The following is a 443,245-nucleotide window of genomic DNA, read 5'->3' as shown; positions in this document are numbered from 1 at the left end:
ATATCGTGCTGGTTACGCCCGAGTCCGCGCTGGGTCCAGATTTCACGAGTTTTTTAAACCGGCAGAGGATGCAGCACCAATTAGATCGGATTGTCATTGACGAGTGCCACGTCATGTTGAACGACCAGAAGGATTTCCGGCCCGTTATGGCCCGACTGGGGCGGTTAAGTGGGTTTGGAGTGCAGATGGTGTATATGACGGCGACATTACCACCCCGTGAGGAGGGCAAGATGTTCATGCGTATCGAGACGACCCGGGAGAAGGCACAGTTGTTCCGTGCCCGCACATGTCGCGGCAACGTGGCATACCGGGTCGTTCGTCCCACGGTGGACCGCCAGTATATGTTTGGGGATCGTTGGATCGAGGCGCCGCCGGTGTTATCCATGATCCGTGACCGTATCCGTCGCAGTCGACCGGGTAAGGTGATCGTATACACGTCGGTAGTCCGGACGGGACAGACATTGGCAAGCGAGCTGGGGTGCGGGATATACCACAGCCGGCAGTTAGACAAGGCGAGGGTGTTGGGCGAGTTCCAGAGCGGGCAGTCGCCGGTAATCGTGGCCACCAGCGCATTGGGTATGGGCGTGGACATTCCCGACATCCGTTGCATTATCCATATTGGACAGCCACGCACGTTGATGGATTACGCGCAGGAGAGCGGTCGTGCGGGCCGTGACGGTCAGCGCAGCGAGGCCATCATCATCCAGCCGGCGGAGACGCAAGTGCCAGAGTATATCATCCAGGACACACCAGAGGATGACGTGCGACGTATTCAACAGTATATGGAGGCGGAGCATCCCAGGTGTCGAAGATATATATTGGATGGGTATTTAGACGGCACGGTGGATGGATACCGACGAAGTCATTGCGGCGATCACGGCCAAGCGGAGCAGATGTGTGATGGATGTGATCCGGATTGGCTGGCGCACGAGGAGGAGATAGCCGGCACGGCGAGTCCGGCCAGGGTTGACGTGGTAGTCGATATGGATACCGACATAGATAGCATGGTCGAAGGCAGTGAGAGCGACACAGAAGATTCCAGCGACGAGCCCATACACGATACGCCAGTGACACCGTTTGAAGTCCAACCCGACCCCAGTGAGATATGGCAGGTCGACCCAGCGCGATGGGTGACCCGGGACACGATGCGGGCGGCGCAGTTAGGAAGTCGGGTGGCCCAGGCACGATTACGGAAAGCGGCCAGATACCGAGTGCGGCAGGCCATCAGTGGGATTCGTGAGGAGAATTTCGACGGGCATGCCAATGTTTTCAGCGACGAGGGATCCGAACGGGCGGTGGGCAGTCCCAGGCAGGAATTATCGGTTGAAGCCGACCCGGTAGGTAGTGAAAGCGGCGAGGGATCGGAGATATTCCCGTCCCAGGTTGGCAGTCCCGGCCAGTCAATACCCAGGGGGATTACCAGTGAGCCGGACTAGACTTCCGCAAAGCCCAACATTGGGCCTAGATCTTAGGCCCAAGGCCCAACCCCCATGGGCTTTGGGCCCCCCCAAAACCCAATTTCATGCATAAGCACAGTCTTGGCGTTCATAAACCTGATGATTAATGCCTGTTTTTCACGCATGTTCCAGTCTGTAAGCCCATACCTCGGGCCGACGTTTTACCATGCCTGATCTGGGGGTTCAACTCCCCCAAGAATCAAGATATCAAGATTCAACCGCGGCGACCTGGTAATCAAGATCATGGATAAAAGCAGCTACACTAGGCACTACAGCTTACTAAAATTACCCAAAAAAACTACAATTTCACCAAGTTTTCGTAGTATTCAAGCACTTAGAGAATTACTAAGTGTCAATATGCATATATATATATCTCATCTAAACAGTAGTAGATACATCTTTCTGTTGAACTATCAATTTAAGGGTCAAATCTATGAATTGTAGGTTTACAGCATTGAATCTTATACCAAAAGACAGCCAATCTCTTACTCTCGACGTCTGCTTTTTACAGAACCGTGATATTCTAGCTATTCCGGAGGTAAGAGAGGTTTGAAGATATCTCATGAGCCATGGGGTGAAATGTTTTGGGCGAACAAAGTATAAAATGGGCGGGGAGATGGGTTATCTATGGGCTTCCTTGGGCTTTAGATGGGCCGAATCCACTTAATATGCATTATCTAGCCAATGAGATGCCAGTATTATAACCCTCCGTTTCAATGTCGACTGGCACTATGGAGTATGATCCTCTGTTTACATCCTCTGTTTGCCTACCGCGTCGGCAGTTCTCTCACCAAGAAGGTAGGTCAGTTCTTCCTCCCTGACCCTGATTCCCCTGAAGCCATTGCCCTAAAGCCATTCATTCAACTCTGAATCCATTGACCGTCACTGATTATGTCGCAAAGCCAGGAGTTTAGATCCTCTCAGTTGAGTCTATTCGACTCTGAGCCAGACGACTTGTCTTTTGCTACGCCTTCTGTTTGCCCAGCTACCCCGTCTACCTCTCGGCAGGTTGACAGCTTCTCGTCTCGGCAGGTTGACAACTTCTCGTTCGTTCAGCCGTCTGTTCCTTCGTCTGTCGCCCTAGATCCTCTTGAACGCTTCCAACGTGTCGGTCCTGGCAGAGGCCAGTATTTCCTTTACGACGCGATGCTCCACAACGATTGGGCCGACTGGTGGCTGCAGACTGACTACGGATCTCGGAGCAAGATCAACTGGGACTCGCAGCATGGTCGGGCGAAGATCTGGAAGGAATTTGACCAAGTCGCGCACTCTGTTCATGGTACCGCAAAGGTTATGTGTAAGAACTGCTCTGCAATTCTTGAACACCCTTACGCTACTAGGAAGGAGAGGGCTGGACAAGGTGAGAGCTCGAGGAAGGATAGTCGTCATGGTACGACAACGATGATTCGCCATGTCAATACTTCTTCCTGTCAAAGGGCTGCAAGTGGACGCCGGCAGAGGGATGGAATAACTAGGTTTCTTCAAACGGTATGTAAAGACGTATCATCCCTTAAGAATCAACACTACTCACTAGTATTTGACTAGGGCGATACGACCGAAGAACCTTTCTCGCAAGAGGCATGGGATAATGAAACCCTACGATTCATCACAATCAACCGGCTTCCGTTTAATCTCGTCGAGAATGCAACCTTCCGTCGCCTTATTTCGAGAGCTCAATCCGCCCCAAGCCCCCCGAACATTCCTTCCGCTGATACAGTTCGACGTCGGCTATCTGCTTGTGTCAAAGATCGACAACAAGATACACTTAGGATGCTTCCAGAGCATGCGAAGATCTCAGTTGCATTAGACTGTTGGACATCTCCATTTGGACACGCATTTATGGCTATCACTGGCTATTTTATCGACGCCGACTGGGTCTACCGCGAGGTGCTGCTCGGTTTCAAACCCCTTCATGGGACGCATTCGGGTGCAAACCTAAGTGCTGTGCTTATGAAGACGCTCACTGAGTACGGTATTAAGCACCGAGTCTTTGGATTGACCACTGACAACGCATCAAATAACAAGACTTTGGTTGATACTCTTCAACAGTCTTTGCCTAATGATATCAATGTTATCCGGATCCCCTGTCTTGCCCATGTGATCCAATTGAGTTTGAACCAACTGCTTAATCGTTTAAAAGCAGTCCCACTGAATGATGCCACTGAGATATGGACAGACAGTCAATTCACCCTTACAAAGTTAAACGCGGCATCTAAGAAGCAAGATATCTCGCATACCTTAGAAAAGGTACGGTATCTTGCTCTTTATATCCGCGGGAGCTCTCAGCGTCGGGACTCCTTCATTGCTATCCAACCCCCAGGGCAAGGGCTTATGCCGATCCAGGATGTCAGAACTCGATGGAATTCAACGTTTCTGATGCTACGCCGGGCAAAAAGACTCCGCGTCTTCATCATAAAGTACTGTGATCAGTTTAACTGCAAAGACTTCGCACTTAATGATGATCAATGGCGCCAAATTGACTACCTTCTATATCTCACTAAGCCGTTCTTTGATTTTACCCTTGCCCTTTCAAAGAGCCGAGAGGTGACATCGCATCTTGTCTTTCTGATCTACAGTAGGCTCTTTGAGCATCTTGAGAAATCAATGACGCAGCTACGGCGAAAGAGGGTCCTTTGGAAACAGCAGATACTCAGCTCTCTCGAAGCTAGCCATGCTAAATTACGTGACTACTACAAAGAGACTGATACAATGCGCGGGCATATCTATGCGGTTTGTACGATGCTATCACCAGATAGTAGATTCCAGTTCTTTCTTTCTGACGACTGGGTGGATGCCAAAGAACTCCGTGATCAGTATCGAGTAGCGTTCCGAGATGCCCTCACTCATATCCAGGAACGTCTTACTAGTGCCCAAGGCCCACAAGGGCCTTCCTCTGGATCGGCATCAAGATCACTGCTTCGTAACCTGGCTCGAAAACAGAAGCCTCACTCTAAATCAACGCTAGGCCCAGTCATGGATGATGAGATGACGCAGTATCTTGACGGTAGTAAGTTGAACTATTCTATTCATATCGTGGCCATCTCTATATTCATCTCCATAACTATCTCCATATTTATCTCTATAGCTATCTCTCCACTTGATACTAATTTCATATAGATGTGACTGATTCAGAACCGCTCTCCTTTTGGAGAGAGAATCAATACCGTTTTCCAGCTATTGCTGCACTTGCAAGGGATGTCCTTGCAATCCCCGCAACGGGCGCTGGGGTAGAACGTCTCTTCAACACTGCACGAGATATCTGCCACTATCGCCGCGGTCAACTGAATTCTGATACTATTGAAGAGCTGATGCTATTCCTCTGCACATCAAGGTTTGACCTTGATGTCCAGGAGGCAAAGGAGGTAGCAGAAGACCTCTTATCTGATGAGATTGACGTGTTGAGAGAACAAAGTGTTGAGAAACCGAATGATGTCGATGCTGAAGAGATTAGTGACACCGAAGAGCAGGGTGATGGACCTGGTTCTGGGTCTGGGGATCTGATCGATGTTGACGATGACGATGACGATGGGGTTGACGATGACGATGCTACTATCAGATCCACTGCTGCACCGTCTCAGGTACGGACATCGGGGAGGAAGAGGAAGCATGTTGAGGATGATTTGTATGAACGTTATTAGATCCATGTAGATAGTTTAACCTCCACTAATATCTAATCGATCGATCTCGTCAGTTGATCTTATCAATCTCATTAAACAGTGAATTCAGTCGATTCTCATGAGAACTCAGTCAATTGGGGCCTCAGACGGTAATTTGAATACTCAAAAATACTAGGAAATTCTACATCACTTATGCAAATGCCAAGAATTGGCATGTTTGCACTGTTTGGGGCCCAATGGGCCCCCCCCAAAAGCCTCATGGGCCCTTACTATAGGCCCACGGCCCATCGGTGGGCCCGAGAATTGGGCCCAAACCCAACCCATTTGGGGGTTGGGCTGGGTTGGGCTTTGGGCTTTATGGGCTCTGCGGAAGTCTAACTTAGTGGGAAGAATTGCCAATGACATGATAGATTCTCGACGACAAAGTCTGTCACGGGAGCCTGATCAGGAGGGAAGAGGTTGGGAAAAATATGTAAAAGGTGTATTGTCTAATTTTGAAAGCAAGGCTGCCTTATTTGGACAGTTATATACAGCAAAATCCTGCAGAGTCGCAATTCGGCTGGTGACCTTGATGAGTCAAGACGCGTGGACATCCGTCAAGCCTTTCCCACTTTGCGACTAGTGTACTACGGCAGTCTGCCATCAACTTAAGTCACGTGGCCTATCATAGTCCACTGGACTGCAGGTTCTCTTCGTTAGACAGGAATCTCTTCTTCATAATCTAGCTGAATCAGCTGATCCTCAGTAGCCTTTCCTTTTCCCAACACTCGTAAGTTATATATAGAGTTTCCGAACTTCGTCAGGATAAGCGAATTTGCAGTGCCAGATGACCGGATTCGTTTGAGAACTGGATGGCTGCAAAATGCTTTGCAGGTCGCATGCCGGACTATCCAGATTATTTGAAATCCACCCCTAGAATTTCCTTCACCCAAGTTCACGATATCATCGTATGCTCATCTAATTCCCTCACGTAAAGTGCGTGTCATCACGTGCTGCCGTTTATTTTTGTTTAAAAAATGGCAGTATTTATGTCATCAACTAACGAGGGAACGACCACGCTAACATTGTGAAATACCCGGCCATATTGTTTTTCTGGGGGTTTGAGGTCAATTATATTTACACCATTATTGGATAACTGGACGAGCTGGAGAAAGCAAAGCAACACAAGAAACTTTGGAGGGTCAGGAATTCTGGTAGGCAATGTGACGGCCGGTTAGTGGTAAGCTTACCAATCCGTTTCGTCTTACCCCTTTTTCTCTCCCTCCTGCGCCTATTTAAATGATCTGGTCGCATAAATCCGGGTCCTTTGCAAAAGACTTTTTTTACCTAGCCAAGCTTGGTGGCTACGTTTTCGCTTCTTGTGCCCGCGATAACCGTCAGCTCCTTAGAAATGACTGAGGCGGCGGAATTGCTCTTACGGGGACAGACCGTCACCCGCTCTGTCCTTCTTATGAAACCGGAAACACCGAGCTCGAGAGAGCTACGTGCCAAACTGCGCGCTTCTAAGTTCTACTTTGAGAAATTCCTAAAAAATTTGCAAACAAGTTCGGACGATGATCGACAAGTCCTCGAGAATATTATTATCAGCCAGTGTGAAGTTGTTGTCAGAAGGTTAGAGAGCAAACTGGAAAACGCCAGCGAGCCTGAAGGGTACATACACAGTTTGTGGCAATATCCCTTTTTCAGTGACCGGAATTCATGGGAAAGCTTAACAGAAGACCTCGAAAGAGCCGTTGCCGCTGCAGGTTTTCACTTTTATTACAAGTTACACGAACGTTCTGATCAACAACTTAAGCAAACGCTTGAGATGATCGCCCGACAGGATAGAACAGAAGCGGTGCGACGTTGGCTTTTGTCTCCTGAAGAACCCGCCATCTTTTGGCACGCAATGAATGGACGAGACATCGTTAAAACGGGACGGTGGTTTATTAAGAGCAAACAATTTGGCGATTGGTTGACAGAGAACGGTTCTTTTCTTTTGGTTCAGGGGCCCGAAGGATGCGGCAAATCTTTCCTTTGTGCTACGGCTCTCGAACATGTGGAACAGCAACACAGAGGTGGACGAAGTTTTTTGCAAATTGGAGTTGCCTCTTTCTTCTTCGATGACAACCCAAAGCAGGGACAAAGGCAAGATGAAGCCGATATGCTACGTTCGCTGCTCTGGCAGCTTTCCGGCCAGTTGGGTGACGGGCATAGGCACCTACATGAGTGTCTGCGTGATTCAAGCTTCACAAAAGATTCACTGTGCCGTTTCCTGCTTGAAATCGTCAAAATGTTCGGTCGGACGTTCATTCTGATAGACGGCTTGGGTGTAGCCACAAGCACTAAAGTGTCAACGGTCATCGAACAAATGCGTGAATCTTGCCCATCTCTTCATCTTTTGGTCACAAGTCGTGATGTTCCCGAGGTGTATGAATACTTCAACGCCGAACAGAATGAAACCGTCGCTATGAGCAATCAAGAAGGGGTTCAATGCGACATTTCTAGCTGGGTTACCCAACAACTTGAGAGTCACGTTATCTTAGGGCGTTACAACGATAAACATGGCGAAATTCGTTCTGCCATAACCGAACGTGCCCAATATTGGTAAGTGTTTCTCGAAAACTTCTCTTACAAAATATTAATCGATATGATTCCTAGCTTCCGCTATGCGGCGTACATGTTTCGTCATATTGGAAAAGCCGGTAGTAAGAGCCAGTTAAACTCTATACTATCAACCATATCCAAATTGCCTTGTTCTTTGGATGCTGCACGCAAGGGCGATCCTGGGGGGTTCGAAGAAATGGCGAAGAGCTTGGGTACTTAGAACCTTCACCTTTAGCATAATCTGGGATTCATCTTCCCTACATGCATGTACGGTTAGAATACAAGTGTCGCCCAACTAAGATTCTCGGCTGAGTTGAATCTTCGCAATGTATGTCAACTTTGTTCATGTTTTATTGGTGTAGATAATATGGAGTGAACTTAAGAGTTTAGATCCAAGGCTAGCGCCCGCCTAGGCTGCGGCATGCCTTGCAAAGTTGGATATCAATTGCATATTCCAGCGTCCAAGTCCAAACTGCCATTATTTCTCAATATTCAACCGACATCTAGCTAGACCGGGCATCCTATGTTGTTGGCCTCTTCTTTGCGATCGGATGGATATCCGAGCTAAACTCGGGTCGGAGTATAGGTTGATGAATAGTTGAAAGTGACTGTTTGGCAGCTGGCAGCCGGGACCAAATGGCTGTCTCGGCTTGACAAACTTCGGCGGCAACCTAGATGACTGGCCAGGCGAACGCTGCATCTTGATGCATGCATCTACCTTGGCTAATTGTGCTGCCAAAGAGGGGGCCACTTCGAAATGGGCATTATTGCGTTAGATCCATGTGTCTTCCGGGCATATATCTGATTACATACCATTTAGGGTTGTTGGTCAGCCAAGATTTTATGCATGCCGTGTCCTGTTATACGTCTGCCTCTACACAGACTGTAGTTTGGACGTGTCCGAGTAAGATACACAATCAGAAGTCCTCTCGCGGGTGATTCGACGCTAGCCAAAAAAAAAAAACAAAAGGCCGCCATATTTGAAGATTTACGTAATACGCAAACGTATTTCACATGCGAGCGAGCTGCGCACACAAACCGAGCTGCGCAGCTGAAACACTATACTCACATCTCAACAACCAACGTCTGTTTATTATGTTTTTAAAATGCCGACAGCCATTGATAAGTATTTTTGGTAGTATATATCAATTTTGAATAAATCGAAAGAGTGCATTGTGATGGTATCAAAATTACATCTTTAAAGCCTCTAAATATACAACTATATATCTCTATCATCAAGTTCTTAAATTTCCTGAAGCTTCCTCAATTGACAAAATAGTATATAATATGCATTAGACCACAAGGAAAAGCTCATATAGACATGTATTCTTAGGATATCCAGTTGTAATTTATCGCATTTAGTATGTGTATCGGACTGCGCAGCTCGCTTGTAGGCTTCCGCACGACCCAAAACCCAACCCAGTCTGGGTTGGGTCTGGGTTTTACTGGGTCGTGCGGAAGACTACTCGCTTGTGTGCACAAAGCTCGCATGTGAAATACGTTTCTGAGTTAACATATTTCACAAGCGAGCCGCCCACCCCATCCAAAACGCGTCCAGGAATTAGCACTTAGTCAATTCAACCACCCACCATGCCACCAATTCGCTCCCAAAGCTCTAGAAAATCCACAGAGCAAGAGGGTAGGATCTTACTAGCTATCCAGGCTTTTAAGAATCAAGCAATCTCTTCAATTCGTGAACTGGCACGCCTTTTAATATACCGCGTACAACTTTACGCGACCGCCTCTCCGGCCATACTCAACGAAGTACTACACGCGCCAATTCACATAAATTGACTGCAATTAAAGAGGAATCACTTCAAAAATGGATACTCTCTATGAATTCTCGTGGATCAGCCCCCGGCCTTCTACCGTCCGAGAGATGGCTAATCTACTTCTTTAACAACGTGAAACCACCCCGGTTACTTCGGTCGGCGAAAACTGGATGACGAATTTTGTTAAAAGGCACCCTCTCCTCCCCTCCCGATTTTCGAAACGGTATAACTACGAGCGCGCGAAGTGTGAAGACCCGAGAATCATTAGGGAGTGGTTTGATTTGGTTCAAAAAACGATCCTTCAATTTGGAATTGACCCTGATGATATCTATAACTTTGACGAGACTGGTTTTGCTATGGGATTGATACCAACTACGAAGGTAATCACAAAGAGAGCACTTTTACAACAGGATAATCGAGAATGGGTGACGGTGATTGAGTGTACGGGTGCGTCTGGCTGGGTGCTTCCTCCGTGTGTGATTTTTAAAGGAAAGGTCTTCCTTAAATCCTGGTTCGATGGCCTTCCGGAAGATTGGCGCTTTGAAGTAAGCCCTAATGGTTGGACATTTAATGAAATTGGACTTTGCTGGCTTGAAAAGCTCTTTATTACTAATACTTCTTCACGCACGAAGAGGGGGGTATCGGCTTTTAATACTTGACGGGCATGGAAGTCATTTAACGCCGAAATTTGATGAAATTTGCGAGAAAAATAAGGCGATACCGATTTGTATGCCTGCACATTCATCCATTCTTTTACGACCTCTCGATGTTGGCTGTTTTGCGGTCTTAAAACGGTCCTACGGTCAGACAGTTGAAACGAAGATGCGGAACGGGATCCACTCTATCGACAAACTTGACTTCATTGACGCATACCCAGAAGCACGAATTGAAGCTTTTAAACGGGGCAATTAGAAATAGCTTCAAAGCTACCGGTTTAGTACCTTTCCACCCGATCGGGTGATCTTAAAGTTGAATATTCAGCTTCGAACTCCAACCCCCCCCCCCCCCCCTAAGCCGGGGGAGCGAATCAATTCGAAATTTTACAGCATCAATATTCCTGGCTTTCAGGTAGGATATAATGTTCCAACGAGCAGATTCCGCATGAATGGGATCCCAAGTGGGCAGCGCGAGCCCCCTGATTCCCCTACCCTTCAATCTTCCACCCCTAGGAGCTCCTTATCAGATGAAGGGGATGGCATTAATTCTGGACCTACGGACAATAATATTCTGAGTTCTTGTCTGGAAGATACTCGGCGCAAAATTTCTGAGTTGCAAGCTGTTGTCGGCCAAAACCCAGCGCATCTTGATCTAACAACATGCCTCAATCGACTTTCTTCTCAGATAAAAGACATCCAAGACTGGAAAAGCTTGATTGGCAAGGATATCGAGAGTGATTATCTAGCGCTCCTTTACCTCTTCATGTGGACAAGTGACAGAGTGGAACACTTCATAACGCAAGAGCAAGAGCATGTTACGCCTCTTCATGAGCTTGTGACCTGCCTTCTAGGCCTCGATTTTGCACATAAGGCATTAGAGAGGTATATAATAGAGCTTTTGTCAGGTTCCGATGCAGAAACTAACTAATTGGATATTTAGTGTTCGAGACTGCAAACCGCAAGACAAGCTCACAGCGGTTTCCGGAGTATATCATGAGAGCCAGGCGAGAGTCGAGAAGGCTCAGCAAAGTAAAGGATTCTGGACTATGGGGCCAAGGGCTGTCTTGTTAGATGCTTAGTTGTTTAAGCGAGATAGTTCGGAGGTCCATCTAAATACTCGGAATTTTTCCCTAGGAGCATTTCCGTACCTGAGCAGTAAAAGCTAACGTAGTAACTGAACTCAATTCGGAATATGGAAAAAGTTCAACGAGACAGAAGCCACATATCCAAAAAAAGTATGGAAAGCCAGCTGCAATAATCCTCCTGTGCATTTCAGGAAGGATAGAGCGAAGTATGGAAGGGAAATGAAAGGGCCTCGACAATAATGGGAGCCGTGTCAGCCACGTAGAAGCCGCACGAAAGAAGGTGTGCATCCACAATGGTATTATCATTGAAAGCCTGAATTCATGTTTATGACGAAGTGTCTGGTACTCCTGATACACTTGCTGAAAAAAGTATTGGTCGTTGGTTAAAGAACCGACTTCAACATGGACCAACACAGTTGAGTTCTTCGTGTTCATACACAAGAGAACGAATTGAGGATCCTGATTCTGGAAATTTGTGCTGCCAGCTTCGGTATCCTCAGGCTGAGAAGATAGAGATGACCAACGATGTGGGACCCTCGGGTTTTCCGCATTTCGGCTGGGCAGGCTTGAGCTCAAGCTGAGATTCAAATGTGCCTGAGGTGGGGGTTCTAGTCGACTTGAACCAGGTAAAATCTGTGTGTGACTACTAACAGCAGCGACGCTCTTAAGGAGTCTTCGCCGGAACCTCTCAGTCCCACCGGCCGACAGCTCTCTAACATCGAGATATGAAAGTTCTCCACAGCCCTAGAACAATATCAACGCGGGTTTCAGTGTGAAACGCAAGAGAACTCACGCATGCGTACGAAATACGTTGATAGCCGGCTGCTGGTGGGGCGTAGATGTTCATAAACCGAAGCCACCATGATGATAATATTGTCATTTCCCCTGTCTGTGTAGAATCTACTGTAACTTTCGCCGTGGGACTGTCACTGCTTTCCAGGGGTTGGATAGAGTCGTCAGTATCTATTTCCAACGGCCTGGGTTCGGCAACATGGTTTAGTCGGCAATCTATAACTCATATTAATAAAATTGCAGAGCAATCGTTGATGAATTGATATCTAACGTTGTGCAGTTTTTAGGTCTGAAGGATTGCAGTTTTCGTGGATTGCAAGAGACTCCTCAATTTTTTCGCTCAGACCGTTGCGGCTAACCCTCCTTTTGACTTCCGTGCATTCTTGAAATCCTTGATGTAGGCCGGGGGACACATTCGTTGATACCATGAACTCTTTCACCTCTTCAAGGGTGCCAGTTGAGTTTTGCAGATAATTCTCTGAAATAGGCGAATCGCTATCCGCGGACAATTCGTCGGCATCAGAATCAGAATTCGGACGACCTCCTGTCTGCGAGTTTTCTTCTTTGATAGCCAGTAACCCCACTTTCGGCTGTTCACCACTATCAATAACCTTATTTTTGGGCGCCTTATTGCGATCTTCCGTCACATTGTTGCCGTCTTCTTTGCACAGAATTGATCCAATGTTCAACTTCATATCACGAGGTCTCCATCCATTGTCCAACGACTGTCTGATTTCCCCTCGCCAAACATCAGCGTATGCATCTTTCCAGCTCTCGATAAAATCCTCTGCTTCTTTCTTGGTGTTAAAACGCTCATGGCACGCAATGGTTCCTTTGCTCGCTTTTTCAGCCTCACTATTCCTGTGAGTGGACAGGTTCTAGTCATTGAAAGAAGGAGACTTACTCCCAATGAGTGAAAACCCCAGTAGACTCGCCACCTGCAACAGCGTAGTATTTGACATTTTTCGATGGCCTGGCCTTTCTCTCGGGTGCATTTTTGGTAAAATCATCGAAGTCCTTGATGCCTTTTGATTCCATTGCGGCGCAGGCATTATTGAGGTTGTCGAATCGCTCGTGATCGGCGCTGTCGCAACCTATCACTCTCGGTTGCACTTGACTCCTAGACCATTCGAAAGTTAAAAGTCATTCCTCGCTTTCTATGTTGGGCTCATAGTTACCAAGAAGAATATATGGCAGGCTTGTCAACGCGACAGTCATAGACGGCGTAGAGCCCTTTCTTTTGGCGGAGTTGTGGAGCCATGAGCAGGCCAATCTGTCAAATACTCGACTGTGAAATTATTGCTCTGTATATTTGGTTCGAGTAATGAAAGCCGAGAGCGTGGAAGAAGCCTGATTTTACATGAATGTGAACGACATTACGGGGAAGATAGGTTGTAGTCCCGCGGACAGCTGACGAATTTCGGAAGGCAATTGACTGACATATTTATCGATGAGCTGACGAAACGTGTCGGTATGTCAATGGACGGCCTTGGTTGCTGAGTGGGGGTCTGCGGCGCTACTATACTAGTTTGAAGGCGTTGATTGGCCGAATTTCAAAACAGGGCCTGAGAAAGAATATCTTTGTGCAAGTGGTGAAACTAATTTCGATCCATCCTCTATCTCTCCGAATTCGGGACTCGGTACCCGTTGGAGAGAACACTTCGAGGCGTGGATCGCATCATTCTCGATCGACTGTCAAAATATATTAGTTGTGGTTGCGTGCCGAGCGGGAGCTAACCCCGCACCGATGACGGACCCACCTACGGGAGGGCCCGAACCCCTTCCCACAAACACCCAAGAAACCCACTCCAGCTTCTCAGTTTAAACCACGCTCATCGAATCCACCAACGCTGACCTAGAGGAGGTCAAGCATGATCAGAACATCATCCGCAACCAGAATGAGAAGCTACATGAGGAAGTCCGAGCGCTGCGGGTGCAAATTGAAACTCTCCCATCCACACCGCCGACCATATCATTAAGCGCTGTTCATAGATCTTCGGTCAATTCCCGAAAGAAGTCCTCTTGCTACATACACGATTTGTTTGCTACATTGTGTTTGCCCTGAAAATTTCAAGTCCATCCAGGAGTCTCATGTACGGGACTCTAGACATCGAGAATCATGGAAAAACTATGGAATCCTCCAAATTTTCAATAAGAAATAGCTCCACCAAACCTGGCTCAACGGACTTTAAAACGGAGATTTACAAAATCTACTACTGGGAATATAACTTTGTACAGTTTGAGCATGATCTGACGCCAAATACTAGAACGAGTGGGGGCATCAAAATTAAAGCGAGTGGCCGTGGGCCCACTTTTTCTTTCCCATAGTTAACTCCCAGACCCTAATCCGAGTCACGGTGACTCCTCCCACCCCCATGGGGTAGAGTTTCCAAGGACTCAATAACTTCGCCATTCGTCAGCCTCTTCAAATCGGATGGACCTTGTCCTTTCTTTTGCTGGTTCGCCATGGTAGGCTCAAGGATGAGTGAAAATGAGCGCGGGGATGTTTTTCTGGAAAGAACAACCAAGGGACCAAGACAGCAGTGTTCAAGTCGTATGGCAGGTTACGGGGTGCAATCCAAAACAGTTCTGACGGTTCCGCGCGGAACCATCAGAATTGGTTTTGTTTAGCGCCACATCTAGTGGTTGGCAGGAAACTCAATGTGATAGACATGCAGAAAAGGGGCCAGTGCCTCTGCATATCACTATCACGCTCACTTGGTATTTTCGAACTCCTTCACTGGTCGCAAGAAGCTATTGTACACGAATTGCTCCCAGGCGCTTATGCATGTGATGGACAGGTCTTACTGGCTTCTACCGTGCATAGCCACGTGTAATGCTTCGAGCCATTGGCCAGTTATACAGCCTCGGAATGATACGAATGCTCCTAGGATATATCGCTGTGACATACAATAAAATTAGTGTACGCCTATCAGTTTGATTGACTACAAAGGACAAGGAATCGATGTAGCAATGTCTCAGGCTCATGGAGCCTCTCAAGGTCCAGCTGCTTGCCGGTACCTATGATTTCGTCGATGTCTCTCTGTCTTCTACGATCCGGGGCAGTACTTGCTCCCCTGGCACCAGACTGCGTATGCCTGAAAATTATTGTTATAACGCAGAGCCTTGCGGTCGCCTAGCACTGACTCTTCGTAAACGATCATCATAAAGCTCTGTGCCATTCAAATAGGAAGGAGGGCAGGGCGCAATAAATGATTAGCCGGCTGGGAATGGTTGAAATGAAGAAATAGAACCACAAAAAGATTAATCAGATCAGGCCAGGAACTCTCACGAGGCCATCTCTGTATGAGTACTTGCGGTCTATTGATAAAGCCTTGTAAGCTTCTCGCAATCTGCCAGTCGCGCTTTTTCATCGACATCCTTCCACCCTTCAAAACAAAGACAACATGTCGGACAGCATTCTTAAAGCAGATAGTAGCTCTTCTCAGCAAATATCATGTATTGTGAGAAGGACGATTTCTTCTCAGACACTCGGTGGTGAACTAACAATGATCCTACAGCGTCATTATGCCACCATCTTGATTGACCAAGATGGCAAAGTTGGATTCATGGCATCCGCATCAATTACAGGCTAAAAAAACACCCTTTTTAACCCTGAGATGCGACGAGAATTTGTTCGTATAGCAAGGGAGGCAGACGGGCCTGTTGTGATATGAGGCTGATGCAGATCAGGAACCAAACCGCATCATCGGAATTAATCCCGACTTATCTATGCGAAGAATCAAGTTGATTGGAAATCAACTTGATCTTCTCGTTGTATATATAGACTCATGTTTCCCTCTGAAATAATAATCAATTATTCCTCTGAACTACAACAGGTTATGAGCCCGGGAGCAACCTCTCGGGTGCCGTTTCTACTCATCCGAGAATCATCTTGACCATCTTGATTATATATCTACCCCGCTTTCACTATCCTCACTATGTCTGCTCTGGTCCATGACTCGCCCGACCGAGCTGTCACGGCCATCGAGCCTCTGACAGGAAGTGACAACTTCGCGACCTGGAAACGTCTCATGACCTCCTATCTCAAAGCAAGGCAGGTCTGGGATGTAGTGTCGGGCGACCTTCAGCGTCCCGACTGTCTATTCAAGTACGCCGAACCCATTACGGCAGATATCCACCCCTTGGTGGAGCCCCACCTTAACGGGGCGGTGAGACAGCGAGCCATTGAAGCGCGCCTCGAAGTGGAGGTCCAGGCATTCGAGCGCCACCGTGAATGGTCGCGCCGCGAAGCCGAGGCCTACCACACCATCTTCCGGTACCTGTCCCCCCACATCAGCATTCATGTCGCGGGACTGGAGACGTCCCGTGACCTCTGGAATGAACTTGAAGGACGATACCGGCGGATGGAACTCGCCACTTTCTGCGAATTGTTTGCCCAACTTCGCGAAACAACCGGCGAACGATGCGCCAGTGCGCGTGATTTTGTTGATCGCGTACGGCTGCTCGTACATCGATTGAATGCCATTACTCCAGGATCAATCGGTGACAAGACACATATTGCGATCCTGCTCACGCAGATCGGACCGGAATACATCCTGGTTGTGGATGCGATCCAGAATGACAAGGATCCGGTCAACCCGACCACTATCGGAAATCGGCTGTCCAACGCCGAGCAGACGGTCCGGAAAAAGGAGTCTCCCACGCCCCCGCAGGGAGCCCCAGGACCGTCAATCAATGCAGTGCAGAGAAATCCCAAGAAGTGTACCTACTGCAAGAAGCGCGGCCATGTGGTCGCGGAGTGCTGGAAGAAACAGCGCGAAATACACCCGCCTAGGGACCATGCCCTGAAGGCTGAACGGAGTGCTTCCGGCTCACCAAGAAATAATATGCAAAATATACCATCAAGCCAGACAGAAGATCGGCAGGGCCCGCCGACTTCCAAGAGACCGAGGATCAATATCGTGAGGGCGAGGGTGACGACCCTTTATACCCACGCACCGCAACCCCGGTGGATCCTGGACTCGGCCGCCACCAGCCACATCTGCTGGGACTGGAGCTGCTTCAGCAGTCTGCGGCCCCACCGCGAGATGTTGGACACGGCGGGCGATCCAGTGGAAGCCGAAGGGATTGGTACGGTGAAGCTCACGCTCCGGGGGAAGTTCAACCAACCCCTGGTGTTGAAGAATGTGTACTTTGCGCCACGCGTCGGGATGAACCTGATCAGTGTGCCGAAGTTATTGCGAGACCGCTACTCGGTGGTGGCGCACCCGCAGAACGTCTTTGTGCAACGCCGAGGACGGACCGTGGGGACCGCCTACCATGCGGAGGAGGATCTGTTGATCCTGCGGTGCCATGTGAGCAAAAGATTCCGAGAGCAAGTCCAACTGGCGAGGGCGCCGGCGGCCTATGGCCATGCAGATTCCCTGGAACCGCAGGCGGTGGCCATGGACGTCGACGGCCCTCAGGAGTCAAGTGACGCAGAATGCGCAACGTCAACCTCTGAACTCGTTGGTGAAGCTGTGATACTCGAAGAAGATGCGTGCAAAGGAGTGGACCAGGCCTCCGAAGCGTTGTGGCACGCTCGGATGGGACATCTGAACCGGGGAGACTTGAGGGTGGTCCTCCGGCAGACCGGCACTCCGTACCGACCGCTAACGCAGGCGCAGCTGCTGGCAACGCCGCAGTGCCCAGCGTGTATGTCGGGTAAGCAGCATCAGAAGAGGAACTCCCGTGCAAGACGGCCACGTCTGCATTCAACGAGAATTTTCGAAATGATCCATTCGGACATCATGGAGATGCCGATTGCCAAAGATGGCTCCAGGTACGTGATCACCTTTACTGACGATTACTCTCGTGGCTCGTGGGCATATGCCATGAGATGGAAGCATGAAGCGCTCCAGAAGTTCCGACAATTTGAGGCCTGGGTGCACCGACAGTTCGGCGCCCAGATCAAGAGGTTCCTCACCGACAATGGGAGAGAATACTTGCCCGTCGGAACACACCTCGAGTCCCAGGGAGTCGAGTTTGACACCTCGCCGCCATACTGCAAAGGGCAGAATGGTCTGGCCGAACGCACGAATCGCACTATCCGGGAGCGGATCAACACGCTCCTGTCCGATGCGAAACTTCCTCCTTCCTGGTGGACCGAGCTCTTGGACACGGTGGTCTATCTGAAGCTGCGCGCGCCAGCATCGATTTTGCAGAAGAAGACCCCATACGAAATCATATACGGGAAGCCGCCCTCGCTGTTGCATCTGCGGCGGATTGCCTCCCGCGCATGGGTGTTGATCCCGAAAGAGCATCGAGCAAAACTCGGACCCAGATCATCCGAGTGCCGATTGCTAGGTTATTGTGAACCGAACCAGTACAAGCTGTATGAAATTCATTCAGGGAAGACAGTTTTTTCCCGTGATGTCGAGTTCGATGAGAGGACCCCAGTGGCGCCACTCATCGAGGGGGAAACAGGCAACGACCTCCCGGACAATGCTCCTCCATCACCTGTCTTTCCACCAGCGATGCCACCTCCATCTAGCGCATTGCCTACGCCACCTGCATCGCCTCCGGACTTGGCTGAACGACTGAAAACGCCATCTCAGCATGTGGAGGAAACACTTCCACCGGTCAATCCAATCGAAAAGGAAGCAAAGTCCACACAGGATCTCGGCTATTCCATCTATGGCCGCAGAAGAAGACCCTCACGGCGCTTACTGGAATCACTTGGCAAGGTGTATACCGCAGGCGCACTGAATACCGCATCTGCGAGCACAGTCGATCCATCGACTTTTCACGAGGCCGTGTCGGGCCCGAATCAACTGGAATGGTGGGCAGCCATCCAGAAAGAATATGCGTCTCTTCTCGAGCACGGAACATGGGAAAAGGTTCTGCGAACAGACGTACCCGTCGGAGATCATGTGATTGGCTGCAAATGGGTCTTCAAGACCAAAGCCAACGGAACGCGCAAAGCGCGACTGGTCATCAAAGGCTACCGGCAGAAGCATGGCATCGACTACCATGAAACATTTGCTGCGGTGTCACGGATGGACTCGGTCCGCTGCATCATCGCCAGCGCTGTATTGCGCGGATGGAAGCTTCACCAATTTGATGCGGTCACTGCATTCTTACATGGTGACGTAGACTCGTCCATCTACATGGAGTTGCCCGAAGGCTTCGAAGAGCCAGGCTATGTATGCCGGCTTCGCCGCTCTTTGTATGGTCTCAAGCAGGCCCCGCGGATTTGGTACCAATGCGTCCACCGCGTGCTGGCTGCTCATGGCTTCACTATGGCACAATCGGACAACTGCGTGTTCTACAAATCCAATTGCGTGATCTGTGTCTACGTCGATGACTTTCTCGTTGCTGCAGCAAACCCGCACGAGATAGACCAAGTGCAACGAGCATTGGAAAGAGAGTTCCGATTGAACGACCTTGGAACCCCACGTTCGTTCCTCGGGATCCAATTCGACTACCATGCCGACGGAGCCGTTTCCATTCACCAACAACAGTACATCCAAAAGGTTCTCTCCGACTTTGGCATGGAAACCTGTCAGCCGAAGTCTACCCCGATGAATCCCAAGCAAGTCTTGAATCGCCGTCCAGACGAAGAACCTCCGGACGAGCAAACAAAAGCACGATTCGCAACCGCCATCGGTTCATTGATGTATCTGATGGTCGGAACGCGGCCGGATATTGCGTTTGCGCTGGGCACGTTGAGTCGCTTCACGTCTCAGCCACAATCGCACCACCAGGTCGCCCTGCAGAGATTGCTTCGCTATGTCAAATCTACGCAATCCCATCGCATTACATACCGCAGTGGCCAATTGATTGGATATACGGATGCCGACTTCGGCGGCTCCGTCGTCACTGATGGAGCCTACTCGACGTCCGGCTACGTATTCCAAACTGCGGGTGCGCCGGTTTCCTGGTCATCTAAGAGACAGGGGGAAGTAGCCACATCTACGACCCATGCCGAGTACATTGGACAATACAATGCCATTTTGCATCTACAGTGGCTCCGCACCTTCCTGGCCGAAACACAACTGTATCGGTCCCCGGTCACCAACATCATGGCCGACAACCAATCCGCCATTGCGCTATCTCGCAATCCCGAATTCCATAAACGGACGAAGCACTTTAACGTGAAATTTCACTATCAGCGAGCCGTGCTGAATACAGGCGAGATTGGGCTTCAATATGTTCCGACTGAGGAACAGGCCGCAGACGGTCTCACCAAGCCATTGGGGCCTACAGCCTTTGCCAAGTTTTGTAGTCTCTTAGGAGTCGACGCCTCGGAGGCTCCAAGACAACATGCGTGACAGCGCAGGCGCTCTTTCCACTTTGTTTTCCCACGAAGGTTTTTTAAGTGGTTTTACCGAGGCCTGACTGCTCTGCGCAATTCCAGTATCGCCCTGCCAGCAAAGCGATCCTGAGGGGAAATGTTGTGATATGAGGCTGATGCAGATCAGGAACCAAACCGCATCATCGGAATTAATCCCGACTTATCTATGCGAAGAATCAAGTTGATTGGAAATCAACTTGATCTTCTCGTTGTATATATAGACTCATGTTTCCCTCTGAAATAATAAGCAATTGATACCTCTGAGCTACAACAGCATGCCACCCCGTCTCCCGCGATGATATGATCGCCAAGTTCACAAACGCTTCGGCGGAAGGATAGATTGAAATTGAGACCTCGAGAAATGCCGGCGAAGAATGCGACTTAGAGAGTGGAGGGGCTTAGAGAGCGGAGGGGTTGCACTATATGCTTGAAAATTTTGCGAACTACCGATACTGGTAATGTTGATGAAATCATCAATGCTACAAGACTTCTTGAAGTTTTAGAGGACTGAGACTTAAGTACTTATGGTACGTCAGAGCGTGGACAAGTTAGATAAGAGAGTCTATTCGTCACTGCTATCCTGCATATGTTCCATCTTCCTTGCATGTTTTGTAAGATTGTCTTTCCGCGTGAAGGAAGAGTCACATTGGGCACAAGGAAATCGTGCAATCTCCCCCAAATGTTTTTTGGCCCATGGCCTATGGTGGGCTACGACATGCCGACGCATATCCGTTTGTTCTGCTGCGCGATGTAAACAAACCTTACTTTGACATTTCACAGGTTTGACATGTCGCCGAATGTGTCTTCTGTTCGAAATTAGCTAACGCACCAAAGTCATTCTAGACGATTTTCAATACCTCAAACCATATTTTTGATCCCACACCTTCGTTGATTTGCAATCCTGATATATACAACGATACAACCCGTCTGAAGTATCCGTGATATGGTCTAGTGAAGGCATTTCTGCTTCTTCAAACTTGTCCATACATTGAGATGCTGCAGCCAACGATGCTGAGCCACCTTCGTCTTGTGGCTCTTCCGGGTTTCCGGTCCCAGTAGATGCCAGACTCTGCGTATGACCTTGGAATAGATTGATTCCACTAGGAAGCAAGTCCGATGCAGCACTCTACAGAGGCCAATCTTCGGTATGGTTCTCAGTGGGAAGCAAGTGATCCAGGAAAGCAGTATCCATCAAGTCGAAGTTATCGTTTCCCCGTTGATAGGCATATAATATTGTGTTGGAAGGAAGTGCGGCACCTCCCTCTGCGTCGAAGCTCATTGGAAGATCAGTTGATTCAGATTGGTCAAAATGACGGGTTTGATCGGTCCGAAAGTCGAGAGCAAAATTCGAAATCCACCCCTCGTCATCTTCATCCTGGCCAGGAAGACTGACTTCCATATTCATTGATAGAATCGCAGATGGAGACTGCAGAGTAAGGTACGGTAGGACTGTCAGATTTATAAGGGACACGAGGACGCTTTGCTTGGCAAGTCATGCCAGCATGGATCGCTTTCGTGACCTAGGGGATGACCAAATTCAAAAATTCGGGCAACGGCTTCAGGCAATCACTTCAGGCGCTCGATATCAATATACGCTAATACCTTGCATAGGCATGTGTGCTCGCTCATCATCATTCACCGCCACTTGTCTGACGACGATATAACTAAATAAGAACTGAAAGAACTAAAATACTGAGTAGTTAGGCTAGTCCACATATCCACAACTTCACCGCTGGTTGTGTGGGCCGTTTGCTTATACTCGACCATTGGGACAAGTATGCGCTCTGTGGCAAAATGTTGACAGATCATCTGTAACTACCAATGCATGGTGCCTTTTACAAGCTGACAACTGCACAATGCATTCCTCTGGCTAATAAGATGCGAAGCCTTTGTATAATGTGTTGGCATTCTAAAAGGTTACTGCTACATACTCGTATTGAACTAGAATATTGGTTGGTGCAAAGTGAATTATAGCAGCCACTGATGTAACCCTTTCACCGTCTAGTCGACCTGTACCGGCAGAGCCCGGACTGTTACGCTCCGACGCATATCTCAGATACCATTTTCCAGCAAAATCTATCGCTTTTCCTTGGGATAAAAGGCCTTCGCAACCACGCCTAGCTCTGATTCCCAGGTCGATACTCATGCGACTTGATTGCCTACTTAGATTCATCGCTATGATGGCTGCCCAAGGTCCAAGTATTCAAGATGCCCCAATCAGTGAGTGTTATATTCTTAGGGCTTAGTGGATGGAATTTCCGCTAATATGAGCCGTAGACGAGCTCGTGGGAAAAATGATGTTCCGCGAATACGTCACGGCGATTCTAGCCAGATCAAACAAATCCTTTCAATTACTCGTTAGTTTCTTAGTCTTCGGCTCAACTGAAACGTCTATGCTGAGGCTGACTGATTAGGAGACCGAAGTCATTCAATTTATTATGTCTTATGATTATCTTGCAGCAATGCAGACTCTAGAAGCGGCGCGCATCGCTCCCTTTCACAATCAAGAAACAGACCCGCAAAGCGCCGTCTTCCGAGTACTTGGCTTTGCTTATCGCTCTCTGCAGCACTCACAGGCGTATGCGCTGATGTACAGCCTACTTCAACTTAGCCACCTAGGACGCCACAGGGAACCTCATATCAGTACGTTGGCTTCATTCATCACCGGAACCCCACAGTTGCTGCCACCTCGGAGTACCCAGACTATCGAGGTAAACACGCAATTCAACGCCCAAGGAGAAGAGGATCTATCAAAGTATACCTCTGCGTTGAATGAAAAAGGACAAGAAGATGGGAAGGCACTCAAACGTATATATTCAACACTCAGAAAGGATCCTCCTCAGTTCAGTGCCGAAATTCGTTTTGGGGACTTGTATTCATTTGGGGTCGGACGAAATAAGAAGATTGCTGGCCATTTGGCTGCAAAGGATCTCTGCCGTCGAATAGGAATTTCAGTTGGAAGGTGACGGTAAAACGATCTAAAACTTTTCTTTCGGTTCAAATTGCACCATATCTTCGTACGCCTTCAAGCAAATCGCAAGTCCCTTCAAGACTTCCAGGCATGATTTTTGCCAGCCTTACTGCCTGAAACTTCAAATCAAGGACTTCACTAGCTATGCCAAAGCTATTCTAGCGCCTAGATAATCATATGTATTGTTCGATAATCTTTGCTCGCGACGTTGAATGTTTTTCTCCTTTTTCCTTTCTCTTTTTTTTTTCTTTTCAATACGAACGTTATTTACTGTTGAGAGGCTTCTGGCCCTAGTTTAGGAGGTGTTTCTTTTTCGTGCTTCCTCGTAGTAACAAGAGCCTCATAGGAGCCTGTAGCATTAACGTATCATGAAGGACACACGGCCACCTACAAATGACTATAAGATCCTGTTATGCGCAAGAGCTATAGCTGTCTACTTTAAGAAGGGCAAGCAGCGGAAGTGCTGTGAGGTTCTTCTCGGGTTCAAACCGCTTCATAGAACACACTCTTATGCGAACCTTAATTCCACTCTCCTTCATATTTTTCAACAAAATAAGTTTGGAAAGTGTCTTTATTATCATGACTGACAATGCACCAAATAACCGAACATTAGCTGATACATCATAGCAAGCAACGTCAGAACATGCCACTCTTATTAAGGTCCCAAGTCTTTCACATGCGCTTCGGCTAAGGTTTAACAAGCTTCTTAGGAATACTTCCCACGGAATGAATCAACAAAGACATGATGGCCAGCGCAGGGACCCAGCAGCGCTTGCATATGTAACAAAGCATGACATTGCTAATATGTTGAAGGTATATACTTCTTCAATCATCGATTGTAATACAATAATTACATATCAGCCTCTAAATTCGTAGTCTTGCTATGTTTGAGAATACATTCTACAATCTACAATGTGAACCAACGAAGCTTATGCCTCTTCGGATCGTCAAGATGAGTGAAATTTTACCTTCATAAAGCTGCGGCATTCAAAACGCCCTCGATCGTTCTTCCAGCCATTCTGTGAGGAGTATGAGCGGGGTGATATAGAATCTGGTGGATGAAGACGGAGAATGGAGCCGGTTTGGCTATCTCGGCAAACCTCCAGCGCAAGACCGCTTTCTTTTCACTTCCGTTTCAAGGATTCGGGTATATCGAACTCAAAAATGCCCACTATTAGTGGAGATATCATATCAGCTTTTGCGACTCGACACAGAGACGCCGGTGGAGAGATCACCTGTTCTTAAACCACAGATTTCGAAGGCACAACTAGATATGAGCGTCTCGAAGCTTTGAGCTTAGCGTGCAACTACACGGCCTGCCTCTCGGGCACTCCTTTCCAACGACTCAGCGGCATGCAATGACAATTGATTCAAGGGGTGCAATATCTTACCTGTGGCGTGGACCTGGATGGGTAAAAACAAAGTTCGCATTTCTAGACAATAGCCGACTCTAAATTGAGAATTGTTCCGGAAGCTTTCAGTATACCTATTTTCTCGGGACTTTTATGCCCACCCCACAATCTTCCTGACCAAAGAAAAAGGGTTTTCAGATGATCTTATGGTCGAAAAGCTGAAACCAAGCTTAATCGGAATTGCGGCATTGTTTAGGTTAGATAGCAATTGTAGTATTACTGGGCTCGCTGTGAACTAGTAAAACTGGCTGAAATGATTGCTTGTGGTATTCGAGCTGTATGGACGGAAAGACGCTGCCGACCATGAAGTTGCCCTAGCGTTACGACGATCACGCTTAGGTTCTTGATATAGGACGAGGCGAGTCTATAGGCTCTCGTTGATTGTAAGAAATACCTGATAGCAAGTTCTCTTTTCCCTGTGTGCTCATCGCCCAAGAGTTTGCTGTGTGGAATTTCAGCCAGTTGTATAACTACAGATTTTACCGAGCCCAGCATCCAAAGTAATGTTACCATGTATGATACATGCAATGTCTTCATGAACGAGTCATACCTCATTTCCTCGAGAAAACGTAATTATATGTGCCCTATTCGTGAAGACTAGTGCTGTTGATAAAGCCTGACTGAATGAAAATCTCTACCTACATCGGCGTCAAGGTTGAAAATAATAAGCTCATTCTGAATGCGGCGAATCCATATTCATAGCATAATCCTTTTAATGAAAACGGCTTTCAAAATGAATATCCGTGGTTCACATTCATATCCTTCTGACTTTGTCATGCGAATGCAAATGCGAATAAAAAAAGCTCAACATTCGCGAATGTTCCCTACCTTGCCGGCTTCTTTCATCGTGGGCCTCCCGCATTTTCTTCTGGGGTTGATAAAATAGCGCACTATTATTCACTGGCTAAATATTCATTTTCTATGGTGTATGCATGGAAGTTGCTTGGGCATATGAGGAACTTGAAGCCTTATCTTGTATGAATGCTCTCTCTGTAAGGAGAACAAAACTTGTAAACATCGACAAAGCCCAGTCTGTGCTCAGGCAGACTCTGATTGACTATAAAACGAAAAACAAGCTCATTGAACTCGAAAGAAGCAAAAGTTGAACAATATCTTTTTTCTATCCTAGCTACGAGAACACTTACACCTTAAGCTGGGGGGGGGGGGGCGGGGTCCGGATCCGTGTGAATAGATAGATACTTTTAAAATCTTAAGACAATCCCATGTGTCGTCCCGTGCGCCACGCAGGAAACCGGTCAGACCAAAGTGGAGTGGAGCCTGATGTATGGAGGTCAAATACTCATGTTGCACCACTGTAGCTAGGCATCAGTTGCCCCATGCCAATACTTGTTCTAGTTGGGGCGTGTTGGTAGCTGCAGGGGCTGCACATAGCCGCAGCTACCCAATGGCGAAAACATCTCAAGATCCTTGTCGGGTTGATTGGCCCTGGGTGTGGCCACGATTGAAATGCCTCGTGCAGGCGCGTAGGCTGATTCATCGCCTGGACCTGTTGAATGTGGCTTTGCGGCGCGACACACCGCTACACGGAGCTGTCAGGCATTTATAGGCCATTCATAGGCGCGAGTCGAGCATGAAAAAAAGGGTCTCACTAGAACGTGCATGAATGCCTCACAATTATCTCCTTATGCGCAGCTAACCAAACTGAAGTAATGTACATTTCAGCGTCAACACGCATGCTGGGGCTCGTAACATGAGCACCGTTTTTTTCGCACAATAGCGCTCTTGTACTAGATTGCGCTAATTCATGCCTACGTCTCTCTTCTCCAAGAGTATACCTGCTTGGCGTATCCTAGATTATTTCATAGAGACTTTCCCTTCTCCAAACAATCACTGGAAACCTACATCTTTCTCAACGAAACCCACCCATCCGTGTAGCCTTCTGAGCTAGAAATACTTATAGTGCTTTAAAGATCGCCAGAGCTAGACCTTCTACAGTTCAGCCTCCTTTCACGATGGATCACCGCGGAAATTGGCGATCTCAGGGCAATACGAGCAACCGAGGAGGATCCAACAGCTTCAGAAAGCGCAATCAGCCGGAAACACGCTGTATGCATTTCCAGCGTGGCAGATGCCACTACGGTGAGAGGTGCAGATTCTCGCACGATGTGACTGGGGCTGCCGACTTCAAGTCAAATCCAGCCCTGCCCTATACCATCCCACAGCCGATGATCTGGACGTTCGGAATCAATACTTCGACTGGAAGAGGCTTCTTAGAAATGGGATCTTGGGGTCTGGATATTCGCGAAGGGAACATGAGGAGATCGTTCAATTCTGGAACGGGGCTCTCGAAATTCTTGAAAGCGACAGCAGAGAGAATCACCAATTTCTCGCCAAAGATCTTGTGGATGACAATCTTCATGGATATGCATTTATCCTGGCAACTGCGGATGCAGACCACCCAGAGGGAATGAGACCTATTCCAGCTTACGACGAGCCATTTCTCAAAGTCATTACCCATACTTCTCTCTTGAACTGTCTTTCTGTCGATTCATTTGTTGGCACTCTGTACACATCCTTCAGTGGCACGAATGGAGATCGAGCAATCAGATATCTGAAAAGTATATGCGCGAACCTGATGGGTAAAGGTAAAGACACCAACGAAAATGCACCGGTCATCTCTTTGGATATGGTGAAGTTGCTGTTGAATACCCTTTACCAGCTTTTATCAAGGGTCCGACGCGCTCGACTTCACGATGAACTTCCCGCACTGCTCGACCTAATCCGCGAACTGGGCTCCAAGATGACTGAAACATGCTCGCAAGCCGACCTTGACGGACTTGAAACCAGAATAGAAGTCATGCAGAGCCTAATCACTAGCGCAAATCGCAATCTTGTTACACCCAAAGCGCATCAGGAAAATCCCCAGAAGACTGGGTTAGTCCTGTCGTCCTTTCCAATGGATATGCAAATACCCGGAGGAAGACACGACAACGACCTTGCAGAAATCTCTCAAGTTCAGATTCTTCCTACCCATGGAGAGATTGTCAGCGGCAATTCAGAATATCTACCATCTACCAACTTCCTTCAGCCGCACTTTCTCGCCGACCCTTTGCAAAGATACATTGACTCAACATTCCGGCTCCTGCGCCATGATATCTTCGGCTCAGCCAAAGATGTTCTTCGAGATTTGCTGCAGCAGAAGGATTTGACACGAGTTCCTTATCTCTCAGGCAAGGATAGCGGGGCACATCTCTATCTGGGAGCACAGGTCCAGCAAATGTTTATCAATGAGCGAAAAGAGCTCCAAGCGACCGTATCGTTTTCTACTCCACCACCACTCCGCAAAAAGACCTCCAATGAGCAATGCAGGTGGTGGCAAGCCTCCAGTCGACTAGAGGAAGGAAGCCTAGTGTGCTTCTTGACGTCTCAAGGAACTCTCAGAAGGCTTATTTTCCTCGAGGTCACTGTGAAGAATGCTTCCAAGGACCGAGCGCACCAGAACAAGAGTAGTCTTGCTTCTGATAGGTTTCCACCTAGTATTACGGTCAAGCTTGCGGCATACCTACAACAAGAACTGATTTTCCTGGGCCAGCTTTACAGTGAGAAGCTCACCGGTATTCTGGTCGACTTCCACGGTTTGATCCCTGCCACGTTCGTCCCTATCCTGAAAAACCTTCAGCGAATCCAACGCGAAGGGGAGTTGGCATTTCAAAAATGGGTCTTGCCAGGCCGTAAGGATGATGAAGACGGTCACAGCATACCCCCACCGACATACGCACGCAAACCAGGATTTATCTTTCCCCTGACTTCGATCACAAACGTCGGAGCTGCTAATGTTGCATTGGACCCGAGTACCCCTGAGTCTATTGACATCTTGAAGCTGCAAAGTCGAACTGGTCTCGACCACGGCCAGTGTCACGGACTTATCGCTGCTCTCACTCGAGAATATGCCCTCATCCAAGGCCCGCCGGGCACCGGAAAGTCCTATTTGGGTGTTAAGCTTCTTCAAGCTCTCCTTGAAATCAAGGAAAAGGCAAAGCTAGGCCCGATTATTGTGATGTGAGCACTGATCTTATGCTCTTTTGTATTTTTACTTACGGAAATTACAGTTGCTATACCAACCATGCCTTGGACCAATTCTTAAAGCATCTTCTTGATGTTGGTATCCAGAAAATCATACGCATTGGCGGCCGCAGTCAGGCCACTGAGCTTGAAGGCAAGAACCTTCGCGTTGTCAGCAAAGACATTGGGAAGACGAGAGTAGAGTCGCAAACCCTCGGCATCTCCTACGGGGGACTTGAGGATTGTATGAAAAATGCTGGATATGCAATGAAGCCCCTACACCAGTCTCAAAAAGGCCTGTCTTGGACCGCGATGGAGCATTTTTTGCGCCGCAAATGGCCCATTATACATGAACAGCTGGAGCAACCTGACCTGGACGGATTCACCACTGTCACTGATGACAAGTTACTCAATTGGATTGGAGTCAAATCGATGATAACCCAGAAAGACCAGAACGAGGGTGAAGTTGACGATTTCCGCTTGGAAGGTCTCACACGCGCGGCCAAGGAAAATATCCACAGTCTCTCGATGCCGGAACGCCGGATCCTTGCAATGAGCTGGTTTAAACAGTGGCAGGAAATCGAAACAGCCTCCCTTTTCGAGGCTCTTGATCGCGCTGAAAATCTTCGCGAGGACATTAATGCAGTCCATGAAGAGGTCAACCGCCGAGCCCTGATTCAAGCAGATGTGGTAGGAATCACGACAACAGCCCTTGCACGCCATATCGAGACACTGCGCCGCATAGGAGCAAAGGTCATTATATGCGAGGAAGCAGCTGAGGTGATGGAAGCCCACGTCATGTCAGCCCTCATGCCAGGTGTTGAGCACTTCATTCAGATTGGGGATCACCGACAGCTGCGGCCACAAATTCAAAATCATTCACTCAGTCTTGAAACATCCACAGGGAAATCATGGCAGCTAGACAGAAGCCAGTTTGAGAGACGCGCTGTCGGTGAGCCAGGTCTTAAGCCTGCCCCTGTCGCACAGCTCAATGTACAGCGAAGAATGAGACCTGAGATCTCGCAACTTATCAAGAGTGTCTATCCAAAACTCGAGGATCATGAAAGCGTGACGACTCTACCCAATGTTGTTGGAATGCGGAACAACCTATTTTGGCTGGACCATAAATGCGATGAAGACTCGGAAGATGACGGCAGCCGTGTAAAGTCTCATAGCAACCAGTGGGAGGTCGATATGGCTACTGCACTTGTTCGGCATCTTGTTCGGCAGGGAGAGTACAAAAGCGCGGATATTGCCCTCTTGACCCCCTATACCGGGCAGCTGCGGAAGCTCAGGACATCGCTCAGCAATGAGTTCGAGATTTGTCTCAGTGAGCGAGACTTGGAAACATTGGCCGTAGATGGGTTCGAGAAGGTTGAAGATGAAAATCCCGAGTCAAATGGTGACAGGCAATCGAGCAGAAAACGTTGCTCCAGACGCTCCGCCTCGCTACTGTCGATAACTTCCAAGGCGAGGAGGCAAAGGTGATCATTGTCTCCCTAGTTCGCAGCAACTCAAAGCGCAAGGTTGGCTTCCTACGCACCGAAAACCGCATCAACGTGCTCCTCAGTCGAGCTCAGCACGGCATGTATCTCATTGGAAATGCCGAAACATACCTCAATGTCCCAATGTGGGCCGATGTCCACTCTCAGCTCTCCCGTGCGAATGCAGTCGGCACGGAGTTGGCTCTCTGTTGTCCTCGCCACTCAGACACGTCTATTCTCTGTTCCGAACCTCACGACTTTGATAGGAAGAGTCCTGAAGGTGGGTGCAGTCTCCCGTGTAGCCGTCGACTCGAGCCATGTGGCCATCAATGCCAGGCCAAGTGCCATTCGGCGGTCATGCACGACGGTTTTGCATGTGGAAAACCTTGCCCACGTATCCGATCAACCTGTGAGCACGAATGTCCCAAGCTTTGTGGTGAAGATTGTGGCCATTGCATAAAGAAGATCCAAGACGTGGAGCTTCCTTGTGGTCATATCAAGAAGACAATATTTTGCCACCAGATGCTTAACTTGAAAGTTCTTAAGTGCGACGTCGAGGTTGAAAAGACTGTTCCTAAGTGTGGTCATACGATCCGGGTTGGCTGTTTCAAGGATGTCACGTCCCCAATCTTCAATTGCCCTGAGCCATGCACAGACATTCTCAGCTGTGGACACAATTGTAGTGATTGCTGCGGAAACTGTCTCGAGGAAGTCCATGACGGAAGAAGAATATTGAAGCACTCGAAGTGCACGAAAAAGTGCGACCGTCCACACGGTGCTTGCAACCATCGGTGTCCCAAGACATGTCATAATGGGGAGAGCTGCGGTTACTGCGAGGCAAATTGCGAGGTAAGTCTCACTAGAATCATCATCTTGTCATCGTATCGGAAGTACTAATCATATATACAGGTTCGATGCTCACACTCAGCATGCGACTTAACCTGTGGAAAGGCATGTGCACCATGCATCGAGAGATGCACCTGGTCCTGCACTCACCAAGGCTCCTGCTCAATGCCTTGCGCGGCACCATGCAATCGACTTCCTTGCGATGAGCGATGCACCAAGGTTCTCAAATGTGGTCATCAGTGCCCGAGCCTCTGCGGGGAAGATTGTCCAAACAATCTGTGTCAAGAGTGCGGCGACAAGGAAGATTCCCGTGTTGACTTCCTCGAATGGAAAACCTATTCCCAAATCAATCTCGATGAAACTCCAATAATCGTGCTTGGATGCGCCCATTTCTTTACGAGTGAATCGGTTGATGGATTGGTTGGCTTAAATGAAGTATACACGAGAGATAAAGATGGAAAATTCGACGGCCTCCAAGATGTCTCTTCTCTTGCCAGTGCCATACCCTCGTGCCCGGACTGTAAGCAGCCCATTTGCCAGTTTGTGACGAAACGTTACAATCGCGCTATCAACCGTGCTGTTATGGATGAGACTTGTAAGCGGTTCCTTACCAAGGGCCGCACCGACCTTGAAGGCCTTGAATCCCGTCTGAATGACATTGAAGACAAGCTCAACTCTGAAAAAGCAATATTGTTCGCAGGGAACGCTAAATTACAGCTCAAAGCACGATATGCGGCCTGTGAGCGCCTTGAGACGGAGGCTTCGGCTCTCAGCAAAACCATGGAGGCCGAGAATCAGCCGATGGAACGGCTCATGGATGCAATTGCCATCTACCAGAAGTTACCAAGGAACGAACTAGCCTCCCTCTCATCCCGAATGGAGGCGATGAGTATAGCAACACGAGAGCCCGACAATCAAATCACCCTGGGCGCACGGTTAATATACATCAGGGCCCGGGCAGTCGTGTTTAGCGATATCTTTAGAGTGATAGATTCAAGCGGAAAATCTGCAACACCACCAGGGCTAAGATTCACCAAGCCATCATCAACCTTGACTCAAGTGTTAAAAGATTGTCGAGACTTGATAACTAAAGCCAATGAAAGAAATCTCTCCCGCATCGCCATCACGGCAACCATCTCATTCGCCAAGATCGCCCAGCTGGACGCGTGGTATCACCGCACTCATCCAGGAGAAACAACAATTGATCTTCTTCAAGAAAAATACACGGGTCTAGAGAAGCTCGAAGATCGCACTGAAATTACCCGCGATCTCCTTGCCGTTGCTTTGAAACTATGCGACGAACTAGGAAACTGCCCTGAACTTCAAGAAAAGGTCCAGGAGATGATCCACCTCTACGAGGGATCACGGTACGAGACAGTAACTTTAGAAGAACTTGAATCAATCAAGACGGCCATGGTCAGCGGGCGAGGAGGAATCGCGACTCACTCTGGGCACTGGTACAATTGCGTCAATGGACACCCGGTGAGTAAATTTTCCATTCGTCGAACTATCCTAAATTACCTTGACGAGGCAAATAAGCTAAGTAATCCTTTTGTAGTTTGCTATTGGAGAGTGCGGTATGCCGATGGAGCAAGCTAGATGTCCTGAATGCGGAGCACCTATTGGAGGTCAAAATCACACAGCTGTTGAGGGCGTATCTCGAGCGCGGGAGATGGAGTAGATAGGAACCATATTGTTTTCCGTTTTTTCCGTTTTTTCCGTTTTTTCTGTTTTTTCTGTTTTTTCTGTTCTGGAGTAGTGCACACGATTCTACATTTAAATGTTGTACGACAGTCTTTTTCAAGCGTCCGTACCTTAGCCTACCCTAAATAAGGGTGGTAGATTAGTTAAGAAAGGATATATTACTAGATCAAATCTGAAGATCAGTAAGGATTCAATTTGTATGTTGTTGTCTGTTATTTTTAACCTTTATCATCCATTTTGTGGGCAATCCTGGGTTGTTCCACAACCGGTGACAGGTAAACGGTGGCGTGTTATAACATGCGGTGGTTCCATTCACAGCATAATAGGTCTGGCAGAAGTTGCTACAGGAGGAACCGTCTTAACACAGTTGGTCTTTCTTGGAGTACCAGGAGGTGAAGTTATCAGTTACGGATATATCCAACTACTCCTACTGCATCAATGTACGGTTGAGTCGAAAACTGCGGTAAACCATTGCATTGGAGATATTATGTGCCAGGACAGAGTCGGTGAACTCCGTAACACCAAAATTTCCAACACAGTCAAGGTTTCCCAGGTGGTGAGCCGAAGGGGAGCAGAAATCATCTAAAGCTCGTCAGCGAAGGGGCTGACCGCTTTATATCGGGACAGTAACGACGTGTGAGGACAATGACCGGTCGGTTTGAACAGGAGACCTCAACTTCAGTGAGGGCTTTCTGAGTCTTGGGTAATGATTTGGCACATGATCCAGTCTGCCTCCCGCATGGTTTAGTTTGCCTCCGCGTGATGTTTATTGCCCTTTTTAGAGTTTACATCTTGGACTTTGAGTCATGCGTTGGCCGAGTAAAAATACCCCTCCCATGTCAAGATTCAAATCTGCATCTGTGGAGTCGTAAGTGCTATTCTTCGGTGGAAAGGCTTCGAATGAGATTCCTTCAGGGGTGCGGCACCACCTGTCGAGCTGGGAACCATAAGGAGATCAATTGTTTCAAATTCGGAAAGGTGAAAGATTGGTTCAGTTAACAGGTCAAGAACAGTATTTGGGCTTCCATCGTCCTCATATTGGCCAGAGAATGTGGTGTCCATGGCTAATTATAGGAACAGATAAGATGACAACGCATCATAAGGTTAGACGGCTTTATACTGAAGGAAGACACGTGTACTGGCTTCTTGGCTGATTCATTCCTGCACAGATTGTTTGCATGACTTCGACAAATCATTCTTCTTTTGGGGAAGCACACACGAGCCTTGAAAAATCTGCCGGTCAACTGCCTAGAGCCCAACGTGACTCTTCGAGAGTGACCACATGAGTTAGTCCACATGTTTCGCCGCTCTTTCACCGCTCATTCTCTTGCATCCTTTGCGGTCTTGAGCATCAAGATAAGATTTCGCTCTGTGGAATCAGGTTGATTGGTTGGATAATTGGAGCTAGGAATGCATGGCGCCTATTCCAAATTGTCTTGCGTTAATCATGTTCATTTCGCTATTCGTCGGAGCCTTTGGGTCAGACAGTGAACTTTGGAGCAGGCACTGTACGTGATACGTATCGATGTCTGAGTATGTTGGTGCGAAAAACATTCATTGTACTCGCTATATAGGTCATTGCTTTGCTTTCTTTCCTTTTCTTATTTTTTATTTAAAAAAAACGCTCAGAGCTTGAGCCAACGCATACTTCACGGGTGAGTCCGTCCGACGCTCTGGGGGTACAAACAATTGTCACTTCGTTCTTGACCCTTTCACTGAAGTGCCGAAACCACGTTTGACTTGCTTTATTTCTCTAGGCCCAAAACTATTTCGGTTGCTTGCTGACTTAGAGCATATCACTATGGCTACCTGCCAATCGTCAACTTATGGTTATGCTCAGAGCTGTGAGTCTTCTGCTACGCTTATATTTCGATATATATGGCTCTCTAATGCAGTCTCAGACCAGCTCGTGAGAGAAGCGATGTTCCGCGCAAATATCACACTCGCCCTAGCTCGGTCCAGCGAACCCCACAATTTACTGGTTAGTTTCCCTGTCCTTCACTCTGGAAGTAAGTTCTCTGAGCTGCTTACCAAGTAAGGGCCTGATATAATCAGGACAATGGCCTGAAGCTGGCTGTATTTCAAACCATCGGCTTTGCTTATCACTCGCTACTAGCTCCAGAGGCGTATACTCTACTATGCAGTCTACTTCAATGTGGTCATACTGGGCACACCACAGAGCCTCGGACAGATACTTTGCGTCCATTTACCGAGCAATCACCGCAGCAGTCCCGACGGAGCAATCCGACAAGCGAAGCAACCCTACGGTCTGGAACACACAAAAATAACTTAGCCAAATACACCTCCGCTTTGTTTGCAAAAGGACAGGCAGAAGGCAAGAAAGTTGAACGTCTGGTTTCAGAGCTCGATTCAGGACACCTGCAGTTTAAAGTAACCATACGTTTTAGAACATTGCATGCATCAGGAATTGGGCGACAAAAAAGGATTGCTGGACATTTGGCTGCAGAAAAGCTTTGCCGTCATCTAGGCATCATAGCTTAAAGATAATTACGAGATCATTTCTGAATCTTTCTTATTGTAAACCATGAATAGTTTCATCGCTATTAGCTAAGGGTATTTAAATTGCAGTTATTGTTCCCCGCAGGCAGCGAGTTCTTGCAACAATTGAACAAGGTGACTTAACGGGTTATTCGTCGGTGGCCTAACGCGGCCAAGAGAAACAAAGAGAGTGTGACTTGGCTGTAGCGGGTCATCTGTCGCTGCGGTTTTGGACTGTAGCGTCAGATAGGGCCCGTCTGCGACGAGTTGTCTGTATCCCAGTTATTTTTATATATGGAGGGAAAGCAAAATCGAGTCTTGCCTGCTTGAAGGAAGACGAACGAGCAGCATGAAGCAAGCAACTGACACTGACTCTCGCGAGGTGGGTATAGAAGGCAAGAAATGTCTCAGTAATGTCGGTGTATATATCAAGTGAGTCACCCCCAGTAAAACTACTCGTTTTGAGTTATAAAGAAGGCTCATTGCATTTAGAAGAAGCTAGTAGGTTTTTTTACAACCTAAGATAGATCATGCGGGTTTTAGATCATTCAGGGGTTCGGCAGGCTTTTTGGCCGAGGTCTCGGCTGACCGGGTCGTTGATTCCCAAAAAATCCTTATGTGTGCATTTAGAGTTCCTCCCCCCCAAACTTCCGTCGGGGCCGGTATAGGACCATGGGGGACTGTGTGCGGTCCGACCCGCCATTAAAAAGGCCAAAGACCGCATATTCCGGTCTCAGTCTTGAAGTCGGGACTGAAACTCCATTCTTGGCCTAATTCATTTTGAAAAGTTTGGCCTGTGCCATACATAGAGCATAGAGAGCTTCAATATCCATTCCAAGACAGCGCTAGACATGAGGCTGTAGTCTACTTGCCGTAGAGTTATCCTGGCGGTTTGTCCCAGATCAATGTATGCTAATGTACTGTAGTGCGCGATTTTGGTCGCATAAGACAATATCTTCTAACATTGATTTGATCGCATGAAGGCTCTCTATCTCACATTATGACCAACCCACGTCCACTTCTTCAAATTCTCCATCTTGACATGATTGATCTCATAAATTCGGACCCAAGGTCGGTACTTTGGAACAATAGGAGCTTGTGGCTTCCATTTCCCACATATGGAGACTATGTTTACGTCAAAACAACGTTCGTAGGCCTGATTGAGGCTCTGTGACCACTCGCCCTATTGCTGCGTTAGAATAGAATCATCAAGAAGCTCTAGCAAGGTACTGGGGTTATATACCTGGGGACAGGTGAGCTTTGAAAATAGTTTCAAGAACTTCTTGGCATCTTCCCAGTCGCGTAGTCTAGATCCACCCCCCATTAGGTATTGATCTAGACGATAGCCATGCTCTCCCCATGCTTGAAACACGCGAAATCCTTCTCGGCCAATGGCTAGCATGAAGGAATCTGCAAAAGACGAATAACGCATATCAGAAGATACCCTTTCGGCTCGTTCGATCATTTCAACGTCGACTAAGCTGACTCCCAAAACCGTTGTTTCACCAATTTTGCCCTTGATCCCCTCGTTTTGATAACATTTTTTTTATATTCTCCAATGGGCTGAAGATTGAAGTTGAACAGCACACTTTTCTGTGAATAAAAGCCCCTTGCTGTGATTTCCCGAAATCTGTCTGTTTGCCTACCCCTTCCTGGCCGTGGACCGGGACGTGCCGTGCCGAACTCCCCGTACTTGAGCTTCATCAGGTCACGTGCATTATGTAATACTCCAGGTGGCACTATAATGATGTTTGCCTTGTTGGCATGAGGATCCTCCATGTCCGATGCTTTCAGACTGCCAGATTCAACCTAGCTTCTTGAAGGATCGAGTACAGTACTTTTCGAAATCAGCTATACCTCCAAACTCTTCCTTCTTGATTCGAAGAAACTAATTCCGACGCGCGCTAGGCTGGGTTAGGCTACCGCCTCGGAATTCTGGCAAAACTGTCATCGTAATGATTGTATGGCCAGCAATGAGTCATTGTCACAGTACCGTATATTAGATAGAACCACTTGGAATTGCTTGGTAGATCGCCAGCTAGCTTCCCCTCTCCCGTCAGCCACGTTTTGCCTCTTTCCACCCATTCCTTCCACATGCGGCAAACCACCGTTTTCGCTTGCCAGTCATAGTGCAATAGCCCGTGCTTACCCCATGGAGGAACTAAACCTGGTAGGGAAAGATGTTTTCGTCTACCTCCATGAATTTTGCTATCTAGTGCACTTTCCATTCGTTACCAGCCTCAATCCTAACCTGGTACTCCCAGCTAACGTTTTTTACAAGGATCGTGATCAATGTGAGAGATGAACCAACTTCGCCTCGATGATGCAACGCAGTTTACGAGCTACGAACCATGGGAACATCACTCGGATTACGTCCCAACGTCTGGCTATTCTGGTAGCCCCTACGCAGTGCTATCGGACCTGAGCCCTTCCTCGTTGAGAGCAGTTGAGAATAGCTTCGACCCGACGAGTGAACCAGCCTCACCTGACCTCAAATTTCTCCAGTTGTGTGAGTGGGAAGATGGGAGAGTCTACGACGGGGACCCACCAACGTACATCCACAACCGGATAGAGTGGCGAGTGACAGCCAATAATAGGGAGGTGTCAAGGGACACGGAGGAAGATGTCGTTTTGGCACCTAGCGCCTTCTGGCAGCTGTCCTCGGGAAAAAAGTTAGAAGCCTTTAAATGAATACATGGTGTAGATTCAATTCATTCATGCTATTAAATTGCTTCTCGCTGATTTAAATACGTGTTCCTCGAGATGTATAGAATAAGGTTCAGCACGTATTTGAGCTCCTTCAAGTGCTGTCAAAAAGAGGGACTCCCCCATTTTCCGAGCCAGAATCTTCATCAAATTCCGTTTCTGCATCTAAATTATCCGAAAGGTCTGTGTCGGGAGGACTGTTGGACCTGCTTTGATGAATTCGTGAATACGTACTTGGGGGAGTCTCGGGACTTTCTGCACCGGATACCTCGAGCGAGTCAGAGCTGATGCCAAATTGCTGGATATTCGTGATGTTTGTGATTGAATCTGGATGCCAACGGTTTGGTGGTAAGCGTTGCAAAACATGGGTAATCACTTGCTCGCGAAGGTCTTGGGTCATCTTAATCAAGATATCCTTTTGTTGCCTAGCGGCAGGATTTTCGTTGTCAAATTGTTGCACATGTGGGGGACTCCACTTCGTCCAAATTTTGCGGTGAGAAGAAGACACCATCACACGGGCTGGATGATATTTCAAGTACATTTCGCAGCAGAGGCAAGCTGGCTTACTACAAGCGATGAAACGATCGTCACCCGCGAATGACTTTTGCATCTTGTAGAAGTACTCCAACACTTGGACCTCTGCATGGACATCGAGCAAGGAGCCATCATATGGACGCAGAAAATCTTTAAAGATCCCGACCACCTTTTCCAAGTGGAGAAGACCACCCTCGAGCATTTTTCTTTCACTATCATTGTTCTTGAACATTCGGTTCAGAATTCCCCGAAGGTTGGTATGCGAGTCGCGAATGGGTGGAGGTACGGCGGATGGTGCATAAATCTTACAGACAGCGTAGTTATCAAGGAGGTGACTCAGGTCCTGGGTATCCCGAAGCAGCTCTTTAATAGCCCGTATATGGTGTGCAAGCCGGCCGATGTAATGTCGTACGAGGATAAAAGATGAGCGCCTGCTGGTAGGGCCTGACCGTCTCTCATCTTCCAAACCCCTGCTCAAAATCTCATTCATATGATCGGAATGGCGGTCGTCGTGCGCGAATTTGCAAAGTCTGAAGTGATCATCGAAGCCAATAGCTGTTTGCAGCCATTTAATCAACCGCGAACCTTTGAATCGATTAACAAATTACAAGAGGATCTATATTGATAGGTGAAAGGGACGGACACACCGGAAACTGCATTTTGTCTGTTCAGCTTGGAAAGACAGTCTTTTACGTTTCTGCGAAGACACTTGCTTTCCTGTTCGATGCGCTCAGCAGCAAATCCAATGCATAGCTGAAAGAACATTGATTCTCTGCAAGTATCATTTGTGCCAGCTTGAGGGGCTATGGCCCGCAAAACGTTGAGGACGTTTTGGAGAAACGTAGCGATTTTATCGGTTTCGTTATTCGAAGCCACACAGAAGTTGTAGCACGTATTGAGCTCCTCAAGCCCAATTGCAGTGCATGCGCTGCCCCCTTTTTTGAATTCACAAATGTATCAAAGATTTTGCAGAAATCGTCGGCGTCGCGCCCGGGTGACATCAAGCTCGCAAGATGAAGTTGTGTGGTTGTCACGTGTCTGTCCAAGTGCATTCAAAAGAAACAGCTGCTCGTAAAATCGACCGAGAAGCCTCTGGTATGGGTCAAGCCTGGGGCGACCGACACGTTTTGGATCGATCTCTAGATCTTGATTAGAGTTGCCGAGCCCATACTTCTAATATTTGGTCTCTCCCGCTTGAGCGCCAATTTTGACTTCCTGTTAAAAGGGTAAGTGAGAACATAGGTAAGGGCCGACGGAGGACTTTGTATATTTATAGTTAGGCTGCGGCAGCATCCGCAAGATCCGCGGATGTAGTAAAATAGGTAGAATCCGCAAATCCGCAGCTTGCGGATGCGGATGTCAAAGGAGGATCCGCGATGATCCGCTGGCATCCGCTAGCATCCACATATACATATTGGGAAATATCTCAAGTCCGCAAAATCATAAGGAAAAACTAATTTCTCTCTATCTTTCTTAGTAAACATTAATTTGATGGAAAATATAACTATTTGAGGCTTTTCTTAATCTAACAGTGCTATTTTCAATAATGATTGGAGGGTATTAAGTGTGGTTTGGAAGTACTACAGGGCTTTGTGAAGAAATATAGTTCATTCTTCATGTAACAAATATATATTTCCGCGACAACAATGGAGATGGACTGGTAATCCTTAAATTACAAACTACCAACACTGATTAAACTAGTAATTTAGGAACATTAGATAATTAGAATACCATATAGATTCAGATACAACATTGTTTCTCAATATTTCATATAGTAAGTGGGGGGGAACTGAAGGTGAGTACTGTTATACCCAGAACACTTGTATACTATTGATAAAAACAAAAGTATGTCAGCAGCATAAATGTCACGTGGCCAACTAAAATAGGATAATTTAGCGAGTTTTATGCTAGTGCGGATGCGGATTTTGAAGTAGGATCCTCAAATCCGCAAGTTGCGGAGCGGATGTGAAAGTTGGATCCGCAATTGCGGATGTGCCGCAGTCTATTTATAGTCGGATATTCCAACTTTTGACCCAACAGATGATACCAGGTCAATGATTGGCTGCCAGCCATATTCCCAATAGGTCCAAGTACACCATGCCACCATGCAGGAGGTCGCTATGCAGGAGGCATACGATGCGGGAGGCCTACGATGCGGGAGGCCTACGATGCGGGAAGCTCGAAATGTGGAACGCTCACCATGCGGAACGCATGCAGTAAGCAATGAAAGGTGGAGAATCGTAATTTCCGGATCTGGGGACACCATCGAAAGATGATTAGTTAGTAGACGGCCTGGCGCGCTTTGCCGCAGCAACAAGAATCGGAACCTGAGATGTTCCGTCCCCGATGACGACTTGGATCTTAGCGGCCCCTTTCTAGCCATTGACGAACCCTACTCGTTGACAACCTGACGATTTGATGACCGTAACTTCTTACCATTGAACTTCAATATGCATTCAGTGGCACAAGTACCAATACAACTGGGGCAAGCAACACTACGGCTTTGGCTCAAGAGCTTGAATCTTCCTCGGCAGCCCCAAGCGTCCTGGCATCGAGACAGACTTCGCGAGGAATTTCAGGAGCTCCGACTTGCAAAAACACATTTCTCTAGATTGAGTGAAGCTTCAGACGTCATTTTTTCAATTACACGCGCTCAATATGACGGATTTCCATCTCGCCGGATTCCTTCTCTCTCGGGGTACCGAATCGTCCCAATCTGTGCTTACATGTTGGCCAAGTTCACCTCGCGATGGTTCTTTTTCAAAGTAGCTGCTCTCATGTGCAAGGAAGAACGCTGGAACTCGATACATGAAGTGGTGAACCCGAGCAAGGATGAAAAGGTCGCTTCTGTGGCCTGTCGCCATCAAATGGACCCCGAAATATTCCAGCGAGTCAGCCGTGGCCTCCGACGTGTCTGGCCTCTTCTACCTTGATCACCGCGCTGCAGCTCAGGGATTCGGGATATTCATTGCGCGACTTAATACATGGTCTTGCATGGCCTGCTGGTGATACTTGGCACCTTGTGATCGCCGAGTCGCTCGCTTTGTTTTCGCTCACTTTGTCTGATTTCGATATTCTCTCCTTTTTCAACGCCTACTCTACCTACCGGTCCACGTGTACCCTTAGACCGCTACTTTCTATAGAAGATCATGATATAAACCTTGCTAGTATAGGGTGTACTTGCCTTTCTCCATCGAGAACCAACTTTCACAGTTACTTTGCTTGATATCAACTCCTGTTCTAACAAAGCTTCAGTCATGCAGCCTCCCACTGTATCGTGTCTTAATGGCAGTGACAGCCACGATCTCACGTCCACCAACCCGGCGTCAGCCGACTGTCCAAAACCAGTCATCATTGGCCTCTATGGCCTCCCTGGATCTGGCAAATCATTCTTGCTGGATATTCTCAAATGTGGCCTGAGTCATGCCGAGTTTTCCTTTTATGATGGCAGCCAGGTGATTGCAGCGGGCACGCCTGGGGGGCTTGAAGCATTCCAGAAATTGAGGGAAGATGACAAAGAAGGGGTCCGTGATCGTGCGATTCGAAGGATCAAGCAAGAGAGCTCCGACAGTGGGAGAAGTGCCATAGTCACTGGACATGCCATGTTTTGGGCCGAAGACGAAGTTGCTGGTCAATTGGTGTATACACCAGCTGATTTAGACACCTACACTCACATTTTATATCTTGATGTGCCGGCTGAGGACATTGCGGAGTATCGGTCGAGTGATCAGAAACGAAGTCGTCCAGCAGTGTCAATTGCTCATTTGATCAAATGGCAGCAAGAGGAGAAAAAACAATTGCGTCACCTTTGCAGGTCCCACGACATCATTTTCACGACCATTACCCAACGCCAGGTATCCATGGGGAAAATTGTTCCCTTCATTCAGGATCTTAAGACCCATACAGACGATTTGAATTCCAGACTGGCCCAGCAACACATGGACGACTTCATAACGACCGGATCCGAGCGGCCGGAGACCGTGCTAGTCTTTGACGCCGACAAGACACTCGCACCACAGGACAGCGGTGAACTATTTTGGGAGCTAGCTTCCATACCGTCGGCTGAGGCGGACGGGAGATTCCCCTTGAAAAGTTTGTTTAGCAGCCCTTTGCACTACTCATATACTGCCTTCCGCCAAGCGACCTTCCTCTGCGAAGAAGTCATTGGCGACAACAAAGAATATGATGATTGCTGCGACAAAGTGGCCCTCATGATCAAGGTCCATTCTGAGATTTTAGATCTTCTGCACTTGGTGTCAGGTCAGACTCATGTCCGCGCGCTGGTGTTAACCTGTGGACTTCGCAGAGTCTGGGAGAAGGTTCTGAAGAGGGAGGGTCTGGCGAAAACAGTTACAGTGATCGGCGGGGGGCGCTTGTCCGACGCTCTTGTCATGACACCCGCACTGAAAGCGGCACTCGTGACGCGTTTGCGTGATGTGCACGACTCTTATGTTTGGGCCTTTGGCGACAGTCCACTGGATGTGGAAATGCTCCAAGCGGCCAACCAAGCTATTGTTGTGACGGGCGACAAAGCATTGAGAAGTACTAGCATGGACGAGGCTTTGACAAGATCTATCGGAAAGGCCGGATTTCGGCCGCGCCAGGCTGTGCTCCCGTCAAATGCAACTGCTCGCCTTGATACGTCCCGGCTACCTTTAGTACAACTGACGGATCAATTTTTTGTTGACTCTTTATTTGTCCGGCGCCAAAGCCTTCATCTTCTTCATGCTACTGATCGTTTTGCGGCCAAATTGCTCATGACACCAATGCGCGATGCAGCGATCTCGGGGCCAGCACTGCGGGATGCACATTCCCAAGTTGGATGGTATCTTGCCACTGAGTTCTGTACCCAAATTCTTGGCGTTGAGACGTGCCATATTACCCATGTTCAAGGTCATAAAACAGATGGTTATCGAATTCTTCATGAGGAAGAGACCTTGATTGTGCCTTTGATGCGAGGTGGTGAACCAATGGCATTGGGCGTGAACAGGGTTTTGCCACTTGCCATGTTTCTTCATGCAAAAAACCCAGGCGATATTCAGCATAAGCATCTTCAAGGTCGCGAGACAATCTTTCTCGTTGACTCGGTAGTCAACACCGGCCAGTCAATCTTGGAATTCGTGCAGCACATTCGAAACCTTCATGCCTCTATCCGCATTATCGTCGTTGCTGGTGTCATCCAGGCAAAATCGGTTTCCACCAGTATGATTGCGCAAGAGCTCTCGCGATTCCGGCGTTTGTCCTTCGTTGCTCTTCGCCTGTCGAATAATCAATTCACCGGTAAAGGGCCCACCGATACGGGGCACAGACTGTTCAACTCCGTGCTCCTTGATTAGTTGTATGCGGGAGTGTGGTACCATGTGAACATTTTCTTCGTTGGCTCAATTATGTCGTGGTAAACTTGGAAATGTTTCTGTCTTTCCTTCGTGCTGCATAGTAGGAAAAGATACAGTTCGCATTTTCTCGCCATGGTTTTCGCTTTGCTGTGAAATCACAAGAACTAGGCTTGAGTACTTCAAGTCTTACCTTATCCTAGACTAGTTTTGAGTATCGATGAGAGTTAGCCCTGGCTTGAACAACAAGATATAGGTACTGGAATTTGTAACGCAGATCACCGATCGAGCATCTAATACGTCTCACGGCTCTGGTAGGTGGTTTAAGTCTTTTACTAGAAGTGGGTCGCAATAAGAAACCTAATGCTGCAATTCCATAGAAGTCTCTACGTGAGACTTAACGCTGTGCTCGTTGAGAATCTTTCCCGATGCTTCATGCATTCGGCCAACAAGTGCCGGCCTCACGGGGACCATTTTAATAGAAACCAAAGTTGTTCTAGTTTTAATTTTAATCTTTTCTTAAATATAGGTATTAATTTTGACGAGCTTGTCTATTGAATGCTTAATATCCTAGGGTTCCTAGGTGTACTTGTTGGATTGGGCTCGGGTTGGCCTTATAGATCATACTCACCATGTCGGTGGTGGTGACTGCAAGTAACATATCCCCCATGACACGCACCATCCGTGGGCGCAAAGCTACACCACCCTCATTTATCGAGTCAGCTCATGGGTATTTGCGAGCCTGTTCGTGTGTGAAAGCGCGCCGTTCACGCATTTTTCACATCTATCAATAGCATTGGTCTGGTCAGCCAGTTTACAAAACCACTTGCATGTTTCGCGGCACTCCTCCAACGATGGCACGCGGCCAAACAGGCAGCCAGCTTCTCTTTTAGCTTCGCCAAATCGACCGTATCCAGGATGATACCAACTTCGGCTTCACACATCAGCACCAAACGGGTGCCTGCGAGTGCTCTATTGTTCTGACCTGAGGTAATGGGCTACGTAATGAAAGGGAGTAGGACATCTAATACCAGACAAGATGACATCAACGAAAATAGTGGCGCTGGAGAGATATACCGCTTTACAGCTCTCCAACTTCGAGATGACCTGAACACCTGATGATTGAAATGTGGTCGGTTACTTCGAATCTGATATAGAAAACTGAATATGCTGACATGAATCAACCCTGGACACTTCGACTGAAAATATACATGTGATAACCCATACCATGTTGAGGGTTTGTATAATGATATATCGCAGTCGCCTAGGGTCGACACCCTGTCACAAAAGTCCCTGTTTTTGGACCCTGCAACCACTTTGATTACTCGGAACGCTCTAAATATCACCTTGACCACAATGCCCACAAAAGAAGCACTGTTGGCAATACCGCGGGGAAATTTGGAGCCACCGGCTGTTAGGACGCGTCTTACATATGATGTTTGAACTTTGAGTTCACGACAAGTTCCAAATGCTCAAATGAAAGATAAATGTGAGAACATTGTTGCATGAGGGGTGTTTAAGGTGTGTTCCCCGAGTGCCTACGCAGGGGTCCTTTCGCCGAATGGGTTTAGTAACATGGCCTTCCTTGAGATCTGAGAGAGAACAGATCCGTGCTTGAAAACCCCGCTTCTGTTCCACGAAATAAAGCCCACTCATACTTGCATAAGGTCTATCTCTTCTTCTCAGACGCACGGCACCTTCCAATCCCGTAGAATGAGACATACCAACAATGACCCATCCTACAATTTTGGTTCGCCAACAGGTTCTAAATTATGCTCCTAGAGGCCTATGAGCTTGGCCGATTAACAGAAACCTTTTACAGTACTGGCCAAGGCGCCCATAAGGATACAGACTTGCAGCGCCGCTTCTGTCGATCGGAAAGAAAGAGTGCGAAGTTGGCCCGAATGTGCATGAAAATGGAAAAGACATGTTTCCCGCTCCCTTGAGCAGGTATTTTATATGGCTGTACGTTCTCGGCTCCTTCACGGTTGTTGAGAGTGCCTCACTTGCATGCCCTCAGTCTTTTAGTCTCCTGAGGCTCAACATTTGATGCTTACACGGATTTAAATGCAAAAAATTTCCATACATATTCAAATAATTCTACATTAAAGGCAAAGAAATAGAAGCCGCAGACGCCAATATTATGGGAATGCGAAGTTCGGATATGCGCTAGAGAGAACGTCTGGTATGCAACAGGACGTTTCAATACTCGTCGTTAGATGGCTGCCACGGTGGGCTTTTCCTGGAGCAAGAAGAGAGAAGATATCGGCCAGGTTCCATAAGAGCGGAAATCTTTGCGACTCAGGGCAGCATCTGTAGGACTGCCCTACGCGGGCGACCACAAGATCTCCGGCACTGCTCTCTTCTTCGATAGCTTTTCGAGGATCGTCAACAATTTTGATGCACCCTTTATTTGCACCCAGTGAAACGTCTGGAAAGATTGGTTGCAATAATTCTGTGTCTGCTTGAGTCCGACAGCCGGCGAGAAATGACCGAAAAAGTGGGCTAACCTCAGTCTCCTTGTGCGACAGTTCAGAGCTGGCAAGCAGCGAGATAATGGATATCCGAAAGAGAAGGGTGCCGATGAGAAGATCTATAAACGGCCTGGCGTCATTTTAGATACAGGTGGGAGACAGATGGCCATTAGACTCACTGTCAAAGCCGGTGTCTTCACTGCGACTTTGTAGACTGGCCATGCTCATACTTCGGGCTGATAGAAAAGCTATAATCTAGATTTTCCAGGTTAGAGAATTATTGAAATCCGTGCATGGTCTCCCCGCTCACCTTATAGAAACGGTTGTTATCAGAGATGCAACCACCACAGGACGGGAAATTCTTCAACTGTGATCCACCGTGAGGCTCTAGCCTAGAGGCATTACGTCTTATTCATTTATTTACAGGCCCTCAAAGGAAGTACACAAGGAAGTGATTTAGAGCGTGACGTGCCATCCTTTCGCAGATGTGTTGGCCAGGCGGAGTGGGTCGTACTGTTAACTGCCTTTCATGGTAAACACAAGACTAACCGACCCCGCAACAGTAGAAAGAGACGCAATGCATGGCAACATGAGCCCCCGACCCGGGAGACCGCAACAATGAGTATGTCTGTGCACAGCAGAATTACCTTGAGACCTGCACGAGTATCGAGGCAGTATGACATGGCTTCAATCTAGCTTGCGTCGAGTAGCGAGTTAGGATACAGTAAGCAAAAGACAGGGATGCAGATTGAAAGGCAAAGGAGAATGACAGGGCGGAAACCGTTGGAAAGCAATAGAAAGGGAGCGAAAGACAAACAAGATAATGGCTAGCGTTGGGCAGCAAAGCTGGATGACGAGATTGCCCACAAATTATCTAGGCGCAATGAGTCAGAAGAAGTGTAGCGAGGAAGAGAAGATAGATTCTAGAGTATATACATCAAGCTTGCAGCGGGCATATTCACAGGTCAAGAAAACTGGTGTCTCTGTGATCTTCATTTTGCAAACTTTTTCGAGTAGGACATAATGAGCGGAGGACATTTAAGGTCTCCGCTGATCTCCCACCAGCCTAAAAGACTGCGGTTGCTTTACGAGCCTCTCTGCTTGCTCCACACTCTGAGTGAAGTCCGAGGGGATCGAATCAAGCCCGGCGATATATCCCTTGAAGGCCCGGGGTTGACTGCCCCCAGATGTTATCGATCCTTTGTTGACGCCATTGCCTATATATGTGCATACCAGAAGAAACCTGGCTACGTCACCGCCGCAGCCCTCGAAGAGGCCCCCGATGCGATAGTGGTTCTGCTGGCTGCCAACGATGGTATTGATCCGGCAGTCGTCACTCTTCTGGAGAAGGTGCTCATGATACTTTCATGGGTTATCGATAAGCCTACGGTTCGACTAGACACGGATGAGGGCCGAGGGGTAATGAAAATATTGACTACCCATGTGCTGGACCTCAACACCCCCAAAATTTTCGAATACTACCAGCAGGTGAAAAAGTTTGTCCCGTGGATGATGGGAAAATTGGATACCGAGCCTGGACCACCACGAGCAGATCATGACAGCATCCTCAACATCCGCGACTGGTTTGCAACGTACTTTTCGAAGGGCAGTATGCAGCTCCAGGAAAACGATATGCCAAGCCTGGCCCTCTCCAGCTATAGGGACCGGGAGGTGTTCAAGGCCTTACATCACACCACCGGGAGCCTTGAACAATCCCGTAATTTCGAGAGACTCCATAAGCTGCTCTACAAACTGGGGAAGCACGTGGCTCAGTGTAAGCGACTGATCCAGGCCACCATTAGGCTTCGCTCAGAGTTATCGCGAGGCTTGCGCATCGAGACGATTGGCGGGTCGCGGGAGGACCGAATCGCTCTTTTGGCCCGTACTTGCAACATTCAGGACATTAGTCACCGTATGTTCTCTGACGCGGCAAAGCGAGATATTTTCCTGCAGCATTTGCAGCAAATTTACTCAGAGAAAGAACTGGACCGGGTGCTGTCCAAGGATATCTGTAAAGGCAAAACGCGCGTGCACGCGGAACTTTTAGTCCTCGATCACTTTGAGCAGACGGGCGGCAGGTTCCTAAACGAGAGGGACAAGTACATTGGATGCAGCAAGCCGGCATGCTATCTCTGCCATCTGTTCATGTCTTGCCACCCGGGAGGCTATGCGAGCCCTCCTTCCCACCAGAAACTCTATCTGAAGTGGCGGCTTCCTGATGTCCGCACGGATGAACAGAATGCCGCGACGCGCTTTCAGCATCAAGAGGATGTTCTGTTTCGCATGATCGACACTGTCAGGGGGGCTTTAACAAACGATATCGTTACCAATGTTGGTAAGCGGATGGGCTTCGCGGACTCCACAGCGGGAGGCACCTCAACCATTATTGACATCGAAACAAACCTCGGCCCATCCGTGGCTACCCTCTCCCTTGACGAACTACGAAAGACGCTTGACCTTCAATATGGGGCTGGGCAGGGTTCTCGGAAACCTCACATGGACCCAAGTTTTAATCCTCGGGGCGTTCCCTATTTTCCCAGTGAGATCAGCGCAGAGGCTGAGAGTGATGATTCCGACACTGGTGGGGTGGAGATTTGAATGCTGAAACCATTATTTGTGATTTAACCTTTTCGACTTTTCAATCTTGCGAATTATTAGGCCCAGCTCTCTATTGATCAAGATAAATTAAGGTTGAGTCGAATTGTTCAAGAAAGCTTAATATACCGTAGAAAATTCAACATGCCCATTCTTCCAATCTCTACTTTGGATTTTGAGGCATGCCATTTTTGAAATGAACAATTATATAAAAACAATCTAGTAATAGATCAAAATAGAACCTAAAGCTAGCTATGCTGTGCAGTTGACCGAATTTTACATTCTATACTGAGAGAGAGTTCGATTAGAGTAGTGGCTTAGGCGGCCATGGAAGACACTTGTCTGACTGAGCCATGCTGGAACCGTGAGGGGTACGATATTTGAGTAGTGAGACTCGTTTGTCTCTCATAGGGAATAAGGAAGTTGACGTGAGCTCACGTCTCTTCGAAGCTTGCTGGGTTTGAGGATTTGGTTTATTACGTGTATCAGACCAAAACTTGCGGCCTAAATGCATGCCTGCCCACCCCCGCTTCTGTCAAACTGTAATTGATCAATGTTAATTTTATTTGCTAGGTCGCGTTCTCCGAGGCACGATGTATCACAATTTACAAATAGGGTTTCTGCAGGTGCCGTGCTAGAGACTTTCCCTAGAATGCATGCATGACCACCGATGAAGTCGTCGAAGCAAGCCAGGTTCCGTGGCTTGAAGACATAGCATATTTATTAGACGTCTCCAAGAACCTATTCACCGAGTCTGTCGCGGGGTTTTCCATCGCAGTGTGAGAGCTTTGACGTGGAGAGATTGTGGACAGAGAAAAAGGAGGTGGCGGGCACAGCTTCTCCGCTGCACGACGTGTCAGAAATAATGCATCGGCGTCTTGACTTCCACAAAGGGCTTTCTAAAGGTGACCTGTCACACTAAGCTATGGGCTAGAGAAGTTCATAGTGCACCGTGACTCACGACGCCACTCCTGGTATTTATTGTACCCAAGCTACCAAAAACCCACTCCAGTCCAGTCTCATCCTCGAAATGTCAACACCTGGCGCAGGTTCTTCCAGTCACCGTTGGTCACCCTTTCCGTAGCCTGATAGTGAGGCTAATAAACCCTCTGTGCAAGCATACCACCAGCTTCAAATACCCAGTAATACACCATTAGAGCTACGACCCTCGCCCGGCAAAGGATGGGGTGCTTTCGCCACAAGACACATTGAGCGAGGATCTCGAATTTTGAGCGAAAAGCCACTCTTCATTATCCCAAGGCCGCATACCGACATCACGGAAGAGCACGTCGCAATGTCCTTTCAGAGATTGCTACCCAGTCAGAAAGCAGAATTCCTACTCCTTCGGGACAATGGGTCGAGGCTTTTTAGAAGCTTGAATGCAGCCTTCGCCGAGAACTCTTTTGGCATCGTAACGTCAGACCCCAACAAGCTTCCAGCTCATGGCTTATTTCCTCTTCACTCCCGCCTCAACCATTCTTGTACACCAAATTCAAAAATCCCCACTACTAGCGGGGAGATTATTTCAGCTTTTGCGACTCGAGACATAGACGTCGGTGAAGAGGTCACCTTTTGTTATAACACAGATTTCGAATGCAGAACCAGATATGAACGTCACGAAGCCTTGGGCTTTGCGTGCAATTGCATGGCCTGTCTCGCCGGCACTCCTTTCCAACGACTCAGCGACATGCGACGGCAACTAATTCGAGGGTTACAATATCTTACTCTTGGCGTCGACATGGATGGGCAAAGACAGAGTCCGCGTTCTTCGATGATAGTCGACTCCAGACTGAGGATTGCAGCGGAAACTTTTAATATACCCATTTCCTCTAGGATGATCTACATTCTCCTAACAATCTTTTTGATCGAAGAAGAGGGCTTGTTGGATGATTTTATGATCGAAAGGCTAAAACCGAGCTTAATCAGATCGGTCAGCTTGTTCAAGTCAAATAGCAATTATAGTATTGCTAGGCTCGCTCTGAGCCAGGAAAGCTGGCTGAAAAGATTGCTTGTGGGATTCCAGCTGTTTGGGCGAAAAGATGCTGCCGATCTTGAGGTGACCCTAGCGTTACGACAACTACGCCAAATTTATTGATACAAGCTGATGCGAGGCATGTCTATACGTTCTTGTTTATTGAGATGAGCGCCTGAGCCCGATTTGCTATTCCTGCGTGCTCATTGCCCAAGAGCCTGTTACGTGAAACTACACGCTTATTTTCAGTACAATGAGAGACAACTTTACCTGTCACCTAAGGGGTCTTGATATCTTAAACGTTCGGTTTGCTAGTATAAGCTTTAAGTTCATAGAGAGCACAGTTCTCGATATAGATTAACGATGCCAGTGTACTGGAACGAAGAAATAAACTGCGATCCAATTCTTTAGGGCCTGTTGTGATGAGGGCGGGGTAGTTCAGGGACACAGCTGCACCACCGAGAATAATCCCCGCGGTATTTGTAGAAATAGACAGGTTGATTTCCGATCAAAACGATTGACGGAACCCATCAGATTGCGCGTGGCCCCTATCCGTCTTACCAGCCCAACCTTACTCAGGTTGGGTCTGTTCCACTAAACAGAAATTTCCCAGACAACAGAAATTGTGAAAATTAGGTATCTTTTATATAGCATGTTCATACAAAAGGTACATACACCCAACACTTTCTTTTCTCTCAACGCTCCCACTAGCTAAATGGTAAATAAGAGTATTAATAAATAATAGAAGTCTGGTTTAATTGATTTGCTACTAAGATCAATTTTGGATATCTAATGTGGAGGAATAGAGACTAGATTTAAAAAACACTTATGTAACATAAGAGATGTAACGTATTTCACAAGCCAGTGGGCCACGTCAAAACACCATAGTAAATGCGATATTTTACAACCTTATATATCAACAACGGTAGTCTATATGGAATTTTCCCTATAGCTTACTGCTTTTTAGGTGATATCTGGCCTCTCTAAGGACTTTGGAAAATTTTTACCACTTCATGATTGAGATATATATATTTTTGGCTTTGAGCAGCGTAATTTTCAATACCGTGATAATGCAGCTTTTCGATTTTCTTAAAACTGATATATACTGTTCAAAAGTCTTATCGATGGTTATCAAATGACAATGAAATCAAACAACAACGTGGTTGCTGAGATATAAGGTTGTAAAATATCGCATTTACTATGGTGTTTTGACGTGGCCCACTCGCTTGTGTGGCCCACTGGCTTGTGAAATACGTTAACTAACGTAATTCACATGCGAGGTTATTGGCTTTAGGATCGGGGACATCTGTCCGACCACTAATTTAGTGAAATGAAATGGTGTGGGCCCTTTGCTGACACCAGCCAATCAATGAAGCTAGCAACTATAGGCCAACGGCTATTTCACACTTTTTAAGATTATTTGCTCCTAAAGCTGAATGCCATTCGAAGCCCCTGATTTTGAATTGGCTACGGAAGAAAGGTGAGTTTCTCTATTCTCTATTTTTCCTCTACCTTGAATGTATCTCACCATGTCTCAATTCTCTGACGCTGGCCCCTCATCCCGATATGAGAGTGATGCAGATAATCTCTCCTTTCCTCGGTCTGACGATGCCTATCTCTTTACCCCTGAGTCGCCGAGCAGTCAGCAAACAACTGTTTCTGTCCAAGATTCACCCTTCCTTCGACCACCACCACCATCACCTTCGATTCCTCAGTCCCTTGGGCGCGTTGGCCCAAATCGAACGAAGAACTTCATTCTTTATTCAGTCATGAATAAAGCGGATTTTATGGATTGGTGGCTTCAGACAATGGCGGCAGCTGAGAGAGACGAGGCACCAAAAGGCGATCCTAGACGCAAGTTTGAGTGGGATGGAACCAGAAAGCATTCGACAAGCTGGGAAAATTTGGACCAGGTGGCACATATTAACACATATTAACACTGGTGTACGAAGCGTCATGTGTAAAAGATTTGGAAATATCCTTGATCACCCGAACTGGAAATCGAATGGAACAAAGTCTGTTAATCGACATTGGACGACTAGCAGGTGTAAATTGGCCTCTAGTCAAAAAGCCCAGCAAGCAAAACTACGTCAACTTTTTAAGAAATCGGTATTTGCTGCCCTCTAATAGCTTACTTCAATACTAATTGTTTTAGGACTCTTATACTCGCAATGATATGGAGGACTTCACCAAAGACCAGTGGGAGCAACAAGATTGTCCGAACAATCACTGCACTCCAGCTTCCGTTCCAAGTCGTCGAACATCCAGAACTACAAATGCTTTGTCGTCTAGCTCGGGCAGCCCCATCAATGCCAGAGTTTCCTTCAGCTAGAACCGTTCAGCGTCGACTACAGGAATCCGTAGATGACGCGAACCAAAAAATTCTTGAAAAGCTTCCTTCAACTGCAAAGCTCTCTATTGCGTTGGACTGCTGGACTTCGCCATTTCAACAGGCATTTATGGCTATCACTGGCTACTTCATCGATCAAGATTGGAACTATCGTGAAATTCTTCTTGGATTTGAGCCACTCCAGGGCACCCACTCAGGAGTGAATATTAGCAATGTTCTTCTTGAAAGGCTTCAACATTGCAAGATTGAGGGTCGAGTATTGGCCATCACAACAGACAACGCATCAAACAACAAGACCTTGATGAAGAAAATCCAAGAGTCTTTGTCAGCCTTCGAGTCCCATGATCAGTTCCCTATCATCCGGATTCCATGCCTGGCTCATGTTATCCAACTGAGCCTGAAGAAGCTCCTTGGCGAAATGAAAGCCAATCCAAACAATGAGAGTCATGAACGAGAATGGTCTGAAGCGAAATCCAAAGCCCTTCGTGCTAATCGACGACGGAAAGAGATTTCCGATACCCTGGATAGGGTAAGACCTCTATTCTATCTCTCTTTATCTTCATTCACCTAAAAACATATATTTATTAATTATTTCGCTAGGTCCGTGACCTCGCCATTTACATAAATGTACGCCCTCAACGCCGAGAAGTATTTCTTAGTCTTCAGACTAAACCGCCAAAGCTGGTTCCTATTCAAGATGTTAGAACTCGCTGGAACTCGACCTACCTGATCCTCCGACGTATTAATGCCATCCGGCAACGGAAGAAGAAGCACTGGAATGAGTTTCTCGCAGACAACGATAACATCTGGAAAGCCGCTAAATACCTGAAGTCGGGAGAAGACGCAGCATTCGGGAAGCTACCGCAGCTGGTCAGAGCAGACGGGACTACCACCACGGAATCAAGAGCAAGCAGAAGAACTGCTGTCCAAATTCTTTCCCCCTCTGCCTGACGTTATTGACGACGAGGGGACTAGACCACAAAGAGAGCCGGTGGGAATGCCTGCTATCAGCCTGGAGGAGGTAGAACGACAGCTTTTTGCAGCGAAATCATGGAAGGCGCCGGGTGAAGACGGTCTACCGGCGATAGTCTGGAAGATGACGTGGCCCACGGTCAAGCACAGGGTTCTCGACTTGTTCCAGGCGTCACTGGAAGAAGGCAGGTTGCCGAGACAGTGGAGACACGCGAAGATCATACCGCTCAAAAAGCCGAACAAGGAAAACTACACCATTGCGAAGGCATGGAGGCCAATTTCGCTCCTCGCGACGCTGGGCAAGATACTGGAATCCGTGGTTGCAGAAAGGATCTCGCACGCTGTGGAGACACACGGCTTGCTCCCGACCAGCCATTTCGGAGCCCGAAAGCAACGGTCCGCGGAGCAGGCGCTTGTGCTCTTGCAAGAGCAGATCTACACAGCGTGGCGTGGCCGACGGGTGTTGAGTTTGATCAGCTTCGGTGTCAAAGGCGCCTACAACGGTGTGTGCAAAGAATGACTGCTCCAGAGAATGAAAGCGCGAGGCATGCCAGTTGACCTGCTCCGGTGGTTCGAAGCGTTCTGCTCGGAACGAACGGCGACCATCCAAATCAATGGGCAAGTGTCGGAGGTCCAGAGCCTTCCACATGCTGGCCTACCTCAGGGCTCGCCCCTGTCCCCGATCCTATTCCTGTACTGTGCATTTGAGACAGCTGGTAGCGGTAGGCTCTTAAAGTACATACTGTCAATTGATAATGTTAAAGCGTGGTTTTTCCTAGAGGGATCTGGCTGGTCGCATACTTTTTAAAAAAGCATATAGGAGCTTCAACAGGGGATATGTTACTTGTATTTGAAAGGATTTCACAAGCTTTACAAGCCCAACATGCTACGCTTGAATATGACCTTATAAGAGATCAAAAAAATGTAATAGTACCATCACAAGAGCTTTATACTAATATCATGACGAGGACCTCTCGATATTCAATCCGACGAATTAGTGAGCAAGTTTCAAAGGCTAAAAGAGCTACAGAAATAGCTCCTATACCTCCCTGTACAAATACATTCTCAAGAACGATGGGTCTACCTTGCGCGCATCAGATTGCTACTTTACTAGAGGGTAATGCAGCTATTCCATTATCAGATATCCACCCGTTCTGGCGAATTGGCCTTAGTGATACAGAGGACATATTAGAGCATCTTCCACTCTTAGAGCCCCTGATTCCATTGCCGAAGCCTAAGAAGCGTAAGCGGGATGAGATAGAGCAAAAGAAAGTTGAAGAGCCTATACAGATGAGGAAAAAAGCACCATCAAAATGTACTGCATGCGGTATAGTTGGGCATACACGAAAGGTCATGTACTATGTAATTAATGTTTACTTTATGTTGCATTGTTAGATAAAAACTTAACTAAATCAAGATTTGCATTATATGCAAGCCTTCTTGCTGGTGGAATGGGGTGCTCGACACGGTGATTTATCCGAAGCTTCGCGCTCCCGCATCAATCTCACAAAAGAAGCCACCGTACATGTTGTGATACAGAGCTGGTGCAGATAAGGAACCAAGCCGGTTGAGCAGGAGCTGAGCTTGAAGCATGCGTGTGAGAAATACAGTGTACTAGAAGGTACTAGCCCTCTTCCGACATATTTCTTGGCGCTCTGCCTGGTGTATTTGCTATTATGTTGTCGTTGATGACATCGCCGGCAGTCCTTCTCAAGCTAGTGCCACGTCAAACATTGAAGGACCACCCACTCCAGGTGGGTTTGGGATGTGGCCATCTTCCTAGGTGGCAAGTCGCTAAAATGATCCAACAGCGCAGCTGTGCGATATTCAAAACGGCACCGCTCGTGGCATACTCCAAGATCCTTCCGACTACGTGAGGTCGGTGGCCTTTCAATAGATCGCAAACTACTCGTGTTTTCGGCCGATGAAATGACCGTTTTAATCTGGAAAACAGATCAGAGATTATAATATGGTTCCAACTGACTGGGTTGGGAAAGGATTATATCGGACAACGACGCTGACGACAACAGTCCAAAATCCACTTTTGTCGTAATATTAAGTGCATGATCTGACGGGACTATCATTGTTTCCGAGGCATACGAGACATTCTTGTTTGTATATCTCGAACCGTTGTTCATCGGAGGGCCGAGAAACCTGAGATCTCTCAAGGTTTGTCATTTTTTGTCATTCGGGAACCCCGTTATATAGAAGCAATGGCGCTGCTCCATGTAGGCTGAGCTAGAGCAGGCGTTACGTTCACGTAATCAGCAAAGTTGAATTGCTGGCCCGGGCTTCCCAGACCGGAATTTAGGGTTGCCAGAGTAGCGTGCTTGAAAGGAGGCGTGCAAGGCAGGTCCTGAGAACCTCTTAATACACAGACCGGAGTGGAAGGGGAGCTCAAGTACAGGGGCAGGCCTGTCTTATCCTCATTCAAGGCAAGCTCCCGGGGCGGACGAGCCTGCTTCGAAAGTGGAGGCGGAGAAGAATTCGCCATGGAGTTAATATTCCGAAAGCGATGAAGAAGGATATCAGGGTTGCTTTCTTCAGCATAGGCCCCACTATGTGCGGAAGAAACCCGCGGAAAGGGGGCCTCGGACATAAAGGGGGTATGCTTCGGTGGCTTTCCCATATACCAATTAAGCCTTGGCGAAGACTTTGGCAGTTGGCACGATCTCTTCCAAGATACCCCCGCTGCTTTGGTTGGGAGGGGAGGGTCAAAGTCGGGTCGGAAGCGTTTGCGGGTGGCCGACAGGTTGGGGACGGATAGGGGCAGCTCCTTGTAATAGGTCGAGGATCGGAAAGGGGGTGAAGTCAAGCGGGTCTCGCAGCGGCTGCGAGAGAAGTCGGATGAGTCGGACGGCTTGCCGCATTCATCCTGGACAAAGTCTAGGCCATGAAGCTGGCCATGCTGATACTTGAGTTTGGCCAGGCCCAGTCGGACTTGCAAGCTCCTAGAAACCTGTGGAGAATTATCCTTTATTAACAATCTAGTACAGATGATGCTTTGGAGGGGGTTGTTAGGATTGACAAGTTGGGTGCAACCTGCAAACTCTAGACGTTCCACGGCTGGGTTTCTCTTATTTTTCAGCAAGCAAATGCATTCCTTCTTACCTTGGCGATGTCGCCTTTGCGGATAGTCTGCTCAGCCGAGTTGGACTGCGAAGGTAAATTCATAGTGGACAATGAATGGAAGGAAATTTCTCCAGAGATGTGGGAAAGAGGAAAAGAGCTATATGTATTATATTAAGGGGGTTGTACAAGCTGGAGGCAAGGACAGTGGCGACGGGCGCGACCTAATTGGCGATGGAAAATGAAGCCGTCTGATGGAGTATCAACCTGGGCAAATTAAAACGTGCAATACAAAGACGCACAGAAAAAAATTATCGGGAAGAAAAATGCTCCTGCTAGTAGGGATATGATTATCATGTTCGTGGAAAGAGCCGAGGGAACTGAGTGAACCACGTGACTCGCACCGACGGTAGCCACACCGTTGAAACGAATCAAAATTGGCAGGTTTCCTAATTCCAGTGTGGAGTCTAGCCTATGAGAGCCCACCGCTGATCCTAATCCTCCTCTGGCTCCCTTTTCTGGTAGAAATTCTACCGTATAATTCTTTCAAGCATACATATCAGCCCACCGTTCACGTGCTGAAAGATTCGGCAGATCGTTTTCCATTCGACCCGTACAAATCATGGACTAAAATTGTATGACTCGGGGTCACTGAATAGCGTCTTCTATAAATTCGATTGCGTTGTCTACGTGGATGACTTTCTCGTTGCCGCAGAAAACCGAAACGAAATAGAACCAGTTAAATAAGTGCTAGAGACGGGGTTTCGACTGAACGACCTGGGCATCCCACGTGCTTTCCTTGGAGTCCAGTTCGACGTTATGCGGGCCGATTTGTCTCAATCTGTTGTGATATGAGGCTGGTGCAGATCAGGAACCAAACCGCATCATCGGAATTAATCCCGACTTATCTATGCGAAGAATCAAGTTGATTGGAAATCAACTTGATCTTCTCGTTGTATATATAGACTCATGTTTTCCCTCTGAAATAATAATCAATTAATACCTCTGAATTACAACAGGTTATGAGCCCGGGAGCAATCTCTCGGGTGCCGTCTCTACTCACCTGAGAATCAACTTGACCCTCTCGGTTATATATCTACCCCACTTTCCGAAGCAACATGTCCACTCTGGTCCACGACTCGCCCGATCGAGTCGTCACGGCCATTGAGCCTCTGACAGGAAGCGACAACTTTGCAACCTGGAAACGTCTCATGACCTCGTACCTGAAAGCTAGACAGGTCTGGGATGTTGTGTCGGGCGACCTACAGCGTCCCGACTAGGCTGCGGCACTATCCAAATTATCGGCAGATAATCGATTATCGTATCCGTAAATTGCGGATAACGATATAAATTCATTATCGAATTATCCGCAACGATACGATACGATAATTATATTTTCATTTGCTGATATCCGCGGATTATCGTACGATAACAAATATTGCAAACATGCTAGGACTCGTGACCTGATCGAGTTTGCATAAATTATGCATTTTCTCCAGTATTTTTTGGAGTATTGAATGTGTAATTGATTGTATATTCGTCATGCGAATGAGTGGCCTACGATCTTTTCTCCAAATTAGTCTACTTTGCCTCGCTTTATTGCAACAGCATTCAATTATTCAAGATTATATTACAGGTTATCAAATTCAAATCCATCTGGCTGCTTTGGCTTCTTCCGAATCCTCCTCCCCGATCTCCCCTGCGTGGACCCTTCAGTTGGCATTTCAGGAAGCGGGAGATCATTATCACCATCATCCTGAGGCTCAACGGCACTATGAAGCCTCTTGCGCCGTGGTTGCTTGCCCTGCGTTGTAACCGGTGTAGGAGTCGCGTGCTCAACTGTATGATTATCTCCCAGATCATTTTCTGAATCATCCGATCCATCCTCCGCATGGTTACCATCTTCTTCGTTTTCACTGATTGGCTCGATATCGTTAAGCGACGGAGTTGGCTTCCATGTTTGATCGAGTATGGCCGCCTCTCCACTAGAGAGATACTCCTTGATCATCTCGAGCTCGGTTTGTTGAAGCTCGAACTTCGATGCGAACAAATGAAGCATTAGAGACCTGATTGTTTCTGGTTTAAGCTGCCCCCGGCGATAGTGACAGACATCACGAGCACAATTGAAGAGCCGCTCAACACCAGCGCCACTAGCCGGTGTTGCCAGATTATCCCGTGCCATCGCTGCAAGCACTGGATATTCATGCTCATGTTCCTTCCAGAACACCCTTGGCTTTCCTTTGGTAAGACCTATTGGATAAATTAGCTGGAAAGCCGTATAATAAAGCAGGGAAGTATACAAACCCTGTGCAAGATATCGTGTGATCTCATCCTCCGGTCGGTCGATTTCACTCTGTAAAGTAGCGTGCAAATCCATTATAAGATCAAGCTCCTCTTCATCCCCTTCTTGAGCGACTTGGGCTTGAGAGGGCTCCTTGTGGCGAGTAATGCGTTGTTGATATTGGTCAAATTCCTTCTGTAGTTTATTCCGATAGATCTCCATCCAATTAATATCTTCGCCCCTCTCGTTTTTCCCTTTCCAGTTATCGCCTTCAAAGAACCGAAGCTTCTTCGATGGACACAGAATAGTTGCAATTGCATAAACTGTGCCAAATGATTCACTGTCGGTCGCTCCGTAGTACTTTGAGAGTTTCTGTTTCGCTGCCTGTAGTGCCTGAAGCATTCTCTTTTTCCAAGGGACAGTCTTGCGTTCTAGTAACTCCGCAACACCATCAAGATGGCTAAAGAGCTCCTTATATATGCTGAAGATCGAATGAACAGTAACATCTTGAGTCTTGGACAAGATTTTGGTGTAATGAAAGAAAGGCTTTGTGACCAAAAGGAGATATTCCACTTGGCGCCATTCCTCTTGACCGAGCTGAAACTGAACGTATTGGTGGGTTGAACAGTACTGGTTGAAGACTCGCTGTAGTTTCTTGGCACGTTCGAGCATCAAGAAAGTAGAATTCCAGCGTGTACGAACATCTTGAATCGGTAGAAGCTTGGGCTCTGTTGTTTGAAGCGCCCGGAAAGCCTCTCGGCGCTGAGGACTGGCGGTAATGAATACAGCGAGCTCTCGAATCTACAATATTTTAGCAATTATATCCTCGGAATATAACATGATACATTTACCTTCTTCAAAGTAGCCACGATATTCCCTGAAGCGTGATCTGGAGCGGACTGTAGCGACTTCGTACGTTCATCTGACCACTCTGACTCGGCCTCTGCATTCTTTGGGTTCGCTTTGATCTTTCCAAGGAGGTCTTTTAGGCTAAGTTGTATAACGTGCACAATGCATGGTACTCGGAAAACAGAGGTATTGTGAAGAGCCTGGGACTGAACCATCTCTTGAACGCCTTGAATCATTGTGTTGTTGTTTGACGCATTATCAGTTGTGATTGATAATACTCGGTCGGTAATACCATGCTCTTGGAAGATTCGGATAACAGTCTCGCTTAGCTGAGTCCCAGTATGTGATCCCTGGATATGCTCAAATCCAAGAAGAACTTCACAGTAATTCCAGTCCCGGTCGAGGAAGTATCCAGTGATTGCCATAAATGCCTGGCCAAACGGAGAGGTCCAGCAATCAAGTGCGATAGAGAGAGAGCTTCCAGGTGGAAGCTTACTGAGCACGCTCTGTTGCTGTTCCTGGACTTCACTATCCAAAAGACGTGTTAAACTGCGGGTGGACGGGATATTGAGCTCTGATTTGGCGAGCCTGGTGTATTGCAGAAGCTCTTTGAACTCTGGGTGCTCAACAGTGCGGAATGGGAGACGGGCAGTCGTGATAAACTTGAGGATCTTCTTCTGGAGGGTTGTCTGGCTGAATTCCGTGCTTGTTGATTGACGCGGCTAGGTAGAGATAAGGAAAATTAGTGTACAATATAGATTAGATCTAGGATAGACTTACCATCTCTCGGAGAAGCTGATCTATGCTTTGCTTTGTAGTCTTCCGCGGCTGAGAGCAGTACGCACTATTAAGATGGTTTTTCATGGGAGAGGGACCAGAACGATTGAACCTTGGGTGAACAACCACACTTTGACAGCGGTTGCACATAACCTTAGGCTCGCCAGTCCGCGCATTTGCAACCTGATCAAATGAGCTCCAAACATCAGACTTTTTCTGTATAGTATCCCATCTAATCGATTTCTGCAGTTCTTTCTTGCTGCCAAACTCAGTCATTAGCCACCATTATACAAACTGTATCCGAGACGTCTCCATCATTGGATCGGTTTTGTCGCAGTTGTAGAGAATATAAGATGGTTGAAAGAGTTTGCCGACGCGCTGTAGTAATTCGGGGGCACGAGGATATCGAGGGGGAGGGGGAGTGTCTGAGACAGGAGTCGATTGTGCTATGCTCTGACTGCTTAGCGCGTCTGAGGATTCGTCCGATTGTGGAAATTCTGAATCAATGAATGAATTGGCGTACTGAGATGCCTCATATTGGCTCCTTGATACTTGGGAATAAGACATGACGAGTAGAGGACCAGGCACCAAGTGTAGAACGATCGAGTATACCAGGAAGAGACTTACTAGGAATTTAGCGGGAAAATTGGTGCGTAGGCAAACGTGTGCGCCCGCGATGTCGACGTGCTCACGATAATACTCGATGCTAATTGGGTATGTATTAAGCCTATGTGGAGATTCAGACGATAATTGACGATAATCCGCCGATGATCCGCCGACTATCTTCGGATTATCCAAGAGTTATCCGCGTGTCACCAACACCAAAAAAAATGCCAAGTCCGCCAGTTCCAAACTTCAAATCTAAATTGCGCCTTACTTTGGTATGTAAACATGCTGAGTAAAATGAACATATAGATGAACTGCGAACTAGCGAATCTATCCATACTATTTTCAGGATCAAAACTATACTATTGGTGGATCTGGATATTGAATTAAGACTTTACAGGGAAATGTACTATATTCCTTCGGCATCAAATATATATATCTGCCAAACCACCACCCATTAATTAATTTTATAAAATTACAGGCGACTACAACTCGCTCGCTATAAACCAAAACCAATTGTTTATTCAGAAAAGATTTATTAACGATTACAATACTGTTTCTTATTATTTCCCAGAAGAAGTGAAAGAAATAGGGGATGAGTACTGTTATGACCAAACATGCAAAGATTCAGATGTAAAACAGTGTTTTGTCAGCTTCATAAGTATCACCTGATGGTCCAGAATAGGATATATTAGCGGACATTATGCTAGTGCGGATAGTTTGCTGATATCCAAACTATCGTTTAGATATCCGCGGATATCTGCAACGACGATGATGATAATGATCGATTATCCGCAATCCGCAATTTGCGGATAACGATAATGGGTCATTATCGTTATCGTACGATATGCCGCAGCCTAGCTAGATATATGATAATGATGGAATAGGCAGTGATTATAGTTCTGTGGTGTATTTTTGGTTTTCGCGGACCCTTGTTCACGAAGTCGCACTAGACCAACATCCTATATTATTATTTAAAATTCGATGGTATTTAATTTCAGAGCCAGAGGATACCCCAGGCGTCTTGATTTACGATATTATTGTTATTTGATAGATTTATCTTCAATTACGGCGAAGGTATCTTTGTCAAGTTCCGGCACACCGCCTTATTTCGGCGCCTCATTTTCACGTTAGTCAGGAGTGTCATAGTCTGTAATTGTCTAGGCTCGGCTGAAGGTTTTTGGATGTCTCTAAGGACCCTCGCGGGATTGAAGGGCCGCAGTCTAGTTTTGGACGACCATCTGGAGAGAATATTCTGAAAAGTGAACGCCTGACCGCGAGCACGGCTGTACAGATACGTAAAATGCTGCTTCCCAATAGTCTTGGCCCCGCAGCATTGTAATGACTTGGCCTGTTCCAGTTACGCTGTCTTCAGTGACGAGAAGACGCCAACGTCGCAGGACTGAAATTTGTGCGATGTATGTAATGGGAGTCGACAGAGAATGGTCCCATTTAGAAGACAGAATTCCATAATCTCAAGGGATTCATGAGCGCTCAACCAACTTTAATTCCCAGCTAGTGGTTTGGTATGTATGAGGGTGCTGGGTTGAATACAGACTTAGGGTTTTAATTCCAAATTTTTGATCGGCCACCACACCTTTATGGCTGAATTAAATACTCCAAAATTTGAGGACCATAATCTCCGAGGCGTAACTTAGAATTATACAAACTTTGAGTTTGATCCTCGTACGAAAAGTAATTCCAGTCTACTAGACTGCGCCCACCTTCATGGGATAGTGGTGGAATTTCCCCCAAATTAAACTGGACGACAGCTGGGACTTCTAATTACCCCTGAATTTCATCTTAGCCCCGTATTCATCTATTTAGATCTTGGACTGATCAATTTGTTACAGTAGTGCCCAATATCGCCTTCCATGTCGGAAACATAAAGATGCTCTTTCAAACCCTAATCACATGACACTGCAAACCTGACACGTTTTGCCCATACCTGTAATAATACCAGCTCCTGGAATCTAAGCAACGGTATCGACTTCGCTCTTCTGTATCTCGCAGCTGCTTCATTGCAGAGAGCTTTGTCTTCCCTGGGTCAATTTGGTGTCAAGGTGATAGGGCGATAGGCAAGAATGGTTGAGATATTCATTTTTATTAATTGCCATTAATATATATGTACTGGGCTGCGTAGGTCGCTATAGGTCCTGATCCATCTGGTCGACCTCAAGTAGAAGCTGCACCACCTTCGTATAACCACATTCTGTGGCCGCGGATAGAGGAGTCCAGCCCTCACGGTCTTTTGAGTTGATATCCACCTTCCTAGTCCTAAGAAATAGTTGGACCAGCTTCTCATACCCATTTGCTGCGGCCCAAAATAACGGAGTTCGACCTTGCGAATCCTTCAAATCCACATTCACCCCTTCAGTCTCGAGTAACAACTGCACCACTGCCTCATGACTGCATCGCGCGGCCCAGGATAATGGAGTTCTGGCCTCATCGTCCTTTGACTCCACGTCCACCTCTCCAGTTTCAAGGAGCAATTGCATTACCGCCTCCTGACCAGTTCTCGCGGCCCAAGAAAACGGTGTCTGACCCTCACAGTCCCTTGAATTCACGTCCACCTTCTCAGTTTTGAGTAACAACTGCACCACTACCTCATGACCGCGTCGCGCGGCCCAGGATAATGGCGTTCTGTCCTCATCGTCCTTTGACTCCACGTCCACCTGTTCAGTCTCAAGGAGTAACCCCACGACCGCCTCACACCCATTTTCTGCAGCCCAGGACAGCGGCGTCCGACCCACAGAGTCCTTCGAGTTCACGTCCACCTTCTCAGTTTTGAGTAACAACTGCACCACTGCCTCATGACCGCGTCGCGCGGCCCAGGATAATGGCGTCCATCCCGTGAAGTCCTTTAGCTCCACGTCCACCTCTTCAGTCTCAAGGAGTAATCCCACGACCGCCTCACGGCCATTTTCTGCAGCCCAGAACAGCGGCGTCCGACCCGCACAGTCCTTTGAGTTCACATCCACCTTCCCATTCTCAAGAAATATCTGCACCACTTTCACATGGCCACTCCATGAGGCCCAGAATAATGGTGTTTGACCATGCGCATCCTTCACGTCCACGTCCACCCCTTCAGTCTCGAGTAATAATTTTACCACACTAGCATGACCATTCAGAGACGCCAGGAATAATGGCGTCCAACCATTAACGTCCGTTGACTGCACGTCCACCTGTCCAGCCTCAAGGAGTAATCTCACTACCACCTCATAGCCATTCTCTGTGGCCCAGAATATTGGTTCCTCGCCACTATAATCCGTCAATCTGATTTCCGCCTTTTCTTGTATTGACCTTCGAGCTGTACCCTCATTTCCGCGTATGGCAGCCCATACCAGTGCCGAGCTTGAATTTTGAGAGTTCAGGCGATAGAGATGTTGAATAAGTTCCATGTAGAGTCGTTTGCTAGTTTGACATAATGTGTATAGGTCTCTTTCTGCTTCTAGGAATGAGCCTATCATTTGGATTAATTCCGAGGGCAGGCGGAGGAGAGACATGGTACGCCAACTATAAAATAGGTAAGTCAGGCTGAGCGGAAAATGAACTCAAATCGTTGTGAACAAAGTGAGGATTGGGTTTGTGGTAGGCGCTGGTACCTTGGACAAATTTGAGATGATGCGACCGGAAAGGTGGACAGTAGATAAAGAAGTGACTAACGTATTTCACCAGCGAGTGGGCCACCGAAAAACAAATAGTAAATGCGATATTATACCGTTTCGCCGCGTGACGGCTTCTGAGATACGGAGTACCATATACGGCTTAGCGCCGCATGTGATTAGGGTTTGAGAAAGCTCCTCTGTGTTGTCCACCATGGAAGGCGAAACTGGTCGCTACTGTAAGAGCCACGACATCTAGGCAGGCAATCAAACAAACTTGGTATTCAGTTGGTAGCTATATCCCCCTGTCATCCGCCATTTAGATATTATTTTCAGCACCGGTCAGGAACTGGCTTCCTGTTGTGATATGAGGCTGGTGCAGATCAGGAACCAAACCGCATCATCGGAATTAATCCCGACTTATCTATGCGAAGAATCAAGTTGATTGGAAATCAACTTGATCTTCTCGTTGTATATATAGACTCATGTTTCCCTCTGAAATAATAATCAATTAATACCTCTGAACTACAACACTTCCGGCCAAAATTGGCGGTGGACAAATCAACGATATGTTAGCCCCACAGGAATCGGAAATGGCCAAGAATGAGTTGATGCTCGACGCTTCTCATCACAAATAGTCACCTATTTTCGAACTCATCACAAAACCCCAGATGACCTGTCACTTTCAGGGGTGAGTCACCACACGTGTAACGAATCAAGACCGATTAGTATCCTGAAAAAAGCAATTACGAAATTTGTCCGAAGGTTGATACATTACCGCGATCCGTTATAACACATTAAGTTGTGGGCATTTCACAAGAGCTGGAGACACAGGGGTTATTAAGATAGTCGCATGTGAAATGGCCGAGTAATCTGGGAGAGGAAAGGCAAGTGCAAGTTAGCATTGCCGATACTTGATTATTCAGGAACCTGCCACAGCGTATTGTGCTGAATAAAGTTGACTGTGCCGAACAAAGTGAATATGTATTTTTGGCCAGGCAGCTTTGACTGGTCGTACTTTTGTCCACGGAAAGAGAAAACCGAATTTCTCGTCTTTCGAGGAGCAGAACCTTGAACCTCCCTAGGAAGAGCCAAACTTCGGTACTTGACCTGGGTGTTAGCTAGTGACAAGAAGCAAAGTGTTCCTCTAATTCGAATAGCATGTTGGGGCAGGCTCAACAACCCTCAATGGTGATGTCAGAAGCAATGCAGTTCCAGTCGCCTACGGCAGAGGCCCAAGGACACAGGCCAGAAGCAGAAGGTGGTATTGAAACTCAATTGACATGTTAAGGCAGATTCGCTGACCTGCTATTGGCACAATGTTTAACCACTATTATCAAAACCTCACCTTTCAATCTATCTGAGTCGTTACGATCCGCCTGAGAATTCCGAAGCTGAGATAAGGAAAATGCGGGAGGTACTTACGCTCGCTGGGAATAATTATGACGAACGCTTTCCAGCAAGTGAACTCGTTTCAGAGAGCTTGATCCGGAACTATGTCCCATATCTCCGGTCTCAATACACACCAGTACCAGAAGTCGGTGGCTTATACGGTTGCTAGAAAGCTTTCGTCATAATTATTCCCAGCGAGCGTAAGTATCTCCCGCATTCTCCTTATCTCAGCTTCGGAATTCTCAGGCGGATCGTAACGACTCAAGATAGATCGAAAGGTGAGGTTTTGATAAAAGTGGTTAAACATTGTGCCAATAGCAGGTCAGCGAATCTGCCTTAACATGTCAATTGGGTTTCAATACCACCTTCTGCTTCTGGCCTGTGTCCTTGGGCTTCTGCCGTAGGCGACTGAACCTGCATTGCTTCTGAAATGGTAGATATATAATTAAGATGGTTCAGATGATTTTTAGATGAGTAGAGACGGCACCTGAGATATTGCTCTCGGGCTTATAGCCTGTTCTTGTTCAGAGGTCTCTCCTATAACGAAGTTCCCAGTAATTCAATTGAAAGTATAATTCAGACCTTCAGATCAGCTACATGAAACTCATACCTGTAGAGGCCACGGGCTGTAGATGGAAACCCTTGGATTGCCTATAGTATCGAAAATTTCGCTCGATAATCCGGAGATTGGTTTACTACGCCCCGTTCTCGAAAAGCAGTTAGTGTCAGGGTGAGGAATTGGTGTACTGGCTAGTACTGAACATGTCCAATAGAATCAGATGATTGATTGTAGGTCTCAAGATCGGTTGAACGATCTCAGGGGTCTATACAAATAAGCTTCGGCGTGTTACAACACCGTACTTCCGAATGTGCCCGGAATACCGTACAAATACTAGGGGGAATTGGGTGAACGATGAATAAGCCTGTCCCAAAGGGTCCTAGTGGTATTTGACCACTCCCTCAGTTCGTCAGTTAGTGTTCAACCAACAACTTATGTATACTATGCCCAGTGTATCACTTTTGAATTGGCGAACATGACCACTCTACCTCAATTTAATACTCCCCCTCAACTCACCTCTCTCCCACAACTCACCACTCTCGTTCTTTTCAAAACTCTCATTCAAGTTACCGTTCTCCCTCGATTATAGTACATAATCTCCACACCGGGCTTCTATTTCTCATACTCAACTGTCCGTTGCATTGTGGTTTGTCTTAGTGTTCGAGTCATATTATTGCCACTCTGGCAACATTACAATATGACACAGTCTGATAGTATGTTATTACCAGCCAAATCAGCGCTTGAGAGGGCCTGTAAGGGCGATTCCTTACAGTATCAGCAATCAACCGGTCCGAAACACGACAAGCTGACTAGATATATCCAGAGTGGTAAGTGAGTGAGCTTAATAAACCAATCTAAATACTAACCTTCTTAGCCACTATCGATGAATCTGCTCGGATATTCTGGAGAAATCATGAGAAAGAGTTCCCTATTTTTGCAAGGATTACCCGTGATATCATGTCAATTCCAGCGACTGGTGCCGGGGTTGGGCGTCTTTTTAACTCTGCCCGGGACGTTTGCCACTATCGCCGGGGGTCGTTAAACCCAGAGACTATTCGCGATATCACGCTGTATATGTGTACAACAAGATTCGATACCAAGGAGGAGCAGCGAGTGATTCTCCAAGAGTATCCTTCAGAGGAAGAGATCACAGCTTCGTCTGAAGAACTTGATATCCAGACAACTTGCTCTGAGGCCATTAGTGATACCGAGGAAGGCGTCGAGATGCATCTTGATACACCCGCTACAATATTAACCACACAGGTAACCCAGGACGCACCGCCACTCTCAGCGGTCGCCGCTAGAAAGCGGCCGGCGGTCTCTTCTGACGATGAGGAAGACTCTGATACCAATGAATTTGCGCATCCAGATGATAACTCGGCTTTACCCTTACCTGATACGCAGCATCGTGTATCAGGAGAAGAAGTCGAGACTACAAGATGGGTATATAGTTTGATAGTTTGACACTTGACTGTTAAGAACCATGACTGATCACTGTACTATAGATGCAATGTAAACAATTGACAATTAAAACCCCCTTTCGAAGATAAACCACCCAGGACATGCGCTGATGAGTAGACATATAGTATCCTTCTGCAAGGCCATACAGTAATGAAGTCTTGGCTTACAATTACAAGAGAATACAGCCTGTTTCTACATGATTTATGCAATTGACCTATAGTCACGTTTTTTACCTGTCTGTCATGTTTGTGGAACCTGAGGTTCACCCGCGGGTAACCTGATGAGGTTCGGTCCTCGGATGGAACCGCCCTCAGGTTCCAAATCCTGGAACCTGACCCGCCCAAATGGAGGTTCAGGTTAGGTTCGTGAGGTTCGACCGCGGTTCCCAGCCAGGTCTAATGGCAGGTGTTGTAACAAGTCCACCTTCCCTCTTATTTTTAGCTTACAGGACTCGGGTGCAGTTATTGGTTACTCATATTTTTCAAAAGACGTTGAGTCGGTTGAAAGGGTGTGGCTGATGGCCACCAATGCGGTATTTCTCCGGGGAGCTATAGTTGGGCTCAGGTCCGACAAGAATGCTCCAATCCCTGACTAGGCATTCGAAAATATGATAAGGAAGCATAGCAAGTAAATGCTTGATGTGCAAGTCTAAGGGGTATGATTCCGTGACCAACCGCCCATTATCCGGACAAGAGATGCTATAAGAGTTGATCCATCGCGAGGGTTGCGTCTGTGTCCATCCAACGGAGAAACATCGGTTTTATATGGCATGGAGGGCTCATACGGCCACGCGTAAATCTTCATTTGAAGGAGACCCATCTCGGACGTGATTGGATACTGATCGTTACTGCGAGACTAAGTCTGAAATAAAGCGTTTGATAGGCTACTAAGCTTTTGCTAGTCGATGTCAAGGTAAACCTCAAATCAAGAGTTCTATTGGCCGCGAAATTCGTTGCTATCTACCACTTAAAGAGCTATAAGACTGGGGCTCGTCACGGAACACGGCGTATAGTTGTTAAAATATTATCAAGGAACAACGTAGATTCTGTCAATATCACGTTGCTGAGCATGGCTGTAGGTCCTAACGTGTGACATTAGCGGAACCATTCTTGACCATAAACGTCAAAAGGCCTCACAATACTCCTATAGGAAGATATTACTCCACAGAGATCCATAACGACACAAAGTCGAGAGCATGATAAAATCTCTATTGGAATTTCTCAAATGGTTCAACAAGCTCCGGAAATGATTGTTTATCTCTCAAAATAAATGCCCTTTCCTTAAGATGATATTTCTGTTCTAGGTGATTCCATTCATTTTCTCCCACGAGTTCACTTACCTTGTTCAGATGTCTCCGGGCAGTCTCAACGTCCGATTGACTCATATTATCATATTTAGTCAATGTTTTGCTGAACCAATACCATTTCATAGTTCGTTTCCGTCCATCGTTGTATTCGAAGAGAATGGAAAAGGACCCGATATTCTCGCTTGGGGAGAAGAAGAACCCAGCGTAATCGATGAATCTTTTGGTATCAAGGAACCTGTTTGTGTGAGAAAAAATGGGATCTTCCGTCAATTCCTAGCAGTATCTGATTAGTACATTTGTGGCAGGGTGATAGGAATAAAAGCCTTACTACTTTTTTGCAGTTTCCGGGAATTAAGCCTTACCATATTGCGTGTTTGGTGGTGTTTTTTTTGTGTGGTGATATACCCCGGTCGCCCAGGGTCGGCACCCCATAACAATAATTCCTGTTCTTGGATCCTTGTAAACATCTTTTTAAATACTTGGAATGGGTTTAAATCATCTTGACCATGAAATGGAGGATGTAAGAAAACATACTGGAATCCGAACTCCGTTCGAGTCCGGAGTCCGTCCGGTACCCGATCACGTGATCAAATTTCTAAACCTGCCAAGCCCCCAGCCTCCCCTTTTCCCATTCTCTCTGGGCATTTCCTCTTCACCTTCTCCCTCCAACATCATCATCCTGTAAATGAAGTATTGCTCTTTGCCGTTCGCGTCGCCAGTCCTACCATCATCTGACTCTCTGATTTCACTTGTTGACTTCGGAGAGGGCATGTACTCGTTGCAAGGCCGCAAAAGCTTTACCACTTTACTCTCACCTTGTTAGCATTATTCATCCAACATTTTACGCGAGTCAGGGCTGCTCAACTCTATTTTAAAGCCAGGGTGGGAGGGTTACTCAATTCATTGAGGGTTCTGCTTTTTAATCCAGCGAATGTTACAACAACACAATGACCACCACATCACGAAACCCGCACTGCGTCTTGAAGAATAAGGCTGTCCTTGTTTCTATACCCGATTCCGAATTTTCTTGTCGTACTCGCCTTTTTATTGCCCATGATAAAACTGCCAACGAAGGATCCATCTCGATTCGGTTTACGGCACAGCTCGCTAACCTGACAGGCAGATCACAGGTGCTGACGTTTATTATCCCTCCAGAAATAGTCGAAAATTGTGAATTTGTCTCGGCAAGTGACGACGGCCTCTGTCCATACCGTTTGCTTCCCAAGCTCCCGGCGCCTGAGAACAAACCTTCGGACGTCTCAACACTGCGTCTGATACTCAATCATACCGGCATTGTTCTTCGTCCGTCCGGGATGGAGACTCTAAGCCCAGCCGATCCTACAGACTTGGATTTTGCTGCATTTGCAAAAATCTGTCAATCCACATGTCTACTTCTACACATTTCCCAGCGACAATTTGGGGACGAAGAACGTGGGCAGCTAAAAACTTTCTTGGGTGCCCTACGAAAAAGAAGTCTTCGGGAAAAGCTTTTCGGCACCAAACGCCAACGCATGGTCCGGACAACTTGGCGTGTTTTTAGTCCGCCCGATCCACCCTCATATTGTGATACGCTCGTGTCCAAGCAGCAGGTGGATCCACCCCGATATGAGCAATCCGTGCCTAAACAGGTGATTGGAAAACGGGGCAGAGGTATGTTCTTATCGCCTTCTTTAGTTTGTTACACAGTGGCTCATGAATAGTATCTAGACCCATGGTCCCCTGATGAAAGACAAAGAAAACTGCTCCTTACATCCCCTCCGCCAGGCTCTCCCTCTCCCACTCCCACCGAAGTCAATACACCGAGTGTTCTCTCCCTGTCACCGGCCTCAATCCGCCCAACCAACTTTACGCATGCGTCCTCTCCCGACTCCTTAGATCATAACGGACTTACGCGTCTTGCATGTGAGCTTCGCGGGTTTTCCGATGGCCAGATCCGCGAACTCATTATCAGGTCAGGACGGCAACATCTGCTGGCCATGTCAGAATACACTGACCTGCCATCCGAGTTCGACATAATCAAACAGTATGTCGATAAGATGATTGAGCGCCACCTCAAATTACATGTTGTCGACATCGACAAGATTGTCGATCGTGCCATGAGCGACTTTGGTCATCACGAAGTCGATATTCTTGAACAGGTCCAGGCTGGTAACTCCGAGGTAAACAATACGGCCAGTGAATGTATAGAGGAAATGGACAAACAAGCGCAAAAGCACGTGAGTGATATGAAAGAACAAGCGCAACAGCATGAGCTTGATATGGAAGAACAAGCGGAACAGCGTTTGTGTGATATAGAAATAGCAGAACAGCGCTTGCGTGATATGGAAAAAAAAGCGGAACAGCGCTTGCGTGATATCGAGAAGCAGGGATTCGAGCTTGAGAACGAATTCGCAAAGCTCAAGCGCTGGCTCAATGTTTCTGTCCAGTCCCTACTTGATAGCCAGTCAAGCCCTGGCCAGCGGGGCACTAAGGCTAGACGCATTTCCATTTAGATTTGGTATTATATCTCCTAGGATTGTCGTCGTGCACTTGAGTTCTTTCTTTATTAGTCCGCTAGAAAGGCAGGTGCCGAACGTACTCCTAAGCGAGCAGGCCACCCCAGAACTTGACATCTATGCCATGGGGGTGTGCCATACTACCACGATGGGCGTTCCTGTCTAAGGGGTACATGTCGGAGCGTCCAGACTATCAAGAATTCTTAGCGCCAGGAAGATCAGTAGGCCACCCCAACCAAATATATTAATTTCAAATGCATATACCTCAACCAAAACTCCATTAAATTAAATACACTAAATTCATCTATCTAGCTGGGCATCTATTGATCTTATGCCCTATTTCTCCACAACCACTGCACTTTGGTGGCGCCCGTGTACGTGGTTGTAAAGCCGGCGAAGGGCTTCTTCGTGGAGGGGAGGGAGGTGCTTCATCTGCTTCCACCGGCTCAGTAATCAATTGAGAAGCTTCTTGAACTGTGAGCCCTGCTTCAGCTGGTATCTGCTGTCGGGATCGAGTACGCTTTTGCTTCTGCTTCTCGTTGGCGGCGCGTAATTCCTTGTTTTCTTTCGCGAGTAAGATAGCACCTTGCATTGTAAGACGGAAGCCTTTTACAAGCTGGTTTAATGCACGATCTGACGGGCTAGGTGGACTTCGAGATCTTGTACGAAGTAAAGCTTTAATTGATGAAGTCTGCCGACGTAGTTCTTTCTCTGTAGCTGGCGTTTTTGGTGTAAAATTTCGACTTGATTCACTACCCCGGCTAGGAGGGGGGTAGGCGTTCGAAGCCGGATATTAAGCCTTGAAATCACTTGATCTGGTGCAAATGGCACTAAACCGGTAGCTCGGAAGCTGCTTTTAATTGTCTTCGGTTTAAAAGCTTCAATTCGTGCCTTTGGGTATGCTTTAAGAAAGTCAAGTTTCTCAATATGGTTGATCCTATCCCGCATCTTCGTTTCAACCTCCTAACTATAAGACCGTTTTAAGACCGCAAAACAGCCGACATCGAGAGGTTATAAAAGATGGGATAAATGAGCAGGCATACAAATTAGTATCACCTTATTTTGCTCGCAAATTTGATCAAATTTCGGCGTTAAATGACTTCTATGTCCGTCAAGTATTAAAAGCCGATACCCCCCCCTTCGTACGTGAAGAAGTAGTAGGAATAAAGAGCTTTTCAAGCCAGCGAAGTCCAATTTCATCTGAAGTCCAACCATTAGGACTCACTTCAAAACGCCAATCGTTAGGAAGGCCGGTAAACCAGGATTTAAGGAAGACCTTTCCTTTAAAAATCACACACGGAGGAAGCACCCAGCCAGAAGCATTCGTATATTCAATCACCGTCACCCACTCTCGATTTCTAGGTTGTTTAAGTGCTCTCCGCCCAGAGTATTCACTCCTCGTAATAACCCTCGTAGTTATCGTAAATCCCAAAGCAAAACCAGTGTCGTCAAAGTTATAAACGTCATCAGGGTCGATTCCAAATTGAAGGATCGTTTTTTAAACCAAATCAAACCACTCCCTAATGATTTTCGGGTCTTCACATTTCGCGCGCTCGTAGTTATACCGTTTCGAGAATCGGGAGGAGAGGAGAGGGTGCCTTTTAACAAAATTCGTCACCTAGTTTTCGCCGACCGAAGTAACTGGGGTGGTTCCACGCTATGCGAGAAGAAGATCTGCCATTTCTCGAACCATAGAGGGCCGGGGGGCTGATCCACGAGAATCCATAGAGAGTATCCATTTTTGAAGTGATTCCTCTTCAGTTGTAGTCAATTTATGTGAATTGGCGCGAGAAATCGCGCGGTGTTGCATTCCATTAATTCGGTTGCGGAGAGTTGTACGCGGGACGTTAAAGGTACGCGCAGCAAGAGAAATAGAGCTGATATCTCCATTTTTAAAAGCCTGGATAGCTAACAAAAGCCTACCCTCTTGCTCTATTGAATTTCTAGAGGATTGAGAGCGAATTGGTGGCATGGTGGGTGGTTGAAGAAGCAGGGTTTAAATTAACTGACGCGTTTTGGTTGGGGTGGCCACTCGCTTGTGAAATACGTTAGTTAAGCAATCTGTTGTGTCCCTAGTAAAAAGGTGTTGTGTCCTTAGCAATTCCCTGTTAACGTAATTCACATGCGAGCCGCCCACCCCATCCAAAACGCGTCCAGGAATTAGCACTTAGTCAATTCAACCACCCACCATGCCACCAATTCGCTCCCAAAGCTCTAAAAAATCCACAGAGCAAGAGGGTAGGATCTTACTAGCTATCCAGGCTTTTAAGAATCAAGAAATCTCTTCGATTCGTGAACTAGCACGCATTTTTAATATACCGCGTACAACTTTACGCGACCGCCTCTCCGGCCATACTCAACGAAGTACTACACGCGCCAATTCACATAAATTGACTACAACTGAAGAGGAATCACTTCAAAAATGGATACTCTCTATGGATTCTCGTGGATCAGCCCCCCGGCCCTCTATGGTTCGAGAAATGGCAGATCTTCTTCTCGCATAGCGTGGAACCACCCCAGTTACTTCGGTCGGCGAAAACTAGGTGACGAATTTTGTTAAAAGGCACCCTCTCCTCTCCTCCCGATTCTCGAAACGGTATAACTACGAGCGCGCGAAATGTGAAGACCCGAAAATCATTAGGGAGTGGTTTGATTTGGTTTAAAAAACGATCCTTCAATTTGGAATCGACCCTGATGACGTTTATAACTTTGACGACACTGGTTTTGCTTTGGGATTTACGATAACTACGAGGGTTATTACGAGGAGTGAATACTCTGGGCGGAGAGCACTTAAACAACCTAGAAATCGAGAGTGGGTGACGGTGATTGAATATACGAATGCTTCTGGCTGGGTGCTTCCTCCGTGTGTGATTTTTAAAGGAAAGGTCTTCCTTAAATCCTGGTTTACCGGCCTTCCTAACGATTGGCGTTTTGAAGTGAGTCCTAATGGTTGGACTTCAGATGAAATTGGACTTCGCTGGCTTGAAAAGCTCTTTATTCCTACTACTTCTTCACGTACGAAGGGGGGTATCGGCTTTTAATACTTGACGGACATAGAAGTCATTTAACGCCGAAATTTGATCAAATTTGCGAGCAAAATAAGGTGATACTAATTTGTATGCCTGCTCATTTATCCCATCTTTTATAACCTCTCGATGTCGGCTGTTTTGCGGTCTTAAAACGGTCTTATAGTTAGGAGGTTGAAACGAAGATGCGGGATAGGATCAACCATATTGAGAAACTTGACTTTCTTAAAGCATACCCAAAGGCACGAATTGAAGCTTTTAAACCGAAGACAATTAAAAGCAGCTTCCGAGCTACCGGTTTAGTGCCATTTGCACCAGATCAAGTGATTTCAAGGCTTAATATCCGGCTTCGAACGCCTACCCCCCCTCCTAGCCGGGGTAGTGAATCAAGTCGAAATTTTACACCAAAAACGCCAGCTACAGAGAAAGAACTACGTCGGCAGACTTCATCAATTAAAGCTTTACTTCGTACAAGATCTCGAAGTCCACCTAGCCCGTCAGATCGTGCATTAAACCAGCTTGTAAAAGGCTTCCGTCTTACAATGCAAGGTGCTATCTTACTCGCGAAAGAAAACAAGGAATTACGCGCCGCCAACGAGAAGCAGAAGCAAAAGCGTACTCGATCCCGACAGCAGATACCAGCTGAAGCAGGGCTCACAGTTCAAGAAGCTTCTCAATTGATTACTGAGCCGGTGGAAGCAGATGAAGCACCTCCCTCCCCTCCACGAAGAAGCCCTTCGCCGGCTTTACAACCACGTACACGGGCGCCACCAAAGTGCAGTGGTTGTGGAGAAATAGGGCATAAGATCAATAGATGCCCAGCTAGATAGATGAATTTAGTGTATTTAATTTAATGGAGTTTTGGTTGAGGTATATGCATTTGAAATTAATATATTTGGTTGGGGTGGCCACTCGCTTGTAGTGGCCACTCGCTTGTGAAATACGTTACTCTAACGAAGTATTATATAATCTGGCGAATTCCATCCATTGCTGCAGCAACAGTATGCATCTAGTTAACTATGAATTTGATACTTGGTTTATACTTCAACAGAAAGATGCACCTAGTTTAATCTAGATAATATATATATCTCTTCATGCTGATACTCAGTACGCTATAATAGTATGAATTCATGGTCAAATTGGATCTTTTTTGGGTGATTTTGTATGAAATCTGGCATCATGATGTTGAATTCAGTATAATATCTACTCAATTCCTACAATATTGTACTTCTGATGGTGATAATATAATAATACTGAGTATACAGGCTGGAACTTGCGTAAAATACAGCTATTAATCAGGTACTTTATGCATGCCAAGACTGTATTTGTGCGTAGAAATGGGCTTTGATGGGGGCCTTATGGGCCCCCATTAATGGGCTGTGGGTTGGGTTGGGCTTTGAATATTGGGCCCATAGCCCACTGTGGGTTGGGCTTTGGGCCGGGGGTATGGGCCCATTTGTGGGCTATGCAGAGGTCTACCCCAACCGCCCACAAAAGATACTCTACCGAGTTCTCTAAGCCTCATTCCAGCGCCTCCCGTTTGTCATCTTTGCATTTGCGTAAAAAACTAAAAAAATCTAGTCATTTATACAGGTAAGGCTCTACATCAGGTCGATGATTGGTTTCTGTCAACAAAAGAGGGTCGCAATTTTACTAGTGCGCCCGGAATATTCAGCACCCCCATCTGCCTGATGATCCAAGGCTCTCAACGACCTAAGCTCATCCCCTATTTATTCTGCACTTTCTATAGTATATAAAAATCACACTCTCAAGTACTCAATTGGCTATGCCCGTACTAGTCCGTACTGTAACGACCACGTTCCGACACAACAGTCTACTCACGACAGCGATGGTCAGGTGACTGGGGCCTTAGTAACAAGGCTGTGCGCAAATCTCCCTCCCCTTCCCAAACTCCCCACCCAACACCAAGCTCAAGCTCTCGACGGGCGGTCTTCGTTGGCCTGGTGCCTCAAACTACCCTTCATCGAATATCAGTCATATGTCAACTCCATTAAGTGTTAAAACAAATCGCAATCAATCAACATGCACTTTCTTTCTCTTCCAACAGAGATCTTGGAATTTATCACCATAGCACTTGACTACGCGAGTGAGGTAAATTCACTCTCTCAAACATGCCAACGACTCTATGGTGTTGCCAACCACCGACTTTACGTCGATTTTGCAGAATGCTCCCCTCGTGGTCTAGACCGCGTTGTGCAGAATGATAATGCGGATGCACTATACAGGCTCCTAGTCAACGGAGTCAGTTTCGATCAATATTTCCGCACGACTGGGCATCCAACGCCTCTTCGATTGACAGTCGAGAAAGATCTTTCAAACGTGGCTAAGCTTTTGGTGGTATACTTGGAGGTCTTGCTGGGAAATGGTAAGAGTGAATACCGTTTTCTCCCAGGCAACCCGAGCTACCGGGAATATGAAGATGACCTTGAATGGACGTTACACCTTACTGCAGCAAAAGGTAGTCTAGGTGTTTTGAAAGCCATTGCATCTTCTCTTGTCGTAAAATGGTGGCAAAATGCTTCTGCTCTAGCGTATGCCGTTCGATGGGGACAATTGGCATCCGCTCGCTACTTGATCGAGGAGGCTGGGGTGAACGTCAATACAAAAGTTATTGTTCATGGATTCTTTGACTCAGTTCTCGCAGAATCGGCCTATCAAGGAGATCTGGAGATGGCGAAGCTTCTCGTGGAAGCTGGTGCTGATCTCAAACGTCCCGAGTTCGACAACATTATGAAGTCTCCTCTTTACATTGCTGCTGCTCGTAATCATGATACTGTAGTGCAGTATCTGACGGAGAAAGGCATGTGCTTTTCCCCTGTGCAGCCTTATGACATTCATGACCTTGAGGAATACGCTAGCTTGCCAAACTATACGATCTCGAGAATTGTGGGTGGAGATGCCATTCGTGCATTGATGGCTAGCCCTTCATATAACTGGCAGGCAAGAGGATCTCTTTTGTCCGTGGCTGCAGCTTGTGGTGACAAGTCCCTCTACGAAGAAATTTTGAGTCGGCGAGATCCTTATCATAATCAGCAGCATCTCGTTACAGATTTCGGCGTTGCCGTGTTTCACAGGCATACAAATTTTGTGCGATACTTGGTTGCCGAAATTACAAAGCTAGGAGAGATACGTTTTGGCAAAAGTCATGGTCCAAATTGATCTCCTATACAACCCGCTACGAGAATGTTTCAGCTTTTGATATTTTGCTCGATTACGGACCTCCAGAGAATCAAGCAGAAGCTAGCAAGGGCTGGTTGAAAAAACTGCTCTCTGAGGCTGTAGATTATCCTGAGCATACGAAAATCCTCTCGGAACATGGCTATCTGGACACGATAAAAGATATAAAAATTCTCAAGGATCTATTCACTTGTGCCTTTGCGTCTGACGACTTTTCGTTTGTATGGAGGCTCCTGGAAACCAGCGGATTCCGGCCTCTTGATACATTCTATGGCCTCGATTTTGAGTTCCAAGAAATGAGTGTACTGCGAATTGCAGCCTATTATGCGCCAGTAGGAATTTTCAAAGAATTGTTAGCTGCGGACAATCTGACATTGGACCCGTCTGATGCCATGCACCGTTCAGCAATGGTAAGTGCGGCGTTGGGAACAAACTTCGACGTCCTCGATTTTTTTCTAGAAAAAGGTTTCGAGGTAAATTCCCTATATGAGATGGACGCGCCAAACAGGGACCGCCCCGCAGAAGCCTTGATAATCCAAGTCGCTTCTGTGTATCCTGGCCCAGATAGATTTATCACGAAGGAGATTCGGGAGGGCATTACGACCACAATAGAGTATTTGCTTGACAATGGCGCTGGGATCGACACAGAAAATTCAGAAGGACGCACGGCATTATCAATTGCGTTGGAAGTTGGGAACTTTGAGCTGGCCAGGATACTCTGCAGTAGAGGTGCAGATCCATTAGTCGGTCTCCAATCTCAAAGCAATGCCAGCGGTCTTGAACGACTCATCCAACTGTTTGAGCGAAGTGAATACGATCTGAGATTTCTGGACATGTTCCAAGCTTTTTTGGAGCTTATGGCAGCCAGGGGCTATCAGAGTGATGATTTCCTCCGTCTCATGCCCAACAACGAGGGGACACTTGCTCGTCCAAGGTTAACTTCCCAGCTTGCCAACTCCCCGGCAGTCAAGGGTCCTATAGACTTGCCATACTTCGAAGATAAGATTTATGTACGGTGGTCACATTTCTTCTTGATAAAAGAGTTGCGAAAGCAGTATTGGCGATCCGTCTATCCCATCCGACAGTTGTTTGGGCGGTCGGAAAATAGGCGACTGCAAATCAGCTAAGATTCTATTCTGAAGAATTCGACAGCAATTTAAATTTCACAATCTTGATGGTAAAAAGACCGACTATTGGTGTACGCGGACTAAAGGAAGTTTTAGCGGGTGCTTTATATCCTTTCTCCTGCCATCCGCATAGGTTCCATGAGGGGAGTTTTTTTTTAAGATACAAGTAGGTTGGTAGACAGGTATTTATGTACGCACGTGATCCCAGACCCCATGATTACCTCTGTAACCGCGATATTCAACAGGCGGGTTTGTGAAATGCAAAACCCGCGGTTAGCGAGATCTAGTTCGAAGCAACATGGGGTAGCATCTATGTCACCAAAACATGCTCAAAGAATGCTTCCCACAGTAGAAGCAAAGTGTAAGTAGCATATTTCAGAGCGCCTTTGATCTTCTCTAACAATAAATTATTTATAAGTGGTGGATGGGAAACTGTTGTGATATGAGGCTGTTGCAGATCAAGAAGCTTCCAGTTCTTTCTACGTGGAAGAGATACATGATGTAAGTAGATGCCTTCACTGTGTATATATATATAGCCTCGTGTCCCCCTCTGAGAAAACAATTAATTTATATACCTCTGAACTACAACAATATTGCTTTTTCTGATACTTCTCATCGAAATAGCCATGGATGACTTTGGATTGGCGCCAGTGCTAAGAATATGTATATCCGAAAAATTACAGGTGCGGACTGGGGGTATTTTCTTGGATATCCAGGGATACGGGAGGCATGTTTAATCAATGATGGTGAAATCTACATGAGTTAGCGAGAGTACGGAGTAATCGTGCCAAGCGCCCAACACACATTCTCTGTGTTGGTGCGCCCCACTCAATGATAATTCCCACACAACGATAATTTTCCACCTTTGGCATCAATTTTGTTAGCATTTTATACCATACCACGATGTCGGAACAAATTGAAAATCTCGAAAAACAAATTTTAAGGGCTACCAATACCTTTCATCTGAATAACAACACCAATATCGCCCAGTTGGCGCGGGAATTCAGCGTTCCATACAAAAGGCTTCGCGCCCGTATTCACGGGCGCGGAAGTAAAACCACTGCTGCTAGCCTAAAAAAGACACTAAACCCAATTCAGGAGAGAGCATTGAAAACCTGGATCGATACCCTACGTATTGGCAATATGGGTATATACCCTTCTCTCATTGAAAAGGCTGCAAATTTAATTCTACGCCGGGCTGGCAGCGATCAGGTGGTGGGCCCTAACTGGGTATACCGCTATATGCAAAGACTACCCCCTGAGATACCCTAAATCAACACAAATATGGCTGAAAAAGTGAGGCTTGATAGCGAGCAATACGGCCCAATGTTACTTTGGTTTAACAGCCTTTGTACGCTCTTTGAAAAGCATCAATTCTACCCCATGAGATCTTTAATTGGGATGAAACTGGCTACCAAATTGGCCAAGGAAAGCGGCAAAAGGTGCTTGCACCTAATGCTAATTATACCAATCCTACTGGTGGTCAAAAAGAGTCTATTACTGGCATTGAATGTATATCTGCCGATGGTTGGGTTATGCTACCTTGGTTTCTACCTAAGGGCTCTTTGCATATGGAGGAGTGGTATGAAAATATCACTACCCCCGGTTTCCGGATTAAACCTACGCCTAATGGCTGGATTGATGATAATACGGCTTTTGAATGGCTTCGTTCTTTTCATGAAGCTACAAAATCTCTGGTTAAAAATGGCAGGCCAAGGCTGCTTTTAATGGATAATCATGGATCCCATACAACGATCAATTTCATCGAATTTTGCAACCAGCATTTCATTATCCCAGTCTTTTTTTTACCCCATACAACCCATCTCTGCCAACCGCTAGATGGCCAGCCATTCCAATGCTTAAAGCATCATTTTCGTATAGCGAATAATGAAGCTATAATGTGGGGTGGAAGTACAAGCAAGAAGCGGGATTTTTTCTGGATAATTCAGGATGTCCGGGAGCAAGCTTTCACCCAAAGAATCATCCGATCTTCATTTAAATCTAGGGGTATTTACCCCTTAGATCCAGAGCTTATTCTCGGTCCTCTACGTCAAAGAGCTCTTGAATCTGAAGGGTCCCCCCTAGGATTCTCACTCCCTCTCCCCCTCCGGAATTCGCAAGCTCAGTCACCAATTCGCCGCCTGATACAATTGAGCGGGTTAATAGGCTTAATGCTAAGCTTATTCATGGCGTTAAGCAATTTGAAAACTACTCTCAGAGGGTAAAACGGCATAACCAACGTATGAATGCAAATTCACTTTTATCCCAAGAAAATGCTATACTACGGGCTGAATTAAAGAAGGCCCGTACGTCCACTTCAGTTGCAAATACCCCAAGAAATGGCAAATCGTTTCTTGGGACTAAAGGCAATGTCCTATCACCTATATGTGCAAATAGGAAGATGGTTGACAGGAGAGATGCTGATTCTAAGAAGTTGAAGCGCATACAGGCAAAGCATGCCAAGGAATTGGAAGCTCAACGGCGGGCTCAGGAAGCAAGGGATTTAGTAGAACCTGAGCATGAAGCTTCAATGGCGGCAAGAGATAGTAATGGTGCAAATTGGTATATAGATACTACTGGTGGTTATATGTAAATAGTGGTTTAAATGCAATTCATCCCATTGAAATTATCGTTGTGTGGGAATTATCGTTGAGTGAGTGGGGCGCACCAACACAGAGAATGTGTGTTGGGCGCTTGGCACGATTACATGTAGATATGGGATGTAATGGCAGGACAGGTCGCTGCAGCCCACCGAAGTCTTTACTATGGGGTGCACGGACAAAAAGTGTGGACTGGGTGACACTTCTGAAGAGACTAGTACAGTAGAGTTGCGTCCCCTCACGCTACCATGGTTCGACGGGCGCCATTATTCTTAGTGCGCCTACGTGAGCACGATCAGTAGATTGGACCTCATCATTGGAGGACTGAGGATGGATATATTACTCTGGATCTCCCTTAGTCTAGAAAGCAGACAGATCGCTGCAGTCTACCGGACGATTTACTACGGGTGCACGGAAAGAATTCGTGGAATGGTGGACCATTCCGAACTCACTTTGACAGCAGTAGTAGGGGTGGGCAAACTGGACGAGAAAATTGCGAAAATCCTGGTAAGCTGGGATACTAGTTTTTATAATTCCCCAAAATGTTCTGCACAAAGAAACATGGATCAAGCGACGAGAAAGGTACCACAGGGTGGTCGTACGAGCCGAACGTCGTTTTTGCACCCACAGAACCTGCCGCTTCTTGGCTACATGGCCGGACGGTGAATCGAAAATGGTATTTCTCGACATCATGGCCCCCCATACTATCTTTTAAAAGCTTGCGGACTCGGCTGAGATTTCCCAGTATCGATTCAGTTCGCAGGAGGAAAAATGGATATACTGCCACAATCTCTTCAGTCGCATTGCTCAAGACACAGAGCCGGATGTCTGCCCAGTCCGACTTCTCCGAGAGGTAGAATTTAGACAAGTAGTGGAATACATCGTCCGCAGAGGTAGATGATGACAATAGATCCGGACCCGTCCATTTAAGAAAGTATCCACTGTCACTGCTAGGACAGAAGTAGCCCTCGATTATCGGAAGAGGATCGATTGGTCTTTCTGTGGATAAGGGGAAGCGAGATATGTTATCTAGATAAAGACTCTCATGGCCAGTGGAAAGGACAGACGGTGGCTCATGCACATCTAAGAGCCTGGTCCATAACGCTGCATGGTCAAAATCTAGATGGCAACCTGGAGGGATATTGTAAGTGTTGAGTCTTCTTACAACCAAGTTCACATTTACCAGTGTGTGAGAATTGTTCTAACATCTCAGTAGAGCTGTTGGCCGTGCGGTCTTGTTTGGCGACAGAAGCGGTATGGTGTGCAGGCTCGATCTGTTTGAAGCACATTTCATGATCGCACCTTGGGTAGTATTTAGCACAAGCCAAGACAAATATGGAGATGATAGGAGACCCTTTAGGCCATTTGGATCAAAGAAAGAATATTATTCCACATAGGATAGCCTGAACAATTTTGCGAGTTTATTCAAAGCATCATCCTAGGTGGCTAGGTCACTGACAAATATAGGGCCACAATACTAACCTAGAGTGATACCGAGGTCCATTTTGCTGGATCGGAATTGAAGATTTGCTTGAAAAATATTGTGCAGATTTGGTGGTCGCAGGAGCACTCCAACGCAGTGAAATCGCGTCGCGACTATCGGGGAACGTGGAAAGGCTGATTTTAGATTTCCTCTCTCTTTTCACCATTCGAAGATATTGCTCCTCCACGCCAAGGCTGTGTTCTTGTGCAAGAAGGCGCCGCAGCTCGTCGATGTCTGTGGACATTCTGAATAAATGTTGCAAACGGCCTTCTCAAAGCTGCTGGTGTCCTTGTTTACCTTACGCGCGCCTGATATCATCATGTGACACATGTACGTGACGAAACCTGAAGACTCGGCGGTGAGATTGCACGTGATTTTCGTCCGAATTTCTATTGGCTGAGACTAGAGCCTTCCCGCTTGGTAAACGGGTTCCCATTTCTTTCCCTTGAGGCTTTCTGTCTCTTCTCTTCAAACCTCTTGTCAATACTATTCTTGTTGAAGAACCATACACGATAGTGTTACGTGTCGCGTCCTTGACTCAGGCCTCCACTACTGCAGACATCCGGGCTTTCGAATACAAAACAGAGACAGTGGAAAGAAAAAGGCTCAAACCAGGCAATACAACAATTTTTCGAGACCTTTTGCTCGAGTAGCAGGCATGTCAGACCCTGCGAATTACCCCGTGGGCTGGATCTGCGCCTTGGGCGTGGAATAGGTTGCCGCACAGGAATTTCTCGATGAAGAACACGAAAAGCCCATATATGTGTCGCCAAATGATACCAACGACTATGCGTTAGGCAAAATATGCGAGCACAATGTCGTCATCGCCGTTTTGCCTGATGGTGATTATGGAACCGCTTCCGCGGCCAATGTAGCAACAAATATGCTCAACACCTTTCGCAACGTCAGGATAGGCCTCTTGGTCGGTATCGGTGGTGGTGTACCAAGTGAAAGCCATGACATTCGTATGGGCGATGTTGTGGTCAGTGCCGCTCGTGGTGGTGAGGGTGGTGTGTTCCAGTACGACTTTGGTAAGTCGATACAGGGCCGAAGTTTTCAGCATACGCGGTTCCTGAACCAACCACCAACTATACTTCGCACTGCAATGACAGAGATACAGGCACAGTACAAAAGAAAGGGGCATCAGCTCAAGGAGGCCATCAACAGCATTCTCGACAAGAACGCCAGGCTGCGCCGCGAGTACGAACGGCCGCCACCAAGCACGGATAGGCTGTTTGAAGCCGAGGTTATGCACGACTCAAGAGACTGTGCTGCATTTTGTGCGGATGAGCCATCAAAGTTGGTACTGCGATGTGAGCGGGCCGAACACGAGGATGATCCTACAATCCACTATGGCCTGATTGCTTCTGCTAACCAGTTGATGAGAGATGCCTCAGTTCGAGATAGACTTGCAGCGGAAAAAGACGTTCTGTGTTTCGAAATGGAAGCTGCCGGCCTGGTGAACACCTTTCCCTGTCTGGTTATTCGGGGCATTTGCGATTACTCAGACTCGCATAAGAATAAAGAGTGGCAAGGGTACGCAGCGATGGTGGCGGCTGCGTACGCTAAGGACCTGCTACGGAGGATCCCATTGAACAGAATTGAGGCCGAGGAGAGAATTAGTGTCATTCTATCTGGTTAGTCCAGGGCAGTCTTATAACAATCACGTGAATAAATAATGACCACGGAATTCTACAGACGTGCTGAAAAGCACCAACCAGCGCTTAGACCGAGCATACAATCAACAAGAACAACATCATCGCGAGCAAAAAACAACAGTTTTGACGGATCAGCAACAACGTTGTCATCAAGCTTTCAAGATATCGAGTTACACGGAGCAAAAGGACATCAATCCAAGATTAACAGAGGGAACCTGTCAATGGGCGCGACAAAGCCCTGAATACGTCCGTTGGCAGGAAAGCTGGTGTAATGATCTCCTCTGGCTATCAGCCGATCCAGGCTGCGGGAAGTCCGTACTAGCCAAGTCAATTATCGATGACTACTTGCAAGCCTCCACTTCACCGGTCACAACATGTTACTTTTTTTTAAGGACAACGATGAACAGAATAATCTTGCTACGGCATTGTACGCAATACTTCATCAGCTCTTCAGCCAGATGCCTGATCTACTCTATCATGCATTGCCATCCTTTGAAAAGAACGGGGAGAGACTTCGTCATGAGGTCGACGAATTATGACGAATCTTTGTAACGGCAACATCAGCCGAACCATCACCCAAAGTCGTTTGCATACTCGATGCACTTGACGAATGCGGTGAAGCTGACCAAGGTCGTTTGGTTGAGAAACTCGCGCTTTTTCACCGTCAACAACATTCATCAACACAGGATACCTGGTTGAAGTTCTTGGTCACTAGTCGTCCCTATAATAAAATCCAGCATAAATTTCGAGTGATCACGGAGTCTTTCCCGTATATACACCTTAAGGGAGAGGATGAAAATGATCAAATCCATGAGGAGATAAATTTGGTCGTGAAGATTAGAGTGAAAGAGTTGGCTGAAATGGCAATATTGTCGTCTGATATACAGCAGCGACTTGAGCGCCAGCTTCTTCAAATGGAACACCGCACTTATTTATGGTTACATTTGGCCATTGATGACATCCGCACTACCTTCGAGAATAGCCTTTGGCCTGCCGAGGAATCAATTCAATTCGACTAGTGCCTGCCTCTGTGAATGCCGCTTATGAAAAAATTCTCAGTCGAGTCCCATCTGACCAAAAGAAAACTGTGAGAGAGGTCTTACAGATTATCGTCGCAGCACGGAGGCCTTTGACAACACAAGAAACGGCCATGGCGTTAGGCATAGCTCTCCGCCCACAGTCGCGAACTGCAGCAGAGGCAAGAATAGATCTAGGTCATTTGGATAAGAAGCTTCGACAGTGGTGTGGCCTCTTTATCTTCACCAAGAACTCCAAAATCTACCTCATCCATCAGACAGCAAGAGAGTTTCTTGTCAAAAGGGAAGCTGCTGGCCAACCATATTCTACATACTCGTGCACCATTGAAGATACTGAGGACCAGATGGCGGGTATCTGTTTACGGTACTTGTCCATGGATGGTTTAGATGAGAATGACGCCCAGACATGCTCTGACTTTCAGAGTTTCCTAGCATATTCAGCGGTATATTGGCCTGATCACGTTCGAAACATGTCTTCGACTGCAGAGCGACTGCTTAAGAACCTGCTGCATCGATTATACGACACAACCGCAAACCGATTTTCGCTTTGGTTTCCCATATATTGGAAAGCAGTAATGGGATATACATTAACACCTACAATGAATGCCATTCATTTGGCGGCCTTCAACGGGCATGAGCATGTGGTCCGCCATCTACTTGCTGGCGATGAACGAATTGCAAAGACTGCGGATAGTACGAGATCTTACCCGTTGATATGGGCCTCTCTGAATGGACACCAGGGAGTCGTGCATGCATTGTTAGAGCGGGGGGCCGATGTCAATGCTCAGGCTGGAGAGTACGGCAGTGCTCTACAAGCTGCCTGTTCCAGAGGGCACGGCAAGATTGTGCAAGTGTTGTTAGAGCGCGGAGCCGGTGTCGATGCTCAGGATGGAGAGTACGGCAGTGCCCTATATGCTGCTTGTTCCGGAGGACACGATACGATTGTGCAGGTGTTATTAGAGCGGGGAGGCGATGTAAATGCTCAGAGTGGATCATACGGTAATGCCCTACAAGTCGCTTGTTCCGGAGGATACGACAAAGTTGTGCATGTGTTGTTGAAGCGTGGAGCCAATATCAATTCTCAGGATGGAGAGTACGGTAGTGCCCTATATACTGCTTGTTTTAAAGGACACGATAACATTGTGCAGGTGTTGTTGGAGCGCGGAGCCGATATCAATGCCCTACAGGCTGCTTGTTCCGGAGGACACGACAAAGTAGTGCAGGTGTTGTTGAAGCGCGGAGCCAATGTCAATGCTCAGGATAGGGAATACGGCAATGCCCTACAAGTTGCTTGTGCTAGAGGACACGAGACTATTGTGCAGGAGTTATTAGAGTGCGGAGCCAATGTCAATGCTCAGGGTAAACACTGCGGCAATGACCCACTACAGGCTTCTTCTTCTGAAGGACACGACAAGATTGTGCAGTTGTTAAAGCGCGGAGCCGATGTCAGTGGTCGCGGTGGAGAGTACGGCAATGCCCTACAGGCGTTCACTTTTCAGAATATTCTCTCCAGATGGTCGTCCAAAACTAGACTGCGGCCCTTCAATCCCGCGAGGGTCCTTAGAGACATCCAAAAACCTTCAGCCGAGCCTAGACAATTACAGACTATGACACTCCTGACTCGTGCTTACAATTATCGAAAGGTCGCATAATCCTAAAACGGTATAGCTCGGAAACCATACCCTACATAGACATTATGTCGTTTATGAGCCCGAATCGGCCTGTCGAGACCACCCATCATATCAGTTGATTAAGCCAATGACCTACCGCTGTGCTACCCTGTTGGGAGCGGGATTCTATTACTAGATGACCTTGTCCAAAGGGCTGCGTAATAGGCCCATTAAATTAGAGTAATTTACCTGATAGGAGTTCTGCGCATTTATGCCTACTTCGTACCTTTTACCTCGCACCTCGCACCTAGCCTTTTTCGAAATAGGGGTGGACTATAAAGGTGTTGAATCTCACATTGAAATAGCTCACCCTTTTCTAAAGATACTCGAGAATCCTTCAGCGTCGTTGCTCACAGACTCCGTGACTCCGACCTCAGCTTCCTTCAGAGCCTGTGCATCTCTCATATCTGCTGTTTTTAGCACCAGGAAACTTCTGAGAATCTAAGGCTTATCATTGTAAGTACCTTCTTCGATCACTCCCGTTCATTGGCTTACCTTTATATAATACCCAGTTCGAACCCCACGTCGCAAAATGAGTGATGATCAGCTTGCCGCACGCAGTTCCTATACTCAAGATCAACCTACAAACCCGACGGGTGAAATTGAGGGAGCAATTCGGCTTAGTCATGTGGTTGAAGATAACCATGAGCTCAATACAGCGATTAATTGTTGTTGGCTTGCGGTTCAGGAGACTCCTCGTGATTATCCCGACTATACAGCGCGCCTAGACAGCCTCTGGAAACTGCTGAATGGTCGATACGAACAAACCAACAATGTCGATGATCTCAACGCAGCGATTGATTGTTGTTGGCTTGCGGTTCAGGAGACTGCCCATGATCATCCCGACTATGCAGTGCGCCTAGACAGCCAGTGGAAATGCTGAGCGATCTGTACGAACAAACTGGAAATGTCGATGATCTCAACGCAGCGATTGATTGTTATCGGCTTATGGTCCAGAGGACTGCTCATGATCATCCCGACTATACACCGTGCCTAGATAGCCTCTGGAAACTGCCGAATGATCGATACGAACAAACCAACAATATCGATGATCTCAACGCGGCGATTGATCGTTATCAGTTTGCGGTTCAGAAGACTCCTCGTGGTCATTCCGAATATTTAGCGCGCCTAGATATTATGGCGGGCCTGTTCCACTCGCGATTCGTATCTACAGCATCTTTGCCTGACCTTCATCGTGCAATTTCACTCATTTGTACCGCAATCCTGGCCACAAATGATGACGCTAGTACTATAGAGCGCTGCTTCGAACTCGGGAGAGAGCTTGAAATACTATTTGACACTCAACAAAACATCACCTATCTTGACATGGGGATTGAGTTCTGTTTCCGAGCGCTCGAGGCCACCACTGAAAACTCCTCTTGTTTTCTAGATCGCTTGGTCGACCTCGCTCACAAGTTTGGAATACGATACGACAAATTGGCAGAGATAAAAGATCTCCAAATGAAGGTGCTACTACAGCAAGAGCTTCTTAACGCTGTTGGTGATCAAGATCAACATCAATTACGGGCAGAGTGCCTACTCAACCTCGGCAATACCCTGAAATCCCGATATATCGGAGAGCGTCCTGACCTCCAGGAAGCGATCACCCTAGTTTGCGATGCAATTAACGTGGGGGCCAACGATCCTAACCATCCTTTGCTTCCATGAGCTCGGGACCAAGGTCGGACTTCTATGAAGCCATTACATGGTCTTATAAAGCGGTCGAGGGGGATACTCTTATTTCACATCATGGAGAGGTTTTTCGCAACCTCGCAAACATTCTCACATTTCGATACGTGAGAACACACCAGACCAATGATTCTAAAGCAGCAGCCAAGTGGGCGGGAGAAGCAGTTCAGAAGGAGGATTATCTTCTTTTCAAGAGTGTCCGCACGGAATCCTGGGGCGAGAATGGATGTCGATGGTCGAGCAATAGCTTTTAGGTGGCTGAGGGATGTATTGAATGAAATTAAAATTCGTTGCTTCTGACAAGCTGGCCTTACACGTCGTTTTAGTTATATGTATTTTCGTTTACGGGTTGCTAGATTCAGCGGTGATCATACCCTCATACAATTGCCTCTATCTCAAATTTCTCGGTCGGTGATTAATTCCATGGATTTCAGTTGTGATATACCGACCTAGAACGGCACGGAGATCGCTAGCCGACTGAAGGACTGAGCCACCCGGACAAGTAATAGGGCAATCAGAAGGCACCGCCGCAAACCACTGGCTGTATGATGTCGAGGAGTACCTACGCCGCTGAATTGTGAACGTCTGCGGAGACGACGATGCGTATAAACTAGCGTTTGCCGCTGGGTTGCTGACCGGAGACGCCTTTATCAAATGGAGAACTGCCAACCAACAAGTGGACGCCGGGCTTTATGAACGAGGGAGCCGGATGCCATAGACTTGACGGCCATACGGAACACGAGAACGTGTTACAACTATGGCAAAACATATCCAGCGCGAGTGTAAGCAAAGGGTCATAAGGAGGGAAAAGGCCAGGGTCAGTAAGCTAAGGCGAGCTTACTAACCCACTTTCTAAAACCCACCGCCCTAAGATAGCGAACGACCACTGGCTTGGTGTATCCCACGCGAAACGACAGTTGAGAAGAGCCACGATGATGCTGAATGCCCTTGGCGAGGACCTGAACTTCTTCGACAGCTTCCTCCAGCGATCTGGCGCAGTAGGGAAGCTAATTGCCACCCACATGCTGCTAGATTGTGGAGCAAGTCACGCGTTTGTATTGCTTAACTTACCTACTACTGGGTGTCAACTAAAAGGAAGAGTAAGTGACACCAAAAAAAAAAACAAGAGAAAGTGGATGGAGCAGGTTAAACGTCGATGACATAGTTAGCCCAGCAAGAGTTCACGTCGTCGCCAGGACTAGCTGAAGCAGCTTCCTCCTGACGACGGATGGACTCGAGCCCGCTCAAATTCTGTTGGATGAGCCGAACGTCCAACTGCATTTGCGCCAAGTCACGGCTGAGATTCTCTGGAAGGCAGATGAAGTGTGCTATGCTACAACAGGGAAAAGGGACAAAGGGAGAAAGGGCGAGAAGTGCTTATAAAACAACGCCAAGCAGCACCGCTGCATCTTAGCATCGCCACACGGAGGTTGCTTATAATTCAGGGGGCGAGAACGGGGGAGCCGTAGTGATTTGGACACATAGGCAAGAAAATAGTCCCATTCTCCGTCGGGATTCGTAACACTTAACGCCCACGGTTCCTTCCCACGGCTGTCCCTAGTCTCATACGCATGAATGGTGGGGCAAGAAAGATCCCCATTCGTAGAAGGGATGTTGGGGCAGTTTGATCGAACTCTTCGGGCATATGGATTCCTTCGTGGGACCGGTTTGATAGATCAATCCCTTTCGGTCTTCCGTGAATCATAGCCAGCAGTTACCCAGCAGGTACAGGTCAGCCACGCGAAGCCGGCATAATCTCGGGTCCTGATCATCGCAATCCCGGTGCTGGAGCACCATCGCCCTAGTTACAGTCACAAATATAACCATATCATCATCCCACCAACCGGGTCTTTGTATAGTGATTTCGGTGGAGTCGTGATGCAGTCCGCTATGCGGCGTTCTCGCATGTGATCATCGCCTGAACGCCCACAGCGGACGGAGGACACATGAGGCATTTCTGCCATCGGTCAGATTCAGACACCGCATGCACGTCGACAAGTCATCGCCTCGTCTTAAGACTGAGACACGGCTCCTGTGGTGGCCGTCGGATAGGAATGGAACATATGAGGCAATTCTGTCATTGGTGTTCACGTTGCGCTGAATAGGTGCAGAAATTTCAACACGTCATCGTCCTCGGCTCGGAAATGAGACAGCTCCTGTGTGGACCTTCGAATCAAGAAATGCTTTCGAGGGTTGGACCGGGGCGCACATAGCCAACAGCCAATGGCCCAGTAGAAAATTTTGGGGAGTGCCCAATCCAGGCGGGCGAGGGTATGCCACTGGTCATCTCGCACCCTCTAGGAAAGATCAGCGACTTATGCTCGCCATATCGACCAAGTCGGTGGACGCCAGCGTCCCTTGCAAGCGACATGAGTGGGGAGAGAAGGGGGCTGAGCACTCGTTTTGGGGAACGGTCATTTCCGAGAGGGAAGGGTTCCGAGCGGTGGCGTCCGACCTCAGGGTGACAGAGGCGTACGGACGTGGGAAGGAGACGTCGTCGAGCGACGCACCGGCGGGATTATATAGTCGACGAAGGGACATGAAGGCGGAGAAGCGTGGCAGTTCCCGATAGGGGATAGTGCGAGAAGCCATCCCCGATCGAGGGAACGCTAAACCACTCCGGGCTGCCGCTGGACGGGCGCTAAACCCGAACGGTGCGGTTGCCGAAAACGGCGGTCCTCTAGTAAATACGAATTGTACTTTCGAATAAGCCAGTACGCGCTTGATTGATCACTGAATGAGGGGTACCAAAGAAAACAAGCCCCGACCTTTTAATATTAGCATCGAACGTCATCTCTTTCAGGGATCAACAATGAAACCTACGTCGGGTCTTTTACCTCGAAATATGCTTGTTTCTCTGACGCGTTGATCAAAGCCTATCCATCTTGTAAGTAGCAGTACCCATACATTTTCAACCTGACTCACCTGTTTGACCAAGACCCCTCCTAAGCCTTGGCACAAAAATATTATCTTTGTATCCTGCTTTTCTCAGGCTCTGAATGGAAGGTTACTTCTAGAAGGTTCAGGAACTCACCTTCAAAGAACATCTAGATTTGCACAATTGCTGCAGCAAGACATTCGATTCTTCTTGAACGCCTTGTGTACTGCTGCCAAAAGTGCGAAAGATTCATACTCGTATAAAAAATAGTCTCGCTCTCCAGCCGCTGCCTCGGAGAGACAAGCCTTGGAAGAACAATTTAAGCCATCCTTCATTGGACTGAGTGTTGTATGTTTGTTGCCACGAAGGGTCTGAGCATTTTCCATCTACATCAATGAAGTCAAGGCCATGGATAGCTATCACACTGCTCATTGTGTAGGCATTTGCCGGAGTGAAGGTAATAGATAGTACTATCGTAATTTATGGCATTTCCAGCTAGCTCGACGTCTATATTGTTGGTTAGTAAGTAATTTCGGTGAGTGATTATGGTCTAAGGCAAGTGAATTCACTATCTTGCCATGGCTGGGTGAGGACAGAAAAAGTCCGAGATTTGAAAATATGTTCGTGAGAGATTACTTACCGTGGGGAGGATGGAGGGCTTTATAGGTCACTGATATTCATGAAAGAATCCACGTAGCTCATAGCCCAATGAAGCCTGCGAGAGGTCTACATTATCCTCGGGCCTGGCTGTTGCTTCCAGGGATATTGGGCTTCTGGTATCTGCAACGATAACCCTGCTGTTAGACGCCGAGTACCGCTCCGCACGAATTTTCGAACTGTTCGAAGTTCGCGAATTTCGGCGAATCGAATCGAATTCGAACCTTGGTTTCGGGGCTTCGAATCTATGACCGATTCGATTCGTCAAAATTCGCGAATTTCGAACAGGTTCGCGAACTAATATCTAGCCTTTTTAGGAAAAAGGGTTTGTGGAACGAGTTTTCGAGATGGCCGGCCCCTACAAGAATACTTCTGCAAATAAGGTCTAGAATATCAAATACCTGTATGCCCAAAAAAACTATTACTGTATAACTATGAACACTTCCAACGTGCAGCATCTTTCAGCCTTAATAAGGTCCCAAGGGTCTTACCTTTCATGGAGAAACGTCGAATCCCCAGCACATCTCTCCCACCATTGAACAATCTCTCGATATCTACCTCTGCTGCCGGTATAGCAAGGTGATCTTGTGCTACCTTTGCCATACAACTAAATTCAAGCATGTTGGCCTTCCACCAGTTTCGTATAAACTCGGACTGGCTCTGGCTTATATCGAAACCAGTGCTGATTGTCGGTGTATCGAAATAATTGTCGATATCAGACTCAGCGACGTTATACTGTGTAGGCTGAAAGGCTTCCAGAAATCGATATTCGAAGCTCTTCCAATTGGTGCTTGGAGTAGTCGATACAGGCTGTTTTGTAGTGGAATATGCTTTCTTCAGGAACTCCCGGATTCGGTCAATAATCTTCTCTCCATCTGGTAGCGTTTTGAGCCACTTGGCCTTGATTCAAGGGTCCAGAACGCTTGCGATATAGTATATGTCGTTGTCTTTGACGCATTCGTGGTACTTCTCCAAGAGTGAGATTCCATCGGAAACAGGAACAGTTATTGCTGGTGAGACCTTCTGCACTCGCCTCGTCGTTCCTTGATAGCGAGGAGTATAGAACGGAGCTCTCCAAACATACGCGCCGCCATATGAATTGAAGGGCTATCCCGAGAGACGTACTCGGTATATTCGTTGAAGGGAGCCAGGATCATCTTGATATCCGAGAGCTGTCTCCAGTCGTTGGGCGTGAGACGTAAGGCTTCGATATCTGGATCATCGTTGACTGTATCTTCGAGCTGACGGCGACACTCTTCAGCTCTCACAATCATAACAAAGGTAGAGTTCCATCGAGTATCAACATCGTAGTTGATAGCTTTTGTACAGCCAGGTCGATTATCCCACTTCTGTATCCGCTGAGGAGATCGCGCAATCCAAAGGACAAGTAGTCGAAGCTTTGCAATAGGCGAAGTAGGAGCGTTGACCGTCTTCCAGCTCCTCTTAGCAACATCATCAAGAAGATCACAGGCTTCCTTATGCGAACTAGCGCGTAAAGACCTCAATATAGTTTTCATAACCAAGTTCAAGATGTGAGCAAAGCAGCGGATTTGGGAGTTATGGGTAAATTTCATCGTCCCTTCTCGGATGATAGTCTCGGCCAGGTACTCATCGTACCGCTGAGACAGCTTTTGGTAGAGACATCGGTGTAGGGTATCGTTATTCGATGCGTTGTCAGCTGTAATTGTCATAACTTTATCGGATATATGAAACCTCTCGAGAACCGTCGCAACGATATTAGCAAGGTTCTCTCCAGAGTGGCTGCCTTCAATTTCAACGAACTCAATACAAGCTCGATATTGCTGGAAGGCAGAGGACATCCAGTGAGCATTAATGGCTAGCATTGGCAATGAATTCTGACTTGTCCAGCCATCCAAAGATAGCGCAATTGAGGATGCTGAAGACATTAAGATTCGAAGCTCACTGTCAAGAGCATCAAGCCAAAGACATAATCGGCGCGACACAGTATCCGCACTTGGTACGGAGTCTTGAAAGCCTGCGGACCTCAACATAGCCTTGAATGAAGGCTGTTCGACGCATGTAAACGGTTGGCAGGTTGATACAATCCAATTCAAGACAGTTTCTTCGAATGGGAGCTTCTTTTCCTTAGAAATCCATGAGCTTAGCGGACCTTGGCACCCTGAATGGCCGTCCTGGAAGAGCTTGTGGGTTTGCTGCAGGTGCTGTTTCAACGCTGTGGTTGAAGATCGCAGTTTCGATGCAAATCGAAAGAATCGGCAGGTTGATGGCGACACAATACACAGGTGTTTAAGCTCGGACCGCTCCTTATTTCCTAATCTCCAGGTGCCAGATTCGGGTGTAGTAAGGTAGTGTTTCCAAACCCAGCTCCGCTCTTTCGACCTAGTCTCATCTTTCTGCTTGATTTCGACCCTCTCTACCTCGCATTCGACCTGAGATATTGATTGCGAAGGATGTATATCCGTATCAAGATTCGACAAACTCATAGAGACATTGCTGGGAGCTGTAGGAGACGTTGAAATTGGAGGAGTCGGCGACTTAAGGGCGGACCGGACTGCCATCTTCTTTCGGGGAGGCGGAAGTGGTATATCGTCTGCAAGGAGGCCATATTTATTAAGCGCCGCATAATCGCGTTTATTCTTCCTAGTATTAGGACAGTCAAATGTTGTAGCAAGTGGAGAAGTCATCTGTAACTTTATATTAGTATGTCAAGCTTGTGTCTTAATCGATCGCTTACCCTCAGGCACCCTGAAGTGACGGTTTTTAGTAGCTTTTGCACCCGATTTGGATGTTGTTCTTAGTAAAAGCACGTATGCGCGAAGACACGTTATTGTGGAGTCTCCGCTAACCCGATTAGACTATCTATTTACTCTTCATTAAATGCAATGTGCAGCTATTCATATTATGACTCCATATTGATATATTACGTGTATCTCAGTACGATCTATGAGCTAGTATAATTTGAAGCAAAACAGACCACATATAAGATTATCGATTTGTGGAGTAACCTTAAGAGTCGAATAATATATATCTGGATGAATTTTTTGACCGAAAATTGCATCTATTGATACTGCCCTACAGCTTCTCAATCTTAAGGCCAGATTTTTCAATTTTGATATCAGACTAAATCTATCCTACTTATCTCTGAATCCAAATGTTAGTTAACAAATTATTAGACTACCTGTATGAAGTGTTGATTGCTGGCTATCGTATTGAACAACAGGCGTGATTGACCGCCTTCCCAATGAAGCTTTAGAACAAAAAAGTTCGCGAACTTCGAATCGAATTCGAATCGGTCTTGAATTCGAATTCGTACGAATCGTTATTTTCAATATTAATTCGAATCGAATCGAATCTGCCAAAAGTTCGATTCGATTCGATTCGTGCGGAGCGGTACTTCGGAATGAATTGCATCCAGAGACACAGATGCGGCGGCTAATTCCTTAACGCTCTGACAAATCCAACCGATAGTGTAGTCTTGTGGCTCAGTCATTATGAGGTGATGGTATGCGGATCCTGTGCAGGGTCAAACATGAAAGTGTCAACAAGCCAGCTGACAACTTATGTAGTTAACTACCTAGTTAGTCAGAACAGTCATTACGTAAGCCTAGAATTAGTTAGTCTCCGCAGTCTAGTTCTATCACAGCCTGCCAGCCTGCCAGCAGGGCCTAGGCATGCACTCCAAATGCGCCGGAGAAAAGTCAATGACTAACCCTGGGGGCCAAAAGCAAGAAAGGCCCGTGCGATGGATCGCTGCAGTTCAGTCACACATGTGGTCACACTATATTTATCAGCCTCTGCATCCCCTCACTGGTCTCTGGGACTTTGCTACAATTTTCACCGTTTTCAATACGAAATTTAGCATTGTTTGTCCCCAAAGGCATGCTAGGGTGTGCTACAGAGCTATGAAGGCTTAGATCTCTTTATCTCCTCGGACAGCCCGCATGGCTTCCAATTCTCGTGTTCCCTGGTTTGAAAAGTCACAATACCTTTGACTAAGCACTGGATTGGTCCTGAACGGATACTATGGCTACCGTACCGACTTCCCATCACCACCCCCTTGCGCTAACCCAACCTGGTACCCGGAATGCGGGTTCTGAATTTGGTCAAAGCTCATCTATTAATACAACGTGCCGTCGGTCCATTCCCTACTGCCTGTTACGAGCAGCCCATATGTCGGGCCTAGAATCCGGGCACACCGAGCGGCGCTTAGTCTTGTTTTATGATTGGAATCCCATGCCATGGCGTGCGGCGTTGTGGCTCTTCTGTTCAGGAAATTACGAGATTACCGAATAAATAAAGAGCCTGGGCCCTTGGCTTATTCTATGCCATTGTTAGTTGTCTAGTTCCCCTGGACTAGATAGACCTCGCCATATTGCTTAGGGTTTCACCGCTAGACAGCCATGGCGTTGTCTCTTCAGGGGGTTGCGATGATATGCCCCACGTCTCAAATCGGGCATCAGTACCATAACGGCACGTCCCAATTCCCGTCTTTACGGTCAGGGATACCAGTAAAAACGCTGGCAATGGAATGTACCGCAGACATACAGGGAGATTACGAGTATCAGGCGTCACTCGTAGGATGGGCCTACAAAATATGATCCATCTTACGCGTAGCCTCTGCCTAGAGAAAGTACGTTGCCTACGCACTTACTTACTGCAGCACCGCAGACGCTTTCAGCACTGCCGCATTAGCAAGCCTATCGACGAATTTATTGCACACAGATCATTCAAATGAATCAAGCGGTACCCATGCCTACCTGGCGCTTTTTTTCACACAGGGGATATGAACTTGCCGGGATGAGCCCCTTTTCCGACACCCCTGCAAGCCTGCGTGCGAGAAGTCTAGAACAACGATTTCCAAGGCGCACATACTAATAGTAATCCATGCATGTTCAGAGACGAGTCCGGGTACTATTGTACCGATAACGACTCAGTGCTATGGTCTAGCTATGCTACGTCCACACAGCCACAGCAATATGTATGTTGTGTTGTTCAGCAGTAAACAGCAAGTATAAGGGGATGCCAGGGCTAGAACCAATTTCAGCAGTGAAAGCGCGGCGCATTATATAGAAATCGAAGTGTGATGGAAGCCCCAGTAACGTGTTTAGCCCTAATGATTTGCGAAGTCAGAAAGGGCCAAAAGGCAGAGAATATGACGGATCTAATGCGTGAGAAAGATGATGCTAGAAAAAGGAAGGGAGCTAAGCACATTACAGGAGCCAGTGCCTTGGCGGGGGCACGATCTCAGCCGGGTGCCCAGGAACGGGCTTGCGTGCATCTGTGATAGCCCGGGAACCCGGCGCGCCGGTTTTTATTGGGTTCCGAAAAGCCAGGCATGATGTGTCAGGACGCTAGGATGGGAAAAATGTGGGCGATTGTCACCTTGAAGGGGATCAGGCTTTTTTTTTTGTCCTTCTCATTGATTCTTCTACATTATTAAAATGGAGCCAACTGAACGGCCGGGTTTCCTGAAAACTACACCCTGATCGAGTTGGCTTACTTTTGCTCCTAGCTACAGTGGTAGATTTGGGTCGTGCCATTGGTGGAACGTGGCTGGGGCGCTGCAATAAAATGTCTCGTTCCTACCAGTAGCTTGATTGGATGGACCGCGTGGCATGGTCTACCAGGAAACTATGCGAGCGGGTTATACGTTGGGGCTCATCCTGCAGACTTTCAGAGAATACCAGTGTTTGGCTAACGTGCGGAAGTAAGCCAAGCATCCGCGTTTGTTGACTTGGCCAGTGCCCCACAAGTACGGACAGGCTTTTCCCTGGATTCGAGTCCAGATGCATCCTTGTACACCCACTGGAACTGAGTTCGCCGGCCCCTGGACCTACAAGCGGCCAATTCGTTGGCCGGCGTACCCCACTCGAACGCATGCAGGCGAAACGCTGGGGGAGACAATCCCGCGGACTTTTGCGGACAGACACGGTAAAATACAGGTGGCTGAGACGATCCTGTGGACTTTCACGGACAGACGTGGGTTTCATGCAGGAGAATAATTTTATGGCCTTGGCATCCAGGCATACATACAGTCGACTCCAGTCAATGAAAACGCGGGTGAAAGCACATCTACCGCTATAACAGCTTAGTGCAGTGTTCGGTTCGCTCCAATGCAACCATTCACTATTGAATGATTGGAAGTTTCACGATGGTCGGAGCCAAGACGACACGATTCGACGACTTGCCGACGGTTCGGAATCTTCGCTTTAAAAGGCCTGGCCAACCAATAGAATATTTCCATTCTATGGAACAAATGAACGCCTCAATTTTCATAATGGAAAACCCCAACAATTCAGATTTTCGTATTATGCGCCAATCTGTTCCGCTTTACATGTAGACCTCGCCATGACCCGCGGGTAACCCTGACTACCCGGACCGCGACCCGGACCATGCAGGTTTCAGGGTCGTGAGTCCTGACCCTGACCCTCCGTCCGGTCCGGGTCGTTAGGAGTATGACCCGACCCTGAGGGTCACGACCCTCCCCCTAGGGTCGTCAAATAGTGCAAACATCAACAAGTCACGCGTAGCATAAATTATGCAGATTTCGGAGGTATTTTTGAGTATCTCACTTACAGCATTTGTAGGCTAGCTTTTTTTTTTAGCTTTAACTCCGAATAAATTAAATCAAATTAAATTAAACGAATGCAATAAATCAATAAAACTACTTGTTCGACGTTTCATATCCATCAAGCAACCTTGAACGTTTGCGGATTCTGCCTGACACTCGGTGCTGTGTCTTTGGCAGAGGAATCACTTCTTCATCATCTTCTTCCTCATCATCCGCCGCATCCTCAACTATATCGATTACGCGTCTTTTGCGCAGTGCGTTTGCAGATGGCCCCTGCGAAGTTGCTGGGGCTTGCGAAGTTGCTGAGAGCTGTGTAGAAGGCCCTTCATCCTCTTCATCATCACTGATTGAATCAACGGAGATTTGTTGCTGTGTTCTCTCTTCCTTTGCAGCCTGTATCTCCTGGGCTGAAAGATATTCAGAAAGCATTATTCGCTCCTCTTCGTGAAACTCGAATCTTGATGTACACATATACATCATAAGGTCCGAGATTGTTTGAGGTTGTAGAGAGCCTCGACTATAATGACACACATCTCGTGCAGAGTTGAAAAGCTGCTCTACTCCTGCACCACTAGCTGGAATAGAAAGAATATCTCGTGCAAGCCTCGCCATTGCAGGGAATTTATCTTGGTGATCTTTCCACCAGGTTCGAGGCTGGGCATTTGGGACTGTGTCTGAAAGATAAATCAGCAATTCTTCCCACACAGATCAAGAGATACTCACCGCTATCAAGATACCTTGTAAGCTCGTCTGACTGTACCAGCTGTGAAATCTGAGATTGCTGCGACTCGTCTCGAACACAGGCTAAATCAAATTCATCCGTTAGAGTGTTCATTGTAGGGGCACGCAATACCTGCTGCTCTTCGGTAAAACTCTTAGAGTACCTCTCAACGCAGGACTCAAGGCTCTGGCGATAGGTTGCTCGGTAATCAATCCCTTCCACTGGGTCTGGGTCCTAGTCCGAAGTTGAGAAGGACTGGAGTTTATCCTGTGGAGAAAGGATTGTGCCAATGGGGTAAAGATAACCGTCAACCTTGTCGGTGTCTCGGTAGTAGGTTGAAAGCTTGCTTTTTGCCGTTCGAGGGATGTAAGCATCACCTGCTTCCAAGCAACCCTCTTCCGCCTAAACTGTCTGATCGACTTTTCAAGGTGGTCAAAGAGCTTATTGTAGACCTTAAAGACCCGGTAGATAGTAACATCCTTTGTCCTTGACAGAAGGGTTGTGAATTGGTGAAACGGTTGAAGAATGTAGAGAAGATAATCAACTTGCTGCCACTGCTCCTGACTTAAGGCAAAGTGCCCTTGGCCGTACTGGGAGCAGAACGCATCGAAGGCCTGCTGGAGCTTCTTCGCGCGTGTGAGCATCCAGAATGTTGAATTCCATCGAGTAGTAACATCCTGGATTGGAACAAGCTTTGGCTCCTTTGTTTGCAAGTTGTAGAATGACTCTCTGCGTTGAGGACTCGCATTGATGAAGATTGCAAGGCTTCGGACCTAGGATGTAGATTAGTAAAATAAGATGAAATTCAGTTCAAAGGTCTTACCTTATTCAGAGTGTCCACGATCTCTCTTTTCTGCTGCCTCGCACGTAGGACTATCTACACAATCATCAGACCATGTCTGCTCAACCGTATCATTCTTTGGAATGGCCTTCATCTTCCCAAGGAGATTCCTAAGACTAAGCTGGATCACGTGTGCAATACAAGGTACCCGGATGATAATGACGTCGTTCGAGGATTGTAGTGACTCAATTGCCTCGTGGACACTTGCCAGGAGAGACTTGTTGTTTGAAGCGTTGTCGGTAGTTAACGAAAGCACTCGATCTGTGATCTGGTGCTCCTGCAGCAACTGGAAAACTACTTCACTCAAATTTGCACCTGAATGAGATCCATGTAAATGTTCAAATCTAAGCAATATCTCACGATACTCCCACTGTTCGTCAAGAAAGTATCCAGTGATAGCCAAAAATGCCTGCTTGAATGGAGATGTCCAGCAATCAAGGGCAAGTGATAGCTTAGGGCCAGAAGGGAGTGTCTGAAGGATACTCTTTTGGTTCTCACGGACTAGATCTCGTAGCTGCCGGCGCATAGCCTTAGCGGATGGAATTTCTGGCATTGATGGCGCAAGCCGAGCGTAGGAGATAAGATCACGGAACTCGGGATGCTCGAGAAAAAGGAAGGGAAGATGCGACACAGTAAGGAGCTTGGCAAGCTTCTGCTACCAAACTCGCTGATCGAATCTTCGTATAGTCGCATTCTGAGCCTAGAAGTAGAGGTAAGAGTTAGTATGCTCAAAATCATACATAGCAAGGCCTCATACATACAGCATGCTCTAATGCAAGCTTGATATTTGGCTTCTTCCCTGTAACATTGACGACTTTCCGACAGTTCACCCCATTATAATGCTTGTTCATTGAAGTTGTCCCTGAGTGAGCCCACCCGGGGTGGTCAAGCACCTTCCGACACTGATGGCACATAACTCCAGGCTTTCCATCTTTTTCGAGGGCAACCTGGTCATGGTATTTCCAGCACTCCGCGTCACGTTTCCCATCCCACGCCAACCGTTTTTTCTTCCCGAAGTCGGTTTGAAGCCACCAATTCACGAACTCATTACCCATTGCTAGGGAATATAGGATGAATGTCCTAATCCGATCAGGACAAATGCGATGAAGGCAATTCGGACCAGATAACGCGTCTAACGTGTCGAGGGTCTGTGGACTTCCAGACAGCACAGGAGAATAAAGCTGAAATGGTGAAGTATCAGCAACATATTCAAGATGATCTGACGGTACTGCCTCATAAACAGAGGAGGAAAATGGGTCGGAGAATTGGGGCATGAGGAAGGAGAGGTGAGGATGAGAATACTACAGTTCTTACCTATAAATTTTCTTTCTCACAATTAGATGAAGGACTCAGGGATAGAAGTGCGTAATCAGTCTGTTTGTCAATTTTTTCTGGTTGATAGAGATGATAGATCATATCTTCAGCTCCACTTTCTCATGATCGCCTGAGCTAATTAGCTAAAATTTAGAGTCAGAAGGGTCGTCCGGGTTCCCCTGAGGGTCACCCAGACAGCCTACTAGCTTCCATGTTATACCCGGTGGTTTTGATTGGGGTACGGAAGGCTGAACATCGCGTGAAAGCGCGTTGGTGGCTGGCTTAGAGGCATATGCTAGAAAATCCCACCTTGATCCCAAAATGAGAGAGCAGCAAGCAACGGGAATACTGGATTTCTCTACGCCAAAGAAAATACACCATAAACGAGAGAGAACTTATCCAGCGAAGGGGTGCGCACTATATTACTTGTTGCATTACTGAGCTCGCGGCCTTGGCGTCTGCCCCAGGCAGAAAATGTAAGAACCGCGGCAAGAGGAAAAGCGTTTCCCCGATACCTTGAACCCCTTTCCTGATTTCAATGCCCCTTACCAGGGGTTACTCGCGGCCCCTTTCAGAGGCAATGAAGAGCGTTGTACCCTGCAATTCCCTTGGCTCAGGACCATGACATCGTCGCCATGTTAAAGACCCGTTCACTTCTACGAAGCGAAATTACATATAGTGCTGCAAAGGATAACGACGCTAATATTCTCCACGAGCTAGGCTACCGAGACCAAAAGATCCGATTTTTTACCCATCTTTACCGGAATCGAGAGCTGATCAAGTCGCTCGTTGCCCGTCATCTCTGCCTTGGGTCTCAAGATCTGTGTCATGTTGTCGATGTGGAGGACTGGATACACGGAAGCTTTAATGTTTGTATTCGGGTTGATATTTTTGGCTCAACAGGAGTGGTCGGGAGGCAGGTCATGATTCGATTTCCCCTGCCGTATCGGATTGGGGAGAATTGTTGCCCGGGCAATGCCGATGAAAAAGTCCGTTGTGAAGCCGCACGGACCGATATGCAAAGCAACCACGCCAAGCCATTACAGGCATATATGCACGAGAGCACCGAGTTAGAGCGTCACGTCGAGCCATACCAGCGGATATTGATGTTTTTTGCCCGCACGCAAGCCCCCCATGAGTGGAACAGTCCCATATACCGGTTCAAACGCCGACAGCGTATGACGCATTATGGCGGGCCGCCGAGGGTCGTACCGGGCCGTCCCGAGCCGATCCCGAGCGAGGACCCCGACGACCAGGCCAACCGGTTAGAGCCCGTCGAAGCAAGGTGTATGGATTTCGTGATCGAATTATTGAACCAACAGACCTAGTCCAGCGAATACGAGTGCGCATTAGTATGTGCGTTGGCCGTGTTAGGCGTGAGCGACCACGAGGGCGGACGACCATGGAAGGATCCCCATAGTTATCCGCCGATTTTGTCCAGCGTGATCAAGATTTCACGGTTTGTAATCGTGCATAAGGCATATTTATTAGACCCGGATGCCCGCGAGTTATTACAAGGAACCCAGAACCGGTGCGATGGGGAGCGGACGGGCCCCAGCCCGATGGAAGATCCCGGATATATATTCGGTGATGAAGGGTATAGTAGCAGTCCGCCATCGACACCACCACCACATACACCGTCCACACCGATATTATCCAGCTCACCCGCATTCAACAGTTTGCCCGCGAGATCCAGTTCGCCGTTGGTGGCATTCACCCAGCAGGAGCGGCAAGGACAGAAGACATCATTCCGCGAATGGATTCGCATTATGACCAGTGCATTTGGTCCACGGCACCGCCAGCCCGATAGAATGGATATTGGATTTACGCCTACTGTCCAATTCCTTTGGGAATGGTCCACCATTCCACGGATTTCGTCCATGCACCCCATAGTAAAGAATCTGGTAGACTGCAAAGACCTGGTCCGCCATTACACGCAAATAGCCCGTGCACTCTGGCCAATCATAGCGCGATGTTCCCTGGTACATGTCCAGTTACAGGCGTCACCGAAAAAGCAAAGCGTTTTCTCAAACGCGAAGTACGCGTTCCCAAGAGAAAGCGAATATTGTCACGCAATCCTCAACGTCTTTCTCAACGATATCGATTTACTCCGCAGCGTTGAGATAGATCTGCCAAGCCGATCTTGTCGTCCAATGTCACCTGCGTATCCGTTTTCTGTATCATCTCTAGCCTGCAGAATACAGCATCATTTGCATCTCAGATTGAACAAAACATGCTGGAATGTCCGTTCGTTGTCATAGACTTGGCAAAATTCTCAGTATGCTACCGTAAGTTCGTATGGGGCTTGCGGGGGCTATGTGCAGCAATATAGTCTCCTCGCAGTGCATCATCCATCTCAATTTAGTATTTCAGTGACATCTGTGTCAAGGAACGCTGGGCCATACAAGTAATATCAATCCTGTTGGTCTCCACCACTTTCGTATAAGCTCAGTCTGGCTCTGGCTTATATCGAAACCAGTACTAATTGCAACGTTATCGAAATACTGGTCCATATCAGACTCAGCGACATTATACTGTGTGGGCTGAAAGGCTTCCAGAATCGATAAAGGTAACTCACAGGTCCCTGTCGTCCACCGGACGTTTTACTATGCGCGCGAAGAGATCAAGTTCACATTCCTGTGCATCCTATCATAGTAGAGAAAAGGTTAATGCCTATGACTTCTTCATAACTTGGTGTTTCATTTTATTCATTTTTAGTGCTAGCTGCGGTCCCAATAGTGTTGACAGAGAGAGGAAAGCTAAGACATTTGTCAAACTGGCTCCAGTCGAGGAGAAACATGCCTCTCAAATCGGGATCTTGGAGAAGTTTGCAACTGGTCTTATGGAATTTTTCGCTCCAGCCATGAGCCTGACAGGTCTAAGTCAATTAGCAGTAGCACCTAAATAGCGTGGTATCTCAATCGCACCTTATTGCAATACCAGAAAAAAGAGCACTTAGAGCACTTCTTCATGGAGGTTGAGCTTTTTCCACATCCGTGACATTTCTTACGACCATCAGACTCTGCTCCGATATGCTGAATTTGATCACTCAACACAAGCAGGGTTTGCAGCGGAGTTGGGAATATCTGCGTCAAGTACACTTTATGAGCATCTTCTAGGAGTCAATCGAATGATATCGGGGGGTTTTACCTTCACCCTTGCCGGATCTTCATGACGGATACCCGGTTCATCAAAAATGAAAGCGTGCTGTTGTGCGTAGAGAATTGCTACAGTGTAGCCCCTTCGAAGTCTCGCAGGCTCTAGCTCCCTTCCTCGATCATCAGTATAGAAAAATAGAGGAATCTTCCTCCCGTCGACATCGCTTATCTTCATGTGTAGACGGGCAAGAAAATTGAAGTCCACAATCTCCGCCAGAAAACACCAATGCTGTTGTGGCCGGTCCGAGCCCCTATAAAAGCCCATATCTACACCTCCATCGTCTGGGAGGCTACTGAAGGGAGGGAAGGTCGCGCGGTTGTGCAGACCTCTCTGCGCCCCCGACGGTGGTGATACCTCCCTCTTCCACAGCCAGTCGTCGAACTCTGTGGACCCAAATGCGTTCGGAACATCATCCACTGCCCTCTTCCATTGCATTGTCATTCCGTATAGCGGTAGCTGTGAAGGATTTTGTTGCAGTGCCTCATACTCAATCACCTCGTTGCTATCACTACCGCCGGAAATCCACCAACTTCGTACCGCTCTTTCTGCAAAGATGCGTCCTCTTGCCAAATCACCATGCACAATAGCAACTTGCGCAGCATCCAAGTACACCCTGGACAAGCCTGGATCATCCGGGCCTGTCATATTATATAGCTGAATCTCTCGGTCAAGGTAGCGCAAGGTTCGGAGAGGGGATGATAAGATCCCCTTAAGGCCAAGATGACCGACGAGACGATCCAGATGATCAATCTCTTTCAGAATCTTATCATTCCTTTGTATTTGTTTAGGTGGCAACGAGCAAATACGACAGGAGCATGAAAACTTAAATTTTGCTCGTAGCGCCTCCTGTCGGGCTTGCCGGCTGTTGTGGACCGCTAGATAATATACTGTGATTTCTTCACCTTCGCTGATGTCTCGTAGTGCATGGACGGTATGCCGCTTGATATTCTCGTTCCAGGTCTTCTGGGTGTTGTTATCGCAAGCATGGTTGATGCGGCTTGCTTCAAGGAAAACTCCTCCTCCGGTCTCGCCGTCCTCAATTGAGAAGGCGTTTGTGCGGATGATCCCGATACATTGTTCGGCGGGATTCTCGTAGGGGTAGATATTGTGTAAAGAGAGGAATGCCAGTCGCTGTTGTTCAGTGAGCGCATTGACTTGTTGGCGGACGTATCTCTGTAGCTTTTTACTGCCCAGTTGGTCGTGGTTATGAGGGATTCGGATGACAGGTTCTTCGCAGAGAATCCGTGTGCCCTGTGAAATGTTTATGGTTGCAACAAGACCTTTTCCCTTCCCTGTAACATCCTTCAACTCGTACATGTTGTCTTTTGTGCAGCATATATGGTTATGTGTATAACCAGGCTCGATGTTGAATGCATTATGCTTTCAAGAGTTAAATACTCGACTTATGTTTATAAGATATTGTAGCAAAGGTGGGGTTGGGCAGAGTTGGGCAACCTTGCATATCCATATGCCGGTTGCCTAAGTATTCTAGTCTGAAGAAGAGATACATGCACAATACAGGAGATCAGGAGCCAATACATCCCCGCAGGTTAAGATCGAGTCTCCCACACCACACGGTAAGCACACGCAACCGTGATTCAATTTCCCACTGATCCGCTCAAGAGCCGACTACTACTAGTAAAGAAGACTTCGGAGGATCCCAGCGGGAGTCATAACCTATTATGGCTAGTTATAGCCTTTCCCATATGATTTTCTTGTAGCATGTGTATATATTGCTTATATTCTCTAGAAGGTATCTTCCTTCGGGACCGGCATAGGACCATGGGGGACTGTGTGCGGTCCGACCCGCCATTAAAAAGGCCAAGACCGCATATTCCGGTCTCAGTCTTGAAGTCGGGACTGATACTCCATTTTTGGCCTAATTCATTTTGAAAAGTTTGGCCTGTGCCATACATAGAGCATAGAGAGTTTGAATAGCCATTTCAAGACAGCGCTAGACATGAGGCTGCAATCTACTTGCCGTAGAGTTATCCTGGCGGTTTGTCCCAGATCAATGTATGCTAATGTACTGTAGTGCGCGATTTTGGCCGCATAGGACAATATCTTCTAACATTGATTTGATCGCATGAAGGCTCTCTATCTCACATTATGACCAACCCACGTCCACTTCTTCAAATTCTCCATCTTGACATGATTGATCTCATAAATTCGGACCCAAGGTCGGTACTTTGGAACAATAGGAGCTTGTGGCTTCCCTTTCCCACATATTGAGACTATGTTTACGTCGAAACAATGTTCGTAGGCCTGATTGAGGCTCTGTGACCACTCGCCCTATTGCTGCGTTAGAATAGAATCATCAAGAAGCTCTAGCAAAGTACCGGGGTTATATACCTGGGGACAGGTGAGCTTTGAAAATAGTTTCAAGAACTTCTTGGCATCTTCCCAGTCGCGTAGTCTAGATCCACCCCCCATTAGGTATTGATCTAGACGATAGCCATGCTCTCCCCATGCTTGAAACACGCGAAATCCTTCTCGGCCAATAGCTAGCACGAAGGAATGTGCAAAAGACGAATAACGCATATCAGAAGATCCCCTTTCGGCTCGTTCAATCATTTCAACGTCCACTAAGCTGACTCCCAAAACCGTTGTTTCACCAATTTTGCCGTCAATTGCCGCCTTTTTAGCTCGGGCGAACCTTTTTGGGAGGTCGGCTGACGGATTGCTGATTATATCAGCCATGGTTGGAAGACCGTTCAGGGACCGACTCTGAAATTTAAGAGCCTCAAATATGGAATCAGAATCGGAAGGACAAGCAAACAAAAGAACCAGAGTGGTAGCAAGCTTGCAAGAGTTCCAAGGAATAGCCTGGGCAAAGATGGGAGGCAGGTCTTGTGCACGGTATATGTCGACCACTGTGGTGCCTTCTAGTACGGCACACTGAAGAGCATGGAATTTGATGGAGGCATCTAAGGGTCCCTTGTCAAAGAACTTCTTCACTTCCCAGTCTAGCCCCTCCAGTGGCGTTAATTGAAATCCCTGATCTCGACGCGCAATTGTGGCTGCTTCATCATCGCTCAGAAAATTCAACCTCTGCTTAGCTTTTTCGATCTTTGTTGGTGTTGATCGGATCTGTCCACTTAGCTGAAGGACGTCATATATCGGATGGCCGGGGGGAGGTAGAGATCTGGGTCATTCTTTTTTAGCCCGTAGATCTGGTAGCTTGACAGGGTAAATTACCGGTTTTCCATATTTGGTAGGTTTGCGGACAACCACGTTAGCTTAGAGAATCACAGGAGGTTTTGGGAAGAATGAGGAGCTGGGGAGCTGCTTTTGAAATCCTGTCATGGTATAATGGAACAGATGCAGAGATCGCATGACTAATTTGTATGAAGCGACCTGTGCACTGGTTGGCAAATTAAATGTTTCTAACCCGCTATTAGCTTGGCGCAGATACCGGTGTGTTGTCTTGTACAATTGCTTGCTCTGCTTGGGCGCCCCTCTTCTGACTGGTCAAATCCCCACGCTTTGTGCCCCCTTAAAGAAGCCTGTCACAATCCAATGACGCCACCTCTATACGCAAGTTGCTGCACCAAGAGCCAGTGGAAACACACTTCGCCCGCAAGCGGTAAACTACACGAACGCGTCCACCTTGCTAGCTTGATTGGGCTTTATCCGGAGCCATAGGCCGTTGGAGCCACCTAACCAAGTACGTTCCCTTCCGTCTTGTTTCTGTATAGGGGACTTTCACGCGCTGCCTAAGAGGCGGCGCTCTTTTCAGCATGCCGACAACCGCACGATAATCGTCAATGTCGCCATATGGGACCAATCAGGCTGTGCACTTCAAACGGCACAGGAATAAATGGGTCTGATTCCGAAGCCGCGCAGACCGCTGTCTCCCCACGAGACTTTGTCAACCACTATGCTTCTGTGCTTGAGTGGTGGTATCAAATCCATAGCACTAGCCATCCATCCAACCTATATACGGCTGTAAGTGAGCTCAAGTAAACGTGGGAGGTCCGCATCTGTATGGACTCGAATGGTTCTCAGCCACTGGTTCATTCAAAACCCAACTTGATCCCTCGTTTTGATAACATTTTTTTATACTCTCCAATGGGCTGAAGATAGAATTTGAACAGCACACCTTTCTGTGAATAAAAGCCCCTTGCTGTCATTTCCCGAAATCTGTCTGTTTGCCTACCCCTTCCTGGCCGTGGACCGGGACGTGCCGTGCCGAACTCCCCGTAACCGTGCCAAGCGCCCAACACACCGCCGTGTATTGGTGCGCCCCGCTGGATAGCCATTTTTCACCAGATAACCAAATTTTACAATTGTATCAACTTCCCATACAAAGGCATATTCAACGAAATATGGATGCAAATACAGTAGTATTCGAATTCAGTTATACCGCCGCACTCTTGCGACTTGATTCCCGGATAATAGATCCGGCAGTCGTGAGTCCTGATTGGACCGATGATAGGGGGCCGCTTTTCAGACCGCTTCCTTGACTGGTAGGCGAATCTTACAGTACAGTAGAAAGACATAGGGTGTATTTTACATGAAATTGGCTGTACAAATGTGAGTATGCGCCTTGCTCTGTTCCCCTCTTTCTGTCTGCCACAGCATTATTTTACGCTCTAGTTACATGCACACGTGAGCACCTGAGTATATACCCGTGGACACTCTCACTATAGGCCTGTCTAGTGCTCGCTGTCTCCATACTATTCCACATTTTCTATTATTCCACAATAATGACCAACGCATCCGAAGCAAGTGCTGAACACTTCGTAGCCAAGTAAGTATCTGAGATGTCTTTGGAGAGTAGTTGTCCGACCACTTTGTTTTCTAGTATTCTTCCCCTCTATCATGGCCCTTCCGTCAAGGTTCGAATACAGCCTAGCAACAAAGAGTATGCAATTTTCAAAAACCTTCTCTGCGCGGAATCGCCGGTCTTCTCAAGAATGTTCAACGGTGAATTTCTAGAGTCGCAGCAGCAGACAGCCACTCTAGAAGAGACCGAGGATGACATCTCGGTGCGTAGCCTTGAAGCACTCTTTCAATGGCTTTACCTACACACTATCGAATTTGGGATAGAAGACCCAGGAGAGCATATCTCAGCCGCCATGGAGCTCGCACGGCTTGCAGACAAGTACGATATTGTTGGCTTGGAGGCCACAATGGCCCAATACATCAAGAACATCTTAAAATCCAACCCTCATCCAGAGAACCGTGCTGCTTCGCGAAATGTGGATTACAACACTTATTATCTTACACATGATCATATTGCCTCAGCAACCTTGTTGCCTCGAGGGCATCCGGTGCGAAGTGTTCTAGCTGCAGCATCTGTTGATGGCTTCCTTCGAAGCCCAGAAGACAAGTTCAGCGAAGAGATTCACGCCTACCCTTCGTTCGGAGCTGACCTTCTCCAAGAGACTATGCTTGTCCTACATACGGTGAAGCCCCTTCAGGCTGCCACTTTTGAGGACCCTATCAGCGGGGAAAGATCACAGCTAAACTCGAACGTATATTACCAGGAGTAAGCAGGTTGCTTGAATGAAAGCTTTCCTCGTCGAGGCGTTTGTGTATACAAGACAAGTAATGTTGGACATCTAAGAATCGTGGCTCCTGGCAAAGTCAAGCTGTGGAAAACCCAAAGTTGGCAGATATGTCGAGAGCCTGGGCCATCGTAGACCAGAGCCATCCTGTATCAAAGTAGTCCATCATAACGTCGAGAAATATACATTTTCTGTGGTGCAGTGATAGAAGGATTGACTCCGGAGCCTTGATTTTCAAATCAATCGCACCTGCTAAGGACATGTCTCTTGAGCTGCATCCCGTAGCCACAGAAGCATGTTAGATATTTTGCTAATATGTCACGCATATCTTCTTAGTAATTTAAATCGTTGCAATCAGAATAAGTATGATAGGTAACGCGCGAATAGCCTTTTAGTACACCCGCCACAATGAATGCAGCGAGGCGGGCTCCGCATTGCAAGATAATCCGCTCGAGGACTGGCATATACCAAAGGCTTGGCCGTTCATTTCAGAAAAGCCTCCCCTCTGTTCACCATGGTTGGTGAGTTGTGCAATTTACAGGAAGCGGACACCAGGGTCCTCGAGTGATGATGAGCAAAAAGTGCAGGCCTCGTAAGAGAGCGAGACGAGCGTTTACTACAGAACCATGGGCATCGAAGTGGGCCAGCCAGTGGGCCAGCCAGTGGGCCACCTATGTAAACTATGGCTAGAGAGAGGCTAGCTGGCGATCTTGCCAGATCGCCTGATCTACGAAACAATTCCAAGGAGTTCTATAGCATTACGGTACATGTAATATAACGGTACCTTATTGATAACTAGTGAAATCAAGTGTGCATTTTGCGCGTACGTTTGTCGGTCCACCGACATCATCCGGAAGCATTGGTGGATTGAACGTTAGTTTTCTGCGTACCAACATAGCCAGAAAGCCCGGCCATCTGAGGGCCGCGGGACAGCCTAACCCTTCCGGGTCGCTGAAAGAGACCGTCGGGGAAAACAATCTAGCATATCAATCTTTCTGTGTAGCCCCCTTTTAATTGATTGATTGATAGAAAAGGCAGTATCTCGGGTTGAGGTCGCAGATGCCAACTTTTGCCAAGCGGAGAAAGTTGATCAATCCAGGGTTTAAATGAGACGCCAGGTCGATCGGAATCGGGGAAAACTCCTCCCACTAGATTGATAAGGCAAGCGAAGCGACTTCTCGTATACGTGCCAACACATATACAAGTGGGCATACCTGTTTGCCGCACACGTAAGACAAACATGGGTTGAGAATTCTAATATTTGAGTTACATTAGCTTCTAGAAGTATTGCCCCTTTGCGGCATTAACGAAAACTGGCCTAACATGCCTGCCTAACCGAAAATGGTAATTCTTGGCAGATGAATAGATCTTGGCACCGAGTACCACGTAATGCAGACGTGATCTTGTCGGCAATAAAAGAGGGGTCATCTCCCCATCTCTCGACGTAGTGTATGCACTGTTGGGTAGCAAAATGTTATACGTTCGTTATCGCCTTGAAAAAACAGCCGACTCCTCTGAGGGATCACCAGCCGCTTCCCTGCCGACGTCGAGTGCAGGGCAAAGTACACTTAGGTCGGACGATCCAGAACGGCGGTTACACCAACGCTGGGTGATTTTGACCTACTTCCAGTGCTTGCATGTTGGGCAAAAAGATGTTAGGGCAAAAAGGTTTTAATAAAGCCTTCAACGATATGCTTCTTGGTAACGGATTTGAGAAACCTGCTTGCCCACGCTACCGCGAACACAAAGATGACAAAGGCATTCACTACCACGTGCTGGTATATCTTGGGAAGAAACAACCAAATTGGAGCTTTTCTAAAGCGAAAGAACGTCTTCTCGTGCAGAATCTCGAGTGTAAATCGATGGATATTACTCTTCCTCCTGTTGAGACGAAAGACAAAGTTCTGTTCTTTCGAGAATCTTGTGGACTCCTGTGAGACACGTGAACTCTTGTGACTAGACATGAGCATTTCCCGCGGGACTTCCCGTCCCGCTCAAGGCTACTGAATGGAATGAATAGAGAATCCTATGTGTGACAAGTCTATCTCATGGGGGTGGAATCCATTAGGGTTTGCATTTTTGTATGGGAGAATAAAAGTGAGACCATCCCCAATCGTGTTAATTTTCACACCCCCAGTGGATTTAGCAGTTGGCGTCGGAGTATGCTTAGATTTCAGGAGTTGTATTCCCAGTATTAGATTTTGAATAGGTTCAATTTGGAGTTAATTTGACCCGTATTGGTGGAAGATTTTATGATTGAAAATCGGGGGTTTTTTTGTCTTTCGCGCCATTGCTAAGTAATTTGTAAGCCGAAGACAAACAATCAACAGTAATACCCCGGAAAATGACTTTCTTCATATGCCTGAATTTTGGACCGTTGCTGACAATGGGGTTGCTGGCGGAAAAATTGGCAGAGAAGTGGGCGCCGAGTACGTCTTCCCTTGCCGTTGGATGCCACAGATCGTGTCGCGCGCTGATAGGAGAATCACATGCATAAACGAGCTACGTTTTGTTACCTTCCTATATCTTTAAGGCCGCGAAAAGACATTGGGCTAGAGTGACCGGGGTTCTCCGTTCCTTGCCTCACCTTTGCCAATCGCATAAGAAACCGTGATTGTTCTACCCAGAGCTGAGGATATGCCGTATAACAGAGAAATTAGTCTTGTTTTAATAATTATAATTCGGCGGCACGGTGGGAGTGGGACGCCTCATTTTCTGTAATTTTATTGTGCGTATTTGACCAACTATCTCGGGTTCTCTCTGTTCTTATTCACTGCAACCGGATATTTTCTGTCCCTCCGTGATTGGTGCACTGATGAAGCATGAGTAGAACAGCTTCTGAAATAAAATATTCCATCGTTCTAGTAGTGGATGCTACGTCTCACATGCATGACGCAAAAAAATGCATGAAGCCTTTGCCCATTCAATTTTGTGCGGTCATGGTTAGACCAATACAGTAGTAGTTATAAGTCCCTACAATAATAACACAAGAAAGTCAATTTGCAACGTGACTATTCGTGTCGAATCCTAGGCTATACATCACCGATTAGCGGACCAATCAAAGACCTACACAAAGCTGCGCAGCAGCCGCGCAATACTAAAAATGACCTCACTTTTTCACACCCCCTCACATGGTACAGCGCGTAGTAGTTGGGAGGAAAACCATTTGATATTCAGCTTAACGCTCGATCAAGATTAATGGATCAGTTGCCAGAATATACCGTTTCCCTCAAGTACCTCCCATCAAATCGATATACTAGCAGGCTTCGTCGCAGACCACTCCAAACTCGAGCCCATTTACGCCTTTAATAGTTGGACACACTAGGAAGTTCTTTCTGCTTGCGCTTTACATCTGGCCTTCGCTAATTCTAATCTAATATGGCCGAGAAGGATATTTCCTTTCTGATGAGTGAGCTGAACTTATATCCAACTCAGCAACAAAACGCACTTATCCAGCCTTTGAAGGAGGACGATGCCCATAAGCCGAACACTCAGACAAGACGTCGTCGTCGACCTGGTCCTCAAAAAGTATGCGACAATTACACATCACCCCAGCAGAACCGCACTCCAACCCGCCGTACAGGACAAGATAGGCTGGCCACAAGATCCAACAGCTCTGCAAAGATGCCAGAACCATCTTCACCAACAAATGCCAACTTTGACTCTGCGCCAGAAGTTGGCGCGCCGAGTTCTTCCGCTGAAGCAATCGCAGCAAATGATGATTCATCATCAAAAGTCCGACCGGCACATGTCTACATCGTTCAGATCATGCGACCCTCTGAAGAGGTTGAGGGTGTCTACTGTTCATCAGAAAAGGCAAATAACCGAGCCATGATATATCTCAATACAAAGCACGGCATCAATGCGAACGAGATCTCGGAAAAGCGAGGACGTTTTGGCCAAGCTATCGCGGCAACTAAAGCTGTAAAAAGAATGTGGATGCATACAGGCACTTTGGAGATTCTCACCTGCGGTGGAACTCCTTGGATCAGAGTCTTGAAGAAACCCTTATACTCCTGCCACGTCATATCTGGAGAGGACCATGTGTACCTATCCCTAGATCGGAGTGATGGACTATTTGTTATTGGAGCATATCAATCCCAAGACGAGGCATGGGAGGGCTGCAAAAAATACTGGACGGACTTGTCAGTTTGTGCTTCGACATTCGAATTGAAAGATTCGCACGAGAAAGGCCGAGCACAAGCCACGATTTCGGGAAGAATACATCGCTGGGTTTTGAAACATTGCAAATTGTTGTGAGCGAATGAAAGAGGTGGGTACCATCTGTCATCGTCTTTGATTCGCCCCATGATTACCGAATCGCCGTGACCTAAAAGGCTTTATAGCATGATAGCCCACAAACTCTGTAGCAAACTGCAAGCTTTTGCTTTTTTTTGGAGGGATGATAACAGAAATACTGTACCATGGCTTAACCGACTGACTTGTTTTTTTTCCAATATATCCATCCATACAAAAGTCATTATATAGAACTATATGTCTCGTATCAGTTCTCCTCGGGTGATGTCCTTTACTGGTCTTTACGAAATAGAGAAGACCATAACTGTACTGTATGTCTTACCTGGAAGAGTGGCCCATCTCTTCAGCTTTTTCAAGATCCGTCAACCTAAAAAACAAAATCGAGCTGACAAGCTTCTCATCATATGCCTCAAGATTTTCCGGTGGATTGATGATCTCAATCCACCGTTGACTACTGTTCCCGAATGCGTATAAAATCCACAGGCAGGTTTCTAAGGTTCAACAGACTGCAAACCTCATCCTTGGACATGCCGACCTCAACATTCTGCCTGAACTCAATTCAAGTTAGCACGCTAATATAAATGTGGAGCCACGGAGGCCCTTCATGGCTATTCAACGTTGAATTTCGAGTTTACCGGATATGACCCAGTTAGCCAACCATAAAGTCTTTAAAATCACCGCGTGGTCATTCGTAAAGGACTGGTGAATCGTGGATGCAAACCAGATTATTATCAAGTTTCCGATACATCAGGATTAATCTTTCTCTCGTCAAATCATCAATGAGGATGTCGCTGTCTTTGTTCACCACGGCCAACGATTTCAGGGAGAATGTCTCAGAGGAAATCCAAGGACGCCGTATAAATAGCAGGCGCACGAACCGGAGACAAAAATTCATTATTTCATTATGCTGCAGTGCTCCAAATGCGTATCCAACGATGAGTAATCATATAGATGAGTATCCCATGAATGAAGATAGTTACACGAGAACGAGCGACAAAGCGAATCTGCAGTTGGATGGTGAATTACGACAGAGCGGAGAAGTTACTCGCACAACGACTGAGTATTCACAGCGAACTATCCCAGTTGGGATTTCACCTGCCTATGTGAAAGGTCGGGACAATACAGACGTATTTCGCGAGCTGTATCAAAATTGGTATGTGATATTTATTTCTATTGGATAAAATCTGAGACAGGATAGGAAAGATGCTATTCTGGAAAGATTTCAGTCAAATCGACTGGATTTCAAGCCATTCTTTGAAGACAAGAAAGACCATTTCTCCATCATAGTCCCAGCCACCTCGAATGACAACGGCAATCGGCGAGCTCTGGGGTTCATCAAAAATGAGAAAAAGACCGGCCGAGTCATCTTGATCAACTCTTGCATGCAATTTTCCTTTGAGTTTCTCGTGATGGGGCTCATATTCAAGGATAATGATGAGCAGCTGTTAGGCTCCCATGGTGAGGGGCTCAAGCTGGCTGCGTTAATAATGAGTCGATACGGATACAAAGTGAGCGTGGCTGCAAGCCACTGTAAGTGGAGTTTTGGTCTGCATGGGAGGTACCAGTCTCTCCGTTGTGTCATCGTTCCTTCCCGAAAGATGAGGCCCGCCATTCAACGAGAGCCAGCTGACGATACGGCAAAGTTGCGCTTCCAGGATGAAAGAGACGTCACGGTGGTGATTGGGGCTGGATGGGCCAATCGAAGTCGACCGGTATCATCTGAAACGTTCTTCGGGTGGCTGTACGTCACTCTCGATATCCGCGGGCTCTCCTATCCCTCCTCGATTGTAGAGACACCTCAAGGAGACTTACTTCTGGATTCGCAATATCACGGAAGGCTTTTCCTGCACGGGGTCCTGCTACCAATTTCTACTTCAGGGATCAAGCACTTCAAGTTTCGGTACAACTTTACTCTGGGCAAGTTCAGCCGTGATCGTCAAAAATTGATCGCCAGGTGTGAGGTGGCAGACAAGGTGCGGCAAATATGGCAGTGTGCCCTACACATGCACGAGCAAACTCTACTTCCAATTTATGTCAATCTCCTCCAGAACTTTCCCCAGGTGGGCGATATGGAACAAGCCAATAGACTTTTGGAGGCGTCTACCAAGGCCCGTATCTGGAAACACTTGCTTGATGTGACAGGAAGAAAGAGATTCTTTTATAGCGAGACATCAAGCGTCCAAGTCAGTTCACGGTGAAACGTTCAAGCTGAGTATGCAATATACTAACCTCGAACAGAGTGTGGGCATGATACGAGACACCACCTGGAAGAGCCCAACCGAGACTTTCCGAGGCCCTCTAAAACCTGCTGCGCTCAGGTTCACCGATCCGGACTGTCGGGGAGGAGCAGGCAGAACTTTTCAAGAATGCTGAGATCTGTGCATCGCCCGAGTCTGCCTTTGCAAAAACAACAGACTGGGCTTTGGGAGCTTGTCTGGCACTTTCAAAGGCGACGAGAAATATTCAAGTACTCTATGTCAAAGAACTGACACAGAAGCTTGATGTGTTATACGACGCCGGACACGGTACGTTGAAAATTCATCGTCGATGGTTGGACTTTGATGAGGTGCACCAGGAAGCATCTTGTCTGGAATGGTTTCCTGATACCATAACCGAAAAAATGCGCCGTTTCTCTGCACTCACGTTGCAGAGGAGCTCTTGTATCTGTCCATTTCTTCGATCTTCAAAGCATCATCGACGCTGTGGATAACTGAGATGACATACATGCGTCAGATTAGACGTCTGCTTCGACTTCTGCCACATAGTATCAGACTCGCATCCTACTCGGGAGGCCTGATGGTCACCTGGGAACACAATGAGGCAGAATCGTTTCGAAAGCTTGGTGGTGGTGGAACAGATTACCGAGTCGTTCCCATGCAGAGGAGTGTTTCATCACCAGGTCAGAACTTCTCCACTCGGATGCAGGTAAGCTCTCCAGTCTATCATCCCGACCCGTGAAAGTATTGAAAACTGAAGTGTCACAGTACCGAGTGGGATGGAATCCGCGTCGTGTGGGTGCCGTCTCGTCTTTTAAACGCGCCGATGGTGCGTCTTTGCTGCTTTAGATTACTCCACCAGGTATATAGGGGTCACAAAGTATTTACCCACAACCCCATTTTGACATCACCCCAACAACCACCCACCTTTTTTTTCTTCCTCCTACAACACCCCTATGCCTCCTTCTGGTATAGAAAATAGCTCATTACGCAGAACAAAAGGTCAGCTTTCAACTGAGCAGCGATTAGCTATTCTCTATGCTTATCAAGCTGGTGTCACACAGTCAAAGCTAGCCATTGATTTTAGGTGCAGCCGCAAAACGATATTCAATACAATTCAGCGCTTTAAAGAGCATAACACTCTCGAATCCCTCCCTCGAAGCGGTCGTCCAAGGCTGTTTAGTGATCGAACTCGCCATTACATTTATCTCTAAGCTCGCCGGCAGAAATAGCTAAGTGTAGTCACACCTGTTAATCCTTCCCGGTCGCTAATTATCCAAGTTTTAACGGACTTCCGCCTTTTTAAATACCGATCGAAACGAAAAATCCTAATTGAAAGGGTTTTAGCTCGGAAGAGATATAACTTTGCACGGCGTTGGCTTCGAAATTGGTCGGGAAATGGAGTTCAAAGTTAGATCTTCTCAGATGAGTGTTCCGTTTAACGAACCTCGAACTGTGGACTAGACCTCGCCACGGCCCATGAGGCCCATGGGTTTTACCCATATGGGCGGCCCATGGGCTCGCATTGGGCTACTTCTACCTGCCCATGGGCCATCAAAAAAGTAAATATAGAAATCCCCGTGACTTGCACAATTTATGCGTATCCCGCCTGTATTTTATAATATTGAATTGTATCGTGCGGACATGGGATTTCATGATTATTGTGTACACCTTCATCTTGATTGTAAATAGTGTCATTAAGGGTTCGCCCCATATTCATCGTTATTTAAATCATCAATCTATCAGTTAAATTAGCTACATATCAACCTCATATCCATCTAAAAGTCTCGAGCGTATCCGACGCCTCTTTGATGGCTCACGCTGAGTACTTCTTTCTTCAAGCATTGCTGGACCAATGGGAAGGTCGTCATCTTCATCTTGTTCTTCGTCTCTATCTTCACTTTCTTTCTCTGCTCCTAGGTCTTCGTGTTGCTCCGTAGGCGTATCATTTCTTCGCCATTTATAGGATGATCTCTGGGTATTGGCGTCAAAAGCAATCCCATCCTCAGCGGAAGGGACATGATCCTCCTCTTCATCATCACTGATTAATTCATTCAGATCATCATGCATAAACTGAGCATCTTTCTCCTCTGCTGCTATCTCTTGTTCTTCCTTTGTGAGGAAGTCCCTTACAAAGGCTAGCTGTTTCTCTTCAATGTCAAATCGGGTAGCACACATAAACATCATCAAATCTTGAATTGTTGTAGCATTCAGTGACCCACGACGATAGTGACAGATATCCCGAGCAGAGTTGAAGAGCCTCTCAACGCCTGCACCGGTAGCTGGAATAGAGAGAATATCGCGTGCAAGGCTTGCTAGCACCGGATATTGGCGCTCATTTTCTCTCCAGAAAGTAAGAGGATCAACCTCAACGGTCCCTGAATTGCATCAATACTAGTATTGCGTTGTTCAAAAAAGACAGAAGAAGAACCTACCATTTTTAAGGTACTGTGAAAGCTCATCATCATGCTGTGGGGTTGGTATCGATTGATGGTTCCTTGGCCGTGTAAGAAGGAATTGAAGCCTTGAGCGCTGAGTTACCGGTGACTGAGCGATAGGTGTTGATTGACTACCATAAAGCCGTTGTTGGTATGGTTTTAGTTGTTCCTTCAGGCTGTTATGGTATTCTGTCCGCCAATAATGATTCCTCTCCGCCCAAGTATCTTGCTCGAAAAAGCCAAGCTTGTATTGAGGCGCAAGAATAGTACCAATTGCATAGAGGTTATTGTGAGTCTCAGTGATCTTACTATAGTACTGCAAGAGCTTGTCCTTTGCCGCATAAAGTGCGTCGACCATCAATCGTTTCCAGGCAACCTGCTTTGGTTTAAGCTGGCTAATTGAGATTTCAAGATGGTTGAATAGCTGGCTATAGATCCCAAAGACGCTATGGATTGTAGCGTCTTTCGTCTGGGAAAGAGCAGTCGTAAACTCAAAGAAAGGTTTCGTAAGGTAAAGAAGGTAGTCGATTTGTCGCCACTCCTCTCGATCCAACATCAAGTGAGGATGCCCGTAATGTGAGCAGAACTCATCAAAGGTCGGTTGTAATCGTTTTGCGCGTCGAAGCATTAGAAACGTCGAGTTCCAGCGAGTGCGTACGTCTTGAATCGGAACCAGCTTCGGTTCTTCTGTCTGTAGATTCAAGAAAGCATCTCGGCGTTGTGGACTTCCATTGATGAAAACTGCTAAACCACGAATCTTTAAAATAAGTCAGTAGAGCGACAGCGAAGCGATGTGGAATATGATTTACCTTTTCCAGGGTATTGGCAATCTCTTTATTTCGTTGACTCGATCGAAGCGCTTGAGACCGACTCTCCGACCACTCTCTTTCTACTACTTGATTTTTCGGATTGGCTTTGATCCGACTAAGAAGCTTATTAAGGCTGAGCTGAATCACATGTGCGATACATGGAATGCGGATTATAGTAATCTGTTCATCAAGCTCGAGTGCCTGAATTGACTCCTGGATACTAGTGATCAAAGTGTTGTTGTTTGATGCATTATCGGTCGTCACGGCTAGTACCCGATCGACAATTTGATGTTGTTGGAAGATTTTCAAGAGAACCGCGCCTAAATTAGCACCCGAGTGGGCTCCTTGGAGTGGCTGGAAGCCAAGTAAAATCTCAAGATAGTTCCAGTCCTTATCAATGAAGTAGCCCGTGATAGCCATGAATGCTTGAGAGAAAGGGGATGTCCAACAATCCAATGCAATTGAAAGCTTTGCATTCGGCGGAAGACTTTGGAGTATGGTTTTATGCGACTCCTTGACAGTATCACGAATTCGGCGCTGTACCGTTTTGGCTGATGGAAATTTAAGAGGCAAGGGGGCGGATTGGGCGATGCGGAGTAGCAATTGTAGCTCAGGATGTTCGACAATCTGGAAAGGAAGCCGGAGAACAGTAAGAGTTTTCATGATTTGCTGCTCCCATCGTTCCTTTGAGAAGGAAATAGTATTGTCACGAGTATGAGACGCCTAAGACATATCGAACAATCATTAGCATCCGGAGAAAAAAAGTCTCAAAAGATAAAAATGCTTACCGAGTCTTTGATAAGCTGGCGAATATGAGGCTGCTTGCTTGCTTTCACACCAGATTTCTGGCATTTCGGCCCCTCCCAATGCCTTCGTAACGAGTGCGTTCCATTCGAGCTCCAGTTTGGATGCTCTAAGACCCTTCCGCATCTCTCGCACATAACCTTTGGTAGGCCAGACGTATAATGGGCTACCTGTTTGAAGCGAGTCCAAATATCCGATGTGTTGCCCGTTCCATCCCAATGGAGTTTTTTTACATTCTCGCTATCATCTGCGTTAACCTGTAGGCTACCCTGCTTGCTGCCTTGCTCTGTCTGGAGCCACCGGTGGAGAAAGTCGTCTTTACTCATTTCGGTATATAAGATGAAGGATTTGTGTCGGTCGGGGCCAACGCGTTCGAGGGCTATAGGAATAGGAGGGGGTTGAACCAATTCGATGTCAGTAATTGAGGTAAGGGTTTGCTGACTAGACGATGGGTCCAGCCTGAATGAATCATCCGGGATAGGGTAGGGAAAGCGTTCTGAGCTGTCTCCATCGTAGACCGACGAGGAATAGATATCAGAAGGTTGAGACCCCATAGTATACAAAATTGAGAAAGGTAGTATATAGAGAGAGTAAGAAGTTAGAGAGACTTACATTATTTCTTTGCTACAACTAAGAGAAAGAGGAAAGTCTTTGGTTTTAGAAACAACTATGTGAGGCTGATAGATCATAAAGTGGCTGCTGATCTATGGTTTCTAGTGATTTAATTGGCCGATATTTTTTGCAGCCCGCATATAGCCTATGGGCAATGCCCATGGGCCGCCCATTTCCCGCGAATTTTCGCTGACTTGTAGTCCCCCCGAGTTTTAGTCCGATAATTTTCACTTTGAACTATGAGTTCTGCCTCAAAAGCTTTCAAAAAACAAGAAGGTAGATAAATCCTATGGATACCAGTAATATTACTTTACTTTTGATAGGAAACACATCTAATATACTAGAAACAATAGTTGCAAATGTAAGATCAGAATACACAGGACAATGCAACATAGAGATATATATCTTCAGTGCATCTCCAGAGGAATCCGTGCCTTTTGTGGTTAATTGACCCCAACAGCTGATATTCAACTTCAAAAAAGCATCCGGCATGTAAACATGATCTAACAATCAAGAATACAGCGAGATTTACCAGTTTTTCATAGAAAGTATGCTTCATTTTAGACACCAAGTAATGTATGGAACATAACGTGTATAAACAAACAGCATTTAACTCGCTGAATCAGCGATTTATCCATCCTATTTGGGTAAGCTGTGCACTGATGGGCGGTTGATGGGCGGCCCATGGGCGCCCTGCGCTGCCCATGGGCGGGCCGACCCATTAACCTGCCCGCCCATGGGCTACGTGGGCGGCCCCATGGGCGCCCGACTCCCGCCCATGGGTGGGCCATGGCGAGGTCTACTGTGGACCCTAATGGTGCTGGCGTTTTTAGTCCGAGGCTCACCGCCCTGGAGTGCGGTACCCATCAAAAATAATCCCCAATTTTTGATCGACCACCACACCTTTATAGCTTGATCAATTACTCTATAATTTGAGGACCGTGATCTTCGGAGCATAACTTAGAACTATACAAATTTTCAGGTCGATCCTCGTACGAAATGTAATTCCAGTCTACTCATGGCCCCACCCTTTTCTCCCATAGTAAAGCGAAAGTCCTAATTCCAGTCTACTAGACTGCGCATGGAAAGACGATATCACTATTCTCGCCGCGATTGGCCATCAGCCATGTGGAACCCACCGACAACCTCCCGACACCTAAACTCGTTCTTGATCCTGCACGTAAACACTCACTTGGACTCGGCAGACTTCCTAGATTCCCTCGCTCTACTGATGATAATCGGCCTCGACAATTTCCGTCGACGATGACCACCGTGTACGCCCCGTCTGGCGCGTCCGCGCACTGTCTAAAAACATTGCCCAATCTGGACATGTCCCTCGAGTGACCGTCTTTCAATCACAATTACTTCCAGCCTAAATACGGACATGAAAATATATAAAGACGTCACTTAACGCTTTCACAGTGAATTAAGACTAAATGTTTCCTATCTGGCATGTTTGGGATGTTATCCGTCTCCACCACCCAGGAAATAATCATGATTGTTTTGCTAGCAAGGCGATCATGAATCTGTGCTTATACCTTTATGGGCATGGTATTCGGCTGGCATGTCTCCATACAAAAGCTAGAGAACTTTCTGGATGTACTGATGTGGTGGATTGAGACAAATCGGCCCGCATAACGTCGAACTGGACTCCAAGGAAAGCACGTGGGATGCCCAGGTCGTTCAGTCGAAACCCCGTCTCTAGCACTGATTTAACTGGTTCTATTTCGTTTCGGTTTTCTGCGGCAACGAGAAAGTCATCCACGTAGACAACGCAATCGAATTTATAGAAGACGCTATTCAGTGACCCCGAGTCATACAATTTTAGTCCATGATTTGTACGGGTCGAATGGAAAACGATCTGCCGAATCTATCAGCACGTGAACGGTGGGCTGATATGTATGCTTGAAAGAATTATACGGTAGAATTTCTACCAGAGAAGGGAGCCAGAGAAGGAGTACCGTTGGTGCGAGTCACGTGGTTCACGTCAGTTCCCTCGGCTCTTCCCACAAACATGTAATCATATCCCTACGAGCAGGAGCCTTTTTCTTCCCAATAACTTTTTTCTGTGGGTCTTTGTATTGCACGTTTTAATTTGCCCAAGTTGATACTCAATCAGGCGGTTTCATTGTCCATCGCCAATTAGGTCGCGCCCGTCGCCACTGTCCTTGCCTCCAGCTTGTACAACCCCCTTAATATAATACACATAGCTCTTTCCCTCTTTCCCACATCTCTGGAGGAATTTCCTTCCATTCATTGTCCACTATGAATTTACCTTCGCAGTCCAACTCGGCTGAGCAGACTATCCGCAAAGGCGACATCGCCAAGGTAAGAAGGAATGCATTTGCTTGCTGAAAAATAAGAGAAACCCAGCCGTGGAACGTCTAGAGTTTGCAGGTTGCATCCAACTTGTCAATCCTAACAACCCCCTCCAAAGCACCATCTGTACTAGATTGTTAATAAAGGATAATTCTCGACAGGTTTCTAGGAGCTTGCAAGTCCGACTGGGCCTGGCCAAACTCAAGTATCAGCATGGCCAGCTTCATGGCCTAGACTTTGTCCAGGATGAATGCGGCAAGCGGTCCGACTCATCCGATTTCTCTCGCAGCCGCTGCGAGACCCGCTTGACTTCACCCCCTTTCCAATCCTCGACCTATTACAAAGAACTACCCCTATCCGTCCCCAACCTGTCGGCCACCCACAAACGCTTCCGACCCGACTTTGACCCTCCCCTCCCAACCAAAGCAGCGGGGGTATCTTGGAAGAGAGCGTGCCAACTGCCAAAGTCTTCGCCAAGGCTTAATTGGCATATGGGAAAGCCACCGAAGCATACCCCCTTTATGTCCGAGGCCCCCTTTCCTGAGCGGGTTTCTTCCGCACATAGTGGGGCCTATGCTGAAGAAAGCAACCCTGATATCCTTCTTCATCGCTTTCGGAATATTAACTCTATGGCGAATTCTTCTCCGCCTCCACTTTCGAAGCAGGCTCGTCCGCCCCGGAAGCTTGCCTTGAATGAGGATAAGACAGGCCTGCCCCTGTACTTGAGCTCCCCTTCAACTCCGGTCTGTGTATTAGGAGGTTCTCAGGACCTGCCTTACACGCCTCCTTTCAAGCACGCTACTCTGGCAACCCTAAATTCCGTTCTGGGAAGCCCGGGCCAGCAATTCAACTTTGCTGATTACGTGAACGTAACGCCTGCTCCAGCTCAGCCTACATGGAGCAGCGCCATTGCTTCTATATAACGGGGTTACCGAATGACAAAAAATGTCAAACCTTGAGAGATCTCAGGTTTCTCGGCCCTCCGATGAACAACGGTTCGAGATATACAAACAAGAATGTCTCGTATGCCTCGGAAACAATGATAGTCCCGTCAGATCATGCACTTAATATTACGACAAGAGTGGATTGTGGACTGTTGTTGTCAACGTCGTTGTCCGATATGATCCTTTCCCCACCCAGTCAGTTGGAACCATATTATAATCTCTGATCTGTTTTCCAGATTAAAACAGTTATTTTATCGGCCGAAAACACGAATAGTTTGCGATCTATTGAAAGGCCACCGGCCTCACGTAGTCGGAAAGATCTTGGAGTATGCCACGAGCGGTGCCGGTTTGAATATCGCACAGCTGCGCTATTAGATCATTTCAGCGACTTGCCACCTAGGAAGATGGCCACATCCCAAACCCACCTGGACTGGATGGTCCTTCAATGTTTGACGTGGCACTGGCTTGAGATTGCGGGAGTTGGTGTGTGGAGGGTGCATCAGTACTGGCGGTCGCCGCCTCTTCGCTGTTGATTGGGTTAGACCCTCGTGACTGACCTGAGCACAAGTCTTTTTCTTGCTCGTACTCGCTCATTGTTGTTGGAACCCTTCAGTCAGGCAACATAGAAGGCATAGCGCACCAAAGATGTTTGGTTCTAGCGGACTAGAAACATCGTACTCCCACAGAAAATCCATAGAAGGACTGCCGGCGATGTCATCAATGACAACGTAATAGCAAATACACCAGGCAGAGCGCCAAGGAATATGTCGGAAGAGGGCTAGTACCTTCTAGTACACTGTATTTCTCACGCGCATGCTTCAAGTTCAGCTCATGCTCGACCGGCTTGGTTCCTTATCTGCACCAGCTTTGTATCACAACATGTGCGGTGGCTTCTTTTGTGAGATTGATGCGGGAGCGCGAAGCTTCGGATAAACCACCGTGTCGAGCATCCCATTCCACCAGCAAGAAGGCTTGCATATAATGCAAATCTTGATTTAGTTGGTGTTAAGGTTTTATCTAATAATGCAACATAAAGTAAACATCAATTACCATTTGTATTTACTGTTTCTCCAATTAATCGGGTCGTCGAACGCGGCCACCAGACACCGCCTGGTGGCCGCGTTCGACGACCCGATTATTCATATTCATATTATTCATATTCATATTATTCATATTCATATTATTCATATTCATATTATGCAATTCATATTATTCATATTCGCAAATATTCGCGAATATTCATGAATATTCATGAATGATCATATTCCTTTCGGAGCCCTAATGATCGATATTTCAATGGAACGCGTTGTGTATTTTACTGCTTACTGTCTCCTTGCCCCAGCGATAAATGTGCTGTGCCTGCAGTGCAAGTATTGCGAACAGGGGGATACCGGTGTTCTCTTGGCTAAGACCGACGCTTCCTCATTACGCCGTACCTTGCAGCGACGTTAGTCGCCATAGGAAACGACTCCAGCGTGGCTACCGTCACTACAACCACAGGGGGCTCAACAGGGGACAATCACAAAATTGTTGCAGGTGGAGTAGGTGTAGGCGTTTCTCTGGGGGTTCTTTCTGCCGTAATGATAGGTGCAGGTTTCTTGTGGAGGAGAAAAACAAGGGTAAATACGAGGGCTTGCCAGTGCAAAAACCTGTGACAGCTCCTGAGGGAAAGATGATGTTCGCTGCTCCCCAACTTCATGGCTCAAATCCTATTTATGAAGCCAACAATCCCCAGATAGAAGTTCCTTCTGAGCTGCCAGTGCCAGAGGGCAAGTAACGCCCCATACTAGTAGTATCTCAGACCGAAGAGGGACTCGGATGAGCTTGGGTATGTGAACTATTTACATAGGACACAAAGCTGCCCTTGATGCTTGTATTAAAACAGATGGCTACGGAGGATGTTGTATACAGCGGAATGTCGACAGGCGCGAACCAAGAAATATCCCGACAGCAAAGCCTCTCTCATTCGCGTCTCCTCGTTTTTCTAGACTGAGAGCTGGCCTTGCGGCGCAATTTGGTTGAATAATGGACTTGAAGGGACGACATATTTCGGCCTGGGAAGTGAGTCGTAATCTCAGGCCATGACATTGCCTCTTTTTCCTTCAGCCGCACCAGCAGCGCATTCTCGTCCGACGTGTACCGTCTTGGTTTCCCTGAAATAACCGCCGTGTTGGGTCGAGACAGCATCGGGCCAGGGTCGGGTACGAAAGTAAAGAAATATGCCGGTTTCAAACCAGTATTAGATTCGACGGTGAGGATAGCACTCCCACGTACACCCTGGATAGCACCAGAGCAATGAGATGAAATAGGAACGAAAGATTCCGAAGGGTCGGAAAGTGGCCTGATTGAAGATCTCCTTTTCTTCCTCTTTTGACACGGCTGTGCTGTGTTATAGGTGGTGTTCCCGTCTTGGTGGTTGCCGGTGCCTCGACCTGAGCGGAGTCGCTTCTTGCATACTGCCGTAGCGGCCCTTGTGCTTGTCCTGGTGGCTCCTTGTTTCCAGGACGTTGACGGGATAACCACAGCTATCGACGGGTAGCGCACCGGGGGTTTGGAACTCAGGGTCGTTCGAGCTTGAGAACATGTTGATGTCGAGTGCGCCGTCAGCGGAGAGAACGGGCTAGATGTGGCTGACGTGTCTTCAGCAGTGCTGGGATCTTCAGCCCGCTCCGAAGCCTTGTTTGCCCTTGAGCATGGATTTTCACCTAGGTTAGATGTCTGACACGGCTACGAATCATTTTCGTAGTCCCCGGGCCGCAGACTGTCTGAGGGCTCCGTGGTAGATAACTTCCGCTTGGCTGATTCTTCTTGGGAATCACCTACCACAGGTAGGTTACTAAAGGCACAGTTGGCTTGTTCGCGTTTAGACATGGGTGCGGTCACACAGGGTACGCACGAGGGTTGAGAAAACAGCATCTACAGGTTTAGTCATCAAAATTCCTTGGCGCCGGATTCGCACTATTATGTTATCTCCTTCGGGACGTCCCGTTCTTTCTTGTTCCAACCCGAGTACCTTCATTTATCGTTTTGAGTTCCAGTCCGTTTTATAGATACGCCATGGCTGCAAACCTCCAAATCAGTGTATATAATCCATTCCTCCTCCCAGAAATCGTGTCACTCGTCATCGACAATGTTCACATGGCTCCAGATCTCCTGAACTGTGCTTGTGTCAATAGCGTCTGGAGTGCAGAAGCTCTCAAGAAACTCTACTTGGGTTCCATCAATGATATGCAGCTCCGTACACCTGGCATTGGATCACTGAACAGCTTGTATGCAGCGTCGCGAACCCGCTTCGCCCGGAATATCAGCTTCGTCAAGCATCTTTTACTTGCGCCAGAAACACCGGCGATAGATGACGCTGCGGATCCTACTCGGCTTGCATCCTTTGAAAAGCCTCGCGCGCTGCGTCATCGGCAATCTACAGAACTCCTCTTGCGGCCACAGGGAAGGGGTTTTCAGAGTCTCACAATCCCTTACGAGATCATAGATCAAGATTGGACATCCATATCTGATTTTTTACTTCCCCCCACTGTGGAGTACTTGGCTATTGACAATATTTACTGCGCGAATTTGATGGCTCACTTCAGTGGATATCCAGCCCTACTTGATGTTGGTTTGCACGCCCTATCAGCTCTTTGGAAGATGACTTACCACCATAATAGAACAGACTTGCCAATGTCAAGGCTCTCACAATTTATAAATCTGATTTTGATCAAACGGTCAATGAGCTTTGTGTCCTCCTGAAATGCTGCAAATTACGTTTCTTCCAATTTGAAGAACCGAGGGAGCTTGAAAATCCCGTCCAATCAAATCTCGCGAAAGTTTTACCATACCTTCAGCATCAGAACAACCTCGAAACACTGGCACTTAGGACAACTTTCTGCGATCCAAGTCAAGCATCGATATCTCTCGCTCAAAACCCATGGCCAGATTTGAAAGCACTTCACCTTCGACAGGGGCATGAAAATTGGCTAGGATACTTGCCAAGATTTGAAAAACTTCGGATAATCTGTTTGCACCATATCTCTCCTGCTCACAATGTACGGGCAATCAGAATGATTTCGAAATGTCGTCACTTGCAGATTGTTGACGTGACCTTTGAGGGCTTAGCCGATGCTGAAGCACTACTCGAGATTGCGCGAGGTTGCCCGCTATTAAGAAAGTTTGAAGTGCATGATAAATTTGCCAGGATGGGAGGCCAAAAGCTCTCTGAGCCCCAGTTCCTAGGTCTCTTACGTGCATTACCCAATGTGGAATTGCTTACATTGGGGCTCAGGTATCGGATGAATGGTGCAAGGCTTCCTGATCTCGCGCATTACTGTCCGCGTCTCGTTTCTTTGAACTTGCCGGAGGCTCGATTGCTCCTTTCTCTTTTGCTGATGCATCAAGCCCGTCCACTATCCAGCTTGAAAATCATGTGCTTCAGAAGCGTCTGGTTCGATCAACCAAGGGTACTAATGCAGTCAGACCAAATGCATGATTTTGTCACCGAGTGGCGAAGAGTATTCCCAAAGCTCCAGACTCTCCCATGCACGGCAGATATCTATTGTATGGGATTGTATACTGGGGATGAGAATATGCTTGGAAGTTTGCCAGAGGATGACGACCTCCATGATGAATCGGACGAGTTGCCTGACGAATTGGATGACATGACGGACGAATCGGATGACATGACGGACGAATCGGATGACATGACGGACGAATCGGATGACATGACGGACGAATCGGATGACATTTCTACTCCTGACTTTCTAGCGGAGGACCCGCAGACAAACACATTAACTGCGGACTCTGATGCAGATGATCGCTGGTATGACCTTGACGAGTTTGGGACTGACTTCTTCATATTTCGCATCAAGCTTTGGCGAGCTCTTGGCTTCGGTGAAAGCAATCTGAATCATGAAGGGTTCGCACACATGTGGCAGACTGATATGGAGATTGAGATTGTTGGCTGGCCAGTGATGCCCTTGGAAGCATTTAGTGACCCAGAGCCTTACTCTACACATAGCTAGGCGAAGGAGAAAGGATCGGAGAAGCTGCATGTTCAGGGGGGCTTTGTGCTTTTGTTTTATAGTTCACCCCCTACAGAGTACCAGGGCAAGAAGTCATTGTGTACCCAAAGGTATTGCGGCCTCCCAGCCACCTTTCTCCTGCTTGATAACACGGCTTCCTAGTTAAACTTCCTTTCACATGGCTGGGCAAAACAAAAGGCCCAATGGGATCCTCCTGAACCCACCAACAATCTTACAATCTCTTGACTATTTCACAAATCTCAAAAGGAGGAGAGCCTGGCAAGCTACGACGGACGAAAATAGAGCGGGTGGGGATGTAAAGGAGGATAGAAACAAGAAGTGGAAGATGGCGTTCACGGCGCGGGTGAAGTAGATTGTACCTGGTCTCTTCCTCGAAGTCCTAACCGTATGAATAATCTGGTGGAACTTGACTATTTAGGTGAGGTTCGCAATAATTCAGGATACAGAATTATGTAACCCCAGCTATGAGGCTAAAAACAAGTTGAGGGTTGATCTGGGAATGAAGAGCTTTGAGATGCGCAGGACGTGATCTAGAGAGTAAAACTGAATAGCAAGAGCCGTTGAAGAATGACAGATATGTTCCCAGAGTCACCTAAATCGGTCTTAAGAATCCGTGACAGACCCTGGAAACACGTGGACGCAAAACCAGGCTTCTTGTTACCTTGTTATCAGGTCGTTCGTCGCTTGGTTTTACTCATCGTGTCGCGCATTTCGCAACCGCAGTCTCAGCATTAGTCACCAGGTGAAGCACTGGGAGTGCGGCATTTTCGCTATTGGCTTATGGCACTCCGTTATGCTTTTGAACTTCGATTGATTGGGTGTGGAGAAGCCGGAAAGGCTACCAGTGACGACAACGGATCGCCACGGGATTCAAATATAACGCTGGAGCGGCGCGATGTAACCTTAGATGGCCTGATCTAAGTAATGCATCCAGAATCTAGAATTAAGCGGCACTTTGTATGGAGGCAAAGGCCTCAGCGACAAACAGGGAGCACAAAGGAGGATCTAGACAGCTCTGCAGCATGGTGCACTCGCTTAAAAGAAAAGTAAGAAAATCAGGAACAAATGGCCATTATGCCACTGTAGCCTAAATCATCCCAGAGGTTCTGTTCTAGACAAGGTATTGCAAGCTTGGCGTCGGATGAGCGGCATCTCTGGTAAAATGAAAGGGGGCAGTGTGTCAGGTCGTAAGCCAAGGCGCAGTTGTGGGTGAGGGGCGAGATGAAGACAAAGGGGGTGGCGATGAGTGCAAGATAGAAGAGTGGAAGGAATGGTGAGAGAGGGGAAAGAGGTCGAAAGGGCAGGGCGAGCTTTTTATGCCATCGCAACAGAAGGCGGAGCTTACAGAACGAGGTATTATGACGCTAAACTAAAAGAGGCAAAACTAACCGCATGCAGTAATTCACAGGTCCGTCGTTTTACTTCGTCACTCAAATAGAAAGTCGCGCTACTAAGATCAAGTGGCTAATCAATAAAAGATAGTGGCGGGCCATTGAGCATCGTAACTTCGTACTAAGTAATAATACTAGTACGGGCAGTTGGTATGCGTATCCCATAGCGGTCTCTGGTAGTTGGTGGACAGACAAAATCGGCTTGAAAACCACCTTATTCTATAAACACGATAATAATAAACACCGCCCTACTAGCATGTACCCAGGCCGGTCGATTCCACCGACAGACGCAAACCGTCGCGCTTAATCCTGAATCACTACATCCCACCACCTTCTCAAGACACACTTCCATCGCACGTACTTCGCTGATGCTGCGACAAGGGTGTGTTTGCACTTGGCTCTTCGGGTACATACTTTGGGAGCTTTTTCCGATGTGATGGCTTGATCATTGAACTGCACTAGTTTCGCTTCACTGGAAGCCTCTCAAGGGCAGCTTCCGCCGGAATAAGCCAGCAAAACTTCTCGATATCGTTGTTTTAAGGCTTCAATCCATCATTTGAGCATATGCTCAGAATTCAGGGGCCCCGTAAAGTGGCGATCATACCATCGAGGCGCCCAACCATTTGCCCCGTTTCTCTGTGAGACGAAGCTGCGGCTACAGAATCCCGAAGCCTATTCGCTATTGCGACATAATCTGCCTTCCGTTGTATATGAAAGTCTTCGCTGGAAGCTCGAAGAGCCTCTCCAGGAGATACGGAACGAAGGCCTGGACGGTTCGGTTCGTATGACTCCGAGGGTCGTTTGCCACGCGAACAAACCCAGCAACACAAGTCAGCGCAGATGTTTCGTAGTAAAGACGGTGCACAATCAATCAACGGCTTTTCCTTCGAATCTGTGTCCCCAGGAGGTTGCTCTTTGATTGATTCAGCCAGATTAAGTGCTTCGAGAACAACCTCCAGACATTTGGCAGCGATTATTTCCGCATGAAATGCATTTCCATCTTTCAGGCCAAACTGTACAACACAGTCATCAATCTGTAAATAACACTTGATCTCGAGTGCCCGTAGAATTGCCCGTTGAAGGCGAATCACTCTGCTGGCTGGGATGGGAGTCGGTCCCCGACGAGTACGGGTCTCTGCAATGAATTCATCCCCTGCATCAATCGATACTCGCAGCTCAGAGGGCAGACTGTAGTTGCGCCAGCGAAAAAGCTGTTCATGGAGCATGGTGATGTCCTCGTAAGCAATACCAGTGGTTTTCACCGTGGTGTTACACAGTTTCCTGGCGATTTGTCGCGCAATAATTGACAAGCTGAGAACGGCATCAAGATAGCTTTGAACTCCATATCTTAGAGGATTCTGGTCTAGCGCCAACGCGTTGTCTGGAATAAGAGATATGGCCTTGTGATTGAGAGATTGAAAAGCATCTAGACAATAGACCTCCCAATAGAGAAGCGTGAAGCGCTCATCAGCCTGTGTAAATAGTGCCGAAGGATCTGTCCCCCTGGGTCCGCGATTTCGAGACTGCAAAGTTTTCAAGACGAGGGCGTCGTGCGTCATGAATAGTTTCCAAAGGGGGTCCGCGGTTTTGCGTGCATTGTCATATTCAGAATCGACCATAAGAGCCATAGCCTCAAGTTCGTCCAGGCGGATCGGACGATTATGAGGTGTGGCGGTCATAGTCTTCATTAGTTCTTTTCTAAACATGCCGGCGAGGAGCCGCTGCTTGTTCCACTTATTTTTCACTTTTGTAAAAGGGATACCACAGCAGGCAATGGCTGTGAGAAGAGAATAGCCACATCGGTCTGCATGGAAGTCTTGCCAAAATGCATCCTCTGGAATGAAGGGACGGCAAAGGGCCGGAAAATCAAAATACGCATGGAGCGCCTCATTGAATTCCCTCATGTCGAGGTTGCATGCCTTCAAGAGATTTTCATGAAAAGATGGATTGCCGCAGCTCAACCCCTCTAAGGCAGAGTGATAAAGATGGCGGCCCGCTGAGCGAAAAGCATCGGACCTGATAAACAACTCGGGAAGCCCTATGGTAGATGTCGATCTTTCCGGAGCCGGTGAATGGGAGCGGGGTTCTGAGCGAGACGCAGCGAGTAGCTCCCTGTCCGGAGATCGTAGTGGAGGGTCCCCGAGGAAGATATTCTGGAGGAGAAATGATCCTTCCATGCTTAGTCCAAATGATTTGGCTGAGAATGGAGTTCTTAGCCCGTCATCCAGTGGAGAGCTGGCAGCAGTGTCTCTTGGCGACGAAGGTGGAGAAGAAAAACGGCCCTCCATGACAGTGTCAGGGTCTGCGCGAAGCGCCACGGTGGTCGAAACGCCATTGAATTGGGGCCAAAGCAGCGTGCTTGACGGAGTCGTTTCGTCAGAAATGAGGCTCTCGCCTGGCGAAGTGTCCGGGGTCGTGTGCTCTAAGCGTTGGCGCTTGTACGTGCCGGTGTCATTCGGACTTTCAACGGAACATTGGATTTCTAACCTAGCACACCTTGAGCATGGTTCTTTTCTCTCTCCGAGGCCAGATGAAAGGTTGCATTTCCTCTTCTTTTGACGACAAACGTTGCAGGCCATACGTTTACCACCACGAGGCATCGGTGGCATGATGATGGTGAATAAGATTTCGTCGCTCTCGACAGAGATTTGGGAGAAGGGTAGATGAATAAAGAGCTCGAAGAACGAGAGGCAGGAGAAAACTCTTATAAGGATGAGACAAATGCCAAACGGCCTTTCTTTACTGCCTCCGCATCCTCCGACCGCCCTCCGCATCCTCCGTCCGCCCTCCGCATCCTCCGTCCGCCCTCCGCACCTCGTATCCTCCGCACACACGTATCAGCATAAGATTGAAGGCAGCATCGCCGCCAGAGGATGGTCTGTGGCACTAGTGGGTTGGTTCGGGGCTCCTCGTCCGGACGGTGCCTCGATGCATGGAGTCCCTCACCACTTACCCTTGAGGGCCCAGTAGGACACGTCTCTTTCCCGATGTCGATGTAGAATTGATCGGAGAGATAGGACTCGTCGATGGTGGTACCCCAATGCTGGGCAAATTCCTGCGTCATGCCGTCCCACATGTGGGCTTTGGTCAATGTCTTCAGGTTTTTGCCTTGGACGAGGATCGTCACGCCCGAGAATTGCTGCAGTCCAGCGCTCTCGATGGTCTCGAGAATACTGGCCCACACCAGCGCAAGTGCGTGTGGCGGGAGGAAATTGAATAGAAGCTGCTGCCGCGCGACCGCACCCACTCGCTGCGAGCGCATCTCCACCCCCGGGCCGTAGCATTCAGCCGGTTATGATCAAAGCTAGCTGGATAATGCTGGACAAGCGAACCGTCATGGTGCCGATAGATTGCAGGGAGGAGTATCTAGTCCATCCAAATCCGAAAGTCATCATCTCGGAGGCGGCTGCATTGCTGCTCCTCCCGGTATAGCTGCGGGAATAGAAAGTAAAGGGAAATATCCTCAAATCCGACCAGCCGCCCAAATGTATAATGTGGGATCTTATGCACCGGCAGTCGGTTGTGGTGAGCGCGGCCATTGTTTCCAATATATTGTATCGGAAGAGGATCAAGATGCAGACACGAACGAAGATCAGAAACGGCCATCTCAGTCGAGTTCCACCGCAATCCCAGTTTAGCCACAGCTAGGCTGTGCGCAAATCCCACGATACTATCGACATGAAAAAGTTATCGCGGTCGGGCGTTCCGGCTCATGGTCGGCAGCAAGGCAGAGGTGCAGTGGACTAGGATCAGGCGTGGCTGAATTAATTCCAGTATACATCTCCCGTTTTCGGTCTGCGCTAGTCTGCCCTACTAGGTTGTCCTCGCGTCTAGCCATCGTCGCCACGCCAAGAACATCTGGGTATCCCCCATCTGCTTGAATCCGGTCCATATATTTCCCTCTTAGCCCCAACCCTGGACTATGGGAACTACCGTCACCTGATATCCTTCCGGTGAACAACGAGATGTTCCTAGAGCCCGTTAGTGATATAGCCCATGATCCTACTCCGGCGATGTCACCAGACAATATACTAGAAGGGACCGGGGTATAGCTCTTCCATCTTGTCGAGCTCCGCGTGGATCTGGGACGCCTGCTGAATGGCGGGTTCAACTGGTGTGTTCTGGTCCGTACTGCGGCCCTGCACGTGGATGCAATGCCGGCCAGTGCCTTGGTTTAACGCCTGCTAGTATGTGACCGTACGGCTGAACTGCTGTACCTGTTGCTGTGCTGTATCACGGGCTACGGCCCGGGACGACCTTTGCTACTAGCTGGTGTCCAACCGTGCGCTTTGCGCCAATGCTGCTTAATCACATCTATGCTGCGAACCACATATCCACACTCTGGTTCTCGTGTGCATAAAATGCCATCTGTGTGCACTGTTAACCCGGGAATGTGTTGGTTTATCGTGGTGGGCACTTCCCAGCGTTCGCACTCCTAGACTCTGTTCCACTGTTGGATGGCATGCTGTAATTGCGTACCGGTGGGATTTTTTCAAAATTAAACTGGACGACAGCTGGGACTTCTAATTACCCCTAAATCTCATCTTAGTCCCGTAATCGCTCAATTAGATCTTAGACTGATCACTTTGTTAACCCCAATGTTGATGTCGCGGGTGGTTGACCTCGGTCGCATATCCACATCTTGGCCCTCACCAAAAGAAACCCGGTTTTCAATCGAAAACCCCACCTCCAATGTTCGTCTTTAGTGGGAGCTCATCGATGGACGGGGTGAAGGGCATCTCATGTGGAAAGTCTCGGTTGTTGCTCTTCGGGCAATTCAACCATTTGAAGAAATTGTTCGCGCTGCTCCTCAAAAAGAACAATATCTCCTGCACCAGTCGCCGGCTTGCGCAAAGCGAGGATTTACGAAGTACCGAAGTTCCTGATTCTTGATTTTTTATTTACTTCTAGCTGCTCATTAAATATAATTATCGCTAATGATAAAGTAAGATTCATACGTATACGCAGAGATGAATCATACTCGTTGCCTTTTTGAGTGGATCCCTAATGTAGCTCAGGAGACACGCTATAAATCTCGTAGGTCTTGACTGAGGATGGTGGCATGTGCAATCTCTGTGTGGCGATACGACGATGCAGCGGAGCTACTTGGCATTGTTTTGAGAAGTGATCCCGGATACTTTATAAGCCGTCCACCCTCCTTTTCCATTTCGCTGATCACTTTTCATTTGCCGTCTGTTGATTTGGCCGCCATGCATATCAGCCTTGACAACATTAGCTTCTACTCTCGCCCTCCTACAAAGTCCTCCTCGCCTGCGTTCCCTGCTTCCTGTTGGAGGGCCTATAATGCCTCTGTCACTCCTCAAACCCTTCCCCGTGCCCTCCCGCCGAGACCGTATCTTCAGGGAACGACCTTCAGCTCAGCATCTGGTGCCAGCACTGATGTCTCTCTGCAATCCCGAGATGCCGTGAAGGAAAATTTGGATTCACGTGCAGGCAGTGAATTTGATATCGAAATAGAGAGAGCTATGACGCAAAACAGCCAGGAAACGCACGAGACAGACTTGGATCTGCACCTCGACCCAGGGCTCCGAAACGAATGTCACACAGACGTGCCTGAAAGCGATCACACATACGTAATAACTGGTATGTCGGAATCATTGCTGAACCGCGATAAGCGAGCGTAGCTAATATCATCCACCAGATCATCCAGATATATGCCCTTTGGGAGAGTCTCGTGGTGACTTATATACGGCTTTGATCCTGGCACAACCTCAGTTGCATCATGCAGGTAGGCGCGACTATTATCTTTCTGTCCGACTTATCTCGCTAACTCATACAAGACCCACCCATTGCCTCAACCGTTGCCCCAACTTGCCCCAACCGACCTGCTAAGATGGCGCCGAGATAATATCTCGTCGCTAGGAATTTATGATGAGATTGACAAGAGCCCTGCTCCGCCCGAAGTCAGCTTGACCTGCCCGCGTGTCTTGCCATCACCTCCGACAGATGTACCAGCACGGCCTAGCATTGAAACCATTATCCAAGATGAATCCGTCGTAGATGACACCACGTCCGGGTTAGAACACCTTGGAGATCAAACGGGTGTTATAAGGGATGGGGTGGCAACACAAATTGTCCAGGTCAATGAACCCTCAAACAGCGAGGCTATCTCGGATAATGATGTAAGAGGCAGACTCACCGAGAGTCAAGCGCGTGTCTTCTCCCGTCTTGGGCCTCAAACTCGCTCTGTCAACCCATCGCAAGCCACACTGGCAAACTCTCCATCCTTTCGTCCACGACGAAAGGCAAAATCCGCCCGGCGAGAGCAATTTCCTGCAGTTTCCGTTGTCATCCCTGTCCGTTGAAACGATAAGTGGTTGCAAGGGCCAAGAAGAACTCTCTAACTAGAATACGACGGTGTAGTCGCGTGAGCGACAGCGACAACGACAGTGACAGCCTCGACAAAGATCGAGTAACCCGGACGTCGATGAGAAATTATTCACCGTCGTCAGGTGGACCTGGTCCCAAGGCAAGGGGGCGCCCACTAAAAACGTCGATGAGGGCGAAGGGAAACGTCTTAGCCCCGAGCAATGATATCGTCGGAAAATGCCCTAATCAGTCCCAAACCCCCTTAGGGGGTGATTTGGCTGTCCCATTAGATCAAACACAAGAGATTTTCGGTCGCGGAGTTCTCCGTATCGAAACTCACGGTCCTCGACAAGCCTACTTTATGACATTCCTTCCAGAGGTTTCTCACCCCCCCCCTATGCCGTCACCATCTGAAATGCCTCCTGAACAGTCTTCACAGCAGTCTTCACGCTTTCAGGATTATTCTCAGAACGCATCCTCGCGACAGGTGGGGCGCGGAAAAAGCCATAAGCGAAATATATCTACAGCCTGTGAGGATGGAGACGGGCGGTCGACCAAGCTGCCACGACACTCGCCATCTCGTGATGGTCGCAACGAACCCCAGCGAAAGCGCAGGAGGCGCTTGCGGTGGTCTTCAGAAGAGGTGGATTTTTTGCTGGAGTTAAGAAGAGACGAAAAACGACCATGGTCGGAGGTGACGAGCTTATTTTTGGACCGATATCCGGGAAGAAGTCCTGCTGCAATCCAAGTATACTGGAGTACGTGTGGGCGTCGAGAAAGCAAGACTAAGAGCGCGCCAACTACCGTCTAAAACAAAGCATATGCTTCAACCGTCTCCAGTACATACCGCTAGAAACTACATTCTTGGGGAATACCTCCAATGTGGGACATATCCATATGGAAGTCACGGATCGGTAAAATCTCCCCTTCAGCGTAATACCTTATCGACAAGTCGTCGTCCATGTCGAAAGTCTGGCGGCGGCATACAAGACACGATTCGGGAACTAATCCTTCCTATGACCAACTAGAGGGATTATAAGGGCAGAAGTGAAGCTCATTTTCATTGCGTACTGTAGATGACAATTTTGAGGTAGCTGGGCTTAACTTTTCACAAGACTTGCTCGAAGACTGGCCCATTCCTTCTGTCGTATCGATATTGGGACTGATATGATTGGCCTCATGGCGAGGGCCCTATAATATTAATATGACACCCCTCTCCCAGTACCCTTTGTCTTCGGGCTTTGATTCTCGTTTCTTGATATGGATAGAAAAAAAAAGAACACTCTGGAGGGAGAAGCATCTGCGCTCAAAGGCCTAGTACCACAATGAAGTAGAATACCCTCAAACAGCCAGGACAGGAACCGTAGTCGGTCTTCGTCAGAAAGAGCCGAATACTGAAAATGGCCTGTTGGGAAATAAATGATCTAGCGATGACCAGGCCCTTTGTCTGACTAACAGGAGCTATGTTTCGTACAGTATGCCTTTTCCTACGGTCAAGCAGCTTTCATTCTTTCGTTCAAAATTTGTGGGTACATATATCAATTGATTGAAGGCTCTGAATGCCTTGTTTCTAAAGCTACAACTGACATTTAGCTGCCCGATACGCTTGGTTAATCGGTGTTGTAGTGCTGATATTAAGCGACTCCAATTGCTCATGCACTCTTCCTACTAACGTTTGGTTATTTGAAGCGTTATCTGTTGTCACAGCCAACACTCGTTCAACCAATTGATATCGCTGAAGAACCTCAAAAAGAACGGTACCAAGATTAACGCCAGTGTGGGATCCATGAAGTGGTTCAAACCCGAGGAGAAGCTCACGGTATTTCCATTTATCATCAATAAAGTAGCCAGTGATAGCCATAAATGCTTGTTGAAAAGGAGAGGTCCAGCAGTCTAGTGCAATAGACATTTTGGCCTCGGCGGGTAGCTTCTTGAGTACACATTGGTGTCTTTCCTGAACTGTATCTCGAAGCCGGCACTGTATTGTTTTTGCCGAAGGGAACTCAAGAGGCAAAGGGGACGACTGGGCTCGCTGAAGTAACCTCTGGAATAATGGGTTTTCGATGATCAGGAAAGGGAGTCGTAGACCAGTAATAGCTGTGAGGATATCTTGCTGCCATAGTTCTTTTGTAAAAGACTCGCGTTTCTCGTGGGCTGGATAATCGCGCACCTGTTCATAAACGATAGACATTAATATCGAGGCAATCTACCTTTTTCCTTCCAGTGTATTCCTTACCTGGCGGGCAAAAAGTTCTTGAAGAGAGCTATTTCCGGCAACCCGATTGCTAAGTCTCTGGCACTTCTCTCCTCTGAGATGCCTCGCCATTGGGGTAGTTCCATTCAACTTGCGGCTTGGATGATCAAGAAGCTGACCGCATTTTTGGCATACTATCTTTGGGTCCCCAGTCACAGTATGAGCTACCTGCTTAAAGCTATTCCATGCCTCTGAATGACTTCGGGATCGATCCCAGAAGCTCTTATTCCTTTCACGAAGCTCATTTCCGTGGATAGTTTGAAGCCACCAGAAAATAAAATTCTCTTTGCTCATTTCGGAGTAAACAATCCAGTCGTTTCCGAATCACTCAAGGGAGGAGGAGATCATAGGATGTAATAGTTCGGAGGCTGGTGTTGATTCAATGGTTTGCTGACTGGACTCTAGGTCAGACGGAAAGAGGTCTAGACCGTAGCTACCGTGGAAAGACGACGAGGCGAGGTCGGTGTCTTGAGACATGATCCAAGAGTATGGGGTTTTTATGGGGGAAAAGAAAAAAAAGACTCCCTGAATCTCATAGATTTGGGTGATTTTGCCGGTTATGACCGTCTGTCTACCTAAAGAAATAAAATCTGATACATCGCGCATGAACGCTATGGCCTCCAACTTCTATGAATTGCGATTGGATATGGTGGTGGGAGACATGCATATTTAGCGTGGGCGGACTTTGGACTGTCCAGAGTCCGCCCAAATACCCGGAAAATTTGCTTGAAGGACATGCCCCTTCTCCATTATTATTTTATAAAGGACAGTTTGGGCATCTCATTAAGTCACGTGGTACTGCTATCTCATGCTTTCTAGTCTTTACTCTCCACAAATGATATTTTCAACCTCTTATTGATAGTAATGGTATATATAACTAATTTGATTAATGAATTAGATGTGTAGGCTGTTTTTCTTGGGTATTTGACTAGAACCTGCAATCACCCAATAATGGTAGGAACTAGGAATGAATTAAATATGAGGTGCACCCACGAGATATATATTTCTCTCACTAAAATAGCTTCAAGTCACAGAAGACTGTATACACACCAAATAGTCGCAAATAAGAGAGAAGATCATTGTTCCGTATAAAGTGAACCAAAATACTTGAGAATTTCAACAAATCTAAATGACCGAAGAACAACTGCTACGGCAAAAGGATTGTAGTGACTATGACTAGTTTAAATAACCGTTTTTTATTCTGCTGAATCATCAGGTTATGCGGCAGATTTATGCATTTTTGGGCGGTTTTGGACACTTTTGGACACTTTGGGTAGTCCATGGGCGGACTTGGACGCCATGAGGATGTCCATGGACGGGTTTTGGCGAGGTCTAGTCCAGACGAAGAACCTCCGGACGAGGAAACAAAAGCACGATTCGCAACCGCCATCGGTTCATTGATGTATCTGATGGTCGGAACGCGGCCGGATATTGCGTTTGCGCTGGGCACGTTGAGTCGCTTCACGTCTCGGCCACAATCGCACCACCAGGTCGCCCTGCAGCGATTGCTTCGCTATGTCAAAGCCACGCAATGCCATCGCATTACATACCGCAGTGGTCAGTTGATCGGATACACAGATGCCGACTTCGGTGGCTCCGTCGTCACTGATGGGGCATACTCCACGTCTGGCTATGTGTTCCAACTTGCAGGCGCACCAGTCTCCTGGTCGTCCAAGAGACAGGGGGAAGTGGCCACGTCTACGACTCATGCCGAGTACATTGGGCAATACAATACCCTTCTACACCTGCAGTGGCTCCGCACCTTCCTAGCAGAAACGCAAATGTATCGGTCCCCGGTCACCAACATCATGGCTGACAACCAGTCCGCTATTGCCCTTTCGCGCAATCCCGAGTTCCACAAACGGACCAAACATTTCAACGTGAAATTCCATTATCAGCGAGCAGTGCTGAATGCTGGCGAGATTGGTCTTCAATATGTTCCTACTGAGGAACAGGCCGCTGACGGTCTCACCAAGCCGTTGGGACCTACGGCTTTTGCCAAGTTCTGTAGTCTTCTAGGAATCGAAGCCTTGGAGCCTCGGAGGCAACAAACGTGACAGCGCAGGCGCTTTTTTCACTTTATTTTCCCACGAAGGTTTTCGAGTGGTTTTACCGAGGCTTGCCTGCACAGCGTTAATCCAGTAACGCCTTGCCAGCAAAGCGATCCTGAGGGGGAATGTTGTGATATCAGGCTGGTGCAGATCAGGAACCAAGCCGCACCGTCGGAATTAGCTCCGAAGTGTCTATACAGACGACCAAGTTGATTTCCAATCAACTTGGCTAATTGTTGTATATATAGGCTCATGTATCCCTCTGAAAGAACAAGTCAATTCATACCTCTGAACAACAACACGAACTGTTCCTACCCAGCTGCTCTTGTTTCGATGTGGAATAGACAGAGAAATTATTCTCCTGCAGCATATACTTCAGGTCTTCTACTGATTGAAGATAATCGAGATCTCGGAATCAAGTTGTACTTTCTTTTCCTCACTCAGTTCTTTTAGCTTGGCCATATCCATGACTCGGCGCACAAAATGAATATGTCGATCGGTGGTCATTTGCCCGATGTTTCTTCGGCACTTATAAGAAGACAGACCTGCGCAGACGCCGTCATGGAAACTTTCGACGATAGAATTCCAGGTAATAAGTTTAGCTCGTATGCTGGCGGTGTTGTCTGCTTCGTAAAACTCGGTCCAAACTAGGCCAATTTGTTTCCACAAGGCAGAAAAAGCCTTTACACTACGTGGAGAATCAATTAGCCTTTGGGAGCGAAATCAGTAGCACTTCTCAACTTACACCCGAACCGTTTTTAAACTGTTTCCCAGCATCCTATCTCTCCACCTCAGCTGTCAAAGCACTATTTCATTGTCCTGTATCCTTTGATCTGCGTTTTCTCTTTCGCGCTGTTCTGTTTGTGCTGCACTCGTTGAGGCCATGTTCGCCCATAATTCGTTACGACAAGCGGTCTCTTTCAGTGCGGATACGGCTTCTTCCAACTATTTAGTAAGTGAACCCAATCCCAAAGATCTCCGAAAGGACTTACCCATGATTGACTTCCTATGTGGCGTGCTGCCTGTTACTCCCAATGATACGGCCAGCTCCACTCGAAACCGATCCATTTCTGGAATAGCATAGTTTCGCTCTAAAGACTCAACCCTAAGTTTTAGTCTTTGGTTTTCTTGTTCCTTTTCATCCATCTCTTTCGATAAAGCCAAGATCGCACGTCGATAATCGTTGAGTACATCTTTAATGCCTTGGATAATTTGATCTGGACCGGCAAACTTCGGCAGGTCGACAAGCCCACGGGGGATTTTAAAGATGTCTTGGTTCCGCATGCTAGTCTTTGGCCAGAATTCTGGACCCGACATATTGTAAGACCTTATCACCCTTGCACCGTCAGGCTTACCTTTTATTATCAACGTTTTGGCCAGTACGTGGCCGCGCGAAGTTCTCAGCACCCCCCTTGCATTGCACCGGAAAGGAGAACCCGTAGGGCATGCATCACTGCATCGCTGTTACCGGATCTCCTACCATCCTTGCGGATATACCTACCACGGCAAAAGGTACACCCCGTGCTTAATGTAGAATATGGTAGCGGGGTTTCATGAGTATCCGTGCACTTTTGATTCGTCCCCGCATAACTAAGCGTGATTAGAACGAACGCAGCACCTCTCAGTCTGTCAATTTGTAACTGGTTCGGAGCTCCCCACACCACCAGGGGACCAATAGATGTGCAGAGAAGTCGGAGGGAGCCCTCGCTCCTTTAAGGCATTATGTATCAGAATTAGGATAAGCATACATGACGTCAATGTAATGAAAAAAATAATGGGATACTTACATGGCGATACAAAAAGCAGATCTTTAGCGACTGTTGGTTTTCAACAACGTATGTGGCCACGATTAAGCTAAAAGTAAATGTGCGAACGGGGTGAGTGAGTAATGGGCGCGAGGCATCGACCAATCAGACAACGGAAATTCTCCCCTAGGCGTTTACAGAGGTTCTAGGCGTAGCTTCAAGTTCGTAGTTCTATTAGACGGTTTTTTGCCAGTCGTCAATACTCTGTTTATTCTACAAGCCTCAGCAAAGCTCTGGGCAGGAGAGGCACTAGTTGTAGCAAAATCCCAATTTCTGGGAGCCCCACTTTATCTACTTTTGTTAAACTCCAAGCTATTTCATTGTGGGTACATCTAATACGTTGTGTGGCCGAAAACGGAAATCCGGAAGGCATCTTAGAGTTTATATGACACCATATCACTCTACTTGATGGGGTCTAGAACTCGATTAGCCATGCTTGACGACAGAGTAAGTAAGTGGTATAAAGGAGCTTTTAATTGCGCTTGGTAATCCATGCCTCATACCCTCTGCTATTCCCCAATCCTCACAATTAATAGATGGGTCTCTATCCCAGCAAATAAACAGAAGTTAAATAAGGATTTGCTAGATCCTCCAACACGAAATGGCTAAAGAAGTTGAATTTTCATTTATGGGAGGCGAGGTCCTCGCTCCAGGAAGCGAAATTAAAATCCATACCCCTCGACCAGTTAGTTGATCCTCAGGGTGCACGGAGTGCTGTCATTGTTACCAAAGACGGCCGGAATATTTTTGCCCCTGTCATTGTTGACGCACCACGATCAAAATTTGTACTGGTGACATTGGCCAAGGGAACTTTTACGTGCAAGTTGATGAGTTACTGGATAATAAGGGGGAGGAGATTTTGCATTAAAGGCTACCAGTTGGCTTCCATCCTTTATTGAACAATGTGCCAGATTTTTCGCGTGTTGTGTATGCCTCCTATATTGCAGACAGCAAGGAGGCAACCCAGAAACTCTTGCCCGGCGTCACCGCTCCATCTGGCTTCCAGTATGTTGCATTCGTCCAGGCACTTAACGATCAGGATGACAGCCCTGTGTCCTTGGCCTTTAATGAGAAGGGCGAACAGATCGACGGCAAGTCTATTTTGGAGAGATTCCATCAGGGCCAATTTGCGAAGTTTGGACGTCTTCATGAAATCCTCCGCCGTAAAATTACAAATATCCGCGCAAGTCAGGACATTAACGTTGCTGTTTGGCCTGAGTTTGAACTTGACCTCACTGGATACGACAAACCGAATGAAGGGGAGATCAGAGAGCCTCCAGCAGCTGCACGCGCGCTCATTGCCGACGCTGTGAACGTTAGATCTGCCATAGTCAAGGCTATGAAGGATCTCGGCGTCATGGTGAAAGAGACCCCGCCAGAACAATTGTTCATATATGTCTCACCCAATGTTTCTCAGCTCCCTAATATTGAGCAGATTCATGGTGTTGGTCAGATAGTCTTTGACGACCGCACCGGGGTTAACGACCTTGCCGACTCGGAAGCAATAGGACGCGCAGCTCAAGCGCAAGCCCTCGGATATACCGGACAGGGAGTCCGTGTTGGTGTCTTTGAAGCCGGACCATCCGATCTCACATGCCTTACATTTGACGGCAGATATACAGAGAACCCTGAAGGGAATGACCACGCACGACTGACTAGCGCCGTTATCAAGAACGCTGAGCCAGGGAAGCCGCATGGCTACGCCCGTTACTGCTCCCTTTATTCCGCAAACAGCTATGATAATGATGCATTGCAATGGGCCGTTACTTCACCACAAAACTGCACCGTCATTAACCAAAGTTTCCACCGGCCCAATGAGCAAAGCAGCGCAAATCTATCCTTTGATGACATTCTAAAAGACCACCTCGCCACACAATGGCCTTTCCCTACAATCGTGCAATCTGCAGGGAATGTCAGCCAGGCGTCCCAGTATGTCAGTCCGAAGGGGTTCAACACCATCAGCGACGGAAGCCACAACGATACCGCGACTGCGATGGCTGGCAGCTCAGCGTTCAAAAACCCAGTCTCTCCCGACCGGGACCGCGAGCTTCCTGAGTTGGCTCCCAATGGTACCAGCATTACTGCTGTGGGATTGACCATGTCGGGCACTAGCTTCGCAGCCTCGGCTGTGGCTGGTACAGCCGCTCTGCTTCAGGACGTCAGCTCGACATTGAAGTCATGGCCCGAGGGATGCAAAGCTATCCTCCTGGCCAGCGCTGGTCCCACTGTCACCGGTGACACTTGGGCTGAAGATAATATCCAGGGTATTGATCAGTCGGATGGGTCTGGTGCTCTGAATGCCGAGATAGGTGTCTTAATTGCACAGCAACGCCGAGGGAGAAATTTGCCACCGATTCCACGTGGCTGGGATGTCGGTTCCTTACAGGATGCCGATTTTGGTAATCGGTCTCTGTCCAAATTCATCTACAAAGTGCAGGCCCCTGATCCTATCCCTGCCATTTCCAGAAACGTTTATACAGTCAAGGTGGCTCTAGCTTGGGATGCCAAATTGCCATCTAACATTACCAAAATGCAGAGACCAACAACAACATTCCTCCTGGTCATCTATAAAAGCAGCGGCGGCCGTCCTGTTCGGTACTCCGGCTCGTTCGATAACAATTATGAGATTGTCGAATTTATCGCCATTCCAGGAGAAGAGTACCATATCTATATCGCTCGAGCTTCCGGTTCCGGAACCGTGTCGTATGGACTGGCTTGGAACGTCTCGTCACTGGCAGAGATATGTCCTGTCATTATCCCTGGGATGGAATGAAACTGTCAAGGAAAGTGGGGTAGTATAATACACCCGAAATAGTTTAGTTTTCATTTGTGTCGTGATGTCTTTATTTGTACTAGGGGATTCTCCACACTCCGTGAATCGAGACTTTCAGCTCCCCTCTCCCTCCTCACGCAAGCAAGGACACCCCAACGTGTCCTCGCAACATTCGCTCTTTTCATCTTTTCTTCAACCATACAATGCCCTACTGCATCAGCTTGGCATCATAGAAACTTATAACCTCGAAGTCAAGACGCTTGTATCTGGTAAACCTAAAACCTAAAACCTAAATCAGGGTGACGTTCAATTGGTATTCGGTTTTATTTCAATCACGTAGTCGTGACCGTCATAAGTATGTCATAAAGCGGCCTAGTCATAGACTATTTTAGATCCTCCAGGCGATGATATAAATGTGATTCCTCCTTTTCCAGTACCTTAGTTTATGCAGACTACTCGACCAGACCTTTCCATATTCCTAAGAATCTATCCATTCAATACAACATGGACCCGAACCTCCCCCCACTCCCACCTGTTTTGTCGTTGTCAGCCTTGCATGGTCCTGATTCTCAATCCCACCTCTTGCGTCAGGGTTGTTGGCTCACAAACGATCAATCATTGATGGACAAGCCGGGGGACGAGAACATCGAAGATGGCACACTACGAGTTGAGCACACACCCGACGGGATAATCATTAGCGGCGATACGTATTTTAGGCCATATATACTTGCTGACCCAAATCCTGAGGGTGGTGGTCACCACCATGTCCAAAAGATTCATTCTCCTCCTCCAAAGCCCGAGAACGGGATTCTAATTCAAGGAATAAAGTGGTACAACGGTTACCGACGGATCACAAAAATTGACATGGACTCATCCGGAGAAAACTTGAATCTCGAATATGAGCGGTGGTGGTTCAAGCGTGACAAAACATGGCAGAAATTACAGCCGTTCACAGTTGCAATGAGGCGAGTACCTGCACCAAGTGGATATCCCTCACAGAGCAACTATTTTGAGGGCGATGTCATAAATCCAAGTCTCGGCCTAGCCATTGGGCGGATGGCAATGGGCTGGGTGGCAGAGTCATACCGCAAAGTGACAGTGGAGATTGATACCGTCTCTGGGCCCGAGCGACCCTTGAGCGACGGTGGTAACCATGACTGGAGCACAGTTTTCTTTGATATAGGATTCGATCTGGATCTCGTCCGGAGCGATACTGCAGTCCCTCCACCTGGAGATGACAGTTGGTCGGCAGCGGAGCTTCATGCTGCTATGCTGATTTGGCGAGACAAAGTGGACCTTGACAAAGAATGGCGTTATTATATTCTAGCAGTCAAGCGTCTTGATGCTCCGGCATTAGGGTTGATGTTCGACTACAGCTACAACAATCAGAGCACGGATACAAACAAGGTCCCAAGAGAAGGTGCCGCAGTTGGTGCGGACTGGGTTCTACCAGCAACAGGCGACATAGACTGGGGCCAAGTGAAGGGACTTCCACTGGGCAAAGCGCTACCTGTCTATTTTCGGACGGTTATTCATGAAACCGGTCATGCCATGGGGCTACTTCATCCCAAAATCCCACCGGATAATGGATTCATGACGGAAAGTCTGGTTATTGCCAAAGCTGCCACTAATGATGTTCCCTTCCCAAAAAACATCAAATGGGCTTATAGTGATGAAGACTTGCGACGTTTACGGCACTGGCCCGATATCCAAATTCGTCCTGGAGGAACTCCATTTACTGAGGCGATCGACTTCCCCTTGGAAGACAGAAAGGTTGAGATCCAAGGTCTCAATCTCAGTGTGGTGGCTTTTATGACTGAAGTACCAATTGGGGCTCCAGTTCGCATCGAACTCAAGCTCGAGAACAAGGCCTGCACCCCTATCCAGGTCCCTTCCTCCATCAGCCTGAATTCCCCCTTCGTTACTGGGTTCGCAACGGAAATAGGCTCGGGGAAATCAAAAACTTTCAGTCCCTTCTCGTTATGCTCAGAAAGCACATCTCCCTTTCAGTCTCTAAACCCCGGCTCCTCTATATTTTCCTCGCTCACACTGTTCGGCGGCCACGAAGGACCACTCTTTCCACTTTCGAGTCTCTACTCAGTCGCATTCAATATTTCCTGGCCATTATGGACACCAAGATCGGAAGCTCCTTCGATTGCGTCCGTGTCTGGCACCAATACTGTGTTTGTTACGCCCCCTCGTTCCGCCTCTCATTCGAAAGCCGCCCATAGACTATTCGCAACAACAGACACGCACCTGGTTCTCGTGCTTGGAGGCGACTCCCCACACCTCGAAGAAGGCCGCAAAGCAATTGACATCGCGCTCCAAGATAACGCTTTGCGGCCACACTGGGCTGTTATCAAGGCCAAGAGGCTCGGAAGGCGTTTTATGGAACGGAAACCGGACCTTCGGACGGCTCGTCAACTAGTAGCTGGAGGTAATGTAGTTGCAACTCGACGTGAAAGACAAAAGCTAGAGAGCTTAGGCATTTTATTGGATGAAGTCCAGATTGGCGTGAATGAAAGTGCCTAGGCGGCAGCACAGGTCAAGTGTGAGTTTTCGAAGTGGTTTCATTAAGGTGTCCATCCGTAAATGTCTTCAGCACAGCAGAAGTTGATCGTGAAGCAGGCCAATATCCACTTCCTTGAATCACTCCCTTCCACGACACATTTACACAGTAGGACGGACAGATGGATGGATGTCTTCATTTACCATGACCCCTCACCCAAGTGATGTTGAGATCACAGATAATGATGATGAGATAGATTGAAGTGCGTAAAAGGGCAAAAATGAGAGAATACATGGAGTATTTAACAAATTCAGGTCGTAAGTCCACGAAGAGATATACAGTTGGTGGTAACAAGCATTGCAGCCTGGATGCCTCCACAGGCGAAAAAGCCGCTTTGGGCGGCGGTTTGGAAGCTCTGCGTGGTTTCTTCGTCAGTGTCCGTGCGGCCACTGCTCAGGTGCTATTGAATGTCCAAGTCAAGTATCTGGCCCGCTACCAAGAGGGTCCTCTGCCGATGGTGATTGGAGATTACCAGCGCGCAAATCCGCGCAGCCTTTACCCGCTAAAGTCTTTTTTTGAGGCACATGCGTGTCCGTAAAAGATTAGGAATAAAGACTCATTTGTGTCTTCACGGAGTATGAGGATATATATTGCTCTGGGTCACTTTGGGACGTGCAGCCCACGGCGATGGGAGCACGCCCAGCGGACCAATCAGGGTGGCGATTGACTGGGATGGGCGTTGATTCCGTCGGCTACTAGGGAGTAGGGACATCTAAAATACAAAATACTAGTTAACGACTAGTTTAGGGAAACAAGATTCTACGCCCCTACAGAGCAGTTCTGTCACGCGGAATATAACCAGGGTTGATCCGTCCGAATACATTTTTGACACCAGAAATACCTCAGAAGCAAATAGAACATCGAAAACCGCTAGGTAACCGTGCCAAGCGCCCAACCACCCATACCAGGGGTTGGTGCGCCCCACCAGATACCAGATTTTCACTAGATACCAGATTTTCTCAATTTTATCAACTTCCCATACATTTTTATACCATACCATGATGCCAAATTCAACCGAAAACATCGAGGATCGAATCCAGGAAGCTGTCAAAGCCTTCCACCAAGCCAAGAAGCCTAATATCGCTAAATTGGCCCGTGATTTTGATGTTTCATCTGATCGGCTCCGGGGCCGAATTCGTGGGCGCCAGTCTAATGCCGACCGCGCTAAATCAACCAGAAGCTTGAATTTAATTCAAGAAAAGGCACTCACTAGCTGGATTCAAATCCTAGATAGTGCATATATCTCACCTACCCCAGAGATGGTTGAAGGGGCTGCAAATTCCATCTTAAAAATGGCTGGTGAAGATCGGGTTGTTGGCCACAACTGGGCATACCGCTTCCTCCAAAGACTACCCCCGGATTGAACTATATCCTCCAAAAACCCAAGGAAAAATTGAGGGTGGAGAGCGAGGATTACGGTGCTTTGCTACTTTGGTTTAATAACCTAAGAGAGGTTATAAACCGGCATCAATTCCTACCACATGAGATCTTCAATTGGGATGAAACCGGCTACCGAATTGGCCAAGGCAAGCAACGTAAGGTTATTACCTCTCGTGCAACTAGCGATATCGCCACTGGGGGTCAATCGGAGTCTATTACTAGCATTGAATGCATTAATGCCGATGGTTGGGTGATGCTACCTTGGTTTCTCCCTAAGGGTAGTCTTCATATGGCGGAGTGGTATGAAAGCATGCCTAGTTCTACCGATCTTCGTATTAAACCTACCCCCAATGGTTGGATTGACGATGAAACTGCGCTTGAATGGCTTTTTTCCTTTGATGCAGCTAGTATAAAACTAGTCCAAAAAGGCAGGCCAAGGCTACTTATGATGGATAATCATGGTTCCCATACAACCTTTGAATTCGTCGATTTTTGCAGGAAGAACTTCATTATCCCACTCTACTTTTTACCCCATACCACCCATCTCTGCCAACCGCTAGATGGTCAGGCTTTTCAAAGCTTAAAACATCATTTTCGTGCGATGAATAATGAGGTTGTGATGTGGGGTGGAAGTGTATCTAAAAAGCGGGATTTTTTTAGGATGATCCTAGAGATTAGGAAGCAGGCTCTCACACAGAGAACCATTCGATCTTCTTTTAGATCTAGGGGTATTTACCCGCTAGATCCAGAGCTTGTTCTTAGTCCTCTACGCCAAAAATATCTCGAAGCTGAAGGGTCCCCCCTTAGGATTTTCACGCCATCTCCCCCCCAGACTTTACAAGCTCTGTCACCAATTCGCCACCAGATACAATTGAGCGGGTTGAAAAGCTTAATACTAAGCTTGTCATTGATATGGAGCATCTACAGAAGAGCGTACAAAGGCATGTTCAACGAAGTATGAATGCAAGTACGCTTTTATCTCAACAGCTTGAATTGGTCAAGGCCGATTTAAAGAAGTCTCGGTCCCACAAATCAGATGCAAACCAGCCGAGAAATAAGAAGTCGATTCTTGGATCTAAGGGCTCAGTGCTATCACCTATATGTGCAAATAGGATGATGGTGAAAAGACAGGATGCTGATTCTAAGAAGTTGAAGCGCTTACAGGCAAAGCATGCCAAGGAATTGGCAGCGCAGCAGAGAGCTCAGGAAGCGAGGGATTTAATTGAAGCTGAGCATGAAGCTTCAATGGCGGCAAGAGATAGTATTGGTGCAAATTGGTATATAGATAGTCATGGTGGTTACATGTAAATAGTATTTTCATATTTGAACAAATTGAAAATCTGGTATCTAGTGAAAATCTGGTATCTGGTGGGGCGCACCAACCCCTGGTATGGGTGGTTGGGCGCTTGGCACGGTTACTAAAACCTTTAATCCACCCTTCCATCTGAGACTGGAATTCATTCACTCTCTCAAGTGTTAATGGGCCAGCGATTCCAAACTGTAATCTTCGCTGGTAAATCCGTTGATACAGCTTCACCTGACTCAACTGGACTAATACGCCAGCACGCACCAAATTAGCCGATTCCTGCATTTCTCGTTCCATCGTATCCCGGTCCGATTTCCAATCTCCAAATGGCTGGAAAATTCTCTGAAACAGGTCTTGTAATATGTTATCGAGGTCCAATCCTGCATTAGATTGCATCATCTTGACCACGTAGTTGGGGTGAAACCCTTGAACCACGTGAATTGGGTGTGGCTCAACATGGACCGTGCGGACTCGTTGCGCTCGAGCATTGCTCACCGACGAGCAGAGGCTCCGAGCCACGGCATGGTCCACAAAACCCCATCGATCGTTTAACAGTTGGGTGCCACACTGGCAAGAGATCAGAATTCGAGGCCGAATGTGCCTTAAACACAGAAGTGTAAGGTCAAACGCCTCAAGGGCGAAATTGCGTTGATTCTCTTCACTCAGCCGATCCATGAAGTCATTAGTAACCATTGGGAACGTATCGAAAACAATGATGTCCCGGATGGTAAGATGCATGGGTCGAAGAACCTCCTGTATAGCTTGTACATAACTACTAACCGGCCCTTACATTTTTTACCAAAATTACAGACCCTCGCATAGCGAGGGTCCGCCAACAATATGCAATACTCCATCTAAATGCAACGTTTCTTTTTAAATTTTACACTTTTACCTTCTCACTACCCACACCACCAAAAATGCCTAAAAACAATAGAGATATAGAGAAACAGCTTCTGCTAGCTCTCGACTCTCTATCTGAACAAACAAAGCCAAATATCACGAAAACTGCGCGAGAATTCGCGGTTCCTATGCACCGACTACGCCGGCGATGGAAAGGTGGAAAATCGCTTTTTCAACGACAACCCAATGGCAGGAAGCTTAATCCTGTACAAGAGACGGCTTTATGTGAATATATTGATTACTTTGATACGGTCGGAGCGTCGATAAATCGTCGCCAAATTGCTATTGCCGCCAATTCAATTCTTGAAGAAGCCCACCATGACGAGACTAAACCACCCCCACAAATTGGTGACCACTGGATAAAACGTTTCCTAGATCGGTATCCTGAATATCATATACGACGCCGGCGAGCTCTTGACGTTGAGAGAGCTTCTGCCCTTGACAAAACTGTGGTGGAAAGGTGGTTTCAAGACTATCAACGTGTGGTGACTGAGTATGGTATATGCCAACAAGATATCTACAATTTTGACGAAACTGACTTTCAAATTGGCGTTGGACGCGATCAATTCATCATTACTAGGCATCCAAAAAAGAAGCTATTCAATGGATCTGTCACTAATCGTGAATCTGTCAAGGTTTTAGAGGCTGTTTCGGCCGATGGTTTTACCTGCCCACCACTTATAATTCTAAGTGCTAAGCAGGCATTACTACGTTGGTTTGACGCGATTGAAGGTGACGAGCATATATCTGTAACTGATACTGGGTATATCAACGATACTCTAGCATATCAGTGGATTCAGCTCTTCCACAAATGGACAATTGGTCGTACAATTGGTAGAAAGAGGCTTGTTTTATGCGACCGTTTTGGATCATATTTGACGCGTCAATTCGTTGAATTTTGTGAGAAGAATAATATCATTTTATTCTTCTTACTCTCCCATACTAGCCATATACTACAGCCTCTTGATGTCGGGGTGTTTAGCGTGTATAAACACTGGCATAGTGAGGCTGTTGAAGCGGCTACTATGACTGGATGCCGCAAATTCTCGAAGGATGAATTCCTATACTCAATTGGCGAAATCAGACGAAAAACCTTCCAGCCGCATACAATTAAGCTTGGATTTAAATTAACAGGCCTCTGGCCTATTAATTCCAAGCTTATTACTGATGAATTGGAGTCGTATGATCCATATCATGACAATTTACCCCGGCAGGATACTCCGTCAACTGGCTCTCAAAACACCGAATTCAGCACTCCAAAAACAGCTGAGAGAATTCGAAGAATCAGCCATCGTCTTAATCAATACGATCCTACCACTCAGCGTTTCAAAGATGCGCTAGCAAAGCTTGCAAAGGGTGCTGAAGCGCAGGCTATGTTGGCTCTCCAGCTACAGCGGGAATTCGATTCTACCCAGGCTATTATGGGGGCACGCCATGCTAGATATGACAATTCGCGCCGTCATATACAGATTACCGGTATCATCAATTCCACCCAGGTCAAAAACATGAAGTATAAAGAATATAAATTGAGCGAAAAGGCCCATCAAGAAAAAACGAGGCGTAAGTGGAAGAAGGTGTTGATCGAAATCAGGAAGCATGGAAGAGCCAAAAAACGCCGGGGAGATTAAATTGTTTTTGTATTATAGTAGCAAAATGGCTAATTGATTTCTTTACTATTTGTAATTAATTAAATTACTACGTTGTAGGGTAGTAAAGGGTGGTTGAAGAAAAATGTATAAAAAACGTTGCATTTAGATGGAGTATTGCATATTGTTGGCGGACCTTCGCTATGCGAGGGTCTGTAATTTTGGTAAAAAATGTAAGGGCCGGTTAGTTCTCTAAGTACCCCTAATTTGGAGTTCGTGGCTACCCGGGAAGGTTAAAAAGAATGGGGTGGATGGCATAAAATCGAATGGACTTAAAGTCAGAAAAGTGGAGCCACATAAACAAATCGAATTAACAACCATTCTATTTACCCCCATGGGATAGGGTCGTCCATCGGACTTTGGCTTCCCCACACGCCGATCTCCTGCCGGCCTTGTAAATACCGTACGATCTCGTCCGCATGTGGATCTAATCGTAATGCCTTGTGCAAAACCATGAACCGCGCGATCTTAATCATCTTAGATAAGATCGGGGGATACGATTCCACCGTCTGCCAACCGTCCCGGCTGCGGCCCAAGACGGCTAATGTGCAGACCAACGCACACTCGTAGTCCTCGGCCCCGACACGCTGGTTCAATAGCTCAATACAAAAATCAAGACACGCCTGCTGAATGGGAGTTAAGATATACGGCTCGGGGTCCTCCTCCGTACGATGGCCGGCAATCGGGTCAGCACCGCAGGTTGTCGACTGGGCATGTCGCCATAACGCCTGCCACGCGCGCTGTTGCCGGCTGATGAACCGGTATCGGGGACTCTGCCACGCGTGGGGCTGCTGGGTACGAGCAAAAAACATCAACACGCGCTGCCATGGTTCCACGTGCCGCTGGATATTGTCCATGTCCATATACGCCTGCAGCGGCTGGTGCGGGCTCTGGTCCTGGTCGGTACGAGCATCGGAGCGGCCTCGATGCGGATTAAATGGCCACGGTGCTGGGTGATCTGCTGGCTTACGCGGGCGAACCCGTCCATCGCATCCCATATCACACGGATAGCACCTTCAGGGCTAGACCTCGACATGGTCCGGTTCCGGTTCTGCAGGTCGGAACCTGGAGTATATAATTTTGTCAAGAAATTTCCTATTTTGGGTGCATAAATTGCTGATTCATCTTTTTTTATTACTGTTATTTACACATGTTCTGGTCTCGCCCTCTACCAGTTGTCAGAACAAGCTAAAATTGTATGGACTAGTATGCATTCAGGACGAATGAGATCAAGCGGAACCAATTCAGGATAAATAGAATGATTGATTAATTAGAAAATATGCGGTCAAGGGCAGGTTGAAATACCCTCGGAACGTGACCATACTCGGTGGTTATTATACCGAGATTGCCATTTGAAATAGTTTACCATACAAAACAAAAGGAAATGTGGGTTCCTGGGTAACCAATCGCTTGCTAGTGGTAAGATACCACTCCATGCTCTGACACCAGTCTTCGACGGTAGCTACCCCTATATGAAATCATGTGAAATTGTCTCGTAAATCAATTATTTCGGCTAGAAATATCACTTTGCCTTGAAATTCCATCTTATTTTCAATCTTGGTGGGTAGGGAGATAGTGTATTGTAAAGATTATAGTGTATGAAGGGGGAAATATATATTTTCTACTACGGGTAACCCTACCATGTTTTCGTAGAGCTCCTCTAAAAATTATACACGCGTAGAATCTAAATTGAATAAGCTAAAAATAAGCCCAAGTAAAAGGGATAGCTCTTACAAGTAATTCTAGCCATTTTAAAATCCAAATTTTCCATTTAATATTAACTATTATCGTCGCCTAAAATTGTTGAACTCCCTGGTCGCATTATTTCTGCCGAAAACTTCAGTCGGCCGATTTCTGCGGAAATGCTACAACCTCCAGGTCTGCCAGGGTAACCGCCAGGTTCTGCGCAGTTCGACCTAGGAAGAACCTGACAGAACCTGGCGCTGTGGGTTCTAGTAGCCAATTATCACGTATAGCGATAGTAGACCTGGTCTATATTCAAATATCCACGCGTCCGTTCAGCTCGCGACGACCGGTCTATCTGACTATTCCCCCCTAAATCCTTCCCCTGGTAGTTTCAGAGCTTCTCGTAAGTCTCTTCTGTACATCTCCTCACTTTTATCCCTATACCTTCTTATTCATTATGTCACAGAGTCAACTCTCGCAGTTTTCCGACCACTATCCCTCATCTATATTTGAGGACACACCCCTGGATAATCTCCCTTCATCCGACAGCGTCCAGCCCTTCCCTCCTGATGCTTTATACGGCGATACTCCTGGCTCTACACCTTCTTCCAAATTTCCGCTTCCAGTGAAAGGAATTCGATCTAACAATATTAAGTGTACAACTTCTCAGCATTGTCACATCCCTCATTCACCGAGTCATGTTGCCTATCTAGCATGCATTGTCTATTGTGCGGGATGTGGATGTTGACTATAACACGTCAAAAAATAAGGAAAAGAGGCTTGACCGGTCACTGCGCCGGGCCAAGATGACTCGAGTGTTTTCTTTACAGGGACTATGCGGTCCGTGTTTATTTGAGGATGGGGGAATACGGGAGTAGCCATACATGGATTAGAAAATCATGTGATAAAGTCTTCAAAGATCATATTTATGTTAGCATCTTAAGGCGATGTTGGCCGCTACTATACCCTCCTTGCCTTCTTCACCGCTCCCAAAGGCAAGGTTCTGTTGAACACGTTGTTGACCCTCTTCCGGAGTCTCCGCCGTCGCTCTCTCTACTCCGGATAGAGAGTAGTAGTGTTGCACTTTCTCAATCGCGCAAAAGCGCTGGTATTTACCCTGTAACTGAAAAACCTCTGCATATGTCTATCTGGCCTGAAGGCATCGTACGGCGCAAACGTCGACATTTCTCTAAATAGAGGGAGCGAACCGAGAGTGAAGACTAAATCCAGTATGCCTACGCAGCCACCTGTCCGGCCAGAGTTCTTGGCTTCCGCGCCACAAGAGGTTTCTGTATTATCGCTAGAGGAAGCGGTAACTCACTAGGTGTTTGTCCAGGTAGCAGAGACAGAGCGGTACTGATTGTTACGCCGGAATGCAGATCCATATTCATACAGGAGAGATGCTCAGTTTTATGTTCCTCGGCTACGAAAATCGACAAAGGCGGTTTAAGACACAACTTTGGGAACATCACTGTAGTCTACACCCAGCGCAGTAACACCAATAACCGGTTTCAAGTGTCCTACAGCCATGATTTTGGCTGTTCTGCACTCGGCACAATCAGTTAAATGTGAGATCCAGTTGTGAGTCAAGTTCATATGTCGTGGACAAGGCAATACCTGAAGACATGAGAAGCCTGAGTAGACGACGGTAGTGGATCGAATAAAGCACCTCTGTTAATTGATCTTGACAACTCCTGGTGCTCCCTCTAGAAGTGATTTGCACTAAGTCAGTCACTGGGGAACTACGTTATAAGTCAAAATTTAGCTCAGTGAGCATGGCATGACTTCTATGAAGTTTGGGAGTATTGGTAACGGCTACGAAGCCATCCACTACTTATATAACGATTCCCTGTCGTCCGTAACGTGACTCAACCTGTTGCCACCAGTTAGCGTGAGTAGATTGGATGTGACCCGCTAACTTTATCGGCCTCTTACCCAATCTCTGTCTTAACGGCTGGAGATATGCTTGTTACTCGAATGGTTGAATACCAAATTAGAGAAACGGGCTACGCATGGTTTGACGTGGTGTTGAGGGCTGGCCAAACTTAGAGGTTCTGTCTACCAGATAGCAGTTGCTTTTCAACAGAGGTTCATTAAAACTTCATGAACTTTCTCCAACAAGATACCTACATGAGACTGACATAGGAGCATACGAGAGTTATCGTGTCTGCCTCGGCAGCTCTTTCGAGAACCAGTCGATATTGTTGTGATATGAGGCTGGTGCAGATCAGGAACCAAACCGAACCATCGGAATTAATCCCGACTTATCTATGCGAAGAAACAAGTTGATTGGAAATCAACTAGATCTTCTCGTTGTATATATAGACTCATGTTTCCCTCTGAAATAAAAGTCAATTTATTTCCTCTGAACTACAACAGATATGATAATCAGTACCATGCAGACAGTATATATAACGATGCGCCCATTACACCAAGACCGTTATCATCGATCGTTCCATCAATTGACATGATATATTTATTCATCCGTATACTTTGAGAAATGTATTTCAAGAATCAAAATCAAGTGCTCGTTGTGAGAAGCGGGAACGGATTGGCATCTGAAAATAGATTGCAGAACGATAAGATGATAACACCTTATCGGCGGAGCACCGGGTGGATCCAACCAACAATCCCCCGACAACCAAACCCTGTCCCGTCTCCCGCACGGTAGCACTCACTTGGGCAATTCGATAGGCTTCCTAAATGCCCTTGTCCTACGGATGACAATCGGCCTCGACACTTCCCTTAACGGTGGTCTCTCGTGGACGCCCTCCTCGCTCTTGCGCTACTGTCCAAAAATATCGCCCAATCTGGACATTTCCCTCGAGTGACCGTCTACGCGACCACCGCATGCGACCGTAGTCAACCACCCACAACATCTACATATATATCGCAGTCATGAATCATCTCGGCAGTTGGCGGTGAATTGGCAGCATTTAAAGTATGAATCCAATGAATTAATGCCTGTTCTTGCTCTGGCTCTAGTGCTTTACTATGGCCAGTACGGCACTTCGGAAATTTACGACCCTGCACCCGGCCGCGAAGCAATTGGTACGGGACGGCGAATTCCTGCGCCAATTTGGCGATTTTTGGCTTCTCCATTTTAGCATATGCTTGCAATGCAATTTCAATGCGCTCTTCCAATTCTTGGGTATTTTTAGGCATATTTGGTGGTGTAGGAATTCTTTGAAATTGGTGGGTTGGTTAAAATTATAATTAGTGTAAAATTCGGTTAACTGCACAGCATAGCTAACCTTAGGTTCTATTTTGATCTATAGATTGTTTTTATATAATTGTTCGTTTCAAAAATGGCATGTTCAAAATCCAAAGTAGCGATTGGAAGAATGGGCATGTTGAATTTTCTACGGGATATTAAGCTTTCTTGAACAATTCGACTCAACCTTAATTTATCTTGATCAATAGAGAGCTGGGCCTAATAATTCGCAAAATTGAAAAGTCGAAAAGGTTAAATCGCAAATAATGGTTTCAGCATTCAAATCTCCACCCCACCAGTGGCGGAATCATCACTCTCAGCCTCTGCGCTGATCTCACTGGGAAAATAGGGAACGCACCGACGATTAAAACTCGGGTCCATGTGAGGTTTCCGAGAACCCTGCCCAGCCCCATATTGAAGGTCAACCGTCTTTCGTAGTTCGTCAAGAGAGAGGGTAGCCACGGACGGGCCGAGGTTTGTTTTGATGTCAATAATGGTTGAGGTGCCTCCCGCTGTGGAGTCCGCGAAGCCCATCCGCTTACCAACATTGGTAACGATATCGTTTGTTAAATCCCTCCTGACAGTGTCGATCATGCGAAACAGAAAGCGCGTCGCGGCATTCTGTTCGTCCATGCGGACATCAGGAAGCCGCCACTTCAGATAGAGTTTCTGGTGGGGTCTGAAAATTAAAGCGAGTGGCCGTGGACCCACTCTTTTTCTCCCATACAAAAATGCAAAGCCCTAATCCGAGTCACGGTGATTCCCCCCTCCCCCCATGGGATAGGGTTGCCGTTCCATTCGTATCTTGAGTTGGATTTTGAGAGGTCTCCTGCATTCTTAATGGGCTGATCTGTATTCTGCGCGTGCGCAACCCTCTACAGTTAGGCCCAAACTACGCTCTAGCAGAGGGGGAAGAAAAAGCGCCAGGAATGGCACCGCTTCTTTTTATATTAGGCTCAGAGCTTAGTCAATATCAGAAGATGGATCAAATTCTGACTGTTTTAATTTCAAAGTCTTTTTCAAAGGTGAAAGGCAGAAATGGGGAGAGCTTGTGGGGGATGTGACGGTTTTACTGAAGCGCTTAGTTAACTAGTTAGCGTGCGCAGCTTAAGTAATAACCTTAAGTGCCGGTTTTGACGGATCGGGAAGGAAAGCCCACCCATGTCCATTGAATTTCAAACGTGGATAAGTTGGCGAATAATGAACCTAGGGAGGTAATAAAGAAACTGTCGTAGAGCCTGAAAGATTATCTATTCAATGGTATCTTATTTTCGTTATATTAATGATGCGAGGTGTGGTACGAGACTGCATTCATATGCAGGTTAAATTCTACTTTGTATGACGCTTCGACTTCAGCATTGCCCTCGGCTGCTTTACTTTCTTTGCCCTCATCCTCGTCGGAGATCGGCTCAGCATTTTCTTCATTTACTTTCAACGCTTCATCTTCTTCAAGTGCCTCTTGACTCTCGCTCTCCACCGGTTTTTCTAGACGAGTTAAGTGCTATTCCTCCGGCGTGAATTCCTCTGAGCACATATACCTTGATTATTGAAAATGGCGTTCGGTATGCAGGAATTCACGAGTGCGAGAGGCTCTCCTCTAGAGGCAGTATAAACCAGCACTAAACCATCAACGGGCCTGAGAAATAACGAGAAACCTTTATCTGCCTAGAACTAGGACTTCCGTGGTCTCGGCGCTAAGTATTTAGCAAGGCAAATTATATGGGTATTCCCCACAAGATTGTTCACGCTATTCTAAATTCCCATGGTTCGAGAGCCACCGTCATGCACAACCAAATTTTCCATTCATAAAATGAATGAGCTTTTCTATATCGAGAGAGCCAATATAATAGGATGCCCCGGCCGCCATACTGTAGGGGCTCTATGATCGGGCTTGGCGAATGCGAGCCCTCCTACAACTACAAGCCGAATTAAGTCATACGACGACCAAAATCAAAGAACAGACAATGATACAATATTCCGAAATGTCCTAACAAAACTTTTAAGATGCTTCATGTTTGACTTCATGGTGCTTCAAAGCGTTGTCTTTTCGTGTGAAATCCTCGCCACATAAGGTGCAGGTAAATGGCTTCATGACTCCCCAGAGGACCTCAGCCAGTCCCTTATGGGCAACTCTAACATGCCGACCAACGTCTCTTCTCTCGGCAGCCGCATAGGAGCAGTTGGCACATTTGAAAGGTCGAGTATGTGTCTGAATATGTTTCTTGAAATTCGTTAAAATTGTATAAAGCTAGGGTCGAACTTCAAACCTACCGTAGCTCACATTTAAAAGTATAGCCATTTTGCTGTCGACAACTCTCGTCTTGGCAGTAGTACAATCCATCATATGGCGAAGGAGTGATATGTTCATCTGAAGGCATCTCAGCTTCTTTAGATTTCCAGTTACTCGTTATCACCGCATCATGATGGTTTGCATTGGTCACTGCGCTAGGCCCACCTAAAGAATCGCCAGAAGAAGCACGAACAGGAATCTGACATTCGGCATTCTAGTAACCGTGACACAAGGTACTCTATAGAGTCTGATTCGCGTCGATGACTTCTTGAAGACCTGCAGACGGAAATGCCGGTGTATCTAGATGCGCAAGCTCTCAAGTGTAGAGTTTCTGCTGTCGATGTTCACCCATATTGTTTCAGTTGGCGGTGCCGAAGATCGGAGAAATTGCATGAGTCATATAGGCCCCACGCTCATTGAAGCCCATAGATGACACCTCTGTGCTAGATTTATTCAAGACGGGATAATAGAGTGATATCCGGTGAGCACCTTGATGAACCGAGGTGAGGAAATATATACCTCATGCTGCCGAGATTGCACGTGAGTTATGACGAACTGCCTTCCTTCTCTCCCATCCAAGTCTGGAGCAAATATTAAGGCAAAACAAGGCAATACGACGATGAAGAACTTGTTTGACCACTACGAATCAAATATTGCACATTAGTATAGATTGGGTAGACACGCAGAAGTCTTATTTGGTTCAACCACGTCTTTCTTCATGATTGGTTTTCGTTCACCGCCTACATAAACACCCTTGAATATCGAAGGAGTAAGCAACTATCTATCTCCATGTACCAATTTTCTCTCGTACAGAACTCTATCTGGCCACGTTCTATTTGACCACGTCACATCGGCTATGGCCTGCTTTAGTGTGTCTATCAATTTATTACATATACATGACGCATCAGAAACCAAGTAACGGAGGTGATATCCTAAAAGGGAGTAAAATTTGTATTGTCTATTCTTGATTGGGATTTGTAAGATATAGGGCTGCCACTCCGGCGATATGCATGATATTTGAGACGAGTGTGCCCCGCTCTGTATCTTTTGTTTATCTTTTACGGTATGCCGGTTACGTTGACCAATGACTAGATCAAAATAACCATTGTACCATCGCTGTATAGGTTATAAATTGTCTAGAACCACTTGTAAAGCTACAAGTCGAAATGAGACACGCATGGTGTGTCGGTCCAAACCTGCTTCATATATTGGGCCCCCACCTCCTCTCGCAGCTGCTCTATTATACCTATTTAGGCCCTAAATTACACGAAAATTCTCTTGTGTTGATGCGAATGTCTTGAATCATTGAATTGTGCCTTGAAACACTCTTCATCCGATTCGAACGCGAAGAGACGATGGCTGAAGAGGTCGTGGCTGGATCAGCCCAGCTGTGGATGGATTACCTATCCCTCCATCCAACTTATCGAGATTTGAGAGATTTGAAGCAAAGAGTTCGTCAACACTTCTTAGTTTCCAAGTCGAAGTCTAAACTTAAGATTCAGGGATGGTCAGATAAAAGCGGTGATACCTTTTTCGAGAACCGAAGAAAAAATGCGAGTAAACCGAATCGAAAAGGAAAAGCATCGTTCTACGAAATGACGAAGCAGGTGGGGAAAGGAATGGCATTGGAAACAAGCATATTCAAACTGGACTCTCCTTCTTCTAGCATGCTTGACCTCTGCATGGCGCCCGGTGGGTTTACTGCGACGGCCGCAAAGGAACTTCCAAGACCACTTATCGATGCTGTTACCCTCCCAACCAAAACTGGTGGCTACGAAGTATTGGCCAAGAATATTTGCCAAAACATCATATATGCGGACATCACAATGTATCCCACGGAAATGGCTTGCCAGGAAGACATTCCGACGGCACATCCTGATTCCAGCATTTTCGAACTATGTCAGCCGTTCCTTTACAACCGATACGATATAGCAATCTGCGGAGGAGCTGTAGGTAGAGATCACCCCAGAGGAAATTACCGCAGCAACTGTGAGGCTCAGCGTTTGATGGTCTCACAGCTAGTATTCGCAATGCATCGTCTCAAGCCCGGGGGCTCCATTGTCCTACTTCTCCACCGTGTCGAGTCTTGGGAGACAGTATGCATACTTCACGCTTTCAATCAGTTTTCTGATATTCAACTTTATAAACACCCCAAGGCACATGCTATCAAATCATCTTTTTATCTTGTTGCAAAAAAAGTGAACTTGGAGCACCATGCTGCCGGAGAATCCATGAAATATTGGAAAAGTCTCTGGAAATACCTGACTTTCAGAGAATTTGAAGAAGTTCCATTCGCCCGGTCAAATCTGTATAGGTCCGATGATGCGTTCGTGGAAACAATGCGAGATAGTTTCGGCCCTCAATTTCTCAGACTAGCGGAACCTATCTGGAAAGTCCAGGCAGAAGCGCTTCGCAATGCCCCTTTTATGCGACATGCTTAACATTTCGACGTGACATAGCGGTTGAATGAAAAACGTATTGTATGATTTCAGTCTGCGCAACTTAATTTGCAATGGGAGAATCGCTCTTTAGACGGTACTGTCCAATAGACCGACGAGGGTATGAAACCCAGAGGGTACCTTGCCAGCTCAACATTGGGCATTAGCGATAAAGGCTAAGCATGCAAATTGCCTCACATCCGGCTCTGGCGATCTATGTCCCATGCGTCGGAGGAATCAGGGATTGGCTAAACTGTAAATGGGCATCACCCCACACTGTTATTTGAAAACTTCGGTTCCCTCGTCAGCGCCAAATAAAGCATGTCCTTAGAGTAGGTTCACTTGCATCAGGCGTCCCAATAACCCACATCCTGTAGTGCAAACCTCTTCTTTCGTACTGATTCTCGAAATACTAGGCTGATTGGTCTAAACGCCTATTAGACATGGGCAAGCATACCGGATTTGGGCTACTTGGACTACTTTGGCAACTTGACTATTGATTGAATACCTTGTTTCAATAGGCAGTATTGACTGGACTTAGCTGGTACTCGAATAAACAGCATTACCTCGACGTTGAAGGATGACGGCGACTACGTCCCTATCTCGCCAACACGAAATAAGGGCTATTCAATCCAACTCCGACTCCGAACCAATGTTGAATGGCATCATAGAAATGCCGTACGATTCATCCCGAGATTGTCAAGGATTCATACTTAGAGATCGACTCATACTACGAGGTACCGATACAAATGTTAGTCGAGGGCAGAGATGATTTAGGCAATCATTCAATGATTTGGTCTAAACATCAAGGAGGTCTGGGAGAGCTTCGAGATTACATTCATCGTCGTGATTCTATTCGCAAAGCAGGGAACTTATACCAGTTGACTTAAATTAATTATCTTGAAAAGGGAGGGTCTGACAAGTTGTACGCACAAAGATATACGTGGCTGTGATAGCCTTTAGACCGCGCAGCGTTCCTCACCGACCCTCAGAAATAATACAATCGTAGCCATAGATAGGAGATCAAGTGATGCCTAGAGCGATCTATCAACCTGGAGCGAAATCCACCTACAGACCCATACCTATCCCATGGGGGTAAAAGGGATGTATACATCCTAGTAGAGTATAGTCCCGTCCTGGTTCACCTTCCATAATATTGACAGAGAGACTCTTTCAAGCCCTAATCACATAAAAATGTAATTTAAAAACGTTCTGTATCCACCCATAATCATATTCGTCCCTTTGATAGAGTCTAAGAGCGATCCAAGAGCATATACACTCAAGCCTAGAGCTCCGGAGCTCGAAAGGTCCACACAAAGGCAAGACATAGTGCAAGCAAAGCAACATCTTAAGCGGCAAAACTCCACTTCTCTTCTAAACAGCTAGGCTCATATACCAGGTTGACTACAGCTATAAACACTATGTAGATGATCTCCTGAGTTTTGCTTTATACTTCACGCAACCCCCATCTAAACTTCCAAAAATTCCCATGCTGTTCCGCCTTTTCCTTCACCAGCAACCATCAGCTCCCTGTCATCAATGCCGCCTACTTTCATAGCACGAAAGCCATCCCAATGCTTCACAAGCATCTCATAGCCGCCGTTCGGATGATGGCGGACACAGAAAAATTCCCATTGATTGTGGGCTTCTACCTTGGCCATGAAACGCCAGTTTTTTCGGTTATTGTCATGTCCGATAAACTCCCCTGAAACCGCATTCTTGAAGCCCAACCAGCGGTCCTTGTTTTCCACACAGCGCCAGTGATTGCCATGCCCGTCACCACAATTGACCAATGGATTTCCATTTTCTCCAGGTAGCAAGCACAAATTTCCATCCGTAAGTGCGATAACGAAGCCTCTCTGAAGATCGCGAATGATGAAAGTCGCTCCTTTATAAGGTGGTCCTATCTTCTGTGCGGGATACGGTGGTAAAGCGAGCTCAGTGTAGGATTCGTATAGACTGGTATGCATTGGTGTCATTGCAGAATCGTATGAAGAATTCGATGAAATTTCGTTTTCCTCCATTATAAGGCGCGGTTGGAGTGGTCATTCATATATTTTAGGAGCGAGGCTAAGACACCGGCCTTCTGTTTATCAGAAATGGGTAGAGATATAAAGTAAATGAGATATATTATTGATGAGATGCTCGCCGGAGAGCCTGAATATGCTAGAGGCAAGGCAAATGAGCCAGAATCGACTTGGAACCAGTCCTAGCGGTCGGTCTTAAAATTTTAGGTCATGAGGGCGGGGTATCTTGCCAAACGCACACGATTCGCCAGAAACAGTACTCGTTGACAAGGTAAATGGACGTATCATGTTTCAGCTCTTGTTCATTCGTATTTTACCGTTCAAAGCAGAAATACCATCAAAAGTACGGGCTTAAACCACATCCAGATGTAAGGATCATATGATTAGGGTCTGAAAGGGGCCACTGATATGGAAGCCGATGTCGGGCGCTACTGCAGGGTTTTCTACGACCGCTATTACTGTGGCGAGCTGAGTCCTTCACGGAGATTGAGATCGGGTCAGACTGAGAGACGGCAATTGAACGGGCTGACATAGACCTCATAACCGCCCGCGAGCCGCCCTCCGAGGGCCGCCCACAGACCCGCCCTTTTGCGGGCGGAGGGCAGGATCCTCCTGCCCGCGGGTCGGGCACGTCTTTTACGTGCCCTCAGAGGGCGGCCCTCGAAACATTTCGAGGGCCGACAAACATGACAAACATAGAAAATCTCATAATTGCATAAATTATGCAAATTTTAGCTGTATTATTGAGTATTTAAGTTACAGCTTAGGATTTTAGAGAGTCACCGAATTAGTAGTAGGACGGTTTTAACAGAAATCAAATAATAAATTAAATCCGATTTAGATTCATTTGTAGGATCTATACTACATACACCATATCTATGGAGTTTCAACTTCATATCCATCAAGAAGCCTTGAACGCTTCCAAACCCTCCCTGAATGCCGACTCTGCGTATTAGGCAAATTAAGCTCACCCTCCTCTTCATGCTCTCCTTCTTCTGGCTCCGATAAAGTGCGCTGGCTCCGTTTTGATTGGGCCTTATCAGCCAGGGGTTGACTAACATTAAGAACCGCTGAAACACTGTCCCCATCGACCTCATTATCGCCCTCGTCATCATCACTAATAGGCTCAAGGAGATAAGTATCCGTATTCTTCTCCTCCTGGCTTGCCTGTATCTCTTCATGTGAGAGATATTCATTGATTAGCGCTCGTCGACCCTCTTCAACCTCAAACCTTGATGTACACATAAACATCATTAGATCTTGAATTGTTGATGGGTTTAGAGAACCTCGCAGTAGTGGCAGACATCGCGGGCGGAGTTAAAGAGGCGCTCTACACCTGCTCCCGTAGCAGGTATAGAAAGCACATCGTGCAAGGTTTGCAAGAGCGGGGAATTGATGCTGATGATCCTTCCAGAAAACACAGGTAGGAGTTCGTACAATCCCTAGAATCAAAGTTAATATAAGCTAGACAATAGAGAGATTCTACCCACTTACCGCTATTAAGGTATTCCTTTAGCTCATCATATTCACTAGGTACCAGGGGCTGGGAACTGTCTGCCACGCATTCCATCTCAAGCTCTGAAATAGTCACTACAGATAATTGGGCTCTTGATGTTGATTGTGCATCCGAATGGCGTCGCTTATAAGATTGAAAGTAATCTTCAAGACTTGATCGATAGATTGCACGCCAGTCATTATCTGGATCATCCCAGTCCTTTCCTTCAAAGAACTGAAGCTTTTGTTGCGGCGAGAGAATAGTGCCAATTGCGTAGAGATTTTTATCAATTGTGTCAGTCATACTATAATAGTACGGAAGCTTCTTCTCTGCCGCTTCAAGAGAGGCAAGCATGAGCTGCTTCCAAGCAACCTTCTTCCGTCTTAACGCACATTTCGACTTTTCAAGGTGGGTGAAGAGTTTGTTATAGATACTGATGATCAGATGAATACTAACATCCTTTGTCTTTGAAAGAAGAGTTGTGAATTTGAAGAAAGGCTGGGTGATCCAAGGGATATATTCGATCTACTACTAATTCGGTGACTCTGTCGCCATTCTTCTTGACTTAACGCGAAGTGATCTTGATCATACTGGGAACAAAACTCATCGAAGGTTGCTTGAGCCGTTTAGCACGTCGGAGCATTAGAAAGGTGGAATTCCAGCGAGTGCGGACATCCTAGATTGGAACAAGCCTTGGCTCTTCAGTCCGAAGGTTGTATAATGACTCCCGCTGTTGTGGGCTTGCATTGATATAGACAGCTAGGCTTCGGACCTAAATAAGAGGAGTTAGTATATTAGAAAAAGTATAATAATAGGGACATACCTTATTTTGTGTATCAATGATTTCTCTTTTTTGTTGCCTAGCACGAAGAGATCGAACACGATCATCAGACCAATATATCTCCGTACTCTCATTCTTTGGAATTGCCTTCATCTTGCCAAGACGGTCATTCAGCCTAAGCTGAATAATATGGGCAATACAAGGAACTCGAACAATTGTGGAACCATTATTGAGTTCAAGGGACTGCAATGATTCTTGGATGCTCGACATCATAGTGTTGTTATTTGATGCATTATCAGCAGTGCCTGCAAGCACTCGATCTATAATCGTATGCTACTGAAGGAGCTTCAAAACAATATCACTTAGATTCACACCTGAGTGGGATCCAGATAAAGGTTCAAATCCAAGAAGGATCTCTCGATACTCCCAATCCTGGTCAAGAAGTTAGCCAGTGACGGCCATAAAGGCCTGTCGAAAAGGAGGAAGCTTCTGTAGGATAGATTGCTGCTGTTCTTGAACATATCCCCGTAGCCGAGACCGAATTGTTATCGCAGAAGGAATCTCCGGTTGTGTAGGGGCAAGTCGAGCAAAGGCAATAAGCTCCCGAGACTCTGGATGTTCGATAAACCGGAAGGGGAGACGTGATAGGGCAAGTAGTTGTGAAAGCTTCTGTTCCCATGCTTCCTGTGTAAAGACTGTTGACTTGTTTGGTGCGTTCTGCGCCTATTTACCATACAAAAGTGCATAATACAGTTAGTCGTCGATGTCCGCACAGATTGTTGAGAACGCGGGTTTTGTCATTTTTAGTTAGTTAGAGATCCCAATATATCTGTTTTTGAATATACGTTGTCGTACTGCCAGATTTCTGTCAAAGTGTTCATTTGTAGAAACAGGGCTGGAAGAGGTTAGGCGTAGAGCTCGGCACCAACCGCGGTCTGACCGCTGCGGTGCGGTTAGGTAACCACGAAAACGCGGTTGAGGTTTGGGATTTTCCTAACTGCGGTCGGTCAGGCCACATCCAGAAACCGCACTTGGTTAACTGCGGGTAGACCGCGGTTTGGCAAACAGGCCAAATAGCTGAGAAATTTGTAATCCTAGATCTAGATTCTACATAATACAATCGAGTCAAACAAGATTTCCTTAACCTGATATATGAATATCGCCAGGAACTGCCATGCTAGATCTTGCAAACCAAAACAGTTGTTAACAAGTGTCTGAATTGATATCAGTCAGCACTTTTATGCGTCTTAGCTAGACCTCTGCATAGCCCACAAAGCCCATAGCCCAACCCAACCCAACCCACGAATGGGTTGGGCTTTGGGCCCATCCTTCGAGCCCATCGGTGGGTTATGGGCCCAGAGTGAAAGCCCACAGGGCCCATTTCGGCCCATAATGGGCCCCCATTATTCACCAAACAATATAAACATACCAATTTATCGCAGCTGCATAAGTAATGCATTTTTCCCTGGTTTTTTTGGGTATTCCAATTACCGTCTAAGCCGTACATGAACCATCTTCTTCTTCTTATAAGCTTATATGATTGATTGAGAAGATATTAAGTGATAGATGCTAGGTGGTTGAATTATATTAATAATGCTCATACATATCATCCTCAACTCGCATCCTCTTCCTCCCTGATGTACGCTGCTGAGTATGAGTACTCGGTAATTGTGGTGCAGTAGCATCATCATCATCTCCGTCAAGACTGTAGTTATCAATATCTATCAAATCCCTAGATAGATCACCCTGTTCTTCAGTATCACTAATCTCATCAATCTCAACATCATCCGGCGTCTCATCCTTCTCTTCCATCAATGCGTCGATCTCATTAGAAGTAAAGAACTGCTTCAATTCCTCCGCTTCCTGTACATCAAGGTCAAACTTAGATGTACAGAGGTATAGCATTAGCTCTTCGATGGTGCCCGATTTCAAAGAGCCGCGGCGATAATGGCAGATATCGCGTGCAGTATTAAACAGACGTTCCACACCAGCACCCGTTGCTGGGATTGCAAGATAATCCCGTGCAAGTGAAGCGATAGCTGGGAAACGAGATTCATTCTCTTTCCAGAATGAGAGCGGCTCCTAATCAGTTATATCTATAGGGGATTAGTAGAGGGACACCCCCACCTGTAATGGGACACCCCTTTCAGTAATGGGACACCCCCTGCCTGCAAATTCTGGCATCTATTCACCGCTCTTATCACCGCTTTTCTATCAACTTTTGTAGATTCTTAAAGTCCTCTGGCGGTACCTGTATTTACTATATAAACTCCTAGTAAAAATAAGTCACCTAGCAGGTGGAGCGAAAATTTCAATTATAGCTAAGAAGTCCAGTTTGTTTCTTAATTATGGCTCGCACTTTCGAAATCCTCATTCTAAATCTCAAGTCATTTCTCTGCTCATTTTTCATCGCATTTTACGCACTTAATATCATCAATATGGCCTCATTAGGCCTAACATACCTGATGTCGGATTCTGATGTGGAGCTTATCCTAGATTCTCAGCCAATAATTACCTCTGAGCCCCTACCAAGCCCCGAACTGAGCACCCAGCAAAGCCCCGAACCGAGTACCCAGCGAAGCCCCAAGCCAATACCTACACCGAACGCCCCGGGGTACATACAGCTTCCGCTACCTCCGTTAAACCAGCAATTCAATACACCAGAGGAAGGGGCCGAGGTAGTCAATACGTTTGCGCGCCCATATGGCTATGCGGTGACGATTCGGCGTTCTAAATATACTAAGAATGGCGTGAAGAAAACGGTCTACCTTTGCTGTGATCGTGGGCGCGCAGTCAAGTATGAAGAAACGGTCAAAAAGCGCCGTACAACAACCCTTGCACTCGGATGCCCCTTTATGGTTGTGCTTCGGCTAGATCTCCAAACTAACCTTTGGCATCTAACAATTGACGATTCGAAGTCGAAGCATAACCATCAACCATCGCCGGCATCAACCCACACTGCACAACGGAAGCTCGATCTTACCCATAAGAGCGATCAGGTAGAAAATGGGCTTCGGCAAGGACATACAACGCGCCAGATTCTTACTGAGATACGTGAAACGGATCCAGAAAGTGTGCTCATTCCCCAGGATATCTACAACGCACGGAAGAAGCTAAGCCAGCTATTTCTTGCTGGGCGTACGCCGCTTCAAGCACTATTGATAGAGCTTCCTAAGGATGGGGGCTGGATTTTCAAGTATGAACTTGATGATCAATCTCATGTTTCTGCGCTATTTTGTATGCATAAATCTAGCATTGCGATGCTTCGAAAGAACCCCTGGGTTATTTCAATGGACTGCACATATAAGACCAATCGATATGGGCTCCCTTTGCTTGATATTGTAGGCTTTGCGGCTACTGGTTCAACCTTCCACCTTGCATTTGCATTTATGAGAGATGAGAAGGATGATTCATATGAGGTATAATACCCCCAAGACACCTAATCGATTAATTTTCTAACATATTATACTATATACTTTAGGTAATGCTTACCTGCCTAGCCGAAGCATACGAATCCCTCGCTCTCGCCCCTCCCAGTACGATCCTTACCGATAAAGAAGAGGCGCTTATCAAGGCAATTGAGGTCGTTTTTCCCAGCACTAAGCATATGCTCTGCATTTGGCATATCAATATGAATATCCTCAAGAAGGCCCGCCCAATACTCGCTGATCAGGTAGCACAAGCCCGCCGCGAAGCCCAGGCTAATACCTCCCGCAAACTTACCGCCGCCGAGCGCAACGAAGACCGTAAGAAGGCCGAAGCGGGGTGGAAGAAGATGCTACAGCGCTGGAACCGCATTGTGTACGCGATTACACTCGAGGAAAGGGACCAGCAGTGGGCCAATTTCAAAGAGCGATATATAGACCCCCTTTTTGCGCCATTGTTGGATTATATACAGAAGGAATGGCTTGATAACTGTCCCCGGCGGTTTCTTCATTGCTATACCTCGCGATACCTTCATCTTCATGAGATTGCTACTTCTCGTACAGAGGGTGCGCATTGGCTGCTCAAACAGGATCTCCAGACAAATACACAGCCCACTGCGTGCGACGCAGCCACGGGTTCGCTTCGTCTCGCTGGCCAGCTTCAATCCGGATGGGCTGATTGATGTGCTGCTGGTACAGCTCTTCCATCTTGTCTAGCTCCGCGTGGATCTGGGACGCCTGCTGAATGGGGGGTTCAACTGGTGTATTCTGGTCCGTACGGCGGCCCTGCACGTGGATGTAATGTCTACCCGTGCCGTGGTTAAATGCCTGTTGGTATATCACCGTGCGGCTAAACTGCTGGACCCGCTCTTGTGCGGCTTGACGGGCTGCGATACGGGGACGACCTGTGCTACTAGCTGGTGTCCAACCGTGTGTCTTACGCCAGTGCTGTTTCATAACGTTGATACTACGAACCACGTAACCACAATCTGATTCTTGTGCACATAAAATGCCATCGGTGTGCACGGTTAGTCCGGGAATGGGTTGGTTTACCGTGGTGAGCACTTCCCAACGTTCGCACTCCTGGACTCTGTCCCACTGTTGGATGGCATGCTGTAACTGCCTACCGGTGGGCAACCCTAATCGGTGTTGGGCTCCTTGCACATGATGGCTGATCTCACTGGGCCTAACACCAATCTCACAATCCTTGCATGTAATAATGGGAAATTCCCCCGGTTTGGAAAAAAGTTAGTTTTCCATGTTGTGTGTAGATATATATGTATAGATGTATGCAACAAATATCAAAATTGTACAACAAACTGGGGTGGATGAAGTGGTCAAGTTTTTCCAAAATTCAGCTGGACGATAGCTGGGACTTCTAAATACCCCGGACTTTCATCTTAGCCCCGTATTCGTCTAATTGAACTTTGGACTGATCAACTTGTTAACCCCAATGTTGATGTTATGGGTGGTTTGACTGCGGTCGCATATCCACATCTGCGCCCTCACCAAAAAAACCCCGGTTTATAATCGTATAAACCTCCACTAATACTGGTCGAATTAACTATTAATTGGGATTATACAAAATTCACTACGGGAATAGAACTCCTGATAATCAGAGTATGATCCGACGCCAACTACAAAAACGAGTGGGGGTCTGAGAATTAAAGCGAGTGGCCGTGGACCCACTTTTTTTCTCCCATATAAAAATGCAAAGCCCTAATCGGAGTCACGGTGACTCCCCCCTCCCCCATGGGATAGGGCGTTCAAAAACATATAAAAGTATAAGCTTCCCCCGAGGGCAGAGTGTAAATCCATCGGACTCATGAAGATTAAATCCCTTGGACCCTTGCCCACTTTTTCCCCCCCATACTGAAGAAGTCCGCCCAAAATCCTTTGGTGTCCAAAGGAAACACCCTTATGGGTTAGGGTAGTTTTCTTTTTTCTTTATTCCCCCCCATTTCTTCAAGTATAGCACTATGAATTGCCTATATAGCCTATAAAGATTAACTCGTCAAGAAAGCCTCACTATATGTATGGGCTCCAAGGTTAACGCATGAGATCTTATCAGCCGCGTAACATCAAAAAATCCCCAGAATGTTCGATTTTCGAACCGCAATTGTGCACACTACAGAATATTTATAAAGAATTCATCAACAAAACGCTCTTCAGAAAGACATCTGCGTCGGCTCGTTCCAAGCCTATCCGATATTCTCTCATGGCCTCTTCTAGCCTTTCTTGTCGGAACAACTCATTGCCTCGCTCTTTATAAACCGAGCCCATTTGAAATCAGCCGGTAAAATTGAAGAATTTGTATATGTGCGATCCGAAGGCCTCTTTTATTAAGTACGGGCCCGTTGAGTAGCGAATTGAGAAACAAATTCGAGACTAAACAAGAGTTAATCGCCCTTCCAACAACGCAACACACGCGATTTCAAGTCCGACCTACACGTGAAAACACTTAAGCTCTGTTTATCGATGGGGCATGTCATCGAGATTGGATGCTATGGGATTGGCAAGAAAAGGGGGGCTGATCGACTTCAGGGGGTCGGATTAAGACATTCTCCGGGGCCGTTAGTAAGCTAACTTGATCACCTTCGGCACATTTACGACTCGACCGCGAAACAAGAGAAATACCGCATTGGTGGCCATCAGCCACACCCTTTCAACCGCCTCAACGTCTTTTGAAAAATGTGAGTAACCAATAACTGCACCCGAGTTCTGTAAGCTAAAAATAAGAGGGAAGGTGGACTTGTTACAACACCTGCCATTAGACCTGGCTGAGAGCCGCGGTCGAACCTCACGAAACTAACCTGAAATTCCATTTGGGCGGGTCAGGTTCCAGGATTTGGAACCTGAGGGCGGTTCCATCCAAGGACCGAACCTCATCAGGTTACCCGCGGGTGAACCTCAGGTTCCACAAACATGACAGACAGGTAAAAAACGTGACTATAGGTCAATTGCATAAATCATGTAGAAACAGGCTGTATTCTCTTGTAATTGTAAGCCAAGACTTCATGGTATCGAATCTTGTTGTACACATATACAGCATGATATCGCGAATAGTCTCTGGGTTTACCGACCCCCGGCGATAGTGGCAAACGTCCCGGGCAGAGTTAAAAAGACGCTCAACTTCGGCACCGGTCGCTGGAATTGACATGATATCACGGGTAATCCTTGCAAAAATAGGGAACTCTTTCTCATGATTTCTCCAGAATATCCGAGCAGATTCATCGATAGTGGCTAAGAAGGTTAGTATTTAGATTGGTTTATTAAGCTCACTCACTTACCACTCTGGATATATCTAGTCAGCTTGTCGTGTTGCGGACCGGTTGATTGCTGATACTGTAAGGAATCGCCCTTACAGGCCCTCTCAAGCGCTGATTTGGCTGATAATAACATACTATCAGACTGTGTCATATTGTAATGTTGCCAGAGTGACAATAATATGACTCGAACACTAAGACAAACCACAATCCAACGGACAGTTGAGTATGAGAAATAGAAGCCCGGTGTGGAGATTATGTACTATAATCGAGGGAGAACGGTAACTTGAACGAGAGTTTTGAAAAGAACGAGAGTGGTGAGTTGTGGGAGTGAGGTGAGTTGAGGGAGAGTATTAAATTGAGGGAGAGTGGTCATGTTCGCCAGTTCAAACGTGATACACTGGGCATAGTATACATAAGTTGTTGGTTGAACACTAACTGCTTTTCGAGAACGAGGCGTAGTAAACCAATCTCCGGATTATCGAGCGAAATTTTCGATACTATAGGCAATCCAAGGGTTTCTATCTACAGCCCGTGGCCTCTACAGGTACGAGTTTCATGTAGCTGATCTGAAGGTCTGAATTATACTTTCAATTGAATTACTGGGAACTCCGTTATAGGAGAGACCTCTGAACAACAACAGGCTATAAGCCCGAGAGCAATATCTCAGGTGCCGTCTCTACTCATCTAATAATCATCTGAACTCTGAACCATCTTAATTATATATCTACCATTTCAGAAGCAATGCAGGTCCAGTCGCCTACGGCAGAGGCCCAAGGACACAGGCCAGAAGCAGAAGGTGGTATTGAAACCCAATTGACATGTTAAGGCAGATTCGCTGACCTGCTATTGGCACAGTGTTTAACCACTTTTATCAAAACTTTACCTTTCAATCTATCTTGAGTCGTTACGATCCGCCTGAGAATTCCGAAGCAGAGATAAGGAGAATGCGGGAGGTACTTACGCTCGCTGGGAATAATTATGACGAAAGCTTTCCAGCAACCGTACAAGCCACTGACTTCTGGTACTGGTGTGTATTGAGACCGGAGATATGGGACATAGTTCCGGATCAAGCTCTCTGGAACGAGTTCACTTGCTGGAAAGCTTTCGTCATAATTATTCCCAGCGAGCGTAAGTACCTCCCGCATTCTCCTTATCTCTGCTTCGGAATTCTCAGGCGGATCGTAACGACTCAAGATAGATTGAAAGGTAAAGTTTTGATAAAAGTGGTTAAACACTGTGCCAATAGCAGGTCAGCGAATCTGCCTTAACATGTCAATTGGGTTTCAATACCACCTTCTGCTTCTGGCCTGTGTCCTTGGGCCTCTGCCGTAGGCGACTGGACCTGCATTGCTTCTGACATCACCATTGAGGGTTGTTGAGCCTGCCCCAACATGCTATTCGAATTAGAGGAACACTTTGCTTCTTGTCACTAGCTAACACCCAGGTCAAGTACCGAAGTTTGGCTCTTCCTAGGGAGGTTCAAGGTTCTGCTCCTCGAAAGACGAGAAATTCGGTTTTCTCTTTCCGTGGACAAAAGTACGACCGGTCAAAGCTGCCTGGCCAAAAATACATATTCACTTTGTTCGGCACGGTCCACTTTATTCAGCACAATACGCTGTGGCAGGTTCCTGAATAATCAAGTATCGGCAATGCTAACTTGCAGATTGCACTTGCCTTTCCTCTCCCAGATTACTCGGCCATTTCACGTGCGACTATCTTAATAACCCCTGTGTCTCCAGCTCTTGTGAAATGCCCACAACTTAATGTGTTATAACGGATCGCGGTAATGTATCAACCTTCGGACAAATTTCGTAATTGCTTTTTTCAGGATACTAATCGGTCTTGATTCGTTACACGTGTGGTGACTCACCCCTGAAAGTGACAGGTCATCTGGGATTTTGTGATGAGTTCGAAAATAGGTGACTATTTGTGATGAGAAGGGTCGAGCAGCCCTCATCCGCCTTCACTTACATAAAACTTTGCGACCTTTCCTAATTTAGCTGTATAATTCTGCTGAATCATCCTCATAGATTACCGTTATCAAACAGTGTTTTCGTTTCAACATTAGGTTTACGAGATATTTTCATACATGCCTCAGAAATTCGAAGAAACTCACTCGTATTCTGATTAATCATAGTAGGTGATGGTATAAGTACAGAATTGTAATATCTTAAGATATTGTGGTGGTTCATTATTATATAAATCTACAGTTCTGTAGTATCGGCGTCGAGAAATATATATTCTTTATGTAGGCAGGTGATGCATACTTTACATCTTAACAACCACCATTTCAATTCTTGGCATTTCCCCTACAGTAGACTTAGTATATCAATACTAATACATAGTAGGCTCACTACTATAGTTTGAATTTATACAATAAAAGAGCTTTATGAGAGATGAGTATAGTGCTGACGTTTCAAACATGAGAGAATTCTTGTTGATTCCATACTAGGTTTGGGGGGGGGTATTGGACTCACCGAAAAAACGAGGGCGGATCTACGATTTGAGGGCGGCTTGCATATGTTGAGGGTGTATTGCGGGTTTATTGAGGGCGGCCCGCATAATTCGAGGGCTGATTCGAGGGCCGCCCTTAACCAGCCCTCGGAATTATACCATTTAGGAGAGGGTCCCTATAATAAATGGGTCATAATGTGATACATTATATTGATCGAGGAAGCAGGCCTAGTTTGAAAAGAACATTGAATTCGTTTGTTAACATAGGTAGATTCTTTAGTGCAAAGTAGGTCTCATCCAACCATCTAAGCCCTACCTATCTTCTAGTTCCACACAGTACGAAAGATCATTCAGTATTAATGTCCCAGTTATCTCTATATTCGGATGCCTACCCATCATCTCTTTATGAAGGGGATACGATTGACGGTCTCTCCTTTCCGAACAACCAATTCCATACTCCTGATATCTTAGGAAGCCAGCAAATAAGTAGATCAGTATCCAGTTCCGGGTTTCTTACGCCAATTGCCCCCCCTTCGGTTCCTCCCTCACTCGAGCGTGTTGGTCCTGGTCGATCTATCGAATTCGTTCTACAATCCGATATGTCAAAGGATGAATTTGTCGCTTGGTGGTTGGATACTGAGTTTGGGCGCAAGAAACGGCTTCATTGGAGTGGCAACCGTACAGCAGCTTGCTGGCAGCACTTCGATCAAGTTGCTAATGCAAAGACTGGAAAACCCGGTGCGAAATGCCGTCAATGTCATAAAGTCCTAGAATATCCAGCGAATGGACGATATGGAACGACTGCACTTCATCGGCATTTAGCTGGATCAACTTGCCGTAAATTTACTAGCCAAAAGTCCAATATCAAGGGTTTACTTGAAAATGCGGTATGTTTAAACTAGGATTTCGGGGTTTTGTTTTAGGGGTTTCCACTTATTCTCTTTATTTAAAGACACAAACCGCGTCAGCTACCCCGACAGCCTGTACGCAAGAAGTATGGGAACACAAACTATTGAAACTGCTTTCCCTTTCACGCCTCCCCTTCCGGTTTATCGAGCATAACGAATTTCGTGACGTTATCGCATATGCTAGACTTGCCCCAATACAACCCCAGATTCCGTTCTGCGAAAACAATGCGGTCTCGCCTGCGGGGGTATGTCCAAGAGCAGCAACAGTCTATACTAAAGCAGCTTCCACCTAGTGTAAAGCTTTCGCTTGCATTGGATTGCTGGACATCTCCATTTGGACAGGCCTTTATGGCAGTCACTGGCTACTTTCTTGATCAGCACTGGGAATACAGAGAGATCCTTCTTGGATTCGAACCTTTATCTGGTTCACATACAGGTGTGAACCTAAGTGAGGTGGTATTAAAGATCTTTCAGCAGCATGAAATCTCAGATCGAGTGCTTGCAGTGACAACTGATAATGCGTCAAACAACAAGACTATGATGTCGAGTATCCAAGAATCATTACAGTCCGAACTAAATAACAGTTCAACAATTGTGTGAGTTCCCTGTATTGCCCATGTGATTCTGAATGATCTTCTTGAGAAGATAAAGGCAATTTCGAAGAATGAGAATATAGAGATAAACTGGTCAGAGGATCGTGTCCGTTCTCTTCGCGCAAGGTAACAAAAACGAGAGATTATCGATACACTAAACAAGGTATATATTCCTGACTCTAGTTCTTCTATTTTCTAACACTCTTGCTTTTCTCTAGGTCCGAAACCTTGCGAGATATATCAATGCTCGTCCACGGCGGCGGGAGTCATTTCACAATCTCCAGACTGAAGAGCCAAGACTTGTTCCAATCCAGGATGTTCGAACGCGCTGGAACTCAAGGTTTCTACGATCAGGACCACTTCGCAAAATTTGGCCTTGACCACGAACGGTGTGGTGCAACCTTCTGACGGAATTGCTGAAATTCACGGGTTGCCGACCGTACCTGGCCATCTCTGCCATTTCGACCAGTGCCGCTACCGCACAACCAACACTGATTGTATGCGACAGCACTATAATCAGCAGCACCAATGGCAGATGTCTCGACAGGGAGCGATGCCTGGTACCAAGGCTATTTCCAGACTCTATTCTCTCAGCGGCAAGCCATGCATTATTTCGCCGTGATATTATCCGATGCGATTCCCCGGGAAGAATCCACATATATATCTCCACACGCCAACGCTCCACACAATGAAGAGTCTGCTCTACCTGCTCCCCTACCAGCTGCCTGGGGCCGAAACAACAGTCTTAATCTTACCGCTCGTGGTCCTAAAGGCCGAGATGTAGCGTCGATGCGCGGAGGCTGAAACCCCGGGATTTTCTACATCGCCTCCACGTGGCGAATGAACATAACCGGGTCTTGTTCGACGAGTGCCCATCTCCCATCACCACGGTCTCGTACCGCGCGGCTATGGGACTCCTCCCGCTGCTACGGCAGTTAGCTGTTCAAATGATATTCCTAGTGGGTACGATGCCAAGATTTACTTTGGGCTTTGGTTTTGCGTTGGGCACTGCGGTGTGGGTACGCCACGGGACTATTAGAGTATAAAGCCTATATGTATAAAAAATGCTGACTATATTGCAGTGCGCCGGACTGAAATCCCCCCCATGGGATAGATATATAAGCAGATGCCTGTTTCAAAATCATAATTGAGATACAACAGCGTTGGACCCACACGCCACCAACCACGACAATGCTACTGGAAGCCAACGCGACACAGTGGGCAACTTCGTTGGCGAGACAGCCACGTCCAGACACAAAGCCGATGAAAGTAATGCTTGCAGTTAGGGAGTTGTGTGACCTCGCCGCTCAGGTGTTGCAGACAAATAACGCAACTCTCGTCCTGATTGAATTTGGTTGCGAGAGGTAATTCAATTTTCACTCTCCCCACAGTATCCAGAACTAACTTTGTAAAAGACCTTTCTGAAGATGTGACTGATGGTAACAAACTCTGAACAAGATCAATTGCCGCTGTGTTTTCTGGCTGAAGTTGTCGTGCTCTCATGGCCACTAGAAATGCTCGTCGGTGGTCACCAAACTGATGGAAACTGTTTGCACATTTCAAAAGGCTAGGCCATCTATTCTCCGGGTGATCAGTAAATGCGATATCGAGACGAAGCGCCTGCTCCGCAGTTTCGAGGGCTTCTTGAGCTTGCTTTAGATGAGCATGAATTTCGCACAAGGAAGCCAAAGTTTCAAAACTTATATTCGCCCATCCAGAAGTATTGGAACCACGTTGAGCTTCCCACTCAGATAGTGAGTATAAAGCGGCGTGGTAAGCGTTTTTGGCTGCCTTTGCATCGCCACTTTCCATATTGGCGTGACCCTTGTCGACAAGCATCTTAGAAAATTGCAGGAGACGTTCGATTGGTTCGACTTCAAAAGTATTCTTGACTTCCTCTCTCCCTTTGTAGACCTTCAGGTGTGATGGCGTCATCATACTTTGAATTATATCATTCGTGGCCTCGGATGCTTCGCTTGAGTTTTCGATGACAATATTCTCCACTCGAAGGTTCCGGCGGACGTCACGGTCGCGAAAATTAATCCAGTTCAAGAATCCGATCGTCATTTCTTTCTCAGCCGGATACCGAGAGTAGAAATAGTATTGTCCTTTAGGCTCACAGCTGATCTGAATCGAAGGTTTGACAGCAGGTGATATGTCTTTGAAAAGGTGGTTTCCAAAAGTGGTACCCTGAGATCCGTTTGCAAATATGCCATGAATCAAAACGATCTGACCATCGCCTTTAAGATGGTGTGGGATGCATTGCATCTTATGAGATTTCCAATCCGCCCTCTGGCAAGCTGAAGAGCAGTATCTTTTGACTTGGCACTTCGAACAGCATGAGTTTGCTTGTCCTTGACAAGCAGCGCATTGGGTCATGATGGAAGGCAGTGTCTACCGTTATAAGCTGGTAGAGACCATGTGTGAAGAACGTTGGTTCGGTTCAGGGGAATCGCTATGGGGGCGGTGAGAGAGGAAAATTACTCAACACAGTCAACTTGGTATTCGGAAAGTTACATGAGCCGTCTGAGACGTTACCTTTTCGTAGTACAGTACTGACTAGAATATTCTGTCACAGTGATGTTATGACGCATTGACTACTTCTCTTACATGCCCCCCTTACGGTTTTGTTGTGAGGATCTCTCGAAAGATTATCCAGCTTAGGGCTCCGAAAGGAATAAAGGAATGCGAATATAGGTCATATTCATATTCATATTCGCATTCATATTCTTTTGCACGCATTAATAGTTTTCCCGTAACACCGGTTTTCGTATTACCGAAATACATGTTCACTTGAATTTTGAACGGGATTTCATCAATGGTCTCTGTCGGTCACGCAGAAAAATCTAATTTTGATTATACAAAATTTGTTGCTAACACTGTATACATTGTGTTATAGGGCTCAGCAAGATCTAATTCTCCGATGTGATTTCTTTCAGAGATCTTTCATAGGCGTGCGTCTAGGTTTGGTGATAAAAAGATTGTTGGCAGAAGGTTGAGCAAAATTATATATATCTACATACCGTCTTTTTATCTATAAGCTGTTCCAGCTAAAACGACGACCATAACTTCTTCTATGCTCGTACGATCTGCTTCAAATTTCGGATTTGACATGACTTTGACCATTGACACGTAGAAACGCGTTTATCATGCAACTTTAAGTCACTTTCAGCCCAGGTCACAGATTGTTTACCACGAAAGCAGTGAGTGGGGTAGACAGATAGAGTTCAAACTAAGTCGTCCCACTTCGATGGGCTTGCGCCAGATGATACCCGTGTGACAACATAGTTGACTTGCCCCGTGTTGGTTTCAATCTCAAGAAGTAATAATTCCCGGCCTGCGAGAATATCAAGGATTGCGGAGTGATACTCAAGGTGTGCCACTGTGCCGTGCGTCATTCCAGCCATGACTTCAAATACTGCCACTGGATAAATGCAGAATGTCATCGTCACCTAACCCATTTTGCGAAAGACGCGTGGTCTTCTGCGTCGTGACTACAATGCTTTGAACAATGGCATGGCTACCCTACTCCCTGAGTCATTGGAAGCGGGCATTCGTGCGATAGAGATCGTCTGCTCCCCAGCACTCTCCGAGGCTAGAGTCACCGAAGAGACTTCTCAATCCGAGCGCTCCTTGAATGTTCCCAACTCTCCGCCCACTCCGCTAGGCCCCGCGCTATTGGGATTTTCCAGCAGCCAGAGTAGCCCGCTGCCGAGCAAGAAACGAAAAGCCAGATCATACTCTAGCTGGACCCTCGAGCATTTCTAGGTCACAGAACTAGAGAACACCTGGCGTCGAAAGGGTGGACCGCCAAAAAAGGATCGACTGCTAGTCTGTTTCGCCACAGCTACACAGCAGACTTGAAAACTAGCGGTGAGTGGGTACCGCTCCGCACGAATTTTCGAACTGTTCGAAGTTCGCGAATTTCCTCGAATCGAATCGAATTCGAACTTTGGGTTGGGGGCTTCGAATCTATGGCCGATTGATTCGACAAAATTCGCGAATTTCGAACCTCTCCAGGAATGGTATTTAATTCTTTGATTCCATAGATGAACCAGGTCGAAGCAACCAACATATAAGATCACAATGGCCAAAGGAGTGCTCGTCAAGGGTAACCTTGAGATACCGGTGAGCAACAAGACCAAAATTAATGGCAAAGCTAAATGGCTTTCCACATGACGACGCTGTTCATGAGATCTATTGTTGTGAAATAATAATAGAGTAAATAGCATGAAATGAATGCCTCGTTACGGCAGTCCTTAAAGCATTGGGCCCTTCGGGCGATAAGATTCGGCGGAATTCGTGACACAATGTAGGCTCAAGCGGTGCGTCTGAAGCGTATCAAGTCGGTAAATCATTGCCAAAATTACTGTGATCTAGGTAGTTTGGCTAATATAATGATTTCGGTCGATCGGGGAAATCGACCTGTTTAAAGGCTCGAACCTGCTGACATATTAGGCGTTGAGGTAATAGGATATATCTAGTCACAACTGCGATCATTTAGGTCTTCAGAAGCTCTTCGAGTTACGGGAGGAGCCTTCGTACTATTCGTACCTATTGAGTTCCTGTTAGACCAAGAATTCCGTGGTCAGTTTTCGACCGCCAGACCATCATGTCGTAGTACGTCCCTGGGCTTCCTGAGACTTACGCTATTGGAACCGGATACGTGGACTTCCTTTCGCGTATTTAGTAGTTCTAGGTCGGAAGAACAAAGGATAGCGAGGGACATGCAAGTGCTTCAAAGCAATTCCTACCACGGCATTCTATCATTGCATGGCAGCTTTGAGTGAGGTGCACCAATTTTCGTATCGGCCTATCAGGGCCAACTTGGCCTCTGCTTGATATAAGTAACCCGTGTGCCCGCTTATATAGCAACTGAAACCTTTGATGTCGCCTGTGGCTCCCGAGTGTTGCCCACCAGAATGCCACTCTCCACCCTGGAGTCTCTCCCGTGCGAGATTATTGGGACGATTTTCCTTGATGCTTTTGAGGTCAATCTCGCACGTGCTTCCAATGTGATCGCGGCAGTTGTCTCATGAGAGGCGGTCTATGATATTTTCATGGTTCAAGCGCTTTCGAATGACCCACAGGATTGCTTCCGCATGACCCACAGGATTGCTTCCGGCTGCGGCCCTCTGACAGTGAATCCATTTATTGCGATATGAGGTGTATCAAACGAGACTATCAAGATTGTCCGTGGTTTCAGTCGGAACTACGATTGGCCGCCTATCGCCCTTTACTGGTCTCAGATCAGAGGGTACTACAGCAAAAAGTGATGGCATGTCGCTGGTTCAACATTCATCGGTTGAAACGGGTTTTACCGACGTTGCTAGCACTGACACTGGATGCTATCATGTGGCAAGAACATCTCCGATTTCCCTCTAAAGAAGTGCAGCGGCGAGAATGGAGCGGGGCTTCTGCGATTGAGACTTTACGAGCACAGCAGATATGTACAAACGATGGCTATCCAAAGCGACTTCAGGTCATGGATCATTTTGCCATTGAGGCTGAATATATTGCGCCAGAGCATGGGCGACGTCACATCATCCGACCTATCCGTCTGTTTCTGCTTCCAAAAAAGGCATTACATGGCTTATGGTCCGATGAAAAAGTTGACCTTCTCGTTGCCCTACGCCGGGCGTTTGGGAAAAGGTTTGCCCGGCATGACCTCTCCTACTCCGCCATGCGACAGCAGACCCTTGCTCCAGTGTTTTCCGGAATGGCTTCCTTGCAAGGTATTAAGAATGCCATAGCACAGGGTAACCGTACAGCCCTTCTCTACCTGCTGGATATCAGAGAAAATTTCCGACCGATAACGCCAAATATCTTACAACAAAGTCGGTTCTCGGATCAACTATTGAAACCGGCCATTCACACACGTGCGCCTGACTTTGACATTATTAACCTTCTGGTTCGAGCCAATCCATCATTTGCTCGAGGCTGCAACTTGGTCAAATGGACTATTGGTACCAGTCTTCCAAGGAACGTGACGGAGACTCGGTTGCTCTGTTGTTGTCTCCAGCAATACGGCGCCGTGAGGGGTCGAGGCTCCCTTTCTAGAGCACCGTGGTCAAATCCAGCTTTAGAGTGTTCTTTTTTGGGGCGAGAACCTTGGTTATAGAATCAGGTCATGTTTCGAGGATTAATGTTGGTTTCCTCCGTATTCAGGCAGGTTTCCAAATGTAAACCAGTCCCAATCAATACAGACGGCATCCTGAGCCCTCGCCATTACCCTCATGTCTGGATTAATTATCATGACATCTATTTGGTACAAAGAATCAACACAATCCAATACGAATTTTATTTCTTAGATATTGACGCCCTCAAACAGAGCCAATATATAGTTATCACCTAGTTTTAGCTCGTCGAAGTGAATCTGAAACTGCTTAGGTGCGGATTGAGAGCCAGTGAAGTGCCCAAGACGAGAAATGATGCAACCCTGCTCAAGTGGGATTCCCTATCCCATAGGAGGCGGCCCATTGAGGCTGAGTTGGCTTTACAATACATTCTTTACACGTATTTGGTAGATTTGGTTGGTTCAAGAAGAAGCCCCACACCCCTGAGTTGGGATTTTAAATATATCTGAGTGTGCCACGTAATATGGGCTCGATTTTGATGAAATTTTGTAATGTTCTATTTAACTCATATCCAAAGAGTTTCACCAAATAAACCCCCGACCCAGCTACAGCGTCAGGAATAGACGACCGAAAATTAGCGTCCAGTATGGATCATACACGGGGTGGGGCGCAGTAGACTGATTCTTGGGTTGACGTCGCCCCTTGTGCCTGATGGACTTCAAACTTTCAGAGATTATTAGAGGTTAAATATATCGTAGCTAAGCCTCAACTCCTTCACCCAGGTAGACCTTATGTAGTAGTCGAATCAAGTATGAGATATAGTTGGTGAGGTAGCCGAAGTGGACACTGCCTCCTATTGTAGGTTATCGTAATGATTAAGGCTGTGGCTGGCCCGACTCTCATGTCTATGGATGGCCGGCCCATGCGTCTACGGCGGATACCACCTCCTTCCGAGGGGGACAAATCCGAATTGAATACAGTTTGAGTATATTGAGACATGGGGCAGTAACTTACCACATAGATAGGGGCTACCCGAGCCGTGGATCGCAAGAGCCGAATTTGGACTCCGGGTTGGGGCTCCATTGGTGATTCCAAGTGGGGCCTTTGTACCTTTTTATCGGCCCAATCTACATCTGATATGGGTCACGTGAGCCTCTGACGTATGAGTCAGCGATGGGCCCCGCGGTCCGTGTCAATTATGCCTTAATCACTACGATTAAATAACGTATTACACAAGCGAGCCGCCCACCCCAAAACGCCATAGTAAATGCGATAGATTACAACTTGATATCTCAACAACATTGGTCTATAGGGACTCCTCCTTATAGCTTCCTGCTTTCTAGGCGATACCTAGCCTCTTAATAGAATTTAAAGAAAGTTTATAATTTTATAATTTTATAATTGCGATATATATATTGCTAGTTTTTAGCAACGTAATTTTCGGTAATTTTTGAAATGATGATATTATAGCATCCTACTGCCTTTAATATTGATACATAGTGCTAATAAGTCTTATCAATGACTATCGACAAATAAGGAGATACAATCATAAGTTGGTTGTTGAGATATAAATGGAGAATATATCGCATTTACTATGGTGTTTTGGGCTGGGCGGCTCGCTTGTGAAATACGTTGAAACCATAAATGTACTAAACCCCCTTGGGGAAACCACACGCCTTATAAAAAAATGCTGACTGAAATGTAATGAACTTCATAAAAATTCCCCCCATGGGATAAGAGGTCGTTGGATACCAAATGCCTGTTGGAAACAGGCATCTCCCCATCGCAACCATCAAAAACTAACAGACGAAAGCATCTGGTAGGAAGAGCTGCGTGCGGCAGGTGAGACAAGTGTTCTTGTTCTTGCGAAACCAGACTAGGGCACAAAGCGAGTGACACCAGTGCCCGCAAGAAAACAGCACACTAGTTATCCCTTGCTTAGACGATTGTTTGCTGCAACCGGGGCAATCATCTCCAAAATTCCAAGAAATGGTATCTCTATCCGATACATCGATCAAAGTGCCTTCATCCGACCTCCAGCTCGCCTTAATAAATGGGTATTTCCGCAAAGCGTTCACACTCCCATTATCCAACATTCGGAGTAGGTGTTTGACCTCGGGTCCATCTCCACCCGACGACTCGCATTCCAGAAGATAGCGGTATGACCTTTCAATGTCTCCAGTTCTACCTAGAATATATTTGCTGCAACGATAATAGGCTTTGTGGAGTGTACCTCGTGGAAAATCATGGGTGCGGGAAAGGAGCCCGTCTTCGAGAAGACTCGCTTCGCTGTCACAGTTGATAGACCCCTCTGATCTTATCCCGACGAGAACGATATTCATCAACAAAACGCTCTTCAGAAAGACATCTGCGTCGGCTCGTTCCAAGCCTATCCGATATTCTCTCACGGCCTCTTCTAGCCTTTCTTGTCAGAACAACTCATTGCCTCGCTCTTTATAAACCGAGGCCATTTGGAATCAGCCGGTAAAATTGAAGAATTTGTATATGTGCGATCCGAAGGCCTCTTTTATTAAGTACGGGCCCGTTGTGTAGCGAATTGAGAAACAAATTCGAGACTAAACAAGAGTTAATCGCCCTTCAAACAACGCAACACGCGCGATTTCAAGTCCGACCTACACGTGAAAACACTTAAGCTCTGTTTATCGATGGGGCATGTCATCGAGATTGGATGCTATGGGACTGGCAAGAAAAGGGGGGGCTGATCGACTTCAGGGGGTCGGATTAAGACATTCTCCGGGGCCGTTAGTAAGCTAACTTGATCACCTTCGGCACATTTACGACTCGACCGCGAAACAACATCCAACTTTTTGAAACAAAATTTTACATACAGGTAGTAGCACCTAATTTAATAATGTCTTTGGATTCTGAGCTGCATATATTATCCCGTTGTGTTGTTATGGTGCTCGAAAGTTGGCAACATTTTGTAGAGTTGACCTCGGCGAATATGGATTGGGTGGGGCGCTCGAGATGTTCGACCAATGATACGTTTCTGGGCACCGGATTTGGCCAATCATGAATTTTCTGGACTCTGCCAAGAAACCAATGGTAAGCACATGTAGGCCAAATGCTGACCCCACCTTTGTTGATAGATCTACTCCTAATTTTTGAATTCATAATCCTTGTAAACCCCCTATTAACTAGCTGCGTAGTCTCATCGACCTTGTTACAACAAGCGAGAGCCACGCCGCGCGACCAGTTCTACACCAAAATCCGCCACCATACATTGTGGATCGTACCTTGTGTCACGATCTAGACATGACAACTGTAGTTCTGCCGTTATTGACCGCCTGCCGGATTTGTGAATTTGGAGGATCGTGTTTGCATGGTTTGCAGAAAGGCCCCACAAAGGACCTTGTGCCAACCAATCCTTTTCTTCTTTCTCTTCTACTCTCTGTACTGTACTTAGTATTCTAGTTGAAATGCACACTTTTGCTGAAAGAATTGGCTGGTAACACCTTGTGTACCGGCCTTGACATCATCGCGCCGCAGGCACAAAAAAAAAACACATGTCAATTCATTGTGTTTATCTTCCTACTTCTTCTAATTAGTTTCTCTCAAATCATACTTTGGAAGTCCATTTCCTCTTCACCCGTCTCCTTCACCTCCACTGCCAATTGGGACGGCCAAATATTCCGCCGTCCATATTCGACCGTGACCCACCCCTCCCATCTCATCTTCCCTCGATCACCAACTTAATACAATCTACCACACTTTCTCGCCCACCCTCGCCACATACAATGTCCTACCCAATCCCTCCGCCCCTCAGCCCCGGCGGCGGGGCTGGCGGCGCACCCTCGAAACGCGAAAAGCGACGCACCGCGCTCCAGGAACTGACGGGTCAGTTCAGTAATAACCGGGACATCCAGTTTCGTCAGCAGTTGCACGCACTCCAGCGTGACATGACTCTGATTAACAATGCTGATCCCTACGTCCCTGGTCCGCTCCCGGACTCGTTGGTGAAGCTGTGATACTCGAAGAAGATGCGTGCAAAGGAGTGGACCAGGCCTCTGAAGCGCTGTGGCACGCTCGGATGGGACATCTGAACCGGGGAGACTTGAGGGTGGTCCTCCGGCAGACCGGCACTCCGTACCGACCGCTGACGCAGGCGCAGCTGCTGGCAACGCCGCAGTGCCCAGCGTGTATGTCGGGTAAGCAGCATCAGAAGAGGAACTCCCGCGCAAGACGGCCACGTCTGCATTCAACGAGAATTTTTGAAATGATCCATTCGGACATCATGGAGATGCCGATTGCCAAAGATGGCTCCAGGTACGTGATCACCTTTACTGACGATTATTCTCGAGGCTCGTGGGCATATGCCACGAGATGGAAGCATGAAGCGCTCCAGAAGTTCCGACAATTTGAGGCCTGGGTGCACCGACAGTTCGGCGCCCAGATCAAGAGGTTCCTCACCGACAATGGGAGAGAATACTTGCCCGTCGGAACACACCTCGAGTCCCAGGGAGTCGAGTTTGACACCTCGCCGCCATACTGCAAAGGGCAGAATGGTCTGGCCGAACGCACGAATCGCACTATCCGGGAGCGGATCAACACGCTCTTGTCTGATGCGAAACTTCCTCCTTCCTGGTGGACCGAGCTCTTGGACACGGTGGTCTATCTGAAGCTGCGCGCTCCAGCATCAATTTTGCAGAAGAAGACGCCGTTTGAAATTTTACACGGGAAGCCGCCCTCGCTGTCGCATCTGCGACGCATTGGCTCCCGTGCCTGGGTATTGATCCCGAAAGAGCATCGAGCGAAACTCGGACCTCGATCATCCGAGTGCCGATTGCTAGGTTATTGTGAACCAAACCAGTACAAGCTGTATGAAATTCATTCAGGGAAGACAGTCTTTTCCCGTGATGTCGAGTTCGATGAGAGGACCCCTGTGGCGCCACTCATCGAGGGGGAAACAGGCAACGACCTCCCGGACAACGCTCCTCGACCACCTGCCTTTTCACCAGTGGTGCCACCTCCATCTAGCGCACTGCCTACGCCACCAGCATCGCCTCCAGACTTGGCTGAACGACTGAAAACGCCGACTCAGCATGTGGAAACACTTCCACCGGTCAATCCAATCGAACAGGAAGCAGAGTCCACACAGGACCTCGGCTATTCCATCTATGGCCGCAGAAGAAGACCCTCACGGCGCTTACTGGAATCACTTGGCAAGGTGTACACCGCAGGCGCACTGAATACCACATCTGCGCGCACAGTCGATCCGTCGACTTTCCACGAGGCCGTGTCGTGCCCGAATCATCTGGAATGGGGGGCAGCCATCCAGAAAGAATATGCGTCTCTTCTCGAACACGGAACATGGGAAAAGGTTCTGCGAACAGACGTACCCGCCGGAGATCATGTGATTGCTGCAAATGGGTCTTTAAGACCAAAGCCAACGGAACGCGCAAAGCGCGACTGGTCATCAAAGGCTACCGGCAGAAGCACGGCATCGACTACCATGAAACATTTGCTGCGGTGTCACGGATGGACTCGGTCCGCTGCATCATCGCCAGCGCCGTGTCACGAGGATGGAAGCTTCACCAATTTGATGCTGTCACTGCATTCTTACATGGGGACGTAGACTCTTCCATTTACATGGAGTTGCCCGAAGGCTTCGAAGAACCAGGATATGTTTGCCGGCTTCTTCGTTCCTTGTATGGACTCAAGCAGGCCCCGCGGATTTGGTACCAATGCGTTCACCGCGTCCTGGCCGCTCATGGCTTCACCATGGCACAATCGGACAACTGCGTGTTCTATAAATCCAATTGTGTGATCTGCGTCTACGTCGATGACTTTCTCGTTGCTGCAGCAACCTCGCACGAGATAGACCAATTGCAACGAGCACTGGAAAAAGAGTTCCGATTGAACGACTTTGGAACTCCACGTTCGTTCCTCGAAATCCAATTAGACTACCATGCCGACGGAGCCGTTTCCATTCACCAACACCAGTATATCCAGAAGGTTCTCTCCGATTTTGGCATGGAAACCTGTCAGACGAAATCTACCCCTATGAATCCCAAGCAAGTCTTGAATCGCCGTCCAGACGAAGAACCTCCGGACGAGGAAACAAAAGCACGATTCGCAACCGCCATCGGTTCATTGATGTATCTGATGGTCGGAACGCGGCCGGATATTGCGTTTGCGCTGGGCACGTTGAGTCGCTTCACGTCTCAGCCACAATCGCACCACCAGGTCGCCCTGCAGCGATTGCTTCGCTATGTCAAAGCCACGCAATGCCATCGCATTACATACCGCAGTGGTCAGTTGATCGGATACACAGATGCCGACTTCGGTGGCTCCGTCGTCACTGATGGGGCATATTCCACGTCTGGCTATGTGTTCCAACTTGCAGGCGCACCAGTCTCCTGGTCGTCCAAGAGACAGGGGGAAGTGGCCACGTCTACGACTCATGCCGAGTACATTGGACAATACAATGCCCTTCTACATCTGCAGTGGCTCCGCACCTTCCTAGCGAAAACGCAAATGTATCGGTCCCCGGTCACCAACATCATGGCTGACAACCAGTCCGCTATTGCCCTCTCGCGCAATCCCGAGTTCCACAAACGGACCAAACATTTCAACGTGAAATTCCATTATCAGCGAGCAGTGCTGAATGCTAGCGAGATTGGTCTTCAATATGTTCCTACTGAGGAACAGGCCGCTGACGGTCTTACCAAGCCGTTGGGACCTACGGCTTTTGCCAAGTTCTGTAGTCTTCTAGGAATCGAAGCCTTGGAGACTCGGAGGCAACAAACGTGACAGCGCAGGCGCTCTTTCCACTTTATTTTCCCACGAAGGTTTTTGAGTGGTTTTACCGAGGCTTGCCTGCACAGCGTTAATCCAGTATCGCCTTGCCAGCAAAGCGATCCTGAGGGGGAATGTTGTGATATGATGCTGGGGCAGATCAGGAACCAAGCCGCACCGTCGGAATTAGCTCCGAAGTGTCTATACAGACGACCAAGTTGATTGGAAATCAACCTGGCTAAATTGTTGTATATATAGGCTCATGTATCCCTCTGAAATAACAAGTCAATTATACCTCTGAACAACAACAACAATGCTTCAATAACCTGTTTTAGATCACCGCTTTTTCTTCTGCTCTATTCGATCTTGAATAGTTAGGTCCAGTTTGGACTCTTGGGATAAAAAGATCATCAAATTCTTCGTTATTATCAGCCCCAGCTAACAGCCCCAGCGTGATTCCTCCGAAAACCTCCTAGCGATCATTTCAGCGTTCATGCATCAACTTCCGTCCGGCAAAGAAACAGTTACAAGCTTAGGAGAAGCGTAGACCGTGTATCAGCATCACCGGGAGGCCAGTCGTCCCCGTATAGTTTATTTTTGATACGATTCGGTATCAAAAACCAATCGGGCTCGCAGCCATCGCATCGCTGCTCTTCCGCCCCCGGCGCATCTAAATCCCCACGCCGATTCCGAGTGTAGCCATCCACGGTATCGTCTAAATAGAGATCCAATATAAACCTCCGGCAGCTATTATCTCCGGGATCCAAATACTGGTGGACTCGTTCAGCCTCTTGGGGTTCTAGCCCGTCGACTCCCCATTTCGGGGGGATGACCCCTACGGGTTGAATAATCACTGCCTCACTGCGAAGCCCGTCTCGACCGGCGCGGCCACTCTCCTGCGCGTAGTCGAGCAACGTACGCGGTTACCCAATATGAATAATGCACCGGATATCCGGGATATCGACGCCCATAATGCCGACGTAGCCACGATCACATTTGCTTCCCCGTTCCGGAACCGAGCTAAGGCAAAAAATGCATTAATTATGAAGTCACGGGGAACTGGCATGTTTGCACTGTTTATCAAGGAATGGGCCCCCAATGGGCCCCCACGATGGGTTATCTTCCGATAGAATTGGGGGGCGACCGGTTCAAGGAAGGGTTTTTCCATCGGCTCGTAGGGATTGTTGATCGAGGGTAAATTGGATCGTTGAGGTAGATAAACCATGAAGCTTTGCAATTGAGGTGATTGAGCAGCCTATAGATGCCTGGCCGGTAATTTGACCCCTTAGGTATGGAGAGAGTTCAGTCTTCCTCACCCTACTAGAATCAATAGGGCCTAGGGGTGTTCTTGGAACCATGGTTGATAGTTGAAAATGGTGGGTTTATTAAGACGCGTTTTAAAAATGCGGGTGTGGGGCCAATTTTACGGAAACTTTTGCGGTAGAACTGTATAACCGCACTCAACGAGCCCGGCCGGGGAAGGTGATTATGTGTCAGGAAAGTGGTGATCAGCATCGTATTAACCCAAACGGTACCTCTGAGATTCTAGAGGATTCGATACCAGGTATTCTCGAGGGTATTTTAACCCCCTCGAGCCCAGTAGATAGGAAAGTAAGAATCAACACTCTTTTTATCGTATCTTTTGGTATTTCCCCTTTTTGATTCCGTTGCCTTTCGCTGGCCAGTAAATCCGGTGTATTTCCACAGCTATACAGAGCATTCCTGATATTATGTATGGTTCCACGATCCCGGTAGTGATCCGGGTAGCCGAATTACTCGAATGTGAGGCATATTATAGCAAGCAAGTTGATAAAGCCGGCGTTTGGACGTTCTCACCATGCGATTCAGATCCCCCGACAAGAGGCATCCGGTCATTGTGCTTCGCCCGTTCTCTAGGTTTGACGCCAGTTGTTGCTATTCTGCCGTTCAAGATTGATCTGTCGTCCATGATAAAATCTTCCATCGAATGTATGGTGGTGTGGCCTATAAGTCTTTCCATCAGGAGCCACATTTGCGGAAAGTGTTAATGGTGGGTTGTGGAAGTACCTAAATTGACTTTGTGCTCGTCGCTCCGGTTAGCCTCAGAGCCTGGAGAAGAAGACTAGTGAAATAATCTTCAGCAAGTGACTCTACACGACTGACAATGAAAGCTTTGGCAGAAGCATACTGTATGGTTCTGATTTGCCAGCGATTGCGCCGTCCCTTCCCCAGGTTTTGGTGCTTCCTGATCAGAGCGTTGACTAGTTCGACGAGGTAACTCTTTCTTCAAGTATATGATGGCCATAATATAAATGGTACTCTCTAAAGCGAGAATATTTTGGGTAGTCAGTGTTGATACCGATCAAAGGAAGAAATATGAAGAAGGTGGAGATGGAAGAAGACCAGCCCTTCTTGTACCCCAGTTTAGCACTAGCATAATCCACTGATACACCGTAATAGCATTGTCATGGAATTTTCAGTAAAATTACTGAGTGGGCCTACAGGGAAATTGCTAGACGCTGGGGCGTCAATATGACCGTTAGCGTAAGAGGGCTCAGACCGAAGTCCACGGGCCTTCCAGCTATCGAGGTTCAGTGGCCAATGATGGCCAAGTCATTATCCGCTCGCCCCAAATAAATGAATGACGAGTCTAATGGAAAAATTGTGCCCATGGTGCGATTATAAACAAAAAAAATGAGGCAGAGTCTGGAAGGTGAAAGCAACAATATTCCTAGCTCTAGTGTTTATTGCGTAGGCTAGACTCCAACCGCAAGGGAGGTAAATCTACCGGTTGTACCTCCGTACACATTAAAGAATCCGCCACCAAGGTGGCCAGGTTGTAGTGGGCCAAGGACGTAGGCAGCGAGAAGGTTCAGACCAAAATTGAGGTCGATCCGGGTCGCATGGAACACCTCGACGAGGCAAGATCGCCTATCGTGATTCACCAGACCCTTGCAAGTCTGGTTCCTAGGGGGTTTCCCCGGCGGTAAGTGCAGCCGATGTGTACTCCCAGCTAGGAGGCAATTCTGTGTCATGCACAGGGACACAGTCTACCCCTTCAGATCTGCGCACGCATTTTGTCCTCAAGGCAGCAAACAACCTCATTCCTACTCGTCAACCTTGCTCCATGAAACTTTTTATAGGTAACCCAACCTCGTGAGATATCTGGACATAAATGGCCCCAAGATAATTCATTATTGCGGCAGTATGTCTCATGACGGAAACCCATTCAACGTCACTGGCTTCCCGTCCACGGAAGTCCCAACAAACTATCCCTATGGTCCGACATACAATCTAGTAGCTCCAGAGATAGGTCCAGAAAGGTGTATCCATTCGAGCGTTCAACAACCGGAGAGCTGGGCGGCAGGATCTGTGCCTCCAACCATCACTCACTCTCCCCGGCCAAATTCGGGATATCGAGCAATGAGACCTCGGCCGGCACCCACATCGCCTCCACCGGAAGCCAAGAATAAAGAAACACACAAACGGCACCGGGGGTTGGAGGACAGAAAACACTCAAAGGCCCGAGTCTGGAGGACAACCAAAACCGCACGTCGAAAGGTATCTAAGGTGGCTAGCAGGGCCAACCAACCAGCCAGAGACGATGAAACGAGGATTGCATGGCTGTACCCCCAACTTCTATTTGCCACAGTGGCTAAGTAGACTCCTTTAGCACAACGAAAACACCTCTGATGCACGATTCAGCCACGCAGGGCCCACACTCTCGCTCGTTTGTTTACCCTCCATATAATCAAGAAAGCCCTGCTCAAGCTCCGGTCAAGGCTCTCCAGAAAACCTTGAAGGGACATGTTTTAAACTCACTGAGGGTTTTGCGCAGGATCGCTATGGATTACCGCGTATTAAACCTGGAATTTGAGATAATTAATCATTGGATGGCGGAAATCGATGGAGTTAAAGCAACAACTATCCCAATTGCATCCGGTACAGCGGCTCAGGTGCTTGTTCCTTTCGAAAGTCTGAATTCAATTCTCACGGAATGCATCACTGCTTCAGGCCCCATGCAAAGCTTTATTATCAGGGATCAGGCGCTCGAGCTGTTGAGATATATACTGATTTATGCGGAGGAGTACTACCTAGTCCAGAGCGCGCTGGTCTATTTTGATATTGGTAGATGGATAGAAAGACTTACCCAGACAAATATTAGCAAGTGAAATGACGTTATTCTCCATGGGGTTCACGAATAGACTTTTGGTATTTCCATGCCTTTTCGTGTCGGATATTATTTTCTTCTTTTACCAAATCTCATTCTGATATTCTGTGAATATATTCTCTGATATGTCACATATCCGAGAGGCTCAGTGCCGCTCTCCCCGTATTGGAGCAATGAGAGCTTCTGTCCCTTCCCTAAACTGGGTTCCAATACACTATTCTAATGTTCTACCGGTTGCTTATCTCGGTGCTTCCATCCCTATTTTGCGGTACAGAATGAATATCATCATGTCCAGCTAGTATTATTCCTGTGTTATGGATGCCTTGTAGTGGGCGCTATCATTGCAGTCGCCAGCCGGTTGGAATGCAGAGGTACGTTGGGAGGTTTCTTGTAAACACCGATCTCTAAGGTCTCCTCTGGGATTTGGGAACTGGAGTATATTTGTCTCACAGATGCATCATTGGTACCACTTCATCATATGGCACACGGGGTCGGACTGATTATTTCACGGAAAGATTCTGCAGGAAAAACGTAATCATTAGCTTGTGGCTTCCACTGCAATAATGATTCTGAGATTCAACGGAGAGTTTGTGTTACTACCTCCATGGACATCCTGTTATCGCATCCGTGGCTTGTTGAAAGGGCCGCCTCCTGCTTGTGTGATCAAAATCGGCAGCTGGGTAGGGAACAAGTCTTCGTCTACAAAATGTTGCCAGCAAGCGCTAAAGTTGTGCGACTGGGTCTGCAACCACAGAATGGATGTGGAAAAGGGGAAGGGGAAAGGGGATGCTGGAGGGGGAAGGCGGTGGGTAGGAAGCCGACATTTCTTGGGCATATCTTCGATCTAGACGGGATGCTTAACCTATTAGCCCACAGCAAGCCTTTGGAAGTATTTCATTCGCTTGCTGTACAGTGAAGGTGCAGTAGCGTGAGGGTATCTCAGAAGTTGCGTTGCTCACTTGCCTGCGATATGATTTGTGCAAGGCCGTTGATGGGAAATGTCAAAAAGAGCTTTCGGTTATGTATTTGTCTGTCCGGATAAACAAAATAGTTCAATTTCTTGTAGTTGTACACCTGTTGTTGAGTCCTGGGTGCGAGGCGTGAGCTTGAGGGGAGAAGAGATGAACCGCTGACTGTCAGTTTTAGGTAAGTCAGACTCACCTGGGTCACCTACTTTCCACCTTTCCTAAAGCATCCGACCATTCTAGTCCTGCTTGCCTCATGCCACCATTACTCCTCCTACCGTCAGATACAATTCATCCCCCAGTTGCAATGTCACGTCCACTCGGTTTCCCTTCTGCTATGCTCAAACTTACTGAATCATCCAACTCACCCCCGAATAAAGCTCTTCGCACCTGAGCCTGAAAAGTCTTAGCCATCAAGATATGATATTTTACTCCGAACTTTGGCTGGACTTGTTTGGACTTTATCGTTTGATTGTAATTTGGTGGTCCAAATGATAGTTATCAGGCCCATCAAACTACTGACCTCTCCCATCCGTCTCTTCGTCACACGATCGCTTGTCTTTGCTCGACCAAGATGCCGTATAGGACAAGGGTCAGCACACCACCCATGTCATATGCTTCGAACAAAGGGTTCCTCTCAACGACCGGTGGGATGCTTTGGTGTGTCCCAAAGGCGCTAGTCAGACCCCCGGCCAGAAGGTCTGCGGCTGCAGTGGGAGATAGCTCGCGCGCGTTGTTGATTCAAGATAAGTTGAGGTAAGAACCATCTGATTAATATGTCGCATACTGTACCATACTCTGACTCTATCCCTTCTGATCAAAAGGATGTCCCTGAATACCCTCAGGGCCTCAGCTAAAATCTACGCCTGTTCAATATTCAACCACGAGACTATGATCCTTGCCCACAGGGTATCCATATGACACCAAGCCCGTTTGCTCTTTCCCCCCTACTCCGCTGGGTACTAGAGTCGTTTCTCGATAATACGACTGACAAATTGAAGGGAAGGGGCGAAGGACTAACATCTCCAGCCTCTTGAAACACCCTCTTCCGGTGTTTGATCTTCCAAGGTCCACCACCTCTGATCTGCGCTTGCTATAGAAACTTTGTGAGACGTACTCTATCACACACTGCGCGAAAGTCGTAACATATGTTTCTAATTACGCAGATCCTGGATGCGCTATGGCGTGGTAGTAACAAAAGCAATGACTGGGAAGATTGAAGCGTTTACTCCTGAGTGAAATCGATATTTGGATAGAGCCACAAATATCCGGCACGTTGCCGGTAAGCCAAAAAGCATGATTTCTCTTATTGATATTGTCGACTTCTTCAGGCCAAATGTGCATCCCGAGGCATTTCTCTGACTTGGCGGCTTGAATCCCGCATAGCTCCCGAAAAACAAGATTTTCATCTACTTCCTCTATATCACTAGTTGGTTTATATGCCCCTGCTGATGGCAATTTGAGTTAGGCACTTCGAAGCGGTCAGTCCGGGTTAAGCCGATAGCTATCCTAGGTGAGGTATAATATTGGCCATAAAGTGATACAACTATCTGCCATATACTGGAAACTAGGGTATTTCTTCGGAATGCAAAAGGCCCGAAGACGGAGCATTATATTGTTATGGTGAGCGGAAAGCATCACAACAAGAACAAGTTTCAAATGGCCCCAACATCTCCCTATGCTGAGCTGGGTTTGCATCCTCACCCAGCTCATGTTCCTGACGCTAGGACCGAGCATGACGTACAGGCTTCACTCTCTCTCGTTCAGCAACACAATATTCCAGCAAACTTCACTTCACCATCAATTGATTAATCCACAATGTAGATCACCTGGGGCACATTTTATTGACGCCATAAAGAAGTGCCGCGTTATTCTACTTACCAGGGAAGTGCTCAATGTCCGCAGCGCAAAGTACAGTACCGTAGGCATAAGGAATTAGGTGGATACCGGGTCATTATCCTCACGCTGGGAAATAGTTATAGTTTGGAACAGCCGAAGTAGCGACTGCAGCACCGACTCGCCGCGCTGTTTGAACTCGCGAATATGGGGATGGAGGAACGGACTCCCAGGATGCTGATCGAAGCGCTGGCGGTATGAAACGAAATTGTGGCTCGGGTAATATCATAGAGGCAGGAGTGACAGTACTACTGGCTGCGAAATCACGGAATGTACTAGATCCGACCGCAATATATTTGCAAAGGCCGTCTAGTATAGGCATTAGAGAATAATAGTTCTGCTCATAAAGCTCCTGTGAGAAAACAAATTAAACTTCAGTTTCTTGGTATGTTCGATAGTTGGAGTCCTCACCAATCTGCACGTCTGAAGCTACGGGACTAGGTCCGACAGTCCAGAGCAGCATTGCAACACAGAATTTCTTATATAAGTGTCTCTCGCCACAGTCGCTTAAATAAATATTTATCGGCCTGTGTCAAGGCTTTTGCCAAATCGGTCGCTGATGAAGAAAGGAAGTCTTCCAACAAAGGAAGAGAAATTTCGAAGGGTGCGAACAAATTCATCACAGGTCGGAATATCTGTAGGCTTTCTGGAACCGTACACTAAAGACACTAAGGACCTTGAATATAGTTGATAGGCTGGAGGAATGGTTTTTGAAAAGTTGCTGGATTGGGGCCGCGATGAATAAAAATCCTGGAGTACTATGTGAAGGCATATTGTGCTTGCCATCTGGATGGCCATGATGCGCTGGGAAAGGGCTTGATGGGCAAAGGGACTTCGATCCCGAAGATGCTATGTAAAACAATTAGTCGATTGTCCTATGGCGGAGTATGCAGATCATCCGTTTTCAGCTTCTTAGATCACCAACCTCCTCTACTTCTAAATAAAGTCTAAATAAAGCAGAAATTCTTCCGGGTACATTTGTAGATGATCCACAAGAAGACCGTATAATGATATGTGCTGCTGAAAGAACCACTCTACTGACACAACTTTGTGTCCAAGAGCGGAGCGTACGATATCCTCAAAGGCGATCTGCTGGAAATGACGATGGATCTCTCCCTCAATTTCTAGAGCGATTGCTCCAGGGTCCGATGAACGTCCTGGTATTGTGGGAAACCAGCTCCATGTAATCAGTGGAAGTTGCGGGATACTCGATCGAAGCAGGATCTCTTCCACTTTCTGTGGATGCGACAGCTCAGGTAGCCGACCGTACCTGGCCATCTCTGCCATTTCGACCAGTGCCGCTACCGCACAACCAACACTGATTGTATGCGACAGCACTATAATCAGCAGCACCAATGGCAGATGTCTCGACAGGGAGCGATGCCATGGCACCAAGGCTATTTACAGACTCTATTCTCTCAGCGGCAAGCCATGTATTATTTCGCCGTGATATTATCCGATGCGATTCCCCAGGAAGAATCTGTTGAGAATCCAGCTTAATTATCAGTAATTAACATGGAGCTTTCAACGCTAACCCTAATTCGGCATGCTTTATGCATTACGAATCACTATGCAACCCCATGCCAAGAGCTTCGAGGTCCTATGGAATCGAGGTTAGTCGATGCAGTTTGCCGTCCATACCACCAATTTCTGTATACAACCGCCAGCTTGTTGTATCACAGGAAGTGGTTTCGATCCAGGCTGCATTCAGTGCTATCACCGCCCTTTCTTTCTGTTTCCATTACAAATGGATAGATCTCAGGGGGAGAAGAAGAAGCCTATAAATATGGGCTTCTGTCTATGTATGAAGAGATTAGACAGTTTTACAATTTATTCTTGATACTTCATAGTATTCATTTGCAAAAGATACTCCTTCTTCTACATGCTGTATAGTCCCTCAATGTACTATTTCAACACATTCCATCCTGGTCAGCTAGGAGTTTCGCAATTTCCCAGTTTGCTTTCTCATGATGGCCAGACGTATATATGAAGTGCCGAAACTTCACACAGATACCTTCATCTCAAACGAACATGGATTCATCAATTGAAAATATTGCCGTAGAAAAATATTTCGTGGATTATCCTCCGCTTCTCCAATTGAATAACACCTACTTTAAAATCAATAATACAGCGTGTTGATCAGGCAGAACATCATAAACTCCACTAGAAAAACGACACAAAACCGACTACACACGAGCGATTAAAGCACCACGTTGTTTGGTGCTATGCACCCAACAGATCGAGGACTTCTCCGAGCATATTCGTCAATTCCGTCAAACACGGGTAGGTTGCATCACTTCGACAAATTTCAGCATAGGCCAGAACAGCCTGAGGACGTTGTTCTCCGTCCAGCATCGTAACAAAAACTTGCCCTTGAAACGACTGCACTCTGATTGCACCGCGAAAGGAATAGTCCTGGATCCCATACCAAGGTGATATTATCCTACACCACTGAGAAGTGTCGTCCGTACAAACTTCCTATCGACAGTATTCAAAGCACTTTTGAAGTAATCAACAGCTTCCTGAGCAGAAGAAGGTCCTTCCAGAATTCTTAGGAGCATCATCCACCGCGACTCAAATTCATCGAACCCAGAATACACATCAAAAGTAGGCAACGACATACCACAGCATTTCTCGTATCCAATCAATTGACCACTGCGGTGAGTGCGGATCCTGCTTGAGTCCATACAAGGAACGACGAAGCCGGCATACATATCCTGGCTCGTCGAAGCCTTCGGGCAACTACATATAGATGAAACAGTCTATGTCACCATGTAAGAATGAAGAATGCAGTGACATAATCAAATTGGTGAAGCTTCCACCCGCGCAACACGGCGCTGGCGACGATGCAGCGGACCGAGTCCAACAGTGACGCCGCGGCAGATTTCCCTAGTAGTCGATGCCATGCTTCTACTGGTAGCCTTTAATGACCAGTCGCGTGTTACGCGTTTCGTTAGCTTTGGTCTTGAAGACCCATTTGTAGCCAATCACATGATCTCCGGCGGGTACGTCTGTTCGCAGAACCTTTTCCCATGTTCCGTGTTCGAAAAGAGACGCATATTCTTTCTGAATAGCGGCCCACCATTCTGGCTGGTTCGGAACGGGTACGGCCTCGTGGAAAGTCGACGGGTCGATGTTACTCCCAGATGCGTTACTCAATGCGCCTGCTGTGTACACCTTGCCAAGTGATTCTAGTAAGCGCCGTGAGGGTCTTCTTCTGCGGCCATAGATAGAATAGCCGAGGTCCTGTGTGGACTCTGCTTCCTGTTCGATTGGATTGACCGGTGGAAGTGTTTCCTCCACATGTTGAGATGGCGTTTTCAGTCGCTCAGCCAAGTCCGGAGGCGATGCAGGTGGCGTAGGCAATAGGCTAGATGGAGGTGGCACCGCTGGTGAAAAAGACAGGTGATGGAGGAGCATTGTCCGGGAGAGCCATAATCTTTCAGGAGTTAATTAGAATTGTACAAATTTTCATGTCGATCCTTGCACGAAAAGTATTCCAGTCTACTCATGCCCCACTTTTCCCCCCATAGTTAAAGACAAAGTTCATAATTCTAGTCTACTTGCACCCACTCCCATAGGATAGGCATTGGAATCCACTAATCAATCGCCGTCGCCGTCGTGAAGCAGTAAAAATTGAACTTCTTGGCTAGGTGACGATTGTCGAGAGACCACAGGCATGCCCTCGTGTACGGTCTGTTTCGTCTAGTTCCACACATTGAGTAATCTCAATCATCTGCTCATCAAGCTCATTGCTTCTGTCTAAAGTATGCCACAACACTGTCTCCCAACAGATGACCCGCTCAAGTAAATCCGGTACTAGACCCCATTATTTTATCATACCCATCTTTCGCTTTATAAGACGATTCTCCCCGTAATAACGTGCCCCTGATCTCTTTTTTCCCATGTAGCCTCAAAATTTTGCCATTTGACCTTGCATGTTTTCTTGCATTCACTTTGCGATGGTTTGTCCAAAGTTGTTGAGTAGCTGGCCAAACAGTCGATCACATCGTCTACCACTACCGCAGCGTAGCGAAACCCGATTGTGTTCTTTGGAATAGCCCGCTGTCGAGCAGCCATCATATGAGCATCCTTTGTTTCATTAGAAATTTCCCTTCGTTGTTGGAAAAGTTTCAATATATCAGGGGGCCGGAGATACGCGATATCGGCCTCCCAATTGAAATACCGCATCGTCGGGTAAGGGTATCTCGGTGTAGGGACTTCATCTTTTAGGCGCCAAAGGATTATGTAGCCAAGGAAGCCCCAGACGAATTCCATCACTTCCACTATATCCACCAAGTCATCCAGTGTCCTGTTGATTTTCTGGCCCGAGATTGCTTTGACCGGGTCATCGCAAGGACTCCAGTATGCACTTGGGGCCGGGCGATTACCAGGAGTTTTTCGCGGTCTCAGACGATATGCACTTTCGGCAACACCAAGAGCTAAGCCTCTCCAGAGCGCTGTAAGTGCCAGATAAAACCGCTGATAATATCTCTCGTGGTCTTTCTTCCAGTCCCCAGTGTCTGGAGTTTGACTAGGTTTTTCTCTGCCATCGAGATTACTGGCAAGTTCACGGATATCATCTCGACGGAAATGATCTGGGCGAAAAATCAAGATAGCAGGGAAATCTCGGTAATTCTTCGAAATTTCCGGGTCAAGATACAGTTTGTACAATTCCTTCATTTGATGCCACCGATTCCAGATGCGCATAACCATAGAACCGTCCTCATCAAGTTTCTGAATGCCAGGGTTCTCATGAACGGAGGCGCGGAACCCACCACACGTAAGGGCGTTGGCAGCCTCGTCGTATAGAACGGGATTCGTAGCATTTTGGGAAGATTGAATGTCCTCGATATGGCAGATCTCGATATCATGTTTGTGGTGAGGTGCAGTCAACTAATGAAGGTATCAGGAATCTGAGAGAGAGTATATAGCAAGGAGAACGTACGATAATCGATATGCAGATATGGCGACGAACAGAGAGTTCATCATAGATTGCTGAACGCAGGGGCTTGCAGGTCGATGTTAACCTTTTGTAGTCGTCGATACTCAGTTTCTCGCAGACCAGAAAAAGAATTTCCGTTGGCAATTTGAACAGAATCGACATTGGAGTGGGTTAGGTTCGAAGGAAGAATATAGGAGAAGAAGTCGAAGATGCTCCAGGGCTCTGCGAGTCAAGTGACCTCTCTCGACCTAACTAGGCGAGGTTTTGATCCGAGCTAGATCCTCGCCTGAAATCTCCTGATAGTCCTAGGGCATCTCCCCACACCACTCCAGGTGTTGGTCCGCCAGGGCCCAACGCAACTTGAAGGCCCAACGTCACATTCGAGGGGTCCTTTGAGAGCGTGCTTGCTCAGGTCCCCACCGGGCTTTCTACAACCATTTCCACGAAGGCAGCCTAAATCCAGCGCTCCCCCCTCCCCCCCGGCCCCCGGGGCGAGGACTTAATTCGATAGATTACGGTGTATTGAACTACTTGTCATACCAGGCTCGTGAGAAGTGCCGCTGTGGGAGACGTGACGTTTAGCATGTTGCTCGATCGACCGGGGTGGAGATGTTGAGCCCCTTATAATTAGGTTTAGAGGTCGGGCTGTGAGACGGTGATAAGCTTGTGGACTTGCGTGGACAGACACGGGCTAATAGCCCCGTGGCGTACACTAGCGGTGTGGGTACGCCAGAGAGTCGTATTGCGGACTATTGCGGCAACCGCCATAGGAAGGACATGGATCATCCCTATTCTGTAGTGCGCTGTGTATGAGTCCGATGTGAAACCAATAATCTCCAAATTTGACGATTTTAGCGCCCGCCACTTCTCCGGTTGGGTAACGTGGCGTCAGAGAACCAGCGTTCCCATGGCGATGACACAGCGAGCGCATCCTCTCCAGTTACGCCAGTTGAAGCTAGAATAATGACCTGTTGATGCGGTTTTTGTAACTCACTTTGCTATACGCGTCGCCGCAAAATGACATCCTCCTTGGACGTGTCCACAATCCCCAAGTTGAGTAGGATCGGGAACTGTGCAAATTGCAAGCCGAGGATCGGTCGACGGTTTTGTTCGCCGCGCTCCACGCTCTGGTACGATCGGCGAAGAGGCTGCCTCTGAACAGCCGAAGGATTCAAGGCCTAGGCTTTGCGATGTGACACAAATCACAAATAGATAGTGGTCTGCAAATTTCCTTACGAGGGGGCCACACCGCCGCCAAGGCGGAAGTCCCGATTGGATCATTGTTGCTGGCATGACTCGCAGTTTCAGAATGAGATAAGGTAAGTGAAGCAATACCCCGAGAAAGAAGAAAGATAGTGGAATGATGATGTATATTTCAAAATTTCAAGTAAAATCTAGCCCATTCTAGTTACCTCGTACTTATGTATAAAAGCCCTAATGTGAAAACAAAACGGGGAAATGTAATTTCGAAGATGTCCGAGACACCAATTCCCATTGGCTATCCAACTCGGCTTCTAGGAACAGGACGCTAGAAACTTGACCTCTGGGATTTCGTACTCCAGGTGTCACATTTGGGCCTGGGGCTGCATACAACATACATATACCGAGCCCTCATCACTCGCAATCGAACATTATTTCCAATTTCTCGAAAGAAATTGTCTACAAGACTCTTTGCACGTACTCAATTTCCCTTAGTTCGCAATTGACATAGCAATTCCAGCTCGTAGGGGTCAGAACAAAAAGTTTGAGTGATGAACTGACATCTGTGAGGTGACTTTTCTTCGGATGAAGGCCGGTGGATGCCTGGCGCTAAAAGTCGCACTTTTCGAGATACCCCTGTCGATTGTGCAGGCATCAGAACATACATGGACCTCCGGTTGCAGCATCCGTGCCCAATCCGTCATTCAGGTCCAATCATCTGATTCCTTTCGAATGGTTGTGCTCTATCGGTCGGTAGTGTACTCCGTAACGGCCGCAGACCAGGTAATCGTGCCTAGTCTATCGCACAACCTAGGTCTGGGTCGAGATATCCAACCCGGACCCGGACCCAACCCAGGACCCAGGCTGGGGCCCCATTGGGGCCCCAGTAAAACCCAACTTTTCATAATTTTATGCTCTTTTATTCTCTGTATTAGCTATTTTCTACTAACTTAATAGGTTTAGTATAAAGGATATATATAGATATAGATCTAATATATCTAAACTTCTAATTTAATTCAAATCTAACTAGGTAAAGTGGAGAAAATATAAAAATGGTGAATTTTATGAACTTGAAGTTCAAAATATATATCTGAGATGGGCGTTAACACCACCCTTTCCCTATAACCCTATGTAATTTATTAAATTTTGACGAACTGAGGGAGTGGTCAAATACCACTAGGACCCTTTGGGACAGGCTTATTCATCGTTAACCCAATTCCCCCTAGTATTTGTACGGTATTCCGGGCACATTCGGAAGTACGGTGTTGTAACACGCCGAAGCTTATTTGTATAGTCCCCTGAGATCGTTCAACCGATCTTAAGACCTACAATCAATCACCTGATTCTATTGGACATGTTCAGTACTAGCCAGTACATCAATTCCTCATCCTGACAGTTTTCCTTCTGACTACTGGCTGGTTATGAACTACTGCTAGATAGCAGAATTTGCCACCCAAAGCTTTGCATGGGACGGCAGAGGTTTCTACGGTGAAATAAACACCAAACTAAATGTAATTTTCTATAAAATCAGACGTAGCAAATAAAGGAGAAAATGGCAATATTATTAGGGTTTTATTGCAAAGCTCTGACAGCATATAGTGCTAGAGTCTTTGGGTTGTCTTCCAAAGTATCTTAGTTACGAGCGGTCATGGCGGGAAGCGGTTCCGAAGGGATGGACGTTATATCACCTCATCTAGCCCTTCCACATTCAGTTTGCTCACCTTAGTTTCGCGCTTTTCATTTTGTCGTCGGTGTGGGCAGGTGCCGACAACTGCTGGTACAGTTTTGGCTCCGATTCTCGAGTTTTGACATATTCATGCCAGGACTTCGACAACGGAGGTGTTGTTTACACGTCTTCCCTAAACCAGAGTGATTGTCTTCGAAATGATGATGGCGAGCTTTTGTTCCAGAATGGGTAAGTTCCAGATCATTCTTCTTCTCTGTTACCTTGTGCAGAATGACCAAACCATTAATGTTGAATATGAAGCGGAGGAGCTGCCTGCACAAATTGCTTCGAGCAAGCTGGCGCAGATGAGGATATTGATGGGACGGTATATAAAGGGAACTCGAGGCCTTTAAACTATATTAAATGCTCGTGTCCCACTGAATCCGGCGAGACTAAGGCAGCGTCAATTGAAAGGACTATGTGGAAACCTGACAGATTTATATTCTACTAACCATCAAGTAGGCTCTGTTTTAACGACCGTGTCTTCGTATAGCCTAACTTGTGGTGCCACCACAGCAACTGTCTCAACGTCGGTTCCAGCACCGGCTACATCTAGTGCGGCTCTGACGTCTGCGATGCGTTTCTAGCTATTACCAACATAGCCTAATCCAACCTAACTCTATTCCCGACGTTCCACCCGGTAGGTTGTAGCAGCCTACAATTCTTCCCTCTCAACAGCCATAACTTTGGGAAAACATTGTGAACAACCTTCTCAAAGCGGCCATAGTCTAGCTTAATTCTGCTTCTATTCGCTCTCTATAAAGTACAGCCCGACGTAGCTGCTATCTGAAACTCTAGGCGCCCAAAAACTTAAATGACACGGGGTTTCCGCTCAACGGCTTGCAGCCAAGGCCAGTCTGATTTGCGTGGATGAACCTGGCGGCGACTTGCTCATTATCTGGACATCCGGGTTGACCGTAGAAGACAAGCTTCCCGCCATTCTCCAATGCCAAGAGTTGAAGTCCCGAACCGCCGCTGCCCAATCCGTCGAAGCAATCCCCAGAGTCACCAGAGTATGTAATAGCCTCTCCGGTACACCTGGCGTTTTGGTAGACCACAATGTGGTACATATTTTTGGATCTAGAGTTCGACATACCGGCAGTAGTAGCTCCATGCACCACAGCAGCGATGTTTAGGGAAAAGATAAATGCGAGAACCGAATTTGATAGTTTGAAGTACATTTTGGCTTAGCGGGGCTAGTCGATGGGGAACGTTTTTCTTCCAATATGGGTGGTGAAATATCCAAGCGGAACTGACGGACGTTTGCAAGTTTTCCATTATATATATACATATTCTAATAATTTATGTTAGTTATTATTAGATATCGTATATATAATTACATATTTCATGAAAATGACAAATAATTAAAATATATATTTATATATATATATATATATATATAAAATATGACCCATATATAAGGGTGTGACCTAAAAATGAAAAAAAGAATATATATATAATTATCATCATTTTGAGATGTTGTCCTCATCCATAAATTGATGACTGCGTAGTAATAATGTATGTAACGAATGTTAGATTTACTTGAAATATAGATCTCTAAATACACTTCGAAGCATTAGAAAACAACCCAAGGGCCAAAACACTGTATACAAACTGTTGTAGATTCTCAACAATTGGTCCTTTGAAAGTCCCCGATATGTTTCATGTGCCGTAAAAGAGAAAGTCACACGAGATGGATGGTCCTTAGGTAAGTGTGCTAATATACTGTCGTTATCTAGCTGAGATAAGGAGTCGGCTGAGCATGTCCTTCGACAAGATAGGAGAGAAGCATGCGCTCGATATCACGATAACCCTTATTGACCGCAGCCTGAAGAGCTGTTCGGCCAGACGTCGTGACAGGTGGGCCATTGTTATCTGCGCCATACCCCAGGAGATGCTCAACTATTTCATAGTGACCCTGCTCTGCCGATATGATGTTATAAGATACGAGCTCGCTATGCCAAGTGTACTTGGCACCTTTCTGGGAAAGATGCTGGCAACACATGATAAACATCGACTCGTCTTTTCTTTAAAATACATGTATCCTGCACCACACATTCCTTTTAGATTAGAGTGAGCAAATAATACTGGGTGTGCAAACCCCGTAGGCTTTGTTTACCAATGCCAATCCTCGCGCAATGGAACAAAGCAGTGTATGGAGTCTAGTGGCCTTTGGTGGACTCCGCTTTTACCCACGCCTCCTTCACCCCCAACATAAAGAAGCGTTTGATGTCGTTTCAAAGCATCGTAAGGATGGTTCGCCCAGTCCAGTGCTTCGCTTAACACCTTTCTGACAACCAGGCGCTGTTTAGCATTCAAGGGCATACTTTCGGTGACAAGTAAAGTTAGAGAGGTAGGCGTGGAACTGTCCTGTACATAGGACTTCTGGTCAGCCAGGGTAGGGATCACTTCCGGCTCATTAAGCATAGGCTCCAAGATAGCATCGCCAATGTCCAAACTAAAGCCGTCCAGTTCATAGTCCCCTTCAAGCTCTCCACTATGTACAGCTCCATGTTCACCAAACTTAGCCTGTTTTTTGAGTCGAGACTCCCATTGCTGTAAAGTGGATGGCGGGAAGAAGGCGAGGCCAGAGGCCCTGTACGCAGGGATCTCAAACTCGCTGAGAGGCAGAAGGTTATGCAGCGGCGGTCCTCGATTGATAGTTGTTGCGTGTATCAAGGAAGGGATGCGTCGCCCAGCAAGAAGCGTTTCACGGTCCCAACTTTTAGCGATGGTGTGATAGGCCGCGATCAGACTCTCGATGCTAATACTTCATCCAGGTCCGCAAGAGAATCGTCAGCATCGGAGTCAAAGTTGTCTATTCTGAGCTCATCAATATCGCGGTCAAATGAACTATCAACGCGAACTGGCGCTTCATGAAGTTTCGCATCAGCTAGACTGTCTTCCCTAGACTGCCGCAGGAGCTCAATATTTGCTGCAAATCCTCGAATATGCGGGGTGAGCGTCAGCTCTACAATTTTCCATATGTGGGAGCAGGCATCGCGCTTCGTCGGCACATCGTTAGCGTGCTCTTGAAAAAGCGCTGGTAACTGGCCCCAAGGAACAAATAATCCGAGTAGTATCTCCGCTACATAAGTCATTCGTATTTGACGCGGTTTTGGGGTGGCCTCCCGGAACGGCGTCCCCCGAGGCTTGGAATTCAGTGAGCTGTCCGTTAACGGTGACATTGCTGACCTGAGATGAGGCGCGAGGCAGACGTTGCACATGGGTATTGCTTTGAGGGTGTGACGGGTCAAAGTCGACGTCGTCCGTAGTCGCATCTCGTACACTCTTGATTCGTATGAGCAGACGAAACAAGTGAATTGCTCGTAATTATTCTCCACATTGTCAAAAATGATCCGCTGCCAGTGGTCCGACTCCCATAGTCATACCAACGTGGGTCTGGGGATAACCGTGGTATAGCTAAGGCTGACAGTAGACGGCGACAAGGATCAAGGAGATAGGAGGCGTGGCCAAAACCGACCGTTGGAGGGTTCAGAGCCCACCCATAACATCAACATTGGGGTTAACAAATTGATCAGTCCAAGATCTAATTAGATGAATACGGGGCTAAGATGAGATTCAGGGGTAATTAGACGTCCCAGCTGTCGTCCAGTTTAATTTGGGGGAAATTCCACCACTATCCCCATGGGGGTGGGTGGGCGCAATATAGTAGACTGGAATTAGTTAGGACTTTGGCTTAACTATGGAGGGAAAAAGTGGGGCCATGAGTAAGTAGACTGGAATTACTTTTCATGAGTAGACTGGAATTACTTTTCGTACGAGGATTGAACTCAAAGTTTGTACAATTCTAAGTTACGCCTCGGAGATTATGGTCCTCAAATTTTGGAGTATTTAATTCAGCCATAAAAGGTGTGGTGGCCGATCAAAAATTTGGAATTAAAACCCTAAGTCTGTATTCGACCCAGCATGTTTTTGACCCTCAACCGTGCCAAGCGCCCAATACACAGCGGTGTGTTGGGCGCTTGGCACGGTTATTGGGAAGCAGCATTTTACGTATCTATACAACCGTGCTCGCAGTCAGGCGTTCACTTTTCAGAATATTCTCTCCAGATGGTCGTCCAAAACTAGACTGCGGCCCTTCAATCCCGCGAGGGTTTTTAGAGACATCCAAAAACCTTGAGCCGAGCCTAGACAATTACAGACTATGACACTCCTGACTGACGTGTAAATGAGGCGCCGAAATAAGGCGGTGTGCCGAAACTTGACAAAGATACCTTCGCCGTAATTGAAGATAAATCTATCAAATAACAATAATATCGTAAATAAAGACGCCTGGGGTATCCTCTGGCTCTGAAATTAAATACCATCGAATTTTAAAATAATAATATAGGATGTTGCTCTAGTGCGACTTTGTGAACAAGGGTCAGCGAAAACAAAAAATACACCACAGAACTATAATCACTGCCTATTGTTGTGATATGAGGCTGTTGCAGATCAAGAAGCTTCCAGTTCTTTCTGCGTGGAAGAAATACATGATGCAAGTAGATGCCTTCACTGTGTATATATATATAGCCCCATGTCTCCCTCTGAGAAAACAATTAATTTATACCTATGAACTACAACAGGTTATGAGCCCGGGAGCAAAATCTCGGGTGCCGTCTCTCCTCATCTGAGAATCATCCTGACTATCTTGAGTATATATCTACCCCGCTTTAACTATCCTCACTATGTCTGCTCTAGTCCACGACTCGCCCGACCGAGTCATCACGGCCATCGAGCCCTTGACAGGAAGCGACAACTTCGCGACCTGGAAACGTCTCGACTTCCTACCTGAAAGCGAGGCAGGTCTGGGATGTCGTGTCGGGCGACCTTCAGCGTCCCGACTGTCTATTCAAGTACGCCAAACCTATCACGGTGGACATCCACCCCTTGGTGGAGCCCCACCTCAATGGGGCGGTGAGGCAGCGAGCCATTGAAGCGCGCCTCGAAGTGGAGGTCCAGGCATTCGAGCGCCACCGTGAATGGTCGCGCCGCGAAGCCGAGGCCTACCACACCATCTTCCGGTACCTGTCCCCCCAAATCAGCATTCATGTCGCAGGACTTGAGACGTCTCGCGACCTCTGGAATGAACTCGAAGAACGATACCGGCGAATGGAACTCGCCACGTTTTGCGAGCTGTTCGCCCAGCTTCGCGAAACAACCGGCGAGCGCTGCGGCAGTGCGCACGAATTCGTTGATCGTGTACGGTTGCTCGTACATCGGTTGAATGCCATCGCGCCTGGATCGATTGGCGATCGAGCACACATTGCGATCTTGCTGACGCAGATCGGACCGGAATACATCCTGGTAGTGGATGCCATTCAAAATGACAAGGATCCGGTGAATCCGACAACGATCGGAAACCGTCTGTCTAATGCTGAGCAGACGGTGCGGAGAAAAGAGGCTCCAACACCCCCGCAGGCAGCATCTGGCCCGTCAGTCAATACGGTGCAACAGACTGCCAAGAAATGCAACTATTGCAAGAAGCGCGGCCACGTGGTCGCGCAATGCTGGAAGAAACAGCGAGAATTACAGTCGTCCAGGGACCATGCCCTGAAGACTGAACGGAGTGTTTCCGGCTCACCAAGAAACAATTTACAAAGTATACCATCAAGCCAGATGGAAGATCGGCAGGGCCCGCCGACTTCCAAGAGACCGAGGATCAATATCGTGAGGGCGAGGGTGACGACCCTTTATACCCACGCACCGCAACCCCGGTGGATCCTGGACTCGGCCGCCACCAGCCACATCTGCTGGGATCGAAACTGCTTCAGCAGTTTGCGGCCCCACCGCGAGATGCTGGACACGGCGGGCGATCCAGTGGAAGCCGAAGGGATTGGTACGGTGAAGCTCACGCTCCGGGGGAAGTTCAACCAACCCCTGGTGTTAAAGAATGTATACTTCGCGCCACGCGTCGGGATGAACCTGATCAGCGTGCCGAAGCTGTTGCGAGACCGCTACTCGGTGGTGGCGCACCCATAGAATGTCTTTGTGCAACGCCGAGGACGGACCGTGGGGACCGCCTACCATGCGGAGGAGGATCTACTGATCCTGCGGTGCCATGTGAGCAGAAGATCTCGAGAGCGAGTCCAACTGGCGAGGGCGCCGGCGACCCATGGCCATGCAGATTCCCTGGAACCGCGGGCGGTGGCCATGGACGTCGACGACCCTCAGGAGTCAAGTGACGCAGAATGCGCAACGTCAACCTCTGAACTCGGTGGTGAAGCTGTGATACTCGAAGAAGATGCGTGCAAAGGAGTGGACCAGGCCTCCGAAGCGTTGTGGCACGCTCGGATGGGACATCTGAACCGGGGAGACTTGAGGGTGGTCCTCCGGGCAGACCGGCACTCCGTACCGACCGCTGACGCAGGCGCAGCTGCTGGCAACGCCGCAGTGCCCGGCGTGTATGCCGGGTAAGCAGCATCAGAAGAGGAACTCCCGTGCAAGACGGCCACGTCTGCATTCGTCGAGAATTTTTGAAATGATCCATTCGGACATCATGGAGATGCCGATTGCCAAAGATGGCTCCAGGTACGTGATCACCTTTACTGACGATTATTCTCGTGGCTCGTGGGCCTATGCCATGAGATGGAAGCATGAAGCGCTCCAGAAGTTCCGACATTTTGAGGCCTTGGTGCACCGACAGTTCGGCGCCCAGATCAAGAGGTTCCTCACCGACAATGGGAGAGAATACCTGCCGATCGGAACACACCTCGAGACCCAGGGAGTCGAGTTTGACACCTCGCCGCCATACTGCAAAGGGCAGAATGGACTGGCAGAACGCACGAATCGCACTATCCGGGAGCGGATCAACACGCTCTTGTCTGATGCGAAACTTCCTCCTTCCTGGTGGACCGAGCTCTTGGACACGGTGGTCTATCTGAAGCTGCGCGCGCCAGCATCAATTTTGCAGAAGAAGACGCCGTTTGAAATTTTACACGGGAAGCCGCCTCAGCTGTCGCATCTACGACGCATTGGCTCCCGTGCCTGGGTATTGATCCCGAAAGAGCATCGAGCGAAACTCGGACCCCGATCATCCGAGTGCCGATTGCTAGGTTATTGTGAACCAAACCAGTACAAGCTGTATGAAATTCATTCAGGGAAGACAGTCTTTTCCCGTGATGTCGAGTTCGAGGAGAGGACCCCTGTGGCGCCACTCATCGAGGGGGAAACAGGCAACGACCTCCCGGACAACGCTCCTCCATCACCTGTCTTTCCACCAGCGGTGCCACCTCCATCTAGCGCATTGCCTACGCCACCTGCATCGCCTCCGGACTTGGCTGAACGACTGACAACGCCATCTCAGCATCCGGAGGAAACACTTCCACCGGTCAATCCAATCGAACAGGAAGCAGAGTCCACACAGGATCTCGGCTATTCCATCTATGGCCGCAGAAGAAGACCCTCACGGCGCTTACTGGAATCACTTGGCAAGGTGTACACCGCAGGCGCACTGAATACCGCATCTGCGAGCACAGTCGATCCATCGACTTTTCACGAGGCCGTGTCGGGCCCGAATCAACTGGAATGGTGGGCAGCGATCCAGAAAGAATATGCGTCTCTTCTCGAGCACGGAACATGGGAAAAGGTTCTGCGAGAGGACGTACCAGCCGGAGATCATGTGATTGGCTGCAAATGGGTCTTCAAGACCAAAGCCAACGGAACGCGCAAAGCGCGACTGGTCATCAAAGGCTACCGGCAGAAGCATGGCATCGACTACCATGAAACATTGGCTGCGGTGTCACGGATGGACTCGGTCCGCTGCATCATCGCCAGCGCCGTATTGCGCGGATGGAAGCTTCACCAATTTGATGCGGTCACTGCATTCTTACATGGTGACGTAGACTCGTCCATCTACATGGAATTGCCCGAAGGCTTCGAAGAGCCAGGCTATATATGCCGGCTTCGCCGCTCTTTGTATGGTCTCAAGCAGGCCCCGCGGATTTGGTACCAATGCGTCCACCGCGTGCTGGCCGCTCATGGCTTCACTATGGCACAATCGGACAACTGCGTGTTCTACAAATCCAATTGCGTGATCTGTGTCTACGTCGATGACTTTCTCGTTGCTGCAGCAAACTCGCACGAGATAGACGAAGTGCAACGAGCATTGGAAAGAGAGTTCCGATTGAACGACCTTGGAACCCCACGTTCGTTCATCGGGATCCAATTCGACTACCATGCCGACGGAGCCGTTTCCATTCACCAACAACAGTATATCCAAAAGGTTCTTTCCGACTTTAGCATGGAAACCTGCCAGGCGAAATCTACCCCTATGAATCCCAAGCAAGACTTGAATCGCCGTCCAGACGAAGAACCTCCGGACGAGGAAACAAAAGCACGATACGCAACCGCCATCGGTTCATTGATGTATCTGATGGTCGGAACGCGGCCGGATATTGCGTTTGCGCTGGGCACGTTGAGTCGCTTCACGTCTCAGCCACAATCGCACCACCAGGTCGCCCTGCAGAGATTGCTTCGCTATGTCAAATCTACGCAATTCGTTCGCATTACATACCGCAGTGGTCAGTTGATCAGATACCCAGATGCCGACTTCGGTGGCTCTATCGTCACTGATGGGGCATACTCCACGTCTGGCTATGTTTTCCAACTTGCAGGCGCACCAGTCTCCTGGTCATCCAAGAGACAGGGGGAAGTGGCCACGTCTACAACTCATGCCGAGTACATTGGACAATACAATGCCATTCTGCATCTGCAGTGGCTCCGCACCTTCCTGGCCGAAACACAATTGTATCGGTCCCCGGTCACCAACATCATGGCTGACAATCAGTCCGCTATGACCCTCTCGCGCAATCCCGAGTTCCACAAACGGACCAAACATTTCAACGTGAAATTCCATTATCAGCGAGCAGTACTCAATGCTGGCGAGATTGGTCTTCAATATGTTCCTACTGAGGAACAGGCCGCTGACGGTCTCACGAAACCGTTGGGACCTACGGCTTTTGCCAAATTCTGTAGTCTCCTAGGAATCGAAGCCTCGGAGACTCGGAGGCAACAAACGTGACAGCGCAGGCGCTCTTTCCACTTTATTTTTCCTCGAAGGTTTTTGAGTGGTTTTACTAAGGCTTGCCTGCACAGCGTTGATCCAGTATCGCCTTGCCATCAAAGCGATCCTGAGGGGGAATGTTGTGATATGAGGCTGTTGCAGATCAAGAAGCTTCCAGTTCTTTCTACGTGGAAGAGATACATGATGCAAGTAGATGCCTTCACTGTGTATATAAATATAGCCTCGTGTCCCCCTTTGAGAAAACAATTAATTCATATACCTCTGAACTACAACAGTAAGTACCGCTCCGCACGAATTTTCGAACTGTTCGAAGTTCGCGAATTTCGGCGAATCGAATCGAATTCGAACCTTGGTTTCGGGGCCTCGAATCTATGGCCGATTCGATTCGTCAAAATTCGCGAATTTCGAACAGGTTCGCGAACTAATATCTAGCCTTTTTAGGAAAAAGGGTCTGTGGAACGAGTTTTCGAGATGCCCGGCCCCTACAAGAATGCTTCTGCAAATATAGTCTAGAATATCAAACACCTGTATGCCCCAAAAACTACTACTGTATAATTATGAAGACTTCCAACGTGCAGCATCTTTCAGCCTTAATAAGGTCCCAAGGGTCCTACCTTTCATGGAGAAACGTCGAATCCCCAGCACATCTCTCCCACCATTGAACAATCTCTCGATATCTACCTCTGCTGCCGGTGTAGCAAGGTGACCTTGTGTTACCTTTGCCAGAAAACTAAATTCAAGCATTTATAACACTAACACACCATTGCTATTAGCGCAGGAACTGTGTATTGTGTCACATCCTGTTCATTCCGCAAACAACGACAGGAGCCTTGTCCCAATCATCCCGGTCAACCGTTTGGGCTTACGCAGTAAATCCGCTCACTGACAGGCACCGCGTTCAGCTCCTGTGGATTCTTCTCCCCCTTTTCCAGATCTCCCATAGCCCAGCATTGCGCAACCGAATGCATTATGGGACCCCACGAGTCCCCGAGCGGCATTAGTCAGCTGTAATGAGTGGTCCTTAGCGAGATGACTCGGTCTCAGACGTGTGTTTGACGCTCCTATTGGTCAAGGGTCACGCCAATCTATGGTCTAGGTGCATCGAAGGATTTGACTGGAGCCCACCATCCTCTTCAGGAATTCTTTCACGCAGAGAGATATTTTCTTGCCCACCTTGCTCACAGACCCACCACATTGTGCAAGGATCTTTTTCTGTTTCCCTGCACAAATCCGGTCTAGGCGTCTATCTTTTAAGACTTCTCTAAATACAGAAGTCTTGGACGGAACAAGGTAATTATTAAGTATTATGAAACTGCGTCAACATGAATGCTGAGCGGTTTTCACTATCTCAAATGACTGAAGCAAGGCTATTTTTCACGACTGTCTTACCTGATGTTTTAGGTGCAGAGTTCTTTGAAGTCATGTCTAGGCGCGGGCGATACGGTTTTACTGGACTTTGACCAGAGTAGATTATGTGACCTGTATCAATACCATCAGTCCAATGGTGTTATGAGTCAAGACTTACGGCGAATCAGAGGTCGGAGACTTTGTGATCAAAATGGCGGTGTGGCACACAAAACGATACCTAGACGTGCCGTGGTGGCACGTACAGTGTATGTGCTCATCAAGGACTATAAATACAAACACGAGGGATACCCCTGGACACAGTACTCAAAGACTCCTGACTGTGCCTTCATGGTCTATCTCCTACGTCGTATCTTTCCTCACCAAACTCTAGGGCTCAAATTGATATGGCGGATATCGATCGACAAAGAATTCTGAGGATAGCAGATCTGGAAAATGAGCTACAGAGATTAAAGGGGGAACGAGCCAAGGCCCAAGGTGAAGGCGAATCTTGGACAGATTCTCGTTCTCAGCAGCACACCGAGCAGGGCATCTCGACGTTTCCAGAATGGTGGTTGAAGTCGGTAGAGCTTGATATGGCGATTGGGCGGGTACATTGTCGCCTTGATGGTGTGTTACCATTAATATAACTCGTGATTGAACCATTTCTCAATGCTAAAACAAGAATGATTTAGAACATTACAGAAGCAGGGATAGCGACATGACCTGTCGGGTGTCAAAAGAAACCACTTTGTCTGTTATACAGATGGCTCGAAGCCTTTTCTACATGAAAGCCAAATCTTACGTTAAGGGATCCGTTCCGGATGATCTTCTTAAGAAAGAGGAGATTCATAAAGCAGCTTGGGGTGGCATGTTTCCGTAATATGACGTCTTACCTGTAATGAGTTTGGGGTAGAGCACAGAGTATTGTTAGCTCTCAAAACCTGTTAGCCTCTCCCATGGGGATGGTTGCAATGACTTTCACTATATTGGCGCCCATGTTTCCGGAGGCGGCTGAGTGTTTCTTTGTTGGAATTCGTACCGCTGTAAGAAGCCCAAATTCAACGAACTAGCCGGTGATGATGGCTTCGAACGAGCCGAGTAGAGGTTTTCACCATAATGGAAATTCCATTATGGAATGGCCCGGCAGGGCTCAATATCACTCCTAGAACAATGCTCTAGGAGATTGTACCACACAGGCAATTTCGACGTTATGATAAACTCCATTCTATCTTCTCAAGGCCTGTTTTGGAGGCTGGTGACACCACGGGAAAGTGGGTTTATCTAGTAGGAGCTTAAATCAAGTCTGGCAGGAGATCAATGAGCATGATCTGTATCAATGACGTCTGCGTGTCAGTATTTCTGTAGTCACCCCTCCTCGGTAAGCTTTGAACTGCTGAAAAGTGCTGTGTCTATTATGCGGTCTGATCAAATAATCTCGCAGAACAAGATTCCTGAGTTCATGTCAGCTATGTTTGAGAAAAGCGACAACCTCCGAGATCCATATCAGTCTGGTTTTTAGTTCCGACAAAGGTACTATATATTCAACAATTGACATACATTTCGCGTCACATACCTGCTGAAGCGCAGGCTATGTTAGCTCTCCAGCTACAGCGGGAATTCGATTCAACACAAGCTGTTATGGGTGCTCGCCACGCCCGGTATGATGCTTCTCGACGCTATACTCAGGTAACTGGCATTATCAGTTCATCCCAAGTCAAAGAAATGAAGCGAAAAGAATATAAATTGACTGAGAAAGCCGATCAAGAAAAAACGAAGCGGAAGTGGAAGAAGGTGTTGGTCGAAATTAGGAAGCATGGACGAGCGAAAAAACGCAGGGGAAATTGATCTAATATTGTATACTAGTAGCAATTTGGTTAATTGATTTATTTACAATTTTAAATTAATTAATTTACTACGTGGTGGTATACTAAATGGTAGTCAAAGTAAAATGTATAAAAAATCTACGGTTTGGATGGGATGTACGGTATGGATGGCGGACCCTCGCTATGCGAGGGTCTGTAATTTTGGTAAAAAATGTAAGGGCCGGTTACACCCTACCCGAAAAGCATCCCGTATGGTCCTCAGTCCAAGAAGCGCGGCCAGTGCAAGTAGTATGATGTCAACGACAAGCGGGACATATATGAGTATGAGTGATCCCGAGCGGGTACGCTACCAGGGATATCTGTGGCAGTGAGCTCACCCAGCAACAACAAGACAACAATTCTATTGAGGCTATACCAAGCGAATAATCGCATCTCTTGGGGTTCATCAAATACCTGTACTCCGTTTTCGGATCTGATCGATATTTGCATGAAAGCTCGCTGTCCACGGCGCCACATTGAAACGGAAGAGCTGAATCATGCTAGGTCAACGACTAGGATTGATGATTATAACCCTCGGTGTCGTGGAGGCAGGAGACTCTCTCTTTCAATGATCAGCGCCATCTGATCTCTAATGTACAGTACCAGAGTCCAGCTCTCGGTTAAAATTTGGAAGTCGATGCATTCATTTTACCCATCCTCGATCGAACACCCATGCATCACCGCCTTTCCTGGGCTCTGCTTTCGCTTCCATCAAGGAATTCAACTTCGCTGGTTATGTCAGACCTACAGGCTCAATAAAAGTAACTTCTTTTCCGTTCTTCATCCCTTCAGCATAGTTCCGCTATTTTATTACCTATTTCATTATCTTTAACGCATGGCCTTTTGCCTATGTCTGCACCTGTGGATTCTTCAACTTGCTATTAGCTCATTGATCAACCATCATCCTCGGTAAACTGCTACATCCAATTAGTCGTGGCTTATGAAGGGTCGGTTTTCATGGGGCTTGCGAGTCATTGAATTGTCTTTTGTGGCTCCAGGCACGGTTCTTGCCAATGAAAATGTGGGGTAAACAGGGAGGGCCAACCCACAACCTACGTCAGGTTCACTCCTCATGATCGGATTCAACGGAGAAGTGAGTAATAGCAAACACAATACGGCAAAAAGGTCACGGCAGGGTGCTTTACAAAAAGCCGAACCTCTTCAGCCCTCTACAGAGCTAAGGAGAGGACTTGTGGTACTCCTTCTGGCGTGATAACCTGGATGGTTCTGTTTCTGCTCTCTGGCATCGACACCGGCTGATATACCTTCCTCGTGTGTTGGGAGATTAACGTCTTAAGTAATAGTTTCAGGAAGATGTCTGTGTTTACTGCTTTTTCCTTCGTCTGCTAGATTTGGCCTTGCATCTCACACCCAAATTCCATGTTGTTGACTATCATTCCTATGAAGATGAGAGATATTCCGAGTGGGGCAACATAGCGACGGCCGATCAAATCAAACAGGGCCCGTAGATGAGAAGACGCCGGCGAGATCGAGCAAGCTTGCGAGGGCCTGCACATTATCAGCCGGCGAGTAGTCCTTGAATAGGAGGGATCACCAGCGGCTTTCCACTTGCAAGCCAGACTCAACGATCCGAGCCGCTTGGTAATGTATCACGTAGACGCCACTTGGATACCTAACATGCTTGGTAGTGATTATTCATTCTAGTTGTCTCCCCGGTTTAGTTTACCAGTACATGGTGTATTGTCACGTACCTCCTTATATTTTCTTCGCATCCTCAACAAGTAGACGCAGCGATTGGTTTCCTCGGTCTGGGTGTTTTGTTTCAAACGCCAAAAATGACGTCTATTTGAGCAAACTGCAACTGTTTAATACCGATTCCCATTTACCAGACCCCTGCATTTTCCTTCGTGTACTCTGGTTGGCACTACTTCAAGGGGGATGTCTCGTTGTCTTCGCATGATTAAAGAGAATTTGGAGCAAGGTACGCGTGCTTCGGAGGAACGGGCATTGTTCCATTTGCTTGACCTTGCGTTGCGCATCGGTAGCGCCCTAGAGCAAGCATGCTCCACCTGAAATGGGTGATGTGAGCTGTAGGTCTTTCATTTCTCGTTTATTCACCGCTGATCAATGCTGAACATTTGAGCCATCGTTGTAACCCCCTCAAATTTAGTCTCCCAATCTTCAGCTGCGACCATCACTGACCCTCCCTTCCCTTCCCCTATACCGGCTCTTTATCTTCCTACCAGGCTGAGTCAGGTTTGCTGCAACAACGGCCGAAAGCTATCTGGGCGTGCGGTATTTAGAGGCGTCAAGGCAGGAACGAGCAATTTTGGGGGTAATCGGCGAAAATGAGATAAGAGGCTCAATACCTTGCCGCGCCCATCCTCGCCTGTCCAACTAAAAGAAGCAACATAACGCTCAATGTGCCTGGAACTCAATTTGCAACCGACGCTACCTTTCCGGGCCTGCCACATGTTCGTGATAGGAAAAGCGCTTGAAATTGGGTTCGCCGGATTGTGGGGCCGCAGAAAGTGGCCCCTCAACAAACCGAAGAGCCCATCTTACCTTGAAATAACAGCTAACTATACAAAAATGTGGGGTGGAGCAATCTAACCAATCCTGCATATGGCTGTGACCGTATCAGCCTCAAGGGCGATTGGGGGCTAAATTCCAGATTCACGATGTTTTTTATACAGGTCGCATGCGTGGGCCGGGGTTTGAACGGGATTTGAAAGAGAAAAACAATCTTACCACGCACGCAGTATTTTGAACGGGATGCACAGACCTACAAATGAGAAAGCCACATGCCTCCTCCATGCTGGGAGCTTGGGGTGGCTCCCAACATTTTATAGATTTCCTACAAAAGCAAAGACGAAGACCGACAACGAATACAATGGTTATACGTTTAGACAGGTTCACTTAGTTGCTGTCTATCTGCACCTTCCATTAGTCACCTCTGCACTATCAGACTTAACCTATATAATTGTTTCCACGGGAAATAAGCCGAAGACAGGAAAAGCAACACATGATGTTAGGGCCCGTTGAAAAGCAAGGAGGTTCGCCTGGCTATGACACCATTATCAGGTTCACACGAGAGCCTCCTCCCATCATACAAAATGGTGATTCTTTTACTGTATCCGTGATGGTGATGTTCGGAGAGTCCAGGGGACTCCCAAGGGCACCAACGCAAGCATTTGCCATCAATGTGTCTCTCGTCGACGAATACGGTGCAAAAACAAGCGGGGGACTACAAGGAAGCTTGACCTCTAATATGCAGTTCCATCCCCACCAACCTGCGAATGGTTTCGCTGTGTTTGACAACCTCGCCGTTTGCCAGACAGGGTCATGGCGACTCCGAATTTTGCTAGGGGCCTTCTCATGCGCCGAAATGACTGTCGAGGCACGTGCCGATTCGAACGTCTTCCACGTAAGCAACGAAACAAAAAACATGGGCGATATACTCCGTATAATGACACAGGGCATATTGCTGATACGTACAAAAGAGCTTTTATCTCAATACCCGTCACACAGCCCGCATTAGATCGCAGGCAAGCGATCTGTGCTGCAACTCCTTTGAGGTTCTTAACTTCGGCGGCCTGAGTCAGGAAGCATCAGCTGTGTTCCGAGGAGAACTGATCCATGCGGACTCGGCGGGCTGTCTATGCAATTAACACATTACAACGGTCATCTCTTCTTTTCGCAGAAGGGGGAAATGGCTGCTTTACCATGCCAGACATGTCTGACGCAAGGGGTGGCAGCGAGCACCACCCATTGGGGGTAGTTCCGTTCTGATAATACATCTCTTGAGGCGGCGGCAGGATGGTCTCATGGTCCTGCGGCTGCTGCTGAGGGGGCAGTGGTTGTCCATGAGCGCCGTGCAGGGCTGGTGGCCCCCGTTCTTTCTGGGCCAGGTGCTACGGGTCCGTTCGGGCCAGTCAGAAGATGAGGGTATGCGGCGTGTGCGGGCACGAAGGCTTGAGTTTGTGATGAGACTGGAATAAAAACGCAATTTTGGTTATATTTAAAACAGCTGCTGCACCGTCCATCCGCGGAGGTTTCGAATCCTGAACAACGGATCTAAGCAGAGTAATATCAGTGCGCCATCACGGCCGGGTGGTTTGGAAGTATCTCACGTACCTTGAGGCGCCGACAGGACCGACAAGCGACGGCTATTTGCTGTCGCGGAGCTGCTCTTTGATAGGTTCCTCGCGGTGCTTGATCCTGGGCAAATTCGGACTAAGCACTGTGGTTCATCTCAAGGTTAGCAATTCAAGTAGACGCCATCGAGCGGGACCTTTCTACCAAATTGAGATGCCCGTTTCACTTAGCGCCAGCCCCACTTGACCTATAATAATATCAAAGACAAGCTAATTCGGCCAATCATTCGGTCTCAGCAGCCGCCGACTAGAGTGCTGACTTCAGCCGCACCCCATGATTGCCAGAAGCTACTGATATTCACTGATTCAGCTGGAGTTTGCTGGTATCGGTCTGGTGATCTGTGGCCTGAACATGCACCACCTAAGCCCACCGCGGGTTCCGAAGCCAACCATGCGAAATTCACTGATTTAATGCTCTACCCAGGTACCGGTAGATATTAGCTTTGGGGTGGATGGAATGCAATGGACAGATGATAATTTCCCACAATCTATTTAGCATTTTATGCGAATTAACCGCTATTATATTTATACAAATACATACATTCTTCCAAGTTACTGGTTCAGGCTTTCGGTTAAGTGTCCGTGCGCGTATTGTTGATAGCGGCGGGGCGATATCATTGGATGCTAATTTGGAAGTCCCCCAGCCAAGACACGGGATGATGTGATGGGCAAAACATAGACTTCCGCAAAGCCCGAACTCGACCCATTAAAGTGGGGCCGAGTGGACTTTTTTTAGAGAAAAAGCCCATGATTTTGCATAAATTATCCCTATCTAGGAAGTTTTTGCATGAAAATGCCCAAAGTTGGGCTTTGCGGAAGTCTACAACACAGGCAGAGGTTGCAGGCGGCAATCCTTGCAAAACGACGGTCATTGGTAGATCGTTGGCGCAACCCCGCTCCAGGTTGCCACCCACTTCATATAAAGGGTTCTAGAAATCCGTGAAAGCCGAGGGCGGTCATTTTTGCCGTAACTCTCCTCCTTGTGGGACCATCCTTACTTACACCTAACAATTGGCTCGCACAACCTCTCGGCCATCGACATGACTATTCGGAACCTCGCTCCTCCATCTAAGCCGTCTATCCCTGCTTCGCTGTGTTTGGACGAGAACAACAAAGACATAAATACGGCTCAAATATGTTTTGAAATGCTTTCCCAAACGATAGCCGCTGAATCTTGCATGGAGAACAGCCAGCGGTTATTCAGAAGTCTTGACTTTAACCCAAGTCCTGATGAGTGTATTGACTTGTTACAACGAACACTGCTCTCCCTTGACCAAGTCTTTCTCGGCTTCCCTCCACAATCCCACGATGAAGTTGTTCTGGAAAGTTGGTCGATGATTGAAAGGGCCAGAGCAATGATGCAATCCACTATCCTGAAGCTTGAGGACCTCAAAAACGGCCCCGAAAGGTCGGTTGAACTTGATCATAACTTTGAAGTAAACCAAAGTGTATAAAATGTGAGTTATGCTTCAAAGGATAAAAGATCGAAAAAAGTAGACATTAACTACAATCACAGGAATACCCTCAAAGCTGTCTAGTTGGATGCTGTTCGAGACTGTCAAGACCACGCGTTATTCGTTACTTTGCAATATTACATACAAAACATAAAGCAAGTCATATCCTATGTGACCAATCAAGCAGTTAGCGGCAATTTACTGCTTCATGCTCTGACACCTATTAAGCTAGCTCACCGCTATTTCCAATTCTACGTCATACATAAACAGATGACAGGTCGAATATAGGCTGTAGCAAACTTTTAAATAATTATATGTTGGCTCACGAAACTTATGCCATGGACCTGTGTCAAGAACTTCGCCTCGATACATATCATCCTTCTCTCTTTCGAAGGTTCTTCTTGAATTAGGGTGGGGACCCTATATCTTTGGGAAAACTTTTTGGGTATTTCCTTGTGCTCTCTAGCTCGTACAAAGAAGCCAATCACTGACTTCGAAAGGAAAAACATTCATGGTTGTCATGTCATCATGACCCCTAATCAGCTCGACATTGACACCTGCGATAAAAGATGCGGCCTCCACGAGTATAGTCTCATCAGCGGAAACCTGCACGCGCTGCCCTTCGAATTCCTCGTCAACTGCGCCAAGCAAATCATTGAAATCACCAGCTGGACGAGAACGAAAGACAAGCGTTGTATCTCCAAGGGAACCTCCCTTATAAGGTGCGACGGGACGCTGGTGCTATCTCTCAACATTGATACTAGATCAATTAGTCGCGTCGTCTCAGATGGTGGCGTCTTCGAGTTCCCTGGCCGCGTTGCAACCGAAATGCTCTTGGATTGGCACTTTAGTCGGTCCAAGTGGATAAGGAAAGGCCCCGTCGCGGATACCAATGTGATCAATAATGTATTGGACCTTCCGAGTGTTCTGGAGCTTCTTGAGAGCTTGCATGTGAATGCAAGCCTCAATATCTCTCCAGTACTGGAAAAGCTGAGCACCATGCCCACCAAAGACCTCCTCTTATGATCTCACCTAAGCTAAGGGCTAGGTAATCTAAAAGTTCATTTCCGCCTGTCGACTCGATAGACGCATAATCGAAAAAGCAGTATAGGTCTTCAAATGCTACGCATGCCTGAACATAGGATCTAATCGAACCCGTGACAAATATTACCACGTACAGAAGGTAGTCGAGGTGGTTGAAGGTGAATGTCCATGATTTTTTGACACCATCCACCCGTCTACTGGGAGATCCGGAAATACCGCTGCTGTTACTAGAGGTGGAAAAGCTTCATCTGTATATGGAAAGGCCTGCGTCAAAGCGGGATGATGACTAGCCCACCAACGGTATTTCCATTTCCCGGTCTTCCGAACTTGCATCTTCGAAACAAAAGAATCCGAGCTCGGATGTGGAAGCACCCAGTGTGTAGCGATGAAGCGGCGTTGGAGGGGAAATCGTGGCCCTGAGTAGCCAGGACTCCCTGCTCGGGCCAGTCTGCGTGGATGACCCCAGAGCCTGGCAAATAAGATGCCAGTCGTTTGTTCTGGAGGGCATCGACAGTGTTCCAAAATCAAGTGGTCATTGACACCGTATCCCCGTGTGCCTGATCCAATACCAGCTGAATATCATTCTACGGGACCTGATCCTGGAGAGCGGCATTTGTGGACTCTAACTCCTGCTGCACCTCCTCCACCAATCAAATCCCTGCGTTGCGATCAGCCTTTCGTGGCGAGAAGACGTGCATATTAAGGAAATACATGAAAGCTAAGTGCATGGTATACGTAAACAAACAATCAATAACGCAATGACAAGGTCAGTGTCAGTCGTAGGGCCAAAAATTAACTAGCCCAGGGCAGTCCCGTAGTATGCATGACCTAAAGATTTCAAAATCTTCGGTGTTTTTTAGCATACATGGTAGAAGGTCATCTGTTTCTCCATCTACTTGGTATAGAAGACCACGTGGCTCCGTGCCATAGAATTTACTTGCTTCACTAAAGATATCCTTGACTGTAGATGACATAGTTAGATCCCATGGGCGGTATCTGGTGCCGTTGATGAATCGACTTCTCGTTGAAGGAGTAGAGTCTGCATTCCAAGATTAGAGGCATTAATTGCGATATAATGAGAAACTCACCGACTGGGCTTTGAGGCTTGGGCTCTCTGGTTCTATTTGTGCGTGGCCTAGATTGTATCGTTCTCGTCTCTGGGGCATCCTTGAAGTTAATTTTGGCGGTGGATTATGATTTTATTGTATTTCTTCCTAGCCATTTGAATAAATGCTTATAACGTCGACCGCCGCGCTTCATAACGAAGAATTGGTCGTCCCCATCCTCTAGCATCAAGATACAAAAGTCAATCGGGTTTCCTTTTCGTTGGATATGCACACGAAAGACATAATAGTCGAAGTCCCGTTCGTCATGTGTACCAATAACGGATTTCGGGATTTCAGAGGGTATTGGGTTGTAGTCGGCACGCAAAGCACACGGTGGCATTTCACTGGGGATTTTGTTCAGCCAAGAATTAAGAAGTCCCCATAACTCTGTCTTGATCGTCTTCTGTTGATGGCTTATTCCTCCTGGCCGAGTTGACGTAAGAAGTGTTGCCTCCGATACGTTGTCACCATCGTTATCATCAGAGTTCTTACGGGGGGCAAAACTAAGCAATGAGGCTGAGCGATCAGTAAATTGCAAAATAAGAACAGCTGCGATATCTGTTGTAGTTCAGAGGTATCAATTGCTTATTATTTCAGAGGGAAACATGAGTCTATATATACAACGAGAAGATCAAGTTGATTGGAAATCAACTTGATTCTTCGCATACATAAGTCGGGATTAATTCCGATGATGCGGTTTGGTTCCTGATCTGCACCAGCCTCATATCACAACATTCCCCCTCAGGGTCGCTTTGCTGGCAGGGCGATACTGGAATTGCGCAGAGCAGTCAGGCCTCGGTAAAACCACTTAAAAAACCTTCGTGGGAAAACAAAGTGGAAAGAGCGCCTGCGCTGTCACGCATGTTGTCTTGGAGTCTCCGAGGCGTCGACTCCTAAGAGACTACAAAACTTGGCAAAGGCTGTAGGCCCCAATGGCTTGGTGAGACCGTCTGCGGCCTGTTCCTCAGTCGGAACATATTGAAGCCCAATCTCGCCTGTATTCAGCACGGCTCGCTGATAGTGAAATTTCACGTTAAAGTGCTTCGTCCGTTTATGGAATTCGGGATTGCGAGATAGCGCAATGGCGGATTGGTTGTCGGCCATGATGTTGGTGACCGGGGACCGATACAGTTGTGTTTCGGCCAGGAAGGTGCGGAGCCACTGTAGATGCAAAATGGCATTGTATTGTCCAATGTACTCGGCATGGGTCGTAGATGTGGCTACTTCCCCCTGTCTCTTAGATGACCAGGAAACCGGCGCACCCACAAGTTGGAATACGTAGCCGGACGTCGAGTAGGCTCCATCAGTGACGACGGAGCCGCCGAAGTCGGCATCCGTATATCCAATCAATTGGCCACTGCGGTATGTAATGCGATGGGATTGCGTAGATTTGACATAGCGAAGCAATCTCTGCAGGGCGACCTGGTGGTGCGATTGTGGCTGAGATGTGAAGCGACTCAACGTGCCCAGCGCAAACGCGATATCCGGTCGCGTTCCGACCATCAGGTACATCAATGATCCGATGGCGGTGGCGAATCGTGCTTTTGTTTCCTCGTCTGGAGGTTCTTCGTCTGGACGGCGATTCAAGACCTGCTTGGGATTCATCGGCGTATTCTTCGTCTGACAGGTTTCCATGCCAAAGTCGGAGAGAACCTTTTGGATATACTGGTGTTGGTGGATGGACACAGATCCATCGGCCTGGAAGTCAAACTGGATGCCCAGGAACGAGCGTGGGGTACCGAGGTCATTCAGTTGGAACTCTGTTTCCAATGCTCTTTGCACTTGGTCTATCTCGTGTGAGTTTGCTGCAGCAACGAGAAAGTCATCGACGTAGACACAGATCACGCAATTGGATTTGTAGAACACACAGTTGTCCGCTTGTGCCATGGTGAAGCCATGAGCGGCCAGCACGCGGTGGACGCATTGGTACCAAATCCGCGGGGCCTGTTTGAGACCATACAAAGAGCGGCGAAGCCGGCATACATAGCCTGGCTCTTCGAAGCCTTCGGGCAACTCCATGTAGATGGACGAGTCTACGTCACCATGTAAGAATGCAGTGACCGCATCAAATTGGTGAAGCTTCCATCCGCGCAATACGGCGCTGGCGATGATGCAGCGGACCGAGTCCATCCGTGACACCGCAGCCAATGTTTCATGGTAGTCGATGCCATGCTTCTGCCGGTAGCCTTTGATGACCAGTCGCGCTTTGCGCGTTCCGTTGGCTTTGGTCTTGAAGACCCATTTGCAGCCAATCACATGATCTCCGACGGGTACGTCTGTTCGCAGAACCTTTTCCCATGTTCTGTGCTCGAGAAGAGACGCATATTCTTCCTGGATGGCTGCCCACCATTCCAGTTGATTCGGGCCCGACACGGCCTCGTGAAAAGTCGATGGATCGACTGTGCTCGCAGATGCGGTATTCAGTGCGCCTGCGGTATACACCTTGCCAAGTGATTCCAGTAAGCGCCGTGGGGGTCTTCTTCTGCGGCCATAGATGGAATAGCCGAGATCCTGTGTGGACTCTGCTTCCTGTTCGATTGGATTGACCGGTGGAAGTGTTTCCTCCGGATGCTGAGATGGCGTTGTCAGTCGTTCAGCCAAGTCCGGAGGCGATGCAGGTGGCGTAGGCAATGCGCTGGATGGAGGTGGCACCGCTGGTGGAAAGACAGGTGATGGAGGAGCGTTGTCCGGGAGGTCGTTGCCTGTTTCCCCCTCGATGAGTGGCGCCACAGGGGTCCTCTCATCGAACTCGACATCACGGGAAAAGACTGTCTTCCCTGAATGAGTTTCATACAGCTTGTACTGGTTTGGTTCACAATAACCTAGCAATCGGCACTCGGATGATCGGGGTCCGAGTTTCGCTCGATGCTCTTTCGGGATCAATACCCAGGCACGGGAGCCAATGCGTCGTAGATGCGACAGCTGAGGCGGCTTCCCGTGTAAAATTTCAAACGGCGTCTTCTTCTGCAAAATTGATGCTGGCGCGCGCAGCTTCAGATAGACCACCGTGTCCAAGAGCTCGGTCCACCAGGAAGGAGGAAGTTTCGCATCAGACAAGATCGTGTTGATCCGCTCCCGGATAGTGCGATTCGTGCGTTCGGCCAGTCCATTCTGCCCTTTGCAGTATGGCGGCGAGGTGTCAAACTCGACTCCCTGGGACTCGAGGTGTGTTCCGACGGGCAAGTATTCTCTCCCATTGTCGGTGAGGAACCTCTTGATCTGGGCGCCGAACTGTCGGTGCACCCAGGCCTCAAATTGTCGGAACTTCTGGAGCGCTCCATGCTTCCATCTCATGGCATAGGCCCACGAGCCACGAGAATAATCGTCAGTAAAGGTGATCACGTACCTGGAGCCATCTTTGGCAATCGGCATCTCCATGATGTCCGAATGGATCATTTCGAAAATTCTCGTTGAATGCAGACGTGGCCGTCTTGCACGGGAGTTCCTCTTCTGATGCTGCTTACCCGACATGCACGCCGGGCACTGCGGCGTTGCCAGCAGCTGCGCCTGCGTCAGCGGTCGGTACGGAATGCCGGTCTGCCGGAGGACCACCCTCAAGTCTCCCCGGTTCAGATGTCCCATCCGAGCGTGCCACAACGCTTCAGAGGCCTGGCCCACTCCTTTGCACGCACCTCCTTCGAGTATCACAGCTTCACCACCGAGTTCAGAGGTTGACGCTGCGCATTCTGCGCCACTTGACTCCTGAGGGTCGTCGACGTCCATGGCCACCGCCTGCGGTTCCAGAGAATCTGCATGGTCATAGGTCGCCGGCGCCCTCGCCAGTTGGACTCGCTCTCGGGATCTTTTGCTCACATGGCACCGCAGGATCAGTAGATCCTCCTCCGCATGGTAGGCGGTCCCCACCGTCCGTCCTCGGCGTTGCACAAAGACGTTCTGCGGGTGCGCCACCACCGAGTAGCGGTCTCGCAATAACTTCGGCACACTGATCAGGTTCATCCCGACGCGTGGCGCGAAGTACACATTCTTCAACACCAGGGGTTGGTTGAACTTCCCCCGGAGCGTGAGCTTCACCGTACCAATCCCTTCGGCTTCCACTGGATCGCCCGCCGTGTCCAGCATCTCGCGTTGGGGCCGCAGACTGCTGAAGCAGCTCCGGTCCCAGCAGATGTGGCTGGTTGCGGCCGAGTCCAGGATCCACCGGGGTTGCGGTGCGTGGGTATAAAGGGTCGTCACCCTCGCCCTCACGATATTGATCCTCGGTCTCTTGGAAGTCGGCGGGCCCTGCCGATCTCCCACCTGGCTTGATGGTATATTTTGCAAATTGTTTCTTGGTGAGCCGGAAACACTCCGTTCAGCCTTCAGGGCATGGTCCCTGGACGGCTGTGCTTCTCGCTGTTTCTTCCAGCACTGCGCGACCACATGGCCGCACTTCTTGCAATAGTTGCATTTCTTGGCAGTCTGCTGCACCGTATTGATGGACGGGCCAGATGCTGCCTGCAAGGGTGTTGGAGACTCTTTTCTCCGAACCGTCTGTTCGGCATTAGACAGACGGTTTCCGATCGTGGTCGGGTTCACTGGATCCTTGTCATTCTGAATGGCATCCACAATCAGGACATATTCTGGTCCGATCTGCGTCAGCAAGATCGCGACGTGTGCTCGATCGCCGATCGATCCGGGCGCGATGGCATTCAATCGATGTACCAGCAACCGTACACGATCAACGAATTCGCGCGCACTGCCGCAGCGCTCGCCAGTGGTTTCGCGAAGCTGGGCGAACAGCTCGCAGAACGTGGCGAGTTCCATCCGCCGGTATCGTTCTTCGAGTTCATTCCAGAGGTCACGAGACGTCTCGAGTCCCGCGACATGAATGCTGATATGGGGGGACAGGTACCGGAAGATGGTGTGGTAGGCCTCGGCTTCGCGGCGCGACCATTCACGGTGGCGCTCGAATGCCTGGACCTCCACTTCGAGGCGCGCTTCAATGGCTCGCTGCCTCACCGCCCCGTTGAGGTGGGGCTCCACCAAGGGGTGGATGTCTGCCGTAATTGGTTTGGCATACTTGAACAGGCAGTCGGGACGCTGTAGGTCGCCCGACACAACATCCCAGACCTGTCTAGCTTTCAGGTACGAGGTCATGAGACGTTTCCAGGTTGCAAAGTTGTCGCTTCCTGTCAGAGGCTCAATGGCCGTGACGACTCGATCGGGCGAGTCGTGGACCAGAGTGGACATGTTGTTGCTTCGGAAAGTGGGGTAGATATGTAACCAAGAGGGTCAAGTTGATTCTCAGGTGAGTAGAGACGGCACCCGAGAGATTGCTCCCGGGCTCATAACCTGTTGTAATTCAGAGGTATTAATTGATTATTATTTCAGAGGGAAACATGAGTCTATATATACAACGAGAAGATCAAGCTGATTTCCAATCAACTTGATTCTTCGCATAGATAAGTCGGGATTAATTCCGATGATGCGGTTTGGTTCCTGATCTGCACCAGCCTCATAATCACAACATGTTAAAATATGATATAAATCTATGTAGCATACACCCAGAGAAAGAGATTGTTTAAGTCTGTCTATCTATACTATGTAGCTCACCTAGTATTTATAGACATGTTTTGTGTGCTCGCTCAGAAGCGAGATGAATTGTGGTCCCCTTCTATGAAGGGTTCCACGGAAAACAAGCTTCATAGTGGTTCGGTGCTGATAATGAGATTCAGGCCTGATAAATCAGGCAATGAGATCTCATAGTCTCATGAATCTCAACAAACCCTTCCCACCTCAATATATATATATGCAACCTACACATTTCAATTAATTTACATACCACCCTTCAGCTGCAATTACAGCCTCACATCGACGATTCATGCTCTGGATCAACCGGTCAAAGTAATCCTGGCCTAGCTCCTCCCATGCTTTATGAATTAATCCCTGAAAATGTGTAACTAACTGCTCTTTAGTCCCTTCAAATTTATCTAGGTCAGGATCGAGGCGATCGATCATTTCTTTTAGCTTCGCCCAGGCATGTTCAATAGGGTTCAAATCCGGCGAATACGGCGGCCAGTCAGTAGTAGGAATTGCATTCTCCCACAACCACGCTTTAATAATTTTAGCCGTATGCATTGGAGCGTTATCATGCATAAAAATACGCTCCGAATTCATAAAAAATTGAGGTAGGTTTTCTTCGAGGGTTTCGAGATATGACTGTGAAGAGAAGCCTTGTCGTGCGGAGAATGGATCGCGATTCATTTGATATAAATCAGAATAACCACCACCGAATATCGCTCCCCAGATCATGATTGAGATTCGTTTTGATTTCGAATAAGTGACCACGTATTCTTTTTTCCATTTTTCATTCCGGTGGTTTAGGTGGAAGACCCAACGTGCGCGCTTCCCTTTTCCAATTTCTACCGAACATTCGTCGGACCAAACCACCCGCTTCCAGTCTTCCCACGTCCAATTCCGGTGCTCTAAAGCCCAAGCAAGACGTAGAGCGGCAACTTCCGGTTTCAAATAAGGTCTTTTCCGTGCTTTCCAATGTCCGTAGCCCGAGGATTTTAACATTCGAAGGAGGGTATCATCGGATACGGTTAATTCACTTTGTTCGCGTATCTCGGAGTAAAGAATAAAGGGATCACGCGTAATCAAACGTAGTATCAAGCTTTTATTATCTTCCGATAGAATTGGGGGGCGACCGGTTCGAGGAAGGGTTTTTCCATCGGCTCGTAGGGATTGTTGATCGAGGGTAAATTGGATCGTTGAGGTAGATAAACCATGAAGCTTTGCAATTGAGGTAATTGAGCAGCCTATAGATGCCTGGCCGGTAATTTGACCCCTTAGGTTTGGAGAGAGTTCAGTCTTCCTCACCCTATTAGAATTAATAGGGCCTAGGGGTGTTCTTGGAACCATGGTTGATAGTTGAAAATGGTGGGTTTATTAAGACGCGATTTAAAAACGCGGGTGTGGGGCCAATTTTACGGAAACTTTTGCGGTAGAACTGTATATCTAGGTTTTATAGGGAAGCACCACCACTTTCTGGTGAACCTCCGTAATTTTGAATTTTTTTTATTTAACGCGTTTTCTTGTGTCTTTTTACGTGATATAGAGAGAATGCTAGTAATTGATTCTAAATCTATAAATTTAATATAATATTACCTTAGGGATCATGATGAGAAACGGACGTAAAACAGAGGTAATTTAATTAATACCAAAAGGGGGGGCTGCAAAATATGGGCAGAACTAGACCTCGCCAAAACCCGTCCATGGGCGGACTTGGATTGGACCCACTTTGGACGGGAGGCTAGGTGTCCGTCCGTGGACTACCCAAAGTGTCCAAAGCCGCCCAAAACTGCATAAATTTCCTGCATAATCCGATGACTCAGCAAATATTAAACGGTTATCTGCACTAGTTACATTCATTACAATTCCTTTTCGTGGCAGCTGTTCTGAGATTATTTGATAATATAAAAATTCTCATGTATTCTTATTCATCCTACATGAATACTGATTTCCTCTCTTGTTTGTGATCATTTGATATGTGCTTGTTGTGCTGTAACTAGGGTTTCTTGTCAATTGGCAATGCTCTGGTGAGACAAATATATATTGTTTCAGTGCACCTCAAGCACAAAATATTAGCAGCGATTTTACTTTAATATCAGGAAAAATAGTAGCACCTCTTTTTCGTTACTCTATCTATACCTAATAAGGATTTCAGCTCTGCTACAATAATTACCCTAAAGGCGTAACCTGCATACGATTAAATACAGCAAAATTCTACATAGCTCTATGCATGTTACAGTGTCCCCACTTTTGACCCATTGGACTATCCAGGAAGTCCAGGTGGACGGACGGGGGGCCCTCGACCCGCCCACTGGACATGTCCATCGATGGGTCAATTGGACTTTGGCGAGGTCTAACAGGGAGGAACGCTTCCCGATGGACAGCGATATCCACAACCCGGTCGTAGGTGGGGAGGATATCGGCGGAAAACTGCTGTGTCGGGTCATCCTCAAATGTGACGAAGCGCGCAGGTTTTCTGAGCGGAGGAAGCATCGAGGGTTTTACCCAGAGCAGAGCAGAGTGTTGTTGTTCAGAGGTATGAAAAATAACTTGTTATTTCAGAGGGATACATGAGCCTATATATACAATAATTTAGCCAAGTTGATTTCCAATCAACTTGGTCGTCTGTATAGACACTTCGGAGCTAATTCCGACGGTGCGGCTTGGTTCCTGATCTGCACCAGCCTCATATCACAACACAGAGTACAGGATGGGATGATAGCCCCGGAACGAAGGCACGGAGTGGAAAGGGTCACAAACCTTGCACCTGTGCGAACCTGGCTTCTAACACTGCCAACAACACCGCGACAGACACAGCCAAATTTCGGCCAAGCTGCCTTATCCCATGGGGTCCTTGCGGTCTATGCAATGTGATGCGGCGACGGGCTTTCTGCTGACTAAGTCGCAGCTTGAAACATTACAGACGCACAGTATCACTGAGAGACTATTGAACGAATTGGTACATCCTTCCATGATATCGGAATGAATGTACCCAGTGAGCATTACATCACATTTTATCGCGCGACCTGGGGATTAATCAACTCATATGTATGAACAAGAGCTTGGCTCGGCTAAGGCGGTGTGCTTTTTCGTCGATTTCGACTCCTTCCCACGCGACGATTCTCTCCAAGTCTCGAAATTTCGAGGCCTCAGCTAGGACAGAGTGGCTCCCTTTCATGATATGTCCTGTTGCCTGCCTTCAGTCTGCGAAACTTAGTGATATGGGTCTTCTGCTGTTTTTACATTTCTGAGAGTATTTCTGGATTGCGCCTTCAATTCCCCTGACCGCGTACCGCATATTTCTATCTCCATCCCCCTTTCTCCAAATTTCATGTACCATGAAACTACTTCTCACCGTACTCATTACCCCTCAGTAATCTCGTGACATGGCCGCGGAGCCAATTTCTGACCAGCTTCTCGGGTCTAAAAACAAGAAAGTTGCCTATTTTTACGACTCCGATGTGGGCAACTACGCCTATGTCTCGGGCCACCCTATGAAACCCCACCGCATACGCATGACGCATAGCTTAGTTATGAACTATGGCCTCTACAAGAAAATGGAGATATATGTGAGAGTTCTTTTCTTCTCTTGCTTTGCCATTGGCTGACGCATGACTTATCAGCGTGCAAAGCCTGCGTCAAAATATGAGATGACTCAGTTCCACACGGACGAGTACATTGATTTCTTGTCCAAGGTTACACCAGACAATATGGATCGCTTCTCGAAAGAACAGAGCCGATACAACGTGGGTGACGACTGTCCAGTCTTTGACGGCCTATTCGAGTTCTGCGGAATTAGTGCTGGAGGCAGCATGGAAGGCGCAGCACGACTGAATCGCAACAAATGTGACGTCGCTGTCAACTGGGCTGGTGGTCTGCACCACGCCAAGAAAAGTGAAGCGAGTGGCTTTTGTTACGTGAATGGTAGGTTCCTTACCCGTAGCAATGTCCTCGCATGTCCTGTCTCTTGAACTAAAACTTTCCAGACATTGTCCTCGCAATCCTTGAGCTTCTACGCTTCAAGAAACGAGTCCTTTATGTCGATATTGATGTTCACCACGGCGATGGTGTCGAAGAGGCCTTTTACACGACCGATCGTGTCATGACTGTTTCATTCCACAAGTACGGCGAGTACTTCCCCGGCACCGGTGAGCTTCGTGACATCGGTGTAGGGCAGGGCAAACACTATGCAGTCAATTTGCCTCTGCGTGATGGCATAAATGACGTCTCATACAAGAGCATCTTTGAGCCCGTTATCCAGGGTGTAATGGATTGGTACCGGCCGGAATCTGTGGTTCTGCAGTGCGGTGGTGACAGCTTGTCTGGTGACCGTTTGGGTTGTTTTAACTTGAGTATGCGTGGACACGCCAATTGCGTCAACTTTATCAAAAGCTTTGATCTACCGACCTTGATACTTGGCGGTGGCGGCTACACCATGCGCAACGTTGCTCGGGCCTGGGCTTATGAGACCGGCATCCTCGTTGGAGAGAGCCTTGGATCGGATCTACCTTACAATGACTACTATGAGGTAAGACAATCTCTTCTTGATAAGGATATGAAGCTAACGGGGCTTAGTACTTTGCTCCTGACTATGAACTCGATGTCCGTCCTTCCAACATGGACAACGCCAACACCAAAGAATATCTTGCCAATGTTTGTAACAAGGCCATGGAAAATCTCAAGCACACGACCTTTGCTCCTTCGGTACAGATGACAGGTATACCACGGAATCCCATTTTGGATGACATGAATGACGAGGCCGATGACTTTATGGATGACCTTGACGAGGACGAAAACAAAGACAAGCGATTTACTCAACGACGATTCGATAAATGCATGGAAAAGGCCGGCGAGCTTAGTGACAGTGGAGACGAAGAAGAAGAGTTAGCCAATGGTATTCGCCGCCAGTCAGGCACTATACGTCGCCGTAATCGACTCAGTTACCGAAACGTCGAGCCGGAGTCTAGGCTAGACATCGTTCGGACCTCGATGCAGGATACTTCGTCTGCGGGTGATACGGACATGGATCTCGTCCGCGCTTGACACACTGTTGACGAATATAGAATCGCCGCAGGCGCCTGCAAATACTGTTTAGAAGGGCAAGAAGGCCAGCGATGTTCTCAGGTATCATTGATAGCGTCCCGACCCTTCTTGTTCCGGCGTAATCTTTCAGAGTTGGCACATGAGCCACAACCAGGAAAAGCACAATTTCTTTTCGATTCTCCGGTTCATGCGTTATCTCTTACCAAATTAGCTTCTAATATGTAGGATTAGCCGATTCAGTGTCGCTGCATTGCCGGGCCAGTTAATGGCTAAATGAATGCCCGCAGGTGCTTAGATAGTGCGAATATGTGTCAGCATCTTTTCATTCTTCGTGTCATGTGCAATTCCTTATTGATCCTCTACACTCGACTAGGACTAGGACTGGCTGGGTGACCGAGAACAGCGGCGACCAGGGAGTGGCCGTCGCTAACCACACTGATTTCCGTATTAGAGTCACGAGCATTAGAGGACTACGCCTGCATACTGTAGGCGAATGGGAACATTGAAAGTGCTATCTTCAATCCATGATAGCTGTAGGGAACTGTAAAAGTCATTATGCGTGGCGAATCAAGCAGACTCCATATGTCATTGGTCTGTCATTTGTTGATCCATTTGCCACTGGATCATGTGCTCCGCCGTAGGATCAAGCTCTAAAGCTTTGTAAACCACCACAAATCGAGCCTTGTTAGTCATTTTTGATAACTCTGGGGTAGCTGTCCGTTATACGCCAATCCGTCTCACCCCGACCGAGCACCGCTGTAGTACAACAAGCGTGCTTTGGTAGCCCTCTTGACGTTGATGCGATGATTGACGAACTCGACGCAAAACCCGAGAGAACCTGAATCAAATGGTGCAAGTTGGAATTGATTTGCGGTATGCTTCTGTTTGGTTCTCAATTTACTTGCGATTCATGAGTAAGCGTCGGTAGACCCTCTTAAGTCATTGCTTAAGCCAAGGTAAATTAGACTCGGGGTACATCATCATCTAGCGCTTATGCCATGCAACAAGCTGGCTTTTAAGAACCGGTAATTCATGCTGGCCCATCCATGCGTAGCCTAGGTACGGGTGAAAAGCATCAAATTTTGCTGCCACGGGACTGTATACCTCCTCTCAATGCTATCAGCATCCATGTAAGCCTGCAGTGGCTGATGTAGCAATCAGTCACGCTCAGTGCGGACAGCCTCGGTGCGAATAGCGTGAGTTGTTTTCGTACAATCAACTAGCTAATACGTGCCACGGAAGCCATTGCATCCCAAATCATGTAGGCGTCTTTCTCTGTAGGATCTAGCGATTTAGCGATTCGAAGTTAGGGGGTTTCATGTAGTCAACAAGGTGCTCTGGGTTGATGCCATCGGAGATAAGAGAACCCACTAGGTCCGTCAACGCCACGGATTGGTCTCTATCAACTGCGTCAATCTATTTGTTCTCCGTGAACGCCTGTTCGATCTGATCAATGAGCTAATCGCTGACCTCCGGCGCTGGCATTAGGTCGGCCTCTGGGATGGCATCTGCTTTGAGCGTACGTGCGCAAATCTAATAGGAACCAGGCCCCTGTCCAAGTGCGCGCTGGCATTGTTAGGGCTCCGAAAGGAATATGATCATTCATGAATATTCATGAATATTTGCGAATATGAATAATATGTGTTGAGTATCGCGGTGGTCAAAGCTTATGGCGGGACTAGCGATGGACGTTTAAATAGATGGGGTTCCCACTTTTGATAGTAACCTCAACAAGAACATTACAACTACCTATCTCAACAGGTTATGAGCCCGGGTGGCTTTACCTTTGGGCACGCAAGCATCTCAACACAAAAATCCTTTCCCTGCCATTACAGCTAAGCTTCTCTATCAGAAACTAACTCCATGAACTTCAGAAACTGATCATATATTCTCAGTAACTTGATGACAATATGAAGTTCTATTGCTCAAAACCCTCTCGAAGCAATAACCTGGATGAACTTCCATTCACTGAAGACTTACAGACAGCATGCCATCATTGCTACTGTTACACTGTCACACTGGCACGGAGTATCGCGGGGTTGCCCCCATAGCCAGGACATGTCACCGTTTGCAGCAAGCCTCGGGAGTTTCTCCTTCAAATAGCCATAGACAGTATGCCATTATTGCTACGGTTGCACTATGAAACTGGCATGAGGTACCGCAAATGTTACCTACTGCTGGGACATGTCATCATTTGCAGCAAACTCGGTAACTATCTTCTCAGAGTCACCAGCCACAAGGCCATTTCGGAAGAAAAATGGGGAAAACACTACAAAAGAGACACTCTTGGACGGACGAGGAGCTGAAAATCCTACCATACCTCCGGTACACTCGCCATTGGCGCTTCAAGAAAATACAAACGTCCTACTTCCCATCACTTTCTCCGAACGCACTCTTGGGAGCCTACTGGCGCCTGTCCACTGAAGACCGCATACGCCGAGCATCGAGGATCACCACCCCAATAATCGCTCCTCGCGACACTGGTGAAGACCTCCCAGGTTCCTCCCAAGCTCAGCCCACGTGTTCCAGTATCGCACAGGGGACAAGTCGCTATCGCACTCTCGCTCAATCAGAAAACAACATTGAGACTTTGGCCTTCACCCCACCAAGTCCTGTGGGTGGAGGGGATCCATTCATTTCCGACAACAGCAATTCGGGTCGTTACAAACTCAGGCCAAACAGAGCCTCAATCTTCCCTCCAAGGAAGCCGGAATATCTAGTTGACCGACGCCGTTTCCCCCACTTCTTTAGATCGTACAAGTACTCTCTCAATCTACAAGGAGTCCCAGACAGCGACTATACTCCTCCATCTCGGATGCCTACGCCAAGTTCATCAGATCGAAGCGTTTCCATTGTTTCAAGCCTTCCCAGTGCCGCGTCAAGCCTTGAACTCTTCGGCTTGGAGGTGCGCTCTCTTCAGTCATCAGATCGTGAATCGGCTTCCTCTGATCGGCCCAACGACGTATCTAGCCCTGACTTCTTCAGCTCTGAGGAGCATCCATTGCCAACATGACTGAAGTCACAAAATTCGAGCAATTTGGAATCAATACGTTTTATAATGGAATCCCGATACTGGATAATGCCAGCGACTGGTTTAGGTGGAACCAGAAGGTCAATGAGTTCATTCGGATATCTGCGGTTGCCGACGATGGAGCGACTCCACCGACAGAAGAAGAAGAAGCACGGCAATGGATTTACCGCCAAAAGTTCTATTCCGCGATGATCACGGCAAAGCTGACACACAATGCGACGCAAAGGATCAATGCCTTTGAGATTCCTCGAGTTCAAGTACTGCTTAGGGCAGTCAAGGACAACTTCAAACCAGAAGGCTCAGGCACGTATGTTAACCTCCAACGGCGATACATGGCCCTTACAAGAGACAAGTGTGGGAGCACTCAAGCCCTCGGGGCAGAAATCAGGAAGATCCATGCTGAAAAACTCCTCCTTGACCCTGATTGCGTAACCTCCGAAATTGAGCGAACATTTTTCTTCGTGCATGCACTCGGTCCGGAGTACGAGAGCTTCCGCGATCATATCTTCCGACAAATGGACCTTGTCAATGAAAGAGACGCAAATGGGAACGTCACCAAAGCGGCGCCCACGTTCGACTATATCGAGAATAAGGCAATTGAGGAAGAGCATAGGAAGGGGCAATTGGGTAAACAAGCAATGGAGACGCAAGCACTTCCTGCTCTTGCTCTAGTCCGTGGGCCAGGTGACAAGAAGCTCATCCCGTCGTCGGACGGAACTACTTGTCGAATCGAGATCGATAACGTCCCATATTGCTCCTTCTGCCGAAAACCTTATCACGTTGACTCCGAATGTTTCACCAAGAATCCGAAACTGAAACAGAAAGATGGAAATGGGCCGAAGCCAAAGCCAGGCAGAATGCATACGGGCACACGCAAACAGTTGAAGAAGCGGCCTTCGACGGATGACGAGGATGACGATGCGGGTGGCCCAAACGATCCGAAGAAACCAACTTTCATGGCGACGAAAGTCTCCGAGAAAGATGTCAACGAAGCATTTGGAAACGATATCGAGGGCAATTTCGCTCTGTTCGACCATATTCCCATAATGGTGGCGATAAAGACCTTCTCTATTCGCGACGCGTGGATCGTGGATAGTGGATGCGCTCAGCACGTCTGCAATAGTGCCTCGAGGTTTGTCCAAATAGCCAAGTACCATGGCCCCTCACTAAGAGGCGTTGACACCTCAACGGCTCCCTCGGGAGTGGGAACAGTAAATATCCTGTGCAACGTACGCGGCAGAAAGAAATGGCTTGTGCTTGATAACGTCCTCTATGTTCCATCTGCACACGCCAATCTCATATCGGTGCTCCAGCTTCTCAAACGAGGGGCAAAAGTCGAATTCTCAAGCCGAGATGCTATCCTTCGCAACAAGTCAAACGGAAAGAATCTGTTTACTGCCAGCGAATATCATGGAGTCTACGCACTCGATCTGTGGGCAAGTCTGACTTTCCCCTCTTATCATGTTAGCCCGCAAATGTCTCTGTGGCATAATCGGCTTGCTCATATGAGTGATGCAAATCTTCGGCGACTCCAAAAGCAGGCTCATGGTGTTCGGGACATGGAGCGACGTCATCCATGCAATTCGTGTCTGCAGGGGCGAATGATTGAAAAACCCCACCGCAGATCAGGAAGTAGCAGGAGAGGAGAATACGCAATGGAGCTCCTCCATATTGACGTCGCAGGGCCATTTGACGAGGGCCTTGACGGCAGTCGTTATTGGCTCACCATCGTTGACGACTTCACGGGCTGGATCGAGATTATCCCTATACCACGAAGACAAGAGTTCGTCATAGAATCACTACGGTTCTTCCTCGACCACAACGAGCGCCCCGAGCGAAAATGCAGACGAATACGTCTCGACCGGATATCTGAACAAATGGGAGACGAGATGAAGTTCATATTGTTCTCGCGCGCAATCCAAGCGGAGGTGACAGGAGTGGATCAACACCAGCAGAATGGGGTTGCCGAAAGAGCCCATAAGACAATTTATGATCGGGTTGGGCCTACCCTAGCACATGCGAGGTTGCCGTCTAAATTCTGGCCGGAAATCGCTCGAACCGCAGCTTTCCTCTCCAACCGATCGCCGTCATCGAAGCTCAACATGACTCCGTACCAAGCGTGGTATGGTGACAAACCTGACCTATCACGACTGAGAGTGATCGGATCCAAAGGGGAATACTTGGTCCCGCCAAAGCAAAGAAAGAAGCTTACGGATCCGCGAACAAGGCCATGCATCCTGCTAGGCTATGAGGGAAACACCAACTACCGTATCCTTCTGGGAGACGGAAGAATTGTTGGGACTCCAAACGCTGAATTTCACGAAGTCCTCACAGCTCCCTCCACACAGACTATAGAAGATGTGGGAGCCAGACAAGACGGCTTACCTGAGGCAACGGCTGCTGCCGCAGGGGGGAGTGAGACGGTGGGACTAATAAACCAACCGTCGGTAGGTGTGCGGCAAGCATCCGTGCCTGCTTCGGGGCACCGATTGTCGATTGATCCCCCGGAGCAGCCCCTACCTAAGCCGAGAAACGATATCTCGCACATACTGCCTCGGAGTGACGATGACTCCCGAGTGCTTACCCAGCCGAGTGACGATAACTCGCAAACCCAAGCGTCGTCCCAATCGAGTGACAATGACTCGCAGCCAGCTGTTGCTGTACAGGGAGACAGGACCTTGTCGCCCACGCGCATTGACGATACCCTCGGACCTCTATCGCCTGCTTACCAGGATTCTGTCCTTGGGATTGACTCACCACGCGGTGGCGACCAGCAACAAGGCGACGCTCAGCAAGGGCTAAATTCAGGAGAATGGCAACGATATCCAGAACTCCAACTTGACAGCCCAGTCCATGATGTGCAGCAAGGAGCACTTGATCACCACCCTGAACTAAAGATTCGCGCTCCACAAGCCACACTAGACACGTCTGATGAGAGCGAAGAAGAACTTGCACTAATGAATATACCCGAAGAGAACGTCATCTCAACATTCTTGACGGTAGCTGCAGAGGAAACAGAACCCTTCGAGCCAAAGAACCTGCATCAGGCGAAGAACGACACAAGCTGGCTCGAATGGGAAAGAGCAATGCTTGAAGAAGTGAACTCACTCAAGCAAAACAAAACATGGGAGCTTGTTGATCCCCCCAAAGATCGGCGAGTTCTCAGTGGAAAATGGGTGTTCAAACTCAAACGAGGACCTCATGGCGAAGTACTCCGCCATAAGAGCAGATGGGTGGTGAGGGGCTTCACACAAGAAGACGGTATCGACTATGATGAAACCTTTGCCTCGGTTGTCAAGCCAATGAGCTACAAGGCCCTCTTCGCAATCGGAGCGGCCCTGGACCTGGAGATCGAGAAAATGGATGTCAAAACCGCATTCTTGTACGGGCACATAGACCACGAGATCTATGTCGAACCGCCCCATCACATGACGGACGGCACCCCAAGGGTCTGCAAGCTTCGAAAGGCACTCTATGGATTAAAGCAGGCTCCTCGCATCTGGTACCAGACCCTCACGAACTTCCTACGCAATCTTGGCTTCGAGCCAATCACCGCCGATCTTGGTATCTTCGTTCGGAGCAATATGTACATCGCGGTGTATGTTGATGATCTCCTGATCGTGGGTCCGAGTATCGCAGAGATCAAGAAGATCAAGCGGAGCCTAAGGAACCGTTTTCAGATGACAGATCTGGGCCCATGCAGCTACTACCTTGGGATATCCATCCAGCGAGACCGCCAAAACAGGAAACTGTTCCTAAGTCAAGAAGCATACATTGACAAGGTTGCTCATCAATTTGATATTGGCAACTGCGCTCCCATCGGTACGCCGATAGAAACCTCACCTCTTCCAGAGAACAGTCCAGACTACACGTGCCCTCCAGACCAGAGGACCTCTTACCAACGCATGGTCGGATCTCTGATGTACATTATGCTTGGAACCAGGGGGGACATCGCGTACGCAGTCTCTGTGGCGAGTAGATCTCTGGCAAATCCTGGGCCCCAGCACATAAAGCTCGCTCAACGCATCCTGCGGTACCTCAAAGGAACAAAGAGCCTCAGACTCGCGTACAAGGGTCAGCCTCAGAAACTGAAAGGCTTCACAGATGCAGATTGGGGAGGATGTCGTGACACGAGACGATCAACAGCTGGGTATCTCTTCAACATTGGAAGTGGGGCCATCAGTTGGCAATCGAAACGCCAGGGCGTCGTTGCCCTCTCAACCTGCGAAGCCGAATTTCTAGGGCAGACACAAGCCACCAAAGAAGCAGTCTGGTTGAGAAGGCTTCTCAACGAATTGAATATGAACCAAGGATTAAACGCCACGATCATCTGCGGGGATAACCAAGGAGCCATTGCTCTCTCCTCAACCCCACAATACCACTCCCACACAAAACATATGGAAATCCAACGCAAGTGGCAGGGAGAGGTCCAAGACAACGGAACAGTGAAGCTCAAATATATCCCAACCATAGAACAAATTGCTGATGGGTTCACCAAACCCCTTGCTCGGGAAAGATTTGAGTGGTTTCGGAAAGGGCTTGGCGTTGAATGATTGCTACACCTTATTTGTATTGAACAAGACTAAGGCACAGGGTACCCTTTCCTTCCTTTCTTCTCAAATGAAGTTTTTGAAGGTTTTAATGGGGCCCGTCACCACCGCGATCACATAGTCACTGACACCATTGGTGATGGTGGCCATCGAGTGGGAGTTGAGTATCGCGGTGGCCAAAGCTTATGGCAGGACTAGCGATGGACATTTAAATAGACGGGGTTCCCACTTTTGATAGTAACCTCAACAAGAACATTACAACTACCTATCTCAACAATTTTCGATATTAATTCGAATCGAATCGAATCTGCCAAAAGTTCGATTCGATTCGATTCGTGCGGAGCGGTAGACTAACACCCCTATCAGCTTTATAAAAGGGCCAGTGACCATAAGTCTAGATCAGTGCAAGCAAGTGCCCGCGCGCTAGTACGATCAAATTGCTGCAAACCCAATTTTGTGGAGCTCAATATTCACCCGGACGGACTTCCCCTGCCGAGCACTGACTGACGCGAAGATCAACCAGGCTCCGCACTCCAGTTCCCAGGACGCTCAGTGCCAAGCCCGTAATTACGGATGATTTCAATACACTATGATCTATTGGGTGTAATACTCATGAAATACTGTCCTTTTGATAGGCTTTGCTGGTTGAATCAGCATCGATTGATATGCCACACCATGCATGGCTGACTACTGACTTGTGCTGCACCTCCAGCACCCAACTTGCTCAAACCAAACTTTCTCGCACACCGCCTTCAGCGGACATTGGAGACATGCCTGCTGCTGCTGCCAAGCAATAAAAAGACATGGGGTATGGGTAATGGTATCGTAACAGCGCGCAGACACGGCATGCACATTCCTTACGCAGCAGCCTAAATGAGATTCCGGAGTCTCAGGGCCAATAAGACCAATATGAAGTGGGAATGTCCTGCCTGTGCTCCAAGTCACTAGACCCATCACATTATGGAGCCCGAGATTTCGCGTGGAATCGAAATAGCGGTATGTCAAGTGGATCGGTCAGCCATCCACTATTTAATAATTTGTATGCCTCAACTTCCATGGATCGTCCCTTCAAAATTCACTCCTCGCTTCTTCTTCTTATACTGCACTCAATCTCAGTTGATCAAATACGCATTCGCCCGGATCATGTCAGTGTCAGATCCTATCCGAAATTCGGTTGTTGAGACTTCTCACTCCACTTGGCGCCTCGGTCACACTATTGAGTGCGCCCGACTCCCAAAACCCGATGACAGAAGTGCAATAGCTTCCTGGAAAGACGGGGATAATTTTTATATACTTCGACTCGCAAAATCTGAGCAACTACCTGATGCTACGCCAGCAAACTCCTGCGAGGTCCGCTTGATTCATGAAGGAGGCACTCTGTCAGCAGTATGGGCCATTGGAAATAATGCAATCTGCAAAGTCCACCACTGGAGCCCCAATACCACTTCAGAGTGTGACACCATCAAATTCATTCAAAAGATGGTACCTAAGGTACCTGTACCTGAAGTGATAAATTCTTGGGTGGACGGGGATCGATCATTCTTGGTACTGAAAAGAGTCCCGGGCATAACGCTGAGGGACGCTTGGGAGACTATGTCCGCTGTTCAGCAAGAGTCTATCTTGGATGAGGTTGTTCATATGTGCGATTTGCTTGCTTCCGTCACTTCGGGGCGACTTCAGAATGTAAATGGAGGGCCTGTGCTAGAATCATACCTTGCTCACTCGGAAAGGAATTTCTTGGAGCCGCTGAGTGTGTATGAAAGCAAGAAATATTTCATTCAGGAGAGCATTCGTTCCAATCCGGAGATCGAGGAGAAGTTTCATCTCTACCACGCCGATCTAGGGCCAGGGAACATAATTGTTTCCAATCAGAAACTATCAGCGATAATTGACTGGGAGTCTGCTGGATTTTACCCACGTTTCTGGATCTCAACAAAACCTTCCGTTTCTCGGGGATTGAATTTTCATCCACCAATCCCAGGAATCGCTGAGACCGAGTGGAGAAAGCGACTCAGAGTGAAACTTGAAGACAGTGGTTATCCGCGCTTTGCAGAGTGGTACATGGAATGGAAGAATACAAACTCTAGATAGTGAAATCAAGCAGAAGGTAGCATCCACCGATTTGCTTCAAATAGGTTGTTGCCCCCGGTCGGTAGCCTTCTTTCTTTCTACCTGGAGTACCGATCTTTGAATGTTTTCCCCTTCTACCTCAGATACTAACCTCCAAAGGCACAATATTGCTAAGTGAAATACATATTTCGTAGACTGCTCATATCTTCCTCCTTATATTATGATAGGGTATCAATTTCTCATAAACAGCGTGGCCATTATATACATATGAACAACACTATGAAGCGTTGGATTCTGGGGTAACTATCAATCCTTTAATGATCGGGCTTCACCTTTTAACCCACAATCCGTGTCCTCTAAACGAATACTTTCTTGAGCTTGCATGTTTCAAGATAAGCATATATTAACGATACACTATGCAAATAAACTGCATATCCCAAGCTTAGGTTGAAAGTATTGAACGTTTAATTGTTTCCGCCTTCTCCAGTCGGATAGCTTGATCGAACTGTCCGGCATTGAAGAAATATACTCGGTCCTTCGGTTTGGAAGTTCGCATGCACTGCTGCCTTATCACAGATCTGTCTCCACTTGCTACCTCGATCTACAATCTGAATCAGTGATATTTCATATTAGCTTACGTAGAGACAGCACATTATGAAGACTGGTAACTGGCAGCTTCAATGTTCTATTAGCCCCAGAAGGAGACTAAGTAACAGAGCTGAGTATGTAACAAAGATTGAGGTAGTCTTCCATGCTATTTCTTTATTATTCCATATTTCGCCTCGCTTCCCATGCCTCGAATGAACGGATAAATGAAGGACTATTCGAAGGGACCTAGCATTTCGTGTTGTTAGTCGGGATAAGTCGCAACTAGAAGCTGACATACTGGTTGACCAATTGTCATTGCCTAAACTGTTTGAGGCATTTCTGTTTTGCATTTCTCGCATTTCTTTGCTCCAGAAATATTGCCAAACTTGCAATCCTGATTCGGACAGTCCATTTTCGATTTCGTATGTCAGGTCTGAAAGGAGGATGTCAACTGTGAGGCATGGATAGATTCTTGACTGGTGGAACACTGACAATGTTTTGGTTTGTTGGAAAGTTGATTAATATAAATCGATACAAGTACAAAACTAGGGACTTGACCTTCTTTAAATAAAGCTTCCGCATATATCGTGTGGGCATTATAATGGCAGCTTAGCACGGACCGCCCCGACTTGTAGAAAGGAAGCGACACCATGGAACTACAAAACCATAGACCTGATAAGCAGCGAAGCAACTGCGCCAGTCCGTGCTCCAGGCGGCAGTATCTATTGTCGTTTGTAGCCAATCAGCCAAGTACAGTTGAAAGGAAGAACAATGCTACATACACGCAATGAGATGTATCCTGGGAGTATGTTACCTTGGCATTGCATAAGCAAGCTTGCATTGGCCGGTGCAGTTGCAGGCCAATTACTAATCAACGGAAGCCCCCACTTTCCCTTTCCCGAACCCAACTTTCTCAAACCCAACTGTGGGGCTGTATTTGTCCAAATTACAGCACAGTCTGTAGTCTCTCTGGGCAAGGATGGGACAGGGCTGCCCGGGTAGCTGAGTCCCATCCCTGCCCGTGCATTAGCGCGTCAGGTCACTGGTTTGTCTCAGAATGGCAAAGTCTCATTTGTCTAAGAACAGAGCGAGTAGCTCAGCTTCGTACAATTTTATTCAAAGTTGTATCTGTCTAGGAGAATGATCCCAGATAGATTCACAGGTAGGCTAGCATTCGCGGAAAGTCTTCGATACAAATATCAGCAGATATAAATTGCGCAGTTTCTATTGGATAGACTAGTGCTGCGAACGCCAGTTGCACTCGAGTAGTGAGTGTGTGTGTGGGGACTGCAATCTATGTTTGCAAGCTTATAATAGTATCATACGTGGCGCGCACGGATATCATTGGCATTGGATTGGAAACTGGCTACCATTTCCCCCGGGTCTGATTCGTTGCGGGCCGTGCCGGCCTGTGAACTACGAATTTATGGTGTTATTTATCCATCAAGGGAAAAGACGCAAATGGTGGAGCATCTAACATACTCGGGCGGATATAGAAATTCAACCGGAGGAAGAGAGCACGGTGTGAAGCCAGAATTGTAAGGGAAATTGCGGATGGAGAAATCGAGATTCAGGTCAAATTGTATAAGAGGATGACGAAGAAGAACCTCTAAATTGAGCCTATTGTATCTAGATAAAGTAGGTAGACGACCTATATAGGTTCGATGAATTAATGCGATAGTTTTGAAAATTTTGCATCAGACCTTGTATTGTTAGGGAGTTCTGTGGGTCATGACCCAGTAATACGAATACTGGCTTAACCCTAATGCATGAGTAGTACGTATCTGGATGGCTGGACAATACCATCAGTACAGGTGATCCAACAGCGTAGCCCAGGTTTGCGGGGGCGACGACCGTTCGACCATACCACACTTTGTTCGCGCGCCAACAGTAAAGTGTCTGGTAGTCAGCAGGAGCCTGCCCCGCCATTACAGGCAAATTGTCCGTGCGTTCTCAACCAATAGTAGTGGCCTATATCGTTGGAGGTGTGGACCACTCAGTAGTGAAATACTTTAACTAACTAAGGGTTAGTTACCATACAATGGCATAATACATATGAGAAATGCTAGAGCAGGTGGCACAGCCCCCCTTTACATGTGGAAAGAAGGGCGGTGTCAGACCCCTGTGATCAGAAGACAAGCCGAACTCCCTCAGCTTCCACATCTACCTCCAGCTGACCGGAGCCGCAGACCCCTCATGCTCTATTTCTCCCGCCGTCGACGGAAGGGGTTTGGGCCGGCTTTTATTTTGATTAGCCATTTGTCCTCGACTGGAAGGCTGCGTTTTTCAAATGGGCTTTCAAGTTGCTTATACTGAATCTTATCAAAAAGAAACTATACGGGGATGACTGGCCTACCGGTGATGATGATACACGGTCTATGCTTCTCTTAAGCTTGTAACTGTTTCTCTGTGGGATGGAAGTTGATGCACGAACGCTGAAATCATCGCTAGGTGAGGTTTTCGGAGAAAACATGCTGGGGCTTTCAATTGTGTGTAGTCGGCTGCAAGCACCGTTTGCACACAAACATTGGGAAAATATAGGGGGTTTACAAGGTGCGTTTGCAGGCATATATGATTGGATGCAAGTGTGGGGCCAGTGTGAGCTCTTCTTTTCAGCGTAAAGAGTTAGAAAAGCCCACATTTTGTGATTGCAAGCTCGTCGATCCTTTCGCGGAAACCCATTTACTCCTCTTCCCGATAGCCAATTTTGAAAACTACTCGGCGACCCATCACTCAATTGGCCAAACCACGGTATATGAGGCGCAAGGTTCACTACCTGGCTGTAGCCTTATCGTATACTTCTATTTGATGTAGAGTGAATACATAGTGCACACTGCTCTCCTTCGACTACTTTTTCTTCTCTTTTCCCCTTATATTTCATTTCATTGTTCTATATTCGCGCCTTCCAAGATTAGGTCCACCACTGATCCGCCATTCATTCCTTCCCTTCTATAATATATCCCACTTCCTCAATTACAACCAAAAGCGATTGGTTTCAGTCCCGATTCACCAAGCCAAATTGCTCCTCAACGGTAAATTGGGCGCCCAAGATATACCCAGTGTCAAGGACCCTGGTTAGTTGCGACAACAAAACAAGACAGCCGCGCCTGGCAGCTTCAAACACCGCACACCCGGGCTCTCCACTTGCAATGGATCGCAATCCTTCCCCGGATGAGCACCATGTGTACGCGGGCCCGCTGCAGCCACCAGGATACTCCCTCATGTGTAATCGTGAGCTGCCACAATTAACACCAGAAAGCACATATGGTCGACCGAATGGCCATGGCCTGCCCATGCATTCCCGGCAAGACCAGGTTCCTCCTTACCCAAACATCCACCAGCCAATGAATGGCGCGCCGTACGAGGGCTCACCTGATTATCGCGCTCGTATGGGCTACCCACCCCTGGATCGGATCATTTCGAGCCCTCTGCCTTCTGCATCACATTCAACAATTCGCGTTGCCCAAATGGCGAGTACTACGCCGCCTGCCGGGTACGATCGGGCTTTTTGCCAAAGCGAGGCGTTTAGAGCACGCCAGCGTAAGGCAAATAGAGCTACGCAGGTAGGTCAAGCTTGTGGAAGACAGTATTGTTTTAGGAAATTTTTGAACTAACACTCGAGCTATATAGGCTTGCAATCAATGCCGAGCTAGGAAAGCAAAGTGTGATGAGGGACGACCAAATTGCAGTCACTGCAAAGAGAACAATCTTGGCTGTGTCTACAAAGAGGTGTCACCGCACAAACAAGAGAAGACTACCCAGCTGATATTGGACCGGCTCTCCCAGATAGAGAACCGCATGGAGGAGCGAGACAACAACATGGATGAGCGTTTTGAAAAAATGCAAATGCAAATGCAAGAGCAAATGCTCAACAATTTGGGTAAACTACCACCTCAGACTGTCCAAGATCGTCCGGTCCTCCCAGCACCACCTCCACAACCCGTCATCAAGCAGGACTTGCTTCTCAGAGCAGTGATGCCTCAGACCCAGGTCTCAACTCCAAATATTTTGGACCTCGGGAGTCAGGATGCAGCAGCTCCGAAATTTGGCCAAAAGCTTGGGCCTATAGAACCGAGGCTCGACGATCAGGAGGCCGAGGGAGATCTCTCCATTCCGGTGGAACACACTACTGCAGCTCACAAGCTATTGATGTGGCCGTCAATCAAGAGGCTACTACACTCTGCAGAATACGACGAGGATTATGTGATGCGGTTGGAAGAAGAGCGCGGTCTCATCAGCATATACGGCCAAGGCGAGATCTCATACACAGCAGATGACAGTCAATTACCAACAAATGGTGACCCCAAGGGTGCCCAACCCAATGGAAATTGCGTAGGACCGGATGCTGATGTCGACATCGATGAATCTGGGAACTTGAAACTGGATGCTGTCACTGCTAGGCGCTACTACGATAGCTACTTCCAGCACATGTTTAAGCTTCACCCATTCCTTATGGAAGGCGAGCTAAATATTAAGGTTGATAGCTTCATCCGATGTTATTGTCGCATCAATTCCTCACCGAGTTCGGCTTCCAATTATACACGACTACCTCGCGATGATCCGCCACCAGCCAAGAAGAGGCAATCAAACGAGAGCCTGGGTGTTCGTGGCGGGTTCATGAAGGCTATCTCCAATTCGCTGCGGCCACGAGTCGGTAAAAACATTGACAATGCCTTGATCCTGCTGTGCCTGGCCCTCGGAGCTATTTGCGAAGCTCGTGCCCCTCTCCCTGGGCCTATCATGGACAAGAAGCTTGACTACCTCAACCAGCCTATTCCTGCTCCGCTGCCACCATTTACTCTCTCGCCGACTGTAAATGGGACATACGTTACCAATGGTGTGCTCTCCCCCGCAAACTCTGACTCGGCGGCCATGCAGATGTCGCTTTCGAGTTCTCTTTATTCTCTGCCAACCCAGCCTCCTGGCCAATCCTCCCATAACAGTCCTTTCAACAAAGGCATAGAAGGCCTGTCAAGGAGAGATGTGACAAAGGCGCACGATGAACAAGGGAACACGAGGAACTATCAGGCCATTCCTGGCCTGACTCTCTATGGATACGCGACCGCAATATTGGGCCATCTGCAGGGTGGAAACGAGCTAGAACATGTCCAGTGTTCGTTGTTCGCTGGTCTTTATGCCGGCCAGCTGGCCCATCCTTTCCAGAGCCACAGTTGGATTTATCAGGCCTCAAGGGCTTGCCAGGTTCTTGTGAGAACCAAGCGATATGAGCGACTCGAAGAGGGGGCTACGCAGGACTTGTACAACTTCGCGTACTGGACTTGTCTGCAATTGGAGAGTGATCTTCTCGCAGAGCTGGACATTCCAGCGAGTGGCATCTCCCGTTCCGAAGGTCGGATGGCTATTCCGAAAGGAAAATGGACAATTATTCTACCGAACGATCTCAACGCACCCCAAACGATGATGATGCTGTTTTATTCTGCCCAGATCCATCTACGCAAAGTCTTGAATCGAGTTCATACAGACTTATACAAGGTCGAAAAGCAAGGCCAGACACGATGGTCATCCACCGTTCAAGAGGCTCTGAGCCTAAACCTCGACCTCTGGCGTGACAGCCTACCACAAAACATGCAGTGGCTCGAAAGCGATCCGCCAGCAAACGAAATCAATGCCGCTCGCATGCGTGCCAAGTATTACGGTGCCCGGTACATCATCCACCGACCTCTTCTCTACCACGCACTACACTACGGCCACACAGGTGCCCGCGTCGGTCTCGTCGGCCAGTCTTTGGTGGACTCACCTACCTCGCAACAATTGTCCCCCTCGATACTGCACAGCGGTGCTCAGGATCCAAAGATGGCGAGTATGTCTGGTGACATGGGCTCTATGCCGGCCGCAGTCTCCACTGACTGGCAGCCCCCCAAAGTCCGCTTACAAGATCTGCCGAAGAAGATAAAATCTGCCTGCGACATCTGCATTCAATCGGCTATCAAGAGCACGGAGGCCTTTGATGGTGTGGGTGGACATCGGTTGGTCGTTACCAACATCTTCGGCACTTCCCATGCGTAAGGAATCCTCTGACCCCCGTTTCGAAAGATCACGGGTATAGAGACAATACTAACATATTTCTTCGCAGTCAATTTGGCAATATGCTCGTTCTATCTGCAACCTATATGTCAAGTTTAAAGGAGCTTGTCGAGCCAGAGACACTTGAGCGCCTCCTCGTCCGGACAATAGGTTTCCTCCTCCAAAGCAAAAGCATATCCCCCACCCTCCGCGCCGATGCTCGCATTCTCACTGAGATCTACGAGAAGATCTTCCATCGTGCTCCTGGCCTGAGGCAAGCCAGCATGAGCAGCCACACTCCAAGCCTGAGCAGCCAAACTACCGGCATGAGCTTCTTTTAAATGTGCATCTAGCATGAGAGTTATTTTTTTGTCCCGTTCCTGTGGGATTCGTAACTCGATATCTGATATCTTATATCCTTATGAACACATCATGCATGTCCCTGTCTCTTTAAGCCCGAGCCCTTCCGCGCTCGATATCTGTTATCTGTCTGTCATCTATACCTTGTGGACTACGGTTCTTTTCATTGATGAGTCCCCGAAACCTATCCTATTCAACACTCGGCACTGATACGAGCTTTATCCGTGGTGATTGGTTGGTGTGGCTCTTTTCATACGTCGAGCAATCTCGCTTATTCTTTCATTGCCTCTCTAAGGTATTGCCTGGATTGGCTTTGACCTGTTGGTTTTTTCCCTTTCTTTTTTTTCTTCTTTCTTTTCACATTTTATTTTGGGTTGGAAGCATTTCGTGCTCTAATGGTCTGACCCCAGCAGATACGTCTTGGGAATGGAGTTATTGTGTCTCGTGTGGTGATTCTACTTACATTGCATGCATCCCAAGTTATACACATCTGTTAGCTTTTTTCCTTTGAATGCTCTTACAATATGCCAACTTATTTCTGTTTATTTGGCTGCGCCATATCATTTTCATATTCAATGCAAAGTTTTGCATTCGGTGATTGGCTTTTGGTGTTTTGAATTATACCTCATCTTCAGTGTGGGCTGTATGTAGGGGTTTGTTTGCTGTAGACTTTCTTTTTGGTAGCTTGTAGCATTGGACAGCACATAGATCAATTACAATTGAGATGAAGTCTGATACTGCTTGTCCATGTGGTTAATCTGGGAATGGAACTTTTTGGTTCATGCACAAAGTTTCCAAGTTTGGAAGTACCAGACCCAGACCTCATGGCGTTTTGTGGGCCCTTCCGGTTCCGCGGTTCCAGCTCCCATAGTTTCGCCAGGGTATCAAACCAGAATTATCCAAAAGTTTAATTAGAATAAATTGGACGATAAGGCATATGCCTAAATATGTCCATATTATCACTGGCGATCATAGAGAAAGCAAATACATCAGCTCGCGGACCTCGGCTTCCCCACATTGTGCTCATCAGGAGTTAATTTAGAAGCACGAGTCAGCTTACTATAGAGTTGGTATACATTAAGACATCCTTATGTTTCAGCTCTTACATTGTCCATTCTTTGATATCTAGGTAGAAATCGACATATACTCGAGCCCAGATATGGCCCTCAAGAGAAAGTATCAACCCCTATTTCTATAACAACCAGCCAGTGTTAACAAACAACCGCAGGCTTTACAGCTGATTTACTGGGCAGCTTCATCTCCCGGAGGCTCATAGACACTTTCAAATTATTCCCCGTTGTTGCTCTGGCCCACTACACAGTCCAAGGCTGTGATATTGCTAAAGCGCGCCCAAATCTCGGCAAGGCCCTCAAATCCCTATTCAGAAGCCCTGGGATGTGCTGGAAGCTCGAACGAGGTCTCTACGGCTTGCGGAAGTCACCGAGGCTCTGGCAGTGTGAGGCATCGAGGATATTGACCCCTCTAGGCTTAACGGCGGTGCAGAAGGACATCTGCTTGTTCACTGCGAAGGAATCCTTGTCTAGTTATATGAGTATGATATAATCATCGTCAATCATCCCTCCCAACGTGCAAAGGTGGAAGAACTGCGAAAGATTCCGAACACACTCTGTGAGCTTCGTGATATGGGTGAGGCGGAGTGGTTTCTGGGAGTACGAATCATTCGAGACATAGACCAGAAGGCACTCTGGCTCTGCCAAGTCTCGTATATCTCTTCAATGGCGAATCGGTACCACCTTGCTGGTTCGAGAGCATATGAGACACCTCTTCGGGGAGTTCCATTGGCACAATATAGAGGGAAATCCACGCAGGCACAGATCCATAAATTCCAGCAGAAGGTGGGTTCTGATCAGTATGCCACCACAATAACCAGACCGGATACCGCGAAAGCGACGGCCTCTCTTGCTCAGTATCTCACGAACCCCTTCCCCGAGCACATTGAAGCGATCAATCGAGTCATTTCACATTTTTATCACACACGCACCCGGGCCCTTGCATTTTATACACAGCATCAAGCGAGTGAGGCGGTGATTTTCTTCAGTGATGCCTCATTTGGAGACAATCATGATCGGAAAAGCTCGGAGGGATATTTATGTAAGATTTTTGGGAGACCAGTTGGCTGGGAAGCGAGTAAACAGCGTACGGTCACCACCAGTACCACAGAAGCCGAGCTACTCGCAATCTCAGAGACTGGGAGGATGGTCGCCGCATGGAAACGGCTATTTCAGGCGATCCGTTTCGATCCAGAATATATGTTGGCGATCAATTGCGACAACCAACAAACTGTTGGTTTGCCTCGTGGTATACAGACTGCATCGTTCGGTTACACACACGGGAGAGAGTTTGTTGATAGATTATCGTCACGGCGAAAGGGGAAGACGTACAAAACAGCTCTTCTCCATGGCCAGTGCTGTTAAGAACTCAAGCGCCGCATTCCCCTACCCCCGAGAGTTGTTTTTCCCTCTTATTTCGGCCTTTCTATATCTATCGCGTTGCAGCAGTTTACCTATACATTTAGTAAGATATCTCTGCCTGTCAGCTCACTTGTCTGATGTTTGATACCTCAAGACAGCCTGATCTAGCTGACTTTGTCGAGGGGCGGCAGTGAGGCGGCAACCTACTCATAACAAAATGAAAAACATTGGTCCGACCCCTTGTCTCAGTCAGAAATCTCAATTTATATTGGAATCATGAAGCTAAGACTTGTTGATTTCCGCAGTTCCCTTCCACCTAGAACGAGTCGAGTCGAGGCACCAGTAGACGCCTACCAGACTAAAAGCAGCGACAACGCACGGGGATATGCCTTCAAAGCAGACTAGATAAAGTTAGCGGGACTTACGCTATTAGAAATTATTTCTAACCTGTGAAAATCCACTATTGACAGAAGTCTCGTCTGTAGAAATGGTGGTTAGACGTGTCCAATCAGCCCAAGGGGCTGGAGATGAAAGCAGTATGGTTTTAAAGTTGGCCTTTGGTGGCTCTAAATTGAGGGGAGGGAAGACACAGCCTGCCATCGTTTCGTACACTACCCTAGTGAATCTGCACCGAAGAATTCTCACTGACCACGACGGCATCACAGGTCTCCCAAACACAACCGATTCCCTTATCAACATATCCGGTGGGGTTGAATATCACGAAGTTATTACCGTAATTCACAGAGGTTTTGACTAAAACAGCCCCTACTGGTGGTGCCAAAATGACAAAAAGTATTTTCTATATCAACATTACCATCGATAATACAACCGGAATCATTCATGGAAATGTGATAGGATAACAGAAGAGGCTATTTTATTCTTGGAAAGAGATGCCTTGTCGGAGCTTTTACTGCCGAAGAGTTGACGTAATATTCAGTTTTATTCCGTCTCAAATATTGTCAAAAATAGTGGCTAGTTCTGGGCTTCGAGTTTGCGGTTTATTTTCGAGAAGCACGGAGCCGTAGTTGAAGGTGAAATTAAACAAGCTGGTACAGGTTGAAACGAATTTCAAGAGTATATATGCGAAAAGAAGAGTCGCAGCAAAGAGAAAGCACAACAGAGTAAGAGACACGGCATATGGTTTGACGTCAGTCCATGGAGTAGCTGAATAGCTTCACCCAAGCCTTGATACTGGGGTTATTTCTTATGCGGCAAGACCTCCATGGCCATGCTCGAGGCGTTTCATAATACCGCCGATGATCTTATGTTCCTCGGAAGACAGGCCCGCATGTTGATGCTGGAAGTATCTCACAACCAGGTCCATGGCATATCTTATCTCATCCTTGTCACAACATCCACAGGCGCTGGTATGCGAGACAATTTTGGAATTGCGACTTGCCGGAGGCGAGTGCATGGTCTTGTTGCATTGCTGATTTATCACGCTTGCTGGGTCATTCTCCTCCAAGGCTGTACAGGCTTCCTTGGTACCAACTTTCAGGAGTGACTCAGATATCCTACTCGGGTGTGGCTCCTCGGTGTTTGCGTGATCTGAATCTTGGACGAAGAACAAGTTGGTTTCCTGATTGAACTTCTCCAGCCATTGCTTGTTCAATTCTGTCATCTTAGCTTCGGGAAGCCTGCAGTCGTTGGCCCAAGAAAGCGCCCTATCCATGATAATGTCATCATTTAACGGGAGTCCCTTGCGCCGGCAGTTCTTTGCCCAGTTGAAAAGCGCCTTTTTGATATTAGGAACCCGGCCAATGGTCTGTGTGACTGGATAGCGGCTTCGGTCGTCACATTTGTGGTGTTCCTTTTTTTGTCGTCGGTCCTCGACGGTGAGTTTTCTACACCGGATTAGACGCCCGGTAGATGTCTCGAGAACAGAAGGCGTCAGCGATGAGCTTAGAGCGAATGGTGGGATCAGGCCTGATGATAATCTCATTTCGTGGGAAGGTGATTGATGCGGAGGCATAGTGGGCCAGGACTGTAATGGCGTCAGGGATGGCATCGAAGCATAGGGCGGCGATATAGGCATATTGTAGGTCGCATTAGTGACCGCGAGGGCCGAGGGGTCGATATTACAGTATTGCGGTATTCGCTCATCATGCTGTGGAGAGATGAAAATGCCCATTTCAACCCGTGAAGAATGGACAGATTCATCGTCTGAAACCTGGTATGTTTCCGACTTGGTGGCTCCCGGGGTCTCCATGGATGGTACCAACGAGAAGGATTACGCCCTCGGACAGCACACGGACGCGACGTTAAATCCAGTTGGCAATGGGAGTAATCAGAAAGGAATAATGAGTTTTTTCATGGAGGGAGGAGACGCGAAAATGGCAGAGGGGAAAGAGATAGCCCCGCGAGGCAGGCAAAAGTCTTCTTTTCGGGGCGAGAGCTGGTTAGGATATAGAACAGGCACGCATTTTAAGATACAAATCTTTCTGGGTCCGTTGAGAGGCAGTAGGTTGACGGGAGCTTGCTCCTATCCCAGATAGGATAACCGAAGGAACCAGAACAGGACCCAAATCTTTGGGAGAAACCTTCCTTTCGTCCAAGTAGCAGATCTAATGATGCGACCCACCAGCAAGTTGGCCGCCATTGGCGATTCAGTACACTAGGGCCTTTTTCGACTCGTGCCTGGCTCCAGCTTTCCAGTGCCAATGGAACTTTTGTTACCTGAAGCCTTATTTTCACCGGAAGAGTGGGTATGCTACCCTGCACAGAAGGCCGTGTGTGGTAAGCAGGGAGGGTCGCTCCTACTCCGAACTGGCCCCTGCCTGATAGCACGACACTAGTGATAGTGAACCACGAAAGTGCTCTTAGTTCTATCCCCATTGAGTATAGATGCTGACCAGCCAAAGTCTCTTTCCTTACCGGGTGGTCCGAGGTAGCAATCACAAATCCTTGGTCCCACCGGCCGAGTCTTCTTACTGGTATGTCACATCACTCAGTGGCCGCACCGCCAATATCCCGGTCGTTGCTTGCCGCGGCATTACGAAAACCCCGTGGGCACCGGGGAGGAAGGGGGTTTCCGCCATATAAGGTGGCCGTTTTTCATCCAACCTTCATATGCTGCACCATCTCCATCACAAGTCGAAGTGCTCTTGCCATCAAGCTCGTATCATCATTTTATTTTTGTTCCCTGTGTCTTATACACCCTTGAAATTTTTTGCCCTTCGCCCACCACATTCCAGCAGAAAACAGGGGGCAGCACCTTATCGCGCCACGAGGCTACGGTACGTTTATATAACCATGTAAAGGATCTTCAAGTGCAACATAAATGATGGTCGTAGTTGGGAATCTGTAAGGGTGAATATAAGGCGATAGAGTGCCAAATTATGAATCAGCCCCACCAGTGGCCAAACATATGAAGTCTGGAAGGACGACAATGACATTAAGGGGAAGCTTCATCTATACCAGGCATTGATTGTCGGCGAAGAAAAGGTCCAAGGCACCCAGAAACCCTGGCGTTAGACTATGACTTTACGAGTATTACTGTGGCCAATAATTTCCTGTTTGTTAACTCCTTCGCATTGGCTACAATATGAAAGCCCAGGCAGGCCCAGTGGGGCAGCCAGTATGACTTGTCCAGTCCACTCGGTCTCCATGGCTGAAATTGTCCCTTCACAACAGGATATAGTTGTTACAGTACTATCTCAAACAAATCTCCACCCTACCTACCATCGCCCTCAAATCACATTTTTTTACATGGAAATAATTTCCCCGGTGATCATCTCGCTTCCTTGAACTCAAGCAACGGTAAAACGGTAGCTAAACCAATATTGGCGACTAAGACGCTCCAGCGATCTAGCACATTCAAACTACTATCCCCTCATAACCGACCAGTCGGTCCACGATTCTTTTGTATTCTTACCTTAGATTTTGGAGCACGATATTACACCGAATTGTGGGCAGTTATAAGCGCATCGGCCATGAATTAATGCCTTGGTTTGCAGTATCATGCTAACAACACAAGCACCGGCCCTTTTTGTTGGTTTAAGTCAACTGACTCTTTTTTTCTAGGCTGGTGGCATGGGGGCCAAAAGCTGGTTCCTGTGAGCAAAGCCCTGGTTTTACAGTCTGCCAAGGTGGAGGTTTTACAGATGCGGCATGCGGCTGACCTCCACCGGGCCAGGGCATAAGTTCTCTCGTTTTGTTTCAGGGGTTAGCCTAAATCCTACCGTAGATAAGTCTAAGATTACGGGTGTTGAAGCTGCAGTAGCACCAGACCGACCCATATTAACGTTGCGGATGCCCCTTATATAAGTTAATCCATTTCTGCACATTGGGCCGTCTCTTCTTATCCCTTCTTTGCTTTACTTAGGACTTTCTGTCCAAGCAGACAAGTATGGCTGCCAAAGAATTATTTGTCCGACAGTCTTCAATGCCAGATGACCCCAATGAGGATTGGTTCGCTGTTGATCGATCCAGGAACGCCCTAGCACCAGAACCAGAACTCAATGCCCTACTCGAAGAAAACGTCCCAAGGGTCCGACCATGTCCATTTAATCGCTATAACGACATCGAAATCCACATTCCAACCCGATGGCACCCATTTCAAAAGCCCAAGTTCGCAGGGTTACAAGCAGGTGCCATTTTTGCCAGCTCTTTCTTCAACCACCTCCAAATAGAGAAGTGCCAAACGTGGCATAACCAAAAGCAGAGCAATCGTCAAGAATACAGTGAGGAGGAAAAGTGGTTTGTCTGGTACAAACGCGTCCGTCTCGGGCAGAAATGGAAGGGTGTCGTTGAGAGCTTCAACCGCCAATTCCCGAACCGCCAACGTCATAGCAATCAAGGAATACCAAGTATGCTTTATCGATTTACCAAGGAGAAAGAAAGAGTTGGACGGCTGCCATGAGGCGGAGGCTGAGCAAGACACCGCCCATCCAAGAAACGTGAATTTTGTCATTTATTGCGCGAATGTATCTTATCCGTGGATGCTGAAAGTTTCGAGGACAGTCTGTTCCCAACCCAAAGGCTACGATACTTATTGACAGATTTGCTAGTGTTGGATTATGGTTGTTTGCTTTTTGAGGAGGATGCGGAAATCTGAAGAGACCTTGTTCAACGAACCAATAGCTGTCTCACTCATGTTCTGTATAAAACTACCTTCATCCAACTTGCAAAAGCTAGAAATGTGCTGTGATAAAGGTCACTCTGCCGAGAATCACCCTACTGGGGTCTCAATTACTCATGAACATACGACGGTGGCATAGTATGGTGGTGAAACCCAACGGGAAAACCCATCAGATCATCGTCATCGCCGCTGCCAATGGGCCCATGATCGGAAAGATACGCACCTTGTTTCTTAAGAAATGTTGCATAGAAGGATGATGGGCCAATAACATTCTATATCTTCTATTGTTTAATAGTGGTTTCGAATAGTAAGTGCTAAAATTAGCAATATCATATATCATAGCTGAGGTTAGCTTGAATCTGTATTTGTTCCGCCGCCGTGCAGTATACATGTTTCGTCCCAAAAACATAAAATTACTTAAGAAATATTTGCCCATGGATACATCAACATTTCTAATGATTTTTGTCAGCCATCCCATAGGACTCGGTCGTGTAGAATAGAAAGACATTAGCCTCACTGGTAACCCCGCATGTAGAGACACGTCGTCTTTCTCAAACACTTCACACACTTGCCAATAGATGCGGGAGGATCAGGCTCACCACCATACACCGCTTTAGGGCCATGATCTGCCACGCTCTGGGTCTCCATAGCCCAATCAGCTTCTGCTCCATCTCCTATATCTTCATCCATCGGCTCATAGCTTCTCGGGTACAACGGGACTGTCTACGTCTGCAGCCTGAATTCATCGGCTTCGTATGAGGTAAGCTTTTGTTTCTTTCCTGCATAGGACTGCATTTCGGTGTTAAGGGCGGTCTTCGCTTAGGGGACTGCAACCGATTCCGGAATTCTCCAGATGTGGAAAGGCTTGGAGGCAAGGGCATTGTGTAATTGGTTGGAAACCCGACTAGGGTTCTCACGGGAAACAGGATGGCGATGAGAGTTGTACCAAGACCATCGGCGTAGCCAGGAGCGAAATGATCGGTAAATTTAGGGTTAGAGTTTATAACAGGCCGAGATGACCATTTCACTCGTGAGGAGTTGAAGATTGCGGGATATGAAGTAACTAATTGTTAGTAAATGATATGATAGAGCATCTGGTCGTTGCTGTGGTAATTACGAGGGACGTATCTCATTTTGGTTTCCCATCTTCCGTTGTACCGTTTAAATCGAGAGACAGAAGCGAAAGGTGAAATCTTGCATTAGTGGAAGAGGCACAATCTGAGAAAAATGCTTTGCGCGTGAGCGTTAGTACGATGAGGCGAAGTGGTACACTTCATATGACTTCTCGCACTTTGTAAACTGACCCCTGCGTAGACTGGTTGTAATCACTCACCATAGTAACAGGCCCTCCATCAAGGAATTGGTGCACTACCCCTGCAATCAACTGTGCGGACAAAGGTCTGGATCGGGACGGACAAAGGTGTTCCGGCTAGCTCGGGCTGCCCCCTCCAGCACCAGATCTTCGGATCAGTCAATCAATCGTACTTGGCCAAAACCTGGTGGGGCCTTTAACCATTGAAAAGGGCACGCAATAAAAAGACACTTTAGAACGGCTTTGCTCTCTTTATCCTCTTCATCCAGGTAATACTCAGTCCTCCGTTTTTCGCCGTCTTGACCAAACGAACTCTCACCCTATGTCATTTCGGCAGGCTTTTCTCTGCCCCACAAAGCCTTGATCTGACAAAACTATCGGCTCGTTCACAGCACCAATTTTGCTCATCAAACAGTGGCAATCTAAAGCGGCTGACCAAGAAGTGCCCACTCCATGATGGTTCATGATGCCTCACGTCAAGCCTTGGTTGGACTAAGGCCTGTGAGACCATCATCATATAAACAGCAATACAAGCACTATTTCTTGGGATAAACTCAGGGCTGTTGCGCTCAATCCCTTCTTTCATAACAGTGTTCACTGGAGCTTCAAGGTGCCAACAGTCTGAGTGAAGTGAGCCGACTGGAAGGAAAGGACCCATCCAGAATGATTGTCGCCCAAGTGCGGAGCTTCATCTCTCTACGTCCGTTTCTCTCCCTGCGATCTTTTTGTGGGCAAGGTCTTTCTTCTCCCGTCATCTGTCAATTGCTTGTAATTGATCTTTTCCTTAATTGGTACTTTTCCTACAGAGACCCTTTTTTCAGCCACGATAACCCGAAGCACCAAACACGCGATACAATCATGGCCTTCCAATACCGCTCCCACCCGCTCCCCTCTCGAAAGCATCCCCAATCCTAAGCTCCCCGAGCCTCTACTCGACTCGCTCAGAATAAGCCTTCTGCCTCTTTTAAATCACGACAAAATATAACAAGGGCAACATTACAAGCTTTTGGGCGTTTCTACACCAATAAAAAGAGAAACCGGACACTAAACATGCGCCACCATCAACTACTTCAACTTCTGATATCTGCCAGATGCCAATACATTTTGCGATGATTGACGCCGATTTAAAATGAGCTCTATATCGAGCAGACGTACGCGGCAATCTCACGCGTTGGATAAAGACTATACATATGGTTCCTGATCTGCACCAGCTTCATATCACAACAAAAAAGGCCATGGGCTATTCGCGCTGAAAAAAATGCTGAAACCCGAGTTTCACCTCCTTATCACATATTGGTCAGTCAAATGGAAGCAACTGAAAGAGACGTACATACCCTTCCAGGTGTAGGTTACAATGCCAGAAGGGAAAGAGGCCGGTGCTGCAAGCATCGTTTGCACACAAACATTGGGAAAATATAGGAGTTTGCAGGCCGCGTTTGCAGGCGTATGATTGGAATACCGATTGAGAATAGCAAGCAATTTTTATTGGATGCACGTGTGGGGCCACCGTGGGCTCTTCCTTTCGGCGTAAAGAGTTAGAACCCCACTTACTTCTCTTCCTGATAGCCAATCTTGAAAATTGCTCCGCGACCCAACACTCAATTGGCCAAATTTCGGAACGTTGTCCTGAATTAAATATGAGCTACTTATGCTCCAATTATATGCTTGCAAATGTAAATTGCAGACCCCACACTCTCCCAATACATACTCAACGTGCAACTGGCGTTTGCAGCCCCTTAGGAGCTGCGCAATGGACACTTATTGAGAAGAGGTCAGAAATAGGTGACGGAAATATTTATTAAGAACTAATATCAAACCCTCTTAAAACTAGGAAATTGACAATTTGGAAGACATGCTTACAAAGAACAAGTGGCAGCTTTTATGTAAGATTCCGATTCTAGTATCTGGTATTGATTTGCATGCAAAGCGCGCCGTGCGCTACGTTTCCTACTGCGTGAAAAGCGACTGTTCTGTTTGTCACATTTGGTTTTCTTCTTACAATTAAATAGCGGGAAAGCAATTGTGAGAAAGGCTTCAGGTGCGGCAATTGAAACCTTTAGGGCGAGCGAGCGAGTCAATTCTACCTTCACTACGATTAAATATGCAAAAGAATGTATTTCTCAGTTTTAACTTCTTTTGGCGCCCCGGTAGTAAGTGTGTGTGGGGACTGCAAGCTGTCTTTGCAAGCTTATAATAGGATCATACGTAGCGCGCACGGATATCATTGGCATTGGATTGGAAACAGGCTAACATTTCCCCTGGGTCTGATTGTTTGTCACTCTAGTGTACCGTATTGCCGAAGCGGGGGAAATCTTGGCCGCCCCCGACAATGCATTTCGCATTCCTCCTTTCTCACAAACCAGCTATGTCGGCGCGCAATCTTTTACCTCTCATTGATATCTCCCAATTGACTAACGGAGATATAAATAAGTTGCTGAGATGCTCGCTACTTCGATTCGGTGCCTTTCGCTTGCCAGTTGTTCCCCAGCTAAGTCAAATTCACAACAAGGTATTTTCGGACGTAAGAAACGACCACGTTATCCTTACGTGCCTATATGCTAACATATTCTAGGCACGAACGTTCTTCAGTCAAGACCCAGAAACAAAACAAACGATTCGAGGATTTTCGCAGCTTTGTGAAGAGCGCGTGCGCCAGAATATCAAAATACCGAAAGAAAGTATATATTTCTTTGAAAAAAAGACGCCCAAACATGAACTTCGCGATCCATCAGCAGAATTCAATCACTCTGTGAATGATTTGCAGATGGTAAACTTTCCTACCCCGCCCCCCCCCCCCCCCAACCCAAATGTTCAGCAGTACCTAATTTTCAAAAGGAATGGAACCTTCTTGGACGTGGCTTAGTACGTGCCTTGCAAGATACTCTACAAATGAAGGATCAGTCTCTAGCACAAGATATCAATCTCCATGACCCCACCATTGGGGTGCATCACTATGACTCCCGCCAACTTCGCACCGATGACGAGCACTATAACCCTCCACACGTGGACAGTGGCTGGTTGACTGTATTGCTTCGAGAACCCACGGGATGTTGTGACGGGTTGGAAATCGCTGATCTTGAATCTACGGAGAGCACCGAAAGCAAAGAAGTTGGTGAAAATGCAACTTTTTGTCCTGTTTCCACCATGCCCGGGGAGGCTGTCGTTATTGCAGGTAAGAAATTACAGAATTTGTTTGGAGGTCGGGTTAATGCTTGTGTACATAAGGTGAGCAGGCCTGAAACAGTACCTGCTACGGAACGATTGAGCGTTGCAATTTTTTTTTAAGCTTATAAGGCGAGAATGTAATGTACATACAGGGTATTCTATGGGTTCATGAGGACTACCCCGCAGGAGGGATCTTTACCTGGAATTAATAAGCCATTGTATCCTAACTGGTTGAAAAGCTCCATCCTGACAGACTAGTCTTTCTCTTACATTGAGGACCCTACCCAGAACCTGAGGTGCAGGCTGATAGATTCGAAAAATAGAACTCATCTCAATGGTAGCTTAAGTGTTGTGGATGTATTAATTGGTGGGCTTCCGAGAACGTCCTGCAACTATATAAAATATATTGTGTGCTTATTGAGTGCTGAGTATGTCCCCAAGCGAGATGCACGATGATGGAAGTTGTTACGACATCGTCCATGGACCTTCACAAGAAGCTCCCCTGCACCCCCGCACCTTCAGGTATAGGTGTATATGATAGGTTACCCCGGTTAGACCGCACAATTCTTATATTTAGCACACAAATTCCTCAGTGCAGGAACCAGCGATTAATCTGGAGAATATATACACTATTGTGGTTCAAGGCATCACCCTGTGTTCTTCGCTCGTAATCCAACAGGACTCCTAATAGGAGGTCCTAGCAGAAGTGCTTCAAACAATAGAGATGTGGCTTGCCTGCAACGCAGGCACACTTCGGATGAACTCGCTATCAGGAATGCCTTAAGCAATTAAACATTGACGGTTCTGGCATTGATAAATTGGATGTGGAATACATAGGTGCCGTTCTCTTTCCGAATATCTTAGACCTCAGGTGCCAAGTACCTTTATCCTGCTGATTCGGCAGATAGTGCCTTAAGAACCAGGAAGAAGAAGGATGTCGGCGCATAACTATACGTCGACATACCGGAGGGTTTATTAATCCTCCAAATGCTGTAACGTATTTCACATACGAGTGGATCACACAAGCGAGTGGATCAGCCAATCCAACCTACTAATTTCAAGTGCATATATCTCAACCAAAACTCCATTAAATTAAATACACTAAAATCATCTAGCTAGCTGAACATCTATTAATTTATGCCCTATCTCTCCACAACCACTACACTTTGGTGGCGCCCGTGTACGTGGTTGTAAAGCCGGCAAAGGGCTTCTTCGTGGAGGGGAGGGAGGTGCTTCATCTGCTTCCACCGGCTTTGTGTTCAATTGAGAAGCTTCTTGAACTGTGAGCCCTGCTTTAGCTGGTATCTGCTGTCGGGATCGAGTACGCTTTTGCTTCTCCTTCTCGTTGGCGGCGCGTAATTCCTTGTTTTCTTTCGCGAGTAAGATAGCACCTTGCATTGTAAGACGGAAGCCTTTTATAAGCTGGTTTAATGCACGATCTGACGGGCTAGGTGGACTTCGAGATCTTGTACGAAGTAAAGCTTTGATTGATGAAGCCTGCCGACGTAGTTCTTTCTCTGTAGCTGGGTTTTTGGTGTAAAATTTCGACTTGATTCACTACCCCGGCTGGGGAAGGGGGGGGGGGGGGGTTAGGTGTTCGAAGTCGAATATTAAGCTTTGAAATCACTTGATCTGGTGCAAAGGGTACTAAACCGGTAGATCGGAAGCTGCTTTAAAATGTCTCCGGTTTAAAAGCTTCAATTCATGCGTTTAGGTATGCTTCAAGAAAGTCAAGTTCATCAATATGGTTGATCCCGTTCCACATCTTCGTTTCATGTGTCTGACCGTAGGACCGTTTTAAGACCGCAAAACAGCCGAGGTAGTAAAAGGTGAGAAGCATGCGGAGGCATACAACTTGGTATCACCATATTTTGCTCGCAAATTTCGTCGATTTTGGGGGTTGAATAACTTCCGTGGTCGTTAAGTATCCAAAGTCGATACCCCTCTTCTTACGCGAAGAAGTCGAAGGAATAAATGATTTTTGAAGCTATCGAAGTCCAGTTTCATCGAAAGACCAACGGTTCGGACTAACTCCAAAACGTCAATCGTCGGCGAGTCCATCGAACCATGATTCAATAAAGACTTTGCCGTAAAAAAACACGCACGAAGTGAGCGCCGAACCCGAAGTATTGATACACCCAGTCCTCACGATTTCTGGGTTGCAAAACTTCTCGTAGTATTCATTTTTTGTAATAGCCTTCGCAGTTGCCGTCAACCCTATAGCGAAACCAGACTCATCAAAGTTCACGTCATCGGGGTCGATGGGGTACCAGTTTTGAACAAGATTAAACCACTCTCCAATAATCTTCGGATCTTCACATTTTGCGCGCTCGTAATTATACCGCTTCGAGAACGGGTATGAAAGGAGAGGGCGCCGATTTTACAGAACTGTAAACCCATTTCTTGCCGACCGAAACAATCGGGTAGTTCAGCACTGTTGAAGAAGATTCGCCATTTTGTAGAATGCCGGGGGGTCGCACCGCATAGATCCGTAGAGAGATTCTATTTGTGAAGCGGTTCCCCTTCAGTTTCTGTCCATTTATGTGAATTGGCGTCAGAAAGCGCGCGAGATGTAGTCCCACGAAGACGTGTCCGGAGGGTTGGACTCGGGCACGTTAAACTAGCGCGCTGCTTCGCGAAAAACGCTGGTTTCTTCATTCTTAATAGCCTGAATAGCTAAAATTCTACCTTTTCGCCCTGTTGAATTTCTAGAGGATCGGGAGCGAATCGGTGGCATGGTGGGTGGTTGAATTGACTAAGTGCTGGTTCGGTAGTGATTACGTTACCAAGGTATTATAGCCAGAAGATCACCTGACAATTGGAACGGTGGTACCATACAAAGTGTATATTATAAGTAGTCAGCATGTCCGTTGAAATTTCTCGTTTTGTGAATTTAGCTTGTTAGTTACCAGTAAAGGTTACTTACCATACAGCAGCGTATCATCAGTATTTGTACCCCAGTACTTCTGCCCTGACCGCTCTTTTTACACCGCCTGTCTATCATCTCTCTCTACCCGCTTACTCACTAGTGCTAATAGTGCGCGTAGTTAGTCATTGGCTTTATTATTCCTATTCTCTCTGCTTCTCAATCCTCTACTAGTTAATGTGGAAGAGGTAATTGAGTATCAAGCTTGACAAACTAGCGACTTGGAATATAACTAGTTAAGTATTCAGGGGTTACATCGGCAGAAAAAGAGTGGGTCTAATGTATAGGGGTACGACTGAGTACAATGTCCCCGCCAGCCCTTCATTTGACCCACGTCGTTGGCAGTCATGGACGTTATCTACCTTCAATTAGATACTTCTCAGCAATATGTACCGTGGTACGAAATATCTTCCCTCAAAGAAATCTCCAAGAGTCGTCGAAAACAGTTAGCTCTGCAGGCATCGCTCCTTGCTTCTTATTTAGCTGATGTGTCCTCAACGTCAATACCGTCAGCCCCAAGATGTGAGATCAGAAATGGGATCAAAGAAAGGGTCTTGCAATGCGCGAAAAGCCTATGTGTTGAGAATGCAATGCTCACCAAAGAGTATGCGGATAAAATCCAGACGACAAAGTCCATTATTTGCCAAGATGACCCGGCTGACGTAAAAGGCAAACGATGGGCGAAAGGGTATATAGAGGCGATATGGCTTACGTCTCGGATTCTAGGCAAGGGATATGCAATTCTCATGGGATGCGCTGTCGTAAAGCGCACTCAGTTGAGGATCTCAGAGTATGTCAACCTGATATCGTATTTGAAGTCCGAGAAAAGCCTGCTTGGTTGTATATCTCTTTGTGAGCGCAATGTCTTTGGTACGTAGTTATTTCCAGCGTCAGAGTCCAGCTTGGGCTTACTTCAAATCAGTTTCTCTAGGTCAAACGGTTCCTGCTAAGAGAGCTCTTCTCGACGAGGAAAACATGCGTAGTGTATCATCGAGTACAATTGGAGATAGGGCAAACCCTTGTATCACTGAAGGCGACCCTCCTCTCACAACATCTACAATTGTGCAGACCATTGAAACCGATTTCTGGCCACGGATTTCAAAGTCGGCGAAAGGATTATTTGGATTTCTGTGTTCGTTGGCGGATGAAAAGATACCCGAGATCTTGCTTCTTCGCATGATGGCTCAGACTGCTATTTGGGACGCTGATGGCGTTCTTCGCTCCGAAAATACACCTTATATTGATTGCATCGTGGGGGATCTCGTGTCTGGCAAAGCGTTTGACTTTGTCTTGTTGTTTAAATCCATTGGGTTGATCCACGAGCAATCGGGAGACTTTGGGAGGAAAACCTTCATCATCTCTGAAGAGATGCGATTGGCTTTTGGTCGAGATACGCTCTTTATGGAAGAATGGGCACGCCTTGTGCTGGTCTGTCATGCATTTCCAGGACACTGGGAAGAACAATGGTAGGACGATCCTAAACTTGATGTCGTTTATACCATAGTGTCAGATGGTTGACTTCTTGATATTCCAGGTTTCTTGAACACGGCCGTATTCTGCTACCTCAACTACGACATGCCTTTGATTTTTGCCCTTCAATGAAGAGCCGGGTTATTGATGATCCAATCCACGGGTACAAAGTGCTGCTGACACTTATACTATCAACGAGAGTGCCAGGCGCGGATTGGAGATTGAAAGCCATCAATATCGCAGAAGACATCCTTAGCGCCAAGCCCGAATTTGGAAATAGCAACCTCATCTACCTCGAAAGCCTATTGAATCTGCGAAAGCTAGAGACCTCTCGTAGGCTTCAGAGTGCCCACTTCGAGAATAGTGATGATCTTCACTCCCCAATCGACGCTCGGTCAAATTGCATCCACGGAGCATTGATAAGGTCCAAAGCACAAGACTATATCATGGAGAATCCCTCAAACTTGGAAGAAGCGGATCGCTTGTTGAGAACGTTCGGGTCATGGGATCCTATGTCACCAAGCACTATGGAGCTCTATGAGATCAACCTTCAGAAACTCATACTCTGCAAAATCCGGCGCTGGAAAGCAGAGTTTGGCCAGGCAGTGGAACAATTGGATGCGTTAACTCACTTTTTTGGACACAATTACGATGACACAGGATGCAACTTTTGGTCCCACTATGCTGGCACGCTTTGTGAGCTGCACCGGTTTACTGAGGCGGAGGAATGGTCGCGCCATACAATTGCGGCCCATCAAGACCTCCAATCAGATCGCATATTTGCCACTGGTCAGAAAAGATACCGAATGCTACGGCTTTCTCTCGCCGAAACGCTTTTGTCCAAATCTTTTGTGGAGCATGGTTTTGCGCTCTGCGAAACCGAAAACGACTTGGTCCCCGCAGAGCTAGAGGAATCGCTAATGATATATGAAGAGCTGAACAAAGAGTATCAAACACTGGCTAGAAGAGATTGGGCCTCGCGCCTCGAACATTTACGAGTCGTTCTGGGTAAAGCGATGATAGTCCACATGCGCGGTCTACTGGAAGATGCTAAGCAGCATTGGAACAACGTATTGACCATCGTCCAGTACTGTCAGGAAAACAATCAAGTCACCGGATTCTTGGAAATGGTTGTTCAATATTGCAGGTGTGATATCGCGGCACGACAAGAGGATTATAACGAAGCGCACCTCTTTTTAAAAGCCGCAAAAGCCCAATTTGCGGATATCGGTCGGGAACATTGGTGGACCTGCATTGGGACAGACTTCTTGGACCATTTACGCAATTCACTTGCGAAGAGAGATATGATCTCGGGAATTGACGAACGCTGAGGCTGGAAAATGCAGGCATAAGGGCGATATAAGAAGCGCCAAATGCTGTTGATGTACCATCATACTTCGTGAATTCTTTCTTATTCGTTTTTTTCCCACTGTTTTTGTATTTAATAGCTAGTCTACTTTGCGAGATATTTCTAGTGTTGTGAAGGTTTGATGTTATTTGTGGAGTTTGGCAATGTCCAGTTAACTAACGTATTTCACATAACGTATTCTACAAGCGAGCTGGCCACCTATTGGGGTGAAAAAGCGCAGAAGCTATTATTGTTGCAATGTTGTGAACTCAGTTTGAGGTGCGATCTCAAGGCAAGCTTCGATGAATAACTTCTAAGCATGTGACGTTAGGTTGAACTTGCTTCATGTCTGAATTGTGAATCTCTTCTCTTTTGGCTTCTGCAAGAAAAGGAAACGGGAGAAATGTTTGCTTGCTTGTTTCATCGAGAACTCCAGTGACCTACTTGTCTCTGATTTTATGCATGGTTAATAAAGGCGTACTGAAATTCTGTAAAGTTGTATTTCCACATCACCTGATTATTATCATATGATGGGCTAAAAAGCGAGAGAAACGGAAGAGGTGGCACGCCGCTTCTTGATGCGGAAAGACAAGGATCAGAAACAACGTGGAAATCCAAGTATTTTATTGCCGACATACTTTGGATCACAGAGTAAAGGCCAGCTCTAGCTTCGCAAATGGAGCAGACGTGTGACGGCGAACGCACGCCGAGCTCTAATGTCCGCCCCATTCCAAGATGAGTTGGTTCACGTGACTCTACAGCGATCCTGGGTATACGTAATCTAGAGCACCAATCATGGGTGCAAAGAACTGATCTCCCAAATGGCAATGAGGGGTGTGATTACATAACGAAGAAACTACGCGGAAAACCCACAAACCCCTTTCCCAACTGCAGCATTCGTTCCGACATGAATTGCGCGACAGCCAAAATATAAATAAACGAAACTGATAAAAAAACAAGCTCAAAATAAAACGAATCCCCCTCGTTGCAATAGTGTTGCTGGAAAATAAATATCTCAATAACCTTGACTTTCCCCCGAAAACAATGGGCACAACTGATCATATTGCTCGAGCACAACCCTACGCCTTCCCAGTCCACGGATGAGCTCAGCGCACCATCGCGAGACTCCATACGCTGCCTCAATATCACCCCATCTGGAGAGGACTGTCACGGGCCCATACCGTAACAACAATATTGGATCTTATGCGCGTTTCCCGCTGTCAGAAGCGTTGATGACCATGGACGTGAACAGACTGAATGAACTAGAAACGATTGGCCCACAACCGCTGCCACCGTGGCGCGGCGATGCCTTCACGGAGTTAGAGATTGAAACAGACCGGAAACGGCGAGGGAACGGGCAGTGAGTGTGCGGTCCAGGTAGCGGAGCTTATAGGTGTTTCACGCCATCAGCACGATTTTCTGGCCACCAGCGCTCGAACGGCATACGCAGAGAACGGACTACTGCAACAACATTGTGAGGCAGCAAATCGGCCTTGCAAGCAATCGAGAACGCAGAGAGCAAATCAGGACAACGCATCATTCTCGCGATTCTCCAAGCAGCCATCGAGGTCCGAGCACAGATCATTGCCCTCCGCCTTCAGTGAATTCTAGGATATTGTAAAGCCCTTGGACTTGCGCAGCAGACCCACTAGCCAAGGCGGCCGCGTACCAGGCAAAACCCACCCCTTTCGCCCGCTGCTGACGGGGAGAAGGCATTTATTCGCGGTAATATTCACGCTCAGTGGGAGCGCGAGTGGCGTTCCGGCACCAAAGACGGTCATCTGCGAGAGAGCCGCCGTTTGTACCGGCGAAGTATACCCGAAAGGCTGTACGGAAACCTGCCCAGGAACTGAGCATACCTGCTTACGCAGCTATGCACGGGCCACAGTTGGTTGTCTTCCTACCTATACAAAACAGTTTGGCTTTCGTGATGATGATAAGTACGCGTGCGGCGCGCAGGAGACGGTCGTCCACGTTCTGGTGGACTGTTAAAGGCGGAATATTGACTCCAGGATCCAGAAGTAGGGTCCCAGGAGTGTAACAGCTCCCAGATCTGGTCCACGTATTCCTAAAGCCAGTTTTGCGTTCATTCAGGAAGTATCAATGCATTTATAAGGAAGAACATCGAGACTCCCGACCCCACTAGTTGGTTTTTCTGCCAACAATCTTTGTCTTGACTCAACACAGGTCCACTGAGATGGAATCCATGTCTGTATTCCCTTTGTCACCACCGTCAGGTATGATGGGAAAAGGACTTTTACCTACCGACATGTTTTCCAGCTTTTACATATCTAAAATCAAGCGAAATTGCTACAGATTTTGCGTGTGCATTGACATTTAGTACTTGCAAAGATGAAACGGTCGCGTGGTGTTGGTGCTCTCATTTTTAATTTTCAGAACTTCATTTACATAGGATATAAGCGTGCTCCAAAACTCAAAATCACGGCTATGCTCTCTTTTGCTGATCCCAATGCCAAATATCAGGTCACATGGAGTCGCGTGTGATTGACAGTCGCTTGGCTAATTTCGCATTTCCCTCATACCTCCGCTGTGAACTGTGATCACCTACGCTGAGTGGAAAACAGTCGTGCTGACCGGCAAAGGGATGCAGAAGTGGAAGGGTCTCGCGGTACATGAGGCCCTGCTAGTCTGCCTGAGCGACGGGGGCTATTTTCCACACTCTACTCGACTAACATTCCATGGGATCTCACTAAACGCGGACGCGACTCATTCTGACGAGGGTCGTTTGGTGATGAATTTGGGAAGTTCGCTATCGGGAGACGATTCACTTGCCGTGTGGACATGACGTGTCTCGATATCCGACGGTTGGACTCGAAGTGGGCGAATCAAGGCGTCTAAAGTTCCTTCGTCTCAACTGTATTCATCAGCATCCCGGGCATTGAATAATCGGAATCAGCCGTACTTGCCACACACAGCATGACGTGCCAGAACCTGTATTTCGCTTTTCCAGCCACTCTTCCTCGCAGGCCAGGTGGGAAAGCGGTGGGAAAGCGTCTTGCACTAACAACGCAAGATCACACGCTCATTTGCAAGATTTTCATCCTCGGTCAGACAAAACACACAGTGGATTTCGTCGACCTCTTCACTCAAGCTGAGGTCCCGGAGCGTCAAGTTTTGGACACCCGTCCGGAAATTAGCGACCGATGTCGGGATAGCTGGTCGAGCGGGCGAAACGTGCCCCGGAACACTGTTGGTCCGCAGCATTGCGGCAGTGACAAAGGGATTGATTAATTGCACTGGCTCGGGCTTGTTGGCAGGGGCACCGGCGGGTCTTGCCTCAGCCCGTGTGGTGACCGGTCAGTGTTGTCTGATTTCGCAGGGCGTCGCCTGGAGGCTGACGATGCCTGACGCTGGCTCGTATTTATAACAACTGATGGAGAGCCAATTCTAGAGCCATGTGGCACTTGTGCCCGGTTGCGGACGGCTGCTTCAAACCACTGCTGGCCAACTTGTTCGACCTGCTGGTACCGGTGCCATCTCGCACAGAGGAATTCTTTGACAATGGCACACCAGTACTGCAAGTATATTTACGGCCGTGATCATGGACTCATATACATCCATGTCCGCTTGTGCTCGCGCCAGCATTAGGAGGAAATGCATTATCACCCGCAAAGTCGACCCTCTGATTTTCAATAAAACCACCAGCTGCTTTGGCAAGTCCGTCCAAATCCCCTTTGGTTGACCAAAGTATGCAGCATGGATGAATTATCAGCAGTGGGGGGTGTCAATGGCCATATCCGATCTCTAGATCTTTGCTTGCTTCGGAAGGCTATACTTTGGTCTATAGGTATGTTCTAGAACCAACGCCTCTGACATCCAAGAAAATTTGTTCTAGGGCTTTTCTTGTTTTGATGATCCAGTCCAAACCACACAGCCCAGGCGTTGTTTGCTACAGATATTATCCATACCATGTTTGAGATCGTCACGAGGATATTCTATTGTCGTACTATGAGATGGGGGTCTACATGGTAGGAATAGGAAAGTCGGCCTGGAAATTGTAGACTACCAGCAAAAGTCTTCACATGAGACGTAAGTGTTAAATTGCGGTCGAAATTCTAAAGAGTTTCCGAATCTCTTTGTTTGTGGTATTGAATAATTGCCCACTGAAGCCTGGTTACGTGGTGTTTGACTGTTTTAGTTAGTTTGCCAGCTGCTCTACACTGAGGTGGAGGGGACAACATACTAGCCTCAAAATATTCTGCTTGTTGAGCAGTCATCAGGGCTAGCTCGGATTCAAGATCTTTCTCATACCGGTCCATCTCTGCGACCAATTGGCGGGCAACATCCATCTTCTTGACCATGTGCCGGTCTAGTTCGACGGACCTTCCCTCGATAGAGTAGTGGCAGCTTCCATCCCTTTTTCCGTTCGATACTCCATTCCTGATAATCTCCAGCCAACCAATCCCTGGGTTTTGGTGTCATCATGTGGGAAAGGAGGATCACAGCCCATGATAAACAGTAGGCAGCCTTCGCGTCCGTGACTGTTTAGGTACTGTTGGGACAAGCCCTCTGGCCAGGTTGGCTCGAGTACATTGAGGTGCTTGTGGAAGGGTTTGAATGACGGTGAAGGCATAACATTCGTCGTTGTATGGCTGATGATATTCTACTGCGTCAGTTCAAGTCGTAACTGGTTACTCGCTCTTCGCATACCTATGTAAACGAGACAACCAGCCTCCAGGATGGGATGAATGAAGCGAGCAAAACCACGAAAAAGAAGGATGGTAGTGGAATGGTAATGTGAACTTCGAATCTTCACGGGTGTTGTATATATTGTATATATACATGAATTTCAGGTTCGAACTAGCCCATTCTGATTACCTCGTACTTATGTATAAAAATTCTAATTGGGAAAATAAAAGGGAAGGACGTAATTTCGAATATGATCGAGACCCCACTTCCCTAAGCACCCGGCAGGGTTCGGAAAACAGGCATTTGCATGCCGCTGCAGCGTGATCACGATATCACACCTCATCCTTGCCGTTTCGCTCCACCCCCTTTTTTTCCTCTCCGGTGTACTGTGGCCACTTTGTCCGCTCCACTTGGCAACTCAGAGCATGGAGTTAGGCAAATCAGCAACAGGTCAACGTATGGTGACCCACTGCCATGACTACAGCCTTTTCAGCTCGATCTACTATATAATAGACAGATTTTTGTATCTGCTTTCCAGCGTGTTTGGGTTCGTCGATTTTAGGGTATGTCTCCGTACTACGGGTCAGGAGGAGGTGCCAGCGCTGTGGTCAACCGCACGTTCCTGGTCTCCTTCGGGACGAGACCCTAGATATCTAAGTTTAGAACAATCTCGGCTCCTGCTACACATATGTAGATCCTAGCTCATGGTTCAGCCATAGGCTAGGGATCACGTTCAGTTCGAATACATCTCTAGGATGGCTTCGTAGGAACGGGAGAAACTTGTCAATGGTGACATGGACCTGGATTTTTTTCTTTTGATATTCGGTGGGAAAATTGCGACGATTTACGATCAAGTTACTAAAGTATGATTGATATATTAAAGAGCTAGTGACCAAATTAATGACAAGGAGGTCTCGTGTATCACATGAAACAAGGGAATAACCTTCAACATTCCTTGTTTTGTACAGTATTGATACTGAATATTATTTCAGCACAGACTTCCCGGCCTAACGAAGTGGGTTTATTTGTTTTCTCGCGATTGATCCGTAATCAGTAATCATTATGGCTTAGCCAATGGCGAAATCCGCATATAGCGTCTAATAACTTCACCTTGGGAAAGGCGTGATGGACACTGACGTTTTTGATGTGATCTTCAAAGTAGGAATGGGGCACTTCCCAATGTCTTCATGTACAGTGATACAGCAAAAGTTCGGACACCACTTCTGCTACCGTTGTCCCGAAGTGGCCATACCGCCTGGTATATACAGTCTTTGATTAGTGATGCCTGACTGACGGAATAAGGGGTGTTCAAACCTCTGCAATGTCACTGTAGGCTTGCAATTTTTCGTTTCTTTTTTTTTTTTTGCCGAAAAAGTCCCTAGATACGGCTTTTCTTGAAAATATGACTTGAGCGTGGTTTCTATACACCTTACGACACGTACACACCCAATCCAAAGGAGTATTAGTCTTAATACCAGGGCATCTAGTGTGCCTTTAAGGCTTTTCTATTTCGCCCACAGTCAAATCCCGCTATAAATTCGATATCATTCTACTTCTAAACTTCGTACTTCTGGGCACCTCTATAGATGACAACCTGTCAGGCTGAATCCTCATTAAACCTCTTCCTGCCGCACAAGTTCTAGTCTCGGTTTGTTGTCAACTAGGAAACTCAGGGGAAATGATCAGGCAACTGGAGGCTCCGACGTACACTGAGGATCAACTAAACGAGGAAGTGCGGGAAGCCTATATCGACCTTGCCGAGGTGGAAGGGCAGTGCATCAACTACCAGGCAGCATGCTGAATCAAAAGTGGACCTATCACACGATCAGTGGCTGGTACTCATTTTGAGGCACCAGGCGCTACTCGACGAGCATCATGACTTCCTCCTCCTTTCTCAACACCCGTCAGCTGGTTGTGCTCTCAAAGACCTAGCCGACAGGTATGAAATGCCAGCGCGCATGTGGCGCCATGGAATCTATTCATTCCTAGAGCTGTTACGTCGGAAACTCTCCGGTTCGATGGAGTATATGCTATCTATCATCTATTTTTCGTACACGAGGATAGATTTACTACTGGAAAGCGTACCGCTTTCAGAGACTTGGATCGAGTGCCTAGGTGACCTGCCACGTTATCGAAAGGTCGTTGGACCCGACATGGACCCCGAACTCTGGGCAGAGGCAAAGCCCAGGTAATGGCCGCATCCAGCATCATCTTGCTGTTTTATCTCGCCCAGACGTCTTTCAAGGGTTCTTTCACTACACGAAAGCATTGATATGCGTGTGCCCATTCCCAGGTGCTCTCGATGGCATGACTCGGCTAGTCACCCCTCTTATGAATATGCCAGCTCAGGAACGAAGTATGACCACTTCGTTCGTGGCTACTCATGGTGCGCTTTTCATGCAGGCTCCGGTTGAGGAATTCGTTTCTCAGGCGATTGAATTTCTTGCTGCCTTACGCAAGAATGGATTAGAAGGGTAGCAAGGCATCCAGATCACATCTTGTAATATCTCCACGATATTTCAATATGGAAGCAAAGAAAGTGTCATGATATTTCGTCTCAGTTTACGTTCCGCGCGATTTCTCTCGCATTTCATACATTGATTACAATACTCAGGCAACCTGAAGACTCAAATGTGTCTTCAAGTGTGCACATCTCAATGGCATTTGTCTGGTGTCTTACGTTAAATCCGGACGCCATAGACCGACTGGAGCCTCTGGTTCCATAGTCGCTACTTGGAACGTATTTGAACACCCTGTTCAGCCACGATACCATTCTGTCAAAAGTTGAGGACGAACCATTCCCGCATCTTGAGGGCGCAAGGTTCCAACAGCTGCCGGAAGACCTCTTGATTAGAGTACAGGCATGGAGTCAGCTTTACTACCCCGAAAACTTCTTCGACGGGGATCCTACACAGGGCGACGGACTATCAGGCGAAGAACCTTCGGCCTTTATGACTAGAAAACATCGAGACCTTTGACTTGGAGTACGCATTGCAACGGTATGTTTTCTCTCCTTCATCTTCAAGAGTACATTAACTTACCGTCTTCTACTAGTCAGAACGCTAGATGACATATACTCGCAAACGAATTAGCGCCAATAGCAGAATCCAGAGCTCACCTCTATGGCAATCCTCTCTCCTCACGAACTGAGACGTCATCCTCTGACTAGGAGTAGGAATTTTGAGGAAGATTTCGAGTCTTGTATAATACTGGGAGTTACGTTACATTGGTTAAATTAATGTCAAGCCTTCTTCGGTTTTTACGCTTCCAGCGAACTGAATTCGATCTAGCAACCTTAGGTGTGCAACTTCTCGGCATTGTCACATCCCTCGTTCACCGAGTCATCTTGCCTATTTAATACGCATGTTTATAGTCAATTTCAGATATACCAAACCGACTTTCAATCCCCTCGCGCATCGCGAGATGAAAGACAGCCCCGGGGGGGAATTTCTCCTCAGTAGGGCCATAGTTTACTTTGGTATTTTGATTTCTTCGAGTATCCTATATCCTTCATAGTCGGGCAGTTACAGGCCCATTTGTGTCGCCAAACTCCAATTTCAGCAAAGAATATGATTTTATCATCAATTGTGTCACAAACGAGGGATATCATGTTTCGAGGATTCATACTATTTTCAGTTGAGTAATGAGGCCCATTGAAGCTGTGAAAAATCACCCAGGCGCTGAATCCACCACGCGATAGTGCTGCAAAGAGCAGTTCGGCACCTTAGGAAGCCTTCCCAGATCCTCAAATTTAATGGACCATTCTTCCGGTACAGATAGTACAGCCTCCTTGTGGTCACTTTCACATGGTTCCAGCTTTTCCCACCAGAGGCTGCTGTCTTGCATATCGTAGGGGATCACATAGAATGTCGGATCTACAAATACTCGTCCTCTAATACTAGCCCGCCAACAATGATTTCGATAAAGTTCCCATGCCTTAGAATTCTGCCAAGGCTCAACATGCCGTTCCGAATAACCCGGCCAGGGCTCAAAATTCTCCCGGCGCTTAGAACCCTCCCAATCACAGACCTTGGCTTGCTCACACAAGAGGTGCCAGACTTAACATTAGAGGAAATGGTAAACCACTGTGTTTGTCCAGGTAGCCGTGACAGAGCGGTACAGAGTGTTATGCCAGAAGGCAGAGACCCGGATCCATTATTAGGAGCGATGCTCAGCTTTATGTCGCTCGGCTACGAAGATTGACAAAGACGGTTTATCCCAGGACGTTGGGAACAGCATCGTAGTCTACAACCAGCGCAGTAACACCAATAACCGATTTCAAGTGTCCTACAGCCATGATTCCGGCGGTTCCGCTCTTCTCTTCGCTCAACACTCTAAAGATATATGGGAAGCTTTATTCTCCAATTACCATCTGCTGTCGCCGAGAACAACACCTGAAGCCATAGAAACGTGATCAATTAGACGCCTAGACAAGCGAGTGTGGCGGATCGAACAAACCACCTCTGTTGAAATCTTGATAACTCCCGGGGCTCCCTCCTAAGAGTGTTGGGCTGGGTCATTCGCTAGGAACTACGTCAAAGTCAAGGTTCAGCCTAGTGAACATGACCAAGTTTCAAGATATTGGTAACGGCTACGCAGTTATTCACTACTTATGTTAAATTCGTTGAGGCCGAGCTGTGAGGCAAGAGGCCGATAGAATTTGCGGATCGCTCCCATCCCCACACGCCGACTGGTTTCCTCGAGTGGTCGGCTGGGTAGGAAAAGGCCTACACGGGGCTGACACAAAGGCAATTTCGTTCTTCCCGTCCCCGAGGAAAGCACAAAACAATGGGCAGAAGGAGCACGTCTGCCTCGCCAGCTCTTTTAGGAGCCGTTTTGATATGGTGATCAGTACCACCCAGACAGTGAATACATTTGACGATGCGCCCGTTGCACCAACACCGTTATCGTCGATCAATCGATCAATTGATGTATTGATTCATCTATATACTTTGAAACATAAATCAAAATCAAGCGCTCGTCATGGGAGGTGGGAGTGGATTGGCATCTGAAAAGAACACTGACGACAGGCGGAGCACCAGTGTGGACCCCACCGACAACCTCCCAACAACCAAACTCGTCCTGTCTCCCACACGGTGCACTCACTGGAGCAACTCGACACGCTTCCTAGATCCCCTCGCTCTACAGAAGCCGGCCTCGACACTTCCCCGTCGACGGTCGCCACTCGGGGGCGCCCTCGTCTCGCGCGTGCGCGCACCGTCCAAAAGCATCACCCAAGCTGGACGTGTCCCTCGAGTGACCGTCTACGCGACCACCGCGTCCGCCATGGTATAAATTACCGCCATCCGCTCCACGCTCCATCGACCTTTTGCTTCCTTTATCTTCTTCTTCTCACTCCTGCCAAATAGCAGCATGTCCGCCCTCGTTCTCCGTGAGAGCATAAACCACGTGGCAGCCCAGCTCAAAAACCCACACCTTGACGATATTCACGAGTTGATGGTCGATGAAGTGGTACGCATCGTTACTCTGCTATGTGGTGGGAGCTCCCCCGATGTCATGGCTCTGAAGTGCTGACTGAGTGAACAGTTTGCGGCCAGGATGGACAAAGTGTGTGAGCTGTGGTACGAATTGCGCATCAGCCCGTCACCGCGACCCCTGAACCGCTATCGCTATCACAAGAACAAGAACAAGAGGAAGACCAAGAACCGCCTTTATAACCAGCTGTATGACGAATGGTGCCCCAAAGATCTCAGCCCGGAGGCGGAGGCGATCATCTGGAACTGGGCCATCCGCCCCGACTCCTTCTTCTTCAACCAGGTAGCAACCACGCCTATTGTCGGCCCGAGTGACCACAGTCCCGAAATTGCCACGCGGTCGATGTTGGATTCAGTTTGTCGCCTTTTGAACCATCTAGATACCCAATTCACGGTCGATTCCATCCGTTGGCGATTGCTCCTATGCTTCCTCACGGAGTTTGTCGATGAACAGATCGCGGGCGTCAGCAGCACGGCCGAGATATGTCTCCTTCTAGTTCAAAGGAAGCTAGTCTCTCCCGAGCTAGAGCAGACGCTAGCCGCCAACCTCTCGAAGTTGTTGAAGGCTGGCCGCGGGTACTTAAGCCTGGCTAAAGAGCTCGGAGGCTGGGGCTCTCTTGTCCACCTCCCTCCCTTCGGCCGGACTACGTACGAACATCACTACCACCCGGCTGGCCAGACGTATCGGTTCGCGATCATTCAAAGGCTCAAGATGCAGGTGCCAAAGGCGGCTAATTACAAGCGCCAAGACGACCGGAACGCCTATGAGGTTGCCGACGCCCTCCGCCAGTACTGGCGCAAGAACTGCCCAACAACCTTCCTAAGCTATGACCCTTTCGAGGTCCGAGGAAATCCGGCCGTGGTCCGGCGGCCAAGAAACCCCGACACCCCTCCTTGCATATCGCGACGACGTGACACCCATCGCCCCCCACAGACGCCTCCCCCGGCCGGCGGGACAATGGGTGGGGAGTTCCCCCTTGTGGCAAGACCCGCGGTACCCCTCGCCGGCAGATCAATCGCGGTGGGACAGTGGCGATCTGACGCCAGACGGCGCGTCTACGACACAGCACTCCTTCATCACCCCCAATGGCGATGACTGTCACCTGATCTTTCCTGGCTCCCCGGCCCCGCTCGTCGTCTAGACGAGCCCGTGAGAAAACGACCGCCCCTGATGCATGTGTGCTGCCAATCCAGATGCGCGTGGCTGACCTAATACCATCGAAGGACCCTGTCGGCCATTCCTCTAACGCACACTGGCCCTCCTTGCGAAGAAGTCTTGGATCTGCATCTGCTCCCCGTGGAAGGGCAGAGGCATAGCAGATGAACACGTTTTAGTTGGTATAACCGTTTAGGTTTCGACATCACACCTCCAGAGGTCTTGTTTATCCCCGGATCATGATATTTGGCGATGGTGGCACCCCTAGAAGTAATACGATGTGATAATCAGGAAAGCCTCATTGACTGTATTACCCAAGACGAAGCTGATAACAGAGACCTTGGTTCTTGTCCACGACTTCGCTCAAATGCAAAATTGTGAAAAGCAAATCCTATGTATTAAGGCGTGGAAGCTGATCTCGAGTTCTACTTTAAGTATCTACATGGCCGTCACTTCTGAATGCATATACGGCGACTCATCTGGGCCCATCAAACCCAATCCTCTTTGCACCCTCTCACACGCTCGTTGGAGACTGCATTGGTATGTAATTGGGATAAATTAAAAGACGCCCGGCAAGGTAGCCCACCTTCGCAAAAAGCGGCCGTCCTCTGTCCAGACTTGGGTTCGTTGCCTTTGGCTGCAAAGATCGACCAAGACCACCTAACCTACAGTGATATTCGAAATCGTTTTTACCTCCCACCTGTCTCTATTATTCCCCAATGCCCCACGCCCTCTACTATGTTCGATGAAATAAACAATATACCCAACCTGGGTTTAATACAGGCGTTTATATATATATATTTACGTTTAACTTATAAACGGCGGACATGTGAATTACTATATCGGGTTAGTTTTCCCTTTTTAGGTTTAGCGCCCCAATGCGCCGTCACGTAACCTCCCTTCAATGCCCTCCGACATAAAAGAGCCTTCTTCGCCGCTCCTCCCTTTCTCTCACTTTTTCATTCTTCCTACCTCTCTATCTTGCACTCATTGCCGCCCCCTCTCTTTTACTCTGGCCCCCACCGACTACTGCACATTTGCTTTCAGCCCGACGCACTGCCCCTTTCATTTTACCGGAGATGCCGCTTGATCCCACATCCAACTTGCAATGCCTGTCACCCAGAAGCGTAACCACTGGGATGATACAGCATCCTGTTCTTTCGTATCGATGATCCCATTCCTTCCCTAGGGCAGTGACTGAGCACCATGCTACGAGGATATCTAAGTCTCCCTCTGCCAGTGCGCCTTTTCGTATCTGATTCCGCGGGCCTCCCTTCAAATCTGCAATGTGCCAGTATACCCTCGACGCTGCATATCCCTCTCCCGCCGCACCACCTGAGGTTGCATTGCACAGCCCCGGCCAAACGCCCAGTTGTCGTCATCGTCGGCCTCTCCGATCCCTCTCTACCCAATCAGTGAAAACTCGAAATCACAGCTCGGTCATTTGGGCCAATAGCGAAAATGCCGCACACGCCCTGGACCTTGGTCGATGCTGCATCTAGATGCTGCATCTTGTGGTCAATGCGAGACTGCAACTACGGGAATTTTTGCCAGTGAGCCATAACTTGTTGTGGACTATGAAACTGGTATGGTCTAGCGTCCTCGACTGCAATGGGTTGGATTGCAGGATCTGGTTGAGATTGTCTACTCTTGGTAGAAGAAGGATTACATCTTCCGGGCCTCCGTCGTCGTCTATAAAAGAGACTACAATTCCACCAATATGGCAAAACTGGAATTCGAATCACCTTCAAATTCTCCTCTTCGCCTGTTCCTTGTTTTCTGCCGGTTTCTTTGTTTTATGAGTGCCCGCAGTCACCACATCCCAAGAGTCTTTAGCCGTCTCTTCCCTATATGTCAAACGTGAGTTTTCCTTTGTATTTTTTTCGGCCCCGGAGTTGCGCATGATGCCTCACCCGACTGGACGCTGATCCTCACGCTAAGCAGCCCTTTGGAGACGATCCCTTCGCCATGGTTCTCTTCTGGCGAGGCGCAGCAAGGCAGACCGTGGACTTTTTCGAATGTGAAACGCTTTGATCCAATGGGAGAAATGCCGCATACACCGTCGGCCTTGCGCGTGACTCCCACAGTCTTCTTGGTTTCACTGTGCGGAACCGCACTCTGTCAAACCGACATAACGTTGAGGACACGTTGGGTCTAAATCACCAGCACTCTCGACTCGGTACGCTTTCCTTCATTCAGGCCAATCCAACGTTGCATTGCACAGCCCCCGGTATCGCAGATCTGCCTACAGCTTCCTGTTTCTGGACGCAGTAGCGCACAATTGTCAGTGTGGGTCTCCGGGCCCTCTGATCCAGTGGATGTGTCTTTGAAGTCACCAAAAGATGGTATTTTTCAGTGGCGAGAAGAAAGCGCTGCCTCGTCACGAGGTTAAGGATGGCCTGCGACTGCATAAACTCGCTCATAATCATGCAGACAACCAGCGAATGAATGAGCTGAAGGCTACAGCGGATCCGCATTGTAGACCGTCGGCGAGCGCGATAGGAAGATACAGCCAGTGGCCTACGATCCATGTTCTGCAATCTGCGTGATACCGCGTCATTGATGATTTGACCTTGATTGGGTGAGCTATTCAAATATTCTGCGCCAGGTTAGAGAGGCCAGCCAATTAACCTTAGGGGCGGCCCCTAAGAAAAACTACACCCCACTCAAATGGCAGGACTAGACTTCAACTTGTTCCTCACTTGTCCCCCATCTATGCTCACATAAATTACAACGTATTTTTATCAGCAGGACTCGCTGGCGGCTTCAACTGGGAAATGTATTTGGTAACCTACAATTTCCGATTCTTACAAATGCGCCGGAACTGCTTCGTGTCTTGGACGAAATGTACTTGCTCGGATGACGCGTTCCGGGTTTTCAGCACCAAGGGATCGGGGCGAATATGCTTTGTACTGGTGCACGACACTCAGGAAGCAGCGGCTATCTTTAGCGGACACGTAGAAAATGCCATCGGTTTTTTGATGAAGCTCAGAGACGTAAGAGAAGAGCTAGCTTAGTCCGAAGGGTCAGGCAATTTGTGTAATATTTTGTCATGTCTAAATCTGAGAAGCATTTCCAAGTCCCAGTGGGAACCATTTTAATTTGAAAGAGGGTCTTCCTTTTACCGACGTCATTTTTCGTCGCTTCTCTCTAGTAGGTTCTTGACTTTCTGTACATACTCTGTATCTCCCAACTCAGGATACAAACGAAGTACAGTATCTAACTGTGACCTCGCAGCCCTGATGTTCTTTTCTGTCCGTGGACAGTGCGTCTTGACAAAACTCTCATGGACGTCTTTGAAGTGGAAGGCTGACTGGAAAAACAGTCTCTTTCCAGAGTCATTCAGCAACGTTGACAACATAAGTGGCGGGTGCTGTGGAAGCTCTTTCTTCTTGATAGAATCCTCAAGGTAAAGACGGTCTTCTGTGAAGCTTTCGCCTTCTGCCACACCATCATTATTCCATCCAGGAATGTCGGCTATGAACCAAGGGTGGTGAATAATGGCTGGCAGCGGTGCCACAGACATCCAATCCCAGTCAATGACCCTATGTTTGATTCCGTCTGTTAGAACGAGGTTATACAGTAGAGAAGCGACTTTTTTCGCCTACCCTGTCAAGTGAAAGTCGTCGCTTTTCATGATATTGTGCGCATTCAGATCCCCATGAGTAAAGCCGATGCCAGTGTATTTATCAAACTCAGCAGCATAATTTGGGATCATCGACCGCATGATCAGATAGTCAATAGCATTGCCCCATCTAGCAGTGCCATTGAGGGTTCGTCGAAGACCTCGGTCCAGGCTTTTCGTGAGCCAGACTGAGTATAGACAATTTTTCTCTGCAACAAAGGCGGAAGGAACAGGAGTAGTCCATAGTTGCAACAGAAATTCTGCGAGGTCATCCAGAAGCCTTTGACGTTTAACTAGAGGGATTTGAAAATTCCAGATCGCTAGCGGCTTGCCACTGACCCATTCTGAGTACAGCACAGGGTGTTCTGCTTCCACAAAAAGGTTTGGCGCTTTGATCTCTGCGCGTTGCTGTTTAACATGCTGGAATTGTCTAACGGCTCGCAGTTCGTTTTTCCAATTATTGGAATCGGTATTGACTCGGGCAGCCCATCGTACGGAGTCTTCAAAGACAACTTCGAATACGCGGTGTGAGCCGCCGTGGCAAGGATGTTCGTCAGCAAGTGAGCATGGAACTCCCAGGCGAAGGCGGCTAGCTTCAGAGAGCAGATCAAGCGAGCCTGCCATATTGGAACTTCTGGAAATGAAACTGACCGTTGTGTTTAACAATGTGAAATGGCAGGAAGAGAGGGAAGTAAAAGAATAAGGTACATGGGCAGCAGTGGGAGTGGGTCCCTTAAATATGGCTTATATAATCATACTGCTTAACGTATTTCACATGCGAGCCGCCACCACAAGCGAGCCGCCATCTCTATTGCCTTTCTCACACTTCAATTGCCAGCAAACCAACCCCAAGCCATCTCCATGAAACCGGACGACAAAACGGATTGTGAAATTATTGAGCTTCCTGACGTTGTATTTGTCGAAGGCAAGGTTTATTTGCGCGAAAGAAAAACATAAATCGCTTGAATGGTCAACTACACATTTGAAAAACAAAAAGCTGGCTGTGATCATGTGTCAAACATTAGTCAAGGACCGAGATCTTTGAATTGGATGCTTGTTCTCCGAGTTTGAGTGGACCGTCACATGAGCATGCCTCGAGCACTTTTATAATATTCAGAAAACTATATCTATGTGCCTAAAGGAAAAGTAGACCCAAAACGGCGGTCCTGGCTGAGACTGCTCTGCAAAACTATGTGGGTATTCACCCACTAGTGGCCTCGACAGACCGGTCTAGCTCCGTAGACAGCGTACTGTCTATTTAGGGTATAGCTTAAAACGTATACCGCATACCCTAAAATAGACAGTATGCCGTCTACGGAGCCCTAATCGGTCTATCGAGACTAATCGGTTGATTGCGCCAATGACCTACCGCTGTGCTACCCTGTCGGGGGCGGGCTTATATTACTAGACGACATGATCCAAAGTAGTCTTCCGCACGACCCAGTAAAACCCATACCCACCCAGACCTAACCCAGTCTGGGTTGGGTTTTGGGTCGAAGGGTTCGACCCAAATGGGTTCTGCGGAAGCCTATCCAAAAGGCTACGTAATGGCCCCATTTAATTGTATTAATTTGCCTAATGGGTGTTCTGCGCATTTATATCTCATACTTCGTACCTTTTACCTTTTACCTTTTACCTTTTACCTTTTACCTTTTACCTCGCACCTCGCACCTCGCACCTCGCACCTCGCCTTTTTCGGGATAGGGGGTGGACTATAAAAGTGTCGAATCTCACATTGGAATAGCTCAGCTCTTTTTCAAGATACTCGAGAATCCTTCAGTGTCGTTGCTCACAAACTCCGTGATTCCGACCCCGACTTCCTGCAGAGCCTGCGCATCTCTCATATTTGCTGTTATCAACACTAGGAAACTTCTTAGAAGCTAAGACTTGTCATTGTAAGTACCTTCTTCGGACACTCCCATTCATCGGCTTACCTGTATATAATACCCAGCCCGAAACCCACATCGCAAAATGAGCAATGATCAGCTTCCCGCACGCAGTTCCCATACTCAAGATCAACCTACAAACCCGACGGGTTATATCGACAAAGCAATTCGGCTCGACTATCTAGCGGTTCGGGCCACTGTTGATGGTCATCCTGATCTTCCCGCGCTCTTAGACAACCTCGGGAATCAGCTATATGATCGATGGCTGCAAACAAAAAACGCCAATTTTCTCAACGCAGCGATCGAGTGTTATCGGGTTATGGCTCAGAATACTGCTCATGATCATCCCGACTATCCAGCGCGCCTAGATAGTCTGGCGGAACTGCTCGACTGTCGATACGGATCTACAGGACTTTTACCTGACCTTGATGACCTTGATAGTGCGATTGCACTCACTCGTACTGCAATCCTGGCCACACATAATGACAACCATAGCATTGCAGAGCGCTGGAACGACCTCGGGAGAAGGCTTGAAACATTGTTTTTTTCTACTAGAGGAAAGATCGCCGATCTCGACGAGGGAATTCAGTTCTCTTTCCAAGCGGTTACGGCCACCCCTGAAGACTCATTTCATCTTGCAGGGCGCTTGGTCGACCTCGCTCGCAAATTCAAAATACGACACGAGTTCGCATCGGCAGGGACAGACGAGCTCGATAGGGCGATTTCGCTATATCGAAGTGCTCTTAAGGCTACTTGTGATAAACCTCAATTTCGGGCAGAGTGCCTACGCGACCTCGGAATTGCCTTGGAAATCCGATATGGAGATATTGGAGAGCCATCTAACCTCCAGGAAGCGATTGCCCTAGCTCGCGACGCAATAAACGCGATGAAGGCCGTCGATCCTAACCATCCTTCGCTTGGGGACTGCTTCCACGAGCTCGCGACCAAGCTCGGACTTCTATACGAAGAAAAAAAGTCGATAGATGACCTCGATGAGGCCATTGCATTGTCTCTTAAGGCGATCAAGGCGGGTGCTCTGTATGGAGAGGTTTTTGTCAACTTAAGAAAAATACTCGCACTTCGATACACGAGAACATACCAGATCAATGATTCTCAAGAAGCAGCCAAGCGGGCGGGAGAAGCAGTTTAGAAGGAGCATTACCTTCTTTTTAGGGGTGAGAAATAACTTAGAACCAAGTGGGACCGTCAGAGAATACCAAAGGCATGAAAAATTCTCCAGCAAACCCGCACCGCCAATCCAACTGCAATAGCCCGAATCCTCTTCAAAAACAGTGGATGGGAAACCTGACCGACTTTGGAATTAGTACGCAGATTCTGGTTGGAAAGTAGTTTACATACCTAAGCTTCAGGAATCCGTGTTTTTTTTCAAGTCACGTTTTATAAAAAAGGAAATTCCAAGGGAGGCTTATAAGAGAATAGAAGTCGGCCACATAAGCGGGGTTGAGTGTAATCGTTTTAATGTAACTATAACTGACTTTGATGATGCGGTTCTAAGCAGAATCCATCTTATTATCAAATATGACAAGTTGACGAAGGATGCGCGTCGTGAGATATGTTCATACTACCTCTCAAAAGCGAATACACACCAAGAACCTGCTACTGTTCGCAACTCACAGCTTCGACGTCTGGAATCGATGGCCCTCAATGGACAAGATGTAGTTGCTCCAGATGATTGGCTGGGTTGATTGCTTACTAAGGTTAGATCAAGAATATAACATCGGTTGCGCACCGCATTGGCTAGCGGCGATGGACACCAGGTGGACTACAGTTATCTTCGCCGTACACGGAAGTCCTTCAGCTTGCTTCTTCTTTCTTCTTTTCTTTTTCATTTGCGCACATTTTAGTCTCATTTCAAATCGACAGTCTTATACTCCATGATCTGTGAATATCTGGGCGAAGCCATGGCGCCAACTCCATTGTGAGACTGTCTTCGCCTTCCCAGCACATTCATTCTCGTGACAATAAAGACTGAGAAGCCGCATAATATTATTACTGTTACTGGTAACTCTCAGGTAGTCGTACTGTGATAACCAACGGCGTGGTAGAAGGATATCATCAAATCGGTACAATTACTTTTCAAGGAGCAATTGACGGCGAGCTGGGGAATCATGCACGAAGTACCGTTTAAAAACAAAAGTGGGGGAGTAACCATCAGAGGAGCCAATGAGTGATTGGTTCCCAACTCCTCTACTCCTTGCTCCACCTTGGAGAAGCTCAAGACTACTCGTAACCCTACTGGCTGTCCCGCCGATTTACAGCCTTGTCGACGAAAGTGGCCGGATATGGTTAGGGGTATCTCTTACTCTTGTTGAGAGTACCACTAGACCGAAATTGGCAACACCTCACTCCGACTCACTGTCGTTGTGGACAACTCCGTGCGACCGGAGCACGGTCAGAGCTTTCTTGCGCTTCTGATTGAAGAAACTGGAATTCTCGTCATTGGTTATATGCTAAAGTCGCGTTCCAGACCATCTCAAGACCATCATCTGGGCCATTAATTCACAGTTCGTGAGGGATCCCCCGAATTGACCTCCACCAGACCCGATGGAGCCTCTCACGAACCGCCTATTCTTCTGTGGGTAAGGGACAAAAAGGTAACGAGAGATAGAATTGTATAAGCTAACGTGAAGTATCAAAAGAAAATCGAGGGGAGACAAATGGACGTCCTTCAACATAAAGCATTAACGTGTTGGATGCGAAAGCTTAGGCGAAGTAATTGGAACTAAAATTGCTCTTGTATCTATTTTTATTACCCTTGTGCGTTAGCACAATATGCGCCGGACGGCTTGAATCAGAAAAAGCGCTCCAAGCCGTTCGTTGGCTATTGGTGATTGCTGTTCAAACCTTATTACTCGGCGTATCGCTTAACAGTGCTTGCTCCGAAATCATCCAGAGTGCTGAACCAGTGAAAGTGCTCTTAGCCATTTGCAGGATCAGTGAGGCCATAAGGGGTAAAGTCTATAAATTGAAGGTGAAGTTTCTCCTACCATTGTCCCAAGTCTCAATACAGAACAAGCTGGTTGATGTACAATCTTGAATCCTATACTAAAATATTTCACTGAGGTAGAGAAACTGAAAATTGAAAAGCTTCGTGACGCGTTGCCCCTGCAACATGCAGCTCTCACTCTGACGGACGAAGAACATAAAGCTTTTTTCATCACTCATGCTGATGATAAGATTGGCTGGGATCGAGTGATTAACAGTTCTATTTCCTGATTCGGATGTTTAAAAGTCATCACAGCTCGGTTTATAAGGCAACTAAGGCACCGTAGGTAGGCCTGACAAAAAAGCACGTTTTGAACGGCGTTGAATTAGGATCGCTTCCGCAAACTTTTATGGCTTGTTCCTATCTGTTAGTTGGAGATGTTAAGTAGTTGGCCGACTGTAACTTCGTAGCATTAGTACTAACTCCGGAACCATGAAGAGATCCACTCTGGAACCATGAAGATATTCGCTTCCGCTCCTGAAGGACCCCCAGGATGGGGCCGTGTTGCTGTATGTTTTCTCCCAAAAGAAGTCTGGGATGTCTCTTACGACATCCGGTTTAGCCAATGATGACCAACTCCCGCTCATCATTCTTTCCTCTTTATGATTAATTTGCCAGGGTTTACGTTGACCATGATGGCAAGCTTAAAGTTGATGAACCACCTTCTATTCAAGAGGAAAACTCCCCCACTGTGTTCACCCTAGAGGTCCGTCGGAACTTCCTTGAGACTCTAGGTAAGCACATAAGCTAATACCCAGAGGCACTGGACAAAACTCATCGGGTGAGACGTCACAAGCGCAATTCTGCTGATACGAATGCTCTTCTTCGGGTTATCCGCCCTGTAAGCTACACACTATCCAGCCTAAATTACAATCTCTTGCCAGAATAGTACGGTCTCTTAATGAATACAGTGCAAGCCAAGGTCAAGACTATCATTGCCTTCTTACAGTTGCTTCACCGTCGTATATGTGTAATCAATTAGAGTCAAAATTGACTTAACTAATTGAGACCAATAAGGAACGCGCCCTATCACAATAAGCAGTGCTAAAACTTAATAAAATGGACCCAATACACGGACCTTTGAAACATTATGGCATATGATTTCTCTGGCAGTTGTGTAAGGACAGTAGGATAGATGGACGACGTCATTTACCCAAAACCCTCGCAAATAAAAGTTGATTTGACCACTAGACTAAAATACGAATCCGTACCCAGCCTAGTGGGTTGTGTTTCAGAATCCAACTATAAAAGCGATACGCAGGCTACCACAACTATATATAACCATATATGTACAGGCAGGTTTTACCACTTCTTAGACGAACTTAGAGCCTCGCCGAGGCTCTAAGTGGCCTAGTTGCCGGCTGTTTTTGCTGCCCTTATGGGGCGCGACTTCGAAACCGTTGGGATGCCTCCGCAAAATCCAAGACGGCGTCCACCGTCTGACACGCGAGGCATTATCAGGCTTACCCTTTCCTCCTTCTTCGGGACCTCCTAGCAAGGTCGACATGCTACTGAACGAGTCGCCTACCTTCGCAAGTCTCTCAAATCTGGACAGTCCAACAATACATGAGTGACGCTCTCTCGCTCGCTGCAAACACAAATTCGTCACAGCGGAAACGGAACACTTTGCCTATGTGGCTAGCCAACAGTGCCCCGTTCGCATTTGTGTCAGCAGCTAGGCTCCACTCCTGGGGAGCACTCCGTAGAGCCGCCTCGTGTATTTGGCCGGTAGTGAGTGATCGATCCGCCGAAGGTGGCTACCTGTTCTATATTCGTTCTATTCCTTCCCCCATTGGGCGTAGATCCTTTACCGGTGTGTAAGGAAAGTAGAATTCGAAAACAATTTAGGGGATTAGTAGAGGGACACCCCCACCTGTAATGGGACACCCCTTTCAGTAATGGGACACCCCCTGCCTGCAAATTCTGGCATCTATTCACCGCTCTTATCACCGCTTTTCTATCAACTTTTGTAGATTCTTAAAGTCCTCTGGCGGTACCTGTATTTACTATATAAACTCCTAGTAAAAATAAGTCACCTAGCAGGTGGAGCGAAAATTTCAATTATAGCTAAGAAGTCCAGTTTGTTTCTTAATTATGGCTCGCACTTTCGAAATCCTCATTCTAAATCTCAAGTCATTTCTCTGCTCATTTTTCATCGCATTTTACGCACTTAATATCATCAATATGGCCTCATTAGGCCTAACATACCTGATGTCGGATTCTGATGTGGAGCTTATCCTAGATTCTCAGCCAATAATTACCTCTGAGCCGGTACCAAGCCCCGAACTGAGCACCCAGCAAAGCCCCGAACCGAGTACCCAGCGAAGCCCCAAGCCAATACCTACACCGAACGCCCCGGGGTACATACAGCTTCCGCTACCTCCGTTAAACCAGCAATTCAATACACCAGAGGAAGGGGCCGAGGTAGTCAATACGTTTGCGCGCCCATATGGCTATGCGGTGACGATTCGGCGTTCTAAATATACTAAGAATGGCGTGAAGAAAACGGTCTACCTTTGCTGTGATCGTGGGCGCGCAGTCAAGTATGAAGAAACGGTCAAAAAGCGCCGTACAACAACCCTTGCACTCGGATGCCCCTTTATGGTTGTGCTTCGGCTAGATCTCCAAACTAACCTTTGGCATCTAACAATTGACGATTCGAAGTCGAAGCATAACCATCAACCATCGCCGGCATCAACCCACACTGCACAACGGAAGCTCGATCTTACCCATAAGAGCGATCAGGTAGAAAATGGGCTTCGGCAAGGACATACAACGCGCCAGATTCTTACTGAGATACGTGAAACGGATCCAGAAAGTGTGCTCATTCCCCAGGATATCTACAACGCACGGAAGAAGCTAAGCCAGCTATTTCTTGCTGGGCGTACGCCGCTTCAAGCACTATTGATAGAGCTTCCTAAGGATGGGGGCTGGATTTTCAAGTATGAACTTGATGATCAATCTCATGTTTCTGCGCTATTTTGTATGCATAAATCTAGCATTGCGATGCTTCGAAAGAACCCCTGGGTTATTTCAATGGACTGCACATATAAGACCAATCGATATGGGCTCCCTTTGCTTGATATTGTAGGCTTTGCGGCTACTGGTTCAACCTTCCACCTTGCATTTGCATTTATGAGAGATGAGAAGGATGATTCATATGAGGTATAATACCCCCAAGACACCTAATCGATTAATTTTCTAACATATTATACTATATACTTTAGGTAATGCTTACCTGCCTAGCCGAAGCATACGAATCCCTCGCTCTCGCCCCTCCCAGTACGATCCTTACCGATAAAGAAGAGGCGCTTATCAAGGCAATTGAGGTCGTTTTTCCCAGCACTAAGCATATGCTCTGCATTTGGCATATCAATATGAATATCCTCAAGAAGGCCCGCCCAATACTCGCTGATCAGGTAGCACAAGCCCGCCGCGAAGCCCAGGCTAATACCTCCCGCAAACTTACCGCCGCCGAGCGCAACGAAGACCGTAAGAAGGCCGAAGCGGGGTGGAAGAAGATGCTACAGCGCTGGAACCGCATTGTGTACGCGATTACACTCGAGGAAAGGGACCAGCAGTGGGCCAATTTCAAAGAGCGATATATAGACCCCCTTTTTGCGCCATTGTTGGATTATATACAGAAGGAATGGCTTGATAACTGTCCCCGGCGGTTTCTTCATTGCTATACCTCGCGATACCTTCATCTTCATGAGATTGCTACTTCTCGTACAGAGGGTGCGCATTGGCTGCTCAAACAGGATCTCCAGGTCTCTACCAATGATTTACTGGTAGTGCTCCGCAGTTTTACCCGGTCTGTAGCGCTCCAATTCGATAAGATACAGCATAGCATCGAGGCCCAGAAAATCCGTCGGCCAACTGGCAATATTCCTAAGCTTTATCGGCTGCTTTATACTCGGATCTCTATACGAGCAATTCAGCTTACAAAGGAGCTCCACGCACGGTATCAAGGGGATGATACGCGGCCAATTCCTCCACGTTGTACCTGCAATTCGAAGGAAACAGCTGGATTTCCCTGCATCCATATACTACAGCAGTACGAAGAGGAAGATAGATGCCTCGAACCAGAGCTGTTCCATCAGCATTGGCATTTATATAGCGTCGATGCTCCTCCTATCGATCCATTGCTTCTTATACAAGACCCCCTCCGTACATGCCGACGAGGGCGCCCCCGAGGCGCTAAGAATTTGCCTAGCACGCAGCCTAGCACGCAGAACCCCCGCTCGTCTCCTAATCCGTTGACTCAGCCCCCTTTATCAGCTCACGAGCGTTCTGTGCACCGAGATCCTTCTTCGTGGGAGGAGCCTCGGGGGAGAGGGCGAGGGCGAGGGCGAGGGCGAGGGAGGGGCCCGGGCCGGGGGCAGGGCGCTGTTCGGGGCGCTACTCGTATTGTAGATGGAGATGGAGATGGAGATGATGATGAAAGTGCGACGATACGGAGCTCAAGGCGGCGAGGCGCAGGCAGAAGCAGAGATGCAGACTTCGAGTATTACTAGTAGTGAGAAATGTATGCTGTTATGCAAATCATTCTGTAAAATAAATCCCTTTTTTCTTACTAAAATTATGCTTCTTTTACTATGTAAACCAGAATTCAAAGCTGCAGAATTAGTATGAAGTGACAGAATATTCGGCAGAAAAGATAGATGCCAGAATTTGCAGGCAGAGGGTGTCCCATTACTGAAAGGGGTGTCCCATTACAGGTGGGGGGTGTCCCTCTACTAATCCCCACAATTTAACCCTCGAGGGCACACACTTTGTTTCTCGGCTCCTACTCGAAACGGGCTTAGTCCCTTCTGGGACAAGCGGTATTTTGTCACCTCCCCCCATAGACAAGATTCTTTTACAAGTTGGCCAAGTTATGCTAAGCCCCGTTTCTATTACGGGCTGAGAAACAAAGCGTGAGTGCCCCAAGGGTGAACTGTTTTCGAATTCTCCTGTATAGATATAGACCCTCCCAACAGTGGTCTATTAGTTGAATCAATCAATCGCCTCATGGTTGGTTTCCCTCAGTACTAGCGCAAATGAACGGCCTGCGATACGACATCGGAGCTTCACCACTATTATGACTCATTTCTTTTGCACTTCCGCTCGAATACCATCTGTATCAAATTTTAGGAGCTTGTAGAGATCGTCCGCTTTCTTGAGAATCGAGTCTTCTTCCTGAGGATCTTTCGACTTGTCAATATTCAAGGTTCATGAAAAGATGGACATTAAGTCTCGCTGACCTTTCTTTCTGAAGTTGATAAAGCGCTGTATCTCAGCCAGCCTTACTTCTCGCGCTTTGAGTTTATCCTCCCATTCCGAAGGCTTTGGGAAGACTTCCCTGAAACCCCCTGAACGGTTAAGACAGTTCAGCTCCTTCTCGCTGACCTTCCCCAAGTAATCGCCAAGGTAACCCATATAAAAATCATCAGTTCCATAACCGCTGGCTCGCGAGAACGAGCCAGCCTGGGATCCCGCTATGACTTTTGTCCAGTCCGGGGAGGGGGAGTTAGGGTTGTCTCCATTGGTCTTGACAAAAATGGGTCCCATTTTTGGTTCCTGTAAGTCATCTTGCCCCTTAATAGAGCAGCCTATGACAATGTTGGCCATCACAGTGCTCGTCAAAGCATCAGAATCAAGGAGGAAAAAGCTTCTCTTAGCCTGTATCATTTCCTGATACTGGTGGAGGATTGCCTGGCATTTTTCTCATGACCGATTGACTGCTCGAGTTTCCCCAAATCCCTTGTCTGAGTAAACCAGTCCCATTCGGCTCCTGGGGGCCCACGGACTGGCAACTGCTCTTTGTGAGGGGCGAAAAAGAGATCTCTACCCATGGCAGACCTGGGTATGTTAATATCATCCTAAAATTTATAGCCAGTGGCAAAACGTACATTTATTTTGCCCGGAGCGAGGGGCAGAGTTTTCCAATGAAGAAATAAAATATGAAGGACGACCAGCTTCTACAGATCTTTGCCCAGGGCAGATATATGAAGAGACAAAATATGAAACATAGGAATACGCCCTTTTCAAATTGTCATTTTTGATTTTTTATTATCTAACCGAGTGGGAAATGTCCCAATTCCCAGCATACGGAAAGGTCGCTGGGCTTCTGATATCACAGGACATGAAATTAAAGTACCTTCATGAAAAAAGCAAATTTGGTTGATGACAAAACATCTATTCCGTAGATCTTTCTAGTGCATTGATACACGAAGCCTCCTTTCAAAGAAAGAGTTTTCTTGGCCCGCAGATATGATTAGTGCGTAAAGTCTACTTGGGAATAAAAACAACCCCAGGAGGCAGCGTCATCGTGCGCCGCCTCTCGGAATCTTAGATGAGCCCGCGGGTTCCATATCGGCGAATCAACAACTTTGTGACCAATCAGATATTAATCTTAATATAGTAACCCCTGAATATTTAGCTTTCAGCTCGCCCGGAAGGTTTGGAGGCGCCTCGCCGAGACATGTTTGCAAAGGAAATCTGTCTACTCGGCCGTACTTTCAAGCGTAGAGGATCATTGCCCCCAGAGGCTAGGTACGCGGAGGTGGATTACTTGGGCCCGTTTGCCCAATCACCGACGATGGCGAATCCAATGTCGGTCGACGAAGTTTTCACAGCATAGGTCTCATGATCAACTATCCCTGACCCAAACTCAGCTCCAATCCCCGGCCCTAGGGTATCCAAGGGCAAAAATAGGAATAGGGCTCCACCTAACCCAAATTAGGCCATCTCCTCTCTAACGTGACCCATTAAACCAAGCCATGGTCCCTGTCTTGTCATCCGTGAGCTGTGTGCTACAGCCTACAGGACGCCAAGCACATCCACAGATTGGCAAATAATGATGTATAACAAACTACCGCTTATAGAATGCTACAGGTATAGTATCCCAACCCTCAAAACCAGTTTTCCTTCAAGTGTTTTCGAATTGCATCCAGATGTGCATTACTCTTTGCATAGGCATTGCAATCCACGGAGTAGATACTATTAGGCGCAGCTAACGAACTACTGCCCCACGAAATTCAACCGTGTGAGTGATCGAGTGCCAGAAGGAGGCTGAGGTCGCTTCTTGCGGAGATATTCCGACGATTCTTTTGTTGATGGCCGACCATAGGTGGTCAAAATTGTGAAATGTATACGGAGTATGTCAAAAACACATCTGCCCCACAATACAATATTTCCCGGTGGTCACACTATATTGTAATTATATCCACTAAACCAATTATTCCTAGATAGACAAACCACAGAAACGACACTTCAGGAAAATCGTTTCAGCTACTGCCGTATGAAGAAAGTGAATTTGATTACCTAGAGAACTCAATTTTGGGACTTTTTCATTGTACGTAAATGCCTGCGCAATAAAATGTTGGATTACTCAAACGAATATAATTGGAGCCGATAGGCATGTGGGCTTATTATGTATTGAACAGAATTAGACGATATAACCAGGTCCTTTATAATCAATAAAATGAGTAGTAGAATGATCGGCTTAGGAATACCGTTGGACACTTCAACTGTCAAGCGTTATTTAACCGTTTCAAATTACCTGCCCTCTATTCCTCTTCCGAATACCCAACATGTCTCCTTTCCGTCGTTCTGGACCTTTCCTGAACCTGAGCGTGTGCGAGCATTCGCTGATAGGGATGAAGTTGTAGCAGAATTTGAGGTTGCGTACCAATTTCCGAATACAACTTGGAATTAAATTGCTGCTCGAGGGTATGTCTTGGGCCTGGCAGGCACTTTGTTGTGGGTATTGGGTCTGGACTAACCAGCCATAACCGTAGCCCGTAAAATGCCAGTGGCCGGTTCAAGGCAATCATCTCTGCACGTCTAGTTCCGGTCAACCTGGAGCTATGGTAGAGGTATTCTAGGCGCCAAAACTTGGCTCTGAATGTATACAAGGTGAAAATGGAGTTATGTCGCTTATGATGCACAGCTAGTGGGCAAGTTAGAAGCGCCGGATGAACTTGGCTTTTCGCACAGACTTTGGCAGCTGGGATCGTCGGGTGCACTGGAAGCCGGTGACCTTCACAGGATTGTAAACATGCCATCGCTTGACCGGCTCGTACGTCGACTTTGTCTTGTCGTCTTGTCGCCATGTAATTAGGGCCTACTGTACTCATCGCTTCATCTGTCATTTTTACTTGGTAGGCCCCTCCCTTCACTAGTAGCAGGCTAACAGTACAGGTCCATTTTGGCTGATACACGCCAGCCTCATCCGTCTGTCTCCATTAACCCTAGCTAGCGCCCTTTCACCTCGATCGTTTCCTCTATATCTTCAAACAAGTCATCCGCTTATATTCTCCTCAACCGCCGGGTCATCAGAGAAAATATCGTTGCAAATTTCTAAGAATGTTACATTTGTTCTATCCTTCCTGCCCGGGCTAAGGCACAATTTGTGTACCGATACATGCATTTTCATTATCGCAGAGAATCCAGTTTACCTCTAAGCATGAGAGCCAGGCACATATCCATTCCAAATTCCAACAAAGATTCAAGCGGATCCACAATCTAGTCCCAGTTCCAGTTTGGAAAGTCAATCAGCTCGTCGAGTATGAAACTGAGCAAGGCTTCTTTGATATCTTGATAATTGGCCCTATTTGAGTATATTTCATGAATTAGGTATGCGATGGACTGCCGGTTGACCTCGTTCCTGAGCGAGACGAAGATAAGTTCCATGGCATCCATTTTGAGTACGTTGATCTCCAAGTCAACAGCCTCGGTGAACATTCGCGCATGGAAGTAGGGTAAGCTGTCGGTAAAATCTTAAACGGAATCGCCAGATCTGCCGGTGTATTTGCCCTTGTACAAGAACTCTAATACATTCCTCACCAAAACAGGCTCGTGCGCATCGAGGCAAACCTCCCCAGAACCTTCCTAGAAACCAAAAAACTCCGTTAGATGAATTCGAAGAGATTTGCCCCGGATTGGGTAGCCCAGTGGTCATTGCGTTGGGTCACACCTCGAAACCGCCCCTGCAGGCTCGGACAAAATACCCCTGACGGGGGACATATAATAGCTTTATGGGCTGGAAAAGCGTATTCACCGCATATGGGGGTCAGATCGCTGTACTTGGAATTGAGGAAATATCTATTTTGCGGCAGCAAACAGGTTAGTGAATGGACGTTCTAGTTCATAAGGGGCTCGGGGCTCTGACCCCTCAACTGCCTGCATAATGGCTTTCTGATTTCCTAAAACACCGAAATCAATCGTTGAATAATCTATTGTAGATGCGGCTTGCCTCAGGGAAGGATACTGGGAGTTGGATGATGCTAAATTACCCCTCTGAAGGACCGCCGAAGGAGGGCTCTCCTGGCAATGCTTATCCAGCAAACCTGCCAATAGATGATCTCGGAAGCTGGTCACTGCTTCAAGAAGTTCATTTTCAATTATAGCATAGGAATGCATCTTGAATCTCTTCAAATTGGCCATGATGATGTTCAATGTTGGACCTCTTAGCTCCCGATATTCCATCCTCTTTAATGAAGGCGATAAACTGAACTTGAGCGAAGAGAACTCCCAAAGAAGATCACTAAATGGTCTTTTGTATATATAATTCACCGCTTTGACATCCCATTAGACCTGACGGCTGTGCCAGTGATTGAAAGTTTCTTGGGACAGCAAGGCGAGCTAGACCAACTCTGGCAGTATTTACGGCCCACGGATTCCCAGTCACGAAAGGTTGCAATTCTCCATGGGCTTGGGGGGATCGGAAAGACACAACTAGCGATTTGTCTCGCACGAGACCACAAACATGATTTTACTGCCATCTTCTGGCTGAGTGGAAAGGACCGAGGCACGCTATTGCAATCTTTGAGCTCTATCTCGCCCCGATTGCCAAAACAGTCACTTGCGAACGAGGTAATGAATGACGAGGTGGAGCAACGAGCTAGAGATGTGTCAAAGTGTGTTAAAGTGGCTAGCAATAGAGGGAAACTCACGCTGGCTGCTCATTTTCGACAACATCGACCAATACTTCTCCTTCAATGGCCCCATTGGTGATGCATATGATATTGCTGAATTATTCCCTAGAGCCGGCCATGGCTCTATTCTCATTGCCTCTCGGCTGCAAAGGTTGACGGAGCTGGGAAATTTAATTTCTATCCATAGACAAAACTTGAAGGATGCGATCCAACTACTCTTACAATGCATCCATCTATCAGTGAAGAATACAGTTAAAGAGCCTGAGAGCAACGCAGGTGTTAAGGGACTCAGTACTCGAATCTTATTTATGATACTGATATATGTAGATACCGTTGCTCTTGCGAGCCGTCTAGATGGACTTCCATTGGCAATCGTCATCGCCGGGGCGTTTATGCGTGAAACTGGAACCAGCATCACTGAGTACTTGCAGTATTACCAGGCATCTTGGTCCGACCTACAGCTGCAATTGAATCCTGAACGCCAGTATCAGCAAGGCAATATGCTTCAAACATTGATGATCTCATATCGTGAGATTCAGAAGCGGGACGCGCACGCAGCGGAACTGCTACTGTTCCTTGCTCGTTTCGATAATCGAGATATCTGGTTTGAACTAATAAAAAGCAGCTATCATAGCTCAAACCTCCCCATTTGGCTCGAAAGTACTACATCAAGCGGACTCGCGTTCAAAATCAGTATCAAGACTCTCATCGGGTTCTCTCTACTTGAGATTAAGGAACAAGAGGGAGACTATGCTATGCACCCAGTGGTACAAGGCTGGTGCATTCACCTTGCTAGCAAAGACAAAAGTGTGAATTCCATCCAGCTCAATGAACTGGCACTTGTATCTGTTGGGTACACTGTCCCTAGTGCAAGTGTCAGAAATTATTCCGAGCTTCAGCAACGGCTTATTCCACACGCGAATTATGCACGTCATGGGAATTGGTCAGGCCATAATATTGCGGATTGGGGAGCATTCCATGGTTTAGGAGACCTCTACAAATATTAGGGGAAGGTGAAGGAAGCAGAGGGGATGTGCCAGCGAGCACTGGCAGGCTACGAGAAGGCCCTCAGTCCATATCACAGCAGGGTGCAGCGGCTTAGAGAGAGGTTAAATGGGCTAAGTATTGCAGATTTAAAATAGTCCATTACCCTCCCTGTGGAATATTATTACTTTACCCTGACATATTCTTCGCAGTGGGTTCAGTACAAGATTTCTCTAAGTTTGAGGCAAACACCCAGTACCCTACTGACCATATAGATTTCGCAAAATGACCTACAATCCAATTTAAAATAATGGCTTAGGAGAGGTTGGGGGAGATCTGACCTTGCTGAATAACGGTCGCAATTGTTTATGAGAATAAGATCCATATCGTGCAGGCTGAGAAGGAGAAATAGAAGTCACTTCATTGATCATCTTTTCGGCATTGTGGAAGATGGCCTGAGCCGAAGCCCGTTCTAGTTATGGACAATGCACCTTTCTATCGCTTTGATCGTATCGAGCAGATGTGCACTGAAGCAGGAGTAAAACTAGTGTATTTGCCACCTTACTCACCTGACTTGAATCCTATCGAGGAGTTCTTCTCGGAATTGAAAGCATTAATTAGACGAGCTAGATGCGGTATGAAAAAGACCCCGAACAAGGGTTTTAAACTTTCCTCGAGTGGTGTATTAGGGTTTCATCTCGAGAACAGAGTGCTTTAGGTCATTGGGACTCACGACTAGTTATTAGGGTTTTTGAGGCATTATGGCGTTGGGCATTGCGGTGACACAATATATACTTCAACAGCTATCAGAATTGCGCGATTCTCTGCTAGCTTTATTTTTTTGTTGAGAATCCAGGTTAATTCTCAGTAATTGACATGGAGCTTTCAATGCTAACCCTAATTCGATATGCTTTGTCACCATGCAATTCTCGCATACCAAGGATTTCGAACTCTTGCAGAATCGAGATTAGCGCCGTCGATGGAGTTTGCCATCTACAACACCAGTTCCTGCATACAACCGCCATGTTGTTGTAGCACAGGATATGATTCCAATTCAGGCTGCATTCTATCAATGGAACACGGGAGAATCCAGCACTCAGCACTGTCACCGCTCATTCAGCCCTTTCTTCTTGATTCTACCACTCTGTTTCTATTACAAATTCATCAATTGAGGGATTTCAGGGGAGGAAGAAGAAGCCTATAAATATAAACTTCTTTCCGTGTATGAAGATATTAGACAGCTTATAATTATATTTCTGGCACTTTACCTATAGTTTCAATTTATTTTTCGCAAGAGATAGTTACTCCTTATTTTACATGCTGTATAGTTCCTCTGTGTACTATTTCAACTTTTTTTGTACTCCCATTTGTGGCCTAATCATTTACTGAAAGAGATGCATCAAACATCAAACAGAAGTGATTAAAGAGTCAATCTAATGCCTACAACACTTTCCGGAACTGCTGTCACCACCTTACATTCGATTTTTTCTCGAACCTTAATGCAAAGATCGGCTAGCCCTTTTTGACATAGCTTCGGGATATGGATATGACGATTTGGTGAATACACAGAAGCCGCTGTAAGCAACATGACTCGTCTACCATATTTATGCCCTATGCCAACTCCTTCATCTTCCTTTCATCTTCATCCAGCTATCATCCGACATTAGACATCCTGATCACCCTGTTTGCTCTCACGAAGGAGAAAACTCGTTCCATCTCGATCGCTTTGCAAGCCTCGGATCTGTAAAATGAATGACCTCACGTTATCCGGGTTTTTAGAGCGGAGTTTAACCACGGTGTAGTGCAGTGCTTGGAATATTGATGACTCGATGTTATGAGATTTGCGCCTGCGATCACTGCCATAGAGGCATTGACAGCCTTTCGCGGTACAGTTCACACATGGAGTTGTACCAGAACACTAGATCCTGTCAGCACTAGGATATGAACGATTCATTACATTCTAACCTTGATTCGCTTTTGGCGACACTCTGTGCAAGCAAGAGAGACATTCCGTCGCTTTTCAACTAATGGACGCGGTATCTGTGATTGGGAGGATGAACCTTTCTCCATTGGCCGCAGCGGCCGCAAGGAGCTTTTTTCTGTCATATCTGGTGATCGGGACTCATAAAGTCGGAAAATATTGTTCATTGTAGATGTCCATAGTAAAGAGTGGGTGATGCGACGGAATTAAATAGTCAATTCGCAGTGCCGGTTCTCTTTGTTTGCTAGATGCAAAACAACCTTGGTGGCATCTTTGAAATAGGACCATTTATGAGACCAGACCTATGCATATTCCCGATCCTGACCCCAACGCTGGAAGTCTCAGAGGCAAACAAAGAACACTTGATTTAGAGGCATACTATTGGATGCTTCCAACCATCTTGGCAGGGGCGCGTACTTTAATTGGACAAAGTGGCCACCCATGCACTAATCATCTCAGCCTGTTTGATGGATATTGTGACGCTAGTTAGTGGCCAATGATTGAGAAATCTCGGGAAAGCACGCTTGCTGCAGCCAGCAGCCCACGCCATCTGTGATACAGATAGCGCTTCGCTGCCGATAATGTTTCGAAGTGGCTAGCCACCATTCAGGTGCGACCACTCGTGCTTAATTAAAGATCTGCGCGTATTTAGGGTAGTGTTCAGGTTTAGCCTGGTTGCTCTGTGTCCTGCCACATCTCCAAACGAGCAGGCATCCGTCTGTTTTGACTAGTTTGCTAAATCAACATTCTAGAACCCCTGGAGACCTTACAAGCCTAATAAAGGAGATGTTTTTACTGTTATTTACGACTGGACTGGAATACTGCCAAGAAGGGAGTTCAGGGGCAGAGTAACCGTAGTAGGTATAGCGTGTTTCGAAAGAGGGTTCAAGAAAGGACCTCTGTGAGCAAATGGTGAAACTGATTTCGATCCATCATGTAACGTAACACAAGGCGAAAGCGGTCGCTACTGTAAGCAGGAACAAGTGAACCTGTAAGTGAAGGGGAACGAACCAACCAGGGGCGATTCGATCCTGAATCTGCGTTGCGATTAAGGTTATTGTGATATAAGTTTGTGGTGTTGTGAACCGAGCGGAAGCTTATCCCTAACCGATGGCGGACCCACCCGCGGGAGGGCCCGAGACCCCTCCCACAAACACCTAAGAAACCACCGCCAGCTTCACTGAGGAAGATCCCGAAGCCAGGATCACCACCGAGAACCGGAAGCGAACCCGGAGTGGAGATGCCTTCGCCCCGTCGGATCCAACGGTCGAATCACCACCAAGGAGGTGTGGAAACTGATCAGCTCGCTGAAAGACATCATCCGCCACCAAACAGCGACCATCACAACCACCCAAAATGAACTCCAGGTCAAGCACAACCAGAATGTCCTCCAGGAACAAAACGAGAAATTGCACGATGAGGTGAAAGCACTGCGAACACAAATCGAGGCCACCCCGCCGGTGACAGCGACCAGGACCTGGGCCGCCGTCGCAGCTGAGGGCGGCAATGGCACCTCCCCGCTCAACCGCCAACGACCCGAGAAAGACCAGGATTGCGTCCGAATGAGCACCCAGAGGACCTTTGTCGACCCAAGAGACAACAATAACAATGACGGAAACACTTTCGGACGATATCTTCCCATCGATGCGGCCAACAACCACATTCGCACTGCATTGCAGAGCGACGCAAGACGCAAGACGCCCAAGTGGCCGGCATCGGCACCACCAAAACCGGCTACATCATTCGATTCAAAAACGCGGAGTCAGCTGAGATGGCCCGCAACAACGCCGAGTGGCTACATAAGTTGGGCAATAACACAAAGCTGGTAAAACCGCGATTTGGAGTCGTCGTACACCGGACTCCGACAGAGGAATTCGATCTAGAGACGGGACACATCCAGGCAGCAGAGAAAATCATCGACGACAACGGCCTAGCGGAGCACGGCTTCTAGATCGACGAGCTGGCCTGGATGAAAGCGAAGGACAAGCCGATGGGGAAATTCGCCTCACTGGGAATATGGTTCGACTCCCCAGAGGGAGCGGAGCATATGCTTCGGAAGCGGCTCCTTATCAACGGGCCACTCATCACTACGGTTGTACAATGCGAAATCAAGAAGAAGAGGTGCTTCCGATGCCAACGGTTCGGCCATCTAGCATGGTCATGCAAGGAAACGCCGCGGCGCTGGCCAGCATGAACGGGAGAGATGTCCACCAGGGGTGAGAGCCCGGTGTCTCGATTGTAGCGGTGAACGCCCTACGGGCGATCGACAGTGTCCAACACCATCGACCTTCAACCCTACCAGATGCTAGAGAAGAATCTCCGCATCCTAGAGTTGAACATGATGAAATCGGGACCGAGAATGGAAGCACTGATCAACGATCCCCAGAGCTTAGAGCTGGACGTTCTGCTGATCCAGGAGCCATCCATTACCACCTATCGCACGCACATCAACCACAGCGCCTGGCGACTATACCGACCTACGACGCAGACTGACGCCGCTCGGTTTCGCAGCCTGATCTACGTCAACAGAAGAGTCTCTAACTCCTCACACCGTCAAATACCTTGCGACCACCCAGATATCGCAGCCATCAAGATCTGGACGCCCGACTCTCAAACCCTTGTCTTTTCTGTCTACATACCCCCAGTACCGCTTTTCACGGGCGATGACGCGTCAGCATTGCCAGCCCTCACTGCGATACAAAAATCCATCACAACCGCTACACAAAACGAGCAGCGCGCGACTAGCTTCATTGTTTCTGGTGACTTCAACCGACATCATCCGATGTGGGGCAACAACCACATCCCACCTAGATTTATCGAAGACGCCAGCGACCTGATCGACTTTTTCCAAACCCACAACCTCCACAGCTGTCTCCCTCGAGGAACGGCGACTTATTGGGCCTTGAATAATCCAGGACAAAGCTCGACCATCGATCAGACAGTGACAGACAACCCGGAACTACTTGTCAAATGTCATCTGTACAATGAAAACTACGGGTCAGACCACCGCGCTACGTATTCGGAATGGAACCTTCAACCCCAGAATAAGCCAAGCAACAAAGCGAGAAAAGCGTATGAGCGCGCGGACTGGGCCAGAATCGGCGAGGAGGTAGCCCGACAGACAGGCCCCTGGAAGGACATTAAGACCCGGCCAGGACTCGACCGAGTTGTGGAGAAGCTCGTATCAGCGACAGCCCAGGCCGTGGACCAGCTCACGCCCGACACTCGCCCAACGCCATACTCCAAACGGTGGTTTACACCAGACCTGAAGGTCCAGCAAGTCGAAGTGAATCAACTGCGCAGAAGATGGCAGGCAAGCTGTGCGGAGCTTGGACGAGACCACGTCAACACCATTACAGCCTTTCAACTTATGCAAAAAAAGCGCCGAGCGTGGACGCGGACTATAGAGAAGGCCAGAGCTTCGCATTGGAGACAGTTCCTGGATGAGGCCGGCGAAGGAAAGCTCTGGAAAGCTGCCACCTAGATGAAACCTCGAGAAATATGGGGGTGTATCCCAGCCCTGAAGGTTGGCTCGGAGGAGGTCACCCAGAACGAAGACAAGGCAAAGGCTTTTCTTGACGCGTTCTTCCCAGTAATAAACACGCCCGACCCTAGTACACCAACCTCTCCACAGCCGGAGCTCCCGTGGTACCCGATCACCGAACTCGAGATTCAACGATCACTGAAGACAGCGAAAGGAACTACTGCACCGGGAGAGGATAGTCTGCCGATGCTGGTCTGGAAGAAGCTATGGGGACATTTGAAAACCTGGATCACCGGCATCTTCACAGCAAACGTAGATTTAGGATACCATCCGAAACAGTGGCGTAGTGCGAAGATTATTATGTTACGGAAACCAGGCAAACTACTCGCTACCCGGCGCCTACCGTCCAATCTCACTGCTGAATACACTCGGCAAGCTTCTTGAAGCAGTGATAGCGCGAAGATTGTCCTACCTCGCAGAGAAAATAGCCTGGTACCAAACAGCCAGTTCGGCGGACGCCCGGGCAGAACCACTAAACAAGCCCTGCTGGCGCTGTCTAGTGCGATTGACAAAGCCTGTAACAAACACAAGGTGGTGACTTTAATCGCATTCGACCTCAAGGGCACCTTCAATGGGGTGAACCGGGTGAGCCTGGATGCCTCGTTACAGACGAGAGGTATTCCAATGGTGGCAAGGAAATGGATCGCGAGCTTTATGAGCGGTCGGCACGCCAACACTGGATTTGACGACTTCCGCACCGAGACCGAGCTGCTGGTGAATGCAGGTCTAGCGCAAGGATCGCCACTCTCCCCCATCTTGTTTGCATTCTTTAACGCCGATCTGGTCGACCAGCCCGTCGACTCCCACGGATGCGCGTCAGCATTCATTGAAGACTACTTCCAATGGAGAGTAGGTCGCTCGACCGAGGAAAACTTAGTCAAAATACAGCCGAGAATGTTCCTACATAGAGGAGTGGGCGCGACGAGCAGGATCGTGCTTTGCGGCGGAGAAAACCGAGCTCATTCGCCTCACCAGAAAGAGGGGAGAGCGCTTAGAAGGGAAGATCACCTTCGATGTAGCCGACGTCAAGCCCTCGCCTTCAGTCAAGCTGCTGGGGGGGGTGTACGACCAGGAACTTCGGTGGAAGGAACACGTTCAGCAGGCCATCAAACGTGCCACCAAGACGACTGTCGCTTTAAGTGGTCTGCTAGAAGTGGAAACCTACCTGCCCCCTACGCATCTCCGTCTTCGCCACCGAGCGCAACGCACTATAGCGAGACTACACACTCTACCCCGTGCCCATCCCATTTGGAGCGTGTTATCGCGCACCCAGAATTGTAGAAACAATGTGGGATCGTACGCGCGCTTTCCTCTTGCAGAAGCACTGAAGACCATGGATGTCGACAGGCTGAATGAGCTAGAACGATCGACCCAATTCCATTACCACCGTGGCGAGCAGACGCATTCTCGGAAATTGAGCTTGGAAGCGACCGAGAAATAGCGAGAGAAAGGGCAGATTCGGTAAGAAATACGTCCGATATTGTTGTCTACTCGGACGCTTCCGGACGTGAAGACCATATTGGAACTGCCATCGTCGCAATCAACGACCAGGAAGAGGTGGTGGAATCTCAACAGGTGCAGGTGGGTCCGACGGAACGCTGGTCGGTCCACGTAGCAGAGCTCATTGGCATCTTCTACGCGGTCGAGATGGTGTTCAAGCTAGCCCACCGGCGCACAAATGCCGGAGATGTAGTACGGTCAACGGCACAATCGTATGTGACAGCAGATCGGCCTTGCAAGCAATCCAGAACCCAAGTACCAAATTGGGACAGCGAATCGTCCATGCAATCATACAGGCAGCCTCCGAGGTTCAGGCAGAGAATATCATACTCCGCTTCCAGTGCATCCCAGGACATTGTGGGAATGTCGGGAATGATGCAGCAGATCGACTTGCTAAGGGAGACCAGACTGTATTGGTTGGGAGAACTTAGCGAGCATCTTGAGTGCGTCTGCTAAAGAAGCAGTTGACAATCTCTTGGAGCTTCGTAATAACGCAGAATATTGGCGCATGCGGTTTACAGACATGGAAAGAAACACTTCGAATTTCCTACGTTCTGTTTTTGGGCGGATCGATATTTTTCACACTATCCATGAAAAACTCCGTGATTGCCACAACGATCACCATACGAGCTTCTCTAGTCATTTATCCGCAATTCAGATTCCCTGCGATGATGTCCGAATCACAGGCGCGATATCTATGCATTCCGCACTTCGCTCTATTCTCAATGAGATGCTTTCTTCCTTGCAGAACAATGCGTGGCTATGCAAAGAGACGACAAATAGTACACTACGCTATCTTTTCGGCCTGATAAAGGAGAATGACCCTACAATACGGTTGATGGGTTTCGATGCGGTTTTGAGAACTATTGAGCGGGAGCTTTCGGGTGCTAATCGTGAGGAAGCGCCGCCATTCCCAATTGCCCAAGTCTTTCACGACATGTCAGTTGTCGCTGCTTGCATGCAGGAGACTTCCAAACACTACAATCTCATCCTCAACCTCGACGACAGACATTGCGCCCTGGCCAGCGATGCCACATCGGAGTGGCAAGAACGTGAACGACCGTGGGTAGACGATATCGAAAACTTTCTGGCAAGAATCGGACGCACGGGGAATGAGTTCAACAAAGAGGCTCGAGATGAGAATACCCCCTTAGAACATCGCCACTGCACGTTCTGGAATCGCATTGATGACTGCATGAGAAAATGGAACAACTCCAGTCTTATTGTCTCCATTCTCGACCAGGCCCCGGTCCCAAGAGCATCCGCATCCACAATTTTGGAGTCGGGATGTGGTTCGCAAGATACGAACTCTATGAACTCCACGCCGACTGAAACAAGATGAGAATGTCGCGACGGCGGCGGCGGCACACCCCACTGAAATATCCAGAATCCTTGCGGGTCCCCGTCTCATCCATCACAGAAGAGCCGCGTAGCCGGCCGACTGTACATATCACAGCAGAGAAGGATATAGTGTTTTGGGATGACTTACGGAACGAGAAAGGACAGGAGTCCTTCGAGGCGTGGAGACAATTTCTAAGGAATATCGGTTTCGTGTGCATAAACCAGGGAGGAGCAGGGCGTCGATTTGAACTCAAGAGGGCCCAGGGGGGTTCTCATGCAATTGTTTATCATGATTTACACGGATCGAATGGAAACAAGCTCCCACATGGGTTGGCGCGTCGAATGTGGGCCCGTAGGCTTGAAGACCAATTCAACGTCTCCTACCAAGAGAAGGAACGGCACTGCTGTGAGAAGACAAATTAGGGGACGAAGAGTGACTTTGATGCAGCGCTCTAGTTCGAGATTGACCGAACAGTGCAAGGTTCATACCTAATCTGGAAACTCGGGGGCACCGTCGGAGGGTCTTTGAATCTGCAACTGTGTGTACTGAGAGTACATGAGACGGCTACCATGGGGAGGGTCTGGGGCTTTTTACGTGAAGATTCATGCTAGATTTTGAATTTCAATATATAACGCCGCTGGAATTGGCTCTTTACCACTTTTTGGCTGCACTGACTGCTGTTGAGGAAACTGTAAACCCTATATAGTGATTGGAGTCGAAGTGAGTAATTGCAGTGACTGATTAGAATGGCTAAACTCTTTCCCTCCCACACATCCGGGGTCCTTTACAAGGCTTAGTCGGCTGCACCACAAGTATCGGACACACGACGTCTCCTTTGAGAACACTCTGGAGGGTCCTAAAATACACAATCGGGCAGCACAAAGAAAGGATCTCGAGCGATTACTTAAGGAGCTTAACCGTCATATTCAGTAACGGCAGGATTCATTCTACTATCAATACCATTCATACATGGACTCTTCATACATGGACTCTTCATACATGGACTCTCGTCACACATGGTCCACTTCATGTCTGAGCAAGAGAAAAAGGGACACGTCCCTCCCAAATTCCAATATTCAAGAGATCTACAACCCAGCCTCAATTTCAGTTCAGGATACCAATCAGCTCGTCGCATATAAACTGAGCAAGGCTTCCCTGACATCACGAGAGAGACCCTATTCGAGTATATTTCGTGAATCAGGTAGGTGAGAAAACGTCAGTTGACTACGTTTCAGAGCGAGACGGAATCATTTGCACTAGTGTTTGCCTTTGTAGAATAACTTTAATGCAAGAACCGGCTCTTGCGCATCAAGTCGAACCACTCTCATGGTTTGCTATGATTGAAATTGATCAGTTAAAACAAAACTTGGGGAGAGTTTCTCCAAAGAGATAGCGCTGATGATACCACAAAGCCCTTTTGCTTAATCATTTCACTTCTTGCATGCTGAGCTACTCTCTATCTCTAGACTTAGCTATAGAAAATTCCTGATGAAACTAAAGATCGAACACAGGGTCGCATATGTATCTCGGGAGATCTTGCCTACATCGTCCCAAAAGAGCATCTTACGCGGACGCAACCTTGTTACGAGCTTGATCTGGATTTGTTATCGCAAACACTACAGCGACAGGACATCAAAAGCAATCCACAAACAAGGTCGCTGGTAGGACGGCTTCCTGCTCCTCACCAATTTGCTATTATTCGTATTTATTCATATGGACGATTTGTCAAGCATGCGCATAATGGAAATACGCAAGCCTGGATTGTGGAAAACACTAACCTACTTCGCTCATCTAGACTACCAGGATATCAGACGAAAATAGCAATAGAGGCATAGACTTCTATGCCTCTTAAGATACTCGGCACCCTGCCCAACTGCACGGCAGCAGACCGTGTTAGAACGCCCGGCGCTATGAACTAATGGCGTATATCAAAATCGGAGATTTGAACCTCTTCCTAACCCTATCAGCTGCCGATTTCTAGCAGAATCCATATACCATATATCCCAATAGTGTGATATCAGGATTTCTTCCAGAGGAAGGGGTTGAAACCGTCATTTGAAGTGAGCGACTTCTGGTGCCGCTACGAGTGGTAGGGTCACGATCGGTCCACAAACATGCCCTATATCGGATAGTCGGTTCCTGGGACCCGGGCTTCTCTACCAGTATCATTCCGCACGTTGATGGTGCCCACCGGGTATGGTGATGAGTATGAGGCAGGTAAGATGCTACCAGTCAAAACTGGGGCAGCAACCGATGGTTCCCTCGATACGTACAAGTCGCATGGAGTGTAATACATTTCAAAAAAGGGAGAATCGAGATGTGTTAGAGAATTAGCTGGGTATTAAAGTGCCCGCGTGGCTGGAGGAACGGAGCTGCCTCAACTTTATAATCTTATATTGATGCTCTATGCTTGTGACACCGTCGCGGGTATCGTTTTGAATTTTATCTAATTCCAATTATTAATATTTTACAACAGATGGTATTAGCCGAGGTTTGAACAGAACGAAGCTAATGAAGCAATCAATGGGTCTGGGAATCTTTGATAAACTAGTTTTTAGTTTTTAGTTATCTGAGATCCAACCGCCAAGGCGCGTCAGGGCCAAATCAGAATCTGATCCTGCATAAGTTAGCGATTACATTCTAAAAAGGTTCTGCCGGAAGGGAAGAAGGAATATTCTGCACACAAATACCAGATTGTTATTTCAACAAGTACTAAGAAGGTCAGGTAGGCCATCGAAAACAAACCTCTGTAAATTTATTCCTGATCAAGCTTTGTTCGACTTGAATCTTGGTAGCGATCCGATTTGTGCGGGCTGTTATTATCATCGTGTCATTTTCGAGACACAGGACCCATCATTACATTACTATATTAGAGATGTTGATTACGGACGGCGAAGGAGACCAGTATGATTTTACCAAGTCGTCGGGTTCATCCTTGCTGGGAGTTCTAGAATCTGGCTTTTTCCACCTGCCGCCTCAGTCCAGTCTAATGTCGAGTCTGGATTTATGTTTTGGCCGACTTTTGATTTTGAACCGGCCATTCGTAAGTAACTTTTAAGTGCCCGGATTCCTGTTTTCCCCATGATGCCGAGCCAGAGCAAATCAAACCAAAACACGCACGACGAAATGAATTTCAAGACATTGATCTCCGGTGAAGTCCGCAAGCCCATCGTCAATATGCAGGTGGGACTAGTAAAGTATCTGAGCGCGGGCAGCCCGAGCTTTGGCTACGAGTGGATGCTCCAGTCAATAATAATACTGACTTAGACGATCGTGGAACAGCGAGCAGATAGTTGAAGACTAGGAATGGAGGAGACAAGGACATTTACCCAATTTGTGTTGCGCGAAGTGCAAACCAGCTATAATCACTATGAATGCCGTAGAATTAGCAGTTTGGATTATCTTCACTGTGGCAAAAACGAGACCCTTATACACTAGCGCCTAGCATCGCCTTCCATGTTGCGAACATAATCGTGCCAAGCCCACCACCACCTAATTACAAGATGTTCTTTCGAACCCTAATCACATGGTGGTAAGCTAATCCATATTTATGTAGCTACTCCCGTATTTTGAATCATGTTCCGGTTCCGAACAGTGAGATGTTTAACGAAGATACTAACTAGTCTTATCACTGATATAAAATACATAAGCACGAATCACAAGCTGTCAAAAAAAAAATCACTCGGATGATCTCGGCCCGGCATAGTGACCAAGCTTCCTTTTTCTCATGTTCTGGCGCAGTTTTCTTCTATATCCACTTCTTGCACAACAGGCGCAAACATGAATTCTCGGACAAACTATATTTTATCGCTCCCACTGGAGGTGTTGCTGATGATTTTTGAGAAATTATCCAACATTGTTGAGCCTTTTTCTCTTGCGATAACCTGCAGCACACTACTTCGTCTTTTTAAAGACCATGGTGACAATATTACTATGTCTATCATTGTAAGTCTAGCTTCGTATGATGACTCTCAACACAAAAAAATTGACATAGAGAAGCGTGCTTCGGAATATCACAAATACGATGCTCCTCTCTGTTACTTGATCGACACAATGCACGGCAAAGAGGAAGAAGATATTACCTTGAAAAGTCCCTCTCTTTTGCCAACAACCTCTTTAAGTCAGCTTGATTTCTGTCTTGGCCGTGACTTTAACGCCTTTCCCTCCATGAGTGACAAAAATGATTGTTTTCGTTTCGTCCAACGGATTCGCCTATGGTGGAGGCAAGCTAATCAATTGAGAAGCTTATATATCTCTCACATGAGCCAGTACCGGGGTGCGCTATCATATCACTGCGACGTTTCGTACGAACAATCCGAGAGATACACGTTGGCGTGCTATGCAGATTGCAAAGACCAGCTCGCTAGCAAGCTTTGTCCTCTGCCAAAAAACGAACAAGAGAAGACCGTATCCAAAGAGAGATTTTATCGTGCGGTAATGGGGCGCGTTTTGGATACAAAAGCGTGGCAGTTTCTTGCGATCGTTGAAGATTCTGATAACCTAGACCTTGACAATCCTTCATTCGACAAAGTCATGGATATGTGGTCCGGTAATCTTGACCGCACCTTACAAGAAAGCCTTGAAATTCTTGAAATATTTGATTATACGTTGAACTTTTTGCTACACCGTGTATTCAACTCCCCTGAAGACAACCCGTTGTTGGCAGACCTGAACACCACAGGTCAAACTCGAAGTGATATGTACCTTACTTCTAACTCCACAATCCTATCCGCTTGGAATGTATTTCTTACGCGTGTCCAAACATTTTTGACCCCTTTTGACATGTTGTCCTTATTCAAGGGAAATGACGAGACCAAAGCGGAAGCTTCACCCCTCCTGTTCCAGATCATCTGGGAATCAAATAAGGCCGATTCCATTGGAACCATACCTGGAATGAGACAGGTTGAAGAGGACGTGGTAAGCAAGCTGTATAAGCTGTCTCCTGGGAAATGGAAAGGTTCTATGGCCTTGGATCATACTCATACGCCCTGGGAGGATTCTGAGGCCTGGGAGGATTCTGAGGCCTGGGAGGATTCTGAGGCCTGGGAGGATTCTGAGGCCTGGGAGGATTCTGAGGCCTGGGAGGATTCTAAGGCCTGGGAGGATTCTAAGGCCTGGGCGGTTTATCGCCGTCATCATTGGCGGGATAGGATCAGAGGACAAGTATTTGCAGATTCAATCATTGACATGGGCCCCTATGACGTGCAAGACAGCAGTCTCTGGTGGGAAAAGCTGGAACCATGTGAAAGTCATCATAAAGATGCTATATTATCTGTACAGGAAGATTGGTTCCTTCTTAGAGATTTGAGTCAGCGTACTAGAGTGCCGGATCGTTCTTTGCGGCATTATCGTATGCTGGATTCACCACCTGGGTGATTTTTCATGGCATGAAATGGGTATTTATGTTTGTTTACCATGAGAATGTGATTCAGTGCTATCATACCACCGTCTCGAAGTCAGAGCTACTGCATCACGTTAAACATCACCGCCATCTGAAAAAAAAAAGGTACCTACTACTGCTCTGGTGGGGGTGGTTGAATATCTCTAAACACCTGGCCTGGTTTCCACGGAAACATACCACTTTTGGACCAGCCAGCGGTGATATTCCTGGACGTCATCGCCGTTTTCCGCGCTCATTTGTAGAGAGAGAGCCAAAATGCTCCAAACGTACGGCATTAGCTCCTCCCCGACATATTAGGTCGACTTATTCCCGGTAGGCTATTTCAAGTTCACTAAATACACCCGCGCCACACGGCTGAAGCTTATGCGAGGTATGTGACGGAAGTCGGCAAAGGATAATATTTTCTCATATTTAGATTACATTATAACTATATATATCTGCAACTTTAGTATAAATTCTTAGTAAGTTTAAGTTCTTAAGGTCTATTATAAGTATAGATCGTATTATATATAGTTAATCCTAAAATGATTAAGGTAATTTAGTTATAGATAATACCTATTATTATAAAAGGAGTATAGTTATTTCTTGGATTCTATAACTTCTATTATTAATTTATCTAAAGATCATATAACGTTATCTTAAAGCTTTTATACTAGTTAGTCAGATACGATATTTTATTTAAATAGTCTACTAATTATAAAGATATATTCCTACTTTTAAAAAAGAAATTAGTTAAAATGCTAGTCCTTTAATATTATAACCGTATTTTAGATATAGTCCTATCCTAGTATTATAAAGATAGCGACTTCTAGTATTTAGTAGCCTTCTACTTAAAAATAATATAAATAGCTAAATTAAATTATAAAGTATATAATAAAAAGCTTCTAGTAATTATCCGCGCTTTATAACAATAGCGACTAAAACTTAAAAGACTTTTATAGAAGGATTATTTTAAAATCCTTCTTTATTATTAGTGACAGAAATCTGGCTGTATGACAACGTATGGACAATTTCAGATATATTGGAATCTCTAACTAACTAAAATGACAAAACCCGCGCTTTCAACAATCTGGGCGGACATAGATGACTAACTGTAATATGCACTTTTGTATGGTATGGGTGGTACCAGGTGTCACATGATATTCAGGGTATTTTACCCTGTTTCCACCATGTATTCAATCTTAGTATTCGACAATTAGTCTTATAAATAAATTAATAATAGGTAAGATAGAGTAAATTCCTTTTATGATTATATTTTTAATTAACTATCGCTTTAAGAAGAAGAATATTATTATATATATACTTTTATACAAGTATTTACCTTATATAAATAATAGCCGATAGCTTACTATATTATCTAAAGACTGTCTTAAAGAAGGTATCTATCTAGTTAACTTAATTCCTATCGATCTAAAAGATCTATAGATATAAGAAATCACTAAGCGAGTAAAAGAAATAAATCGCTAAAGTGCCGAACTTAATAAATTCTAATAAATTATTAAAGCTAGTAATAGGAGATAGACTCTATAAGAAGGATTACTTTTATATAAAGGTCGACTAAAAGTTTTAGATTAGTAGGATTTATATATAAGACTACTAGATAGTATATATTATTAACTATTAATAGCCTACCCTAGAATTAAGAAGTTAAAAAAATAAATCTCTATTTAATACTATTAGCTAGATTAGATTACTATATAAAATATTATATTAATAACTATTTACTTTATAAATAAACGAAAATATAGAGAGATAAGACCTTTAGACTACTCTATCTTCTCCTAGTCCTAAATTAATTATCGTTTATTTTTAAAAGATTATTATAAATATAATATAGTTTTTATAGTAGTTAACTATCTAAATAAAAGATTAATATCTATCCCTTATTATAATATTATAGATATTATCAAGATAGCTTAACTTTTTATTAATAATATTATTTAAATTATAAATATTCTAGAAATAATTATATTAGATAAAAGAGGTTAGTTTATCTTAGAATTTTAGGCTACTTCGATCTATAAAGGCTAATCTCTAGAATGATATAAGTTAGAGGTTTTCCTCTAACTTTTACTAATATAGTAGGCGGTTTATTAAAGGTAGAATTAAGGTCGTTATATCAGATTATAATATAACTCCTAGGCTAAAAACGTATTTAGTCCCTAAATACCGGTTTATTTTTATTAATATAACTATCTAGGAAGTTTTCGTATTATACCGACATACTCTATTCCTATAAATATAGAAAAGGACCCGGTTTTATTAGATATTAATTATAGAAGTCTTATAATTTTTATAGTATATACTTAAAATTATTAGTAGGGTATTATAATAAGTTGTATCGTATCCTAGCTTATTATATTTAGTTATTAAATTTAAATTCATATTTAGTATCATATTTATAAACATATAATAAATAACTATATAACTATATAGTGGATTTCAAATCTATTATTATAACGATAAGACATTTAATTATATCTATCTATATCTATTTTTCAAAAGAGATAAATAAGACTATAGCCACCGAGATAATAATATTTTTTACAACATGGTTAATATCTTCTTTATATTGAATATACTTCAATTAAACAAAATACAACCTTTTATCTCTTTACTTTCTTACCTTTTATCTTTAGCTTTTCCTTCCTACCATCTAACCCCTGTAACCTCCTAGAAAGCCGATAAAGCTAAAACCGAAATTTTAATTATATAACTTATTTAGGAGAGATCGTTTTATATTCTAACTTTTAAATATATAGTAGAATTTAAACTAGACTAGCTCCGGTATTATAATTATAAAGGCTATTATTACCTATAAATCTATTAAGATATCTAACGCTTCGATATTTAGCGATAGTAAAGAAGTTTATTTTAAAATATAAGACACTGTTATCCGATAGAAGCTTAAAATAAATATAGATTATTACCTATTACTAGTTTATTATAAGCTTTATATATAGAGTTATTATAAAGGAAAGGCTTAATTATATTATACTTTATTTAAGTACTAAGTCGAGTACCTTATACGCCGATACTAATAATATCTTCTTTATATTGAATATACTTCAATTAACTAAATACAACCTTTTTATCTCTTTACTTTCTTACCATTCATCTTTAGTTTTTTCCTTCCTACCACCTAACCCCTATAACCTCCTAGAATAATAATAGTCTATACGGTCGTACTACTCTATTTAAAAATAAATGTGATACCTAATATTATATTACTAGCTAGATCTTTTAATAAAAGAGTATATTTTAATAAGAATACTAAGTATAGAGAGTAAAAGAGAAAGAAGAAGAGGATTAGTTAGTTATAAGGTCCTTTATAGGGCCTTAGTACAAACTATACAAACACTATCCCCTAAGTGTCTCAACCCGGTAAGCGGTTAGTAACGGCAGAACTATAGTTACTATCTCAAGAATCAAGATCGTGACAATATTAATACTTAATTAGTATATTAATAGATTTAGCTATTTTGTAAATAAACGATTAATTATATATTTAATAGAAAACGGCTAATATTATATAACTATTTTAGCTTTTATTTAATACCCTAATTTATTAAATTTTATAAGAATAATAATTATAATACTATTTTATTCTTCTTACTTTTATATACTAGCTATATACTGTAGTCTCTTAATATACGAGTATTTAGCGTCTATAAATACTAACCGGCCCCTCTTTTTTTACCAAAAATACGAGGGTCCTTCACCCACATGAACAGGATCATCTAAATGAACAATTTTTTAAATCCTACCACTTTCTCTTGAATTGTTAACCACCCCACCCACCATACCTAAAGACAATAGAGATATAGAGGATCTGATTCTTAAAGCTATCGACTCTCTCTCTGAGCAATCTAAACCTAATATCTCGAAAACTGCACGAGAATTCGAGGTTCCAATTTGACGACTACGACGCCGGTGATTAGGTGGAAAATCGCTTTTTCAGCGTCAACCTAACGGTCGGAAACTAAGTCCTGGATAGGAGAAGGCTCTATGTGAATATATCGATTACTTTGACTCCGTGGGAGCATCGATAAATCGTCGTCAAATTGCTATCGCAGCCAATTCAATTCTCGAGGATAACCATACCGATTCGGCCACGAAACCCCCCCAGATCGGCGACCAGTGGCTAAAACGTTTTATGAAACGGCATCCTGAGTACTATATACGACGCCGGCGAGCTCTTGACGTCGAGAGAGCTTCTGCATTTGATAAAACTGTGGTGGAAAGGTGGTTTCAAGACTATCAACGTGTGGTGACTGAGCATGGTATATGCCAACAAGACATCTACAATTTTGACGAAACTGGCTTTCAGATTGGCGTCGGACGGGATTAATTCATTATTACAAGAGAGCCAAAAAAGAAGCTATTTAATGGATCTGTCACCAATCGAGAATCTATCACTGTTTTAGAGGCTGTTTCTGCTGATGGTTTTACCTGTCCACCACTTATTATTTTAAGTGGAAAGCAGGCATTACTACGCTGGTTTGATAATGTTAAAGAAGATGAGCATATAGCGGTAACTGATACCGGTTATATCAGTGATCAATTGGCATATCAATGGATTCAGCTATTCCATAAATGGACGATTAATCGTACGCTTGGTGGAAAACGGCTGGTGTTATACGACCGTTTTAGCTCCTATTTAACACGTTAATTTATTAAATTTTATGAGAAGAATAATATCATTTTATTCTTCTTACTCTCACATACCAGCCATATACTACAGCCTCTTGATGTAGGAGTGTTTAGCGTCTATAGACACTGGCATAGTGAGGCTGTTGAAGCGGCTACAATGACTGGATGCCGCAAAATTCTCAAAGGATGAATTCCTACATTGTATCGCCGAAATCAGACGAAAAACCTTCCGGCCGCATACAATTAAGCTTGGATTTAAATTGACAGGCCTCTGGCCTATCAATCCCAAGCTTATTACTGATGAATTGGAGTCGTATGATCCATATCATGACAATTTACCCCGGCTGGATACCCCGTCAACTGGCTCTCAAAACACGGAATTCAGCACCCCAAAAACAGCTGAGAGAATTCGAAGAATTAGCTCTCGTCTCAGTCAGTACGATCCTACCACTCAGCGTTTCAAAGACGGGTTAGAAAAGCTTGCAAAGGGCGCTGAAGCGCAGGCTGTATTAGCTCTCCAGCTACAGCGGGAATTCGATCGTACTTAGGCTATTATGGGAGCGCGCCACGCCAGATATGACAATTCCCGCCGTCATATACAGATCACCGGTATCATATCTTCCACTCAGGTGAAAGCAATGAAGCGAAAGGAATACAAATTGGACGAAAAGGCGGATCAAGAAAAGACCAAGCGCAAGTGGAAGAAGGTGTTGATCGAAATCAGGAAGCATGGAAGAGCCAAAAAACGCCGGGGAGATTAAATTGTTTTTATATTATAGTAGTAAAATGGCTAATTAATTTCTTTACTATTTTTAATTAATTAATTTACTACATGGTGGTATCTAAAAGTGAGGTTAAAGTGGAAGATTGAAAACATTGATCATTTAGATGATCCTGTTCATATGGGTGAAGGACCCTCGCTATGCGAGGGTCTGTAATTTTGGTAAAAAATGTAAGGGCCGGTTAGTATAATAAAGCTATTAAAGCGGCTATAATAACTAGATATTATAAATTCTTAAAGGATAAATTCCTATATTATATCGCTAACATTAGATAAAAAATAAAAAACCTTCTAGGCTCTAGCTATATATAATTAAGCTTAGATTTAAATTAATAGGCCTCTAGCCTATTAATTCTAAGCTTATTACTAATATATTAGACGTACGATCTATATTATAATAATTTACCCTAGCTAGAACCCTATTAGTTGGCTTTTAAATATAGAATTTAGTACTCTAAAAATAGCTAAGAGAATTCGAAGAATTAGCTATCGTCTTAATTGGTACGATCTTACTATTTAGTATTTTAAAGACGGGTCAGAAAGACTTATAAAGGGTGCTAAATAGTCTGTTGTATAACCCGGGTCTAGGTCAAGATATCCAACCCGGACCCGGACCCAACCTAGGACCTAGGCTGAGGCCCTATTAGGGGCCCTCGCAAAACCCAACTTTTTATAATTTTTTATAATCTTATACTCTTATATTCTATATATTAGCTAATTTATACTTAACTTAATAGATTTAGTATAAAGGATATATGTAGATATAGATCTAATATATCTATACTTTTAATCTAATTCAAATCTAGCTAGGTAAAGTGGAGAAAATATAAAAAAGGTGAATTTTATAGACAAAGTTCAAAATATATATCTAAGATAGGCGTTGATACCACCCTTTCCCTATAACCCTATATGATTTGTTAAATTTACTAAAACTATAATAATTAATTATATTTTATATATCAGTAGACTACGACATCGCCCGTCTATAGGCCCCTAGGAGGGAGGGGCCTTAGGCCTTTAACTCTTAGGGGGCCTATCTAAAAGGCCTAAGTCCTATAGGCACGCTTATAATAGACATTGCCTACGTGCCTATACTTATATAAAGTCACCTAAAATAGACGTATAACCTACTAATATAGTAGAATAAATTAATATTATTTATATACGTTTTACTAACTCTATAGAAAATGTTATTATTAGTATATAAAATATTTGAATCTAATTAAAATATTTTAATATTTAATAAATATATATTTAAGATATATAGTAGCTCTACTAGCTAGTTTATATAAAATAGTAATTAGAGTAAGATTTTATATCTCGCGATTAATATAGAATCTATAATTATAATTTAAATTTCTATTAATATTAGTCGTATTTTATAAACTTATATCGCCTAAATTACTAACTATATTATATTATTTAAAGGTGAAATTTTAGTTCTATAACATTAAAATATTTAGATTCTTTAAATTAGATAGACGCTTAAGTACTATCTATAGATAATGTACTAACCTAGCTAATTAGCGTATACTATTATAGTGAGTGTATACCTAAATTATAATATATTATATTTAGATAATTACCCTTTACTATAAGTTCCTTTAGGTAGGTAAATAAGATTATACTCTCGCTAAATATATATAGATTATCCTTTATATTTCTATTAATCGTTATTAACTATATTATAGTTACCCTAGTGCCTATATCGCTAGGCCTTTATCGATTCCTATAAGCTTTAACTAGATATCTCCTATATTAAAAACCCTCTTAATCCTAATCTTTTTAATAGCTAATAGATAACTATATTAGTAGTACAGTCTAACTTTATTAACCTTACTATCGAACACTCCTCCCTCTAATATATTAGCTTTAATCGGAAGAAGTATTTCGTTCTATTTAATATAATAAATGGTATATTAAAGGCGAAATTTATTAAATAGTAGCGTATATCTTGGAGATTATAGGGGTTAGATGGTAGGAAGGAAAAACTAAAGATAAAAGGTAAGAAAGTAAAGAGATAAAAAGGTTGTATTTAGTTAATTGAAGTATATTCAATATAAAGAAGATATTAACCATGTATTAAAAAGATTATTATCTCGGTGGTTATAGTCTTATTTATCTCTTTTGAAAATAGATCTAGATAGATCTAATTAAATGTCTTATCGTCATAACGATAGATTTAAAATGCATTGTATAGTTATATTATTAAATCGGTATTAAATCATTATTTGTAATGTTGCATTTTAATAATGCATTGTATAGTTTAAATCACTTACATGTTATATTAATAGGATTCAGTATTATAGTCCACTTTTATTTAAATATAATAACGGTATACTATTAAAACTAAGCGACCTAGTAATAAATTAGACTATCTACAATTAGGAATATAAGAAATAAAGGATAAGATTATAATCCTTCAAGCTAATAAGATTAAAATTAAAATATTTTCTACTTAGCTTATCTAGAAGGAAATAATCTTATATTCTATATTATAAATATATAGTAGAACTCGAACTAGATTAGCTCTAGTATACTAACAATAAAGGCTATAGCCACTTATATATCTATTAAGGTACCTAACGCTTTAATATTTAATAATAGTAAAGAAGTATGTTTTAAAACCTAGGAAACTATTATTTATTGGAAACTTAAAGTATATACTAACTATTACTAAATAATTTAGCCGGATAAGAAACCTATTTTTAATAATATAGCGAGTAAGTTAGTAGTTCTAATACTAACTATTATACTCTAGAAGCCTAAATATAATAGCTTTTATTAAGTAGATATAGATCGATAAGATCGTCTTTTTAAATAAGAAGATAAAAGAAAGAGCGAATTTTAATACGCCAGAGAACGTTAGTACGGATATTAGTAAATAGAAGAATAAAGGAAAATAGTTTAAAATTTAAACGATAAAGTTAAGGTAATAACTTCTAGAGATAGAGAGTTAAATAAGGAGCTCCCTTTAATTAATATAAGTATTATTAAACGTATAGGGTTTAATTATCTCTAAAAAAGAAAGAAAGATAGATAAATAAGTTAAGTAGACCTTACCAACTCCTATAGGACTTATAGGACTCCTATATAGCCCCACGCTAGTATAATTTGCTAAGGATTTCCTATTTCAGCAGTATAAAACTATAAAGTGATCAGATAAAACACTATTATTTATAGGCATATAAGTGTCCCTACTTTTAATATCTAATAATATAGTGTTTTTATATAATATAGTCTATAATAGAATTAAGTTAATAAATAACTTAAATCTATATTAAAAAGTATATGTTTTTAAAAAAACTTTATATACTAGATTATAGTAGCCTATAGGCGTAAAGGAGATTTAAATATAGTATTAGAAGGAAGTGGTTAAGTAAAATAAATATTTATATAAAGGTACTATACTATATTTTCTATATATTATTTAGAAGGTATAAATTTAATAAAGAAGTACTACTCTACTTTTTACTAGTTATAAAATTTATAAAGTCATTTTAAAATATCAAAATTTAACTGCATTTTTACTATATAAATCAAAATATATATATAGAGTTTTTATCCTAAGTCCTATCTAAAATAGCTTCTATTTTTAAAGATACTACTAATCGATAGATCTTACTCTCTCCCTCTCCCTCTCCCTCTCCTTAACCCCCTCCCCCTTCTAGTTATACTCTAGCTAACCGCGATCTTATCTATAGATAAATCATAATTCTATCGTCTCCCCTTATATTATATAGTTATCTTAATATCGCCGTTTCGCTAGTGCCCTCCCTAATTATCGTATATATACTACTTCCTCCTGTTATATATACTCGAATAGCGATAACTCCCTTTAGACGGAGTTATTAAAACATTAGGAAGGCCGTAATAAAGCTCTCGGAACTTACTATAATAATCAAGGACTATTTTAAGTTAATTAAGATAATACTACTAGGCGATTATAAGCCTATATAATATAAGGCTTTTATACCTAGAGTTCGAAGACTCTAGGGTAGCGAGGTCTTATTAGCTAGATCTACTAATAAGGTAGAAATCTGTCTAAGAGAGGCTCTAACCTCTCTCCTAAGTACATTCTACCTAGTAGATATATAGAATACCCTTTATTTAGGTAAATTAGTCTGAATAAGCTAATTAAATAGCTAGTTTAGTGTTATATTATAGTAGATAGTAGTTAAATACCTACTTTACTTAGTAAATTACCTCTTTAGAGACTGGTCTTTTTATATTAGTAAATATAAATATACTATTATACTCTTTTCGCTATTATTATCAGGTAATCTCTTCTTAGATCCTATATACCTATCGCTTAATTATAAGCTTACTATTTATATAGATAGACGAATATAGCGATAGGTCCTTATACTCTTTATAGACTTAGGAAGATACGATACAATCCTCGGTTAAAAAATAGTTTATAGAGTATAATATCCTACTTAACTATTATTAATACCGAATATTCTAGCTAGATAAGATAATTATTTTCCATAATATAGCAAGTAAACTAGTAGTTCTAATACCAACTACTATCCTTTAGCCTTTAGAAGCCTAAATATAATAGCTTTTATTAAATAGATATAGATTAATAAGATGGTCTTTTTAAATAAGAAAAAAGCTAAGAAGAACGAATTTCGATACGCTAAAGTTTACTAGTATAGATGCTAGTAAATAGAAAAGTAAAAGAAAATAGTTTAAAATTAAAATAATAAAATTAAAGTACTAACTTCTAGGGATAGGAAATTAAGTAAAAAGCTTCTAAATTTTTTAGGCGTATAGTATTTAACTATCTTTAAGAAAGAGGAAAGATAAATAAAGAAATCGAGATCCTCGCTACTCTACTCTATAAGATTAACTATATTATTAATATAAACTCTTATTAAAGATTTTAGGATTAAAGAAATCTTATAGACTCTTCTAAAAGAGTATTATAATTTAGCTATCTAGGAGGTTATGGGGGTTAGATGGTAGGAAGGAAAAACTAAAGATGAAAGGTAAGAAAGTAAAGAGATAAAAAGGTTATATTTAGTTAATTGATGTATATTCAATATAAAGAAGATATTAACCGTGTTAAAAAATGATTATTATATCGGTGGTTATATAGTCTTATTTATCTCTTTTTGAAAATAGATCTAGATAGATCTAATCAAATGTCTTATTGTCATAATGATAGATTTAAAATGCATTGTATAGTTATATTATTAAATTAAAGTATCATTTTCGTATAGCGAATAATAAAGCTATAATGTGGGGTGGAAGTGCAAGCAAGAAGCGGGATTTTTTTAGGATAATTCAGGATGTCCGGAAGCAAGCTTTCACCTAAAGAATCATCCGATCTTTATTTAAATCTAGGGGTATTTACCCCTTAGATCTAGAGCTTATTCTCGGTCCTCTACGTTAAAGAGCTCTTGAATCTGAAGGGTCCCCCCTTAGGATTCTCACTCCCTCTCCCCCTCCGGAATTCGTAAGCTTAGTCACCAATTCGCCGCTAGATACAATTGAGCGGGTTAATAGGCTTAATGCTAAGCTTATTTAAGACGTTAAGCAAATAGAAAACTACTCTGAGAGGGTAAAACGGCATATCCAACGAAGTATGGATGTAAGTTCACTTTTATCCTAAGAAAATGCTATACTACGGGCTGAATTAAAGAAGGCCCGTACGTCCAGTTTAATTGCAAATACCCTAAGAAATGGGAGATCGCTTCTTGGGACTAAAGGCAATGTCCTATCACCTATATGTGCAAATAGGAAGATGGTTGATAGGAGAGAGGCTGATTCTAAGAAGTTGAAGCGCATATAGGCAAAGCATGCCAAGGAATTGGAAGCTTAACGGCGAGCTTAGGAAGCAAGGGATTTAGTAGAAGCTGAGCATGAAGCTTCAATAGCGGTAAGAGATAGTAATGGTGCAAATTGGTATATAGATACTACTGGTGGTTATATGTAAATAGTGGTTTAAAATGCAATTCATCCCATTGAAATTATCGTTGTTTGGGAATTATCGTTGAGTGGGGCGCACCAACACAGAGAATGTGTGTTGGGCGCTTGGCACGATTACCCCCCCCCTTAATATATATAATAATTATTTATTATATAGATTAGCTTTTTATGTATTCTTAGTAAGAAAATTAGCTAATTGATATTTAGTAGGGATATATATAGATTAATACTATCTTTTTATTCAATATAGCTTGTCTTATAAAGTGGAAATTTAGGTTAATATATTTTATCCTTTTATAGAATTTAGGGTTTTTAGCTAACTCTTTTGTAGAGAGGCTATCTAGTAATATTTTAGTTATAAATTAGTATTTATATAGTTAACAAACTACTTAGATACATAGCTTCTTTTATAGCTTCCCTAATTGATATATATTTAGCTTTATAGGTGCTAATAGCGGCTGATTTTTATAATCATAAATTCTAATATTCTAATATTATATAATAAACTAAATAAATATATTAAGGTAGATTTTCTATTATTTAAATTATTTATCTATCCGGCCCTTGCATTTTTTTACCAAAATTATAGACCCTCATATAGCGAGGGTCCTTCACCTATATAAATAAGGTCATCTAAATGATCAACCTTTTCAATCTTTCGCTTTAACCTCACTTTTATATACTACTATATAGTAAATTAATGAATTAAAAATAGTAAAGAAATTAATTAGCTATTTTACTACTATAATATAAAAGAATAATTTAATCTCCCTAGCGTTTTTTGGCTCTTCTATCCTTCCTAAGTTCGCTTAATACCTTATCTTCTACTTACGCTTAGTCTTTTCTTAATCCACCTTTTCGTCTAATTTATATTCCTTTCACTTTATTTATTTTATCTAGGTGGAAGATATAATACTAGTGATCTATATATAACGACGAGAATTATTATATCTAGTGTAGCGCGCTCTTATAATAGCCTAGGTACGATTGAATTCCCGCCATAGCTAGAGAGCTAATATAGGCTAAGCTTTAACACCCTTTATAAGCTTTTCTAACCCGTCTTTGAACGCTAAGTAGTAGGATCGTACTAATTAAGATAATAGCTAATTCCTCGAATTCTCTTAGCTATTTTTAGAGTGCTAAATTCCGTATTTTAAGAGCTAGTTAATAGGGTACCTAGTTAGGGTAAATTATTATAATATAGATCGTACGACTTTAATTTATTAGTAATAAGCTTTGAATAAATAGGCTAGAGGCCTATTAATTAGCCTTACTATACTAGTATTTATAGACGCTAAACACTTCTATATTAAAAGGCTATAGTATATAGCTAGTATATAAGAGTAAGAAGAATAAAATAATATTATTCTTCTTATAAAATCTAATAAATTAGCGTATTACATAGGAGCTAAAACGGTTATATGATACTAGCCGTTTTCTACTAAGCGTATAATTAATTATCTATCTATAGAATAGCTAAACCTATTAATATACTAATTAATTATTAATATAACTGGTATTAGTTACTACTATATACTTATCTTTTTTAATATTATTAAACTAGTATAATAATACCTACTTAGTATTTAGAATTATAAGTAGTAGGTAGATCAAATTATTAGTAGAAATAGCCTTTAAAATAGTGATAGATTCTTAATTAGTTATAGATATCGTATTAATATATACTATACTTAGTTACTATACGTTAATAGTATTAAAATCACCTTTCTACTATAATTTTATTAAGTATAGACGCTCTCTTAACGCTAGGAGCTCGCTAGCGTCGTATATAGTACTTAGGATACCGTCTTATAAAATATTTTAGCTACTAGTCGCCGATTTAGAGGGGGTTTATAGCCGAATCGGTAAAGGTATCTTTTAAGAATTGAATTAGCTATAACAGTAATTTAATAACGATTTATCGATACTCCTAGCTTAGTGCTTCCTTTATATATGATTTTTAAAGGAAAGGTCTTCCTTAAATCCTAGTTTACCGGCCTTCCTAACGATTAGCGTTTTAAAGTGAGTCCTAATAGTTAGACTTCGGATAAAATTAGACTTCGCTAGCTTAAAAGCTCTTTATTCCTACTATTTCTTTACATATAAAGGGGGGTTATCGGCTTTGAATACTTAACGGATATAGAAGTTATTTAACACCGAAATTTAATCAAATTTACGAGTAAAATAAGGTAATACTAATTTATATACCTACTTATTTATCCTACCTTTTGTAACTCTCGATATCGGCTATTTTATAGTCTTAAAATAGTCTTATAGTTAGGCGGTTAAAATAAATATACGGAACGGGATCAACTATATTAAGACACTTGACTTTCTTAAAGTATACCTAAAGGCATAAATTAAAGCTTTTAAACCGGAGATAATTAAAAGTAGCTTTCGATCTACTAGTTTAGTGCTATTTAAATTAGATTAAGTGATTTCAAAGCTAAATATCCGGCTTCGAACGCCTAACCCCCTTCCTAGCTAGGGTCGTGAATTAAGTCGAAATTTTACACTAAAAACGCTAGCTATAGAGAAAGAACTACGTCGGTAGGCTTTATTAATTAAAGCTTTACTTCGTATAAGATCTCGAAGTCCACCTAGCGGCAAATATATTAGCCATATATAAAGATACTATATATATACGTAACTTAAAAGTATAACATAAGAATATATTAAAATTAAAGAACTAGTGCTTATATCTATATTTCTAGGAAATAGGATAGAAATAAAAAAGTAAAACCCTATGTATTATATAAACTAAATATATAGAGAAACTATTAACTAACCTACCCCTCTTTATTTTTACTAAAAATACGGACCCTCGTAAGCTAGGGTCCTTCACCTATATAAATAAGATTATCTAAATAAAGAATCTTTTTAAATCCTACCACTTTCTCTTAAATTGTTAACCACTCTACCCACTATACCTAAAGATAATAGAGATATAGAGGATCTAATTATTAAAGCTATTAACTCTCTCTTTAAGCAATCTAAACCTAATATCTTAAAAACTATATAAGAATTCGCGGTTCTAATTAGACGACTATAACGCCGGTAGTTAGGTAGAAAATCGCTTTTTTAGCGTTAACCTAACGGTCGGAAACTAAGTCCTAGATAGGAGAAGGCTCGATCTAAATATATATTGATTACTTTAATTCTATAGAAGTATTCGTATATTTGATTATTATCACCCACTCTTAATTTCTAGATTATTTAAGTGCTCTCCGCCTAGAGTATTCACTCCTTATAATAACTCTCTTTAGCGATAATAAAGAAGTTTATTTAAAATCTAGGAAACTATCGTCTAATAGAAGCTTAAAATAAATATGGACTATTACCTGCTACTAGTTTATTATAATATTTATATATAAAGTCGTTATAAAGGAAAACCTTAATTATATATAGTACCTCGTTTAAATACTAAGTAAAGTACCCTATATACTAATACTAATAATATAATCGCTTATTTAAAAACTATCTTTATAAATCCGAAAATTATATTAAAGCCTATAGTATATATTATAAACTAAAGATAAAGCCGAAGGATAGCTTTACTAATTTCCTTACTAAATTTATATAGCTTACTAAAGAACCTATTATTATTAAAGAAAACTAAAAGTATGATCTATATTTAAAACTTCTATATCTACTTTAAAGCTAAATAATATAGGCTATTAATTAGGATTCCGTTTCTTTCGAAACCTTTTAAGACTATTAAAATATATTATATAAAATTAATCTATAATAAGAGTTAAAAGAATACCTTTTACTCCTATTCTACTATTTTAGCTAGAAGTAGTAATAGTACTGGAATAACTATTAGTTAATATATCTCTTATATAAAGTATAAAAGAAGTGCTATTTCTATTAGTTTATCCGCTATTAAATAAGAGACTCTTATAAAAAAAGATCGATATTTTAACTATAAAGAGTAAGGATATATAACTTATAAATATCTAAAGAAAAAGTTAAATATCTTAATCCTAGCTATTATTCTAACTCTTTATATTATTAAAATTTAAGAACTTAAAAATAACTAGAGAAAAGCTAGTATTTAGATAAAGTCTCCTATCTAAATAATTATAACGTATTATTTTACTCGCTAGATTTATAAAAATAAATCGGAGGTCCTTAAGATAGTTTAGTGTCTTTTTAATATTTAACTAATATATAATAGATATTCCTATTCTATTTTAGTATTTAGTAATATTACAGTAGATAGTTATTTTTTTATAAATTTAATATCATTATTAAAATCTAATTTAGAATTAAAATAGAATAACTTAGGAATATCTAGTCTAGGGTTTTAATAGAACTTTTAATAAATTAATAATCTATATTATATTTCTTATTATTTATATAAATGGACGAATATAATAATAGATTCTTATACTCCTTATAGACTTAAGAAGATATAATATAATCCTTAGTCGAAAATAATTTATAGAGTATAATATTCTACTTAACTACTATTAATATCGAATAATCTAGCTAGATAAAGAAACTCTTTTTAATAATATAGTAAGTAAACTAATAGTTCTAATACTAACTACTATCTTTTAAAAGCTTAAATATAATAGCTTTTATTAAATAAATATAGATTAATAAGAGTATCTATTTAAATAAGAAGGTATGAAAAAAGCTAAAAAGAACGAATTTTAATATATTAAAGAGCGCTAGTATAGATACTTATAAATAGAAGAGTAAAAGAAAATAGTTTAAAATTTAAATAATATATCTAAAAATTAAGGTAAGAACTTTTAAAAATAGAGAGTTAAGTAAAAGGCTTCCTCTAATTAATATAAGCGTTATTAAATATATAAGATTTAATTATCTCTAAGAAAAAGGAACGATAAATAAAGAAGTTAAGATCTTTACTTCTTTACTCTATAAAATTAATTATATTATTAATATAAAGAGTACTCTAATTAAAGATCTAGAGATTAAAAAAACCCTATAGACTCTTCTAAAGAAGTATTATAATTTAGCTAAAGTCTCCTTAAAAAAGAAATCCGATAAGCTATTACTCTATAAATCTAAGATAGATTATAATATTATCTTTAAAGTAAAAGCTATATCTAGATATCACCCTCTTTATAAACTCTCTTTTAATAAGTTAAAGATAGTAAAAAAATATAATCTTAATAATTTAAAAAATGGCTTAATTATCTCTAGCTTAGCTTCCTATATATCGCTAATTTTAATAGCTAAAAAACTAGGTAGAGGACTCTATTTTTATATAGACTTTAGAAGATTGAATATAATTATAAAGAAAGATTATTATCCCTTACCTTTAATTAATAAGGTACTATAGTAAAGTAGTAAAGTTAAGATTATTATAAAACTTAATATTTAGTAAGGTTCTACTAGATTTATTTAACTCTAAAGACTAAAGGATTTATTACCTTTTATATAAAATATAGGTCTTTTAAGTATAAAGTTATACTATTTAGATTAATATATAGTCTAGTAACGTTCTAAAGATTTATAAATAATATTCCCTAAGAATATATAAATAAATATAAAGTCGTTTTTATAGATAATATCTTAATTTATAATAAGAATATAGAAGATTATTATTATTAAGTTAAAGAAATATTCTAATATTTAAAAGAAGTAGGTCTTTAAATCGTATTATTAAAATATAAATTCTTAGTAAGACTAAGTTCTTAATATTTATTATAAATACGGATAGTATTATAATTAATCCTAAAAAGATTAAAGTAATTTAATTATAGAGAATACTAAATATTATAAGGGAGTATAGTTATTCCTAAGATTCTATAACTTCTATTATCGATTTATCTAAAAATATAGCGCTATTTTCAAATTTTTATATTAATTAATAAGATAAGATATCCTATTTAAATAGTCTACTAGTTATAAAGAGGGGTTTCTATTTTTTAAAGATAAGCTAGTTAGTATACTAATCCTTCGATATTATAACCCTACCTAACGTATTAGAGTTAAAATAGATACTTTAAATAGCGTTTTAATATAGTCCTTTCTTAATACTATAAAGGAAGAGGATTTCTAGTATCCTATAGCCTTTACTTAAAATTAATATAACTAGCTAAAGTAAATTATAAAGTATAGGATAAAGAGCTTCTAGTAATTATCCGCACTTTATAGGAATAGCGATTAGAACTTAAAGGACTTTATAGAAGGATCGCTTTAAAATCCTTATTAATCATTAATCTTTTAAATACTCTATAATACCTCGATAGATAAACTAATAATAGATATGATAGAGTAAATTCCTCTTGTAATTTTATTTCTTAATTAAATATCGCCTTAAAAAGAAGATTATAGATATACTTTTATAGAAGGATATACCTTATACTAATAATAGCCGATAGTTTATTATATTATCTAAAGACTATCTTAAAGAAAGTATCTATCTAATTTATCTAGTTCCTATTAATCTAAAAGATTTATATATAAGACTACTAAATAATATATATTATTAGCTATTACTAGCCTATCCTAAAATTAAGATGTTAAAAAAGTTAATCTCTAGCCGATACTATTAGCTAGGTTAGGGTACTAATATAAAATATTATATTAATAACTATTTACTCTATAAATAAATAAAAATATAGAGAGATAAGACCTCTAGACTACTCTATCCTCTCCTAATCCTAAAGAGACTATAGTAATATATATTAATAGATTTTCGTTTATTCCTAAAAGATTGTTATAGGTATAATATAGATTTTATAGTAGTTAACTATCTAAGTAAAAGACTAGTATCTATCCCTTATTATAAGGATATAGATACTAAGAAGATAGCTCGACTTTTTATCGATAATATTATTCGAGTTATAGGTATTCTAAAAGTTATTATATTAGATAGAGGAGATTAGTTTATCTCTAAATTCTAGGCTAAATTATATTATATCTTTAGGATTAAAATAAAATTATTAATAGCCTATTATCCCCTAAAGATAGTTAAAATAAAATTATAAATTAGTATATAGTCTAAAGACTATATCTATATATTAAATAGAGTTAGGATACCTAGTTAGAGATCCTACTAATTATTAACTTTATAGCTTTAATTCTCTTTTAAGATATAATAAAATAATCGCCTTTCTTTATTAAGCGAGGATATAAGCCGACTATATTATTTAAGTAAAAGGATTAGAATAAATATCTTAATATAGAATAAGTAGGATATAGTAAGTATACTATCTTAAGTATAAGATATCTAGATGGAAACTAAAAAGTAAATTACTAAATCATAGTAATTATAGATTCGGTAGGCGTATAAATATTAATAGGAAGAAGATTTTAGTATAGATAATTATATTCTTATTATAATATAAGACTAGTATCTTATCTAGCTAAACTAGAAGCTAGCTTATTTAGCTAATAGTCTATATAAGATTATCGAGAAAGTTAGGAACTTATATAAGCTTAACTTATTAGATTTAATTTAAATATACCCTATCTTCTATTTAAATAAACTATAAAAAGCTATAATAACTAAACCGCTAAAGTGATAATATTATAATCCTCTCTTAATAATAGAAATTAATAAAGAAAATAAGTAGGAAGTCGAAAAAATACTTAATATAAGAACTTAGTATTAGAAGATATAATATTAAATATAGTAGCTAGATTATAATATAGGCTTATAATAGTACCCTATTAGTAATTTTAAGTATATATTATAGAATTTATAGGGAATTCTATAATTAATATCTAATAAAACCGGGCCCTCCCTTATATCTATAGAAATATATTAAAGCGATATAGTACGATAACTTCCTAGATAATTATATTAATAATAATAACCCGGTATTTAGGGACTAAATACGTTTCTAGTTAGGGGTTATATCACGATCTAGATATAATAACTTTAGTTCTACTATTACTAACCGCTTACCGAGTTAGGGAAGTTAGAGGAAATCCTTTAACTTATATTTATATAGTTTATATTAAGGCCCTATAAAGGACCTTACTCTAACTAATCCTTTCCTTCTTTCTCTTCTACTCCCTATACTTAGTATTCTAGTTGAAATACACTCTTTTACTAAAAGAACTAGTTAGTAATAAAAATTATCTAGTATAGTATTAAAGAATTCTTTAAAGGTTAAAAGCTTAGTAGTAAATCCCTTAGGATTATAAATATCTTGGAGTTTATCCTATACCTCTTTTATATCTATTATATATTTAATATATAGTAGCGGGCCGTTATTATAGAGTAATTTAAATAATAGAGAGGGCTCTATTATTCTTATTACCTATAGTAGGTGCTTAGCGGATGGCTCCTACTAAATCTCCCTTACTTAAAATAGCTTTTACTCTAATATACTAGATAGAGTAATTTTCTAAGCTATATAACTTTAGAATTTAGACTTTTTTAAGAGAGGCTATAATACTATATACCTTACTATTAGGATATATATATAGTCGTATTTCGGCGGTTTAAAAAAGATTAATTATTATAGAAAAGGATTTATATAGAAAGAAAAAGAATCTTTCTATATATAGAAATAACGAAAAAAAAGAAATTACTAGACTAATAAAGTAATACTAGTATAGGTGAAAATAAACCGGCCTTATAACCTATAAGAGGTTATAGGGGTTAACTAGTAGGAAGGAAGAACTAAAAGATAAAAAGTAAGAAAGTAAAGAGATAAAGGGTTATATTTCTTAATTAAAGTATATTTAATATATATTAGATATAAGAAGCTCGGGCCAGCCCTATAGGCCGGTCTCCCTCTACTAACAAAAAAGTATTAGAGAGTTCGCTAGTTTATTAGAATAAGACTAAATATTAAATAAAATAAAAAGGCGAGGAGGCCGCTACCTTACGCTCCTATAGAGCACCGCTAGCGCTCTACTCTATATATATAGGTTGACGCGGTAGGTATACGGCCGGCAGAAAAAGTATAGAGTTACTATAATATAACTATCTACGATCGGAAATATATAAAAGTTAGTAGAGTGGAAATTGTTATAATCTAAAGTTGATAACTATAGTCCTGCCGCTACTAACCGCCTATCGGGTTAAGAGACTTAGAGGATAGTGTTTATATAGTTTGCACTAAGGCCCTATAAAGGACCTTATACCCGCTAATCCTCTTCTTCCTTTTCGTTTACTCTCTATAGTATTTTCGTTAAATACACTCTTTTTATTTAAAGAACTAGCTAGTAATATAATACTAAGTACCACATTTATTTCTAAATAAGTAGCATGACTATATAGACTATTATTATAATTGATCTTAGTTCTACTTTATCTCCACTTTCGTTCTTTAGTATTATATAGCTAAGCCTTAATTCGATCCCGAACTAATTAAAATAGTCGGACCGAAACGAAACATATCTATAAACTATAGTAAGTAACCTAGTATTACTATACTAGATAAAGAAGATAGTATTAAGTAGGAAATAGTTTTTTAAGATCCCGAAACCCTAAGACTAGTTAATACTAGTAAATTTAATAAAGATAATAATACTAGAGAAGGTTCTTCTATATATAAACTACTATATAAGACTCCGACTAAAGAGCGATTTTATAAACTTACTCGCGAGTATAGTAAGCTAAAAGAAAGAAATCGAGATCTTAAAGATAAAGTAACTATCCTTTAAGCTAATAAAGTTAAAACCGAAATCCTAATTACTTAACTTACTTAAAAGAGATAGGAAGTAGTTACTTACTATAATTATATAGCTTATAAGAGAGATCGTTTTATATTCTAACTTTTAAGCCTATAGTAGAACTTAAACTAGAATAGCTTTAATATACCGATTATAAAGGCTATTACTATTTATAAATCTACTAAGATACCTAACGCTCTAATATTTAGCGATAGTAAAGAAATTTATTTTAAAATATAGGAAACTATTATCTAATAGAAGCTTAAAGTAAATATAGATTATTACCTATTACTAGTTTATCCGCTACTAAATAAGAGACTCTTATAAAGGAGGGTCGATACTTTAACTATTAGGAATAAGGATATATAATTTATAAATATCTAAAGAAGAAGTCGAATATCTTAATTATAGCTATTACTCTAACTCTTTATATTATCGAAATTTAAGAACTTAAAGACGATTAGAGAAAAGCTAGTATTTAGGCGAAGTCTCCTATCTAGATAGTTATAAAGTATTACTTTACTTATTAGATTTATAAAAATTAATTAAAGGTCCTAGAGATAGTTTAGTATTTAATACTTAATTAATATATAATAAACGTTCCTTTTCTATTTTCGCACTTAGTAATACTAGAATAGATAGTTATATTTTTATAAATTTAGTAATAATTCTACTATTTAGAAAGCGATTTAGAATCTAAATAAAATAATTTAATTAAGAATATTTAATCTAGGGCTTTAATAGAACCTCTAGCGAACTAATTATCTATATTATATTTCTTACTATTTATATAAATAGATAAATATAATAATAAGTTCCTATACTTCTTATAGACTTAAGAAAATATAATATAATCTTTAGTCGAAAATAGTTTATAGAGTATAATATCCTATTTAATTACTATTAGTATTAAATAATTTAACTAGATAAAAAGACTCTTTTCGATAATATAGCTAGTAAGTTAGTAGTTCTAATACTAACTATTATACTTTAGAAGCCTAAATATAATAGCTTTTACTAAATAGATATAGATCGATAAGATCGTCTTATTAAATAGGAAGATTAAAAAAGGGTTAAAAAGAGCGAATTTTAATATATTAAAGAATATTAGTATAAATATTAGTAAATAGAGGAATAAAAGAAAATAATTCGAAATTTAAACGATAAAATTAAGGTAATAACTTCTAGAGATAGGGAGTTAAATAAAGAGCTTCCTCTAATTAATATAAGTGCTATTAGATATATAGGGTTTAACTATCTTTAAGAAAAAGGAAAGATAGATAAAGAAGTCGAAATCTTTACTACTTTACTTTATAAGATTAACTATAGTATTAATATAAAAAGTACTCTAATTAAGGATCCTAAAATTAAAGAAATCCTATAGACTCTTCTAAAAGAGTATTATAATTTAGCTAAAGTCTTTTTAAAGAAGAAATCTAATAAACTACTACCCTATAAATCTAAAGTAGATTATATTATTATTCTTAAAGTAGAAGCTATATTTAAACATTATCCTCTTTATAAACTCTCTCTTAATAAGCTAAAGGTAGTAAAAAAATATATACTCGATAATTTTAAAGAAGGCTTTATTATCTTTAGTTTAGCTTCTTATGTATCGCCGATCTTAATAGCTAAGAAACTAGATAGAGGACTTTATTTCTATATAGACTTTAAAAGGTTAAATATAATTATAAAGAAAGACTACTATCCTTATAATTTCTATTATTACTTTATCTAAAGATATAGTACTATCTTAAAGCCTTTATACTAGTTAATTAGATACGATATTCTATTTAAATAGTCTACTAATTATAAAGACGCGTTCCTACTTCTAAAAAAGAAATTAGTTAATATATTAGTCCTTTAATATTATAACCCGATTCGATATATAAGAGTTAAAATAGATACTTTAAACGGTATTTTAGATATAGTCCTATTTTAGCACTATAAAGAAAGCGACTTTTAATATCTAATAGTCTTTTACTTAAAATAATATAACCGGCTAAATTAAATTATAAAGTATAGGATAAGAAGCTTCTAATACTTATCCGCGCTTTATAAGAATAGTAATTAGAACTTAAAAGACTTTTATAGAAGGATCGTTTCGAAATCCTTACTAATTATTAGTCTCTTAAATACTTTATAATAACTTAATAGATAAATTAATAATAAGTAAGATAGAGTAAATTCCTCTTATAATTCTATTTTTTAATTAAATGTTGCCTTACAAAGAATAATATTATTATAGATATACTTTTATATAAGGATTTACCTTATACTAATAATAGCCAATAGTTTACTGTATTATTTAAAGATTATCTTAAAGAAAATATCTATCTAGTTAATCTAGTTCTTATTAATCTAGAAGATCTATGAATATAAGAAATTATTAAATAAGTAAAAGAAGTAACCTGCTAAAGTATCGAACTTAATAAGTTCTAATAAATTATCAAAGCTAATAATAGGAGATAGAAAATATAAAGAGATAAGACCTCTCTCTAGACTTCTCTATCCTCTTCTAGCCCTAAATTACCTATAGTAATATATATTAATAGATTTTCGTTTATTCCTAAAAGATTATTATAAATATAATATAGTTTTTATAGTAGTTAACTATCTAAATAAAAGACTCGTATCTATCTTTTATTATAAGGATATAGATATAAAGAAGATAGCTCGACTTTTTATTAATAATATTATTCGAGTTATAGGTATTCTAGAAATAATTATATTAGATAGAGGAGGTTAGTTTATCTTAGAATTCTAGACTAGACTAAGTTCTATTATATTCTTAGGATTAGGAGAAAATTATTAATAGCCTATTATCCCCTAATTAATAGTTAAAGTAAGATTATAAACTAATATATAGCTTAAAGACTATATTTATATATTAAATATAATTAAAATAATTAGTTAGAGATCTTATTAATAGTTAACTTTATAGCTTTAATCCTCCTTTAAGATATAATAAAATAATCCCCTTTCTTTATTAAGTATAGATATAAATTAGCTATATTATTTAACTAAAAGGATTAGAATACTTTAATAATAAGTAGGATATAATAAGTATACTATCTTAGTTATAAGATATCTAGAAAGAAACTAAAGAGTAAATTATTAAATCCTAATAGTTATAGATTTAGTAGATAAATAAGTATTAATAGAAAGAAAATTTTAGTATAAATAATTATATTTTTATTATAATAAAAGACTAGTAACTTATCTAGCTAAGCTAGAAGCTAGCTTATTTAGCTAGTAGCCTATATAAGATTATTAAGAAAGTTAGGAACTTATATAAGCTCGATTTACCTAATTTAATTTAAATATACCCTATCTTTAACTTAAGTAAACTATAGAAGGCTATAATAATTAAATTACTAAAAGGATAATATCCTAATCCTCCCCTACCGATAGAAGTTAATAAAAAGGATAAGTAGGAAGTTAAAAAAATACTTAATTTAAAGACTTACTACTAGAAGCTATAATACCGAGTATAATAGCTAGATTATAATATAGACTTATAATAGTACACTACTAGTAATTTTAAGTATATACTATAGAAATTATAGGAATTCTATAATTCATACCTAATAAAACTAGGCCCTCCCCTACGTCTATAAGAATAGATCGAAGCGGTATAGCGCGATAACTTCCTAGGGCAGTTTTTAATAAGGCGGAAACAAAGTAACCGGCCCTTACATTTTTTACCAAAATTACAGACCCTCGCATAGCGAGGGTCCGCCATCCATACCGTACATCCCATCCAAACCGTAGATTTTTTATACATTTTACTTTGACTACCATTTAGTATACCACCACGTAGTAAATTAATTAATTTAAAATTGTAAATAAATCAATTAACCAAATTGCTACTAGTATACAAAATTAGGTCAATTTCCCCTGCGTTTTTTCGCTCGTCCATGCTTCCTAATTTCGACCAACACCTTCTTCCACTTCCGCTTCGTTTTTTCTTGATCGGCTTTCTCAGTCAATTTATATTCTTTTCGCTTCATTTCTTTGACTTGGGATGAACTGATAATGCCAGTTATCTGAGTATAGCGTCGAGAAGCATCATACCGGGCGTGGCGAGCACCCATAACAGCTTGTGTTGAATCGAATTCCCGCTGTAGCTAGAGAGCTAACATAGCCTGCGCTTCAGCACCCTTTGCAAGCTTTGCTAGCCCATCTTTGAAACGCTGAGTGGTAGGATCGTATTGATTGAGACGATAGCTGATTCTTCGAATTCTCTCAGCTATTTTTGGAGTGCTGAATTCGGTGTTTTAAGAGCTAGTTGACGGAGTATCTAGCCGCGGTAAATTGTCATGATATGGATCGTACGACTCCAATTCATCAGTAATAAGCTTGGAATTAATAGGCCAGAGGCCAGTTAATTTGAATCCAAGCTTAATTGTATGCGGCTGGAAGGTTTTTCGTCTGATTTCGCCAATTGAGTATAGGAATTCATCCTTCGAGAATTTGCGGCATCCAGTCATAGTAGCCGCTTCAACAGCCTCACTATGCCAGTGCTTATACACGCTAAACACCCCGACATCAAGAGGCTGTAGTATATGGCTGGTATAGGAGAGTAAGAAGAATAAAATGATATTATTCTTCTCACAAAATTCAACGAATTGACGCGTCAAATGTGATCCAAAACGGTCATATAAAACAAGCCTTTTTCCACCAATTGTACGACCAATTGTCCATTTGTGGAAGAGCTGAATCCACTAATATGCGAGAGTATCATTGATATACCTAGTATCAGTTACAGATATATGCTCGTCACCTTCGATAGCGTCAAACCAGCGTAGTAATGCCTACTTAGCACTTAGAATTATAAGCGGTGGGCAGGTAAAACCATCGGCCGAAACAGCCTCTAAAACCGTGACAGATTCACGATTAGTGACAGATCCATTAAATAGCTTCTTTTTTGGATGCCTAGTAATGATAAATTGATCGCGTCCGACGCCAATTTGAAAGCCAGTTTCGTCAAAATTGTAGATGTCTTGTTGGCATATACCATGCTCAGTCACCACACGTTGATAGTCTTAAAACCACCTTTCCACCACAGTTTTGTCAAGTGCAGAAGCTCTCTCAACGTCAAGAGCTCGCCGGCGTCGTACATGATATTCAGGATACCGATCCAGGAAACGTTTTATCCAGTGGTCGCCAATTTGTGGGGGTGGTTTAGTTTCGTCATAGTGGGCTTCTTCAAGAATTGAATTGGCGGCAATAGCAATTTGGCGACGATTTATCGACGCTCCGACCGCGTCAAAGTAATCAATATATTCACATAAAGCCTTCTCTTATGCAGGATTGAGCTTCCTACCATTAGGTTGTCGTTGAAAAAGCGATTTTCCCCCTTTCCATCGGTGGCGTAGTCGGTTTACAGGAACCGCGAATTCTCGCGCAGTCTTCGCGATATTAGGTTTAGATTGCTCAGCGAGAGATTCGAGAGCTTTAAGAAGCTGATTCTCTATATCTTTATTATTTTTAGGCATGGTTGGTGGGGTGGTTTAGGATCAAAGTGAAAAGGTGGGATTTAGAAAAAATCTACGGTTTGGATGGGATGTACGGTATGGATGGCGGACCCTCGCTATGCGAGGGTCTGTAATTTTGGTAAAAAATGTAAGGGCCGGTTAGTAGTAGGCCTAACAGCTAATAGGCGGCCGCGAAAATAGAAGCAAAAAACCGAATTACAAATATATATAGTTGATTTACCTAGTTATAAAATTTTCTTATCTCGGTAGTTATAGTCTTATCTATCACTTTTAAAAATAGATCTAGATAGATCTAATTAAATATCTTGTCGTTATAATATTAAATTTAAAATGCATTATATAGTTATATTTATTAAATCATTATTTTATAATAGGATTATAATAGTAGGAGTATTAAACTTAATACACTATATACTATATAGTTATTTATTTATATATTTATTTATTTATTTATATATAGACTGCGACATCGCCCGTCCATGGGCCCTTAGGAGGCGCCCATGTCCATGGGCCTTTCGAGTTTTAAGGCCCAAGGCCCATGATTATGCAAAATTAATACAAAAATTACTCCTTTAGGGTATTTTATGTACATAACCAAGTCTTGGCGCGGCCCACTTTGCCAAGAGGGCCCAAAGTTTAAATACTTTTTGCTTTTTCCCTTGGGCTTTGTCGCAGTCTATTTATATATATATTAAATATAATAATCTAGATAGGATATAATTTATCAGAACTTAGATTATAAACCGATACGCTAGTTTACTGTTTAATTTTTTATAGCTTATATTCAACTATTCTAGTTATATCGATAACTCTAAACGTTTATTTATGGTACTATGGGAAACTATTATAGCTACCGAAGATATCTATATATATCTATCTAAGTAAGGAATCCTCGGAGCTTAGTTCGATTTCCTTTGAAGTACTTAGCCTTATATAATATCAGCCTTTAAATAAATAGTACTAGCTAGTACTAAAGCGGTAACCTGAATATATATCTATACTAAATAGTCCTCGATCTAGATATTATACTTCTCCTACTTCTAAAGCTTACTTATTAAGGCCTTTACATTATTTGTAATGTTGCATTTTAATAAGTGTATTATAATAAAACATTATTTGTGGTTGCATTTTTAAACTAAAATGCATTATATAGTTATATTTATTAAATCACGTACATTAGGATTATAATGTATAATGCATTAAAATTAATTGTATACAATATTATAATCCACATTTTATTTATTTGATAGCCAAGAACCTAGTGACCCAGTTTCATGCATAAATATACATAAGTAGGCCTAATTAGGAAGGTCTTGGCGGTTTTATGTATTTTTATGCCTAAAACTGGGTTATATATTTTGATATGACTGGATTTTGGGTCGAGACCATCGACCCAAAATGGGTTTTGCGGAAGCCTAGTACTCTTTAAAGCTAGTTAGTATACTAATCGTTTAATATTATAACCCTACTTAACGTACTAGAGTTAAAATAGATACCTTAAATAGTATCTTTAGTATAGTCCTTTTCTAGTTAGACCTCGCCCTTACCCGTATCGAGTCCCCTAAACCGGAATTAGGAACTGTAAAAGGACCCGAAAAAGTGTATAACCCTGATTTATAAGCAGGAAGTTACCTATTTAGGATGATTTATATATATAAAAAGGTTATAGCGGGTGACTAGGACTACTGAAAAGACCCGCCTTAGCGCTAAGGCGGGTCTAAAATACGGGTGAGGGCGAGGTCTATTTCTAGTACCCTATAGCCTTCTACTTAAAAATAATATTACTAGCTAGATTAAATTATAAAGTATAGGATAAGAAGCTTCTAGTAATCGTCCGCGTTTTATAAGAATAGCGACTAGAACTTAAAAGAACTTTTATAAAAGGATCGTTTTAAAATCCTTACTAATTATTAGTCTCTTAAATACTTTATAATAACTCGATAGATAAACTAACAATAGATAAGATAGAGTGAATTTCTCTTATAATTTTATTTCCTAATTAAATATTATCCTAGAAAGAAGAATATTATTAGACGTACTTTTATAGAAGGATTTACCTTATACCGATAATATTCGATAGTTTAATATATTATCTAAAGACTATCTTAAAGAAAGTATCTATCTAGTTAACCAACCTAGTTCCTATTAATATAGAAGATCTATAGATATAAGAAATTATTAAACGAGTAAAAGAAGTAAATTACTGAAGTGCCGAGTTTAATAAATTTCTCTAATATATTAAGAAATATAATATAAGTAATTAGTTTATTAAGGGTTCTATCAAAACCCTAGACTAGATATTTTAAACTAAGTCGTTCTACTCGGATTCTAAATCGCTTTCTAAATAATATTATGTAATTATTACCAAATTTATAAAATTATAACTAACTATTTACTTTAGTATTACTAAGTACTAAAATAAAAAAGAAACGTCTATTATATATTAGTTAAGCATTAAAAACTAAACTAATCTAGGGAGCTCTAATTAACCTTTATAAATCTAGCGAGTAAAGTAATACTTTATAACTATCTAGATAGGAGACTTTATTAGAAAACCGGCCCTTACATTTTTTACCAAAATTACAGACCCTCGCTAGCGAGGGTCCGCCAACCATATAGTACGTACGGATCACCCAAATAGCACCCCTTTTTTTAATTCCACCTTTTTAAATTAATCATCTACCACCCCACCAACAATGCCTAAAACAAATAAGGACATCGAGGAATTGATTCTCCAGGCTATGGATTCTCTCTCTGAGCAATCTAAGCCTAATATCAAGAAAACTGCGCGAGAATTCGCGGTTCCTGAGGGCCGTCTTCGTCGGCGCTGGAAAGGTGGAAAATCGCTTTTTCAACGACAACCTAATGGCAGGAAGCTCAATCCTGTACAAGAGAAGGCTTTATGTGAATATATTGATTACTTTGACGCGGTCGGAGCATCGATAAATCGTCGCTAAATTGCTATTGCCGCCAATTCAATTCTTGAAGAAGCCCACCATGACGAAACCATACCACCCCCACAAATTGGCGACCACTGGCTAAAACGTTTCTTGAAACGGTATCCCGAGTACTATGTACGACGCCGGCGAGCTCTTGATGTCGAGAGAGCTTCTGCACTTGATAAAACTGTGGTAGAAAGGTGGTTTCAAGTCTATCAACGTGTGGTGACTGAGCATGGTATATGCCAACAAGATATCTACAATTTTGACGAAACTGGCTTTCAAATTGGCGTCGGACGCGATCAATTCATCATTACTAGGCATCCAAAAAAGAAGCTATTTAATGGATCTGTCACTAACCGTGAATCTGTCACGGTTTTAGAGGCTGTTTCGGCCGATGGTTTTACCTGGCCACCACTTATAATTCTAAGTGCTAAGCAGGCATTACTACGTTGGTTTGACGCGATTGAAGGTAACGAGCATATATCTGTAACTGATACTGGGTATATCAATGATACTCTAGCATATCAGTGGATTCAGCTCTTCCACAAATGGACAATTGGTCGTACAATTGGTAGAAAAAGGCTTGTTTTATGCGACCGTTTTGGATCACATTTAACGCGTCAATTCGTCCAATTCTGTGAGAAGAATAATATCATTTTATTCTTCTTACTCTCCCATACGAGTCATATATTACAGCCTCTCGATGTTGGGGTGTTTAGCGTGTATAAACACTGGCATAGTGAGGCTGTTGAAGCGGCTACTATGACTGGATGCCGCAAATTCTCGCAGGATGAATTCCTATACTCAATTGGCGAAATCAGAAGAAAAAGCTTCCAGCCGCATACAATTAAGCTTGGATTTAAATTGACAGGCCTCTGGCCTATTAATCCTAAGCTTATTACTGATGAATTGGAGTCATACGATCCATATCATGACAATTTACCCCGGCAAGATACCCCGTCAACTGGCTCTCAAAACACCGAATTCAGCACTCCAAAAACAGCTGAGAGAATTCGAAGAATCAGTAATCGTCTTTATCAATACGATCCTACCACTCAGCGTTTTAAAGATGGGCTAGCAAAGCTTGCAAAGGGTGCTGAAGCGCAGGCTGTATTAGCTCTCCAGCTACAGCGGGAATTCGATTCTACCCAGGCTATTATGGGGGCACGCCATGCCAGATATGACAATTCTCGCCGTCATGTACAGATCACCGGTATCATCAATTCCACCCAGGTCAAAAATATGAAGTATAAAGAATATAAACTGAGTGAAAAGGCCGATCAAGAAAAGACGAAGCGGAAGTGGAAGAAGGTGTTGATCGAAATCAGGAAGCATGGAAGAGCCAAAAAACGCCGGGGAGACTAAATTGCTTTTGTATTATAGTAGTAAAATGGCTAATTGATTTATCTACTATTTTTAATTAATTAAATTACTATGTTGTAGGGTAGTAAATGGTGGTTGAAGTATATTATAAAAAAGGTGCTATTTGGGTGATCCATACTATATGGTTGGCGGACCCTCGCTAGCGAGGGTCTGTAATTTTGGTAAAAAATGTAAGGGCCGGTTACTAGCTTTTTTTTAGTTATTTTTAAGTTCTTAAATTCTAGCGATATAAGGAGTTAGGCTAATAACCGCGACTAAAATATTCGACTTCTTCTTTAGATATTTATAAATTATATATCTTTAATTCTTTATTCCTTATAGTTAAAGTATCGACCCTCTTTTATAAGAGTCTTTTATTTAGTAGCGGATAAACTAGTAGAAATAGCACTTCCTTGATATTTTATATAAGGAGTATATTAACTAGTAGTTATTCTAGTACTACTACTATTTCTAGCTAATAGAATAGAAGCGAGAGATATTCTTCGACTTTTATTATAAATTAATTTTATAAGATATACTCTAATAGTTCTGAATAAAGGTTTTAAAGGAAACGGAATCCTAGTTAATAGCCTATATTATTTAGCTTTAGAGTAAATATAGAAGTTGTAAATATAAATTATGCTTTCGGTTTTCTATAATAACAATAGCTTCTTTAGTAAGCTATGTCGAATACTAAGATTGAATACATGGTGGAAACAGGGTAAAATACTCTGAATATCATGTGACACATGGTACCATCCATACCATACAAAAGTGCATATTACAGTTAGTCATCTATGTCCGCCCAGATTGTTGAAAGCGCGGGTTTTGTCATTTTAGTTAGTTAGAGATTCCAATATATCTGATTTTGTCCATACGTTGTCATACAGCCAGATTTCTGTCAAGCTATATAAACTTAGCGAGGAAATTAATAAAGCTATCCTTTAGTTTTATCTTTAATTTATAATATATAGTATTGGCTTCGGTACGAGAATTGGGATTCGCGAAAACGGTTTTTAGATAAATGATTATATTAACCGTGTTATAAAAAAATTATTATCTCGGTGCTTATAGTCCTATTTATCTCTTTTGAAAATAGATCTAGATAGATCTAATTAAATGTCTTATCGTCATAATGATAGTTTTAAAATGTATTGTATAGTTTAAACCACTTACATGTTATATTAATATTATAATAATAGAAGCATTAAAATTTAACTCTAATCCATTTTTAAATATGATACAGATCTTTAAACAAAAGAGTGCATTTTAACGAAAATACTAAGTATAGAGAGCAAAAGAAAGAAGAAGAGGATTAGTGGGTATAAGGTCCTTTATAGGTCCTTACTGCAAACTAATATAAACACTATCCTCTAGTGTCTCGACCTAGTAAGCGGTTAGTAATAGTAGAACTATAGTTATTATCCCTAGATTATAATATAGTCCCTACCTAAGAACGTATTTAGTCCCTAAATGCCGGTTTATTATTATTAATATAATTATCTAGGAAGTTATTATACTATACCGCTTTAATCTCCTTATATAGATATAGGGAAGGGCCTAGTTTTATTAGGTATTAATTATAGAATTCTTATAACTTCTATAATATATATTTAAAATTACTACCAGGGTACTATTATAAGTCTATATTATAATCTAGCTACTATATTTAGTATTATAGCTTTTAGTAGTAAGTTCTTATATTAAGTAATAACGTGATTATATATTAGAAATAGGCTAATACTTACTTATTATATATTATTTATTAGTCTATTCGATAGGACTCCTATATTTTAAAGGGAAAGTTCTTACTTTTAAACCTTCTTTATCCCGGAATTACTATATAACTATATAGTATTAAATAGTAATTCTAAAGTAAAAATTTAGGGGTAAGGTTTCTTATAGTATAGGAATTAAATATATTTTATTGAAATCTTTATTAAATTTCTACCTTCTAAATAATATATAGAAAATATAGTATGGTATCTTTATTTAAATATATATTTTACTTAACCACTTCCTTCTAATACTATATTTAAATTTCCTTTATGCCTATATGCTACTATAATCTAGTATATAAAGTTATTTTTTGAAAAAAGGATACTTTTTAATATAAACTTAACTTATTTATTAACTCTATTATAGACTATATTATATTAAAGAAAACTGTATTATTAGATATTAGAAGTAGGGACACTTATATACCTATAAATAATCGTTTTTATCTGATTACTTTACATTTTTATATAGCCGAAATAGGAGATCCCTAGCAAAATTATACTAGCATAGGACTATATAGGACTATTAGGATATAGGAGCAAAAATCCTTTAGTCCTATAGGAGTTAGTAAGGTCTATATTAGACCTATATAAGCACCCCTTTTACTAGTAAACGCTATTTCTTATAGTTGTGAATTACCTAATATAGGTTAATATTCTTATATAGTTATACTCTCTTTTAGTATCTATTATATCCCTTATAATATACTTTATTATTATATTAACTATATCTTATCCTAACGCCTATACTATAGGGCCTTTATCGCTTCTATTAAGCTCATAATTAGACCTCTTTTATTTAGATAATATATTTAATGTTAATATTAATCCTAATCTCTTTGATAGCTAATAGACTACTATATTAATAATAGAGTCTAAATCTACTTAGTTAATTAGTCCTTATTAATTTATCCTTTAAACGCCTTAGCCCTAATTGGAGAAAGTAGTTTATCCGTTATAATAGGATAAATAACGCGTTAAAAGTAAAGTTTATTAGGTAATTAGATAACTATACGCGGTAGCGATATAGAGATATAATAAAGGCTATAATAGAATATAAAATATATATTACATATCTAGAAGTACTTCGACCAGAGAGCGTATTATATTATAAGCGAACCTATAATTTTATATATTAGATTTATAGTGTTATACTATTATATCTAAATTTAAAGCGGAGCGGTGCTAATATAATAAAGCGGTATATAACCTTAGATAGATACTATATAGTCTATTTAATTAATTATTATATAGATTTACTTTACTACCCTTTTAGTAAGTTCTAGATTATTATACCTTTAAATATAACTAATACCTATATATATTAACTACTTAAGTCATTTTATATTATAAAATTCTTAGATACTAAATATAAAAGAGAGTAAATTAAATTCTTTTCTAGTCTAAACCTACGTTCTATTATATCCTTAAGATTAGAATAAAACTATTATCATATTTAAAAGTTAATACTTCTACTATTATAATCCTATTAATATAACATGTAAGTGATTTAAACTATACAATGCATTTTAAACTAAAAATGCGACATTACAAATAATGATTTAATAATATAACCATACAATGTAAAATATAATGCATTATGCAACATTACAAATAACCATATGATGAATTTATTGCAATGCAACATTACAAAATAATGATTTCATAATATAACTATACAATGCATTTTAAATCTATCATTATGACGATAACACATTTAATTAGATCTATCTAGATCTATTTTCAAAAGAGATAAATAAGACTATAACCACCGAGATAATAATCTTTTTTAGAACATGGTTATTTTTTTATATATTGAATATACTTATTTAAACTCTACTAGTAGCTAAACGCGACTCTTATAGTTATAAAGGTAGATATTAGAGATATCCTTTTTAAACCCTCTTCTAGTTTAATATAATTATTATTATATCTTAATATAAACTATATTAAGACTAGCTCTTTATCCTAAATTATATTATCTTAAGCTAGAATTCCTATACCTTTTTTAATCTATAATATTAGAATTATATATACACTTACGACCCGGTATTAATTACCTATCTTTCTTCTATCGGCTTTACACCGTTTTCTTAGGTTATCTAGGTAGATATAACCGTAGTAGAGAGAGGTTTAGTATATATCCTCTAGTAGAATAGTATTAGTTTAACTAGCTTTATTCTATATTCCTTCCTAACTAGAATAGTATCTATTATAAAAAAGCTAAAAGTATCGTTTTCGAAGGTTATATTTACTTACTTTAACTTCCCTTCCTCCTATCTTTTCTATTTAATAAAGGCTTTCTAGGCTAGGTTTATATTAAGAATAGCGTTATAACGTATTTCACATGCGAGCCGCCCACACAAGCGAGCCGCCCACCCCATCCAAAACGCGTCCAGGAATTAGCACTTAGTCAATTCAACCACCCACCATGCCACCAATTCGCTCCCAAAGCTCTAAAAAATCCACAGAGCAAGAGGGTAGAATCTTACTAGCTATCCAGGCTTTTAAGAATCAAGAAATCTCTTCAATTCGTGAACTGGCACGCATTTTTAATATACCGCGTACAACTTTACGCGACCGCCTCTCCGGCCATACTCAACGAAGTACTACACGCGCTAATTCACATAAATTGACCGCAATTGAAGAGGAATCACTTCAAAAATGGATACTCTCTATGGATTCTCGTGGATCAGCCCCCCGGCCTTCTATGGTTCGAGAAATGGCAGATCTTCTTCTCGCACAGCGTGGAACCACCCCGGTTACTTCGGTCGGCGAAAACTAGGTGACGAATTTTGTTAAAAGGCACCCTCTCCTCTCCTCCCGATTCTCGAAACGGTATAACTACGAGCGCGCGAAATGTGAAGACCCGAAAATCATTAGGGAGTGGTTTGATTTGGTTCAAAAAACGATCCTTCAATTTGGAATCGACCCTGATGACGTTTATAACTTTGACGAGACTGGTTTTTGCTTTGGGATTTACGACAACTACGAGGGTTATTACGAGGAGTGAATACTCTGGGCGGAGAGCACTTAAACAACCTGGAAATCGAGAGTGGGTGACGGTGATTGAATGTACGAATGCTTCTGGCTGGGTGCTTCCTCCGTGTGTGATTTTTAAAGGAAAGGTCTTCCTTAAATCCTGGTTTAAAGGCCTTCCTAACGATTGGCGTTTTGAAGTGAGTCCTAATGGTTGGACTTCGGATGAAATTGGACTTCGCTGGCTTGAAAAGCTCTTTATTCCTACTACTTCTTCACGTACGAAGGGGGGGTATCGGCTTTTAATACTTGACGGACATGGAAGTCATTTAACGCCGAAATTTGATCAAATTTGCGAGCAAAATAAGGTGATACCAATTTGTATGCCTGCTCATTCATCCCATCTTTTACAACCTCTCGATGTCGGCTGTTTTGCGGTCTTAAAACGGTCTTATAGTCAGGAGGTTGAAACGAAGATGCGGGACGGGATCAACCATATTGAGAAACTTGACTTTCTTGAAGCATACCCAAAGGCACGAATTGAAGCTTTTAAACCGAAGACAATTAAAAGTAGCTTCCGAGCTACCGGTTTAGTGCCATTTGACCCAGATCAAGTGATTTCAAAGCTTAATATCCGGCTTCGAACGCCTACCCCCCTCCCAGCCGGGGTAGTGAATCAAGTCGAAATTTTACACCAAAAACGCCAGCTACAGAGAAAGAACTACGTCGGCAGGCTTCATCAATCAAAGCTTTACTTCGTACAAGATCTCGAAGTCCACCTAGCCCGTCAGATCGTGCACTAAACCAGCTTGTAAAAGGCTTCCGTCTTACAATGCAAGGTGCTATCTCACTCGCGAAAGAAAATAAGGAATTACGCGCCGCCAACGAGAAGCAGAAGCAAAAGCGTACTCGATCCCGACAGCAGATACCAGCTGAAGCAGGGCTCACAGTTCAAGAAGCTTCTCAATTGATTACTGAGCCGGTGGAAGCAGATGAAGCACCTCCCTCCCCTCCACGAAGAAGCCCTTCGCCGGCTTTACAACCACGTACACGGGCGCCACCAAAGTGCAGTGGTTGTGGAGAAATAGGGCATAAAATCAATAGATATTCAGCTAGATGGATGATTTTAGTGTATTTAATTTAATGGAGTTTTGGTTGAGATATATGCATTTGAAATTAGTAGGTTGGTTTGGGTGGGCGGCTCGCTTGTGTGGGCGGCTCGCATGTGAAATACGTTATCTTCTTTATACTTCAATTAACTAAATACAACCTTTTTATCTCTTTACTTTCTTACCATTCATCTTTAGTTTTTCTTTCCTACCATCTAACCCCTATAACCTCCCAAAATAATTAAAACTTATCTATAGGCGTAAGTATTATATATATTATAAATATATACCTCGAACATTATTAGTCTAAGATATCACAATCTATAGATTATTATATGCCGGAGATCGTTTGTTTGCTTTATTTCCTTTGTTTCTTCGAAGTGCTACTATTCCTAATTGGGAAAGGGGTTTATTTGTATTATAGGATAGCTCTACTATAAGATCCCTAGGATTCACCATCTTAGCATAATAGTGTATAATAGTGTATAATATAATAGTATAGTATATTTCTATTATGATAGGAAGGAGATCATATATAAATTACTGGCTCTATCTAGGAAGAACCCTAGGTATCCTACATATAGTAAAAAACTATATTATGACTTCCTTTCTAATACCATAGACAATGAGATAATACAGATATCATAGATTATCTCATACTGAGGTAATAAAGATATCATAGATTATCTCATCATTTGCCTCCTAATGAACTATATAAGAAGCAAAGACTCCTATATATAACAATTAATCAATTTTACTATCGCCATCTGAGTTACCTATTTAGGATAAGTACAACCACATACATATTTATATATATATTATATAAGACATTATATAATATATATAGCTTATCTAATACTACTTGCCTATAAAATATTATAACCTACCATTAGGCTATAATATATTATCTGCTAAATTGCTTACACACCACTTACTCTCTCTCCTTCTCCCTATCTTTGCTTTTCTAGTTTGAATATACTCTTTCTTATTAATTGACCTAGCACGTAATATACGAGTAATATCCGTTAAGCTATAGTCGACTAGCTTCGAGAGTATTAAATATCTATATCTTCTATAGAACACGCTTCTATCTAAGCTACTTTATATTAAAATACTTAAAAAGCCGGTTATATATCTTAAAAGTATAATATATAGTAATATCCCGAATCTTTAAGAGTTATAGAGTATAATCAAAGATAGCCCTATAATATAAAGAAGACAGTTAATTTAACGCCACTCTTCGGTATCTAGTACTAGATTAAGACGAGTATACTCTTTATAGAAAGGGCTAAAAATAGACTATAATCTCTCGCGCGATAAAGTATTAGGAATATTAAATTCTATCGGGTCATTAAATCTTAGATTCTACTAATAATATTATAAATCTAAGATTTTAAAAAGATAAGGGAATCTCTACTAAGAAGTTATTATAAGTAATACTAGTAGTAGGACTTAATAGAGAAGTCCTTTCTAAAGGAGTTAGCGATAAAACTATTACTTTACCTATATCTATCTATAGATACCTATAATTAATAAAGTTTAATATCTTAGAGATAAGAGACTATAATATCGTTTTAAATATTCTATAGCTTAAAAAGTATAACCTAACTTACCTAAGTATTAATTAGAAAAGAGATTTATACCTTATTTAATAGATATAAGTATATAAGATCGTATAATAACTATAAAACGCGTTAAAAGAAGACTACCCTATAGACTAGTAGTAGTAATAGCTAGCCCTATAAGAAGAGGACTAAAGTATTAGTTATAGGCATCGCCCTAGATATATCCAAATAAGAGTTAGTAGAATATATAACGATTAAATACGAAAATCTATATATAACTAGCGATAAATCTAGGATTCTAGATAAATACTAGGAGTTTAGAGATATTTTTATAATACCGGCCGATAGAGTACTACTAGAGCATAGGATCTACAACTATAAGATTACTACGATAGTAGATATAAAACCATGTTATTCAAAATATTATTATCTCGGTGGTTATAGTCTTATTTATCTCCTTTTTGAAAATAGATCTAGATAGATCTAATTAAATGTCTTATCGTCATAATAATAGATTTAAAATGCATTGTATAATTATATTATTAAATCATTATTTTGTAATGTTGCATTTTAATAAATGCATTGTAATAAATTATAATGTTAAAATTTACTAAAATGCATTGTATTAAGTTTAAATCACTTACATGTTATATTAAATGTTTATAAACTTAACTATATACAATATTATAATCCACTTTTATTTATTTAAATATGGTAGGTCTTTAACTTTATATAAACTATCGATATCTAAATTCGATTACTATTAAGGATCGATATCTACTACTTTTAATTTATAAGATTTAGGATCGGATCTAAAGAGTAAAATAATTTTCAATGTATAATATTACTAATATATATTATTATATTCGGATTAAGCTAGTTATACTATTCGGCCTTACGAATATACTAATAACCTTTTAACGCTTTATCTTTGGCGTATTAGGACTATAGTTAAATTTTAATGCTTCTACTATTATAATCCTATTAATATAACATGTAAGTGATTTAAACTAAAATGCAATGTATGGTTAAAATGCAACATTACAAAATAATGATTTAATAATATAACTATATAATGCATTTTTTAAAATCTATCGTTATGACGATAAGACATTTAATTAGATCTATCTAGATCTATTTTCAAAAAGGAGATAAATAAGACTATAACCACCGAGATAATAATATTTTGAATAACATGGTTAACATCTTCTTTATATTGAATATACTTCAAATAACTAAATACAACCTTTTTATCTCTTTATCTTCTTACTTTTCATCTTTAGTTTTTCTTTCCTACCATCTAACCCCTATAACCTCCTAGATAATACTTACAATAAACCCTAGGAAGTTAGTCTTATTACTAAGAACTTATATTTTAATATTATAGATTAGAGGCTTACTTGTTTAAGATATAGGAAGGAGTACTTCTCTGGCCTAATAATAATAATCTTCTATATTCTTTTTTATAAATTAAGATATTATCTATAAAGGTAACTATATAATTATCTACGTATTCTTAAAGAATATTATTTATAAAAAGCTAAGCTAGAAATAATAAAACCTTTTTCATAAATTCTTTAGGATATACATTGATTTAAATAAGAGTTTATAGAAGGGGTAGTCTCTAGGTTATACTTTATCTTTAAAAATAGAATTATAGTTAATACTAAGTTGAATAGAAGTTTTTTAGATTACTTCTTTTAAAGGGACTTAGAATATCTTTAGTTTTAAGATTAATAATCTAACTACTCTTGATATTAATAATATATTAATTTTATAGAGAGAAGTTCAAAAGATCGTAGTCTCTTTTATTTTACCCTTCGCTTGTAGTTAATTAAATCTTATATACATAATAACACTACTATTAATTAAAATATATATTTCTCTTTTATAGGAGGTTATAGGGGTTAGATGGTAGGAAAGAAAAACTAAAGATGAATGGTAAGAAAGTAAAGAGATAAAAAGGTTGTATTTAGTTAATTGAAGTATATTCAATATAAAGAAGATATTAACCATGTTGTAAAAAGATTATTATCTCGGTGGTTAGTCTTATTTATCTCTTTTGAAGATAGATCTAGATAGATCTAATCAAATGTCTTATCGTCATAATAATAGATTTAAAATGCATTGTAATAAATCATAATGTTTAAATTTACTAAAATGCGTTGTATAGTTTAAATCACTTACATGTTATATTAAATATTAATAGGATTATAATAGTAGAAGCATTAGACTTAACTGTATATAATATTATAATCCACTTTTATTTATTTAAATACGATATCTTTACTTAAAATTAATAGCGGTAGATTAAATCTTATTATTTATATTTTAAGTTATCTTCCTTTTTTCTCTAAACCTTCTTTATTTAAAAAAGATAATCTTGGTAATCTATATTTAGTTAGTAAATACTATTATACTTAGGCTCTTTAATACCGCTCGAGATATCTATTATTACCGCTAGGGAATATTGTATTTAATATCACATTTAGTATCATATTTATATATAACATATCACTAGGGTGGATTATAATATTATAATATTATATATAGTTAAGATTAATACTCTTATTATACTCGACATAGTATTTAGGCGAGGTATAATATATAACTAAGCTTTTTCTTTATAATAACTCTATATATAGAGCTTATAATAAACTAGTAATAGGTAATAATCTACATTTATTTTAAACTTCTATTAGATAATAGTTTTCTATATTTTAAAATAAACTTTTTTATTATTTCTAAATATTAAAGCGTTAGATATCTTAATAGATTTATAGGTAGTAATAGTCTTTATAGGTAGTAATAGTCTTTATAATTAGTATTAGAGCTATTCTACTTTAAATTCTATTATAGACTTAAAGGTTAGAATAGAAGATAATCTCTTTTATGAGCTATATAATTATAATAAGTAACTACTTTATTAGCTTAAAGGATAGTCACTTTATCTTTAAGATCTTAGTTTCTTTCTTTTAGCTTACTATATTTATAAATATGTTTATAGAATCGCTCTTTAGTTAGAGTCTTATGTCGAACTAAGAATAAGGCCCCCCTAGGCCATAAACAGGAACCGAGGTTTTTGTTATGGTCTAGTGGAAAATAGCCTGTATTTATTCCCACATCTTATATAATTGCTCGCGTATAGAAGTACCTTCTCTAATATTATTATCTTTATTAAATTCACTAATATTAATTAGCCTTAGGGTTTTAGGATCTTAAGTAGTTACTTCCTACTTAATACTATCTTCTTTATCTAATATAATAATAATAGGTTACTTACTATAGTTTATAAGTAGGTTTCGTTTTAGTCCGACTATTTTAATTAGTAGAGATTAAGTTTAAGATTAAGTTAAGTCTTAGCTATATAATATTAAGGAATAAAAGTGGAGATAAAGTAGGACCGAGACTAATTATAGTGATAGTCTATATAGTTGTACTACTTTAACTTAGAGATAAAAGTGGTACTTAGTATTATATTACTAGCTAGATCTTTAAATAAAAGAGTGTATTTTAACGAAAATACTAAGTATAGAGAGTAAAAGAAAGAAGAAGAGGATTAGTGGGTATAAGGTCCTTTATAGGTCCTTAGTGCAAACTAATACAAACACTATCTAGTTTATTTACTACCGAATAAGAGACTTTTATAAAGGAAGGTTAATATTTTAACTATAAGGAATAAAGATACATAACTCTGGGAGGTTATAGGGGTTAGATGGTAGGAAAGAAAAACTAAAGATGAAAGGTAAGAAAGTAAAGAGATAAAAAGGTTGTATTTAGTTAATTGAAGTATATTCAATATAAAGAAGATATTAACCGTGTTGTTAAAAAGATTATTATCTCGGTGGTTATAGTCTTATTTATCTCTTTTGAAAATAGATCTAGATAGATCTAATTAAATGTGTTATCGTCATAATGATAGATTTAAAATGCATTGTATAGTTATATTATTAAATCATATGTAATGTTGCATTTTAATAAATCCATATATGGTTTATATTTATTAAATCATTATTTGTAATGTTGCATTTTAATAAATGCATTGTATGGTTATATTGTAATGTTGCATAATGCATTGTATGTTCATATTATATTTTACATTGTATGGTTATATTATTAAATCATTATTTGTAATGTTGCATTTTTAAACTAAAATGCATTGTATAGTTTTAATCACTTACATGTTATATTAATAGGATTATAATAGTAGAAGTATTAACTTTTAAATATGATAATAACTTACAAATATTTAAGGAAGAAGTCGAATACTTTAGTTATAGCTATTATTCTAACTCTTTATATTATTAAAATTTAAAAACTCAAAAATAATTAAAGAAAAGCTAATATTTAGGCGAAGTCTCCTATTTAGGTAGTTATAAGATATTATTTTACTTACTAGATTTATAAAAGTTAATCGGAGGTCCTAGAGATAGTTTAATTTTTAATACTTAACTAATATATAATAGACGTTCCTTTTCTATTTTAGCACTTAATAATACTAGAATAGATAGTTATATTTTAATAAACTTAATAATTTTACTACATCACCTACCATATGTTGTTACCCACTCCACTTTTTTCGAGTCCCCATGCAAAATATATATATCACTTTCATAGTATATAGCACCACCATTATATGGTCTATAATATTATAATTGAATTTCAAGCTTGCTTAATAATAGTATAATAAAAATTTCGCTTAATATTTTGTATAATAACCCCTGGCCTTCCGTACTGCCCTTAAACGTCTACCTATACTTAATATTAGTGCATCTATCTTCGACTAAGGTACTACGTTCTATATAACCACTAGGCATTTTTTAAAATTAAGCTAGTCTGCCTTCGATCTTCCCTAGTTAATAAGCTCTAGAAAGATCTTAAAGAGTTTTTATTTTAACTAGCGCTAGACCGGTTTAATCGGGTTCAAATCGGGTGAGTGTGTGGGCTAGTCTTCGATAGACTGCGACAAAGCCCAAGGAAAAAGCAAAAAGTATTTAAACTTTGGGCCCTCTTGGCAAAGTGGGCCGCGCCAAGACTTGGTTATGTACATAAAATACCCTAAAGGAGTAATTTTTGCATTAATTTTGCATAATCATGGGCCTTGGGTCTTAAAATTCGAAAGGCCCATGGACATGGGCGCCTCCTAAGGGCCCATGGACGGGCGATGTCGCAGTCTACTCCTAAACTTATTTATATTTAAATATATATATACTCTATAATTTTAAAGAAATTTAAATATTACATTAATTTAAGGCTTAATACCAACTGGTGCGGAAAAGAGAGCATACTATACCGCTGGTGCCGCAGTCTGGTACTGTCGTGAGGGTAGTAGGTCACATTGACATCTTGGGTCTAAAGTGAGACATCAACTAAGCTATCGCAGAGACTGAATGGCGTGAAGGCACAATTGATTCAAGTACATCAAGCACCATATTGCAAACGGTATATCCCCCAAACAATGTTTGATGTGCAATCTAATTTTTAGAAGGTGAAAGATGATGAGACCGGTGATCTGTGGGAGGTTCCAGTTGAGCGCATTCGCTTGAGATGTTGATGTGATGTTGATGTGATGTTGATGACTGGTGTAGACTCGTCAAGACATGTCTTCCCAGTCCTGCAAAAATTGTTGAATCCACTTCCATAACTTGGGAGAAGCGACAAACATGTCTTTCCGAAGTCTCGGCGGATGATTGACGGTAAACCGTGTTTTCCATTCGGACATGAGTGTCAGCTTCTTGGCTATTGTCTCTCTGAAATCCTTGTTTCGAAAATAATCTTTTTCATCCTTTTGAATTTTCGAAAGTGGCTGATCCTCCTGTTGAACTTCGGTATGAAGCCGGATGTAGTGAGGCGAATTCCACTGTCGTAAGAAGTAATTGCCCAGGTCCTGTTCAGGCCCACGGGCAAAGTGCCAGACTGTAGCAAAGAGAGTGTAATCACTAATCGAGTCCAGGTTGAGGAGCCGGCTCAATCTCCAGGAGACTTGGCTCCGCTCCAGGGAATCGTGATATCTGTGGATCGACCTCTCTTCCATCGATTCAGGCATAGCAGAGATGAAGCCATCTATAAAAGGTATATATAACTCCGAACTAATTTCGTCACGATATTGTGGCAATCCTGGTGTGGTTAAAAGCATTGATTCAGGAATGGATGAAGCGAATGCCCAGTCGATGATACAGGTGATGTTATAATCATCATCAACATATATGTTATTGACACTCAGATCAGGGTGGCATAACGGAAAAGTCTCCGAATTGACAGTTGGGAGTTCAAGTTTCCGTACAATGTCGCGGAGAGCGTCGCCTGCGATGATATACTCCAGTCTGTTGTCCGACGAGTCGGTCTTGCCTCCAACGGCCACAAAGTCGTTCCATAGGTCCACAGCGCTCTCATATTGTATGCTAGATTGATAGTCGTCCCGCGAAGGAACGGGTGCCACAAAGCAATGATGTGACAACTGCAGAATTTCTGCATGTTCTAAGAATGCAGAAACAAGGCTGTCATAGAACTTTGCCTCGGAAGTGAAAGGTCCTCGTGGGATCTCCAAAGAATATCGTCCATGTAACATGTGACCACGTGAGAGACATTCCTTGATTTCGAAGAATTCGTCTTCAAAGAGTGAGCCTATTTTATCGAATCGCAGCTGCGAAAGCTTCCAGGTAATACCGCCTAACTGGGAGAGAATTTTGGCTTTGCTGGGAGTCTCTAGGTCAGGTTGAGGAGAACCGGCTGGTCTCCAAGATTTTGACAGTGGCCTGCCAGGCGCCTCACTCATAAGAATGAACGGAATACCGATGTCATTATCGGACGAAGCACTGTGATAGATTAGGACTAGAACATTGCGGTCTGGGAGGTTTCGTTACCAATAGTCGTATACTTCTGGAACTGGAATATCGCTATGAGCTCTGAGGTATCGGAGCGTGGCAGCTTCACTTGCCAGTAGCTTTATTCCCATTTCCATTGGCATAAAGGTTCTAGGGTGTGGAGATCTAAAGACCCATCGTACCCTATCTTCAAACGAAATAAAGATAGCCCAGTTGAAACTTCCCGAGGCAGGACTAGACCTCGCCAAAGTCCAATTGACCCATCGATGGACATGTCCAAACCGGTCCATGGGCGGGTTTGGACACCTTTTTGGTGTCCAGTGGGCGGGCCGAGGGGCCCCCGTCCGCCCACCTGGACGTCCTGGACAGTCCAATGGGTCAAAAGTGGGGACATTGTAATGTGCATAGAGTTATGTAGAATTTGCTGTATTTAACGGTATCTAGTTTACGCCTGTAGATAAATTCTTGTAGCTGCCATTGTATTTGTGTGCGTATTCCTTTGTGTGCGTATTCCTTTGTGTGCGTATTCCTTTGTGTGTTCTAGATTGTGGAACTTGTTTCTTAATATACATCATATCCCCTTAAACGTTTAGAAGGTCTACATACTCTCCCTGATGAGCGCTTTAGGGAGTGATCCCTTGGTAAAGGATGCTCACCATCATCATCATCACCCGATTCTCTGGTAATTCCTAAAACCTCTTCTCCCTCGCTAGAAGAACCCTGTAAAAGATCCAACTGCTCCCGGCCAGAATTTAGCCCAGTAGCCACATGTGCATTGATTTCAACTTCCCTAGATTCAATCCGTGGATTCTCCTCGTCATCGCTGATAGGATCAAGGTTTTCTTGTGGATGCTGGACATCCTTCTCTTCATCCGCCGTTTCTCTCTCTTCCCTCGAGAAGGATTGCCTAAAGGTTTCTAGTTCTTCCTCCCCGAGGTCAAACTTAGTTGCACACATATACATCACCAGATCCCGTATCGTTGTAGGCTTCAGTGATCCTCGACGATAGTGACAGATATCCCGAGCAGAATTAAACAATCGCTCAACGCCCGCACCCGTTGCAGGGATAGATAGAACATCTCGTGCAACGCTTGCGAGCATCGGAAATTCGTGCTGATGGCCTTTCCAGAAGGAACATGGATCAATTGAAGTAGTGCCTAGATAATTCAGTTTAGCTACATTCACTTTAGAATCAAACCGGGTAAAGACTTACCACTCTCAAGATAATTCTCAACCTCGTTATTGTGGCGAGGTAGTGGCTTTCGGTTCGAACCGACCTGCGCGATGAGTGTTGCGAGCTGTGAACCCTGATCCAATGATGCCTGGCTATTTGAGAATGCTTGGTTATTGGACATTCGCTCGTGATAGGGTCGAACATAGTCTTTAAGACTTTGTCGATATCTCTCACGCGATGCGAACTTGTTCTCTGCCCATTCGTCACGCGAAAAGAACTGCAATTTGTGCTGTGGTGCAAGTAATGTACCAATCGCGTAAAGATCACCATGGGCTTTAGTCGTGCTACCATAATAAGCTGCAAGCTTTTCCTTTCCCGCCAGAATTGCAAAAAGCATTGATTGCTTCCAAGGGACTCTCTTTTGTTGAAGTTGGTGTATCGATTTTTCAAGATGCCCAAAAAGAGAGTGATAGATCTCGAAGACGATATGGATAGTCACCTCCTTGGTTTGGCAGAGAATAGTGGTAAATTGGAAAAAAGGTTGGGTCAAACACAGTAGGTAGTCGATTTGTCGCCATTCGTCCCGGTCTAACGTGAACTGCGCATACTGATTCTCAGAGCAGTATTTGTTAAACACTAGCTGTAGTCTCTTTGCGCGTCGAAGCATCAGGAAAGTAGAGTTCCAGCGGGTTTTGACATCTTGGATTGGCAAAAGCTTTGAGCCTTCAATCTGGAGACTTCGAAATGTATCACGACGCTGAGGGCTAGCGTTAATAAAAACCGCTAGGCCCCGAACCTGTAAAATTAGTTAGTGTTAACTTTTGCGAGAGGATTGGATTCTAACCTTGCTAAGGGTAGAAATTATACCCTTCCTTTGACTAGCACGGAGGGATTGGGACTGGTTTTCAGACCATTCTCTCTGTGTAGCCTCATTCACTGGTTCAAGCTTCATATAACCGAGAAGGCTCTTGAGACTCAGTTGAATAACATGAGCAATACATGGAACTCGGATAATCGGTGTTGTAGTGCTGATATTAAGCGACTCCAATTGCTCATGCACTCTTCCTACTAACGTTTGGTTATTTGAAGCGTTATCTGTTGTCACAGCCAACACTCGTTCAACCAATTGATATCGCTGAAGAACCTCAAAAAGAACGGTACCAAGATTAACGCCAGTGTGGGACCCATGAAGTGGTTCAAACCCGAGGAGAAGCTCACGGTATTTCCATTTATCATCAATAAAGTAGCCAGTGATAGCCATAAATGCTTGTTGAAAAGGAGAGGTCCAGCAGTCTAGTGCAATAGACATTTTGGCCTCGGCGGGTAGCTTCTTGAGTACACATTGGTGTCTTTCCTGAACTGTATCTCGAAGCCGGCACTGTATTGTTTTTGCCGAAGGGAACTCAAGAGGCAAAGGGGACGACTGGGCTCGCTGAAGTAACCTCTGGAATAATGGGTTTTCGATGATCAGGAAAGGGAGTCGTAGACCAGTAATAGCTGTGAGGATATCTTGCTGCCATAGTTCTTTTGTAAAAGACTCGCGTTTCTCGTGGGCTGGATAATCGCGCGCCTGTTCATAAACGATAGACATCAATATCGAGGCAATCTACCTTTTGCCTTCCAGTGTATTCCTTACCTGGCGGGCAAAAAGTTCTTGAAGAGAGCTATTTCCGGCAACCCGATTGCTAAGTCTCTGGCACTTCTCTCCTCTGAGATGCCTTGCCATTGGGGTAGTTCCATTCAACTTGCGGCTTGGATGATCAAGAAGCTGACCGCATTTTTGGCATACTATCTTTGGGTCCCCAGTCACAGTATGAGCTACCTGCTTAAAGCTATTCCATGCCTCTGAATGACTTCGGGATCGATCCCAGAAGCTCTTATTCCTTTCACGAAGCTCATTTCCGTGGATAGTTTGAAGCCACCAGAAAATAAAATCCTCTTTGCTCATTTCGGAGTAAACAATCCAGTCGTTTCCGAATCGCTCAAGGGAGGAGGAGATCAGAGGATGTAATAGTTCGGAGGCTGGTGTTGATTCAATGGTTTGCTGACTGGACTCTAGGTCAGACGGAAAGAGGTCTAGACCGTAGCTACCGTGGAAAGACGACGAGGCGAGGTCGGTGTCTTGAGACATGATCCAAGAGTATGGGATTTTTATGGTGGAAAAGAAAGAAAAGACTCCCTGAATCTCATAGATTTGGGTGATTTTGCCGGTTATGACCGTCTGTCTACCTAAAGAAATAAAATCTGATACATCGCGCATGAACGCTATGGCCTCCAACTTCTATGAATTGCGATTGGATATGGTGGTGGGAGACATGCATATTTAGCGTGGGCGGACTTTGGACTGTCCAGAGTCCGCCCAAATACCCGGAAAATTTGCTTGAAGGACATGCCCCCTTCTACATTATTATTTTATAAAGGACAGTTTGGGCATCTCATTAAGTCACGTGGTACTGCTATCTCATGCTTTCTAGTCTTTACTCTCCACAAATGATATTTTCAACCTCTTATTGATAGTAATGGTATATATAACTAATTTGATTAATGAATTAGATGTGTAGGCTGTTTTTCTTGGGTATTTGACTAGAACCTGCAATCACCCAATAATGGTAGGAACTAGGAATGAATTAAATATGAGGTGCACCCACGAGATATATATTTCTCTCACTAAAATAGCTTCAAGTCACAGAAGACTGTATACACACCAAATAGTCGCAAATAAGAGAGAAGATCATTGTTCCGTATAAAGTGAACCAAAATACTTGAGAATTTCAACAAATCTAAATGACCGAAGAACAACTGCTACTGCAAAAGGATTGTAGTGACTATGACTAGTGTAAATAACCGTTTTTTATTCTGCTGAATCATCAGGTTATGCGGCAGATTTATGCATTTTTGGGCGGTTTTGGACACTTTTGGACACTTTGGGTAGTCCATGGGCGGACACCTATCGCCCAGTCCAAAGTGGGTCCGATCCAAGTCCGCCCATGGGCGGACTTGGACGCCATGAGGATGTCCATGGACGGGTTTTGGCGAGGTCTAGGCAGGACGTTGATCCGGGTCACAAGTACATGAAACACCCTGCCGCAGCGTGCTCGCTTGACGGCACAGAGCTTGAAGGTCAAAATCGGCGTAAGTGAATATGTCGGGCTTCGGATTTGGGGACATTTCGATGGAAGAAATTCGGGAAGGCAAGGAAAATGGGGTCAAAAAGAATATAGGTCCGTTGCGTTTGCAGGTCGAAAGAGTCCCAGGGATGGATGGTCTAGTTCCGCTTCAAATGATCTACCCTTAAAAGCGGTGAGAGCCAGCTGATCATCTGGAAAGTGTCTCAAAGTTACAATTCCAGTACGCCCCGAAATTTGTGACCGACTCCCGACCCGCACGTCAGACGTCTTCATGGTGTTTTCCATTTGGGGCGTCATAGCAACATGTTTTTGCTTAGTAGCATACCGACCGATAAGATTGAGCGGATGGCAGGGAGGGGTAATATACTGGAAAGCGCAAGTTAGTGGCTTATCTTGCTCTTCGGGTCAGTTACAGGAAGCACAGTCAATGTTAGTGAAGGCTTGGTCTTATTTAAACAACGACATGGACACATCATTCGTCTTAACCAGGTTATCGAACTTCACAAAATGGATTCCGAGCTGATATTTCAACTGACTGCGTCGACAATAGCATCAATTTGCTGCGGAGCAAGTCTTGCTTTCTGGCTCCTGTCGATCAAGGCTATGAGCTTGCGAAGACTGAGCAAGGAACCACTCATCTCCAGCCAAGCTGTTATAGGTGGTCTCGTCTTCCTGGGATCAAGCGCTTCCATTCTGCTAGCGTTTTTGCAAGTAAACGCAAAGGACGGCAGGTTGCTCACTTCGCGGAACCCAATTTCCTCTCTAACCGTATATCAGATCAGTCTTGGCCAATACTACGGCAGGAAATCAGCAGTATACTTCTTTTGCTCATTTTAAATGAGGTGAGTACAGTGAAATAGAAGGAGAGCGACACTAACCTCTGCTAGTATCTATGTGTTTCTACTTTGCAACCCTGGATAACCCATATGATATCTGCCTTGCTATTTATGGGAACAATTACCATTCTGTCACTTTCTATTTACCTCTCGGTGCGCTTCAACTGGTCGCTCTGCCTTCTATGTGTGCTTTATTGACCAAAAAACGTAGAAGAACCGCAACACTTTATTTTCTTCATTTATGATCGTCGCTTTGGCTAGTCTCAGCTTCGTTCACGCCCAAATAATTAGGGCCTGGGTCATATGCATGAGGCCATTGAATATGCAAACAAGTACTTTCAAATTATTTTGGCAGTATCCGCGCCTCACGGCTGCCAGGCACCAACGAGCCTTGTGGGTGGCGTCCATTGGCTCAATAGGGTTGTTTCTTGTTTCATTAGGTTTGACTACTCTTGCCTGTATACAGACCAACCTGCAGACGCAAATTGTGACGGTACGTACCGTGACTAAACTGCCGTCGTACACTACTCACGCGCTACATAGCTCCAAATTGCCATAATAAGCCTAAGGAAGGCGGTCATTTCATTTTGCCTTTTCCGCGCGCCAGAAAACACCATAGATGTGTTACTTTCAAATGAGCATGTCCAACAATAAGAACAGAGTAAAATGCAACATGAGGGAATCAGGGAGTTGTGCAATGTAAATAAACTATGTGAAAGCACAGAGATGAAGCACTTCGCTACTAAGCCTGTAGCGTCAGCATGCAAGAAATGACGCATTACCCTTTGCTATTTTCCTCCCTTATTCATTTACCTAGCTAGCCAATAATATCTGGGTCGGATGAGTCGACCAGCATTTGGTGAACCAAGCGATTCCAGTCGCCATGTTCATCACGCGCACCGAACATGATTGTCACTGCGGAGCGCTTGGCTGCATCGCTCGCTCCTTCTCCTCGTCCACGGGACTTGTCCTGTTCCTTGTGCCGCTTCGCTGGCCTGGCCATGTCTATTCGTGTGCGCCCATCGGTCTGCGTGGAAGATTTTAGTAGTCACGGTAGAGCCTGCTGAAGAGCGTAGGCGACAGAAGGCCACACATCATATAAACTGGCTCTTCGTACTACTTCTCTTCTAGTCCAATCATTCTAGGTCCAGACCAGTCTTGAGATAGTCTAAAGGCGACAGGACGGCGATCAAGTCAGACTGCCACCCTTTCATTGGCTTATCAGCTTGCTGTGGGAGCGGGTCTCTGCAGCGGCTTTCATTGGACCTAGAAAGGCCCATGGAAAGACAGTGTGGTTGGTTCACTCCTACTCCTTTCTCCACCTTAGAGTAGCTACATCCAAGGGCATTGCCTTCGTACTTCACTATTTCGCTGGAACAACTGGAAACTATGTTGTATGACTGGGCTATTCAAACTATACGCAATAGTTTTTGGCGAGAAAGAAAAATTCCATAGGCTCGACCTTACCGATGGCCGCGGATCTGGGGAGTGGACTACCGCAGCACGGAGGCTCATCTGGTTGGAATACTTGTGTAGAACTGTGGACTTGGACCACCAACACTCAACTACATTGTTGAATTCAGTCCTCAGTTTATTTACGTTGTAGTTTGTGGTGCAAGAGAAATTGGTGCAAGAGAAAAACGAGGGAATGGTCTAAGTGTCGATTAGGATGGCATTTCCTACGTGGCAACCGCCAAAGATCGCCGCTGTTTCTTGAGCGTTGTGCTCCAGTACACCTGTATGGACCCTTTACTCCTCCCGGCGAATTTCTGTGCAAACTGTCTCGTCACCTCCGACCAAGCAAGATTCTGTCCTTCCCTGAGCTTCACCAATAAAGATACTTCTTCCTCGGACCATAGTAAACCTTTTCTCATACAAGGGGTATGTTGAGCATCAACTAGTTCGGTATTTCGGCTTGGCTGGTCACAGTCGTATGTGATGTCTGAATCTTGGTTTGCGATGCATCTTGGTACAGTGGCATCTGCGCTCAAAGGTGTAGAAATACAATGCGATAAAGCACCCTCAAACAACCAGGACAGGAATTCTAGCCGGTCTTCGACGGGAAGGGCCGAGAATTGAGCACGAACGGTAGGAAACGAAACGCTGCTGCGACGATGGGGCCCTTTATTGGACCGGGCGGCACCATTTTTTGAATATCTCTTCTCAGCGCTCGAACGTTTATTTATTTTGGACTGGCGACCAGGAACCGCCGTTCGCTTTGCGTTTTGTCGTCTGGATTGAACAGGTGGGTCTTGATTCGGAGAGTGATTGAAGTTGGGGTTGCGTTTAACAGCATATCGAGTCTGCTGGGAGGCTCAACTGAAGGTGAGAGAGGTAAACCAGACACCGTCTCGCGGGCTAGGACGGTCAAAGCCGTACTAGACTTCGCTGAGGCGTCACAAAGATTCAAAAGTCGCGCGCCATGAGGGCAGCCTAATAACTCGAACGGCACCTGGGCCACGATAGGCCTTGACGAGGCTCCAGGTTCGTTTTCAGGAAGTGGGACATTACACATGTACATACAAGGATATATATAGTTGCTGTATCCTGTATATCGCCAAACGCAGTTGAACCCTGGATTACGGTACAAGTGTGATGTTATTCATCCATATGAGGAGATCCAGCTATTTGTAGTTGCAGCAGCTCATCTCCCTGCTGCCTAGCGGAGCCTAACAAGCAGCCACTTCTATAGATCTATATACATCACGTGACCTGGGATCCAACTAACGCGAGGGGTCAGGGTAAATGATATCATCCATCCATCCATCCATCCACCCATACTGTAACAATGACTTTTTGTTTTTTCTTCATTCGGCCATCACGTTCCAAAATTGCCAATAAGCAACATGCGATCATTGATGGTGAATTCCAAAGCCTGAAAGGTATCACAGAGATATACCTAAATAAAGACGTCGTGTCTTTCCTCGAGGATGCGCATCTATCGCTCAAATCCAAAGATATATGCAACCCACGAGGGCCTTTTGCCAAATCCCTTATTCATTACGCCACAATGGGCGACTTTACGAGCTCCTTCTTTATCTACTACAATGGAAGCAGGGGGCAGCAAAGGAGGACCGCGACCAAAATAAGCGAGCACCTCTCTCATGGGCTGCAGAATATGGGGCATTGCGTGTTGTGAAAATTCTGCTGGAGAACGGGGCAAAAGTTAATTCTATGGATGACAAGTATTTAACACCATTTTTATGGCTGATACAGGCAGGTACGGGCACGAGCCGGACGGCCACAGAAGCCTATCTGAGAAAGAGTGGTGCGACAGAGAGAAGTGCTAAGCGGGCTTGGATTTTGAGAAAGCTCAGAATGTTCTAATCGATTTAAACATGATTGACGCTAATCCCCGAAAGCAATGTGCAGACTATAGAGCTGTATCTACTGTACTACAATTCTATCTATTTGTGTACATGAGGCTGCGATGGCGATGGTCGCGGAGTGATCCGTATAAACGACGACCGGCTGGTCGGCGGCCTCTATGAGATGGCGCACTTTCCGTATGGTCCAGGTAATGCAGCTGACCTCTAGCTCCGTCGCCCAGTAGTTTTCTCGGCGGCCGTTAGAAGGCGGCTGAGAATCATGATAGGTTCCGTCATTGCGGCTGGGGGAGGTTTCGCCAGATCCTTGTGATTGTAGGACCTTTTGACGTGGTAGATAGCCACACCGAAACCGGTATGTTGGGAAGCATCGATGTCGACGTACGCCTGTCGATCGTTGGCCCAGTGTACGAGGACTTTGGCCTCCGTTCGGAAGTTGTCCTGTAGGCACTTGAAGGCGTTGATCTCGGTGTCCGTAGGCGATGTGAGACGGGTTTTCTGAGCCCATTGTTGTCTTGTGCGGCCTGCTAACGGACCTCCTTTAAGCAGCAGCGTTTTTCGTTGTTGGAGAGGTTCAACCTTCTGGGCATAGTTCGGAATAACATGCCGTAGGTCGCCCGTCATACCGATGTACGTCTCCAGTTTCTTTAACGTGTCTGGGAATTGCAGGTCGAAGATCGCCTTCAGTTTCTCTTTCGGGGTGGATAGTCCAAGGGCGTCGACTCGCTGGCCAAGGAGCGCCACTTCGGGGAACCCGATGTACGCTTTATTTGGTTCCAGGCGAATACCATAGTCCTGAAGCCGTCGGAATAGTCGATGTAAGTGTGAGAGGTGGTCGTCGAACGTCGTGGAACAGACGACAATGGCGTCGAGATATGTGCGGCACCATTGAAAGAAATTCTTCAGTATCAAGTCCATCTCTCTCTGGACGTAGGCCACCGAATTGCAATATCCCATGATGGCCACCTTGAAATATTCCTGTCCCCTATGAGAGATCACGGCCAGGCGCTCCCGATGTTCTGGTTTGACGCGCCACTGATAGAAGAAGCTCTTCGCATCGAGCACGGAGATAAAACGGGCGCCTTGGCACATGCGGACAATCTCGTCCTGTGTCCGCATCGGGTAAATATCAAGCTGAGAAGCTTTGTTAAGTCCCCTGATGCCAACGACTGGTCTGGTCTTCTCAATCGTCATCCGGTCCGGCGCCGTCACCTTGTGATGGACGACGAAGACGGGAAACCCAATCGGGATATGCTTCGTTGTCCAGGCCATCTTGCCGTGTCGATGAAGTTTGTCAAACATGTCGTCGACGATTTTCCGATCGGCCGGTCCCAACGGGTATACACGGGGTTTCGGGATCAGCTTCTCCCAGCCGTCCACCAGCGGTATTTCCATCCATCGACCTTTAGGAATTTTTACCAAGCCTGTGTCATCGCCTGACCCCAGACGTCGTATACGTTGACGACGTCGGCCAGTTTATTAACCATGGATTTGCAGGCAAAAATCGTGATGCCATTTGGCAGGACGTTCTCGTGTTGGGCGTGCTTGAGGCCGTCGTAGTAGATCGGTTTCGTTGGAACGGATCTGCCTAATTCGGCTCCGTGCGGGGAGACGGCGTAAGCTGCCGTTTGTGGTTGTTGGTCGACTTCCGTCAAAGTGCCGATTGTACTGCCTTTGGGTACCTGTATTGACGTGTTGGTGTCATTGACGGCTAGCACCCATGACATGTTGGCGTCGACTATGTGTGAATAGAAGCTCGCGTGAGGGTGTTGGCCTTGGAAGATGTAGTCGCGATCGGCTGGTAGTGTCGCGGTTAGGGTTTGTACTGGGGTTGTCGAACGCGGGGGAAGGATTGTGTGCACTGCCGCCTTCACACTGCGACAGTCCTGATGATGGAGTCTACTGTGGACGTTGGCGGAGAAGGTGAACCCCATGCACGATGCAATTCGCACCGTCCGGGTATCCAGGTCTAGACGAAATCCTTCGTGGGCCATAACGTCCATTCCTAGGAGCAGTTTCGCTGCCAGGTTGTCGACTACATGTGCTTCGGCGTTCAGCCGGGCGACGTTGTGGTCGCCGAAGAAGAAAATTGGAAGATTGATATATGTAGAAGATATGTGATTTGAACCGATGCCGGCAACTGGTATATCTGCGGTTTTGTGAAACTGTAATTGTAAGGTGCTGGCCAAGGAGCTATCAATGATTGTCATGACGCAGCCTGAATCTAGGCAAATTGTGGATTTGTTATCTGGGGAGCCGAGGCCTACGGTTGCGGACAAATACCGCTATGTCTTGTAGACGTGGCCGGTGTTTGCTCTGTCGTGCTTTCAGTCTGATTCGATGATCGGTTTGTACTTGTCATCACTACTGTCCTCACCGACAGTGGTGGTCAACGCCTGCTAGATGCTATGGCCGGCGGCTCGGAGATGTACTTGTTGCGGGAGATGAATGATGTCTCGCAGTGCCAGCAGGATACGGAGATGTTGGAATTAGGCGCGGTTCCCCCCGCGAGCGCCGTGCTCGTGGAGGCCGCCCTCCGAAAAGGAGGCTCCGCAGAGTCTGGGTGACCAGGATCGTCGTATTCATTCGCACTGTCAGACCCTCTGTTGTCATCCTCGTCGTTGCCGTAGGACATGAATTCCTCCGGATCGTCTGGGGGATTCCCTAGGTACGCTGTTGTATAGCGCGGTCTGTCCTGACCCTTCCTGTCGTCCGGACGACGGTACCTGTCTCTCGTGTTGCGGTCCCTATCCGGTCCCTATCCTTATCCTGACGAGGATTACGGTCTCGGTAGTCGTCGCGCTTGTCGTCCCGCGGCCGCATGTTGTTATCTCGGTCGGTGTCGCGCTTGCGATCGTCACTCCGTCGTTCACCATATTCGGGTTTCCTGCGGTCGCGATCGAAGCGACGGGCTCGGTCCTTGTCGCTGGCTGCAGCCCTCGATTGCCGTAGTTCCCTGGTGCGGGTATTCATATTCTGCCGTTGTGGGAATCGTTTGTCCAGCTGGGAAATGAAGGAAGCAACCGTAGTGCCCTGACCCGGTTCGTCTATGTCACGCTGTAGGTAGGGCTCTAAACGGGTCCACACCATACGTAGTTGTTGGGTCGGATCAGTGATGTCTGCTGCCCGTGCCAATCGCAGCATAGACTGAGCCCATGCGGTGGCCGATCGGCCGTTCCGGACGTCGGACCACGTATAATACCCATCCATAAGCTGTTTGATCGCCTCTGTCGCTGGTGTCTTCCACCGTCTCTCGAGTGTGGGGAACCAGCCGAACTCATGTTCGACGGGGTACGTCCACAGACCGGCTCTTTCGAGGTCCGTCAGTTCGGAATTATACCATTCGTATGCCTCTCCCCTTGACAGGATTGTATGTTCGCCCGGACCATGCCTTCCCCTCTGAGTGGGATCTGGCTCTTAAGTTGGTTAAAGGCTGGCGTCGGGCGCGAAGAGGCCGATGTCTTCAGCCTTCTATGCAGTGTGCACTGGGAAAGCGCGTACTCCATCATATCCATTACGCCCCGGGACGCCGTCGCGGCCTGGGGGTCCGGATGGCCCGGCTGGTGCCTGGGCGGTGGCTGCTGAGACCATCGCGGCTAGCTGTTGCAGTTGAGCCTACGAGAATGCAGAAGCTGCAGGTGATGGTTGAGGAGGGTGTTGTACGTGCTGCTGCCGTACATGCTGTTGTACTTGCGGGTCTGTGTTGGTGGCAGCCGCTGGCGGCCATGGCCAATGTGGCAGAGGTGGAGCGGTTGCTTGTGGGATTGGTGCATATTGTATAGGTGGTTGAATTGCCGCCGTTGTCGTCGGTTGTAAGGGGGCGCCTGTCATGGCGGCCGTAATGTCGGCGAACTGTTGTGGAGAAACGTGCCGGCGGACAGCATCATACAACCTGCGGGTGTTCGGGGTGGAATGCGGTGGGCTATTCGTCCGAAACCTCGCTTGGTGTGTCCTGATGGATGCCAGTCATCGGTTGTACTGGCACGTCTTCCACCGTTGGCTGAAGGTGTTGGAAAGGTTGTTGCTATACCGGCAAGGTTGTTAACGGCTGCAGCGGTTGGGACTGGGCGACCCGGCCTGGGTAGGCCGTAGCTGTCTGAGGGATCTGTTGTAGCGACGTCATGCTGCAGTCGTCTTTATGAATACTGCAGCCTTCCTGGAAGGCTTGAGCAAGCTCGGCACTTCCGTCGACGTGCCGATCTGTGATGTCGGCGCGGTCTTCGTTTGTTTCAAGAGGTAGTTCGTTGCTTGGGGCTGGAGAAGGTGACGATGGCCCGGGGCCCGGGATTGTCGCGGTATTCGCCAAATGTGGCCGTTGGACGAGGCCCGAAGATGGAGTGATGATTCGTTCCCGGCCTTAGAATGATGGACGGTCGTTGTAAAGCCGGTGGTAAGGGCGTTAGCTGTACCGGTTCCCGGGCTGTTGACGTGGCCCAGGTAATTATGGGGTCCGTGACCTCGGGATCGGCTGATTGCTTAGCTCCAACGGTTGTGGAAGTGTAGCTGGCTGCTCCCGTAGCTGTTCGGGGAGCGTAGGTTCTGGGCTCTCGGGAAAGCCGTCTAAAAGGTTGCGTGGCAGCTTCCCTGCCTGACGGACGAAGTCTTTAACGGCCTTCTTGAGCGTACGCCTTGACTTGAGGCCCCAGTCAGGTGGGTAAAACAGCTCTGTGTTGGGGGCTCTTGGCAGGTGGGCTCGTGATATCGGCTAGTGAAGAAGCGGATTCAGGCCAACAGTAGGGGGTCGAAGATGTCTTGATGAAGGTTGGATTCGTTTAATCTGTAGTAGCGTAACTGGTACGCTGTTGAGATGAGTTTTCAGAGGGTCTTGTTCGTCGGCTCCAACGACTCCGATATGGGTGTCGTTGTACTTGTAAGGTTGACGTCGTCAGCGATCACGTGGTGGAGTTCCTGCCGGCTCCTTCAGGGAAGGGTCACGTGATCCTTCGTCTGCCGACTCCTTGAGGACTTGGCGCCTTCGTCAGTCAGGCAATCACTTGTCGCCGGTGAAAAGACGTTTTGCCGGACGACGACTCTGAGATGGCGGATCTGGTAGCTCCGTACAGGGATGTGACCGGGGGTGGCAGCCCCAGCGAAGCGCTCAGGCCGTCGCTCGTAGTTTATTGAAATAAAGAAAATTTCGCGGCGGGCAGTGTCACCCGCCGTTCTACTGGTCGACTGGCTCGGCCAGGACGTGCTACCAGCTGTAAGCGCTGAAAGCTAAGGGGAAGATAGGATGATGTAATATCTCTATCTGACGACGGCCGTCTATGTTGTTTTTGTGTTGGGGGGGGGGGGGGATCACATGACCCCAGTCACATGGTGACATTTCTCTCACTTAACCCATTGGCCAATATCTCTCACGAACTGGCGTGCGATACCTACCATAATCCCTTTGTCGATAAAGAATGATGGATCTTGGTCCTCGTGGATCAGTTTAAGATCTAAACCAGTGGCTAAAGCCACATTGCATGTTTGCCGAAATTAAGCTTTCAAGCTGTCGTCGGTGACATTTGCTTCATGCCACGCGCTGTAGTCTCTGATAGCCACGTCTCGTAGACCAGGAATATTGAGGTCATCTATGACTTGGCCATTTAGTGGCATAGGCATTATTGAGACCAGGGTTGGGCTGGACGCCTCTGATTGAGGGAAAGGTTGCATCCCATTGAGATTGATGTTCATAGGAAGACAGCTCCCTGTGGTGCCGACCATCCTATTATTCTTGGATTGTTGGCTGTCCAGTCTGTGCCGCTCTTCCATATATAATTATTTGCGAAAATTGTCCGGAACATCCTTATGAGATAGTAAGGTGGCGCCTTTCTCCACAAAGGCGATTAGACGCTTTAAATTATGGCTCCTCAACCATAGTGTTTTTTCCCCGTGTGGGTCTTGCCAGAAATGTGGGCAACGCATCAGGTAGTAAACACTCCGCCGAACTGATTCTTGCCCAGATGCGTTTTAAGCTTTCACCATTAATGAATTGATTGTGTTCCAGTCTTTCGATAGCTTTATATCACATACCTGGCCCACCAATTATTTCAAACTGCATCCGATTGGCACGTAAATGGATCCACTTTAACATCCCCACTCCTTATAGATACTATTTTATAAACAACCTTCAGGTACTGTCCTCCTGGCAACATTGGCCGTGTGGACAATTCAACGATTACCTAGTTCCGCAGTAATCGGGCGAAGTGGAGCATAACCTGGTGCTTGTGGAAAGCCTTGGCCATTTTCTCTCCCTCCAAAAACAGGAGGCTGGGGCTTTTCCGTTGCTGAAGTTTTGCGAAGGTGGGCGTCCTTGCCGGATGTCTTTAATGTTATCCCAATTACATACCAATACAGTCTTCAACGAACGCGTGAGTGGGAGGTGCAAAGAGCATGTGTTTTGATGAGCCAGATGATTCGCCGCCGTGACGGATTGAAGGTTGAACTCTGATGATGCATTCGGAAGGGATGGCTATGTAGATACAGTAGAACTCGAGATCAGCTTCTACGCCTTGATACATAAGATTCGCTTTTAACTATTTTGCATGAAACACGCCACCGCATAGGTTGAGTGAAGTCGTGGACAAGAACCAAGGTCTTATCACTTTCAGGGGACCTATCCTCCATCGCCAAAGTATCATGATCTGGGGATAAACAAGACCTTTCGAGGTGTAATGTCAGAACTAGACCTCGCCAAAGTCCAATTGACCCATCGATGGACATGTCCAAACCGGTCCATGGGCGGGTTTGGACACCTTTTTGGTGTCCAGTGGGCGGGCCGAGGGGCCCCCGTCCGCCCACCTGGACGTCCTGGACAGTCCAATGGGTCAAAAGTGGGGACATTGTAATGTGCATAGAGTTATGTAGAATTTGCTGTATTTAACGGTATCTAGTTTACGCCTGTAGATAAATTCTTGTAGCTGCCATTGTATTTGTGTGCGTATTCCTTTGTGTGCGTATTCCTTTGTGTGCGTATTCCTTTGTGTGTTCTAGATTGTGGAACTTGTTTCTTAATATACATCATATCCCCTTAAACGTTTAGAAGGTCTACATACTCTCCCTGATGAGCGCTTTAGGGAGTGATCCCTTGGTAAAGGATGCTCACCATCATCATCATCACCCGATTCTCTGGTAATTCCTAAAACCTCTTCTCCCTCGCTAGAAGAACCCTGTAAAAGATCCAACTGCTCCCGGCCAGAATTTAGCCCAGTAGCCACATGTGCATTGATTTCAACTTCCCTAGATTCAATCCGTGGATTCTCCTCGTCATCGCTGATAGGATCAAGGTTTTCTTGTGGATGCTGGACATCCTTCTCTTCATCCGCCGTTTCTCTCTCTTCCCTCGAGAAGGATTGCCTAAAGGTTTCTAGTTCTTCCTCCCCGAGGTCAAACTTAGTTGCACACATATACATCACCAGATCCCGTATCGTTGTAGGCTTCAGTGATCCTCGACGATAGTGACAGATATCCCGAGCAGAATTAAACAATCGCTCAACGCCCGCACCCGTTGCAGGGATAGATAGAACATCTCGTGCAACGCTTGCGAGCATCGGAAATTCGTGCTGATGGCCTTTCCAGAAGGAACATGGATCAATTGAAGTAGTGCCTAGATAATTCAGTTTAGCTACATTCACTTTAGAATCAAACCGGGTAAAGACTTACCACTCTCAAGATAATTCTCAACCTCGTTATTGTGGCGAGGTAGTGGCTTTCGGTTCGAACCGACCTGCGCGATGAGTGTTGCGAGCTGTGAACCCTGATCCAATGATGCCTGGCTATTTGAGAATGCTTGGTTATTGGACATTCGCTCGTGATAGGGTCGAACATAGTCTTTAAGACTTTGTCGATATCTCTCACGCGATGCGAACTTGTTCTCTGCCCATTCGTCACGCGAAAAGAACTGCAATTTGTGCTGTGGTGCAAGTAATGTACCAATCGCGTAAAGATCACCATGGGCTTTAGTCGTGCTACCATAATAAGCTGCAAGCTTTTCCTTTCCCGCCAGAATTGCAAAAAGCATTGATTGCTTCCAAGGGACTCTCTTTTGTTGAAGTTGGTGTATCGATTTTTCAAGATGCCCAAAAAGAGAGTGATAGATCTCGAAGACGATATGGATAGTCACCTCCTTGGTTTGGCAGAGAATAGTGGTAAATTGGAAAAAAGGTTGGGTCAAACACAGTAGGTAGTCGATTTGTCGCCATTCGTCCCGGTCTAACGTGAACTGCGCATACTGATTCTCAGAGCAGTATTTGTTAAACACTAGCTGTAGTCTCTTTGCGCGTCGAAGCATCAGGAAAGTAGAGTTCCAGCGGGTTTTGACATCTTGGATTGGCAAAAGCTTTGAGCCTTCAATCTGGAGACTTCGAAATGTATCACGACGCTGAGGGCTAGCGTTAATAAAAACCGCTAGGCCCCGAACCTGTAAAATTAGTTAGTGTTAACTTTTGCGAGAGGATTGGATTCTAACCTTGCTAAGGGTAGAAATTATACCCTTCCTTTGACTAGCACGGAGGGATTGGGACTGGTTTTCAGACCATTCTCTCTGTGTAGCCTCATTCACTGGTTCAAGCTTCATATAACCGAGAAGGCTCTTGAGACTCAGTTGAATAACATGAGCAATACATGGAACTCGGATAATCGGTGTTGTAGTGCTGATATTAAGCGACTCCAATTGCTCATGCACTCTTCCTACTAACGTTTGGTTATTTGAAGCGTTATCTGTTGTCACAGCCAACACTCGTTCAACCAATTGATATCGCTGAAGAACCTCAAAAAGAACGGTACCAAGATTAACGCCAGTGTGGGACCCATGAAGTGGTTCAAACCCGAGGAGAAGCTCACGGTATTTCCATTTATCATCAATAAAGTAGCCAGTGATAGCCATAAATGCTTGTTGAAAAGGAGAGGTCCAGCAGTCTAGTGCAATAGACATTTTGGCCTCGGCGGGTAGCTTCTTGAGTACACATTGGTGTCTTTCCTGAACTGTATCTCGAAGCCGGCACTGTATTGTTTTTGCCGAAGGGAACTCAAGAGGCAAAGGGGACGACTGGGCTCGCTGAAGTAACCTCTGGAATAATGGGTTTTCGATGATCAGGAAAGGGAGTCGTAGACCAGTAATAGCTGTGAGGATATCTTGCTGCCATAGTTCTTTTGTAAAAGACTCGCGTTTCTCGTGGGCTGGATAATCGCGCGCCTGTTCATAAACGATAGACATCAATATCGAGGCAATCTACCTTTTGCCTTCCAGTGTATTCCTTACCTGGCGGGCAAAAAGTTCTTGAAGAGAGCTATTTCCGGCAACCCGATTGCTAAGTCTCTGGCACTTCTCTCCTCTGAGATGCCTTGCCATTGGGGTAGTTCCATTCAACTTGCGGCTTGGATGATCAAGAAGCTGACCGCATTTTTGGCATACTATCTTTGGGTCCCCAGTCACAGTATGAGCTACCTGCTTAAAGCTATTCCATGCCTCTGAATGACTTCGGGATCGATCCCAGAAGCTCTTATTCCTTTCACGAAGCTCATTTCCGTGGATAGTTTGAAGCCACCAGAAAATAAAATCCTCTTTGCTCATTTCGGAGTAAACAATCCAGTCGTTTCCGAATCGCTCAAGGGAGGAGGAGATCAGAGGATGTAATAGTTCGGAGGCTGGTGTTGATTCAATGGTTTGCTGACTGGACTCTAGGTCAGACGGAAAGAGGTCTAGACCGTAGCTACCGTGGAAAGACGACGAGGCGAGGTCGGTGTCTTGAGACATGATCCAAGAGTATGGGATTTTTATGGTGGAAAAGAAAGAAAAGACTCCCTGAATCTCATAGATTTGGGTGATTTTGCCGGTTATGACCGTCTGTCTACCTAAAGAAATAAAATCTGATACATCGCGCATGAACGCTATGGCCTCCAACTTCTATGAATTGCGATTGGATATGGTGGTGGGAGACATGCATATTTAGCGTGGGCGGACTTTGGACTGTCCAGAGTCCGCCCAAATACCCGGAAAATTTGCTTGAAGGACATGCCCCCTTCTACATTATTATTTTATAAAGGACAGTTTGGGCATCTCATTAAGTCACGTGGTACTGCTATCTCATGCTTTCTAGTCTTTACTCTCCACAAATGATATTTTCAACCTCTTATTGATAGTAATGGTATATATAACTAATTTGATTAATGAATTAGATGTGTAGGCTGTTTTTCTTGGGTATTTGACTAGAACCTGCAATCACCCAATAATGGTAGGAACTAGGAATGAATTAAATATGAGGTGCACCCACGAGATATATATTTCTCTCACTAAAATAGCTTCAAGTCACAGAAGACTGTATACACACCAAATAGTCGCAAATAAGAGAGAAGATCATTGTTCCGTATAAAGTGAACCAAAATACTTGAGAATTTCAACAAATCTAAATGACCGAAGAACAACTGCTACTGCAAAAGGATTGTAGTGACTATGACTAGTGTAAATAACCGTTTTTTATTCTGCTGAATCATCAGGTTATGCGGCAGATTTATGCATTTTTGGGCGGTTTTGGACACTTTTGGACACTTTGGGTAGTCCATGGGCGGACACCTATCGCCCAGTCCAAAGTGGGTCCGATCCAAGTCCGCCCATGGGCGGACTTGGACGCCATGAGGATGTCCATGGACGGGTTTTGGCGAGGTCTAGTCAGAACACAAGGGTGGTATAAACCAAAAAGTGTTCTCTTCGTTTTCTACCTCTGACTTTGCTCTTCGAAAGGGGGCAGATGCGGGTCCAAGATCTCTTCGCAATGAGGGGAGGGTGGGTTAGAGGGATGGCCGACAGAAATCCTTTGATGATTTCGGGGTCCGCCACGCGCATCCATCCGGACCAACAGCAAACATCCATCGGTGACGGGTGATCGTTCTCCCACTGGGTCGCCTAGACGATCAGGCGACATTGGGGCTGAGGAAGGAGAGCTGTGTCAGAGACGCGCGGTCTAGCGCCAGATCATTGCCACCCCAAGGTGATTGACCGTCGACGAGTGCTACGGCTTCTCGGCCGCCTGAATAGGGACGGCTTCGTTGAATTACCCCGGCGCTCGGAAGGGTCACAGCTCAGGAAGCTCGTCGGGCAGTTCTCGAGCCAGTGCTGACGGAGGGCATCGGCAACCTCATACGCGTTCCGGTCTCCGCGCTTCAGACGTCCAATGATCCTGGACCGGTTGTGGCCAATCGGGTGGTAGTGATGTTCGTACGTACTCCGGGCGAAGGCGGGGAGGAGAAGACCCCCCCCCAAAGCCTCCGAGCTCGTTAATCAGGCTCATGTTGCGGCGCCCAGCCTTCGGCCACTTCAAGAGGTTGACGGCCAGCATCTGCTCCAACCCAGGAGAGACTAGGTTTGGATCTATATATCGTTCAAAAGCCGACAGACCGAGTCCAACATCGACCGCGTGGAAATGTCGGGATCGTGGTCGCCCGGGCCGACGATGGGCGTGGTTGCTACTTGGTGGAAGGAGTTGGGGTCGATGGCCCAGTTCCAAATGATCGCAAACGCTTCCGGACTGAGATCGTTGGGACTCCACTCCTCGCACAGCTGGTTATAAAGGCGGTTCTCGTTCCTGCAATAGCGATTCAGGGGTGGTCGTGAGGCGCCGGGGCGCATTTCGTTCCACAGACGACAGACTTCGTCCAACTTGGTCGTAAACTGTCCGCCCCGGTCAGCACTTCAGAGCCATGGCATCGGGGGAGCTCCCACCGCATAGCAGAGCAAGGATACGTACCTAGGCATCGTCCATCCACTCGTCAATATCGTCAAGGGGTTAGTTTTTGAGCCTGGCTGCCAGGTAACACATTCTCTCACAGACATCGACGGCGGACATGCTGATGTTTGGCAGGAGGGATAAGAAGTAGGTAAAGGAAGTAAAGGGTCGATGGCGGATGGTGGGTATAATTTATACCATGGCGGATGCGGTGGTCGCGTAAACGGTCATTCGAGGGACATGTCCAGATTGGGCGATGTTTTTGGACGATGCGCGCACGGGCGAGACGAGGGCGTCCACGAGAGGCCACCGTCAAGGGGAAGTGTCGAGGCCGATTGCGATCCGTAGAACAAGGGAATCTAGGGAGCGTTCGAGTTGCTCAAGTGAGTGCTACCGTGCGGGAGACAGGACGAGTTTGGGTGTCGGGAGGTTGGTGGGATGGATCCACACAGTGCTCCCTCGGTGTTATCATCTTATTGTTCTGTAGTTCTTTTTCAGATGTCAATCCATTCCCGCTTCCCATGGCGGGCGCTTGATTTTGATTCTTCAAATACATATCTAAGTATATGGATGAATAAATATATCAATTGATCGATCGATCGACTAATGATAACGGCCTCGGTGCGACAGGCACATCGTCAAATGTACTAGGTGTCTGCGTGGTACTGATCGCCATATCGAATGGCCGAAAGAGCTGGAGAGGCAGACGTGATATCTCCCCATGCTCTCGGTCAGCCCATTATTGTTTCAGTAGTCGATAATGTGAAAGAGTGCTATGTACTGGTTCGGGAAGATGAAATTGCCTTGTGTCGACCCCGTGTAGGCCTTTTGTTGGAGAGTGTTTATGAAGTTTTAATGAACCTCTGCCGAAGACCGCTGCTATCCGGTAGACTGGATCTTTGACTTAGCCAAAGCTCTCAAAATCATGCCAAACCATGTGTAGCCTATTCGGCCATTCGAGGACATAGTATATCTCCAGCTGTTGAGACAGAGCTGTGAAGCAAGAGGTTGATAAAGTTAGCGAATCGCATCCCATCTACACACCAAATGGTTGAGCTTCACGTTTCGGATGACAGGGAATTGTTACATAAGTGGGGAATAAATGCGTTGCCGTTACGAATATTTCAAAACTTTGGGGTTATGTTCACCTGGCTGGATATTGACTTATAACGTAGTTCCACAGCGAGAGACCCAGTCCAAACCACTCCTGGGAGGGAGCCCGGGGAGTTATCAAGGTCAATTAACAGAGGTGTTTTATTCAATCCATTACACTCGCTTGTCCAGGCTTCTAATTGACCACGTTTTCATAGCTTCTGAAGATGAATTTGAGTCTTAATTGGAGCGGAATGCTTCCCATCTATCTTTATTATGTTGAGCGAACAGAAGAGCAAAATCGCTGAAGGATGGCCGTAGGGCACTTGAAATCGGTTATTGGTGATACTGCGCTGGATGTAGACCACCGTGCTGTTCCAAACCTCCTGGGACAAATCATCTTTGTCGATCTTCGTAGCCGAGAGATATAAAGCTGAGCATATTGTCGAAAACTGTGTTGAATACAGGGTATTTTACCTGGAGTAACACGGGACCGCCAAATGGCAGATCCTATACAAATTATCGTTACTAACTTACTAAGCATGTCCGTGGAAATTCCCCCGAGAATTCCAATCCTGTCATTTTAGTTGGAGATTTCAATATATCTGATTTTGTCCATACATTGTCGTACTGCCAGATTTCGGTCACATATCTATAATATGAATATGGATGGATTTGAGTGATTTTGCCTTCTGGCGTGACAATCTGTACTGCTCTGTCACTGGTACCTAAACACCTAGTGTTTACCGCTTCCTCTAGCAATAAACAGACACCTCTTTGTGGTGCAGAAGCCAAGATCTGTCATTGGGAAAGGTAATTGTGTTGACATACTAGATTTAGTCTTCACTTTCTTTCGTTCCCTTACATTCAGAGGAAAGTCGATCTTTGTGCCGTACGACGCCTTCCGGCCAAATCGACAGATGCAAAGGCTTTCGAATTATATGATAAATACCAGCGCGGTTGCGCTATTGGAAAGTGACCATGAATTCCGAGCCAAGCTATATTTTGTCCCTCCAACCTTGAGGAACATCTGCCTCTCGCAAAAACCTGCAGAGGTCTTTTCAGAGTCTTTAAATCCAACGAGACTGATTTTGCGTGGCTTATAATTGTAAGTTGAACCTTTATAATAAGTGCTGCTATAAAAACACGATAAAAAATATGATATTAACGTGAAGAAGTGTACAGCCGGTCCCGAAACTGGTGCAACCACTCACACTCTTTAATTAATTCTATAGCCCCAACGCCAAGATACACTAGTCTATGATGGGAGTTCTTCCGGAGCACCCCCTGTGGTTTTAGGTGTATTGTTTCTTACATAGATTACATAGTACTTGCAGGGTCTATCCATCACCCTCCCTGCCCCACCGCCAAAGCAGCCTCCAGAGCTCGAAAAGGTATCTTAACTTTCAACCATCACGAGTGGTCGAACCAAGATGACGCCAAATTTGGTATTGGTAATCTGGAGTTTGCTCACTGTCATGTAGTTAGCAAGTTTCACGCAATAAAGGGTGAAAAATAAAGGCAACCCGCTCCGCTAGCGTTCCTGAGAGGTGAGGCGGCTATGCTGTGTAGAGATCTAATTTATATATATCTATTTATTTATTCTAGCAGATCTCCTGGCTCCTACGAATAGTTGAAATCAGGCATCGAAGTAATGGTTCTGAATATTCCCCATGTCTAATATACTGTAGCATGCGACCGAAAACCCCTTTTTTTCGATCCGAAATATAGTTTATCCGCATCCAAAAATAGTTCATTGGTGCAGGAAAACCCCTGGGCTCTTGGGCCTGTGACAGATATAAAGGCCGTCCTGCTCTTTTTTCTCTCTCAACACTTCGGTATACCTGCGTCCATTTTCGACTACCTCTATACTTATTTGATTTCTCTTGGCGATGTTTCCCAACGATGTGCCACAAGAGAGCTATTTGAAACCTTTCATTTTACGGCAGACACCCAACTCCGTAGGAGTATGGCCTTTCTTCTCGATCTACGTGGGCTCTAACCCTAAGCCTTTCAGTATGAGCCTGGACACGTGCAGTTCTATAACGTTCGAAAGACTACTGGGTCATTTTAACTTTTCTTGACGCTAATTAATATTAGATGGCTTTATTCTTCGCTTATACCCGGATCGATTCGTCACGGTCGCAACACATACGATCCGACAGCCAATGTTCTATACAGTAGCGTAAACGCTGGCTTCAGTTATGAAGATGGCCTTGTCGTTGGTTTTGACAGAATGTATCTTGACAAGTTAAGATTAGGCGACACTACACAAGGAGACCAGCTGGTATTTAGAGCTTCATCTATTGCGGGTCAAAGTGGTATAGCCCGGAGCATTCTTATGGAAGGTATATTTGCATTGAAGCCACGCTATGATGCAGATTGTAAGTGCGCACTTTTTTTTTAGAAATGCCTTTCATTTTCAATGTGCCGCAAAGGGTGGCTAATGATTGGGGTGTATAGCAAACTGTCATACCGTTTGGGCGAAACTAGCAACCGATCTGCCCGAGCCTGTTTTCGTGGCCAATTTGAGGTTCAACGATAGAGGCAGATACGTTTTCGGCAAAATCCCTTACGAAAAAAAGGACGTAAAGTTTTGGGATGGTGATATTGAGGAGAAAGACTTTTGGAAACTTCCAGTTACATCATATGCAATCGGCGGAATCGAGAACGGCAGAAAAGCAGCAGCAAAAAAGACAGATTTCAAGGCCATAGTCGACACTGGTGCCAGTTCCCTTCATCTTCCATCTGAAATTGTACAGAATTACTATGCCAAAGTACCAGGTCATATTCAACAAAGTGGACAGCACCTTGTTCCATCCGGCCAGGCGCTGCCGGATCTCGTCCTCTACATTGGTGAAGAATCCTATCCAGTTAGAATTCTAGGGAAATTCCTCCAACCTCAAGGACCTCTCAACGAGCTTTGTGAGTTAACTGTATCTAAGCCCTTAATGAGACAAATACTAATATCCCCTTCCATTAGTCTGTCTGGGTAGGCTCGAGGAGAGTACGAATCCTCATGTCCATATCTTAGGCCACCCATTCTTTTTTGCTCAAAATGTCATTTTCAAAGGTATTGACGTCCTTTCTGTGGGCCTGGTGAAGAAAGGTGCCGAGGAATGTTGTTAAGGGGCTCTGCTATTTGGAAAATACAGCAGGTAGCTAGCTCCAGCAGGTGAATTGATCTTCCGCAATTTTTCTTGGACACCTAGATGACAAGAATACATTTCATGAAGAGGCATGAAGTAAATTGAGTTGGGACTGTAGGGGCGTTATTCTACAGAGACCCACACCCGTTATATATGTATACTATTTATACAGAGTATCCATATCAGTTATATAGATCTCGTCGTCCCTGAGATACCTGGGGTGGTGGATGCAGGTGGAGCCCGTAAGTTGACAATACAAAGTCCATTTTCGATACTATACAGAGATGACAGTATGCTAGCGTGGGCTATTCTTTATTCGTTCTATCTAAATCAAATGACTATACTATCACAAGAACTGACTTCTCCCCGTCCCTTCACCCAAAGGCCGATGTCGTGTATGAACCGCCGAGCAGCACCTACTTTCACGCCATGCTTGACGAAGAAACCTGGGTCTTGATCCTCATAAATTTGCGAGAGATTGGGGCAATTATCGAGAGTCACACCCCAGACGGTCACTTAGAGATGGGAGTGGTAGAGGGTAGTGACAGCTCATCAGACTGTTTAGGCACTTTCCAAGTCTGGTATTTGCTTTGTTGTATTGCTATGGAAAATTCCAGTTTCCTTGGATCGCTAATACAATCACGAGACTAGACCTCGCCATATTGCTTATTCGGGTACCCGTGGGTTTTACCCACGACCCGCCAAGAACGCAAGGGCCCGTATATTACGGAATTACACACGTAATACAAGCAATAACACATATAAAGCCCTGTAACATGGTATATATTACTGTTATTCAATTTTCTTGGTGGGTTTTGGGTCAAGGGTTGAAACCCAACCCACGACTTTGGCGAGGTCTACACGAGACATAACGTCGTATTTCATTAGAGTAAGGTCAAAGAGTTTTGATGTTCCGGAGCTATTTCTAATAGGCGAGGAGTGGTCTTGGCATAGGGGCTAGAAAATCAGTCGAAGAGTGGAGGTGGTCGCACCAGTTTCGAGACATACTGTACCTCAGAATATCATAGATACGATAACTTTCTGTCTCTGTTACTTGATCGACACAATGAACGGCAAATTTGACTCCCTTTGTCATGTTGTCCTTATTCATGGGAAATGACGAGGCGAAAAAGAAAGCCTTACCACTACTGTTCCAGGTCGCTGAAATAAACAGCGCTGATACCTTTGGAATCGGCCCTGGAATGAGAGAGGTTGAAGCAGATGTGTTAAGCAAGCTGTATAACCTGTCTCCTGAGAAATGGGAAGGTTCTACCCCCCGAGATAACTTTGAGTCCCGGCAGGATTCTAAGGCATGGGAAGTTTATCAAATCATTGTTGGCGGGCTAGTATCAGAGGACAAGTATTTGCAGATCCGACTATTGATGTGATCCCCTACAACGTGCAAGACAGCAGTATCTGGTGGGAAAAGCTGGAACCATGTGAAAGTCATCACAAAGATGCTATATTATCTGTACCGGAAGATTGGTTCGTTGTTTTCAGAGATCTGAGACAGCCTACTTGAGTGTCGGATCGTTCTTTGCGGCATTATCGTGTGCTGAATTCACCGCCTGGGTGATTTTTCACGGCGGGAAGTGGGTGCTTATATGTGTTTGTCTTGAGAATGTGATTCAGAGCTATCATACGAGTGGCGGTGGCATCCTGAATTCTCTACTTGATGTTCCAATATATGAAGTAATCGGTAAACAAGTCAGTCCACAGGCGACCCAACCCACACCCGTAGATGATGGATGCTTTGTAAAGATGGCCGAGGTCTTTGCCGTGTGCGAAATATCTTCTGATCCGGGTGACCTGAGGTAGTTCCTGGTATCCACCAAGACTCCACCGCAGCATGATGATAAGCAACGGGGAAACTCCCAAACAAAACCTAACGTTTGGTTGGGCCTTATCTATCAATATACCTAGATGGACCCTACCAAAACACGAAGAGAGTAAAGCAACTGCGCGAGGCAGAAGAGAGAAGCCGAGACTTTGCCAATTCAAAAGATTGCTAGATTCGTTCTGTTTGCTTCGTTTGCAGAGAACCCTTTGTTCCAGGCTTCTAATTTCAGCCTCTTGTATCTTTGTGACCGGCATCATGCAAGGAAATTGGTGTACCGGGTAGGCACAAAAACGTGTTACATTAGGGTTTGAAAGAGCATCTTTATGTTCCCGGATGGAAGGCGATGCTGGGGGCTACTGTCAGCCTAACAGTGGAAACGGCACTGGGCTACGAAAGGCCTCGACGAGGCTCTACGTTCGTTTTCAGGCAGTCATACGCCCTATACATAAGAGGCAGCCTGTATATCGCTCAGCGAGTTGAAATACCGAGGTACAAGTGCAATAATGAAACAGGGTAGATACCGCTATTTGTAGTCAAGATTGTTGCTGGGCATCCTGTTTACTCCTATAGCTAACCCGTAATCTGGGATCTAGCTTAGCGATGTGTCGGGTTATTCCTATATAGAGTGAAAGATAAATATGTAATGCCTCGTCGAAAAGAAAGAAGATCGCTGGTGTTCAGGTCAAAGGACGCTGGGCAATTATCATTATGGTAGGAGGAACACGCCCCTTCCAGGTCGACAAAGAGGAGGCGATGAAAACTTCGCAAAAGAATGAAAGTATATCAAGAGAGGGCCGATGGAATAGAGGGTTAAAGCTAACAGATGTCCAAAGATAATATGAGAAAAAAAGGATATTTCCATCCAACATTTTTATGCTATCTTCAAGCAGACGGCTGATCAACGATCCAATGAGTATCATGTTCTTAGAGATGTGTCGAGTTGTTCGTATAAGACATAACAGTCATACGAAGGGAGATGGTTTGCCTCTCCATCAAGCTGTTCAGATCCTCAAGTGGAACGAGCAATGATTGTGGCACTGGTAAGATCGACGACAGAGTGGACTCGTATTCTACTCCATGAGCCATTTAATACCTGCTCGCGATTTCCCGCTAAAAGCAAAGCCCCCCGACATACGACACACGAGATGACCGACGGAGACGGAAATGGGAATAACCGATGGGGCTAACGCTTTCGGTCGCTACCCCATAATCCGAATGTGACTATGAATATGCGTATTACATCGGCAACATGACTTGGTGAAACGAGGGATGTGAAAGTGCCGAGAATTTGCACACTGAAGATCGATAGATCGAATTAGGTTCGCAGGAAGCGTGAAATCTGAAGAAGGCTTGCGCACTAAAATAACCAAGAAACAGTAACTCCCAGTATTTCCACAAGCCTAGAAATCTTCCCCACCAAGACGCGCAGCCAACGCCATAACGGAACGCGCAACGGGGCCAGCTACCACCCAACCACACTCTCAAAATTCCTACTCCTAGTCAGAGGATGACGTCTCAGTTCGTGAGGAGAGAGGATTGCCATAGAGGTGATCTCGGGATTCTGCTATTGGGGCTAATTCGTTTGCGAGTTGAGTGGATGTGAACCCTAGCGTCTGGTCATATGTCATCCAGCGTTTTGGCTAGTATAAGACGGTAAGATAATGTACTCTTGAAGACGAAGGAGAGAAAACATACCGTTGCGATTTGTACTCCAAGCCAAAGGACTCGATGTGTTCTAGTCATAAAGGCCGAAGGTTCTTCGCTTGATAGTCTGTCGTCCTCTGTAGGAGCTCCGTCGAAGAAGTTTTCGGGGTAGTAAAGCCGACTCCAAGCCTGTCCTCTAATCAAAAAGTCTTCCGGTAGCCGTTGGAAAGTCGCGTCCTCAAGATGCGGGAATGATTCATCCTCGATTTTTGATATGATCGTGTCGCGGCTGAACTGCTTGTTCAGGTACGTTGCAAGTAGCGACCACGGAACCAGAGGCTCCAGTCGTTTTATAGCGGCCCGATTCAACGTAAGACACCAGATAAATGCCATTGAGATGTGCACACTCGCAGACACATTTGAGTCTCCAGTTTGTCCGAGCATAGTAATCAATGTGTGAAAGGCGAGAGAACTTGCCCGAAACGTAACCTGAGACGAGATATCGGTGTATTCGCTAGCATCGACGGCGTTTGCACTAGATGCCCACAAGCGATCTTCTGCCGTGAGGTTCGTCTTGAAGTCCCTTTTCATAACTCCATCTTCGTTTCCATATTGAAATATCGCAGAGATATTACAAGATGTGATCTGGACGCCTTGCTGCCCTTCTAATCCATTCTTGCGTAAGGTAGCAAGAAATTCAATCGTCCGAGAAACGAATTCCTCAACCGGAGCCTGCATGAAAAGCGCACCATGAGTAGCCACGAACGAAGTGGTCATACTTCGTTCCTGAGCTGACATGTTCATAAGAGGGGTGACTAGCCGAGTCATGCCATCGAGAGCACCTGGGAATGGGTCCACGCATATCAATGCTTTCGTGTAGTGGAAGAATTCCTGAAGGTGGTCTGGCTGAGCTAAAACAGCAAGATGATGCTGGATGCGGCCATTATCTGAGCTTTGATCTGCGGCCCGATTGTACCAAGACCTCGATATCACTGCCCAGAATTCGCGGGCCTTCTTGTCGGATATATCCACGACCCTTCCGTAACGTGCCAGGTCACCTAGGCACTCGGTCCACGTCTCTGTGAAAACTGGTACGCTTTCCAGTAGCGATGTTATCATCGTGTACGAGAGATTGATGAACCAGAGCATATACTCCTCCGAACCGGGGAGTTTCTTACGTAACAGCTCTAGGAATGAATGGATTCCATAACGCCACATACGCGCTGGTATTTTATACTTATCGGCTAAATATTTGCAAGTAGGATTAGCTGACGGGTGTTGAGAGAAAAGGAGGAAGTCACGATGCTCGTCGAGTAGCGTTGCGTGATTCGAAATGTGTACCAGCCACTGATCGTGTGATAGGTCAACTTTTGATTCAGCATGCTGCCTGGTTGTTTGAATGCACTGCTTTTCCACCTTGACAAGGTTGTCATAGGATTTGTTCACTTCCTCGATCAGTTGATTCTCAGTGACTGGAGAGCCCACTAGTTGTTTGATCATTTCCCCCGAGTATGCACGGTTTTGATCTGCTGGTTTCCCGTTTCCCATCTCACCAGGAGGGGACGGATTGGCGGAGGTACTGTTGGGATCCGGTAGGCTATTTTGGGTCGCGCTATCCATTTCAATAAATTGCTCTGGAAAGGAAGGTGTAAGTATCTATGTGAATAAACTTGACTGCATCGTAACTAACAATCGAAGTTGAGATCTTTGAGTACAAAGAAAAGCTAGAGTGCCAATCAGGATTCAGCCTCACACGTTGTCATCTAAAGAGGTGGTCAAAGTTATGAAGTGTAGAAGATGATATGATCAGTTTATAGCGGGATTTTATTGTGGGCGAAAAATAAAAGTCTAAAGCACCCTAGACACCCTGGTGTTAAGACTAGTGCTCCTTTGGATTGGGTGTGCACGTGCCAGAAGAAATATAGAAGCCACGCTCACAGAGCCCCATGCCTACTTGAAGATCCCATCAGAAAAGTGACACATCATGCACCTCCAAAGGTGAAGGTTCCCGACCCGCCATGCGGCTGATCCCCATTGGCTAAGCCATACGGATTACTGATTATAGGGCAATCTCAAGAAACCCATTTCGTTAATGCTCTGAGTTGCCACGCAGAGCGAATAGAGTGGCCACAATGCAGTGGAGAAAAAGGGGGTGGAGTGAAATGGCAAGGATGAGGTGTGATATCGTGACCACGCTGCAGCGGCATGCAAATGCCTGTTTTCCGAACCCTGCGCAGTGCTTAGGAAAGCGCTGCTTCGATCATCTTCTAAATTGCGTTCTCCGCCACCCCCTTTTTTGGTTCCCATCAGGCTTCTTGTTTACGGGATTCATATAGGAATGGGTTGATTCCAAATCAGCCTCTGTTTCCCATCACGGCGTTTCGCTTCAATTTCTTGTTTCATTCAGTTAGAAGCAACGCCTAATACATACGCAGCTAGTTAGACTGAAACAGGCTAACGGAACTTTGATTGATTGATTTGAGTTATTGATGTTATTAGCAAAGCCTCGTCGCACGGCTGATACCCTAGACTCGAGGTGGGCTCATCAGCGCTGTTCTTGGTAGCTATCTCTAAAGAATGTTGAGTAGTATATGGTGGACTATAATAAGCTAGCTTCCTGTGGTAGATAGAGAAACTATCCTTCTTTTCTCTCTCTCCCAGTAGCCAGATCAATAAGCACACTGTCGGTCTCAGCGGATGGTAATGAAGAGGCTTCAAAATCAACAGGATTAAATATGGTGACCGGGTTTTGAAAAGGGATCGCTCTCTGAAATACTCAACTGTGCCAATGGGGACCTATTGCTGGCAAGCTAAATCCAAGTCACCCAACCCCTGGGGCATCTAAGGTCAAGAGGTAGTTGAAAATGTGATAACTCGCAGGATGGATAAACCATTCGAGCAAGACATGTGTTTCATAGCGTTATGAACGATTAACATACTCTCTGTTCCAAATTTCAAAATATTAGTCCCGCCTTCATGTGAGCATGTGGAGATTAAGGGCTTATGGGAACAATGCAGTTGTTGTTGGAACAGGAAACCTGTTTCCTGGATCTCATATTGCCGTCTCGGGCAGAGCATATTTCTATGTAACCATGTAGAATTCTAATGATATCATACGTCTCTCCCATTAATTTTCCACAGACTTAGCAACTACAAGCCCTTAACGAATGTGCGATTAAGGACAGAGGCTCCTTGTAATATTAGTGCGTTGAGGCATCTCAAGGATTGCCGAGTTAAGGCCTTTATCATTTATCCCGAAAGTGTTTGTTTGACGAGTCTCTTTGATCGTAGGAGCGCGCTTCCAAATGGAAATGGTAATGTCTCCGTACAAAACCGCCTTAATGCTTGGTCTTGGTTATTTTCCGTACCACTGACCGTGAGAAACTTGGCCGACCCTTACACCTGACAGTGTTACTTTTGACATCTTTTCCAAGATAAACTTCCAGCATCGCCGGATGGAGCCAACACAAGATACGATGGTGACAATGTTGAACTCAATACTGTGATGTGATGAGGGATGAACTTTACGCCGGGACTTGGACGGGGCCACTTACATTGTCAATACGGTGTATGCGGTCATTCGGCCTGGAAGGATGAGTGTTAGGGTTAACCTAGGCGGAACGCAGAGTTAGGGGCCTTACTCGTGTAATTTTCTTCAGCAATCACGGAGAGTGTCGTGCATCTGATGGCCGTTATAGGAGCACCTCTAACTTTAGTTAGCAATTGCTGATCTACCTTCACAGAGGAAAACCCACATGATAGGCAGACCTAGGATAAAACAGACAGTCAAACGCTTTCTAATGCTGAGTTTGAGCTGCCACACTCGATAGACTGGGTAGATAGTAAAACAAATGTAGAAAAGGGCAGCAACTACTGTAAAGTGTTAGCTGAGACTTGGCACATGAGCCTGTTAGTTTAGGCCCTCTTACCTCCATCCACATAGGCCATGTTTCTAACAAGAGTAGGACTGTGACAGATTTTCCCACTTTTCTGGATGTCTTTAAACGTGTTCAGCGTGCTTAAAAAGACAATCACCCAAGCCAATGGTACTGCGGATATGAACGCAAGGGGCCAACACAATGGCAATGGGGGTGCTATAGCAGGGGGCTTTTCCGAGCGCAGTGAAAATGTGGGTATTGCAATCACTTGGTTGATCATCACGAAGTTTAAAACCCTTGAGACCGTAGTAAGGAAAACGCTGAGTACCACATCTAGAGCGATCCAAATAGTGACCTTCTCGAGTGGTCCAGAGCTAAAGAGCGTGATGTGCTTGCCATAACCATAATGAACTGCCATCGAGGTAACAATGCAATATATGGCCCCCGTAAGCTAGATGTTGTGTTAGGTGCTAAAACTTTTGCAACAGAGACAGGGAGAATCTCAGGAAAAAGGACTAATTTACCATTGTTCCTACAGCCAAATAATACGGCTTTCCAGAGCGTACCTCGTATATCCTGATCATTGCGAGAAGAGTAGCAATGGGAGTCAATATCCAAAGCACCCTCAGTACGAAAGGGCCATGATTGTCATCTTGGTCCCAAAGCCTTGTCGACATTGTTTTTATGGTGATCGAAATAGTGCAAAAGAGAATGATATTGAAGTGTAGCAGAGATGCTCCAACAAAATATACTGCGGATGATTTAAGCACGTACCTCTACAGCAGTTGAACTTGCTTTGAATAGCTGTCGCTCCACGCGGCAACTCTAGATTGTAAATCCGTTTAATAATGTCTGCAATGGGGTATCTCGCAGAAATCTACCTCGCCCGACTTCCACAAAAGCACCTGAAATGAGTTAGGCAGGGTACCCTCCCCATGTCGTAGAATATAATACAGAACGGTGGCAATCTCTATAGTAAAGACTAAGTAGCCCTTACATTTTTTTTTCCAAAATTACGGACCCTCACAAGCGAGAGTCTGCCCACCCATATGGAAGGGATCACCCGTTTACTAGGCAGACCATAGTTACAAACGTGAATGCAGGATTCTAGTACTACGATATAGTCTAAATTGCTAATATAGCCTAGGATGTATATTACATCCCTATTTTTACAAATATAAGATACAAGCCTTGACTTCATGATGAAGCTGCAGAGATGGTCTAAAACTATCGCATTGCATTAGGATTAGTTAATGTTGTATTGATATCTGCCAGCATAATTTGACGGTAAGATAGTAATTGCATGAATTCATTAGTCGCGTAAGCGAGGCATATCATCACAAGATTGATGGCGAGTCAATGTCTGGATGCTGTCTTTGCATTGGAGCGAGAGCGGGCATGGTTCTTGTGGAGATCAGGGGAGGCCTAGAACAAATTATTCGTTCAGCCAACGAGTGAAACAACTGGACGGTAAACAGTAAGCCCTCAGGTCTTGGCATTGCACCTAGGTGCAATGCCAAGACCTGAGGGCTTACTGAGGGCTTACTGTTCTCGAGGTTTACGTTTGCTTGTCCTCTACAATACTCTCATCCAAGATGCATCAACTTGAAGATATATTGAACGCGGCTTCATTTCTGTCGGCAAATTTATCATCTATAGATGCCCAACAATTGTCCGAGGATCACCGCAAAGAATTACAGCTTGCGTTAGATGGATTAAAGAGAACGCTGCAGCCACGGATCAGCTACGATTTATCCTCGCAAAAGATAGCCACTTATAGGAGTGGAAACTGCCTGCAAGCTTCAGGGATCGTGCCTTCGGCGCTCTCCCAACTTCAACAGCTAGAGACATCAATACCTTCTCACACTGAAACAAGCCAACCAGCCAGCAATACCCATAGCGTCGAAGCCCCTATCGCACCAACTCTGCCGAAAGCGGTTGCTTCGTTCATGAAGAAGCTCCAGGATCATTCCGAAGAGATTCACAGTTTGGTGAGCGCCAATGAAAAACTTCCAGATTCCCAAATCAATTTCCAAACCAATGACTGGACGACCGAAGAGGATCCCCGCATGGTTTACATCGCACTGTCAAGTAAAAAGCCCACCCCTCTGGAAAGATTTCAGGGTTGGATGAGCAGATATTCATGTGCCGAAGAATACCGAACCTGGGCAGAGAAGAAGTATGCGCTCACCGATCTTTTAAATCTGAGTCTGAAAGATGCAGACAATAAAGGAGCGGGTCACGTTGCTGAATTCTTGTCCGTCCACGGTCGACAAGACGATAGAAGATACCGCGATGCGATACAATACGGGTTAAAGTGTATGTCATTTGAGGGAATCTATGAAGACCCCGGAGTCTCTGCAGTTCTCTGCCTCATGTTTACCGCATTCCGAGAAGTATCCTACAAGCATTTGGACAAATTGGCGCAAGCAATTCACAACTCTACGGAATGGTCTGAGTTCATAAAGGGGAAAGCAAAGTGGATATCAGATTGCCAATCATTGCACGATGATCGGTGTAGTAAGTTCAAATGCCAGCCCGTGTACGATTTCTGAAGCTAATATATACAGACCGTCAGCGAGAATGGCAACGTTCCCGGAAGCGTACACTTGAGTTTGGTGAACAAAGCCAGAGCAAACGTTTGGAACCGGCTTTTATAGCACAGGGCACCAGCTATGCCTCAGCAAGCTCCCCAAGGATTTACGACCCGTTAGAATGGGATTTCAGATTCCTTCTCGAACAAGAGCCGATGTCTCAGTCTAACCCAACCCCGCCTATACTATGAGCTGTACTACATGAATACCTCCTCTTAGGCTTGTTGATCATACTTTTTCTCCGACATCCTAAATTCATGTCAATACATACACAGTCCTTTAGGACAAAATCCACGCTCTGTCATGGATTTGTATCACCCCCGAGGGCGACAACCACCATATCACAGTCCGTACCAGAAAATAACTTTCCGTCTTTGATATAACAATAGGTATCAAGTGGGAGTTTAACTTTAGGACCAGGGGAGGTCACATCAACATCCCCTTTAACTTTAGGACCAGGGGAGGTCACATCAACATTCCCTTTAATCAGAATGATCAACCAACGAAAAGCTTCTTCTGCGTTGGAAAAAAAATCTGTCGTCCCATTGGGGAAATGTCGTACACGGCAGCCCAAGACCTACAATAGTTAGTAGTCTGCAGTTGCGAGGGCGGAGCGGCGTTCTCTCACTTTCACATTTTTGAGCTCTTTTTGAATTTGAGTTCGGAGTGTCTCGACCGACTGCAGAAAAGGTTCACCTCCATATTGCCAGCCGCCCTCGGTCACCACCCCAGGCTCTGTGATTTTTTGCGCGATTTTTTGTGCGATTTTATTGTTGATTTGATCCCTGATGATTTTAATGTTGTGTTTCAAGTCCTGCGAGGTTGGAACGAGATCTTGCGAGATTGGAACGAGACACATTTGGAGGGATGAGTAGCCTGGATTATATAGGAAGTTCTCAGCGTATCTGATAATGTTGTGAGAAGAGGAATAACTGGAGGGGTTGTGATTCGTGCCCAATATTTGGCCGACTGACGGCTAGCTGGTGTGGGGCATGAAACGGACATGAAGCACGTGATATATAGCTTACCGCTAAAACGGCTTCCGGTTAAATCATCACTTCGAATTGAACTATCTGATCGGCCATCTGGTACATAGATATCAGTATCAACAGAATAGTCAACTCGTCATAAACCTCCGGAGAGAGCCCTCACCTTTCTGATAAAAGATAGCCAAATACTCTTAGTATGTCAGATCGTCATATTACATCTAAATTTCGATCCATATCCAAATCCTCCGATGACTGTCATCTTTAATTTCCAATTTAGGACTCAGAACTCAGGACCTAGAAATAGCCCCCCTGATAGTTTGGAGAGCAAAAATGCCCAGCGGCAATATCCTCCCTGGATACTAGGCTCATACCCTTATAAAAGGGCCGTGGAACCCAACATCTCCCCCGAGATTGGAACATCGTTGTCGCTCTCCTTGTGCAAATAAAAATATATCATACCATCGACTTCGATCGTTGCCTTCGCCCTCGAATTGCTCACTACGATATCGAGTCTCTACGCTGAATACTCTTGCTATACTACATTTCAATAGTGGTCGTTTTCTTTTAAGGTTTGACTCCCGCGTTCGTTGTCCTCATAAGCCAATGTCTAATTTTATATCCCGGCAGAACTGGAAGTCTCAGCCAAGGAAATCTTCACAAAAATGTCCATATTTGGTGGTGGTCTGTTTTTCGTAAGTATCCGTTGCTTCACAATTGATATCAATATTAATAGAATTAGAATGGTGGTCGCGGCGCGTATGATACTACAGGGGTAAAAAAGCCGGGTGTGCCACCGCCACCTCCTAAATAGGCACCCAACCTCTCATCGATTGATAGGGCTTGGCAATTAGGGTTCGAGAAACAATCGAGGAGTATAGGTGGCGACACTAGTTACGGGATGTACTGTAAACTGGGGGCCCTAAACTAGCAAATAATTTGTGCGATAGGCATTGACTCCATGACTTTCATCTCCGTGCCCAATTCTGAGACCTCACATTTGCATATCCTCGTCACCTACTGCCACCCTATATCGTGCATCACTTCGTATCACAGCAAATATTCCCTGGCAGACTTCACCTTGTCGCTTCCAAAATGGAGGTAGGTACAATATCTAAACCTAACCCATGAGCTTGAGTGCCTGAAGCTATACCATTGAGCCCACAGCTACAGTGGCGACCGCTTTCGCCTTCCATGTCTCAAGCATGAACAAAGTCTTTCAAACCCTAATCACATGAAACACTAATCCATATGTGTTATGTGTAAATAATCCGGTCTTTAGCTAACCAGGTTAAAAATACCTCTATCTTTAAATACCAGTATAGAAGATACAAGGAAATCTAGAACTTTCTTAGAAGCCTGGACAGCAGGAAGTCGAAGGTCCGATGCAAGCCCAGCAAACAAAAAGATCTTGAATCGAACAGGCACTATGTCAATAATGCTACTTTGCATCTCGCAGTTGCGCTGTTGCAGAAAGCCTTGTGCTTTTGGAGAGCTCGTCAAGGGTCAACAATAAAGCTTTTTCTTTGGGACTTCTGCCACTGCTGATCATCATGCTAGGGCTTTTGATGGGTTAGTTGTATCCAATTACTCAACACAGCCTTGGATTTCTGACACGTGACGATCGCCTGTCTGGCTCCGTCTCTGCTCCTTTGTTCTTTAGTTCGCTCACGCCAACACGAAAGTCATCTTCTGGCATCTTAACCAAGTATTCACCGTTCAAGCCTACGCCATTAGAAGAGCTCATCAGGGCCTGGTGTAATATCTTCTCTTCTCCTGACACAGAGCAAGGCTAACTCTAAACGGTTGTCAAGCAGACTCCACGACCAACCTTTGCCATATCTTACCCTCACGTCGCGCTTTACTTTTGCAACATCGCAAAGGATATCATCGATACGAAACCAGAACCTACCGATTTGCAGAGCAAAATTGAGATACATCTCGGTGTGGAGTTACCACTTCAGCTGGCACAGGAAATATGTGACGCCAAGGAGGGTACATACATTAAGCGCCGTGGCATCGACTCAGAATGTGTTATCCTCATTGCTCGACTTTTAGCGAACGATTTGATACCGCCTCCTGAGCTGCATCGGTCAGTAGCTCGTATCTTCGAAGATCAAAGTGGGAAACATCTCCGAGAACATCTCAGCAACTCTGATGCTGTTAGGGCAGAAGCGTTCGAAGAGAACTTTCTAAGCTTAGCAAGAACATCTGAGGCTTGATTGAAAACGATACGGAGTACTAGTTCATGTATCTGGGTTTGAAATTGCTTTTGAAGAAAGTATTAAATGATGAGAGTTACAGTAGGATGTGCCATGTACCGTAGATGGTCTACCTCCTGCTCACAATACAAACATTTACCTATTTTAGGCCAGATTAATGCTTGAAACTGTTGCGAAGTTCTCTCAAGCTTTCGTTCCGACATAAAGCAATCCTTGACGACCAACCCGAATAAGATTGTTTCTATGAGCAATGAAGGGGGTTTGAGGGATATTTCCCGCTATATCACCCATGAACTTCACAATCACGTTATGCTAAAGCGTTACAAGCGTGAACATGAGAAGATTCACTCTGCCATAACAAAACGTACCCAATATGGGTAAGTGCTTCTCGAAAATATTATTGACAAAGTATTGATCGATATGACTTCTAGATTCCGCCATGCGATGCACCTGGTTGATAATCTGAAACCGGCCGCCAGTATCGGGCAGCTGAATAGTTTGCTAGCAACGTCCTCATTACCTCCCCCACCCAAGATGATGCACGTAAGGAAAATCTTGTTTAAATCGAGGAAATAGAGAGAACGGGTGTTCGGTAGGTTTGATCCTCCCTATATGCATGTACGGTTAGAATACAATAGTCACCCAGCTAAGCCTTCTCGTTCAGTTGAAGCTTCGCAATATAAGCCAACATCCAAGTCCAAACTGCGACTATATCTCAATATCCAACGGACATCTAACTAGACCTAGCATTCTACTTTGTTGGCCCCCTCTGCATTGCGATCGGATGGATATCCGAGCTAAACTCGGGCCTGGGCATAGGTTAATGAATAATATTCAGCGGAAAACCATCAGCACCCGGGACCAAATGGCGGTTTCGACTTGACACTTCGGCGGCAACCTAGATGACTGGCCAGGCGAACGTTGGGTCTTGATGTATGCATCCACCTTGGCTAATTGTGCTGCCAAATGAGGGCCAATTCGAAGTGGGCATTTTTGCGATAGATGCATGTCTTCCGGGAATAGATCTGATCGCATACCATTTAGGGTTTTTGGCAAGCCAATCATTCATAGCCGAGGTGTTATGCATGCCGTGTCCTGTTATACTTCTTTGCCGTAAGCCGGATTGTACACACACAATTTATTAACGCCCGGCGGCTAAGCCGAAAGGGCAACTATCTTGATCTGCCGGATTGTACAGTAGAATTCGAAAACAGTTTACCCTTCGGACACACACACTAATTTCTCGGCTCGTACCCGAAACAGGTGCCATTTTTATTCGGATAAGCTAACAGATTTTCTCCATGAATACGGATAAATTGCTTCTCCCAAACCGTATTATAACATATCGTAATCTATATTTAGCTACCTCGTAGGCCACCCTTTTCTAAAAATAATCCGTTTTTTTTTCAGAACCATTGCGTGACGTGCGATACTGTATCTTACAGGAAACGACTACACACTACCCCTTTATGCCCCTCCATCCTCATCATTCCGCCCGAAGGAAGAGAAGGCTCGCGATAATCCGTTACTAAAATGCAACCTGAACCAGCAACTCTTTCCAAGAATCTGGTTTAAACTGTATGGCATACAGCACACCTCTAGTCATTTCATTTACCCCAAGGCCCTAACAAGTCATTCATTCTACAAATTTCCCACAAAGAAATCTATATCCTCACAGTTAGTACCAGCCAAGAATCCTCACTCCCCAGCTGCGTTAGACGAGCTTTCATTAATCTGAAGCTACCTTGAAGTTTTCTTTTACCATATTACGCCCATGATGGCCTCAGTTGGCCCAGACTCTTTGCATCCAGACCTAGCCAAGAAAAACCCCACAACAGTGCAACCGATCTACTTCCGCATTGCCTATGAAACGCTTGAACTTGTGTACTTGGTGGAAGGTGGATATTTGACTAAGGACAAACAGCTCTGGATTCCGAGCTGGGGAAAAGTGTGGGAAAAAATACCGACAGAGCAAAGGGAATCCTATGACGGTGCTATCACTAAAGACGGGAAATGGTATGCTCCAAAGGGCGAGGTTGACACGACCTTCGCGACGTTTACACGGTCTGAGGCACTACCCCCCGTGCCCGAAAACTACGAGGAACAGAGGTCCTGGGTAGGAGAAAAAAAGGTTTATCAGTTTTTCCAGCATTCTAAAAATGTTCAGACAGTGTCTTATCGAGCGGGCCAGGATGATAATTGGGTGTTCTGTCCGACAAGTGACTGGTTCTCTATTTGAGATTTTCCCATCCTGTTTGGGTTGGGACAAGTAACTAGGAATCTTCTACGAGATTCTACGGAATTTTTACAGTATTTTACAATCACTCATCTGAAGACAACATTTCATACAATACAACTAAGCAGGGTTGTTACGGAGTAAATCAAATAGGGATTAGGGTGGTTTCGGATACGGGCCGGCGAACAATTCGTGAGTGTACGAATGGGAATCCTTTTTCGAATTCTACTGTAGTGTGGACGCGTCCGAGTAAGATGCTCTTACGGCAGGTGCACGGGAGGTGCTCTCTCAGCCGTCCTTTCACGGGCCATTCTTAGCCTTACACATTAAGAAGTGGTGGCAATGCTTCTAAAATCTTGGTGTGTTTCGCCTGTAGCCGCTTCAACTATTTAGAATCAGCCCCCCGCCAATTCACTGCTTATTCGCGCATAGAAAAGGCCTTATTTCCAAGCATCGATCTTCTATTTCTCGCGGCATTTGCATCTGAATTAGAGAATGCTCTTTCACATCTTCACCTGCCCCCACTTCAAGATGAAACAACTTTTCATCATCGTTTCTGGACGATTGGCGGAGCGACCCCGAACGCACCATACATATGATCGCCCTATCCAACGGATTACCCCATATTCACAGCCACGCCTGGGCCCCATTTTTCGACGGTGGATAAAAGGCGGGCCTCCCGCTTCCGCCCGTTGCCCAATCTCCACGATACGTCTACCTCACAGACTGATCACTGGCGTGAAGCTAACCATGAAGTATTTTTCTGTTATTGATTATCATTATCGCTGACATCCCAGTCATGCCAGCATGGATCGCTTTCGTGACCTAGGGGATGACCAAATTCAAAAATTCGGGCAACGGCTTCAGGCAATCACTTCAGGCGCTCGATATCAATATTCGCTAATACCTTGCATAGGCATGTGTGCTCGCTCATCATCATTCACCGCCACTTCTCTGCCGACGATATAACTAAATAAGAACTGAAAGAACTAAAATACTGAGTAGTTAGGCTAGTCCACATATCCACAACTTCACCGCTGGTTGTGTGGGCCGTTTGCTTATACTCGACCATTGGGACAAGTATGCGCTCTGTGGCAACATGTTGACAGATCATCTGTAACTACCAATGCATGGCACCTTTTACAAGCTGACAACTGCACAATGCATTCCTCTGGCTAATAAGTGCGAAGCCTTTGTAGAATGTGTTGGCATTCTAAAAGGTTACTGCTACATACTCGTATTGAACTAGAATATTGGTTGGTGCAAAGTGAATTATAGCAGCCACTGATGTAACCCTTCCACCGTCTAGTCGACCTGTACCGGCAGAGCCCGGACTGTTACGCTCCGACGCATATCTCAGATACCATTTTACAGCAAAATCTATCGCTTTTCCTTGGGATAAAAGGCCTTCGCAACCACGCCTAGCTCTGATTCCCAGGTCGATACTCATGCGACTTGATTGCCTACTTAGATTCATCGCTATGATGGCTGCCCAAGGTCCAAGTAATCAAGATGCCCCAATCAGTGAATGTTATATTCTTCTCACTTTGTGAATGGAATTTCCGCTAATATGAGCCGTAGACGAGCTCGTGGGAAAAATGATGTTCCGCGAATACGTCACGGCGATTCTAGCCAGATCAAACAATTACTCGTTAGTTTCTTAGTCTTCGGCTGAACTGAAACGTCTATGCTGAGGCTGACTGATTAGGAGACCGAAGTCATTCAATTTATTATGTCTTATGATTATCTTGCAGCAATGCAGACTCTAGAAGCGGCGCGCATCGCTCCCTTTCACAATCAAGAGACAGACCCGAAAAGCGCCGTCTTCCGAGTACTTGGCTTTGCTTATCGCTCTCTGCAGCACTCACAGGCGTATACGCTTATGTACAGCCTACTTCAACTTAGCCACCTAGGATGCCACATGGAACCTCATATCAGTACGTTGGCTTCATTCATCACCGGAACCCCACAGTTGCTGCCACCCCGGAGTACCCAGACTATCGAGGTAAACACGCAATCCAACTCCCACGGAGAAGAGGATCTATCAAAGTATACCTCTGCGTTGAATGAAAAAGGACAAGAAGATGGGAAGGCACTCCAACATATATATTCAACACTCAGAAAGGATCCTCCTCAGTTCAGTGCGGAAATTCGTTTTGGGGACTTGTATTCATTTGGGGTCGGACGAAATAAGAAGATTGCTGGCCATTTGGCTGCAAAGGATCTCTGCCGTCGAATAGGAATTTCAGTTGGAAGGTGACGGTAAAATGATCTAAAACTTTTATTTCGGTTCAAATTGCACCATATCTTCGTACGCCTTCAAGCAAATCGCAAGTCCCTTCAGGACTTCCAGGCATGATTTTTGCAAGCCTTACTGCCTGAAAATTCAAATCAAGGACTTCACTAGCTATGCCAAAGCTATCCTAGCGCCTAGATAATCATATGTATTGTTCGATAATCTTTGCTCGCGAGATTTTTGTCCTTTTTCCTTTTTCTTTTTTTCTTTTCTTTTAAATACAAACGTTATTTACTGTTGAGAGGCTTCTGGCACTAGTTTAGGAGGTGTTTCTTTTTCGTGCTTCCTCGTAGTAACAAGAGCCTCATAGGAGACTGTAGCATTAACGTATCATGAAGGACACACGGCCACCTACAAATGACTATACCATTAGGGAAAACCTGACTTGACCTAACAACACCACCGCATCTTATGAGGGTAATTATTTCGAGACTGTTGGAATAGATACTGAAGATTCCGTCCGTTTTATCGGAATTTTTAATTTCTCCGTGGTTTATATAATATACTGCATTGAAGTTGGCCATTTTTCGACGACATGGCCCAAATGGCTTACTTAATCATGGAACCCGATTTTTGTCCTCAAAACTAAGCCCCTTTCGAATTAAATCTGTTGTGATCTGAGGCTGGTGCAGATCAGGAACCAAGCCGAACCATCGGAATTAATCCCGAGGTGCCTATACGAAGAATCAAGCTGATTGGAAATCAACTTGATCATCTCGTTGTATATATAGCCTCATGTTTCCCTCTGAATAAATACAACAATTCATACCTCTGAACAACAACAGGTTATGAGCCCGGGAGCAAAATCTCGGGTGCCGTCTCTAGTGGCGGCGGACGGTTCGGAGAAAAAAAGCTCCAACACCCTTGCAGGCAGCATCTGGCCCGTCCGTCAATACGGTACAGCAGTCCGCCAAGAAATGCAACTATTGCAAGAAGCGCGGCCATGTGGTCGCGCAGTGCTGGAAGAAACAGCGAGAAGGACAGCCGTCTAGGGACCATGCCCTGAAGACTGAACGGAGTGTTTCCGGCTCACCAAGAAATGATTTACAAAATATACCATCAAGCCAGAGAGAAGATCGGCAGGGCCCACCGACTTCCAAGAGACCGAGGATCAATATCGTGAGGGCGAGGGTGACGACCCTTTATACCCACGCACCGCAACCCCGGTGGATCCTGGACTCGGCCGCCACCAGCCACATCTGCTGGGATCGGAACTGCTTCAGCAGTTTGCGGCCCCACCGCGAGATGCTGGACACGGCGGGCGATCCAGTGGAAGCCGAAGGGATTGGTACGGTGAAGCTCACGCTCCGGGGGAAGTTCAACCAACCCCTGGTGTTAAAGAATGTATACTTCGCGCCACGCGTCGGGATGAACCTGATCAGCGTGCCGAAGCTGTTACGAGACCGCTACTGGGTGGTTGACTGCGGTCGCACGGTGCGACTCGCACCTCCACCTCACCAAAACATCTACCAACTTTCAATCGAAAATTCCTCCACTAATACTTATCGAATCTACTATAAATTGGAACTATATAAAATCTACAACTGGGAATACAATTTCTGCAAATATAAGTATGATCCGACGCCAACTGCGAAATCGAGTGGGAGTCTGAAAATTAAAGCGAGTGAGCCCTGACCCACTTTTTTCCTCCCATACAAAAATATAAAACCCTAATCCGAGTCAGCCTCACTCCCCCTCCCCCCATGGGATAGAACACCGAGACCCGTCGACTGAGCCGAGTCAATGCTCGCCTGCTCAACACTTTTACCCGCAAGGAGACCTCTCATGACCCAATATCCGCTCTCCAGAATGATCAGTCGCGTCGGCGATACAGTGAGACTTGGCAGAAACTGGTCTGCTACTGGGAGCGAGTGGTTGAGCAAGAACAACTCTCCGACACGCCTTTTCGACCTAGCGATGATCAGCTTACCGCGTGGGTCGAAATGACCGACGCTGCCGATGTGCTTGTCGATTCTCCTTCCGATCCAGACGACCCAGCTCAGCGGCAGGGGCAGCTTGACGCGTTAGACGAAGCTACACTCCGGTTCAGCATGAACATTATCCGGCATGCTGTCCCCCGACGAGCCTTTGACTCAGTACTCGTGTCATTCGCTGCGGTACTCTTCTGGAGCCCGCAATCCCGGCGATGGCTGACCTTGGCTCAATACACGACATACCTCTCACAATTGATCTACGATTGCCAGATGATGGTTCTCGCTCATTCTCTGGCGCAGGCTGCCGAGGACAATCTAGGGGTAACCCTGGTCGAGATCCGAGATCAGTGGCTACTGAATGACACTGCTGGGCCTGTGGCGGAGCTGCTGGAAAACCGACTTCTTGGTTTTCACATTGGCCGTACCGAAGTGCCTCCGGCTCAGGTACGATGGTATCAGGATGGGCAAACGGCCATCTACCAAGATGTGACCCTTCACCTGACCGACCTTCATACCATCATCTGGCGGGGTCTTCAGGGAGCCTAGACGATCTTCACGGATGAGCTTTGTCTCAGTGGACGCTCGGCCCCGGTGACAGACGTTCCCAAAGTGGACCTCAGTCGGCTCGTCGACAATTGGGACGTCACATCACAGGGACGCTTTCCTCACGGATCCTCGTAATCATAGCCAGGTCCAGCCTCTCCGAGACTGGCTCTTCTGCCGCGTGGGACAGACGCCGTCGCTTTCCGCGACCTTCTGGGCGCGGGGAGCGGACAGCGAAGTTGCCATGCGCGCGGATGTCGCAGACCAATATGAACAGGCCGTCCAACGGTTCCTTCGGGCCTTGTTCGTGCCATTCTTCCTCGGGTCCGGGCAGCAGGCGAGATGGATGGAGTTTGTTGGGCTCCGCTGGCGAAACACGTCATTAGAGACGCGCAATCTATATCTCCATGACGGGCAGATGCTCTTCATCCTCCAGTACCATAAGTCGATGAACCTGATTAATGCTTCTCGCTGGCCGGCGCGGTTCCTCCTGCCCGAAGTCGCTCAGCTTGTGGCGCAGTTTCTGATCCTCGTCCAGCCGTTCCGGCGGAGTCTGCAGCAGAACACTGCGATCCCCGCGGCCGTTTCGGACTATCTCTGGTCTCGAGGACGGGAGCCATGGCATCCAGACCGGGTGACCGAGACGGTGGTCGAGACAGGCCAGCGACTGCTCGGGAAGAAGATCCATGTCCGAGCATGGCGGCAGCTCACGGTAGGGATCGCGATTAAGAAGTTTTCATCTGCCCCCGCATCTCTCTGGGCAAGCGAGAGGGATATTCAGGAGCTCGAGGGCACGGAAGAAGGAGAACCCGGGGGCAGTATGGCAGCGGTGTTCCACTGGCAGGCCTCCCATACGCCACGGACGGGGAACCAGATATATGGCGGGTCAGTCAATTTCTGGGGTGCTTTGACCGACGCTGGCTTACGGAGTTTCGGCGTGCGAGCGAGATGTGGCACCGTCTACTCCGGGATGTTGTTGTTCAGAGGTATGATTGACTTGTTATTTCAGAGGGATACATGAGCCTATATATACAATAATTTAGCCAAGTTGATTGGAAATCAACTTGGTCGTCTGTATAGACACTTCGGAGCTAATTCCGACGGTGCGGCTTGGTTCCTGATCTGCACCAGCCTCATATCACAACATTCCCCCTCAGGATCGCTTTGCTGGCAAGGCGATACTGGATTAACGCTGTGCAGGCAAGCCTCGGTAAAACCACTCAAAAACCTTCGTGGGAAAATAAAGTGGAAAGAGCGCCTGCGCTGTCACGTTTGTTGCCTCCGAGTCTCCAAGGCTTCGATTCCTAGAAGACTACAGAACTTGGCAAAAGCCGTAGGTCCCAACGGCTTGGTAAGACCGTCAGCGGCCTGTTCCTCAGTAGGAACGTATTGAAGACCAATCTCGCCAGCATTCAGCACTGCTCGCTGATAATGGAATTTCACGTTGAAATGTTTGGTCCGTTTGTGGAACTCGGGATTGCGCGAGAGGGCAATAGCGGACTGGTTGTCAGCCATGATGTTGGTGACCGGGGACCGATACATTTGCGTTTCTGCTAGGAAGGTGCGGAGCCACTGTAGATGTAGAAGGGCATTGTATTGTCCAATGTACTCGGCATGAGTCGTAGACGTGGCCACTTCCCCCTGTCTCTTGGACGACCAGGAGACTGGTGCGCCTGCAAGTTGGAACACATAGCCAGACGTGGAATATGCCCCATCAGTGACGACGGAGCCACCGAAGTCGGCATCTGTGTATCCGATCAACTGACCACTGCGGTATGTAATGCGATGGCATTGCGTGGCTTTGACATAGCGAAGCAATCGCTGCAGGGCGACCTGGTGGTGCGATTGTGGCTGAGACGTGAAGCGACTCAACGTGCCCAGCGCAAACGCAATATCCGGCCGCGTTCCGACCATCAGATACATCAATGAACCGATGGCGGTTGCGAATCGTGCTTTGGTTTCCTCGTCCGGAGGTTCTTCGTCTGGACGGCGATTCAAGACTTGCTTGGGATTCATCGGGGTAGACTTCGGCTGACAGGTTTCCATGCCAAAGTCGGAGAGAACCTTTTGGATGTACTGTTGTTGGTGAATGGAAACGGCTCCGTCGGCATGGTAGTCGAATTGGATCCCGAGGAACGAACGTGGGGTTCCAAGGTCGTTCAATCGGAACTCTCTTTCCAATGCTCGTTGCACTTGATCTATCTCGTGCGAGTTTGCTGCAGCAACGAGAAAGTCATCGACGTAGACACAGATCACGCAATTGGATTTGTAGAACACGCAGTTGTCCGATTGTGCCATAGTGAAGCCATGAGCAGCCAGCACGCGGTGGACGCATTGGTACCAAATCCGCGGGGCCTGCTTGAGACCATACAAAGAGCGGCGAAGCCGGCATACATAGCCTGGCTCTTCGAAGCCTTCGGGCAACTCCATGTAGATGGACGAGTCTACGTCACCATGTAAGAATGCAGTGACAGCATCAAATTGGTGAAGCTTCCATCCGCGCAACACGGCGCTGGCGATGATGCATCGGACCGAGTCCATCCGTGACACCGCAGCAAATGTTTCATGGTAGTCGATGCCATGCTTCTGCCGATAGCCTTTGATAACTAGTCGCGCTTTACGCGTTCCGTTGGCTTTGGTCTTGAAGACCCATTTGCAGCCAATCACATGATCTCCGGCTGGTACATCCTCTCGCAGAACCTTTTCCCATGTTCCGTGCTCGAGAAGAGACGCATATTCTTTCTGGATGGCTGCCCACCATTCCAGTTGATTCGGGCCCGACACGGCCTCGTGAAAAGTCGATGGATCGACTGTGCTCGCAGATGCGGTATTCAGTGCGCCTGCGGTATACACCTTGCCAAGTGATTCCAGTAAGCGCCGTGAGGGTCTTCTTCTGCGGCCATAGATGGAATAGCCGAGATCCTGTGTGGACTTTGCTTCCTTTTCGATTGGATTGACCGGTGGAAGTGTTTCCTCCACATGCTGAGATGGCGTTTTCAGTCGTTCAGCCAAGTCCGGAGGCGATGCAGGTGGCGTAGGCAATGCGCTAGATGGAGGTGGCATCGCTGGTGGAAAGACAGGTGATGGAGGAGCATTGTCCGGGAGGTCGTTGCCTGTTTCCCCCTCGATGAGTGGCGCCACTGGGGTCCTCTCATCGAACTCGACATCACGGGAAAAAACTGTCTTCCCTGAATGAATTTCATACAGCTTGTACTGGTTCGGTTCACAATAACCTAGCAATCGGCACTCGGATGATCTGGGTCCGAGTTTTGCTCGATGCTCTTTCGGGATCAACACCCATGCGCGGGAGGCAATCCGCCGCAGATGCAACAGCGAGGGCGGCTTCCCGTATATGATTTCGTATGGGGTCTTCTTCTGCAAAATCGATGCTGGCGCGCGCAGCTTCAGATAGACCACCGTGTCCAAGAGCTCGGTCCACCAGGAAGGAGGAAGTTTCGCATCGGACAGGAGCGTGTTGATCCGCTCCCGGATAGTGCGATTCGTGCGTTCGGCCAGACCATTCTGCCCTTTGCAGTATGGCGGCGAGGTGTCAAACTCGACTCCCTGGGACTCGAGGTGTGTTCCGACGGGCAAGTATTCTCTCCCATTGTCGGTGAGGAACCTCTTGATCTGGGCGCCGAACTGACGGTGCACCCAGGCCTCGAATTGTCGGAACTTCTGGAGCGCTTCATGTTTCCATCTCATGGCATATGCCCCCGAGCCACGAGAATAATCGTCAGTAAAGGTGATCACGTACCTGGAGCCATCTTTGGCAATCGGCATCTCCATGATGTCCGAATGGATCATTTCGAAAATTCTCGTTGAATGCAGACGTGGCCGTCTTGCACGGGAGTTCCTCTTCTGATGCTGCTTACCCGACATGCACGCCGGGCACTGCGGCGTTGCCAGCAGCTGCGCCTGCGTCAGCGGTCGGTACGGAATGCCGGTCTGCCGGAGGACCACCCTCAAGTCTCCCCGGTTCAGATGTCCCATCCGAGCGTGCCACAACGCTTCGGAGGCCTGATCCATTCCTTTGCACGCGTCTTCTTCGAGTATCACAGCTTCACCACCGAGTTCAGAGGTTGACGTTGCGCATTCTGCGTCACTTGACTCCTGAGGGCCGTCGACGTCCATGGCCACCGCCTGCGGTTCCAGGGAATCTGCATGGCCATAGGCCGCCGGCGCCCTCGCCAGTTGGACTTGCTCTCGGGATCTTTTGCTCACATGGCACCGCAGGATCAACAGATCCTCCTCCGCATGGTAGGCGGTCCCCACGGTCCGTCCTCGGCGTTGCACAAAGACGTTCTGCGGGTGCGCCACCACCGAGTAGCGGTCTCGCAATAACTTCGGCACACTGATCAGGTTCATCCCGACGCGTGGCGCAAAGTACACATTCTTCAACACCAGGGGTTGGTTGAACTTCCCCCGGAGCGTGAGCTTCACCGTACCAATCCCTTCGGCTTCCACTGGATCGCCCGCCGTGTCCAACATCTCGCGGTGGGGCCGCAGACTGCTGAAGCAGCTCCAGTCCCAGCAGATGTGGCTGGTGGCGGCCGAGTCCAGGATCCACCGGGGTTGCGGTGCGTGGGTATAAAGGGTCGTCACCCTCGCCCTCACGATATTGATCCTCGGTCTCTTGGAAGTCGGCGGGCCCTGCCGATCTTCTGTCTGGCTTGATGGTATATTTTGCATATTGTTTCTTGGTGAGCCGGAAGCACTCCGTTCAGCCTTCAGGGCATGGTCCCTAGGCGGGTGTATTTCGCGCTGTTTCTTCCAGCACTCCGCGACCACATGGCCGCGCTTCTTGCAGTAGGTACACTTCTTGGGATTTCTCTGCACTGCATTGATTGACGGTCCTGGGGCTCCCTGCGGGGGCGTGGGAGACTCCTTTTTCCGGACCGTCTGCTCGGCGTTGGACAGCCGATTTCCGATAGTGGTCGGGTTGACCGGATCCTTGTCATTCTGGATCGCATCCACAACCAGGATGTATTCCGGTCCGATCTGCGTGAGCAGGATCGCAATATGTGTCTTGTCACCGATTGATCCTGGAGTAATGGCATTCAATCGATGTACGAGCAGCCGTACGCGATCAACAAAGTCACGCGCACTGGCGCATCGTTCGCCGGTTGTTTCGCGAAGTTGGGCAAACAATTCGCAGAAAGTGGCGAGTTCCATCCGCCGGTATCGTCCTTCAAGTTCATTCCAGAGGTCACGGGACGTCTCCAGTCCCGCGACATGAATGCTGATGTGGGGGGACAGGTACCGGAAGATAGTGTGGTAGGCCTCGGCTTCGCGGCGCGACCATTCACGGTGGCGCTCGAATGCCTGGACCTCCACTTCGAGGCGCGCTTCAATGGCTCGCTGTCTCACCGCCCCGTTAAGGTGGGGCTCCACCAAGGGGTGGATATCTGCCGTAATGGGTTCGGCGTACTTGAATAGACAGTCGGGACGCTGAAGGTCGCCCGACACTACATCCCAGACCTGCCTTGCTTTGAGATAGGAGGTCATGAGACGTTTCCAGGTCGCGAAGTTGTCACTTCCTGTCAGAGGCTCGATGGCCGTGACCGCTCGGTCGGGCGAGTCATGGACCAGAGCAGACATAGTGAGGATAGTGAAAGCGGGGTAGATATATAATCAAGATGGTCAAGATGATTCTCGGATGAGTAGAAACGGCACCCGAGAGGTTGCTCCCGGGCTCATAACCTGTTGTAGTTCAGAGGAATAATTGATTATTATTTCAGAGGGAAACATGAGTCTATATATACAACGAGAAGATCAAGTTGATTTCCAATCAACTTGATTCTTCGCATAGATAAGTCGGGATTAATTCCGATGATGCGGTTTGGTTCCTGATCTGCATCAGCCTCATATCACAACAGGCCCGTCTGCCTCCCTTGCTATACGAACAAATTCTCGTCGCATCTCAGGGTTAAAAAGGGTGTTTTTTTAGCCTGTAATTGATGCGGATGCCATGAATCCAACTTTGCCATCTTGGTCAATCAAGATGGTGGCATAATGACGCTGTAGGATCATTGTTAGTTCACCACCGAGTGCCTGAGAAGAAATCGTCCTTCTCACAATACATGATATTTGCTGAGAAGAGCTACTATCTGCTTTAAGAATGCTGTCCGACATGTTGTCTTTGTTTTGAAGGGTGGAAGGATGTCGATGAAAAAGCGCGACTGGCAGATTGCGAGAAGCTTACAAGGCTTTATCAATAGACCGCAAGTACTCATACAGAGATGGCCTCGTGAGAGTTCCTGGCCTGATCTGATTAATCTTTTTGTGGTTCTATTTCTTCATTTCAACCATTCCCAGCCGGCTAATCATTTATTGCGCCCTGCCCTCCTTCCTATTTGAATGGCACAGAGCTTTATGATGATCGTTTACGAAGAGTCAGTGCTAGGCGACCGCAAGGCTCTGCGTTATAACAATAATTTTCAGGCATACGCAGTCTGGTGCCAGGGGAGCAAGTACTGCCCCGGATCGTAGAAGACAGAGAGACATCGACGAAATCATAGGTACCGGCAAGCAGCTGGACCTTGAGAGGCTCCATGAGTCTGAGACATTGCTACATCGATTCCTTGTCCTTTGTAGTCAATCAATCTGATAGGCGTACACTAATTTTATTGTATATCACAGCGATATATCCTAGGAGCATTCGTATCATTCCAAGGCTGTATAACTGGCCAATGGCTCGAAGCATTACATGTGGCTATGCACGGTAGAAGCCAGTAAGACCTGTCCATCACATGCATAAGCGCCTGGGAGCAATTCGTGTACAATAGCTTCTTGCGACCAGTAAAGGAGTTCGAAAATACCAAGTGAGCGTGATAGTGATATGCAGAGGCACTGGCCCCTTTTCTGCATGTCTATCACATTGAGTTTCCTGCCAACCACTAGATGTGGCGCTAAACAAAACCAATTCTGATGGTTCCGCGCGGAACCGTCAGAACTGTTTTGGATTGCACCCCGTAACCTGCCATACGACTTGAACACTGCTGCCTTGGTCCCTTGGTTGTTCTTTCCAGAAAAACATCCCCGCGCTCATTTTCACTCATCCTTGAGCCTACCATGGCGAACCAGCAAAAGAAAGGACAAGGTCCATCCGATTTGAAGAGGCTGACGAATGGCGAAGTTATTGAGTCCTTGGAAACTCTACCCCATGGGGGTGGGAGGAGTCACCGTGACTCGGATTAGGGTCTGGGAGTTAACTATGGGAAAGAAAAAGTGGGCCCACGGCCACTCGCTTTAATTTTGATGCCCCCACTCGTTCTAGTATTTGGCGTCAGATCATGCTCAAACTTTACAAAGTTATATTCCCAGTAGTAGATTTTGTAAATCTCCGTTTTAAAGTCCATTGAGCCAGGTTTGGTGGAGCAATTTCTTATTGAAAATTTGGAGGATTCCATAGTTTTTCCATGATTCTCGATGTCTAGAGTCCCGTACATGAGACTCCTGGATGGACTTGAAATTTTCAGGGCAAACACAATGTAGCAAACAAATCGTGTATGTAGCAAGAGGACTTCTTTCGGGAATTGACCGAAGATCTATGAACAGCGCTTAATGATATGGTCGGCGGTGTGGATGGGAGAGTTTCAATTTGCACCCGCAGCGCTCGGACTTCCTCATGTAGCTTCTCATTCTGGTTGCGGATGATGTTCTGATCATGCTTGACCTCCTCTAGGTCAGCGTTGGTGGATTCGATGAGCGTGGTTTAAACTGAGAAGCTGGAGTGGGTTTCTTGGGTGTTTGTGGGAAGGGGTTCGGGCCCTCCCGTAGGTGGGTCCGTCATCGGTGCGGGGTTAGCTCCCGCTCGGCACGCAACCACAACTAATATATTTTGACAGTCGATCGAGAATGATGCGATCCACGCCTCGAAGTGTTCTCTCCAACGGGTACCGAGTCCCGAATTCGGAGAGATAGAGGATGGATCGAAATTAGTTTCACCACTTGCACAAAGATATTCTTTCTCAGGCCCTGTTTTGAAATTCGGCCAATCAACGCCTTCAAACTAGTATAGTAGCGCCGCAGACCCCCACTCAGCAACCAAGGCCGTCCATTGACATACCGACACGTTTCGTCAGCTCATCGATAAATATGTCAGTCAATTGCCTTCCGAAATTCGTCAGCTGTCCGCGGGACTACAACCTATCTTCCCCGTAATGTCGTTCACATTCATGTAAAATCAGGCTTCTTCCACGCTCTCGGCTTTCATTACTCGAACCAAATATACAGAGCAATAATTTCACAGTCGAGTATTTGACAGATTGGCCTGCTCATGGCTCCACAACTCCGCCAAAAGAAAGGGCTCTACGCCGTCTATGACGGTCGCGTTGACAAGCCTGCCATATATTCTTCTTGGTAACTATGAGCCCAACATAGAAAGCGAGGAATGACTTTTAACTTTCGAATGGTCTAGGAGTCAAGTGCAACCGAGAGTGATAGGTTGCGACAGCGCCGATCACGAGCGATTCGACAACCTCAATAATGCCTGCGCCGCAATGGAATCAAAAGGCATCAAGGACTTCGATGATTTTACCAAAAATGCACCCGAGAGAAAGGCCAGGCCATCGAAAAATGTCAAATACTACGCTGTTGCAGGTGGCAAGTCTACTGGGGTTTTCACTCATTGGGAGTAAGTCTCCTTCTTTCAATGACTAGAACCTGTCCACTCACAGGAATAGTGAGGCTGAAAAAGCGAGCAAAGGAACCATTGCGTGCCATGAGCGTTTTAACACCAAGAAAGAAGCAGAGGATTTTATCGAGAGCTGGAAAGATGCATACGCTGATGTTTGGCGAAGGGAAATCAGACAGTCGTTGGACAATGGATGGAGACCTCGTGATATGAAGTTGAACATTGGATCAATTCTGTGCAAAGAAGACGGCAACAATGTGACGGAAGATCGCAATAAGGTACCCAAAAATAAGGTTATTGATAGTGGTGAGCTGCCAAAAGTGGAGTTACTGGCTATCAAAGAAGAAGACTCGCAGACAGGAGGTCATCCGAGTTCTGATTCTGATGCCGACGAATTGTCCGCGGATAGCGATTCGCCTATTTCAGAGAATTATCTGCAAAACTAAATTGACACCCTTGAAGAGGTGAAAGAGTTCATGGTATTAACGAATGTATTCCCCGGCCTACGTCAAGGATTCCAAGAATGCCCGGAAGTCAAAAGGAGGGTTAGCCGCAACGGTCTGAGCGAAAAAATTGAGGAGTCTCTTGCAATCCACGAAAACTGCAACTCTTCAGACCTAAGAACTGCACAACATTAGATATCAACTCATCAACGATTGCTCTGCAATTTTATTAATATGAGTTATAGATTGCCGACTAAACCATGTTGCCGAACCCAGGCCGTTGGAAATAGATACTGACGACTCTATACAACCCCTGGAAAGCAGTGACAGTCCCACGGCGACAGTTACAGTAGATTCTACACAGACAGGGGAAATGACAATATTATCATCATGGTGGCTTCGGTTTATGAACATCTACGCCCCACCAGCAGCCGGCTATCAACGTATCTCGTACGCATGCGTGAGTTCTCTTGCGTTTCACACTGAAACCCGCGTTGATATTGTTCTAGGGCTGTGGAGAACTTTCGTATCTCGATGTTAGAGAGCTGTCGGCCGGTGGGACTGAGAGGTTCCGGCGAAGACTCCTTAAGAGCGTCGCTGCTGTTAGTAGTCACACACAGATTTTACCTGGATCAAGTCGACTAGAACCCCCACCTCAGGCACATTTGAATCTCAGCTTGAGCTCAAGCCTGCCCAGCCGAAATGCGGAAAACCCGAGAGTCCCACATCGTTGGTCATCTCTATCTTCTCAGCCTGAGGATACCGAAGCTGGCAGCACAAATTTCCAGAATCAGGATCCTCAATTCGTTATCTTGTATATGAACACGAAGAACTCAACTGTGTTGGTTCATGTTGAAGTCGGTTCTTTAACCAACGACCAATACTTTTTTCAGCAAGTGTATCAGGAGTACCGGACACTTCGTGATAAACATGAATTCAGGCTTTCAATAATAATACCATTGTGGATGCACACCTTCTTTCGTGCGGCTTCTACGTGGCCGACACGGCTCCCATTATTGTCGAGGCCCTTTCATTTCCCTTCCATACTTCGCTCTATCCTTCCTGAAATGCATCTTTTCAGAGTCGCATCGGGAGATTTTGTCCGGGTACGTATAATCTATTTTTCTTGCAATCGGAATTTATGGAGATCAATCCAGTAGACTTACGCACCGTCCCAGTTTTCACTTGTTCCTATTGGAATGAAATATTGTCCCAGATGGTTCAAGAGAGAATTTCCACCCGAAGCCGAGGTAAAGGCAAGAAGATACCTTTACGAACCAGTCCCAGTGGAAGACGTTGAATTTTTCGATATTCCATTGCAACACCTGCTGAAGCCGGGACCTCACACTGACAGATTCTGGATAACCACATTTCCGAAAAAGCTCCGAGATCCATTGGTTCGGCTACCCAGAAATAATGAGCATCGTGTGATTGGATGGGGCATCCGTTTAAACGAGAGTCTGAATTGGGTCATCATTTTACCTTGCATACTCATCATACTGTTGGCAATCGGTGTCGGCGTAATTCTTTATGCAGCAATCATGTCGGATAGCTCATCTGCTTTCGGCCTGGGAGCGTTCTTGGTGGCAATATTTACAGTATATCTTACGTACCAATATTTTGCGTGGAAGGATAATATGTAGCTCAATAAAAGCAGATAATCGAAGTATATATATCGCAGCGAATTACTCTTGAGGCTGTCCTATGTCCTAGGTGGGAAGCCATATAACCAGTGCATTAGTTAGGCTGGGCTGAGACAATGTGTACTTCAACATACCTTTGGATGAAGCCCATCAGCGAGACTGAACCACTCTACGATGCGTTTTCCTGGCCGGTCATCCGGCCCTGACCACATCCAATTCAGACGACCTACCCGGGTCTTTCCACTCTAAGGGGGTATACGCTCCTCATCCTACAATCCAGGGGCGTTGGAAGTTTCTGTTGCCGCTGAACGACTGCGTTACCCTCGCCAACCGCGAAAATGTCTTGCCACTTTCTATTGAAGGCTACGTCAAGCAACATCCGCTGGTCCACGAAGCGGTGGTAGTGGGAGTGGGCAAAGCAACTCCGGGTCTTCTGTGATTGCGCTCCGAGGAAGCTGGGAGTTCAAAGTTCTTTTTTCCAGACGAACTTCCTTGCACAAGTTTTCCTTCGACGTCTCCATTGACCGAGGAGACCGGCCGACGGGTGGATCTGCAGAATAGGTCCCCGACCAGCTCGGATTCTTTAAAATGGTTCGTTGTTCTGGCAGTAAGGCTTATATGAGGATGTAGAAGGACGTTTCAGAGCTCTCTTTGTCACCTTGATCTTGATGAACTTCTTATCTCATTTGGGATACTGGCTAGGTGCTACCAAATTGACCTGATGATGTGTCCCCGGCGGGTTCGGGCCAGCTCGGATTCAGGTGAGCTGTGCTACAGCACCACTCTAATTACGGAAACCTTCATTTCTGATCGAAAAATTGTGTAATACATAGTTATTCCGCCGGTCTGAACTAATAAAACTTATATGGTCGTCATTATGACCCTCTTTGATTACCCTATCCCATGGGGGAGGGCCGACTGAGCCCTCAGTCGGATTAGGGTTTTGCATTTTTGTATGGGGGAATTAAAGTGGGACCACCCTCAGTCAAGTCAATTTTCACACTACGTATCCCATGGGGGAGGGGGAGTGAGGCTGACTCGGATTAGGGTTTTATATTTTTGTATTGCGCCAAATTCTGTGCTTGGGGATACTCTGTAGTCCGGAGTTGGATCTGAACTTGGGTTCCGTGCGCCGAATTTGTGATATCCTTTTGGCTTTTGCTTGTTCCCTATTCTCCTTTTTTGGGGGATTTCTTCGGACTTGCGCTTCTCCTTGGGTTGGACCTCGCGAGATTCTGGTCGAAGCGGCACAGCACCGTAGTCTTCAAGCCGAATTCTCCTGCGCATGATTTATTATCTGTTTACTCGTTTCATTGAAAACAGATAGGGAAACTCCGCTAGGATTCACCTTGAAAAGACTTGTGACAATGTGAAGTCTGCTGAAAAGGCGATCTACCACACAACCAGAAAGTAGACTGGCTTTGAGTTACATGTATCTCTCATGCTTCTTGTATGGTGGCTACGTACATCGTCAATATATTCACTTCGCCTGGACGGCTTTACCTGTCACTGGTTCATAGGAGCTAGGAGCTCAAGCAAGATCCTGGGAAGTAAAACCTTTAGATCATTGGCCCCGTAAGTTGGCACGGCAGCCGAGTAACCGTGTTTTCGCTCCCAAAAATAAACCCATCTTCTTCTTCCAGTATCTTAACTGAATGCCCCCAAGTCCAATGACAGGAAGAAATATGGTCTGTCAGAGGATAGAGGGATGCAAATAAGTCAGGGTAGATAACGCGAATAGAGCGGGCCAGTGGTTCTACGTAAGGACGGACCAACCTGCGTAGGAGAGAGTCAGAGAACCGGGTCCACAACTCGCGACGCGCATAGGAGAAAAGTGGGAAGATTGACGAGTGAGCCAGTCACGAGTGATAGGTTGAAAGGTGTGACAGACTACACGACGCGTATAATGGTGGGCGGGTGAAGTTATGACGGACAGCGCGATACGATTTACCACGTAGGATTACCTTGATTTACCCGTTGCATATGGAGTTACTTTTATTTTCTCCGAGACAAAAAAGTCAAACAATCCTGAATACTAACAATCTAGATGTAGACTCTTCAAATGAATGAACATACCTCAGTTTTCGAAATCCTGGCTTGAGCATAGCTTGGGAATGTATTGTAATCAAGAATGATAATAGTGAGACCGTCTTTAGAAAGAACCACTTTTGGATACCGAAAAGTATTCCTCGATTTTGCAAGCAGCATGCCCTCTTTCGACCACACCCTGACCTCAGACATGTGGCCTGCAGTGATCAGATACCTATCCAAGTAGGCAAGACATTGCCAGGCAGAAAACTCATCGAATGAGCCTTTCCGTTTGTCCTGATCATCAAATGTTGTGAATTGCTCCGAGTTATACTCGAGTTGTTGGGAAATTCAACTTGTCTCTTGATATATGACCATCGTTGAACTTGGTACATATGTGGTCCTCTAGCGACGGGCTTTCGTGTGCGAAGTAAACTGACTTCCCGAAGCAAGGATCGAAGCGTATGCATCCATGGTTTATGGGGTGAGCCATTTCCACATAGGGAATATCCAATTCTATGGGTTTGTAGCCTTGCAATGGTTTACAAATCTTGACTGCGCCAATAGTCTTGCATATGGAGACGATAGTGCTTTCTCCAGATAAGACCCAGGCAGCGGTTGCTTGACAATGATGTAAGACCTTGATTTCTTTTAAATTGCTGTTCCAAACAGATATCTCCAAGGAGTCGTCATAATCTCGGCGACGAATGCGAACAAGAAGGTCATGAGTTTCACTGAGACATTCCCAAGAATCATTTGGATCATCTCGGCACCCCTCCATGGCTATTTCTGCTCGCATGGTATTGTTGAGAAGATCCCAGACCACAAACCTTTTGTTCTTGCTATAAGAGTAACCGGAGCACAGACTTCCACCGTCGAAGATAAAGGGCCGCTCAAGGCGAGGAATCGTGAACTCCCTCTGTAGTCCCTGTATGGATAGAACTTCCTTCCTGACAATATTCGATATGACAATGTGCTCACCAGCAGGGCCTTCCCGATGTAGAACGTCCCACGTGCCGGGGTAGTCTTTGTACCGAAGTGGAAGAGTCCCACTGAACAAAGATTTATGCGCATTATGCATGCGCTGGGATTCACAAAGTTCTTTAAAGGTTCGACAACTCGACGAAAATGATTTGAAAGAATTTTCATCCATGAAACCACTGATAATAAACAGTAGCTCGCGAGTTAAACATGATAGTGTACCCCTGGTAGTCGGGACCTATCTGCTTGGTTAGAGTCGGAGAAAACAGGTTCAAATGGGTTTTACTTCTCACTTACAGAACTATTCAATTTATTTTGCTGGGTATTCTTCTTCCGTCCGTGAGGACTACTTCCTGACTCTGGGGCTCGGCGTTTTTGGCCTCGAGTCTGCATTTTGCGCGATGGCTGATAATTCAGTAGATTCATAAAGATATTTGCGCTCTTGAGATGAGAAAATTGAAGCGTTTAATTCATGGGAAAACATGTGTTAAAGATATTTCTTATATTAAGGGGTCGGAGGGCGTCGGTGGGTGCGCAAGGCAGACCGCTAGATCGAACGGAAATATGAGTCAGCGATCGGCCCCCAACGCGATTACGGCCCTTGGCAGAATCATATTTCCGAATTGGTCGCAGCGCGGTAGACAAGGGTTGTGATTGCCTACGCAGTACTAATCGACCCCTAGCCGCGACTGAGCAGAGTTTCTAGGGTGTCAGACTTCCTCCCCATTTATTACCCCTCCTTTCTCGCTAGGTCACCATATACGATAAGCCGAGTCAGAGTGGTCAGATGAACGTACGAAGTCGCTACAGTCCGCTCCAGATCACGCTTCAGGGAATATCGTGGCTACTTTGAAGAAGGTAAATGTATCATGTTATATTCCGAGGATATAATTGCTAAAATATTGTAGATTCGAGAGCTCGCTGTATTCATTACCGCCAGTCCTCAGCGCCGAGAGGCTTTCCGGGCGCTTCAAACAACAGAGCCCAAGCTTCTACCGATTCAAGATGTTCGTACACGCTGGAATTCTACTTTCTTGATGCTCGAACGTGCCAAGAAACTACAGCGAGTCTTCAACCAGTACTGTTCAACCCACCAATACGTTCAGTTTCAGCTCGGTCAAGAGGAATGGCGCCAAGTGGAATATCTCCTTTTGGTCACAAAGCCTTTCTTTCATTACACCAAAATCTTGTCCAAGACTCAAGATGTTACTGTTCATTCGATCTTCTGCATATATAAGGAGCTCTTTAGCCATCTTGATGGTGTTGCGGAGTTACTAGAACGCAAGACTGTCCCTTGGAAAAAGAGAATGATTCAGGCACTACAGGCAGCGAAACAGAAACTCTCAAAGTACTACGGAGCGACCGACAGTGAATCATTTGGCACAGTTTATGCAATTGCAACTATTCTGTGTCCATCGAAGAAGCTTCGGTTCTTTGAAGGCGATAACTGGAAAGGGAAAAACGAGAGGGGCGAAGATATTAATTGGATGGAGATCTATCGGGATAAACTACAGAAGGAATTTGACCAATATCAACAACGCATTACTCGCCACAAGGAGCCCTCTCGAGCCCAAGTCGCTCAAGAAGGGGATGAAGAGGAGCTTGATCTTATAATGGATTTGCACGCTACTTTACAAAGTGAAATCGACCGACCGGAGGATGAGATCACACGATATCTTGCACAGGGTTTGTATACTTCCCTGCTTTATTATACGGCTTTCCAGCTAATTTATCCAATAGGTCTTACCAAAGGAAAGCCAAGGGTGTTCTGGAAGGAACATGAGCATGAATATCCAGTGCTTGCAGCGATGGCACGGGATAATCTGGCAACACCGGCTAGTGGCGCTGGTGTTGAGCGGCTCTTCAATTGTGCTCGTGATGTCTGTCACTATCGCCGGGGGCAGCTTAAACCAGAAACAATCAGGTCTCTAATGCTTCATTTGTTCGCATCGAAGTTCGAGCTTCAACAAACCGAGCTCGAGATGATCAAGGAGTATCTCTCTAGTGGAGAGGCTGCCATACTCGATCAAACATGGAAGCCAACTCCGTCGCTTAACGATATCGAGCCAATCAGTGAAAACGAAGAAGATGGTAACCATGCGGAGGATGGATCGGATGATTCAGAAAATGATCTGGGAGATAATCATACAGTTGAGCACGCGACTCCTACACCGGTTACAACGCAGGGCAAGCAACCACGGCGCAAGAGGCTTCATAGTGCCGTTGAGCCTCAGGATGATGGTGATAATGATCTCCCGCTTCCTGAAATGCCAACTGAAGGGTCCACGCAGGGGAGATCGGGGAGGAGGATTCGGAAGAAGCCAAAGCAGCCAGATGGATTTGAATTTGATAACCTGTAATATAATCTTGAATAATTGAATGCTGTTGCAATAAAGCGAGGCAAAGTAGACTAATTTGGAGAAAAGATCGTAGGCCACTCATTCGCATGACGAATATACAATCAATTACACATTCAATACTCCAAAAAATACTGGAGAAAATGCATAATTTATGCAAACTCGATCAGGTCACGAGTCCTAGCATGTTTGCAATATTTGTTATCGTACGATAATCCGCGGATATCAGCAAATGAAAATATAATTATCGTATCGTATCGTTGCGGATAATTCGATAATGAATTTATATCGTTATCCGCAATTTACGGATACGATAATCGATTATCTGCCGATAATTTGGATAGTGCCGCAGCCTAGGCAGAGCCCGGGCTTCAATGTGGCCTTGGCCCGTTACAGGTACTCAGTAAATGCTATATCGAGACGAAGAGCCCGCTCAGCAGCCTAGAGGGCTTCTTGAGCTTGGTTAAGATGAGCATAAATTTCGCACAAGGAAGCTAAAGCTTCAAAACTTATATTCGCCCATCCAGAGGTGTTGAAACCACGCTGAGCGTCCCACTCAGATAGTGAGTATGAAGCGGCGTGGTAAGCGTCTTTGGCTGCCTTTTCATCGCCACTTTCCATTTCGGCGTGACCCTTGTCGACAAGTATCTTAGAAATCTGCAGGAGACGTTCGATTGGTTCGGCTTCGAAAGTATTCTTGACCTCCTCTCTCTCCTTATAGACCTTCAGGTGTGATGGCGTCATCATATTTTGAATTATATCATTGGTGGTCTCGGATGCTTCGCTTGAGTTTTCAATAAAAACTATTTTCACTCGAAGTTTCCGGCGGACATCACGGTCGCGAAAGTTAATCCAGTTCAAAAATCCGATCGTCATTTCTTTGTCAGCTGGATATCGAGAGTCAAAATGGTATTGTGACAGAAGGCGATATGTCTTTGAAAAGGCAATTTCCAAAATTGGTGCCCTGAGATCCATTTGCGAATATGCCCTGAATCAAGAACGTTGGCTCGGTTCAGGGACGGGCGGTGAAAGAAGAGATGAGACAGTATTTCTCACTTAGCATAGTCCTTGTAACCCCCTAGGTATCGGAGCTCCCGCTGTATCTAATTATAGATGATCCAGTCAACAGCGGTCAACAGCCAACATAGCTAGAACTTTCTCAAGCACAGGAACAACCATAGCCTCTCCCCAAGGTCAGTGAACGGTAGATGCTAGATCGTGAATTGACAACCGAATCCCTTCACACTAACTTCATCGAGATCCGGCCATTGATATGGCGCGAAAGTGACCATCCAAATTAATGGAATACGAGGCTGTTGAAGACATATCTATACTCTATTGTCAATCGAGGTAACTAAGTCGTCCACTCTGGAATTCAAGTCGATCGGTTTTCGAGACGTTAGGGGAAAAAAGAGAGTAGAAAACGCAATACATAAGTCAGACCCCACTGCTAGCACTGAAGTTATATCAATTCTCTTATGATACATGCAGCAAAGCTAGACAAATTCCTTCCTGCACACGGGACACGTCACCTCTAGTTCTTTGTCCGTCATCCACCCTAATATACATTCTGGATGAAACAGGTGGCCACATTTGAACTTGCATATCTGCTTCCCTGAGGAAAGTTCAAAACAGATGTTGCAGGGCTTTTCAGAGTCAACTGATCCATCTGGCGGAATCGATAGTGTCAAAGCTTCTATGTCATGTAGCTTGGACAGACAACTCATTTGGACATCTCGTATCAACTTCTGCACTGCTTGATTTTGACAATCATATGTCAAAGAACACCGTAGGCAGTTCGATGCTTGTTCCAACTGCTTTTTCTCAAAGTATACCCGAGCGCATCGATACAACGCTTTGACAAGCTTTGCGGGTTCGAGGTCGGCCGATGCTGAAGACATCATCTGCAATAATATCTCGTGCTCGTCGCCATTGAGGTTTCCAAGTTGCAACAAAGTTTGAACGATGTTTGACTGCAGATCAAATCGGATCCTCCTCCAAGGTATAGACTGCTGCACGTGTGCTGTAGATTCCAGGCCTGCCCTATATGAACGTACAGCATCTTCATATCTATTATTCCGATAGTAGGCATTTCCTTCTTCTTTTGACTTGGCGGCAAGACCTAGTGTTTGAATGTCTGGATCACTCATCCTCCAAAAAACAGCAATGAACGAGGTAGAAAGCTGGTTTGGTATTTCAGTAGCAAGTAGCCAGGGGCACATATGCAAGTAATTGAAATGAATTTTCTGTCAGGACGTGAGTCAATGCCAGGGGGCGCGGTCGCGCTAGTCCGTCACCGCCTTCACCGCTTCACTAAACATAGAAGCGAATGGGAGCTGATCCAAGGGCCAGTAAAGTATAGAGAAGGGCTGCACTCGAATACTCGAATAATTGGCTTTACAAATGTTCATTCGAATACAGTTTGTCTTAGTCCTGATTATACAATTCTGCGTGCACCCGTCGCCCGTGCTGTGTGTCTATTTTAGCTCGTAGACCCCTTCAAAATCCTCGAGCTCCGACGGTCACGAGTTCTGTCGAGAGTTATTAGCCAGAAACAAGTTCAACTCTTAATACAAAGCTATTAGGGAAGATAAGACTTTCATACACACTTAGCTAGAGCATCAGATCAGTATTAATCCAAAGGTGGGGTCCCTGCAACAATCCCCTTTATTTATAGCATAGTGCGGTGTTGGTATTGATCTAGCCGACCCTTTGATAGATTACCAATATTAAAAACAACACTATATGGGACTCCCAACTACCCTAAATTCTCGACATTACATGCACCCAATTTTTGGTTTCAGCCGACTTCCCAGAGATTCTGCCTCGCAGGGTCCGTGCACCAATTTTGTGATGATCAGGCGCTAAACAACCGGGGGATTGTTACAGGGACCCCCCCTTTGGATGTTCGGACCCCCCTTTACCTATTTAGACCCCCCCCTGCCTGAAATTGCCTAAAGATGCCTGAATATCACATGACTTTCTAGCATTATTTTTTTCTGCCAGACAAATTTCTGCATGTTGTTACGATCTGAAGATTGGATGCATGTTGTCACGTGATAGAGAGGTGGAATCGGCTTGTGATAGTGGTGCACCTATATGGTGCATCTCCTCTCTCTTTTCCTCTCTCTTTTCCTCTCTCTTTTCCTTTCTTCCCCATGTTTAGAATTCTCGTTAAATGCACTCTTTTTATCGAAGAATTGGCTCGTAACATATGTTTAAATTCTGGTTTACATAGTAAAAAATGCACTTTTAGTATCAGATAAACATGCTTATTTCTGCATAAGTGATGCCATTTATTCATACATAACGATCTTTTCTGCATTAAGCAGCTTCTCCAGCACCCTTATCAACCCTTAGTTTGAGCAGCCTTCTGCTTCGCGTTCCGCATTGGGCCTCGTCGCACAGCCCGAGCATCTCCAGCATCTCCATCATCCTCTGTATCCTCTGCATCCTCCGCACTTTGTCCTCGACCCCGATCTCGACCTCGACCTGTACCACGAGTAGCGCGAGGTACAACCTGAGAACCCTGAGCACGCCCACGACCTGCGCCACGACCTGCGCCGCGTACCTGCCCCCGGCTTGACTCCCATGACGATGGCTCTCGGTGAATGGACGTATCTTGGGTGGAAGGTTCGGTTGTAGCAGCAGTACTTGAAGGGAGATTGCGGGCGCCTCGTGGCCGCCCTCGTCGTCGTACACGGAGTGGATCCTGTATGAGAAGTAAGGGATCAATTGGGGGAGCGTCAACACTGTACAAGTGCCACTGCTGATGGAAGAGATCCGGTCCGATACGTCCGTTGTCCTTATCATTGTGTTCCTTAATGATATGGATACATGGAAAGCCAGATGTCTGTTTCGAATTGCAGTCGCATAACAGAGGGATCTCGGGTTTATCGTCACCAATTGGTAAGAACCGTGTGTATGTTTCCTTTGTGTATTCAATTGCCCGCACAGAGATCCGGCCATAAAGTAGTTGGTAAAGCGGTTCAGGCCTTCTCGCAGTCCGTCTCTTCTGATCATCAATTTTCTGCTTGATTTTCGAGAACTGTTCATCAACACTATGGTGGAAGCTGCGTAGCACAACGAGTAAATAATTGTTTGAGGCCTGGAGGCCAAGCTTAATAAGCCAATGAGCACTCTCAGCACGGGAGGTAGCGATCTCGTTTAAATGAAGATATTGTGCGGTGTGGACATGGAGGAATTTCTCTGGGCAGTCGTCGATCCATTCTGTCTGCAGATATTGAAGTAATGTCGCGAAAAGAGGGTCTGAATAACGATCTTTGAATGCCTGCCATGCGCGCTCGTATTGGGGGATAGTAGTGGCGTAAACTACTCGAATCCACCGGCGAAGCATAGTCTTCTATCCATCCTCAACCTTCTGACGGTCTTCTTTAGCTTGAGCAGGTGTACGGCGGCGGTTCGGTGCGGAGGGATCAAACCGAGCTTGTAAGACTTGTTCGGCAAGAAGAGGACGCGCAACCTTCATAATATTCATGTTGATATGCCAGAGACAGATCATATGTTTGGTTGTAGGGAAGATAGTCGTAATCGCATTGTAGAGGGCTCTCTCTTTATCGGTTAGAATCGTACAAGGATAAGGAGGATCAATTCTAGCTGCTTCGTATGCTTCGGCAAGACAAGAAAGCACAACTTCGTACGTATCCTCATGTTCATCACGCATAAAAGCAAAACCGACATGAAAGGTCTGTCCCGTAGCTGCGAAACCGACGATATCGAGTAAGGGTAGGCCATACCGATTTGTCTTGTAGGTACAATCCATAGAAAGAACCCAATGATTCTGCTTGAGCATTGCAACACTAGTTTTGTGCATACAGAAAAAGGTAGTAACATGATATTGATCGTCAATCTCGTATTTGAAAATCCATGAACCGTCTTTCGAGAGTTCCATAAGCAGCGCTTGGATTGGTGTACGGCACGCAAGAAACGTTTGATTCAAATTCACCCGGGCATTGTAGAGATCACGGGAAGTAAGGCAAGTGTCGGGATCGGCATCGCGAATCTCAATAAGGATTTGCCGGGTTGGGCGGCCTAGCCGGAGTGCAGTGTCGACCTCGGCCTTCTTATGTTTGAGTTCGAGAGCCCGTTGGACAGGATGGGTTGATGGTGGTGAGGGAGGATGGTTGTGCGATGGGTTCTCGATTGTAATATGCCAGAGATTTGATTGGAGATCTAGCCGTAAAGACATAGAGAAGGGGCATTCACATGCAACAGTAGTAGTATTTAGCCGTTTCTTATGAGGGGACCGATCATGATCACCACCCTGAGGCAGCCTCCGGCCACGGTCACAGATTAATCGAACTGTCTTCATGACCCCATGCTTTGTGGTTTTTGACCGACGTTTGGTGACTGCGTAACCATGGGGACGCGCGAAGGTGTTGATAGCAACCTTTCCTTCCTCAGCGGTTTGGTATGTCTGGTCGACTGGAGGTAGCGGGAATGTGTGGATCGACTGGGACTCGGCAGGGATCGTCGGCGAATCAGGGATCGGCTGGGAGGCAGCAGGTGGGTCAGGAACCATCGAACTCGGGTGTATCATTGGCTGAGAATCCGGGATGACGTCGGGGTCATCAGAATCCAGGTCATAAAGACCCAGGGAGGCCATAATGATAGAATGGATGATGGAATTAACGGTGAAACTGAGGATGGAACTGATGAAAAAATGATAGGAAATTGATGCAGAAAAATGGAAGGTTTGAAGGTGTAAACTACAATTCAAACATGGATTCCTTTTTTTACGGGTTGGGGTTTTGGGCGGGTTTTGGTAAGGCCTAATAAACCCGAATCAAGTAGTAAGAGTATGGCAGTATAGCTGATTTCGAAAACTACTGTATAATGACATTACTGTACAGTCGGACTGTACACCCTGGAAAAGTACTCTCACTCCCTTCCGGTTGAGACTATTGCGATATAAAATTACTGTGTGTACCGAGCGGGAACTAACCTCGGACCGATGGCGGACCCACCCGCGGGGGCTCCCGAGCCCCTTCCCACAAATACCCAAGAATCGACGTCCAGCCTCTCGGTTGAAGATTTCCAACCCAGAGTGACGGTCGGTTCGCTCGGTTCGCTCCCTGATAGCCGGAAGCGAACGCGAAGCGGCGATTCCTTCACGCCCTCGGAAAGCACTGGCCGGGTCACCACTAGAGAGGTGTGGAGGCTCATCGGCAGTCTGAAAGACATCATCCACCACCAAACCACGCTCATCGAAACGACTAAAGCCGAACTGCAGGAGGTCAAGCATGACCAGAATGTTCTTCGTGATCAGAATGAGAAGCTCCATGAAGAAGTCAGAGCGCTGCGAACACAAATCGAAACCCTCCCACAGGCGGCGCCGACCAGATCATGGGCCACAGTAGCGGCCAGCGGTGGCATCACTCCACCGCAACCGACTCACTAACGACCCGATAAAGATCAGAACTGCGTCAGAATCAGCACCCAGCGATCGTTGGTTGTCCCAACCGACAACGACAATAGCGGCCGAAACACCTTTGGCCGATACCTCCCCATAAATTCCGCCAACACCCATATCCGAGCCGCGCTATTGAGTGCTCCATCCACACAAGATGCTGAGGTTGCCGGGATCGGCACCACCAAGACCGGATACGTGGTCCGGTTCAAAAACCCAACGTCGGCCGAAGCGGCCCGCAACGACGCCGAATGGTTGAATGAGCTGGGAAACAGCACGAAGTTGGTCAAGCCACGATTCGGCGTTGTCGTCCACCGTACCCCGACCGAGGATTTCGACCTGAAAAATGCGAGCCCACAAGCTATTGAGAAAATCATGGACGAGAACGAACTGACGGAGCGAGGTTTCCGAATTGAGGAGGTGGCATGGCTCAAGAAGAAAGACAAGGAACTAGGGAAATTCGCATCGCTTGGTATTTGGTTCGATTCGGTGGGAGGTGCAGAATGGCTACTGGGAAATGGCCTCCTCGTCGGCCAGGGTTACATCGGCACGGTGGAACGCTGCGAGATCAAGAGGAAGAGATGCTTCCGCTGCCAACGATTCGGACATCTAGCATGGTCGTGTAAGGAGAAGCCGAGGTGCGGGCATTGCGCAGGCCAGCACGAACGGGAGCGATGCCCCCCAGGTGTGCGAGCCAGATGCCTCGACTGCAGTGGTGAACACCCAACCGGTGACCGTCAGTGTCCGACGCCCGCGACCTCCAACCCCTCCCAATGTTAGAGACAAATCTACGTGTACTACAGTTGAACATCATGAAATCGGGACCAAGGATGGAAGCGCTCATCAACGACCATCAGAGCCAGAACCTGGACGTCCTACTGATTCAGGAACCCTCCATCACCACCTATCACACACACGTCAGCCACAGCGCCTGGAGGCTGTACCGACCGACCGTCGAGAGTGAGGCTGTCCGTTTCCGCAGCCTGATCTACGTCAATCGAGGGGTGTCAACCTCTTCCCACCGACAGATACCGTGCAACCACCCAGACTTCACAGCAATCAAGATCTGGACAGCATACCAGCAGATTCTTATCTTTTCAGTCTACATCCCACCCGTGCCTATGCACAACCCCGATGGGACATCGGCAGAAACAACACTCACAGCCATCCAAAACACAATACAAAACGCCCTTCTGGACAGCCGGAAAGCAACGAGCATCGTGCTTTCCGGAGACTTTAACCGCCACCATCCCTCATGGGGCGGCAATCACATCCATCCGCGGTTTGTAGAGGACGCAAGCGAACTAATTAACTTCTTTCAAACCTAAGGCCTACACGGATGTCTCCCTCGAGGAACACCAACTTACTGGGCTTTGAACAATCCAGGGCAAAACTCGACCATCAATCAGACAGTGACAGTCAGACCGGATCTACTCATCAAATGCCACCTATATCACGACAATTATGGATCCGACCACCGTGCCACCTATTCAGAATGGAATCTTCAAGCCCAGCGTAGGCCAGCCGCAAAGGCGAAGAAGGGATACGACCGGGCAGACTGGGACAAGATCGCCAAGGAAGTGCTTCGACAGATAGGCCCATAGAAGGAAATCCAAACTAGACCAGCGCTAGATGAGGCTGTTGAAAGGCTCACGGAGGCGACTACGACGGCAGTCGACAGTCTCACGCCCGACTTACGACCGACACCATACTCAAAGCGATGGTTCACGCCGGACCTTAAAATCCAGCAGACCGAGGTTAATCACCTACGCCGAAAATGGCAGGATAGTTGCTCGGAGTTCGGGCGAGAACGCGACCAATCGGCGACCCTATTCCGAGAGATGCAACAGAAAAGATGAGCGTGGACTCGGACTATCGAGAAAGTCAAAGCGTCACATTGGAAAAGATTTATCGATGAAGCCGGGGAGGGAAAACTGTGGAAGGCTGCCACCTACATGAAACCGCGAGATGCCTGGGGTTGCATCCCAGCCCTACAAGACGGCACCAACGAATTCATTGACAATGAGGAGAAGGCGCAGGCCTTCTTAAACACTTTCTTCCCTGAGATGGATGACCCGCAAGAAGACCTACCGACCCAAGCACCCCTGGAACTCCCATGGCAACCAATCACCGAACTAGAACTTCAGCGATCTCTCCGAGTTGCGAAATGCTCTACGGCACCAGGTGAGGATGGCCTACCGTCGCTCGTGTGGAAACACCTGTGGAAGTATCTCAAGCAGTCTATCACCGGGATCTTCACCGCATCCATTAACCTGGGTTACCACCCGGAACGTTGGCGCAGGGCAAGGATCGTGGTGCTGCGAAAACCGGGGAAACCAGACTACTCAGCCCCTGGTGCATATTTACCTATCTCGCTCCTCAACACGCTAGGTAAACTTCTCGAGGCGGTGATGGCTAGACGACTATCGTATCTTGCCGAGAACCACGGACTATTACCAGACACCCAATTCGGCGGGCGTCCGGGAAGAACCACCGAACAAGCTCTCCTAATTATATCTAACGCCATCGATCGAGCGTGGAATCAGTACAAGGTAGTGACACTCGTGGCTTTCGACCTGCAAGGGGCCTTCAATGGCGTCAACAAAGCAAGCCTAGATTGCCGGCTCCGAGCCAGAAGAATCCCAAGCGCGGCTAGAAAATGGATCAGTAGCTTCATGAGCGACCGCCATGCCAGCATTGGTTTCGACGACTTTAGGACAGAGGTGGCACCACTATCGAATGCAGGGCTAGCGCAAGGGTCTCCCCTCTCGCCTATCCTATTCGCCTTCTTCAACTCAGATCTGGTCGACCAGGAAGTTACCTTCCACGGCGGCGCGTCGGCCTTCATTGATGACTATTTTCGATGGAGCGTAGGTAGATCAGCCGAGGACAATATTGCCAAGACCCAGTCCGAAGACATCCCCCGCATCGAAGCATGGGCCAGACAAACTGGTTCCCTTTTTGCTGCAGAGAAAACAGAGCTTATTCACCTAACCGGAAGATTGGCCAACAGCTTCAAGGCCACTTAGTCATGACCGGCAAGACGATCAAACCGACAACTACCGCCAAGCTGCTGGGTGTGATCTTCGATCAGAAGATGCGATGGAAGGAACACGTCCAGCAGGCAATCAAGCGCGCAACTCAAGTGAATGTTGCACTCGGTAGGCTACGGCACCTCCGCCCAGAACAGATGCGACAGCTTTATGGGGCCTGTGTCACCCCTGTACTAGACTACGCGTCGACTGTCTGGCACGACCCACTCGGAGACAAGACTCGCCTACGGCATCTGCGCACGGTGCAACGGACTGCACTCATTTGTATCCTATCGGCTTTCAGAACAGTAGCCACCTCAACACTCGAGATTGAAGCATATGTATTACCAACACATCTCCGACTGCGTCATCGCGCACAAAGCACCATCACGAGGCTTTACACACTCCCGAAGGACCACCCAATAAGGAGTACATTACAACGTGCCCAAAAACGAAGGAACAATATCGGGTCGTACTCTCGATTTCCACTCGCACAGGCACTGAAGGCAATGAACCTGGAAAGGTTGCAACATCTGGAAATGATTGACCCTAGACAGCGACCACCCTGGAGAACAGAGGCCTTTACAGAGATCGAGATTGAACCAGATAGAGAGATGGCAACACAGCGAGCTGAAGCCATTCAGTCTAACTCAGACATAGTCGCCTATTCGGATGCATCAGGGCGTCAAGGTCATCTAGGCGCCGCAGCCGTGATACTCAACAACAACCTAGAGGTGTCCAAGTTCTTACAATGCCAGGTCGGGCCTATGGATCGATGGTCTGTACACGTCGCTGAACTGATCGGGATCCTGCAAGCCATCAATCTTATCAACAAATTTGCTTTTGAGCACCGGCGGTCAACCGGTGAGCAATTCAGGCTGGCTACTATCCTCGGTTACAGCATCTCGGCGCTACAGGCAATCCAAAATCCGGGGAACAAATCGGGTCAACAGATTATCCATGCTATCCTACAGGCGGCTACGAACATAAAAACACACGGAGTTACCATTCGTCTCCAATGGATACCGGGGCATTGCGCAGCACCCGGGAACGATTCAGCGGACCGTTTGGCCAAAGAGGCAGCCATACCGGGCAAAACCCACACTTTCTGCCCCTTGCTGTCCCGAGAGAAAGCTTTCGTCCGCAACAACATCCACGCCCAGTGGGAAAAGGAATGGAAGGAGGCCGGAGAAGGCAGCTACCTCCGTACTATTGACAACGCACTACCTGCCAAGTACACCAGACGGCTCTACGGGCCTTTACCGAGGAATCGAGCCTACCTACTCTCACAGCTACGAACAGGACATTGCTGGCTGGCGACGTTTGCGAAGGCATTCCGCTTCCAGGACAATGACCGATGCGGCTGTGGCGACCGGGAAACACTGAAACACGTCCTATGGGACTGCCCTGATCTGCGTGAGTTGCGGCGGGAATTACGGGAGAAAGTCGGCGACGCGTTTAATAACGTGTCGAGCTTGCTAGGGGGTTCTCAAGAAGAAAGGAGAGGTCAGATATATCATGCCTCGTGAGCCAAGACGGTGGATGCTGTATTGGACTTCGCGGAGGCATCACAAAGATTCCGCAGTCGCGCGCCACGAGGGCAGCTTGACAATATTAACGGCAATTAGGCCACGAAAGGCCTTGGCGAGGCTCTAAGTTCGTTCCAGGAAGTGGCACACTTTACATGTACATACATGGATACATATAGTCGCTGTATATTGCATATCGCTTTGCGAGTTGGATCCCAGGTCACGTGATGTATATAGATCTATAGGAGTGGCTGCCTGTTAGGCAGACCCCATCCAAACATTTCTAATTTTCAATCGCCAGTGTCTCTACAACTAGTACGCTAGCCTTACTAAAATCAAATTGGGAGATAATGTACATGCTCTCTTATGACCGAGCAAATGTACAGATAAAACGGGGATGATTTGGACCCTGAACCCTAAAAGTTAGACTGAACCCAGGCGGGTCCCACTTTTTTTCTCCCATAGTAAAGCGAAACCCTAACAGCGAACTCCCAGAGTCCGCCACGCCCCGAGGGGTAGGTCATATTTCGACGGCGAATTTGACCCCCTGAACAAGCTCCGATGGCTTGGATAAGTTGATACTAGATAGAAATAACGCTTGTCAGACGGTAGAGAAACTTGGAGCTCATTTACATAAGAATTGCCGAAATAAAACCCATGTCACGGTAATTTCTATTCGGGACGTCAGCTTCAATCACGGATAACTTCATCGATCCCGGCTTGACCGAGAAGTGGAATACACCGTTCGATGACTCGCACGCAGGCCATTCGGATGGTGTATTGATGTTTGTGATAGAGAAGAGAAAATGGTGGTTGAATATGGTGGGTTTGAAAAACACGGTCGCGAAAACGCGGGTGTGGAGCCAGGAGCCCGGAGACTTCTGCGGTCCGACTGTACCTCGTGTTTCGGACAATAGTTCCTCCCTGGTCTAAAAATAAGCACATCATTAGTTAGGCTGATTACCAAGGTAAAACCTCCTATTCTTAAGGTAAGAGTCAGTCGTACAATAGGATATAGATATGTTCTGATCCTTAAGCCTGGTTGATAGGTTCATAAGTTCATCATGAATGGGATACAAGCTTTAGAAACCCTGGCTCGACGCACCTTCCAGGAAGCATACTCCGATCAGGCTTACAACGCGATGGCACGATCTCAAGCGTACTGGCGAGCAGTGTTTGGGATCCCCCGGCCTGCACTTTCTGACGAGGAGTTACATCAGCGAGAAGTTGAAGAAAGGCAAGCTTTAAAGACCCGACGCGACTTACAGAACCGAAACTCCGATCTGCTTCACAACATCGCGGCAATGCGTGAGATCCCCCGGCCTGCATATTCTGACGAGCAGCCACATCAGCTAGATGTCAAAAAAGTGCAAGATTTAGAGACCCAGGCTCGACGCTACTTACAGCAAGGATACTCCGATATGGCTCGCGGTGCGATGGCACAGGCTCAAGAGTGTTGGCGACCGGAGCTCGGGATCCCCCGGCCTGCATTTTCTGACGAGGAGTCCCATCAGCTAGATGTCAAAGAAATGCAACGTTTGGAGACCCAGGCTCGAGGCTACTTACAGAAAGGAGACCCCGATACGGCTCGCGGCACGATGGCACGAGCTCAAGAGTGTTGGTGACCGGAGCTCGGGATCCCCCAGCCTGCATTTTCTGACGAGGAGTCCCATCAGCTACATGTCAAAGAAGTGCAAGAATCAGAGACGCAGGCTCGATTCTACTTACAGGATGGACTCTCCGATCAGGCTTGCAACGCGATGGCACGAGCTCAAGCGTGCTGGCAAGCAGAGCTTGGGATCCCCCGTCCTGCATTTTCTGACGAGGAGTCCCATCAGCTAGATGTCAAAGAAGTGCAACGTTTGGAGACCCAGGCTCGACGCATCTCACAGCAAGAACACTCCGCCACGGCTCGCGACGCGATGGCACAAGCTCAAGCGTGTTGGCGACCGGAGCTCGGGATCCCCCGGCCTGCATTCTCTGACGAGGAGTCCCACCAGCTAGATGTCAAAGAAGTGCAACGTTTGGAGACCCAGGCTCGAGGCTACTTACAGGAAGGATGCTACGATATGGCTCGCAACAGGATGGCACGAGCTCAAACGTACTGGCGAGCAGAGCTTGGGATCCCCCGGCCTGCATTTTCTGACGAGGAGTCCCATCAGCTAGATGTCAAAGAAGTGCAACATTTGGAGACCCTGGCTCGAGGCTACTTACAGGAAGGAGACCACGATACGGCTCGCAACAGGATGGCACGAGCTCAAGCGTTCTGGCGAGCAGAGTTTGGGATCCCGCGACCTGCATTCTCTTTGGAGGAACAAAGACAGATTGAAAGTACACCTCCTTTCGCGCAGGATCTTACTTCCAGAGCAGCTCTCCATGGTTTGGCTCGAATTTTGGTAGTTTTAGAGGAAGATTGTGCGATATGCCTTGACACGATGAGCTTAGGCGAAATAGAAGCACAGGGTCCGTGTGGGCACATGTTTCACGACAAGTGCATCAGCAAATGGCTCATGGGGCAGAGCGCGTGCCCACTCTGTCGTCAACCATGCTAGGGAATTATTTGGGGTAATACTACTGGCAGAAGTGCTAGTGTCGGTGAAGTAAATTTTGTATCGGAATTCATAAGCTAGAGTTCATTATCGAACGAAATAAAAGCTCTCTATTTATTTATAGAAATTCCGGTAAAGGCGAATGCTAGAAGTACTGGTTAACTTAATCTATTGCAGTCAATACGAAACGCAAAACAGAACAATTGATAGCATAGATAAAAACCATATTGCGCCTCTTACTAGCGGTTGCTGCCTGCAATCTGCTGCTTAGGGCTGCGTGTATATTGTTTACTTATTGCTCGACTTTTTCTTCACATCGTGAACAAGCCCCTATCCCATGGGGGAGGGTGAACTGGGCCCCCAGTTGCATTAGGGTTTTGTTTTTTTGTATGGGAAAAGGAAAGTGGGTCCGGGCCCAGTTCAGTTAATTTTCACACCCCCAGTTCATTTAGCAGTTGGCGTCGGATCATACTATCCCATGGGGGTAAATTCAATGAGGCCCATTGAATTTATTAGGGTTTTGTTAAGTACCCGGTTCTTTGCCAAGCAACCCAACCCCCATTCGGGTGTTGGGTTACCACACCATAATACAAACTCTTGCTCAATGCAAATTTTAAAGAACGCACCAATTGTTTTTGTATTTTTCCCCCCCAACAACGCATATAAAAAATATAACAAAAATCCTAATAAATACTCAATTGCTATTTACATCCTCCATAGGTGGAATCCATGGAATAAATCGGGGTGCTGGTGTAGGAGATTCCTCTATAGCCGGCTGCTTTGCAATCCGCCGTTTCAACCTCTTCTTTTCTAGGGCTTGCTCTTTAGACTCCCGCGCCCGCATCATACGATTGGCATCGCCGGCAGTAAGGGGGCCCCCTATATTAAGCTGCCGCTTAGTTATAGGGGTTTCCCGGCTTACTTTATGTTCCAAAAGTGAGATATTGTCGGCAGCGAGTTGAGCGGCAAGCTCAGCTGAAATCCGTGCACTTCGGCATAGGAGCTTTGCTCGATGGCGGATAGAGGTATAAAGCTCACTATCTAGTAATTCGATCTCTGCCTCCAATTTCCGGGTACTCTCGTTTGTACGAGTGGTTCCACGGGGGGTGAATTGGTAATTGAGCTAGGAAATTCATCCTCTTCATCTTCACCAAAGATAACAAGATTATCACCATATTCTACCTCTTTTTCAAGAGGATCGAGCACCCTATGATACTCAAAAGGGGAAATGCCACAATTAGCAAATCCCGATTTAATTACACGGGGTGTAAGGGCATCGCGAACTCCCACAATTTCTCGAAAAAAATCCGATTTTCGATCGACAGATCCACCCCATTGAACAACAGTGTTGTTATTAGCCTGATAGCAATGCTTTAACGCTTGAAAAGGCTTGCTATCGAGCGGTTGGCAGAGATGGGTTGTATGGGGTATAAAGCAATAGGGTATAATGCCTTTTGCCGCTGCAAATTGGATAAATTCTGGCGTACGGTGGGAACCATGGTTATCCATCAACAATAGTCGTTTACCCCCTTTAGGAGTACGATCCTTTGTAGCCTCGTGGAAGGCAGAAATCCATTGAATAGCTATATCATTGGTAGTATACCCGCAAGGGGTAGTAACCAGAGTATAGTTACCCGGAAGGTTGGTCCCTTTATACCAATTCTCCATATGGTATTTGCCTTTAACTAGGAACCACGGTGCCATCTTCCAACCGTCGGCAGCAATACATTCAATGCCAGTAATACTCTCAGATACCCCCCCATTAGGGGAGTAAGCAGTCGGGCTTTTTGTAACCACTTTTTGAGCTTTTCCCTGGCCAATTTGGAAGCCGGTTTCGTCAAAGTTATAGATATCTCGCGGGCGTATTTCATTGCTTTGGATATACTGATTTAGTCGTTGATACCAAGCAGCAAGATACCCTATATTCTCGGCCTGCATCCTCTTCTTTTCCTTCGGTTTTTGCTTTAAAAAATGCATATGGTGGAGTGGTGGAATACGATTTAAAAACCGGTAAACCCAGTTTTTGTCAACCGGTGGTCGCGACGCGTCTTCTCGTAAGATCATAGCATTTGCACAGGCTTCCACCATCTTAGCGGTCGGTGGAGAGCAAGCATTATCTAGTAGATTGATCCAGCTGATTATAACTTGCTCTTGATCCCGGTTTAGGGTTGAATTGGCGGGCGGGCGCTTCGAACGAGATATGCGACCGTGAACCCTACCATAGAGGGTATGGTAAGGAACACCAAATTCCCGCGCCAATGGAGCGATTTTTGGTTTTTTACGCGTATGCCAGGCAGATAAAGCATTGCTAATACTATCTTCCAAATCTGGAGATTTTTTAGGCATGTTGGTGGGTAGTAAAATGGTAGTAAAAATGGTGTATTGCTTAAAATTTGCATTGAGCAAGAGTTTGTATTATGGTGTGGTAACCCAATACCCGAAAGGGGATTGGGTTGCTTGGCAAGAACCGGGTATGGGAAAAAAAGTGGGGACAGGGCCCATTGAATTTAAATTTCAAACCCCCATTGAATTTAGGAAGATAGGTTCGTAGAAATCCCAGATTTCGGTATGTTTTAAATAACGATTACATTTATTAGATAGCCGAATTTGAACCCAATCGGAGTATATTCAGGATTGATTTTGCCCGCCAGAAAGTTGATGGATTTTTTGATGGGGTAACCGCCAGACGCCGGTCGCGACCAGTTATTACCACCATCACAGCCAACCACCATAATAAGTTTAGCATTAGTTTTGTTTTTTTTTTTTTTCGGATTTCAGGGGTAGATTTCCAGATTCCCCAACATTATCCCATGTGATTTTAGAGCCCGTTCGAGCGACGTTGGAATTGTGCCATTCCCCAGATATACAATATCAGCCATTATATATATTTGCACATCCAACATGGACCGGGATTACCAGGCGCATGAATTATTTTGCGTTAATGCCGAGTTCCGGGTGTTGATTTGCCAGAAATGTCAATGTGCCGTGCGACAGGGCCAGGTCAAGACCCATTTGAGTAGTACCATGCATCGCATACCCAGTACATGGGCAGAGCATATCCAGAATATCATCCAGCAGTGGGATTGTATTGATGAGGAGCCCGAGGTGAACAGTTGGCCCCACCAGATTGATAAACCCATCCCGGAGTTGCCCATTTACGAGGATGGTATTTTATGCCAGCAATGCGAGGTGTACACATGCCGCCAGATCCGTACCATGAAGGCGCATTGGATCGAGACCCATGATTATCGTGTGCAGCAAGGCCGCGGCCGTCCCACGTCCACGCAGGCACAAATCATTCAGGCCACCATCACAGCCAATACCCGACCCGTTTCATGCCAACGGATATTCAGCCAAGGACCCGGTTCCCATTACATCCGTGTCGCGCAGCCAAATCCCAATGAGCCCCCCGAGGACCCCGTCGAAGATCCCGACCGTATTCGCCGGTTGATGCAAACGATTGAGGAGTATCAACAGCAAGACCAACAGGCCCATGAAACCGTCGTTCAGGCGGGGCATTTAGATGAAGCTACGCCATGGTTGAACCGGACGGGATGGGTGCGGTATTTACAAGGGACACCCCGGAAGCCATTGTTCGAGAGTATCCAACGCCCCGAGGAGGACGCCGAGGGACCCGAGCGCGCAGCATTGGCCATTTGGGAGGCCATGGAGCGATTGGCATCAGTGAGCCAGAAGATCGCCAAGGCGTGTGGGCATTTGTTGCGCATTGAAGTGGTCCGTACCATGAAGGACGAGAGCCCGCATAAGCCATTATTGGCATATTTAGATGCCACCGCCATCCAAAAGCACGTAGCACCATGGCAGCAGATTATGATGTTTTTTGCACGAACCCAGGTATGATCACGTCCATCCCGGAAATCCCGCGATACACCATTCCATATTACCATGGGCCATATTCCGGCGCACAGGCCCACCACATACCCAATGCCCGTTCCCATGATCTCCGGATATATTCCATGGGACACCACGATTGATTGACCATTCCAGATTGAACATAATTGGCAATCGCCCAAATATTCATTCACCCACCGCCAGCAGCATTTATGGGATGCCGTGTGGCATCATGCCCAAACCCATGCCAGTAGTCCCGACCCCGACGACGACGAACCCGAGCCATTTGAGATTCGTCCCATTGAACATGCATTGTTGAATTTTTGTATTGATTTGTTACGCCAGAAGATCCGCAACGATGAATATGGATGTGCCATGATTTGTGCCACCGCCGTGATTGGATGCGGGCAGTTTGATCTTCAAGAGACTCATGTGATATGCTAGATTCGGATCTACCTCCATGGTCAGCCTTGGCGTCATCAATAGAAAAGACGCTTTTTTTGAGAAATAATCGAGGTAGATAGTAACGGACCACTCTGTTCTCTGCATTTCGAGTTCGACATCCTCAAAAGTATGTTCTGAAATTTCAAACTGCTCTTAGATACTGGAAGTCTCTTATTTATGACCTAAACTCATGTTCTTATTTGGTATACCGCCATATGCCGAGATAATAGCGGTGTAGAAAACTTTTCTTCAAGTGCTTTTGCTTCGGATTACAAGAGCTCTTACAATGTATCTCTGGGCCAATTTGCTTGGTATCTCATGCATAGGACAGATAACTTGGTAGGTGGATATAAGACCTAGTATTGCATTTACTTCGCTAGACCACTTTCGATAGCGTAAGTCAGTATGGAAGATATACACTCTACTGGCTTTAATGTTTTCCGCATTGGTGGCCTCCCGCATTGGTGGCCTCCCGCATTGGTGGCCTCCCGAAATTTAGCCTGGCAGTTCGTATTGTACAAGTCGAACCTGCTGAAGCACACAAAAAGCTTGTTATGAGCCGATCTTACATCTAGCCTGGTTCTGACCATGCGGAACTCACGTCCTTTTTGTGAGCCCCCGCATCCGTGCTCATGTGATATCCGGCTTGTAACATTTCTACGGCTAGAAATGCCCTACGAAAGTTGAACGAGGGCAGGGTTCATGTTATTTCTCATTTACTGAAAGAAAAAGAAATCGTAGTTCAAATATTTACTTCCAACAGCACTACCTGAATCAAAAACGGTTCTTAAAGTAATAGCACTAAAGAATGGGGGTCCATGGGAAAGGGAGCGGAAAGCAGTGAGCGGCAATAAGCCAAGTGAATGACATTCAGCAAATGACATCAACCGTGGGTGGTCAGTGACAAGCAGTGGGAGAATATAATCAATCACGCATTGTGGCAATAGAAAATATTGCAGAGCTTAGTCGTGGGTTGACAGCTTTTCCAAGCTGGTCGTAGATATTTGATAACTGCCTGGCGCCTTGACTGTGAGTATCGTCTCATCCGAACCGTTTATACCTAGAGAAATAGGCTTTGGGGTCCGATCATGAGCGACTAGGCTTTATCTTGATTTGTTATTATTATTATTGGAATGCCTTGTTTAACAAAATAAGGGAGCACCTATATTGCTGTACTAAATCTTTCACTGAATATCACAACCTCAACTGGTCTAGTTGCCATGATCCCATTTCTCCATTAAATCATAAGCTCAAGAAATGTTCGGTATCGACTCTTGCGTTTTTTTTCTCCATCGTTTTCTTGAAACAGCTTGCTAATCACTCATGTGGTTTTATAGTAGCGCTTGCCCTTTGTCGTCTATCGCTGAAGCCGTTGCTGTATTTCTACGCAGTTCAAGAATACCCTACGGTGAACCAGAGGAGAGCATATAAGCCTTCGACAGTGTTGCACATTCAAGTACAACCACTAATTAAAACCTCTAAACTTTTTACGTGACCTACTTGTAAGCTATATTACCACACCCAACACGAATAAACGATTTGAGAGGGGTTCGTTTGCGAATCACCTTGTTGGTTTTGACTTCTCTGAATGTTTTAAATGAAAGCCTATCCAACCAAGAGCCCGACAAGAAAGAACCCGCCGTTTTGCTCTACATTCGCAGATAATGACGTCCAATCCACAAATGGTTGGCCCGACCTTTTACCAATATCAGACCCATGGAGCGCACCAGTGTGGGGCGGCGAGGGCCAAGCAGGTTAGTGGCTAATTTATTCCGAGCGAGATATAACTGACCTCCAGGGCTATAGGCCTGTGATTAATGCCCGGCTAAAAAGGTCAAGCGTGATGAGGAACGACCAAATTGTAGCTACTGCAGACAAAACTATTTGATCTGTGTTTATAAAGAGGTGTCGCCGCACAAGAAAGACAAGTCTACTTGAACTTTGCTGGACCGTTTCACGGTGATGGAGCACCGCTTGAGAGCCCAAACGTGGGTGCTACAAAAGGCCCAGCTAAGCCACCAGCAAACGGTGCACCAGTTGTCTGCCCAACAGAACCACCAAACCAGTTTTACAAGCCCATTCAAGGTACTCAGGAACATTCCGGTACCCTCGTATCTCCCCCCAGACAAGGCGAGCTACTGACTCATCTTACAGGTACGAGTTTATTAGAATCCGGGAGACAAGGAGTGGCTGTTTCGAACTATGGTCAAAGTCTTGGCCCTATGGATCCAACCCACGTCGGCTCGAAGCCTGAGGCTGAATATGAGCTTTCAATCTCCGTTGAACACACTACCGAGGCTCACAAGCTGTTGATGTGGCCTTAATTTAGCACGTGCTATTCTTAGAGGAATACGACGGGGATTATGTGATGCAGTTGGAAGAAGAGGGCGTTCTTCTTAGCATCTACGCTCATGGTGAGATCTCGGATACTCTGGACAACAGCCAATTACCATTGAATGGTGGGCTTTGCAGCAAACGATCTTATGGAGTCGGCATGGGGCTTAACAGAGACGTCGATGCTGATAT

General features: G+C 45.8%; 101 protein-coding genes across 101 annotated transcripts; 58 read left to right on the top strand and 43 right to left on the bottom strand.

The window, feature by feature from the left end:
* Positions 1-6,464: 6,464 nt before the first annotated feature.
* N7471_010645 (uncharacterized protein) lies at positions 6,465-7,880 on the top strand (the record flags this gene model as incomplete). The annotated part of the gene is made up of 2 exons (XM_057283364.1): positions 6,465-7,660; positions 7,715-7,880. 2 exons carry the CDS (start codon positions 6,465-6,467, stop codon positions 7,878-7,880), a joined length of 1,362 nt encoding a protein of 453 aa, XP_057132343.1.
* Positions 7,881-12,231: 4,351 nt separating this feature from the next.
* Positions 12,232-13,003, bottom strand: N7471_010644 (RNase H1/viroplasmin domain-containing protein; the record flags this gene model as incomplete). Its single annotated transcript, XM_057283363.1, has 2 exons — positions 12,232-12,820; positions 12,870-13,003. 2 exons carry the CDS (start codon positions 13,001-13,003, stop codon positions 12,232-12,234), a joined length of 723 nt encoding a protein of 240 aa, XP_057132342.1.
* Positions 13,004-21,390: 8,387 nt separating this feature from the next.
* Positions 21,391-21,663, bottom strand: N7471_010643 (uncharacterized protein; the record flags this gene model as incomplete). Its single annotated transcript, XM_057283362.1, has 1 exon — positions 21,391-21,663. The coding sequence occupies one exon, from the start codon at positions 21,661-21,663 to the stop codon at positions 21,391-21,393; it is 273 nt and encodes a 90-aa protein (XP_057132341.1).
* Positions 21,664-22,702: 1,039 nt separating this feature from the next.
* N7471_010642 (double-stranded RNA binding motif domain-containing protein) lies at positions 22,703-23,230 on the top strand (the record flags this gene model as incomplete). The annotated part of the gene is made up of 1 exon (XM_057283361.1): positions 22,703-23,230. One exon carries the CDS (start codon positions 22,703-22,705, stop codon positions 23,228-23,230), a length of 528 nt encoding a protein of 175 aa, XP_057132340.1.
* Positions 23,231-26,620: 3,390 nt separating this feature from the next.
* On the top strand, positions 26,621-32,681 carry N7471_010641 (uncharacterized protein; the record flags this gene model as incomplete). The annotated part of the gene is made up of 6 exons (XM_057283360.1): positions 26,621-26,747; positions 26,798-28,667; positions 28,718-30,072; positions 30,141-31,003; positions 31,064-32,482; positions 32,559-32,681. The coding sequence occupies 6 exons, from the start codon at positions 26,621-26,623 to the stop codon at positions 32,679-32,681; spliced, it is 5,757 nt and encodes a 1,918-aa protein (XP_057132339.1).
* An 869-nt stretch (positions 32,682-33,550) lies between these two features.
* Positions 33,551-33,766, bottom strand: N7471_010640 (uncharacterized protein; the record flags this gene model as incomplete). The annotated part of the gene is made up of 1 exon (XM_057283359.1): positions 33,551-33,766. The coding sequence occupies one exon, from the start codon at positions 33,764-33,766 to the stop codon at positions 33,551-33,553; it is 216 nt and encodes a 71-aa protein (XP_057132338.1).
* Positions 33,767-34,505: 739 nt separating this feature from the next.
* Positions 34,506-34,742, top strand: N7471_010639 (uncharacterized protein; the record flags this gene model as incomplete). Its single annotated transcript, XM_057283358.1, has 2 exons — positions 34,506-34,548; positions 34,600-34,742. The coding sequence occupies 2 exons, from the start codon at positions 34,506-34,508 to the stop codon at positions 34,740-34,742; spliced, it is 186 nt and encodes a 61-aa protein (XP_057132337.1).
* Positions 34,743-38,003: 3,261 nt separating this feature from the next.
* Positions 38,004-38,933, bottom strand: N7471_010638 (nucleic acid/nucleotide deaminase domain-containing protein; the record flags this gene model as incomplete). The annotated part of the gene is made up of 1 exon (XM_057283357.1): positions 38,004-38,933. One exon carries the CDS (start codon positions 38,931-38,933, stop codon positions 38,004-38,006), a length of 930 nt encoding a protein of 309 aa, XP_057132336.1.
* Positions 38,934-41,700: 2,767 nt separating this feature from the next.
* Positions 41,701-43,779, top strand: N7471_010637 (uncharacterized protein; the record flags this gene model as incomplete). The annotated part of the gene is made up of 1 exon (XM_057283356.1): positions 41,701-43,779. One exon carries the CDS (start codon positions 41,701-41,703, stop codon positions 43,777-43,779), a length of 2,079 nt encoding a protein of 692 aa, XP_057132335.1.
* Positions 43,780-47,273: 3,494 nt separating this feature from the next.
* Positions 47,274-48,848, top strand: N7471_010636 (nucleic acid/nucleotide deaminase domain-containing protein; the record flags this gene model as incomplete). Its single annotated transcript, XM_057283355.1, has 1 exon — positions 47,274-48,848. The coding sequence occupies one exon, from the start codon at positions 47,274-47,276 to the stop codon at positions 48,846-48,848; it is 1,575 nt and encodes a 524-aa protein (XP_057132334.1).
* A 3,498-nt stretch (positions 48,849-52,346) lies between these two features.
* Positions 52,347-52,754, top strand: N7471_010635 (uncharacterized protein; the record flags this gene model as incomplete). Its single annotated transcript, XM_057283354.1, has 1 exon — positions 52,347-52,754. One exon carries the CDS (start codon positions 52,347-52,349, stop codon positions 52,752-52,754), a length of 408 nt encoding a protein of 135 aa, XP_057132333.1.
* A 1,410-nt stretch (positions 52,755-54,164) lies between these two features.
* Positions 54,165-54,659, top strand: N7471_010634 (uncharacterized protein; the record flags this gene model as incomplete). Its single annotated transcript, XM_057283353.1, has 1 exon — positions 54,165-54,659. One exon carries the CDS (start codon positions 54,165-54,167, stop codon positions 54,657-54,659), a length of 495 nt encoding a protein of 164 aa, XP_057132332.1.
* A 1,680-nt stretch (positions 54,660-56,339) lies between these two features.
* N7471_010633 (uncharacterized protein) lies at positions 56,340-57,313 on the bottom strand (the record flags this gene model as incomplete). The annotated part of the gene is made up of 2 exons (XM_057283352.1): positions 56,340-57,098; positions 57,251-57,313. The coding sequence occupies 2 exons, from the start codon at positions 57,311-57,313 to the stop codon at positions 56,340-56,342; spliced, it is 822 nt and encodes a 273-aa protein (XP_057132331.1).
* A 6,555-nt stretch (positions 57,314-63,868) lies between these two features.
* Positions 63,869-65,122, bottom strand: N7471_010632 (ankyrin repeat domain-containing protein; the record flags this gene model as incomplete). The annotated part of the gene is made up of 1 exon (XM_057283351.1): positions 63,869-65,122. One exon carries the CDS (start codon positions 65,120-65,122, stop codon positions 63,869-63,871), a length of 1,254 nt encoding a protein of 417 aa, XP_057132330.1.
* A 5,869-nt stretch (positions 65,123-70,991) lies between these two features.
* Positions 70,992-72,536, top strand: N7471_010631 (uncharacterized protein; the record flags this gene model as incomplete). The annotated part of the gene is made up of 2 exons (XM_057283350.1): positions 70,992-71,694; positions 71,752-72,536. The coding sequence occupies 2 exons, from the start codon at positions 70,992-70,994 to the stop codon at positions 72,534-72,536; spliced, it is 1,488 nt and encodes a 495-aa protein (XP_057132329.1).
* A 5,072-nt stretch (positions 72,537-77,608) lies between these two features.
* N7471_010630 (ankyrin) lies at positions 77,609-79,890 on the top strand (the record flags this gene model as incomplete). Its single annotated transcript, XM_057283349.1, has 2 exons — positions 77,609-78,673; positions 78,730-79,890. 2 exons carry the CDS (start codon positions 77,609-77,611, stop codon positions 79,888-79,890), a joined length of 2,226 nt encoding a protein of 741 aa, XP_057132328.1.
* A 3,120-nt stretch (positions 79,891-83,010) lies between these two features.
* Positions 83,011-83,779, bottom strand: N7471_010629 (uncharacterized protein; the record flags this gene model as incomplete). Its single annotated transcript, XM_057283348.1, has 2 exons — positions 83,011-83,621; positions 83,674-83,779. The coding sequence occupies 2 exons, from the start codon at positions 83,777-83,779 to the stop codon at positions 83,011-83,013; spliced, it is 717 nt and encodes a 238-aa protein (XP_057132327.1).
* A 3,002-nt stretch (positions 83,780-86,781) lies between these two features.
* N7471_010628 (ankyrin repeat domain-containing protein) lies at positions 86,782-88,320 on the top strand (the record flags this gene model as incomplete). Its single annotated transcript, XM_057283347.1, has 1 exon — positions 86,782-88,320. The coding sequence occupies one exon, from the start codon at positions 86,782-86,784 to the stop codon at positions 88,318-88,320; it is 1,539 nt and encodes a 512-aa protein (XP_057132326.1).
* Positions 88,321-88,870: 550 nt separating this feature from the next.
* On the top strand, positions 88,871-90,006 carry N7471_010627 (uncharacterized protein; the record flags this gene model as incomplete). The annotated part of the gene is given in 2 exon segments (XM_057283346.1): positions 88,871-89,191; positions 89,206-90,006. 2 exon segments carry the CDS (start codon positions 88,871-88,873, stop codon positions 90,004-90,006), a joined length of 1,122 nt encoding a protein of 373 aa, XP_057132325.1.
* A 2,328-nt stretch (positions 90,007-92,334) lies between these two features.
* On the bottom strand, positions 92,335-92,619 carry N7471_010626 (uncharacterized protein; the record flags this gene model as incomplete). Its single annotated transcript, XM_057283345.1, has 1 exon — positions 92,335-92,619. One exon carries the CDS (start codon positions 92,617-92,619, stop codon positions 92,335-92,337), a length of 285 nt encoding a protein of 94 aa, XP_057132324.1.
* An 11,007-nt stretch (positions 92,620-103,626) lies between these two features.
* On the top strand, positions 103,627-104,319 carry N7471_010625 (uncharacterized protein; the record flags this gene model as incomplete). Its single annotated transcript, XM_057283344.1, has 1 exon — positions 103,627-104,319. The coding sequence occupies one exon, from the start codon at positions 103,627-103,629 to the stop codon at positions 104,317-104,319; it is 693 nt and encodes a 230-aa protein (XP_057132323.1).
* Positions 104,320-106,093: 1,774 nt separating this feature from the next.
* On the bottom strand, positions 106,094-107,467 carry N7471_010624 (SET domain-containing protein; the record flags this gene model as incomplete). Its single annotated transcript, XM_057283343.1, has 1 exon — positions 106,094-107,467. The coding sequence occupies one exon, from the start codon at positions 107,465-107,467 to the stop codon at positions 106,094-106,096; it is 1,374 nt and encodes a 457-aa protein (XP_057132322.1).
* A 975-nt stretch (positions 107,468-108,442) lies between these two features.
* N7471_010623 (uncharacterized protein) lies at positions 108,443-109,359 on the bottom strand (the record flags this gene model as incomplete). Its single annotated transcript, XM_057283342.1, has 2 exons — positions 108,443-109,295; positions 109,349-109,359. The coding sequence occupies 2 exons, from the start codon at positions 109,357-109,359 to the stop codon at positions 108,443-108,445; spliced, it is 864 nt and encodes a 287-aa protein (XP_057132321.1).
* A 1,500-nt stretch (positions 109,360-110,859) lies between these two features.
* Positions 110,860-111,648, top strand: N7471_010622 (BTB/POZ domain-containing protein; the record flags this gene model as incomplete). Its single annotated transcript, XM_057283341.1, has 2 exons — positions 110,860-110,903; positions 110,958-111,648. 2 exons carry the CDS (start codon positions 110,860-110,862, stop codon positions 111,646-111,648), a joined length of 735 nt encoding a protein of 244 aa, XP_057132320.1.
* A 3,393-nt stretch (positions 111,649-115,041) lies between these two features.
* N7471_010621 (uncharacterized protein) lies at positions 115,042-115,923 on the top strand (the record flags this gene model as incomplete). Its single annotated transcript, XM_057283340.1, has 1 exon — positions 115,042-115,923. One exon carries the CDS (start codon positions 115,042-115,044, stop codon positions 115,921-115,923), a length of 882 nt encoding a protein of 293 aa, XP_057132319.1.
* A 932-nt stretch (positions 115,924-116,855) lies between these two features.
* N7471_010620 (uncharacterized protein) lies at positions 116,856-118,878 on the top strand (the record flags this gene model as incomplete). The annotated part of the gene is made up of 4 exons (XM_057283339.1): positions 116,856-117,073; positions 117,119-118,032; positions 118,239-118,445; positions 118,571-118,878. 4 exons carry the CDS (start codon positions 116,856-116,858, stop codon positions 118,876-118,878), a joined length of 1,647 nt encoding a protein of 548 aa, XP_057132318.1.
* A 1,013-nt stretch (positions 118,879-119,891) lies between these two features.
* On the bottom strand, positions 119,892-120,206 carry N7471_010619 (uncharacterized protein; the record flags this gene model as incomplete). Its single annotated transcript, XM_057283338.1, has 1 exon — positions 119,892-120,206. One exon carries the CDS (start codon positions 120,204-120,206, stop codon positions 119,892-119,894), a length of 315 nt encoding a protein of 104 aa, XP_057132317.1.
* A 4,858-nt stretch (positions 120,207-125,064) lies between these two features.
* Positions 125,065-126,041, top strand: N7471_010618 (uncharacterized protein; the record flags this gene model as incomplete). Its single annotated transcript, XM_057283337.1, has 2 exons — positions 125,065-125,127; positions 125,280-126,041. The coding sequence occupies 2 exons, from the start codon at positions 125,065-125,067 to the stop codon at positions 126,039-126,041; spliced, it is 825 nt and encodes a 274-aa protein (XP_057132316.1).
* Positions 126,042-126,344: 303 nt separating this feature from the next.
* N7471_010617 (uncharacterized protein) lies at positions 126,345-126,656 on the bottom strand (the record flags this gene model as incomplete). The annotated part of the gene is made up of 2 exons (XM_057283336.1): positions 126,345-126,430; positions 126,488-126,656. The coding sequence occupies 2 exons, from the start codon at positions 126,654-126,656 to the stop codon at positions 126,345-126,347; spliced, it is 255 nt and encodes an 84-aa protein (XP_057132315.1).
* Positions 126,657-128,024: 1,368 nt separating this feature from the next.
* N7471_010616 (uncharacterized protein) lies at positions 128,025-128,646 on the bottom strand (the record flags this gene model as incomplete). The annotated part of the gene is made up of 2 exons (XM_057283335.1): positions 128,025-128,494; positions 128,520-128,646. The coding sequence occupies 2 exons, from the start codon at positions 128,644-128,646 to the stop codon at positions 128,025-128,027; spliced, it is 597 nt and encodes a 198-aa protein (XP_057132314.1).
* A 473-nt stretch (positions 128,647-129,119) lies between these two features.
* Positions 129,120-129,806, top strand: N7471_010615 (uncharacterized protein; the record flags this gene model as incomplete). The annotated part of the gene is made up of 1 exon (XM_057283334.1): positions 129,120-129,806. The coding sequence occupies one exon, from the start codon at positions 129,120-129,122 to the stop codon at positions 129,804-129,806; it is 687 nt and encodes a 228-aa protein (XP_057132313.1).
* Positions 129,807-130,639: 833 nt separating this feature from the next.
* On the top strand, positions 130,640-131,074 carry N7471_010614 (uncharacterized protein; the record flags this gene model as incomplete). Its single annotated transcript, XM_057283333.1, has 1 exon — positions 130,640-131,074. The coding sequence occupies one exon, from the start codon at positions 130,640-130,642 to the stop codon at positions 131,072-131,074; it is 435 nt and encodes a 144-aa protein (XP_057132312.1).
* A 1,987-nt stretch (positions 131,075-133,061) lies between these two features.
* On the bottom strand, positions 133,062-135,095 carry N7471_010613 (Zn(II)2Cys6 transcription factor; the record flags this gene model as incomplete). The annotated part of the gene is made up of 1 exon (XM_057283332.1): positions 133,062-135,095. One exon carries the CDS (start codon positions 135,093-135,095, stop codon positions 133,062-133,064), a length of 2,034 nt encoding a protein of 677 aa, XP_057132311.1.
* A 130-nt stretch (positions 135,096-135,225) lies between these two features.
* On the bottom strand, positions 135,226-135,748 carry N7471_010612 (uncharacterized protein; the record flags this gene model as incomplete). Its single annotated transcript, XM_057283331.1, has 2 exons — positions 135,226-135,372; positions 135,440-135,748. 2 exons carry the CDS (start codon positions 135,746-135,748, stop codon positions 135,226-135,228), a joined length of 456 nt encoding a protein of 151 aa, XP_057132310.1.
* Positions 135,749-137,696: 1,948 nt separating this feature from the next.
* On the top strand, positions 137,697-138,131 carry N7471_010611 (uncharacterized protein; the record flags this gene model as incomplete). The annotated part of the gene is made up of 1 exon (XM_057283330.1): positions 137,697-138,131. One exon carries the CDS (start codon positions 137,697-137,699, stop codon positions 138,129-138,131), a length of 435 nt encoding a protein of 144 aa, XP_057132309.1.
* A 98-nt stretch (positions 138,132-138,229) lies between these two features.
* N7471_010610 (uncharacterized protein) lies at positions 138,230-138,812 on the top strand (the record flags this gene model as incomplete). The annotated part of the gene is made up of 2 exons (XM_057283329.1): positions 138,230-138,235; positions 138,288-138,812. The coding sequence occupies 2 exons, from the start codon at positions 138,230-138,232 to the stop codon at positions 138,810-138,812; spliced, it is 531 nt and encodes a 176-aa protein (XP_057132308.1).
* A 5,107-nt stretch (positions 138,813-143,919) lies between these two features.
* N7471_010609 (uncharacterized protein) lies at positions 143,920-144,438 on the bottom strand (the record flags this gene model as incomplete). Its single annotated transcript, XM_057283328.1, has 2 exons — positions 143,920-144,059; positions 144,114-144,438. The coding sequence occupies 2 exons, from the start codon at positions 144,436-144,438 to the stop codon at positions 143,920-143,922; spliced, it is 465 nt and encodes a 154-aa protein (XP_057132307.1).
* Positions 144,439-145,358: 920 nt separating this feature from the next.
* Positions 145,359-147,699, top strand: N7471_010608 (uncharacterized protein; the record flags this gene model as incomplete). Its single annotated transcript, XM_057283327.1, has 2 exons — positions 145,359-145,377; positions 145,838-147,699. 2 exons carry the CDS (start codon positions 145,359-145,361, stop codon positions 147,697-147,699), a joined length of 1,881 nt encoding a protein of 626 aa, XP_057132306.1.
* A 621-nt stretch (positions 147,700-148,320) lies between these two features.
* Positions 148,321-150,231, top strand: N7471_010607 (uncharacterized protein; the record flags this gene model as incomplete). Its single annotated transcript, XM_057283326.1, has 1 exon — positions 148,321-150,231. One exon carries the CDS (start codon positions 148,321-148,323, stop codon positions 150,229-150,231), a length of 1,911 nt encoding a protein of 636 aa, XP_057132305.1.
* A 257-nt stretch (positions 150,232-150,488) lies between these two features.
* N7471_010606 (RNA interference and gene silencing protein) lies at positions 150,489-150,806 on the top strand (the record flags this gene model as incomplete). The annotated part of the gene is made up of 2 exons (XM_057283325.1): positions 150,489-150,525; positions 150,550-150,806. The coding sequence occupies 2 exons, from the start codon at positions 150,489-150,491 to the stop codon at positions 150,804-150,806; spliced, it is 294 nt and encodes a 97-aa protein (XP_057132304.1).
* Positions 150,807-160,679: 9,873 nt separating this feature from the next.
* On the bottom strand, positions 160,680-160,994 carry N7471_010605 (amidohydrolase family protein; the record flags this gene model as incomplete). Its single annotated transcript, XM_057283324.1, has 1 exon — positions 160,680-160,994. One exon carries the CDS (start codon positions 160,992-160,994, stop codon positions 160,680-160,682), a length of 315 nt encoding a protein of 104 aa, XP_057132303.1.
* A 3,291-nt stretch (positions 160,995-164,285) lies between these two features.
* N7471_010604 (uncharacterized protein) lies at positions 164,286-165,131 on the top strand (the record flags this gene model as incomplete). The annotated part of the gene is made up of 1 exon (XM_057283323.1): positions 164,286-165,131. The coding sequence occupies one exon, from the start codon at positions 164,286-164,288 to the stop codon at positions 165,129-165,131; it is 846 nt and encodes a 281-aa protein (XP_057132302.1).
* Positions 165,132-166,597: 1,466 nt separating this feature from the next.
* N7471_010603 (uncharacterized protein) lies at positions 166,598-167,098 on the bottom strand (the record flags this gene model as incomplete). The annotated part of the gene is made up of 1 exon (XM_057283322.1): positions 166,598-167,098. The coding sequence occupies one exon, from the start codon at positions 167,096-167,098 to the stop codon at positions 166,598-166,600; it is 501 nt and encodes a 166-aa protein (XP_057132301.1).
* Positions 167,099-171,869: 4,771 nt separating this feature from the next.
* On the top strand, positions 171,870-173,343 carry N7471_010602 (transposase; the record flags this gene model as incomplete). The annotated part of the gene is made up of 3 exons (XM_057283321.1): positions 171,870-172,850; positions 172,913-173,232; positions 173,295-173,343. The coding sequence occupies 3 exons, from the start codon at positions 171,870-171,872 to the stop codon at positions 173,341-173,343; spliced, it is 1,350 nt and encodes a 449-aa protein (XP_057132300.1).
* A 7,265-nt stretch (positions 173,344-180,608) lies between these two features.
* N7471_010601 (uncharacterized protein) lies at positions 180,609-180,884 on the top strand (the record flags this gene model as incomplete). Its single annotated transcript, XM_057283320.1, has 1 exon — positions 180,609-180,884. The coding sequence occupies one exon, from the start codon at positions 180,609-180,611 to the stop codon at positions 180,882-180,884; it is 276 nt and encodes a 91-aa protein (XP_057132299.1).
* A 390-nt stretch (positions 180,885-181,274) lies between these two features.
* N7471_010600 (uncharacterized protein) lies at positions 181,275-182,348 on the bottom strand (the record flags this gene model as incomplete). Its single annotated transcript, XM_057283319.1, has 1 exon — positions 181,275-182,348. The coding sequence occupies one exon, from the start codon at positions 182,346-182,348 to the stop codon at positions 181,275-181,277; it is 1,074 nt and encodes a 357-aa protein (XP_057132298.1).
* A 959-nt stretch (positions 182,349-183,307) lies between these two features.
* Positions 183,308-183,487, bottom strand: N7471_010599 (uncharacterized protein; the record flags this gene model as incomplete). Its single annotated transcript, XM_057283318.1, has 1 exon — positions 183,308-183,487. One exon carries the CDS (start codon positions 183,485-183,487, stop codon positions 183,308-183,310), a length of 180 nt encoding a protein of 59 aa, XP_057132297.1.
* Positions 183,488-183,596: 109 nt separating this feature from the next.
* Positions 183,597-183,848, top strand: N7471_010598 (uncharacterized protein; the record flags this gene model as incomplete). Its single annotated transcript, XM_057283317.1, has 1 exon — positions 183,597-183,848. The coding sequence occupies one exon, from the start codon at positions 183,597-183,599 to the stop codon at positions 183,846-183,848; it is 252 nt and encodes an 83-aa protein (XP_057132296.1).
* Positions 183,849-199,991: 16,143 nt separating this feature from the next.
* Positions 199,992-200,390, bottom strand: N7471_010597 (uncharacterized protein; the record flags this gene model as incomplete). Its single annotated transcript, XM_057283316.1, has 2 exons — positions 199,992-200,279; positions 200,301-200,390. 2 exons carry the CDS (start codon positions 200,388-200,390, stop codon positions 199,992-199,994), a joined length of 378 nt encoding a protein of 125 aa, XP_057132295.1.
* Positions 200,391-203,782: 3,392 nt separating this feature from the next.
* Positions 203,783-205,034, bottom strand: N7471_010596 (F-box protein; the record flags this gene model as incomplete). Its single annotated transcript, XM_057283315.1, has 2 exons — positions 203,783-204,823; positions 204,876-205,034. 2 exons carry the CDS (start codon positions 205,032-205,034, stop codon positions 203,783-203,785), a joined length of 1,200 nt encoding a protein of 399 aa, XP_057132294.1.
* Positions 205,035-205,870: 836 nt separating this feature from the next.
* Positions 205,871-206,153, bottom strand: N7471_010595 (uncharacterized protein; the record flags this gene model as incomplete). The annotated part of the gene is made up of 2 exons (XM_057283314.1): positions 205,871-206,050; positions 206,109-206,153. The coding sequence occupies 2 exons, from the start codon at positions 206,151-206,153 to the stop codon at positions 205,871-205,873; spliced, it is 225 nt and encodes a 74-aa protein (XP_057132293.1).
* A 2,439-nt stretch (positions 206,154-208,592) lies between these two features.
* N7471_010594 (uncharacterized protein) lies at positions 208,593-208,979 on the bottom strand (the record flags this gene model as incomplete). The annotated part of the gene is made up of 1 exon (XM_057283313.1): positions 208,593-208,979. The coding sequence occupies one exon, from the start codon at positions 208,977-208,979 to the stop codon at positions 208,593-208,595; it is 387 nt and encodes a 128-aa protein (XP_057132292.1).
* Positions 208,980-209,533: 554 nt separating this feature from the next.
* N7471_010593 (uncharacterized protein) lies at positions 209,534-209,803 on the bottom strand (the record flags this gene model as incomplete). The annotated part of the gene is made up of 1 exon (XM_057283312.1): positions 209,534-209,803. The coding sequence occupies one exon, from the start codon at positions 209,801-209,803 to the stop codon at positions 209,534-209,536; it is 270 nt and encodes an 89-aa protein (XP_057132291.1).
* A 110-nt stretch (positions 209,804-209,913) lies between these two features.
* Positions 209,914-210,986, bottom strand: N7471_010592 (uncharacterized protein; the record flags this gene model as incomplete). Its single annotated transcript, XM_057283311.1, is given in 2 exon segments — positions 209,914-210,555; positions 210,570-210,986. The coding sequence occupies 2 exon segments, from the start codon at positions 210,984-210,986 to the stop codon at positions 209,914-209,916; spliced, it is 1,059 nt and encodes a 352-aa protein (XP_057132290.1).
* A 7,591-nt stretch (positions 210,987-218,577) lies between these two features.
* On the top strand, positions 218,578-219,053 carry N7471_010591 (uncharacterized protein; the record flags this gene model as incomplete). Its single annotated transcript, XM_057283310.1, has 2 exons — positions 218,578-218,781; positions 218,937-219,053. The coding sequence occupies 2 exons, from the start codon at positions 218,578-218,580 to the stop codon at positions 219,051-219,053; spliced, it is 321 nt and encodes a 106-aa protein (XP_057132289.1).
* Positions 219,054-223,024: 3,971 nt separating this feature from the next.
* Positions 223,025-223,667, top strand: N7471_010590 (uncharacterized protein; the record flags this gene model as incomplete). Its single annotated transcript, XM_057283309.1, has 2 exons — positions 223,025-223,423; positions 223,545-223,667. The coding sequence occupies 2 exons, from the start codon at positions 223,025-223,027 to the stop codon at positions 223,665-223,667; spliced, it is 522 nt and encodes a 173-aa protein (XP_057132288.1).
* A 1,526-nt stretch (positions 223,668-225,193) lies between these two features.
* On the top strand, positions 225,194-225,607 carry N7471_010589 (uncharacterized protein; the record flags this gene model as incomplete). Its single annotated transcript, XM_057283308.1, has 1 exon — positions 225,194-225,607. The coding sequence occupies one exon, from the start codon at positions 225,194-225,196 to the stop codon at positions 225,605-225,607; it is 414 nt and encodes a 137-aa protein (XP_057132287.1).
* A 528-nt stretch (positions 225,608-226,135) lies between these two features.
* Positions 226,136-226,633, top strand: N7471_010588 (uncharacterized protein; the record flags this gene model as incomplete). The annotated part of the gene is made up of 1 exon (XM_057283307.1): positions 226,136-226,633. The coding sequence occupies one exon, from the start codon at positions 226,136-226,138 to the stop codon at positions 226,631-226,633; it is 498 nt and encodes a 165-aa protein (XP_057132286.1).
* A 10,024-nt stretch (positions 226,634-236,657) lies between these two features.
* On the top strand, positions 236,658-238,314 carry N7471_010587 (RPD3/Clr6 family histone deacetylase; the record flags this gene model as incomplete). Its single annotated transcript, XM_057283306.1, has 4 exons — positions 236,658-236,840; positions 236,895-237,195; positions 237,258-237,799; positions 237,847-238,314. The coding sequence occupies 4 exons, from the start codon at positions 236,658-236,660 to the stop codon at positions 238,312-238,314; spliced, it is 1,494 nt and encodes a 497-aa protein (XP_057132285.1).
* A 2,257-nt stretch (positions 238,315-240,571) lies between these two features.
* On the top strand, positions 240,572-241,327 carry N7471_010586 (uncharacterized protein; the record flags this gene model as incomplete). Its single annotated transcript, XM_057283305.1, has 1 exon — positions 240,572-241,327. The coding sequence occupies one exon, from the start codon at positions 240,572-240,574 to the stop codon at positions 241,325-241,327; it is 756 nt and encodes a 251-aa protein (XP_057132284.1).
* N7471_010585 (uncharacterized protein) lies at positions 241,324-242,252 on the top strand (the record flags this gene model as incomplete). Its single annotated transcript, XM_057283304.1, has 2 exons — positions 241,324-242,137; positions 242,227-242,252. The coding sequence occupies 2 exons, from the start codon at positions 241,324-241,326 to the stop codon at positions 242,250-242,252; spliced, it is 840 nt and encodes a 279-aa protein (XP_057132283.1).
* A 4,603-nt stretch (positions 242,253-246,855) lies between these two features.
* N7471_010584 (aminoglycoside phosphotransferase family protein) lies at positions 246,856-247,986 on the top strand (the record flags this gene model as incomplete). Its single annotated transcript, XM_057283303.1, has 2 exons — positions 246,856-246,891; positions 247,012-247,986. The coding sequence occupies 2 exons, from the start codon at positions 246,856-246,858 to the stop codon at positions 247,984-247,986; spliced, it is 1,011 nt and encodes a 336-aa protein (XP_057132282.1).
* Positions 247,987-251,702: 3,716 nt separating this feature from the next.
* Positions 251,703-254,918, top strand: N7471_010583 (uncharacterized protein; the record flags this gene model as incomplete). The annotated part of the gene is made up of 3 exons (XM_057283302.1): positions 251,703-252,116; positions 252,184-254,576; positions 254,648-254,918. The coding sequence occupies 3 exons, from the start codon at positions 251,703-251,705 to the stop codon at positions 254,916-254,918; spliced, it is 3,078 nt and encodes a 1,025-aa protein (XP_057132281.1).
* Positions 254,919-258,573: 3,655 nt separating this feature from the next.
* On the bottom strand, positions 258,574-259,578 carry N7471_010582 (DNA-binding domain-containing protein; the record flags this gene model as incomplete). Its single annotated transcript, XM_057283301.1, has 1 exon — positions 258,574-259,578. One exon carries the CDS (start codon positions 259,576-259,578, stop codon positions 258,574-258,576), a length of 1,005 nt encoding a protein of 334 aa, XP_057132280.1.
* A 2,139-nt stretch (positions 259,579-261,717) lies between these two features.
* On the top strand, positions 261,718-262,230 carry N7471_010581 (uncharacterized protein; the record flags this gene model as incomplete). Its single annotated transcript, XM_057283300.1, has 1 exon — positions 261,718-262,230. The coding sequence occupies one exon, from the start codon at positions 261,718-261,720 to the stop codon at positions 262,228-262,230; it is 513 nt and encodes a 170-aa protein (XP_057132279.1).
* Positions 262,231-266,650: 4,420 nt separating this feature from the next.
* Positions 266,651-267,026, top strand: N7471_010580 (uncharacterized protein; the record flags this gene model as incomplete). The annotated part of the gene is made up of 2 exons (XM_057283299.1): positions 266,651-266,933; positions 266,995-267,026. 2 exons carry the CDS (start codon positions 266,651-266,653, stop codon positions 267,024-267,026), a joined length of 315 nt encoding a protein of 104 aa, XP_057132278.1.
* A 4,005-nt stretch (positions 267,027-271,031) lies between these two features.
* On the top strand, positions 271,032-272,653 carry N7471_010579 (uncharacterized protein; the record flags this gene model as incomplete). Its single annotated transcript, XM_057283298.1, has 2 exons — positions 271,032-271,318; positions 271,387-272,653. The coding sequence occupies 2 exons, from the start codon at positions 271,032-271,034 to the stop codon at positions 272,651-272,653; spliced, it is 1,554 nt and encodes a 517-aa protein (XP_057132277.1).
* Positions 272,654-278,998: 6,345 nt separating this feature from the next.
* N7471_010578 (uncharacterized protein) lies at positions 278,999-279,512 on the top strand (the record flags this gene model as incomplete). The annotated part of the gene is given in 2 exon segments (XM_057283297.1): positions 278,999-279,093; positions 279,110-279,512. 2 exon segments carry the CDS (start codon positions 278,999-279,001, stop codon positions 279,510-279,512), a joined length of 498 nt encoding a protein of 165 aa, XP_057132276.1.
* Positions 279,513-282,303: 2,791 nt separating this feature from the next.
* On the top strand, positions 282,304-282,615 carry N7471_010577 (uncharacterized protein; the record flags this gene model as incomplete). The annotated part of the gene is made up of 1 exon (XM_057283296.1): positions 282,304-282,615. The coding sequence occupies one exon, from the start codon at positions 282,304-282,306 to the stop codon at positions 282,613-282,615; it is 312 nt and encodes a 103-aa protein (XP_057132275.1).
* A 78-nt stretch (positions 282,616-282,693) lies between these two features.
* Positions 282,694-283,957, top strand: N7471_010576 (uncharacterized protein; the record flags this gene model as incomplete). The annotated part of the gene is made up of 3 exons (XM_057283295.1): positions 282,694-282,792; positions 282,868-283,604; positions 283,657-283,957. The coding sequence occupies 3 exons, from the start codon at positions 282,694-282,696 to the stop codon at positions 283,955-283,957; spliced, it is 1,137 nt and encodes a 378-aa protein (XP_057132274.1).
* Positions 283,958-287,101: 3,144 nt separating this feature from the next.
* On the bottom strand, positions 287,102-288,220 carry N7471_010575 (aminoglycoside phosphotransferase family protein; the record flags this gene model as incomplete). The annotated part of the gene is made up of 2 exons (XM_057283294.1): positions 287,102-287,516; positions 287,580-288,220. 2 exons carry the CDS (start codon positions 288,218-288,220, stop codon positions 287,102-287,104), a joined length of 1,056 nt encoding a protein of 351 aa, XP_057132273.1.
* A 1,347-nt stretch (positions 288,221-289,567) lies between these two features.
* On the top strand, positions 289,568-290,632 carry N7471_010574 (uncharacterized protein; the record flags this gene model as incomplete). Its single annotated transcript, XM_057283293.1, has 1 exon — positions 289,568-290,632. The coding sequence occupies one exon, from the start codon at positions 289,568-289,570 to the stop codon at positions 290,630-290,632; it is 1,065 nt and encodes a 354-aa protein (XP_057132272.1).
* A 4,041-nt stretch (positions 290,633-294,673) lies between these two features.
* Positions 294,674-296,273, top strand: N7471_010573 (transposase; the record flags this gene model as incomplete). The annotated part of the gene is made up of 3 exons (XM_057283292.1): positions 294,674-295,654; positions 295,717-296,036; positions 296,225-296,273. The coding sequence occupies 3 exons, from the start codon at positions 294,674-294,676 to the stop codon at positions 296,271-296,273; spliced, it is 1,350 nt and encodes a 449-aa protein (XP_057132271.1).
* A 1,304-nt stretch (positions 296,274-297,577) lies between these two features.
* On the bottom strand, positions 297,578-298,042 carry N7471_010572 (uncharacterized protein; the record flags this gene model as incomplete). The annotated part of the gene is made up of 2 exons (XM_057283291.1): positions 297,578-297,678; positions 297,736-298,042. 2 exons carry the CDS (start codon positions 298,040-298,042, stop codon positions 297,578-297,580), a joined length of 408 nt encoding a protein of 135 aa, XP_057132270.1.
* Positions 298,043-302,384: 4,342 nt separating this feature from the next.
* On the top strand, positions 302,385-303,419 carry N7471_010571 (uncharacterized protein; the record flags this gene model as incomplete). The annotated part of the gene is made up of 1 exon (XM_057283290.1): positions 302,385-303,419. The coding sequence occupies one exon, from the start codon at positions 302,385-302,387 to the stop codon at positions 303,417-303,419; it is 1,035 nt and encodes a 344-aa protein (XP_057132269.1).
* Positions 303,420-311,151: 7,732 nt separating this feature from the next.
* Positions 311,152-311,763, top strand: N7471_010570 (uncharacterized protein; the record flags this gene model as incomplete). Its single annotated transcript, XM_057283289.1, has 1 exon — positions 311,152-311,763. The coding sequence occupies one exon, from the start codon at positions 311,152-311,154 to the stop codon at positions 311,761-311,763; it is 612 nt and encodes a 203-aa protein (XP_057132268.1).
* A 3,084-nt stretch (positions 311,764-314,847) lies between these two features.
* N7471_010569 (uncharacterized protein) lies at positions 314,848-315,030 on the top strand (the record flags this gene model as incomplete). The annotated part of the gene is made up of 1 exon (XM_057283288.1): positions 314,848-315,030. One exon carries the CDS (start codon positions 314,848-314,850, stop codon positions 315,028-315,030), a length of 183 nt encoding a protein of 60 aa, XP_057132267.1.
* A 993-nt stretch (positions 315,031-316,023) lies between these two features.
* Positions 316,024-317,071, top strand: N7471_010568 (uncharacterized protein; the record flags this gene model as incomplete). The annotated part of the gene is made up of 2 exons (XM_057283287.1): positions 316,024-316,985; positions 317,044-317,071. 2 exons carry the CDS (start codon positions 316,024-316,026, stop codon positions 317,069-317,071), a joined length of 990 nt encoding a protein of 329 aa, XP_057132266.1.
* Positions 317,072-360,979: 43,908 nt separating this feature from the next.
* N7471_010567 (Aminoglycoside phosphotransferase) lies at positions 360,980-362,347 on the bottom strand (the record flags this gene model as incomplete). Its single annotated transcript, XM_057283286.1, has 2 exons — positions 360,980-362,201; positions 362,250-362,347. 2 exons carry the CDS (start codon positions 362,345-362,347, stop codon positions 360,980-360,982), a joined length of 1,320 nt encoding a protein of 439 aa, XP_057132265.1.
* Positions 362,348-365,069: 2,722 nt separating this feature from the next.
* N7471_010566 (uncharacterized protein) lies at positions 365,070-365,515 on the bottom strand (the record flags this gene model as incomplete). Its single annotated transcript, XM_057283285.1, has 2 exons — positions 365,070-365,135; positions 365,174-365,515. 2 exons carry the CDS (start codon positions 365,513-365,515, stop codon positions 365,070-365,072), a joined length of 408 nt encoding a protein of 135 aa, XP_057132264.1.
* Positions 365,516-368,165: 2,650 nt separating this feature from the next.
* N7471_010565 (uncharacterized protein) lies at positions 368,166-368,351 on the bottom strand (the record flags this gene model as incomplete). Its single annotated transcript, XM_057283284.1, has 1 exon — positions 368,166-368,351. The coding sequence occupies one exon, from the start codon at positions 368,349-368,351 to the stop codon at positions 368,166-368,168; it is 186 nt and encodes a 61-aa protein (XP_057132263.1).
* A 2,530-nt stretch (positions 368,352-370,881) lies between these two features.
* N7471_010564 (reverse transcriptase family protein) lies at positions 370,882-372,069 on the bottom strand (the record flags this gene model as incomplete). The annotated part of the gene is made up of 1 exon (XM_057283283.1): positions 370,882-372,069. One exon carries the CDS (start codon positions 372,067-372,069, stop codon positions 370,882-370,884), a length of 1,188 nt encoding a protein of 395 aa, XP_057132262.1.
* A 20-nt stretch (positions 372,070-372,089) lies between these two features.
* Positions 372,090-372,884, bottom strand: N7471_010563 (uncharacterized protein; the record flags this gene model as incomplete). The annotated part of the gene is made up of 1 exon (XM_057283282.1): positions 372,090-372,884. The coding sequence occupies one exon, from the start codon at positions 372,882-372,884 to the stop codon at positions 372,090-372,092; it is 795 nt and encodes a 264-aa protein (XP_057132261.1).
* Positions 372,885-373,063: 179 nt separating this feature from the next.
* On the bottom strand, positions 373,064-380,413 carry N7471_010562 (uncharacterized protein; the record flags this gene model as incomplete). Its single annotated transcript, XM_057283281.1, has 13 exons — positions 373,064-373,338; positions 373,401-374,088; positions 374,176-374,289; positions 374,353-374,498; positions 374,564-374,798; positions 374,857-375,094; positions 375,162-375,307; positions 375,407-375,541; positions 375,610-375,875; positions 377,765-378,265; positions 378,322-379,078; positions 379,127-379,852; positions 379,919-380,413. The coding sequence occupies 13 exons, from the start codon at positions 380,411-380,413 to the stop codon at positions 373,064-373,066; spliced, it is 4,722 nt and encodes a 1,573-aa protein (XP_057132260.1).
* A 1,154-nt stretch (positions 380,414-381,567) lies between these two features.
* Positions 381,568-382,282, bottom strand: N7471_010561 (uncharacterized protein; the record flags this gene model as incomplete). Its single annotated transcript, XM_057283280.1, has 4 exons — positions 381,568-381,683; positions 381,712-381,833; positions 381,880-382,012; positions 382,048-382,282. 4 exons carry the CDS (start codon positions 382,280-382,282, stop codon positions 381,568-381,570), a joined length of 606 nt encoding a protein of 201 aa, XP_057132259.1.
* Positions 382,283-385,812: 3,530 nt separating this feature from the next.
* Positions 385,813-386,600, top strand: N7471_010560 (uncharacterized protein; the record flags this gene model as incomplete). The annotated part of the gene is made up of 3 exons (XM_057283279.1): positions 385,813-385,855; positions 385,935-386,396; positions 386,455-386,600. 3 exons carry the CDS (start codon positions 385,813-385,815, stop codon positions 386,598-386,600), a joined length of 651 nt encoding a protein of 216 aa, XP_057132258.1.
* A 1,129-nt stretch (positions 386,601-387,729) lies between these two features.
* N7471_010559 (uncharacterized protein) lies at positions 387,730-388,008 on the top strand (the record flags this gene model as incomplete). Its single annotated transcript, XM_057283278.1, has 1 exon — positions 387,730-388,008. One exon carries the CDS (start codon positions 387,730-387,732, stop codon positions 388,006-388,008), a length of 279 nt encoding a protein of 92 aa, XP_057132257.1.
* A 1,948-nt stretch (positions 388,009-389,956) lies between these two features.
* Positions 389,957-391,724, bottom strand: N7471_010558 (DNA/RNA-binding domain E.t1.c1-type; the record flags this gene model as incomplete). Its single annotated transcript, XM_057283277.1, has 2 exons — positions 389,957-390,100; positions 390,156-391,724. The coding sequence occupies 2 exons, from the start codon at positions 391,722-391,724 to the stop codon at positions 389,957-389,959; spliced, it is 1,713 nt and encodes a 570-aa protein (XP_057132256.1).
* A 1,735-nt stretch (positions 391,725-393,459) lies between these two features.
* N7471_010557 (uncharacterized protein) lies at positions 393,460-394,052 on the bottom strand (the record flags this gene model as incomplete). Its single annotated transcript, XM_057283276.1, has 3 exons — positions 393,460-393,604; positions 393,659-393,689; positions 394,034-394,052. 3 exons carry the CDS (start codon positions 394,050-394,052, stop codon positions 393,460-393,462), a joined length of 195 nt encoding a protein of 64 aa, XP_057132255.1.
* Positions 394,053-395,577: 1,525 nt separating this feature from the next.
* N7471_010556 (uncharacterized protein) lies at positions 395,578-396,767 on the top strand (the record flags this gene model as incomplete). The annotated part of the gene is made up of 2 exons (XM_057283275.1): positions 395,578-396,502; positions 396,553-396,767. 2 exons carry the CDS (start codon positions 395,578-395,580, stop codon positions 396,765-396,767), a joined length of 1,140 nt encoding a protein of 379 aa, XP_057132254.1.
* Positions 396,768-397,162: 395 nt separating this feature from the next.
* Positions 397,163-397,435, bottom strand: N7471_010555 (uncharacterized protein; the record flags this gene model as incomplete). Its single annotated transcript, XM_057283274.1, has 1 exon — positions 397,163-397,435. One exon carries the CDS (start codon positions 397,433-397,435, stop codon positions 397,163-397,165), a length of 273 nt encoding a protein of 90 aa, XP_057132253.1.
* Positions 397,436-401,561: 4,126 nt separating this feature from the next.
* On the top strand, positions 401,562-402,023 carry N7471_010554 (uncharacterized protein; the record flags this gene model as incomplete). Its single annotated transcript, XM_057283273.1, has 2 exons — positions 401,562-401,900; positions 401,952-402,023. The coding sequence occupies 2 exons, from the start codon at positions 401,562-401,564 to the stop codon at positions 402,021-402,023; spliced, it is 411 nt and encodes a 136-aa protein (XP_057132252.1).
* A 4,236-nt stretch (positions 402,024-406,259) lies between these two features.
* Positions 406,260-406,796, top strand: N7471_010553 (uncharacterized protein; the record flags this gene model as incomplete). Its single annotated transcript, XM_057283272.1, has 1 exon — positions 406,260-406,796. The coding sequence occupies one exon, from the start codon at positions 406,260-406,262 to the stop codon at positions 406,794-406,796; it is 537 nt and encodes a 178-aa protein (XP_057132251.1).
* A 119-nt stretch (positions 406,797-406,915) lies between these two features.
* N7471_010552 (uncharacterized protein) lies at positions 406,916-407,107 on the bottom strand (the record flags this gene model as incomplete). Its single annotated transcript, XM_057283271.1, has 1 exon — positions 406,916-407,107. The coding sequence occupies one exon, from the start codon at positions 407,105-407,107 to the stop codon at positions 406,916-406,918; it is 192 nt and encodes a 63-aa protein (XP_057132250.1).
* An 83-nt stretch (positions 407,108-407,190) lies between these two features.
* N7471_010551 (uncharacterized protein) lies at positions 407,191-407,481 on the bottom strand (the record flags this gene model as incomplete). Its single annotated transcript, XM_057283270.1, has 1 exon — positions 407,191-407,481. One exon carries the CDS (start codon positions 407,479-407,481, stop codon positions 407,191-407,193), a length of 291 nt encoding a protein of 96 aa, XP_057132249.1.
* A 7,816-nt stretch (positions 407,482-415,297) lies between these two features.
* N7471_010550 (RNase H1/viroplasmin domain-containing protein) lies at positions 415,298-415,877 on the top strand (the record flags this gene model as incomplete). The annotated part of the gene is made up of 2 exons (XM_057283269.1): positions 415,298-415,431; positions 415,481-415,877. 2 exons carry the CDS (start codon positions 415,298-415,300, stop codon positions 415,875-415,877), a joined length of 531 nt encoding a protein of 176 aa, XP_057132248.1.
* A 7,447-nt stretch (positions 415,878-423,324) lies between these two features.
* Positions 423,325-423,858, bottom strand: N7471_010549 (uncharacterized protein; the record flags this gene model as incomplete). The annotated part of the gene is made up of 1 exon (XM_057283268.1): positions 423,325-423,858. One exon carries the CDS (start codon positions 423,856-423,858, stop codon positions 423,325-423,327), a length of 534 nt encoding a protein of 177 aa, XP_057132247.1.
* Positions 423,859-426,232: 2,374 nt separating this feature from the next.
* On the bottom strand, positions 426,233-428,509 carry N7471_010548 (transposase; the record flags this gene model as incomplete). Its single annotated transcript, XM_057283267.1, has 2 exons — positions 426,233-427,117; positions 427,262-428,509. 2 exons carry the CDS (start codon positions 428,507-428,509, stop codon positions 426,233-426,235), a joined length of 2,133 nt encoding a protein of 710 aa, XP_057132246.1.
* A 6,429-nt stretch (positions 428,510-434,938) lies between these two features.
* Positions 434,939-435,499, top strand: N7471_010547 (uncharacterized protein; the record flags this gene model as incomplete). Its single annotated transcript, XM_057283266.1, has 1 exon — positions 434,939-435,499. One exon carries the CDS (start codon positions 434,939-434,941, stop codon positions 435,497-435,499), a length of 561 nt encoding a protein of 186 aa, XP_057132245.1.
* A 135-nt stretch (positions 435,500-435,634) lies between these two features.
* N7471_010546 (RING-H2 finger protein) lies at positions 435,635-436,426 on the top strand (the record flags this gene model as incomplete). The annotated part of the gene is made up of 1 exon (XM_057283265.1): positions 435,635-436,426. The coding sequence occupies one exon, from the start codon at positions 435,635-435,637 to the stop codon at positions 436,424-436,426; it is 792 nt and encodes a 263-aa protein (XP_057132244.1).
* Positions 436,427-442,435: 6,009 nt separating this feature from the next.
* On the top strand, positions 442,436-443,043 carry N7471_010545 (uncharacterized protein; the record flags this gene model as incomplete). Its single annotated transcript, XM_057283264.1, has 2 exons — positions 442,436-442,473; positions 442,623-443,043. The coding sequence occupies 2 exons, from the start codon at positions 442,436-442,438 to the stop codon at positions 443,041-443,043; spliced, it is 459 nt and encodes a 152-aa protein (XP_057132243.1).
* Positions 443,044-443,245: the final 202 nt, after the last annotated feature.

This window comes from Penicillium samsonianum (assembly GCF_028829775.1).
Source record: "Penicillium samsonianum strain IBT 33392 chromosome Unknown utg000006l_segment0_segment0, whole genome shotgun sequence".
NCBI lineage: Eukaryota > Fungi > Ascomycota > Eurotiomycetes > Eurotiales > Aspergillaceae > Penicillium > Penicillium samsonianum.
Note: the sequence above shows the minus strand (reverse complement) of the source record. Positions and strands in the feature narration are given on the sequence as shown.